This window comes from Peromyscus eremicus, chromosome 17 (assembly GCF_949786415.1).
Source record: "Peromyscus eremicus chromosome 17, PerEre_H2_v1, whole genome shotgun sequence".
Classification (NCBI taxonomy): Eukaryota; Metazoa; Chordata; class Mammalia; order Rodentia; family Cricetidae; genus Peromyscus; species Peromyscus eremicus.
Genome location: NC_081433.1, coordinates 32,578,483 through 33,155,198, shown reverse-complemented (window position 1 = coordinate 33,155,198; position 576,716 = coordinate 32,578,483). Strand labels below are relative to the sequence as shown.

Sequence of the window (576,716 nt, the reverse complement as noted above, 5' to 3'; positions counted from 1 at the left end):
GACAGAAGCAGGATGATCCGGAGTCAAAACCCTGGACCATAAAAAGCAAGCTCCAGTTCAGTAGCTTGGCTTACATAAGACCCTATTTTGAAAAATCAACAAAAAAAAAAAAAGAAAATATATATAGGCAAAAAGTTCTGCTACAAAATTGTGACACAGTGCATTTTTCTTTCACTCAGGAGTTGTATCTTGATATGCATAGAGTGATAAAACAACATGGGATTTGACTTTGTATTTGGATCTTCAAATATTTAACTTCTCACTCATAAATTGCCTATCACAGGTGTAGGAATTTAGTCCAGTGAGAAAGTATAACACGAATTGCTAAATGGTCTAATTTGTAAAAACCCAGAGCCAGATAATGGGGTGAAAGCTGAAGGGTCAGAGAAACAGAACAAGCCATAGCCAACCCCACCTTACCAACTCCTCAGCCTCCATAGCAACTTTCTGGTTACTCACACCTTATGTGTCTTTCTGTGCCCTGCCATCTTCCTTCCTTCCTAGTGCTGGGATTAAAGGCATGTGTACTTCACAAATACTTGGGGTAGCAAAAGCATGAGATCTCAAGTACTGGGATTAAAAGGGTATGCCACCATACCTGGCTCTGTTTCCAGTGTTGCTTTGAACTCACAGAGATCCAGATGGATCTCTGCCTCCCGAGTGATAGGATTAGGGGTGTGTGCCACCACTGTCTTGCCTCTATGTCTAATCTAGTGGCTGGCTCTGTGCTCTGGTCCCCAGATATGTTTATTAGGTACAAAATGTATTGGGGTATACAGTATTCCACCGCAAGAAAGTGTTTGCCTAGTACATACGGTTGGTTCAAAACCCAATAATCCAAAACAACCAACAATTTCACTAAATCAAAATCTGCCTGCGATTATTGCATTATTACAAGTATCCAAAATTATGAGTTATCCTCATTCCACACTGAAACAGTGACCAGTTTTTTACAACCACTATCTCAAGAATTTAAAATTTGACTTTTCTTCAGTGGTTATGGGTTTATCTTCTCTAATACTCAGAGAACACATGCTGTTATACTGAAGGATATATCACTCAACCAAACTTATAAGTTACTCATCAAACTCCAGAGAGAAAGACTAAACTAACTCCTCAAAATGCAGTTTTTACTAAGCAGTGGCCTAAGAGTATTCAGAAATCAATCAAGTCCACTTTTGTATGATTCTAATTATGGGATTTTTTTTCTTCATTCCTGGTGCTTTTGAACTAAAAAATTATGTTCAATTGTTTTATGTGAACTAATTACCTTTCTAAAGAAACCAAATGAAAATTCTTGGAATAGACTAAACTGTAGATTACACTATTAACACTACTAAATATGATTTTAAAACAGCATTGAGTATGGATTTCAGAAAACTGTTTCTTTTAGAGATGAACCACATACATATGCATGGTAGGAGTTATTTGAAATTCCATGAGGTGGAACAGAATGTTCTTGTGGATACTGAACGTTGTTTTGTTTGAAGCCACTCCAAATAACTATTGTGTAAAGAAGGGTATACAAATATACACTGTTCTTTGACCATCTGTCATTCACCCCCAAAAATAGAAGTTGTAAAACAAGTTCATGAATTACTGATTAATGTATACTAGTGTGTTTTAAAGTTTCCATCTATGAAAACAAAATATTTTGAGGATAAAAGAATATTTTTAAAAAAAATAATTGGTATTTGTGGCTCTACTGCAGTCAGGGTCTGTGTTGATATCCATGTTGCCTGTTACCATCAAAGGTCATGCTGGTTCCAAGGGTCTGGGCCTCCACCTGGGCCGTGTTGGTGTCCAGGGTACATACTGCCACTGGGCCGTCCCGATCTGAGTGGCCTTCACCACCACCTGGGTGACATCCAGATCCAGGCTGCTGCTGAGGACCATGTATGGGTCCATAGTCCTTCTGAAGCTGGTGTCTGTGTTGAAGTCCATGGCCTATGTTGCCACTAAAGGCCACATGGAAGCCTGGGGTCTCAGCCGCAACCTGTGGCCTTGTTGATGTCTGGGGCCATGCTGCTGCCAGAGCCATCCTGATCTGAGTGGCAGTGCTTCCACCTAGAGCCAGGATATTGACCAGACTGACCTGCTGCCTAGGGCTATGTCTGGGTCGTGGTCCAGCTGCATCTGGGGTCTCCTGAAATCTGTGGTCCAAGTGGCCAGCAGGGCCTACATGGAGGCCTGGGATCTTGGCCATAACCTGTGGCCTTGTTGGAATCTGTAGCCAAGGCCATACAGATCTGGGTGGCCTGTGCTGCCACCTGGGGGTCATGATGTTATTCAGGCCCAAGCTGCTATCAAGGGCCATGTCTGAGTCCATGGCCCTATAGTGGCCAGGGTCTGGGTGGATGTATGTGGCTACTGTTGCCACCGAGGGCCGTGTGGATGCCCAGGGTCAGGTCAGCCACCTTAGTCCAAGTTTGTTTCTGAGGGCCATGATGCAGCCAGGCCCATGAAGATCGGAGTGGCCTGTGCTTCTACCCAATGCCATGGTGACATCTTGGCCTGAGCTACAGATGAGGGCCATGTCTGGATCCATGGGCCTACTGCAGCCAGGGTCGTCTGTGTTGATGTCCGAGCGAGGCTCCTGTTACCATGGAAGACCATGCAGATACCCAAGGTCTGGGGCCATGTTGGTGTCCGAGGACACCACTGCCACTGGGGCCATGCCAATCTCAGTGGAATGCACTGCCACCTGGGGCAATGGTGACATCCAGACCCAGCTACTGCCAAGGAACATATCTGGGCCCATGGTCCTACTGTGGCTGGGGTCTGTGCCGAAGTCCAAGTGCTATATTGCCACCAAACGTCCCATAGAACCCTAGGGTTGGGGCTTTAACTTGAGACCTTGGTGGTGTCCAGGGGTCATGCTGCCTCAAGAACCATCCCAATTTGAGTGGCTAGTGCTTCCACCTGGAGCCAGGATGTCATCCAGGCCCAAGCTACTGCCCAGGGCCATGTCTGAGTCCATGGTCCAGCTGCTGCTGGGGTATGTGTTGATGTCTCTGGTCCATGTCACCTCAGGGGCCATAGGAACCATGCATGATGAAATCAAAGGTCCATCCTGAGCAGGTCTCGCCCTTTGCTGGCCCAGGGAAAGCTGGTCCTGCCTCCCCCTGGACACTGCAGCAGGAGAGCTGGCCTGGACCTTCACAAGAGAGCTGACCCCTGCTCTCAGGAGAGATGGTCCCACCCCTCACCACAGGTGAAGAGAACCAACCCTGATGGCATGGGCCTATGGGAGCTGGCTCCGCCTGAGGCAGGAGGCCCTGGTGGCCCAGAATGACCAGCTCACCTAGCACCCAGGCTCACAGCCAACCCTAACATCTACCCCATGAAGGACCTGCTAGAGAGACTGGTCCTGTGAAACAATATCAGCAGGATCTCCGTGACTCAGGCCTCGAGATATCCCAGAGGAGTTCTGGTGAGGATCCAGTGATGACAGTGTAAGAGAAAGCAGAGGCCTTGAACTAGACCAGTGACTCATTGCTATGAACCTCTGCCACTAAAGCTGATTGGACAAAGGGTATATACTGTGTGACACACCGCTCCGAACGCCACCAGGGTGAAGGAAGAGTTGTTGAAGAGGTGGGAAAGGAGAAACAAAGAGGAGTTTGGGGTTTTGTTTTTGGTTTTGTTTTTTGATTTTATTGGTTTGGTTTGTTCTTGGTTTTATGTGTTTGTTTGCTTTGTTTGTTTTAGTTTGATTTTTTTATAATTTTCTTTTGGGGGAGGCTCTGCAGGGGTGAGGGGAAGATATATGGGGGAGCAGGAGGTGAGCTGAATTATGTGATATTCCCAAAGAATCAATAAAGAAATTATTTTTAAAAAATAATTTAAAAATATTATTTTAAAAAATAAATAAAATAAAAAATAAGAAAAGAATTGATTTTAATATAATTAAACAGCTTTACATAAATGACTACATAGAAGTAAAAGCAATCACTGTGGAATTGCATGAACAGTAGAAATGAAAAAAAATCAAAATCTATTGAAGAGTAAAAAATTGTATGTATATATTACACATGTTTTTCAAATCATTCAGTTCCTGTAACTTTTTTGAATCCCAAGCTGTAAATTGGTTCTGTTGAAAATAACAAAATCATCTTTGGAAAGTTACTAAATTGCATCCTCAAATACAACAATGTTAGGCATCACTGTGTGTTATTCTTTATCATGACATTCTCTATCTTTTATGTTGATTTTTCTGCCTAAAGCAATTCTCTGTTTATATCTTCACTTATTTTTCTGGGAATGTGAAGACAGATAAAAACTTTAGATAACAAACAATGGAAACCAACACACAACAGTCTTAAGTGTTGACTCTCGTCATGTATAGCTTAACACATTCAACTCCCCCACCAGCCTTTTCCCACACATGCACTGTAAGCTTTTATCGTGCAACTCCATTCACTATCCTCTGAACCTTCTCACCCACAGTACTTGACTATAAAGATGTTGTGATCCATAATGCCCTTTGTTTTCACGATGCCATTCATTTTCTTTCATGACTTGGCCATTTTTAATTTCCATGTTCATGTGTATCTATAGTTTGTTTGTGAATTTTATCCTTTTGTCTTTCAAAGCCATGTTTTTCAAAGTCTCATCAATAATTGTGAAATTAAAAATTGTTAGATTTAAGAAACACCCCAAAACTGTATTTGAAACACATGGTAAACATGCAACCATGTAAATTTTACCGGCTAAATGTAGTCCTTTGCTATTTAGAAGGGCACCTAGGAATTTCAGAATGTGAATGCCCTGTGGACAATGTTGACGGACTCAACTGGAGCATATCTGACAAAATGCTTTCCAAACAATTAAAATAAATCAATTACATTACCTGGTCTGAGTATAGTATTTTCAGTCATGGACATAATAAAATTTCCTAGGGTGTTAAAGAAAAAGTGGGAAGAATCTGAGGCATAAATCTTTCTGTGGCCTGCCTAGTCTCTCAGAGATCACGAATTACAGCAGGATAGAGCAATCACACTGGCAAACACTGGCAACAGCTTTAATTTTCTAGTTAGAATTCTTTGTGGGTGGGCAGGTCAATCATTGCCATTTAAATCCCCACACCTGTGCATCTTCACAGTTTGGCTGGCTGACAAATTTAAAAACAAAAGAAAACACGCTTTTCCTCCAGAAAAACACAGCCCTTGAAATGATGAGTGACAAACTCAACAATGGCCAGGGCTGTTTGTAGTGTTCTCATTTTTTCTGTCTTTTGAAGAGGGATTCGTGTTTACTGTGGGCAGGTGCACCGTGCCTTCGCATACTGATGAGTTCTCAGGTGCCTTGTCATTGAACTTGAGAAAGCAAAGCTTGCAAAATGGAGGAAAGCATTTAGGGGAAACTGCTGCAGATTGCAACCACCTGCTTTCAGCCTGGTCCCATGAGTGCTGGGAGAGTGCTGCCTGGTTTCTCAGAAAGCAGACTGACAGCACTCTCCCTCACAGAATATCAATGGTTGAAAGTGTTCTTAAACCTCTCTGAATTTCACGACCAATATCTCTCAAGAGAAATGGAATAGGGTGACAGATCATTCTTAAAGACTGAGACGGGGGCACATTAGTGGGGACAGAAACAGTAATGAAAGTTTTCAATTATAGTAACGACTCAGGTTAAACAAAATGCATAGGAAAGAGCAGGATCCAGGATGGCACACACCTCTAGTTCAACCTACTGTGGAACCCCCAGAGACAACTTCAACCAACAACCTTGAGATCATCCTGGTCAGCAAGCCAAGATCCCATTTGTAAAATAATTAAAAATATTTGAAAGATTAACCAAGAATTTACAGTGACGATTTTCTCCCATGTACATTGTAGATTATTTGAGTTATTATTACTGGACTGACAGCTCCATGGAGATAGGAATATGTTCCCATTGTTCACTTGATTTACAGTATTTAAAAATGGTTCTGCCCATGGGAGATATTTTGTAGAATATATGAGGGCACATACTCTGAGCTTATGTGATTATTCAGAAATGTTTTCTTCTCTGTTCTTTTCAATGGTAACTTCCTCGCTTTTGTCCTCAGTAACCTGTGAGGATCAAAACAAGCTCTTATGGCACATGCCTGATAGTTTCCCAAACAACACATTTATTGGATGCCCAGGCACTTATAGCTTCTCATTTTTATAAATAAACGAACTGTGCCACAAGGATTTAACAAAGGTCATTTAGCTGTAAACACAGATTTAAGTTTTAAACCACTGTGGGTGCTGATATTTTTAGTTCACGTAAACCATTTTATGTGAGTCTATTGTTATTTTGTTCATCTCTTCGACCAGAGCATTATTTGGGTCTACTTTTAATTCTTGCCTGGTCTATACCAGTTATTTGTTCACTTACGTTTAATCACTTCCATAAAACAGGAGCATATGGCCTTCCCGCTAGATCAGTGATTCCCAACCTTCCTAATGCTGCGACCTTTTAATACACTTCCCCATGCCAGCAGTAGCAGAAAAGACAGAGGCTCAAAGAGGCTTATCTTCCCTGTATAGAGGAAAATAATGAAGTAAAAGGTGAAAACATCTTTCTTCAAAATTCACTATAAGCCAGGAGTAAATCAGTTTAGGAGTCACTTTTTAGTACAAATGTAATCTCTTACAGGAACCTATATGAAGTGAATGTTTTTTGTTTTTTTGTGTGTTTGCCAAGTAATATTTACTCTACTTATTTCAAGACAACTACACTAAGGGCCTGTATTATTTCATTACATAATATTTTACATGTACAAATGTTGTTTCATCAAACAGACACAGTGATTTGAATTTTTTTTAATTTATTGAAAATTTACTTTTGCTGGTTGAAAATGGTAGTTCACTATCTAGGCACCACAAAACTGAGTATGTAAGTTACAATTAGAAGAATTATTGAGTAATGTGTATCTGCTTGAGAGGGTAAGCAGGTGATTCCTCACCTTCAACGGTATGCACATTGTCTTTTTGTAGTTGATCTAAGGCATGATTCCTTGACAAGATTTTCAAGTGTGTAGTTCCCACATCATTGCTTGCACCAAAGTTATCTGGAAGCCCATTAAAATGAAGACTGTTTGGCCCTAAAACCAGAGACTGATTCAGTAGACATGACATAGAGCTCTAGAAATTCATTTCTGACAAGTTCCCAGGTGAGAATAACGCTGATATTCTGGAAATACTTTTGGGACCCATAGGTTGAGATTGCAAATGTGTGTGTGTGTGTGTGTGTGTGTGTGTGTGTGTGTGTGTGTGTTCTCACCTATTTTGTTTTATTTATCATTACTTCCCTTTTATCATTCTGATCATTATATTCAGTTTCATGGGCCAGTATCAATAACCCTTTGCATTTTCCAAATTTCAATACATTATTGGATGCAGTATAAAATCAGAGTAAATATATAATTCATTATCCAACCCAAGAAAATTTGTCTTTTAAAAAATCTACCTTAAAGCATTGCATTGAAATTTCTACGGGAATTGCTTTAAATCTGTAGATTGCTTTTAGTAGGATGGGTATTTTCACAATATTAACCTGGGAGGTCTTTTGACCTCATGTCTTCTCCAATTTCCTTTTTCAGTGACACAATGTTTTCATTGTACATGTCACTTAACTGTTAATATTTACTCCAATAATTTTTGAGGCTATTGTGAATAGAACTGTTTCCATGACTTTTTTCTCTGCATGCTTACCTTTTGTGTTTAGGATGGCTGCTAATTTTTCTGGGTTACTTTTGTATCATTCTACTTTGCTGAGTATGAGTATCAGCTTTAGAAGACTTCTAGTAGAGTCTTTAAGATGATTTATGCATATAATCATTTCAATTGCAAATAAGGATACTTTTATTCCTTTTTTTCTTGTTTAACTCCACTTGATTTCCTTCATTTGTCTTATTGCTCTAGTTAAGACCTGCAGAACTATACTGAAAAGGAGGCTGGAGAGTGGACATCCTTATCTTGTTTCTGATTTCAGTGTAAATGCTTCAAGCATTTTTTTTCCATTTAGCAAGATGTTGGTTGTGGCTTGCTGTTTGTTGCTGTTACTATGTTGATACAGCTCTCCTGTTTACATAGGTACTTCAGGACTTTTGTCATGAAGGGATGTTGGATTTTTGTTAGAGGCCTTACCTGACTCTAATAAGATAATCATATGTTTTATGCCTTTGAGATCTTAGTGGCACACATGCCATAGAGTGATCAATCACTTTGCTAATGGATTTCCTAAAGCCTATTCCAAGAGCTGAAACTCATAATTAGCATACCATCAGGTCCAAGAACCTGTGGTTCAGAGTATCTGGATTTATGTTGAGGTCTTTTGCCCACTTGGATTTAAGTTTTGTGCAGGGTGATGGATACAGATCTGTTTGCATTCTTCTACATGCTGATATCAAGTTATGCCAGCATCATTTGTTGAAGATGCTTTCTTTTTTCTTTGGCCTCTTAGTCGAAAATCAGGTGACCATAATTATACAGATTTAGGGCTAGGTTCTTATTATACAGGTCTTTCACTTGCTTGGTTATAGCTACTTGTGGGGGACCTGCTTCCACTTTACACTGAGTAGTCTTGAGGAGAGAGGGATTAGAAAATATCAGATAGAATGATAGGCCTAGTTGATGAGAGGAAAGACATAAGCACAGAATAGCTTTGGGAGGACCTGGGTCAATATCCAATGGTCCAGAACTTTATTCAAAAGGGCTTTTTATAACAATGCCAAGGGGTGAGGCAAAAGACTTCCCCCTTGCTAGATGCAGCCAAGTACAGATCCTTCCAAATACCTAGTAGCCATGCTCATGATCAAACTATCACCTTATACAACCCTGCTGGGTAAAGCAAGCTCATATTCTCTGACCTTGAATAATTTGGGCCTCCACAGTTAGCTCATGATATTTTATATTATTTGTGGTTATTGTGAAGGGTGTTATTTCCCTGATTTCTTTCTCAGCCTGTTTATCATTTGTGTATAAGAAGACTACTGTTTTTTGTTTTTGTTTTTGTTTTTTTCTTTTTACTTAATCTTGTATCCAGCCACTTTATTAAAGGTGTTTATCAGCTGTAGGAGTTCCCTGGTAGAATTTTTTGGGTTGCTTATGTATCATATTATCTGCAAGTAATGATACTTTAAACTCTTCCTTTCCAATTCATATCCCCTTGATTTCAAGTACTGTATTGAATAGATATGGAGAGAGTGGACAACCTTGTCTTGTTCCTGATTTTGGTGGAATTGCTTTGAGTTTCTCTCCATTTAATTTGATGTTGGCAATTGGCTTACTACATATTGCTTTTTATTATGTTTCAGTATGTCCCTCTTGTATCCCTGATCTCTTCAGGACTTTTATCATGAAGGGGTATTGGACTTTGTCAAAGAATTTTTCAGCATCTAATGAAATGATCATGTGGATTTTTTCTTTCAGTTTGTTGACTAATATACCCAGCAAAACTGTCAATCATCATAGATGGAGAAACGAAATATTTCATGACAAAGAATTTAAAAAATATCTATCAACAAATTCAGCTACTCAGAGGAAAATTCCAACCCAAGGAAGTTAACTACACCCATGAAAACGTAGACAATAGGTAGTATCACACCAACAAAACCCAAGAAGGGAAACACACACGCATACACACAAAACCACCACCACCACCACCACCACCACCACCACCACCACCACCACCACCACCAAACAAGAACAGCAACAACAAAATAACAGTAATTAACAATCAATGGTCATTAATATCCTTCAGTATCAATTGACTCAACTCACCACTAAAAAAATACAGGTTAATAGAATGGATATGAAAGCAGGATCCATCCTTCTGCTGCACACAAGAAACATACTTCAACATTAAAGATAAACACTACCTCAGAGTAAAGGGTTGGTAAAGATTTTCCAATCAAATGAACCTAAGAAGTAAGTTGGTGTAGCTATCCTAATAACTAACAAAATAGATTTCAAACCAAAATTAACTAAAAGAGATGAAGAAGGGCATTTCATACTCATCAAAGGAGAAATCCACCATGATGATATCTCAATTTGAACATCTATGCTCCAAATGTAAGGACACCCACATTTGTAAAATAAACATTACTAAAGCTTAAATCACAACTCGAATCCCACACAATAATGATATGTGAATGTCTTTCTGTGTGCTGTGAAAATATGTTGCTCTGATTGGTTGATAAATAAAGGCATTTGGCTTATGGCAAGGCAGCTTAGAGGCAGGTGGAAAATCAAAACAGATAGACAGGAAGAGAAAGGAGAGGAAAAAGCAGACGCCAGCCACCACCAAAGGAACAACATGCCAGCAGACCGGTAAGACACGGCCACGTGGCAACTTACAGATTAATAGAAATGGGCTAACTTAAGATATAACAACTAGCCAGGCAGTGGTGGCACATGCCTTTAATCCCAGCACTCGGGAGGCAGAGGCAGGTGGATCTTTGTGAGTTCGAGGCCAGCCTGGTCTACAGAGCGAGATCCAGGAAAAGGCGCAAAGCTACACAGAGAAACCATGTCTCAAAAAAACAAAACAAAACAAAAAAATAGATATAACAACTAGATAGCAAGAAGCCTGCCATGGCCATAGTTTAAAAATAATATTAGCCTGTATGTGTTTATTTGGGTCTGAGCGGATGCAGGACAAGTGGATGAGAGAGATTTGTCTTGACCATGGGCGAGGTGGGACACAAGAAAACTTCAGCTACACAATAATAGTGGAAGACTTTAACATCCCACTCTCACCAATGGACAGGTCATCCAGATAGAAACTAAACAAAGAAATAACAGAACTAACAGACATTATGATTCAAATGGACCTAACAGATATCTACAGACCATTTCACCAAAACAGCCAAGAATATTATCTTCTTCTCAGCACTTCATGGAATCTTCTCCAAAACTGACCATATACTCGGCCACAAAGCAGGTCACAACAGATAAAAAAAAATTAAAATAACCCCCTGTATCTTATCAGACCACCATGAATTAAATCTGAATTTCAACAACAGCAGAAGTAACAGAAAGGCTATAAACTCATGGAAACTGAATAATTCTCTACTGAGTTATGACTGGGCCAAGGAAGAAATAAAGAAATTAAATCAAAAACCAATTTTTAAGGCTTTCTCTATGAAGTACATCTATGATGAACACAATAACTATTAAGGGCATCAATTTTATGATCCTTGCTCTTATATTTATGAGATGCATATAAGACACACATATGAATTAATGAATAGAATTCTCATTCAGATATACGAATGATCCAAAATTGTAGGAGCCAGATAGATACCGAAAGCTGCATATTATTCTGACTACATTCTTATGTCATAAGTCTGTAACATGCTCCCATTCCCCAGTCAGCCAAGCTGGGAAATGATCTGATTGATAGTCACAAAGAAATCATAGCAGACTTAATTAGGAAAGATGCATAATAGGAAGAAAGTTTTGGATACTTGAAATTTATTAAAACTTACATACTCAGATATATTTGCAAGTTTTTGAATGCATGAAGTTCAGTCCTTTTCAAGCAGGATTTCAATATTTTCATTGTTTATATTTTCTTTTCATTGTTTATTTCTCTCCCTCTTATCTGTGTAGTGTTAGAAATGTGACTCCCAGGCTCTATATATCCTAGGACAGTGCTTGACCTTTGAAATACACCCTCAGTCCTTATAATTTCTATAGTTTAACCATCTACTTCATTTTTAAGGAGGGTATGGTTATTATAGCAACTAAGAATATGATTTATTTTCATAGCATGCACCATCCTTTATGGATACCAATCAAGATCATAGTAATTTGACAAGTGACTGACAAGTCTGAATTAAACAAATGTCTTTAACTTGCAACTCCCCAATTTATGTTTTGATTTTGTTTAAAATTTCCTTTTTCTATTTTTTTCTGTCTCTTGTGTATAAATGAGTGGTAATTTTTCTTTCACATTCTTGAATGTATAGTCAACAATTTCAAATTCCCATTTCTTTATTGCAAATATTAAATTAGATTGAATCTCAGCCACAGCAGCTTTTAGCCAAGAGGTCTTAGAATCATCAGGGAAGAAGATGGATGTTGTCGTCTCCTTTCTGCCAAAGTAACTTGGTAAAGCATTCATCTTGTCTGAAACTGGAGCCATACAGTGTAGTCCTTAAAGGGGCAGTTTCCCTTTCTCCCAAAGTTTTACCAAGAGGTGGCAGATTTGACATAACTCAACATCAGAGATCAGGCACAAGAAAGAAAGAAAGGGTTTTGATTGAGGAAGAAGTAAAGTCTCACTACTGCAGACACATTGGTCTACTTTCACAAAGATGACAGTCCATCAGCTGGCACACTTCAATTTGAAAACAAATGATTGTGGCCAGGGAATTTGTCTTGGCTCAAGGTAGATATATTTAACTGTACATAGGGATAGCAATAAATCATGCTAGATCAGAGGTCTACAAGATAATAGCTGAAAGGGATTGGAGTATTTTCTTTAGTTCCAGACCAAACTCTCTGGTGCATATGCAGTGTAACACAAGTAGGCAATGTTGTCCATATACAAATTGCTTTGCATTCTACACCCAGACAATGAAACCCCTGCTCAACATTTCCCTTCATGTCTAATTCATGAACTTGGCATTTACAAATTTAAGAACCAATTTGCAGATCATTTTAAGCTTATAGAAGTATGTGGAAGGCAAACTGTGAATCCCCAGGGCATGGAGCTCAGGCCGAGATCCTCACACATATTGTTTTTAATGCAGAATATAAAACTAAGTTTTAGCATTTGATCCAATAGTAAACAAAATATTTTAGATTTGATTTGTAGATGAGCATGGGTTTCAGTGAACATTCACGTTTTCTCCTGTTGATAGAAGTTTAAATTGGTTAGGAGATAATATTGACAAGATCTTTAAAATGTCTCCTTTAAAAAGTACCCACAAAGAATTTGATGCTTCAACTATTTAATAAAATTGATATTCTGGTTATGTTTCATCCACAATGAAAGAGTAAAAATCAAATCCATAATGAGTTGATTAACCTATTTAAAATTTATGCTTTCAGGTCACCATATCTCTCTAATTGTTGGATACAAACATTGTTTAAAAGCATTAAAAAAATATACTGTCATTGTTCTGAGCAAAAAGAGAAACAGGATACGCGCACACACACACGTATATACACTTGGATGGGGTAAAACTCAGGAGGTCTCAACCCTACAAAAAGAACTATATGCAAGTAAAGAATGAACAGAGTGGAAGAAACAGTCTTCTCCAGGGAAGAACCCACCAGTTCAATATCTAATAACAAATAGTCATCCCTGAAGACATATATACAAGTAACATTACACAAATTATGCAGGTTTTAAATGCATATCTCTTAAAATCAACAAACATAATTGTACATGTGACTCTAGTCCTTTATTTTTCTGAAATAGGTCATCTTAAGTTTCCCAGATGGACATTTAACTTGTGATCTATCTGTATTAGCCTCTCAAAGAGTTGGGGTTACAATCCTGTAACATTAGGTCTGGCTTTTACCTCATATTATTCCCCATATTATTAAATTCAAAATATCAACAAAAATACTCTATAATAAATGGTGGTTTTATAAATGGATAAAAGAACCATGCTTAGCAGGACCAGTGTTCTTAAAGGATATTTGCTTGTCTACAGTGTTGACACTGGATGATAAAGAATGAGTTGGAAGAGAGTTTGAATAAATTCTTATAATTAATATTGCTTGCACACTTGAAATTTAAATATAATTATTTCTTTTTTATGCATTTGTAAGCAGGAGTAGATTTAGATAATCCATAGAATGGGAGAGTCCATTCTAATGGATAGACTGGGGTAGTTCACTCAAGAAAATAATGATATGTGAAATCCAAGTCAGGAATTTTCAGGGCATATTGGGCCACGGTTAGTCTTTTTGTTGAAATTGGGGGTTGAATTGTAATAAATGTGAAAACTACATGTTAAAAGAACTATAATGCCACCTATAAGTTGTTGAACTGTTCTTTCAGAAGAAAGAACTGTTAGAGATGCTTAAGCAGAATGAGGTAGTGTGAATGGTCTTTGCAAAGGATCAGCCTGCCTGGATATGCAAAATTCATCAGAATAGAGGGAACCTGGGATTGAACTAACCTTTTTTTCCAAATTATAATGAAGGAAATACATGTCATCAGTCATAATGATAAAAAATAATTAATTGAGTAATTGTGAGAAATATAATTATGGAAAATTTGGATATATTTATTAGTGGCTGGAGTACAAATATGTAGTGGATAACTTCAAAATGTTAATTTGTTTTTAGGAAAAGCACACTGTTGAAATCAGAACTAATAAACAGTAAGAAAAAACTAATGCAACTAAGTATGTGGGCTCTGAAGGAAACATTCCTTGGGCAGGACTTTTTATTAGTATCTCAGTCCATGATTAGTAAATGTCTTTAGGGCTGTAGGATTAATTTATAGTAATAATTAAAGTGGGGCTAGAAAGAGAGGTCAGTCATTAAAGTGTCTGAGACAAAGCATGAGCATCTGAATTCAAATTTTAATATCAACCTAAAATCTGCAAGCTACGTCAAAGGTCTGTACCCCAAGAAGTCAGAATAATGTATGTATTCATGTTACAGATTTTCTTCCTTAAAGTGATAAAGATATAACTACTTTTTACATTTCTAAACAGATTTTTAAATAGCACAAGTGCTATCAGCTATTTAAATTGGAGAGTTTCCATGATGAGATCTGCTTTCAAAATATCCCGAAACTCAAAAAAGTCCTGCAGAAAGAGTCCTTCTTAGCCATGGGACCGGCTGCCTTGTCACCAACAAGAAGACCAAGTCTTCTCAGACCATGAGCCAAATTGAACTCTCCTTTCTTGACGTTGTATGTCACACACATACAAAAAAAGAAACTAAGATTTGTGGTACTTCTTAGTACCCCAGTCAGTCTTCTGTGCAGGCATAAATAATCAGCTTTTTACTCTTATTTTTTTTTGCATATTCAAAGGAAGCCAAATGTTCCAGAAATCCCATAACATCACTGAATTAAGAATCCTGCATTTCCTGCCTTTGCCACCCATCCAGAGAATCTTTACTGATCCCCTTTATTTTATAGGCACTTGTGACTATAGTTCTGTTTTGTACCATACTCACACTAAGTTGAAACTAATTTTCTTACCAAGAGTTATTTTATGAGTGTTTTAGATGTTTGACAGTATTGACTTAAGTTGCTAAGGTGTAATTACATCTATATTTCAGCAAGTTACAGTTCCGAAAGAAAGATGAAGAGTGAGACACTGTGCACCTGTTGTGTGATGTTTTGATTGTGTTCTGGCAAATAAAACTTGCTTGGAGTCAGAGGGTGGGGCCAGCCACCAGCTGCCTGATGAAATTATCCATAGAGGTTTGGAGAACTGTAGAGAGAGGAATAAGTAGTAAGGCAGAGCAGAGAGAAGATCCCGGCCCTTTTTGGACTGAGGAACTGAAGAGATAGGAAGCAGCTGGTGGCTGGTCCTGGTTCTCTGATCTTTCAAGTTCTTACCCCAATACTTGACTCCTGATTTTTTATGGATAAAGATTAATTAGATTAATGCTTCCGGCACCAACTCAACAATCTGCATGTGACTGTCCCACATAATTTGTTGTGGTACAAGAGTATGTATGCGCCAGTGACTGTCACTCTGGGAAATGGTGGAAACACCATTCTAAAAGGTTTGCCTGACAGCTTCGAGAGGTGACAGGAAGGCAGTGCCACCCAGTTTTCCTTGGTGCTACAAAAAGTGGATTTTCCTTGTATTTAGGATAAGAACAACAACGTATTGAGAACCTTTCAGGAGGAAAGCATTCTAAAACCCACTCTGCTCTAATTCAGCTGATGTAGGGAGAAAATATATATGGGATAGATTATAAAGGAAATAGAAATACAAAGACTTAATGATGTTTCCAGTAAATAACAACCTCTAAGCTTTCTAGGTTATCTACTCCACAATTATAAAAATTCTTCATCAGGCATATTGTTTCATAAAAATATAATAAAATTTTAGAGAGAACATAAAATTTTCCATTACTTTTTTCAGCAAAGCATAATCCAGTTGCCTCTCTGACAGTTTCTACAACTGCCAATGATAGTGCATAACAGTGATCAGCCAGCAAATCCAGATTCTACTTCCTTGTGAGTTATCAACTCATTGGCACATGTTATCTCAGGGGTGTTCTGGCAGGTTGGGTAAGTGATGAACAGGAATATCTATTACTACTAAATTTAAGTACCGTGTAGTCATATTAGGAGATCACTCTAAATAAGACAAGAAGATTTGCCTTCATCCAGAAACCAAATCCAATCCAATCCGTTCATTTGATTATGGGCTAGGACCAAGACAACAATTCTAATAGTCCAAAGGAACCAAAGCCATACATACTTCTATCAGAAGTTTAGTTTAATTTAAAGGAACAATGGTACTTACATGTGATAAGTTTTATAATAACTATAGGCTCTGGAATTTACCTTTTGGAAGAAAGAACAATCAGAGGTAGTTAAGGAACAGGGTGATGAAGTGAGAAAAATGTTCACACTTGATTACTCAGACATTATATACACTGTGTCTAAACAGAAAAGAATGGAATCTGGGAGATTACTGTCTACTAAAATGTAGTGAGAGAAGCATGGAGTATTAATTATGAGGATAAAAAGAACAGAATAAGAGAAATAGAATGAATGAAATTTTGACATTTAATAATTGGATAAAATTTAAATATATTGTGCAATCTTTAAATGTAAGTTATGTAGATAGGTTATGTAGCTCTTTTTCTTAATGTCATTCTATACTTTCCATATGTGGCTTTCTTGCTGTTCAGTTTGGAGGGAGAAATGGCATAATTACATTACAATCAAAGAAATAAAAAGAATAATAATAGCTAACAATATAAACCTGGCAATATGGTTAAAAACAGTTCTGTCAGATATAAAATATTGCCTGAAAATGAGAAAAATAGCTCTAATTAATTAAAATCATCAGGAGTGTATTCATGAGCAAGTGACTAGTTCCCATGTGGGGTAGCTCCTGGCATTATTAAAAAAAATACAATTCTTCACTTATTTGCAATTCTTTTGCCTCTGTGCTCTTTGTTGAGCTCATCTTCATGCTGGGAGTGGAACAACTCACACTAGGTTGGCATGCCCCTATCTCAATGAATAAATAAATAAATGAATAGATAAATAAATTAATGAATTTGAAACCTACCTTTTCAATGATCTATGTAGCTCTAAGGACTGTGGATACTCTAATCACTAAAAGTTTGAGGTGGATTCCTTTCTTAGTCAGAAATATGACCATCCCTGAAAATATTTGATCTTCTAAACTTTCAGAGACATATCTAGTATACTTGTCATGAACTTGGGGATAAAGTGGAAGCTTTAAACTTAAAAGTGATTGCTGCTCAACTTGTGAACTCATAAAGATATGAAACATTGGGACTCACTGATTGATCTATTGTGACAACAATGTTTTTTGTTCCTTTACCCAAAGGAAAAAAGAATATTAATCAAACAAAGTGTTTATTGCATATCTGAAAATTTTCTACTTTGAAGTTAGTGAAAGTTAGCTGGGAATAAAAAACAAAACAAAACAAAACTAAGATACTCTTAATGGACTAGAACCAACGGCTGCCTACAGGAAGGATGGTTTACATGTATGGTGAAGAGGAACTAGGAGGACAAACCCCCCAAAGCACATCAGTCTAAACAATTTTCAATTAGCATGAGGGATTTCAGGAAATAGGATTTGGGGGTTGTAGCTAGAGTTTTCCTGCCTGGCCCAGTCAGGACAAATCTCTGTCACCTGCCAGTCCCACAGCCGCTCAGACCCAACCAAGTAAACACAGAAACTTATATTGCTTACAAACTGTATGGCCGTGCCAGGCTTCTTGCTAACTGTTCTTATATCTTAAATTAATCCATTTCTATAAATCTATACCTTGCCATGTGGCTTGTGGCTTACCGGCATCTTCACATGCTGCTTGTCATGGAGGCGGCTGGCAGTGTCTCCCTGACTCAGCCTTCCACTTCCCAGAATTCTCCTCTCTCCTTGTCCCACCTATACTTCCTGCCTGGCCACTGGCCAATCAGTGTTTTATTTATACAGAACTATATCCACAGCAGGGGGTAAAACAATTGAAATTTATTTCCTCTTGGGAAGTAGTCATATTCTCTACCAAGAATTGGATTTTCTCAAACAGACAGTATTGCTCAGATAACCACAAAGTCCTTGTTCTCACTCTCAAGCACAAAATAAACATATGTCTGATAGAACATTTCACCTGGGTGAGGGAATCCAGCCACACTTAGCAGGTAATCCTATTTCCATACCATTTATCGTACCCAGGGCTGTTTGGAGCCCACAGTCTGTGACAGGCAGTCAGTTAAATAGAGATTAGTGTGCCGGTTGAGCAATAATTCAAATCCAAGTGAACCTGAAACCTAAAAAGCCAAAATCACTCCATCTTTCCTGTTCTGGTTCATCAGTCTATTTCAGGTAAGAGTAAGAAGGTCGAACTTCTAAAAACTCATATTGGAAAACACAGAGTAAATGCAGTTTTCAAATAGAGTGTCATAACTTCTGTGTTATTAATAACAGTCTTTTATCTTATCCTAGTATCTATCAGATTGGAAATTTTCATTTTTGCAAAAGACTTTTTATATTCACCATAACTGTATTATGATAAACTGAGAAGGCTAGATGTGTACAGGGAAACTGAGATAGTCCCCCATACAGCTGGAAAGAGACCACTCTGAGTGGACAAGAATGTATCATAGATTTAAAATATATATATATATATATATATATATATATATATATATATATATATATATATAACAGTATTTTAACGATATATAGACAAGAAGAGCACTAGAACTAAGCTGTATCCTAAGTACCATTGAAGTGGCTATCCTAAGGAAATGTAAAAATATGTATGGAACAAATCAGTGACATACATCACTCTTCTACCTGTTCAATGTGATGGAAGTACACACCATTACTGTATTTAGCATTTTGAAAACAATCTTCCTATATAAACGACCAATGCATTTCATAGAAGTCTTTTATAATATTACTTTGGATTCGTATTTGTACTTATTATTTTGTTGATGGAAGATTTGTATGTTTAATTTATCAGGTAAGACAAAAAATACCATCTTTCCTATGTATAAATCATATAACCTTATTTTTTCCCAGAAATTATTATTGTGACATGATATTTTATAAAGCAGTAGTTCAGAAAAACCATATAACAAATACTTAAAGCTAGCATGAAGATCATAACCAGAGGAACCTTGAGATAAATTCCAAGCATACTCATTTGGAAACATAAACACATGGAATTCTTTAAGTGAATTAAATGATAATTAGAATTAAAAAGAGAGATTGGGGTCAAACAATTTCAATTTCTTTTATTAGGCACATGTTTTCTGCCCAAAGTACATAAAAAACAAGACATTTGCAAATCTCACTGATTTTGAGAGAAGAACACTAAATACTAGCACTAATCCTACCTTCCACAGACATCTAGAGGGAGTATTTATTACTTAAGTATTAGAAATTAGAGGAAGAGTGTGAAGATGGATCAACATCTAGAAATCATTCCCTGAAGCAGGACAGATAAGACACAAACCAATGATGAGAACTGAGTCCAAGATTCAGGACGCCTATTCAGGAAGGCCAGGTTAATAGAAAACAATGGAGAATAAGAGGATAATACAGTCACCTCACAGTAAAACTGTGGTTTAAAACTTGTCATTCATAAACAGAAGTCTAATTATTGACAAAATAGATAAAGTTGGATGCATAATGGACAGAGAATGTCTGAACCAGAATAGTACAAAATAATTAGGAGACATGAAATAGAGACGTAAATAGATTTTTATTGGTCTAATATCAAACAAGTCTAGATGGATTCACCAGTGCAAACATCAAGTAAACACTTCATAAGTGTCCCGTAACTGTCCCTGCTAAAATGCAAGGTACATTTGAGACTAAATCATCAGATAATCCTGCTGTCTGAAGAAAGAATAATGATTATGTTCCACTTTTAACACATGCCAGCACACAGCAGTCTAGCCAGGGCACAGTCTGCTTGCTGTACTGCCAAAATTGCTTCTTTACTCTATCTTAAAAACATTTTAGAGTACTAATAGTTTCCATTTTCAGACTTTTGGAACATGGATGCTGAGACAATCAGGCCCAAGCTAGTCAGATGAGTGAAATTGGTGTGTGGGAAGATGAATCTATCTCTGGCGTAAGTAAGTCAAACCTCTGTACCTACTGAAGCATTATACTGGGGTTACGTCAGTGAGAAGCAAAGGATGTAGTTCTTATTTATTGCTACAATATTTGATGTTCACCCTAGTAACTAAGAAAAACCCAATACTGTCATATAAATATTTTTGTGGGCCTTATCAAATGTTTAGAATTAAAAAGAAAGCTAAAGTGTGATTTGGAATCAACAACTTTAATTTCTATTATTAGTAAGATTTTTTTTGCTCAAAAAATACTGAAATACTGATGTGCAATAAAGAATGTTAAAGACTAACACTAATCAAACAGCACAGAAAATTTATGGGAACAACCACAATAAATAATTACATAGCCTGCCAAAAATTAGGAAAGTTACTCATTCATGACATTAATACTTTCAGATACAGTTGGCTTTGAAAACATTGGGTTCAATGTGGAAATGTATTTATTCCTTAGTATTCATGGGAGACTAGTCCAAGTGCCCCTGTGAATCAAAGGTAGAGGAGATTTTGTGTATACGTCCCTTCTATAACATTTACATTTATATATAACCCAAGGTAGCCTCCCATTGACATTAAACAGTCTCTAGATTATATGCACTGTAGAAGACTATGCAAAGACAATGTAAATGGCTAATGCAGTGTGCTGTTTAAAAAGACAGTAGCAAGAAAAAAGTTCTGTACATGTTTATTACTGATCAAATGATTTTAATGCCTACTGAGGGCTACATAGTTTTCTACTATTTTTATCAATTGTACATCAATGTATAAATGAAACCAAAGTCTTCGCCTCCTGTAAGTTACCTTTTTACAAGTAGAAGTTTAATAAAAAGCACATATAAGTCAGTATAATGCAGGTTCTAAGGCAGTCAATGTGGTAGATAATATTGAACAGTTTCGTGGGATGTGTGAATATCCCAGATTACACAGAAGGCCTTATTCTATTGTGAGGGTGAGACTTGAGTAAAGTCTGAAAGGATGCAGGAGTTAGTAAGATAGACGGAAAGATGAAGGATAACCAAAAATGCCCTGAAATTAAAGCACAAGAAGTGAGTTCCAGGAAGGAAAGGTATCCAGAAGCATTGCTTGGAGTTCGCAAAGACAAGAAGAGGATATTTGGGGATAGTCTACAAAGTTCAAAATTTGGGGGTAAACAAAGACCCTGAAAACCCACCATGAGCGATGGCTTTCACATCCATGGAAAGAAAAAATAATACTGCAGATTACTGATATGTTTCTACACAGGGTCTCAGATAGTTCACAGTGGCCTCAAGCTTTCTGTCTCTAAACATAACTTTAAAGTCCTCATATTTAGACTCTGTCTTCCATGTACTGCATATATTGAGCATAACAATGTGATAACAGTCATATTCTAAAATGGCTTAATAATTTAAACAATGTATTCTATCACTTATGTCAAAGAAAATTATAAATTATTTATTGTAAAGATTAATTTAGTGCTAAAAACAACCATGTTTATAAGAAAGCTAACCATGATAGTTTAAAAGTGAGACAGGAAGGATTTCACATAAAGACAGAAAATAAAGGAAATAAGACTATTCATGGACGTAGCAAACAGTTATATTGGATGTCTGCCAAAATAGAATTCTAGAGCATTGTGGTAATTTAGTAGATTAAATTTAAGGATTGTGATAAATTAAATGAGACATAACACTTTGATAGTTTATTATCATCAAACCTCCTTTATAAAATAAATAAATAAACCTATGAGGCATTTAAAATACATTAACAAATTCAACCAAGTCAGAAAAATTTCGACCTTAAGTGGATAAATTTAGGTCAATTTCTTAAAATATAATTTCTCTTAAATTATTTCTGACCGTAAAATATTAATATGGGGTTAACCATGTCATGTTGGACAAGTAATCTACTTGAAGTTTTAAGAGTTAGAATAAGTATGGCATACATTTTTATATTTATTTTCCTCAGAGAATAATCAAATGGAAATGTCCTTCCAATATTCATTGTGAAGAGAAATGAACAAAACAGGAGGATGGCCTGAATATTTGGCAAGATGGGGGTTCCTTTCCATTCATGTGCATTTGTGCAGGTTAGATACACAAAATAGACCAACCACTCTCTCTCTCTCTCTCTCTCTCTCTATATATATATATATATATATATATATACACATATATATATGTATATATATATATATCTCAAAATCTCTGATTATAGTTACATAAGTATCTCATGTTCTTAAATAGCTTTTGAAGAAGCAATTCATAATAAACATGAGCAAAGCTATGGTTTCTTTCAACCTCGACTCAAAGTTCAGTTAACACTGCCAGGTACTTCTCAGGAGCCCCAATTCACGCTGTGCTGTTTTTTTTAAATGCAGCTACTCCTTTGGTGGCTTCGTCACTTACTATATTTGAAATGGTACATTCCATTATTTTAGTTGCTGGCACTTTAATTCCTTCATGATTCAAAATAACGAAAAGGATTATTTTCATGGCTTTCCAAAAGGAGGACCTTATCACCTAGAAGTGTGGAAAAGATGAATTCTAAAGTTAAAAAAAGGTTATGAATGTCGAAAGTACTGAAAATGAGATTATAAAGCTCAAATCCACATTTTTATCATGTCTACCACAATGAACACTACTTTTAGCACCTCATTTTTTATATCTTGATCATACTGTAATATGTAAGTCTACACTTTTTGAACACATATTCAGAAGCTGTTTATATATTTTCTGACAAATTTTTGGGAAAACTAAGTGAAAATGTAAATAATATATGAGAGAGTATAAGAAATATTTTTATTTAATTGACTATTCATGAAATAATTTATTCTCAATCATATATAAACATAGACTCCATAAGCAAAGTGAAAATTGCTTTAGAATGCTATTTTCATATAACTTGATACTCTTTTTGATAGGTAGTACTAACATAATAAAGATAAACTGACAAGTTTTAACTATATTATTTTTAATTAGGGATTTGTTTCCCAGCCAAACCAATCATAATGTAATAATGAGACAGATGGATCCATCCCACTGTCTCAATCTCCTTTAGGCAGATTCCACCCCTTGAACTTTTCAACATGTGATCTTATAGTACCTTACCTACAAGAGTCTGCATTATTACCATTGTGGCTTTTAGACAGTGATATTTATGTTTTGAATTTAATTTAGTGAATTTAGATTCTCTCCCTTAAATCTTCATCAATAATTTTAAATCTTCCAAAGAAGACTGATGTTATAATAGGTCCAAAGATGTATGTTCCCTTAGAGGGTTGCCTGCCAAGTTATCTTAGTTTCCTCTCTTTCCACGATGATGTAATTTCAAAGGATACTGTGTAATGAACCATGGCATAATAAAGACTAGGATGACCTTATGAACGGGCAATGGAAAGGGAACTATGTAAAGGAAGAAACAGGAACATCCTGTACTTAAATGTCACACAGTGAACTTATCGTCCAATTTGAAACATCATGTTCAATTAAGAATTCTAAAACTTCTATCACACAAGCACTTACAAAATTCACATACCTTTGAGAGAGCTCTTGATATAAATTTATCTCAAATGATTACTAAGGAGACTGGACTTCAACCAATTTACGTTTCGATAGGTTTGGGGATATCTGTGAAACGATTTTCCAGCCTCATGGAGACTACTGGAAAAACTGAAGCTGCAAAGAACTTTGTAAAAGCAAGGAAAACACCATTTGTTGAACAAAGAAAGTAAGTAAAAGAACCTTCCTTTTTTGCCATTAATAACTATTTTTTTATTTAATTTTATTTTATTTTACAATACAATTCAGTTCTACATATCAGCCACGGATTCCCTTGTTCTCCCCCCGCCCGCCCCCCTCACTTTCTTCACAGCCCAGTCCCCATTCCCAACTCCTCCAGGGCAAAGCCTCCCCCGAGGACTGAGATCAACTTGGTAGACTCAGTCCAGGTAGGTCCAGTCCCCTCCTCCCAGGCCAAGCCAAGCGACCCTGCATAAGCCCCGGGTTTCAAACAGCCAACTCATGCAATGAGCACAGGACCCGGTCCCACTGCCTGGATGCCTCCCAAACAGATCAAGCCAATCAACTGTCTCACCCATTCAGAGGGCCTGATCCAGTTGGGGGCCCCTCAGCCATTGATTCATAGTTCATGTGTTTCCATTCATTTGGCTATTTGTCCCTGTGCTTTATCCAACCTTGGTCTCAACAATTCTCGCTCATATAAACCCTCCTCTTTCTTGCCAATTGGACTCCCGGAGCTCCACCCGGGGCCTAGCCATGGATCTCTGCATCCAGATCCCTCAGTCATTGGATTGGGTTTCTAGCATGACAATTAGGTTATTTGGCCATCCTATCATCAGAGTAGGTCAGTTCGGGCTGTCTCTCGACCATTGCCAGCAGTCTGTTGTGGGGGTATCTTTGTGGATTTCTGTGGGCCTCTCTAGCACTTTGCTTCTTCCTATTCTCATGTGATATTCATTTACCATGGTCTCCTATTCCTTGTTCTCCCTCTCTGTTCTTGATCCAGCTGGGATCTCCCGCTCCCCCAAGCTCTCTTTCCCTCGACCCTTGCCCTTCATTACCCCCACTCATGTCCAGGCTGTTCATGTAGATCTCATCCATTTCTCTCATTAGGCGATCCCCGTGTCTTTCTTGGGGTCCTGTTTTCCAGGTAGCCTCCCTGGTGATGTGAGTAGCAGTCCAGTCATCCTTGTTCCACATCTAGTATCCTCCTATGAGTGAATACGTACCATGTTTGTCTTTCTGAGTCTGGGTTACCTCACTCAGGATGATTTTTTCTAGATCCATCCATTTGCCTACAAACCTCATGATGTCATTGTTTTTCTTTGCTGAGTAGTATTCCATTGTGTATATGTACCACATCTTATTTATCCATTCTTCAGTTGAAGGGCATCTAGGTTGTTTCCATGTTCTGGCTATTACAAACAAGGCTGATATGAACATAGCTGAGCAAGTGCTCTTGTGGTATGATTGAGCATTCCGTGGGTATATGCCCAAGAGTGGTATAGCTGGATCTTGGGGGAGATTGATTCCCAATTTTCTAAGAAAGCGCCATATTGATTTCCAAAGTGGTTGTACAAGCTTGCATTCCCACCAGCAGTGGAGGAGAGTTCCCCAAGCTCCACATCCTCTCCAGCATAAGGTGTCTTCAGTGTTTTTGATCTTAGCCATTCTGACAGGCATAAGGTGGTATCTCAGAGTTGTTTTGATTTGTATTTCCCTGATAATTAGGGATGTTGAGCAATTCCTTAATTGTCTTTCAGCCATTTGAGTTTCCTCTGTTGAGAATTCTCTGTTTAGTTCTATAGCCCATTTCTTAATTGGACTGTTGGGCATTTTGATGTCTAATTTCTTGAGTTCCTTATATATTCTGGATATCAGTCTTCTGTCAGATGTGGGTTGGTGAAGACCCTTTCCCATTCTGTAGGCTGTCGCTTTGCCTTGTTGACTGTATCCTTTGCTCTACAAAAGCTTCTCAGTTTCAAGAGGTCCCATTGATTGATTGTTTCTCTCAGTGCCTGTGCTACTGGTGTTATATTTAGGAAGTGATCTCCTATGCCAATGCATTCAAGACTACTTCCTACTTTCTCTTCTAGCAGGTTCAGAGTAGCTGGATTTATGTTGAGGTCTTTGATCCACTTGGACTTAAGTTTTGTGCACTTTAAGTCCCTGAAAAAAGAAATTGAAGAATAAAAGAATCTTCCTTAATGAAGGTTGAGAGCTATAACTATCTGTGGGTTTAAGGAGTAAGTGTTGAGAATGCAGTCATAAACTACCCTGGTTTAGGAAAGTGACAGTAATAGGTTCTCCTCTAAGGTCCATGTTCTCACTAGCCATGGGTAGTTTGTTAGATTTTCAATACCTGGCATGGAATTCCTCTTATTGAGTGGGTCTTAGTTACAATTAGACAATTAGACAGCTGTTGGCTATCCTTCATATGAAAACAACAGCGGTAACGATATGGGATAGTGTGTCTGGACAGTCATTTTTATGATTCATAGGCTTTATAGCTGGGTGAAGATTATGAATGTTTTTTTTTTCTCATGCAAGCTTGCATAGCTCTTTCCTACTCAGTGAGAGCTAGTTCTTGGGGAAGAATTTTCCAGGTAGTTATCAGTTTGATTCTGCTAAGTCTTGTGCCTAAAGTTTGTGGTATGTTCAGCAACTGGGTCTTACCTTAAGTTCTGGGAAGTAAACAAAAGGAAAAAAAGCTTCTTGGTACAGCAGATGGAGAATACTACAGAGATCCACTGCTGGATAAAATATAGAGAATAAGTGACAATGGGGTTGCCAAAGTGGTACATCTGCAAAGCAACCCCTACCCCTGAGACTCTGAGAATGTAACAGATGAGGGTGTGGAAAGATTGCCAGAGCGAGGGTACTAGGATTTCTGCTGAAAGATGATTTTTCTTCTCTACATTAGAGGGAAGCTACAGCAATGAAATCTCAAAAATATAGTTTCCTGAACAAATCCTGCATTCGGAAAACTCCAGTTGCCAATGTGGATAGAGGAAATTTCAAGAGGCCCCCACCTTAGATGAGGCACTATAGGCAATCAATACAATCAATCACTGCTGAGAGAGAGAATCTATTTTCTTCAGAGAGGTGCTTCCTGGAAGGCTGTTCAATCCCAAGTGATCAGCTGTGAACACATCTACATATAAGCAGCACTCAATTGAGTCAGAAAGATACAAACACACACACACACACACACATGCACACACACACACACACACACACACACACACACACACACACCAATAGCAATAACTAAAGAAGTCATGAATTTGAGACGGAGTGGGTGAACATCAGAAAAGCTGAACAGGATGAGAGAGGAGTAGAAATAGTTCAAATACAGTACACATGTGTGAAATTCAGTACAAAATCAAATTAAAGAGAAAAACAAATATGACCAAAACAAAGACAAGGACAAACTTCCTTCACTTCACTTGGGCCATTAAAGGCAAAGCCAGGCTAAAGTTAGCTCATATTTCAAGACCATTAACATGACTCTGTTCTAGGAGACAAATTATGTACTATGAAGAAAGACTTCAAATGCCATTACCTAAGCCAAAACACTGCCAAAAATTATTAATTTATTCATTTATCCATGCATTGAAATGTAAATAAGCAAGCTAAAGTTGATCTTGGGTGGAAAAACATAATAATGAACTAACTAGCCACAGCCATGTTGCTGAAGTAAATTAAACTCCAGTGGGAGAGATAAGGGAAAAAGATTAAATAAGGAATAGGAGGTGAGTGAGACAGATATAAAATGTTACCATAGTATTATGATCATGGGAAGGGAATTGTTTGACTAAGAGAATTTTTAAAAACGTCTTCATAGGCAAAAGCATATTTGTAGTGAACTATGAAAACAGACAATTTTCAGCAGATGAACCTAGGGATAGAGTGAGTGAATAAATGGTATCTAGGAGAAAGCTATTTGGACTACTATTATTGGCATGAAGTCTAATCCAGATGTAATAAACTCTCTTGTGGAAATTAAGTGGTTTTTTTTTTTTAAGCAGAAAAGAGATATACTCATTGCGTCCACAATGGGAAAAGAGATAGCTAGATTTAGCCAAGCTTCCAAGTCCATCTTCATTTTGAGCCTTATTGTTCTTATCTTCCAAGCATGAAGATGAAAAAAGATTGTTTATAACTTATTTCTACTGCTATGATGGCATAGAATCTGTGTTTGGTCTCACATTTGCTAGGGGAGAACTTGAACAATATTTACTGGCTGAATGATAACCAGAGCTACCTTACCAACAACCACATGGCCATCTCTTCTCCACATCATTGTAATGACTAGGAAATGTTCCTCATGGACCCATTTGTCAGAACAACTGTTTCTCAGTGGGTGGTGCTACGTTTGGAGGATGTGGAAAGTCCAAAGGCGGACTCGAGATGGAGGAATTTGGTCACTGCAGATGGGCCTTTGAAATACATTCCTAGTCTTTGTTATTGTCAGTCTCTTTGCTTCACGGTTAGTCATGATGTGAACAGCCTCCACTGTGTGATCCTGCCACCACGAGTCTTCTCCTATGATTGGCTAAAATCTTCTGAAATTGTGAGACACAAATCTTTTCCTCTCTTAAGTGGTTCCCGTAAGTTATTGTGTTCATGACGGTTTATTTAATTTTCAGATCCAAGGGTACCTCCACCCTATTTTCCCATCATGCTTTTACACACAGTTTTTTTTCATCATTGTTCTATCTGCTTCAGTCCTGAAGTATACCCAGTGCGTCACTGTGGACATAGAGAAGAGTTCATCAACAAGCAAAACTAGGGTATTGGTACAACTGATAACAATGGTCACTGTTCTCACACTGAGTATGCTAGAAAAAATGGCTACATTCTGTTCACAAGGACGGTGCCTTATAGCTAAAATGTCAGGAAAGATAGGCAGACAAAAAGAACTCTTAGAAGTAGACCTGGTTTTATTGTCAATTGGCCAATAATCGACCTAGTCATTGAGGTTTTGTTGCTGTTCATGAGCTGATAAGTCCTCTGATTTTTAAAACATATATGTGTTTGGTTTTCTTTGCATAGAATCTGTATCCCCAACCACTAAACTGTTTTGAGTTTCAATTACAATTTTTTTATCTTTTAAACTGAAAATGTTTATAGCTATTATTATTATTATTATTATTTATTTGGTTTTGGTGCTGTTTTGAGACAGAGTCTTTCTATGTAGCCCTGGCTGTTTTGAAACTCATGGTGTAAACCAGGCTGGCTTTGAACTCATACGTTCTCCTGCTTCAGCCTTTCAAGTGCTGCGATGGAACACATGCACCACTACCCTGGATATCTTGTATGTCTTTACTAAAGAAATTAAACACCGAAACATAAACTGAAATATTCATTCTTAATTTCAGGTTTTCATGCAAACTTGAAAACAAAATCCCAAGAAAAGAGGATGACAGCCTCTCCAGGAATAAGAAAAGGTGTTATACTGAGAACCTTAACGAAAGAAAAGGCTTTCAAAGGATAAAAAGGAAAACCTTTTTAATTTTAGTTTTCATTTTATATACCAACCAGTTCCCCTTCCCTCTCCTTCTCCCGCTCACCCTCCACATCCCCCCGGACCCCACAATCCATCCATTCCTCAGAGAGGGTAAGGCCTCCCATGGCATTTGTGACAATGAAGTCCACAAAGTCTGGCATATCAAGTTGAGGCAGCACCAAGCCACTCCCCCCGTATCAAGGCTTAGCAAGGTATCCCACCATAGGAAGGGGTACTCCAAAAAGCCAGTACATACACTAGGGATAAATCCTGGTCCCGCTGTCAGTGGCCCCACAAACTGTTCAAGGCAAACAACTGTCACCCACATTCAGAGGGCCCAGTTCGGTCCCATGCAGGTTCCCCAATGGTCAGTCCACAGTCCATAAACTCCCACCACATCTGGTCGGCTGTCTCTGTGGGTTTCTCCATCATGATCTTGACCTCTTTGCTCATTTCTTCTCACTCTTTGACTGGACTCGGGGAGCTCTGCCCAGTGCTTGGCTGTGGATCTCTGCATCAGTTACTGGATGAAGGTTCTATGATGACAATTAGGGTAGACATCAATTTGATTACAGGGTAACAAACACCAGTTCAGGCACTCTCTCTACTATTGCTTGAAGTCTTAGCTGGGGTCATCCTTGTGGATTCCTGGGAATTTCCCTAGCATTAGATTTCTCCCTAATCCCATAATGGCTCCCTCTAGCAAGAATCTCTTTCCTTGCTCTCCCTCTCTGTTTCTCCCCAGGGACCATCCCATTGTTCCCTCATGTTCTCTTCCTGGCCCCCAGGCTCCCAATTTACTCAGGATCTCTTATTTATTTCCCCTTCCTAAGGAGATCCATGCATATCTCTTTTAGGGTCCTCCTTGTTACCTAGCTTCTCTGGGGTTGTGGATTGTAGCCTAGTTATCTTTTGCTTTATGTCTAATATCCACTTATGAGTGAGTACATACCATGTTTGTCATTCTGGGTCTGGGTTATGTCACTCAGGAATTTTTTTTCTAGATCCATCTATTTCACAAGGACATTTTCTCAACTATATTCATAGCAGCATTATCCATAATAGCCAGAACTTGGAAACAACCTAAATGTCCCTCAACTGAAGAAGGGATAGAGAAAATGTCATACATTTACACAATGGAGTATTGCTCAGTGGTAAAAAACAATGACATCATGAAAACACATTTTTTTGAGACTTTCAATGATTTTTGTATAATTTTATCCCAGTGTATATTTTGCTTTCATTTTTGTTTCTATCTCTTTACAGCCTAAACTATTATTCTTCCTTCAGGGAATGAAGTGTTTTCCAGAGACAAAAAAGGAAGTGAGGAAAATAAAATTTGTAGCTGTAATTTTTTTCTATGCCATTCTCTTTTACCTGGACATGAATACCCAAGTTCAAATGGTCAGCAGTCATACAGATGTGTTATTTCTCTGATTATCTCCTGAGTGTCAAATTACTTCTCCTCATTTTACACATTAAAAAGAATCACTGAGGATCCAAGAACCAAATTACTCCACATCACTACTACTCAAATACAAGTACAACTGAAGTTGGTCTACTATGGGGAGCTAGCTTCTTTTACTGGAGCTTATCACATACTTCCTGTCACCCATCCTTACTCAACGAAGATTTGTGACAATGAAGTCTCTTCATTTTAAAATATACTTTCACTATTTGTAATGATTTGAACATTGTAGAAGAAGTACTCAGCTCTGAAGTTTTGAGAAACTATATATTTTATAGTCATCATAACTGTGGGCCCTTGCAATGGAAAGGAAAGTGCTTTCAGTTGGTTTAATACTTTTTTTCAAACTACAGTGACTAACAAAAGTTGTCAGTTATTTTGAATGTATTGACAACCTTGTTATATATAAGATAAATTTAAAACTCCTTTTGGTTATTCCAATTTACTATAAAATAAGAGGGCGGATGTTAAATGGATGTCCTCTTTCCCAGACAGACTTACTGCACAAAGAGAATTACTTTGTAGGTATAGATGTTCAGAAGGGAGAAATACTAGTCTGTCTATTGACCACGGAGTCTCAGATTGTGCAAATCTTTATCCAATTTGTTTTGTGTTTGCCTTTGTTCGAGACTTACAGAGGCTGAGCTACTTTCACAATTGCAACAGTACTCATCATTAAAATAGTCATACCTGTTTCACCTGCCCTCGTAATAGAATAGGACTAACAGTGACAGATTATTTCCTGCTGTAATATGTAAGCTCTTGTGATTTATGCAGTGTCCTCGTGAGCATGCCACAGTTACCTAAGCCAACATGGCTTTTATTTTCCCCCAGTGAAGAAACTTCCAAACATAGCCATAATTAAAAGCAAATTTCATGGCAACTAGGATGAGAACTTTTTAACATTCATTGGTGAAAATAATATTATGTCGTTAAATTACAAAGATAAGTAAATTTATAAACTGAGAGCAGTAGTGGCTTTGTGGTCCTGTATTCATTTCCATTTTAAGTATCATTTTAAAATTTTAATATCATTGTAAGTAATTACCTGTCACTTGAAGAACCACGGTGTTTCTGTTAGTATAGTGTCTGATACAGCTTTGGAGAGAAGTTTTTTTTTTGCTTCTGGAAATGTCAGAATGTGTTTCAAACCACCTGCAAGAATAGAGAGTTAATTGGTTTTAGTTTTTCCTGTGTTTTTATTCATTGTTAACCAGTTTCTTTGTGTCCTTTCTTTTGTGTCTGCTTCCAATCTTATTTTTCCATGCTGTTTAAAGATACTATCACCATTGGTTATAAAACAGAAGACACCCTGTGTTAAACAAAGTAGAATTTAGAGGTATCATGAGAAAATCTGAGTATAGAAACTGTTAGACTAAGGTTCGTCCACAATGAGACTCAAGGAAATATGTAGCAAGAAGAATCACTTAAACCAGAAATTATCATTAATAAATCAAGAGAAATCAAGTGTATATGAAAAGCTGCAGATCATATATGCTATGTTCTCAGATACGAGATTCACTACCTGTGTAATTGCTCTACCATGGAGAATATGCATTTGTGCAAATGTTATAAATTATCATAAAGCATATACTATGAATTCTCTTCATAGTTCCACCCTTAATGATTTCCTACTTGGAGAAAGAGCCCCTGACTCACACATTCTCTTATACAAAAATAGTCCTCTTAGATCAAGGGAATAAGAGATATATTAACCACCGCAATTATTCTTTACCCGTGTATTAGCATGAATGAGAGGTTCATGGGCAATAAGGATAAAAACACAAGCAAAAAACTCTCAAAGTTTTAAACTAAGTTTAAAAAAAAAGGAAGATACGCTCAGACTACTGCTGTGGCCTATAACTTCTTAATGCTTTTTCTTTTCTTTTTCCTGGTAACAGAATCTTCTCTTTAACAAAATCTAACTTAATCAATTTATGCACTAAATGTACCTTTGTTTTCCCACATAAAAACCATGGACAATGGCTATCTTATAGGAGGTCTTTGATACTATGCCTGCAATAATGGGAGAACTCAGTAAATGAGAGCTACCGGTTGATACCATGATTCACTGTCTATTTATTACTCTTATTATAATCCTCGTATTGCAGGCATCATGGCATATTGAAAATAAACTTGGCACTCAAGTAGATTCAGTAGTAGGGTCTGGAGAATATATATATATATATAGTGTTGCTAAAACATACTCATACCAAGTAACGTACATGATAATTAAAAATTAATGAGAGACAATCTATCAATCCATGCTAAATATGTGATTTTGATGCACTCATCTTCTCAAAGAATAGCCAATTATAGCTAGTACATCATTCATGTTTTATGCAACCATCAAAGAGAAAGTAAAAGTAGAAAATAAGCTCTATCCTACCTCAGCTTCTACAGTAGGCAAAGTAGGGATTACACCCATTTCTCTTAAAAGTTACGGGTTCTCTCTCTCTCTCTCTCTCTCTCTCTCTCTCTCTCTCTCTCTCTCTCTCTCTCTCTCTCTCCACACACACACACACACACACACACACACACACACATATGTATATATACTGATTGATTGTGAGAGCCCACAGTGACTCCATCTTGTGGTTTGATTTCATCTTGTTTTAGGGTCAGAGAGTTCAAGCTTGTTTTTGCTACTCAGGTCTCAATAACAGGATGTCTTCCCAAAGGTGTTGGTTACCATATGTCCTGAGAATTAAGGAGGTATTTACATTTGTCTGTTCCTTGAACCATGGTGTCTTTAAGATAAGGAGGACCATTTGCCTCCTTGCTTTCTGTATATAAGTCATGAGAAATAAATTCAGGGCTGCAGTATTCACTGACAGTCATCCATATCTATCCTGTCTTGTCTCTTCTTAATCCTCTCTCCCCTAGTCAGGTGCTGTTCGACAGGTTGGCTGATCCCAACAATAGATAGGATAGATAGATAGATAGATAGATTGATAGATAGATAGAGACATGTTTATATACACACATATACCTATATAATTTATATATAAACATACATATGCAGTACATATTTTAATTATTTCTAATTTAATTATATATAATATAAATGTGTATATATATATATATTATAAACTGTATGTCCTCTCTAAAGATGTATAGATACAAATTCAAGTTTTCAAAAGCCACAATCAACTTAAAGTTAACATTGTATCAGGGACACTTGTGTACCAAAGTAGGTGAACACAATATCAAATATTCTGTCATGCTTAAATGTATTTTATCTACAGCTTTTACCTATTTTAAAACATATAATAGACTCATTTTTCATATTTTAGTTTCTTTGGGAATTTAATTTGATGTGTTTTGATAATCTTAACCACCTCTTGAAAGTCCTTTCAAATCCGCCCATCAACATCCCTACCTACATAATTTTGTGTCCAATTTATTTTCACTTATCATGTCCAATTTATGCTGTTCTTAAAATATTTTATATGTGGCCTTCTGCTGGGGTATGGTTGACTTATCAGGGACTACACTCCTAAAGCAAACTGACTCTCCTCATCCAAATGGTCATCAGTTGTCAATAGCTCCTCGGCTCGAAGCAGGGCTTAATATCATCCTGACTTCTCTATGCCAGAATGTGGTCTGTTTTGATCTTGCACAATTCCTTGTATGTTATTACAATAGCTCTGCATTCATGTGTGCTGCTGCCCTCCTGTGTACAGAAAACACTGTTTATTTATAGTTACCTATAACCTCTAGCTCTTATGTTCTTTCTGTTCCCTGCTCCATAATAAATCCCCGAACTGTTAGAGGAGGAGGTATGGTACATACATTACAATTAGATCTGAGCAGTCTACATTCTCTTGTATTTTTCATTTTGACAAGTTGAGAGACTATTTGTTAATCATCATCAGTTGCAAATAGAAGCCTCTGATGTAGGTTGAGAGATGCATTAACCTATGCCTATAACAGTAAGTCTTTAGAAATTGGTTCCCTACTATATCCTTTTAGCAAAATAGGTAGGTCTCCCTTAAAGCATGTGACCTATCTAGCCACAGGTTCTTGGCTTGATAATGTTGTCAGATATGAGTTTTCTCTTGTAGAATGGGCCTTAAATCCAATCAGAAAATGGTTGTTTATCCCCATGATGTGTTGCCAGACCAGTTATTGCTCTTGCTCGTAGGGTTCACAGTTCTGCAAGATTGATGATTGTTTTTATCCTCGGGGAACATGCTTAACACCTTGCAGAACTATAAAAGCTAGCCAGTAGGGATGCAGCTTCCAGGTCAGTACCATCTTGTTATATTCATGTTCTATAACTCATGTATGTGGTGTCTTCATCAATAGGGTCATACATTGAAAATAGTCTATAACATTTGGTGGTCTATTGTAACTCACTGGCTTAAAACACCAAAGGAAGGAACAAATTCCTAGAACTGGGCTTTTTATTTGTTAGCTTGTGAGGTCTAGTAGAGGTATTGTCACCCCCATTGTCGGATACCTCCATTTTATATACATCTCCATATATATGGAATCTATAGTAGTAGGTTTCCATATGACTTTTCAAAGGATCTTTGGTAAAATCCAAATAGTTATTGACTTTTTTTCTGGCTGGCTGGCTGGCCTGTGTCTTTGACAACATTCATTAAAATCTATTATCATTGTAACATTTCCCCCTGACTTCATGGTAATAATAACAATGGCCACTGACACAGTCACTTCAACCAGAACTAACAGTTTCTATCCTCTGAATTCTTGATGGTTATTGATTGACTCCATTGTGTTATTTGAATTAGAGGCAATTTTAAACAGTAGCCAGGAAATGATAGGGCAAGGGAGTAGGTTGGTGGCCAAGAATGCCTTGTAGACAGGTCATAGTTGGATCTAAGATGGAAAGAATGCTTTGTTGTATTTCTGAGCTTTCTGACTAAAACAAGTACTCAGAGGAACAACTGGCGATCAGAAGGGTTGTACTTCTTATAATATGCAACAGAATCTTTTGGCTTGTAAATTCCATTCTGGTGATGCAGAGCAATAGCATCAATATTTTCAATGAATTTTTCAATAATTATTACATATATTGTATGTAGGTGGAAATTACCTGGTATGGCTAGAATACTGAAGCTTTTAATTTTTTTCTCTTCCTCGTTTCTGTAATATAATTACACATGCCTATTTAAAATTAAATCAACTATTTCTCATATTGATTATGTGAGCTGTATCTTAAGAAATCTGTCACATTGTTCAGTCCATTTACTGAAACTGTGGAATTATAAAAATGCTAAATTATCCTCCTTTCAGTTGCATTTGAACTGACTATTTTATTTTCATTTTGATAGGGAGAATAAGGGTAGATTTAGTCAAATGGTCTTATACATAATAGGAAAGGGAGACGTCCAAAACTTAAAAATATATAAAAATTATCAAAGGCCTTGATTTTAAAGAAAAATGCTTACTGTAACATCTTAATAACAATTTCCCACTTGCTTAAAGCTATTTGTTAATTGTGTGGTACACAAGAGAGCTATAGAAATCAATGGAGCTGAAACTTTCTAAGCTGTACAATTTTTGAAAATAATGTACTCTTAAGAAATGTGTGTTCCTAATATAATAAATAAGATGTTGGTTGTAAGTATTCAAAAAGAATGTAGTAATTATATGTACTTCATTGATTTGCAAAATATGTAAAAAAAAAAAAACTTGGGTTAGAAATTTCTACATAATCTACTGAGGATTAGGAAATTAAGTGATATACTACAAAAACTGCAGCTACGATTGGCAAAATCCTAATATAACTAAAATCTATGTGTGTTGGGAAGGGTGTTGGTGAGCCTTTCCTGATTTCCCCCAAAGAGTGCACAGACAGAAAGGTGAGGTCCACGTAGTAATGTCACAGCAATGTGGTACTGGTATCATGCTGAGTGCATCAGTCTTTATGGATCTTGATCCATTAGTATGTATAGGTTTTATATGTTTATGTTTCACTTAAAACTGAAATCAATGCTTCAAAAAAGAGGCAATCCTCATGAATGAAACAAAAAGTAGAGCATGCAAACTAGTATCAATTATTGGATATGTAACAATGTGTGGGTGGGAAAGTTCAAGGAACCTGGGAGAACTATTGGATTCTACTGTTTATCAATGTAAGGGCTTGGTGATAACATGGTAACTTCACAATGATCATAGACCTCTCTTATAACAGTATTTTTAAAATTTAAGGTGTACAAAAGTCAAGATCTTTTACTCAATAGAGATGAACCATCTCATCCGTAATGCAATTTGAATGTATTTTTGATAAAATAGCATTTGAGTCAATAATGGTTTTATGAGAATGATTACTGCAGTCTAGTGAGATCCACTAAGAATGTGTGCAGAGTCAAAGGTGGAGTATAAGAAGAGGGTAGAAGTTATAAAAGTCAATGTTGAGTTGTTTTGATTATTTTTCCAAAAATGGCAAGAGTGAATCTGTCTTAAACTTAAAATTCATAGATCTTTATTGAGTTCCACACGAACACAATTAGCCATATATATCAAAATCTGTGTACATAAATAAACCCTCATAATTTCTGTAAACACTGGAGAATTGGCCCTGTGAATAAGCACACTTGGGAAACAGGCCTGGGGGCCTGTTTTTGGATCTCAGCATACACATAAAAAGCCAAGTGTGGTCAGATGCCCATCTGTAACCCTGGAACTGTTGGACAGAATCAGGAAGAGTACTGGGGTTTGTTATCTGCCGACCTAGGCAGAAACGTTGAGTCCCAAGGTTGAGTTAAAGACCTTCCCTTAATAGAATAAGGTTGGGAGAAACAGATCAGGTCATCTGACACCCTTTTCTACCCTATGCATGCACAGGTACACATGTGCATATAGGACATGTATGCATACACTGTAAACATACATATTCACAAGAAACTTTCTGTAAAGTAAGGTATATTTGAAAATAAATACTTAAAGCTAAAATGATAAAATTGCAAAAAAATACACAGCATAAAAATCACATGAATCAGTGTTTTGTGGCAGTCTTAAAGGGCTGATATGTCCCCACTGACATGAAAATTCCGACTAAATTACTCTTATTTGTGTTGTTTCTGTTTTATAGCAAAACCACTACATACAATAGGAAAATCTTATTTAAGAAAAACTCAAAATAACTTTATGATATGATATGATAAGGTAAACTATCTTTCAAGTCACTTTAAATTAAGAAAAATAGGAGACACAATATTATTTTAAAATTGTGAAAAAAATAAAAAAGGAAGTAAGATTTTTAAAGGAAAAAAAAAGAAATGTTAGGTATAAGAAAACCTATTAACAGTAGCTAAAAGCAAAATTGATGACAGCTGAGGTTCCCAGGCCCCTGAACAACTTCTGCTGGGCTGTCTCGAAATTTCAAACAAAAGAGATGTTGGGCCACTGGGAAATGACGGCTAAAAAACCTTCAGTGACTTTCTTTTGGCTAATAAATCAAAATCCTCCTTGCGGAAACATACGAGTTTTTCTATGCAGTTCCCCCTGGAAATACCTTCACTGATCTGGTGGAACTTGCCAGAAGGAGTTTGCATTTCCCCTCTCCCTTCTCTGCTCTATATCCATCATTCTCATGTGCATGTCCATGCAGCCATGCTACCCTCCCTGTATCATGCTATTTCTCCTGATCTGATGATTCAGATCCTAGGCATCTTTCAAGGTCTTCGCACATCTGCCATCTGCTACCAAACCATATCCAACTATCCTAGGCAATGTTGACCTTTCCTTTCCTCAGCCTCCTGGGTAATTTTCATTTGGTCTGAAACATAACTGGTAATTATTGGAAAATCAGCAACAGCTGTTCAACTGGATGTTTTTAATGGGCCAGCACAGTGAGTGCTGTCCCATTTTGGCTTCTTTGTTCCTTTCCCCTTTCAAATGATATTGGTGGATTCCACAGAATAGTCATTTCAGCTCCATTGTGTATGGTATCTGGTTGAGGAAACTTCACAGGAAAATCATCTAGCACAGAGTCAAACATCAGTACCTTCCTTTCCATTCTAGACTCCTCAGGAAAGGTTTCTGCAAATGATGCACGAGTAATACAGAGACTTGAGTCCTTGTATTTGCATTTACCTGGATTGTATTCTTGGAATCTTTTCCAAGTTCTTTCAACTGTAAGTCTGCTCTTTTGCCCCCATCTCTGCTTCTTCTCCCTCTGGAATTTCTTGCTTCTCTCTTCTCTGTACAGCTTTCCATAAATTCCAAGTTCCTTGAAACTTTTCAATAAATTGATTTTGTTCAATTAACCTGAATTTCCTTCAGTTATTTATGGCTCAGTACTCTGGGGTGTGCAGGCACTGCACACAGTGTATAAGTAGCTGGTATTATCTCAGGTCACTGGGGGTAAACCAGAGAAAAGCCACTTTTCTGTTTCTGTATAGCTTCAGTAAATAGGTATGTTTTTACACAGTAGAAATCAATCCCAGTTAATTCAAGGCAACCTTAGTCATTTCAGTATTTCATTAATCCATTGAAAATCTCACAGGGAAGTTTCTAGTTTCTGGGACTTACAAAGCACAGGTCAATAAAGGCATCTATTATTCCAAAATCAATTGGCATGCCTGACTTCTGCCTGGATTCATGGCAGGGTTATATACGGATCATGGCCTCCCCAAATCCATATACTGAATTCCTCACCCCTAGATGCTTAGAATGTGATGGTATTTAGCAGGCAAGCCTCTAAAGATCTAAATAAGGTCCTTATTTTGGGGTCTAGGTAACTGATATCTTGTCAAGAAGATGAAACTGAGGATAAACAAAGGCACCAGAAATGGACCCACCAAAAAGTAAGAGTTCATAAAGACTTGGCAAGTAACTGCTACCTGCAAGACAAAGACAGAAACCTCAGCAGACACCAAACCAACCACCAGATTGCTCTTGGGTTTCCTGCCTCTAGAACGACAAGAAATGAATCATCTGTTATTTGTGACATGAAGTTTGCATCTGTGGGGGAAAAGAAAGCACACTGTGTTAAACATACTTTGTTAGCCAAATACTACCATAATTTCTTCCTATATAGCTTTGAATATTGTTTAGATACTTATTTGACCCTGTTGAGCAGATCTGCTTTTCTTTTGTACCCATGCTCTTAAGCACTATTTGAGGAGAGATGGCTCAGCAGTTATAAACAAGTGTTGTTCTTGCAGAGGACCCTAATTCAATCTCAGCACCCACATGATAGTTTACAACCATCCCTAACTCCAGGATCCAGGGTGCTCTAACAGCCCCTTTGACCTCCGTGGCCACCAGGCATGCATGTGGTACACATATATACATATAAGTAAAGCACTCATTTATATAAATTAAATAAACTTAATATTTCAAATTGTTTCCCAATAAATAATGATGTAATTTACTTGGTTCATGCATGGTTATAAATTATGTGTTCAATGCACAATACATAAACTAACCAGATAAATGTTTAGAACCTGTATCATATTGCCAATTGACACTTTTATTATTTTAGACTGAATTTACTATTTGCAGTGACTTTCTCTTCGGTTTCATGGTTCTACTCCTCTAGTGAAACAGCATCTTATAACTGCTAAGATAATAGCTGGATATGAGGCTTGCCATACAATGACTTTACACATAGAAACACTCAAGTCAAACCTTTCACAGCTTGATTTCTATAAAATAACTATGAACACATATCATGATTTTCATATAATATGAAATATTGGTCAGCCTCTAAGCTTTCATATTACAAAATTGAAGGCAGTAGAGGGTAGTCTCAATGGTCACATATATCTTACTAATTGGCAGAAGACCATGATTAATGTTAACATGCAACAGTGCTGAAATAAAATTGGTCAAATTCAGTTTTACCTTTTGTTGTTATTTTAGAAAGAAGTGGGAGTTTTCTGTGAAGTTAGAAAAAGAGAATGCTAGTTTTCCAACTGAGAAATGACACAAATATTACTGGACAGCCAACATCTGGTCTCATTTAAGTCCGTTCTGGACAGGAAAAAAAATTAAGATTATACCAGAGGGAGCAACCCTTATGCTTGTGGGGAAATGAAGGGGATGACATGGTAGGTCTTTCCAGTGATTAAAAAGCTTCCATTTCCACATAGCCTTCCCACAAATAGAGCATTTATCTTTGTTCAGCTTTTGCATTTGATTGTCTAGTGTACAAAATCTCAAGGAAAAAATGCTAGAATTCCATTTTCCCAGTGATCAATGCCAAGTAAAGGTATTAAAACCTTCCCAACTCTTTAGCAAGCTACCTTCAAAGGCCACCATAGAGAAAAGGACAATAATTTCACATTCAGGGATTGGGATCACCTTACTTTTAAGGAAAGTATGAAAGAACTCTGTTTTCTCAAGGTCAATATATATGATTACCAGGAAATTTGGGGAAATTAAATTCAGTGGTGTTGCAAGGGCAGATGCTGTAGGTAATAACTTCCATATAAATTAAAGGTGAACTGAAGGTTGCCTGTTTGCCTTTTTAGCATTGTAAAACACCAGGGCCAGAAGTTGGTGTCTTTGCAATGTAGCCACACAGCTGTTGTGCACTTTTGTCAATTTTACACCTGCCTGGTGAAAAAAGTCACCTCACTGAGTCATCCAAGTCTAAGGCAAGCAGTTAAAGCTGCAGAGTGTAACCGAGGGTATTCTACATGATTTCACTCCGGTCAGCCTACTTAATGTCCCCTCTGTACAATTACGATGCTGTTTCTGGTTCTATACGACTCCACTAAAAAGCTATGAGTTATAAACTTTATAACATAGTTACAATATTGTTACTAAAATTTAAATGAACGCACCGAGGCTGGAAGCCAACTGGCTGTAGGGTTTAAGTCTATTTCTTAGGGAATGCTAGACTTTGAGAATCAAAATGTCAAATATATGTGAGCAGAACTATTTGTTTTGTTTAAAATAATTATTTTCAATTATCTAGCAGCGACTGAGGATCTTTACTTCTAAATAACCTATATCATTTCAGATATGATATAGCTAGAATATAGCAGGGGATTCCAGGCAAGGAGATACACATTTTAAGATGTTAGAAGCTTTAGAAATATATTTAGAAACACAAACAAATACACACACACATATTTTTGTACAAATAAATATTTAAGGTTTACAGTTGTTAGCAAATACTAAATGCTTTGATGAATAATAATGGTCACACACTCATGAGTTCTTTTCTTCTTATTGAATAGCATAATTTTATCTAACAAATGGTGTATGTTTATATTTTAAGGGCCCTTAAGTAAAAATATCCATTTTTACTCCTATAAATTGAAAGAGACCATGTGGAAGAATAGGTTGGTGGCCTTTGGGTCAAGTTGCTTTGCTCTCACTCAATTCCAGACCTACATAGGTTGCCATAGTCCTGCTTTCCCAGTCCCATCAGGCATCTCTCTCCCCAGAAGGAAACAGACTTTTACCCTTAGCAGCAACTCACTGTCCAAAATCAAGGCTGGCAAAGTCAGACTTTGAGCAGCAATAGAGATGACTGGTAGAAAGAGCAGGACTGTCTGACTGTGAGGGGACTGTGTCTTAACTCCACGTGTATCACCATTCCAAACAGCAGTGACAGATGGTAAATACACATTGGCTCAACTAAACTGACACAAAGCATCACTTCTAAAAGTACGTTTATAATACTAGATAATGGAGTCAGTGCCTTAGATGGTAAATAAAATGCATACTAGTTATAACATTACAATGACTTGGATAAGTAACACAGGCCCACTGTTTCTTCACAAGAAATGTGTAATACTATTTATCCAGAAGGATCGTAGTAAATAACGTATCGGTTAATGGCCCAGTGGTTGGCATTAATGGGAGCTAAAGCAATTTACAAAACTATAAAATGACTTATGATGTGCAGAGACAATTAGTGGTAACTGATTTTTCCCTATAGATTTTTATCCCACAAGACACTCTGAGTAGATACACAAGTAGGAAAATAGTATCGAAAGATATCTTGATTTATATAAAGCCCCTAGCTCTAAGACACTCAGATAATCATTACTGTCTGTTGCATATACTTATCTTCAGTGTGCTTGGCTATGTGCATTCTGTTTTGCTCAATATGAACAATGCCTTTAGCCCCTCTTAGAAACTCTGACTTACTTAAATATCAAATTGAGGGGGTTTTTTGTTGTTTGTTTGTTTGTTTGTTTTAAAGCCGGAATGAATGCAAGGAAAATGGCTCAGTGGGTGAAGTACCTACTGTGAAAGCATGGAGACCTGAATTAGATTCTCAGTACTCACATGAAAGGTTGGATGTGGCTGTACATTGTTGTGATGCCGGCACTGGGAGGTCAGGGTAGACGAGGGGATCCCAGAGCTCATTGGCCAGCAAGTCTAGCCAAAACACCAAACTCTAGTTTAGTAAGAGATCATGTCTCAAACAAATAAAATGAGAAGCAATTGAGAAAGACATCCTAACATCTTCCTCTGGCCTCTATACACTCCTGCGTAGGCAACATATACACACTTTTACACATATAATATCCAAAATGGAGAACCAGGAACATGCAATGAAATATACACACAATTCATAGACTACAATATTACAATATTAAATTTTGATATCTGAACCTTTTTTTTTTTTTTTTTTGGTTTTTCGAGACAGGGTTTCTCTGTGTAGCTTTGCGCTTCTCCTGGAACTCACTTGGTAGCCCAGGCTGGCCTCGAACTCACAGAGATCCGCCTGGCTCTGCCTCCCAAGTGCTGGGATTAAAGGCGTGTGCCACCACCGCGATATCTGAACCTTTTAATTAGGAGTAAATTACTCTGTTATCCATGTGCACATGAGAAAGGAACTACTTTACACACATTCAAGTTCTAGTGATTGACATAAAGGCCACGAGAAAATATGAGTTCTAAACATAGATGAGAAGTAGGGTATGTGGGAACATTTCCACTAAATGCTGCTTACATCAGCAGCCTTAGGAAGCAATCAGTGAGCACATATTACATGAATACATAGTTCAGATTGTTTCTTCCCTATGTGTATTTACATCAAGCTCTGTGTGAGTCTCTTGGAAGTCATGTCATATTCTAGCCCAAATATTTATTTTCATCTCTCATGTTTCACAAAGACTTCTTAGTTATTCTCTACTCCATAAGAAAGTGTGATAGAGCCCCATTCCCTAAAGCACTTATTTCTTAATCACTGAACTACCCTTTTGTCTTTCCATCAACTCTGGAGTTTTCTGCTAAGTATTTATTTGAAGACTGTGGTATAAATCACATATATTCTGAAAAATTCTCTTCTTCTATTACAGTTTTCTGTCCCTACTAAATTATTGATCCTTGCTCTTCTCTATTTCATGTGACCTCTATGGTCTTTTTTTCTGTACTGCATCCTAATGTACTAAATCTTAAATTGCATCATTTCCCCAGAGGCCTGTGACCACAAAAATGGAGTACTCTCATGAGAATTTTCCAAAATTGTAATTAATATGAAAGTTTTTATATTTTTAATCTTTCCCCATCATGTGGCAGTGAGTAAAACAGTTTTAAAAGTTTATGGTCTGCTTACCTGCAAGAGATAGATTATCCTAGTTTTCCTGCATCATTTCCAGCGTGAGGAATGATCATTTGTGGGAGATTCATGCTGCCAAGACCCTTCTCATCTTTCTACAGAAAAATCCTCCACTTCCACATTTCCATTACTTTCTCATGTCAAGCAATTTGCTTGCTATTGATTATTCCAAACAGAGCTCAAGTGTATTGTTTGCATAAGAAAAAAACAGAAATACTCCATTGCATCGATATTTGCACTCATATCAGGTGCCTTTCTAGCATAATGCATTGGAGAAAAGGTTATACTTTCCAGCTAATGCTTATGATATTTTTAGTCAAGGTTCTCCGTCCCACCAGCTTCTGAATATAGAAAAACAACAGCTAACATTTATTTTTTTAGCTACTCTAAAGCAAACCCCTGCATGTATTCGTTATTTTTAAATTTTGATTTGTTCATATGAAATATCACCTGCACTAGATTATAAAATCCATGAGGTCACGACTGAAGGAGAGTTGGTTCAGCCAATGGCTCAACTATCAGCAGGATCAGACCCTGTACGCATTAGTTAATTGTTTAATTTGGATGTGTTCATATGCAATATCACCTGCAGTCGATTATAAGATCCATGAAGTCATGGCTAGTGAGATGACTCAACAGTTAAGACTGCTTGTTTCTGTTTCAGAGGACCAGAGTTCAGGTTCCAGAACCAACACCAGGTGGCTACCTGTAATTCTAGTTTCAGGGCGCCAGCTCTCTCTTCTGGCCTCCTCAGGCATCTGCATACATGTGCACATACTGATACACACACGCACACACACACACACACACACACACACACACACACACACACACACACCACATTAAAAAAAGTAAAAATAATTATTACAAATAAAAATTCATAGTCAACATTCATTTTTAAATAAGAAAGGAGTAGACCACAGTACCTAAAATTGAATCAAAGTAACAAAAATTTAATAGGATTCTATCTACACCTTTGTCCTTAAGTAAATGCACACTCACTAAACAGCAATAGAGGTTATAGAAGAATTTAAGGTAATGGAAAATTTTGAATAGAAACAAAGAGGACTACATCAGTTATTGATACAAATGTAAACTGTGTATGTATGTTCCCAAAAGCAATTAACTTGCCAAGCTTTACACTATTTTTTGCAGAGTATTCCAGGATAAATCATATAGATTTTTTTTTTTAAAAAAAAAAAAGGAAGGAAGGTGTAACATGAACCTTAAAAAGTTCTTATTAATAAAATCAAACCCGGGGCCAGTTATTGGGGTAAATGCTGGAAGGTCAGAGTACCAGAACAAGCCACAGCTATCTCACCTTGCCAATTCTTCAGCTGGTCCTGTTTCCTCAGACTGGAAGCTTCTGTGTCCTCATCCCAATGGCTCTCAGCTGAACTGTGTTGCTCCAAAGCCTGAAAGCTTAACCAGCCAAATGCTTAACCAGGCAAATGCTTCTAGTTTCTGGTCCTCAAGCCTTATAAACCTTTCTGCTTTCTACCACCACTCCCTGGGATTAAAGGCTGCTTTCTGGGATTAAAGGCGTGAGTCACCATGCCTGGCTGTTTTCAATGCAGCCTTGAACTCACAGAGATCCGGAGGGATTTCTGTCTCTGGAATGCTAGGATTAAAGGCGTGAGTGCCACAATTTTCTAGCCTCTGTATCTAGTGGCTGTCTGTTCTCTGACCCCAGATAAGTTTATTAAGATACACAATATTTTGGGGAACACAATACCACCACAGAAGGAACGTAATTACTTACCATCATGTCTGTGATATTGAGATAATATTGGAATATGTTGCAAGTGGGCTGTCTACATCAGTGCCTGATTTACATGCTCCAAATGCTGAGTAGTGTTCTCCCAATGGTTATGACTCATCACATAGCAATGGTGACACTGTAGTTAAGATTAAGATGATCCTTTTTGGCTGCATTCCTTGATATTTATCTGCTGCATCATGCTGGGAAACTACCTCACTGTCAATGGAGAGCAACACCTCTTAACTGTTCTAATTAGCTCCCTGATGCCAGCATCAAAAACACTTCTCTACTTCTTCTGAAAATAAAAACAATAAGATGGCTCACAATTTAAGTTTCCTCACATGTAACAAATTACAGTTAAATGTAGCCATGTAACTGATAATACATGATATGAAATCCAAAGTTGTCAAAAAGGTTGTAACATTGACTGAAAGTCAACTCATTTCATATACATTTGGAAAACAAAACATATAAAATAATATGAAAACTGGAAATGAAGTTCAAGTGAGAAAGCATATTCATTCTGGTTTGTTCATGTCAGAAACAGCAGGACATAAAAAAATTAAACAAATTAAATAGATAAAAAGCTTATCTTTTTAATTCTATGTTAAAAATCATATTAATTATTACATAATATTAGTATAATAAAAATTAATTCTATGTTAATAAAATTAGAAATGGGAGTGAATGAAATTCTGGGGAAATGAAGCAATATAATTATAGGCCTGAAGAAGTTACATATCATGATGAGTAAATTCCATTTTTTTGAATTAGATTCTGTTGTGTTTGAGGGAGTGAAGAAGAACAAATTTAACTTTGGGCAAATGAGGTAAGTTTTATTTTTTTATAGAGTCTTCAATGGCTCAGTGTAGCAATTTTTGATTTGGGGGTATTTGAATAAGTGAGTAGAATCGAAAATAAAATTGGCTTGATTCAAGATACACATCCAAATGTTTTCAAAGAGCTGATTAGTTGAATGCCCTGGGATGTTTATAATGCCTGCATGGGTTTGGGTTCTGATTTGCCTGATTTGCCCATGACATCATAGGTTTATTATAAATAGTTCGACTGCTCTATGTGGTAGTGTTCCTGTTCTCTATCAGAGCAACATGCTCTATAACACAATTTACATGGCTAATATAAAGAAACTAGGAACCTAAGAAAAAGTCCATATTTATAACAATACATGGAAAATACTACTGAAGGAAAGAGGGTTTGGAAATATTAATCATTTCAATTATGCATTTTATTTTTAATTAGAGATATATGTGTGTCTATGTGCTCAGGTGTTCTGGTGCCTGCAAAGGCCAGAGGCTACTAGATCCCTTGGATGAGTAGCAGGAGGATTTGTTTACCTGACACCTGTGCTGGAAACAGAACTGGGGTCCTCTGCAAAATCAGAACATGCTCTTAACCAATGAGTTATCTTCCCAGCCCTGAAAATATCAGTCTTTATGGATTTGCTTGCTAGTTATAACTTAGGCACATTATGTAATTAATACCTTTCACATTTTCACACAGTCAGCTCAGTTCTCCTTTGACTGGAAACCAACTGCCACATAACCTCTATATGAATTGCATTTTCTTCTAGGATTACCTTTTTCCTTTTAACATTGTTATGTAATTTTCTAACAGCTAAATCATATTGCAAATATATTATACCAGCACCATGTGTATATAAAAGAGACCACTCATGAGAGGAACATTAGTTGACTTGTATTTCATTTACTATTATTTTATTATTCTTACTCAACTTTTCTAACAAAATTTATCCTTCTGGAAGCCACTGACAATTCTATTACTATTTTTAGTTACATGTCTGCCTATATCACATAAAAAGCCAAGTTTGATTGATTAAGTGGTGCCCCGTTCGGAGAAGTTTCTGCCTCAGATAGTTGCTGAGTCTTGCTAGTTGTGTTCTTCAAGCATTTTAATAGCTTGTCCTCTCTATTGTCAATGCAGCACTCTGACACATCTAGTAAATTTTCATCATCAGAATGGGCACTGTTGGCTCATATGTCTCATGCTTCAGATTTTATTATATCATATTTTTTCTATAGAACACTAACCTCAGTGGAGATCACTTAGAGATAAAAGTGAATACTTTTCAGAGCTGAACTATTCTTCTTTATTAAGGCAAGTATTTAGTGAGTTTTCAGCCCTTTTAAATTGTTTTTTAGTTTTTGAGATTAATATAATTACATCCCTTCTCTGCTCTCTTTCCTACCCCCAAACCTTCCTGTAGCCCTTCCCACTCTCCTTCAAATTCAGGGCCAACAATTTTTCACTAATTGTCATTATTTGCATATAACAATCAGTAGAATGTCATTGCTTATATGCTTCCAGAGCTGATCATTTGGCACTGAATCATTAATTGGTATACTCTTCTCTAGTACAGATTTGCTTTAACCAAAACTCCCTCTAGATTGGAGATCTGTGGTAAAGATTTGTTTGACAGAGAAAAATATTAAGAAACATCAGCATGTTTTTTATCATTAGTATCACAAACTACCTAATAAATGTTACCTTTTCATATTTCTTTTTTCTTGCTGTAAAGAAGCATGTGTACTTTTGATGTATCATTATTGTTAGGAGATGTGCGTGCCTGTGTGTGTGCGCGTGCGTGCATATGTGTGATGTAAGAGTGAAGTCAGAGGTCAACTGCCATAAATGAGTCCTCTCCTACTACCATGAGTAGTGGGATCTAATTCGGATCATCATTTGTGCAGTAATTCTTTTAGGGACTGAGCTATCTCTTGGGCCAACATGATTTTTTAACAAATGAAGATCAGGAGCTTTCTCTGGTCTCAAAGAACCCGAGTGTTTGAATCCTATCACAGTCATATAAATCATTCAAAGTATTTTATCTTGCACTTGACATTGTCATTGGTATATTATTGATGCAGCTTCAGATGTGGCCTTACAGAGTGGTGTTGCCTTTAAGCCTTTAATTATGTATAAAATGAAGCAAAGTATTTTTGCATTCTCCGTTTAAACATGAAAAAGTCAAAATAATTTTAGTCTTGAAATATTTTGACTTTACAATATACCCTACATGCTATCACTGAATTCAGAAAGGGTTATAGTAAACAAGCTGTGTTGTTCCAGATTGTACTATAGTGCTTGAGTCCATAATTTATTTGGCTGTTCTCACTTGAATTCTTTCCTTTTCTACTTATTGTCTTATTCCTTACTGAATAAATATAAAATGCAATGCTAGTATTTTCTTTCTTTTCAAAGATGCACTTTTCATGCACATATGTACATATTAAGTAGACAGGTAAATGAATTTTGACAAAATATATACTACATAACCCCTTACAAAATCCTGAAATGTTTGTATATGTCCCTGGAGAACATCCATCTTCTTCCTGTCATTACCATTTTGCCTGTTTTAGAATTTCAGATATATATTTCATATTTATTATATTTTATATAATTTTTATACTTATTATTACATTATGTGTTATATTATATTATATTAAATATATATGTATACACACATCTCTATATATATAAAATGACATTCTGTATCTTACTTTCTTCATTAGAGATATATTTTCATATTTGCTGTTGTGGTTCATGCATATATCAACTGATAGTATTTTCTTCTTTGGAAATAATGTTCTATTATCTCAATGAGCAACTTTTTAAATCTGCCCCTCTATTATTAGACATTTGAGTTGTACTAAATACTGGATATTATCAGAGCTCAAGAACTCCTGACATCTTTGGTTCTCATGTCCCTTGAGTAATGTCTAGAAACATTGTGTCAAGCAGTAAGTCTCTACAGGATATTATAAGTAATTTCCTATTTTTGTGGAGCAGTTATCCACCACATATGCCTATCAGCAGGATGTGAAATCTTCCTTGATCCACACCCTTACTACCTTAGTAATTCTTTGCTATCCCCTGCTTTATCTTCAAATGAAATCATGTCAAAAAGGTCTTATGAAATCCCATGTCCATTGCATTACTGACGACAGTATATGAAAAATAGAATCAACTGTACTGATAGGTTATGACAAAAAGTTTCATATGTATGATGAAATACTATTCTGCTATCTAAAGTGTGAAATCCTACCTATTCATCACAATATGAATAGATCTGAATTTCATTATATTTTTGTTATTTGAGTCTGTTTTCTTTTTAGCAGTCTTGGGAAGTGAGCCCAGAATTTTGTACATTTAAGACAAGCACACTGCTTTCAAGCTGTATCATCAACCATACAGATCATTATGTTAAGTGAAATAAGCAAGACATAACAAGAAAAGTTGTCACATGATTTCACTAATGTATGAACTCTGAAAGATTTGTGTCACAGAAGCTAATAACAGAATGCTATCAGGGGCTGGGGAGACAGGGAGAGTAGAAGGATGGATATCAAAAGTTCATCAATGGATATGAAGTTCTAGTTAAACAGGAGCGAGAAACAGTGGCTGAGGATATAGCACAGTCAGTGACTGCCATGACAGATGAAGACCTGAGTTCAGAACCCTAATGCTCATGTAAAACATTGGTCATAATGATGCTTACCTGTAATCAAGGTGTTAGGACAGGAAGATCCCTGAAGCTTTGCTTATTGACCAGCAAGTCTTGTCAAATCCATGAAATTTAGGTTCAGTGAGAAACCACATCTAAAAAAAAAATAAAGATGGGATTGACTGATTTTTATAGTCATTGTCAACCTCTGGCCAGTGTATGTGTGACTGGTGTGAAATTTTTCACACTTCTGTAAATATCCCAAGTATTTATAACACACACACACACACACACACACACACACACACACACACACACATGTGCAGTCACACATTGGCATGCATGCAGAGAGAGATTAGATAGATAGGTAGATAGGTAGGTAGATAGATAGATAGGTAGATAGATAGATAGATAGATCAAACGGGAGGAGAAGGAGAATAAATACTTTTGATATTGACACCCAGTTCATGCTGCAGTCTCTTGAAATGGTATTGTGATGACTGAAAATGCAGGGTCACATCCATGAAAATCATACCTGGCCTCTCATTTTTAACCAAACTTAAGCATTCTTGAAGAAAAACATTTTTTTTGTTTACGGTTAGACCATTCAAAAGAATGACAAAAAAAAGTTTTAAAAATAATTTTGTCTAAATTTTGTAAGTTCCCACTAGTTTGGTTTGGTTGTCTCTGTAGGTTTCCCATCATGATCTTGATGCCCCTTGCTCACAGAATCTCTCTTCTCTCTCTTTGATTGGACTCCTGGAGCTTGGCCTGGTGTTTGGCTGTGGATCTCTGCCTCTGCTTCCATCAGTTACTGGAGAAAGTTTCTATGATGACAGGGTATTCACTGATCTCATTACTGGGGTAAACAAGTTCAGGAACTCTCTCTACTATTGCTAATAGTCTAAGCTGGGCTCATCCTTGTGGATTCCTGGGAACTTCCCTAGTAACGGGTTTCTCCCTATCCCCATGAAGTCTCTCTCTATTGGAGCCTCCACTGGACTGGACTGGACTAGGTCCTCTGCATAAGTGAGACAGTTTTGTAGCTTGATCTGCTTAAGTGCCCCCCCCCTCCACTGGCAGTAGGATCAGGATACACCCCTGGTGCATGAGCTGCCTTTTTGGAGCCCATTACTTATGGTGGGACACCTTTCTCAGCCTTGAGACATGGGGAGGGGCTTGGACCTGCCACTACTGAATGTACCAGGCTCTGCTGACTCCCATGGGAGGCCTTACCTTCTTGAAGAAGGGAATGGGGTGTGAGTTGGGGGAGGAAGGCTGGAGGGGAGGGAGGAGGGAATAGGGGGATCTTTGACTGATATGTAAAATGAATAAAAAATTCTTAATAAAAAATATTATTTGGGCACAGTTCAACAATTATAACCATTCCAAAAATATTTCTGTTCTTCTTAGATTCTGATAAGTGGTAGTTTGCGGACACATTTTGAAAATGTGTTTTAACCATCAGTAGTGTAATCAGGAGTCTGGTCTACTTCCCCAAATTATAGGAGGCGTGTGAAAAGAAAATATATTCTGCCAGCCTGTGTCATTGAGATAATTCACCATATCTCCAAACCACATGTTCTTGGACACCATAATACAAGTTACATCATTTAAACTTTGCATTCCCATGTATAACAGCACACCTCAGTTTCTCCATCCTTAAAAATTATATGAGGGAAACCTAACTAAATGGCCCAAAACAACATTATTTTGAAACCAATAAGAAAATGCACAAACACACATAGAAAACTGTACTTTACCAACATTTATGTCAAATTATCATAAACATGGCTCCTTTTAAAGATTTTTATGCCCTTTCACACTTGTGTCCTTTCAACAGGCCTGATCACATCTATGATTTTTTTTAATAAAACTTTTGTTAGTGGGAAAAAATGTTTTCACATTTCCTTCTAATTACTTTTAATTCAACTTTCCTAACAGGTAAAAATGAATCTCAAGAGTTCCTGCCCAGAGCATCTGTAGTAAAAAGTCTATTTTCAAATAGTACATTTCCTTTTCATTTTACAGAGTTTGTCCATAAAATAAACTTGGTTTAACATTAGTGTGAAATTAGTCCATTTGGGAACTTTCAATAAAAATCGAAGTAAAACAACTTCTAAACAGTGCCCCAATCTTTGAAGAGAGGTGATTTTTTTTTCTTACAAGTTTTGCATTTCAAATTGCTACAACTTCCCTTTCTACAAACCCTGCAATATTTTATGAGTGTTTGTGTCTGAGAACCATGAAATGAAGTGCTATTAATGTCTGTCCTGTATGTACTTTAGAGCATTGTAATTTTTCTAAAGAGCAGATAATTGCGTGATTGTCTGTTATTAATTCAGTAGATGCAATTGTACAGAGCAGAACTTTTGAAAATACTTTTCAGAAGTATCAAAGAACAGAACAGAGTTTTGGGACCTTTCGGTTTTATGTTCTTGTTCCATACATGCTATTTCTCATTAACTGGATTGGAGGCAAAGGAAACAATTTTCTCCCATTTACAATGAAAATTTTAGTGAATTAAAAAGGGCAGTGATCTGGAAAATATATGAAAAATCACTATGTAAGGATGTTTAACAACAAATAGAGTGTTTATAATATAAATGTGTATTTTATCTCTTGAAATATGCACATCATTTTGCCTGTGCAGTTTTCTTTCTTTTCTTTCTGTTCTTGGTGTCAGAAGAAACACGGAACAATGGAGTCGGGTGGTTAAATATAAGTTTAGGTAGGTCTAAAGGATTAGAGGGAGGAATTTCACTTCAATCCTAACAATCAAAAAAATCCCAAAGTTCAGTAAGTGAAGGATGTGTCACAGGGACCCATCAGACACATGACAAGTTACTCACAGAGCACAGACTGACATTCACCTGTATCTTATCCTGTGTTTGTGATCTTTAGCTGCCTCAAAATGGAGCAAACCTCTTGCCACATCTTTTTTCCTTGAAATACCAGCTCTTGAAACTTTTTATTATTCAACATTTCCCCCTTCAAATAAATTCTCTCTTCTTTTACAAACTTCATCATTCTTATTCAAAATATCTCATTTTTTTCTGAACATCTGCTGTCAAGAAGGCCAGATTTTGTTTTAAGAAGTTTATTATCCCATTTCATCTTTCAACTATATTTTTAAAAATACCTACTCTATCATCTCCTTACACATTTCTAATCCTTTTATTTTTCCCAAATCCCTATTATTAAAACAAGATACACAGAAACACAACAAAAATGCATTTCATTTCCTCCATTAGTATTTTTAATAAAAAACTAATCAAGAGACTGGATGATTATTACTACCTCTTGATAATCTCTCCAATTTCTTCAAAATCTAGCAATTATATGCTACAAAATTTCTCACGCAATTTTCTTTTTTATTAATTTTTGGTACAATATATATTGATCATAGTTTCACCTCCCTCAACTGCTTTTAGATCCTCCCCACTACCCAAATCACACTTTTTATTTCTCTCTCTCTTTTTGACAAACAGACAAAACAAAAAAAAACAACAAACAGGGATTAAAAAATATAGAAACACACGTACATACACACAAAACCTATAAAACCACAAAATCATAAACTACAGTAAGACAAAAACAAAATGCCAAAACACAGCAATGTAAGAAAGTCTTCAAAAATGTCTTTGAATTCATTTTGTGTTGGCCATCTACTGTTGGGCATGGGGCTACCCCTTAAGTATGGTTTATATGCTCATTGAGACTCTATTGGAGTAAACTATTTTTTTTCCATTGCAAACAGTTGTCATTTGGAGATTGCTTCTAACTTAAGGATGGGAGCTTGTGTCCACTTCATTCTCAGCACTGGGATTCCATCTGACTTGGAGTTGATAGTAACATCATAGTCTTTCAAGACTCACTTCTAACACAAGAAAAGAAAGGCTAACTCTCTTGAGTAATTATCTCAAGATCAAAACACCACTAAAGTATAGAGGAAAAATTGCTCATTTACTTCTTCTCTCCATTTGTTTCACTAAACTATAATGAATAAATTATCCTAGTTTTTCTTTGGACTATGAATAAAATTTTATATTCACACTCAGTATATGAACATATAATCAAAATTATTTTTAGGATAAATGATGAGCTTAGAGAACACATGATTGAAAATTATTTATCATAAGAAAGTATTTTTCACTTTAGAATATTTGATTAGTACATATAAATAGACAAGCATTTGGCTTATTAATAAATAAAATTTATTTTGTAGACTTTAAAACTATGCTAGGCAATAGTGGAACAAAGCTTGTGGGAGCAGCCAACAAATACCTTGACTTGATTAAAGGCCCAGTCAGTGAGATGGAACCCATACTGGACACTGCCTGGGTGACCAAGTACCTGAGATTAGATAACTCAGGGGCCTAGAGTAAAATCAAATGATACTGGTCTAAAAAAAAGAGAAAAAAAAATGAAGTGACAAAATCACTCCTAATGATATTCTTCTATACTCATAGGTTGGTGACCTGTTCAGGCATCATAAGAGAAGCTTATTCCTGTTGGAGATGGTAACAAATACAGAGATTCATAGCCAGACATTTTGCAGAGAGTGCAAGACCTTGGAACACTCAGCCCTAATTGTAATGTCTCCATCCAATCCCTCCTCTCAGATATCAGAGAACTCTGTGGAAGAGGAGGCTGGAAAGAGTTTAAAAGCCATAGGGAATTAAGGATGCCCAAAAAAAAAAGACCTCTTAATCAACATAAGCAAATGTCAAATGAACTCATAAAGACTGAAGTAGCATTCACAGGGCCTGCACCACCAGACTGCACCCGGTCCTCTGAATTTATATTATGGCTTCCACTTCAGTGTTCTTGTGGGATTCCTGAGTGTGTGAATGAGTGGGTCTCTGATTCTTTGCCTCTCTTTGGCTCTTTTCCAACTTCGACATGATCGTTGTTATTTTATTTTGATATATTTAAAACATTGAATGAATGAATGAAAATTTATCTGCTAAGGTAAAGATTAACAACTGAACTTCTATTAAAAAAAAACACATTTTATAGCTGCTGGGAGATGGAAAATCAGTTGTCTCCAATGTAATGGCAGTGGGTATACCAACCACTCCAGGGCAGGACTCATATTGAGGAATAGTTAACTAGTATATAATAGATGCCACATTTTTTTCTGTGCTTTTATTTGGTTATATTTTGGCAGAATTTTTGTTTGTTTGTTTGTTTTGTTTGCTTGTTTTTTGTTTTGGATGTTGTTTTATTTTGTTTTCTTGGTTTGGAGATTTTTGTTGTGTTGGTTTTTGCTCATTTTTGATAAAGAACTTAAAGTTGAATTGGTAGGAAGGAGGAGAAGATCTAGAACGAGTTAAGGAAGGGAAAATATGATCAAAATATATTTAAATTCGAAAATTGTTCTAAATGATAAAAATACAATAAAAAATAAAAACAGCTGTAGTGACATATTAATATTTTTTGTGAAGTCAGTGCTAGTATCTATACTTGTGGTAACATCACCTGGGTTATGATTAAGATGCTTTACATATAGATAAAATATAAATATTAGTGAATTTAGCACGAAAGGTCTTTCATCTAGAAATCAGGTGGTTTATACTCTAAAGCAGAAGCAGAGGATTCATGAATTCATTGTAAAACAAGATTGGCCATCATATCCCCACTCCTAACAGCATGTGAGTCTCATCAGCAAGATTGTTTCATGGCCTAAGATAGGCACAAGAAACTTAGCCACCATTGCATTTAGTCAACAACCAAGACAAAAATGAGAAGCATAGAGTTACTCAATTCCTGCCTGTCTGAGCACTTGAACAGCCTTCAGAGCTGTTCCACACAATACTTCTGCTTATAAATCATACGCCTGAACTTAGATACAGGCTTACAACTGATTATAAAAGAGACTGGAAATCCACATCATGATAGTAAAAACAACCTGACATCATACTTCAAATGTGTTATAATTTTAAATCTCTTTCTAAGAGAGTCAACTGCAAGTAAATTCATGAAGATGTATATGCCTTGGTTGGCTCATTTGTAAAAATAAAGAAATAAAATCTGCCTTTGACATCATGGAAGATAGTGGTAATAACAGGGATACCAGATGTTAAATGCTGTGCAGAATTGCATATTTAACTGTGCATAGAGTTTTTAAAGAAATTTCTAATGGTTACTTACTATTATTATTTTGTCAAGGATGTCTTAAAACTGAATGAACATCAACATCATTTCCCTGAGTTAATCGTATTTATGGAGAATTCGCAGATCAAAGGGCTAAGACATTCCTAAGTTGGGACTCTGACTTCCATCTTACCTTTGTAGACATGGTCTATTGTTTTGCATGTTTATAAAAACAGACTTTATCAACAAATGACCTTCTCTCAGTTAAAACCAAAACTATTCGATTAAAATCACATCCATATCAAATACACAAATCATAAGACAACCAGGTTAATCATAGACTTCTTTCACTAGTCTTATTGAGCTACAGCCAAATTAAATGTGAGCATCTGGCTCATGGAAATGAATCAAATGATTAACTGTGTTATTTAAGACAGAGTTTTCACTATAAAAACTACACTATGATATCATGGCTCTGTAAACACCAGTTCTAGACATTTGGCAGTTCTTTAAATGATTTAATCATTGGCGAATAATGTTTTTAGTTCTGATGTATAATCCTTGGCTATCCATCAATCAGAAGAATAATTTCTTTGTTCATCTTATTCCTCTCCAATATAATGTTCTGTCTTCATGCATGACCTGTCTCAAGAGCTGCAGTTTCAAAATGTAAATGAAAAGTCAAGTATCTTAATGTCTCTACTCAAATGAACAACATGCCTAATGTACTGTAAGAGTTTACATAGGCAAATTGAGTTCTAAGTAGCAAATCTAAACTGTTGCTAATAAAACCTAAAGAAACACAAATAAAAAGGAAAAGATCTTTAAAATTGAAACCACAGAGTTTCAAGAGAATGATTAATCCTGAATCTTACTGAGTGACATGAGACAGTTACTTGTGAAACCTGAAGAATGATAAATACTACAAAATTTTGTATTTTATATGTTAGTCACACATTTTTCTTCAAAATTCTTAATTATTTCTCTTTCTTCAAACATTCATAGAAGTATATTTTCAAACATTACAGTATGTATCTGCCTTTCATGGGTAAGCCTGGGTTTTCTTTCATTTCTCAAATTTCAGTTTAGGTAGATAGTATTTATTTTATATCTACTCTAAAGAGTAAACATACTCAGTACTGTGTTTACCATACTTAAATTTGGAATATGATTTGGATAGCTTATATTACCAATTAATAAAATTCCCTAGGAAACAGAAATAGTACACTTCCAAGTCCATATTTACTGACTTGTAATTGAGCATCTGTATATGAGATTAGGAGTTAATGATTGCTCCATATGTTCGGAGAGTTGCATATTATGGAAAATAATCATTTTATCACACACACTCCTGAAAATGAAGTTCAAATAAAATTTGTTCCTATTCTTAATGGCACACATCTATGCAAAATTTACCTAATTCCTGCATCTTTATTGTAGCATGAATCTTAAAAGTTCTTATTAATAAAATCAAACCTGAGGCCAGTTATTGGGGCAAATGCTGGAAGGTCAGAGAGATAGAACAAGCCACAGCTAACCTCACCTCGTCAACTTCTCAGCTGATCTTGTTTCCTCAGACTGGAAGCTTTTGTGTCCTCATATCCCAATGGCTCTCAGCTGAACTGTGCTCAAAACCTAAAAACTTAACCGGCCAAACGTTTTTAGTTTCTGGTCTCCACGCCTTATATATCTTTCTGTTTTTGCCATCACTCCCTGGGATTAAAGGCTGGCTTTCTGGGATTAAAGGTGTGAGTCACCATGCTTGGCTGTATCCTTGAACAGATGGGTTTCTGCCTCTGGAATGCTAGGATTAAAGGCGAGTGCTACCACGCCTAACTTCTATGTTTAATATTGTGGTTGTTCTGTCTCTGACCCCAGATAAGTTTATTAGCATGCACAATATTTTGGGAAATACAATACCACACTTTATAATTAACCATACATAACTGGTCCAGAGCACTCTCCTCCATAAACTTTAATTGTCACCTTTGTAAATGTGTAGCCCCAATTTTATCATTATTTTTGCTCCTAGGCCATTCCCTATTGCCCTTTTTATTGTTACTAATTTCTCACAAACACTGGCAGATTGGATATTTGTTTGTTTGTTGCCCCCTTTAATTTAAATGCAATTAAAAGCAGAATCTGTCATCTTTTTCCATTACTTTTATCATTCTCTGATTGCCTTGCCAGTTCCTTGAAAGCTGAAAGTCCATAAATGTTTGTTGAATGTATGACTCATCACATTAGCATCCTCAGCCCTGCCCTCTACCCTGGACTTGCTCCCTAGGAGGTGTCCTGTCTTTACTCTTGCCTTCACCTAGGCCATTCTCCAAACTGCTGCCTAAATGACTATTTCCCAAAGCTAAGCTAATCATGCTGCTTTTGGGCCTAACTTCCGGCTTTAAGGCATTTAGCCTTGGCTCTTCCTTCAAGGTCAAACCATCTTTCCTGGACCCCGAGCTTCAGATTACAGTGTGAGTGCCATCCTCTTGAAAACACTTTCAGAAAAATTACAGATCTCATTAGAATTACCCAATATAGACAATCTACCACTGAACATTTAAACTCTTATTTCAGGCTTTGTCACATTAGTTTATTAAAATTGGTTTTCTCCATCACTATACTATAAAGCCCAATGGAGGCACAAATAGTCTTCATATATTGATCGATCATCACTGTTGACCATAATCAAGTGAATAATTAATTACTACTGAAAATATATCGAAAAATAATTCATGACTGCTGTGCATATATACTTTTGAGGATATATATGTACGTCATAGAAAGCTTGTTGTCATGCCTGTGCATGAAAACTCTACATTTGATTAGAGAAAAGTTAAAAGATCTTAACTAGTAGAAGTTTTATTTGCCCTAGTACACTTTTAAAACATACTAAATTTATATGTGATTAATATCACAATGAAAAGGAATTTGATCAAGAATCTTTACCATATTGATAGTATTTGCCATTGCTGTGTTGGTACAAAATGACCCCGTACAAATGTAAGAAGCATGTATCAGCTGTAGTAAATGATATTTTGTTTTTAGGATCAGGTTTTTTTTTTTTTTCATTTTAAAGACAAAGCTAGTCAGATCCTATCATCAGCAATATTGTTGACCTCCCCACCTCCCCAGCAGCTACTGGCTGTGATTTATCTCCACTGCATCCTGTCACTTTGACTAGTTTTCCTCAAAGTGAATGATGCCTCTCTGTTCTACCTCGTTCCAAGTTCAATATGGAATCATCGTTTTAAACAGGATTTTTACATGGAGATCCTGCAATCTCAAATTTGATAGCTATCATATTTATTTTCAGAAATGATTTTTATCATTAGAGAAGAGATGTTGTGGTTTTAGTGATCATTTTATGACTATATATCGAAACTCAAAATACTGTCCTCTATAGTTGATGATGGTTGTGCTAAATAAAATGGGCATCAAAGAAGACAATTTTAAACCCTAAGGAAGACAGTTGGCTCTGAATTGCATCAATAGTTTTCACAAATATGAGTACGATTTTTTCTTTTTCTTTTTCTCTCTTTCTGTTTCTTTTCAATCTTTTTTTAAAAATATATTTTACTTGAAATGCTTTAATTTTCCTCTTTTATTGAAAATATACAATTTCATATACAATATATCCTGATTATAGTTTTCCTTCCCTCTACTCCTCTCAGTACCTCCCTACCTCCCCTCCCCTCCAGATCCACTCCCTTTGCATCTCTCATTAGAAAATTAGGATGGCCTTCCATGAGATAACAACCAAACATGATAAAGTAAAATAATATCAGATGAAGCAAAAACTATCACAATGATGTTGGACACAGGAACTCAACAGGAGGAAGAGTCTCAAAAGCAGTCGCTAGAGTCTGAGACCTACTCATTCTCACTCTCAGGATCCCCATAAAAATACTAAGCCCAGAGCTATAAAATGCACAGAGAAGACCTGGTACAGACCCTTGCATGCCTTGTGCTTGCTGCTTCAGTCTCTATGAGTTCATATGTACCTTACTTAGTTGATTCAGTGAGCCTCATTCTTCTGGTGTCCTCTATCCCCTCTGGCCGCCTCTTTTCACCCCTGAGCTCTGAAGTGAGGGATTGGATGGAGACATCTCATTTAGAGCTGTGTGTTCAAAGGGCTCCCTCTCTGCCTAATGACTGTCTGTGGGCCTCTGCATCTGTTCCCATCTACTGGTGAAGAAAACTTCTCTGATGATGACTGAGGAGGCATTGATCTATGAGTATCATAGAATATCATTGGAAGTCAAGTTATTGATAATTGTATTTTTAGGCAGTAGTGTTTAGTTTTATCTTAGGTCTCTGGATCATCTGGTCTTCGGTTCTTAGCTACACAGGCAGTGTCAGGTATGGGTTTCATCTTGTGGAGTGGGCCTTAAGTCAAATCAGACACTGGTTGGCTACTACAACAAGTTCTGAGTCATGACTCTAACATATCTTGCAAGCAGGACAGATCATAGGTTAAAGGTTTTATGGCTTGGTTGGTGTCCACATTTCTTTTTCAGTAGCCTGCAGAGTACCTTCCCACACAAAAGAGACTAGATGTAGGGGTGAGGGCTCCATGTTGGCACCAGCTCAAATTCTCCTTCATGTTCAATGAGTTGTGTGGGTGTTGTCCTATACAATGGGACCTCACTTTAAAAAAACAAAAACAAAAAACACAAGAGCAGGAACCAGTGGCTAGAGAGGCATGTTCCCTAGGGGTGAATCTACTACTATTAGTCTGCCAAATATACATGGGAAATAAATAGATTCCCAAATGATTTACTGTTACACCATAGATTAGTGCACCTTTAAATATTCATGAAACATGCACTAATTTTAAGGGATGGTGAGTAACACAGAGACCCACAACAGGTCAAGATACAGAGAATAAGGGACCCAGCCCTAAATGAGACTCTATAATATACTTCTTCCCAAGGCTCAGAGATATTTGCTGAAAAAGGGTTATGAAAACCAAAATAAGCAGAGACAATGGATGACTACAAAGAAACTATTTTCTGGACACAACAGGGAACGTGTGCATACAAATTCAACAGTCATGCCTGCACGAGCTTGACCTGTGCGAGCTTGTGACAGACCAAATCCAAGGATGGAGGAGGGGAGGTGGGCATGAAGTTCCAGCCCTATCTGAGGAATTATTGATAATTAATAATTTCTAGGAAAGCAAGAGTTAGATTTCTTTAAGGATGTGGCTCTTGGTAGATTTATCAGTCACCAGTGGATGGTCACACTCCTTGAGTATACAGGCAACACTAGCAGGACTTGATAGGTTAAGAAAAATGAGGGAGCAAAATTGGGTGGATAGGGAATGGGGAAGGGTTCTGGGAGGAGATGAAGGAGGGTGAATATGGCCAAAACATAAACAATGTGTAAAATTCTCAAAAAAAAAATAATAAAAAGAAAGAACATTTTAAAAGGAGACAAGAGAAAGATCTCCCCAGAGACCCACTCTTCCATTTTGGATCAAGCACTGGACTATTAGCTGCTGCTTACTGTGTGACCTCATTGCATGCTGCTGATTCTAGGCACATGTCATAAAACAGAGTTCTATGTTGATTAGCAAGTGACATTCAATTATTCTTCTAACAGAAGAAAGGAGAATCAATAGTAAATTCCATAACGTATCTAATCCTTTTTTTTTTTTTAATAAAAAGAAGCAATCCCCTGATATAGTAAATGCTAATTGAAGCTTTGCACCTATTTTCTTTAGATGGACCTTGTGCTGGTTTTTCGGCCCACAGGTCTGTGACCATTTTGCCCCCTGTAGGCACTGGGTTTATGTATTCCCCAAGATGTAATGGTACTCGATGCCCTCAAAGTCTTCCCATCTACTTGAGTACAATTGCAAGTGCCCAAAGTTCTGCCCTGCTTCCTCCTGCCAATTTCCATCCTGTTCCTTAGAGTCAAACTCCAATGTCGCCGCTGTGTTCTACAATTATAGATTCTCAGTGCAATCTTATCTCTCATTTATCTTTCTTACATGACTCAGTTTGTGTTCTGTTTCATACGCTTTGTTTTCTTATGCCACTTTAGGTTGTTGTAAGGAGATCTTAACCCTTTGCATATCGACTGATAAAAAAAATTGTCATCTGTAGAGCATAATTAAAGGCATATGTTTGAGGAAACAACTTTGCATGTTCTTCTGATGGATGTTCTCTCTATTTCTTTTAATAGTCATTTTAGTACACACAATTTCGATTTATACTATATTCATTTCATAAGGACATTGAGTGGTTAAACTTTCCAGGACCTCAGTAAGAACAGGCCCAGGAGTTTGTTTTTGTGTTTGTTTTCTCTAGACAATTTTTAGGCAGCATGCTTATCGCCTTCCATGGAATAAAAATAATAATAAGGGTTTCTTTCTCAATTACTTTGTTATCTGTTCAATAGACGATCATTCATTTTGTTCTATAAAGAATGGGAGTGACTGTGATAAACTCCCTTAGCTTGTATTTATTGTGGCAGAAAACACTATTACCAACGAAACTTGTACAAGCATGATGTCACTGAAAAGGATGAGCATTCGGAGTGCTAGAAATGTAATTTGAGATAGACCAACAATAATTCCCATTCTGTCCAGCTTCAGCTAATACAAAATGACAATTGGCAAAGAAAAGATTCATTTCCTTCCTGGAAGAATTCCAAGTTGTCTGAACAATTGAATTTTTCTATTATGTACAAATGGTCACTAATGCTTTTCATCGGACATTGATCGTGCATAATCTGGCCTTTAGGCCAGAAAAGAAAACATCTTAGAATGGTTTCCTAATAAAATGTGGCCACTGTCTCCATGAAAATGAATACAGAAAAAATGCCTGCCAAATAGTACTAGAACACATGATGTAACTATTGATCACAAAAGATCATAAAATGTTGAACAAGCCCCAATAAAATTTTTTTGGCAAATTATGTGTAATCAGTGTAAAGTTTTCTAGTATCAACTTTCCTAGTGTCAAACATCTAATGAGAAAATATGTGATGTGGTTTCTACAGATATCTATGATATCCATATTCTTTCTGTCAAAACAATGTATCTATTACTCAGAGACACTATGTACAAACTTTTATTAATATATATTGTATTAATATTAATTTTTATGAATCATCACTTTGATTTCTCAATTCACATGAAAAATATGCTTGACTGTTGTATCTTGGTACTTGTTGGGTATGCTGTATGATCATCCTGATAGTAAGACTCAGTCACTCCAGGACTTCGAAACTAGTCCTTCGACTACAACCAACCCTAGACCAGGAGACAACTTTATCAAAGTGTTTCATATGCTATGTGAATGCCTATAAATTACTTTCAGTGTGTTTATGAGACTGACCCTTCCCATCAAGCACAATAATTATCTGGTTTGTACAGTTCTGTGTAGATTGGCAGTGTTGTTTTGCTCTTCTGGATTCCACAATCTAAAGATACTTGAGCACTAGAGATTCAGACTCCAAACCAAACCACTGACTCAGGGAGCTGAAAACGCATGTTTTCACTTAGAGAACAATACAGACTTCTAGAAATATTTGCTAGTCCAAGTGGTATTTGAGCTCTATAATTTAAAACCCTACAAAGGCAGTTATTCTAGCTAGTAGGTGACCACAGTGTCTCACCAAAAATTGCTTACGTACTTTCTGTTGCCAGATAGGATTGATCTAGGATGTAGGACAAGGCAGAGCCCGTGTGTGGAGAGAGGATACATAATAACTATGCCATTATTTAATAAGTCTGAAAGTCTGATTCCTGAAGTCATCACCCTTTTCAAGATTGCCTCAGCCTCACTCCAACAACGGTGGAGCAACTAGTATATGTTGCATACTTCATTAAGCTATAGACTCTGCCTATCAGATCCCCAAGAAACAATGTGGGAAAGGTGGAAAAAGAAAACGCATGATAATATGCTCAGTTTCAACTTATCACTATGCCATTAAACCACAAGCGCTTCCACAGCCCATAAAACAAGAGCATGTCATAGCCTTTCATGCCACATAAAGAATCCTTTCATTTATTCTCAGTTGCAGACACCAACATACACATTCTTATATAAAATAGTTACAAGAAGTAATCTGAGGCCTTACATAAAATGCTCCCTTCTTTGTGTTTCTTTTCTTTTATTTACTTTTCTTTTTTTTTTTTTTTTTTTTTTTTTTTTGTAGAGACAAAGTTTCTCTGTGTAGCCTTGGTTGTCCTGAAACTCACTATGTAGACCAGACTGGCCTCATACACACCCTGGAACTCATTTTGTAGCCCCAACTGGCCTCATACATACTGAGATCTGCCTACTTCTGCCTCCCAAGAACTGGGATTAAAGGCATGCACCACCACTACCTAGCATCCTTTCTTAATTGTACAAGATTGATCACATCCAAAGATTGCAGTCACACAGATGCAACTTTGCTTTGCAGGAGTCACAACCATGACAGGATGCTACCTTAACCATGATCAAACTGGTGAAATTTAGCTAAGAGGGAGCATAGACATCCATCCAATGAATGTGTCCTCTACCCTAGGGAAACCCATTCAAGCACTCATGATTGGCAGATAAGGTTGCAGGCATAGAACAGGCAGTGCCGTTCCTTTTGTTGATTCATCAGATCATCAGAGCTCTTCATCATAGAACATGTAATGCCCTTTCTAATGTCAGCATGTTGTACCTGTTAAAATCACCCTTCTGTAATGTGTCATACTACACACACACACACACACACACACACACACACACACACACACACACACCATGGCCTCATGGTAAACAATATTTAAAAGCTTTAAATAGGAAGCTTGGAAAAGGGGTAACCAATGCTCATGGTGAAATAGCCCGAGCTGGAATAAAAGTGTTTTCCAGGTTAGGAAGTCTTCTATTGTTCTTCTAAAGTGAAATTCTAAACCAGCCTCACAGATTCTCACCATATCTCAGTCAGATCAGTAAAGTCTTCTATACAGATGAGAGTGATTGCTACATAATGTCTTTGAGGGGGGGAAATGGTAAACTTCTCATAATGTATAAACAACATGTATATAAAGGAATTGTGTACAGATTTCACTTCAACTCTTTTAAATAAAAGGAAGAGGAGTGCTAAGCTCCTGTTCTAGATGTGGAGGTTCTGATGTCAGGACCACTAATTGCCTAAGTCACTCACTTACTAAATTAAAGAAATTGACTTTGAGCCAGTAATTTTTTTTTCCTGAGATATCCTGTAGCAAAAATTGTTGTTTCAGAGAAAAGAAAGAATTTGAGTTTTCAGTAATGAAAACGTTTACACAAGGAAAACAAATAAAGTTGCCCCCAATTTTTGAAAACCTTTGTATTAGTTACTTTTTAAAGGCTGTGACATGTGGAGGGCACAGTTATCTGGAGCTTTGATGGCAATTACTATAGCTGGCGAAGGAGACATCTCTAACTCATTGACCTGCAGGCCTTCCTCCTGTCATCTACACAAGGTCCCATCGTGCAATACACAGATCCATATAGCTATTCACAAGCATACTTTATGGTTGGGGACATGGCTCAGTCGGTAAAGGTTCTTGCTTCCAAACCTGGTTTCCTGAGTTTGACTCAGGTAACCCTGGGACTCATGTGGTGAAAGAAGAAAACCAGTACAAACAAGTTATCCCCTGAATTTCACATGTGTGAAATAAATATATAAACAAATAAATGAATGAAATAAAAATGTTCAGAAACATACTGTAAATAATACCCTAACATTGCATGGCTTATCAGTCATCATACCCAACTATTCAACTTTAATCTTATTTGAACTCAAAAACAATAAAATTTCTATTTCAGGAAATTTGAAATGGTTTTTGAAAGTTTAATTAATTTGTAACCTTCAAACTGTCACCAATAAACACAGGAGATTTGAAGGCTGGATGGCAGAAAATAAAGAAAAACAATAAACTGGAGTAGACTAATGGTCTTTGTTCCACTCGTGACTTTTTGGGACAAGTCATAGATCACAGCTCACCAAGCTTCTGATTCCTTTACCATTTTGTGTATTTTCTGGCTTTAACTCTGACATCCACATAGCCTGGCTTTGAACTTCATGTTGGACCTCTATATCTTCTCTAGGATCCACTACGGTCAGGTTCACACGATATGGTCAACATGAAAACTAGACTATTTGATGGTATACCATTTTTACCTTTGTCATCTGATTTGTGAAATTAACAATTTGTTATGATTCTCACCCGTCAGGGCTAATGACTCTAGTCTTTCTTTTCCTCTCCTTAGTTTCCCACACAAGGAAGGGCTATATTACTTCTTAGCACATAAGGATGTGTCCTTAGCAAAGGATGTATTTTCTTTTTCCAAATGACTTAGATGATATAAGAGAGACATGATAAATGACCTTCCAAGAGCAGTATCAGGTGAGAAGCAGAAAACCTTGCAAGTGTAAAGTGTAAGTAAGGCAAAAAGAAAAAAAAAATGATCAGAATTGACAGGACACTCCGTGACTAGCAAGCCAAGAATGGATGAGTTTTAAAATGTTATGTATACTGTAAGTATGAGATACTATGATTAATTTAAATTCCAAATAAGATAGCATTGAACACAGTGATTAAGAATTTTATAATTTTTCTGTTAACAACAATGAAAGGAAAGATCCTCTATTAGGCACACTGAATGCAATCATTATTTTTCTGGATGCTATGACACTTGGACTCATTGAATCCTTCAAAATGCCTCTGCAATACAGACAGTTCAAAATCAGAGAACACTTTTTTAATCAATTATCTGAAAAGCAAGAAGTAAAAATAACAAACTACAAAACTATATAGAAACATGAAATACTACATACATTAAAGTAAATATGCTAACCTTGACTCAAGAAGCTAGACAGCTTATTGCATAATAAAACAAACTGGAGTAAAAGAAATATAAATTGCTAACAAGAAAATTAATAATTACAAATTTGAATAAGCCTAGAAACCAGTTTTAGTGTTTGAATATAAAACAAAAGGAGACAAATAAGCATAATTATTGACAGTAAAGAAAATGTAGCTAAAGATAAGATAAATCCAAAGTATAGCAAAGGGCCATAGATCATCAAATGCAAATAATTTGGGAAACTAAAAAATTCTAGGAAATTAATTATTCTAAAATTATTCAAAAGAGCAAACAAATACCTAAAAGAAAAAGTTAACTACTCATTACAGTAACAGGATACTGATTCACTGATGGAGATATTGAGTCATTAGTAGGATATAATTTCCAGGGTTATGCTCTTTACCGTGTCTGGCTTTTATCAGTTTTCTGTATTTTTGTTCTTCTATCACTGCAAAAATCTACACACTCATTAGTATCCCAATTACTGAAAATAACTATCTTCTCTCTTTGTGTAGAGCACACCAGAGCAATTATATAGTGAAGAACTTTGATCTCTAAACAAAAATAAACTTTCTCTAATGAATATACCAAATAATTTTTAGAGGGATAGGCAATTGCTGCAGAAAAAAATTAATTTTGAAATTTAAAGTAACTGATTTTAAGCAACAAATTACTCTACCAAAATGAAGGCACCAAGTATACAGGTAATTGTGTTAGTAGAGATTAGTGATATACAGAAAACTGAAATGAGTAGTATATGTTCATAGAGAAAATAATCTTTCTGAAACTGCAAACTACAGGCATCTATTTTTTCTTGATTGCTCAGACTCAGTCATCTTGTAACATTTTTAATTATTCTCTTAATTTTCACTTTTTCAGATAAATATATGCAAATCATTTGCTGTAGAGTATCTGTGATCATACTCAAATATATAAATCAAACTACTTATATATAGCAAATTGCCAGTTGTAAGAATTATTTATCAGTGGCTTTTGGACTGTTTTGTCATGAAATTTCACAATAAAAGTAACCAATAGTCTTCTTCTACCTGATGTAATCTGTAATTTATCTACACAGATGCAAAAGAGTATTATTATTAAAATAATAAGCAATATTAAAAGCATACACATCTTTTAATTAGAGTTGTTACATCAAAATGCTTAATAAATCAAACTATGATGGCTATAAATAACAACAAAACAATTTTCCTCACAAGTCTCCTATCTGAACAAGGCCCAATGGTACCATTCAGAACTACTTCACCTTGCAGGAGGTGATAAATCACTTCACAAAGTCTATGATATCCAGTGCTTTTAGCCTAACTCACATATCTCCCTCGGGCCTTGCTGTGCCTGAGGTTTTACCTGGTGCTGGTTGTCAAAGCATCTGCACATGACCCCTGTTATCTGGTTTTCCTTAGCTCATGGTAAGCTTAGATTTCAAAAGCAGATATCAAGACATCATGTAATAAAGGCTCATGCCATGAGAATGATTCCACCCCTGACACTGCCTGGAGTGACAGGAGCCAGAGGCTGTGTGGCGCAAAGACCTAGGATAGAACCAAACATGACCGAAGAAAAAAAAATGAGTGTAATGATGCCTAACAACAGTCTTCTCTACTCATTGCCTTAGCCCAATAATCATCAGAAAGGCTTCATCTAGTAACTGGTGGAAAGAGATGCAGAGATCCACAGTCAAACATTAGGCTGAACTCAGGGAACCCTGCTGAAGAGAGGGAGGAAGGATTGTAGGAGCCAGTGAGGTCAAGGACATCACAAGAAAACCCACAGAATCACCTAACCTGGTCTTGTAAGAGCTCAGAGACTAAACCAACAACCAGGGAGCCTACAAGGAACTGACCTAGGCTCCCTGCATATATATGACAGTTGTGTAACTTGGTCTTCTTGTGGGACTCCTAACAGTGGGGTCATGGACTATCTCTGATTGCTACTGGCTTTTGGGACCCTACTCCGCATACTGCAGGGTCACCTTGCCCTGATTAATACAAGGCAAGGTACTTAGTCTTACTGCAACTTGATATGCCATGTTTTATTGACTGCCCTTTTCTGTTTAGAAATGGAGGAGTGGACTGGGGGCAGGGGTCAGATGAGAGATGGGGGAGGGTCTGGGAGGAGAAAAGAGAGGAGAAAATGAGGTTGGGATGGAAAATAAACAAACAAAACAAACAAATAAACAAATAAGTATAGAAAGAAAGGCCCAGAAGGTTTTAGGCAGGCTGCTGGGAGAAAAAAACGGCATCAGTTGTCTTACTCAGCTCTGTACACTACGTGCTAGAAGACTGACCTACTGAAGGATATGTCCAAGGTACAAAAATGGCATGGTGGTTATGGGACAACCAAGCTCTTCCATGTGGATGTAAGGTCTGTTTCACAGAAATGATTTTATGCCTGATGCTGTAAACCTAATCAAAAACCCATGACTAGGAAGATCACGGGCGCTACGTGTGAACCACCCATTATTGCTTTGCTAAATTTCAATGCTGTCAAACAGCATTTTCAGTATTTATTTATGTTTGTAGCCATAGATTTTTTTGTTACTCTTAGTTCAGAAAAATCCTCATTTAGCCTTGGGTAGTGGTTATTTCAAAGACTCCAAACTGGTCTAAGTACCAAGTATAAATAACTGAGTACTCAGCTGTGGTGGGTTATCTGTATCAAACTCCCTCCATCCATGGTCAAGGGACTTTGAAAAAGAGAGACAGAAAGAAGGTAAGAACATGAAAATGGGAGGAGGTATAAAAATGCAGATTTCTGGACCTGACATGGATGTCACATCCATAACCTCACACCGTTGGGGTAGAATTCAAAAGACCTACACAAGATCAAGCAAGTCAAAATTCCAACATGACTGAGGAGAAACCCCCAAGGAACTACTCCTATGGGAAGACCTGGTACAAGTTGATGGCACTTAAGGAGGGAAATAGAATCACTCACTTTGGGGATGTGGCCACTTGTCAGTTACTTGAGCCCCAGCGGATGGCCACACATCCATAAACACATGGGCAGCACTAAGTGGACTCATGGGTTATTAATAATAAAAAAGACATGAAATTCAGAGGAAGATGGAGTGAGACCACTAGGGTGAGCTGGAAAGCGGTAGTGATATATATATGAAACTTTCAAAAGGTAAAACATACTATTAAGAAAAGGAAAGGTTTAGGTAAAAGCAGTTCCAATTTAATGACCTATATTCTGCAGTCATATTGCATTAAATCTGTTACACTCTCTTGTTAGGACATTTAAAGGTGGGCCATTGTCATTTATCAGAAATCCTAAAGAAACATCATATGGGTATTAAGTTTAGTCAGAGCAAGTATTTTCAGTGTTTAAGTATAATTAATTACTCTCAACTCATAGAGGAAGGACAAAATGATAAAAATGAATATGTAAATCCAAATGTTTCAATGACTAAATTAAATGCAAATGAAGTCAAGGTGATCATTCAGACCTATTTCATCTAATTATTTCAAGTGAATGAAGTGTAGTGAACAGTTATTTGAGTAGGTCTTGACATTTAGCTAGAAGTAAAGCATTCAGATCCATTATAGACTTTTCTCAGTAAAGAATCAAAAGTCAATTCTAGCAATGATGAAGACGTGGTTAATATTATCTTTCATTTTATTTACTTCCTTTAAACTTCTTCATTATTTTGTCTTTAATAATTGTTATACCTGTAACGGTCAAGTGAGAAGCTCATTAATTTATCTGTGCAAATGTGAAACAAACAAGCACAAAAACCTAGACAAAATTGTTGAACAACTGCAACCCTGCAACCACACATCCTCACCCAGCTGTTCTTAAGTGGGTAAATACTAGAAGCAAGTCATGTTTTTCTGAGGAGGGAGTTAACAAGTCATAGAAGTGCATGCAATAGAAAACTCTGTTTACTATAATTTATTGGCATAATCAAAATAAGTTTATTATTATAATATGCCACAATAAAGTTCTTATAAATTCTTTAAATAATATTAAAAAAAGTTAACTCAACTACATTTTAGTATTAAAAAAAGAAACAAATAAAAGAGCATGAAAATGTTTTATTTTCTCCATTGAGGAGACACAATAGAGATTTAAGGTAAGCATGGCATCTCTGAGAGATACCTGATTTAATTATCACCAGTATGGTAACATTTGCAACATACCTAGCAAAACTATTTGAATAATTATAGTGATGCTATTAAAGTGGTAGACCACTTTCTCTTTATTTATGAGAAGAAAATTATGTCATGATACTTTGCTTAAATAAGACATTCCAACTATTTTAGAGCTATTGCAGTTTTGACTTTACTTCCCTTGGGTCTTTAATTTATTCTGACTGTTAAATTGCTTATGCAATAATTTTAAATATAAGCTGGTGTTTTGTATAGTATGTAATTAAATTGTATGGATTGTGAACTGAATTTTATGCAGCCAGAATATCTATACTCACTACATATCCTATTTTATATTTTGCCAATATATAGCTTACAAACAATTAAAATTCCTCAATCAGATGGAATTTACCAGTTATTTGTTTTTCTCAGACAAAACTGTAATGCTTGGAAATACATAAGCAATAAAATAAACAAAACTGATGAATTCATTATGGTGTTTATATCATGAAAGGGCAGATTTGCTACAACTTCTTTTTATATAGACTCATTGGGAATCTGTTGTCTATAGGGTTGGTTGCTTAAATGATGATTATGATTGATTCTAACATATTTTCCTCAGTTTAATGTTTTGAACCCTAGGTCGTGGAAGTATTTTGAAGGCTATGGAGTCTTCGGATATTGTCAGGTTGGTGGGAATAGATTTCTAGGCACGGACCTTTGTAGGTTATAACCAGCCTATTGTTCCCGCCTCTTCTCTCTGCTTCCTGATTAGCCATGACATGAATAGTTGACACATGTTCCTGCTGCCAAATATGTGGAAGTTCTGATATGTCTTCTCCTAACTAATGGACTGAAGCTGTGATCCAATATGAATCTCTCTTTTCGTAAAAGTTCATGCATTTTGATCACACTGATGGAAAAGTACCTAAAAAAAAACCCACAAACACAAGGTTTTTGCTTATTAGTTCATTTGTTTGTTTTGCAATAAAATTTTGCTCAGAGAGCTCATTAAGCATAGTATATATATATATATATATATATATATATATATATATATATATATATATATATATAATAAGATAATTGTGTTTATGTTCAGAAGTCAACATTAATGAGTCAAACATGTTTTTTGTACATTAAGATATGATACCAGAATAGTTAAACTCATTATAGGCAAATAATTGTCTATGAATGAGAAAAATAGCAAAAAAAAATCAATATTATGAGTAGGAAAATGATGTTTTCTAGTATATTGTGTATATTTAAAATATAAAAGTAAGATAATTTCTGTGAAACTATCTCAGCATAATATTCTAAAACATTTTTATTTAAAATTGTATTTAATTAACTAATAAAAAAGCACTTTGTGATATATTTACAAAATATATTTAATGGTTACTAGATTTTAATGTTTACACATAGACATATATATATATATACACGTATATATCTGTATATATCACATGAATTTTTTTTGTCTTAATTACTTTAAGTTATAAAGTGTTCTTGAAATACTTATTGAAAATACTGATTATATTTGGACCATCTAGAGAATATTTATTGATCTTAATTGGTTCTGGTATTCTTCCAAATCTTCTGAGCATTTGAAATAACATCAATCTTAGCTAAAATAATTTGATATTTATGTTATTCATTCTGTGCTATAGATCTTAACATATTGTCTGATAAATCTTCACAGAACCCTCTGAGAAAGGTATTCTGTAACGTTTGTAATTATGATGATATAACTATAGTGATGAAAACACCAACTGAAGTTTGGAGAGATTAAGAAATGTATCCTGCTTTACATATCGAGACACTTGCACACCCGTGCTTGTTGCTGCTCTAGTCAAAATAACCAGAAATTGTGAACAGCTTAGATATCCATCAATTGATGAGTGGATAATGAAAATATGGCTCATTTTCATAAGTTAATAATATTCAGATGTTAAGAAAAATCAAATTATGAAATTAACAGATAAATGTATGGAGTGAGAAAAAAATCATCCTTGATGAAGTAACTCAGATTCAAAAAAATAAATAATGTCTCTTTTATCTTGTATGTGACATTAGCTTTTAAGATTTCAATATATGTGGTGCAACACAAAGGAAAAAAACAATTTAGGTACCTAGTTAAGGATTAGGCAAGAGTAGAGAATCTCCCAAGGAATGAGAAATAGAATATATTGTTATGGTTCAACAAAGAGTAAATGAGAATAGGATTAAATAGGGAGGTGTATGGGAGAGAAGGTTAAAAGAGGAAAGAAATATGAGAAGGAACAACAAACACAGAAGACATTTTGAAAAGATATGGGGAAACTTATTATTGTAGACACTTCCTAAAATAAATATATTTATAAAAGAAATACAAAGTAACTAAACAATAGGGGAGACAATGTCCCAACTAGACATTTTAGTGCCACCATGTAAAGCCTCCAGTGCCAGAAATGAATGAGTTCTTCTGGGGCTAAGGGGGCACACAGAAACCCTAAACATCACAAGCTATTGTCAAAACTATGGTTTGCTCTCCACAGCCTGATGGTAAGGCAGTGTTGCTGATAACAACACTTACACATACCACTGAACATGGAAACTTGAACTGGTGCCTAACTAGGAGATTCACCCCCACTGACAATCGTGCATAGTATTGTAAGTTACTCTTCATGTTACTGGAGGAGAAAAGTAATCATCAATATCACCCAGCTACAAACCCTGAGGTCCACAACAGTGACCTGCCTGCTGGATATATTGGTGCAATAGTAACACAAATATTATGGGAGTAATCAAACACTTTCTGAGTGGATTTAAGGACCACTCTATGAAATAGAACCCATAACTGGCACCACTAAAGTGGCCAAGAACATGAGATCAGATAAGTCATGAGCCTTGGGGAAAGACTATTACTATTGTTCTACTACAGGGACATAACAATAAAATTACTCCTAATGACTTAATGCTATACCAACAGATCAATTTCTTGCTCAGCCCACCTCAGAGAGGCTTCTTAGTGTAGTAGATGGAAACTAACACAAAGACCCACAACTGGATAATGTGCCCAGAGTGAGAGATTTTGGAGCACTCAGTCCTGCATGGCATGTCTTTATCAAACTAGTCTCTTCAAGGCTCAGGAATCCATGTGGAAGAGGATGCAGAAAGATTGTAAGACCTAGAGATGTCATATGACTCCAAAAAAATTGTCTTCAAGACACAAGAAGACTGGTACACATATAAATACACAGAGACTGTGGCAGCATGAATAAAGCCTGCACAGATTCTAATCAGATGAGGTTCCAGCGCAGAGTGGGAAATGGACATGGACTCTCACCTCTAAGACGTTATTTGCAATTCATACTGTTTGGCAAAGGAAAAATCAGTTTTCTCCAATGGAATTTTACTGGGTATAACTATGCCTCAGGGCAAGTGTTATAGACAATGCAAAATGAACTCAATGCTATTTTTATAGTTTTTTATTTTGCCTTTTTTTTGTCCTATTAGTCTTTTGCTTGTTTATTTTGACTTCTATTTTTAGGTTTTTGTGTATTTATTGCTTTATTTTTATTGGCATGCTTGCATTAAAGAGAGGGAAAAAGGACATGGAGTTGGGTGGGTAGGATGGTAAGGAGAATGTGGAATAAATTGGGGGAGAGGGAAACATGATCAAAATATATTTCATAAAACAATTTCAGCTAAAGATGATAATTAAAAGGATCAAAAAGAAAACATTAAATAAACAAACAAATTAATATGTCTGGCCACAAATCTAGGTAGTGTAGACTTAGACTCCAAGCCCAGAGTTCTTCATCTAGAGTCCTCTAAATGTAGCATACAACGTTTCTATTTTACTTATTATTATTTAGATTAATGAAGGGCCACATATACAGCAGTACAAGTTTAAATATTGAGAGCAGAAGCATTGTTAGTGCTACCTGGATTTTTCTCTATCATGCCAAATGGAAAACTTTATAAAGTATTTTAACATATTACTTCTACTCTGTATTCAGAACTACTTACAAATGTGCATTTCTATTGTATGGTTATACAGTGGCATGGGCACCATCACAAAGGCTTTGGTGGAAAAACCATAGTCACATACTTTATATTTTATTAAACTCTTCTCATAAAAAAGTTAATACAATACCATTATCTTGTTCCTGGTAAAGTGAGACCTCATTTTATGACAGGCACAAGCATAGTTGCTCAGCCCATGTGTGTGTAGCCAGTTCTCTTTGAATTCTAGTCTTTCCAACAGAAGACCAATTTAAGTTCTTGTGAATATGTCGGATATTACAAAAGAAAAACAAAGATAGCATTCTGAGATGAGACACAAAGTTTTTTCAAATTGGAGAATTAAGTTTTAAGGATTCCAATGATGAAAAGAAGATTATGAAAATGTGTATTCAAATGACCAAGAGAACGGGCATCAAAGGGAACATACCCAAAATTTACTAACAGAACTTTGACAACTAGCCAACTGTGGGAGAGTGATCTCAATAAAAAGCTGTTCTTTGGGCAAACAATACTGTTCTTGTATTGCAAACTTGAGGACCCCAGTTCTAGCCCCAGAACTTAGGTAAAAGTGTAGGAACAGACCAATTGCCCAAAGTTGTTCTTTGAAGTCCACTTGCACGCTATGGTATGTGATTTTCTCTGACCACACATCACACACACCCACAACATATGCCAATAATATTTTTATATTTGTCTTATTTTAATATATATGTATTATTTATAGCATTTCTATTCCAACTTTCCCCCTCTCCAACTCCTCCAACTCCTCCAGTATCCTCCTCTAACTCCCTTTGAAATTTATTAGCTTTTCTTCAAAAAAAAAGTATGACCTGCACAATTTAGCATGTCTATAATGCATACCTGTTTTTCACTGGGGGCCCTGAATATTTTTCTACTGAATTTATGAGATGCTCTGTTGGCAAAAAGGAATAAAATTTGAATGCATCTTATATGTTTTATGATAATCATTGACTTCCAAATGTATGGTATTTGATTTTTAGTTGTGTCACTTTGAAAATTATCCAATGGTCTTTATACTTGCTCAGTCTATACAGGGAGGAACAAGAATATATAGTTAAGAAAGTGAGTTAAGGCTAGAGAGATGGCTTAGTGGTTAAAAGCATTGGCTGCTCTTCCAGAGGACCTGAGTTCACTTCCCAGCAACCATAAAGCTGTACACAACTCTCTGTAACTCCAGTTCCAGGGAATCTGATCCCCTCTTCTGGTCCCCTCAGGCACTCATCTAGTGCACAGAAATACATGCAGATAAAACATAGACACATAAAATAATAAATTAATGAAAAGTGGGTTAGATCAGAACAATGAGACACGCTTAACCCAAACTTCTGTTCTTTCTAGCAGAGAGCAAAGGATGTTGGAGGTTTGAAAACATACTTTCACCATAATTTGAGATAATGGTGTCCTTTTTTCTTTCATACAGTAGAGAAGATGCATGTTTAAATATTAAAGATACGGGAAAGTTAAGTATCTTTTTTGATCAACATACATTCTACACACACATAAAATTTTCTGACTATAATCCACAAGTGTGGTAATTAAGTAAATGAAATGAAATTTTAGAAAAATGAAGAGTAACATAGAGTATTATTTCAACTCTTTCATGTATCAATCATGACTCCTCATTCCATGCTGTGGGATTTTTTTGTCCTAGAACTGGATGAAATAGAGCTGAATTACAATCAAGTCTGAAACTTGATTAGAGCACACCTATGGATGATGAGATCATTGAATTAAAGTCTTATGAAGTACAGTTGACATTTTCTATAAGAGCTCTTCTCTACTTTCTTTTTTTTCTTTTTTTTTAATTTTTTTTCACTTTTTAATTTATTTTTCTATTGTCAGCTTGATACAGTATAAATTCTTATCCTAATTGTGAAATGTTTCACTGAGGCTTGCCCAGTAATTGAGTAAAACCAAAATGTATTATAAACTACAGTCATCCTAGGGTCCCCCCTGCTATATAGCCTCCCTGGTTCTGTGGGTTGCAGTCTGATTGTTCTTTACTTTATATCTAGGATCCACTTATGAGTGAGTACATACCATGTTTGTCCTTCTGGGTTTGGGTTACCTCACTCAGGATGTTATTTTCTGGTTCCATTGAAATTTGCCTGCAAATTTCATGCTGTCATTGTTTTTCTCTGCTGAGTAGTACTCCATTGTGTACATTTTCTTAATACATTCTTCAGTTGATGGTCATCTAAGTTGTTTCCAGGTTCTGGCTATTACAAATAGTGCTGCTATGAACATAGTTGAGCATGTATCTTTATGGTATGATTGAGCATTCCTTGATGCTTGCATAACTGGATGTCAATATGTAAAAGATTACAAATAGATCCATGTCTGTCACCATGCACAAAACTCAAATCCAAGTGGATCAAAGACCTCTACATAAATCCAGTTACACTAAACTTAATAGAAGAGAAAGTAGGAAGTACTCTTGAACACATTGACACAGAAGATCCAGCAGCACAGACACTGAGCACAACAATTAATAAATGAGACTTCTTGAAACTGAGAAGCTTTTGTAGGGCAAAAGACACGGTCAATAAGACAAAAAGATAGCCTACAGAATGGGAAAAGACCTTCACCAACCCCACATCTGACAGAGGACTGATCTCCAAAGTATATAAAGAACTCAAGAAACTAGACATTGAAATACTGAACAATCAAATTAAAAAATGGGCTGAAGAGCTAAACAGAGAATTCTCAAAAGAAGAATCACAAATGGCTGAAAGACATTTAAAGAAATGCTCAACATCCTTAATCATCAGAGAAATGCAAATCAAAATGACTCTGAAATACCACCTTACACCTGTCAGAATGGTTATGAACAAAAACACTAATAACAGTTAATGTTGGAGAGGATGTGGAGCAAAGGGAACACTCCTCTACTGTTGGTGGGAATGCAAACTTGTACAACCACTGTGGAAATCAGTATGGTGGTATCTCAGAAAATTGGGAATCGATCTACCTCAAGACCTAGACATACCACTCTTGGGTATATACCCAAGGAATCTTCTCTACTTTCTTAAATCACCATTTTAAAGCTTATGTTCTGATGGTAGCTTTTCTAACACCCTTTCATAGAGACACCTCAGTTCTCCTGGGATGCACCATCTCTCTCAGTGACAAATAAAACCTACTCCAGTGCAACTTCAAATATGTTCCTAGAAATTTGGCTGGAGGAACTCTCAAAAGAAAGAAAGAGGGAGTGCCTGGTGCATAGAAGAAATTCAAGCAGAAAATAAGTTGTTCTTTTTTTTTTTAAATTCACTACAATTCAACTATTTTATCATTTAACCTCTATTTTGTTAATTCTTTTGAGGTTGAAACATTTCCATCACCTGCAAACTAAGAAAAATAACTATGCCTTTAATTTTGTTATTAGATTTCACACTTAGTTTTGAGAAGTTAGCAAAGTTTTATATATATTCGAGGCCTTTAAAATGACTGTTTTACCTGTGTGAATATGTCGATTTGCTATATGGTGCCATAGAAATGTTTCTTTGAAAACTAATTAAAAATAACAACTGATTGGGTTGATTATATTTTCACACATTTCATATTGGAATTGGCTATTTTCAGACTAGTTTTAAATAATTGCATATAGTATTTCTTTATTGGCCAACAATAAAAGAGGTGGGTGGTATTTGAAGCTTACATAATTAACGTAAAGAAAGAAAAGAAGAAAAGGAACACAAAGGAAAAAGATAATGACATTTTGGAAAGATACAAGGGCAGTTATAATTAATGGAGAATGCTGTGGTTGTGGAAGTGTGATAAATGACTTCTCTCCCAAAAGACACGAGGCTCAGTTGCAAGGAGGAGATATAAGCACTTAGTTATTTTCTGGGGTTTTAGACAACTATTATATTTCCTGACATCCAGGTTAAAATTCTTGCACTAATGTTGAATTTCATAGAATACCATGTCCCCTTCAGATGCTTATCTTTCATTATAAGAAAGTAGTAAATGACACTTCTCTCAGCTGTCCACATTTCATGTGGTCTCCCAGGTCATCCATTTCATCTCCACTCAACATTAGCACAAAAATACATATTCAACAGAAAGCTTTAAAAATTAGAAAAGCAAGGACTAGACAGGTAACTCAGAGGTTAAGAACACTTACTGCTTTTGAAGTGAATGCAGAATCAGTTTCCAGCACCTCCCTGGTGATTCGCCTCTGCCTGTAACTCCAGTTCCAGAGGATCTAATGCTCTTTTCTAACTGATCTCTGTGGGTTCCTGTACATGCACCATGTATGTACATACACTCGAGCACACATGCCCATAAACTAACTTAAAAAAAATACGTAAGTGAACACAAACCCTTTCCTATACTATTCAGACCCTTCTCAACAAAATTAAAAATAAGTAGTTCGTATCTATTATCAGATAGATAAAAAGGCCGGGCGGTGGTGGCGCACGCCTTTAATCCCAGCACTTGGGAGGCAGAGCCAGGCGGATCTCTGTGAGTTCGAGGCCAGCCTGGGCTACCAAGTGAGTTCCAGGAAAGGCGCAAAGCTACACAGAGAAACCCTGTCTCGAAAAACCAAAAAAAAAAAAAAAAAAAAAGTATCTGACAAACACCTAATATTCAATACATTTAGCATGTATTATTTTGTGAGTTCAAGTTAAAAATTAATTTTTACATTTTTAACCGTGACCTTAAAATCAGTAAAATATTTCAAACTTTTAGTAGCATTAATATCTGTTGGCTTCTGATGAATTAATTTGACTTTTTTTCCTCTGGAATATAGTTTATACATAGCATGTGTCAAGCTATGCATGGCAACATGTAAAAGAAAAAAAGGAGAACCTTGGGTTTCTTTAAAGGCCATACCAGTGCTTGCTGTTTGGTTTTGGCGTCTACTTTGTCCCTTTCTGCCATCACCTCTAATCCCTCATCCCAGGATGAATAAACTAACCAGAACTACTGCACAGGAGTTTACAGCAACAACTGTTTTTCCAGGCACTGCAGCACCTGTGAAACTTTAATTAACACATAAAACTTTTATTACTTCTCTTCTTTTTGATGTGTTCAAAAAATAACTACCACCACAAATTCTTAATTTTAATGTAAAAAAAGGCCAAAAAAATCAACATAAATGCCCACAAAAGACAAAAATATAACTAACATCATTGAAGAGTTAGTATATAACATATGACTATTTTTCATATGCCATTTAAATTAACTCATCTATAACATTTTGAGAGAAAGGCTAGGGTTACTATCTAAACTTTATAAAACAGATTTAAAAAGACAAAGTTTGTTTCTCCACGGACAAATTTCTGGTGAATGGAACACTAGAAGCAAGGTTCAAATCCAGTTTTACTCTCAATGTTACCCTTGTGGTCTCTGAGCTTAATTTCATATGAAGTATTTTGAATTCAAGTTACAGACAACTGAAAACAAGTACATGTCACTGATAGTCTAGTAGTTTGAAGACAAATCTAATGTCCGTGCTCTCTAAATTATTTTAATCAAATAGTCTTTGAGTATCCAAATGTAAAAAAAGTACAATGTAATCAAAAATGTTTCTCTCCCCCCCCATTTTTATGCAGAAGGTTTACAGGCAATGTTTTAAATGCATTGAATACATCAGGCATTCTGTGCTGGCTGTGGTACCTCCCTAGAAAGAAACCATTTTGTCAGAAGACAAATTGGGAAATTTGTTGCTTAAAAAAGAATCCAGGAAATATATTTAATAATCTACATAGTTTCTTCCTATTAGGCTTTGGCTTTGTGTACACTCTGAGTGCATTTTTTACGTTTATTTTTATTAGTTGAGAGTCTCATACAAAGTATCTTGATTATATTCACCTCTTGCCCAAATCTTCCCTGATTCACCCCCCGCACCCCTAAATAACCAATTTTATGTCCTTTTTACTTTAAATTTTTCAAGACCAAATTGTGAAGCCCAAATATCCTTGAATGTGTGGTCTTCCACTTGCTGGTAGCTATACTCTTACGATGAATAAGGCTCTCTAGAGAAGAAAAAAAGATACAGAAATATTACAATTAAGAAGAGTCATCATCATTAGAACTCATGTAAAATCAACTTAAATAGGATGAGGAGATAAATGTATAATTATTGTTTTTGGCCTTGACTCAATCTCAAAATCAAAAACCATAGACTATAAATATCAAATCAAAGTTAGGTTGTTGTCTAAGGGAAAGATGATTGCTTAGAGGGTAGAAATCAAAACAGAGGGAGAACCTTCAGATAGTACTGAGCTCCAACTTGCTGTCTTTCTGAGCATGGGATGGTGGCTTCTGATGTACTTCATGGAGAAAGTGGGAAAGCCAGCATTGGCGAGCATGTCTTTGTGTGGATGTGTAAGTATGACCATGTATGTCCATCTTCATAGGATAATTGATTGCATCGCACTCATAGGAGAAAACGTGAAGACCTAACGTGGCTAAGACCAAACATCCTCTGAAAATGCTACATTTGCTTCTTATCTACATGTCGCTTTCCCCTGAATAAAGTGACTATTTCCTTGACTCGGTAGTTTTATTTTTACAGTAAGTATAGATGATATCTTCTTACTACTAATCAATAATTCACTTATGAGTCTGTCTTTGAAAGATATACCAGACTAAATGAGCATCCAAAAGACAGCTCTGTGTAATTATTTTTGTCAGTGTAGCTATTATAAGGTACTGTAAAGAAAAAACTGATGAGAAAAGGACAATATTATTATGAAACTAAATGAAGCATTTGTGTGGCTTCACAAAATAACAATGATGTGTTCAAAGGAGTAAAAGTCTGTACAGAAAAAGCCCAGCACAATCAATTTTCTTTATGCTCATGTTCTACATGAAATATTATACCATACATGAAACTTGATATTTGGGTGCATCTAAATCATGAAGACTACCTACTACATACCACTAAGACTGTGCAAGTTAAGACAAATGTATTATATTAAATATAATAAGTTAACTACAATTTCTAATTTACATAATAATCCAAATCTAAATCATACTATTTTGTATCCACCTTTGAGGTTAGGGTTCAGATAAAAGTTGAATGAATGATATATATCTTAAGAAACAATGAACTGGGTGTTGGTGGTGCACACCTTTAATCCCAGCACTCAGGAAGCTGAGGCAGGCAAATCTCAGAGTTCAAGGCCAGCCAGCCTGGTCTACAGAGCAAGTTCCATGATAGCCAGAGCTGTTACATAGAGAAACCCCTTGAAAAAACAAAAGAAAAAGAAGAAAGAAGAAGAAGAAGAAGAAGAAGAAGAAGAAGAAGAAGAAGAAGAAGAAGAAGAAAATGAATCAATATATTTAGTGGTTCCTCCTTCAGAAATCTTGGAAAAGAAAAAGAAAAAAAAAAAAAGCCAAAATCATTTAAAGAATGTTAATTATGTAAAGCCCTAAGTTCCTATTGATCTTTGCTAATAAAGTGGCATTAGCATTTCAAAAGTATGGAAAATGACTCAAGGAAAATGTTAACACCACATCTGTACTTAGCAATATCCAGACCATGGGAAAGTCTCTGAAACTAATGGCCTAGAATTAGGACAAATGAATTAACAGGAGTACGCAGAGATTAAGAGATCTGTAAAAATTAACAGATTATAACACATAGGCCTATCAGATCTCAAACAGATATTGAAAATATAGTATTACGATTAAGAGAAAAATTGAAATGTGACCACTGATTAGATATTTTATCACAGATCATTTTATAGTTGATTTTTAAGTGAGAAAGCAGCATTGTAGTGCCACGACAAGAATCATATCGTTTCAGAGAAGTATACTGAAACATTTACTGAAACAATGATATTTCAAATATGTACATTAGTATAATAGAATAGGTGACAAAAGGGTGGAAGATGAGCATAATGTGGGCAATGTGGCACATGAAGATTCAATATATCATTTTCCTGATGCAATGCATGTTTGTTTGGAAAAAATTCCCCCATTGTATGGACTATTTATTTCATTTATTTATTCTGTCATTTTTTTTTACAAAAGCTTATTAATTTTATGAAGACCCAATTGTCAACTCTTTCTCTAATATCCTAAGTGACCAGAACCCTATTTAGAAAGTTCATTATCTATTTGAATATTTTGTAGTCTAGTCCCTATCTTTTCTTCTAGAAGTATCAGAATTATAGGTCCTATCATGGGAATTTTTATTTAGTTTGAGGATCCATTTGATTTTTGTACATGTGAGAAGGAAGCATCTCGATTCCATCCTCTACATGTGACTGCCTTAACACCATTTGTTGAAGAAGCTACTGGGTTTACTTTTTGAGTCTAGGCCTATAGGCTGAAGAAGGATGCCTCAACATTACAGAGAAACTTTGGATGATTTTCCAGGCAGCCAGCTGTCACTGTCATTCTAGATTTTTGGAAGTTGCTTACAATCCTTTTCCTGTTTACTTAGATAATATTATATCTTTCTGGAGTCTTTGATGTAGTTGAAGACTAGATAGTTATAATTATTTTCCTTGGTTATGATACAAGATAAATTAGATATGAAACATTAGACTCATAAATAAAGAATAGAATATTTTCTTTAATTTTGACAAATATGAATGGACTAGATATTGTAATTGTAATTCTTGCTTGATAATTGTTTTGTTATATGTAATTTTACTATGTTAAATCTGACAGAAAAGAGGAAGTGCTATGGGATGTTGTTCTGTATGCTGTGAATATGTGTTTCTCAGATTGGTTGATAAATAAAATGCTGATTGGCCAGTAGCTGGGCAGGAAGTATAGGTGAGGTAAACAGATGAGGAAAATTCCAGGAAGAGGAAGGACAAAGTAAGGAGTCCCCAGCCAGATACAGAGGAGACAAGATGACAAGACAGAACTGAGAAAAGGTACCAAGCCATGTGGCTAAATATAGATAAGAATTATTGGGTTAATAAGTATAAGAGCTAGTCAATGATAAGCCTGAGCTAATGGCCAAGCAGTTATAAACAAATTAAGCCTCTGTGTGATTATTTTATAAGCGGGCCACCACGGGACTAAGGGGGCCTGGTGGAAACAGAGAAACCTTCTGGCTATACTCCCTCTTCAATCACTAATTAAGAAATGCTGTATAGGTTTGTCTATAGCCTGATCTTATGGAGACATTTTCTTAATTGAGGTTCCATTCTCTCAAATGACTTTAGCTACTGTCAACTTGACATAACATCAGCAAGCACAGTGAAGGAGACAGGAAGAGAGGGGGTACTTAAAGAATTTTAAAATGTGGTGGTCTAGAAAGGAGAATAAATGTCCAAAACAAACATATTGGGAGAAACTAAGAAGGTTAGAAAAAAAGTGATGATGGGTACAACTTCCAAGTCAAGGAACAAGAAAGGTCAGCTGTAGGAAGTGGTGAAGAGAGGTAAAAGATAAGACATGAATGGATATGTAGATATGGAAGTTTTCTGGTTAATTTTGGTTGCCAGTTTGAAGGATCTGAAATCAACTAAGAGATAATCCAAAGAAAACACTTGTAAAGGATTTTTTTTTTTAATCAGGTTATTTGAAGTAGAAAGAAGCAATGTAAATGTAGGCTACATTTTCCAATAACAGCCAAATAAAAGGAGGCCTGAAGGAAAAGAGAAGTTGATCACTTTTATAGAAAAGTGTCCCTTTAGAAAATACATACCAATTAACTTTGAAGGTGAAAGTTGATAACAGAGCTCAGTATGCTCAGTGCTTTTTACAGAAACAAAACAAAGCCCATTCTTGGCCAAGGTGCATTGATTTGGGTATCACCTCAAACTTAGCTGATGACAATACCACTGAATGTTAAGAATTACACATTTTTACACAATACACTGAGTTTAGTTTTTCACATTTCTATTCTTTAGAGTAAGTTCTAGGAAGTAATTTAAAAACCAGACAGGATTTATGTTCTAAAATATTTATTTAATACATATTCAACATAGATAAAATTGCAAAAAATAAGAGACTGCAGTGGGCTCAGCCCTAAAGGGAATAAATATGCCACATTATCTTTGTCAAAGCTAAGAGATCATTGTAGAAGAGAGTGCTGAAGGAGTGTAAGAGCCAGAAGCAGTAGATAACTACAAGCAAACATTATATTGCAGACCCAGCAGGACAGTCAGACATATGAACTCACTGCAGTTGGGATAGTATTGACAAGAACTCTGCCAGCGTAGATCAGACCAAATCCCACCCAGGAGAGGAGAATTGAGGACACAATCTCAATCCATTCTGTGGAGCTTTATCTCAGCCTTTGGTTTAAATATTGGAACGATATCCTCTACACAAATCCGGTCATGGAAGCCAGGCATGATGGGACACTCCTACAATCTCAGAAATTGGGAGTCAAAGGGAAGGGACCACTGCTAGTTCACAGCCAGTCTGGTGGTTTACAAGATAAGTTCCAGATCAGTTGGAGCTACATATTAAGACCATATCTCAAGAATGGGGTGCATTCTGGGCCTTGCTGTATAAACTTTATAACCTTTGAATCTTACAAGTTTTTCCCATATATCTTTTGAAATACTTTCAGCTGAAGAAATATTGACATTTTCCACATGAATAAAATAAACTCTATAAATACCATGTACAAAAACATGGTACACATATTAAATATTCAATAAATGGTGGCTGAAACTATAAAGTATATTGATTATGCTTAGACGACTGTTGCTTTTCCATGAAAGAAAGATGATGTCAGTTTGTAAAATGAATGGGTATGCTAAATAACTACCCGTCATCTCACTTATTAGAGCTAGGTGAATGGTTTATGTTGAATATTTATTCCATAAGCACAGAACTCTGTGATTTACCCACAGTTCCTCATGGTACATGTATTTAAAAAAAAAGACCCATTTCATAGAAATTCCTAACCAAAAGAGAAGGATTTCTGTTGCATTGTGTATCCTTGTCTGTGCATATCTGGATTCAAGCTGAATGTTGCAATTACCTTCTCAGGTATTCCCTGCCTGCAGACTCTGTGCCTTCAACAGCTGTAAACATGGGCCTTGGGTTTGTTAATTGCACCATAAATTTGGCTGGATATGGAATGGAAAGAGAACAGTCATTTGGTGTTCAGCTTCAGTTCAGCTTCCGTACACCAAGACTGTCTGTCTACTCAAACTCGCACTTGGAGAGTGTTATGTGTCAGCAGAGTAAGTAAAGAAAAAGCCTAGTGGTTAAAGATCTTTACAAATAGTTCAAAAGCAAATCATCATTGTACAAGGCAGGTGGAGAGACAAAGAAAGAAGGATAGAAAACAAATATGTAATGTATAGACTGATTTCTAACTGGAAAACAGGATGCTGGAACCTTCCTCCTTAAAAGACAGACAACTAAATTTAGTGTGGTAGATGCCCATAACAGTAAGTTGTGAGAACACTAAATGTTATGGTCCTCAATTGCATGCACTTTATGAGAGAAAAAAATCAATATAAGCATTAAATTTGCAAACCAAAGCCGGGTTATTGTTTCATTTGTCAAGGATTTAGGCCACAAAGGAGAGACATTGAAATGAGCCATTTAAATCAAGCTAATCTTTTTGAGATTGTCCATTTATCCAAAGAATTAAATGTAATGGATACTTCAAGACAGGTTACTTTTTCATCTCCGTCTTGGTTGTCTCAAACTCACCATGACCTTCCTAATGATTCCCCTTGCCCCCCACTTTTTTTTCAACTCTATAAGTTGTATAATTGAAGTAAATGTGGATTACTATTACCATGGCTACCTAGGCTCTTTAATTGAGTCATCTCTCAGTCATAATCAAAATTCCAAAAAAAGGAGAAAGAGAATATTCACTAGAAATAGAATATTTATTTTTCAAAAGAAACCCCCATGTGCTTGTCGTTATCTGTTCTCCGACATCACTGTTTTGTTTTGTTTTTTTTTCTTATTTCTTATAAAATATTATTTACAATGAAAATGCAAATAAAGTGATCATTTGCAGTTAAGTTGTGTAGCTTTTCCTCTTCCAGCCACCCTGCCCCAATTTCCAAGATGTCAGGACCAAAGTGCGGAAGACTGTGCTTTTCAGCAAGTAGAAAGGAAAATAGCAACCCCGCAGCAGTTTCTTCAGCTGTCCCTGGTGACTGGAAGTTCCCTGAAGCTTCATTGTTGTCATTAATTCACTTATCTTCCCAATGCGGAACCACCTCTGCTCCACTGCTTTCTAATTAGTCCTCCCAGTGGTTTTATGCTGTTCTATTTTACAGGTGAGAACACTGACTGTGGAAGTTTGCGATGATTTTTTTTTCCTCAAGATTCACACCCACTAGGTGTCAGAAGGAGAGTTTTTATCACATGCCTACCTGTAGATTTTAACAGACACTGTCTTCCAATACATTGATGATTAAAGGGGACTTAACCTTTATAATTAACATCTCATAAGTGATGATTGTCACTCACAGGCACATCTCTAAATTGAAGGAAGAGAAATTTCTGGAATAGCCCAAACTAATGCCTCTCATTTCACTTTGATATGATTACCTACATCAGAATTATTTGTGTCCTTATTGAATGAAAAATTCCTGCACCATTTTCTAGACTTCTTAAGTAGAAATTCTAAAGCCAAAGCCTAGAGATCTCAATTTTCAATAACCAGTCTGACCAGAATTTTCAATACATCAAATTTTGAGGATCATCCTATTACCAGGACTGGTTTATTTTTCATAATTTGAATATGACTACTCAAGAAGTAAGTAATTAAAATATAACCATAGAACTGATTAAAAGGAAAATTTACAAATGTTTAGTGACCTATTATTCAGATTTATATGACACTATAAGTAAGACATTTAGAAATTGTTACATATGACCAATATATTTACTATTCATTTTATTATCCTTAATATTTTTATATCTAATATTTGTCATAATGGTCGTACATGGAAAAATATTATGATAGCCAAAATGTTGCTATGTTCACAAGTTAACCAGTATTCTCATACTCTTGCTTTTATATCTCCATATGTATTACTAGGAATGACATAAGAATGTGTCAGGGACCTCCATTTATATTGTTCTTATAGAAAATTAAAACTAATCATAAAACAGTTCTCTCAAAGAATTCACTGTAAATGCAACAGAATCCATGTAAAAACTGAAAACCTAGGTACTAGGAAAAGACCAGGATGTCAAGGAGCAGCCCGTTACAGAACATAAAATCAATGGAGGACTAGACTAGAATGGAAGGAACGTTTAAAAGCACACTCAAGGGTATCAGTTGGCAGCCATCACCGTCCTACCAAATCTTTGGTGGAAAACTGGACATGCGGTATGTCCTACACCTTTCCTCTCTTAAACACTACCTTACTCACCTTTCTTTCCCCTTCCTTTTTGTTTCCTTCACATGAATTGTTCCAAAGCACCAATTAATGAATGATAAAATCGATCATTCATAACTCAGTTTCTCTATTTAAACAAGAAACATATGCACTGGCGATTCCATTACAAAGCACTGTACAGTTTGCCTTGTTATTTTTTTTTTATGTGTCTGTAAGTCAGCCACTTTTAGCTGAGACAGTCTCCTTAATTAAATTCAAATAATCCTGAAGCATGCAGTGCTTTTGGTAAAGAATATAAGGAACATTATTCATTCTGTATTCAGGCTGATAGAGTAATTGTCACACAATTAGTTCATGCAAGAGCTTCTAAAGGTAAGAAAATTAAATCCGAATTTCTGGTGCAAATGTCAGAATGTCAATGATAGCATCAATGAAAGCATGGGTTTAAATGTGATCTTGTGCTTCATATTCTGAAATTTCTATCAGAATAATGACTTGTGCTTCATATTCATAAAGTCCATGAAAGGCAAAGCCGGATTTGATGCTTAAATTCTATCACAACAGTGCTGAAAAGATACTTAATTTTTATGAAACTCTGTTCTAAAATGTTAGAAGAATGAGTCAGAGTAGTCCATGGCTTGTCTTAGAAACTCACAGCACATGTCACCTTTCTCTCTATTCCTCAGTGCCTATCTGTGGGTTTGTCACCACACAGAAGCCACGAGCTTTTCATCTATTGGACAAGATCTCAAACTGGATGTGTTAGCACGTCACTTTGCAAATCAGTCTTAAGGAGGCTATATGTCAGTCATACCTTCAGAGAAGAACACACAAGTCCAAGTCTATAGAGATCCTGAAATGGAAAAAGAGAGATATGCCTATTACCATTTTGCACATGAGAAAACTAAGCAACTGAATACAGGAAGCTTTCTTGAGGCAGAAAGAAAAATAGTATATTCTCCAGAGCTAGCAATACAATGCTCAAACTTCAGCTTGAATGAAAAATGGTAGGTCATATATGTAGACCTTCCCAGGGTCTGGGAGTAGGAAGGGCTATAAACTTAGTTACCCATAGGAGAAAATAATTAAACTAACTTGAAAACAGGATCAGTGTCACTTCTCATTCTGATGGCTGCCCAATATTAGTTACTATTAGCAGTGGATTCCTCTGACTCAGGCTGGTGGCTCGTTCTCTCATTCAGAGGCACTTTGTCAGTGTGAGGACAGGTAATACCTGCTGGAACACCATTTATCTAGTGACCACAAGTCTGCCATCTTCCCCAGACTATGGTTCCATTAGTAGCAGGAAGGGCAGGAAGAATTAAGCAGGCAGTTGCTAATTGAATGTCCTATTACTTAAGAAAGTCTGTTAATCAAAGGAATAACCAAAATAAAAAAGTATTTTCTTATGACTTAATGTTGAAAATACAACTAAATGTTAGTCACAAAGTCTAAGTTCTCAATATCAGTATAGACTTTGTCTGGCTTTTCCTGTACTCATGCTTTCCTTAACACATAACTTGTATAGGATAAATATTTCTAGAATGCAATAAAATATGTAGGCCTGTAACAATAATAGAGACTGTGTTCTCAATAGTCTATATGAACACTCTGATTTATAAATTCTATTTATATTTAAACAGTGTAATATGGTCATATTGAATAAATTCATATTCACATTATAAAATTTGTCTATATAATTATGCTAATTCTATTAATAGACTTATGATGGGTTATTTTATTTTTATCTTCCAGCTAAGGAACTGCCCTTTCATATTCTAACATTTATTTATTTTAAATTTGTTTTCTTTTCTATCCAGGAAGAACACCCTATTCAATATACTTGCAGGGTTGGTAGTCAACTTCAAGACATGTTCACATCTAAGTGTAAACATGCTTGCTGTTAAATATTGTTGCTGTCGTCTTACATTATGTGTTTGGTCATATCATGGTTTGTTCCCTGTATTTGTAAGATACTCAAAATCATGCTCTGATAAAGGCATTCTCATAATATTCACATTTCACATCTACATACCTTACTGGGGTGTGATTTTCATAAAGTAGGGATTAATCTATACATCATTTGTTTCCAATGTCTACAAAGGCATTTTCAGTATGGTAAGTATTTAGTGCAAACTGAATGAGTTCATGGAACAGTGGAAGAATTCAGTGATACTGAGAATAGTATTAGCTCTCTGATTCCATTTCCTCATATAAAAACAGGTTGGAAAAATAATGCAGCAACACAAAATAGTCATGAAGATCAAATATAGTAAGAAATACAAAGCATACTTAGGAAACTCTAAAATGTTATATATATTTTATATAATATAAAATGTCATATATGTGTATGTGTGTATATGTATATACATATATGGATATGTTTGTATATTTGTATATCATGTTATTTCTGTTACTTGTAAAATTATTTCTTCTAATTTCTTCACTTTTATAATTTCTACATCCAAAACTGTTTACTCAGTACTGTTCCAGCCCATTCCAATTATGTCTAATCACAGCAATTCCAATGCATATTTTGGCTTTAACACAAAAATTCAAGTATTGATTCTGAATTTTTTTTCAGCAGTAGACTCAGTCATCAAGTAGATAGATGGCAAATTGATTTGCTTTATACAGTTGTTTAAACCCAAAACCAGTTTAAGGCTTCAATCAGTTAAAAATTAAACATGATTACTATCACTTTTGGTCTGTTCCAATAGCCAAGCTCACTTATAACAGTTTTTCAGCTGCAGTTATTTTGATGAATATTCAATATACATATAATTATTCATTATAGATAAAACTAGTTCTCACAATCTCAAGAGCATCAAAAGGCTCCAAAATGACCAGGGTAAGCTAAGCTATCCAAATAGATACAACCCATCTATCTATAGCAAACACTGAAGTCAGTATTGTGCTTCTCCTACATTCTACCCACCTTCGGTTTTCACAATGATTTTTCTCCTGTAGATTCTTTGTGTATCAGCAAATGCCTCTTGATTCATACAAATAACCTCCAGAAAGCCCTTTGCAGTGTTCTGCTCCCTCTGAACATTGAGATTAATTTTGATATGTGACATATGTGAACCAATTCCATTTCAGATCTGACTGTATTCTGCTCTCTGTTTGCTATTCCCGTGTCCCAGTTCACATAATTTCTATGGTTCATGTAGTTGTCTCATTGTTTTCCATCAGAAGGTTCTTCAAAGCAAAACGTTAGCAGACTTTCTTTTGGGTCTTCAACCAGCTCCCAATTCATGATGGCGGAGACTCATTGTTAGTCACGAATGCCTGGCCCTAACCTATGCTTGGCCCACTAGCTCTTACAATCTAAATCAACCTGTTTCTCTTCATCTACACTTTGCCTCAGGGCCTTTTTTTTTTAACCTTTCTTTCATTCTGTATGTCCTACTCCACGTATGTCCTACTGCCTGGCTGGCCCTGAGCAGGTCCCTCTCTTTCTCCCTCATTCTCTCCCTCCTTAAGTCTCAATTTCTCCTCCTCCTTATTCTCTTTGCCTGTCAGCCTACCTATCCTGCCTCTGCATAGCTATTGGCCATTTAGCTTTTCATTAGATCAATCAGGTGCCTTAGGCAGGAAAGGTAAAACAACTGCAACACATCTTCACATAATTAAACCAATGTGGCATAAATAATTGTAACACATTTTGCCCAGTTAAAGTAATATTCTAAAACACAGAACATGCTGATCTAGCATTTGTATACTCTGCCAGCTTTCTATAAAAGTCTATATGCTCCTCCGCTCATCCCTTGCAGTTGGGATAATGATGATGATTTTAGTTAGTTAGTTCCACAAGGAATTTTCTGAAATTAACCTCAATTGGAATGATGAATAAATCATTCATCTTTTTTTCATTCATCACTGTTTCAGCCATGAGTACTGATACATTTTTCTATGTTGCAAACACTGGAGCATGTACATCTTGAGTGGAACTTTAAATATTTAGGCATTAGAGGTCCTTGTAGAAAATTAAGATAATTTGTAAGTTAACTAATGATGGGAGATAGATGTATTCATTATACCTTTTAATTCTATCTTTTCTGGCTTCATGTTTCCTGTTTGGACTGATTATTTTCCTCCTTTCTTTTGCCTTCTTCTTCTCTTCCTTTCTCTCCATTTTCAGTGTTGAATATTGAACCCAAAACTTGTTACTTTGTAGGCAAACACTCTGCTCTGGGCTACTCTACTCTGCTCTTTCTTACTCTACTATACTGTGCTCTGGGCTACTCTACTCTGCTCTTTTCTACTCTACTATACTGTGCTCTGGGCTACTCTACTCTGCTCTTTCCTACTCTACTCTACTTTCTCCACTCTGCTTAACTCTACCCTGTTTTACTTTACTCTAGGAAAGCTACTTTATTACTGAACTAAGTTACCAGGAACTCTGGGTGTCAACTTGAAATTCTGAGATTGAAAATCTTGTCTACTTAGATTTTTTAGAGTGCACCAAGTCCATATCTTTGCACTTTAGAAAAAAAATATGCATTGAATAGAAAGTTTTGCACTAGGACTGTGGAAATATAAGCATGCTAATGCCATGCTCTTTCTTCTTATGTAATGAAAACTCATGAAAGCGTATATAGCCCACAGTGTAAAGCCTAATCTCAGAGTTACTCTGACATGTGATCTTACCCACTTGATAAGCTCTCATCCCACAGAATATCTTGAATCATATGTCACTTACTTCTCATCCTTGCTCTCTTGTCATTTTCTCAGTAGGACATTTTCCTACTGAGTCCTGGCAGCCAATGCTTGGTCCCCTACCACAATACACTCTATCATTCTCCTTTCTTGTTTTTCTTTATAGTATTGATTGCCTTACAATACACTATATACCTACATGTGTCTAATTGTTAATCTTTTGTGTGTGTGACATGTTCATCAATATATGTGTTTGTGTATGTGAGTGTGGGTTCACATGTATGATATGACATGTATAAAGATCAGCGGTCAATGTATGATGTTGTTCCTTGCCTTTCATCTTGTTTTAAGCCAGTGTCTTATTGTCTTCCCCTGTGTATGCCAGGTTAATACATTACATGTCTCTAGCTAGTTGCTCCATGAATTCCCAGGGATTCTCAAGTGTCTGCCTCCTGTATTGTTGTAGGAACACTGAGATTACAGGTGCTTATTGCTATATTTGGATTCATGTAGATCCTTAGAGTTCAAACTCAAGTTCTCACTCTTGCATGGCAAATGCTTTACCCATACATCTCTCTGTCCATCACTGTTTTCTTTGTTGTTTTTGCATGTTCCTTCTACTAGAGTGGGCATCTCCTAAAGGAATAGACCTTCTGTTATTTTTATTTCTTGCTCTTGTTTTATTCTTGCTTCTTGTTGTATTTATTTCTCTAACATAGAACTGGATGGCTCTTCAAGAGACTTGGCCAACTTTCCAAATACTGAATGAACAAAGTTCCAAAAATGAATGGACATATAAAATGATGAAAAAGACATCATTTCTATTTAAGAAGATCAATTTTTTTCAGAGGGAGTCTATTATCTTTAAACATCAAAATTATGGCCAAATAATATCCCAAGAAAGGAAGACTACATTATCAGAAGTGTGCACTCCTGTTACCATAACCAACTCCCTTGCTTTATAGGCACCAAAGATGCTGAGCAATGCCTCCAGTTGCAAACTGCATGAGAAGAAAGTCATTTTTTTAAGAAAAAGTTCTAGTGGAAGACATAACACTCCTCAGAAAAACACAAACAAAAAGCATGGTGGTGAATGCCAATAATTCAGTCACTCTGGAGGCAGAAGCAAGCGAACCTCTGGAGTTCTTGGTCTGTCTGGTTACATATTAAGTCCTGGGTCTGCAAGAGCTACGTAGTGAGATCCTCCTCACACCCCTAAACCCTAAAGAGAGATAAAGAAAGAAAGAAAAGGACAAATACTAGACCCTACAAGCCATGAGGCATCATTGATGATGCTGAGAAGAGATGTTGTATAAACTGAAATTGCTTCTAGAACTGTTTTGAGGGGAATTCTAAACTCTTTACTACCCAGGTAAAAGATTAAAGATTTCTCATATGCATTTATTAAGATCTTCTAGGGAGAAAACCTCCATCACAAGGTCTAAATCTGAATCTCCACAATGAGCATCAAAATCATGACTTTTTGAAGTTCTAGAAAATCAGTACCATTTCAACAGATCAGACAGTATTTCCACTCGATATTGACATTAGAAGAAATGAACTTTGCAGTCAACAACAAATAATACATTGAACTTCTGGCAAAAATTACAGAGTGTTTTTTTTATGTCTATTAACCTCTCTGAAGAGTAAATCATATTCCTAAAACAAATGGGAGCATGAAGGTTTAGTCATGTCAAGTAGAAAGATGCTTCTAGAGCCAATATATTTATGAGCAATTCAGGTGACCTTTTTCAGTCACTCCCCAGTAGAGTGATTCTAAATAGAATGACACCTAAAGGCAGTTCATATGAGGTCATATTGTGTGACAAGTCCAAACTGCCTTCAGAATTATCTACTTCCCTCTCCCCAATAGTGTACTTAGAATAATTAATATGATCCAAAATACATAATGTCTGTTATTAGCTATTAACAGTAGAAAGCTAGAAATTGAGATATTAATAAGGGAGCCTCACATATCCAAATGAAACCTTAATTGTTCTTCCTCTATCATAAACCATTTGTAAGCAATCCCAACTTTAACATCTGGATGAGCAATTACAAAATATTCAAAATGTCATTAAAATTGTGGATGGACACATTTGGCTCATAGTTCCCTTACTCTTACTGACTTTCAAACAGGTAACTAAAGAAATCCACTCTCCCCTTGCTCTAAGCACAGCCTCTGATGATACACTTTCCAAGATGGAATAAAACTCCTTAAAAGAATATCAAATCTTGTATGAAAACACAGGAAGGGAGATGGTGTGGTGATTCTGAGTTTCCCTTCCAGATCTTCAGAATTTGATTCCTGTTACCCACAAGGCAGCTCACTATTGTCTGTAATTCCAGTTTCACTAAATCCAATACCATCTTCTGGCCTCTGAAGGCACCAGGCATGAATGTGGTGCACAGACTTACATGCAGACAAAACACCCACACTTAGAAAACAAAAATGAATAAATCTATAAAACATTTTTTAAAGACCCACAGGAAATATAAACGCATGCCATCATTACAGTGTTAGTTATTGATATTCTGAAATGACCCTTTCTCTTCAGTTAGGCCCATTGTATCATCCTTCTCTGCTTTATTTCTGCAGTAAAAGGTACTAAAGCAAAACTTGGTCCTTGGAATTTTCTTCCCAGTCCCTGACACTTACTCTGCACATTTTCAAGTTAGTGATTTTGATGTTTTTCTCCTGGTCACGCAATAACAAATACCACCTTAGTTTTTGCAGTATAGGCAGCAATTGTGTGGACTCACAATATTGAGAATCTAATTTTACAAGTGAAATATACATCACAGACCTGACAGAACCTGGTAAAGTTGTTATTTGTAAACAAATATGTTTACCCACTTAATCTTAGAGCCTTGTGGCTCATACAGTGAAGCATGCATGAAAACAAGATGAGCTACTCATAATCGTAGCATATGTTCATGAACTCAAATTTGTTTACTACTTTTAGAAATTATATCCTACAAGCCTCTAGTAATCTTAACTCCTGAACCATGAAGACATTCCTTTGGAAAATTATGTCCTAAATTATCCTTTGTAATCAATGGCTTCTATTGAAACAATGAAATTGGTGATTCTCTGGGAATAAGTACATGAGGAGGCACTACTAGGGTTATAATAAGAAATATGAATATAGATTCATTATAGTGATAAATGTATGGATTTTATAAAAGGTAGAAATTGCCTGCTTTGTCTAATACATTATGCAGATCAACCCTACAATAAAACAAGATGGCTTTTGTCTATACTAATGCTTAGCCATGTATGATTTCCTGGGACAGGATATGGAGAACAGGATGTACAGTGAATCAATTACTTTGTTTTTAGTATACTAAGAAAATATGAATGTTTTCCATTAGAATTCTTTAATAGCCTAAAATTCATAACAAAGAACAGATAATATTAAACTTTAGACTAACGGCTAAGGGCTTTACTTTTTTCTTATTCACAACAGCTTTTAAACAACAAAAACATTTACTTTCACAAAACTGAATGACCCTCCCCATTTGACTTCACTTTATATGTTCACCTTCCATTTATAATCACTCAGCACCTTTAGTTCCATATCAGTGCAATGGTGAATAATCACTGCCACCTATAGACAGATAGTAGAGAAACAGCCAGTAACTAAGAAAAATGAGCATTTCATAATTTAAATTAGGAATATTCTATTGAACACTATCATAACAAAGAGAGATAGTATTTATAGAACATATATTTCAGTTGCATGCTTTGGGCATGTTGCTTTGCTGCCTGATCAAATCATTTATCCAAAAATTCATGTATGCTACCTGTGAGATGAAAGAGGTCTGTTTACTTATTTGTGATACACTGAAGTTGTAAAATACTAATTTTCCACACAGTTGGAAACAAGTCAAAATATTTTATATAGTTTCCCAGCTTTTTCTCTAAAAGCAGTCTCATAAACTATTAAAATAACAGACTGTAACATCAATATGAGTTCCCCCCCCCCCGCAATATAAGCAAAGAAAATGGGTAAAGTTTTCATGGTTAAAGAAAAATAGAATACACAAAGTAATAATCTAATATTAAAGCTTCATTGAAGTATTTCCTTCTTGACCAAAAAGAAATGAAACCCATCCACTTCCTACAGATGTGAATTTCCAGCAGATGAGACAGATGTTCAAACCATGAAATACCATCTTGTGCAAGAATGTCAGAAATGACTAAGACCAGCCCTAGCCAGGTTTCTCTTTCTTATATTCTATAGTCATTTCAAGATGTGAAATATTCTGTTACATATGGAAGTGAATATAAATACTTAGATTTACCCACACCAATGCACATTTTGTTAATCTCAACTTTCTCTAGTCTTAACCTGGGTATTCAAGACCACACTTTTGCCTTTGGATCCTTTTGATCTGGGAGAAGTTGGCCTTGGATTAGCAATCACATTTAGTAGGAGGGAGTGGTTATAGGATCTGAGACTTTCATTGATTCTCTGAACAACAGAAACTTCTTCAAGAGTTGTTGCTACAGCAGAGTGGTATGCCCATACCTGCACCCCCACAAAGCTGTTGATGACAGTCAGATAGGGGCTGACAGAACTACCTTTATGATACACATCCTACCCCTATTACATACTGTGTTCTTTCCTTCTCCACATAGCTCAGATAGCTACAAGACATTTAAAACTCAAACCCAGACTTTCTATGTTGTAAATTACATGACAATGCAGCAAAGAAAGACTAGGCTTGATAAAGATGAATTAAATTTGGAACAAAAGAACATTGATTTTATTATTTAGTTTATTCCATAGATAACTGAGGATTTTGTGCTATGGAGAGTCAAACACACAAGGTAAGTATTCTACCATCGAGCTACATTTCCAGCCTGCCAGTGTTTCTGAACAATAACTAAGGTTGTAATGTTAATGATGACATCTAACTCCATGTAGATCTTCAATGCAGCCCCAAGATAAGGGTAGAAATGGTTGTTGTTCACCCTCAATAAGGCCGTGTATGAAGGTATAATTGGGAAGGCCAAGCTACTATTATATGCTCTCATATCCATGGGTTATTAACTACATTCACACCATATCTTCAGTATACATTTTGCCCTGGAATCCCCAGCTTCTGAAGCAGTTGGAGACACACACACACACACACACACACACACACACACACACACACACACACAGTCTTAGTTCTCTATTCCCAGCCTAGTATAGAACAAAAGATACAAGAACTCCTTGATGAAAAGGACTGAGAATTATTCTTTACTATTTTCTTATTTCTCCTTAAGTAAAAATGTCTGAATTATTGCTCAAGAGTCTTTAGACAAAGATTGATTGATAAATTGTATCAATTTACAGGTAAGGGCATACCAGTATGACAAAAAAAAATGAACATCTCTAATTTGTGGGTGTTTTAGAAGAATTATCACTCAATGAATTTGGAGATAGATAATAATTTAGATTCAATAGATTAGTCAAAATCAGATACGGGGTACATGTAAGCCAGGATTTTGAAGGCATCTTTGGCTATACCAGTACAATTCATTTATAAATTGAAAGAACAGCTGACTTGCCTAATACAACTCTAAAATTAGAAAATTCACTGGCTTAATCAACCACAAACCTTTGTCCACCATCATCTAGAATTTCTTTAGATAATTTATAAATCAATTTGCAAGTAAATACAGAAAAATTATAAGTAGAAAGAGAACATTTTACCTATTCTTAGATGAATGATATAATTTTATTACTTAAAGTCATAGAAATAAACTTATTTTCAAGGATTTCAATAAAAAATGAATCAAAGATATTTCAGGTAAAAATTAAGCTTATTATGCTGAGAGTTCACATTGCTGTAGATTCTATACTGCACAAATTAGAAATACTGAGGCTATAGTTATATCCTGAAATATTTAAAGTCAAATTAATACATAGACTTCTTATACAAATATCATTCATGTCAAGCTGCTTCTTATTTAATCAATGAATCAAAATAATGAGAGACAACAATATGGTAGAGCTATCCTGAATTTGCTGGTAAAGGCATTTTTTCAAAAATAATGAAACATAGGAACCTTCTCATCTTGGCTAATGCACAAGAGATCAAATTTCAGTATAATCCCCAGCCTCTATTGAAATGATCTTAAACTATAATACAAGATGAGAGTTATAAAATTTGATACGTGCAAAGCGTTTCAAATGACCCCGAGTCATAAAAGGAAATCAGAACCCTCCACTTATGAGCAATTTTGGCCACAACAGTTGCTTCAACTTTCCAGGTGAGAGAAAAATCAATCAAGGAGGATATTTTTTTCTTAACCAAGAAATGTTATACATTCTAAAAGACTAGTATACCTAAGTTAATTTCAAAACATTGAAGAAAGAGAGAAAAGCCACAATTTTCAGAAAGTGCAATCCTCATACGCCTAATTTCTGTAACAACACAAATCTTATCATATTAGCGAAGTTAGTAAATATTAGCATGCAAACTAAGCTACGATGAAGAGTCCAATTTATCTGGCAATATGACCATGCAGCATATGTTAGATGATGGCACAAGAAGAAATGGTTGCCACTTTTTGAAATGAAAACATGATTTTGGTAGCCCAAATATCTGCCCTGAAAAGCAAACTCCCAGAGTATTTTCAATATGTAGCAGAGCCTCAACATAAACATATAGCTGTATCTTTAGTGAAATCAATACGTGAGTATTAAATTAATGAATTGAAAGCAGTACATAGAGAGAAGAATGTATATTGTACCAGTTAAAGGAATGGAGTATAAGTCCAAACACTGACTAGTTTTAAAATGTTATTTTTTGGTTTTTATAGAGTATCAGACTAAATCTACAAAGGAGCAATTGATGTTTAAATCATATTTTCTCATCAATTTGCTCAGCCATATTTCCAAGTAACATGCAATTCAAGTTCTGTCATGTCTCAGAATTAATAGCCCAGGTTCTTAATTCTTACCAAGGTTGACAAATTATTGTGTCTTATGGCACCAGTCACACTTGATCATATAAGTCGCGTCTCCAGACGTAACTCTCTTTCCATCAAATTCACCCTCAGTTTATTTGTCTAACACAAAATGCCAATAGGGCTATGCTGTGCAATGAATCAAACGTTCTTCATTAATGAGTAAAATGTTTCATGTGTGGGAAATGATTCTCCAGCTTCCAGCTAGCTTTATACATTCAAACAGTTGTGGTAGCTAAGTTATTAATTTGTTTCCAGACTCTTAGTGTACGTTTCTGCCAGCAATACTAGGTTGTTTCCAAGTTCAAACAGAAGATATTGCAGTGTGTGCTTGTAAACATACTTTTTTAGGAAGTCATCACAAACACATTTTTCTCGACTTTCTTAACTTGTGCATATCTGTTGAATTATGACATTGAATTCATAAACTTTCTTTAAGGGAAATTTTAAATACTCTTTAAAATCACTTTTATTTTATTATTCGTGTGTGTGTGTGTGTGTGTGTGTGTGTGTGTGTGTGTGTGTGTGTGTGTGTGCTGGTGCCAGAAAAAGGCATAAGGCCCCTTAGATTCATAGACATTTATGAGTTTCCCAATGGGGGTGCTAGTCTCTGAATCCCTGTCCTCAACATAGAGTAGCAAGTCCTCTTAAGCACAGGGCCATTTCTCCAGCCCAGCTTTTAAATTTCTATAGCTTTAGGTTCTGGCACATATTCTAAACAGTGTAAATTAAAGTCTATCTCACTATGTAAAATGGCAGAAATCGGAGTTTGAGATTACTTAAAAAAAATTGAAAGTGTTTCAACTAAGGTGCAGAGTTTGGCATTAAAGAGGTGTATCATTAAGGAGATCAAAAGACATTTCTACAAGATGTGTAACTCTGTTTACAACATTTTGCTTTTCCAAATCTATTATTATTATAAGCATATGCATTTGCATACATATTTATATAAGTTAAAGTTTAATATTACAAGGTGTTCTTTGATCTTTTAGTGCTGCCATTAAATCTAGAGCTTCACACGTGCTTGTCAAGGGCTCCACTACTGAGCCGCATCTCCAGCCCCACATCATAGGTTTCATACCCCTCAATAGTCTCAAAAGAGATACAGTATATAGTCATACCTTGAGAAAGTCTCTTTGAACAAAAGCTCAGCTCATTACAAAATGAAACATGCTTTGTTCTCCTCTGGTGCCCTCTCCCACTGTGCACTCATCTCTCCCCAAACTGTAAGGATACACATGTATGAAGATACCATGATGAAACATGATACTTTGCTAATCTAAAGAGTTAATTTAAAAGTTAGAGGCAATATCTTATGAAGCATAGACATCACTAAACATAATGGCAGCTGGTGATTGTGCTGAAGGTGTGAAAGGTGACATTATGAAAGGTGACAAAGCATGCTCACCCCCTCCAAACTACCACAACACAGTGCTGTAGACGGCTGGGGAAAACTGAGTATCTTCCCTTGCAGTTCTCAGCTCAAACAGGAATTAAGACGGGGTTATTCCTAAAACAACTGGGCAATCTCTCAACATTCGGTGAGCAGAGTCCCAAGTGTTAGGGATTTTCTTGACACAGGAATATGATGAAAACACTATTAACTTTAAAAGACAAAGTGAATTTAAAGACTATGTTAAGAATGGGAATTAGACTCCTGGTGCTGTAGCCTCCAGAGCCATAGTCTTACATCAGTGTCTCCGCTATACCTTGGAGTAAAGTGGATTCATTTAAATTGCGAGTTAGGCTCTTTCCAATAAAGTCATTGATATTAAAAATAAATTAAGTAAGAACTGCTTTAACTGAAAATAAACAGTTGGTGCAGGGAGATGCCTCATCTGGAATAGCTTGCTTCTCAATATCAGCGGGTCTGAGTTTGACTTCAAAACCCACACATAGTTGAAAGGAGGGAGCCGATTCCACAAAGCTGTGCTCCACACACATGATGTCAGTACACACACATATATAAATGCACACAATAATAATAAGCCAATAAAAGTTTTCAGACAAGAGGCAAGATTAATATCAAATAAACAGTAACTATAACTCTTTTTAAATAAGAACACCAAGGAAAAGAATATATCATTTGAAATTTTATAGACCAGAATTTCTATAATACATTTAGCAGGATTGATTTTGTTCTGCTGATGATAATGCATTGATTCGTGTTTATTTCTTTCCAAAGAGTTAACAGAGGAAATAATTGCTTTTAATTCTGTCCATTATCACACAGCTTACAGTGCAAGGTAGCTGAGATCTCAACTCCAAAAATTGAACTTGCCAGTCTATTCCAATAAAGATATGTCATTTCTTGTATCTAATTTGAAAGTTTTCTAAAGAAGAAAGTTATAAAAACATTTTACAGAACAATTGAATGCTGTTTTAAAAAAAATACTAACATTAAAAGTATGGCTTCAGTCGGTGTTTTCTTTCCTCTTTTTGATACCTATTCATCATACAGAGTAATGGGTTATATAAGGACATTTTCATACAAGTGTATAATATACTCTGGTATTCTTTGCTTTGTTCTGCTTTGCTTGGTTGCGTTATCTTTTAAATATATAAGTCAAGCTCACTCCTATAATTAATCTCAGCACCTGTAACAATGAGGCACATGATTACTAGGAATTCAAGGCCAACCTGGATTTTTTTGTGAAATACTATGTCAAATATAAATAAATGAGTAAACTTATCACTTACTTTCATTGTATAAATTTTATGACATACAATATAATTAGTCAATGTGTGTGCAATAAGTAAAGCCCAAAACAGAGGATTTAATGTTTCCCTTTCCTTTAATATTATATTATAATTTTATTAACTCAGAATAATTGTACTTTTTTATACAACATAGTATCATATTTTTGTTTGTGTGTCAATGGTATCAGGGTTATTTGTTCCTGTCTTTCTTGTTATATTGTTATTGGAGGCTATTATGTTTCTGTGATAATAAAAAATATATAGTATATTATGATCTATAGTTTCTGCTCTATGTTATAGGCCAGTAGAAGGACTATTTCTTTCTGCTTTGGTATCTATTACACAATGTTCCTCTATCCCCTCACCTCCTCTTTACCCTTTTCAGCCTTTCGTACTATCTATTATATATTCTGATCAGTTTGGAGTTGTTTATGCTTTGGATCACTGAACTCAGACAGGTACTCAGCTACTCAGTCTATAGGCCAGTGAACAGGACATAAAATGTTTTTGTATCAGCACTCAAATGCAAGAGAAATACCTGGAGCAGTGACCTATAATTAGAACTCCAGACAGTAGTCTAAAGATCTCCTCGCTCTGTACCAATGTTAGAGTGAATTTTTAATGAAAAGCTCTGCTACTGCTTCTAGCTGAATTCTAAAACATTTTTTCTTTTGTTTGTTTTTTGTTTTTTTTCCAAAACATTTTTAAAGGACCAGAGCAACCAATGTCATATATAATGAAAGTTTTAAGTGGAAAGAATTCTTCGTTTATCAGTTATCTCAATAGAACACATACACAAACATGCATATACATGTATAATAATTCTAAAGCAGAAAGAATAATCAATAATGCAACAAAATGACCAATAGTCACTGAATTGGTTCTGGAAATCCATGTGAGAGGTTTGACAGTATTCTGCCAATATCATTTTCCAAGCTTTATCACTAGCATGCTTCTCACTAGCAATAAAGCAGTAGTAATTAAATCCAAAATACAGTTGTAATCAATCATTTTCTTAGGAAAATTTGAAATTATATATCCAATACACATTGAGGACTAAGTATTAGGAAATGAAATAGTTACTTTATTTTTTATTCTATTCAATAGTAAGCTGAATAAAATCTGTAGCATTTAGTTATTAAGACGGGTAGGTATTTATTCCTTAAAAGTACATTTCTCAACACTAGAAAGTCAAAAATCTGGTTACCCCACATATGTATTATTGTGACTCTAAACCTTAACTCAGTGTAGACTAGTCCATCACAGATGGTAGGTAGTTTGCTGTTATGATGTTGTGCCCAGATCGTGACCCCCAGAGAGACCACCAAAGACGAGCATGCCGGAATGCAAAAGCAAGGTTTAATTCTGGGATATCCAAAAGCAATACAAGCCTAGGCAGGGACTTCGCCCAATACATCCAACACAGTGGAGGCTGGAGGAAGTGCCCGCCTGTCTGCAAGCTCAGTTTTTAAAGGAAATAATCACAAGGTTACATCATTTAGGGATGCTAGTACAGATACAATTCTGATTGGCTCACTTCTAGGGACTTCTAGAAATTACTTCCAAGGGAGTGGTTGCCCACCATTATTTCTCATTGGCTGCCCTCAGGTGGGGGCATTTTTATGGTCAGTTACCCTGGAAACCAGGGAGAGGACATTCCATAGTCTGGCAGGCATTACCTCGTGACTATCTTGTGACTCTGTACTTTTACACTTCCTGGTTTCTGGAATTTGAACTGACTGGTTTTAGTAACTCATGGCCTGTACCTAAAAGGAGATATCTCAGGCCTTAATTTTAGGGTGAAAGCATTTTGGTCTTATTTCTAAGATGGCTCATTTTGGTCTCACAATGAGAAGAATTGCTTGTCGTGGTTTCCATGATGTGCCCTGAACTGTGACTTGAAAATAGTGACTAGAAAATCTAGAAACAAATAATTTTTACATTTTAAGACACCTTTACTAAAGCATGCTGTTATCATTTTGTCATACCATTAGTAACTGTTGTTCACTGCTCACTGTACCCAATTTATAAGTTAAATTTTATAAGTGTATGTTAGGAATATACTACACAAAGAATTTGGTACTATCTTTGGTTCCAGTACCCACTTAGGGATCCCAAAAAATATCATGTCCTCTTTCGAACTTCCTAAAGTTTCATGACATAACTATGGATTAATACATTTATCTTAAACTGCAAATAGTTAGATTTTGAGTTTTTTCACCCTGATGTGACACCCAGGAATGTCACAGCTTTAAATTCTATCGTCTCCAGTAGAGAACTTTCTCTGCTGCAACATTCTGTATCTCACCTCAAGATACTAAGTCAACAACTTTCTGATTTTATGCATTAGAAATTTAACTGAAAACACTATAGAGAATAGATATTTGTTGGGGACCGATTCCGGACAGTGGTGTCCTTACTTTATCAAACCTTACAAAAGCAGAAAGTTCCTGGCCTAACCTCAGGCTGTACAACTTCCTGGAGTACCTGCTAATCAGCCAGCTGCAGGGGCCTGGGACCAAAGTGACCTCACCCTCCCTTAGGAATTTGCCATCCTTCTCTCCGTGCTTCCCCTGTTCCCCCTCCCTGCCTGAAGCCCTGTTTATAAGCTTCAATACCCAGTCAATAAACGGAGACCTCGACGCAACTCAGAATGTCTCTCTCTTCCTTTACGCGCCTGGTCTCCTTTCTCTCTCGCCCCCATTGATCTTTCAGGAGGTGCCTCCTCGAGTCTCATCAAATAAACTGGCCCGCGGGACCGGGCAAGTGGCGCCCGAACGTGGGGCTCGAGGAACGGTGACCTGCCGGACGACGGACAACGGAAGGGGCCCCGGAGAGGATCAGGGTAGAGACGCCCAGACCGCATCACTCGTGCAACGCGGGAGAGTCTTGAGGTAAGTATGTCGTCCCATCGATCATGGGCAAAAATTTATCTAAAGAGGCTGTTTTTCTAAAGGAGATGAAAAGGTAATCTTAGGGAGAGAGGAATAAGAGTTAAGAAAAAGGATTTGATAAAATTCTTCCAATATGCGGAGGAGAAATGTCCCTGGTTAGTGATTAATGGACCAGGAATTCACCCTCTGACTTGGAACGAGGTTGGAAAAGATATTAACAAATTAATCAGAGATGGGGAAAATGTCCCGGATGCCTTTTTTAGTTTTTAATGGTGTGATTAGAGATGTTCTAAAGAAAGCAGAGGGAGATGGGCGTGTTTCACATTTACTAGCCCTTGCAGAGGATTTTCTCTCAAACTCCCCCTGCCTGACACCCAAGGGTCCAGAGGTTTATTGACATCTACCGGTAAGAGCGCTCTCTGTCCTGTCTGTGTCTCTGTCATGTTACTTTTGTTTTGTACCGGTCGATCGATTTGTACTTTGCAGGCTCTCACTGGGGCAGACGTGTCCGGACAGTGAACCTGGCGGCGAAGGGAGACGTCCCAGAGCCCTAAGGCCACCTCAGAGGTGACGATTTGGTTTAGGAGCATCTTTGGGTATCTTCCCCCACGGTGGGAGGAAGTGCCACTTTGTATTTTGTCCCGGGAATTTGTCAGAGCCATTTTGTGGGTTTTTTTGTATGTTTTGTTGTGATCATTGTTACTTTACTGTCTCTCCTTCTCTTCCAAGAAAAAAATTTTTTAACTAAACGAAAAAAGGGGAACTGCTGCAGGCTGTAGGAATATATCATAAGAACTCAGCTGGTTATGGCAAAGTCACTACCTGGAGGAATCAGGGAATTCCTCCAGAGGAAGCCAAATCCTAAGGAGTTTTTGGTGTTACTTGGCTTGTTATATATCAGCTGTATTCTGTTATAAAAATCATGTGTGCCTTCATAGTTTTCCCAATTGATTTTTCCCTAAGAAGGGCTAACAATGTGCACTGATCACTCTCTAGACATACACATTCCAGGCATTTGGAGAACAGCCCCAGGAAAGGCTTTCTCTGGAATCAGATATCTCCCCTAGCCATTTTCAAGGACTAAAGGAGACACCACCCAGGTGGTCACCCAACTTCCGAGGACTAACAGTGATAACCACCCACAGGTGAGTCTCCTGACTTAAGGTAAATTCCACAAGGAGACACCGCCCAGGTGGTCACCCAACTTCCGAGGACTAACAGTGATAACCACCCACAGGCGAGTCTCCTGACTTAAGGTAAATTCCACAAGGAGACACCGCCTAGGAGAGGTGGATGTTAAGTAATAGCTTTACACAGTTTAGCTTGGACCCTCCCTTTTATATACCGGGACTTCCAGGGCACAGAAAGGGAAAGAAAAAAGAGAATGGAAGAACTAGATGGGTAAGAACTTGAGAGGAACAAACTAAGATGGGGAAGAACTAGATCGAAGGGCTAAAAGAGAGGACTAGAGGAACGAGATGGAAGATGAGGAAGAGCCAGATGGGGAAGAACAAGATGAGAAAGAGCCAGATGAGAGAGAAGGAGATGGGAGAGGAGCTGATAGGGGAAAGTGTCAGGGACCAAACATGGACCATGGAAAAGTACTAGCTAAGCCAGAGAACAAGCCCCTACCCTAAACCAAAGATAAGGAACAGGTCAGGCAGGTCAGGTAGCATAGCAACAGAACAATGGGCCCTGACCAGTGACCTTACCACCTAGCAGCTTCACGACTTGCACGACTTGCACGACTTGCACGTAGCCCTTCACCTGCACGTCCCTCTTCACCTGCACGTACTGCACGTCGTGCACCCCTTCCCTCCTTCCTGCCCCCTCCCATGCTATATAAGCCTTGCTGAGGAGAATAAAATTTGCAGCTTGATCAGAACACACTGTCTTGCTGTCGTTCTCTCGTGTCTCCCCCATCCCTCTCATTCTCTCCCACAGGTGGGTCGCCCCCGTTGATACCCCGCTGGCCGGGGCAGGAAAGAACTAGATAGATGAGAACCTAGAAGGGTCAGAACTATATGAAGGAATTAAGATAGAACCTAGAGGTAGATAAATATAGAGAAATCAGGCAAGAAAGGAGCTAGACCTGAGAGCAGAATAGAAGCTGTGTAGAGAGAGAACTGTCACAGAATAATAAAGTGTGCGAACAAAAAAACAAACAAACAAAACAAAACAAAAAAAAGGTGCATGTCTGACTGACAGGGATGTGGAAGCCCCTGATGTCTGTTTGATTAAGGACAGAGGTCCTCGACTCTGGATTGTTTTTGATGTGATTGAGCCTGGAGGGTTACCCACCTTCCCCCCAGAGCACATCAGGTTGTCATTGTTCTTGGAGCTTTGTTGGTTGTCTTGTTGGGGCAAAGTTTTTTCGTGTGCCCTTGGTCTTGTGTGTAATGTGTTAATTATTCTCATTGTTGACTTGACTGTGACGGACGCTATGGGACAGTTCCCTTCTTCTCTACTAGACCTTTGCCTAGCCCACTGGAAGGATGTGTGAGCCACAATAGAGGGAACTGGGTTCCCCACCCCCACTCCCCGATCGAACTGAGATAAACAGGTAGCTCCTGCCAGGTGGGGCTTGCATACTGCAGGAGGGGCTTGCTGGCTGTGAATGAGGCCGCTGTCTCAGTGCTGATGTTCCAGTTCTTGGATTGTCTGTGTAGATGTTATTTGTTTCTGTCTGCTAACCTCCCTTATTTTCCTAGAGGAAGAGGAGGAGAGAGAGGCATAGCAAAGGCCACCTCCGTCCCTCCCTAACTCTCTTGCTATCAGGACTGCAGCCAGCTGGCTGCTCTCAGGAAGGTGGGGTGCGTGCTCTCGGTACAGGCGGGCAAAGACAGGAGCTCTGGACAGGACAATGGGGAACTGCCTGCAACTGACAAAAACTGTGTGAACACTAAAGAGAGAAACTGACCCTCCCTTCCTTTACTGTGATAACTTCAAGGTCTCTTCTGCCGGCCAGCAGCTTTTCTTGTTAACCCTTCTCTGTCCTGATATTGCTTAAAAAGAAATGTTAAATTACCAGTTCAAGATACTGGGAAAATTATGCTTTTGTTTCCACAGGAAAAATAAAAATTTACATGGGTTTTGGTCATTTGAGTTCAATGGGTTACAAATACTTGCCATCATTTAAGAGACTTGGTTTCAAATTATTGTTGGTTAAGATAAAATATAATGTTTTTATAAAAAATGACTTGAGATATATATATATATATAAAAAATGAAACATGTTTCAGATTTCTTTGTCTTGCTATTCTGCTGTTACATTGAGACTCCAAAGGGTCATAGTTGTAAAATGTCTGTCTACTCTACAGGTATGAATGAAAAATGTGGCCACATGTATGTTTGGTTTTGAATGTCTGAGTTTGCATGTCCTTTGTGTTAAGAAATGCAAGTTAATACTAGTCATCTGGCTATTCAGATACTAGTTTAAAGCATAAACTGTTTTATTTTAATATAAAAAAAAACTGAGAGGTATATTTGACTAATATATCTATAGGAGAACAAATTGCCCTGGTTATTGTTACCAAACTTAGAGATATTTTCAAGATTATGCCTAGATTTGTTTGGCTCAGATACATTTAATAGATAATGGTCCTCAAACCTGTGAAAGATCTGATGAATATGGCATTTACATTATTTGATAAAAAGCTTACTATAGCAAACAGAGACTCTGAGCTCCCCAGCTCCTAGCAATGACTCCCAAGGTCTCCAAAGAAGAAATGGAACAATGACAAGAAGATGCCACCTGAATTGTGGACAATGCTGTCCTGACACCTGTCCTGCCAACACTATAAAGACTATAGGAGCCTGGGATGATGACAGTCTGGGAAATGGATAGTCTATGTTGTTTTTTTAAATAGACTTAAAAGTCTGCACTCAGGTAAAGTTTATCCTTCTCAGATCTTTGATGACATTGATGACTGGACTAGCTATAGCTTTCTCAGCTTAGTAATTGATTGATCAATGGATTAATTAATTAAAGCTAATAAGTCTCTTTAAAAAAGATAAACAGGTTCTAAATATAGACTTACAGATGCTTTTCATTGGGCCAAGGAAATTTCAGTCCAGTCTATATTTGGTTCTCTAGATAAAAAAGACACTATGGATTTCAGGGCAAATTGATAATACTACAATTACTAAGACTATGGGTCTAAAAGCTCCAAATAAGTTCATAAGTTTTAACTCCTGTTCCTAGTTTATATCTGTCTCAACAGGTTTCCACTTGGCTGACAGATAAATCCAAGCATCATTTGCTGGTGACAACCTACTGCAAATGACTATGAGTCCTGAACTTGCTGAAAGCTGATATGGACCAATTCAGCCGATATGCATACCGTCTCTTCAGCTGGTCAATAAAACGTTCCCTCTTGTCTTTGACTAACATTCTGGCTTTCCAGGGCCTTGATAACAATGTCCCAATGTCAGCAGGAAGTAATTATAGAAGAGAAAACATCGTCCCTGTTTCCCTCCCACCCTGGAATGTTAGATCAAAAGGGAATTTCTTGTCATAGGGAACCTGAGATAAAGTTCCAAGTTCCTTGAGAATAAGGAACTCTGTCAGCCATCATAAGGCTTTTGGCCCTTGTGCTTCTGCTAATTACTGTTGGCTCTTATATCACTGATGTCTTAACTAAATGATGATTCATGTCTGGGTACCACTAAACTGAGGATGCTAGAATTCCAATATCCACCTCTGAACCCATGACACAATTGCAGATGGCAAAAACTAAATAAGGGGAAGCTCGCTTTGCCATTGATAATGGGAAAACTCTTATGTTCTGGTCCAATTAGTCTCTGATATGGAATTCTTTGAGCAGAGAGGCAGATACACTCGAGAACCTGTGTCTATGACTATTGCCCTCTTGTTAGGTATTGGGGCATCACTGCAGGAATTGGTACAGGAACTACTGCTCTCGTGCAGAGCAACCACCTTATGCAGTCACAAATGGCTATGACTACTGACCTAGAGGCCATAGAAAGATCCATTTCTGCTCTGGAGAAATCTTTAACCTCGCTCATAAGAGGTCTGGATTTACTATTTTTTAAAGGAGGGGGGATTATGTGCAGCCTTGAAGGGAGAATGCTGCTTTTATACCGACCATACTGGTATTGTCAGGGAATCGATGGAAAAATTAAGGGAAAGGCTGGCTCAAAGAAAAAGGGACTTTGAAAATCAGCACGGGTGGTTTGACCTTTGGTCCCTGGGCCTTTCAGCGGTTGACTCGGTTTATCAAAAATCAGATTGATTTGGCCTTACCACAACACGTCTCGATTCATTATCACAGAGTAGATTCCGAGGAGGCCAGCCAGGAGCCCCATCAAGGACTCAGATTCAGTGTCCTAAGGCCCTAACGTCCCCACGGTCCTGCTAGAGGGTACTCAATGACGGGAATAGTACAGGGCCCACGCCGGAGACAACAGCATACAGAGGTCACCCGAGACCGGCTCAACACGGCATGCTGCCGAGCGTGGGAAGCCCCCTGTGTAGCCTAAGACAGGGACTCTCTCGGACCACCCCGGTCACATGGATTTAGTCCATTTTTGAGAAAAGAGGGGGAACTGTTGGGGACCGATTCCGGACAGTGGTGTCCTTACTTTATCAAACCTTACAAAAGCAGAAAGTTCCTGGCCTAACCTCAGGCTGTACAACTTCCTGGAGTACCTGCTAATCAGCCAGCTGCAGGGGCCTGGGACCAAAGTGACCTCACCCTCCCTTAGGAATTTGCCATCCTTCTCTCCGTGCTTCCCCTGTTCCCCCTCCCTGCCTGAAGCCCTGTTTATAAGCTTCAATACCCAGTCAATAAACGGAGACCTCGACGCAACTCAGAATGTCTCTCTCTTCCTTTACGCGCCTGGTCTCCTTTCTCTCTCGCCCCCATTGATCTTTCAGGAGGTGCCTCCTCGAGTCTCATCAAATAAACTGGCCCGCGGGACCGGGCAGATATTGATTAATTAAGTCACAAAATTGTGGAGTCCACGAGTAAATCTGTTTATTGTTATAACTGAATTCTAAGGTTCAGACAAAACCAACCAAAGTACTGTCTGCCTTTCCCCACCCTTCTTAGGGCATTACTAACATTTTTGCATTAAATTTAACTAGATCTTCCGTATTTGGTAGGCAAGTTGGCAAATAATAATTAATTCTTAGAATGACAAACAAAACACCATCCTCTGATAGTTGAAATTTAAAAGTGGCATCTTTGAACTGTCAGCTGCGTTCAGATTATTAGCTACCATCTAAACTAACCACCATGGCCAGAAATGGCTATCAAGGGAGGAGGTTGTCTAGACCAAGCCTGAGTTTTGTGTTCATTTCTCAGTGGTAAGGAGGTGATGACATGGCACCTTACCCAAATCCTATGAAGATTTTTTTCTCTCTTTTTCAATGGGTTTATTGTCCTGTTATATAAATCATTATATTCATATCAGAAATATTAACAACATTATAGAAAAATTTAGAACACTTCATAATCCATTAAATACCTTTCTTTCATATATTAAAACATATGAATTTACATGAGTTTTAAACCTTTTTACCTATGCCCCATTCTATTTGCCTCAGTTTACTACGTTTCCTCTATTTTCTGTTTACCTGATCTGGGGAGGCATACTGTCAATAGACTTATATTCAGTTGAATGAATTACTAAATTTTCCCTCAAAACTGGTAGCTTGCTCACAACCTAAGTTTGTTTTCATTATTTATCCTTTTTTTGATCTGAGCTGACAAGAACATTGTGTTAAGAACTGCCCCTAGAGATAACTGTGGACAGAGGACATCTTGTTACCAGGCTCTGATGGTCTGGCTAGCAGAGAAAACTACACTGAAATGAAGCATGAAAACAATCAGTTCATACCTTGTCGACAGGAAGGCATACCTCTCCACTGATGAAGCTAGGCATGGTGTCTTCTCAGAAATTCTTGCCTCATTTCTGAACATAAACATTGGGGTCCATCCCAGATAGTAAAATGTACCTTGCACATACCTCTTGTTCTCTGTATTTTTTTTAATAAAACTTCTTCATTCTTACCTAAGCATTTGAACAGTTTGTTTCTCATAAAAATATTCTAATAGAATGTGAACATAATCACTGATAATTATTATTTTTCCCATTTTCTTAATAGTGTTGAATTAAGAAGTAATTTCACACTTAACATAAGGAAGTAACCCATATTTAAGATACATCATATTTTTGTGTTGTTTCTATTTCAGGAAACAATAAAGCATGATTCTAAGAAAACTGGAATTGTATAAACATCTAATTTTTAATATATTTTAATTCAGAATTCAAAAAAATGCAAGATTATATCTTGTATATTATTATAGGACCAATCTTAATAATATATTTTCCAGGGGGCCCAGAAGAGAAACTACAAATGGTAAGAATTATTTTGGGGGAAAGAATCTAATTACACCAAATTCTTATGTCCTTTTACTTTATTTCTCTAAGATAAAATTCTGTCTACCCACCTTCAGTTCTATCCTGTCATTCAGATCCCCTCTGTACCGACTTTTTCTGTTCTGTGTAGTCCCAGTAATAACTAAACCCTTATGCTTTTGGCCTCATCTTCATCCTCTGTTCCTTCGTCCTCCATCTTTCCTTCCTAGTTCTTTACTCCTGGCTCTCAGAAAACTCCACAAGAGATCTGCCTTACCCTCTACATAATCTCTGTCTTCCTTTTTTCTCTCTGGCCATGTGGTTCTGTCTACCATCTACAGAGAGATGGTCTTGTTCTTTTTCTCCTGGACTCTCTGCACCAGGAATTCTGCCTCACCCTTTACTCCACCTGAATATGCAAAAACCTCCTTTGTTTTCAGTCAATTGTTCTGGAAAGCCACTAAGTCTAAAGGCAAGGGTTGGTCTGAGCTTCATCTGCACAAGAAACAAAGCTATGCATCTAGGAGCCAGGTTGCCTCTGAAAGGAGGTTTTACCTTAGTTCAGGGGTTTCAGGTGCCTAGCAGGTGGCTTGGTAGCTATTCTGTTCCTGGATTGTCCTCAATGCTTTATTTTAAGCTGGACCTATCTTTGGATGTAGCTAAAAAGGATATTTGCAAAAGGCAAATACCCAATTCAAATGCTGAAAAGGGAGCAGGGAGCTTAGAGGCAGAAGGCTCTGCCTATGAGAACTTATCCAAGTACTGGCCTGAGCAGAATGTTCACAATATACGTTCTATGGGAATTATGAACACAAGAAATTCATAATGAGGAGCAGCTGAATTTTAAAGCTGTATAACATCAAATATTCCATGATAAATGGCTCCCCATTTGACGGATCCTTGGTTGATCAAAGTATAGCTTACTATATACAGCTGGACTCCCTATATCATATTCTTGTGGCTCACCACAACTATAATTATATATATATATATATATATATATATATATGTAACAACAATTTTTAAAAAAAGGTAGCTCTTCAACCTCATCAAAGGAATGCTTATTTAACGTGCAACAAAATAATGTAATATATCTTATTTTTAATTTTTACATTATTATTTGAGAACCTCTACTTTAGATATTTCAAAACATTCTCAAGGAATATCAGGAAGGAGTTGCAGAGGTAATATCCACCTATAGCAACTGACTCTAGAACAATGAATCTCAACCTGTGGATCATGGCCCCAACAGGGTAGCATATCAGATATCCTGCATATTAGATATTTACATTATGATCCATCACAGTAGCAAAATTACAGTTATGAAGTAGCAATAAAAATAATTTTATGGTTGGAGGTCCCCACAATATGAGGAACTGTATTAAAGTGTCAGCATTAGGAACACTGAGGACCACTGCCTTGAGTCTTCACTAAAACCATGCATCAATATGGTAGCAGACCTGTGGGAAGGTCAAAATTATATCAAATGTGTGTGTGCATATACATGTGTATGTGTACATACATGTGGATATGTGCATGTGTTCCACTCACAGCAGTTAATAAGAAGGAGAAGGCCACCAGGTGTGCCTGTACAATTCCTTATCCGTTTGCCTTGAAATATGAAGGAAATAGCAAAAGGGTCAATATTTCACCGTTCTAAACCTTTCCATAAACACCTGGTATCGGTGGTGGTAGCAAAGAAATAAACTAGCAAGACTTATGAGACTTAGCTGCGTTCCAAGATAAACGTACCTTAAACTATAAAGTTTATATTGAAACAGCTTAGCCCAACGACAGTTATTTTTGATGTGTGGAATGTTTTCAGGATACATTTCTTTCAATAAAGGTCAAAACTAAATCGTCATGTAAAAATATTTCAGAAAAGAATGCAGCCAATGAAAGTCCAGAAATTTAAAAGCAGCCATCAGCATTTACATAGATGGCTGTCTGCAGGAACAATTAGACCTGATGATAGGATGGGGACTTTGACAATATATTGCCATAAAGGTTTAAGGAAGAAAACTGAATAGATATGGAATATTCCTGCTAATCTGTTACCAAATGGTTATCATTGTTTTCAACATTTCATGTTGTATTAACTTCTTTTGTCCCTGTATAAGAACTGCAGAATTTCCTGTTGTTATGTTAGTTTATAAAGATACGTTTCTGTACTCAAGTTTCCATGAAATATCTGTCAAAAAGCAGAAATGCAAATGTCTGTTAGTTGCGACAGAGAACAAATCAGTCTAGTCTCGTGTAGTAATTTGGCACCAGGCCTTGGGTTGTTATTTGGCCTGCATGCAGTTGTATGCCAAGCAGTGAACAATTTGGGGGCATCTATTATCTTGTCATTAAGAAAATTCCAATTACTACACTTGGCAATCTCTCGCTTGTCTGCTTCCAGTTCCTGGTACCAAAATAGCTTGAGTTTCTCACATGCCCTTAGGAGACTAGAAATGAGAAGCACGATTATCTTGCTTCCATGGCAGAAGCTAGATACACTTATTTCCTGAATGTACAGAATTCAGATTAATGACTTTATAATTTGATAACATTTTTTTTTCATGGCATGTATTGAAATATAGGTGCATGTAGCTTTAACTTTGGGATGAATTCCAAATTTGCTATAGCATATTCTGTAACCATTTAACTCCTTATTGCCCCAATGCTTTTTTCTTTTTCTTCTTTTATTATTTAGAACTCCCAAGGTATCCCTGCCTAATATTGATATGATCCAAGTGAACAACATCCTAAGCACCATTTCTGTTTCTAATATATATGCTGGCACATAAAACTCTTGGATCTTTGTTTTCTAACCATGTTCCTCTTGCCTCAACACCCTGGTTACCATCAAATATTTGTGGGTATATATCATGCACAAAGAACTATACAGGGTCGAGACTATTACTGACATATATTTTTCTGGGTACAAATAAGTACATTCCTCAGTTCCACACCTTCCTTCTTCCTCTACAGAGATCTGGGTTGGGTCACATCTTCTCACATAGACCATTATAACTCTACTCTCTATATTTATTTTGCTTCTTGGACATTCCATTATTATTGTGGTTATTGGACTCTCATCTGCTACCTTTAGTAGCAGTCATGATTTCTGTTGTGGTTTGGCTATATCACTCACTCAGTTACCATATATGCTGTTCCAATCCCTCAAGTTGACATGATGGCTATAGAATTATTCTATCTCCTACTCCTCTTCTTTCTCTTCCCCCTTTCCCTTTTCCTCTTCTTTTTTACACACACACACACACACACACACACACACACACACACACACACTCACACGGGAGAGGAAGAAGTCTATTTTAGTTAGAGAAGAGTCACAAAGAGACTTGCCTCAGTATTATGTCATCAAAATACCTAAAAATCTGAGCTTGGTGAGTTGTTTCCCTATCAGAGACTCTGTCCTCCCTGAAACATTCTTTGAATCTTCTTGCTTCCAGATTTGATAAAGAAATAAGTAGTATCTTCCTTTTGCAATGTATTTCATTATTAAATATCAAATGCTATTTATCAGAATAGCATGAACTAACGTTTGTAATAATTGACTCTAAATAAGAAAAAACTTAGATTTTGCTTTCTAAAACCACCAAAAACATTGCAATACTTAATAATACAGTTTTTGCCATGAAAGAGTTTTAGAATCAAGACGAAGGAATGGTATGGAGAAAGAAGAGTCAACTCCCCCCACCCCCGATGATTGGGCGTTTCTTTAATGAGTAATTCCTCTAATCTGATACCGAGTACAAAACAATTGCAGGTTCTACTAAACTATTGGTAGAGTTTAGATAATCTTTCTCATGTCTCTCAATTAATAATAAGGAAATTTGCCAATAATAAATCATCTGTCTTTTTTGAGAGTGTATATAATACAAATTTATTTCCATGGATATTGGCATGTGTGGTGATATTTTATTTGTGCTGAAGTGTGGTGATATTTTATTTGTATGTTAATAAATAAAGTTTGCCTGGAGATGAGAGGACATAAACAGCCAGCCATAAACGGAAGTCAGGCAGTGGTAACACACCCTCTTAATGTGATCACATGGCAGGCAGAGTCTCTGTTCAAGGACACAGCCACGTGTGGTGACACACACCTTTAATCCCAGTACCAATCATAGAGACCTGAAGGTCTGTACAGACAGGCAGTGACATGGAAGTGAGGTGGCTGGGCTAAGAGCCAATGAGAAGGCAGAACAGCAAGGCAATAAAGGCACAGGTTAGACAGGAAGAAGCTGGTTCTCTTGGGAAGCTATGGCAACGTGGTGAGCTAAGGTTAGTTGGTAGCTATCACTATTTCTCTGATCTCTATGGCTTTCACCCCTGTATTTGGCTCTGTGTTTCTTATTGAATAAGGCTGTTTAGAAATTCCTCTATAGGCATGTGGGTAAGTGAATGTGATATTACAATTAAGTCACTATAAAAATGATTTTATTTTGTTAATACTTTACTTCTATGATTTTTTTTATTTCATATCCATAATGTTGAGTCTATAAGGTCTAGGTTTTTATTTATACCTGACATGTCTCCAGCTTAGACATAGTGAGTATAGAGCAAACTTTCTGTCTGGCTAAGTGTTTATTGGAGTAAGATCTCAAAGTTCATGTTCAACTTATTCATATGTACCAGTAGAGTAGGAAGTTTTAACAGTTTAAGGAAGAAAGGCAGGACAAGAATGTGTTTTAAGGTGAATAATTCTACCCACTCACATGTCCTGTGAGTAATCTCTAATGCAACATGCAACATGCATTAAATTATTGTGCCTGGGACACAGAAGAATGGAATCATTTACTCAATACTTTGTTTCCACTAGAAAAGGGTTTCTACAAAGGTTATTATTTCTTTTTTTTCGAGACAGGGTTTCTCTGTGTAGCTTTGCGCCTTTCCTGGGACTCACTTGGTAGCCCAGGCTGGCCTCGAACTCACAGAGATCCACCTGGCTCTGCCTCCCAAGTGCTGGGATTAAAGGCGTGTGCCACCACCGCCCGGCAGGTTATTATTTCTTAACCTCTATGATTTGTATATGAACCAGAATGTCTTAAAGAATCCTATGATAGTCCCACATTCTGGCAATAGATAGAAAGATGTGTGGTATAGATGAGGCACTGTAACTCTGAAAGTATTTGAAGGGTTGTTAAAGCAAAGTTATGACAAAACTTCAGGGTAAGTGTAGGTAGGAAGAGGGAGTAAAATATGCCTAAACACAATTGGCCTCTTACTTCACTGTAGTACATGGGAATCCATTACAGTCTCTCAGGGAATATTCAAGAGGATAATCAGCTCCAGATTCTACAGGTCCTCCAAAATCAGGAGGCTCTAAGTACAAAAGTGTCTCTGACTCAAAGGCTCTCAGATCTTAAGTGGCTGATGTTCAGTCTCTTTTCCCCTGATACCTGTGTTCCCACTAGCAAGCTCTGCAGTGGCTCTAACCTGACCTGGTTTGATGACACCGACCTTCATCCCTAATGTCACAAAATTCTGGTTTGCTTTAGCTTTGTCACAATGGGAGTTCCCAGAAACAGCCCAGATATCGTTGTATGTCAGACCTGCTCTTCTATCAATACTTATTTGTCATGGTGTTCAGAGTTTTGTTAGTGTTTCTAAGATAGTAGTTAGTTTCTTCTTCTATTAGTTAGATCACTAGAATAAGACACAAAATGGCAAGGTGGCTTTTGAGATTCTAGAGGAACAAAATGTGAGATCTACTTCCCTAGCAATGAAAAAATTTATCCTAGAAACACCTGTTTGTTTAAAGGAATACACAAATCCTACAAGTGAGTTTTTTTGGAGTGATATCTCAGAAAAAATTAATTGCATGGATTTGTTCCCAGACCCAAAGTATTTTTTTCAATGGGGACACTATTTCAGAAAATGAATACCAACTGACCATATGCATCTAATTTTTAAGGCATCTACCCTACTCCAGAAAATATTGTCTGAGAGATGTTACCATGAATAAGTGAGAAATAGACCATGTTGCTCATGTTCTGTTAGACTGGCTATTCAGGGTGATGCATAGGATGGAAGACAAATGGATTTCATGTTCACGTCAGACATGAGCAATTATAAAATGAGGTTTTCCTCTAAGTAACACTGCAGGGTTTCATATCAAACAGTCGTAATCCCATAGAGGGTGGTGCTGGCCCAGCAGCTGGTAAGAACAAAACTTATTCAGAATGCCAACTATATGTAACTAGGTTATATCATTACTGCATGAAAGATTTAAAGTGTCCTAAGGTTATCATCTACATACATACCGGGTCTGCATTCCCTCAACAGTTTTTGTTCACATCCTTATTCACCAAACTGGATTGATTACAGACAATCTGCCTTCACTGGTTTATACAAGTCAACATTCATGATAGATAGAGATGTTATGACATCAAAAGAGTAACATGATTTCTGTGTTATCCTATAACTCCATTTACATGTCACTGCTATTGACCTCTAAACTCAATCATCTTAAACTCCCAGGCCCTTTCCAGTCTGTCTACTACTCTCCACTGATAATTTTTCTTCAGGTCATCCCTCCTTCTACACATGGTCAATAATGGAGTATTGTGCTTAAAGTTACTGAGAGGATTTCTACCCACCAATATCACCTTCAGTATTCCTTGAGGAGTTTTAGTACACAGATGTCTATTCCTGAACAACATGAATCTTTTGGATTTATGAATGAATGAAGCTCAGGTTTCTTCTCTACTAACTGAACATAAGATGCATCCTGCAATATAGATACCCCCTTAGTGAGATGGATCAGAAAAAAGTTATGTACCAGCAAATGGATATACTAAGAAAATTTGGAAACTAAGCCTTTGTTCCACTGAGAAAAATATAGCTCACCATTGAAATATTTTAACTGTAGTCTTATATCAAGCATTGTCATATGATCTAGAATGATAAACTAGCATCTGCTATGTTTTAAATAAATCTTAATTATTGAGAAAAGTAAAAAGAATAATCTGAGGCCAATTATAGTAACATGAATATGAACTGGATATTAGGTAAAAATAACAGGGTTAAATTGTAGAACATGAGAAAGATTGGTGCAGTTATGTTGTACCTGCTCTTTGGCGTTAGTTGGTAATGTGTCAGCAGGCAGCATCTCATGGTTTCTGAAAGCCTCTAAGACGGAAAAACCAAAGTTAGAATGTGGTGTGTGTGTGTGTGTGTGTGTGTGTGTGTGTGTGTGTGTGTGTGTATCAGAACAAGAGAAGACAGAGGCAGAAAGACACAGAGGCAAAAAGATACAGAGAGACAAGGATTATTTAAATGTAAAATATACTGGTAAATTTTCATGGTACTATTATTTATACTTCTCTTTTTATTTATATTTGTTATTTTTGAGATTATAATATAATTACAACATTTCTCCCTTCTTTTTCTTTCCTCAAAATCCTTCCATATAGCCTTTCCTACTCTCTCTCAAGTTTATGACCTCTTCACTCATTGTTATTACATGCATATATATGCATATGTACATGCATGCATATTTCTAAATACAACCGGATCAGTTTCTATGTTACTTGTATGTATGTTTGGCACTGGACAGCCGATTGGTTTGCTCTTCCCTGTGGAAGACCACCTCTTCTGCTCCCAACTTTCTTTAGTTGCCTATAGTTCTTTGTGTAGGGTTAAGTCCTCATAGGCTTTTCCTAGTCCAGTTTGGCATGCCCATTAGTGTTGTCCTTCTTCATCTCATGTCTGGGTAGTCATGTTGGTAAGACAATTTGTGTACCTAACATTACCATGAAACACAATCTCACAGCTAACTCCTTGATCTTCTGGCATTTACAATCTTTTTCCCCCTCTTCTTTAATCCTCCCAGAGCCTCAGGTGCACAAATTTGCATTTTTATTGATTGTGGTTTTCTGTGTTTACATATTTTTCAAAGAAACAAAACAAAATATATGGGGTAGCATAAAAGGGAAAAATGACATTTTTAATATTTTTACCACAGAAAAGATAAATTCCAGTTGAAATAAACCATATAGTTTAGTTAAATATGAGATTATATAAAATTAAAAAGACAATTAATGCACTAAGAGATACCATTGAAGAAATTATCCAAAATGTACCACAGATAAGAACTATAAACAAAAAAGATTTAGGTATATTTCTCATACTACTTACTATTAGTTTTTATCATGCTACATTTTTATTGCTAAACATGAAAAATATTAATAGATATTTGTTTTCAATATAAGAAAGGGAATACAACATCCCCAAGCATGCAAGATTTTCTTCTCTCAATTTATTATAGAATCATATTTTGTGTACAACTCTAAACTAATTATGACATAAGGAAGTATGTATGTTTTAGGGTTTCAGTTGCTGTGAAGTTAGACCATGATAACTTTTATAAAGGAAAACATTTAATTGAGGCTGGCTTACAATTTCAGAGGTTTAGTCCATTATCGCTATGGTAGGAAACATGGTGGCATGCAGGCAGACATGGTACTAGAGAAGAAGCTGAGAGTTCTACATCTTGATCCACAGACAGCAGGAAGTGAACTGTGACACTGGGTGTAGATTGAGCACAGGAGACCTCAAAGTCTACCCCAACAGTGACTTACTTCCTCCAACATGGCCAAAGCTACTCCAACAAAGATCACACCTCCTAATAGTGCCACTCCCATTGGGGGCCATTTGGTTTCAAACCACCACAATGTGTAAGAGGGTCAATGTTTCACATAATCCCTGGCAATCTGAGTCCTCCTGAGAGATTTCCAATCAGTCAATAACTCAGTTTAGAAGTAGTGTTTTATAACTACAGGTTGATACTCATCCATTTAGTAATATTGCACTGTATCTTAATTTAATGCAAAATATTTCTCACTTTCCTTGTGACATTTTTTACCTATGGGTTATGAAAAGTCATTTGTTTTATTTTCAATTTTCAAGTGTTTCCAGATACTTCATTTTGATTTTCTGTTTAACTCAATAATAACAAAATAGTATAAATTCTTTGATTTTTTTAAAGTTAAAAACACCCACTCTACCTTGGAGAAAGATGCATATGAACTTAAAAATAATACATATTCTCCTGTTATAATGAAAGTGTTATGGCAGCTTATAGCTCTTGTATACTTATAGTGTATTGAGAGTCTCATGTAACATGATTAATTTTCTTTTGTTCTAGGAAAAATCCTAAAATTCTCTGATGACAGATGCATGTTTGATTATTTTCCCTTCCATATATAACAAGTTTTTCTTTATATTTTGAAGCTCTGTTACAGGTGCATATATATTTAATATTGTAGAGTTTATTCATGACTCCAGTCTTCATAATTGTAAAATATAACTCTTAATTATTGTAGTAAAATCTTCTTCATCTAATGTTATTACAGTTTTTCTTTTTATTTCTCTGTAGATGTCCTATTATTCCTCAAACTTTTATTGTTAGTCTATATTCAAACCCATTTTATAGGTAATTTGATATGTTTGGTTTTGAACTTGTACTGCTTACCTCATAGGGCTCTGTAGATGTTTTGTGTTTACTCTCCCTATTTTTATAGTATGGCTAGTACTTGAATGAAAAAATAAACATCAATAGTTTTAAGTGCAACATGTATGAAAAGAACCATTATACGCTCCTTGAATAATTTTGAGTTGGTATAAATGTATCATCATCATACATAAAGATGATCGGATTATGAGTTTTGTTGCTCTGACAAAATATCAGAGGAAATGTCTGGGGGGAGATTGAGTTTGGATTACAGTTTCAAATTTTTCAGCCCATGGTTGATTGATTTTGTTATATCTGGACTATGACAAGACAGAATTATCTTGACAGAACTGTGTGGAAGAGCAAAATAGCTCACCACATTGCAGTCAGGAATCAAGAGAGGAAGACTGAAGCTAGAGGCAAAATAACACCCTTAAATAGCATGCCCTCTAGGACCCACATTTTTAAATGAGACTCCACCTTTTGCTGGAAGCCATGTGACTTCTTCGGGGGGACAAGGCCTAAGAATAGCACAAATAAGTTCTCCTTCTGGCAAAGCTATGGAGAATCTGGCCCATTTTTGGCAAGGCTGATGGATAGTTGGCTGCATGATTCTGAACATGACCCCAGGAACATATGTGCTACCTGCTCTCCTTGCTTTCCTTCTACAGATCATATTGCTGGCTGCCTCCAGTTTCATTTTCTTAGAGCTATGGATGAAATGGCTATTGCATTAGGAATACTTCTCCCTGATGACTCTCCTTTGGGTGAGCCAGAGAGGATTTTATTAAAAATATGCAGTGGACCTAATTTAGCTCCTAAAGCCTTTGATGTTTCAAGTGTGACTCTGAATTCAGGATTCTTAAGAACAAGATGTTGCCTTTCCAAAGTACCTGGTGACTAGTCTGAAAAGAGTCACTGTAGTTCATGACATCACAAATTTGCATAACTATTCTGGAGAATGATTTTAACCACAAAAGTCTAGGAGAAATGTAAATAAATAGATGAAATCAAGAGTTAATGGGAAGAGTCTAGGGACAGGGAATGAAGTAGAATTATGGAAATCCACAAGCCCTCCTTTCTAATAGCTTTGCCAATATTGTAGGAAGTTGAGAGGAAGAAGACTTGAGAACAAGAAATAAGCAATGTCAACTATTAATAATAAGCTTTTAAGTCATGTAGTTTACAGGATGACAGGAGAAAACCTAGTATATCCCCCATGGGAGACAGAGTAGCAAAGAATGAAGAATGAATTGATTTAGCCTTGGCTGATGAGTTAATAGTGAGAACTTAGTTTGACAAGAGGTAAACATTGATCACTAGAGGCAAAACTCTTTCACTTCTCATGATGCAGTAACTGTAAATGCTGCCAACTGGGCACACTGTTCTATCTGTAGGTGTGCCTAGTTAGAAAAACATCCTTTGTCGCTTGCAACACTGCTTACGTTCCTGATGTTGGAGCTATGAATCACGTAGGTAGTGGTTGCGGGTGGGAAAGTTGGGGGATGAAAGGGGAATGAGGTAAAGGAACAAACTGGCAATTATTGTAACCATTATTATAAACTTAAGGAAACAAATCTGATTGTAAAACTGTTCTTGCAAACTATTGATACTGTATAAATAAAAATGGCTCAGGAAATTTTTTTGTTAAACCAGAGCCACTTGTTTGAAGCTGGTGGTCAGTTTCTTCATTGTGCTGACTTCACACATCCGTCCCAGGTCATCGGACCCATTGGGAATTAAGTGTTAGTCTCCCAGAAACCTTCCTACATGTCCACCACTATGTCCTTGCAACTACAAACCCACTGAAGATAGAGAACTCATTATATAATCACTTTTCAAAGATTGGTTTTACTTGTTAAAGATCAAACATTCAATATATAAGCCTTCAGGGGACATGTCTCATTAAATATATAACAGTGAGAAAAATCTAAATACCACAATTATTAAACCATCTAACTTTTTAACAATTTCTGTTCATACATAGAATAGTTCAGCACTACAAATCATAATGCATAAGATTCATTTAACTGATTTCCATTTATCTTGCCATTTTTCATCCTTAACTTACTGTTATAGACATTAACAAGTAATAGTAATGTACATTTCCATTATACTACTAAAACCTATTCCCTGGGGGAAACCAAATCACATAATTGTATAATAAGAAATAGTCAGATTATGGATAAAAGCCTTGGGAAATGCTTATTATAAATTCATCTTTTAAAAGTGTAAAGTGTGTATCTCATTGCTTTCTTTCTTTGTACACAGGGATGTTTAAACATCATCACAGATTCTAAGATATTTACACAAACACATGATGCTGGTTAAAGCCACCTGAGAAGAGGGAACTTAGAGAGATTGCCTCTGTCAGATCTGTGGGGGAATTTTCTAAATGAATGATTGATGTGGAAGGGCCTAGCCCATTACGGCCCAGCACCATCCCTGAGAAGAAAGCAACTTGAGCAACCCATGGAGAGCAAGAAGCATTCTTCCAAGGACTACGCTTTAGTTCTTGCCTCTCCATTCCTGACTTAAACATCTGCCCTGGACTCCCGGGATGATTGCCTTTGACATGAGGTACAATCCAGATAAACCTTTTCCTACTCAAGTTGCTTTCAATCATAGTGGATTTTTTTCCTATTTTATATTTTTTTCTTTTGTATAAAATACATTTTTCATACAATATATTTGTATTGTGGCTTCCTCTCCATCTCCCCCTGTCAGTTCCTCCCCTCCCTCCTCCCACACAGATCCATTCCTTTTCTGTCTCTTGTTAGAAAACAGGCATCTAAGAGAGAATAGTAGAATAAAATATAAGATAAAACCAAAAAATCAGAATAGGACGAAACAAAACTAAAAAGAGAAGGAAGAAGACCCATGAAAAAGGTACAGGAAACAGATGTAGTCACAGGGACACACTGGATAGCACCATCAGGAACTCCATAAAAACACCAAACTGGAAGTGACAATATATACTGAAAACCAGATGGTAAATAAATAAATAGAAGTAAGAATAAAATTTAAATTTTAAATTTAAATGAAAAAAAAAAGAAAGCTTGGACATATTATGAGACAAGGAACTTCCAAAGAAGTTGGTGAGTTCATTTCCTGTTGGCCATCTACTGTGGGCGTGGGGCCTGCCATTCATCTGGTGTAGACCCATGCAGGCCCTGTGCATGTTGTCTCAGTCTCTGTGAGCTCATCTATGTTTTTGATAAAGTTGATCTCGAGGGCCTTATTTCCTTGGAGTCCTCCATTCCCTCTGGCTTTTATTCTCTGTCCTCCTACACTTCCACCAGGTTTCTTGAGCTCTGAGGGGAGGAATTTGTTGGAGACATCCCCTTTAGGGCTGAGTGTTCCAAGGTCTCTCACTTTCTGCATAAGGTCTGGCTGTGGGTCTTTGTATTGGGTCCCATCTGCTACAGGAGGAAGTTTCTCTGATGCTGGCTGAGCAAGGCACTAATATGTGAGTACAGCAGAATCTCATTAAGAGTAATTTTATTGTGACATTCCTTTTGTGGAACAGTAGTATTTGGTTTTCCCCTAGGTCCCTGGCCTATCTAGTCTCAGGTTCTTAGTCACCCAACCAATGTCAGGTATCAGTTCCTTCTCACAGAGTGGGCCTTAAATTCAATCAGATATTAGTTGGTTACTTTCAAAAGCTTTGTGCCCCCACTGCACTAACACATGTTGCAGGTAGGACACCATTGTAGATCAAAACGTTTGCAAATGGGTTGGTTTTAAAAGTACTGCTTTTTGTCTTAATGTCAGAGAGGAGATGAAACATTGTATGAGCAAAACTAAATATGTACAAATTTTGTATTTACCCATTGACTTTTACTGACACTCGGCACATATTGAGATGCTCCTTCAACACTTAGGGAGGGCATATAAAGCTCTTACTTACCTTATACTTCTTGCTTATGCAAATGAAGTTCAGCAAAGGATGAGATTGGAGCCTTCTCTAGGGTTTTGTGTGCATGTACCAAACCCTGAATATATCTAGAATCTGACACACATCTAGGTATTCCAGGAGCATTCTAAGACTTCTTAACATTCTTTACAAATGTCAATGCCCTACAAGTTTGTTTTTAATTTCCCAAACTATTTGAATCTACACATGTAACCACACACACACACACACACACACAATACACAAGCACACAACACACATGCACACACACATACCATTTATCCAATGCTATAAATAGTTCCAGTATTGAACAATTGCCATTTTACTCTTGACAAATATTCTCGACGAAGAGATTGCTTCACCCTGAGTGGTTCAAAGGCAAGTCAAGTAAAAGCAGTTCTGCCAGGGTAGTCTTCAGGGATCCAAACACACAAAATAACAGCTGCTATCTGAGACCGTGGCATTGAAGGAGCGCCAACCCTGATTTGTCCCTTTGGTGTTTGCCAGATTTCTGGTTTTCATGTGATTATGGACTTTGGGTTTATAAGCCTCCGCTGAGCTGAATCAAGCAAACAGGACGAGAGCCTGTTAAATCCACAAAGCAGTTCACTGCTCTACCTGGACAGCAGCCATTTTCTGAGTCACTAGGTTCCTCCTTTGCTGTGGTCTTTGTTCAACCTTCAGAAATGGAAAGGTTTCAACAGTTCTGCTAGTGTTCTTGTTGAATTTAGGTTTGTGGAGAATTTCGGAGAACTTGACACTGTGCTGTTCTCGCTTGTTGTTTCCACAATGAGGCTTTGTTTAAGTTCGTTCTCTGTCAGGAGAAGGAAACAAACAAACAAACAGATATTTCTGTTTTGAAAATGATCTCAGGTCTGTAGCGATAGCTCATCAGTGTAAAGTTTCCTTTGTAATCATGCCGGTCTGAGCGGGATCTCTAAATCAACATAAAACAAAAGCCTGACATGGCAGCATGTGTGACATGTGCTTGTGACCCCAGCGCAGGAAGATCCCTGGAGATTTCTGGCCAGCAAGCCTAGCCTATTTGGTAACTTCCAGGCTAGTGACAGACATTTCTCAAAACAAAACAACAACAACAAAAGGTTAGATGGCTGATTAATAATGAAACTCAAAAAATGTGCTCTAACATACGTACATGCACTTACACATGCATACATACATACACATTATATATATATATGTGCATATATATGTATTCATATAAATGTGCATACATAAACACATGTATATATGCACGTACACAGAATTTTTAATCTCCTCTTTTTTCATAATTTACATGCAGTCCTCCTGTTAATCTAAACTACTGAACAGGTAGTCATCCAATTAATGAGATCCTTTGTTGGCATAACTTTATACCCACATGACTGAAACTTACTTTAACATACAAGCTGAGAAAATTGTTCCTTCAATACCAAGATTTTTTTTTTTTTGATGAAAAACAGTTGTTTTTAAGGTTGGGAGGTGAGGGTGGAGGTGTATCTGGAAGAAGTTGGGGTGAAATGTGAAAAGAGACTATGATTAAAATATATTGTGTGCATGTCTGAAATTCTCAAAATTAATAAGATGTTTTATTTTTAGAAATATTCCAGCCTGCCTGCTTTATAAATGTTCCATTTGCCAGAGCCTCTATATTGTGTAAATCATGAATTCTGAATAGCAATATAGCAAGGAAAAAATAAGTATTTTATAATTTCTGTCATCTCTGGACTCTCATTACATGTAGAGGTTTAAAGTGCACATGAAGGTAGAGTAAACCTCATGTAACTGAAAATGTTTACTCTTAAACTTGTCTGAAGGAATAGCATTTAATAATTTAGTACACTGTTTAAAGCCCACCCAAGCAGACTTCCATTTTGAGAATCATATCATAAACTCTATCGGAAAAGGAGAATTTCCCCAAGTGAGAAATAGTATTAAAGTACAAATCTTCTCTTACTGTTTTCTAATCCAGAATAACAGGACACTAAGCATGAACTATTGTTATTATGATCTCCTGGATTACACAAGATGAAAAACTCAGTAAGAGAATCAAATTCCAATTATAGGAATTACAGAGTTTATAGTTTTATTCGTTATAAATTTTGTAGTCTGTTGAATTCTGGGATGCAAACCTAAGTAATGCACTCAGTCAAATGCCAAGAACCACACTCAGAAAGGCTGACTAGCTTCAAGGGTGAGATATTTCTTTGAGACAGAGTGGAAATTATAGCTATTTCTGAGCATGAAGATCAGTAAACATAGGAAGAAGATCTAGTAGCCTCTTTCTAATGTCTAGAAGGTTGATGTTTGGAAGAGTTTTATATAATTCAAGGTAATAATTGGACCAAAGAAAAGATGTTTCATTATTAAAGGAACTTGGTCATATAAAATAATATTAATGTAGTGAGAATTAGTCAAAAATTAAATGATTCTTCATGAGGCAGCAAATATTTAAGCCATTAAGAAAACAAAGATAAAAGTAGAAATTTTTAAAGCAGATGTGCAAACAGTCTCATCCCATTATTCTATGATTATATCTAAGTGTTTGACTTCCCATATACTCCAAACTCCTATCATAGACCACTCAGAACATAAATAATGAGTATTTCAGTTACTCCCATGTCTTTGTACCAGAAGCATCATAAGTGGGGGTGGGTATTTATCTGTATTTATCTGACTCAGGATTTCAGAAGGTTTCAGTTTATCATGGTAGGGTAGGGAAGACCTGGCAGAGAGTTCATGACATATGTGAGTGAAGCAGGAAGAAAGACCACAAATTGATTCAGTGGATGCTAGCTGTAAATGTCTAAGACCCATTTATAAAGACCTACTTCTTTCACCCAGATCATCGAGGATCCAAGACTTCCCAAGATAGTGGCATCAAACTAAAATGGGTACTGACAACATGAGACTTTGGAGGCTTTCCAGATTCAAAACATAATCATGGTCCACAATGGCTACAAATAATGATAAGAATGCAATCTAGTCCACTATAGTTATTCAAAGGTTTCCAATGAAAAGAAGATGTAACTAATCTTCATCTATGTTTCTCACAAACTCCCAAGTTTTGAAAGATGCTACCATTTAAGCATTTCTATAACCTACCAAAAAAACAAAAGACTTTCTCCTACAAATACTTTGGTTAGAAAATATGTATTTTTGTGGCTGAGTAATTAAGATGATGGATAGAAAATTTATCATTTTGCTTCTTTTTAAATTTTTGAAAATTATTTTAATGATGTAGGGCAGGCAGGTATGTGCATCTTTAAATACAGGTGCCCCAGGAGTCCATAGAAGGTGTTGAATTCCCTGGAGATTGATTTTAAGCTAGTTCTGGTAGCTGGACTAAGGGTGCTAAGAACTGAACTTGGGTCTTGTGTGAGAGCAGTGAGTTCTCTTAATCGCTGTGCTCTCTCTCTCCAGCCTTCCATTATTTTGTCCTTTATTGTAGTATATGTGTTAATAGTTATATAAGGTCTGAAAAATAATTAAGTCTAGCAGTTTTATTGTTTGGACTTGTGTAATGAAATCTTTTATTGTTTACGTTGCTTGAAAGTTTGTGTTTTTATTAGATAGGGGCAAGATGAGGCAGGACAAAGGAACACAGCATATGGTTTATGATTCTGATGCATGTTACAGACTAGACAGTCAAATCCAAGATTACATCCCAACCCCTTTCTGAGGAAATGCTTTTCACAACCACAATTTTGGCAGGACATCATTCTGTTCTGGGGATCAGGAGTAAAACAAATGTTTATTGTTAGACTCTGTCTGGCCAGGAAAATTATCATAGAGAAAAATCCTCACTTTCCGTAAACATTTTGTCCATGGATAAAATAAATAAATAAATAAATCACTTTACACTATTTCCAGAAATGATGCTATGAAAAGTAGAGCATTGACTGGGGACAATGATGTGGTCACAGATGGAAAACCATAAAGAAAACTCAAACCCAAACTGGACCCAGAATAAAGCAAGGCACTCACTAGTGTCTGAGATTCCCCAGTGCTTAGACCATGGTTCTGATTCCCTGAAGACTCTAATTTATAATGGTCTTTAAAACAGCAAAAAATTTCTAGACTAGAATTTTAGTAAATGAAAAATATGTATGAAATGATTAGTCTTCACATTGCTTTTGGACTCACAATACAATGAGGTTACTAAAATCCTAGGGAGTGCCACCTTTGTTCAATTTCTATTTTTATTTTAGAATACATTTGTTTATTCAATTATCTGTCTATATATGCAGTTAAAAAGTCTGATGAAAAATCTTTGTGGTTATTGTATAAGAGTCATGAAAAGATATTAACAGAAAAATAAAGAAAAGAAATATTGGTCATTCCAGGTAGACTTGTTTTGCTTATTTGGATTTTTTAAAAATGTAGAACTTCTCATTCATTTTCTTTTGAAACCTTTCAATTTTCTAGTGCTAGTTTTGTAAAGACTATGAATAAAAGCTGTACCCTGAACCTCATGGTCTTCTGATGCCAGGTATTTTCAGAATTTTTGTTAATTTACTAAGCTTGTGTTATAACTTGTAAACATATATTACAAAGTCATAGGTTCTGGGAGTATAAGAAAAATACATTTTAGACAACTATGTATCAAATAAACTAAAATTCTAGCAAGATTGTAAAGCTGTATATGGATTGACTCAGCCCTGAACTACCACACTGTTCTAAACATCAACAAAGTTTCTATGTAGTAAACCCCGAATGCAACTTTGGAAAATTTAAATGTAGATATGTTTTTAACTGATTGCAAACTATTCTATATGGATTACTCTTTTGTGATTAGTTTGAATTTATTCTAGATTGAAAAGAATATCACACTTGACATGAGGCATCTGCTTTAATATTAAAGATTCATCATTTGCTTATGTTCCTACAAGCTTCTTCTTTTCCCTTTGTACAGCCTTAAGGAATTTTACTTGGAAAATTGACAGAGATGACTAAATGTCTTTAGTTATCTGGCTTATCTGAAAAATAATGGAATATTTTCGGTTTTAATATAGGACAATTTTAGCTTTTTATTAGTGTTGAACTTTATAAATAGAAATTGATAGGTTCCCAGGTAGTCAGACCTAAACACATGTACATATAAACAATATTACATTGACTCAGTAGGGTGTGTGTGTGTGTGTGTGTGTGTGTGTGTGTGTGTGTGTGTGTGAAACAGGAGTTGGAGAGAGAGAGTGGGGGGATTGATTTAAACACTGCTGTGGGATGTTCTGTATGTTAAATGTGTTGCTCTGATTGGTTAATAAATAAAACACTGATTGGCCAGTAGCAAGGCAGGAAGTATAGGCAGGACAAGGAGAGAGGCGAATTCTGGGAAGTGGAAGGCTGAGTCAGAGAGAGCTGCCAGCCACCACCATGAGAAGATGTTAAGATATCGGTAAGCCACAAGCCACGTGGCAACTTATAGATTAATAGAAATGGGTTGATTTAAGAAAAAGAACAGTTAGTAAGAAGCCTGCCACAGCCATACAGTTTGTAAGCAATATAAGTCTCTGTATGTTTACTTGGTTGGGTCTGAGCAGCTGTGGGACTGGCAGGTGAGAGAGATTTGTCCTGACTGTGGGCCAGGCAGGACCAGAAAAACTCTAGCTACAAAACACAGTACACACACATGAAATTCTCAAAAAATAAAATAAAGAAGTAGACACTGACAATTATACCATTGTAGGAATTTATGTGGAGGAGTAAGAAATGTAAATATCATTTTCCTTGTACAGAAATGAAGAGTTTCTTATTTAACCAAGTTAAAGTCATCTGTGTTTGCCTTCATTTGTCTGTGCTACATTTTAATGTGGAGCATGCTGAAGTTTTATTTATTTTGGTTCTGATTTGAGAGAAAATTCTTAGTCATGTGACAAATAAAAAAGCCTGTCACATATGGATCCCAGGCAAAAATCTCCTCACCAATCTCAGGTTTGTATTATCTTATTATCGCACGTGCTCCAAACTGATTTTATTCTCCAGAATTTTAGAATTGTTTCCAATGTACTGTTCATTGTTGTTTCTATGCAGATTTGCAACATTGGAAAATGAGCTGTATGATTTACAGTTGTTCCTCTGGAATCCTTTTAAGAGAACAGCAGTGCCATGTATCTTAATAGGGACATGCTTACAGAAAATTTAGCCTGAAGTGTACAACAAAGATTCTTTAAATTGCTGCAGTCTTGAAAGAGGAAACATACAGGAATTTTCTCCTGTATCAGTGCATGTCTTTCATAATATAAAGAAAACTTTACTGCCAAAAGGCATTTTTTTACAAAGCAACTGACTTCTTTTTAAATGAAACTTCCTTTTTGCTTTAGTAAGAGAAATAGTACAATAAAAATATGAAATGTCAATTTTGTGACAAGTTAGGGGATAAAAAAGATAACTGGATTATATCAAAAGCATTGCATGTGAGTTTGTCAACCATTATATTTCTTCCAAAAATGTGTGTGAATTTATTTTCATGTGCTTTCTACTTGGATAAAGCAACACAATGCCTCAATGTAATCAAATAAGAAGTAAGTAAAATTAGATATAAAAATAATAGTAAAAAGGGAAGTAAATGTCTTCTGTTATGCTAAAGAGATTTCTAAATTAATTGATAATAATGAATGGCCTTATTTTGTCAATTATATTTGATAATATCTTGTCTTTTCCTTCTTAGATCTAAAATATACTCCTTTAAATGATTTTATTCCAGTAAGTGTGGGGCAACAGTGACTAAGTCCAGAGTCCTATACAAAGGTTATATGGAAACTGACATCAGAAGAAAGAGCCAATCATTTAATAAAATGGGAATTTGATATTTCTGACCAGTTTTGTTTGGGCATCATGCTACAATTATTGAATTTAAATAAGATTTCATGGCACTGAGACATTATTTAGGCACAGAAACCCAAGTGTGGTTGAAGCATAGATAAGTTGTAGAGTTTTTCATAAGAAAGCCCATTAAAAGTGGTTGCATTTGTGAGATGAACTAGATGAATCTGAGCATCCATATCAAATATAATGCTTCAGAGAATAACCAAAGCTAAAAATAAACTCCTCAAATACATGAGCAAAATTTAAGGTGAGAAATCATAGAGACAAACAACCATCTCTTTCTGTTCCTTGACATTTGTAATATGGTCTGGTTACTGGATATTTTTGTTGTTGTTGTTTTTTGTTTTTTGTTTGTTTGTTTGTTTTGTTTCACTGCCCAAGAGTTAGTTTTAGCCACTAACAAAATTGGAGTCAGTAAAATAGGAGATTCTTTTCTGGTCCTTAAAAATGAATTTCAGGGGCTGGGGAGAAGTTGTTTTGAGTAATAAATACTTGATGCCCAAGCAAAAATACATGAGATCAAATCCTGAGAACTCATTTAAAGATAGGTAGAGCAGTTGGCATCTATCACTCCATTGGCTCAAAGACAAGATGAAAGGCAGAGAGAGACCGAGGTAGATCGAAAATCTCACAATCCAGCTCCCCTGATGCAAGCAGCCCACAACAAAAGATCCTGTCTCCAACAAGGTAGGAGACAAGGACTAAGACTTGAGGTTATCTTTTGACTTCCACACATTTGCTGTAGTATACACACACTTGCAATCACACACAGGAACACACATTCACTAGCACAAGGATGATAATAAAAAATTATTTGCAGTAATATTGCAGAGTAAGTGTCTTTATCAAAAGGAGCCTATTTGGGGAGCTGGAGACTGGTTCTGTGGTTAAGAGCTCTGGCTGTTCTTCTAGATGACAGGATTCAATTCCCAACAGCTACAGGACAGCACCACCTTCTGTGTCATGACCCCCTGGGGACCTGATGCCCTCTAATGGCATCTGTGGATACTGGAACTACATGGTGTACAGACTTACATGCAGACAAAATAACCATGTATACAAAAATAATAAATTAATATTTTAAAAAGCTACATAATTAGATTCTACCTGGGAGGGCAGCATGAAGATAAGAACTCAGGTAATTTCAGTCTGTAGAATCTAAAAACAAACATGGGTGAAATTAATACAAAGAATGATTTTAGAAAACAGAAAATGACCAAAGGCCAATGATAATGACAAAATCATTTATTCATATGACACTACTATTGAGTGATATTAAAAGATGAGTTCTTTATTGCTTGGGGATGTTTCCATACTTTCTATCTTAAGAGTACAGATACAAGGGATTTAGTCATATAAGAAGAATTAGTGGCTAATATGAATAACTTTTAAGAAATCATAAGGGTAGTTCTTCAGCATAAAATATAAGAACTTAACTCTAAAATATCTAGGGACTATTAAAAATATTTACATATTCTTTTAACACATAGATGTATGTCCACTTATACATATTAATCCCTAAAAGATATGTGCCTTTCCATAAAACAGATGCAGATATCTTATTTCATCTCTTAATTTTTTAAAACAATTTAATTCCTCAAAGCAAAACACACAATTCCCTGCTTTTATTCTATACTCTGTGTATACATGACTATTTGAAAAGAATAGCATGAATGAGGATGGATGAAACAAATTACCAATATTTTATTAGAAATATTTGTGTCAACTAAAAGCATATTTTGGGAATTAAAACCATATTGTTACCACTCAGATTTGATATATAAACGCTAAATATATACTTGTAAAATTTAAAAGTCTATTCCAAGTATTTAAAACACAAAAAGCAGCAAGGGAGAAAAAGATAAGCAAGTTGGTATACCTGTGAAATAATTTTCTTGATTGGATTATTTTTAATAATAATTGGAAGACTTATATTAAATCCAGATCATTTGATGTCAAAAGGCACCCTCTAAATCTGGGCCACACTTTCTGCCAGCAGCCTATATAAAGGATATGGAAGAAGGAATCTTTTTCTCTGTATCTGTTTGCCCTCAGTGGCTGTCAAGTCCATTCCTTCAGTGGCATTAGAGCTTAATTCTTCAGGATTCCAGAATACATTGTAGACCAGCTGAGACATCCAGCCCTGTGGGCCAAACAACTTTTGAATTCTTGGTAGACAGTCATTGTTGAACTAGCCAAACCACAGCCCATAAACTACTCCACAGAACACTGACTAGTACAAGTATGTAAAATATTTTAACTCAATTGACATTAAAATTTCACATTAGGAAAAAAGTTCACAATCAATTAGCTAACATTCTACATGTTAATTTAAGAGGACAAGTGTGAAACACTTCAATATAATGATAGTTCAGAGCAAGAATCTAAATCATGGAAACAGATGACAGAGAAATCACTAAGGCAGAAAGCTTATTTTAAAAAATCAATAACTTAATAAGTACCAAATTGATTTATCAAGAAAAGAAAAACCTTACTGTGAATAAGATTAAACAGAAATACTCTTAGGGGTCTAACAGACATTTAAAACTTAATAAAGAAAATTGTGAAAAGCAACTTTTCCAATTTATTCTTAAGTTCAATTGATAGGAGAATTTCATATTACTGAAGACTAAATAGAAAATTTTGAACACACCTATGTGTGGGTATGAAATTGAATCTTCAAACTAATTAATATTCCAGATACAAATTTCAAGTATAGTTTGCTTCTTAGGTAATTTCCTTAACATTTATGGAAGAAATAATACCTATTAATTGTAAACTATAACAATAAATACAGAAGTGCAGATCTTTCCCCATCCAACATCAGAGACAAAAAAAAAATTTAAATGTAGGAGAAAAATTATTCACAAACAGTGGCATAAAAGATGTATAGGGATTAATATATTATGAATAAGTAAGTATTATGCTAAGAATACAAAGATATCATTAAAATTTAGGAGAATTCAATAAATTTCATGTACAAATTACCTATGGACATCATGAAATTTAATAGCTGAAGAAAGACTGCTCTGCACTTACAGAGAGAATGTGCATTCCTCCTACTCCTCAGCATTTCAGGAATGTTCTGGAATTGAAATTAGAGAAGGAATATAAATAAAAGTACATTATATGGTACCCAAAGGAGAAAGATACAAATCTTCAAACAGAGAGGGTGCCATTACATGCATCAAGCATCTTAAAGACACTAAAAATAATAAAAACTAATAAATGAAAAGAGCAAGCTTATAAAGAAATAAATAAAACATCAATATAGATATTTAACAAGATTTTTATATCCATATAGACTCGAGACAATTTGAAAATGAAATTAAAAGGCTATCCCTAATTGTACCTCATGTTCTCAGACTTGCTCCTCAAATCTGAACTTTCTTTTCTTAAATGTAAGTAGTGTTCGTTCTTTGATTTTTTTTTTTGTTCCAGTTTTGAATAAGTTATTTTGGCGGGGGGGGGGGGGTGGTGGTGGTGGTGGTTTTTTTAATGCTTATTCCTTTTTATTGTTTCTTTATGTTTTGAGATTATAATATGATTACATAATTTCCCCTTCCTTCCTTGCTCTCTTTCAAATTCATAGTTCCCTTTCCATTAATTATTGTTACAAGTATTGTATATGTACATATATATGCATATATATATATATATATATATATATTCCTAAATACAACTTGCTCAGTCTATAGAATGTTACTTGTAAATATGTTTTCAAGACTGCTGATCATTTGGTATTGAATAACCAATTGTGCTCTTCCCTGGAGAAGACTATTTCTCCCACTCTAAGTATTGCTTAGTTACCTGTGTGGCTTCGTATGGAGCTGAGGCCTATGGTCTTTCCGTGTCCACATTCGAATGTCTATTGTTATCCTTGTTTACTTCATGTCTAGGCAGTCACATTGTGAGACATTTCGGGTATAGCTTCTAGCATTCCTAGGAAACACAATCTCACAGAAAAACTCTCTGATCTTTTGTTGTATGATACTTTGTATTCTGACAAACAAAGCTTGCCTGGAGATCAGAAGGCAGAGCTAGCCCCTAGTTAACCATAGAGGCCAGGCAATAGTGGCACACATCTTTAATTCTAGCACTTGGGAGGAGGCAGCAGGAAGATCAGGAGTTCAAGGCCACCCTGGGCTACAGGAGATTGAACCAGTCTAAAGGAGAAACAGAGGCAGGTGGCAGTGGTGCAAGCCTTTAATCCCAGCACTAGTGAGATGGAGACAGGAATATAAGGTGAGTGGAGACAGGATCTCAGCCCCGCATGCAGTCTGAGGATTCATAGAGGTAAGAAGTGACTGTGGCTGCTGCTCTGCTTCTCTGATCTTCCAGTTTTTACCCTCTAAATCTGACTCTGGGTTTTTTATTGTTAAGACTAATTAGGATCAAGCTTCAATCTTTGGCTCTTAAAATCTATCTGCCCCCCTCTTCTGCAATGATACCTGAGCCTTAAGTGTGAGAGTTGCTCTGTAGATGTAACCATTGGGACTGGGCTCCATGGCTGCATTTTGATTGGTTATGGTTTTCTCTAATGATCTCTGCCTGTTTCAAAGAGAAGTTTTCTTGGTGAGGGGTGAAGCCTACCCTTACCTGTGGGTATAAGTAGAACTATTTAGAATATAATTAGGGAATTATGCTATTTATTAAAGGTGTGGCTGTATGTTAACCTCGAAGATCCATGACTTCACGCTCCCTGGGTAGTTGGCTGGGTTTACAGATTATCAGGCATGATTTCCCGATTGTTCAGCAGGTCTTAAGTTTAATTGGAGAGCTGTTAGCTAACACCACTACTGAGCCCTTGGGGTTCCTGTGCTATGTTCATCAATGCTGTGGTTAATAGGCATGTAGTTGGGTAAGACTTTCAGTTGCCTCACTCCTTGTAAGCTTGCTTACTTAGCACCTTCTTATAAAGGAGGAGGCATTCGGACCAGTTCTAGCTGAGAGGTCTCTGTCTTCACATTCCATTCTTGAGTGGGCATTCCCTACAATGTAAAAAGAATATCACACTGTCAGTGAAGAAAAGGATGATGACCGAAGAGATTCCCCACACTCCGTGAAAGTCTGGAAGAAGCAAGCAGAAACACACACAAGAAGATACGTTTAAAGTTGAATAGGAAAAGCATATCAGATGTTCACAAGCTAAAAAGGTGTAGCCCTGAACACAGAAAGAAGAGAGTAAACAAAGGCTTGCCATTAGTCTTCTAAGGGGCACTATATCAAAATACTGTGTTGGGTGACTTACAGTTCTCAAATCTAGAAATCCAAGATCAATTTACCAGCAAAGATGGTTCTTTCTGAAGCTTTTGTCCTCTGCTTTTTGAAAATTGCCTTCTTACTCCCTTCTTGTACGACACAAGCCCTGCCTACTGATTTCCCTAGTGTCTTCCACACCAGCCATATTGGACTAGGACCCCAGTCTTACGACATCAATCTTTAATGACCATTTTAGAGACTCTATATTCAAATTAAGTTAGGGCTTTGACATACAGATTTTGAGTTCATAACCTACAAAATATAAATTTGAGTATGTGTGGGGACAGCAATAAATCATATTTAGGTAGAATATCAATCATAGAGAAAACCTAAAAACTAACTTGAATGTTACATTTAGAATTTATTTGTGAGGTGCAATGAACAGAAAAGCCTTTATATTTGTATCTAGAAGGCCCTGGATAACTTTGCTAAAGCTGTTTCTTCATAAAAATAATTTCTTCATAAAAGACCACAGTCTAAGTTGTGAGTTGGAATTAAATGAGAAAGTAAGTGAATATCCTCAGGAGGGTGAAGATGAAGAGAGTGAGAGGAATACCAGCATTTACCTCAGTGTTAATTTTCTGATAGAGGAGAGAAGAGCAATATACAGATTATTTCATTTGGGTACAATAAGAAAAGAAAGTTAGAAACTACCAAAGCCCAGACAAAGAATGAAACTTCAAAGGAGGTTGTTTGGGGTAGGAAGTTTCCTTTGTAATAGAAAAAATATCATTCAATAGGGCTGATTCTCTGTAAGCTTCTCCCACCTCTCTCTCTGTTTCTCTGTCTCTCTGTATGTCTTTTTCTGTCTCTCTGTCTCTCTCTCTGTCTCTCTGTCTCTGTCTCTGTCTCTCTGTCTCTCTCTCTGTCTCTCTCTCCCTGTCTCTGTCTGTCTCTCTCTGTCTGTCTCTGTCTCTCTCTCTCACACATACACACACACACACACACACACACACACACACATTAATATTTTCGCAGCTCCCGTATGTTTGCTTTGTGTAGTTCAGGTCCCAACCATGTCCCCTCTACTACCCTTCTCTGCCATGCCTCCCCAGAAAGCTTCAAAAAATACCAGTAGCTATGATCACTTGTCCTGGGTTCCCCCAGCATGCACTCTGGATATTAAGTAGTGAGTATAAATTTTTTTTTATTTAAAAAAAGAGAAACCATTTCAAAATTTCAGTGATTTATGTGTCAAAAAAAATCATCTGCTGGAAAAGATAAAGGGAAGATGATTTGGAAGTAAGAGCAGAAATAAGTCTGAGCATTGACATTCAGGGTAACTTTGATGTCATGGGACTGTCACCGCTGCCATATAATATTGTCTAACAGGACAAAGGAATGAGGCTTCTGCTGTCAAACATGTCAAGGAATGACAGTGGAAGACAAGGACAGGGAGAGGGAGGTGGGATGGGTAGAAAGACGGGGAGGAGACTAGGAAAAGGGATGAGAAGGGGGAGAAAGAAGGAGGGAAGAGGGGAGAGAGCCAGAGACAAAGACAGAGTTGTAGAGAAATATCTAACTGACTCTGGAGTTCAGGACAAGTGGGGCAGCACTCAAGTCAAAAGAGAACATAGTGTTGTAAGACACAAGAGAATGAAGTCATAAAGGAGCCACAATGTTGTGAGAAAGTTTAACGGACGTAAATCTGAGTTAAGAAAAGTTGTGAAACAGGGTGGAGATATCAGGATTTATAGTTTCAGAAGCCAAAGAGTTTTATATGATCATGTGCAGTGGGTTGCCATTCCAGCTTTGATCTGGAAGTTCCAACCCCCCATTGAGGCTTTGGTAACTGTCACGCCTACAAGGCGGGGCCAAGAGAGGACCCTGAAGACCCGAGATCCAGATGTACCATCTCTCTTGGTTCCTGGACCCTGGACGCTGGAGGTAGACCAAGCAGAGTTCTCCACAGAACACCGCCAGACTGTGCTACATCTTTCCCAGACCCTGCAACCTACCTATCCCTTCATTTGTAAGTTACGCCACTAAATAAACCTCCCTTTTAACTACATGTAGTGGCCTTAATAATTTCACCAATAATCATGTAGTCTTGCATCAGCCACAGAAGGTTCAATGAAGTAAAATCTCCTGAGTAAGGAAGAACAAAACTACACAAGCCCAGGCTGATGGCTGGCCGCATGGTAACAAGTTAGCACGGAAGACAGAAGCTGACAGAAAGAAAGACAAGGAAACCCTGAGCCAAGAGATAGAGATATATGGCCAACTACACCATGAAGGGAATTGGTACAAAATACTGAGAAACTTAAAGACATGTAATGGAGCCAATTCATGTCTTAGCTGTTATGCTTCTGACATTAATCAAGTGGAAATAGCAAAAGGGTATAGGCTCTTAATATGAAGAGTTGCCTTTATTACAAAACCTTTATTGTAAGGGCTGGGGAGATGACTTGGGTCAAGATTCTGTGCCACCACTGCAGTAGTCAGAGTTCAGTTCCTAGGAACCATGGTACACAGCTCACAATCACCTGCAACAACAGCTCCAGGAGACTCTGATACAACTGACCTCTATGGACACCTACATTCATATGATGGGAATGTCGTTCTGTATGCTGTGAATGTGTGTTGCTCAGATTTGGTTGATAAATAAAATGCTGATTGGCCAGCAGCCAGGCAGGAAGTGTAGTATAGGCAGAATAAGCAGAGAGGAGAATTGTGGGAACAGGAAGGCTGAGTCAGGAGTTGCCAGCCAGACACAGAGGAAGCAAGATGTAAAGGCAGAACTGAGAAAAGATAGCAAGCCATGTGGCTAAACATAAACAAGAATTATGGGTTAATTTAAGTATAAAAGCTAGTCAATAGTTAGCCTGAGCTAATGGCCGAGCAGTTTTAATTAATATAAGACTCTATGTGTTTACTTGGGTCCAAGCGGCCACAGGGCCATGGGAGTCAGACAGGACCAGGAAAACTTCAGCTACACTCATGTGCACATACACTTACACACGGAACAAACAAACACCAAGAAAAAGAAACCACTTTATTCTCTAGCAATTTTGCCCACATGCATGTATTTTCTAGAGAAAAGAGTAAGTGTGCCACCTTGGACACATATCACACAAACTAAAACCTATGTTTCACTTTTTTTTTAATCAAAAAGGCTGGACTGGCAACTTCTAGGTACCTGAGAAATGAATAGCACTGCCTCCAACATATAGGTCTCCATCATAACTCTTTGCAGTCCTGTGAAATGAACAGTAGGCTGTCATCTTCAAAAGCTTTGCTCTTTGGTTGAACCTGCACTGATTTGCTTGGCCTTTTATTGCTTGAGAGAGTAAGGGGAGTGGTGCCCCTGAATTATTATAACAGGAATCTTTGCCCTGGAAATATCTGCAGCCACTGACCCGACTGAAAGGTTATAGTCTCTCATTCGGTATTTTCTTTTTATAGGGATTATCTTTTGTGCATAGCAATAATAAATAAAACATCTCAACACATCACCCGTAGCCATGGAATTGAAAAGCCCTTTAATATCAAACTCTCCCTCTGGAACTGTGAGTGCAGAGTTGTTGGTGGAGATGGCTGCATCTCTAATCTTCGGAAATAATAGAAGGAAGCTTAACACACTGGTGCACACTGGTGTTTAGCTATAAAGCAAAGGAAATATAGCAATGTACAGTCAGCACAACTCAAGGAGGTATCTCTCCCAAGCAGTAAAACTCCATCTCCAAGCCATTAAAATGACTAATAACAGTGCCTGGTATTTATATAGTGTCTTCCTACAAAGGCCTTAAAATGTTTTACTAACATTTTCTCATTAACTGTACTTTCATCTCCATGAAATACACGATGAGAATTACCATTGCCTTTCCCCCTCTTTGCTTCACCTGTGGTTATTATGATGTTGGACGTGGTGAGTCCAGAAACTCAAGGTCAATCTGAGGACTGGCGATGACAAAATTTCCTTTTATTTACTCCCCCTTTCTCCTATGATCAGGGATAACATCACATTTCAGGTTTTCAGTTCTCAGAGAGAGAGAGAGAGAGAGAGAGAGAGAGAGAGAGAGAGAGAGAGAGAGAGTACATGGTACATGGTAGGTATCTTGGGCTGGGTGCGATTATACATAAAATTAATGACAATGTTTGCAAAATTATACTTACCTAAGTTGCCTTTAATTAAGAATCTTCACAATAATTTTCTGTCATCCTTGTGACAGGCACAGAGAAAGAAAAAATTACTAATTTGTTCTATGCTTTCTTGCATTTGAAAAATAATCAGTATTCAGGAGAAAAAAATGCTTAAATGAGTCCTAATTATTTAAAAAGAAATTTTCTTATCCTGTATGGAGTTATTATTTATCCATCTCCTCTGAAGATAGCAATATTTCTAGTGAAAAAATCATCATTATATTATAGGAAGTAAAACACATAGTAAATTGGGACTTTTAATAATGACCAAAACATTTACATAATACATACTAAAATTATACAACTGCGTTGATTTGGTTATTTTGTTAAACTTATTTTTCTGTTGCCTGGATTTTATTTTTACAGGATTCCTCAACTGCAACAGGTATATTTTATATTTCTTTGCCTTCACTCTGTTGCCTTACTCTAAATGGATGACCTATCATCTTTTGGAAGCCTTTTCTTGAGTCCATAAAAATACATGTCTCTTATCCCACTAGACTTCTGCACTGTGTACGCCTGTTATCAGAGCAGGTCTCACCTCATTCCTTCAACTGTTTGTGTATTCGCCAGTCTTCGATCTGTGGGAAAGGAAGAGAACAAAGCTTATCTTTCCCGGCTCGAATGCCCAGCACATGGTGCACTCTAACTGTGAAAAATAGGTGATATAATCAATCCTTGCTGATTGCCCCTAATCTTTTCAAGCCACACCATTTATTCTCCAAAGGAGTCTATGGCTAGATAAATGAAAAATGAATGAAGTAATGGATGAAGGCATCGCATTGATCGATACATGTATTATGATAAACTTTAGTCTTTTAGGAGGAGAGTGCTGTACTTCTGTAGAAACTCAGCCTTGGCCTCTGTGAATCACAGTATCATGTGCAAATTCAGTTTCTTCTTGGTCTGCAGTTTAGTTTGCAATAAAGAAAACTGTAAGTGTAGTTGCATTTTTCTGTTCCTGGTGATCATGATGTACCTGTTCATAGTTGCTTTATTGTTCAAATATACGTTGGCTTTTGTCATGAAGATCTCTAACCTATCAAGTTACTAGAACAGGATTTTAAACTGTTTTATTTACCATGATCTTCTGTCTGCCCTAGACATTAGTAGGACTGCATCAACTCTAAGTACCTTAGCATCATTAGGCCAATTTTCCTACTGACATAGAAATTCCATTTTCTTCCAGTCATGAGCTCTTTGTATTCACAAGCTTTTCCTCTGTATCCCCACTACTTCTAACCATTATGTTGGTTTGTATTACCAGATGTGATTTTATATTACTAGATTTGTCTTTCTCTGTCTAATATGTCATGCAACGACAGATACATACATACATACATACACACACACACACACACACACACACACACATTTGTGTGTGTGTTTGCCCTTGTGGGAGTGTGTGTGCATATATATTGTAATAATTTATTCTAAGAGAGCAATGTAGACAACCAACATATTTTGAGAAACATATTTAAAACAATGTATTCAAGAGGAAAAGATAATCACCTAAATTCTCATGACTCCAAGTGAGAAGTCTTTCATAACATTTGCTTCACTTGATAGGTGGTACTGTAAAACAAAAAGCCCATGAGGCTTGACTGTACACAAAGATCTATAAGACACTAAGGAATGCTGAGAGTGGGAGAAGTAGTCTTCTTCAATGAAGAGCACACCAACTGGCTATCCTACATCAAATGGTCAGCCCTGAAATCATACATATGATTAACAATATGCATTCTGAGCAGGTTATATTTAGTAATACATGTATTTACATACACATACATTATGTAACAGTGATTAATGAAAAAAAGAGGCCATGAAGTTGAAAGTGAGCAGGAAGGGGTATATGGGAGGGTTTGAAGGGAGAAAAGGGAAGGGAGAAATATTGTAACTATATTATAATCTTCAAAATTTAAAAAAATTTAGCTAAAGAAACTATAAAATATTCTATCTCATCTCTTAAATAGACTACTAAATTTTTCAGCTCAAAATTTTAAAATATATCATAATCCTATTGAATAACATCATCATCAATGATACAACATTTGATGCTGAATAGTAATATGTAATTACTACTGCTAAAATTTGCTATGGCAAGGCACTGCATTAAGAACATTTCCTAGATTATTTATTAACTCGACCACCAGTATACATTACCAAATACATGGACCATATTCTAATATACTAAACAAACATATTTGCTGATGTTTATAGAACATCCTATAATGGAGTGTCTAACTCAGCCCAGTGGATATGAATGTGTTGTTGGAGCCTTAAAGACACCATTACCACAGTCATGTTAATTCTGAATGAGATTCACTTTCACAAGTGACTACAGAGTAAATGTTCGTTGACAGTTCTGAATACTCTGAATGAGATTTACTTTGCACAGGTGACTACAAAGTAAATTTCTTTTGACAGTTCTCAAGTAGGTGACAATAGAAGAAATAACATCAAACTATAGCAATATATATGCAACCAGACTATTAATATGCATGAACTTCCCATACTGCCTCTGTCCAGTGATGATGTTACTTCTGGATTTATTTATTTAGAATTTGGAGAATTTAAAACCTTCAATTTCTTTAAGAATAACGAAAACTGTTTCTCAGCATCCATATTGACACAGAAAGCAAATATTTCTTGACCTGTTGGATTAGGAAATATTACAGATAAAGGGGTATAGCAAGCTAGAAGAAGATATCTTAGAACATAGTGAGAACTGTTCCAAGGAGGTGATTTTTTTTATAAAGTTATGTATTTTCCTTTTTTAGATTATAATATAATTATATAATTTCTACCTTCAATTTCTTTTCTTTAAACCAGTGGTTCTCCACCTTTCCACTGCTGTGACCCTTTAATACAGTTCCTCATGTTGTGGTGATCCCCAACCATAAAATTATTTTTGTTGCAACTTCATAACTGTAATTTTGCTACTGTTATAAATTGTAATGTAAATATCTGTGTTTTCTAATGGTCTTAGAAACTGTGAAAGGATTGTTGGACCCCAAAATGGTCACAACCCACAGGTTGAAAACAACTGCTCTAAATCTTCTCATATACCCTCCTTGCTCTTTTTCAAATGTGTGACCTCTTTTTTCATTAATTGTTGTTACACACACACACACACACACACATACATATACACGTATATATATGCATATATATATATATATATATATATATATATATATATATATATATGTATTCCTGAAAAGTAATTATAACATGCTCAGTCTCTATACTATGACCTGTATGCATGTTTTCATGGCTGATCATCTGTATTGGATAATCAGTTGGTGTGCTTTCCCCTTGGGAGGCCGTTTTTCCCTCCTTCAGCATTCCTTAATTGCCTCATAGTTCTTTGTGTAGCGTTGGGGCTTCATGGTGTATCCCCTTGTGTAAGCTGGGGCATTTTTCTGTTTCATTTTCTCTTTTTTAAAACTTTTGTAAATTCTTCGATAATTGTTTTTCAATTTTAATCATATTTACTCCATCTCCCACAACTCCTCCTATGTCCAATACCCCTTAGTTATGCATCCAGCTCTGTGACCTATTCCTTATATATTTTAATAGTCAGAATCATTGTTTTATTTATTATGATTGGCATTGAGAATTTGTTTCTATAAGTTTGTTTTCTGGCTTCTACTTTGCCGTATTTCTATTTTGTTTGTACTGTCTCCCTTTATCTGCAGACAGACAAATGTGTCGCTTTCCCTCATACCCTACACTGTTTCTTTTCTGATGTGAAATTACCATGCCCCTCCCACCATTTATGCTTTGGAAATCCACCACTTAATCATCACTTCTTAAATGTTTTTATTAAAGTTGTCAATACATTTCTTTTTGACTCATTTCAGCAACTTTACAACAAAACATCATGCAGTTCCTATCAATTTCCTTTTGTACAATTATTTTTTATCTACTTCTTTACATTCTTTTCCTCTCATTTACTTTATTGCTCAAATGTCTTTTAAGGGAGTTTTCAGTCAACCTTTGTGTAAAGTAAACCCGGTCTTTTATGCCTGAATTTTTCTTTGTTTTTCCTCATAGTTTTTATAGCGTAGTCTGACATTTACCAACACTAAGAAAAACATCGCATCCTGTTTCTTTGAGAGTAATTTGCAGTTTGGTTTTACCTGTGATACTTAGCCCCTGTACTGCAGTGTGCCAGAGTGGAGATTTGCTTTTAGTGATATTGCTTTTTAGTAGAAACCTTTAGCAGAAGCACTCACCTTTTTAATTCCAGAGAATATTAAATCAATCATTTTCAACTGTTGCCTCTTCACCATTGTCGCAATTCTCTGCTTCTGCAAATTTTACTAGGACATGGAAGGGCCTTGACTTCACTCCTTCAGTTTTCACTTCTTCCTCATAGTCCCAGTATCCTTCCCTCAACAATAACAGTGTCTTCTTAATGTGCTCACATCTTCAGTCCAGTTGTTGAAGCCTACTAATATCTCATTCACATTTAAGACATTTAAGGATTGTTTTTAATCTAGAAATTCTATTTATCAAAAACTATTTTTTATCTAATTATTTATCTCCCTTCTTTGATTATTTCCAGTCACTTTGTAAGTTTGTAGTATGAATGTCCTGCTTTTGTCCATTCTTATTTGCAGTAACAATTTATTCCTTGATGATTATTTTATGGGCTCTTTATGTGTGTGGCTGGTTGTCTCTTTGAATGAGAATGTTCTAGCCTGTAGCACTTGTTTCTGCTAAAGTTAGTTTTCTGAAGAAGGATGAAAAGAAGATAGAAAGAAAGGAAAGAAGAAAGAAAGAAAGAAAGAAAGAAAGAAAGAAAGAAAGAAAGAAAGAAAGAAAGAAAGAAAGAAAGAAAGAAAGAAGGAAAGACACATTTCATCCTTCTTCAAAAAACTTTCTCTTTCTTTCTTTCTTTCTTTCCTTCCTTCCTTCCTTTCTTCCTTCCTTCCTTCCTTCCTTCCTTCCTTCCTTCCTGTTTTCTTTTTCCAGACAGGACTTCTCTGTGTATCCGTGGCTGTCCTGGACTTGCTCTGTAGACTGGGCTGGACTCAAACACACAGAGATCCACCAGCCTCTGCCTTCTGAGTGCTGGGATTAAAGACGTGCCAACACAGCCCAGTGAAATGTATGTTTCTTAATAGGAACTCCCTCTCCTTTCTATCACATGTCATCATTTCACATGTGCTCCTGTTTTGCACAGATAACATATGTCTGGGGAAGGGGCACTGTCTTAGTTAGTGTTTCTATTGCTGTGAAGAGACGCTATGATCCCAGCAGCTCCTATACAGAAAAACGCTTAATTGAGGAGGGGACTTACGGTTCAGAGGTTTAGTCCATTATCATCATGGTGAGAAGCATGGCAGTGTTCAGGCAGACATAGTGCTATATGTTGATATGTTCATATGCAGGCAACAGGAAGTAGACTGAGGTTCATACTGAGTGAAGCTTGAGCAAAAGAGACCTCCAAGCCCACCCCTACTATGAAACAATTCCTCCAATAAGGCCATGCCTACGTCAACAAAGCCACACTTCCTAATAGTGCCACTCCCTTTGGGGGCCGTTTTCTTTCAAACCACCACAGGCAGTTTCTGCAGTTCTAACTCCACCGGAAGAAGGTTGTGGCAGAATTCCTGACTTTCTGTAGTGAACTGGGTTTGCGATTTTCTTCAAAGCAGTATGAAGCCTTACATCTTTCCCTGAGGCTGATGGGTTAAAGCTATCATGCGCTGGTTCTGAGGTTCACAAGAACCACTTGGTTTTTAGATCCCTTACTGCTGTGTATATCACTCTGTATAAATAAAATGCTGATTGGCCAGTAGCCAGGCAGGAAGTATAGGCTAGACAAGCAGAGAAGAGAATTCTGGGAACAGGAAGGCTGAGTCAGGAGATGCTGCCAGCTGCCGCCATGAGTACCAAAATGTAAGATATTGGTAAGCCACAAGCCATGTGGCAAGGTATAGATTTATAGAAATGGGTTCATTTAAGATAGAAGAACTAGATAACAAGAAGCCTGACACGGCCATACAGTTTGTAGGCAATATAAGTCTCTGTGTGTTTACTTAGTTGGGTCTGAGTGGCTGTGGGACTGGTGGGTGAGAGAGATTTGTCCTGACCGTGGGCCAGGCAGGACTGGAGAAAACTCCAGCTACAGTATCCCTTACAGGTGTTTTCCTTTCTTGCTTAATTGCTTGTTTGCTTAGAGTTTGTCTTTTCTAAGTGAATCAGTGTGTTTTTATTCTGCAAAATTACAACCATTTTCTCACTGAACTGGCTTAGAGCTGAAATTCTTATTCTGAAACTGAGAATATACCACACCTTTTATATAGCTACAGGAAACAGTCGTGTTTAAACAAAACAAATAAAAAACAAATTCCACACCTCCCAGCCCCACAAAGGTAAATTTTCTCATAAAAATGATAATACATCTTGCTCATCTACCACGCTAGAGAAAAGTCTGAGCAAATTGCTAACACTGTGGGGAGCCTCCTTTCTTCACCTTTTCTTCATTGTCCTGTCTTTTATAACTTTTTCTCTTGTCTTTTTTCTACTAAGTATACATGGCCCTCACAGTAGGATTAATCTTCTTATAGACCTTTTTTCCTTTCATTATCATAAGTGAAATTATTATTTTTCATTAAAATATCATAAAACCTGGAATGACTACCCCCTACCCCGATTTGAAACACATTAATAAGGCATCGCTGGCCACTTCTGGACTTTGTGAATTGATTGAAGATTGTGCTGGAGGAAACAGTATCAGGAAAGTGTCTTACAGCCCATGACTGTCTCCAGTGAATTAACCATCAAACATCCCAAAAGTTCTGAGTCAGATGAGCACAAATCTCAATTAGTTTATCTCCACTAAGGTACTGCCCTCCTAAGACCATGCTCAAGTCCTCTGATGAAAACTAATGCCTTTGGTGTGGGAAGGTGACACTTCAGTGGAAGTGGAAATAGAATCATACATATGTCTTTCTGAATTTTTACAAGATGAAAACCAAGAAACCAGAGTAATATTACATTTAAGAAAAAGAAACTTTGCCAGTTAATTATGTGATGCTTAGCTTTAAACAAGAAGACAGCATTTGGGCATTAAATTGAAGTAGCTTCATTCTTTGTGTTTTCCAAATGATTAACTAAGATTTCTGCTGTGAAATAATCCTCTTGTACACTGTAAAGATTTGTCACTCAAGTTGGTTTAATAAAATGTTGATTGGCCAGTAGCCAGGCAAAAAGTATAGGTGGGGTGACCAAACTAAGAATGCTGGGAATAGGAAGGGTGGAGTTAGGGGTCACCAGCCAGATGCAGAGGAAGAAAGATGAGAATGCCTTACTGAGAAAAGGTATCAAGCCATGTGGCTAAACATAGATAAGAATTATGGCTTACTTTAAGTGTAAGAGCTAGTTAGTAACAAGCCTGGGCTGCCAGCCAAGCATTTATAATTAATATAAGCCTCTATGTGGTAATTTGGGAAGCAGTTGCTGGGTATTTAGGAGTTGCTTATGGAACAGAAAATTCTGCCCACATATTTCTACACCAGCTCTTATTTAGAATCCCCATGTAATGGCACTCAGTACTTTTTCCTTTGCATATTTTTCCCACAATATCACTGAGTGAGCTAAAATATATATGACTGTGAGAAGAAGAAAAACAATGCCTTACCCTGTGTATATCTATCAAAATAGACTTACATATTGTCTAAATATTGTTGACACTATAAAATGTTTTTTAGTATAAATTAAATAACTGCATACTTTCACGTAAAATATTAGTTGATTTATGACACAGTACTCCAGAGAATTGTGAGCTGCATCCACAAGCATTTGAACCTGTCTCATCCTCCCATTTTTTTCATTGTTTTGAGAGAGTGGCATGTTTCAGTCCTACTTTGAATGAAAACAAATCACAATTGTAAACTATTAGCTTCAAAAGGAAAGTGGCTTTTAAGCAGTATATTATTTTTTAAAGTTTAATGGCTACACCCAAGGCAAAACAAAGCTGGAAGAAGTTCTATGTATCTAAGAAGTTGCAGGAACACATTGCTGGCAAAAACATAATCAAGCATTGATTTTTATGTTCTACAAAACTAAAAAGGTTACTTTTAACATATTTCCCATAGCATAAAAAAAATCATTCCCCTTTTTATTCTTTATTTATAACTACACTTTGGAAACTTGAAACTAGGTTATTTGGGGTCATTCCAAAACTACAAGAATTCATGTGAATGCCTTTATGTGCTTCAAAAGAAAAAAAATTGAAAAATGTATTTTATGAGTGTCTGCAGTCATTCGAGAGATAAAACAGTCTTGGGATACAAATATAATATTGGAAGCATTTTGTAATTTAACATTTCTTTAAAACGATCAGATGAAACAGATAATCTTTGTGTTCCATCTATAAATATAGTCTCTGTTATATTATTTAATAGATGATTTACTTTCTAATGAAAGTTAAAGAAAATAAAATTTCCCAATGAAACAGATTCATAAACAACATGACTTAGGCATCTCTGTGTTGCATACAGTGTGTATGATACAGGAGAGTGGGAGAAATTTACAAATAACAGTCCTGCATCACTAGCATCTAGCCGAAGAAAAGTCTGAAAGTAGTTACATACTTTATAGAGCCTCAAGCTAATTCCATCTGATTGAGTGACCTTTATAGAAAAGGGACAGATAATAGGATGGACTGGTAGGGATTTCATATGTAGATATAACTAAAAGAGATACATTGAGCCCAGTGTATCTTAAATATATATCTAAATACATTGTGATATGCGAAGAAAATTCTGCCACATTACCAACTTTAATAACCACAAGAGAATATCATACAGCCAAAGCGAGGAAGAGCATACACATTGTGCATGTACATACAGTGTTTTTACATCCTTCTGTAACCTCACATTTGACACTGTACATACAAGACCAAGCTATTAGGAGAGAAGACTTTTTTTCTGAATCCCTTCTAGATGAACTTTACAGTTTTGAATTCCATAGTTTAGGATTTTCACTTGTCAGCAATGCACACAGCAAAATTTTGATGGATGAAAACTGCAAAATAGAAAAAGGCTGCTGAGACAATTTTGATTGCCATTAAGATATACCGTGTGTGTGTGTGTGTGTGTGTGTGTGTGTGTGTGTGTGTGAATGTGTGTGTGTGTGTGTGTTTATATCAGCTTAAGAGGTATATCAGGAAAACTATAACTCAAAAGCATCCTCACATTGCATAACCACGAACTCAGAAGCCTACCTAACAACCTAAGAACTCCCTACAGTGTAGATGTGTAAATGTCCTGTAATGATTCAGATTATATAAATGTATATCCTGTGACTAGGGAGGACTAGTTTCTACATATGGATGTGTGTGCATGTCGTGTGCCTGAATTAGTATGTACATACTGATTTATTAAAAAAAAAAAACTGTCACAAAGGATGTAGTAATCTGATTAGTCCTTGTGTCCCTGACATGCAGCTGCAAGCAATTCCCTCACTAGGAATTTGCATTAGATAAGATTTGAGAGAAATGTCTCAGTACTTAAATGAGGGAGACCACAAACACATGTGGATGTAGGGTGATTTGAAAATGTCCACACCGAGCTTTTAGACACAGGAAGAATCATGATACCTCATTAAACCCAGGATCCCAGGAAGGAATACATTGAGCTCCACCCCTTCCTTTCTTTAGTTTTATACTTGATCATCTTATTTTCTCATCTCCCATGGAATATAATGCTATAACAGCAGTGTAAAATTCAAGTGATGCTATTGTTTGAATAGTGCACTATGCTGAGCTAACAATGATTGTGGTAGCAGAAGCTTCATATCTTTATCCTTCTGGTCATGTCTCTACCACTTTGGCTCACTTGTCTAATTGTTTTTCCTATAAACAGAGTTTGAATATAGTGAGATTCAGGAGGTGGGCTGCTTAGACATTGTTTAAATTGTTGGTCCCCACATTTTTTTTTTTTTTTTTTTGGTTTTTCGAGACAAGGTTTCTCTGTGTAGCTTTGCGCCTTTCCTGGGACTCACTTGGTAGTCCAGGCTGGCCTCGAACTCACAGAGATCCGCCTGGCTCTGCCTCCCGAGTGCTGGGATTAAAGGCGTGCGCCACCACCGCCCGGTTTGGTCCCCACATTTTTTATGCGTTCACCAGAAACTAAATCTTACTAATGGGTGACTATTTGGTGCAAGTCCTTGATAGTATTTATTTTTGAAGTATTATTCTTAAACCATTAGGAAAACAACTCTAAAATGTCTCTCAAATACATGTATAAAAATATAAGCACCCCTGTAACTTCTGGAGTTCTGGTAATTATATATGCAAATATTTTGATAGTTACCTTTAATTATCAAGCTGAAACAATGTAACTCTCCTAGGACCCTTCCTCTGGCAAGGAACTTACTAGATCGTGTTATCCTTTGGACATGCCTGTGGATGACTGTGGGGGTAACCTTAATTGATGTTGGGAGACTCATGCTGAATGTGTTCATTAGTACTCTCTAGTTTGGGGCTAGGATTGTGTAAAAGCAAAGACAAGCAGCTGAGTACTAGGCATGTGTTCATTGTTTCTCTCTCTTCTCTAAGATGTGATGTGGCCTCAAGTTTGTGCCTTGATGTCGTCACAGTGATGAGCTGTAACCTGGAACTGTATGTCAAATAAACTTTTTTCCCCTAAGTTGTTTTTGTCATGGAATTTTATCACAGCCAGAGAAGTAAAACAGCCAATACCCAACTTATTTTTTCCAATGTTACAAAGTAATAGCTTGTTCATAAAAATGGTTTATGTATGAAAAGTATATTAAATAATCAGGAATATAAATTTTCGAGCTTTGGATTTTATTTTTAACCCTAGTTAATGAGTGAGTTCTGAAAGATTGAAAACCCAGAATCCCATTTTCAAAAGTAGAGTATATAAAACTATAACAAAAGAAAAAATACTCCATCTCTTATCCTAATAAATTTACTCATTACAAAATTGTGAAGGTGAAAAATCTTTTCTGAATTCTATCATCTATATTGCTTATATAGTTATTCCACTGAATTCAAAAGGAGAATACGCAAGAAAGTACACACTTAATATAAAGTCACTCCCTACCAAAGAAAGCCATAGACAAAGAATTTTCATTTTCCTTCACTAGTGAACAGATCAGACTGATTTTATATTAGGGAACCTGAATTTATCCTCTCATCAGCATACAGTAATCTGGCATCTATCCAGGTTATTGTTTGTCTCCTTTCAGCACAAGGTATATTAAACAGTACATAAATAAACATGTCAAGCAAAATCCATTTATTGTCACAAGAAAGTCATTTGGTAGACAGCCTGTCAAAGACTGGAGAATGAACATGTTTCTAAAACACATTTTGCCTCTAACAAGTTGATGTATTCAAGAAAAATGTATAGCAACATAGTGTTGCAAAAGGGATAACTGAGCCCCATACATCTGAGCTTTGATAGAAATTACTAAAGCACATCTAAGTTTCTGTTATATTTGTGACTGAAACTAATTGTCTTTTAATTGTAATTAATTCTAATAATTTCATAAAGTGTATTCTACTTGCTTATTAGTATGTAATTATGCATTATTTAACATGCCAAAAACATGGAGGGAAAACCAAATATGTTTGGAAGTACTATCTTCACCTTTACTTTATTATTTTGTTAAATGTTTTTAAGTGAAATAAAATTACATTGCTTTCCTCCCTCAAGTCCCTCCCTGTTCACCTCTCAAACCCTTCCTGTACCCCCACTCCCATTAATAACCTTTCTTTCTTTAATTATTATTATTGTTAGATATGTATATGTGCATGTGTATGTATACATACATGTGTGTATGCACAAATATATCTAAATACAACCTGTTGAGTCCCTTTTGGTTGGTGCTGTATATATTGCTTCTAGCTGACCACTATATATTGGACAATCATTAAGAGGGCTCATCCCTGGAAGAGGCATAGATAATAGACAGATTGACAGACAGACAGACAGACAGACAGATATGCATACTCATATATAACTTCATTACACACACCACACACACACATATAATATATATATATATATATTATATATATATTATATATATGTAATGAAGTTGAGCCACTATGACTGGCAATACACCCCTCAAGAACACAGCCTAACATAAACCCCCATTACGAGGCATGAGAAACCCCTTTCAAATGATTGGTCAGGGTAGTCCAAGAGACTCCTAAAACAATATAAAATATTAGTGCCGCCCTTGGTTGCCTATTAGACACTAACGTTAGGTCTTTATTGTGGATGACGTTGTACACTTAGAACACAGGACTTAGATGACTTCAGCTGGGTCTGACTTGAAATCCTCCCTTGCAGGGTCTGTCTTCCATAGTTCCAAATTCTATGAAAGCTGCCAAGGGAAAGAAGCAATCCAACAGTCCCACCCGGGTGTAACACCCATGAAACACAGCAATTGCCAATATGGCAAAATATGCATAAAAGTACAATTAGTGGTACTCACGTGTCATTGTCAACCAATAATTGCTGTCAACTAATAATTGCTGTCAACCAATCAGGTTGCTGATTTAACAGGAGGAAATCCTGCCTGATACTGAAAACCCAGCCAGCTTCCTGGAGCTAGTGATGTCATAGAACTCCTAGGAGACTCTACTATGCTTTCTTCTCTAGGCCAGCACAAGTCCTTACTACATTCTAAACCTTATCTTTATACTGACAAGAAAGTATAGGTACCATGCCTCATCAAAGGAGACTCTCGTTACAACAAATTTAGACCATCATAGAAAACCACAACTAGACACAATTTAGAGACCCACAGGTCCCGAGGAGCCCAACCCCAATGCCTACAGCTAGGGTAGAAGAAACTTTGTAAAAGAGGGACTGGGAAGAATGTCAGATCCAGAGAAGCAGGATGTTTGTGTCAAAGAGTCTCTGTTCAAACCAGATGCATAAATAAGACCAGAACAGTGACAATCTCTATGGACACATCAACGACAAAGGGGAAAATTTCACAATCCCACTGCTAGACAAAGAACTACGTTCACCTGTAGTTTTATTCCATTGGCTGCCTCCTCATCCTGTCATGTTCTAATAGAGCAGCCGAAAAAGAAGACTCAGCTCCTTAGAAAACATCAAAGGCTTTCCTGCACTAGAACCTGTGAAATTATCTCTTAAGGGTTTAGAGAAAGGAGTGGACTATTTCGCTATTGCCCTGTGTCCTCACACATGGTTAAGGATAAAAATAACAAGCAAAGATGCCAATAACAAAAAAGTAAAACCACTCAAAATGCCCATCAGTTTTACAATTGAATTATCCTAGAAAAATATAAATGTTAACATCCAAGGCTAGTGAAAAACACAGTAACCTTCTCCACCTCTGAGTTACATAATAATCATCTGTCAACAAGTGAATCAAACATGAAAACACATTGCTCAAATAATGGCTCAATATCAATTATTATTGGTAGTAGTAATAGTTGAAATAGTTATAGAATTATAGCAACCCATCAATGCCAAATTATTGAGTCCAGATTTCCATTTACATACGGAAAGGCTCACTATACCTTACAAGAATTCAAACTAGATTCTATTAAGTAAGGTAACCCTGACTCAGAAAGACAGCTGTTGCATGTTCTCTCTCCTAGCTCTAAATCTACAGATGTGAGTATACAGCCTGGAGTAACTGCAGGATCTAGAAAAGCAAATTGTTACCACTGGAGCAATAAGTGAGAAGACTAGCAGGGCACAGTGATCTGATCAGGGATCAGATAAATTCAAAAGGAGGATAAAACGACTATATGGATGTCTGGAAAGGTCATAAGGAATCATACTGCTAACTATCCACCTTAAAAAAACCCTATAATAACTGTAATTCTCTCCATAAATATACATATATAATTCAAAAACCCCAATACCGGACTTAAGAAGCCCTCTTTTGAGTTGTTGGTCAGTGTTTTATATGAGAGGCCCAAAACAAACACACAGCTTATTGCTATTGTCTTTAGTTGTTTCCTGGTATTGGAATGTAAGTCGCTATTGCTGATGATACCTTGTGCCTCAAAATTAGAGCACAAGAACCCTGAGCTGGAACTGACCTGAATGCATACTCCATAAGGACTAGCTTTCATGGTACAATAAGGTGCTATGCAAGTTTCTAAATGAGGGAGGCAATCTACCCAGTTATGACACCTCTGAACTACATCTATGACCATCATGGCAAGATAAATCTTAAGGGTTCAGTAGTGGCATCCGTAACTTGCCAGTGAACAACAGCTCTCTAATTGGACTTAAGACCTGCTCAACAAGAGGGAAGCCATGCCTGTTACTGGAAAGCTAACAACTCAAGGCAGGTGAAGTCATGGATATTAGTAGACAACTTACAACCACTGCTTTACAAACATAATCCCTAACAATAATCTATGTATTTGGAGTGAGTTTATTGAGTCCACTACCAATGATGGGACACCTCACGCAGCCTTAAGGAAGGGGGAAGAGCTTGGACTTGCCTCTACTAGATGTGCCTCCCCATGGGAGGCCTTGCCTTCCTGTGTGTGGGGGGGGTGAGGGATGGGTTGTGAGGGGGAGGCTTCAGGGGCAGGAGGAGGGAAGAGGGGGATCTTTGATTGGTGTGTAAAATGGATGAAAAAAAATTATTAATTAAAAAAGAAATAGAAAACAAAAAGGAGAAGTGATTGATAAAAGAAAAAAATCTATACATTTGTCCTTATAATCACAGATTATTACCCATCATTAAGGAAGCTTCCCTTTGCTACAGACAGAGATCACTACATAAAAGTACAGTCAAACAAAATGTAGAGTTGTGGAGTCCAGTCCCAATGGATACATCTACAAAACTTGCCTAAACCTATGCTCAGGGAATTTGTGGAAGAGAGCATGATGAGATTAAAGAGCCAGAAGATCAGAAAGTTTGCTGTGAGAATATGTTTCCTAGGAATGTCAGAAGCTACACTCATAAACCCTAATCAATATGCTTGTTGAAATATAAGCTAAACAAGGACGACACCTGTAGAAATGCCTAAATGGATGAATAAAAGCCAATGAGGCCTCAACCCTACATAAAGTACTATTAGAAACTAAGGAAAGCCAAGAGAAGGAGAAATAATCTTCCCCAGGGAACAGCACACCAGTTGGTTATCTGATACCTTATGGTCAGCCATAAAAACATACATTTAAGTAACATTATGTATACTTAGCAGGTTACATTTAGGAATATGTGTATATACTTACACATATATGCATGTAATAACAATGAAAAAAAGGACCATGAATTTGAAAGGGAATAAAGAGGGGTGTATAAAAGGGTTTGGAGAGAGAAAGGGAAGGGAGAATGATGTAATTATATTATAACCTCAGAAATAAAATAAAATAGTTATTATGTAATTAAGATATGCTAATTAAAACCTGTAAAAACAATTTAAGGAAATAGTAGTTAAAACTAACTTCTTGTGAAACAAATATTTAAATTAAAAGCATGTGATAAGCCAATAAGATAAGGAGAAACTACAACCTTCAGTGATTTCTGCTTTTCTAACAAATTCAAAGCAACATTTACTTGCTTTCTTTAGGGAAAATTTAGTCATCTAGGATTGGATGTATGGATAAAAACTAAAAGCTAAAAACTGAAGGTTTCAGAGGCAGGTGGATCTCTGTGAGTTCGAGGCCAGCCTGCTCTCCAAAGTGAGTTCCAGGAAAGGCGCAAAGCTACACAGAGAAACCCTGTTTCAAAAAAAAAAAAAAAAACTGAAGGTTTCTACTCTCTCCCTATGACATAAAATCAAGCCTTACATATAATATTGTCTACATGCACATCCATATGTTCACACATACATGTACACATGCACTTATACATATGTAAACTGTTGTGTATAATGTTATTATTAGATCAGTAATATCTCAAATCTTTCTTCTCCTTTTGCACTACAACTATAATATTACTTCGGAGTTTTACTTAAGGGAAATGGAACAGTATTGGTGAGGTAGGATTTGACTACTTTTGCACAAGAATTGGGTGGCAGGATATGCAGAATGGAATGGAATTTTAAGCAGGACCATACTCAATGGAGTATAGGCTGTCGAGGTCATTAAATTCTCATGAAGTGTTTGTGCAAAGCTGAATACATTCTGTATTTTATCATGCCAATGAAGGCTGAAATGCAAAAGCTTTCTTACCAAGAAATGCAAAGAAGAGCTGAGGAGATGGCTCAGCTAATAGAATACTTGCTGAGAAAGTATGAGGAACTCAGTCTCATTTCCAGAACACATATGAAAGGCGTGACACTACAGGCATTTAATTCCAGTCCTGGGGAAATGAAGAAAGGCTGATCACTGGCCAGACAGGCTCCACAAATTGAAAAATTCCAGGTTTGATGACAGATCCTATCTCAAAAAAAATAAGGTGGAGAATAATTGAGGAAGACACACAGACTCACACACATGCATACACACACTTGCACAAACAAACACCCAAGAAAGGAGAATGCAAATATATACATATACACATAAAAGAACACATACACACATTCACATACAAACATGAGCACACACACACACACAAGAAAGAAAATTCAAAGGCAGAGAAACCTAAGACAGAAATCTAAAGCTTACAAGGACAGATCATATGACCTTGCTTGGTGCTCTATAAGCATACCCTGGTAAGAAAGTTGGGTCATATATTGTAGAGTGTGGCAGCATTAAGATTGGAAATGGGATGCATGGTTTCAAATAACTCTCTGAGGAAGATCAGTCTCACTGGCATGTGGAAGATGGATTGAAAGACAGGCCTGAAGAGAGTGCCATAAGAATTGCTAATGGTTCAAATGAGTAATGAAGGAGGCCCACTGTGAAAACGAGGTACATAGAGAACAAAATGCAATGACCTGTGATATTTATTTAAAAAGCATAAATAGTATTATATTACTTACAGAAAAAAAAATATGAGAAAGATGAAAGAGTTGACAAGTAGGCCCTCTGTACAGGAGTCTGCCGGACAATGAGAGAAGTATGATGAGAGAATCAACTCCGTGTGGTGTTATTCTGGTTTTGTTCTTATCTTGGTGGTGTGGGAGGTTGCTGATGTTATTTTGTTTTATATTACATTGCTATAGATTAAACCCAGAGTAAATTCCGGTCAAACACTGTTACTGAGCTTCATCTCCAGCCCCTTATCCCAATTTGAAAAACATTGAGTGAAGTATTGTATATGTGATGTCTAAAACTTAGGTTCATGTCTAAATCAAGAGCCCAGGAATAAATACTAGATGAATGTGAAGCTGTCGCTATAAAGTTGTAGAGGAAATAATATATATGAACAACGGTAGTGTCTGGACAAACCAACAAAGGGTAAGAGAGAAAAGGCTCTAGCCTTTGATTTTCGGCAATAGAATCATTAAGTAGTTATGGAAACATAGAACTATACTATTAAAAGTGATGTAGACAGTGGTAACCAAGGAATAAAGGGACCAAAACAATTCAAAAAATGTGAAGAAAATGAAAAAGAATTTTAGTAATAAAGTGGCCATACTGTCAATTTTTTAAGAAAATAAAATAACAAGGCAAAAGAATAAAAGAAGAACACAGTGCATCTGTTGAAGGAATTTTGAGAAACTCAGAAGTAATCATAGTCAAAAGAGGTCGGATAAAATTGTGGGGCAGAATGTAAATGAAATACATCATTAAATGCTGCCTTTATTCTATTTTTAAGTCAAATTTTAAATAATTAATATTGACTTGGTACTGTGTGATGATTGTGGTCCCTCCTGGACTTGTGTGTTGGATCTCTCACCTCTGCTAGGGCAGTATTTACAGATAGGACCTTTATAAACAAATTAAAGTTACATGAGTTCATCAGGGCGAAGCCTGAATCTAGCAGAAGAGTGACAGAGAGTACGAAGAGGGACAGAGAGAGACACAGCAGACACAGAAGACAGATCTCTCTCAAGTAAGACAAAGAGGCAATGTGATCCCTTGGGAAGCGGTGGCCATCTACAAGCCAAGAGCAGAAAGTTCAGAATGAAATCTGTCTACCAAGCATCTTTGTTTGACGTTCAGCCTCCAGAACTGTAGGAAATGAACCATTTCAGTTGGAGTCATCTATTATGCCATGGTCCTCGGCACTAGCAGCCCTTAGGAATATACTTGGCTTCCATTAAAACCACTTGTGTTACGTGTCGCTTCAAAAATTTCTTGGCTAATTCTATGTTGTACACAACATTCAAAATAAGAAATTTGTACAAAAGCCCAAAGGGAAAATCCATCTTCAAAAAAGGATTTTCCTATCCATAAATCCTATGTATCTTCTTTCTGGTGGAAAAGTTAATAAAGGTTTCTTATATGTTACTGGACTGCTCATATATTTTGCATTTATGGGGAGAGAAAGGCCCTGATATCAAGGCCTAATATACTAGGACTGAATGTGAAACCTAAGCATTTCTAGGGGGATGAAAATGAAAACCCTAAATTCCTCTTCTGTGGGTTTCACAACCTCAGGGATACACAGGCTGAGCATGAACAGAATGAAATGGTTCCATGAGCAACGTAGACAGAGAGAAAACAACAGGAGAGCCGAGGTCATTGCCTTTGTTGTCTGTTGTAGACAGTAACTGTCTTGAGCTCACTGATGGACTCGGCCTCCAAGGAGCAAGCAAGAAATGCCTTCTCAAGACCAAATTGTGCAGCCGTAGTCTTCTGGCACCAGGCAGTTTAAAATTCAGCACCTGGCAAAAGAAACCAACTGCGCTGTGCGCAGTGATTCTCCCAAGAGCCATCTGGAGCACGTGGACCATTTTCCACATCGTGCTTGCTGCTCTTATGAGTTTATGCCCCTGGACCAGAATAAGAATATAGCAGCAGTAACTCTGGATCTAAGTTAGATAAATAATTAATTGTAAACTCAGCCAGAAGCCAGAGCTGCTGGCTTCAGTTGACGAAAAGCAACTACTTCCCTGAATCCAAAGCTGAGTGCACAGCCTGCGGAAAAGCCCCAGAGTGCAGTGATATTTGCAATATGTGTGACTGACAGTCTCCTTTTAAAAGAGTTTCAAGCTTCAATTTTCCCAAGTGATGCTGGAAGTAGCCTTTGCTTCTTCCTCACAATGGAATTCATCCTGTTCATGCTGGGTACTTAGTGTTTTGGAAGAAAAAAAAAGAGAGAGAGATTTTCTTAACATTTTAATTGTTTAGAATTGACAGAAAGTTAGACCTACCTTCCTTTAAATGGAGTTAAGATTTTACCTTTGTATTTAGCCTCAGGGGGGTCCATCACATTCATAAAACTGCTAAAACTAGACAATCATGAAAGGGTTAAGTTCAAATATAAACATCAGAATTTCCCCTTCAGAAACTCAAAGCCAAGTACACTGGCTACTCATTTACATTCATTTTTCTCAGCTCATTCTAAACATATTATAGTAATAGTCAATCATAAAAATAAACAAAAATATTCTCTTGGTTAAGAATGAACCAGACAACTACATAAGTAGAGGTTAGAATATACAGAAATACCAGGACCTGAATTTTTTTCTTTTTTCTTACCAATTTTTGTTTCAAGCAATGATTTTGGAAAGCTAATAACAAACAAACAAACAAAAACAAACCCAGGAAAAATCATTTAAATTACATATTTAATTATATATATTATCTATAAGATATAATTAGATACATATGTTTTATATATATATACATATATATGTGGTATTTGAATAGTACATAAGTATTGAATGAATGTCTTTAACATTTATCCCATTAGGGCTATTGCTGATACCCTTATTGATCAAGGTCATATGTTCACTTGAAGTCCCATGATGCTCCTTGGCATTCACTAGGAGTATGTTCTGAATAACAGAATGTCAGTCCAGCAACCCCAGTTTGTCCTGAAGTCTTACCATTACCTACACACATTCTGAGTATGGAGTAATGTTCTTTAAGAGAACACGAACTACCAGCATCTCCTCACTACTACTAACTTCATATACTTGGGGATGCTCTCTTCTCTCTCTTATCTATCCAACTAATTGTTTCCATGCCGTTACCTTTTTCAGAAAGTAATGACAAAAATCACAAGGTTTCAGGAATTTTAGCTCAGGGGTCAAGATCCCCAAGACAAAGAAACAGTAAGGTTCAGTCATGTTACATAGATAGTGAAATGGATTTAAAAAAAAAAAAAAAGACCCCAGGGAGAGAAAATTCAAATAGCAAAACAAAAAATCAGAATCAAAAAGTGTACCACTGTGGTGGTGGCTTAGAGCCTAGATATATGTATGTGGCAAGTTTGGGCCATATAGTTTTAAGTCTTTCAGTGCCAACATCTTATAAAAATATATAATACACTAATATAGTGTGTAGGCTACTATGAACAGAGAAAATATGCATATCTCAATATTTTTTTCACAAAGTGAACAAACCTACATGGCCACACTAACATGCAAGGAAAAGGGTCCCCAAAGTCCCACGAGTCTCCCTCCCTGTTCCCCTCTGTCACTGCTGCCTCCTGCCCAAGGTATCTACACTCTCCTAGCACCGAGAGTTTTTCATGGCTCCAGTGAGCACCGTTTCTTAGCCTCATTTTGATGTATTTGCAATACAGACTTTTAATCTTCATAATGCAATGTGGTGTCTTTCTACCCTCCTATCATTTTCCTGTGGTGAAAAAGTTACACATGGTACCATGTGTCACTGCAAAGAATCTCTCAATATGATTCAAACCCATTTATACTATGATTTTGAATGTTATTAAAGAAAAATTATTAAATAGAAAAAAGTGGGCTCAATACGATTGCAAACCTTTGTGTTGGATACAGATTCTTATTAAACTTGAGGCAGACCCATATTAACGAGGATGTGTGAGGAAGAGATGAGTCTGCCGCAAGATGAAGAAAGGCTCCTCTGCAACAAAGAGGGCATGAGATCAACACTTTAAATCCTGTTTCATTTATCACCATTGCATGGAATTGATTTTCTGTCCTTAGAAAACAGGATATTTTGTAACTGAGCCACCAGAAGGAAACACGGTTTTATTCCAACCTTTTTTTTTTTTTTAAAGGAAAGGGAGGTGTGGGTGGATTTGGGAGGAGTCAGTAGAGGGAGTCCAATGTGATTAAAATACATTGAGTGAAATTCTCAAATAATTGACAATATTGTTTAAATTTTAAGAAGGAAAGCAGGACATTTTTCCAACCTGAGTACAAATTAGATTCACATATAGATTAGGCCTTCATGATAGTTTTGTGATTTTCCTTACATTTTTGTGCTTAGTTATTATAACACAAATTACCATCACTCAGTGTTTGTCAATGATGTGATTGATTAAATTTTCCAAAAGTATTTACTAATCACTCATACATTGTTTATAAATAGTGTCATGACACAACCAAACATTTACATGGAAAGATAACAATATCCAATCTTATACTTAGAGACAAATGACAAAATTCCCCAAAGTACTGAATTTCAAAAGCATGAAGTTGGGGAAATCTTTAAAAAACAAACTTTAAAAGTGGTGTAGGGAGGAGGGGACTGGACCTGCCTTGACTGAGTCTGCCAGGCTGGGCTGACTCCCCAGGGGAGACCTTGCCTTGGAGGAGGTGGGAGTGGGGAGTGGATTGGGGGGGAGGGCTGAGGGGTGGGAGGAGGGAGGACGGGGGAATCCATGGCCGATATGTGAAATTAAGTTAATTATAAAATAAAAATACTATAAAAAGTCAGTGCATCAGGTTCAGAAGACTGCCTTACAGAGGATGGGTCTCTGAAGTTTGCGGAAAGAAATGAACCAGCATGTAGTTGGCAAATATCCTGTTCTTTGGAGATTTAATATAATGGTTCAGAGGGTGGTATTTGATTTTATTTCAGTGTGGGACACACTGGGACTTGGAATTTCTAATATAAAACACTCTTAGGTTATTAGAGGTAGTGCAGTATCATGACTGCACAGTGTCCAGGCAGTTGACTCTCAGAGGAGTCTCATTCGGGTGTTCTGTTATGGCTATCTTGAAATTCTTCATAGTTTAAAGATATCTTAATTGTTTTCTTTTGTATGCTACCCTGAACACTATGTCATCTGTCTTGATGAGAATACCACTCAACACTCCAGTTCAATTTTTGATATATATATACATAATAGACATTCAGCCCATTTATTTCCTCCAATATCATCTGAAAAGAATAATGTTAGTACCACTTTTCTCACCACGCTCCTGAGCTAAAGTGTCAGTGTAAATGGACTGGATGTTTTTATTCCACTTCCTTTTGCACTTGAGAGTTTATTTATTTATGTATTTATTTATTTATTTATTTTCAAAGATACCATTTCCCACATCTATAGATTCACCTGCCTTCATACTTCTGTTAAGCTAAGCTTACCCCAAGTATCTTCCATATTTAGGAAAAAAAATGAATACTTTATTAAACCATTGACCCTCGTATCAGCAGCCTTTCACTTTGTAGCCAAGAGTATGAGGTATGATGTTCTTTTGTTCTCCATGAAGAAATGAACTTATACAAGAATATTTCAGAAAATATTAAAGTACTTGAGGTACAATTTCATCTACCACTTAACAATCTCCAGAAATACTATTTTAAAATGATATGTGTGTGTGTGTTTGCCTTAAACACACTTAAAATCATTCTTTGTATCAGTTGTTCTCAAATTGTAATTCATAAGAGCTCCAAAACTTAGAGTCCATGAAACCAATTATATTTTATAATAATATTGAGGTAATATTTCATTTAAAATATATTTGCATTTACATGTATGGTTAGATAGCAAGAATAGGTAAAAAGCTTACTCTTCATGTCAAAACCTAGGAAGTACCACTAAACCATACCACCAATCACAGTAGTTTTAATAATGACCTTCTCAAAAAGAAAAAAATGCATATTTTACTAAAGAATATGCTTAGGACTGGAGAGCTTGCTCAGTGGTTATGAGCATTTCTTGGTCATGCAGACAGCCAATGCTTGATTTCAAGAACCCACATAAAACTAAACACTATGCTTGGAAAAAAACAGTATTTTTATTAATTTTTTTCAAATATCAACACTTAGGTATCTGCCATTTGATGAAATGAGAGACAGGAGGTGCATCAGCTGCATATCATAGTAAGATACTGTGAGAACCAAGACACATTGCCATGGAAGTATGGGCTGAACCAGAAATCCCTTCCTTGAAGTTCCTCAGCACACAGAAAATTCAGTACAACAGTACATTACAGAATCATGCTTTTATAAAATTTCCATTCAAAGACATAAAATTGAATTTTGTTGTGCTGTAATGAAAAAAAAAAAAAGAAATAATGTCATCTCAAATTTCACACCAGAACTAACATTTGAGAAACTACTGCTTGTCTATTTATGTTATAAGATCAGCAAAAACTAATAAAAATTATTTTCAAAGGCTATTTAATTGCCCATATCATTCCCAAATACTAATTGGGTGATGCTGGTTTTAATGTGTAGTTTTACAACAAAAGTATTTTGCAACAGACTGAATGAAGACCCAGATATGACAAATCATGTAAACAAAAGCTATTTAGTAACTTCAGTAATATTTATGTATATCAAACTTTCTTAAAATGAAAAATAATGAGAAAGTTTGAATGTTTAAAGAAACACTAATCGATTTAATTTTCTGTATCTTAAATTTTATTTTTAGAAATATCCATAACACATCTTCCGTTTTCTGCTCTTTTTAAATAAATTACTAGTTACTTAAATCTGAGTTGTAGTCATATAAATATTCTCAATTTATAACATAGTAATTGATGCTTAATACATGTTTTATAATGTCTATCAAAGTAAGAGTGAGGGAAATCAAATATTCCTGGTGTATTGAGTCCTAAATTTTCCCCCAGTTCTATGAATTAAACCTCAACACATGCTAGGCAAGAACTTTACCACTGAAATAAATCCCCAGCCCTGAGTTACATAAAGTTTCAAATCATTCATTGTTATAATTGTTTTGTTTTGATTCTAGTTTCAAGAAATGATTAGTCTATCTGTTCAATATCTATCTTATCATATTTATAAGTGGAACCCTAAGAAACATCTATACATATCATTTAACTATGATGAGGTTTTACTGAAAGGAAAAAGCTCTTACTTGAAAATCTAGATTCTAAAATTTGACATATGCTCTGAAAAAATAGATGAAAATACACTTGAATGAATGGTTTTCTTTGTACATCACATATAAATATTTGAAGTTCACAATATTTACAAGATTTTAATAAAAGGAATACTTTGCTAGAATTTTAGAAGACAAAGGGCCATATAGAAGAAAGTAGTGTACAGTTATATGCCTTTCAAATGTCAGAGGCTGTATTCTTAGTTTGGCCAAAGTGTAGAAGATGTGAGATAAGAAAGTTAAAGATGAAAACATAAATATCCATGAGAAAGTGTAAAATTTTTATGAAGACATGATAATCTGATTCTGGACATTTTATTCCAGTGATGGAACCCAGAATACCCATACTGGAAAACCACTCCACCACCCAACTCTATGCCTAGCTAAACTACATCCAATAGAGTTCGACCAACATTAACAGAGCTGAAATGTTTTCAAGTTTGCCAAATGCAATTCCAAACTTCATTTCAAAAAACAGTATAAACTTGTATTTAGCTGTTCAATGGAAAATAGATTATTATTTAAAATAGGGCTTGGATGTGTTGACACTAGCTACTCAGAAGGCTGAAGCAGGAGAATCTTAAATTTAAGCCTTGCCTGGGCTACGTAGTTAGACCCTATCTCAAAGTAAAAATTTTAAAAAGGACGGAGAATAACTTAAGAGTAGAGTACTTGCATAGTAAGCATTAAATCCTGGGGCCAATTTCTGGGACTCTCCCCCAAAGCAACAAATTTCTTGATTGAAATGAATTCAATAAAATACAAAATAATAAATTGTGGAAAATAATAAGAAAACTTAATAAACCTAAATATATATTTGAATATATATTTAATATATGTATATTAGTAACTAGAAAATTTAATTGAAGAAACAATTTAGGGGAAAATGAAATATTAGGGTTAGAGAGCTGTTTCATTGGTTCAGAGCACTTACTGCTATTGCAGAGGACTAAGATTGTATTCTGAGCATTCACATTGCTTGGCTTAAGACCACTTTAAACTCTAGCTCCAGGAGGTGTAGTGTTATGTTCTGGCCTCTGTGGCTGTATGCATGCAAGTGATGTGTGTAAATTAATGCAGGCACACACACACACATTTTAAAAAAGAAAATAGGTATTTAGTTAATAATGTGTGGAAATGATTTATATTCTTGAAAGTTCATACTTTTTTATTCTTTTGTACACTGTTAATAAAATATGTTAAGCTTATATGTTTTCTTTTGTACATTGTTAATAAAATGTAATGTTAAACTTATGTGTTTAAAGATACTAGATAGATTATAGATAGATAATGCATATTTGTATTGAAATAGAAAAGCAAAAGAGATTAAGTACTTTGTAGATAGTATTCTGTGTGTATAAGAATACAAGAGAGAAGGAATTTGTAAATAAAAAATAACAGACCAAAAATCCATTTAGGGGCAGAAAAAAAAAGTCAAAATTCATCTTAAGAAACAGAGGTAAGATGAATGTTTCAAAAAATGTGTAATTTTGAGGTAGGTTAACTGCCTCTCTTCGCCTTGCCATCTAGTGCCCTAAATTAACTCCCCCAGTCTCATCTCCTGCTCTGCAGCAGAACAGCTGCTTTATCCCCCCTTTCCTCCGTCTGCCCCCATCTCCAGTGGATCACACAGGTCTTCCCCTCCAAACTTCCTGGCCCTCACTCATTGCTTTGTCCTAGCCTCCCACTCCAGTAGACACTCCCTGGTAACCCACAGGCCACTTTGACCAGGAAGCAAGTAGGATGATTGCAGAAATTGACCTATCTCTCCATTCCTCCAAGTCCAATCACCCAGTCTTATCCCCAGCAATTGAATGTTTATGGATGATGAGGCTAGATGCTTTATTCAAGTACACTTTTAGGAAAGCAGAATATCGTGTGATAGACTGCAATGACTGTAAATAATTATATAATATAGAGCACAAAATTATACAAACATCCACCGGAATAAGAGAACAGGAGACACTTGAGTAGAGAAAAGTTCATGTAGAAAACCCATTTCTTTCTTTCTTTTTTCTTTCTTTCTTTGTTCCTTCCTTCCTTCTTTTGTTTCTCTCTCTCTCTCTCTCTCTCTCTCTCTCTCTCTCTCTCTCTCTCTCTCTCTCTCTTTTGAGACAAGATTTCTTTATATAACCATGGCTATCCTAGAAGAAACCCATTTCTAATGAAGTGAGGGGTCACTTATTTAAGCAGCAGTAGAAGGCAGAATTTATAAATGTGTGTGTGTGTGTGTGTGTGTGTGTGTGTGTGTGTGTGTTTAATTTTCTGCATAAGATTTGGAAGCAGGAAAATAAAGCATTTCCTGAAGGGACATAGAATTTGGGGAGAATGCTATATTATGCAGATTTTGTGAAAATTTTTGTGATGACAATGGGAGATAGAGAAAGGAAAGAGAGAGACATCCAGCAGGATTATGAGGAGGGAGCAGATACCAGTACTAATTATGAGGATGTAGACACCTTAAGAGTTTATACTCACCTGACTCTTTTGATTTACTAGTGTCTATCTCACTGAAACACATTGATCCTTATCCCAATTTCCTAGGTCCAGTTTTATTGCCATTTTAAATGGCCAGCAAGCTGTCCTTATGATTTTCTATGTGGGTCCCAATGCCTCTCTGCAGTTTCTACCTGGTGAAAACAAACTGTGAATGACTCTCATTATGGGCCAGCTTCAACCTCTGCCAGTTGCAGTGGGGAGCGATTTGGCTCTAAATGTAATAGATAGTGTTTTATTTATTCACATTTAAGATGTAAAATATGAGAATGGTTTAATTTAACATATGTTCTAAAATTACTGAGTGGAAAAATGGGGAAAGAAAGAAAAATCATATATGGAAATAGCTAAAGTCTTCTGGTATCTTTTTTTACTTTAACACATGGAGTCTGAGCAGATAAAAGTCACTTGAAAGCTAGTCTTCGATTATTTTTTAATCTTAACAAAGATATTGGTTTTGAGAGAGGAAAGAGAGGGAGGGGGAGAGAGAGAGAGAGAGAGAGAGAGAGAGAGAGAGAGAGAGAGAGAGAGAGAGAGAGAGAAAGAAAGAAAGAAAGAAAGAAAGAAAGAACAAATTGAGTTTCTAAGAAGGTCCCATGCCCCGGATTCACAATTGTTTTACAATTGTAAAATATTTCTCCTTTCCTTTATGATTACAGTTTGAGACAGCATTCCATAAGCGTGTTCATTGTCTGTTGATCCCTAAAGTTGGAGTTCCAAGCCAGGTTCTTGACATTGTCTATAAACACATTTTTCTATAAGCACAGTTCCCACTTCTTTGGACATTGTGACATAAACATCAGTTAGTTAAATCCAGTTGCAGCTCTTCTCTGAGAATGTCAAGTTTAAGTCACGATTATGTATGCACAGACTAACAGCACTGCCAATGGGAGTTGGGTCCCAGCACTCTGTACCTGTGCGGCTCAAGCATGCCACAAACAGTAGAGAAACAGAAAGACAAGGCAGAGAGACACTCATTCTACCTTTATATTTTGCAACAGATATACAAATAAACAGAGATATTTTCTATTATACCTGTATTCACTTATTCACTCCTGTATGTATTAGTAAGATGTTAAAAACCTATCTACTGGAGATAATCTCCCTTAATATGTAAGTAAGGTAAATAAAAAGACAAACAGAGAAAGAGGGGAAGGGGATGAAACAAAACGCAAAACCTTCCTTACTCCTATAAAAAGTCTTGTACTCAAATGCTTTGCATCATGACTCTTATTTTTCTTTAAATAACACCCTTGTGAAATGCACAACTCCCAAGCCCTAAGGTAATTTGCATTCTTGTGGTTAAACAATCCAGTGTGATCTCTTTAAATAAACCCAAAGAGCTTCATAACTGAGACTCAAATGTCAGGGTTGTGCTTGATCATTAAACACGGTTTCAGCTGTGGTTTGTGGTCTCTTGTAAACTAAGCCTGTGGAAAGAGCCCGTGTTTACAGCTCATTTGTGATGCTTAGGGAAGGAACGCCTCACACCAACTTTGTTGCTGCATGAAAACATTCTTCTAATTCTTAAACTGTCTCTTCCATACGTTTATCCCATTATGTGGACATAATGCAGCCCTGAATACGTGATTCTTTGGAAGCTGTTTCTGAGATGCAGTGACGGATGGGAGAAAAAAACCTTATGAAGACTGCCCTGTTCCCAAGGCCTCTGCTCCCTGAGCACCAGTCTTCTGCCTGCACGCAGCCTCTGCACCCTTATTCATTTGACCTTCTTTCCCTGGCCTTCTACATGGTCTTCCGTCAGTTCTCACCCATTCATTTCAACACCACTGTACCGCTACTCCTTTTGCGTGAAGGCAGAATGCCTGACCTCTTCTAGTGCAGTTGGCCCCAGTTTTCCTGACAAATGACAAAGAGTTTAACTATCCAATAGAAATTAAGCATTAATTACTTTTTTTCCATTCACAGAATTCATCACAAGTGGCAAATATTGCATCATGTTTTTCCTATGGTTTCCTTGTTTACTGAATTCCCCTCTCAGTGAAATATAAGCTTGGCCACCATAGTCATCCAAACCATCTTTATCATTTTACATTCAGCACATAGTACTATGTACTATGTTTGGGGGAGAAGTATATATTAATATATATATATATATATATATATATATATATATATATATATATATATATAATGTTCCATATATATGGAATGTTTGAATAAATGTTCCCATGTCAACCACACTGAGCACAACAACAGAGTTTCTTTGTATTGCTAAGCCTAAACAGATGTAAATAACATGAATAACTCATCCAACTACCATCTGCTCTGTGGCAACTAATGGACAATAAAGGTAGAGAAGAGGTAATTGCTGAACTTTATTAGTTTGGTGAATAATGTGCCTGGTATTCAAACTGTGCCTACATTTTCCCATCACTGAACAATAGATTCAAGAAAACAAATCTAATGTTACCCAGCATGCACTGCTCTCAGCAAAACAGAAGGAAGTTTAAAGTTACTTGATATTTAGCTAACTTGTTGTTCTTAGTCTACATATGTATTGCGAGCTGCTGGTAGCAAGAGGCCATGGGAGTATACTGTAGGTGACAACTAGCGTTCAGCAGGACAACCCACCAGATTCTCTAGATAGGAAGCCCCACCTGGCAAGACTGTGGAGTTACTGACTATTAATGACCAGTTGCTCCTGTCTGTAATTTCTCTCATGTGCCGTTTCATTTCTTCCCTAACAATAGCTAAGGGTGTTTTCCTACTGCTTGTGTGTTTATCTCATGTATATATTCCATCTATTGGGCACGCATATCCATGGATGGTCAGAAAGATGACTTCTCATTTAGCTGTTTAAAATTGATATATAGAAAATATACTAGGACATGCTTCATAACTGGATCTATTTTCCCACGAGGTCTGTAGACCCTTAAAAGCCTGTTTTATTCCTTTTGCTCAGACTAACCGCACACATTTAGCTCATTTTTGCCTCAGTTCAAACTAGAGCAAGTTCAAACTAGACTAAAGGACTTTGTATATAGATCATAAGTTTAAAACTTTACAATTATGCACCAGGTCAAAGTTGCAGGTTATCCACACAAAAGCACCCTAAGAAAAACATGCCAGTTCTTCACTTGCCAAGCTCTTTATCTGCTGATAAAGAGCTATGTCTCAGAGTTTGTTGTGCTGGGCATTGTGCCCCCTCCCTCTGGTCCCATAACCTTGGAACCTTGTGTTGCCATGGTAAATGGCTCTGCCTTTATCACTTATCCTAGGAATGTGCTTTTGACCAATGAGAGGTAACTCTTGTAATTTTTTCTATTTCTTTAAGCTTCCTGGAGAAGAATTTCTAGGCTAGGAGAGAAGAAGAAAGGATTTAGAATTAGGACAAGAAAATTAGATGAACAGGCAGAGCAATAAAAAGACATGCATAGAAGGAGAAGGCTGTGAGCTGATTCTTTCGCCCTCAGATTCCTAGGTTTCCCTCACTTGTTGTAGCGACTTTTTTGGACCCTGATGGTGTCTGAGAGAACTCCATTACATATGTAGCAACCCCACAAGGTTCTGGTACACTTGTCTCTTTAAACATGAACCAAAATATTGGAATGACTGGAAACTTCATTTTCCTTCCTTTTGATGTGTGCCCTGAGTCCATAGATAAGAACAACGTAACCCAAATAAATAGGTTTGATTATATTTATATAAATTATAATCCGTCATGCTTCCTGGTTACCTACTTTTGTCAGGTTTTACTCTTGGGTGAGTTTCATAACTACCAAGACTTTCTCACTAAAACAATCCCCAGTTAGTTCCAATTAACTTTGTTTAATCATGAAAGCTATTTAACTGCAACCATAAGAGGGAAGGTGTCTGCAAACTGGTATACAAGGATATAACTAATTTCTCCTTAGATTGAAAGAAATAATAAAAGAACAGATAAGAGACATGAAGTGAGAAGGAGTCCAAGAAATGACCAAGGGAAATGAAAGTTCATTTCTAAAAATGTCGGTGGCTGAGCCACGAGTATTGAAAGGCAGATATAGACCGTGGCATTATGTGAGAGATATTTGTTTAATGGAAAATTTAGTCTCCTAAATAAAAGTGAAAGTGAGGTGTCAATTCGTTGGCATGGGTCGTGGCTTGAATATGAAATATCCTGAGAAGCTCATGTTTTGAACTCTAGTCCAGTTTGTAGCACTGTTTTAAAAGAGGTAAGGCCTGGATGGCAGACATAGGCACCAACGTTTATCTCTCTGGAGGTTATGCACAGCTCTGATTCTAGTCTTTCCTTGCTTCTTGATCCACCAAGATGTGAGCAGTCTCCAGCCCATGCTCTCACTGCAATACACTGAGATTTTTTTTTATACCATGCCTTTCCCACAAGGATGCACTGAGGACCTCAGAACAGAAAATGCCCACTCATCTGAGTCCCCACAGTTCTGTGGCAGACCACTAACAAAGTGTCTGACATCTTGAAAACAAGAATGTAGGTCAAAGGTAGAGGGTTGGCCTAGCATGTGTAAGGAGTAAGTTAATTCCCAGCACTGCAAAATAAAATACTAAAATAAACAAAAGCAATAAAAAATGAATTTACCAAAATATGCTTACAGTTTACCTATCTGGTGTTCATAGAGCAAGGAAGAGTGTAGAAGAGTAGGTGAGTGAAGAAATTTTCTTGTCACTAAAGCTCATGTTAGTGATTTTTTAAGTATGTTTGAAATTAGAATTTTGAAGGAATAAATCTACAAAATGCCATGTAAAGATTTCTTTATGAAATTTGCCATTGGAAAAAAATCAGAGTAGATAGTCATGCAAGACTAAAACCAAATTAAGAAATTAGAAGCCAGAAATTTTCACTTATTTACAATGAGTTGAAACACAAAATAAAACAATAAATTTTGGAAGAGTGGGAAGAATGAAGAAAGTCAGTTGTTGATTACAGCTCCAAGGAGCAACAATAAACACTACAAACACACACACACACACACACACACACACACACACACACACACACACACACACATCCTGCTAACTCCATTTTTGTATTTGACATGTATCTGCTTTAAGGCTGACCACTCAGATTGGATAACCTAGAAGAAGATAGAAAAGACAGAATTTCCCTAACTAGCAACTATTAATTAGCGGTAGTTTGTTTTTGTTTATTTGTTTGCTTTTTTATCTGGGGCAGGACCCTGTGAGAGTTAGCATATCAACTGGTGTTGTCATTATGCAGGTGTTGTTTGACTATCATATTGTTGAGATTCCATGGTGTGGTTTCTCTGTCCTATATATAGTAGACACAATCATAAATCAGATGTTTTGGTCCTCTGGCTCATACACTCATTCTAGAGTCTCTTGCACTATGGTCCCCAAGTCTTTGGCACCCTATAGTCATTTGTTCATTTTGACTTGTTGTGGATTCCTGTGGTGGACTCCATCTGCTGCAAAAGGAGGTTCTTTGATGAGCCGTGAGAGCTACACTTATCTGTGGTATAAGGAAGGGCATTTACAATGTAGTTAGAAGTTATGTTGGCTCAGGGAAGCAGCAGTAGTAATTTTTCCTCTAGTGCCTATGGGTCACTAACCACAATTAATAGCCTAGGATTATAGTATTAGGCATGAATGGCCTCTTATTGCACAGACCTTGAGTCCAATTAGACATCTGTTTGTTACCCAGTTGGAAATGCCACTACTGCACCACTGGGAAAATCTTGCCAAGCTGGTCATTGTTGTGGTTCATAGGTTTTCAGTTGGTTAGGGCTACTGATTGATTTTTTTCTCACTAGGCAGCTTGCATAGCAACTTTGGATATTCTAGGAGCTAGTCCTCAGGGAGGAGCTGTCTAGGTCAGTTCCTGCTCAGTTTCTATGAGTGCTATTCCCAAGGTATCTTATATATGGTTATAGTACTTGGTATAACAACAGAAACCAGCAAATTAAAAAGAGACCACAGAGAAGGGACAAAAAAGGAGCTCTAGAGAGAAAAATAGTAGAACAGAGATATTAGCAATAGAAAATTTCCATAGCCCAGAGAATATATAATCAAGTTATGCCACTTACGTGATAATGATTCTCCCAAGAGATAAAGACTTTGTAGCGAAAACCCCAGTGCCAGGCATTGGAAATCTATTTGTGAGTTGTTGGACAGGAGATTCTAAGAGACCCCTCAAATAATACATTCTTGTTTCCCTTCATTGTTATTTTTTGAGCTGACAGTGACAAAAGAAATGTCATAAACTAGACTAGATATTTCCTGGCTTGCCTTGGTAATGGAGGTAGGAGATAAGGGATCATTAAACTAGTCTCTTTATAAAAATAAAGCCTCAAGTATAGAAAGCCAATATTATATAAAAGTGAGTGTCTTATATTTAAAGTTAAAAAATATAGTAACAAGGTTGATTTTGTGGGGGAAATAAAGATAAATTGTAAATTGCAAACAAGCATCACACAGACATATGTGATATGATGGCTGAATCTCAAAGATGTTTTATAGGCAATACCAAGATGAGAGGAAAATGAAGACTGAGATTAGAAAATTCGTAGAGTAAAGATTCACAGAGACTAAACTGTAAACACGATGAAACTGCTTTAGCCACAAGAAAGTGACAGACACCTTGGGTCTATCCTTTAGTCTTTTTTGATAGTTTAAGTTATTCTATTTAAATGGAAATTCTGATCACTTATCAGACTTTGGTGGACCATTGTTGGTTTGTTTTCTAGCTTGGTTATGAGGGTTCATATAGTAGAATAATCTTTTTGAGTCCTCCAAAGAAATATGAGTACCAATATTTTATGATGCCCTATAAAGTGATTATCATTTATTTTCCATTTTCTGTCTAACTCAAATAGATCAAGACTCCAGGAAGAAAAGAGACAGTCATCAGTGACTGCAAACCAAACACAGAATAATATTCATCAAAATCAAATATTATAACATCCCACTGGCCAACAGAATTGGGCAGGACTCTGAGCCTCTGCAAGAGTTTCCTACATCCAATGCAACATAGCCCCCATCCCTCTATAAACCATCTGTCTTGGCACAGAGAGCTGAAAATGCAGGTCCATCCAACACTTTGCTTCATGACTAGAGTCTTGAAAGTCAAAGTGACTCCTCTTACTGTCAGCTCTGCAAATGGAAGCCAAAAGAGCCATTTGCTGCAGGTGGCTGTCCCTCGCCCCTCATCACCATAATCCAGCCCAGTTTTCCAACACAAGCACATCACATTATTGCACTCAGTTCATGAAGTATTATTGCAATATTCATGGATGCCAAAAACCTTACAACTAAACGGACTCTAAAGAGGCCTCAGAAAAAAACAGATGAATTGTCATAATACAAATTTTCAGAAGTTACTTTGAAATATTTAAATGGTTTTCTTTTTCTTCATGGAGAAAACCATGTAAAAGTAATGTTCTTCTTCTCTTTTTTTGTTTTCTTTGAAATACTATTACATTCAGACCCTGTTGTAAACTCTGTAGATACAGCAGGGAATGTGAAGAACCTAATTACTACTTGTGTCGAATTTATTTTCTAAAGGAAAAAAATTAACATATAAATGTACATACATAATTGCATATAGAATTCTGTGCTATGAAGAACAAATGTAAGGAGTTAAGAAGTGAGGAACAGAAGGTCACAGGAAGAGATGCAGGAGGGCATGTCCCTGTTTCCAATCCCTGCATGTGGACTGAGTGAAAGCAACGGGAATGAACTGGCATGATAGGTACCAAGGAGGGCAATTTCAATCAAAGAAGAAGCAGAGAGATGACAAAGGGTAACAACACACCATTTAGTCTAGCTGTCTAGCTGGCATAAAATAAGCAACAGTGGGGGTGGGGACCAAGAGTGGAAGCATTGTGAGCCCTACAACCCTACAGAGAAACATATACTTCATTTGCTGGTCAGAAACTGATTGACAAGGTGATCCTACCTAGTTTCAACTGGAAGGACTCACTAGAGGAGAGCCAAAGCTCTTCTGTGCTTTTTTTGGAATAACCAAAAGGAATAATGCTACTGCTTTCTCTGATTTAAAAAAAAAAAAAAGAAATCAAGGGCTGAAAAATACTCCCATGTTCAATAGGTCAAGTTGTTCTGCCTAGAGAAGAGCTTTTTACTAAAAAGCAATCACTGGTTTCCACCAAACTCCTGATGAGGTCTTTGTTAAGTGAAACATATTTCCTCAATTCTTACACCTGAACATCTCTCTCTTTCCTATTATTTTAGCTAGAAGCAATAACAATGCCTTAAGATGGGCAGTTTTAGCAGGAGTAATAGTGTACATGTTCTCAAGTATAAGATTTTTTGGATAATTCAGAAACTACAACTACTTCTGTAACAATGAGAAATGGGTATGGCTGCCCTCTATAAACAATAATACACAGTGCAAGTAAACAATCTCACTAAGAATAGAATATCAAATATTCTCTAACTGGAAGAAGCAAGTTCCTGCTCTAAAAATATGCATTGCATTGTTTAGCCCACTGAGTCCCTACGAGAAAGTATCAGAGAAAGACATGTGCTACCGTGATGACTGATCATTGAAGCTGGCTGCTTTGAACCCCAAATTGCTTCCTAAAATATAATCCTCAAAGTAAGGAGTAATATTTACTGGGGGCATGTTTGTGAAAATAAATTAAATATCAAATAACAGAGACAATGGGTACAATCTAAACAAGGACTGATATATTCTTTCCTGGTGACTTTCAGAAGGCATTTAGGATGAAAAAAAAAAACTCACTTTCATTATGTCTTAATATTGTTACCAACCTAAATATGGAATAGATTTTTGTTCTTTGGTGCAATAGTCGGAAGAAGTCAGTTCACCAAAATGAGGAAAATTAAAACTGTGTGAGTGAATTAATTCCCATTCCCACCCTAACTTTAGGGTAAATAGTTAGATAAAAATACCAATTTCAATGACTATGAAAAGAAAATGAAAAGCATTTTTCCCACTTGAATGTGTTGGATTACATGACAGAGTAGAGCCACAATTTCCCACTCTGTTCTCTTAAGTCTGGTAAGTAGTAAACGTAAGGGTATTTATTGGTAAGGAACCAAAGACACACTGGCTGCCATGCACCACAGAGCCTGAGATGCCGAGCTTAAGATCCTGCACAGTGACATCAATTTGTGTTTGTTGGTTGAGTACACAGGTCCAAAAGGTGGCATGTCATTATGAAGCAAAATTTGAGCCTTCTCTCTTTTTGAAGGTGAATCTAGCTTAATGGCAAATATTCTACAATTTAAATGTGCCTGAGCTAAATGTATAAACCTTTGGGTATATCTTAATTGTTATTTTAAAAAAGTCATACTTTTGGAACAATATCAGATTTATTTGTTCTAGGAGCTGGAGAGATGGCTAAATGGTTAAGAGTACTTGCTTTTCTTTCAGAGGAACAGAGTCTGAATCCCAGCACTCATGTTAAGCAACTTATAACCTAAATTCTAGCTCCAAGAGATCTGATACTCTCATTTAGCCTCTATGAAAACCTACACGTAGCACGAATCTTAAAGAGTCTTAGATGTAGCATGAATCTTAAAGGGTCTTAGATATAGCACGAATCTTAAAGGGTCTTATTAATAAAAACAAATCTGAGGCCAGTTATTGGGGTGAATGCTGGAAGATCAGAGAAGCAGAACAAGCCACAGCTACCTCACCTTGCCAATTCCTCAGCTAATCCTGTTTTCTCAGACTGGAAGCCTCTGAGTCCTTATCCAAATGGATCTCAGCTGAACTGCTTCTTGAAAGCCTGAGATCTTAACCAGCTCTAGTTCCTGGTCCTCACACCTTATATACCTTTCTGCTTTCTGCCATCACTTCCTGGGATTAAAGGCTCACTTCCTGGGATTAAAGGTGTGAGTCACCATACCTGGCTGTTTCCAGTGTGGCTTTAAACTCACAGAGATCCGAATGAATCTCTGCCTCCCAAGTGATAGGATTAAAGGCGTGTGTGCTAACATTTTCTGGCCTCTATATCTAGTGGCTGTTCTGTTCTCTGACCCTAGATAAGTTTATTAGGATACACAATATTTTGGGGAACACAATATCATCACACCTACATATACACATAAACATACATGGACATAAACACAAATAATACAAATTTTAAAAATATAATTGTGGTATATAATAACTAAGTAGTAATAACTACAGTCCTCTATATGATAATATTCAAATGGGAAATGATTAGATTTTTCTAAAACTAATGAAGTAGTTTCTATGTTGGTGTATATCCAAGTTTTAACTAACTTGGAAGATAAAGTATGAAAGAGCTTGCTAAATTAATTGATTTGTTGGGGTTTTTTTTAACCTCTTAAAAATATCATCAGAAGAGAAACCTTCCTATCCTATCATAAAATACAAAATCTTGAATAGATGTTTACTTTCCCATTCATTTTTCCATCATTGCTCATCAGAAGTGTTTCTTCTATGGTGAATTTCTATGTCTTGAATCTATATTCTGTCACCTCCTGTATTTGATTACTTCTGGGTACATTCACTTATATCCTCTATTAAATTTATACACATCAATATCCTCCATCCCCAAATCATTGAAAACTTTCAAGTCCTTGCCATACCAGAACTGAGCTTTTGCTCCAATCATTCTCTGGAAGTGACCTTGCAAATGACAAGTCACATTCAACTTTCTAAAGCATTTCAGCTCATTTTAATCATACACTAATTAATTTAATAGGAATGTTCTGTGTTGTTCACAGCTAGGCATTCTGGAAAAGCTTTCCTCTCATGATATTACTTCTATAGTGTTTCCTTTACCTCTTGCCATTCAACACTCCCCTAGGATATGTTCACATTGTTTTATAATTGGTCCTTTATGTATCTTTCCTCACTATTTAATTTCTTTGTTCTTTAGACTAATAATTATATCCTTTTTTTTATATCCCAGGGAATACTTTACAAGGTAAAATAGATAATTAAACAATGAAACAGTGAATGGTTGCCCTAGAAAGAAGTCTAAGAACTTGAGATTTGGCAAAAGGAAATATCAGAACAAGTATTTTTAAAATAAGAAACCAAGTGTCTGTACAGATAGTAAGAGATTTAATTAACTAAGTTAACCTTTAATTGCATAGATTAAAATATTTTTAGATATGCTAGTTTAATAATTAAAGGATACACTACAGGGGCAAGAATGATACCTCATTGGTTAAAGGTGCTTGCTGCTCTTTCAGAGGACAGAAGTTCGAATCCTAGTACCCACATGAAGTACCTCACAATTGCCTATAATTCTAATCCCAGGGTGTTTGACAGTCTCTTTTGGCCTCTGCATTTATCTTAATTTATATGCACATACCCACACAGAGACACACACACAAATACATGTAATCAAAGATAAAATAAATCTTTAAAAACACACTACGGCATTATGGAAAAGAACAAATTTATCAAGTAATTGATTATTTTAATCCTTTTTTTTTCTATCATCTCCACATATTCTTCTACCTTCACTTTAACTAGAAGAAAATCTTTTTTTATCATGGTTTGTAAATTAAGGCTGATTCCATTAAGTCCAAAGAATAGTTTAAATTATAGAGTCCCAGAGAGATGATAAGGTTAAAAGAACACCAAGACACTGACCTTTATCTTGATCTGTGAAGCACAGCCCAGATCTGTATTCAAAAAATTACCACTCCAAGTCCAATCTGGGATCGTTCCAAGGACCTGGTCCATATGGCCTTCCATCTCCAGGTTAGTGACCTGGCCATACCCAGTACTGTAGCCCTACTCACTCCAACTGGGAACCTAGCTCAACAGAAGGTACGAGTGAAAACTGATGCAGTTATTGCAAAATCCAGTGTGGAGGTTTAAAACAAAAAACAAAAAACAAACAAACAAAAACTAAAAGGAGAACGACCATGAGACTCACCCTTTCTACTCTTGATCTTATATCCAAAGGACTATACATCTTCAGAGATACTTGCTCAATCTTGTTCATTGCTGTTCTATTGAAAATCACTAAAAATGATATCATCTAAGATGTCCACAGAGTGAGGAATGGATGGTATAAATGTGGTACAGATAGATATAAGCACAATAGAATATTCTTCTGAAGTAAAATCCAAACAAATTATGAAATTTACATATAAAGGGATGAGCTGGGCAGCGGTGGCACACGCCTTTAATCCCAGCACTCAGGAGGCAGAGCCAGGCAGATCTCTGTGAGTTCGAGGCCAGCCTGGTCTACAGAGTGAGATCCAGGAAAAGTGCAAAGCTACACAGAGAAACTCTGTCTTTAAAAAAAAAAAAAAAAAAAAAAAAAAAAATATAAAGGGATGAAACTTAAACCAGTTTTACTGAGCAAGGTAACTCAAATGCAGGAAAGCAAATGTTTCATTCTCTGCCTCATATGTGGAGACTGTCTTTGACTCTCTTAATTTTGTGTTTAATTTAGAGTTACTGTAGAGGTCAGGAATCTAGAAACAGACTATTGAGAGGAGATGCCTTTAGACAGAGAGAGGTAGTAAAACAAAGGTAATACAGAGGTATACAGTAGGAATGCTGGGTTAGAATGGTTAAATCAGAAGAGAAGAAGGGGAATATGGGGAGATGGATGTAGAGAGGAGGGTGAGCTAAAAGGAAAGGGGTATGAAAAAGTTATAGGGAAATCTACTACATGGTAACCAATGTGAGTTAAAAAAGACATAGTATTTATGGCTGAAAAAAAGCTCCTCCTAGACAATAGAGCTACTAAAAACCTGCAGCACCAGGTATATGATATCTCCTTATGAGTTATTGATCAGGGACAGTCGTACAGACCACAGAATAATACCAGTGCTTGTCATTCCTCATTATTGCATTTTTATTATAGAACCAAATGATAAAACCCCATTGCTGAAAACACCACATCAGTGTTTGCATGATATAGATCAGTAGTTCTCACCTTGTGGGTTGTGACCCCTTTGCGAGCTGAAAAATCCTCTTACAGGAGTTACATATTAGATATCCTGCATATCAGATATCAGATATGTACATTACAATTCACAAGGGTAGCAAAATTACAGTTAAGAAGTAGCAACAGAAATAATATTATGGTTGGGGTCACTAGAACATGAGGAACTGTATTAAACGGTTGTAGCATTAGAAAAGTTGAGAACCCAGATATAAATAAGTCAAGCTGAGACTGAGGTGGAAGCCTTCTCCTTGTCAGCTAGGTTTCATAGTGCTAGAATATGCTATTTGGGCAACTGGGTGGCAAGTCATCAACAACAGTCTTACTCTGCTATAAACCCTATGAACTAAGATATGAACCTACCAGGTAATAATGTAATAACAACATGAATGTTATAGGTGTAATAAAACTTCCCTGTGATTGATTTTTGGCCTATTCCATAAGATGGAATCCATATGCCATAATATAAACCCAGTCCATGGTTAGGAAGATCATAGGTCCTAGAGGGAACTTAATTCTTTTTTTTTTTTTTTTTTTTTTTTTTTTTTTTTGGTTTTTCGAGACAGGGTTTCTCTGTGTAGCTTTGTGCCTCTCCTGGAACTCACTTGGTAGCCCAGGCTGGCCTCGAACTCACAGAAATCCGCCTGGCTCTGCCTCCCGAGTGCTGGGATTAAAGGCGTGCGCCACCACCGCCCGGCGAGGGAACTTAATTCTATTGTCTGGTTAAATTGTTAGAGTGTCAAACATCTTCTAAATATTTTTAGCCTTAATTGGAGAAGTCTTTCTTTCCAGTGAACTCTCTTTCCATGAATGCAGAGATTTGTTGTTTAACAGGTCCTGGGAATAAATGTCAGTTGAATTTTCATCCCTAAACAGCACATTTATATCATCCCTTCCAAGGCTCTGGAAACACTGCAGAAAGGGGAACACAAGGAATTAAGAGTAAGAAGGGAACACTCAACAACTATGGATGTACTAGATCTGCATAAGAATGGCCCTGACAACAGCCAGATATGGGAGGAAGAGGAACCCAGGGAGCAATGCCCTCATTGTTGAAAGATCTCATTGATAGAGTTAAGGAAATGGGGGATTGTTACTTTGACATGTGCATCCTTTAGTGACTCTCCAGGATCCAATGGAAAGTCCAAATCCAATGGCTAAATAGATGACCTTGGTAATAAATGCCTCGTCCTACATTCATGGCTTTAGAGAGTGATCTGACTGAGGTGAAAAGGGAATGAGGAAAGGACAGACATAAAGATACCCATACAGAAAACCTGGAATTGGGTGTGCCATGTGCTCTGATGGAGGCATAGCATCAGCAACCTGGAAATTCAATGTGTTTATTTTACACATCTGAGTTTGAGGAAGTGATTGTTTTTGTATTGTTTGGGTTTGGCTTTTGTTTTGTTTTGTTTTCTAATACAGATGATGGTGGAGGGAAGTTTAACTAATAACAGTAGCGGTTCTCTACAGGGTAGGAATCTCAGGCTGTAAACATCCCAGAAGAGGAAGCTGTGTTGACATTTTCTGTCCACTACATCAACATTTCTGCACATGGACCTGGCAAAGGCTTAGCTTTTCTCCTGGGCCTGAAGCATTGGGGTTCTTGATAAGGCCATGCTCACTTCAAACAATACACATTTACTTGGAACTTCATCCTTAATAAAACAATATTACGAATCTTGGAAAGGAAAAGATAGGGAGCAGGGGGGTTCATAGGAATATGAAGAATATTAAGAGAAGAATGAGAAGTAAACAACACTAGTATGTTATATACATGTATGAAATTGTCAAAGAATTAACTTAATAAAAATAAAACAAGTTATTAAAGGTAGAATCTAAATGTGAAATATACAGAGTGGTGATATGAATAAAGATACACAAAATGATTATTATTTAATCATACTTTAATAATCACAAACTAAATGGTATGCAGAAAAACCTACTACGGGTGCAGCCCAAAACCAAGACAAACAAACAACAAAAAACATGAGCAAAAAATGAAAATCCAAAATGTACAGTAAAACTACATTTTAAACTTTGAATTCAATCCTGTTGAGTTAAATATCCCCCGAATACCTTTCAGAAAAGGCACAAAATAATACATTTACTTCTTTTCCCTGTTAAGTAATTCAACACTGTCTTAGTGTCAGATGCTACATTAATTTTAAAAGTGCTATAATACACACTTTAGATAAAAATCTATCACCTACAATTTTCCTACTAATAAAATTATGTTGGCAATTAGAATTAGTTACATATAATCAAATATATGCTACATATACTTTTCACTCTAGCATATTTGGCCACAATCTTTCTGCTGAAATGATTTCTCTCTCACTCTGTGTGTGTGTGTGTGTGTGTGTGTGTGTGTGTGTGTGTGTGTGTGTTAGTTCCAATAGTTGCATAGTTCTCAGGATCTGCAAACTTGTTTTTCAACTTTGCAAACCTTTTTTCCTTTTTTCTCACCGCTCCCTGCCACCTCCCTCTTCCTTCAGATCCACTCCCCTTCCACTTACCCTCAGAAAAAGATCAGGCCTCCAAGAATATGATGCAATAAGACAAAACAAAAGCCATCATATCAAGGCTGGACAAGGCAACCCAATAGGAGGAAAAGAGTTCCAAGAACAGGCAAAAGAGTCAGAAACACCGAAACACCAAGCTAACAGCCATGACATACAGGCAGAAGACCTGGTGCAGATCCATGCAGGCCCCATGCTTGCCCTACAGTGTCTCTGACCCATATGAGCTCTGTTTATTGGATTCAGGAGACTACATTCTCCTGGTGTGCTCAATCCCCTCTGACTCCTACAATCTTTCATCTCCCTTTTCTGCAAGGTTCTGCAAGCTCCAAGGGCATGGCTTCCAATACATGACTCATAGTATCACCCAGTAAGTATTTCCTGAACTGGCTGGAGCAGATGCAATGGTAAAATTCAATGGTTTGAAATGAAATGGGGAAAGGGGGATATTATCATTAAAATTCTCAAAAATTAATTCACATTTTTGTAGTAAAAAAAAAAATTATAATCTAGAGCACCCTGAATCACAGAAGTACAAACTAGAGCATTGAGTCCAAGTTGCATGTAACAGCACAAGTACAGAATTGTACTCAATGTTCACTGAAATCATTTTTTACAGAGAGAAAATAAACACTTTGTAAAAAATATCCCCTAAGTAAACATCAGAAGATATTTCTGAAATCCCCTAAGACTCAACTGTTCATACCTCTCCTATAAGAGTCTGTTTCAGATCAATAAATATTTTATTGAACACTAACTATGTGCCAGGGACTGGAGTAGACCCTGGGGAGACATCAGTGACTGATATATAGGGTCTGAAATCAAAATAAGTGGAGTTACTCTATCTGAACTACATGCAAGTGGTACATATTATTTCTATCAGGGCATTTTGCTTTGGGAACTGAAGGTCAGAAGCTGGCCTACCTTTGTGTCCTGAGTATTCAATTTGCTTTGTCATTTTACTACAATAGACTTCTTCTCTTTTCCTTGAATGTCTTTCAAAGAGTCATTTGTGTGAAGATTTGGTAAATGTCCATGCCAGTTTATTAGGAAAATGACAACCATTAGGGATTGGTATTCGAATAAATACTGCATTGCTTTTATTTGTTTCCATAGAATTTATATAATGCACTGTAAATATCTGTACATAATTTTCTCATTGTGTTTTTGTGATTATTTAACATAAAGTAGCAAATACATTTCATCTAATATTCTTTGTGTCTCTTGTTCCATCAATTAATTTTTTTTGTTTTTGCTTAACTTCATTTACCAACAGAAATATCTGATGACATCTGAATTTAGAGTATGAGAAAGTACTTAAGAAAAGAATAAGAAATCCATTTCTGTTCTTTGTGTTTTTTTTTTTTTAATTCAGGATGTGTTTGTCAAAAGAATTCTGACTGCTTTACCACAAAGTGGGTTTTAAATTCACCCACGTTCCTGATTCGGCCCACACTGACAGAAACTTAGTACATAGAACCAAGTAGTATCTCATAGTTGCTACAGACTACTACAGATCCCAGATCCATGTTCAGTGAGATAGACCCCAAATGTGTTAGCTGAACGAAGTTCACATGGTCTTTCTGTGAAGTGCATCCTAAATAGAGCAGAAACCCAGGAGCTGACCTTTCCACTGTAAAACCAAATAACACTTTACTAAGTTAATCACCTCCAAAGAGTCTTGGTTTTAAGTTTGCCATTGAAAAGTTTGTACCTTGCCACTTGCCACTTCTTTGTCGTGATTTCTTCCAGCCTTTGTGCCTGTTCTATCAGAAGCAAAACATACTCCGTTTCACAATCTTCCTTCTTTCCTTTCTCAGCAACAGTCTTAGTTACTACACGTCTCTAGTGTCCTCAATTTTGGCTCAGTCTTCATCTGATGCTTTCAGTCATTCCTGCCCCTCACAAAATGTCACCTTCTCTTTTTTTTTGAATTTAGCCAAACACAATAGGCATCCTTCCTAAGTCAAGACAATATAACAAAGTGGTGAACACGGACATAGACCTGTCCCATGATTTGAACAGGGCAATCACTGTGAAAGAGAAAAGAAAAAGATGCTACTGTAAAGTGTAAACATTTAATAAGGAGACACATGAGAGGCAATATTTGAGCACAGAGACTTCAACAGTATTCTCATATTGAGTATGCTGTCTGTAGGCTTCTAGAACTAGAGATCTCTGATCTCTGTGCTTAGATGTCCTGATGCAAAAAGCCTGAAACAAAGCTTGGGTATCTACACTGTTAATGAGCTAGTTGATTGTGTTTGGTTCTCTTTTACAATGCATGGGATCAAACCCATGACTTCATACATACTAAAAAACCATTCTACCACAAAGGTATATGTAAGCCTAAACTATACCTTGTTTTTGTTTTTACTGTTTATGTGTGTGTGTGTGTGTGTGTGTGTGTGTGTGTGTGTGAGAGAGAGAGAGAGAGAGAGAGAGAGAGAGAGAGAGAGAGAGAGAGAGAGAGAGAGAGAGAGAGATGGGGGAGATTTTAAAAGATAAAACACAGAGTTAGCTCCTCTTTTGTCCAATTGGACTTTGCTTTCTTTCACTCGGAACTCAGAAGGAAGAAATAGTTGCAATGGCAACAGTAGCTACAATTAACTCCTAGGGAATAAAATTAAAATTGAATTTTTTTCCTTGCAATACTACTTTGAAGCTATTTTGAACAAAGTCCTCTTAATTTTGTTACTGGGCTAGAGAACAAATTTTGAAGATCAGCACATCTTTTCTCTCTACAAAGACCCTATCAGACTTACTGTTCACAGGGCTGTGCTTTTAACTTATCTCTTTGTTTATCTTTGTCTAATACATTGAAATAGTGGCAGCAAAATCTTCCATGAAATGTCAAATTGTTGTTGGCACCAAGAGTTCAAGCCACAATCTGAGTTGACCACATTATGATTATATGCAACCAAGCCACATATCTGTCAGCATATTTTCAGCTGCAAATAACAGAGCTCCCAAGTCAGGTTTTAGTAAACAATAGGACAATGCATCTTCTTCCTAAAGATGAAATTGAGGAGAGGGCAAGCTGAAGGCCCCAAAGATTCATCAGCTCACAATTAGAGACCCAGACAAAAGCCTTCTGTCCTGCCATCCCCAGAGTCAGTGATCCTCTCAGCTCCACCTGTTTGCCTTGCTCTCAGTTTCGGACACTAATGGTTTGAGAACTACTGGAGAACGTCATGTCTCCTCATCCTGTCCAGAGGACGTATCTTCAATTCAAGAGGGAAATGGCCTTCTGGAAGGCCTGCAATAGCATTCTGTCACAAAGCTCTGGCCAGAATCAGGTTCAAAATATTGTCTCTGGAACAGTCATTGAAATTGGAAGATTAGATTGATTCGTATATAATGTCTGTGACTATTTACATTGGCAATTTTCATAGTGTCTCTGTGAAAAAAAATATGTTTCTATGACTTTTACAGAAAAAAATCTATTGAATAAAAACACAAGAATGGTTCACATAAAATATCTAATACACTCACATTTCCAAAGCATATATAATATTTGCATTAGGTAATAATGCATTACTGCAGTATATGACTTCCCTAACAACCAAATTTTAGAAATTATTTTTAGGTAATGCTTACATCCAAAGCCCAACATTAATTTAAATAGATTTTATTTATCAGAAACTAATCGATAATGTAAAACACACCATCACATGAAAAGGACACTCCTAATCTCAAAACATATCCACAGGGCATATCAAGAAAAGAAGCTAAACTGAATACAAAAGAATGGATGGAATTTTTAGTATGATTCTTGGGCTCAAACCCAGGTTATGGTATGATAAGCAGGTACTATCCCTGTACACTCCAGCTCCAGCCACAAAATGGGATATTTAGTATCTATAGATATCTATCTCTGTTGTTGTGGTTCACTTATGTTTGTTGTTTCACTACAAACACAAAAAAAATCATTTTAATAAGAAGAAAATGGTGAGTTGTGGGAACGGAGTCATCACCTTTAGCTGTTACATTATCCAGACTGAATTTCTTTCAAACTTTATATCCAATGCTGGCATTCTTATATGTGTGTTCTCTTGCTCTCTCTCTCTCTCTCTCTCTCTCTCTCTCTCTCTCTCTCTCTCTAATATATATGTTATACATATATATATGTTTTATATATATATGTAATTTATATGTGAGGTAGTCAATGATGGTAAAAATATGTATTATCATTAATAAACTTTATCTAAGCCAGTTTCTGGCTTTTTAAAGTAGTCTTAATACATTTAAATTTAAATTTAAGGTATTAATAATAAAAGGTTTATATGCCTTAATTATTTTTTTATTTCTTTAGGTCTCTGTTAATCTTAGTTTACTGTTCCTATAATCTGAATAGCCTGGTTTGAAACCTCAATATTAAAAGCTATTTGAAACTCAGTTAAGGTCAGCCTAAGGCATGTCCTTACCTGGAAAACACACATAGGATCTATGTGATTAAAAATAATATAGTATGTGCTTTAGTGAGCCATAGTTATGATTACTGATAATTATTGTATTTACAGAGTTTTGGAAAAAGCTCACACAGATTAAGTGTATGATGAGTATTTGTTAAATGAATCTCCTTTGTTTGACAATATTAATACAGAGTTGTGCCTATAGATATACACAAACACAGATTTCCTCAACTCATGATACGACTATAAACCCATCTTAAGTTCAGATGAACCCATGTTAAGTTAAAAATACTCTGTATTAAAAATGCATTAAGATTATCCTACTAAGCACCATAGCTTGGCCTAGCCTGCCTTTATTCAGGTTCATAACAGTTGTATTAGCCTACATTTAGGTGAAATAATCTAATACAAAGGCAATTTTATAGTATAGCAGTGAATGCCCTTTATGCACATCAAGGGGCATTGTGTAGACACAATGTGATGCAAAATACAATATCCAACATATGGTGGCCACACAGTGAATGGTAAAGTTGTAATCTTTTTTTTTTAATTTTTTGAGATTATAGTATAATTACACAATTTTTCACTTTCCTCTCATCCCCCAAATACTCCAATGAATGCTGCTTAGCTTAGAAAAAAAATGACGGCATAAGTCAAATGGAAAGTAATAACATAGAAAAATAAAGGAAGTAAAAAATAACTATTTGAACAGATCAAAAAATGCAAAAATCTCTAACTAGATAGACTGCAGTAAGAAGGATACAACATAAATTCACAGTATCACATACTTTCTCTCAAACTTTAAAACAGTGGTGTGTAAACAAAGAAAAAAACGCAACATTCAAAGGGATAATACTAACAGGACTCACCTGGTTGAATAAGAATTTAAACTCTCCTCAGCATTGTAAAGTTACTGCAATTCACCATACTGAATGACTTAAAAAGAAAAAATTAAAAACCATTAACATCCCTGGACATTTAAAATAAGTGAGTTGGAGTTCAATATTCTTGAAACAATTGAGAGAAGGCTTGATCTAACACAAAGTTGCCTTAACCTACCTAGTGCCTATTTTCAATGCCATGGTTATTGTTCAGACATTGAAAAGTCTCCTGTTAGTGTGGGGTAACCTGTGGGATGTCAGCTCTTGAAAACACTACTCAGTACTGTTCCGGAAGTCCTAGAAAGGTAATTCAATAAGCTAAAGAGAAACACACACACACACACACACACACACACACACACACACACACAGAGAGAGAGAGAGACAGACAGACAGACAGACACAACACAGAGATGGAGTGAGATGGACAGAGAGAGCACATAAACATCAGAAAAAGGTAAATATCTCTACAAATGACAAGATTCTTATACATTAAAAATCACTAAGAATCTCCCAAACAACTAGTGAAGATAATTAGTGAAGTGAGCATAGTTTCAGATAATAAATTGACTTTAAAATGTCAGTGGTGCTCCGAGAAAAAGCAGCAAACAGCCAGACATTTTTTTTCACATATAGACACTATTCACAGTAGCACCAAACACACTGAAGCATTTAGAAATAGAGGCTTGAAAAATGGCTCCGTGTTTAAAAGCACAGTTGCTCTTGCAAAAGACACGGGTTCAATTTCCAGTGTCCATATTGGCTTTTCACAACTGTTTGTTAACTCCTGTCCCCGGGGAATCCAACACCCTCTTCTGGCCTCCACAGGCACTGGAAACAAATGGTAAACAAACATATATGCAGGCAAAGCAGCCATAACACATAATAATAAAGATTTTTTTTTAACTTTTAGAAATGATTTCAAAAACATGAACAATACTTATGCAGGGAACTATACAATATTGTTAAAAGAAAGTAAAGAATGCCTTAATAAATTGAGAGATATAGGATGATTGTAGATTCTTACCAATCAATGTTATGATATTAATTACTTTCCAATTCATTATAGAGTCAATGAAATCCAAATATCATTTTAACAGATGTATTTTTCTCTTTTCTCTTCACTTTTTTTCTTCCTTATTTTTATAAGTTCTTTGAGAATTTTATGTGTGTTTTAATCATATTCAGCCCCCTTTCCCCAACTCTTCCCAGATCCAAATCCACTTCCCTATCCACCAATTTTTATGTACCTGTTTTTAAACCAATGGAAGTCTAATTTGTATTGTCCATATCTTCTTAAAAGCCAGTATTACTGTAATGCCAAAACCAAACACAGACCTCCGCCTAAAAAAATTCATAGGCCAATATCTTTGATGAATCTAGATGTAAAAATGGTCAAGAAAATAATTGAAAATTAAATTCAAGAATACATTTAAAAATTTTCTACCATGATCAAGGTGGCTTCAACCCAGAGCTGCAGGGATGATAAAGGATACATAAATAAACAAATGTATCCCACCCCTAAGTGGGTTCAAGGACAGAAACTACAGATCATACAATTTGATGCAGAATACCTTTGACAAAATCCACCATCCATTTGTGATAAAAGTCTAGTGACAAAGGGGACATATCCATACAATAGAAACAATATACAGCAAGCCAACATCATCATAACTGAATAAAAAGTGAAAGCATTCCTACCAAAATCAGAAACAAGACTAGGATGCCCACTCTCCCATCTCCTGTTCTATTGAAGTGCTTGTAGATTTATCTAGAGCAAAATTTTTGTCATGTAATTCTATAGAGAAAGACCATAAAGACTCCACCAGAAAACCCCTATAAACACATTCGGTGAAGTAGCAGGAAACAAAATTAACACACGAAAATCAATATTCATATTTTATATATATAATTAATATATAATAAATATATATTTATATATAAATAAATAACAAAGATGCTGAGAATGAAATTGGAGGAAAATATCATTCAAATTAACAATGAACAGTGAAAATTTTGAAACACCAAATAAAGGAATTGAAGATGATACTAGAAGGTGAACAGATATCCCACGGTCATGAATTGACAGAATTAACATTGTAAAGGCCTATCAAAAGAAATCTACAAATGTAATGCAATTCCCATCAAAATTCTAATGTAATTCTTCACAACAAAAGTTGAAAACAAAAACCTTAAATTTCATGTGCAAACACACCAAAAGGGGCCCAAATAACTCAAACAACCCTGAATAACAAAAAGGTGTTGATGGTAACACCATCCCAGATTTCAAGTTACACCACAGAGCCATAGTAATAAAACCAGCATGGTACAGGCATAAAAACAGACACATTGATCAATGGAACATAATTGAGGACTCATATCCATACTGTTACAGCCACCTGATTTTTAATGGAAGCCAAAAATACATATCAGAGATAAATATACGCTTCAACAAGTGGTGGTGGACAAACTGGAAACTACATGTAGAAGAACCCAACTGGAACTTTGTTTCCTCTTTGGACATAATGCCAACTGAATCAAGGACCTCAGCATAAGACCTCACACACTGAGTCTGAGAGAAGAGAAAATAGAATATATGCTTGAAATCACAGATACAGGAAAGGACTTCCTGTTCAGGATCCCAATGGTGCAGGCATGAAGACCAACAATTCATAAACGGGATGTTATGAAACAAGAGCTTCTATATAGCAAAGGATAGTATCATTGGAGTAAAGAGGCACTGTACAAAATGGGAAAATTTGTATTGACTCTATATCTGACAGAGGATTAGTATTTAAACTATATAAAGAACTAAAAAATTGAACACTAAGAAAACAAATAAGCCAATTTAAAACCCGGGGCCTGAGTATAGCGAATTTTCCAAAGATGATACGCAAATGCTGAGAAATGTTTTTTGTTTTGTTTTGTTTTCTTTTCTTTTTAATGTTCAACATCCTTAGCCCTTGCATATTTGCAAGTTTAATACTACTTTGAGATTTCTTTTTGCACCAGTAAGAAGGGATTAAAGAAAAAAAAATCTACTGGCATAGATATAGGAAAAGGAAACACGTATTCACTGATGGTGGGAGTGCAAACTGGTACAGCCACTCTGGAAATCAGTGTGAAGATTCCTCAAAAAGTAGAACTACATCTGCCACATGATCCATCTATACCATTCTTGGGCATATGCCCAAAGATTATATCCTACTATAGAAATACTTGTTTATTCAGGTTCATTGTTTCTGTTCTCACAATATCCAGAAAGTGGAAACAGCCTGGATGTCCACCAAATAATAAATGGATAATGAAATTCACTCTACTTTCACAATGGGATATTACTCAGGTATTTAACTAATTATGAAACACAACAAGTAAATGTATTGAGCTGGAAACAGTCATTCTGAGTGAGCTAACTCAGACTCAGAAAAATACACATTACATTCTCGTGTTTGTGGAGATAAACTTTGAATTGTCAGATACGTGTGTTTCATTTGGAATATACACAGAGGTTAGGAAATTAGTAAATGGCCATGGGAGGGAGGCTTCCTGTGGAAGGGTGCTATAACTCAGTGCTTATAAAGGTTAAAAGGGCATTAACAGAACAGGAAGAGTTAAATTAGGGGTGGGAGTGGAAAAACAGGTTAAAAGAGAAATAGTACTGAGAAAAAAATACTAAAGACCTTTAAATGTCATATAGAAACCTATACTCTAGAAGCTATATAAAATATACAGGTACACACATGGAACATGAAGTAAAATGGAGTTATTCTGTAACAAGGTAACAATATTCCTACTAGACAAATAGTCACCAATCTTACCAATGTGTGAACCCTGTGAGCTATAAAACTAGCTGGCCTGGCACACATGCCGATTGGTAGGACAGTGGCATGAACATTATGGGACCAACTGGACAGTTTCTGATTGGACTTAAGGCCTGTCCATCAAAATGAAATCCGTATCTTACTCTAGAGTCAGGGCCAAGAATTTGTGACTAGACAGGGCAAAGGCCTAAATCTATTACTATCATTCTGCTAACGTGATATAGTATTAAACTGACTCTTAATGACTTATTCTTATATCCCTAGATGATTGAGTCTCTGAACTCTTATCAGGAAAGCCCCTATTCCAGTATATGGCAAATAACACAAACACCCAGAGCAAGTGTGCAGAGAATAACAGACTGTAGAACACTCAGCCTCAAATGAGACATCTATATCATATGTTCTCATCCCAATGCCCAGGTATCCCTGTGGAAGAGGGGACAGCAAGAGTGTAAGAACCAGAGGTGGAGGGTGACTACAAGGAAGTCAGATTTCCCAGGCACAGCAAGGCACTTGCACACATGAACTCACAGCTGTTGTGACTGCACACACAAGACTTGTGCAAGCTCAAGCCAGATTAAATCCCAGCATGGAGATGGGAGGTTGCATGAAGTCCCAGCCCTGATGGAGGAGGAGCTGGTAGCTGCCGAGAGAGAGAGAGAGAGAGAGAGAGAGAGAGAGAGAGAGAGAGAGAGAGAGAGAGAGAGAGGTAGTTTTCTTTAAGAGTGTAACCCTGGCAGATTGACCTCAGTCTAGCAGACATATTTTAAATTTACAATCTGATTCTGAAATACATATTTAAATGCAAATTACAAAGCTAAACAAGAGAAATATAATGAGGTTATAGGCACAACTATCTCATTTTAAGAGTTAAATGTTACAATGTCTGTCACTAAGTTAATGTGGTGTTATGTAAAAATCAAGAGTATAATACAATAATGAAAAGAAAAGTAGTCCCTGGTCATGTGATTTTACACAAAAGTAAAAGAAATGGAATTTTTTCCATGAATAGTACTTGTATCAATATTGGAAAAATAAAATTAAATATTTTCAATTATAATTTAAAAAATCATTGTGCATGTTCATTGCTCACGGTACTGTCTTACAGAAGGACACTTTCATGTAAGTACGTGTGTATACTGAGCATATTCCCCCATGCTACCTTCTTTCCCCATCTCCTCCCCACCCTGTCACACCCTTTATTTCCCTAGACAGTTTCACATCTTTCATGTTATATATGCATACATGACTTTATATGTCTATAAAAAGTCTAGGACCCAAGGTGGGGAGGGGACATATGATGACTGCCTCTTTGTGACTAGCTTAATCCACTTAGTATGATTATCTCTACCCAAATCTATTTTTTCTACATATAACATAACTTTGTTCTTATAGATTGAAAAATTCCATTGTGTAAAAATTAAATCTTAACCCCTATTTCACACTATATAAAAACACCTCAAAATACCTCATTGCTGTAAGTAAATATGAAAATGAAATCCAGAAACCCCTCAGAAGAGAACATAGACATAAATCTGTGTGACTGTGGCAAACGTTTTCTCATTTCATGAAAAAGAAATAATCAGAAAAATTGCTAAATTAGACTCCATTAAAATTAACAACTACTGACTGTAAAGTACTCCATTATAGAAATAAATAGACAAGCAACAGACTGAGGGAAAATATTCATACGCTGTTTTTAATAAACAGCCAGAATATATGACTTATAAAGGACTTCTAACACTAATAATAGAGACAAACAACCCTGCAAGATCTCAGTAGTCATTTCAAAGTACGATTATAACTGACCAATATCTATATCAAAAAGAGCTTCTGCCTTGTATTAATGGGGTAAGGTAAATTAAAAACACAAAGGCTATAGAAGAAGATAAAAAGAATCAATAAGATCCACCATGGATAACCCTATAGAACAAGGAGCTCCTATGTATTGTTGGGAGGAACGGATAGTGGCACAAGCCTTTTGCAAAAATAAATTTTAGGGACGAGCAAATTGATTTGTAAAAAAAGTTGGTAAAAATGTTTGCTGCACAAACCTGAGGATCTGAGTTTGGATTGCAACGCTCATGTAAAAATCCAGGAGTGGCAGGGCAGCATGCATACAAATCCAGCGCTGGCAGACAGATAGGGCAGGCTGCCCAAGTCAATGAGCTCTGAGTTCACTGAGAAACCCTGTCTCCAAAACATAAGGCAAAGTGAAAGCACACTCTGGCTTCCACACGTACACACATACATACACACACACACACACACACACACACACACACACACACACGCACACATGTTCATATGCACACCTCTATACATATGTACACATAGACAGCTATCGGGTCTCATAGGATTTCCTTGAGCCTGAGCTACTGGAGAGAATTTTGGAACAAGAGATATATTTAGTATTATATACATATATATATATATATTAGATTGCCATCGATGACATCTCAGTTGCGTTGTGCACTGGGGGTATCTCAACCTTTGTGTCTTGGTGTCTCATGTTGCTCTGAAGGACACCGAGTCTACAATCACAGTGCCTGGTACTTATATCAATGCTTATATCACAATTGCAGTAATTGTTTGTCTTGATTGTTTTTTATTCTATTTTATTCTATTAGAGTGCATTAATTTTACAAGCCAACAGAACAGTATGAGATTTAACTACCTACACATCATGTGCTTTGATCATATTCAATAGCATTACCCCTGCATATCCCCTCATGCTCATGCAGACCCTGTCTTCTTTCCCTTTTACTTATATGTCTTTTATTTTTAGGAAATGCTTTAAAAAATCGTATTACTCCTCGAGTTGCATATTTTTAATTCATTTGTATAGAATATAAGAGGGGTATCCATACGTTATTTTATTTTTTCATTATTTATCTATTGGTCCTATGGAAGGCTAGTTGGCATTCTTCAAAACATATCAAAAAAGACATTATATAATATTGACATGACATATAATATTGACATGACATTATAGCATCAAATCACTTCTTCACTTATCCTCCATCTATTTTTTTTTTTTTTTTTTGGCTTTTCGAGACAGGGTTTCTCTGTGTAGCTTTGCGCCTTTCCTGGAACTCACTTGGTAGCCCAGGCTGGCCTCGAACTCACAGAGATCCGCCTAGCTCTGCCTCCTGAGTGCTGGGATTAAAGGCATGCGTCACCACCGCCCAGCTCCATTTATTTTAAAATCCAGTTGTTTCTTACACTTCGTATTAAAGAGGAAGTACATAACAATACTTCTTTAAGTATTTTTCCTCAGTAGAGATTACATTAGTTTCTATCTATCAATTCAAATGACTTATGTGCTGTCATAATGGAAATACATACTACTGTAAGTACAGAGCAGAGATCTAATAACAGGAGCAGCAATCTGTTGTGTCCACGTAGCTAGTATACTGATCATCCACATAGCAAGTGGTGAAGTGGCAACTAATTCCGAACTGGCATGCTAAAATGAGATTTTGATTTTATTTGCACACCTGCATTGTGCTGCAATCAGTTTCTATTTATGTTTTCCTCAATGTTCCCTTAGGCCAGTTCTATTCATAGTCAGTACAGCAATCAGAATATAAACTGTCTCCCAGTCTCTGGACCTCACGTAGAGGATGCTATGTGCCGTCTGCATAGCCATTTCACAATACGAAGTTGAAACCATTTTGTTATTGTTTGTTTGTTTTCAGGTGTATGACAAAGGCCATGTTGTAAACCAGTCAGCTCAGCTCCTGCATACAATGATGACCAAAATTTGATTTCAAGACAGATGATTTATTGAGGATCCCAATATCATATTGATGAGAAGAAGTTGCAGTTAGTAATTCCAAAGACCTTCATCCAGTTTTCAAGCTGATACCTTACTTTATATAAAGATCATATTTTATTTGTACTTATGTATGCAATATGTGTGTAGATAGGTGTACACGAGTGCAGATGCCCACAAAGGTCAGAAAAAACGGATTAAATACTTTGGAGCTGGAGTAACAGGAAGTTGTGAGATGTGGAGTGTGAGTGCTGGGAACTGAAGACAGGTCCTCCATCAGATGAGTACACACTCTTAACCACTGAGCTGTCTTTTTACTCCAGGCTTCTTACTTTTAATATTCAATATTGTCATATTAATGTAGCCACTACATTTTATTGTTTGGGTCAACAGTTCTAATTTTCCCATTGATTTTGTCATTGCCTTAAATTTAACTTATAAGTAAAACATTTGGATTATTCAAAAGTCAAAATTATTATTTAAAAGTAACCAGAGAGGCTGGAGAGCTTTGCAGAGGACGTAGGTTTGATTCTCAGCATCCACATGGTCACTAACAACTATCTATAATTGCAGTTCTAGAAGACTCAACACCCTCTGGCCTCTGTTGGCACTGCACCATGTCACTCCTGTAGTGTCCAGGCATCCATGCAGGTAAAACAATCATGCACACAAAATAAAAACAAATACATCTTTTAAAAGTTTAAATGTAGTCATAAAAATATTGCTTCTTTTCCAAAATTTCCTATCTCCAAATTCATGGTTAGATATATGTCTGGGACTTGGATGCATTGCTATTTCTCCTGCTTTAAATAAAATATATGTACTATTACTGCATCCACTGTTTTGTCCACTTACAAACATTCTGGATATCTTTCCCTCAATATACATGTATGCAAATTTGATAATATTTCACTTGCAGATATATACTAGCCTTATATATTAATTTAATTCTCATACAGAATAAATGTGAATCTTGCCCTTGTTTGTGTGTCAAATCATCCAGTAACACTTATGGAAAACGTGTGTTGAGTTGAAAAGTATATGCAGTAATAAGTTAGGGAAAATTTCCCAAATAATTCTTCCCACATAGGCCATTTGTCAATGTACAGCCCAACCAACAACGCATCAGAAGCAACTGACTCTTTGAACCCAGTCAGTAGAGTGTATTTTTAAATATTTCTATTTTTGTAAATATAATATGTAAAAAAATAATACACCATTCTAAAAGTTTTCTGCTGTAGCAAATAAGTACCATTTAGGGAAAAATAAGGTATTCTCAATTTTACAGTTTTAGAAATATTCTATTATTTAGAAATAGCTCTTATTTATCCTCAATTTGCAAAACTACTTTAAACATACGGGAAGCACACATTATAGGTTGGTTCAGATACCAAGAGTGGAAAGAGTTGAATCGTTCTTTGTATTATCTACAGGAAACAGTTACAAAGTAAACTTTAGATGGCATTTGGAACTGAAGAACATAGTCATTTCAGATCTAATATTGCTCATAATACAGTGTGCATGCTGCATAATAGCAATATTGTTTGACTTATGCTTATAAAGTCTGCTTCCTTTTTGCAAATGAAATGAATTAAATATTTTCTTCCAAATGAATTGCCAGTCTCCTAAGATTTAGCCCTGAGTTGACTATCTGTTCAATTAACCAAGCACAAAAAACACATGATTTAATTTTTTTGTCATGCAACAATGAGATTTCATCTAGAGTTTCTGATTAATTTTGTATTTTATTTTCTCATTACAATTCAATTTATGTAGCTTCTCTGTCCATTCCTTGAAGTCATTTTTATCATCCATGAAAATCTCAAACAAGAGTTAAAAATATTTCAGTCACCATTTCCCCCCTACAGGACCTTTTTGCTTCTGCACTACACACAGCTACTTAGAGGTAGTATTTTTAGTGGTAGAAAGTGCCAGAAAACAAGTTACTATTTTTTCATTTCATTATTTTTATTGCTCACAAAATAACTTAGAGTAAATCTGAATTACTTGCTAAAAATCATAATGAGTCTCCAATTACCCAACCACAAAATAGTAGTAGTTAACAATTTCTTTTTGTTATAAAATGTCATGGAGGAAAATAAATTTCTACTCCTAATATCCCTAGGAATAAGAGGTCATTACATCTAAAGAACATTTAGAGCAAAGCACTTAGGGATCAAATTATTTGATTTCACACTACAGAATTATTTTACTCTCATTATCATTTTTTTCTAAAGACAATAAGAACTCTATAAAAATGTAGCATTGCATTCATCATTAACTTTTTAATGGAGAAACAATAAGAACAACAATAAATGCTTCAAATTGAAAGTGGTAATTCCACATATTTGCCATAAATCCTTCTTACGAGTTCAGTATTTTTAAAGTTTAGTTTGGAGATAAATCTAACATAGAGCATAATACTTTACTCTAGAAATATTTTAATGGGTAAGTGATTCTTATAGACTATTTGGTAACAGATATGAGATAATATGCTTACATATATAAAATACATATGCTATATATGTATATGGCGTGTATTTCTTGAAGCAGTAGGTATAAACTAATTATCCTCATTCATAAAAATAATGATTAATAATAAAGAAAGAAAATATTGAGGCTGAAGCAGAATTGATAATTCCAAGTATCATTCATTCCTACACATAATTTAAAGATCTTAATGGGGATTCATTTTAAACTGCCCCATCAGTGTACTCTGTGTTTTTATTTCTAGGCCTCTTTTTTGTTTTGTTTTGTTTTGTTTTTGTTTTTTGTTTTGTTTTGTTTTGTTTTTTCTTTAATTTTTATTTTGCAATACAATTCAGTTCTACATATCAGCCACGGATTCCCTTGTTCTCCCCCCTCCCGCCCCCCTCACCTTCCCCCCAGTCCGCACCCCATTCCCATCTCCTCCAGGGCAAAGCCTTCCCCACAGACTGAGATCAACCTGGTAGATTCAGTCCAGGTAGGTCCAGTCCCCAACTCCCAGGCCGAGCCAAGCGACCCTGCATAGGCCCCAGGTTTCAAACAGCCAACTCATGCAATGAGCACAGGACCCGGTCCCACTGCCTGGATGCCTCCCAAACAGATCAGGCCAATCAACTGTCTCACCCACTCAGAGGGCCTGATCCAGTTAGTGACCCCTCAGCCATTGGTTCATAGTTCATGTGTTTCCGTTCGTTTGGCTATTTGTCCCTGTGCTTTATCCAACCTTGGTCTCAACAATTCTTGCTTATATAAACCCTCCTCATTCTCGCTAATTGGACTCCCAGATATCCACCCGGGGTCTAGTCATGGATCTCTGCATCCAGATCCGTCAGTAGTTGAATGAGGTTTCTAGCACGACAATTAGGGTGTTTGGCCATACCATCACCAGAGTAGGTCAGTTCGGGCTGTCTCTCGACCATTGCCAGCAGTCTGTTGTGGGGGTATCTTTGTGGATTTCTGTGGGCCTCTCTAGCACTTTGCTTCTTCCTATTCTCATGTGGTCTTCATTTACCATGGTCTCCTATTCCTTGTTCTCCCTCTCTGTTGTTGATCCAGCTGGGATCTCCCGCTCCCCCAAGCTCTCTTTCCCTCGACCCGACCCTCGCCCTTCACTACCCCCACTCATTCCATCTCCCCCAAGATCCAGCTATTTTCTTGGGCATATACCCAAGGAATGCTCAACCACACCACAAGAGCACTTGTTCAGCTATGTTCATATCAGCACTGCTTGTAATAGCCAGAACATGGAAACAACCTAGATGCCCTTCAACTGAAGAATGGATAAACAAAATGTGGTACATATACACAATGGAATACTACTCAGCAGAGAAAAACAATGACATCATGAGGTTTGCAGACAAATGGATGGATCTAGAAAAAATCATCCTGAGTGAGGTAACCCAGACTCAGAAAGACAAACATGGTATGTACTCACTCATAGCAGGATACTAGATGTGGAACAAGGATGACTAGACTGCTACTCACATCACCAGGGAGGCTACCTGGAAAACAGGACCCCAAGAAAGACACGGGGATCACCCAATGACAGAGAAATGGAATGAGATCTACATGAACAGGCTCTTTTTTGTTTTTATGGTTAAATTCTTTTGACTGTTTCTCATCTAGTTGGAGAGAATAAAAAATATATTATCGTGTTTGAAAATATCTACCCTCAAGGTAGCTCACTCTACTTGAGTGTCTTGTGCTACAGTTAGTCCAGCCATCAGATGCTAGGAGTACCTGAACTGCCTTCATTTTCATTGTACCATTTTAAAAACATGTAGAGATGCTCCTTGTTAAAGAGTACGTGCTGCTCCTACAACAAACCCTGAGTTCAGTTCCCAGTTCCCACTTGGTGGCTCATACCTGCCTGTAACTCCAAGTCCAATTCACTCTTCTGGCTTTAATGGACACCAATCATGCACACAGTGCACTTACATACAAGCAGGAACATTAAAAACAAAAATAAACACACACTTAATATATATGATAACCTACCATGTCCCACATACTAGCTCTGCTTCTGAACCTATACTTTTTTTCCTTCATACCTCACCCATGTCCCTGTGACTTCTGTTCTCCATACAGCAATAAAGGAATAAGGTATTCTAAAGTACAAATACCAAAATATCCCTCTTCGCATTTTCAAGTTCTTTCACCCTTTATATTATCTTATTTTACAGCCCAATTCCAACCATACTTTCTATCTCACACAGTCAGAGATAAAGCTACAGCTCTCAATTTTAAGAATACAATAGGTAACATTTTACCTCTTTGCTTTGCCTTGCTAGGATTTTAATATCTTGTTCACACACACAAACACACAAACACACACACACACACACACCATCATCATCCATTTCTTTGACTCCCAATTGCATCTAGGATAACCATAGGAATATGTCCCATCAATGTAATTAGTAAGCTCCATGTGTGAAGGTATACCCATACTTATTCCCTAAGAGGTGATTTTTGCCTTCCTACAAGCATTTTCATCTTGTTGAGAAGATGAGGGAGCTTCAAAGGTACTAACATATAATAAGCTACGAGAAGGAAGGAATACAAGCGCCACGATGTCTATGTAGGATTACTTACTGTTATCAGCATCCACATGCAGCACTAGTGTTGGGAGTTTGTTAAAGCAATTTAAAACCCCAAGCACTTGAGATCTTAAGAAAGGGGGCTCTGCTCCTGATCCAGCTGGTACTTCCCATTCCCCTAAGCTCTCTTTCCCCCTACCCTTGCCCTCCATTACCCCCCACCCCCAGTTTGCTCATGTAGCTCTCATCCATTTCTCTGCCATTGGGTGATCCCTGTGTCTTCCTCAGGGTCCTCTTTACTAGGTAGCCCCCTTGGAGTTGTGAGTTGCAGTCTGGTTATCCTTTTTTTTTATATCTAGTATCCACTTATGAGTGAGTACATACCATGTTTGTCTTTCTGAGTCTGGGTTACCTCACTCAGGATGATTTTTTTTCTAGTTCCATCTATTTGCCTGCAAACCTCATGATGTCATTGTTTTTCAGTACTCCATTGTATATATGTACCACATTTTATTTATCCATTCTTCAGTTAAAGGGCATCTAGGTTGTTTCCAGGTTCTGGCTATTACAAATAATGCTGCTATGAACATAGTTGAGCATTTGTTCTTGTGGTATGATTGAGCATTCCTTGGGTGTATGCCCAAGAGTGGTATAGCTGGGTCTTGAGGGAGGTTGATTCCCAATTTTCTAAGAAAACGCCATATTTATTTCCAAAGTGGCTATACAAGTTTGCATTCCCACCAAGAGTGGAGGAATGTTCCCCTTGCTCCACATCCTCTCCAACATAAGCTGTCTTCAATATTTTTGATCTTAGCCATTCTGACAGGTGTAAGATAATCTCAGAATGGTTTTGATTTGCATTTCCCTGATGATTAAGGATGTTGAGCAATTCCTTAAACGTCTGTCAGCCATTTGAGTTTCTTCTGTCGAGAATTCTCTGTTTAGCTCTATAGTTCATTTTTTAATTAGACTGTTGGGTATTTTGGAGCAGAGTGGGAGAACAGGGAGGGAGATACCATGATGAATGAAGACCCCACAGGAATAGGAAGAAGCAGAGTGCTAGAGAGGTCCCCAGAAATCCACAAAGATACCTCCACTATAGACTACTGTCAATGGTCGAGAGAATGCCTGAGCTGACCTTCTCTGGTGATCGGATGGCTGAACACCCTGGCTCTCATGATAGAACTCTCATCCAGTGACTGATGGAAGCAGATGCAGTGATCCACAGCCGAGACCCAGGTGGAGCTCCAGGAGCCCAATAGGGATTGGGGGGGGGGGTTGTATGAGTGAGAGATATTGAGACCATGATTGGAAAAAGCATAGGGACAAATAGCCAAACTAGTGGAAACTCATGAACTATGAACCAATGGCTGAGGAGCCTCCATGGAATTGAACGGGGGCCCTCTGGATAAGTGGGACAGTTGATTAGCTTGAACTGTTTGGGAGGCCCCCAGGCACTGGAACTGGGACCTGTCCTTGGTGCATGGGCTGGCTTTTGGGAGCCTGGAGTCTATACTGGGATATTTCGCTCAGCCTTGGTGTAGGGAGGAGGGGATTGGACCTGCCTCAGCTGAGTCTATCAAGCTGGGCTGACTCCCCATGGGAGACCTTGCCTTGGAGGAGGTGAGAATGGGGGGTGGATTGGGGGTGAGGGCTGGGGTGTGGGAAGAGGGAGAACGGGGGGATTCCATGGCTGATATGTGAAATTAAGTTAATTTTATACATATATACATATGAGAAAGGGGGCTCATTCCACAATTCAGTCTGTGCAGTTTGTCTTAATGATCCCTCTATGTCTGTATATTTCAAGACCAAAATATTTACTGAAAACAAATTTCATTCAGATTGTAAGCTAAATTCTCTTGAAATGTGATTCTGAAAAAAGTTGAGTCTTATTCTTAAGAACTTTAATATCCAAGCTTGGGGAGATCACTCAGTCAGCAAAGCATTGTACCAACACAAGCGCCTGAGTTCAGATCCCCAGCACCTACATATTAAAAAGTCAGTGTGGCAGCATGCTTGTATTGCTGCACTGTGAAGGCAGAGATAGATGGACTCTGGGGGCTTGCTGGCCTAGTAGTACAGCAGAACCTGTGAACTCCACGTACAGTGAAATACACTGGCACAAGCAATAAGGTAGGAAATAATTGAGAAAGATAGACAAGATTCTACAGTGGTACACACACACATGTGCTCAGTCACCCATGTACACATACAGAAACGTGTATACATACATATACCAATATACACATAAAGAAACTTAAAATTTAACATTTTTTTATGTTTAAAGTGAATTTCCTTGTGAACTGTGGTTGATACATTGTGCACTCCAATATACTTACCTGGGGGTCAGAAAACAGAACAGCCACTATATTAAACATAGAGGTTAGGCAGTGGTAGCACACACCTTTCATCCTAGCATTCCAGAGGCAGAGATCCATTTGGATCTCTTTGAGTTCAAAGCCACACTAGAAACAGCCAGGGGTGGTGACACACACCTTTAATCCCAGCACTTGAGATCTCATGTCTTGCTTGGGGAAGACACATGCCTTTAATCCCAGGAAGTGATGGCAAAGCAGAAAGGTATATAAGGCATGAGGACCAGGAACTAGAGGCTTTTAAGCTTTTAGCAGCAGTTCAACTGAGATCCATTCGGATGAGGACTCAGAGACTTCCAGTTTGAGGAATCAGGATCATTTGAGAAGTTGTCAAGGCGAGGTTAGCTGTGGCTTGTTCTGCTTCTCTCATCTTTCAGAATTCACCCCCAACCTGGCTACTGAGTTTTTATTAATAAGGCTGTCTAACGATTCATGTTACAGTGAACTTACGTAGATGAAATATCTCATGTCATTGTTTGTAGATGAAATAAAACATCCTAAATTATAACCATAAGAATGTCTATAAAATTTTCATCAAGGCCTTGCTGTATGTTGTGCACTGTATAAATAACCATAAGAACTTCAGAAAAATGCAGTCACTGCATCAAGGAGTTTAAAAATACAATGATCACTGGACCGTCAAGATGGCTTGGTGGGTAGAGGTTCTTGTCACCAAGCCTAATGACCTGAGTTCAATCCCTGCAGCACACATGATGGAAGGAGAGAACTGACTCCTGCAAGTTGTCCCCTGACCTCTGTATGTATGCCGTGGCCCATGTATGCCCATACACATGCAAAAAATAAAATACAGAAAAGTAAAAATACAATGATCAGCATAAAAGCTTAATCATTTTCTTCTCCTTTCTTAGAAAGAAACACCTCAGTTATCACAAAAAGAAATTGGTTTCTTTTTACAGGTCAAATTGTTTTAAAATAGTAAGGAAATCAATTAGATGAGAGGAAAAGGGAGGTAATTGCAAGTCTACAACAACATCTTAAATAATTTTTATGTGAAAGAAACAAAGTTCCTTCACAACTGAAATAATTCTGTTAAACAGTGAAATATCCTAAAAGAATTCATCATAAAAATTAAACATATTCTTAGAGCCAGTGTTTTTCTGTAGTAGTATGCCACCATTATAAAACTCACAAGACTTTACTTGCAACTTGAATTACATTTATTTCCCCCTGGATCAACAGATGGAGCTAGTGTTGGCTCCGTGCCATATCCTTATCTAAATATTGTATAGTCCAAGTAAAATGCCTTTAAATACTGCAGGGAGAGTCTCCTCACAGGCCCCAGACTGTCTCTGGGGAGTGCCAAGACAAGTCCAGGTAAGACATCAGATGTCTTCCTTATTGTCAAAGTAGTTCTACCAAACACATCATTTATAAGACGCTTTGCAATGGCAAGAAAGACCTGTGTTCACTGAGGAAGGCTTTATTATGTGTAGTCACCTGGTCACCATTACTTATTTGTACCTGAGAACAAGCACACCCTACATGGAATTGCGATCAGGAATCTGTGCCGGCTTATTTTATGTCAACTTAAACAAGTTAGAGTTATCAGAGAGGAGGAAGCCTCAATTGAGAAAATGGAACCACAAGTTCAGGCTGTAGGCAAGCCTGTAGAGCATTTTCTTAATCAGTGACTGATGTGGGAGAGCCCAGCCCATTGCAGGTAGGGCCATCCCTGGAAAGGTGGTCCTGGGTCCTATAAGAAAGCAGACTGAGCAAGCCATGGGAGTATGCCAATAAGCAGTGTCCCTTTATGGCCTCTGTATCAGCACCTGCCTCCTGATTCCTGCCCTGTTTGTTTGAGTTCCTGTCCTGAGTTCCTCCAATAATGAATAGTGGCACATAAGCATAAACCAAATAATCACTTTTCCCTCCAACTTGCTTTTGATCATGGTGTTTCATTGCAGCAATAGTAACCCTAAGACAGAATCATAGACTGTAATGTAGAGCAGTAACAAAAGAACTTTTACTTAAATTTTCTCAGCATTCTTTCCGCTTAAACTGCACACTGCATAGTGTAATTTGAACATTTAATGAAAACACATTGGGAGTAAGTACTTTTATGTTTCATTAAAACTGAACAGGTGTTCCAAGCAGAGTGGTATGCCTTCAGTGAATAGTCAGCATTTGTGCTGGAATTATGGTTTATTTTTTAATCTAAATTATATTGAAAATGAATTGGGTTTAATTTGGAGCTGTCAACTGAAAATCTAAAATTGTCTGAAATAGCGATATGTCCTCATGTAAGAACATACTCTCGTTTTCACTATATTGTGGAAAAGCCTTATCTCTTTCAAATCTCCCTCTTAGATTTCGAATATCCAGGCCTGTGTACCTGAAAGACTATCTGAAGTCCACCTTAAATACCCACCTCTCCATGCTGATTGGTTCATGAGAGAAGGGGATATGATCCAAATATCTGAATTACTTACTAAGAAGCATGGATACCCTTACTAACAGCTTCTCAAATTTGGGCTGCCATAACAAGAAGTTGTGGAATATTTACAACAGGAAACAGATGGGGAAACTGATAACCCCTTTTATTCCATGATAGTGCTTGGTAAGCTCTCACAGCCTATATTTGAAAGGACTCCTTTTTACCTGCAGACCAATATCACTCGAAATTACATTTAAATTTAAAATACTAGAATATTAATGTGATTTAGTTAGTATCAACAGATGTTGGCCAGGGCATAAAAGACAGGGTTTTGTAACGTGAGTTTTTGAGAAAATGGAGGTTCAGAAAGTCTCTGTCATCCAGCCTTGATATGAAGGTTTGTGACTGGCCTTATTGTAATTTGTTATGCCATGTTCGGTTGATATCCCTGGGAGGCCTTCTTTTAAAGGGAAAAAGAGAAGGACTGGACGTAGGGGAGTGAGAGAAGGGGAGTGTAGTGGGTAGCCATTCCAGCTTTGATCTGGAAGTTCCAACCCCCACTGAGACTTCGGCAACTGTCACGCCTACAAGGCGGGGCCAAGGGAGGTGCCTGGAGAGCTGAGATCTGGATGGGCGGTGCTCTCACTCGGTTCCGGGACCTGGACCTTGGAGGTGGACCAAGCAGAGCTCCAGAGAACACCGCTGGACTGCGATACACCTTCCCCAGATCCCGCGACCTACCTATCCCTTAACTTGTAAGTTACGCCATTAAATAAATCTCCTTTTAACTACGTGGAGTGGCCTTAATAATTTCACCAATAGGGGAGGACTGGGAAGAGTGGAGGGAGGAGAAACTGCGGTTGAGATGTAATGTATGAGAGAGAAGAGAGCAATTTTGTTTTTTTTGTTTGTTTGTTTTTTGTTTTGTTTTGTTTTGTTTTGTTTTGTTTTTGTTTTTTTGAGACAGGGTTTCTCTGTGTAGCTTTGCGCCTTTCCTGGAACTCGCTTTGGAGACCAGGCTGGCCTCAAACTCACAAAGATCCCCCTGCCTCTGCCTCCCGAGTGCTGGGATTAAAGGCGTGCGCCACCACCCCCCGGCGAAGAGAGCAATTTTAAGCCAGGCAGTAGTGATGCTAACCTTTAATCCCAGCACTCGGGAGGCAGAGACAGGCAGATCTCTGCAAGTTTGAGGCCAGTCTGGTCTACAGAGCAAGATCCAGGACAGGCACCAAAACTACACAGCAAAGCCCTGTCTTGAAAAGCAAAACAAACAAACAAATGAAAAAAAGCAATTAAAAAAAAAAACACGAAAGTCCCTGTGTTCGATAAACCAATTACTCCAATATCTCCAGTGATCTTGAAATAAGTGCAAAGATGAGGACTTATTAAAATTAAGTATATCAAGGGATAGAAGACATGCACAGACAACAGGCATGCAAATGGTGCACATACATACATTTAGTCAAAACAATCATACGTATAAAATCAATCAATCAAAAAAAAAAAAAAAGATTAAGTAGACCAGATGGGGTTACCATGTGCCTTCTCACCCAAGCTTCCAACTTCAGATGTCTTCGCTGCAGCTTCTGCTTAGCTCAAATGGAACTGGGATGGATCAGGACACAAAATAGTTTTTAAAATGAGAATTGTTTCTATTAGGTTAGTTTCTACGTATCACAGACTGTGTGATTTGAGAGCAGGAAGCATAAGAAGTAAGAGAAGGAGTAGACGTGAATTTAACAAAGTGGGCTCTACTTGTAGACCTTGAGGCTTGGACCTGTTCTGAAATAAAGTACAAAGCGTATCTCAGAGGTATCTCCCAGAGGGATCAGAGCTCGTTATACAACTGTCTGAGTCCATCTTGTGCTTCTGTAATAGAATCAGCACCACACACTGGGACATTTATAATGGACAGAAATGATTGGCTTGTAGTTATGTAACCTGACAGGTATAAGATTAAGGAGCTGTCATCTGCTGGGGATCTTTCTCCTGTACTGTCCCATGTGGGAAGGGAGGGTGAAAAAAAAAACAAAGACAGAGATAGAGTCAGTAAGAAGAAAAAAGAAGGATGTGGAGCAAAAGGTTGAGAAGGTGCCAAAACCTGTACTTTTATAATGACCTCACTCCAGAAATTGCATCATCAACCCTTTCACATGGCCAAATTACCTCTAAAAGCTCCCATCTCTAAAACTGCTATAAAAGCAATTCATTTTCAATACAAGTTAGGTAGAAAGCAAGCATTCCAATTAGAGCAATAATCTTACTAAGACATGGAGGGGAGAGGAACATTCACTGCCTCACACACAAACTCCCTAGGCGGTTAAATCAGGCACATAGGGCAAGCAAAGTTCTTAAGAAAAGAACCATGAAGGCTTGCAAAGTATGGGACAGAAAGGGCTCATGTTTAATAATACTGAGAAAATACTAACAGGATATTGACAGCAGCTGGTATACTATAAATAGTGATTGGCATGTGTAACAGCCTGAGAATGGATGCTTCATGAGCCTAGTAAGTTGGAGAAGAGATTAGATTGCCACAGAAGCCACATGTCTAGCTTGCAAAAGTCTATGACATAAATCATCGTGGTGAACTTTAAATCACACTCACTTTCCTCACCTGAATCAACAGAAAGAAAATCTTAGCTCTAAAAAGAGCATACCTCTCAATGTCTAATTTGTAAGTGCCAGTGAAAACCAGTGAGCAGTGATGATTTCCCAGAGCAGCAAAATTAACCATCACAAAGGCTAACACAATAATTTTCCGCTTGTGGAATAAAATCAAAGTCAAACCAATGAACTTCCCTGAAATTTTAAAATTATGTTTTAGAAAAATTAATACATGTTTGGTCTACAATTTGATATTTTGATACCCATATATACTGTGAAATTATTGCTGTGGCTGAGCTTTCTTGTCATTGGATGAAGGTATGTTCATCTCATTCAGGAAAAAAATTACATGCACAGAACAATTCTCAAGAGAAAGAAAAGTACAAGTTGTTTGTCTGTTCTTCAGAAAAGGACAGTACACTAGGAATAGAACAATTCCACCCCCTGCCTTTTTTTTTTTAACTGGGCCAAGTTTTTTTATCCAAGTGTTTTTCTGAAACATGTTAAATACTCATGTTTTGTCCTAGAAATGGAGAAGTCTTTCAGGTATGTGTGATAACCTGAAAGAAGTTTGACAAAGTTTGACAAAGACATGCATAGAGGAAGTTTTTTTCAACAAATAGAACTGGGGAAATTGGATTTTTGTTGAAAAAAAAAAAGAAATTAGATCATATCCCTCACCAGCTACATTCAAAATAGAGCAAAGCAAGACATTGAACTCAGGATTCAGTGAGAATTCCTGTCTTTAAAACTAAGGCAGAAAACAATAGATGATGATGCCCAACCTTGATCTTCCACACCCATGTAAACATACACACACACACACACACACACACACACACACACACACGTGTACCTCCAGAACAATGTTCTAGGCTATGATAGTTAGTTTTAATTATCAATTTGACACAATCTAGAATCACCTGAGAAGAGATTGTCAATGAGAGACTATCTGGATCAGGTTGGGCTAGCAGGGGTTGTCTTGATTACATTAATTCATATGAAAAGAGCCAGCCCATTGTGAGCAGCATTGTTCCTTGGATTCGGGTCCCAGACTATATAAGAATAAGAGAGACGAGCCTGATTTAGTGGGGATATGATATGATCGCTGTTTTAAATTCTTGCTGCCTTGAATTCCCTGCTATGATTGACTATAACCTTGGAACTGTAAGCTAAAGAAAATTTTGTCTCTCCTCACAAATAAAAAAAAAATAAATGGAGCAAAGACTTAGATTAATACCATTGGGGTGAATGTAGGAGGATAACTTCGGAATATTAGGATATCCCTTTTATGGCTGAGTATCCAACAGTCATTTATTTTCTGGATTTGACCTTGTGTAAATCTCTGTAGTCCCTTCTGAACACTGCAAAAAGAATTTGCTCTGTCCAAAGCTAAGAACTGTACCATTCTATAATCATAAACTTAATTATTTAGAAGAAAAATTAACAGACACATAGCACCTTTAGCAAAAAAATACCAGTACCTTACCCATTGGAGTATATGACCTCCATAGAATGGATTTTTAACCTAGTTTATGGTGCCAAAGGTGAATTCCCTCCTGTGGGGCAGGTACAAACCCTGGTTACCTGGTTATCACTCTAACGGACATGGTGACCACAAAACAGACATGCCATTAATGCATCAGAGAACTAATATTTCCTGAATTGTTTTTGTTATACATAAGGTCCAGAGCTGAGTAAGATCGTCTGTTGTCATTTCTCTCTAGGAACCTGGACAGCCCCCTCCAGCAGTGTGAGAGCTGGCTAGCAGGGCCAAAGCTCTGGCCTAGCACTAGCTTGATTTCTCTATGTTCTGCAGCCAAGGGTTATGGCAGAGTGAAAGAGCAGCCTTTTAGCCATAGAGTCTGACCACTTAGTTCTAGTGGGCAACAGTGGCCAAGCACACGTTGTTCTGAAAACCTCAGGGACCTCACTGGTCCACCCCTGCCCCTGGAATCCTCATTTAATGACTCATAGCACTGAAAAGCCTTTATATACACAGGATTCCTACATTTGAACCAATTTTTTGGTTTTAATGTTTTTCCTTAACTAGCTTATATTAAATATCTAATTTTAAATTTTTGCTTGTTTGTTTAGAAGCATTTAGATTTTAAGTGTTCAGAATTTGGTAAGGTTCACTTTCTGGCCAAGGATTCATTTATTTTTTTTAATGTATCATGTAAACATGTGAAATGAAAGGTGTTGTGTTACTGCAAGGCCAGTCATTCTAAGTATTGATTAGATTTTGTAAGTTGAAGTTCTATTTTTTACAGTCTTTTGTGTAGTTATTCTATTATTTGTTGCAAGAGGCCTGTTACCCTCTTACAAAATAATCATTTATTGAATCATGTCTTTGTCAGTCATTTCGATTCTTCAGTGAAGAAATAAATTATGGAAATACATTCTTCAATAAAAAATACAAGTAAGAAATATATCATGACTTACAGGTAATTCTGTTAGAATTTTCCTTTGTATACTAAATATAGCAACAAATTACTTAACCTGGCTACTTTTTCCTTTATAAATTCTTTTTAAAAACTCACTCACATATTTCCCCAGAGATTACAGTCATTGTTTACCTCTGAAAAGGGTTGTTACAGCAAAAACTATTCTTGGTTTCTTTTCTTTTTTTTTCTTCTAAGTGAACTTTCAAAGTTACTGTAGCAACATTGCATGGATAAAGCAATGTTTTTCGGGCCCTTTTGAGAGCCAAATACTAGACCCATAAGGGATTCTAGAAATAAAGTTCAGTTATGAATAATAAATTAGGAATAATATATGACAAAGTGAAAGTAGGTTTTCCTTCCCCTAAGGAAATACAGATGCCCGTGTGGGGGATGGAGGAAAAGTCATAAACACACAGGGTTGTAACAATGAATTCGTAGATGTTACTCAGAACCTGTTATAATATGAAAGATTGGTTATTAAAGACCAAATAAGAAAGGTGTAGACTATACTTTTCATAAATATTAGGCTTAACTTCACATTTCCAAACACTGGAAATCCTATTAAGGCTCTTAAAATTTCAATGGAATATTAAAGAATAAATATTTTTCCCAGAGAAGAGCACACACCAATTGGTTATCCAATAGCAAATAGTCCTCTCTGACAACATATACATACATACATACACACACACACACACATATATATATACACACACACATATATATATATTAAACATTATTCAGACTGAACAGGTTGTATATATATATATATATATATATATATATATATATATATATATATGTAACAATAATCCATGAAAAAAGAGCATAAATTTGAAAAAGATCAAGGACTGATGCATGGGAGGGTTTGGATAATGAAGAAGAAAATGATGTTATTATAATATATTCTCAAAAAATTTTAAAAAATTAAAAGAATAAAGGCAATTAATTACCTGTGTTCACACAAAATTTCATGAGACCAAATTTTGAATCACTAAAATGTAACCATAGGCCACAATTCAATTCAATATGGAGAAACAAGGTTGCAGTTTCCCCTATCCTTAAGTCCGGGAATTGTGAAAAACATAAAAATTCAACAATGTATGTTACATAGTCAAATTAGACTGAATCTTGCCAGAATCCAGATGTCCTTTCTATACACAACTGGAAAAGATGAGATAAAATTCATGAGCCATGAAGAGATAACTTGTGGCTGGGGGGTGGTGAGTTGGTGTAATATGAATTAGAAATGCAAGAGAGTCAGCAATTTAATAAAAATCTTTGGAAATCAAGAATGTTGACCTGGTAATGGTTTGGAACATAAACATACATAGTTAATAGGAAAACGTGAATATCCCTAATGAGCACATTTTGAGTTGTATTTTTTTGGGATATTCTGCATATAAGTTCACATGTTCTAGCACAATGTTTGGACTTAAACAACAACCCAACTACATGTTGCTCTGCAGGGCAAAAACAACAAACATAAGTTGTAGCCTATGTCTACACACAACAACTTTAACGGGAAGAGCAATAATTATTAAAGAAGGAAAATTGTGTTATAAATCAGTTTATGGCTAAAATTAGATTAAAAAGTTGTCTATATTTTAGCTTTATCTCTCCACTAGGTAAAACCCTTACTGAGAATACTTATTCTGTCATGAGAGTGACATTGTTAAAAAGATAGAGCCCAAGTTCATGTCTATTGTGTTAATTTTACCTTAATCTGATAAGCATCATTTGTAATAAAGCAATAGCAAATGAAATAATGTTTCTCAATCATTTTCTTAAAATTATGGATGCTTTTCCTTCATAAGTTGTTACTATGTTGCACTGTTGAATAAACAAATGATATGATCTGTGTGTTGGTGTTTCAATAGCGAAAACCATTGAAATGAAAAAATACAAATAAAATAATACCCTCATTCTCATTATATCATCATGGTATTATAATCTCAATAATTAGGAGCCTAGCTTTCTCATTAAATATAAAATTACAGATTAAAAGTAAACAGTATTTGATGCAAACATTGGCACAGAGATAGTATGTATTATACATCTAAATTCATATTGATGGAAGGCATGAGCACATGACAGTAGGAATTCTGACTCCAAATTTTTGAAGGTTGTGAGTCCAAAAAAAAAACATTGAAAACTATAAAATCAGACAAAACCTACATACTGCTAATTATTGTTTAGAAATGGCAACGATGAGTGCAATTTCATATTTTTAAAACCTCTTTTCACGTTTATTTCCAATTACTATGTGTTTCCATCATTAGGGTGGATGAAGTGACTGTAAATTAAACAGGCTGGATCTTCCTTCTTTTCCTCAAACTAGGATCAAGATAGGTGGGAAACCATGAACTTTCAAGATATATAAATCAAAATATTACAAACATTAAAATTAAATAGATACACTCAAAAACATCCCGAAGCACTGCTTATTTATAGTTGATATGTCTAAATTTGGCATATGTATACATATATAATGTATAAATATAAGTACACATATGAGATATAATGTCAATACTTGGTTTATAATAACACATTTCACATTTCTTTTACTTGACAATATTGTTATCTACCATCAGCTTTTCATGGGCAATAAATTGTGTGTAACTTAATACAACCCCAATGAAGTTTATTGGAGATCAGACACATAACCAGGGGCCATCCTCCTTCTGTACATACAACCCTTTGTGTCACCTGTTATGCTATGACATCTTTCTGAAGCTCTTAACCTCCTAAACACAAAACATACAATTCTTTAGCCTTAAATTAGAGCAACTAGAATGCCATTTAAACAGCAAAATGTTTCCTATGTTCTTTCCTCCCCAACATTTTTTTAAAAAAAACTTTGAAATTGTTACAGTAATGGCATCTCTTATTTCTGGATGCTTTACACAACCACAGATGAGAGTCCAAATAGTTCTGAATGGCACACTGTAGATGTAACCGACCATCTTATTAAATAAGAAACACAGAACCAATGCAAAGAAGAAAGCCAAGAGATCAGAACTAAGAGCCTTACCCACCTGCTGCAGCTATCCTCTTCAGCCAAGAGACTTCTCTGAAAGAGACCCACTTTCTGTCTGTTTGTCTTTATATAGGCTTTCTGTTCTGCCTTCTCATTGGTTGTAAACCCAACCACGTGACTGCCTCGTCACTGCCTGTCTGTACAGACCTCCAGACACACATTGGAGCGTGTGTCTCCAATGCTGGCTGTATCCTTGAACACACAGAGATCTACCTAGCTCTGCCTACCAAGTGCTGGGATTAAAGGCCTGCGCCACAAATGCCCAGCTCCGCTATGGCTTGCTATTAGCTCTGACCCTTGGGCAACTTTATTTATTAACATACAATTAAAATCACATTTCAGTACGAATAAAATACCACCATAGCACACATCATTTTTCAGGGCAGATCCAAACTGTAACCCTGGTGAGTGAGGGGTTTTAGAGGAACTATGAATTCACTCTACTAATATCCAGAGTTGTAGAGCCCAGTACCGAGTGATCCTCCTACAAAACACACCCACACCGAAGGCACTGGGAATATCATGGAACAGAAGTGGAAAGATTGTAAGGGCCAGAAGATAAGGCATTTTGATGTGAGATTGTGTCTCCTCGTAACATCAGAAGCTACACCCATGAAGTCTCACAAAAGGACTGTCCAAATTTGAGCTAAACATAGAGGACAGCAATGGATATGCCAAACTAGACAGAGGAAAGGCCATGAAGCCTCAACCACATGCTAAGAACTATTGACAGCTGAGGAAAGCTGGGAACAGGAGAGCTGGACCTCCCCAGGGAAAAGTACACCGTTGTTCACTGCTGAATGGTAAGTCCTGAAAACATATATACAAATAACGTTATATGGACTGAACAGGTTATACTTAGAAATGCAGATAAACTTCAGTTAACTGTACCACAGTAAAGGTAAACCTTGAAACCTTCAGGAGACCAGGTATGAGCTCTGAGTGCAGCAACCTCAGTAGATGACTGAGCACTGGCAGCCTTGGTTGGTACGACTCCCGATTCTTAGCCAGAGGAAGTTTGTGTTTGGTTTTATTTCTTCATTCATTCCAGAAATATGAAATTAGGTCACTACAAAATGCTGAGTCATGATCTATGAATATATAGCTTTGAGCTATAGCTACAGCATACTTTTTTAAAGGCAAAAATGACTGCTTACCATAGACCTTATATTCAATATTCCTTTAATAATGGGACAGGGTGTTTTCTGTACTCAGCACCCTCACTGTTCAGCCCATTCATTCATTCTTTGCTTTAAAAACTTTTCAGTACTAAAACATCTCATGCTTTTCTGCATAAAGTTTACAGGGAAATTAAACATAGTATTTTTATAATATTTATCTTCTTCTTGAGTTTAATGTAGATTTTTGTGTGATATGACCCATGACATTGGGTCTAATTAGATAGAGACTTGGACTAATTAAATAGAGATCTTGATATTGACATGAAATTTGTTGATAGGCATGTTTTGCATTTTATATTGCTTTAATTATTTTTTTTTTTTTACCAATTAAAAGTCTTGTATTATAAATGCTTCCATCAGGGCTCAGAGAACACCCAATCCCCCAGAAGAGGATGTAGAAAGAGTGTGAGAGCCAGAGGGTATAGAGGACACTGAGAAAACAAGACTCTTTAAATGAACAAGATCCAGTGTGCATATGAATTCACAGAGACTGAGATAAAATGTACAAGGACCTGCACCGGTCTGTACCAAATAGGGTCCTGAAAAGAGAGGACACATGCCTCCACCCCCAATCTGGAAGCTGTCTGTAATTGATAACCACTTGCAAATGAAAATTTACTTTTCTCTAAGGGAGCCTCACTGGGGAAACAAACTACTCTTAAAAGCAGGCTGCATGCCCAGCAGTAGATGGCCAAGAGAAAACGAATTCAAAGAAATCTTTGGAGGTTCCTTGTATCATATTATAGTATCAGGGCTTTTTCTTTTGATTTTTTTATACCTTTAATTTTCATTTTATTATTTATAGTTTTTCTTTTCTCTTTCAATCTACAGCTCTTCTGGATATATATTGTGGCTTCCAGATTAGTGTTTTTTATGAGATTCCTGAATGTGTGAATGACTGGCTCTCTGTTTCTTACGCCTTCTCTTAAGCTCTGTTTGTTTGGTCCTATTCCAGTGTTACTTTCTGTTTTATCTTATTACATTTTATTTTATTTTATCATTGTCCCTTAGAAGCCTGTTTATTTTCTATGAGAAACAGAAAGAGGGTGGATCCAGATGGGAGGGAATGTGGGGAGGAACTGGGAGAAGTAGAAGGATTATATCCATATCAGAATATATTATGTGAGAAAAAAATCTATTTTCAATAAAAGGAAAAAAAGCCTTGTGTTACATTGTTTAGATATTCATTAAATATGATCTATTGACAACTATAAATCTATTATCTAGATTGGTAATTATTATAGTCATTAAATTTAGAATTTCACATAGTAAAATTATTCCTTTATATTTTGATGTATCCACTTGAGACTGTCTCTACTGAGTTCTCACAATGAGGTGAGAAGTGGTATGAAACACTTGACCACCCATTCAAATTCAGCCCCTACATTGTTTCTCATTTTCCTTTCATCTTGTTTTATCTTTTCCTTTTAATATTTAACATTATGTATTCTAAGAATAAATGACTAAATTTATGAAAATATATTCTGATTCATTTAAATAACTTTTTGTATTTAATATTATGCATTTAAAGGATAAATATGATTAAATTTATGAAAATATATTCATTTCATTTTAATAAACTTTTAGATCCATTTTAACCTTGCAAAAACAATGGCACAGAAATTATAGTGTATTTTTCCTCATTAGGACTACCTGTATTAGAGCAAAAGGTTAAAGCCTATTATTGACATTAACATTTGCTGTATATTGAGAATTTTACATATATTTTAACAAATGCAGAGCCACCATTACAGTATCACAAGGATTAGGTTCACTATCCTAAAAATCCTCTGTGCCCCACATCATCTCTTCTGGGTCTCCTGGGTCTACTTTTGACTCTTCCAGAATGCCATATTAGAACCATAGAACATACAGCATTTACACACTGATTTTTTCAAATACGTAGGCAATAAACATTCCTTCATCTTCTTGTGCCTTATAAATCCTTTCTTCTCACTTTATGGACATGAGCTAAATGACTTTTCTCCACTATGTTCTTCCAATAGAATATATGACAACACTGCAGTTCAACATCGAGAGAGCCAGCCAGTCATTTACTGAAAGCTCTAAACTATGAGCAGTCAGCTGTTTTAAAAATTACATTATGAAACTTGCAGATCAATGGATGAAACTAAAAAAAATTCATCCTGAGTGAGGCAACCGAGACCCAGAAAGGCAAACATGGTATGTACTCACTTATAAGGGGATATTAGCTGTTAAGTAAATAATAATCATGCCACAATCCACAGACCCAAATATGCTAAGTAACAAGGAGGGCTCAAAGGGGGGACACATGGATCTCCCTGGGAAGGGGAAATAGAATAGATTTTGTGGGTGGACTAGGGGTAGGTGGGGATGGGAACATGAAGGATCAGATGGGGGGTGTAGCACGAATCTTAAAAGGTCTTAATAAAATCAAACCCAGGGCCAGGTATTAGGGTGAATGCTGGAAGATCAGAGAAGCAGAACAAGCCACAGCCAACCTCGCCTCACCAGTTCCTCATCTGATCCTGTTTCCTCAGACTGGAAGCCTCTGTGTCCTCATCCAAATGGATCTCAGCTGAACTGCTGCTAGAAGGCTAAAAGCTTAACCAGCTCTAGTTCCTGGTTTTCACACCTTATATACCTTTCTGCTTTCTGCCATCACTTCCTGGGATTTTAAAGGCGTGAGTCGCCATGCCTGGCTGTTTCCAGTGTGGCTTTGGAATGCTAGGATTAATGGTGTGTGTGCCACCATTTTCTGGCCTCTGTATCTAGTGGCTGTTCTGGCCTCTGATCCCAGATAAGTTTATTAAGGTGCACAATATTTTAGGGAACACAATATCACCACAGGGGAGGGAGAGACAGAGGCAGAGAGTACTAGGAGAGATGATTGGAAGTGGGGAGCATTTGGGAGGTGGTGTAGAAACCTAGTGTAATGGAAAGTTACTGGAACCTATAAGGATAATACTAACAAGGACTCCTAGTAATGAAGGATACAAACCCTGAATCATCCATCTTCTGTAACTAGGCAAGGCTTCAAGCAATGGGAATGGCCAGTCAATGACGGGTCTAACTTAAGGCCCATGTCACAAGAAGGAGCCCATGCCTGATATTGCCTTGATAACAAGGAACTGGAAGATAGATGGCCTAGAGACCTAGATTAGAACCAAACACAAATTGAAAACAAAAAGAAATCAATGAAACAAGTCCTAGTGATATTCTGCTATACTCATAGATCAATGCTTAGCCTAATCATCATCATAGAGACTTTCTCCAGGAGGTGATGGAAGCAGATGCAGAGACCCACAGCCAAACATTAGGAAGTCCTCCAGGAACCCCACAGAAGAAGGAGAGGAAGGATTGTAGTAGCCAGAGGGATAGAGAATACCAGGAGAACACAGACCACAGAATCATCTAAGCAGAGTTCATAGGGGCTCATAGAGACTGAAGCAGCAGTGAGGAAGCCTGTATGGGTCTGTGATAGGTCCTCTGCATACATGCTGTGGTTGCTTCACTTTGGATTTTGAGGGGTGCCTAACAGTGATAATGGGGGGGGGTCTCTGACTCTTTAGCCTGCTCTTGGGACCCTTTCCCTCCTCCTGAGTTGTCTTGTTCAGCCTTGATATGAGGGTTTGTGCCTGGTCTTATTGTAGCGTGCTCTGCTGTGTTGAGTTGATATCTCTGGGAGGCTTGCTCTTTTCTGAAGGGAAACGGAGGAGCAGTGGATCTAGGAGAGAGGTGTTATAGAATATTATTTTAACTCTGTAAAGATGTGTTACCTTTGTTTATGCTGCATTTAATTATGTAAAGATGTGTTGCATTTATTTCACTTTGCCCACCTAAGGTACCTGAATGGTCTAATAAAAAGCTTAATGGCCAATAGCTAGGCTGGAGAGGAATAGGCAGGGCTGGCAGGCAGAGAGTAATTAAGAGAAGAAATCTAAGCAAAAGAGAGAAGAACAAGAGAAGAGAATGAGGGATAAAAAAGGAAGATGCCAAAAGCTAGCCAACCGCCATCCAGCTAGACAGAGTAGGACATACAGAAGGAAAGAAACATAAAAAGCCCCAAGGCAAAATGTAGATGAAAAGAAATAGGTTAAGTTATAAGAGCTAGCAAGAAACGAGTATAAGATAAGGCCAAGCATTCATAACAAATAATAAATCTCTGTGTCATGATTTGAGAGCTGGTTGGTGGCCCAAAAGAAACAGCCTGCACCGTAGTGGGAAGGTAGGGGTGGAACGGAAAGAGCAAATGGAGGAGAGGCTGTGGTTGGGATGTATTGTATGAGAGAAAAATTTAAAAAAGAACTTTGAACAGTGAAAATATTTCCCTCTTTTCAATTTAGGGTGTTGGTTATATTAGCAGAAATACAATGCAAAAAAAAAATGCCACCCAGAAATGGGACAATTGTTGAGCTATCTAAGATGATATGGAGAAGTCTTTGTTGTTGGTTCATAGGAAGAATTTGGAAAGTGTGATGCCTGTGGCGGGCTCCTACCAGAATGCTGATAGGAATGAGGTTATGATGATGAGGCTTCCAATGGAAATGAAAATTCTGATGGAAATTAGACTAAAAGCAACCTTTGTTTACTCCAGCAAATATGGCAGACACATCTCATCCTAGGAGACTATGAAAGTTTGACCTTAAAAAGCTGGTTTATCTGAGAAAAGAAATTTCAAGGCAGCAAGGCCTTTGATCAATGGGGCAGATTACATTGGCTTCTTTTAGCCAGATCTACACTGAATCAGAAAAATGCAAAGAAAAAGCGAGCTAAACAGGGACATTTTGAGGACCTTGGCCAGAAAAGGAGTAGTCTAAATGTGAAGCCAACTAGGATATAGCCGCCAAAGAGATTACTGAAGTTATAAAGAAGCCAAGTTCTTTGCATTAAGACAAATGGGAACAATGACTTGAGGACATTGCCCAAATTGGCAAATCCACAGCCAACATGGATTCAGAGATGCCAAACTAACATTTTTATTTCAGAGAATTTTGAAGTCAGAATCTTTTAGAAAAGAAGGTAATGAGCGGCCCTGCTCTACAGTAGCACCCCAGGCATCTTCCAACAGGCATCTAGGAAGGCCCTTGGAGGCACTGAAACTGTGGATTAAGGAGGCAGTGATATAGGTCATGAGGGTAATGAATTTTGGCATTGTCCATGTGATATTGGTTTGGAAAGGCATAAAGAACCTAAAAATGATGGTGCCACGGAGGCTTCAAAAGTAAGTGGAGGAGGTTGTAAAGCATGTTCCAATGGGAGGGCCATCAAGCAGTCCCTGAAAGACATAGAATGAATGCTCAAAGAAGCTATAGACAGTGTGCAAAGCTAGCCTTGGAGACTGGCTATGTTAGCTGCGATCATCAAAACTATATGGGTAGGACCACTCAATTCTCTGAGATTTAATTATTTTCCCATTTGGGGTTTTAGACATCATTTGACGGTAGCCTTTCTTCCTATTTCTCTATTCTTCCCTTTTGGGATAATTATGTTTACACCATGCAATCATGCTTTACAAGTATTTGACATTTTTTTTCTTATTTTTATGGAGGCACACTGGAACTTTCCTCTACTTTCAGAGGAGGTTTCAGAAATAGGACTTTTGAGAAATATGGGAACAATCAAGAGTTTGAGAACTTTAAGATGAATTGAATCTATTTTACATCATGGAGTAAACATGAACTTTAGGGGCTAGGGTAGAACTATGTAGTTTGACTGTAAAATACGCCCTCCAGAGAAGGAAAATCTGAAGTAAACAATTCAGGTGCAAGCTTTTATCTCCTCACCCCTTTAACTTCAAAGTCTTTGTAGAGCAAAGTGACAAATGTACCAATATAAGGTTCAAAAATCCAACGAATGTGTGGCTATTTCTCCCTTTCCACTGATAAAGCCTAGGGCAACAGAAGGCCCACAAAGAGGAAATGTTCAGAAGGACTTGGTACCCAACATGCTATAAGACTCAGAAAATAAAGGATTAAGAATGTCTAGGCTCCAAACAGCCAGCTCATGAACTGAGGACAGGTCCCGGTCCCACTGCCTGGATGCCTCCCAAACAGATCAAGCTAATCAACTTATCCAGAGGGCTTAATCCAGTTGGGGGCTCCTCAGCTATTAGTTCATAGTCCATGTGTTTCCATTCATTTGGCTAATTGTCCCTGTGCTTTTTCCAATTTTGGTCTCAACAATTCTCGCTCATATAAACCCTCCTCTTTCTCACCAATTGGACTCCTGGAGCTCCACCTGGGGCCTGGCCATGGATCTCTGCATCCAGTTCCCTCAGTCATTGGATAAGGTTTCTAGCATGACAATTAGGGTGTTTGACCATCCTGTCACCAGAGTAGGTCAGTTCGGGCTTTCTCTCGACCATTGCCAGTAGTCTATTGTGGAGGTATCTTTGTGGATTTCTGTGGACCTCTCTAGCACTTTGCTTCTTCCTATTCTCATGTGGTCTTCATTTATCATGGTCTCTTATTCTGGACCTGCCTGGACTGAATCTACCGGGTTGAACTCAATCCCCAGGGGAGTCTTTGCCCTGGAGGAGATGGGAGTGGTGGGTGGGCTGGGGGGAAGGCAGGGGAGAGGAGGGTGCGGGAGGGGGGAGAACAAGGGAATCCGTGGCTGATATGTAAAATTAAATTAAATTATAAAATTAAAAAAAAATTAAAATAAAAAAAAAAGAATTTCTAGGCAAGTTGGTTTCCACACAGCCTTGCAGAAACTGATCCTGAAAGTACAGGAGTTCATACTCTTCTTCAATGGACTCAGTGTGCTGAGATGATAGATGGACATAAAGAAGCATGACATCAGCAGAGAAGGAGCACCCATATATGAATGGAGCCTGGATGACAGTCTCTTGTGGGAAAAAAAATAAAGCAGTTTTTTAAAGGTCAGAACAGGGCATTTATACCCCCAGCCAGTGCAGCAAGAACAAAGGCCAGTTCCACAAAAAGAAGCCACAAAAATGTTGAGAATGCTTCATGAGGCTTCAGGTAATTTCATCACTTCAGGGGTGAAGAATTGAAGATTTCATAAAAATAAGATTTATACAAAAAAAACTACAGTAAACTAAGGAATGCTAAGATCAGGAGAAATAGACTTCTCTAGCTAGGTAAAAGTGCACCAATTGGTTATCCAATACAAATGGTCATTGAAAATGTATACATACAACTAACTAAGGACTGAGCAGTTTTTAATTTAAGATTTAAAGAGAAAGAGGCTATGGATTTGAAAGACTGTAGGGGGGCTCACGGGGGCTTGAAGGGAGGAAAGGGAAGGAGGAATGATGTAATTATATTATAATCTCAAAAAGTAATGTGTGTGTGTGTGTGTGTGTGTGTGTGTGTGTGTGTGTGTGTGTGTGTAAAGATTTACCTAAAGCTACCGGGTTCTCTAATTCCTCCCATTAGCATGCTGTAGGATGTTATGCAGTCTTGATTGATAAGAGGGCAGCAGCTACATGCAAAGGGAAGGGAAGAGAGCTGCAGTGTTTTGTGATGCCTATTGAGTTTTTGAAAGAAACATGATAGCATATTTGGAGAAGGAAATTAAAGACATTGTCACAGTTTATAATTTTGCAGCCTTGAGTTTATAAAATGACTGACACAAACTCACAATGATAATAGGTTACAGAGCTGCACAAGAAAGATAAAATAAAAAATATAAAATTGCAAGATTAGATGGGATCTTACCACAATTATTTCACACAGCAGGAAAAGCAGCCATGATTCTAACTTGCCAAGTAACTGTAGATGTGGAGGAAGTTATATTGACATCTATGTTCAGTGTTTCTCCACCATAATGCAATTCATAAAACACAGCCTCTGAAAGGGAAGCTCGGGCCCACTCTGAGAGAAAGCCATCAATTTGCTACTAGATGTTTAAGATTTGATGTATTCATCAGATTAGTTCTACTTTCAAAATCTTTCTGTATCAAAATAATTGGAGTTTTGGACACTTACCATTTATTACCCAGGAAGATCCAAATTGACCAACTGATTTATTAAAACATACATTAGTTTATTCGCAAACCCATTTACTACATAGCTTTTACCTACCTCATGCATATGTCCATGAAATACAAAGAACTAGAAATACAGGGGAAAAAATAGAATAGTTAACATAACAGAGTTTATATCCAGTAGGAAAAAAATGAGGCAATATAAGATCAAAAATAAAATGTATAATGGGCATTATGGTGATAACTACCATGAAATGAAAGATCAAAGGAATAACAAGTACTATGTAATAGAGGCATTCAAGCAAGTTGCTTTGGTAATGTAACAATGTGAGCAAGGATATAAATTAAATGAACATCTGTGGGAAGAGTGTTCCAGGAAGATGGGACAGAAATGTGAATGCCCCAGGGACAAGAAAGCTTGATATTTTGAAAGAATAGAAAAGATGTCAGCATACAGGGATAGGGTTATAGGAAAATAAGATTGGACAGATGAAGGTGACAACTGACACATCAGAGTATAACTCTGACTTGTTTGTATGGCCAAATCTCAGCTTCATGAGAAATTCAGCTCTATGCTAAATTCTCCTTTTGAGTGTCTTCATTTTTCATAAGCTCGGGAGAACAAAGACATAAGATTGGTATTTAAATACCACTGTCCATGCTGAGAAGGGAAGGCAACTGGAGGCAAGGATATTGAGTTGGGGGAAACAAATTGAGTTGGTACAGTTCTTATAATTTGAACCAAAGTGTGGCTATTAAGTGTGTGTTAAACCCCCTGTTACATGACTTCAAAGTGTAACAAACCTAAAATAAACAATGGATTTGACTTTGAATGTATGTGTTTTCTGTCTATTCACCTTTGTTTGAAACTACACAATCCTTTAATTCTCTTATATATCCACCAAATTTCTCTTAGTGCTTAATCTTCATCAGATATTTCCTGACAAAGAGTACTTGGCTGATTTTTTTTAATTATAAATCCTTGGCCAATAGCTCAAGCTTGTTACTACCTAACTCTTACATTTAAAGTAACCCGCATTTCTTATCTATGCTTTGCCACATGGCTCATGGCTTGTTAGCTAATTTTTGACATGTCCTGCTTCCTTGGTGGCTGTCTGACATCTCTGACTCCACCCTTCTTCCCCTCAGTATTCTCAGTTTGGTTGTCCCACCTATACTTTTTCCCTGGCTACCATGTTAATCAGCATTTTATTAAACCAATTCCAGTAACAAATCTTTACAGTGTACAAAGGGAATATTCCACAGCATTTCCCCCTTTTTGCCTAATTAAAAAGGAAAGTTTTAACTTTAACACGGAGAATTATAAACAACAAAAACCGTTATTAAGTAAGAATTACAGTTACAGTATCTAGTCTATTTGTATTTTGCAAAAATAAAAAGCATGTTGTATTATCCATCTCATCTTTGTGAGTCCAACATTTTGTACCTAATTTACCTTTTATCATAACTAAGGACAACTATAACTATCTAGTCTTCAACTCCATCAAAGACTCTAGAAGGGTGAAATGTTACTTAATGATAGGAACATCAGACTGACTAGACAGTCACCCAAAGTTCCTCTGCAACATTGGGGCATCCAACTCTGGCCTACAGGCCTAGCATATCTGCCAGAGTTTCCTATGAAGTAGGGACTTTTGAAGGACTGTGTTACCTTGTCTTGGCAAAGTTTTGCAGTCACCTTTCTTGCATCCTTGTGTCCAGTTTGGAGTTTCTTCAATATCTATCATCCTCTTTAGAAGTAGATTGGTGCTACCAGGAGCAGATGTATCTCATGTCAAGAAAATTCTAAGTTATCAAAACATTTTAAGTGCTATATTCTGGGGATCTTTTAAGTGTTTGAAGATTACCTCTCTCTCTGAAATATACCTCTGTATAGTTTAAAAAAAACTAACTAACATGATTATAAGTTTATGAGTTATGGGTGACTATTAGCCAGTATTACTTTATTATCCTAAATATTTTTTTAAGGACTAAAACTTCATATTGTATAATTAAACAAGCTGTATAGGTATGAGCTGTAAAAATGACACCCACTGTGGGGTGCCAGATGTTCCTGATTTCTTTTATTTTTATTTATTATAAAGCTAAAGAAAAATATAAGATGGAAACCTGAGGTGGGTCTCAAGCTACCTTGGAAAAGCCACTGCCGCTTTCTGGCTCAAAAAGATGGTACACTCCTTTGCTCCACCTCTTCTCTTGGTCATGTCCATCCCCAACAAAAACAACACCTCTGGAACCAAAACACTCCTCTCAGTTGGCTAGCAGACCAGTGACAGAATTCCTGTAACAGAAGCCCTACACTTTCCCATTACTCAGAGACTGGCAACAAATGATACAGCTAACTCTCCCAGGACTTGACCATTGTTTGGGTTTTTTTCAGAGTCCCCTAGAAATGCCATCGCCTCCCTCTTCCCACACACACACACACAACAGGAAGTAATTTTAAGAACAGGATGCCCACATTCTCAAGAAGTGGGGTGGGTGGTTTTTGGTATTTCACTGGGCTATGGATATTTGTCATCATGTAGTGGGGGTTGGTTACAATCATTATTGGGTATGGTTAAAAAAAAAGGAGGGAGGAGAAGAGATATGATAGGGGAAAAGGTAGATTATTGAATCTATTTTCAAATTAAAAAAGCAACTATTAGTCTTAACTAATTACTGGTGCGGATTTTTGTATATTGATACAAATCTAAGATTATTTTTATAACAATGCATGTGTGTTTCTACCTATTTAAGATATTATTGTATATGATACAAATCTAAGGTTATTTTTGCAACACTGTATGTATGTTTCTACTTCTGTTTAAGAAATTTTTGTATACTGATATTTTATGATAACATATTTCTTTTTTAAATTTTTGAATCTTAGTTAAAATAGCATGTTTGACTTTAATCATTCATTTTTTTTTTCTTTCTGTGTTTTTGAGTCAGGATCTCAGGCAGTCCACACTGGTATTAAACTCAAAATGTAGCAGAAGATGACATTGAACTCCTGATCCTCATGTCTCCAGCTCTCAGAGTTGGGATTCCAGACACATGCCAGACATGCTCAGCCTCAACCTCAACTCCAAATTTGTAAAGAAAACTCCTCTTTTTATCTCTACCATAAAAATTTTAACTATTAGTCTTTATTTCTAATTTCCCTTTCAATTCTCACTTCAAATCCTATTTCCTTCAACAATTCCACAAAAATATTTTCTTTCATCATTAATATTGAGTTCTAGTGTATGAAATCTAAGTGTCAGTTCTCAGCCTTCCTCTGAGCCACTAGCAGTTCCCAGGACACAGTTGATCACTATGCCCTTCAGAGAACACTCCTAAGGCTTTTATGAAATATTGACTAGACGTAACTGGCTGCTCATTTTCAATATCATTACATGATTTGTCCACCTTTGTTCTTCATAATTTCTACCTATAGTAATTCTATGGCCTTGGCGAACTCTATCTAATGCATGACATTTAATGACAACCACATGGTAATGGCGCTAAAAAAATTTTCTACCGATGACCCAGACTATACAACTCCATTTCAGACTTGTCTGTCATCATCATGTGAAACCTAAGAGCCGATTTAAATTTTGCTCATCTAGAAACAAACTCTACTTTTATGATCTCAAACTTCCCATCCAGTGTTTCCTACATCAGTTCATAGCAACTTCATAATGATGGTTGTAAAAACAAAATGGGCTACATTTTTCCTCTTATAGCCACATATAATCCATCAGCTGATTGGATCCGTGAAATTTCAATACATCTAGAACCTGATTTTCTCAATCCTGTCCTCACTTTTCTCATCACTACCCAGGCTACCCTGACATCATTTCATCCTGGATTGATTGATTCATTCTGATCTTGCTATATTAGCTTTGCATCCTGTGTAATAATCATGATGACTACTTTAAGTGATAGAAAAGATGTATATAACCTCCATGCTCAGAATCTCACTAATGGATTCACAGAGAAAGTGCCTGTCCTCATTACAGGAGCAGGCCCTTTGTGATTGCACTATGTGCCACACTCTCAGTTTTAGTTCTATGTTCTTTCATTTTGGTCCCTCCTCTTCCTCACTCTAGCTACAATAATTTCCTTATAGGTCCTACTCCATAGGAATTTTCAGCGATGTTCTTTGACAAGATATCAACTTGATATGTCTACTTACTTGCTTCACACTCAATATTGCTTCATCAGAGACTTTTCTGACTATTTTAAAACAGGTACTGTAAACATCCAAGCCTACAGATCACTCAATAACTCTATACCTTTCCCTACCTTGGTTTCCACAACACATTTAAGATCATCTAATGCACTCTTATATTTGATTTGTGTTTATTTTCTGCCTTTCACACTGACAAATTAGTGTCATGAGGATCAATGCTACGCTTAATTTTTTTGTACTGTAAAACTTAGACCTGATACATAACGACTGCTCACTGAGCAGAAAGTCTGACTGGATGAAAAAAAAAACATTATGCCACATATTGATAGCAACAAGGAGTCAATTTAGATAAAAATCAATTTTCTTAAATGTTAGTGTCCATTTCCAGACTTGGAGGAACCAGGTAAAAAGCCACATTTGAGAGATATAAATCATCCTTCTGATTCTTTTAGGCTTTAAAATAGCCATGGTATTTTCAAAATTCTCAATTCATACTGAAAATCAATTGGGGAAAATAAGCTATTAATGTTTTCTAGGGTGTATGCTTGTACTAATATAAAGTTTAGAGTACAAGGGTAATTCCTGTCTCCTGACAACTGCCATCCCTGAAATGGGCCAGAGTATGCGTTCTAGATATAACAGCAAGATATCATTAAAGTAATTTTGCATTAAATATACTCTTAAAACACTTCATTTTGATTTTTGCAGGACATTCTAAGATCATGTTGCAGGCAAATACTTGTTAAATTAACTATTATTTCAATTGTCAATAAACAAAAGCCTGAGAGTGATAAATGAAATGAGAATTTTGAAATTGTTACAAATGAACGTTTGGTTGACTTATACAATGAGAAACACAAAAAGATGATCGTCTCTAGAATGAAAACTATTAGTTCTTCAATCTTGATTTTCAGGGCTCCAGACCATATGCCTGGTTGCTGATAATAAAACTTTTAGTGCACTTTAAAATTAGAAATGTCTCTCTAGGAGATTTTGTGACTTTGAAATGGATTTATCATGAAATATTTCCATAGTGAGAAGAACTCTTGAATTTTTTGATTGCCTTTAAATGAAATGGAAAGCATTTATACAGGAATTTATGTACTTCCTTAAAGGGCTTTGAAAAGAGTTTAACTTAATGGGGTTGCTCCCTCAGAAAAGGAGCAACTAAGTTAACCAGTAATAGCTTTCTTCTTGAACTGTGGCTGGAAGACCAGTCCCACACAAGGAGTGTGGTGTGTTAGAAAGGTCAATAAGAAGGTGAGACCAGGTTCACAGGCAGAAGTTAGAAGCAGAAGAAAATGTCTACGTTGTCATGGATACTATGTGTGTTGAACATGCTTCTTTTCCAAAGAACCCTTAAGAACTTTGAGGAAAAAGACATGATTCTTGATTGCATTTATAGACAGCACTTTAGAGAGGAGGTTTTGTACCCAGGACAGCCTTATAATACAAGCAGATCATCATTGTGGTTATAACACCAAATAGAAATTGACACAATAAAATAAGATCCAAAATTGCAGGTTCAAATTGGGAATCATGTTCTTATATTTAAATGTTTAAGAGATTCACCAAATTGAGGGTTCATTAGAGGTAGGATCTTAAATCTACACCTCCAGTAGAGCCTTGCATTGAATTCCATCTTGACATTTAGTGAAATGTGCATTTCTCCCATGCCTAAAAACATACTCAATATAGTGTAGAATGGTAATATTTTGGCATTTAAAAAATGACTCTCCTTAAAATCTTGTTATCCCAGGAATTTAGGAGGCTGAGGCAGGAGGACTAAAGTTCTTGTTCTGCCTGGGCTACCAAGTGAGCTCAAGGCCAATGTGGCAAGTTAATAAGCCTATGGCTCAGAAATAAAAAGCAAAACGTGTTGTGAACATAGCTCACTGATAGAATGCTTTCCCAGTTTGTGTGAGGCCCTATATTCAGTCTTTATCACTATTGAAGATAAACTAAATTAAACTACACACGCACATATACACACACACACATACACACACACACACACACACACACAGAGAGAGAGAGAGAGAGAGAGAGAGAGAGAGAGAGAGAGAGAGAGAGAGAGAGAAACCTAGAACAAGTATATTTTGTTAGCATCATGATTTAACCAACTAAACAAATGGGCCCATAAAACTGATGTTTTATATAAGAATACATTACCCAAATAATAGGGCTTTCTATAACAATTAAATCTTTGAAATAAATAAACAAGAGATAGTTCCAGATGTCAGTTTCTAATGTTACCTCAACTAATAAAGTCTGGCATTATGTACAGAAAGAGAAGCAAGACCTGTATGAGCTGACTGGGTTCTTGTTGGCTGATTACTGTTGAGAACAGATTCAGTTCATTTGCTATTGAGCTACTGAATCAAACACAGAGCAACTGATGAAACCAAACTATAGCTGATGCAGATGCAGCCTCTCAGAAGCCAACAGTCTCATCAACAATGACAGCTGAAGAACATTTCAAGCTTGTGAGACAAAATATAACTACAAACATTAAAAGCTACCATTTGAGTGGTATTATAAAGACCTTTTCTGTATTATGCACAAATCTTCCTGTCCTAAAAATCCTCTGGGTTCTGCCTATTCATCTTGCCCTCTACCATGATCATGGCAAACACTGATCTTTTCAGTATCTTCATAATTTTACTTTTCCCAGAATGCCATAGAGTTTATTATTAGATCACATTTCTAATATTTGCGAGCCCCTAAATTAAATCTCTGATACCATAAAAAATAAATAAATAATGTAAATTTAATTATCCGGTTAGATTAAAGGCTCACTCTCTGAGATGGAAGCCATACCAGGCACTGTTAAAAGAGCCAAGAACCTGTGGCTAGGTAATTCTTAGGCCCTAAGGGAGAACCAATACTACTATTCTACTAAAAGGACTGAAAATTAAAACAATTCCTTATGACTTATTGTTATACCCATAGATCACAGCATCTCTAAGCCCTCATGAGAGAAGCTTCTCATTCCAGTAGACGGCAATTAACATAAAGAACCCCTAACATGCAGAGAATTTAAAACTGTGTAGTGTTCATCCCTATATAGAATATTCATATCAGATACACGCACGCACGCATGCACGCACGCGCATGTGCGTGCGCGCACACACATACACACACACACACACACACACACACACACGAATACCAAGGCTTGGGGAGATCTTTGTAGAAGAGGGGAGGTGAGATTGTAAAAGCTAGGAGTGGTTAAAAAACAAACAAACCAAGTAGCATTCAAGGCACAACAGAGCAGATGAACTCATAAACTCACAGTGATTGTGACAGCATACACAAGACCAGCTCGAGCTCCATCCAGATGAAATTAAAGCACAGAAGCAGAAAAGTGGATAAAAGATCCCACTACTAGCTGAGGAACTATTGGCATGTAATCAAAGCCACCAGGATAGGGAGGGTCAGTTTTCTGCGGTGATGTGACCCTCTGGTGAGCTGACCACACATCAGTAAGACCCTACTCCCAAAAGCAGCTATACAAAGCAAACTAGACTTAATGTGGAAAGTAAAGGCTGGGGGAGAAGTAAACTTGAGGTTTGATGGAGAGAGATGGGAATGTAGAGAGGGTAGTTAGGGTAGTTAAGAGAAAGAGCTTGGGAGTGAATATATACAAAATATATTGCATGAAATTCTCAATTAATAAAACCACTGCAAAAAATAATACACTTTGAAGTAAATTAATTGTAACTTCAAGTTAAGCACCAGGAAGGAATATCACAATAATTATATTCATTATGGAGGACAAAATTCTGGAAAACAAAGTATTCTATGAATAAGCAAGGACAATGTACAATCACAAGTTTATAAATAATACATTAAAATCAAACCTCAGCTATATTAAACAAATGTGAATCATTTAAAACTTGAAAAATCTTCAGTTTTTCTCATAGTGCTAGGAAAAAAGTCAACAGAAAATTTAAATAAATTCTTTACCAGGTCACAACTTTGAGAAAAAATTTTCCCTTTCATGAAATTATGCATAAGAAAAGCTCACTTTCATTGGGGAAACATTTCTTTGAGATGTTTTTGGTGCCTTTTTCATTGTGTAAAAGAATCAACATTAGTTTAAAGACAACCTTAAATTATTTTTCTTAAAAGTTGGTTTTAATTAGTATAATTTCTAATTAGGATTAATCAAATATCTTATACTGACAAGATTTACTAAAGTACATTTACAACCATTACTGACAATATTTGAAGATTTTATGACTTTATTTTTTCCATGAAAATTAAAAGATATAGTTTATAAAGAAGAGAAGTTTAAGTCTCAGTATAAAGACTGATACCAGTAATCTTTTAGACATATAGATGTCTACATGATTTACAAAACACTGTGATTTTAAAGTACATTTATCAAATATATCTGTATTTCTACATGAATTCATGCAAAGAATATATAAATTGAATCATTGCAAACTTGTATTGCTAATGAGCTTTGATAGTCATTAATATTTTAACACATTTCCCTATCAGTAGTTTAACTACTATTACTATTTTTGTCTTGAAAGAACATATTTTTTGGTGACTTTGAAACATAACTCTTGGATATAATCTCTGTGTGAAAAGCTTGAAATGAATAGTCTGTCAAACTTTCTTCTCATAATGAAAATCTCTTCCACAATATACTATCTTCTATTACCTGATGGGTCCCGGCAAATGGGCATATAAAAAGCCAAGCTTTATAACATTGTTAGATGTTATGTATATTGAACTTGTACCAAGTTCAGGTATTACAGAAACTGGACAAGAGGCCACAGAACACACACACACACACACACACACACACACACACACACACACACACTTGTTTCATTGCACTTTTCTTTGCAAATGAATTTAATAAGGTGAATATGTCTATAGATAGATAGATAGATAGATAGATAGATAGATAGATAGATAGATAGATAATGTATAAACTGCAGTGCAGAAGGACCAGCCAATGTAAGTCCAGAACACAAATTATATGATAACATAAGAAGTTTTAAACTAACTCTTAGAGTAACTAAGCATATGAGTTTGTGATAAATATGCATAATTAAAATCATTTACAGTAACATGTTTTACATATTGGGAGAAAATTTTAAGTGTGTAAAAACAAATCAACTTTCATTCAGCACAAATATATAATTAATGTCAAGAATGTAATTTATCTGTAGATGTGAAACGAAGATGATTTATGACTATGAGCAGTGTTTATAATGAAGAGAACAATTATGAGAAGAGGACAAGGTTCTACTGTTTGGATAATCGATAGTCTTACATGAGAGTGTAATTAGGTATTGTTCGGCTCCTTGAACTCACTGGCTAACCTTCAGTGCCTGCACAATGAGACAGCATTCCTCAGTTCTTGTCAGAAGAGAGACTATAAACTTCATTCAGGGCCCATTGTGTGTGAAGTGCCATCAGGTTCCTGTCAACGAGCTACTTCATTTGTATCTTTCATATCCTATACAATGTCCAGAGTACAACTGGTATTATCCATGGGTATTCTCATCTAATATAAACATCTCAATCAGCAATGAGTGGAAGCCCTAAACTTTATTAAGATGGTGAGCGACTCAGTGTCCTAATCATCACTACAGTCTCAGCATTGTGGCCTAAAAAAGTATATCTATAACTTCAATGTTCCAACTTATCCATGCTGGCTGGCAAAAGCATGTCTATGAGTTTGTGTTTAATCAGATGCCCTTGTGATTCATGTGCACACTGAAGTTGGAGAAGCATTAACTTTTTCTGAGAGCATGGCAGGTTCACAACTAGTCAATACAACAGAAGATGGTAATGAAGGAAGGTTGTGTTTAGAGAAGTGAAACACATGGGCTCTGAAAACGGATGACTTGGGTTTGGTTTGACTTCCATTCCTTTTGTATGCATATATTTCAGGTTGTGTGTCACTCATGCACACACATGCTTATGGAGAGGCCAGAGATGTGCTTGAGTTTCTTTACCAATCATTCCCCTTTAATTTTTGAGAAAGGGTCTCTTGCATTGAACCAGAACTGAACAACATGCTAGGCTAGCAGGCCATTTAATTATAAGGATCAATCAGGCCCCACTCCCTCAGTTTCAGATGTATGCAATGCTTTTCATCTGGGTCCTGGGGTTCTGAACTCAGGGTCTCATATTTGCCTGGCAGACTCTTTCCTGACTGAATCAGCTCTCTTGTATACTTATGCTCTGTTTATAAATGAGCATTAAACTCTAGAGCAAGTTACTTAACCTTGTTAGCCTTCAGTTTATCACATCTAAACTTGAGACAAGCAGAAGTTATAGCAATCTCTATACTTCGTTAAGTATAAAGAGATAATGAGATAGCACGTGTGAAACTGGTGCCTTATATAAAGTACACACTGTTTATTAATTAGTACTAACTCAGCTAAGTTGAAAAGTTAATTACATATATATTTTCTGTGGTTACATAATATCTTAAAGTTAATGTATATTTAAAATCAAGAGACTCCCTCACCTTCAACTTTAATCAATGTAATGTGCACTGAAGACGTGTAAATATATGTCTCTTCTCTTGGAAAAGATAGGCCACTTTTGCATACCAAGAAAATTGTGCCTGAGGTAGTGATTGACAATTTATGGAGGAATAAAATAGAAAGTTGATTTTTTTTAAATAAAAATTTGGCACAATCTTTTACAGCCACCTTAAAATAAATATGATTTTCATTATTTGTACAACCTCAAAAAATCAACCACAAACAACACTGATCATGAAGTTAAGTACAAAGAGAACACTACTAGCATAGAATAAAATAATATCATCACTGTGGAAATTTAAACAATTTCCTGCCCCATTCTATTCTCTAGACAAAGGGTGTATTAAACATCTGAGCTAGCAAGGAGAATATAGTGGGCATAGGATCTAATTTTTAAAAAATTCCATTCATCACATAAGAAAGCAGGAAGGGAAAAGGAGACGTGATCCTTTGTTTTCTCAGTCTCTTCTATGCCCCACTGGGTCTTGCGAATAGTGTAACACATAACATCTGACATTGAACAGAAGAAATTGACAGTAGATTATTAGTCACACATACTCACAACCCAGGGGAGGATGACACAGAACACTACCCAGGCCAGTGAGGGAGTTTCACTTGGGAACAGAATGAACATGCAGAGGATGTGGGAGTCAGATTTTGTAGCAACCAGAAAGTACAGCAATCCCTGACTCTACTGGGAGGGTGTCCCCAAGTAATTTAAAAAAAAAAATTGCAGTCTGACATGGAGTGAAAGCTGTGGGGGATGAGACAGGTAGATGTAGCTGGTCAGATGACACTTGCAATTTCAGGACTCAGAATACAGTGAAGCTCCAACCTTACTTGCTAACTGATGTCCTAAGTGGCTCAGAAAGAAGGGGTTGGAGACTACAAAATAAGTGTTTAAAACATTAGAGAGAATCAGGAGGGCCAGAATCGAGAGAAATAAGATCTGGAAACTCATGCAAAAGGCAGCAAAGAAACATGAGGCCCCTGGAGTCATGCTCAGTTTGCCAGATCCCAAGTTATAGGGGCCGCTGGCTATGGAGAATCTTAGACTCAGAGTTTGTTAAACCCTCTACTTTTAGATCTTGTCAGCATGTAGCCAGGAATGGGCAGTCTGCTGGTATATAGCACAGGGCTAAGGAGGAGCTGTTTCTTATCAAGGAAGGCCATGGAAAACTTATTGACAAAATAGGAAGTTAAAAAATTTGTAGAGATAGAACACAAGAAAAGGAAACGCTATCTCCTTTCATTACAATTGAATTTTAAGAAAAGTCAAATTTCCTTTGATCTCCATGACTTCTATGCTTCAAAAGCAAGGGACAATACCATGTCCTTGTAGTGCCGAGTGCATTTCCTAACAGCAACGGAAGCCATAGCTTTGTAGAAGGCCAAGGTTGGCATCAACACTGGATAATTACACTTCTGCTTTGATTAATAAAAAAATGAGATAACACAGAAAATTATTCTTTTATGTAAATCACTAAACACTAGGCTCATTTTGTGGCTGATAGAAGGCAAGATGAATATGAATAAGCATGAGAAGAATAAATGGAAAACAATAGGGAAATACCTTAATATTGTCCATATGAAACACTTTCTTTCAAAATCTGTCACTTCTCTTTAATCAAAGACTATGACAAATATATTTTGTGCATAAAAATTTAAGGTTCTCATGTTGTATATACATTACATTTTTCCAAATAAAAGAAATAATGAGGTTGTTTGGGAGGAAGGCTCACATAGGAACTCCAGAGGACCATTAATGGTATTTCAGCCAAGTTTGAAGGTAGCTTGCTAGTTTTTTGTTACTGGATGAATTCCAACCCAATATTTATCCTGAAGATTCGACAGTATGTCTCAGTGAGCAGAGCATTATTCGGAATTTGCTTTCAATTATTATTCGAGACAGAGGAGTCTCTCACACACTGTATGTTGTAATAGAGGCATCAAGAATTCATTATAATTCTACCACGATTCTTCAGTGTGCTTTAAAACAAGTGGGAGAGGGATATAACTATAGTGGTTTTAAAACATTCTCCTTTAAGACTGAAGGAAAAAAACAGGAAGAACACTTGATGTCCACCATGATTTTTAAATGAGACACCAATAGCACAGGCAGCAAAAGCAGAAACTTGACAGAGACTGTAACAAAGCTACTTCTCTGTCACAAAAGAAAGCAATCAGCAAAGCAGGAGAAAAAAATAGAAAAATACCCACATGTGACTGGATTATTCATCTAGAAAGGGATTAAATAAAATACATAAGGAACTCAAAATACCCAATTGCAAAAAAAATGATTTTAAAATGAGCAAATTATGTGAACAAATTATTTCTCAAAAGGAAATGTACAAGTTTAGGATTGGTACTATACATTGTGATCCTGGTACCTGGGCAGGTGAGCCAGGAGAATTGCTGTAAGTTCTTAGCAATCCCAGGCTATGCATCAAGTACCAGAGACCATGAAACCCTGACTTTAAAAATCAGAACAAAAATATACAAATTGTCAACAAATCCAGAACAGAATGAGAGCAACTACACTAATCATTAGGGTAATGCAGATCAATGCCATAATAATCCATCATCCTCTGTCCCTTTTGGTGGAATGGCTATGATCAAGGACAAAAAAAGTCCTGGTAAGCATGTGGGAAACAGAACTCTTGGCAGGAATGTAAGTTAGTATAGATGTTATGGGAAACAGTATGGAGATTTCTCAGTAAACTAAAAATAGAACTCTATTGTATGATCTAATTATCCCACTACTAAGCATATAAACAAGGAAAACAAAATCTATATATCAAAGATATACCTACACTCCTCTGTTTACTACAGAACCTCTCACAATATCCAAGATAAGAATCAGCTGACATGCCTTCAATTGACAAAGAGATTTAACATGTGTCCTCAATGGGATGCGGTTCATCCATAAAGAAATAAATCCAGTCATAGATGTCAGTGTGGACAAAACTGGCAGACATTACATTTGTTAAAATAAACCAAGGACAGAGGAAAAAATACCACATGTTCTCACTTGTTTGAGGGAACTAAAACGGTTAATGTAGAAATAGAAAAGAGTAAACACTGGAGACTAGACAAGGTGGGAAAGAAAATAAATTGGTCGGGTAATGGGTACCAAAATAGAATTAGCTACGGGGAATGTGCTTAGTTGGTTCCACAGTGCAGTGAGCTGACTGGAATAGAAAAGTTCAAGACCACAAACACTAAGAAATGAACTATAAAGAGATGGAAACACTAATTACCCTAATCAGAATATCATGGTTACAAACACTGAGAAATGACAGCAGTAAAGATGGAAACACTAATTACCCTGATCTGAACATCAGGCTACAAACCCTAAAAAGTAGATAACTATACAGGAGGCAGAAACACTAATTAGATTGATCTGATCACCACCACTCTGCACGTGCATCAAACTCTCACCCCTCACTCCATAAACATATGCAACTTTAATTACATTTTTGTGAGAAACAAATCAAATTACCATACGACTCAGCAATCCTAGCCCTTGGTACATACTCAGACTAACTGAAAGCAGACAAATAAGTACTACACAAAATTTCATATTGTTATTACTAGCAGCAACCAAATACTGGGATTAAAGGCATGTGCCACTACTGCCCAGCTAATTAATTAATTTTTTTCATACCTTGGTCACATTCTTTTCCCTTTCCAACTCCTTCCAGGTCCTCCCCATCTTGCTACCTATGTGACTTCATGTTCTTTCTCTCTTTATCTCTCTCTCTCTCAAAATCAAACAAACCCCAAAGAACAAAAACAAAAATTCAACTATTTTTTGTTTGGTATCTTTTGTACACACTGTTTTTTTTTTTTAACTTGCTATCTCCAAACTTATAAATCTGATTTATTTTGAATTTTGTACATTAAATAGAAAGCTGGTGGTATTTTCACAAGATTCTTTGTGTATACGTGTAACACGAATCTTAAAAGGTCTTATTAATAAAAAACCCAGAGCCCGATATTGGGGTGATAGCTGAGAGATCAGAGAGACAGAACAAACCACAGCCAACCTCAACTTGCCAACTCCTCAGTCAATTCCGTTTCCACAAATCCTCAGACTGAAAGCCTCCGAGTCCTCACCTGGAAGAAGGAAAGGTCTTAGTAGAACTGCTTAAAAGCTTCTAGTTCCTGGTCCTCATGTCTTATATATCTTTCTGCTTCTGCCATCACTTCCTGGGATTAAAGGCGTACGTCCTTCCCAAGCAAAGACATGAGATCTCAAGTGCTGGGATTAAACGTGTGTGCCACCACTGCCTGGCTCTGTTGACAGTGTGGCCTTGAACTCACAGAGATACAGACAGATCTCTGCCTCCCAAGTGATAGGATTAAGGGTATGTGCCACCACTGTCTGGCCTCTATGTCTAATCTAATGGCTGGCTCTGTCCTCTGATCCCCATATAAGTTTTATTTGTTAGAGCACAAATAAAATACCACCACATTTCCCTTTTTTTCTAAAATAAAAGGTTATAACTAATATAAGAAAAACTATATACAATAAATAAAATAAGTATATACACTATATACAATCAAGAATTTCATTAACAATGTCCAGTCCACTAACATTTGATGAATTCAGAAAAAAATTCATTATTTATCCTATTTTGGTGAGTTCAATACAAAATTTGTATACAATATACAAAAATCCAATCCAATGCAAAATGTTTAAAACTAGTAGTTGCCTTTTTAAAGTAGGTTCAGTAATTTACCTTTTTTATCTCATCATATCTATAGCTTCTTTTTTTTCTTTTTAGAGTAGATTCAATAATCTACCCTTTATCCCATCATTTCTATATCCTTTTTTTTTCAGAGTAGATTCAATAATCTATCTCTTATCTAATATACAAAAATCCAATCCAATGAAAAATATTTAAAACAAGTAGTTCCTTTTTAAACGTAGATTCAATAATCTACTTTTTTATCTTAACATATCTATAATATCTATATCCTCTCTGTTTTCAGAGTAGATTCAATAATCTATCCTTTATCCATCATTTCTGTTTCTTTTTTTTCCTCAGAGTGATTCAATAATCTACCCTTTATTCATCATTTCTATGTCTTTTTTCAGAGTAGATTTAATAATCTACCTTTTATCTTATCATATCTCACATGTAGTAACATGGTAAGATCATATGTAGTAACATGGTATGATCATGCTTGGCTGAGATTCTAGATCACAAAATCTGTAACCCCTAAAGCTACACCACTTATCTTCAATATGAATGTAGAAATTCCCTAACAGGCTAATTAATGATATTTGATCTCTCATTAGCTCACCGTGAGTGAAGCTGGAAATGCTTTCTGTTACATAGGAATACAGATAGTTTTGTCTTTCCTGTTCAAATAAGCTTGGTGGGATAACATGTGAGATGAGTCTCAAGAAAGTCTAAGGTAAGATTTTCTGGTAGCTACATTTGAAAGAAAACAAGAAAGTAAATTTAGTATTGTTTTCTTCTTAAGCCAATATCAACAGAATTATCTTCTCCTATCATATCCTATATACAAAATCATTTTGAAGAACTCTGTTAATACTTTTATATGTTAATATATGTTAATTAGTTGTTTTAATATATGCTAACATACTTGTTTCCCAGTGTCTTGGAAGCACATTGTGCGTTTTGTATTGACAGAAATTTTTGTTGTTGTTGTTGTTGTTGTTTTGAAACAGGTCCTCTCTACACAGCCTTAGCTTTCTGGCAACTCATAAACCAGATTTGCCCTCAAACTCACAGGGAACTTCCTCACCTACCTCTGCCTCCTGAGTGCTAGGACTAATGCTGTCCACCACTACACAAGGGTCTGTATTTACAGAACACCTTAATTTGGAAGAATCACATCTCAATTGTTCACATGTGGGTATTATTACTACCTTATTAGACAGAGTAGCTTCAAGTCTTATAACTAAAGTGTGAATAAAAGAGAAATCAAAGGAAAAATGAAAAAGGAGGAAGCCGTTAATTTGAAATATTAACTGTGTTTCTAATGTTCATGTTCCTAAAAATATTTGAAGCATCTCCATACACTTGACCTAATATATCTTAGCATGTTTGCTTAAGAAATTTTGGAAATAGTGCTTGGAAACAAAGGCTGGAAAGAAGAGACATGAGTCACATTAAAAGATAACATATCATAGTAAATGTTTGGGGAAAAGCGTATTATCAAATTTCTTCAAAGCATCCACTATTCCCTATTTTTTAATCTTTAAATTTTACTTTATTTTTCATTTCCATTATAAAAGGAGATTTTCCTGGACTCCTTTAAGTATGCAATCCTTTTATTGATTTTATTGGAAATTTTATTTTTAATTCCCAAAATCTTTCCCTAAACATTTGTTGCATTAGCCATTAATATAGACAGACATAGAATCAAATTCAACATTTCTGAGAATACCAATTAAACTGAAAAGCTTTCTGCTTCATTGATAATAGGTTCTGTGCACATCAGAAACCTGTGAATGAACACATGTTCTTTTATTTGTGGTCTTATACATAGAAACCATGTTCTAAAACTCGTGTCTACAAAGGGTTTCAAGAGTGGCTAAATTCCCATTTCTCTATGCATGAATTATTGAGCCTCATCTTGATAGAGTTATACAAAGTAATTCGTGTTTAGTATAAAAGAACTCATTATCAAACACTGTGGTAGACTAATGAGATAATTTTTTGAAAGAATAACTCCTTGATGGTTTGTTACTGTTGACAACACTCAGAACTTAGATCAGCCTGTACTGTCACATTGGGAATGTATAAGCCAGATAAACAAGTTAGGACTTGAAACTGTTGTGTAGGTTTAAAAAAATAATAAATCATGGTTTTCTTTTCCTGAAAACCAAGAGGAAAAACTAAATTATTGAATTATTGTCCATTTTCATTATAAGTAAGCATTACAAGCAGACTTTCTATTTCATAATGGTAAATTTAGAATCAGGCAAATATATGGAACTTGACTTTGTACAGATACAGTCAGGCACATTCTCAGTTTGGGGTATTTGTCACATAAGCTCTTTCTTGATGTTCCTTTTTTAGCATTCTACTGACATCTGAACCCATCAGCTAATTCCAGAAATTTAAAACTATGTCATGTTCTGTACCTGAAATAGTTCAAGGTCATTTCTTACTCTTAGTGTTAGCAACTAAGACAGAAATTATCTGTGGGAAAAAATTAATTTGTAGCCACTGAGACTTGGACAAGTGAGGAGACAAGTTTGGATGCAGCCAGCCAAAGAGAGATTAATGAATGTTACCCAGGAAGCAGCAGCCCCAGAAGCAGCCAAATACTGGAACCAAGACATGAAAAGGATGGGTGCTAGCATTTTCTACCAAAGCCCTTCGCAGTAATGAGAGATCTTTCCATATCTCCCAATTAGAAGCTTGTCTGCTGATGTAGTGAGTTTTCCAAAGACACTGGTGGAAGAATATGATTTGTGTCTGCTTCCATCAGTTACTGGATAAAGACTCTCTGGTGGAAGTAGATGAAGAGATTCACAGTCAAGAACCGGGCCAAGCTATGGGAGTCCTCCTAAGAAAGAGTGGAAGGATGGTAGGAGCCAGATGTGTCCATAGGAGCACATGGACTCTGGACCGACAGTTAGGGAGCCTCCAAAGGACCCATCTGGACCCTCTCTGCCTGCGTGTGACAAATGTGTAGCTTGCTCTGTTTGTAAGACTCCTAGCAGACCCGTCCCTGGAGCTTAGCTGGCTTTTTGGAACCTGTTCCCCATGCTGGAAATATCTTGCCCAGCCTGGTTGCAGGCGGAGGAGCTTGGTCCTACTCAACTTGATGTGCCAGGCTTTGTTCAAGCCCACCACGGGAGGCCTGCCCATTTCTGAACAGGGATGGAGGAGGAGTGGATTGGGGGAGGGGAGAAGGGGAGAGAGGAGGGAGAAGAAACTGTGGTCAGTATGTAAAATAAATGAAAAAAAAATGTTAATTAAATAAAATAAAATTTAAAAAAAATTCACTTCGCTGCCAGGAAAAAAAGAAGAATAAGAATATGGTTTGTTTATTTGTTTCAGCTTTCTGGCTTTTTGTTTTGTTTTGTTGTTGTTTGTTTGTTTGTTTGTTTGTTTTTGTGGGGTTTTTTTTGTTTTGTTTTGTTTGTTTGTTTTTGGTAATGAATGGCCCTCCATCCAGGGAAGTAGGAAGGGTAACAGCAGATCTTCACTTTTTCCTCCTCTTCCTCCAAATCTATTCCCCTATCTCACCCCCAGCTTTGTAGCAGACAACTTGCTGAAGCTTCCCTCCATACCTCCACTGGATCACAAAGATCATCCCCTCCAAACTCCCCGCCCCCACCCATAGCACTGTCCCAACCTCCAACTCCAGCAGACATTCCCTGGGAACCCACCAGCTGAGCCTGCCACAGAAGCAAGGAGGTCAGCAAAGCAGGTAGGAAGCTTTAGGTCTTCAGTCTCCCTCCTTCTTCTCCTCCATATCCAATCCTTTCTTATCCCCATCTCTGCAGCAGACTACTTGTTGTGGCCTCTCCCCACTCTCTGCCCCATTCCCAGGGACTAAGCAGATCTTAGTGACATACTCCACTACCTACCCCCTATTGGCCCCCTCAACCCCTGCTTCCTAGCCCATCCTCATTCCTAAGTGTCAGACCCCAATACCCAGAAACACATTTACCTGGAACACCCAGTCGCCATACCTAAGCAGGATCCTAGAATTCCCTACCTGGTAACACACAGACACTACATCCTCCAATGAACCAGAGAGGGCAACAGAAACCAAGGAACAAAGCACCCATCTAACAAAGACAAGACCAGATAAGAACACCTAGAATACAATCATCCCAAACCCAGATGCCTAGACACCAGTGTAAAAACACAATCAGTTACAGCCAGGATAATATATATCCTCTAGCGCCCAGCAACCCCACCACAGTAGGCCCTGAGAATTGCAACATAGTTGCAACACAAGAAAAGGACCCTGAAATTAGCTTTTATGAACATGGTAGAGGCCCTTAAGGAGGAAATAAATAAATCCCTTAGAGAAATCTATGAAAACACAAACAGTGGAAAGAAAGGAAAAAAGCACTTCAAAATCTGAACGTGGAAAAAGAATCAATAAAAAAAAACTCAAAATTGAAGGAAATCTATAGATGAAAACTTAGGAACTCAAGCCAGGCAGTGGTAGCCTTTAATCCTAGCACTTGGGAGACAGAAGCAGGCAGAGTTCTGTGAGCTTGAGGCCAGTCTAGTCTACAGGGCAAGTTCCAAGACAGGCTCCAAAGATGGGGAAAAAAAAAAATAGGAACTTGAACAGGAAGCTCAGAAGCATGTAAACAAATGTTTCCTGTCCTGACCACCCAGTTCGAAATAATCACTCAGAAGCTTTTATTAATTATAAGTGCTCAGTCAATAGCTCAGGTTTGTTACCAGCTAACTCTTACATTTAAACTAAATCATTTCTATTAATCTATGCATTGTCACATGGCTCATGGCTTTACCTGTCCTCTAGTGTATCTTGCTTCCTGGGCAGCTTTTTATTAACCAATGAGAGTAATACATATTCATAGTGTAGAAAAGGATTGTTCTACAGAATACAAGTAAAAGAAGAGAGAGTTTCCTCCAGCACCAAACACAGGATAAAAGAAATGGATACCTCACTCAAAGAAAATGTTAAAGCTAAAATACTCCAGGCCCCAAACATGTAGGAAATCTGGGACACTATGAAAATACTAAATCTACAAATAATAGAGGAAGAAGAAGAAACCCAGGTCAAAGCCACAGAAAATACATGCAACAAAATCAGAGAGTAAAATTCCCCTTACCTAAATAAGGAGATTCCTATCAAGGTAAAAGAAGCATACAGAATGTCAAGTAGGCTGGACCAGAACAGAAAGTACTCTTGGTACATATAATCAAAACACTAAACATATAAAACAAAGAAAGCATATTAAACACTACAAAAGAGAAAATACTGAGTAACATATAAAGTTAGAACTATTACAATAATACCTGATTGCTCAATGGAGACTCTAAAAGCCAGAAAGGCCTAGACGGATGTTCTACAGACTCTAAGAGGCCACAGATGCCAGCCCAGACTACTATACCTAGCAAAACTTTCAATCACAATAGATAGAGATAACAAGACATTCCATGATGAAAGCAAATTTAAATAATATCTATTTATAAATACAGTCCTATAGAAGGTGCTAGAAGGAAAATTCTCACCTTCCAAGAAGACACAAAGAATAATTTAATTTCTGACCAGCAAATCAAAAGAGAGGAAACATACATATAACCAAACAGCAAAATAACAAGAATCACTGCCCATCGATATCTCTCAACATCAGTGGTCTCAATTCCCCAATAAAAAGACAAACTAACATCTAAAAAAAAATCAATGAAACAAACAAACAAAATCCACTCCCTTGACATCAAGAGTAGACATTATCTCAGGGTACAAGAATAGAAAAAATATTCCAAGCAAATAGACCTAAGAAACAAGCTGCTGTAGCCATTTTTATATAGGACAAAATAGACTTCAAACCAAAACTAATCAGAAGAGATAGGGAAAGACACTCATTCAAGAAAAAAAAATCCACCCAGAGGACCCTCAAACACTGATAGCAGGAGACTTCAATACTTGTCTGTCTCCAACAGACAAATAATCCAAACAAAAACTAATCAGAGAAATGCTAGAGTTATACTGAAGTTATAAACCAAGTGAATCCCATACCTAATTCCATGGCTGTGGTGGCCAGCAGGTTTTCAGAGATAGAATACCTCAGGTGATGGCAGGTTAGACAGAGGGATGTGTTGAGGAAGGAAGACTGTTGAAGATCTATTTAGCCCCTTTGGAATGGGGGCAGAGAGGATGAAGAAGTCACAGCTGGTGGTCTGCTACCAAACAAGGATATAAGCCTAGGGAATTCTGTTTGGTTGTTGTTTGTTTGTTTGTTTGTTTTGTATTTTGCCTGTTTGTTTTCTAAAGAATGAAAGAAGGTATGGAGTTGGATGGATAGGGAGGTGGGAAGGATCTGGGAGGAGATTCAGTAGCAGAAACTGGGATCACAATATGCTATATGGGAAAAATTATTTTCAATAAAAAGAGATTTAAACAGAAAAAGAATATGACTTCTAAAGCCAAGTCGCAGCCTCCATATGGAATATATATTTCTACATTCAAATTACAACGATGCTTCTAACATTTGTGATACTTCCACTCCTATCAATACCTCTTGTTCCAAATAGCCATTACCTCATTTGGCTCCTCCTAGCTCTTTTCAATTTTCCTACTTTTATTCCAACTCCCCTAGGATCTACTTTTAACACACAAACCAGAGGGACTCCTTTGAAAGCTAACGTCTATAATTTCTCCGCATTTCACAGAGCATATGGCACAATGACCTAGCCATTTCTTTTTCCTCTCAGAACCCATCCTCCTCCTATCTCACCCCCTATGCCTTGTCAAGTGTTCTCCCTATTGTTCTTCGTCTCCCAACGCAGTCTCTCATGGGCTTCTATGCCAGAGGCTTTGGGAGATCTGCTGCAGAGCATGGCATTCCCCTTATTATGTGTCTGGCTCATTTTCTCATCAACTTTAGAGCTTTCCGAACGTATTGGGACATAAGACCATCTCTGAGCACTACCAATATTGTACTTGCCCCCCCTCAACACTGCTCCTCATCTAGCTTTCCCACAGCACCCCCAAATTACTTAATAAACTCATTTTTATTTTTACATATTCTTGCTCTTCCTCCACAAACAAGAATAGAAGTTACACTAGGCGAAAGGGTTTTGTTAAAACAAATTTGAAGAAATCTTATTTTTACTTGTAATATTATAGAAACATAAATTCTTTATAGAATAACAAATCTGTTTATTCCTGAATAGCCTGGTAAATTTTAATCATGTATTATATATATATATATATATATATATATATATATATATATATATATATATATATATATATATATATATATATGTATGTATATATAAAACTTCAAGTGTTCAGTTTATATTCACTTATATGTAAAAACCAAATCAACTTTAATAGAATAATATCAATGTAGTCAGTTTTAATTTCAGTACATGCTATCATTTGGGCAAGTACCCTTAGAAGTCTATGTCTTAAAAGCTTGGACCCTGTCCAGGCACTATTAGGAGCGGATCACACCTTTCAGAGGTAGAGTATATTTGGAAGTCATCCAGGTACACGAAAAAGACCAATGAGGGGGATATTGGAACCCTGATTTTGCTTTTTCTGCTTTTTCACTTCCTACTGCCATGAGGTGATCAGCTTTTCCTTGTCCGTTGGTGCAATGCTTCGCCACAGACCAAGAGGTAATGAGATCAAGAAACCATAGCCTGAAATTTCGGAAACCATGGGCCAAAATAGCCACCCTTCCTTATAGGTCAGTCATCTCAGACAGTCTACTACCATGACGAAAAGCTAGCACATGTGCTTTTCTCTGTTCTAACTGGGTTTATCTTTGATTGTGTTATCAATATTAAATGTATTTGAATGGTTTCTGTTTTAGTGATAGGACTGTAGGACTCATCTTTGGTGTTGTAAATTTGGCACCCTGACAACTATAGGAGGCTGCAGGGACAGGAATTCGTTAGCTATCAAGCAGATTGGAAACCCACAGATGTGATTAGACTTGGTGGTCTTATGTGTTTTATCATTGACTGATTTTGAAAAGAAGTCTATGAATATGTTGAGAAGTGAAAGAAGCAAATATAATCTTTTTAGTAATTATTCAAAGATTGCTATACTATTATGAAACATAAATGTAGTTCTGTGCTAATGAGATTATTTATCTTTTTAAGACTATTTTGGAGATCTGTGTGTTACTTAAACCAACAGCCAGCTGTCAAACACAGGGAAAGCTAATTCTAGGATATGTGGCCTAATCCCAGTATTTAAAGTTTCACATCTGAGACCTTGAAGAAAAGTTTGTCACTCACAAGTATAAGAAAAATTTAAAGCCAGTTTCTTGTTAAAACTATGTGATGAAATGCCAGGTATTTTTATATCTATTTGCCTATGTTCATCTTACTTCCTATGATCGCCAAATTTTCAAATCTGTTATTTTTTGCTTATTTAATACTATAAAAAATTCAGCAAGTTATAACCGTATTAAAATATTTTGTTCTGCTTCATTGAATTGAATAGACTAGTTTAATTAGTTTGCTAACAAATTGTACAGATACACAATTCTACAAAGAATTGAAAACATGTTTCTTCTTACCAAAATACGCTTTCCTAAATACATGTTACATCTTGGCAGTTACATATGTTGGGCATAAGACTCTTGGGTGACCTTGAAGGACTACTCAAAAATAGCTTACACTAATTTCTTAGCAAGTCAGAGAGCTGTGTGTCTTGAGGGCCCCTCTTTTGTTGACAGATGGGTCTCTCTTTGCCTGCTATGTGTGGTGAGCTTGAAAGTATACAGGGACAGGAATTCGTTAGCTATCAAGCAGATTGGAAACCCACAGTTGTGATTAGACTTGGTGGTCTTATGTGTTTTATCAGCCAGTGACATCATGACAGATGAGAATGTTCTGCCAAGAAAAGTCAGAATTTCCCAACATTAATGTATCCACAGACAAGTCACATGTACTAGATGTCATTTAACCTATACAATGATGTGAACATAATCCAGACTCAAAGCAGGGAAAGCAACTTTACTACTGCCAAGCTTATTAGAATGAGACATTTGATTCAGTGCAAAACACTGTCGGGATCTACACATTCTTGTGAGTTAAATTAAATAGTTGGATATCTATCATGAGGGATCTGTTCCTTTGTTGTTTTTATTTTCACCACTATCTCATTTGATAAAGTACCAAATATCCTACTGAGAAAAACACATGGAAGCTAGCAAACAGCACCTTGCTTTTAACATCTTCTTTCATCTGTGAATCACAAAAGAAATGCATTAATAAGTAAATGAATCGAATGATGTATGCAGAGAACAGAGCATTCTACCAAGACATCTTTTAGAGATAAAATCTCTGGGATTAGTGTGTCCAAGGGGAGATTAGAGCAAATCAGCAGAGTTTCCTCTGAGACAAATAGGCATTACAATTCACTAAGAAGTGCTTTTTATCACACACAGCCCTTCAGCTAAAGTATAATTAAACAATTATAAACTATATAGACACTTCACAATTCTTCTATTAGCACTTTAAGTCTTTAAAGGGATCATATCCGGTAACAAGTTCCTTCAAAGCCATACTCTGTGGACAACTGCATAATAGAACAATGACCCAATCCTCATTAAATTGGATTTAATAAAGCGGAATGAAGCCATAATTTGCCCTTTTATTTATGAGACATGGAGAAGCAGCTGCACGGTGTGTGCCACTTACTAAATGGGTTCCGCCTCCAGCAGTTGTCTAGACCAGATGGAAAAGTGACAAGCCCCACTTAATATGTCATAGCATCAGTACGGTCATAAAAGAGTCCCCAGCAATTCTCTTTTGAACAGAAGCCACCTGTTTACTATAAACACTCTGTTTATTTCTCAAACTGAAATTTCCATTTTCAACTTGCACCTGAAAGGTAGCACACCTTTGAGTTCAAAGCTGCCAGGTTGCAATGGTGGGTGTTTGAAGATTTCAAGTCCCTGTGGTAGAATTTGGACAGTTTTTTTTCCCTTTAATGTGTCCAAAGCTAGCTTGTAAATGATCCAGTCCATCTCCCCTTAAAAGAATTTCCATCATAATTATAATTTCTGCTGGCACTGAATTTGGCTCTTGCTCTGTCCTAAAACTACATCTATTAGAAACAGACATAGCACCCTTTTGTTTATTAGAAACAAACTCATTATTGCCTTCCTTCTACTTAATCTCAGTGGCGAGATGGAGGCTGGAAAAACTAAAGATTTGGCTCTAGGCTGTAGCTGTATAATGTCTATATAGGAAGGAGTATTTCATCTGGCATCTGGAGTCCCTTGCTGTTCATTATGGGAGATCATTGCTGTCTGTAGATGTCTACAGTGGCTTAGCAATGATCATAACTCTCCTGAGGGAGGCAAAATTACTTCTAAAATTTTGGAACTAATGCATAAATCTAAAATCAAAGATAACGGACATCACTGGAACATTTATTCATTTTACTGTGCTGTAAATCTATTACAGCAGGCACAATTTCTCTCTGAACCAAGATGTTCTGCAATGGAATGAAGCAAAGTCATAAGAAAAAAACATATTTGGATGATGACCTCTATAAGAAATTTATGATTCAGCTAAGTTTTTCTGTTATAGGTTTTTTAAGGAGTCTGGGATTAAATTTGAATCCCTTCAGGGTCTAATATACAGAAATTTTTCTTATCCCTTTTCATTTTAGCCAAAAATTTATCCATGGAGATGACAATCTAAACCCAGAGCCTGTGAAGGATTCTTTAAAGTGGACAAGGATAGGGAAAGTCATCAGCAAGGTGTGAAAACAACACAGTTTAATTGGCTATTTCTCCACTTGTCTATCATTCAGGAGAAAAACATGAACTCAGAAGGCAATTGTGTTGCATCCCTGTGTGGTGTTGATCTGCCTGCCTATACTTGAGGGGCTTAATGAGTTCACTAATCACAAGTGCAAAGCTATTGTGTTTGGGCTTTATTTTAAATTTTATATCTGTATAACTTACGCCACACAGTCACACATCCCAGTCTATTCATTTACACAGTACCTCATATTGTGAAAAGCAGCTGTGAACAACGTATCTTAGGAGGTGGAAATTAATCAAGTTAATGTAAATTATTGCAATAATCAGACATATAGCACAAAAAACTGGAAACCACGCTCTTGTAGATTCCCTCCTGTGAATTTCCAGTACAAATATTCCCGAGATGCAGAAGAAAAAGGCAAATTATCAGCTGTTTTAAAGTAGGTATGTAAGTTAAGGAATTAGGCTGTAGTTTGATCTTCAGGACCCAGCAGCTTCTTGTCTGATCATATTTTCATCTTCTACTCAGAGTAACTCTGCAGGAAAAGAGCCATCATTTTGCACAAATAGGCTGATGGTAAGTCACTCGTCATCATTTCACAGCAGGCCCTGTCACACTATTTCCCAGCTTATAGGAAACAGAAGGCTCTCATCACACATACATTCAGGATAAGTGGTGAAAAATAAAATGTTTCTGACTTTATGCATGCTACCAAGTACACTAAAGTATTTCTGAATCATGCATCGCGTGGATTCAAAGAATGAAATTAAAAGAACATTTCCTTGGTAGGAAATAGGCACTCTCACACTTAAGGGAAAATAGAAGAACTACATTTCTTATGAAAATTTTCATCTTATCACTGGGTATAGTAACAGGAATGTGTTCTCTAATACATGCAGCAGGAGCTCATCCTTTGCTGAAACACATCTGAGAAATCTTCCACCAAAGGGATTTGCTCTCACAATCAAGCCAGCATTTGCTTGTTAATGCATTTATTTTCTCAGTTCCAAAGGATGGGGGTATGATAACTTGTGCTTTTTCAAATAAAAGAGGCTGAGGGTCTTGTTTTCATAATGTTTTATTGTTTGATATTAGCAAGGTGGCTTGTAAGTCATTATCACAGTCTTCTAGGATCTGTCACCGTGAATATTCCAATTTTACAGCTGAAAAAGCAGAAAACAGGAAAGAGATACAAGGCTACTGACTGACTCTGGCTCACTATAAAAGAAAGTCACAGAGTGTGCATGCATCACATAGTCTTCCCCAGGAATGAACCCCTGATTGTTTATCTAATACCAAGGGGTCAGTTCTGAAATCATATAACATAAATAACGTTTAACTGACTGGACCAGTTGTATTTCTATGTTGAGCCATGTGTCTCCGTATATAAGCATTAAAGAAAAAGAGACCATGGTTTTGAGAGGAATCAGGAATGCTGGGGACCTAAAAAAAAATTGGAGTAAGGAAAAAGGAGGGGCTGATATTTTAATATTTCTATTTTAATTTTTTTAATTTAAAATAGAAAAAAGTCACATTTCCTTCAGAAAATTATGGTTATAGAAATGGTGATTCACATCATATTTAGGCAGATATGTTTCCCCCTTCATGATGTTATTACAAATTTTGTTGGAAAAAATTTAACTTAAAAGCTTAGGAGAAAAAAAAATATTTTTAACTTTATTTTTATTTATTCTTGGTGTGTTTCACATCATGCATTTCCATCCCATTCACTTCCCCATCCCTTTGTATCTACCCTCTGCCCTTGCAAACTTCCCCCCCAAAATAAAATAAAATTTAAGAGGGAAAAAAAATAAGAAAAAAGAAAAAAGAGAGAGAGTGACAAATCAGTCTCTTCATGGAGGCTGTAGTGCGATGCAGTGGGTCACGCAGGAAACCCTTTTATCCATATATCTTTACTGCAAGTGCTCATTGCAAAGAGTCATTGGTCTGGTTCCAGGCCTCTGGTTTCTACTACACTATCAATGCTGGGCCCTTACTGGAACTCCTCTTGGTTATCCTGTGTTATGGAGATCCTGCAGCTTTAGGTCTGCAGGACTGGTCCCTTCACCTGCTCCAGCAGATGGACGTTGTGGTGGGCCAACACATAACCCTGGTTCTGGGCCTGGGTCATTGCAGGGTTGTTCATCCCGCCAGCTCTCCCTTGTCCTCACCACCAGGGTGCGCTCTCCTGCACTGTCCTGGCTAGTTCATCCCTTGCAGCTATAAGCAAGGGGCTTGGCCAGTTCTCCTGCTTCCATGTCCTTGGGGTCAGTTCTCCCACACTTACACCTTCAGAGCATGCTCTACTGTGTTGCCCAGGCATGTTGTAGGGGCAACTTTCCTGAGTGCTATAGCTGATGAGAGGCAGGGACAGCTCTCCCCCTCTTGTGGCCTAAGGGCCAGCTTTCCCACCTTCCTTAGGCATTGATGGGGAGGGACATTTCTCCCCCACCCATGCCACCACGTGACAGATGAGTAATAGACACAGCTCTCCCATGCTCACAACAACTTCAGGGCTGGCTTACCCACACCTCCACCAATGGGGTCAGCTCTATTGTGCTGCCCAATTATGGTGCAGGGCCTGCTCTTCTGAATGTTGCAACTGGTGGCAGACAGGGGCAGCTCTCTTGCTCTTATGGTCTCCCACCTGTCACAGGTGTTGTTGGGTAAGGGGATGTATCTCTCCCTCACCCATGCCACCACAGGACAGATGAGTAATGGGGACAGTTCTCCCATGCTCACAACATGGGGGCTGGATCACCTACACCTCTGCCAACAGGGTTGGCTCTGTTGTGCTGCCCAGGTAAGGTGCAGGGCCTATTCTCCCAAGTGTTGCATCTGGTGGCAGGCAGGGCCAGCTCTCCCATCTGCCTCAGGCATTGATGGGCAGGGTGGAGGGGAGGCATCTCTCGATAAAAATTATTTTTACGTCTGAGTCATTTGCAGAAAGTCATTACTATGCTACATGCCTTCACATACTTAGAAATAAATCTCATAGAGCTAGGCTTATGGCTCAGTGGCAGAGTGCTTGCCTAGCATGTATGAGGTTCTGGGTTAAATACCCAGCATTTTGAAAAAGACAAAAGGAAAGCTGAGGAGATCATTCAGTGATTAGAGCACTTGACCTACAAATGTGAGCATCAAAAATTGGATTCTGAGAGCCCAGGTAAAATGCTAGTGGCCTTGGTGGCATGTCTGTAGACAGGCACAGTAACATAGCTTCACAGAGTTAAACAAATCCAACATAAACAAAAGTAGCATACCTTAAAATAATATTCTACAACAAATATCATCATGTTTCCCATAAATATGCACCCACACTCCCATCCCCCATGCATGTCTCTCCACATTTGCAAGCGTGAATACATATATACATTCACATAATACACACACACATACACACACACATTCACAAATAGAAAAAGCAATGAAAAAATTAAGTATTGTTTATTTAGTTATTCTGATCTTTTTGGTTTTGAAGCTATTAAAGAAATTCCAAGATAGTCATTTCTATACTTTTAGTAACACCAATGTCACAGTATTCAATGAAACACAATTCTCTTTAGTCTTTTTATATTACTGTTAAGGTCAGCTAAAGCATAGAAAGACAAAAATGATTAAAATTGTTAAATATTCAGTTCCATTACTATAATCAAATAATAAATAACTAATCTTCATGCCTTATTATTTTATAGCAGCATCCTACAATCAATAAAAGTTTGTTTCTATCTTTGTATTATAGGGTGAGAGTGAGTAGGGAATGTATACTGCTGACTTCTATAATGGAACTCATGACTCACAGAAATATTGTAAACACCTTTTTTTCTACCATAAAACTACATATTAATTTGTGCTTGAATATTTTTTGTTAAGATTATAAATAGACGGGCGGTGGTGGCGCACGCCTTTAATCCCAGCACTCGGGAGGCAGAGCCAGGCGGATCTCTGTGAGTTCGAGGCCAGCCTGGGCTACCAAGTGAGTTTCAGGAAAGGCGCAAAGCTACACAGAGAAACCCTGTCTCAAAAAAAAAAAAAAAAAAAAGATTATAAATAGAAGATTAGACAAATAGCTCTGCAGTTGAGAACACTTGCTGATCTTTCAGAGGACCAGGTCAGTTCCCAGCACAAACTTGGGTGCTCACAACCATCTGTAACTCCAGTTCCATGGTCTGTTACCCTCCTTTGGTCTCTGAAGTCATCAAGCACACATTTGGTAGATGTGTATACATGTAAGCAACATGATAATAAACATAAAATAAAAATAACAAATGTTTTTCAAATAATAAAAAAAGTTTAAATTTAAAACTAGAGGCTCTTTTTCAACATACCATTTTCTTTAATTATTTTGAGATATGCTGTATATTATTATTTTTTATTTTATTTTATTTTATAATTTAATTTAATTTTACATATCAGCCACAGATTCCCCTGTACTCCTTCCTCCCATCCCCCTTCCCCCAACCCAACCCCCATTCCCATCTCCTCCAGGGCAAGGACTCCCCTGGGGATTCAGCTCAGCCTGGTAGATTCAGTCAAGGCAGGTCCAGTCCCCTCCTCCTTAGTGCATGAGCTGGCTGCTTGGAACCTGGGTCCTATGCAAAAACTAGAGGCTCTTTTAATTGGAACTTCTCCTGAAAACTCAAGAAACTTACAAGGTAGATGTTAGTCACTGTTTCACTTTATAAATGAAGAGACTAAGGCACTCATGACTATCCCTGAGTAAACAGCAAACTCAAATTCTAAACTGAAGCTAAGTGGCCTCAAAATTTATATAAGTCTGGCTCTCAAACTTTAATATACAGAAGAGGGATTTTCTTCTATCTAACATAGGTTAAAAATTCTCAATTTATCCCCCAGTCTGAAACAGTTAGACAGGAAGACAGGATATGTGAAACAACAGGCTGATAATCCCTAAAAGACGAGAAATAGATGAGATGCGCCTTGCGCTTGCCTAGCTCATGTCTGGAGAGTGCTCCTAGGGGAGATGAAAGGAAGTGGAATGTTAGCAATAATCAACCTTCCCTTGGAGCTGAGGAGACAAGAGTGGGAGTCTAGGAATGATGTGACAACCACAGTCTTGAAGACAGTAAGCTACAAAGGTAAGATGTGCCAAGACGGAACTCCAGAAAGTGCACTCAGTCCATTTAGCTATTCACAGGTTAACGCACGACATGCATGGTAAGACCACACAATGCCAGGCAAAGATGTACCGAAACCAAAACTGGAGTACAGAGATGGGACTAAAAACTACTCCTGTGCAAGCCAAATACATATGCTGGAAACTTCCACCAGGCACTGAGTAAAGTTCTCAGGAGGGCTCTCTACCTTGGCAATGGAGTGAAAATCACTGAGGCTGGATATCATTTTCATCTCTGCTAAGACAACTTACAATAAAGACCCTTATGTCAGAACAAAGCTAAGAAATAGTTTACCAAAGCATCTAGCATTTCAAAATTGTAATGACATTGACTTAATAACGTCCAAACAAATGAGACATTAAATGAAAGAAAAAATATGTCAACTATTATAATGAGAAATAAGTCATTCAATACTAACTTATAATGGATACATTCGATAGAATTGATGTTCAAACCCCAATCCACAGTTTAAACTACACTTTGTCATGCTTTCCCCTAAGACTAGAAACAAGACAAGGGTATTCATGGCTACCTCTTCTCTTCTTTACAACCTGGGAGGCTCTAGGTAGGACAATTAGGCACTAAAAATAAATAAACGTGAACCAGATAGGAAATGAAGATGTAAAACATAAATGACATGATCTCCTATAGAGAAAACCTTAGTTTACCTACTACCATATCACTAAGACATATAAATAAGTACATAAATGATATAGGATATGAGATTATGTTTCCATTCTACAGTGAGTAATCCAAAATAAAATATATAAGAAACGGTGACATTCATGGCCACAGATTGATTGTAATTTTAAAACTTGGAAATGACTTTGGCAAAGCAAATACAAATCTTCTACCCTGAAAAGTCAGAGTATTGTATAAAAGAAACAAAAGATCCAAATAAATGGAAACTAGCCAAAATTCATGTATTGAAAGATTTAATATTAAGATGAAAATGTTCACAGCAGATCTACACATCTAGTGGGCTTTGAAACAAGGTTAGATATGACTTCTTTTTAACTGACAAGCTGATTTTAAATTTCAAATAGGATTGAAAGGGACTTAAACAGCCAAAGCCATCCTAACAAAAAGGATAAATAAAGTACAAAAATAGTATTGTTGGAACACAAAAGTATATACACTGACCAATGTAATAGAAGCAGAAATTCAAGCATGTATATAACTCACTGGTTCTCAAAAGCAGTGGCCAGATCACTCAATGTAAAAGGTCTTTATTTTCTACTAATAGTGCTGAATAAACTGGATAGCCACACACCCAAAATTAATATTCAACCCTTCCTTCAAATTGCATTCAAAAATTAAACTCACAATGAATAAATAAATAAGCACACATATATGTATATATGTACAGATATATATATGGAAAAGAATTTTAGTATAAAATAATGGAATGAATCTTTATATTCTTACATTTGGCAAATACTTTTTTAATTTTATTTTTTAATAATGTACATGGAATGAGTTGGCGGTATATGCATATAAGTGCAGATGCCTTTGAGGCCAGCAGAAGGCATCAGATCCCCCGGAGCTGGAGTTACAGGCAGTATTGGGCTGCTTTCATGGGTTCTGGGAACCATCTTCATTCCTCTAAAAAGAACAAGGTACTCTGAACCATTGAACCATGTCTCTAGCCCTTGGTCAAGAATTCTTAAGTGAAGAATTTTTTTTCTTTCTTTCTTTCTTTTTTTTTTTTGTTTTCATTATTTGTTATGGGGTTTTGGATTTGGTTTTAAATTTTTTCTTTTTTCTTTTCTTTTTTTTTTGGAGAGGGGAGGTTGCAAGGGCAGAGGGCAGAAGCAAGGGGATGGGGAGATGAATGGAATCAGGATGGACAATGTGAAATCCACAAAGAATCAATCAGAAAAGTTTAAAATTTTAAAATAAAAAATAAGACAAATAAGCACACAAAACACTGTATCATCCTCACACTAGGTATATCATCTTCACACTAGGTATATTATCCTCACACTAGTATTTCATCCTTACACTAGGTATATCACCCTCACACTAGGTATATCACCCTCACACTAGGTATATCACCCTCACACTAGGCATATCATCCTCACACTAGGCATATCATCCTCACACTAGGTATATCATCCTCACACTAGGTATATCACCCTCACACTAGTTAGATCATCCTCACACTAGGTATATCATCCTCACACTAGATATATCATCCTCACACTAGGTATATCATCCTCACACTAGTTATTCCATCCTCACATTAGATATATCATCCTCACAATAGGCATATCATCCTCACACTGGATATTTCAGAAATATCTAGCTGAAAAGCAGTCATTCATCAAAACTGAAGAGCCTCTACTAACCCCCCCCCCCATACTTTTAGGATTCCTCTAGGTGTTACAGGTTAGCTGTCTTTGGACTGGACAGAGGACCAGAGTTCAGTTACCAGCATGTAGGTTCATCTTCTCACAACCACTTGCAACTCCAGCTCCAGGGGATCTAACACCTTCTTCTAGCCTCTAAAGGATCCTGTACTCATGAGTCCATGCCCCCAAACATACATAATTTAAAATAAAACACTGTTTTTAAAAAAGTCAAATCATGGAGGTGACCTCAGCATATATTGAGTCTGCCAGTTACATTTTTTTACTCTTGAAAACTAAAATCTAACTAGCAACTGTCCATAGGCAACAATCCCTTCATAAACATCCAAGAACTCAAGAAAGAGGCCGAGATACCCACTTGTATCCAAAAACAGAGAAAAGCTAAGTTCAAAATGTTCAGAGGAAAGACCCTCTTTGATGGTGAGGCCCCTGTCCCTAATCAACAGAGTGCCACACACAAAGGGTTCACCAAACCACAGTTTTTACCACAGCCAAGGTGAGCTGCAAAGGGCCAGTTTCCCCACTATTTGAGAACCTTTCTCAAGAGACTAGCTTTGGCCTCCTCCCATATGAAACTTCAGGAGTGCCTGCAGACGTTCACTACCTGGGAGCTGCTGGGAAACAAAGAACACAGAAAAACACTTGTGAGTGGATCGTTTTTCATTAGTTGGCTACAACGTTTTGTGTTTCTCCGCAGTCAAATTTCTTCCTTGTAACAAGTAAAGGAATAAATGGCATCCTAACATCATTTGATGTAAACCTCCGTTAGGTCTTGGAGGCAGCCACAAACTGAGCAAGCAAAGGTACTCTCGGCTCTCTGAACAACTAAGTAGAGTGAGTATAGAATCCCTGGTGATGACACTTGTGCTGCAGGCCGCAGGAATATATCATAAGAACTCAGCTGGTTATGGCAAAGCCACTACCTGGAGGAATCAGGGAATTCCTCCAGAGGAAGCCAAATCCCAAGGAGTTTTTGGTGTTACTTGGCTTGTTATATATCAGCTTTATTCTGTTATGAAAGTCATGTGTGCCTTCATAGTTTTCCCAATTGACTTTTCCCTAAGAAGGGCTAACAGTGTGGACTGATCACTCTCTGGACATACACATTCTAGGTATTTGGAGAACATCCTCAGGAAAGGCTTTCTCTGGAATCAGATATCTCCCTTGGCCACTTTCAAGGACTAGCAGTAATAACAGTCTATATGCAAGTCTCCTGATTTAAGGTAAATTCCACAAGGAGACACCACCTAGGTCAGGTGCAATTCAGCTCGGACCCTCCTTTCTTACAGCCTTACTAACTTTATAGATCGCTAACTCCTTACCTAACCACTTCTAGGAATATTTAGATAACCTTCTGAGCTGACAGCAACGCTCAGCCAGAACCCTAGTTCAAACCTCCCTGTAATTATCATCATTAGCAGCATCCGGCCAGGTCCATCCCCACATGGAGGAGAATACTTTATCAGAGATACCTCTGTATTCTCTAAGAACAGACTTAACCATCCAGGCTACCTGTTTGAGAAGGCCTGGCGGATGTGCCAATTAAGCTTTACTTCCTCCTTTCCCAAACCTTACCTCTGGTTCCAGATCTCCCTTTAACTATCACCAGAGGCATCTAGCTGTACACAGGTTGCCTAGCAACTGAGCACACTTTCCCCCACCCTGCAGAAAAATGGCAGATAGCTTGGACAGATAGGAGCCACAGAAAAAAAAGAAGACAGTTTTATTTTTTCCCATTGACCTGGCAACTTATAGATTCTTAACATTTTCTACTAATCACGTTTAAGACTATAGCTGAGCACATGAGATTCCCTCTTCTTAGATATTACCCGAATTTAGCCTTTGGTTAATTCATTTCCCCATTGGTCACTTCCCTTTGGGGTTGCAAATGATAATTAACGGTTATTGCCTCTCAATGTGATTCTTATCACCCCTCTGTTTGACCCTGGAAGCCTGGCTTTATAGACCAGAACTTCCAGGGCACTGGGGGATGGAGAAGAGAAAAGAGAGTGGAAGAACTAGACGGGTAAGAACTTGCAAGGAACAAACTGAGATGGGGAAGAACTAGGTTGTAGGGCTAGAAGAGAGTACCAGAGGAACGAGATGGAGGATGAGGAAGAGCCAGATGAGGAAGAACTAGATGGGGAAGAACAAGTTGAGGAAGAACGAAATGAGGAGAGAGAAGGAGATGGGAGAAAAGATGATATGGGAAGGAACAAGATGGATGAGAACCTAGAAGGGGCAGAACTAGATGAAGGAATTAAGATAGAACCTAGAGGGGACCACAGACAAGTGTAGAGAGAAATCAGGCTAGACATGAGCTAAATATGAGAGCAGAATATAAGCTTGTAACTGACTCAGAAGAATAAAGTGTATGGACTAAGGAGTTTCGTGTACATAGATTCATTTTTTCTCATCAAAGATTAATTATCAGCTGGTTGTAGATTCTTCCCGGACCCTGGGAGGGGACTATTGAGGGGCTGGCCCCCCATAGTCCCTGATACACTTGGTCTGATGAGCTCAGCCCAACTGAAGATGATGCTTCTTTTTCCTTGGTCTAGGAAGGGTAGAACAACTTTTAAAAATCTCTCTATATGTTTTCCAGATTTTTGATAATACAGACTGGTTTTAAAAAATCTTTGCAAAATCTTGTCTTTCTGCTGTCGTATCAGCCATTTCCCAGACTCTGTAATTGATTCCTCGGGGCATGCTAGAATCTGGAAGCAATGAAGTGTGGTTGTATAGCACATTAGGAGAAATTGCTTCTTCTTGCAAAGTTGCTTTCTCCTGCCAGGTTGTCACAGGATTCTTAGTGAAGTGGAGAACAGTTTCATCAGACAGGGTAGGAGAGGATCCTTCAGCTTGCAGGGGAAGTCTAACTGAGTTCAGGATGTCTGCTTATTCTTTTTCATTTGTACCCTCCCAGTGCACACTGCGATCATCAAATGGGCACTCTGATCCCAGCCAGTAATCAGCAGCTGACATACCCATCCTCCTCTGCAATAGAAAGGGCTATTATGGACGGTTACAGAAACTCCCTGTCATTATATTGTAAATAATACATTTGTATCAAGAATCTGAAGTTTAAACCTGGATTATTTATTTCTAATAGAGTAACCCATCACCTGTGCACCTTATGCCCTTCATATGAGTCCATTACTCCTATTACTGTAATTTGCCATTTTTGTTTACACGCTGCCAGGTTTTATTCAGTGAAAGTTCGTCAAGACAGGAAACCCAGTTTCTTCTAGGTCTGTTACTCTACCACATAGAGTTCACAGATAGAACAATAAAATATATGTTTGCTTTAATCAGAAGTTGAAAGTGCTTAAAAAGTATTTCAAAGTAGGGCAAACATGATTTCAAAAGTCAGGCCCGAGAATCAGCTGAGAGATGGAGGTTGGAACAATTCTCAAAATGCTGTGCAGCCTGGTTACTGGTTAACCCCTACCTGACTAATGATGAAGCATCTGTATCTGATGCTTTTAATCTATCTGATCTCTCCATTGACCTCCACTAAGCAGTATTTCCCTGCATTTCTTTCCTCTGAATCTATGTCTCATGTTATTTAGCACTTGGGAGAAATTAGGTCACATTTTAGCATCCTCATTACCAGGAAGGCCAAGAATTTAGCTCAAACACATATTGGAATAATTGTGAAGATTTTAGAAGTGAAAAAGTTATTGATTAAAGTAATTCAAAGGTACAGACTACCTTACATAGGATATCTTTCTCTGATTTATGTCCTGCTTATACTTCTATTGCTTGATATTTAGATGTCTGGATACTCTCTTAAAACATACTAATATGAGATGGTAGCAAAGGTTGATAGTAGTTTATGCTCTACTCAAACTTATTCCATATTATATTTTCACACTGTGCAATGTCCTTGTAGATTCAATTTTAAGCATCTTTTGACTCCTTTTTGAAGGAGGATGACTATGGTCACTGAGTAGACTAAAGATCATCTATCAGGCATCGGACATCCAGCAGCATGAACTGATAAATGACTTATTTCTGGGAGTATAAATTGAGTTACCCTATAAATTGGTAGTGGTAAATTTAGACTGTAGAGACACATAGGCATATTAAATCATAACAGAGAAAGAAGAAACTCATCGGAAATACCAGACCAAGAACAGGGTGAACATCCTCCCCTGTACTTCATAAATTAATGGACAACAAATATTATGATCAAGAACTAACAAGCAAAGGACTCTCAGACTGTCCCTGTAGCTTCAGCTATACTGAATCCCTTACTCTTGACTTGATCAACTCGACTGCCTGTCCATGCACTCCTTTGCCCGTCTGAGTCGAACTAACATGCTGTGTCCTGCTCCTGATCTATTTCCTGCTCTGGACATAGTTCAACTTTTCACCTGGCAGCTGAACTCTCAGTTTCACTCTCAAACCTAACTTCAGCAGTCCCAGAATCAGCTCCCTCCAGGAACTTGTTTGGTTTGTTAACTTAGCAACACCAACTCTTTCCTATGGTGATATTTTATTTGTGCTGAAATGTGATTTTATTTGTATGTTAATAAAGTTGCCTGGGGATCAGAGCTAAGAGCAAGCCATTAAGCAGAAGTCTGGTAGTGGTAGCACGCGCCCTTAATCTGATCACATGGCAGGCAGAATCTCTGTGTGTTCAAGGACACAGCCAGCATGGTCACACACGCCTTTAATCTCAGTACCAATCATAGAGACCTGGAGGTCTGTATAGACAGGCAGTGACGAGGAAGTCATGTGGTTGGGTTTACAGCCAATGAGAAGGCAGAACAGAAATGCAATTAAAAAAGACAGGACACAGGCAGAAGGTCTCTTTCTCAAGGGAAGGACAGCAGTGGCAGCGAATGGTAAGAAAGTGGTCTTAGCTCTATGCTACTTCTCTCTGATCTCTGGGCTTTTAACTTTTTATTTGGCTCTGTGTTTCTTACTTAATAAGACCGTTTAGAATATCATCTACACTTTCCAGCTTACTTCTGAAACCTTCTGAACTTTTCTGCAGCTTCTTTAACTTGCATGAATTTTGTAATCCATACACATGCAGAAACATAGATTATGATGATGTTGCTGCTGAGGATTATGAAGATGGTGAATGATTATGAATAAGATAGATAGTAGATAGACAGATAGATGATAGATAGATGGATGGATGGATGGATGGATAGATAGATAGGTTGATTGATTGATTGATTGTATCTATATTTACTGTGTACTGCATGCTGTATGGTGTGTGATAAGAGTTAATATTAGTAATTAAGATTGGAAGAAAAGAACCTGCGTTCACTCAGACCAGGCTACCATGGTAGGTGGGTTATAAGACAAATTTCTGTCATTGAAATAGCCAAATCTTGTGACAATATTGTAGGCAATAAATTCTGACATAGCCGAAAGACACAATGTGTTTGTCTGTTTCTAGCATAATGTACTAATGTAACAATGTCTGGGCAGGATTTCTATGGACCCGTCAAAGATGTGCTACTCTGTATCAGAAATACCTTTCTCTTATTGTGCTGTTCTTCCCACCTACCCCTTTTATCTTCAGTTTTACTCACTCTGCTCTGCTTTTCTCTTTATCCTTCAAACACACTTTTGAACTCTTCCTAGGCAAGCAATTCTCTTGACCAAGAATAATTTCTGAATTTTTGAAAGATCTAAATATGTCAGTCTCTGTTTCTGGCATAGATTGCTCAAGATAACATGGGTACAAAAACTAGTCTAACATTTCATGCTAAGAAGGAGATCCTTGACTGTATGTATTCTATTACTATTGGTCTAATTTTGATGTGGGTTAATGCTCTCCTGCGAAGCCCCAAACTCAGTATGCATACTTCACATAAGAAGAAAGGTTAAAACATATTTATTGTTGTTCATCTACTTTGGATTTCAGTCAGCTATGAGCTGTCTAAGCTGAATTGTGCTGGTTTAATTTTAAATACCAGTAATTACTAGTCTAAGGACTGCATGGTGGAATGCTTATATTCCAGTGTTATAGGCTGCCTCATGATACTGTCTTCTCTACCATGGAACAATGCTTCCTAAATGTCAATATTGTTCTACTTCTCAAATAACCAGACAAATTTTCAACTCCCTTCTTATTGAGGGGATCAAAATATGTCACTTTGGCTTATTGGTTATTTTGAGTCAAAGGTACTTGAAAAGCACAAATGCAAAAAGAAAGCTCTGACCTCCCTACACTTTATGGAAGAAAGAAAACTCCTATATACAAAGTGCTGCCCCTATGTCAAAAGGAGGAAAAACATTCCTAGCACCAGAAAAAGAGGAGCCAAGGTCAACAGAAATCTGTGAAGGCAAATATCAGCCATTTGACCTTTCCTTCCTCACCACATTTCCACAATTAACATCTCTAGCCCAAGCTACTTTTTCTTAACATTTTCACAATTTATTGCTCATTATCCAACCTAGTTTGACAACATTCAGTTCTAAATACTTATATATACCTTTTTTTGCATTGATGTCTCCATGTACATATTAAATTTATCAAGTGAGATTCCTTTGCTTTCTATTATGTCTTAGTAAATCTAATCTGTATATCCTGAGCATACAGGAGACAGTGTATCTGTTACAATTTTTTAGTTGACATCTGAACATGATGAATACAAAATAAAAGACTACACTAACCCCTGACTATTAGAAGAAAAATGTGACAGTCTTCCTCATGGAGGAAAGGATTCTGATAAAAATGTTCAGATTGAATACTCTCACTGGAAAGTGAAGGTGCCCTCCAATTTTCACTAGCTGGAAGCTCCACTTGCCTCTTTGAAGAGTTGCTGAATGCCAATGAAGCAAAAATAAATATAATAATTTTTTTATAAAAAGAACAAGTATGTGTTCCTAAATCCAAATAAATTAGACAAAAATTGAGTTGGCTTGGTGTGCAATGAGTTTTTGGACCTTAACATACTAATTAAAGCAGAACACCTTGTCACAGAAGGTGTCAAGTTGTGTTTTCATTATTGCATTGTACAGATGGCCCAAAACACAACAGTTTGCATATAATCTATCATAGAGTCCTAGTGATAAGAAAGGACTTCAACATTGCCCTTCTGAAGGAGGTCTTGAAAGTCAACTGAACTGAAAAAACAAACTCTCTATCCAGCCATATTTAATATGAAAATAAATACATCACTTAAAATTGCTTGCAGTACATATTTCTAATAAACCAGCTATCCAGCTTATTTGCATAAAAGTCAAAGAAGCATACCTCCCTATGACAGAGAGAGAGAGAGAGAGAGAGAGAGAGAGAGAGAGAGAGAGAGAGAGAGAATGAATATGTCCCTGGTACAGAATCAACAAACTATAATAATCTTGAAAACATGGTTTATTATACAAGAGCAGTTTTTTGCAAATGATTCTTAATAATCAAGTAAATTCACTAAGAGGATTTCAACCTTTAAAATTTTCAGTAAACATCATTATAGTTTTGCAGAAACTGAAATAATCAAAGGATTACAACATCCTAGTTAACAAACCAATGCATTTTAATTTAGAAAGGCAATAGTAAGCTCTGGTGATATTGTGTACCCTAATAAAATTTGCCTGAGGATCAGAGGACAAAACGAGCCACTAGATTAAACATAGAAGCCAGGCAGTTGGTGGCAAACACCTTTAATCCTAGCACTTGGGAGGCAGAGATCTGTCTGGATCTCCGTGAGTTCACAGCCACCCTGGACTAAATGAGGTTGACTCAGTCTAGGAGATGAACCGAGCGAGGCAGTGGTGGCACACACCTTTAATTCTAGTACTTGGGAGTCACATACCTTTAATCCCAGCAGTAGAGAGGTTGAGACAGGAAGTAATATGGCTGGGTGGAGAAAGGTACATAAGGTGTGAGGGGACAAGAACTAGAGGTCTTTTCAGGAGAAAAGTCCTAGAGGTAAGATGTGGCAGTGGCTTGTTCCTTTGTCTTTCTGATCTTATAGCATTTACCCCAATATTAGGCTCTAGGTTTTTTTTATTAAAAGGCCATTTTAAAATTCGTGTTACAGTAAGCAAAACTTAAAAATCACAAAAGTGAAAACTCAAAAGTAAATAATGTAATGTAAGATACAGTCAAAAGAAAAATACTGATTTGGAAACTGTGTTGTTAGCTCCCTTTTATCTCTTAAAATGTCTGAAATAGGGAACTTACAGGAAGATTTCAAACTATGTTTGGCTGGATCAATACTTTGGGGCCTTCGGCCGCTCAGCACAGTGGGACAAATCACAAGTGAAGTGGTTCAATTCATGCAATGCAAAAAGCAAAAAGAGACAGGAAGATGGGGTCTGGATATCTCCCTCAAGGGCACAACACAATGACCTCAATTCCTTACAATATGCCTCATCTCAGAAATGTTCACCTCCCACCAGTTCCATAGGCTATTGATCCCCATAGGGAATCAAGAATTTAACAGATGTGCCTTCGGGGACATTCAAGACCCAAACTGTAGCAGATGCAGAGATAAAGACACACTTATCATTTAATACATCCTAAATCTTATCCACCACAGGGACTTTTAAAGTTAAGATTTATAGACTTAGTAAAGCAAAAAAGGTAGGAATCACTATAAAAGCACATATCAGAAATGGCACACTAGAATTTAAATGCACACAGCACAGTCAGAAATACTCTCCAGAAGTAGCTTAGGCATAATATAAAGAAACATATTCCTTTACGCCAAAGACAAGTAGATTACAGGCCAGTGAGATTGCTCAGTAGGTAATGGTATTGGTTACCAAACCTGACTGTCAAAGTTTGATCCCTGCAAACTTCATGGTAGAAGACAGACTCTCACATCATGTCCAGCTGGTCTCAAATCCACCATTCTTCTGCCTCTGCCTCCTGGTGTGAGTCACCACACTAGATTTAAAAAAAATATGGATGTTTATATTTAAGGTATATATGCTATTATGGAATAAATGTAGATAGTAACAGGGTTACTATAGTAAAGCAAAATTAATATATCTGTAATCTTACATAGTTAATCTTGTATGTGCCTGTATGTGTATATATGTGATTGCCTGTGGGTATGTGTGGGTGTGCCTGCGTGCGTGTGTGTGTGTGTGTGTGTGTGTGTGTGTGTGTGTGTGTGTGTGGTAGTTATGGTCCTCACATAGAACATTAAATATCTAAATTTTTGTATCTTACATATCTGATGATTTATAGCCTCTAAACATTTTTATACTCCACCAATGCCACCTTTAAATCCAGTAATTTCTACTTTGTTCTTTATCTCTGTACATTTGAAAGCAACTCATAAACTCTGAAAATAAGAGATCATGTAATATTTTACTTCCTGAATCTGATTTGTGGTTTTTTTTTTTAGTTTGATGCTCAGCATTTTGGAGGCTCTTCTATGTGGCAAATGGACCTCAGTCACCTTAGAACTATGTAACAACCCACTGTAAACATAAACACCAGTATCTTTATCTGTTTGCCCTTTGGTGGACACTGGTTGTTCTCTGTTGACTTCTGTGACTAATGCTGCAATGAATATGGAAGTTGAGAGATCTTTACAAACTGAAGACTTCATTTCCTTTGAGCACATGGCAAAAAAGGAGTTGTTGGATTGTACAGTAATTCATACTTATATTCTTCAAAACATTTCCATAACATTTTCTGCAAAAACTCTACCAATCTCCATTGCTACAACAGTGTAGATAACAGTATATGAAGAATGATCCCTTTTCTTCAGTCTTCACCAAGATGTTACACATTTTGATAACAGACAACCTAAGAGGTATGGAGTTTTGAATCCTATAGCGGTTTTTGTTTATATTTCTCCAGTGAGTAATGATGCAGGAGAACATTTCATATACATGAATAAATATCTATTCTGGTTCTTCGTTTAAGAATTAGGTTTTTTTCACTGCTTTGTTGTATACAGTCTTTATAAATTTGGATATTAATTCTTATAAGTTGTCTTGTCATTCTGTTGACTACTTTTATTGTGGAATTCTTTTTTTTTTTTAGTTACATGAATCATTTTTAAATTTTTGCTTTAGTAGCTTGGGTCGTGGCTATGATCTCTTACATAATCTTTAAGAACAATGTTAGGGGATTGTTTTTCCAGTGTTTCTTGTGAAATATATAATTTCAGGTTTTTCACTTTAAGTCTTTTATTCATTTTGAGTTTTTTTTGTATATGGTATTAAAGTGTTTAATATCATTCTTTTACATGAAGGTGTCCAGTTTTCCAATCATCACTTATTAAACAGCCCATACTTTCTCCATGTATCCTCTCAGTGTCTTGGTTAAAAATTAGTTAAGTATATGTACCTGGGTTGACTTGTGCACGTTTTTTCTGTTTGTCTTTGTTTCTGTTTTATGCCAGTAGCATATTGTTTAATTATAATAGCTTAGTAATATAAGTTTAACTCAGGAAAAATGATACCTTAAATTTTATTTTTTCCTCAGAATTTGTTTGGCTATTCAGGATCATTTATGGTTTCATGTAAGTTTTAGAACTGCTTTTCTATCAGAAAATAAAGGTATGATTTGGAGTTTTGACAATGATTACATTGATTTGTATATTTCTTTGAGTAGTTTGACAATAGCAATTTATTCACTCACAATGAATATAGGTTACATTTTTCTATTAATTTGCTTCTATTTCTTTTATAAATATGTTTTGTATATAAATCATTTACTACCTTGGCTAAATTTATTCCTAAGGCTTTTTTGTTTGTTTGTTTGTTTGTTTGCTATCACAAATGACAGTTTTCCTTACATTGTTTCTAGGTTGATTCTTTGTGTTTAAAAGACATCATTATTATTTCATGCTGGTTTTATATTCTAGAACTTTATTAAGTTAACATTGTTACTTGTACTCCTTCTTTGAGGAAACTGAGAATTTTTATAAGCAAAATCAAATCCTCTGCTTAAATAAAATGTAAAGTTAATATGGATCTTATACTATATCCAGCAATTCAATTATAACACAAATCCTTTTCAAAAAGAATTACAGTTTTTGTTTGAAAATAGATATAGGAAATTATTACTTTAAAACATATCATTGAACAAAATTATATTATCACATAATCAATACTGAATGCTTAGAATCTTGCTGTCTAATTTGTGTAGTGTGTATTGTACATATGGTACCTGAATGTATCACTTAGAAGCTTTGTGACACCTCTGACTTAAATAATTTATATAAGCAAATATGTATTCATATTTAAGGTACATCTGAGTAAAATCTACAATTAAATTGTTAAAAGGTGGTCAGTGTATAAAATACTTAGTGTAATGACTGTCCTGGGACAAAATTACATTGGTCCTTATTTTGTCTTTCTTTGTCAAATACGGACAATCTCTAACAACAGCACCTGTATTACCTTTCAGTTTTCAGTAGGGATTTACAAATGTGAGTTTGCAGAGTTGAAACTAATAGCCTGATTAAATGAATTAGAAAGTAAAAGAGAGCAATGGGGAGAGACCGAAAGCGACTCCAAGTTACAGATAATGGAAAGGGAAGAGAATAATGTCACTACAGAAACAGACTGAAAAGTAGACATGTTCAAGACAGAAGATTGGTAGTTTTAGACAAAATGAGTTTGAGATAATGGTGACTTTTTTTTTAAAAGCCTCCACGCCAGTATCTGAAAATATTGTCCTTCTCTTAATTCTATTATTCCATGGTCAACATTCTTTCATAAATGAACAAACCAATGTAAAGAACTGAAACTTTTACTTGGAATTTTCTAACTCAATTAATGTTAACTATTACTCAGTTTCTGTTACTTATTTTTTTTACTTTCTTTTCCACTGACTAGTTTAAAACTGTAAAATCATTTCTCTCTCCTTTTCTATTTCCTAAGGTTATGTACATATCTACTATTTCCTATTCAAAATTTATAATCACAAAGAAGAAAAGCAAGTCATTTTCTCAAAGTTATTCCAATTAAATTAGAAAATACAAAACTGCCTTCTGTTCTCCCATTCCTATCAAAATCTTTCCATTTTCTAAATTTCTTAGGGCGGAATCACAATGTGTGTGACTTTAAAGAAAGACAAGCTTACTATTCAAATATGATACATAAATATGCATGAGAACTATTCATATTTTAAGAAATTTACACTTACCATTAAATATCAAACATAGAACAGTAGGAAGAAACTGAAAATTACATTACTAAACTACAGTATTATCAATAGATGTTTTTGGTATTTTTGACATAAATTTTCAGAAGACATCTATGATTTTATAACTGCATTATACATCCTAGATTTTAAATTACCTCCCCTCGATATTCATGAGTAAAAAAAATACATCATTAATCCCCCCAATTTCAGTGACCTTAAGGCATATCTATTGAACCCCAGGAAGAGCCATGATAATCTCATATTTATGAAATTACAAATCTATGCAGCCATCTTCTCACAAGTACATCTCACTTCCCAAACCCTCCCAGTTATTCTCTATAGACCTGTTCTTCATCACATCACAATTACGAACCAGTCACTGACCCTCCCATGTTCTCCCAGTCTGCATCTTCCAACATTACCTCTGCCACATCTGGATTAGATTTCAATGGGCAGAACTCCCTCTAGACTCTTGACAGCATCTTTATGTGTCTTCCTATATTTTCATTTCATTGAGTACACATGGCAAAATCAAAGTCTTAATGAGTCCAACTGTTAGCTTCTCTAAATCAAGATCAAGGATAATGTTACTATAAAATGTAGCCCATATGCACAGACAGTTCCTAACATAAATCAGTGGTCGCTAGCCTCATCTGCACTTTTAATGTGTCTCACAATTATTATAATGATTTCAAGCCAAGCTCTCTTACATTTTCTGCCGCAAGTACAATGAGTCTCTGTTCTCCTTACTGATTGCTCGATGCCTCCTCCTTCTTCACTCTGTTATTTGTTCTCTACCCACCACACAGAGAAAACACAAGACATTAGCGCCAAAACATGTAAAAAAAATCCCTAAATTCATCCCTTTATTTCTCCATCAAAGTTACTATTTTTCCAAAGATTTCTCTCTACTCACAGCAGAAAGCAACCATTTCATCTTCTCTGAAAACTATTGTAAATTTTCAATCCCTCTTTTTAAACCTATACCTTGGTATCTGATTAAAATTTAAAAAAGCTCTCTTATTTTTTCAAAAGAACTCTGTCTCCTCTAACCAATAACATAGTTTTGTATGCAAACCTATTTCTACCCCATTAGTGACTAACATCATTATTGGTTGTCCTTGGCTTTCAGGAGATAGGTGAATCTTTCAGCTGAAGTGCAAAGTCATTCATGACTTGGACTCTCATTAGTAATTAGTTTTTTAATCTACCTATTAGCATACCTTTTTATATGCACTTCAGTCCAAATAATTCAATTTAATTATTTACTTAACATGCTTACATCTGAATGTTTACATAAATACTCTATCTTCCATAAGAACTTATATGTACTACTCAACAAAGGATATCTGTGTTTACTTCCTTCACTGATAAATAACACTTATTAACATTTAAGTCCTTTTTCAAACCTCTACTTATTTGCTGATGTTTATATAATCACTGAGATTTTATCTGGTATTCCATTTGAACTTGCCTTTTTTACCCTACGGTGTGTAATAGGTATTTATTTCTCGGGCCAACTCACATAGTATATTCAGAGTTCACTGAGCATAAAAAAAATGTATACAGAAGGAAAGAGGAGAGTAAAGTAACAGTAAGAATGTCTGATAAGTCATCTACCTACCTAAAAATATCTATAATATAATTAAGTCTGGATAAAATATAAATATATAGTTCAAGTGAAAATTTCCATCTGTGCTAACAATGCTCCCCTAAGAGCCATAAAACATCTAACAAAAACCACAACAGCCATGAGAAACCTTCTTTTCAGTTGTTTGTCAGAGCTGTCCAAGAGTCTCTCAGAAGATTCTAGGCTATTGCTGTCATACTCTTGCTTGCCTCCCAGAGGTAGAAGGTAATTGCCTATTGCTGAAAAATTGCATTGCACATCAAACAAAGGACCAAGAAACCCCAAGCTGGATCTGACATGAAAGTCTCCTCCCTGAAAACTAGCCTTCATGGTACTGGAGGTACCATACAAGCTTTCAAAGGAGGGAAGCAACCAGTAGTCTCACCCACCTATGACTCCTACCAACTACAAGAGCAATCAGCATGGCATAATAACTCCTAGGGTACAATAGTGGGACTCGTAACCTGGAGGTAAATAACAGCTCCATAATTGGACTTAGGGCCTACTCAATAGGAAGGAAATCATGCCTGGTACTGGAAACCTAGCCAACTACCCAAAGTTAGTAAAGTCATAGATCTTGAGGAAGAACCTATAAAAGCTACCTTACTAAGTTAGCATAATCTATAGCTATGTTCTGAGTATTCATCCTTATAGCTAGGGATAAGTGTAGTACTCATCCCTCATCAAGGAAATTTCCTTTTGTCACAGACATAGACCATTAAAGAAAACTACAACCAATCAAAACACAGCATTTCAAAGACCAGTCCAGAAGGATACATCTACAATATGATGCCTACACCTAAGGCTCAGAGATCATTGTTATATAGGAGTCAGAAAGATTGTAGGAGACAGAGGAAGAGGAGCTTTGCTGTAAGATTGTGTCTCCTAGAAACTTCAAAGAAACTACACCAGGAAGTCTCAGCAGTATGGCTGACAAAAACATGACCTACACAAGAAGGCACCAATGGACATTATAATGCAGAAGGGGAAAGTTTGAGAGTCCTCAACCCTAGACAAAGAACTGCAGGGAACGAAATGATAAGAATAGGAGAAATAGTCTTCCCCAAAGAAAAGCACACCAGTTGGTTATCCAATATTAAAAGGTTCAGCCACCACTAACAAAAAAAATCCATATAAGTAACACTATACAAACTGAGCGGGTTGTACTTGTGTATTTAAAAATACACACTCACTTATGCACATGTGTATACATACATAATACAGCAACAATCAAAGAAAAAGAGGCCATGAATTTGAGAGAGCACAAGGGGAGTGTATGAGGAAGGGCTTGGGGGAGGGAAAGGCGGGGATGAGGTAATTGTATTATAATCTCAAAAAAATTATTTTAAAATGTATATTATTCATCTTTGTGTTTTCAGTATTGATGTAGCACCTTTGTTACAAAGAACCTGCCTAGTAAATGGATATGTGCATAATCAATGAGCAACTCTTCCACTGAAGGTGAGACAGTTACTACACATCATAGATTACTTATTGATCCTATTCCCATTAGCTGTCCTTTCAAGTTCAGAGATGATGCCAAGAGATGAGGTAGGCAATATTATTTACAGATGGGAAAACATGCAAAGAATAAAAAGAAGAAGATAGAGAAATGGAAGAGTTTTCTGACCTGTGCAGGTCTCCAACCTGTGGAGAGAGAGAGAGAGAATAGAGTGAAGAGAAGATCTCTGACATCAGTGTCCTTCTTAAAGAGGTTGGGCCAGGGAAACAGAAAGTTCTAAAGTGGCAATCACCCTTTGGGAATATTTCCTAATCTGGCAGGAATATCCTCCATGTCCCTGCATAATTATTAGCTGCCATCAGCTCAAAGAAAATGTGGACTCATCTTTACTAGGCTCATGGACACAAAGAGGCAGTGGCTAACATGGTTATTCAGTTGTTCTCAGTGTATATTTATGACACCAAAGAAATTTTCTTCAAAAATCTTGTTACCAATTTTAAAGGTGCCCTGGTTAGTTTTTATTGTCAATTTGAGTAACCTGGAAAGAAAGACTGTCAACTAAAGAATCACTTCAATTAGACTGGCCTGTGGCCAAGTTCTTGTGAGAGACTGTCTTGATCGCTGATTGATGTTGAAGGACCCAATCCACTGTTGTAGTGGGAGCCATTCCAGCTTTGATCTGGAAGTTCCAACCCCCATTGAGGCTTCGGTAACTGTCATGCCTACAAGGCAGGGCCAAGAGAGGACTCCTGAAGACCCGAGATCCACATGGGCTGGCTCTCTTGGTTCCTGGACCCTGGAGGTAGACCGAGCAGCGTTCTCCAGAAAACACTGCCAGACTGCACCACCCCTTTCCCAGATCCTGTAAACTATCCCTTCATTTGTAAGTTACCCCACAAAATAAACCTCCACTTTTACGTGGAGTGGCCTTAATAATTTCACCAATACACTGTGGATGTCACCATCCCTAGGCAGTTAGGCCTGAACTACATAAGATATACAAGCTTGCTGACCACTTTACAGTCAGGGAGCAGTAAGAAGAATTCTTCCATGGTCCTGTCCTTCCTAAGTAATAGATTGTGATCTGGAAGTAGAAGCCTCCCCCACCACCAACAACAACAACTTGTTGTGGTCTAAATGTTTTATAAAAGCAACAAAAAAAAAAAAACTAAGACAACCTTGTGCAAAAATGAAATGAATGTTGTTTACAAATGTAGTCAAATACGATGTACTCTTTTTCACATTCATAGAGTACTTCTGAAAATACTAAAAAGAACCAATTTTATCTGTAAGCCCATTGCAGGCTTCACATGTTCCAAAACATTAGCAAGATAATGAAGATATGTATCTTGTTATCAAGTGTTATACAAGCTACAGTAGCCACTAAAATGAACTATGTAACACTTATGTCAAGTAGATGATGAGTGACAAGTCTGTGATTTGTACTATCAGGTACACTGAAGATTGTTCTTGGTGCATGATTCAAAAGTGCAGTATAGTCCTGTAACACCAAAGTATGAGGTGATAGAGTTAACTGTAGGATGACATTGAGCTAAACATGGTAAAGATATTTGGATGTTACCTCCTTAAAACTATTTTACTAGTTGTTATAAACTGTGTTTGCTACAACAAAACAAAGATGCTCTCTAGCAACTAAATCTAACCTGAAAACGAGAAGAGATGAAAGAGCAGGAATCATGGATGCTCCAAGTATCTGAAAACAGAGAAAGAACAAGAAAAATGTTTAAAAGACAAGTGAAGATATACTTCTAATAGAATAAAATGAAACTCTGGCCAAATATGTCTAAAGTATGAAAAATTAAGGCATTGATTTAGGAACATAGAAACAATATGTACTCTTCAAAGACAACATTTGTTGACTCAGATGGGGCTTGTACTACAGAAGAACTTAAAATACTGTGTAAACTCAGCCTTTCCAAAGAGGTTTCTGTCAACTTGACTCAAACTTTAGAGAACCAAATGAAGTGTTTAGTTTACTTACTTGTGAGTTTTAGTTGGTACAATTTAAAATGCATTTATACTGAAAGTGTGGTAGCATTAAAAGATAATTTCTGAGTGATTTATTATTCATCAATAATTTCCCGTTAAAAATGGCGTGAAGTGCCATTTCACACCAATCAAACCGGCAAGATGAAAACACTCTGGTAGCACGGCATGTTTTCTAGACTATAGGAAGCCACAGACTCAGAGACAACCCTATAAGCATTATATATGGTAACAGCCACTTAGGGGGAAAAAACGCTTATCAATTTTTAGCTTATTTTTAATGACACCTAACATATGTTGTTCTCTCTGAAACTTTCTAAACACAAAAATACATAAAATATAGTAGAGGATTATAGGTGAAGATGCATGTAAATAGTCCTCTTATGAGAAAGAAAAAGGAGAAGGATGAACTTGATGCTTATAACAAAGCACACAAGTAAAATACAACATGCATGGGTACACTACACTGGATATTCACTACTATATGAAGAAGGTCTAAAGTAGAAGGGTATATACCAAGCTCAGAGTTTCACCACTGGCGGAGGAGTGCCAGAAATCCCTTGACATTAGGTATTTTTCTGGTCTCATTTTTATTTTAAATAATAATCATGCATCTTTTAATTTTAAATAGATATTAAAAATACTTAACAACTAATTTTAAAATATAAAAAATTATCATATAAATTAAAATGTGACAGCCCAAGAAATGGAGTTATTTTAAAAAAAAAAAATTTATCACTAGAAAGATTGCTTCTCAGTTAAAAGTATATACAGATCTTGTGGAGAACCTGAGTTCAAGTCCAAGAGCCCACATCAGGTGGCTCTACCTCTACATCGAGAGGATAGAGTACTGCACTTACCGGAACCTACATATGCATATATTTACAGACTAGTACATGCATACACACGTAAATTTTTCCTAATTTCCAAAACACAACCGGGAAACTGTTTTCAACTATTGAGTACAACTTAGATGGAATCCTATATTCTCTAATCTCTATTCACAATTATATAAGAGATTTCATTTTCACTTAAAAACATATTAATACTCCTGCCACTGATATTTCAGCTCCTCCACTTTTGTGACCTCTTCACCTTTAATCTTTACTTGAGGGACTGCTGTGTCTCTATCTGCACCTCTTGCTGCCACACAGCTCTGCACCTTTTGCCCTGATTAAGTCACGAAAGGCGAGGGTTTTGCCATAATTCATTGAACTCAAATCAACATAGTATCTCATTGAAATTATCTTGCAAAATATCCGCCTTCAAAAGGAATAGTGAATATAAAGTACAGAAATCAATCTTGCTCTCAGAATACCACCTAATTTGCAGTTGAAACTGAACGTAATAAAGCCAGCAAGGAACAACTATCTGGGCTGCAAATGAAATGATGCAGATCACAAGCAGAATAATATGATGAAAAGACACAAATGTAAAACAGATTTGTTCCCTTAGAATCCTGTTCCTCTCCTGCAGTTTCCCAGGCACTGCGCTAAACTTAGAAAAACAAATGCATCACGAAGTGGTCAGTTACATGGTCAGCGGCATGGTTTAGCTCTCCATAAGGAGCCGGCCCTTTTCCAGTGTATGCCTACATTAGACAAGCTCCTCAGAAACACTGTCTGTGTTAGGAAGTTTAAGGGAGAGATCAATTTTGTCTACAGACCCTGATTAAACAGAATGTGGTGCTAAAGGAATTGATGGTCCTATTTAACGTGTTCTACCATTTCTTCAGTTCTTCCTTTTACAGTGTCTTCCACTCAAGTATCTATTTCACAAACTTTGGCATTGTTCAATTTAGAAGTTCCAAATGGAGTTAAGCACTGGTAGAGATTGAAAGTGGTTACATGGGTTGTTAAAGCGGGCTTTTGTTTTGCGATTCCGCCTTTATGATGGCCATATCACCAGGGTCCCTTGAAGCTGATGTTATCTAAAAGTGGATAATAGCACAGAAAACTTGAGGGAGGGGAAATGAAAGAGCACTACAGTCAGCAAGTGCATAAAAAATGAAAGCTGTATTGGATGAGTACACGTTTTCACAGCGATGTGTGTTCATCTTTCCTCAGTCATAAATAGAATTGTTTTCTATATGCAGTGCTGACCTTTGACCTTACGTGATAGGATCTGCAGACATTCTCTTATTTTCCTTAATTTTAAGACATTGGAAACACTGTGATGTCAATTGGATGTAAGCTTTGTCAAAAATAATAGTTGGCAGGGCTCTGTACTGACATTCAGCCTCACTAACTCTGAACAAGGACTCTTTATTCTTTAAAAAAAAATTATTTTATGCATATGAGTGTTTTATTCCTACTGGTATGTATTGCAGCACATACATGCCTGGTGCCTTCAGGGGCCAGAAGAGAATACCAAATGCCCAGGAATTTGAGTTATGAACTGTAGCTGCCATAATGTGGGTACGGAAAACTGAACTTGGATTCTGTGCCACAGTAGCAAGTATTCATGTTGCTGAGCCGTCTCTCCAGCCCAGACTCTTGTTTTATTAACCTATGAGCAAAGGGGCTCAAATACACTACATCATAATTATGAATTATAAGTTATCAATTAAAATAAATTTTTAAATGAAAAGCCTGTTCTTTATAGTACTAACTTCTCCACGTTCTCCTCCCTAACGAAATCCAAATTTACAATAAAAGAACTTCAATATACAAGCACACCAACTTTTTAAGTCCTTAAATGGACAAAAACTATAGTGGCTGAAAAGTTGAGGACCCTTCATCTATGACCATCCGTGTAGAATATCAATGTACCTGTTGGTTCCGAGAGACTTTGGCTGACAGTCCTCACCAGTTAGGCCCTCATGAAAGGCTAGTTTGGTAATAAGCCTCCTGCCTCTACTACAGCTTTCAGTCTACACCACTCAGGCCCTCCAAGCCTATAGCTAGGACAGATATCCAAAGGTCTCTCCATCATCATTTTATATTAAACTCTCCAAAGACTTGAGATTTTTTTTTTTAAACAAGACTGGATGTTGAAGGAGCTAAATGTAAAGAGAGAGACAGACATAGAAGGAAGTGGCTGCCCTGCACAAGAACATTTATCACCAGAAGCCAACACAGGGTCAAAAATGATCAAGGACGGTGTAGGGGTCCAGACAAGTTCTTCTTAAAGAACTTATCTCTGAACCTTAGTTTTGAAGGATGAAGAAACTTTCATTAGGTCAGGAAGTGAATAATCTTTTAAAACGTAATACATTACAGATGCCCCTGGACATACAGCATGGTTAAATTCCAACAAAAACATCATCACACATAGAACATGGGTTTAGGATGACTGACCTACCACAAACATCATGTCTCATCTGAGTCATCCTTAAATTTGCCCACAACACATTCACTAGTACATGTTAGTGACAAAATAGGACAAATCCTATCTTAAGATTTAACTAAGCAGGTATATGACTGACCGGGAGCTAGGACTCATAGCCATTGCCTACTATTACAAATAATACAGCCTCACAGCACCAGGCTGGGAAGAGAACAACCCACAAAATTCCAAGTGCAGTTTCTATTGGATTCCTGTCACTTTTGTACCTTCATAAAGTTGAAAAACAAAGCCGGAATAAATGGTCAGTCGAAGCATCCTAAGCTGAGGACCACTTATCCCTGGAGAAAATGCTAGTCCTTCAATGAAGACTGAGCCAAATTCAAGATTTTAAGTTTTCATTCTATGCTAAGGAAAAAATAACAAAAGTTTTAAAAATAAGTGCAAGACATATTCTGATCTCAGAAACATAATGCATTTGGCTAGTAAGATGACTCAGAAGATAAAGGAATTTCCTGCCAAGACTCACAACCTAAGTTCTATCCCCTGGACTAACATGGTAGAAGAAGTAAATCTACTTCTGCAAGTTGTCCTCTGAACATGACCAAATGGCACATTAACACACACACACACACATACACACACACACACACACACACACACACACACACACACACACAACTAGGTTTATAGAAATAATACTGTCCGTATAAAACATGAGACCTCTAAATGGAAACTCAAAAGGTCAGAGTCCTAACCATAGCATTTAGAGGGGTACAAGTTTAAGAAGTCAGGAGAATCATCTTATTTTGAGGCATTAATTAAATTTGAGAACCACCCCCAAAATAGTAAATTATACATAAATGAATTAGTTCTGAAACTTGAGATCTCCATCCTCTAGGATGTAAAAAGCCATGGCAGGACACTGGGAAGACTTAATCAATGATCTCAATGGACAAAAACAGTAGTCTTGAAAAAAAATCAGAATTAGAAAGTGATTTATTAAAAAAAAATTAAACATCATCCAATTACAGAGATTTTGAGTATAGAAGTGGGGAGATAGCTATAAATGTGCTTTATCATAACATCCTTAGGTCAAACATAAAAGAGACAAAGTTAAGTTTAACTAAGATGGAGGATATGTCCAGAAAGGAAGTCAAAAGGATTTGTATGAGTCTGGTCTTTATCATGTAACAATATACCTTTATTCTTAGTAACCATGATACTTCTTAAAACAATGTTAGGAAATTTGAAATTTCATATATTTAGTTCCAAAATGATCATATTGAATTTCTTTTTTAATTATACACTTCACAGGTTTTTTTCCACTATCTTAAAATTTAAGGGACTAATTTAAAGACACGTTGGTTTGTGCAAGCCAAGTTTTAACTAAATTAATCAACTTAATGTTGTAACTTAAAATAAAATATATACTGAATTCTTTAAAGAATGTTTAGGTTGCATTATTAAATTAAAAACCTAGTGCCACATCTCTATGATAATAATAAAAATGTTTAGTATAAGTTTAGTCAAGGAAACTCTAACCACGAAAAAATGGACATCGTGGTAAACTGCTACCTGAAGCTCACATCCCAGTGGCTTAGCTATCCACACAGCAGAACCAACTTTCACGTGAAGAAACCTTTCTGGGAATTTACATTTTGGTATGGTCTGGAAAGCTCAACTAACTACATTTTATTACTATAATATAGTTAATTTAAGACATAGCTGGATGCTTCCTGTTATATCAAATTAACATCCAGAATGTGAGATAATATATATCATTAATTTGTAATAGTACCCAGTATATAGTAAATGACCAATAAATGTTAATTATAATTTTTACAGCCTCAGGAATGCTAGTTAAATAGAAAAAGGTTGAAAATAATGTTATACAAAGCCTATTCATCATCTTGAAATTATTTTTATTCCTATTGGCTTCTGAGCCTGTGATTAGAACATTACTATAAACCATGAAGACAAACCTGGTCACCACTGCATAACAACTCTTAGAAAAGCTGGTGTGCCTCCAATTCCTCTCAGGCTTGGGATGTCTAATATGTCTAAATACATATTTATCTTTACAGTGAATGCTAGAAATTATAAATATCTATCCACCACTACTCATGCACTGTACACTGTGGTCTAAAATGAATAACTCACCTTCTTTTCTCTTCCATCAATGCTGCCGAGTTAACCCAAGACCTCTCCATCCAGGGCAAGCACACTTCTGCTACGCTCTACTTACAGACTTGAATAACTTCCACTAGTTAACATGGAAAAAATTAAAACTTCAGTATCTTTTATTTTTGAGGAATTTATATGTGAGTACTGCATTGTGTCATTTTCAACCTTCCCTCACTACACTCCAGCTCTTCCCATAAGCCCTCACTCTCTCTCAAATTCATAATTTCTTCTTTAATTAGTATTGCTACATAAGCACATACATGTGGCAACTTAAAAAGTGAAAGAATTTAAATGTCCACTGATAAATCAGTCATTAAATAAATCTTATCAATAATATTAGTGTATAAGGTAAGTATAGTATTAGTTGGGACTGGAGAGATCACTCAACAGATAAAGTACTTGTCCCACAAACATTAGGAGCAGACTTCAATCCCCAGAACACATGTAAAAGCAAGACAGTTGTCATAACTACCTGTAATCTGAGCAGTTGGGAATCAGAAACTGGATCCCCGGGACAAGACTAGCTTGATTAGCCAGAACTGTCTGGGTCCATGTTCAGTAACGGATACTGTATCAATAAATAAAAAGTCAAGAGTGATAATGTAAGACACTAAATGTCAACTTCAGTTCTCCACATGCACATACATATCCCTAAACATGCTTGAACACAAACCGCACATGCAAACATAAATGACATAATAATAATAATAATAATAATAATCATCATCATCATCATCATCATAGCTAGTGAAGCCCAAAGAGATTATTAATCCTCTAAGAAATGAAAGAGCTACAGGTTGAACATCTCTAATTTCAAAGTCCAAAATCTAAAGTGTTGCAAAACCTGACCCTTTCGAAAACCAAGGAGACACCACAGTTGACGGTCTGTGGCCAGTCTTAGATAAATATATATAATATATATAATTAACCTTGGGCTGCATGTATATGTGAGACATAAATGCATTTGTGCTCAGACCTTGATATTATCCCAAAGATATCTAACTATGCAAATCTTCAAAAATCTAAAAATTCAGAATCCAGAATGCTCCTGTTTCCAAGCATTTAAGATAAAGGATACTCATCCTGTACTATCAAAATTCAAAGAATCACATTTATTGTAAGATATAAAAATAGTTAAAGTGAAACATAAACAGCATAAAAATACTAATATTAAAATATGGGTTACATATGTCATGTTGAACACAAGAGAAGCAAAAGTTAAACATTAAAATTAATTAAAAAATTTTTAAGATATATTTGTTCAGATTCAATGAGATAGTTAAGAAAAATGTCAGGCAGGGAATGAAAATAGCATTTATATTAGCTATAAACACATTAGATTGGTTTATATCTCTGGTATCATTATCATTATCATCATCATCATCATCAACATTCACTGAATCACTTCTCATGAGACTTGTGATCTAAACTCATTTCTCCAAAACTGGGCACATCTGGAAGTAAAATTTATTATTTTAGGGTTCAAGAGGATGACATAGGAAATTCCAGCTTCAGAATATTACATACTATCTAGTCTCCTGAAAGAGTTAATGTAGTTTCCAGAAAGCCAGCATATTAAGTGTGTCAAACCAAAGCGGCTAGATTATAAAACATAATCCCAGAACAACTGCATGGGGAATAGCATGCCCCCAATGATCCATCACCATTAGAGAAAGCCACAGGCAAAAGCTGTAGCAGAAGATTCTTTGTCCCCAGTTACCACTGCTCCAAAGCAGAGCACCTGGCCAGGGGCAGAGCAAAATTTAAGGCATGCCAGTTGAGGTCCAAAGTAAATAAGGGGCCAACATTTTAAAAAGAAAGATAAATTAAACCAAATGTAAGACAAGATTTCAACTTAAGAAAAGCTTCAGATTTTTAAAATATAGTTTCCCTCTGAAAATATACATTGGCATGTAAATTGACTTTGTGGCCTTTGAAAGCATGTCTTCTTTCAAAGTCATTTTTTTTAACAGTAATAAGTTCTAAGTTTAAATTACCTGGAATGTAAAGTCCCGCAATCAAATGAATAACATAGTTCATTCTCAAAGAATAGTTGCTAGACTTTATTTTCTATTGAAAATACAGTTTCTAGAATTTCTAACATAAGTATGCCACCAGACATATTTGTTAAGGACCAGATCTAAAGCTAAATTGTTTGGACTCAAATCTCAACTAATAAATTATTAGGGTTGTAACCCTTGTTAAATTGCTTAACATCTCCATATTTTACCTGCTTTATCTATAAAATTGGGTAAAATTACCAACTGCACTAACTACTTACCAGGGTATTTTGAAGAGTAAACAGCTTCTTGCTAAAAAGCAAAATAGAAAAGTGTCCAGTGAATTATAGATGCCATATAAATGTGTTATTTGTGCTCTACAGCATTAGTCATAGCAACGTAACACATTCAGTTTTAGTTACCATTCCGGACAGTGTTCTTTATTGAGAAATGGTTTAGCCTCAAGTACGCTCTCTCCTATGTTCCTCTGCACTTTGGTGGTTTTTGTTGTTGTTGTTTTGTTTTGTCAAGGGTTTTGTTCTTGTTTTTGTGTTTTGTTTAGTTTTTATTTTATTTTTGTTTTGTTTTGCTTTATTCCAGCAAAATCAAAACCTGTCAGAAAATTCATTTAAGAAACCTGGGCATGAGAAAAGAAAATTATGCAGAGAACTTTCCAAGCTACAGAGACATTATCTACACAGAGACCTATCTATACTTTAAAGCTACATTTGAATGAATAATTTTAAAGTTGTTTTGACATTAAAACCCCTTGTTCCTTTGATTAATTAATTTTTGTTTGTTTCACTCAGTAACAAAAGGAAGAATAGGAATGGGAGAAGAGAATCTAGAATGTGTTTTAATCATTTTTTTTTAAAAAAAAAAATCTGTTAGAGAAGAAAAGAAAAAACATTATCCCCAGTTATCCCAAATAGAAAGACAATATAGAAAATGGAATAAAGAATATGGAATATAAAATAGATAATACATATCATAAAATATGGATACTGAAGGAAGGTAGCTTTGTAATCCTGGTCTTACAACTTCTCTAATTGCCTTCAACAAGTTCCCACACCTCCTTGAAATATGAGTCATGGCAATACTTGTCCCATAGTGTAGCTGTAAAGATTAAGTGTGTTAATCCTAAAAAGAAAGATCTGAAAAAAATAGTATATCACAAGCAGTCAACTGAGTTACCATTATTATTACCCCTGTTTTAATTACTTAGATCTATGTCAAATTATTGAGCTTTTTAAATATAAGTTCAAAGATTTTTGTTATCTTGAATGACACATGTTTTTCATGTTGTATAAATTGTACATTCACACATGTTGGGTTATTGCATTAATTCCATATGATATGTCAGGAATATTTGAACTGCTGGGAGTCACCATAACTTATATTGTGTGAGCAATTTACTATGAGATTTACTTCCATTTGTGACTTGAGTCCCCAGATGATATAATACTCTAGCTTCTTATTGAAAAACATAGTTATTTTAAATATATATATGTAACTTACATTCATAGTGATTATGAATGGAGATGAGCCCCCTGCCTTGATAAAAAAATCACTCTAGTATTTTGTTTCCATTTATAAAAAAATACTTGAAAAGTCAAGATCCTTCAAGTAAAATATATATAACATAAACTTCACCTTTTAAAAAGTAATATATTATTCATGGCATAAAGTTTATCAAAATTATTATAACAGACTATTAACATCTGTTACTTTACCTATATAGACATAGAGATATTCAATGCTGTTCCATGAATGAAGAAATTAGTGAATGCAAGAATAAATGAACGGGGATAGACTAGATTATTGTACATATGCTCCTTGGCTTGGCAGGTTTCCTAAAAGTATACAGTTTTGCTTACAAAACTCAATCCAATATTCATCAACTATGAAACACTGAGCAAATAATTAAATTTCCGATGTCATGGCAATAATTGTCTTGCTTCCTTTTCATTTTACAATAGATATTCAGATGCCCGCAACTCGAGTAAAGAGGATGCTCCATGAATGATGTCATTCTGGATTATATGAGGATCTCCCTGTCAGTACTTCAAAAGTAAATGGAAAGTTTAAGATGAGATTGGTCCACCAACAGTCAGTGCTCAAGGCAACAAAAGTGGAAGTCCTCCAGACATTTCATCTGTGAGATGTACGTAGCTACCCCTGTTCTTCCTGTGGACTTGAGTTCAGTTCTTAGCATCCATGCCAGGAGGCTAAGAGATGCCAATAACTTCCGTAGGATCTCACTTCCAGGGGATCCTGCGCTTCCTCTGGATTCCACAGGCACCTACACACACACACACACACACACACACACACACACACACACACACACACACTAAATCTTTAAAAGTAAATAGAGAGGGAAGGCTAACCAAGAGCAATGGGCATGATACGAATGGTGATGGAGAAAATGAAAAAACCCTTACAAAGTGATAAGAGGCTTCAGAAGGTTTAAGTCCAAACTTCTGACCACTACTTCCTCTCTTTCCTGTTTAAATACCCTGAGCAAGTAATTTATCAAAAAAAAAAAAAAAATCCAAAGGCTATTCATGAGAAAAGAGAAGGGCATTTGGTTGCTAGGTAGCTAGACCCCTGATGTAATTCTTTAATTCCAACATAAACAAATAGTCCCCAGTTCATTAAGAATTCATAATCTCCACATTTTTATGGATATTCCTCTAGTTATACATAAAATTAAATCTGAAAAGTAAAGTGGAAATCTTGGTATTCAAGTGGAATTGAAAGAGTACAAAAAGGGCTTATGTGGTTTGTAATTATATATGGAAATACAATAAAAGCCAAATGAATTGATGGATGTGATAACATGTACTCAAATTTTTAAAGAGTTTTCTAGAATACATATAAGTTACTAAAAGCAAAAATCATGGATAAAGTTATGAAAAACTCAGAAAACTATGTGCAAAATTGATTTAAAAATAGCATATCAGGTATTAATCACTCTTGTTAAATTAACAGTATAGCAGTACTGCAGTATTAATATATCTCACTGTAGTAATAGTTTATGGGTATTTGTCACTTCTGTAAACAACAGCATAGCAGCATTAATCCCTCTTGTTATAACAACAGTATAGTTATAATATTAATCCCTCCTGCTATAATAACAGCACAGCAGTATTAATCCCTCCTGCTATAATAACAGTATAGCTATGTTATTAATCCCTCCTGCTATAATAACAGCACAACAGTATTAATCCCTCCTGCTATAATAACAGTATAGCTATAATATTAATCCCTCCCTCCTGCTATAACAGTATAGCTATATTATTAATCCCTCCTGCTATAATAATAGCACAGTAACATTAATCCCTCTTGTTATTATAACAGCATAGCAGTATTAGTTACTCATATTATAATAACAGTACACCGGTATTAACCCTGTACTGCTATAGTTTCCATGTGTTGACTAATTTATTTCTTACAATATTCATGGCCATAAGCACCCACATTTCAAACCTGACAAAACTGAACTGCACAGGAATTAAGTTTTTAATGTAAAAAAAAAATAGAGAGATAAACTTGGATTTTAACTATAATTTTAACTATAAATTAAGCAGTAGACAGTCTGCAAATTATAAGAACATGCAGGCCATTTCTTTGTACACTTTATGCTAAATGCAAGTTAGATGAGTGTTGTGAGCGGTGAGACGAGCAGAGACACAGTCACAGATGACGGGAGTGACTCTGTACTCTAAGCAGATCTAGGAAGCCACGTCTCCTATAAACAAAACTGGCAGGAAGATTCACACACAAGGCAATGAGAACATGTTGCGTAGAGCCAACGCGTTTTCATGGTGGCACTAAAGATGGGGCCATGTTTAATTTCTCTCTTATATTCAAACAGCTGTAAAAGACTTAATTCCCAGCATGTGCTAGCAGTGAAACTCTTAAGTAATTTGATAAATTACTCAATTAAACATTCAGTGAAATTTAAGCACCATACACATCTGCTTAACATTCAGCCATTTTATGTTGCTTTTTGTTCACCCTCTTTCCACCCATTTTTTTATTTTTGCTAGGCATAGTAGTAGATGGTTACAGTCCCTGAATTCAGCAGGCTAAGATGGGAAGACCATGAGTGGGAGGCCAGCCTGGTTTACATATTGAATTTCAGGACAGCCTGGGCTAAATAGGGAGATCCTGTCTCAAGGAAGAGAACAAAAATGTAAAATTTAAAAAAAGTATATAAGTAAAAATTTAATTTTAATTCTCAATACTATTCTCACAGAATATTTTTATATATAAAATGCTTTTGATTAAAAAGTCTATTTATTGATTTATGACCCAATCATATATCCAAATAACATTCTAACAATAAATTGGTATTTTCTATTTTATGTGAGCATAAACGTATAAATATAGAAAACTTTTGGGTTTGAGTTATCACTGCAACTATTATTTTAACCAGATTTTTAAAAAAACAACATAAACTTGAAATCAGCTTTCATTGGAGCTGTATCTCAAGATAGGAGGAATTTTGTTTGTTTGTTTTCAGTTATACCACATATGAGTTGTATACATGACAAGGCCAATGGTATTTTCACCATTTACTGTTCATTTGTATAAAGTAATCACTGAAAACCTATTCTCATAAATAAGTAAACGTAATGGAAGGAATTTGGTTATGCCAATATCATCCAATCATTTGAAGATTTTTTTTTTGGAATTTTTTTTTAAATCCAATACTAATTTGCCATTGAAAACAGTCGCTGTCAGACTAGAGAGATGGCTCAGTGGTTAAGAGCATTTGCTGCTCTTACGCAGGATCTAGAGGGTTCAATTCCCAGCACTATCTTGGCTGTTCATAACAGTCTGCAACTCCAGTTCCAAGGGATACAACACCCTTTTCTGGCCTTCCCAGGCACCAGGCATACATACAGTATATATATATATGCCAAACACTCACACACAAAATTCTACATTTTCTTTTAAGAAAGCATTCTAGCTGCAAGCAGATTCACCTTTCAGAGCAATCTAGTTTGCAAATACCTCTTACCTAGCCAACTAAATCATGAGGTCCTACAAATTTCCCTCTATGTCAATCAAGTTTTTATATCCTTGTGTGGAGTGAAGTATGCTTTATTACAAGGGTGAAAGGGGGTGAGACCAAAAGACTGGCTCTCATCTCCAGCATGTTGTCAGGAAGATCAACTTTCAGAAAAACTAAAAACAAAGAAAAAAAATTTAGAATCTGAAACTTTTTTATACAACAACCTACACCAGGTTTGTTTTTTTGTTGGGGGTGGTTTTATTTGTGGGAGATTTTGTTTGTACGTGTGTGTTGATATTTGTCACACTCAGAAATGGCATTCTCCAAGATAGAGACCAACAGCGGTACAAAACGCAAAGGAAATATGGTGGTTTGAATGAGAACGAGCCCCCATAAGTGTGTATGTTTGAATACTAGTGGGAAGGGTTATGGGGCGTGGCCTTGATGGAGGAAGTGTGTCCCTACGGGGCAGAAGTTGAGGTTTTGGAAAACTGTGAGTCCCAGTGTCTCTATATGTACTTCATGGTTGCAGATCAAGATGGGAGATCTCATTTGTTCCTTTGCTCTGCCCTCATGGACGCTAAGCCTCTGAAACTGTAAGATGAATTGAACACTTTCTTTCATAAGTTGCCTTGGTCATAGTGTTTTATTACACGGCAATAGAAAAGTAACTAAGAGAACATTAGGGCAGAAACACATTGCTGTATGTTCTTTTGTGAGTGTGTATGTATCTGAGAGGATATGGGAAACAGTACTTCACCAGTTGGCCTGTTCCCTCATTTGAAAAAAAAAAAAAAAACCACATAACTGGAATTAGTTATCTCTCCTAGTTCCAGAGAGACTATATAACAAGAGCTTGACACACAGACAAAATATAAGTTTTTCTGGTACTTGACACTTGTGAGTATGGCTGCCTGAAGTCCATCTTCTTCCCTTGGGGATTGCCCACTCCTTGCTATCACGAAGGGTTAAGCTCTTTAATGAGGCTTTTCCAATGCCAAAGCTAAAATAGTCCAGTGACATCTGTTATATTAGCTGGTCTTTGTCCCACGATATTTTTCAAGGTCTCCTGCTACTGTTTTGGTTTGTTTTTGTCCTGTTTTGGTTTCTTCTGATCATTTCTTTCACCTGTCCCACTGAAACCTCTGTGAAGAGAGGGCTATTATCTCTCTTGGTGTCTTAAACAATCTCTAACACAGGTTAGGGTTGCTGTCAAGGGTGTTTTAGTAAATAAGTCACTGAATTTTCCTGCTAGGACTTCTGTAACAAAGAACCAAAGAGTTGTGGTTCATAAACAAAGGGCCTTTATTTTCTCACAGTCTTGGATGCTAGTGGTCCAAGGTCATGGTTTCAGTAGGTTTGTCCTTGACCTAAATCTAGCTGCCTCCTGTCCATGTTTTTAGATGTTCATCCATTTGCCTACTTTGTGTCATAATTTCCTGTTTATCTAGGGGTACAAGTCATATCAAATTAAAATCTACTTGTAAGACCTTTATGTCACTTTTCTACAATCTCTTTCCCCAAATACAGCCACATTCTAACATATTATCATATATGAATTTGGGCAGGACATGATTGAACCCATAACAGTGAGAGATCCCTCTAGTTACAGATTCTGCTGTAGGGTAACCCAAACTTCAGTCCTTACACCCAATAAGAACAAAGCGCCTTCTTCACCAGATGAAAGCAAGGTAATGTCTCATGAAAGCCTAATAGGCAACATCCAGGTTATAGGCAAAATATATTCTATTCATAGAAATAGAAATTCTTATAAACAAATGTTAGCAACAGCTTTATTTTTAATGGCTGGAAACTGGACACAGTCCAATGTCTATCTCCTGGTGATGGGATTGCTATATTGTGATACATCTCCACAATGAGTATCACTCATCAATATACAGGAACTACTGATACATGAAACAATGTGGGTAAGCCTGGAAGGCAAAAACGTTAAGTGATGGAAGCCAGAAACCAAAGTGCCTACACCATCTGGATTCATATATATGACATTCTACAAAAGGGAGAAGTTTGGGACAGAATGCAGATCAATGATTGCCAAGGGCTGGAAATGGGGAAGGAGATTGACTTCAAAGGATCCCGGAGAACATGATGAGGTGACAGAAATGTTCAATCACTTAACTGTACTTATGGTTACTCGACCATATACATTTGTCAAAATCCATCAATTGGACAACTTAAATATGTGGATTTTGTTATAGGTAAACTGTACCTCAAAGTTGATTTCTCAAAAACAGAACATGCCTAAAGTTATTTAAGATCTATTCCCATAACAGCCTGTCATAAGAGTTTTGCAAATGTTATTCACATTTATTTAAACACCATAAGTGCCCACAAGAACACAAATATGTATGAGGGTAAAACTAGAAGAATAGTAATGTCGATTGTTTTATTTTTTTAATTTTCATGCAATATATTTTGATTGTATACTGTCCCCCCATGCCTCCTGTGCTAAAGAAGGAGAGATCTGTCAGTTTGAACCTATAATTGATCTGGAAAGCCACTGAGAAAATGCCTCCTGCATTTCTTCTTGTTTGGTTTCCCCAAGCCCCAAAGCCTTCCTGAGCAGTCAGTAAGGACGTGAGTGAAGGATCCCCCTGAACCCTCATTACTCATCTCCGTGGCCTGGAGCACACTGAAAGAGTTTCACACACTTTCCCACTCGATCATTTAATAATTCTATACTGAAGTTTTTCCTCAAACAATAAAACATGCTAATTCTCTAGATAAAGTAGCACTCAGGAGAAAGCTAAGCAATTTGAAGTGCTTAGAGAATCAAAGAGCTAAAGAGGAAAAAAGTAAAGATGGAGTGAATTTCATCCGGAAGAGCTTTTTCCACAGAGGACAGATGGGGAGGATATTTGTGCTTAATTTCAATGTTCTGCAAAAGTTAACATGTCCAGCAGCACAGCAACACCCCCAGGTTTCTGGCAACTGACAGGAATACTTTATCCTGAATCCTCAGCAGGATGAGAGACTGGGAATTTGGAACCCATCTGGAGGGATGCTAATCTCTTTGCAATGAAGCAAACCAGGAACAGGCTCAGAGGAGACGTCCTCACACCCACCCAAAACACTCTCGAGGTCCTAATCCCCAGAAGTTTCACATTCTGATTAATTACAGGTACCAGGTTCCCATCGTCACCGGCTACTCTTCCCGTTGGGTGCTGATTTGCTTTAACGATTCCTGATGTTTCATCACGAGCTTTCTCACAGCTATTAAAAATAACAGCCTCTCTCCCTGACAGCAAAGGTTTGCTCAGTGCTGTCAAACAGATGCACAGTTACGGCTGTCCTCGGTGCTAACTCACAGCCCAATTGGTGGAGCATCAAGAATAATTGTATCAAATGACCACGGATACAGACTCAGGATGTGCAAATGAATGCCTCCCTTCAAACTTGCTCTCGGTTGTACTGGGCTGTTTCTAGTAACCAGGGTTTCTGGAAACTTCCTTCTGCTCCTCATTTCAGTGTGACAACCTGACCAGAAGGCTCCTTTTGTCTTCCATGAGACCAGCCTAACCCTGGAGATTTTTCCTAGGAAGTGGTTCCTTCCATGCCTGTAGAGAGAGAGGAGAAGCTATCAGGATAAGAATGTTAGAGTGAGTGGAAGGGACACCTGATGGCAATCCCACGTTTGAGGCCAGCATGAAGTTGTTGAGATCAGCAGTTAGAAATGTGGGTGATGGTATGGTGTGCTACTCAGGGGAGTCTGAGGGAGAAAAAGGATTAATGACCTCTGAGCCTTATTCTCTTCCCACTTTTCCTGAAATGCCAAAGCAGGGAGCTAGTTATCAATCAAGAGAGTGAAATATATCAGTGGATGGATTCGCTTTGCCACGGTGACAGCCAGCTCCACTTTTGAATACTCTTTGAAAACAATTTTTACTGTGCAATGCTGGAGAAAGCCAACAAATAATAAACCTGTCACAGTACTCACCGAGTGCTCGTAAATGCAAGAGTCGGCTTCGCAGCTGCAAGGGGATACCACTCCTCAGCTTGAAAGATTGCCAATGCTTAATCATTGCGTCTGATACCAATTCTCACTGTGGGCAGTGATTGGGGCAAATGCTTATCTTCAACACTCTAAAAGGGGGTGAGGCAGGGTGCTCCTGTCCCCCAACTGCTACTTGGTTAGCAGTTCAGAATGGAGAAACAGATATCAGAAGGAGACCCACCCATCCTTTGAGTGCTGTTTGTTTTATTCCAACTGCCAAGAGTCTCTCACACACAACAATAAATTCATGTGTTTGTCTAATTCAAAATATCTACTCTGAATTGTGCTTATCGTGGATTTTTGTTGATAATGGAAACAGAAAGCAATATAATGAAGACTCTAGACCTCTGGGGCCTGTCTAGGACTCTGGGACAGCACAGAAAGCCTGCCTGTACTTCCTCCTTTATCCTTCCCAAATGGTCCTCATTATATCACGTCCCCAGAAGACTTTGCCCCAATCTATCTCCCTTCTCTGTGTCTGTGTAATGGGATGCGACAAGCCTTTGGGAGCAAGGGAAGGGTTACCCTCTAACACACCCTCCCTTGACAGAAGCAAGAGTTACACCAGGGAGTGGTGTGCTGAGATGGTTTTCAACAGTATCCAGCAGCTTCCGTGAGAGACAGAGGAGTGAACTCGGTGGCTAGACTCTTCTATAGTTTGGGAAGAAAACCGCCTGCTGGGAACTTTGGAAGGTTTACCATGAACAGGAACAAGTGGCTTCAACTAAGGGAAAAAAAAATGCTGTTTCTAATTAAAGCGAAGTTTCTCGATTTTCAGAAGGTTCCCATTTCCTGAGAGGAGGCAGGTCACACATTTTAGTGTTGAAACTAGCAAATTACTTGGTTTGAGGGTAACAGCTGCAAGACGCATTTTTTAAACTGTCTTTTTCTACATTAAGCATCCCCATACCTACGATGTATGGGTGATACAGAGGTTCATGTACTCCCTGCTGGACTTATTCTTCTATAACATCTAGACAGATCATCTCACCCCCTCCCCAGAAGTATCTCTCTTTATTGAGGTGAGGTTTGCAATTGTCACGCAAAGAACTCTGTCCCCAGACTGTTGAAGGGGATTTGTGATGACTTGTTTGTGTGTGGAAACATACATGTCCGAAATGACAACCCAGGGCTAAGAATAAGCAGGCGCCTCTCAAGAAAGACAAGGCATTTGTTCCCTGCCTCCTACCTGACCCCCATTAGAGAAGTGCTTCCTGCAGAAACTGACTGTTGACAGAACCACAAGCCCTAATGGTGGCTCATCCTAAGGCAACGTTGATCTGTTTTTACAAATGAATACTCAGCTCTGACGCATGGATGACAGTATGTTTCTCTAATAAGAAAAAGTCATGATTATCTTTAGAAATACGTTTCTATACTAATTGATATCTATATCATGTCATCTCATCAGAAGAAAAATAAAACATATTTTGCAAATTATAGCAAATAATGAAAGCTTATTGACAATCCCTTCATTAAAAAAATGATTCGTTGAGCATGTGTTTATCAGGTGATTTTTCAGCTGAAAAAAAAAAAAACTTAGATTCATCCTTGAACTTGCTTACAAGTAATCAATCTAAAACCCAGTTAACAATACCTTCAAAAATGTATCCATCATTTTAGTAGTTTGCACACTCTCAGCTGATGCTACATTGACTACCTCAATTTCAGTAGACCTGTGTTGTCTCCTGACTCGCCTCACCCTTCTTCCAGTTCAGTCTGAACACAGCAGCCAGAGAGTTCATCAAAATGGGCCCTGCAGCTGTCCTCTGTTCACACACAACAACAGGTCACCATAGTTTGTACAGGGGTCAATAGTTCGAAAGGGGCTGAGTAGTACATACTTTGGGGATTGTGAGCCGTATGTTTGTTGCAAGCACAAGATTTCCATTGTAGCATAAAAGCAGTTATGGATGGTTTGTAATAGTACGGGGATGGCCGTCTGCTAATTAAATTTTTTTTCTTTACAGGACCAGCATAAACTGCCTGTGGGCCAAATTGTTTTCCAACCCATAATATATAAGATGCCAGACGATCTGTCTTCTGGCTCCCTTTGCTAATTTTCCCCCACTTAATAACTCCACCTTTACAACAATGATCATCTTATAAACAAAGCAATAGCTTAAGTAACAAAGATATTTGCCATATTTCGTGACTCCGAGTAGAATCAGCTGGCTGAGCAGTTATTCTTTAACATGTGGTGCCACTCATGCATGCAGGCACTTGGATGCTCAACTAAGAAGAAAAACATAAGATGCCTTGGGCATTTCATGGTAGCTGGGACTGGCTAAGAGCTGGACCTCAGCTGGTGCCAGGTTCTCCTCTACATGGTATATCACTTGACTTTCTTAAGACGCAACAGCTGGGTTGTATAAGAAAGGGTTCCAGGAACACAAAAGTAGGAGTTTAAGAAACCTTGCAAGTTGCAGAGCATCACATCTGTAGACAAGTAATCAAAGCAACCCCACATAGCTGGAGGAGAAGCAGACTCCATCTTCAGTGAGCATATCAGTCTCTTTCCATTGCTGTGAAAAACACCTGAAGGAAACAATTTAGAAGAGAATGTGTTTATTTTGGCTCATGATTTTGGAATTTTCAGTCCAGTGGTCAGGGGCTCCATTGTTTGGGCCTAAGGACAGGCCACACATCCTGGCTTGAAAGGTATAGTGGAGAAGAGTTGCTCAATGGATAGCAGCCACAAAGCAGAGAGGAAGGAAGTAGGACCAGGACACGCTTCTCAAAGGCATGTCTCCAGTGTCCTACTGCCTACAAGTAGGCCCTGCCTTCCACAGTTCCACTGTTTCTGAATGCTCTATTCAAATTATAAATCCACCAATGGATCAAGGTGGTTCGAATAAGAATGGCCCCATAGGCTTATGTATTTGGATGCTTTGTCATTAGGAAGCAGTGCTACTTGAGAGGGAGTAGAAGATGAGGCCTTGTTGGGATAGGTGTGGCCTTGTTGGAGAAAGCCTGTCACTGGGAGTGGGCTTTAAGGTTTCAGAAGCTCAAGCCAAGTCCAGTGGCTCTCTCTCCCTCCTGCTGCCTGTGGATCCAGATGTGGAACTCTCAGCTTCTACAGCACCATATGGGCCTGTGTGCCATCATGCTTTCCTGCCATGCTGATAATGGATTAAACCTCTGAAACTGTAAACCAACCCCAACTAAATGTTTTCCTTTGTAAGAGTTGCCATATGCTTTATATGATGTCTCTTCACACCAATAAAACATTGACTAAGACACTGACTAAAACAAAACCTTCAATATCTAATCATCTGGGATATCCTTTAATAATATCTTAGGCACCCCTCAGCCCGGTTCTGATGGTTTGAATGAGACATGACTCCTTAGCTCAGGTATTTAAACACTTGGTCCCCAATTAGTGGCTGTTGGCCATAGGAGTTGTCAGCTTGCTAGAGGAAATATGTTACTGAGAGTAGGCTTTGAGGTTTAAAAAGACTTATGTTTATTTAAAGTTGGCTCTGTTTCCCATTTGTGGCTCAAAATGTGAGTTCTCAGCTGTTTCTGCTGCTATGCTTTGCTGCCTGCTCTTATTCCTCCGTAACTGAGAGCCACCCCCAAAAACCCCTCTTTATGTAAGTCACAGTGTTTATCATAGCAATAGAAAAGTAGTAACCAACCAAGTTAATAATCCAGACTAGCTATTACCTAGCAGTTTAGGTATTTCAGCTTTCACAGTGAGGTCTTTGATCCATTTGGAGCTGACTTTTGTGCAAAGTGGGAGATATGGTCTGATTTCATTCTACGTGTAGACGTCCAGTTTCCCAGAACAATTTGTTGAAGATGCTGTATTTTCTTCAGTGTATGTTTTTCTACATCTCTGTCAAATATCTCACATGGCTGTAATTACATACAACTGTATTTGGATCTTCTGTTTTCCCCTGCTGATCCTCGTGTTCATTTTTGTGCCAATACCATGCTGTTTTAATTACCACAGCTCAGTAACATACTTTGAAATATGATTTGGTCATCCCTCCAGCACTGTTTTCTTTTTAAATCAGGATTGTTTTGACTATTTGAAGTCTTTTTTACCTCATATAAATTTCATATAAATTTAAATTTTTTTATTTATTGTGCATACTTTCATTGGAATTACATTGATCTTTGCATTACATTGGGTAGGATGGTTAACGGTACTATTAATTCCACCATTCAGTCTATGAGCATGGTGTTTCTTTCTATCTTCTAGTGTCTTCCTCAATCTCTTTCTTCAGAGATTTAAAGTTTTCACTGTAGAGTACTTCCACCTCCTTTGTTAGTGTTGTTTCTAGATAACATTTTTTTTTTTTTTTTTTTGGTTTTTCGAGACAGGGTTTCTCTGCGTAGCTTTGCGCCTTTTCCTGGAACTCACTTGGTAGCCCAGGCTGGCCTCGAACTCACAGAGATCCACCTGACTCTGCCTCCCGAGTGCTGGGATTAAAGGCGTGCGCCACCACCGCCCGGCTAGATAACATTTTTGTTTGCTTGCTATTTTCTTTTATTTTTAGGATATTAGAAGCATTTTGATGATATCTTTTCTCAGACTGCTCCTTCCTGGGTTTTGTAAGTCGATCATGTATCCTGCCACTTTGTTGAAGCTATTGCTCATATCCAGAAGTTTTCTGGTGGAATTTTTGGGATCTCTTATGTATAATGTATCATCTGCAAATATAGATAATTTGACTTTTTCTTTTCCTATTTGTGTCCCTTTGATTTCCTTCTCTTGCTTCAGTGTTCTTGCTAGGGCTTCATGTATTATTGAAGAAGCATGAGTATAGTGTATAGCCCCATCTCATTCTTTGTTTTAATGGGACTGCTTAGGGTGATAATGCTTCCTGCAAGAACTATAGGTAACAGAAACCTCAGAACCAAGCATGGGAAACCTCATTCCAAATTGTTGGTCAAGGGAGTTCAAGGGACTCCCAAAACAACATAAAGTATTGTCATTGCCCTTATTGCTGAAGATAGCACATACCTCAGACACAGAACTTGGACAAACTGAGCTCCAAATAACCTGAAAGCATTTTCCAAGGATTATTGTGTTCTCATGTTATCAGAAGTTGGTTCAAACTTCCAATAAAGAAAAGCAATCAATAGCTCTACCTGGCTATAAAGCATTCAAAACAAAATGATTAAACCAGCAAAATATCTACAATGATTCAGCAGTGGCACTTTTATCTTATAAATAAACAACTACTAACTAATTGGACTTAAGTGCGTAATAGGAGGGAGTTCATGCTTGGAACTTTAAACCTAGTCAACTACCCATGGATGGAAAGGTCATAGTTCCTACAGAACTCTAAACAATATCCTTTCTAACTGTATTCTCAATACTTAATCATATCAATACATAAGTGTAACTTCCATCTCTCATCAAGAAAGCTCCATTTTTACAACAGATGAAAACTATTACAGAGATATACAACCAGTCAGACTGTAGAGAGTAAACAACCACAGTGTGTCTAACCCCAATTGATACATCTACAATGCAGATTCTACACCCAATGTTCAGGGAAATTTACACAATGGGTGATGAAATTTTCAGAGACAGAGGTGTCTTCGAAACATGACAGAGAAATTCCATCCATGAACTCTCAACCATATGGTTGCCAAAACAAGAGCATATGTACCATGCCAATGTGAATGAGGGATGTTTCACGAGGTCCCACCTCTAAATGAAGAACACAGGTAATCAATGGCTAGTAAGAGAGGGAGAATCATTTTCTCCATGGACAAACCATAGATTGGCTATCCAATTCTCTAAACGTGTACGTACCAACAGCAATAATGTGAATGTCTGTTTGTGTATGTGCGCATAGGGGGAGAGGTCATGATTTGGGAGGAAGTAGAAGAGGGTATTAGAGGAGTTGGAGGGGCAAAGGGGTTATGGAAATTATTAAATATAGCATTGCTGTACAAAATACTAAAAATACTATTAAAAAGATGAGCTATCACGATGAGAATGTGGAAAATTTTAGCCATCTTTACTGAATTTACTACAGTTTCTTTCCAGGAGCATCCCTGTTTTATTTGTTCATTCTCTTTTTGGACTTTTGTTCTGATGTTATCCCTTTTATTCTGGTCTTAAGTGGGCTATACACAAAATGATTTCTAACTGATTAATTCTAATTTTCTTTTCTTATTTCAGTTTCACATTTTATATATTTGTTTGTTCCCATGATTGCCTTCTCATTCCCCATCACTAGAATTCAGCTGATTCATACTATCTATTTGTTCACTATTTTCTCACCAATCTCTAGGGTAAGCCTTGACCCTAAAAAGGCATGCATCAATTCTTTTCCCAAATGAATGAATGATGGCTATATAAAGGGCAGTATGCCAGCTATTTAAAATAAATGTGCTCATCATATACTATTCTGCCTTCCACTCAGTTTGAAATTAAAAGTCTGTTAATCTGGAATTAGTGATATTGATCCCAACTACAATAATATGAAGGAGAATTTTTTAAGTTGTATAATTTATAAGCAAGGTTTATAGTTCTCGAAGTAAATCTTAAAAACTCAACATTTAAATGAATGAGAACACATGGTGCTCCCTTCTCTGCAATGGTAGTAGCTTCCAGGAACCCATGCTGGGAAAATTTCTTAAGCTGTTTCCAAGATCAACAGTAAAGAATGCCAACTGATTATCTTTTTCTTCCATGAGTGTTAAGTAGACATCTACCAGGCACTTTTCATTTATGTTGGAATTCTTGGATTGAAGAACAAGAAGCAGAGTCAGGTGATGATGGCTCATGCCTTTAATTCCAGCACTCTGGAAGCAGAGGCAGGTGAATCTCTGAGTTCAAGGCCAGCCTGGTCTACAGAGCAAGTTCCAGGACACCCATGGCTACACAGAGAACCCTGTCTCAAAACTCCCCCTCAAAAAAAGAGCATGAAGAATATTGATGAAAATGTCTTATCTATGTGAAGCTACACTCATCAAGTTTCCCCAGTGTTACTGCCTAAACATGAGCTGAACAAGGACTACAACAATAGACATGCTAAAATGGACAAACATGAGTCCTGAGCCCTATGCAAAGAACCACAGGCCACTAAGGAATGCTGAGAGTGGAAGAAATAGGCTTCCTTAGAGAAGAGCACACCAAATGGTTATCCAATCCCAAATGAAGCCCTGAAAACATACATAACGAGTTACATTATATGGACTGAGTAGGCTGTATTTAGTAATATATGCATATACATGTACATATATGCATATAAAAACATTTAATGAGCCGGGCAGTGGTGGCACATGCCTTTAATACCAGCACTTGGGAGACAGAGCCAGGAGGATCTTTGTGAGTTCGAGGCCAGCCAGGTCTACAGAGCAAAATCCAGGACAGGCACCAAAACCACATGGAGAAAACCTGTCTCGAAAAAAAGAAATGAACAAAAAAACAAACAAACAACAAAAAACATTTAATGAAATGGAACCATGAATTTGAAGGAGAGTGAGAAGGGGTATATAGAAGAGTTTGGTGAAGGGAAATGATGTAATTATATTGTAATATCAAAAGAATAAAAATGATAAATTTTAAATTTGGCTTAAAATACCTTTTCAAACTACCAAGTATAATCTACCTGTTCATCTATTTTTTTAACATCTACTCTAATGGTTATGCCCAGAAATATGTCAGAGAGAGACTAAAAGAATAACTAAAAATATAACTGGTCATGCTTGATATTTTTACTAATAATTGCAAAATTACATTTATTAAATAGTGAAGCTTTCACAAAATATGAAATAACAGCAATGTGTAGTGGAATTTACTGAAACCAAGATATCCTTTCATCTAGAATTTCACTAACTCCCAGGCATTCAAGAGTAAGAGAAACTCTTTTTGTGTGTGTGCAATGTTAAAATATAATAAAGAAATGTAAATTTTTAAATTATGTTCATATTCAAAATTCAGTGTTTTGAGCCACTTTTAGTTAGAGAGAAATTATACAAATAATGGTATCCCTTACAACGCTGCTAATACCTCTTAAATAAATCAAGTTATCTTCCTAAGCCTAATCTATATCATTCAAGAAAAGAAAAAGCTTGTGGGAAAGCAGGTGTGGCTATAAGAATAGGGGCAAGAGAAAAGCTAAAAAAACTAAAAATCCAAACAAGATGAAGATTTACTTCTTCCTGACATAACTGTCCAAAAGTTGGCAGGCAGTCCAAGACATCTGGGTGGACCTTCTCTATTGAGTTACTTGAGAACTAAGGTCCTTTGGTGTGTTGCTTTGCACACTGTGCTTGTACACATTGCCCTCATGTGCACACTTGAATATCCACCACAGCTCCACATTCTCATTCTCCCTGGGAGAGCAGCGAGGAATTGTAGATGAGAAGAGCTTGCTGTCCATGTGCTTGATCTAGAATTTGCACAGAGCGCTTCCACCAGCACGTCTACCACACAGATCAAAATGTAATCTTTAATTGAGTGGTCCTGAAGCATATTACTGCTCAGAGTAGCAGATGGATAGATGGTTCCGCAGGTAAGAATGTTCACTGCTCTTCCAAAGGACCCATGCTTGGTTGCCAGCGCTCAAATTGGGCAGATTATAATCACCTGTAACTCCAGCTCCAGGGCATCTCATACCCTCTTCTGGCCTCGCCTGGCACCACACTCATATGCACAAACCCACACACAGATATACACATATATGCTTAATTGAAACTTTTATGAAAAAAAAAACTTAAATGAAGATGGTCATAATGGAATATACCTGTAATCATGAATCTTGGAAAGATAAGGCAGGAAGTTCAAGGCCAGCCTTAGCCACATAATAGATTCATGGGACCCTGACTCAAAGAGCAAAACAAAATGAAAAATTCTCTCAGTAGATTATGGTATTAAAAGGAAAAGAAAAGATAAGATAGGAAAATGGGGCTGGCAAAATGATTCAGCAGATAAAAGCACTTGCCACCCAAGGCTGACTTCATACATGGAAACCATGGTGGAGAGAGTCAGCTTCCTAAAGTTGTCTTCTTACTTCCACATGCCTGATATGGCACATATATACCATGACAGGCACATGTGTGCATGTCCCATATGAATATAAATTTAAAAATAGAAGCTATAGATAAATGAGCAGACTTTGGATTAGTTAACTAGTTTCTGCAACCCTGAAAATAATAAATTTGTTTATGTAGATAAAAATAGGCATTAGCACTTGAAAATATTAATAGTAGTTCAACTTGACTTCCTGTAAGAAAAAAAATCGGAAGAAAATTACATTGGAAAACTGCCTTCTTTTTCCCTTGTCAATATGTGGAAGGCAAAACATTAGTCATATGTGTGTGTGTGTGTGTGTGTGTGTGTGTGTGTGTGAATGTGCGTGTGTATACATATATATACATATATATGTATATATATGTGTGTGGGTATATATATACACACACACACTCACACACATACATATGTGTGTGTACACATATACATGTATATATGTATGTGTGGTGTATATATACACACACACATACACATATACATGTATATATGTATGTGTGGTGTATACACACACACACACACACACACACACACACACACACACTGAATACCAGAGGACATGCCATCAATGCTTGCTCTGATGCCCTATGGTAACCAAAACAGATCCCAAAGAAAACAATGAAGCACTTTTGGATATGCATTGTGGACAGGGAAAAACAAACTAAGCTGAGACGATAATGCAGATGCCCAAACACTTTAGCTGAAGAATGATCTTACCCTGAACGACAGAGTCCATGCACAGTGTCAGTAAATTGAGCAAGTAGATGATATGATGGCCACTTTCTAAGGTCCTTGAATTAAACACAAAAATGACAACTAAAACATGTTCCCTTTAGGGAGAGAATCACAAATGATTCTGGAATAACAAGGCTAATACTGCATCTTTATGAAAGAATCCATTACACGTACCCAGCATAGCTTTTGCAGGAAAAATGAAAATGAAGGTACCCAAGGGTTTGAAAAATATAGTATTAGCCAAATATAAAACAAAGTAGGGGACTCGCCTCACAGATAAATCTCTGTGATTTTACCAGCTTTTCAGTTTTCCCCGGTGTTACGTAATTCCACACTTGAGAATGTGCACGCAGCCTCCCAAATGCTATTTAATAAATAGTATTTATTAAGTCTTATTGGATTTGTTCTAGAAAAAAAATCATCTCTTAAAAAGAAAATAAGGCATCAAGTAATATTCTATTCCTATGGCCTCTGAAATTGTTGAAAACAAGAAAAAAAAGGAAAAGTTCAAAAAATAAAAACCAGTAATCGAATGAATTATATAATTTGTGAGATTAAATGTAGATCATCGTGAGTCATTGAGCAATTAGAATTCAGACCTAGAGATGTACTTTTTCTGCAATTTTATAATTATAGTGTACGTAAAATGGAATTAGCTAAGAAAAGTTAACCATTCCTTGAAAATTAACTAGAAAAGATGTTTAAAATACAGCAGGATTCCTTAAGATTTCCCATTTCTGTTACAGTTTTATTCAGGAATATTGTGAACTGGCTTCTCTTATAATAAACTGCCCATAACTACTGAGAACACATGGGAGTCAGCTTGACGTGGAATTATGAGAGAAAGGGCAAAATTAACTATTTGAACACAGAACAGGAAGGTGTGCAATTTTCCTTGATAATATTCTACGTTTCTGGATCACATATACTTCTTCCTTTTGTTTCTCTATTTTTATTAAAATGGTTTTTTTTCATAGTAGATTGGCACATGAATAAGCCAAAGGATTATTGGCATTTGCCTGCTCAAAAAACTCACACCATGCCTCCAGGATAACTCTGCATTTTCCTGTTATCTAAGAATATATAATTACCCATATTCAGAGTTATATACACAGTTTTTCTTAAAATTTCATGTGCATTGATTAGTGTTCTTGTATTATACTTCTCATGGAGGCCCCTCTTTGCATCTTTAGTTTAGATATTAATAATTAATTAGAAGTAGCCTTTGGTTTTATAATAAAATATCAGTAATTTAGAAAAGACAGCCGGGCGTTGGTGGCGCACCCCTTTAATCCCAGCACTCAGGAGGCAGAGCCAGGCGGATCTCTGTGAGTTGGAGGCCAGCCTGGGCTACCAAGTGAGTTCCAGGAAAAGGCGCAAAGCTACAAAGAGAAACCCTGTCTCAAAAAACCAAAAAAAAAAAAAAAAGAAAAGAAAAGAAAAGACAGCAGTGTTTATATATATTTGTAATTCTGTGTGTACTCAAAGAATAATCAACCTACTGTGTAATACTGACCCAAATACCAATTATTCTATATTGCCTACCTGGTGGAAGGAAGGTTATTATTGTCCACATCAATGTGAACTCAAAATTACTACCATGAGACAGTATGACTTTAGCAACTCCTTTTAAAAAGAGCCAGATAGTAGTAAATATCCATAAAAAGCAAGATAGTGGAGCCCTGAAAGCCTTATGTTCTCTGCCAAAACTAATCAGTTCTTTCTTCTACTGTAGACCTAAAACATCTATAGGAACACATGAATGATTAAATCTTGCTACTGCACTTTGCCAATGAAATTTTAATTATAGACATTAAAATTTGAATTTTATATAGTCTTTTCACACTATAGGATACTATTTCACTTTTTAAAATATCTTTTCTAGTCATTATAAAAATGTAAAAGTAATTCTTAACTCTACATCACAAAAGAATGTGAGAACCAGATGTGGTCTTTCTCTCAGGTTATAAATAGTAAAGTCAAGGAGCTGGCTGGAATAGGGATTTTCGAAGAAGGAATGAAGGAGAATAGTTTTTAATTTAGGCATAGTATTCAAACTCTCATGTTGTCACTTAGTAGCCCTATGACTTTGGAAAAGTCAGAGTTATAATGAATAAAGGCTTGTGAACCACGAAATTGATCAGCATGTCAAAATATTCCCAGAAGTACAATAGAGGCACTTGTATCTTGAATGTAACCAGTCGCCATCTACTTGAACTTAAGTGCTGATCAATAGGAGGAAATCAATTCCTGGTAACCTAGACAATTGTCTATGGATGGTGAGATCATGAACCCACTTTCCTAAACCAGTATAACATCTAAGGGCATTCTAAACACACATTCTCTTCTTTATACTGACCGAGCTTTTTTATTATTATTAAAAATAGGTTTTTCCATAAAATATATTTGGAGTATAGTTGGGGTGGTTGGGAAGATGGGGAGGATCTGTGAGGAGACGGGGAGATGAAACTATTAATTTTTATTACTCATATACAAGTTGTTCCCATTAAAATACAAACAAGAGAAAAAAGGAACCTCACTCTGTTCTTTCTTCCCTTCCATCTTCTTCTACACAAACTCTACTCTCTTCACAGCCAAATTTTGAATATTTGTTTCTATTCTTTTGTTCACCACTCATGTGTTTGACCACACTCTATAGCATCTGACAGTATGACTTTAACAAGCCTTCCTTGTCACAAGTGAATTTCAGTGACCATTGAGTCCTCGTTGCCTTGTTTTCCCAAAAAGAACCTATACTATTGGCCATGTTTTCCTTTCTGAGAAAAAGTTCTTGCCTTTGCTTTTGTGTGCAAAAAAGCATGCCTGCTGTTTCTTTAAATTATACTGTTATATTTCATCTGCTCCTTGTCAGACTCATCTTTCTCTTCTCAGAATTTGGATAGTGAGCATTCCTCAGGTCATCCTGCTCCTCTTCTCCAACCTCTGAACTGCCCAGCGATCTCCCAGGTATTCACAGTTTCTATTCCTATCCAACATCAAATGGTACCCAAATCTGTATCTCCAGATCAGACATCACTTTTTCTTCCAGCTCTGTAAATCCAACTTTACAGACATTTATGTATCTTGGGTCAACTCTGACATCCACTGCCAAAGTATATCATCTAAAATCATCCAGTCATTGCTCTACCATTTCTCCCTTCTGTTTCAAAAGCTCACGTTACCATCTGTCAAGGGTCCACAGACCTTAGTGCTTCGTATTATCAGAAATCACCTCTTAGTAGTGTCCCACACCCTGTCAACACACAGTTTCTCAATCATTCTTGAGTCTATCATCTCTCTATTTTCAGTAGTGTGTAAATCCAAATCAACATAACCATTCACCTAACTAGTTTCAGTACAAAACACAAACTACCAAAGGCAGAAAGTGCTGCAAAACTAAAGAGATGGACAAACCCCAGGACAGAACCAAGTGCAATTTTCTAAGGACTTAGGAACAGAAGCACTTCTTGTGTGGTAGCGGTACAAGAGGATCCAAGAACCCAAGACAAAAAAAGAAGAAATCAATTGCTAAATTGGACAAAAGCAGCCCACAGCTCAGCTTCATGAACCAGGGACTTCACCAAACGTAACTCAGAAATGTTCCAGGTCACAGCTAACTATCTTAATGACTTAATTTATCCTACAGGGCTCGGATGTGTACCAGGATCAAATAGCAAACTAAACAGGTTTATAACCAATATGTCTGCCATCATGTTAAGCTGGATCCCCACACTTAACCTCCTGACAGTTCCATCAGTCCCTGCTCTTCTTTCCTCCAGACCATTTTCTGTTTTCAAAGCAGTTTTTTATTTGGTGCCAGAATGAGTTTCTATAAAGGCAAGAAATCAAAACAAAACAAAAAGGATATTAACAAATTTTTTTAACTTGATCAATAAGAAAAATAAAATTATAATTCAACAAATTAAATCTTGCTGAATATTATTAAAGTTCCACGAAAAAAGAGTATTTAAAATATCCAAAACTCATAGTGCTTGCTTTCCAAATATGCTTAGCAATAAAAATTTCACTTAATAATTTATTTAAAGAACATAGAAAAATATCCAAAAGAGAAGGGTATGTGGATACTGCCTCATACGCATGTGGATTTGAGCATAGTGCCATCTAAGATGTCTAGATAAGACTAGCAGGTAGGACACTTTTAAGAGACCACAGGTTTGCTTAAGTTGATGGCATGGAAATAAATGAGATGATGTTAGTATGATGGGATAAAAATGCATAAAAATGGAAGAAATCATATGATTAAAACTTCAGGGAAAGCAAGAATAAAACAGTACCAGAAGAAAATAAACTGCGGTGTGACTCTTAGAAGTTATTTGAGTATTAAAGAGTGAAAGTAAGCAGGAGAGAGAGATAGAGAAAGGAAGAGCGATTTAATATATTCAGAATATTTGCCTTTGAGAGGCTCAATTTTCGGTTCCCTATAGTTTCTGTGTAGTAACCATATATGTAAATTAATTCTGTAGATGAGTATTGTCTTTATACTTGTTTAGAGTATCAATCTACACACAAGGATAGGCAATACAATGTTGTTTCTAATGAAACAACAATTTGAAGTTAATGGGTGACAAAGGGCAAAATTTCAGCAACAGAGAGTTAGAGAAGTAGGATACTAGAGGACACAGAACCCTGAATTTCCATGGAGTGTATTAAATATATATTTTAAAGCTACTGGACAAATCAATTCAAGTATCAATGTTTCAGCAATGCCAAGGCATCGTATGGAAGGAATTAAGTTCATGTCTTCACAGACACCATGAGCTTTGAATATCCAAGACACTCCTTCATTGTTGAACTATAATAGATGCCACAAATTTTACTTTGTTGAATTTAAAATTAGTTTTTCTTAATTGCTCAAGTTAAATTTTTTTTGCCAGTGTCTGTTTGGTTTGGTTTTGATTCTTGCCTTTTTAGACATTCATCTTGGGACTAAATAACAAACTGTTTTGATGTGAGAAAATGGGGCAGAGGAAATGAGAGTGAGGAAGAGGAAGCTTCGGGGGAGAGAAGAAAGCATCGAGGAAGTGAAGTGGGAAAAGAGCAAGAGAGTTATACTTTCCACCATTACAACAGGGAATTATTAATATACTATTTCTAATTGACATAACAATGAGTTAGTGTAAAATGTGCCATTTAGGATATAAATGTAATCACCAGGAGAAAATAAAGCAGGTGAATTCAGTAGAGAGAGTAAAGTCACAGAAGAATGAGAGAAGTGAACTTTATCCTGTAGTTTTTTTTATTTTTCTTTTTACATACAACATATTCTGATCACAGTTTCTCCTCATTCATCTACTACAAGTTTCTCCCCATATCTCTATCTCCACCCTTCCAACTCCACTTTCTTTCTCTCTATCTTTAGAAAACAAATAGGCAACAAAAAAGAGAGAATAAAACAAAACAAAGAAAAAGCACTAGAAATACCACACACACACACACACACACACACACACACACACACACACACAAAGCTCATAAATTAGAAACCATAATGTACAAGCACAAGCCCATTAAGGTTAAAAAAAAAGCCCAAACAATACAATATGAGACAAAAAAAAATCTCCAAAATGCTGGGCATGGAATTTGTGCATAAGTGTGATGTATATACCCAGTGAGACTCCCCTGGAAAAAAACTGATTTTTCCTTTGTGAGTGGTTATCAATTGGAGATAGCTTCTTAGTTATGAATAGGCGTTCACTAGGACCCCATCTGACCTGGACCTGTTCAGACCCTATGCATGCTGCCACCATGTCTGTGAATTCATATGTACACTAGTCCTGAGTATCTGGAAGAAGGTTTCCTTGACGTCATATATCCCTGCTGGCTCTTCCAACATGTCTAGCTCCTCTTCTCCATAGTTCCCTGAGAGGTTTAGTGAATTTTTAATGTTTACATATGGAGATCATTAATGAATACATCTCATTTAGGACTGATAAGTATTCCAAGGTCTGTCACTCTTGGCATGTGCTGGAGAGCTTTATGTCAATTTGACATAAGCTAAGGTCATCTGAGAGGAGGAAATCTCAATTAAGAAAATGTCTCCATAAGGTCAGGTTGTAGGCAGGCCAGTTAGTCATTTTCTTACTTAGTGATCAGTGTGGGAGGGCCCAGCCCATGATGGGTGGTGCCATCCCTAGGCTTGTGGTCCTGGGTTCTATAGAAAGCAGGCTGAGCAAGCCATGAAGAGCAAGCCAGTAAGCAGCACCCGTTCACAGCCTCTGAATCAGTTACTACTTCCAGGTCCCTCTCCTGTTCAAGTTCCTGCTCTGATTTCCCTCACTGATGGACTGTTACCTGGAAGTGTAAGCTAAATAAATCCTTTCCTTCCCAACTTGATTTTTTGGTGATGGTGTTTCATTGCAGGCATCGAAACCCTGACTAAGACACAGCATATACATCATCCAGATGTGGGTCTCTGTGTCAGTTCCCATCTACTGCAAGAGGAAGCTCCCCTGATGATGGCTAAGTGAGACATTGGTCACGTTATATGCGATTCCTAGAATTACTTACTGTGAGATAAAAGAAAGACAAAAACTTAAAAGGCTATATTAGAGTTTAATGCCATTTAAATATTAAAATTTAGAAGGAGGAAAACCAAATATCCTGAGAAATAAGCGTAAGAGCCACAAGAAAATAGAGAAACTGAAAGTGCTTTGAGAGATATTTCTTTTTCTGGGAATAAAACATCTTGGTCTGCAAAAAGAATGTGATTCTGAATATATCTCTCACAAGAAAAATAATAAGAAAGGCCTATCAAACTCAAAACTTTCTTACATATCAGAATCTGAAATACAGACTCACAAAGAAAGTTGTCATCCACATCCAACAACAACAAAAACAATGAACAGTAAAACTGTCATTTGTTATAGACTGTTCTCAAATGAAATAAGGGGAGATGAGAACCCTTGGGTATTATGCACTTGTGTGACCTCTCCGTATGCCACAGAGTTCAATGTGAAATTCCTCCCTCAGCTGTAAACCTGGCATTTGGCAAAATTTCACATATGTCTGTTATATTTAGCAATGATGAGGCATTCAGCATAATACAGCAAGTTCTTTCCTCCCACAAGTGTTCAGCCTTCCCTCTTGTGTTCCTCTTGGTCTTCTGTTCTCAAGAATGTCTTACGCATTTTACAGCTGAAATAAAGTGAAAGCATACTAATTATCCTTAATTATTTAAATATCTTTGTTATTTCAAGTATCTACTATGCAAGAGTTATTTAATCAAAGCCACAGATGTACTACTTTTGTCAATTTCTTTGTGAGGTTAGCAAAGAACGACAGTTTATACACAAGCCTGGAATCTTCTATCACAAAAGCCACCCACATAACACTTTAAGTCACACTTGATAGACAAATTGTTTTTCTCCCATTCTTAAAAGATGTTGGTCAATCAGTTGCACATCTGAGGTAGTGAGTGGACCCCTTTAAATATGAAACAGTCTGATTTGTTGCTGCGAAACTCTGGTTCATAGAAGAATCTACCTTGTTCGGAGTTGAAATTTCCTTCCTTTATCCTCTGCTGGTCTCAGTTGAAGTTATTCTTATCAGTAAATGCTGGCCCAGTGTTCCAGTCATTCCACTCAGAGAAAATGTGAAAGTTGCCTTGCTTAAAGGTCTTCCAGTGTTGTCTAATGAAGTTCCAGATATTTAAATCCACAGGTCTGGTGGGTCACCTTGCCTTCCATGATCATTCACATTCAGCCTAAGCTTCGTTTAGTGATTTTGGATATCTCCCTGTCCCTTCCTGTCCTTCCCTCCTTTCCTCCTTCCCTCTCCTTCTCCCTTCCTCCCTCTCTCCCCCATCTCTCTCTCCCCCTTCCCTCTCTCCCCCATCCCTCTCTCCCCCCCCTCTCTCTCTCTCTCTCTCTCCCTCTCTCCCTCTGTTCCTCTTCCTCTCCCTCCCTCCCTCCCTCTCTCCCTCTGTTCCTCTCCCTCTCTCTCTCTCCCTCCCTCCCTCTCCTCTCTCTCTTCCCTCTTTCCTTGACATCATCAAGAAAAATTATTAGGTCTGTTTTCACAGAGCTCAATTGTCCTTGCTCTCTATCTAGAACTATGCCTGAAACAGAGTAAGCAAATGATGGAAGTTTATCCATAATGTATCTTTTGCAAAAACCCAGAAGTCAATCAAAGTTATTTTGGTTTTATCAGTTTTTAGAATCTTTAGTCCTTGCATTGGACCACCAGAATCCTCACTGCCAGATAACCAATGTTATTTAGTGTGGTCTTGTGTATAATAGAATCTTCTGAGGAGTTTTCTCTGATGGTTCCTGAGGCTCAGTTCTCTGGAAGAAGGATTGACAAGGAAGAACCAAGCACTGTCTGCTGTGGGATGTTGTTCTGTATCCTGTGAATATGTGTTGCTCTGATTGGTTGATAAATAAAATGCTGATTGGCCAGTAGCCAGGCAGGAATTATAGGCAGGCAAGCAGACAAGGAGAATTCTGGGAAGAGGAAGGACAGAGTCAGGAGTTGCCAGCCAGACACGGAAGAAGCAAGATGACAAGGCAGAACTGAGAAAAGGTACCAAGCCATGTGGCTAAACATTAATAAGAATTATGGGTTAATTTAAATGTAAGAGCCAGTCAGTAATAAGCCTGAGCTAATGGCCGAGCAGTTATAATTAATATAACCTTCTGAGTGATTATTTTATAAGTGGGTCTCAGGACTGAGGGGGCCTGGTGGGATCAGAGAAACTTCTGACTACAACTGTCACTGTTCCCAACAAAATATTCTGAAGTAAAAGTTACCAAGGCTGTCATTGTCCATCTCTTTTCCCAGCAGTGTGAGTGGAGCTGGGTTTTCTGCCCAATTCAAAATAAATGGAACCAAAGGAAAAACAAGATGAAAATGGAATTTTTAGTACTAGATGATGACAAACACATAAAAGCTAATCTTTTTGAGCAGTAGATCACTTACACTTACATGTGCTGTTTTCTGTTTTTAACTAGGAGGGTAAAAGCTATCATTGCAGGCTATGAAATTTGTTGAGCAGCTCCCTAAATTCTCTAATAAGAGTAGCATCAAGCTGTGCCATCTTATCATTTTTCTTAAGAAATTTCAGAAGAATAATTTAAATCTTTATCCCAGAAACTGTATCTGAGAAAGGAATATTTGTTTCCTGAACTTAAAGCTGCTTTCCCCTCCTGAACCTTGTAATCTAGTTTGTAACAGACATGCTTCTTCAATGGAATATACATATGGATTGACATAGGCAAAGGGGCAGGCTCAGGAAAAAAAATAATCCTTCAGAAAAATCTCCTTAGTCCCTAGAAATCTGTCCTCAGGTGACACCAACAGCAAAACAGGTCCTTCTCCTTGGCTTGGAGCAATAAAATCCTGTCTGCTATAAATGTCACAAGCATTTTATTCAGACAAGCAGGATCTAATTTTTTGGTTCCTTTCTCTTTTTAAAAATTCATTTCCTGTTCTCTTTCTCCTTCTTTCTAAACTCTCTCATTTTAGTAATAGACCCATCTCTTCCCCAATTGCCTTTCAAATTGAAATAGTCATTGAAAAATCTACATTGAAGTGCTCTCCATTCCTGGGGCCAGGTGCCGTTTGATTCTCCAGCTAAATTAGGTCTGTTGTTTAGGCGTGATCCTACCACGCAAGCTCTGGTTTGCTCTAACATCATCATTATAATCAGGGCTATGATCCTGGGATAAGCAACAATTTTTCAAAGAGCGTATATACTTCATCCCTCCAAGGAGCATAAACTTATCCAGGCAAAGAGAATCTCATTAACCAACTTAAGCAAGTACACATGCATAATGGCATTAACCGATTTAGATGGCCAACTGCCAGCTCAGTATTTCAGAAGAATCTAAGAAAGAGCAAATCAGCCTTCCTGCCAAATGTAAGGCTTATTCAACAACAATAAAATAATCTAAGGCATAGTAAGTAGAGCTCTTTAGATAGCATAAGATACATTATTAAACCCAATTCTTCAAGTTCTGTCTAAATTTTCAAAAGCTGGAGTAAATTTCACAGTGATGTGGAAAGTTTCAGAATACTTCTCCTTATTTAATTTCCCCTCTAATTTATATCAGACAAGTCTAAAATTTAGGTATTACATTTTAAACAAAGAGTAATGCATTCATAGAATAAAAGGAAGTAAAAACATCATTTCCTGCTTGTAGAACGTGATGCAGAAAGGACTTGAAGAAAACCTAGTGTACAGCATCAGTGTTTAGAAGAGGAAAAGGACATGGGTATTTCATCACGTTGGCCATGCCAGTCAAGCTGGTTAGAGGCCATGTTCAGACTCAGCACTCTTAATGCAAATCAGACTCATGCTACTACTCTGTACAACTGGATAACTGATGCAAACAAATAAGATATACAAAGCCATCTGAACACTACCTCATCTCAGAGTCATGCAAACTTAAACAAAAAAGAAAAGAAATCTGTGAAGAGTCATTTTCGTTTGAAATTTCTCAGATTTACTCTCCTAGCCACAGAAAATGTATAGTCTGAAAAGTAGTGGGCTCGAGTCTCTGAAGTTGCTCAGAAATCTATTGATAATATTTCATTAGCAGCAGAGCACTAAGTCCCTTTTCAGACACTAGCTCACAAATGTAGAGAAATTGGATTCCTGGGGGTAATGATTCATTTACTTCAGCTCCTCCTTTGCCCTGTTCCATTTGGTGGGATTGATTTCCTTTCTCCATATAATTTCACTTGTCACTATTCATGACTTGAAAATTGACCCTCTCTTCTCTTTGTACTTTCACCCATGAGCCAAGTTCTATTCTTAAAAACAATTGGAATTGCACATTAATGAAAAATTATTGAAGATGGCATTTGCAATAACGCTTGCTTTGAATTACTAATGCAAAATGCTGTTCTTCAGATATACCTATAAAGAAATACCAAATTGCCACTAGCAGTTAAACAACGGAACAAAAATATGAGTGTCCAATCCTTACCTCATCTAATTCCAAACACACTCCAGCAGTGAGTTTAGTTTTCAGCTTCCTTTTCTTCTCCAGAAAGATGAAATGGACAATGATGAGCTCTGCCTCTCCTTTATAAAGTGATACTCAAGTTTAAAGGCAAAAGAAAAGGTAGAAAGGAAGCTAAGTCCAACTTTTCACAGAAGTTGAAGAAGGAGAGAGCCCTTCTGGATGCTGGCAGTGTGAAAGGACTCTACTTCCTCTCCCAAGGAAGAAGGTGCCTTCTGGAGTTGAACTTGATCAATAAGCGGTAGAGATCAGCATTCGTAAAAATATTATTGTAGTACTGGTGATTATCGTCAAATGGATGTATAAGATGAGAATATAAGGGCAGAAGCACAGCAAGAGCAGAGTTTTCTGGATCTGGAAAGCCCTTGTGATATGCAACTGGTGAGGCTGGCCATGTGCTCCTACCACAGTCCTTGGGGACAAAGATAGTTAACATAAGAATCTGGCAGCTTACTTTCTCTGCTGCGTGAGTTCTGATACTATTCTGATGTACAGCTTTTTGTGACGTGCATCACTTTCGTGTATGAAAATGGTTAAACAAATCCAGTGCTCTCTCTCTCTCTCTTTTTTTTTTTTTTTTTTTTTGCATTAAGTTGCAGTTCATACAGCAGTAGCTACTAGGAAAATGCTACAGGAATCTGGATTTTTCCACATTGATTATTATACAAAGTGTGACCAAGTAAAAAGTTTGTCTTCATAGGATAGTAAAATATTAAGAAGGGGGCCCTAATGTTGAAATATTTTTGTGTATTTTAATGTATTTTCCAAACCTGAAATGATGTGAAAATAACTTATCTTAAGGAGATTTAACCAACTACTGGTTGTCAGACCTAAAAATCAGACTGAACAAATATTTGCTGTCATTTAGCTTTATGATTTCAGCATCACATGCCTTAGATTTTTGTTCACAAAAGATGACAATCATACCTATTTTAAAGTTCCTGTGAGAATTAGAGAAAATGAATGTGGCATCCTGGAACGACATGAGCCACTAAAAGAAAAATTAATGGGTTTTCTTTCTTCTTTTTTATAATCATTTTTATTTTTCATTTGTTTTTTATTTTTGATATTATAATATAATTATAAGATTTCTATCTTCCCTTTCCTCCCTCCAAACTCTTCCATTCACCCCTGTCTGCTATCCTTCAAATTCAGGGCCACTTTTGTCACTAATTCTTATTATATGCGCATATTTATATAATATGCATTACTAAATATAACCTGATCAATCCATATAATGTTACTTGTATATGAGTGAAAATGAGAACATGACCACTTCAAGGTATGGTTGAGGAGAAGGTTTTGCTTTATATCAGGGAAAGTACTACCAGCAGCATCCGGAAGGGTCCAGACTAAACCAGGCTATGAGAAGAGAGATGGGGCAGAATGATAGAGGAAGAGAAGGGAGAGAAGAGAACTAAGAGGGCAAAGAGGCCCAGAGTGAGTCAAGAGTGGAGCCAAGAGAACCAAGAGCACCAAGGAAGCGTATGGCTGAAATGACAGGGTTATATAGGAAAGAGGCTAGAGGAAGGGAAGGGAAGCCCCTGGACCTGAGATGTTTAGGGTAGGGAAACTGGCAGTGTGAAGAGCAGAGAGGAGCCCTTGGTACTGAGTGAGCCTGGTAGCCAGTGGGTGGGACTTAGTGTGGTTTCTTTGGGACCTGAGAGTATGTACAGAGCTGACCCGTTGGCACTGGACAACCAGTTGTGTCCTCTTCCACGAGGAGGACCTCCTCTCCCAGTTTGCTCAGTTGCCTGTAGTTCTTTGTGAGGGGTTGAGGGCTCGAGGGTAACAGGGTAACGTTTTTTCTGTACCGCTGTTCCTCAGCTATCCCAGTGGGAGACTAATGACAGGCACAGGGTCCCTTTCTCTTTGTACTCTCCTTTCTGCTTGGTGTCTTGATATTGATTCATGTGATTCTTCTCTTGCACTCCATCAGCTCTGCTCTAAAGGGAAGTAGGCAGAATAGACAAGTACCACCAGAAAAATTTTCATATATATTCTGAATTACAAATGCAGATGTCCATCAATGGATGAATGGATAAAGAAAATGTGCTACATTTACACAATGGAATATTACTCGGTCATTTAAAAACTTAAAAAAAAATAAAAACATGAAATTTGCAGGCAAATGGATGAAGATAGAGGGAAAAAGCATCCTGAGTGATATAACCCAGATCCAGAAAGACAAATATGGTATTTATTTTCTTATATGTGAACGTTAGCTCCCAAGTCGTCAATAAGCAAGCTGTAGTTCATATCACTGCAGAGTTTAGGTATAGAGTGAGGAAATAGGAGGGAGGGTGGGATCTCCCAAGGGACGGGAAATCAACTAGTTAGTTATGGATGGATGAAGTAGGAGCTGACAGAAATGGGAGAATGAAGTGAGGAGGGGGAGGGAAGAAGGGGTGAGAGAGGAAATATGGGAAGGCGCAGCTAAAACTGAGGCCATTGGAGGGGTCATATGAAAATATGTCCTATTTGAAAACATATAGAGAGAAGAGAAAAGGTCGTGGTTTCAACTGAAAATGTGGAAGTGAATAATCACATCCTTTTGGAACCTTAGAAAATAACAGCAGAAAAAAAGTTTAAAGGCAGAGTGGCAGGTTTGGGTATTTAAACACTAACAAGCATCAGAATTTAAAAGTTCATCGCACTTTCTTAGTTAAATGGTGTCACAAAGAAAAAACAAAAAACAAACAAACAAACAAACAAACAAAAAAACAGCCCTCACTTCTACCCCTAGATTTCCAGTGAAATATCCAAGCAGATATACAAGTAGGGTAAAATTTTCAGTGTATCCAGAAAATAACAACAACAAAAATGTGAAGCATGTATGACATGTTTTTTTTAAATCTGCTGGATGTTATGCAAACATGAGAAACAAAACTGGTGTGAAGACCTTCCCTCTGCTCTCCTGAACATGCCTGCTGACTCAGAAAGGCATGAAGTACCTATAGAAAACGGGGAGAGTTGAGAGACTTTTGCCCTGGTACAGACAGGCAGCATGCTGGTCTGGTCCACATCCTTAGCCATTCTGAAGACAGTGCAGAGTTTGGTGGGGTCTCCTCACAGCAGTACCATCAGCAGGAACTTCAGTGACCTTCAGAACCTCTCCTGCCCTAGGCAACAAGCAACTGCCCCCAGCCAAAGCTTTTTCCCAGTTTAGATATCTGATCTTTGGACTTTGATGCTTTTGGAGAATTTTTATAAGGACAATTCCATTTAAAATAACAAAAATGATCTTTTAATGATTAGCCAAATAATTTTGAGAGCACCTAGAAGAATCTGTAAAATCAAACAAAAAAAATGGCATTTCTGCTTTGTAAAACCTAAAGTCCATTGTTTTTAAATAAATAACTTGAAATTTGGAAATTTTTCAAATTATGGCTCAGTGGATAAGAGTGTTTGTAATGCCAGCATAAGGATTGGAGTACAATCCCCAGAACCTACTTAAGAAGCTCAATATGACCACATACTTGCCTGTAACCTTAAACTGTGGGATCAGAGACAGGGATTCACTGGTATTGAGGATACCAGGCTAGCTCCAGTTTCAGCAAAAGATACTGTCTTAAGTAGATAAGTCAAAGAGTAATAAAGCAGGGCACTTGAAACTCATCTGTGACCTCAACATGTGTGCACAGTTGTGACTAAACACACACTTGCGAAGACAACACATACACATACAACATACACAGATTCATACATATACGATACTCTTTTACACACATGCATATACACACAAAGAACACTTTCAAAAGTTCAATAAATGCACATAAATAATGGGCATAAATCATGTGTTTACCTTATTCTGGTTTATATTGGGAAAATATTAGTTGAGTGTATTTTCTTCTTTTTTTCCTACTATATGTACTGTTTAATGCTCCTGAAATCTCATTCTATATTCTCTTCAATATCTTCCTTGGGCTTCTTTGCCCATGATTAGTTCATGCCTCCTACAGGAAGTGGTTTCAACTATCCTCACCTAGATAAAATGTTCCACATGTGAATATAGACATCTCTACATATTTTTATCATTGTACTTACTACATCATATTAAATCTGTTTGAATGACTTTCTCTTATACCAAACCACAAAATCATAAGGCATTCAAAAATGCATTTTGAAGGAAACTGAAAAGAACCGCTTAACTGACAGGAATTATAGAAAGATCAACTTAGAGGAAGCCGTATATTTGGTTTTGAATGTAGTGAGTTTGTAGGAATAATGGAATAGAAGTTTCTGGAAAACTATTTAGAAAATTGACACATGGGAATTCACACTTCAAGAGCAGGAGGAAAGTCAGGAAATGAGAGATTGTATGTCAATTTCAACTGTTTATTTGCGGGGGGGGTGACACTTTAAAATACGAAGGAGTACATTAAAAAAAAAAAAACATGGAAAAAGGAACAAAAGAAAGAGACCATGTAAATTCTTACATTTAAGCAGGACTGTAACACCAAATCTGAATCTCAATCCATGCTACCTTGTTGTGATGAGAGCAACAGGTTTTGAGTATTTAGAGCAGTGGTTCTCAAGCTGGGACAACTGATAGTCAAAAAAAAAAAAAAAAACCAAAAAAAAAACCATTCGACACCGTCTGGAGGCATCTCTGTCGTGACTGAGGATTTCAGGATGAAGAGGGGATGCTGCAGGGGTCTAGTGTTTCTGAGGTTGCTGCCTGTATTGATTTTAAAGATACACAATAAAATTCCGCAGATTGATGGGCTAAAAGAAGGGCGTGTTCCCATACAGTTTCTAAAGGTTGAAGCCTAAGAAAATAACAAAATAATTTGATTTCTTAGGAGGTCTTTCCCCATTTTACAGAGAGCACCTGTGGTGGTCTGAATAGGAATGGTCCTCCTGGCCTCATTTGAATGCTTAGTCTGAGGGAGTAGGACTGTTTAAGAGAGATTAGAAGGGATTAGGAGGTGTAGCATTGTTGGAGAAGGTATGCCACTGGGGGTGGGCTTTGGGCTTGAGGTTTCAAAAGTCCTTGTTAGGCCCAGTCTCTCTCTGTCTCTCTCTCTGTCTCTCTCTCTCTGTCTCTCTCTGTCTCTCTCTCTCCTTCTCTCTCTCCCTCTTTCTCCTCCTCTGTGTCTCTGTCTCTCTTTCCTTCTCCTTCTCCCCCTCTCTCTGTGTCTCTCCCCCTCTCTTGCTGCTCCCTCTCTGTTTCCCTCTGTCTTTCTCTCCCTCCTCCCTTTCTCTCTCTCTCTCTCTCTCTCTCTCTCTCTCTCTCTCTCTCTCTCTCTCTCTCTCTCTCTCTCTCGTGCGCGCGCGCGCGCGCGCGTCACTCTGCCTGCTGCCTGTCTGTCCATCAGGATGTAAAGTTCTCAGCTACTGCTCCAATGCCATGCCTGTCTGCTTCCTGCCATGATGATCATGGACTAACCCTCCAACTAGAAGCAAGCACCTAATTAAATGCATTCTTTTTAAAGAATTGCCTTGGTCGTGGTGTCTCTTCCCAGCAACAGAAAGTAGCTAAGACAATACTTTTTATGTCTATCTTCCATGGCTTTTTCTTTGTACATATGCACCCTAGTGTTGCTATGTGTCTTGTTCTCATTTTATATGAGCATCAGTCAGATCATACTAGGGTCCACGCTAATGTCTCCAGTACTTTATATAGAACCTTTAGAAACAGCCTTGAAAGACTATTTCTCACAGTTCTATATAAAGTACTGGAGTGGGAGAGTGCTTTAACATATGAATTGGGAGTGAACCAATTCAGTCCTTAACATTATACCCTCTAGACCTCCCAAATCCATCAATGTCCATCCATCTCACCAGCAAAATATATCCATTACCATCCCAATAGCCTAAAAGCCTTAGTCCATTTACAGCATCAAGTCTATGTTTGAATTGTGTAGTCATTTCCTCCAAACTGAAGCATTCTGTGTTTGAGAGAGAACAGGTGTTCGTGTCACTTACAAAGTTGAAGAAGCTTATGACATGTGAGAGACTCAGAAAAGTCATGCAACTTACACAGCTCGGAAGCTCAGAAGTTACTGGATTAATAAGGTATGCCACCAAGATTATATAAACAGGAAAAGATACCCTGGAGGGAGGAGATTATACACCTGGCTGAGCTGGCTGCATGTTATACAGGAAGCTCCAGAATGCAATAGTTGTGAGTCAGCACCCATACTGAGGTGAGCTTTCTGATGATATAGTGGTCACAGAGTAACTCCTCACCCATGCAATTATAAGTAACCCCAAAATAACACTTTGGTTCCAAATGACAGACTTGAGTGAGAATGTTTCGTTGGTGTGCTGTCAGTATTCTATTTGAGCTAATTGAATGTTTGTTCACATCTCCCCACAAAACAACAACCACAACAACAACAACAAAAAACCCACAGCAGTCTAGAATCAGTCTTAAATATTGTCTAAATCAAATGTGTGAGAGACTTATGATATGACTCATCCTGGGTAGAAGAGCCTTGTCTGGCGTGAATCAGTGAGACCAGACATATCTTATGATTCTAAAATATAATAGCGAATAAGATATAGGACAGCCATTTCTACCACGAAAAGAAATGAAAGGAAGAAAGAGATTGGCGACACTGGTCAAGTTCATAAATTGAGACACTCAAGAGGCATCATCACTGTCTTGAACTGAGATCAGCAGTCCTTTCCCCCAAGGTCCTAGGTGGTGGTATCGCCTTCTTAGCGTTGGGCATCAAGCCTACACCTGAGGTTGTGATGCTGATGTTGCCTAGACATTCATCTTTGGTATCCTCCCCAAAATATACTTGCTTAATTTTTGCAGTATTGGTGGGCTGGGAATTTTCCAGATTTCCACATTTTGGTTCTTTTGGTCTGTTATCTCATATTCCACTATATACTTTAAGGAGAAGTCAGGCCACATGTTTGACACTTTACTTAAAAATATTCTCAGGTAAATATTCAAGTTTTTCATTTAACAAACTTAACCTTCCACCAAATGTTAGAACACACCAGATCCAAGATTTCCTAGGTCCTAACAAGAACTGTGTGATCTCTGCTGCTTAAGACTATCCCATTTTCAGCTGAGAGCTCACCAGAAGCACCTTCAATGTTCATGTTTTGACCAACAACACTTAAAAGTGATCCAGACTTTCTCAACTCTTCCAACCCCTATATCAAACTCTATATCTTCTAGAGCAGTGGTTATCAAAGTTTCTAATGCTGCAGCTTTTAATACAGTTCGTCATGTTGTGGTGACCCCGAACCATAAAATTATTTTTGTTGCTACTTCTTTTGTTTGTTTGTTTGTTCTTATTGTGTTTTGTTTTTCGAGACAGGGTTTCTCTGTGTAGCTTTGGCTGTCCTGGAACTCACTCTGTAGACCAGGCTGACCTGGAATTCAAAAAGGTCTGCCTGCCTCTGCCTCCCATGAGTGCTGGGATTAAAGGTGTCCACCACCACTGCCAGGCTGTTGCTACTTCTTAACTGTAATTTTGTTACTGTTATGAATCTTAATGCAAATATCTAATATTCAGATGGTCTTAAGAGAACCCTGTGAAAAGATCTTTTGAACTGCCCCCATGAGGTCATGACCCACAAGTTGAGAACCACTGCTCTAGAATTTTCTAAAGAAAGGGAACCAACAAAATAAAAACACAGAGGAGAAATTTGTTTTAAGCTACTAGCTCATGTAATTATTGAGGCTGGCAAGTTCAAAATCTGGTCAGTTAGGTGAGAAGAGGGGAAAACTCAAGGAAGTGTTCTAGTTCAAATCTAAATACTGTCTTCTCAGAAGAGTTCCTTGATAGGAGATTTGAACTAATTAGATGATGTCCACCCATGTAATTAAGGACCACTGTGTTTCTCAAAGCCAATATAATTATTAACCTCATTTTTAATAATTTTTTAGGACTTCCAGGACCTTGCAAAAGAATGTATTTGACCAAATAGTGTTGAAATTACCTATTAACATTGTGATCGAAAATACCGGCCATTAAGAGACATAACTTGCTTATTTTCCATTACCAATGTAAGTGACATTATCATTGACTTTTTGAGGGTGTTGATCTCTGAGAGTCAATGGTTTGTGGCCTTAAAATCAAATTTGGTTTGTGTATTTGGAAATAAGAATACTTTGCGCTGACTTCTGCCATAGAGTCACTCAAGAAGACCCATCCAAAAAACAAACCAACAAAAACGTTTGATTTTATGTTTTTAAACTAAAAACTACTCTTAAAAAAACTGGAATAAGCTTACCTTTTAGCGTTACCTATTTTATGCCCAAATATATTGCTGTATACTTGCTTCTATTGAAAATACATCAATTAATTATTCTGAAATTTTATAGTCCTGAATTTTTAATTGTTCCTATAAATGTTGTAAGTTCTTTTCTGGCCACCTGTCATAGCCACATATTGATTGTATGGGAGTCCTTCTACAATGAAAAAAAACATATATATATATATATATATATATATATATATATATATATATCACCTTCTCTATGCAGCAAGTCATGGCTCATCCTAACCAAAGCAAAGAACAGAATAGAAGGGAGGGAGGGAAGGAAGGAGGGAGGAAGGGAGGAAGGCTGCTAAGGTTTCACATGGTAAGTGATCATCCATCTGGTACCACTGGTATCTCAGAGGCTCCTGCAAGGCAGGCTGTGATGCTTCATAGCTACAAATACGTTGTCAAATATATTTCAGTTTTTATCCTGAGTAATAAGTACCTATTTGTAGGTGTTTAATGGACTCTTGTTAGTTCTGGAATTCTATAAAAGTCACTTTTAGTGAAAAATGGTTGGGCTTTGTTTCAACACTGCCTGCTGCCCATACCTGACTTAACACCACCTCCCAACCCATCACTACTTTCTTAGTAAACACTGCAAAGATCCTCAAATTTATCTCATTTCCACAGGACATCTTTCAGGCTGATTGGAATGTCTGTGCTATTCAGCTATTTGGGCTGACCAGTGTCAAATAACTGTTTCTATTAATTTTTTTTAAAATAGAGAAATTGTACGGGGTGTGTTGCTTTGCTGGTAAACCTCAAGTCAAATACTTTTAGTCAAAATTAAACAGATGATTGTATCTGTTGTCAAACCCTGACCATCATGGGGCTAAATTTTAGAATTATGTAAACAGGATGGTGTGACTTACATTGACCAGGACAAGGAGAGGCTTTTTGTGTCACTAGAATGCTGGCTGAGATCATTCATTTTAATCACAAACCAAAAGACATGTGCCCAATGTCTCTGAAACTCAATCCTATGAATTTATCGTATCAAACATGGTATTTGACATGCTATTTCCCTTGAGAAAAATGTCTTTTCTTAGAAAACTTCATTCTCATTTTTAAAATATTTGAGTGGCAAATTAGTTACATTGTCCAAATAAATATTTTCTGACCCATATTAACATCGAAGTAAAATCTATATTTCCCTTTCAGTTGTTTCTACAATAAGCCTCTTATTTTGGAATAAGTTTCGATTTGAAGAAAAACTGCAAAGATATTACCAAATAATTTCTGATCTCAATACCCCTGTAAACACAATTATAGGGGAAGCCATTTGATCAGGCTGTTTTAATGCCATGGGTTCCTGCATAAACAAAGCAAATTTCAAATCTAAACCAATCAAATCAATTCGGTCTTTCTATATTTATCTTATTAAGTTTACTCTCCTGCCCCTTTGGTTGAGCCCTGAACCATCCAGGGTTTGTTATTTGCTGCAATAAATTCTTTTAAAATGTAATATGGTTCCATTTATCTTTTCATGTTTTTAACCTACTTTTCCCTATTATCAACATTATACAGACTTCAGCAAACACACTTATCAAAATAGGAAATGCACCATTGCAAATGACCATTGTACTATTACAATGTAAACTGGGCTGTTAGAAGAGATCACCTCAACTTTAGACCATCAGCAAATACAGTGATTTTAGTCACCTGGTGAAGGGAGTTTTTGTCAAGATTTTTCTCCCTAACTTACTTTTTTAAGCTCTTCTATATTCCCCCATTATGTGAAATTAAGATGTAGGACTAAGGTTAAAAGCCATGTTTTGTGAGAAAATTCTGAACATGTATCTTGGAATCCATCTGTGAGGAAAAAAACAAAAAACAAACAAACAAAAAAAAAACACTTCCCCGCATTTATTTATATTTAGTTAGATTTTGAGTACTTATTTATATCATCACGAAGTTGTTTATACGTCTCTTGTACTCTGGGTTATAATGATGTACCATGGTTTTTGTTTCTTTGTTTGTTTTGTTTTATTGCTTCAATTGCTCCCACATTGGCCACTGAGCTCCTTCCGGCAGGGCTCTTAAGACCTTTGACATGCTTTTATTCTTTGGGTGCTCTGAGCACATTTTTACTTTCCACTACTTCCCTGGCCTTATTTTGTATGTGTACTTCATTTTTAAAGCCAAATAAAATATTAAAAGCTCAAGACACTGGTTCTGTTTGTCTGGAATGAAAAACAGTACTTCCTAATAACTTTTGTGATCTTTGTAAGTAGAACAGCAGGACCGTTTCATGAAGTGTTGATTAAACAAACAGCTAGGTTAAAGAGTTATGTGAGAAGGTTTCTCACAACTGAAACTTTCATGCCTCAGGCGGGAGAGACCCAGCAGTAACACTGAATTCTAATAACAGCCTTTAAAACCTTTCACTCCAACACAACGCCAGCAGAGATGATGAACTCCCTGTTGGCACAGAGCTCTATTGGCTCTGGTCTCAGAAGCACCCTCCTCACTTTCTTTTAACCTTTGTCAAGGTTTGTAAACGTACAGTTGGTGCTGTCTTGTGAAATCACCCACTGAATAATACATTCTCTCTATATAATGACTTGGGCCCTGGAGACCCTAGAAAAGTCTACCGTGTAGATCCAGGTCACTTATTGAAAGAATGAACTAAAACACAGCTGCCCTTGGAATCAACAGGACTACTGAGGATTCTAACATACCATACGCCTGTGTTTATATGTTCTTTAAAAGAAGGAAGTTAACAAACATTTTTATCTTATTATTGGGCTTCCTAGGAGGCAGACTACAGTTGCCTAAAGGCTCTATCAACATCATAAAAAAAAAAACCAGGTTTGAACTAAAATGATCCAGTGAAAAGGTACAACTAACATTTGATATATCATGGTTTTCAAAATGCAAACCCAGGTAGTTAGGTGAGAAAACCAATCGTGCCAGGAAAGTGTTCTCAGCACATTATGCCCATCTTTAGGAACAAAATAATATTCTTCTAGATAAACTGGAGAGAAATAGATGAATCTTTTTGTGCAATCACAGTTATTTACAGAAAGAGCACAAGAATTTAGAGAGATTCGGGAATGCATCCCTGATTTTTTTTTACTTCTGACTGCTTTTTAGTAACTGTTTCCAGCATCTAAAACCACATAAAGAATGATGTGACAACTTGCTGATCCAGTTGCCCTCAGCTTCATCAGAATGTCAGAATACCACTTAACATTCATTATGCTTTAAAAATTAAGCAGAATAGAGTGACACATACCTACAATCCCAGAACCTGAGCATCTGGGGTTAGAGGCCAGAATTGGAATTCCTTTATGTTAATACAAATGCAAAGAAAGTCATAAAATATGTAGTATATCTAAACTATACTTTGATGTTAACAATGACAATACAAAAAAAAAAAAAGTTACAGAGCAGTCAACCTGCTTCAAAACTCTAGCTGCATTAAATGACCCAATGTGTTTACAGCCTGGTTAACTAGGCTGTTTAGTAAATCTTAGGCAAAAACATTCTAAATCCTTTAAATGTAATTTCAAGAAAACTAGGTATATACTAAAGCCAAGGTGGGAAAAATGTGTGCATTACTTCCTCTGAAATAAGAGTCATTTCCATAAAACATAGTTTAGCAAGCTATGCATTATGAATGTATAAATTAAGAGATATGACAGGATGCACTCCTTTGGTTTTTGATGTGGGAGACTTTAAAAACACTGTATTTTATCTTGTTATTTCCACAAAGGCACTTAGCAACCTTTCATATTTTCAACATCACTTTTTGACAAGACAAAGAGAAGAGGTAATCTGTGGGTGGCACACTGAAATAATAACCAGGGGAGTGTCATAAGAAAGAACATGTCAGCCGCTGGAACACTCGCTGACTCTAACTCCCTGAATCAGGATGAATGCGAGCATGATTACTTATGATACACAGTGGTTTGACTTTTGAAATCCAAATGAAGTCATTAATTCCAAAGGGTACATCTCACAAATACTGAAGTCACCTTTTTCAAGAATAGAGGAAGGAGAAGAGTGAGCAGCCAACTTACTTAGACCTTTTCTTTCTGCTTGTTACATTCATTTTTTTACTCTCCCTGTTTGAAGCAGTTGCAGTATAAGCTATCACTGACTGTGACGGCTGCTCAGGTGGCTGAGCCATGTTTGTTCAGCCTCCCACTTCACTCTAGCTAAGGACCCTGAGGCCAGCCAATCCACCCCAGGTTTTATATCCCAGGAGTCACAAGGCACCTTGGACTTAAGCACTGAAGGATCTTTCTGGGGTGGAAGGAGGGGACAAGGGACAGTTGAACAGAGTCTGTCATGTCCTTTTGTTCTATCTGAATATTACATTCCAGAATGTTCTCCAACTGTTCTTGAAAGCTCCATGCAAGAAGTTTGGCAGAAATGGTCTAGTTCAAGGTCCCTTGGAGAACTCTCCTATGCATGTAGCAGAGCGTTTCCAGATACCTGTTCAAACCCATAGGACACGACATTGTTCTCACTGCCTATTTGCTATAGTCACTCCAGCCAGTATTACTGTTTACTTAGGTACATGCATCTTTAAAAGACTTAAAAATAAGGAGTTTTAAATTTAAAAAATAGCTTTTTTTTAAGTTTTACCTTCATTTACTTTCTCCTTATGTCCACTTTTTTAAACGCAGATTTATGATTTTCCTTCCTTCTGATGCATGCCTTTTCATTTCAGAGTGTGTCTTCTAGTTTTGCCTGTCTGAGAATGTCTTGATTTCTCCTTCATTTCTGAAAGATATTTGCCCCTTACATAGAATTTGGAGTTAGTGCTCCTGTCCTTTCATGGCTGTCTTCACAGAACCCTCTCCTTGCCCCATGTTTTCTGGTGAGTCTTACCCTTGCTCCTACAAAGATAAAGATCACCTTTGCCCCCTGGGTCTTCCTGGATTTCTTTTTCCAATTTTGCAGTGTAAAAAGGCTAAACCAAGCTTTTTTTTTATTTTTTTCTTCATTGGTTTGCTTCAGGTTCTTAGAACTAACTGGAAGTAACTTTGGAAAGTTCTTGGCCACCATCATTTCAAATATTCAGTCTGAAATATTCTCTCATGTTTTCCTTTTACTAATGGAACTAGATGTATATTTTAAGCAGTTGTTTCATAGTTGTTAATATTCTGATATTTTTCTTCTCTTGTTTTATGTCTATTTCAGTCAGGAATATTTCTACTCACATGTACTCCAGCTCACAAATTACATCCAGTCAGTCAATGAAGATATCCAAGGCATTCTTCATTTATGTTACTTTCTTTTTTTTAGAGTTTCCTTTGATTACTTTCTTAGAATTTCCATCTTTCAGCTACCATTACTTTGCTTTTTCTACATGTTTTCCATTTTTGGTGGATGTTTAAGGTATTGATATTAATATGATTTATATTCCTCATCTTTTAAACATAAAATCTGTCATTCTGGTGTTAATCTAACACATGTACAAATGTGAACTGAGGAAAATTAGCCATTAGTATGAGGGTTTATATTAATTTAGTTGGATATATGGCTTTTGATGTGTGACCATGTCCTCTGTACTAAAACATTCTCTCATAAACAAAAGACAAATGGTGTAGCTGGAGAATTTTTCTCCAGCTCCTTCCGCCAAGTCCCGCCAGTCCAGAGCCCACTTATAAAATAAACACACAGACTCTTACATTATTTAAACTGCTTGGCCATTAGCTCAGGCCTATCATTGTCTAGCTCTCATTCTTATATTTAGCCCATTTCTATTAATCTTTACTTTGCCACATGGCTCGTGGCTTACCGGTACTTTACAACTTCCTTGTCTTGGCTGTGGCTCCAGCCGGTCTCTCCTCCCTTCCTCCTTCCTCAATTCTCCTCTCTCCTTGTCCTGCCTATACTTCCTGCCTGGTCACTGGCCAATCAGTGCTTTATTTATATAGAGCGATATCCACAGCACTTCCCCTTCTCAGGTCTTTGATGGGATTGAAGACTAGCAGTTATAGTTACAACTTAGTAGATAGAACATATTAAGTATTAGATTCAGGTTCTTTAGGATAGGACACCTTTTGGAATGATCTTTGTAACATGCCATTTACCTATGCTCTATACTTCTCTGGATTTTAGTATGTGTTTCTTGCTTGATATTGTTTGCATTGGTTGTAGTTCCATCTTATCTAGGTCATTATCCCTCATTATTCCTGGACAATATTTGATAACCATTCCTTTGTATATAGTCTTGTATTAGGTTAGAACTTTCTTATTTAGACAAAAAGGGGGAGATGTTGTGGGTAGCCATTCCAACTTTGATCTGGAAGTTCCAACCCCCATTGAGACTTTGGCAACTGTCATGCCTACAAGGTGGGGCCAAGCAAGGTGCCTGGGGACCTGAGATCTGGATCGGCAAGCGCTCACTCTGTTCCGGGACCCTGGATGGTGGAGGTGGACCAAGCAGAGCTCCAGAGAACACCGCTGGACTGTGATACACCTTCCCCAGACCCCGCGACCTACCTATCCCTTAATTTGTAAGTTATGCCATTAAATAAATCTCCTTTTAACTACGTGGAGTGGCCTTAATAATTACACCAATAAAATGGCTCATGAAAAATTATGAAAACATTACAAGAGCTCACAAAATGTTGTAAGACTCACAGGCACATCCCTGAGGAAAACAAGAGGCAAACAAGTGGGTGGAAGATTCTTGAATGGAACGACCTACATATTGGTCCATGCAACCAACATGTGTGCATCTCCAAAAAGTGTCCTTTGCATGCCATCACCCATGCCTGCTGGGGGTAGGCTTATCCACAATGCAGCTGCCTTTGAATCATGCATGCCTCTGCAGCAACCACAATCAATATATTGGTTCACCAAACAGATGTGGCTAGATTATTTTTGATGTGTTGGCATTGCCCTATCCAAAGGGTTCATATCTCCTAAAGACAAGCTAAGGCAATAGCTTTGTTTCATGGCAACTGTAGCCACAGAGGCAGGGGTGACAATAAGAGCTTCATGGTTCTTATTTTCTTTGTGGTCTTCTAGCAATCTTTCAGACAGAGTATGGGTCTAGCTCTTTCTGTTGTTTTCTGTGGCTACTACACGGCAACCTTGCAACATGGTAGCAAAATATGGGAAGGGCAATGCTTTCAGTGGTCTCAAAATTAAGTGAGCTTCACCATCTCAGTGGCTCTGTGTCCCTAGACTGTGATGTCATCGAGTATTCCACATCTTTCTTTCTCTCCCTTAGAAGGCTAGTGGGGAAGGTAGAGTCATGAATTTCATTGTCCGCTGCAGTCTTTGCCCCTGTATAGTGTGTTTAGCTATAAAGGAGACTCTGGGGTACTTTATAAGGATGACTCCCATTGTCATAGTCATGCAGCACACTCTTGGTTCTACCCAATGGATCCTGGTGGCATCCCAGCCTACCCCAGCATGGGTGATGACATACAAAGGCCGCATCTCTGGAGATACCTGCATGTTGCCTGCTAGGAGAGAAGAACCCTACATAAGTACCTGAGCAGTTATCACTCTGAAATTAGCCCACATTCTGTATCTAAATCACATCAAGCCATCCAACAGTCTGGTAAGCACATGTCTCCAGGTTCTTGAGGCCTAGAACTCACTTGGACTAGACTCTTTGAATTCACTTGTCTCTCCAGATCTCAGCATAATATTTTCCTTATGATCTCAATTATGTAATGAGTTTAAGAAAAATAATTTATTTTTGTTTTTCAAAACGGTATTTTTTTTCTGATTGTACAATGCAATGACTTTCTAGCTCTTGTAGCAGAAAGAAATTGTAAAAGGAATTTAGCATAGAGCACTTTTATTTGGGCATTTTCTCATTCTAGACAGTTCCTGGCTCTTTTTCAGGGCCCAAAGCATACAGAGTTAGTAATATATCCAAAGAACCAAGCATTTTACCTTTAGGCATCCCTAGCCTTAAATTATTAAGGCAGGATATTTAACCATTCTCTTAAATCTAAAGGGAATTAGACAATTAATCAGTCTTAATAACCAACTCCAGCTATTAGTAACAGCGATTAGTAGATGTCTAGGCTACTGACATACTACATTTTAACCTGAGTTTTACAGCACATTATAAAACATTATAAATTTTAAGAAGTGTGACAGCATAGATATTATGTATACTATGTATGTGTTGGATGAATATGTGTTATATATATTATACAAATGTATTTTCCCATGTTGCAGTTTCGGATCTATTCCCCAACCTTGTCTATTCTCCTCTCTGCCCTGGGAAACTGATCGATAAAAAGTAAATTAAAATTCTCCCTTAGTTTCTGGCTTCTGTTTGGATTGAAAAAGAACAGAAATGCAAATAGAAGACAAAGAATAAAGCAGAGACTTTAAATCCCTCAGTTCTTCCCCTGCGTGCTCATTTTAGATTGTGTTCATCCTTTCAACAAACTCTACCGTTGTCCTTTCGACATGAATCTCCCAGTAAGAGATTTTGAATGTCTTTGTCTGCTGCCCATTCATGTCTAGATCATAAAATCCCAACTGTTTATCTACTTAGCCTGTAAATCACTCTACAGTACCTCAGACAGAAAGGCAAACAACTCTGCATGTACTGAGATCATGCCAACTCCAAAGTCCCTCTATTTTTCCTAGCAGTTTACTGAGACCTTGTATACGTGTCCAAGGAAGAAGGCAGAAAGCAGAAGGCCATATTCTGACTCCCCTCCAACCCCCCCACCCCCACCCCACCCCCATCCCCACCCCCACCCCCCGCCAAGTATCTTCTACATGAAGAGTTTGTTGCCATGTGTACTCAGCCCAGATCAGAACCTCTTGTTTTCAGGAAAGAATCTGTTCCATTGGCTTTGTACTTATTGGGGATCTCTTTCAAATTCTGAAGGTTGTTTACCAAACATAATATGGGGTTTTATTTTAACATTTAGTGTCTTATTTGAAGCTATTTGAGAAGTCAGGAAGGGTACAAGGTACTGTTTTGAACCCCACACTGACTATTGAGTTGCCCTTAGTTATTATACAAACCACAACTATTTCTCTCCCAAGTCAGGCTACACTTAGTATATAATGGATTCTTTCTTTTTATGCATGAGTTTGATCAACTACGTAGTATGCTTAACTTTTCCACAAACATGACTATGTTATCTTACCTTCTGAGTGACAGAATCCCTCTACGCGCGAAATTCAACCCCTATTTAAGGATTTTCATGGACAGAAATTTCTTTATGAAATACATCATTGTCTTTAATCTGATATTGTCTCTGTCTTTTGAAAAATTATTTTGTATCATTTATATTCCCCTGTTGTCTTTTATAGCACAGGGAGAAAAAAAAGAAACACATACACACACACACACACACACACACACACACACGAGAGAGAGAGAGAGAGAGAGAGAGAGAGAGAGAGAGAGAGATCTCGCTATTTGATGGAGTTTGTTCTTTATAAACCTGATGATAACATTGATTCCGCTGAAAGTGGAACTGAACTGTTCTCTGAATTCTTTCCCAGTTAACTCCTTATATTTAACTGGTTCAGATGTTACACCTTCTATAAAAGCTTTCCAAAACATCGAAGAGCATGTCAGGTCTTACTATTACATATTCTGTATCTCCTTTACACAATCTGGTAGCACCTTAGCATAAATTCTATTTCATGACCATCTACCTTCTCTACAGTGAAAGGAAGAAGATTTCCTGTCCGTGGTAACACTATCTGCTGGAGTTACTACTAGTAGATGGTTCTTACACAGTGATAACTATTCCCCCATGAAAGACATAGTACACCTTAAATTCCTTTGCTCATTTTGTTTCCCTGTGGTGATTTGCATATGTAAAGTGCTCAACGAATATGGTCAAACAACTAATGCAATAAATAATAGAAAATAAATAGATGTTCACAGAATATCTAGATCTTCCTCTGACACCCTAGGGCTTGTTATTTGCTCACCATTGTATAAGCTTTACCTAGAATAATGGTTGACACAGAGATAGTACATCATAATTTTGTTGAATTAATAGACAAATAATTAAAAGGATATAAAATTGCATTGAGTTATAGTCTAATCTATACCTAATGCATACATACTTATAAATAATTTTAACTAGGAAAAAATGAAAATATCACTTTCTATGACAATTCTCCCAAACAGGGAGAGCCTATTAGAAGAAACACTAGGTATTTTGGAAACCTTTACTGTGAGGAAGACAATGAGCAGAAGCTTTTAGAAGTGAAGGGAACCTAAAACAAATCTTTCTAAATGAGTTCAAATTTGTAAAGTTATGAATAAGAAATGACAAGTTTGTGTGTAATAAGAATCCAGAGAAAGAAAACTGAGTGTCCTCTGAAGTGTGCTGAAGCTAGAGGAAAGGCAGAAAACAGAGAGAGGAAATAAGAAGAGTTTGGGGTTCTATGTGCTGGTGTAGGGAAAAATGAGGAAACGGGAGTTAAAATTAGCAGAATCACTAGCCAGTAGGGGCGAAGGCTCTAGGCAGGCACCAGCTCGACTTCTCCGTGTTCAATGAGTCATGGAGGTGTTGTCTTCAGCAATGGGGCTTTGCCATCAGTTTGTGGAGAGCAACCTCTAGTCTTGGCAACAGTATGGGTTGCTTGGGGGTTCCCCTGGGACCATTTTAGCCAACAACTCAATTGAAAATAACTGTAAATGCTCTGAACTTTTGAGCCTTCTTCAATTTTATCAATATTTTTATTATGTCATCTTATGGTTTTCAGAAAGATTAACTCACCTGTGAAATGTGTAATTTTGAAAGGGTCAAAACAGTATTACCATGTGAAATGGGGAACACAAAATAACTGGAAATGTTATTATGGTAGTAGCTAGTGAGTATACTTTTACTTCCACCATGCTGGCTTGGAGATAATCAGCATCTATGGTCTTCCCCACTTGTTCAAGTTATAGTCATACTGAAATTTCAAACAAGTTTCATACCATAATCCTAGAGTCTAGACACTTCGAGAAAACAAACCAGAACAAACAGAAATGATCAACCCTCCAATTTATCTTCACACTTAAAAACCCACATTATATTTTATACATCTGTGTGCTTTCTGTTAAAGCACTTCATAAAGTGAGTCTGTTGGCAATGATCCCTTCAAAGAACAGCAATGCACATATCAGATTTGCAGAGGGAAGTAATAATGGGAATTAATAGAGATGTTCTGTATGCTTGAGCATGTTTGTGAAGAATCCAGATTCCTTTTCCCCCTACTCTTCCAAGAAGTTTCTTTTCCTCAAACACATGAAGCCAACAGAGAGCTGATAATTCAACCTGAACACCAAGTTCTCTGATAGGGAATAAAAATTCAATCCTTTCCCCCGGAATGCTGCACAGGTTCATGTACAATCTCCTCATACTGAACCATGCTCAACCTGTCAATTCCCTTGCCGCATTATTGTTCTTCATATACTGCTGAGGCCAAAATATGTCAAATGGACAGATTGCTCTGCCAGAGACAGTCAGATTTTGTCAAACTAAGAAAATTAAAGCCAGGCACTGTTATAATCACACAGCCTGCGAGTCTGCTGGATGCACTGACAAGTCTGGTCCTGCTCGCAGCTGCACTCCCCCTTGGCATTTCAACATTGGCCAAATGTTGACTCAAAGTATAGCAGACCAGAAATCTCTCCAGCAACTTCTTCATCTGACACAGCCAAGTGGTTTGGGGTAAGTGGTGTTTGTCAGCCTCCAGTCTGAAGTGCTGACCATAAAACATGAGATAATGAATAAAAATTAGCTCCAGTTGTCTGAACTTGTCTTTTCTAGATTTTCTTCTTCTTGGTTTTCTTTACTTTTTTCCCCTTTTATCTTTTTTTGGGGGGTGGAGGGGCTTGTGAGAAAGTCAGGGTCTTCTCCCCCTCCCGCATCCTTAATTTATTCATTATGCTTCAACATTTCAAAAGCTTGTAATATTATGTATGGTGGCTTGGTTTTAACTTAGGATGCGAATAGTTATATTATCACTAACAATGTGGTTCTGCCAGTTAATTTATGATGTTTAAGAGTTACCTGTAGACAAAGAAAGTATAGGCTTTGACACTTAGGAACAGAGCCAATGATTCAGGAGCTAGGTACCTAACTAAACAATGGAGGGCTTCCCTCTTGACCATCTGTCCCCTGTCCTTGTCCATAAGAGTCTGATGTCTATTTGATGTACTTTCAGGAACTTTGGCTGAGCTCTGAGTTTTCTGCAAAAAAAAACTTAGGAGTTCTTCATCACCGCCACGTAAATATTCCAAAGAACAGATGGCTGGGAAATTATCACACCACAAAGAAAGGTGGAAATGGGGATGACCTTTTTTTGCTCAATTATCAATGATTACTTAATGATGGCTAATTTGAAACTAGCAGAATTCAATTTCCAGGAAAAGTATACAATGTCTTAAAGGTAAAATGTAGAGTGATGGTCTTGGATAAGAGACAAGGACTTTTAAAATGACTTATTTTATAAAGAAACATTTTAGCCAATGCTATTTATTTACATTTTGCCTCAACCAAAATGACAGAGCATTTAAAAATTGTCTTTATAATTATTCTTTTGTTCTTTCCACTTTCATTGTTTGTTTATTTAGCAACCAATACCAAGAATTGAAAAGTATATTGTCCTTATGGCCTACCTAAAGCAATAAATACCTTGTTTATTATAATTCCCTATAAACATATGTATGTGTGTGTCACATATTAAACAACAATAAAATTATTGAACAATTTGTGTATGAAGGTAAGAAATATACTTCTTCTATGTGTGTGTCACATATTAAATAGCAATAAAATTATTAAACAATTGGTGTATGAAGGTAAGAAATATACTTCTTCAAGTATCTCTCGGAATTCATTCTTCCAAAAATAATTCTGACTAATTAATTGACTTGGTGAATCTCTAAGCCAAGGTACAGGCAATAATATACTCAACTTGTTGTCTCAATCACAAATAGATCAACTGGAAATTACAGGACATTGGACATGCCAAATTTATTTTGTAATGGTTTTTCACTAATATAAATTAACCAAACACCCCAGAACTATTTGGCTCAGTTATTACTGAAAAAGTATATGTATTTTAGGCATTACAACTATTCAACTTATTTCTAATCTTTAAATATATTTATTCTCTGGTCTTTAAGTCTTTCTTGTTCTGTTGTAATAGCACACACACACACACACACACACACACACACACACACACACACAAATAACCTCTCTGAAATCCTTTCCATTCTAAAACTTAATCTGTCTAACTATTAAATGTTATCACTTTGTCTTATGTGTCTCTAGAGGTATCTAAGCAACTATTCATTTGTCCTCAAAGTTTTGACAACTTGTATAGGTTATGGACCTATGAATCCACTATCTAAAGAGTTGGTCATTATCCCCACATTACTCTCCACTACATTACAGAAACAGAGTGTTATATAATACGTACAAAGTACAGCAAGGAAGAAGAACCTTGAGGTGGTCATGGGTGTAAAGAAAATATGTGAATATGAGTCTTGATCTATAGAGGCTAGAGGAAGTTGCAAGGACATATCCTGATTTTATAGCCTGAGCATTTCAGGTGCAGGAGATAAAGCAGAAGTGTGATTTGTAGACACCACAAAACACACCTTCCTTGCTAACACCTGGCACTTTAACTGCCTTCATTTGAAAATACGTTTTGCACCTTGGATTGTAATTTCTGAGCTGTTGACAATTGTGTGGATTGTTTATGAAGCTCTTTAAAAAAAATCCATTTTTATTTTAATTTATTTTTACTTTGTTGCTAAAGCAGTAAGATTGCACTGTTAGCTCTAAGGTTCACTTAAAGTGGTGAATGACTAAATCATCCACCTCAAGAAGTCTGAAAGCTATTGAAATTTCAGTTACTCTTGGTACTCTGCATGGTGTTCTGCCTAGGCTTTGAATGATCCTCTAAGCAATAGAGCCTTTTCTTCAATGTTACGCACAAGGTTAGTGTGAAGAACGATTCAAAATGAGGACAATCCTTGAAGGATCACATTCTCCTTCTAGGGCTCACAATAGCTTCCCTACACACACACACACACACACGCACGCACGCACGCACGCACGCACACACACACTCTGAACCCTGAGAAGATGAGACTATCCACTATACATATTTTTAAAATAACTCTACTGACTGGTTTCTCAAAGCCACTTCCAGACAGACACTTGCTGTTTTATTTTGTTTCCCATTGTGCTACTGGAGCAATAATCAAGGCAAACTCAAGCAAACAGAAAAAGAATCACAACAAAGACTGAATGAAGATTGCTTTTCAAGTATCATTTTGTTATCAGTAATTTCATTGTGACTTTTCTGGAGATAATACCCACATGGTCTACATGCTGAAACCAGACTACCTGAGTTCTAAGCTCTATTGTGACACTTGCTAAGAGGGTGACTTTGAGAAAGCTATGTCACCTCTCTGATCCCATGGCCTGGTTTCTGAAGTGATGTAATAACTGTAACTACCTTATGGGATTATCACGTGAATTACATGATTTATTCCACATGGAGCCTTTACAACATTGCCAGGCACATGTAAGTACTTAAGAAGTTTAAAGCCCTATTACTCAGTTCAACAAATCAAGAATCTCTAATGAATAAGGCCTCAAAAGTTTTAGGGGATAAAGAGAGTAATATACAATCTTAGCCCACAAGAAATTTACAACAGCCTTAGATAAGGATCTACATAAGTGCTTAAGAAGCTTTTAAGTTTTATAGAGATCCAGATAACTCAAACTTCCTCTAATCTACTTGGACCTAACCAAGGGAGAACGTGTGCCAACTGCTAAATGTGGTTCCAAGTACCCATCCCATTAATAATGGGAAGTCAATGTCCTATTGCTCCAGGAAGTAGGTTCTGATTCAGTAGAATATGGAATGGAGACCGCCCATGCGCTCTATAAATCCAGCAAGAAGATCTGCATGGATGCAGGTACATGAGCTTCCTAGCCATTTGTCTGAACTTGACCCTGCTTAATATTTCTAGTTCCTGGAGAGGTTTCTACTTAACCACTGTAACAGTTCAAGAGGAAGGAAAACATGGGTAAGTCCTGCCTGTTTGGGTCTTCATCATAGCCTTCTAGAAACTCATGGTCAGAGTACAGCAAGTTTCTAATAAGCTCCCAGCTCACTAGTCCTTCTACCAAGAATAAGAGTAAGTCATGGATGTCAATGACTATCAGAGAAGGCAGATAACGTGATTGTGTGTGAAGAGACAGGAAATGAGGAAGTATTTTGAGTTTATACAACGAGAGCCTACCTGAAATGCACAGTCATGTATAATGAAGAATTGCTATACTCAATGTACAGTGGATGCCACCAACAAGAAATGGTAGAAATAACAAGTTTACCCTCTCAACATTCTACTGTACATTAAAGGTAATAGCAGAAAATCCTTTCTGTATGGCTTTAGGTGAAAAAGTGTGGAGAAGAGATTTAAAAAAATTATCTACCGAACATGAATGATCACCCAAAATATAGCTTATAACTCAAACCACAAAACCTTCCAAAAGAAAGTCAAGATCCTAGAAGTATAAATTGTTTTATAGACGCAACAAACAGAAAGGAGAGTATGAGGCAGGAGGGGTGGGGGCAGAAAAAGAGAAGATTACGTTGAAAAGGTTAGGTGAAGAATAAAGTGTGTGTTGGTGAGGTGTTTTTTTTTTTTATCACTGTGACAAGATAACTAAGAAAAGAAATTTAAGAGAGAGAAGATTTGGGGCCATAGTTTCAGAGATTTCAATTCAAAGTCTGTTGGCTCCACTGATGTGGGACTGAGGCAAGGTAGAGCATCACGGTTGAGTTCAAGGTAAAACACACTACAGATATAACAGCTACAGAGAGGGGTGGGTACAAAGCATTCTCTTCCAAGGTATGTGCCCGTGGCAAGGCCTTCAACTAAGCCCCGCCTCTCACTAGTCCAAAGACGGAGCCGGCCTGATCTAATAATCTAATAGCACTGTTGCAGGACCAGGCCTTCAAACAATTAGCCTTCTTGGGACATACTTTATATCCAAACCACAATATTAAAGTAGGTGCTGAAAGTAAAGAGGGAACCTGCCTCAGTCCTTGAGGTGCTGAAGCCATGTACATATATGTGTAGTAAGCATTCTGTGAATGATGAACTCAGTCTGTGGACAAGGGAAAGGCACTGACCTCCCTACATTGGAGAAATTATGAAGCAGCAAGTAAATTCAACACATCACAAAAATAAGTTGGAGAGCTATACTTGGCTGTTCCCCGCAGAGGTGCCCCAGCCTGATTCTTTGTCTGCAAGCTCACGTCCATCAGTCCAATTCTTTAAAGTAGATCAGCATATGAATAATCTTCCATATAATTAGTCTCTCCTTATTGCTGGGAAATCCTTCTCTTCCAAGTTATAAAGGTAAGCAAGTTTGGTACATTTCTCTAAAGAGGAATATGAAAACAAGAGAGATTTAAGGTGTTTGTATCAAGATCACATACTACTCATGACTTCATGATTGTAAATTACTTTCTTAGCTAAATCTCTAAAGTCAAGTACTATGCCTTGGCATTCTAGTTCAGTTTATGTAATTTCTAAAATGTCCTATAACAAGATTTTGAAAGTCATCAGCTCATTTTTTTTAGTTTTGTTTCTTAATTAATCTATTTATTTAGGGACAGTGTGTCATTTACTTAGCCCAGGATGTCCTTCAGCACATCATCATTCTGCCACAATCTCCTGAGTGCTGGAATCACAAACATACACCACCATACTGGGCAGTTGTCCAAAATAAACATTAAATTCAGTAAATATTCTCAATTATCAAAGCCATCTTCTTAAAAACAAATAAAAAGTCCCCTGCAACATATAAAATTTTGTTAACAAGATTCCAGCTGAAACACAAGATCAATCTCGAAAGAAAACTCAGCTGTTTTCTTCATTTTGTTATTGAGTGGAAGTTTAGTTCTGCTTTTGCTGTTGCCCAAGCTTGGTTGACTTCAGATCTGGTATTAAAAATAAGTAGGTGAGTTCTTCAGATACTTGGTGTTAATTTTTGATGGAGAGGTGGGATGGAGTGAATGCAATTCAGTTGTAGCCAACAGAGCATGAAAATGAGATTTCCAGCTGAGTCTGGCTGTGCTAATACTCAAGATACACAACTCAAGTTAAGTCTAGGAGTGTAAGGAGAACCTGGGTGGGCTAGGATCTAGAGCATTCATCAATCTGGGTGGGTGTGCCAGGTGCATGAACTAAACTGGGCTTGAGAATATTAGAACAATACGTGTATGTCCTGAATGGGCAAAATAATTGTCATTTTCAAACATGATGGTTATATAATAAGTAAAAAAATCAACCTGACTTCTAACTACAAAGAGTTGTGACACCAAAATACTTTTCATAAATATAAAAATTCTTGAATAAGAAATGTAGCCAACATTAACAGTCATGATTAACAGAACTAGGATGTTAAGTCTTTATAATTTTTTTATTCATGTGTGTGTGTGTGTGTGTGTGTGTGTGTGTGTGTGTGTGTGTGTGTATGGCCACATGCATGAAGGATCATATCTCATGGAGCTGGAGTGACAGGTAGTTGTAAGCATCTTAACATGGATGCTTACAAATTCTGTCCTCTGTGAGAAAAGCCAGTGCTCTTAAAGCCGGGCCATGTCTTCAGCTCCTAGGATATTAAAGCTTGGGATTATTAGTTCTATTTTAGCACCTGCATTGGTTGGAACTGCTTTTTCTGTGTTTGGCATGAGAGCTCAGCTTCCATTGTGGGAATTCCGTCTCAGTGGTACTTGACTCCAAGAGGTTAATACTTTCAATAAAAGCCAAGAAATAATCTCTAGCTGACTCTTCAGAGCCTTGGAGAACCTCACATATCCAAGACTCCAGTCTCCTTTAATGTCCGCACTGTACCTCTGCTGACTGGTCATACTGCCTCAACAATAATCCCCAGGAATTGTGCCTCACACCCTAGAGGTTGACTTCCTATCAAGCTTATATACAAAAGTTCATTAATTGGGTTACAAGAAGTCTAAATATCTGCCCCAGTTTTACTCTAGCTCAAAATTGACTTCTCAGCAGCTTTAAATAAACACTTTTAAAAATCTTAATTATTTAAGATTTGAATGCCTTCACCTCTCTGCCAACACAGCTTGGCAGAGAACACAGCATAGAACACATCTTCTATTGCTTTAGGACAAAGGGTCCCTTTTCTCCAACTACAGAGTGAAAGCCCTCTGATTCCTCAATGCTTACAGTTAAACATTTAGGTCTGAAGACATTTTAAAATACCTGTATTGTTATTTTTCTTTGTGTTGATACTGACCTAGCTAATTCATGCTTGGTATATTCCACCACTTTCCTCAATCCAAGTGCAGGAAGGTGCTGATGTCTAACCTTCAGAGTTTCCAAGGTAAGGAGTTCCGTCTACTTTGGGTGGGGAAAACAGTGCAGCTTGCTGCTCTCCAGAGCCTCATTTTCCTCCAAGGAAGAAGAAATGACTACAGAGGCTGTAGGGATACATCCTCTGAAGATTCATTTGTGTTTTAAAGAACACATGTTAGTTACTTTTCGTGTTATTATGACCTCACAAAAAGCGATTTAAAGGAAGAAGTGTTTAATGCCAGTTTACGGTTCCAGAGAGTCATTTCACCATGGCAGGGAAGACATGGGAACACGGAAGGAAAGCATATAGGTGGAGGTAAGCCTGTTTGTCATGTTCGTTTATACTCAGGAAGCAGAGAAAGAACAGGAAGTGGGACCAGCCTCAAGGCCCACCCTCAGGGGCCCACTTCTGTTAGCCATGATTCACCTCCTATCATTTCCGTAGCCTTCCCAAACAGTGCCACCCTCTGAAGACCAAGTGTTCACATACACAAGTTTATCAAGGAAATTTCAAATTCAAATGGTAGATGTTATTCTGTATGTACCCATTGTGAAATTAGTCTGTGTGATTATAAGCACACACACATACACACACACACACACACACACACACACACACGTTTTTTCTTTCTCTCAAATTTCATATTGTTTAGAATTTTGTGTCATGAGGATTAGAAAACTTCAAATTTGATCACAGCTTTACAATAAGAAAAAAATGAATGGACTGCCATGCAGATCCATGTTAGAGATATAAAAGAAAAAGGGCAGGAGGAAACTAGGTATGGTGGCACACAACTTCACACCTTCAATCCATCACTTGGGAAGCAGAGGCAGGTAGATCTTTGTGAGTTTGAGAACAGTCTGCTCTAAAATAGCAAGTTCCAAGCCAAGCAGGGCTATTAGTGAGAGTCTGTCTCAAAAACAAAGCAATCAAACCAACAAATACAGTCCAATCTAAAAATATACAGTGTGGAAGAAAAGTGGGTATACAAAATACAGTAGTTTGTGAAATATTTATTACCCTTATTTTGTTGGTTTTGTCATAATAAATAGTCTAATTGGCAATGAAAATTTATGTAATGGAAGATAATAGTTGTATTTTAGTTCAGTGGATCACTGTATAGATCCAGCATTAGGAAGGTTTCTGAATTCCCAGGATTATGCTTCCCCAAGTGCCAGCATCCATGACTACAAATTTGAACCATCCTGTTGACTATCAACTTATTCCTATCCCAGTTATGATGGTGCTTTGGTGCTTCAGATATGGCAACACAAGTTTACATAAAGATTTCTCATCCTCACCATGGCCTTCGTTGATGTCACCTGAGGTTATTAGTCCAATCATGGTTACCTACTTACAGTCAACTGATGCAATCACTCATGGCAGAAATGGAATTCCCATGAATGGTCTCAGGCACCAGTTCTCAATCTGTGGGTCACAACCCTTCTGTGGTCCCACATCAAATATCTTGAATATAAGATGTTTACATTATGATTCATAACAGTAACAAAATTACAGTCACAAAGTAGCAATGAAATAATTTTATGGTTGGGGGCAGGGTCACCACAACATGAGAAAGTGTATTAAAGGGTTGACTCATGAGGAAGGTTGAGAACCACTGGGCTAAGGGATGGAACACAAACATACTCATGGGCCTTGTAAATATCAAAAGGTAGAATCAAGACAGCACAAAATTTAATAATCTCCAAGAGATACAATCATGAAAATTAAAAGCATTCTTAGAGCAGGAATTTCCAATATTGAGCTGCACATAAAGGAACTGCAAAGCCTTCAAGTGATTGCCAGATGCGCAGGAGAAGCTCCTCTGGAGGTAAGCCTACAAATTTATCTTGTAAGACTTGTAACCACCTAGAACAAACGTTCAAGCTTAAACAGAAGAATATATATGTATAAAGACACTTATTTTAAACCTCGAATGGACCCTTCAGAAAAGGAGTTAAGATAGCTCATGATCATAACTCATTTCTGAGAAACAAAACCAAGTAAACAGAATAATATATGAATGTTGCCAATTAATGACTCACAATAAATAATCTTTGGTTGAATAAATAATCCTTTCGGCTGAGCCCTGAAGTGTCAACACCGGCAAACTTTATGAATCTTTTATAGACCCTTGTTAATAATAGACTTTAAGTCTGACAGGTTCGTGTTGTGGAAACAAACAGAAACCCAAGTAGTATAAGGCTCTCCACCCTCACTCACTCCTGTCAACTGTGGAGCCATTTCTTCAACAAATTTAACAGCATTTTTTTTATTAATTATGTGAAGTCTTCCAAATATATTTGTATTTATGGGTGCTTCACAACAGGTGTATTAGGTCAGGAAATAAAATCCCAAAAAGATAACGTGGAGTCCACAACTATTTACTTAAGACAAGTAATATGAAAGAGGAAATTGTAAAAACATGGAGGGGAGCATTAATTGGGGAAAGGGAAGGTCAATATAGAAGAGGCAGAATGTAGGGGAAAAACTATCATTAAGGATGTTCTAAAAAGCCATAAGAAATCATATTGTTTTTTATTTACCCCAAATTGTAGATGATACATTTAAATGTATACATTTACATAATCATATATACTTTAAATGAAGTTAAGCTACTTGTACTGGCAATGTTCCCCCACGTCTAATAAAAATCCTAGTACCGGGTGCTAGAAACTTTCAAGTTGATAGTCAGGGGATTCCAAGGGACTCATCAAACAATTCAGCCTATTGATACTGCCCTTGGTTGCCTCTCAGAGGTTGAAAGTCCTCTCTGAGGACTAACTTTCATAGTCCCAAAAGGTACTTTTCAATAGTCCTACCCCGCTATGAAGCCTATGAACCACAATGACCAGCTTGACAACATGTCCTTACAGGTGCAATAGTGGCGCCCATATCTTGGCAATAACTAGCAGCTGTCTTATTGGATGTAAGGCCTGCTCAACACAGGGGATATCATAACTGGTACTGGAAAGATAGCCAACTACCCAAGCCCAGTGAGGTCATTTATCCTAGAGGAGGAGTCATTACCACACTTAACCAAACCAGAGTAATTCCTAACTTCATTCTAAATATTTATCTTTATACACCTAAATACGTGTAGCTCTCAACCCTTACCAAAGAAACTCATTTTGCAGCAGACATGGACCGTTACAGCAAACCACAACTGGTCAAAATCCAGAAAACAATTGATCACGGGCATCTGGTCCCAATGGATACATCCACAACACAACTCCTGCACTGAAGGCTCAAGAAACATGGCCGAAGAGGCAGTGGAAAGATTGTAAGAGTTAAAGGATCAAGAAGTCTGCCGTGAGGCTGTTTCATAGAAACAACAGGAAGACATTCCCGTGATACTTCAACATAGCTCCCTAAACAAGACCTGAACAAGGAAAATAGTAGTAGGCATGCTAACCCAGCAGGGGAATCTCACAGGCTCTACCCCTAGACAAGGAACTGCAGACAGCTAAAGTATGTTGAGAGTAGGTGAAGTAGTCTTTATCCAAGGAGCAATGCCCTAATTAATTATCCAATAACAGTAAGCTCCGAAATCCTGTTCCTTCAATACTGAACAGACTCAGCAGGATGTATTTATATATGTATGTGTGTATATAAATATATGTATATACTACATGTATGTATATGAGATAGATAGATAGATAGATAGATAGATAGATAGATAGATAGATAGATAGATAGATAGATACATGCAACAATAACAAAGAAGAGAGAGCAATGAAATTGGCAGAGTAGAGTTCAAGGTATGAGAGGAGTTGTGGGAAGGACAGGGAATGGAGGGAAATGTAATTATATTTTAAATACAAAAAAATTGGGCTGCAAAATTTATTATATTATAAACTTTATTCTAAAAGACACAGCTCTGGGTCTTTGAGCAGGCTGAACTCTCTGTCTCAGTTTTCTCATCTTTAAAGTGGTAAAAAAAAACCTCTGAAGATGAGTTTATGCAATGACCCGAGAATAGTGTCTGGCACATATTAAGGATTATTGTCAGTATTGCGGGTAGACTTACTAGAACTCTTACTTAGCTAGAGATGCAACTAAGAAGATTATAGTTTTGTCTGTAGTCAACTCTAATCGGAAAGAGGGCTCTTCATTTAAAGCTACAGGTAGCAGAGAATATTACACACAGTAACTTATTCTTACCTGTGTAAGCCCTTTCAGTCAAACATATCAAACAAAATCCTGACAGTATTTTAAACAACCAGTATACAACCATTATATCCTTCAATAATACAATCAAAGTGTCTTCATGTGAAACTACCAAGAACTTAAATTAAATTACCAGGTTTTTCCCAAGGTACATCTGTTCTGGCCTTCACAGAGATATACATTCCTCTACTTAGCAGTCACATAATTTCTCTTTGGAGCCTTGCCATGCACTCTTTGGATGTGGCCTTCGTTCACTGTCAGGATTTCTACTGTAATTTTCACTCATCCCTGGGAGCATGTTCTCTGACAAGGACTAAAGGAGAGGATCCAGGCCATTAACCTAGTCAAGGGCACTGGGCCACGTTTAAAAGAAAAAAAAATTATCAACCACCTTTGATCCAAGCAATACTTCTCAGCTGACAGTTCACTGAGAATTTAATACATACTAAATAGATGAGAAATGTTCACCTTACTTGTCCAAAAAGATTCCTTACACTGGAGTTTCTGGTTGACTTTAGTAAAGCCTGCATACGCTACAATAAAATACAAAAACATATGGCTGCTGGAAGGGTTCTTTGTGGAGAGGGTTTGTTGTACAAGTCTTAGGACCTGAGCTCCAATCCCCCGCACACACATGGAAGCTGGGCACTGTCGCATGTCTCTGTAGGCACAACATGAAGTAGAGGCTCGAAGCAGAGACCAATAAATCCCAGGAGCTTGCTAGACAGCCAAAATAGCCAAAAGAATGGACTGCGGGTTGACTGAGAGACTTTCTCTCAAAAAAAAAAAAATATGTAAGTAGACAAAAACAGAATACACTCAAAGCCAGCCTCTGGTCTCTATAGGTACATGCTCAAGTGTACACACACGGCATGCACATGGATACACCACACACACACACACACACACACACACACACACAGAGAGAGAGAGAGAGAGAGAGAGAGAGAGAGAGAGAGAGAGAGAGAGAGAGAGAGAAAGAGAGAGAGAGAGAGTAGAAAAAAGCATATTTTTCACATCAGTGTAGCTCAACTATATTTCCTTTGAGACGGTGACATATATAATAAAAATTAAACAAAAGTCACTTTCCTGCTTCACTTACCTGTTATGTTGTTTGTAATCTTTATATTATCCCGTTAAGCTTGAAAAGAAATCACTTTACCATCTTTCACAAAAAGAAGGAAAGAAAATATAGTATGAGATCAATTCAGACCTGGCCCAAGTGCTTGGAAGTGTACCCAGTACTCAGTTTCCCTGTATTGATAAACAATCAGAGGTCATCATATCTGTCCATCCATTTACACCTTCATTTAAAACAGTGGATGCCAACCAACTATGTGGTAAATGCTATTGTAGAGGCTAAGGGACACATGGGTAAATAAGAAGATGCATTCTGATGCATCTTGCTTTTAAGAATTGAATTTCATGGTTCTTTGTTTTAATCTTATAATTTTAAAAAGATATCAATCTAAAAATAAGTAGGTTTTGTTGTTGTTGTTGTTCCTGAAACATTTTCCTCAGTAGAGAGAAGAAGAGATAGAGAGACAGATAATGAAAAAAAAGGATGAGAGTTTTTAAAAGAAAGTAGGAACAGTCGGAGAGTAAACTAGAGATCGTTGCTTTATCATAACAAAATCACACTGGACATTTTATAAAGAAGAATACACAGTTTCAGTTCAAATTCTTCTTATAAAGAAAATAAGTTTCAAGGTTAGGAAATTCAGAATTTGCCAAAAGTTCAGCATTCAAAATAGTGATTTTAATGAGTTGAGAGCTATTTTCTGAAAAGTTTTTGAAACAATAAGCAATAATGTGTCAATTCAGATAGCATGGAGTGGATGTTATTTACATATGAAATGTGGTAAGATTGTAAAAATCTACAGAGTGTTTTAATTGTTACTCCTGCAGAGAAAAATGTCAAGGAGGAAACCCTGTAGTACTATATGATCAAAACAGGAGCTTGTCCCCAAGCAGGTATGGAGGATGTGGACAGCCTTACCCAGCTTCCTGCTCCAAGGTACTGCTTTCAACCTCAGGCAAGGCAAATTTAAGAACTGTAAACTAAGAAAACAGATGTGGACAATGAGTCCCCATTTTAAATCAAACCACAGTTATCATGCCCTCCTGTGCAGGAACAGATGGCAGTCGGGAACGGATTTCCCCATAATCATTAAAATGAAGGCATGAAGCCAGACCGCACTAATTGAAGAAAAACACACTTACTGCAAGACAGTAACTTTTAATTGTTACACTATCTACCCTTTCTCAGAAGTCGGTTTCAAAGGGCTGAGAGACTGGAGAGTCAAACCGACCCTACCTGATACACCACACACACACACACACACACACACACACACACACACACACACACACACAGGAAAAAAAGTCTACATTGCTCTGCCTAGCATAGAGATGCTTTAAATCCACAGGTGTAAAGGAGAACTCTGGTTTGTACCACACCCCAAACAAAATCATGCCTTAAACGGCTGAGCTGTCTGAGCCAGAATGCTGAGGACCTGCTTTAATCTCTTCTGGTCTTTTGCTGGATTCCCAGCTTACACCATCAGATCCTGTTTATTCTGTGTCCTAAAAGCATCTTGAGCCAATGTATTTTGTTCTCACCTCTGTTGTTAGGACTTAGCCAGTTTCACCTTTTCGAGGTGATATCCTCCCCTGGAGCAAAGCAGGGTTGGACAGGGCCATTACACTCGCTCTGCATCTTATGAACGGTGTTCAGTTGGAAAAAGACTAAGAAACAGGATTTTGTAGCAGTGTTCAGCAAAAGACAAATGGGCAAATGCAGCTGATCACCAGATAAATACAATTTTAGAGGAAAACTGAAGCAACTGTGATTAATAAATGTAAGAAAACAAAGGAAACAATAGAGAAACCTATTACAGCTATTGGCATTGCTAGTTAAGGATCCAATATGGAGTCTGGGCAGACAACACAGTCGGTAAAATGCCTGCAATGCAAACATGAGTATCCGAATTCAACTCCCAGCACCCAAAGAAAAAGCCAGCCACAAGGAAGTGCAAGTCTATAATCTCAACACTAAGGTCATGGTGGAGACAGGCAAATCCTAGAATTTTTTGACCAGACAGTCTAGCCCGTGGATGGGGTCTAGGTTCAGTAAGAGACCCTGTCTCAAAAGTTATAGTACAGAATGATAGGGGAGGATACTTGATGCCAATCTTTGGCCTACACACATATATACTACACACACACACACACACACACACACACACACACACACACACACACTGCCTAAAGGACATACAGTACTCTAAACACATCCTTCATAAATTGTGAGGGTGCAAGAATAAAGATGGTTATAGCCAAGTATCTATAAGGCATTATTTGTGTTTGCTTATTCTAAAAACTTATGACAAAATAAGAAAAGATTAGTGAACTTTTGGGGATAAACAAAAAATAAGTCCAAAGAAACATGAAAATTCAGTTTAAAAGGGAGAAGGGTGGGGAGTATAAATATACAGATGTATAAAAATAGATATTGGCTGCATAAAACTGTCCTAACATTGGTTTGTGGAATTTACAACATAAAGAAGATGAAAAATCAAAAGTTTGGGAATATATGAAAACAAAATAATTTAAATTTCTATTCTTACCAAGGAAACAGTAAGAGCCACACAGGAAAGGCACCAATGAAGCTGCATACAGACCTAGGTAGTGCCATCTGGATGCATCCACACAGTTTTTTATTATTATTTCTTGAGATTCTTATATAACTGCATATTTTTTCAAAACAAAATGCTGTTTTAGAGCCATGGTAGTGGTTTTCTGTATAGAGAAGGCTCATTCTGTGGAACTTACTGAATGACTTCAAGCAAATTCTGGGTGACCTTGAATAGCAGCGTTTTTTTCCCCTTGGCTTGGAGGCATCGATTTCCATTTGTTTGTTTACTCAATTATAGCTCCTAAATTGCGACTATGTGGGGTTTCCTTGGTCAGTGCTGTACTCTGTGTTTTAATTAAAATATAATTAAATCACTTTCCCCATTCCCTTGCCTCCAACTAAGCCCTTCTAAGTCCAACCACTTCCATGTCTTCCTTTCTACTCTCAAGTTGACAGCCTCTTCTTTCCCAGTTATTTTTGCAGTGTGTGTATGTGTGTGTGTGTGTGTGTGTGTGTGTGTGTGTGTGAAGTACACATATATGACTCCAAATTTTGAATCCACTTTGTGTGTGTGTGTGTGTGTGTGTGTGTGTGTGTGTGTATTGTCTCGGGCTGGCAATTTCATATTGCAGAGTGTGTTTTTTAAAAGCCTTCGAATGCAGAGGACTCTTTCCCAAATGCTTCGCCATTTGCTTTGTGGTCTCCGTGACTAGCCAGACATCTATACCATATCCTAAGATCCCTGATAAACTAACTTTCAGGCCTCTATGGACATCACAGAATGAGGTTCAAAAAGAGGCAGATGATTTATTCATCCAGTTCACTATCCTATCCACGACAGACAAAAAGAGTGTGCATCTGTTGTAGCGATGCTATGCATGTATGCTCAGCTCAACCAAGCCCTGCAGGTGCAGGAGAATGGCTGATAGTCAGTGCTCAGCACCTGCTGAGGAATCAAGGCGGGAAGCATAACTGACAATACAGGGAGGCCAAGGCAGCTCCTTAAAGAGAAAAACACGGAGAAAAAGCTAGAGTACACAAGATCGAGGAGACAAGGAAACACGGGTATTGACAGAGAAAGATGGCTACTCCTTTGACACATCCTAGTAGATCATTTGAGTCCTACTCTGATAAATAGAAGTTTTGTTATTCTCAAAATCCTAACATGGATAACAGTATCAAACATGACTAACATTAGGCATGAGCGAGAGCATTTTTTCTTTTCTATTTTTTTTAATTTAAACAAAACTTTATTGCAGAAAGTTTATCACATAATTGGATACTTTTCTATTCTTACACAATTATTCTTGATCTCCACAGAAAGATTGCTCAGGAAGTCATCTGTGATGGCAAGCACTACAATTCCGACTAAGAGAATAGCAGTAGAAATGCCTAACTGGGGCCAGCAAGATGGCTCAGTGGTAAAGGCACTGGCCAAGGAGACTCTGGACCTGAGTTCAATCCCTGAGGCCCACACAGAAGAAGGAAGGAACTGACCTGAAAACTTAGCTCCAGTCCCTGCACTCTGGTATGCATGCATATACATACAAAAGAAATAAAGTGTTTAGAAAGAAGCAATGCCTCAGTGATTTAAATTAAAAGCATGACATTGGTACATGCTTCTTGTACTCAGTATCAAGAACATACAAATGTCTTTATTCACAAATACAAAGTAAATTATGAAAAAATTTCTGTCACTACAGTTTTTCCTGTCATCAACAGAAAGGCCACCCTCAGCAGCTTCCAGAAAAGAAATTTTACAGCTTTTCTTGGATCAGTAAGTCCTTTTTCTACCATATTCATAAAATCTCCAAACATAACATCATAACCAAATTGTAAAAAATCTTGCACAATTTTTTCAACTATGAAAGATCATTCAATACCATAATTTTTGGAAATAGGCATTGCATGCATTTCTGAGTGTTCTTATAATACTTTTTTGGCAATTTTCTGATCTTCATTAGCAGGTTTTAATGTGGCCATGATGGGGTACACCAAAGTAGAATGCAGTGCCCTGTTTTTAAAATAATGGCTCCATCAACAGCTGCTCTTGTAACATTGAGGGCATCCATAACTCTGTCTTCCTTCTCATTCACACAGACACTCATCCCTCTCGCTTTCAGCACAGCTCTTCCATCTGAAGGTGTAGCCTGTCGCCCACTGAGCTTTACCTTTCCAGAGTCACTAGTTGTGATATCTAAATGCTCAGTGGTTTCTTGAATATGTTTTTAAAATTGAACATTGACACCTTTGGGTTTCAAAAGCAGAATGTCATTATTGCTACAGTGACCTCTCCAACGTTTTCTTAGTCAAGTTTGAGTGTCTTCAGGATTTAGATTCAACTCTGCCTTTTCCAAACACTGCACCACCCAGTGTAGCAGTAGCTACATCTTTAAGATGGTCCTTTCTATGGTTCCTAAACATCAGAGTTTTGACTGCCACAACTTGTAGACCAACTGTTACTCTACTCAAAACTAGTATACTTAGAGCTTCACCAGCAACATCTTCAGCAATTACAACTGAGTGTTTCTGCTAAGCATTAACAGTTTTCAAGAGCAGGTACTCTGGACCCCAGAAATTCTCTTTTTACTCAATTATTTTGACTTCACATTTCTGATCTTTTGATGCATTGGTAAAATATGAAGAAATATATGCTCTACGAAACTTCATTAGTGATTTCTAATTCATCCTTCATGGTGATGGCATTCTTTCTTCCAACCTTTTGTTGTTGCATCAGAAATGTTTGCAATTTCTTTGTCTTCATATATAGAAATTGCAACATCCAGAGCAATTTCTTTAGGGGTAATTGCAGGTTTAGACTGTTTTTGTTAAGTTCATCAATTACAGCATCAACAACCAGCATGGCATATTTCTACTGGGTTAGCATTTTTGTGGCTCTTCCCTCAAGGCCCTCCTTAACAACAGAGCATACCAGGTATACCAGAACAGTAGCAGTGATGGTGCCATCTTCAGCCTCTTCGCTTGTGTTATGGGAACCATCTTGAACAACGTTAGCTCCGGTGTTTTGGTGTTTTTTATTTATCCTTTAAATCAATTGGATTTGTAATAATCACACCACCTTTTTTTTTTTTTTTTTTTTTTTTTTTTTTACTTTCAGACTCCCCTAGCTCCACTTAATAATCACCTTCTTCCCTTTGGCTTCACTGTAATTTCTATAGCATGGGCTAAAAGTTACGCACCTTGAAGCATTGAGGGTTGAGCAGCTACATGAAACTTTTACACCTTTGACATGAGCCCAAATGAGATGCAGAAACAGTGCCTGGGACACTGTTCACGCGTCTAGTGAAGGATTGTGTGTGGGTGGTCTAAGCATTTATGCCCAGCATCAGTAGTAGCTCATTTTTTGAGACAGGTCATTGATAGGGAGTGATGAAGGGCACACTTTTATTTTCTTTTGATGTTTGCCCTATCACAACTTTTCCTAACCTATCTCATTACCGCATCCTGCTACTGGAGTCTTAAACCTTGGTCAACTCTTTAAACTTATATTAGCTTTCATACACATATCATTTCACATTTTGAGTCCAACAATTTTTGTTTCATATGTGACTAAAGAGAAAAACAGTATTTTTTTAAGGAACACACATTCAGATTTGTCTTAAACAGTGTGGGATACAATAACAAATTACCAGAGACAGTGTAGATTAAATAATCACATTATTTCTCACCACTTTAAAGGTAGAGAATTTCATATCAAGAAGCTTCAAGATTTGGCTTGTGGTAAAGACTGCTCACTACCTGGCAGTTACCTGTCTTCTCACTCTGTTGGTATATGATAGAGCAGAGAAGGAAAAGGTAAATACTCTATAATTTTTTCTGAAGTTATGAATCCTACTCATGAGTATTCCACCATCATGACTTCCCTACTCCTGATGCCACTATACCAAGGCCTGGGATTTCATAATATGAGTTTACTGGGGTAAGATACAAACTTGTCATCCAGGACCAGTCTTCTTCCAGTTGCCCCTCCTCCATCTTGGCTTCTCTATTTTTATCAGCTCTCAACCCCTTCTGTCATTGTTCATATTTTCTATTGGAGAAAATTTTTCTCTGTCTAGAAATTGCCTTTGGTATCTACTTTAATGAAGAGCTATTGGTGACCAATTCTCTTTTATTGCCTGGGGGGTAGGGGTTGTCTTGCCCTCACGTCTGAAGTTACCCAAGTATGGAATTATAGGTGGTCAGCTGTTCTGATGATAACAATTCCTTTATTATCTGGCTGTTTGTTAAAAATTGTCTTTTCTGTGCCTTGTATAGTTCATCAATAGGCTAATGGTTGTTTCTTTAGTATTATTGTTTAGATGTTTTATGATGACGATGATGATTATAGTATTCTTGTTTTCAGTATCTGTGACCAATTTTTCTTTTCACCAATTCTTACATTTCACAGGTATTATCTCTTAAAGCTTTGCTTCTGCAATATTCTCTTATCTTTTGGGATCTATATTATCCATAGATAAATTTTTTCAGTAGGGAATGGAACCTAGAACCCTGTATATGTTAGCTAAGTGCTCTACCACTGAGTTACATCACCAACCCTATTTTACTTTCTATTTTTGAGACAGGGGCTCACTGATTTTTGTAATATGTCTTTTAATTCACTCTGTATCCCAGGCAGGCCTTAAACATGAAATCCTCTTGCCTCAATATCCTGAGTACAGCAGCTCAGTACCAGCAGCCTCTGCTCAGTCATGTATGTTTAAACTTTCTCTCTACTTATATGTACCTCTGTATTGCTTCCTTCTTGAACTCTCTATGTTTCCACTAAGAATTTTTGTAGCAAGGCATGCTGAGTATATATCTATGCACCATTTGCATGCAGATGTTTTCAGAGGCCAGAAGGCAATGGATCCCCTGAAACTGGAGTTGCAGACATTTGTGAGCCACCTGATGTGTATGGTGAAAACAGAACACAGGTCTTTTGTAAGAGAAACATGTGCTTTTAACTGTTCTGTCATCTCCAACTTCCATTGGGAAGGTTTTAAATGGCCCACCTTCCAGTTCACAATTTCTTCTTTAGTTAGGTCCAATCTAATGCTAAGAACATTTCCTATGTTCTTAATTTCACTACTATATATTTGAGTTACAGAATTTCTATTCTGTCTTTTGTATATTAAAGTTTTGGTGTAAAAATCTATACTTTATTCTCCATTTTCTTGAACATATGAATCAGAATTATTTTTAAATGTGTTCAATTATGTCAAAATCTATATTCCCATCTTCTTTTTATCTATTCCTGTCCCCTAATGTATGATAGTTTTTATGTAATGTAGGCATTTTACATGAGAAAATTTGAAGGGCTTTGGGTATTTTTATTTTTTTCACAGAGAGGACTTACCCTATGCTTTGGCAAAGAGATGTCAGAATGCAAAACATATCCCTTCCATCTCACAGACAGACCATGCTATTTTAATGTGAAGTCAGTCTCTTTAAGAGGAGCCATTCCAATTTCAAACAAAGAATCTTGTCATTTCCTTAACAATTCCTAAATTCCAAGTTTAATTCTTTCAGTATTTCAGGATTACAAAAATACAATCCTATTTTTAGCTTCTTTGTCATTGGCTTTTTCACTTGCTAGACAATACGTGAAGAATTCAGCAAATGACTCAATGGAAAACACACGTGTGTCAGATTTACTTCGCTCTGCTCTCTTCTCTTCAGGTTTTTGGCATCTCTGATTCCTATTGCCTTGGCAGCCTCAAACTTTATTTTTCATTTCCTCATTTCAATTCCCAGCCATGAGATCACCCAAATCTTTTCTGGTGTTTTCCATCTCTCACAAGTATTGCTTTGCAAGATGCCTCAGTTCCACCCAGTGCTCCACATGCCCTCAACCCCGGCAACTCTATCAGCAAAGGACCTAAGTGAGAAAACATGAACAATGCAGCATTCTTGTTCAGCATCTCTCCTCTCTCTAGATCCTTGTCTCTCAAAGTCTGGCAGCCTCACTGGTACTCCGTAACCTTCAAGGAGATGGAATTCAGGAATTTGTTCAGCTTCTCCAGGTGTTTCAAGTAGGGTCATTGCTGCACTGGATGCTTCTCCATCATGACTAGTAGACAAAAGTCTGCCAGATCCAGGTTTTTGCCTAACTCATGACAACAGCCTTCCCTTAGTAGGTGGCACAAGAAAACATACACCTTTTTACAAAGCACTTAATTCAAAAAGAAAAGTATTAAAGATACTATATTGTCCCCACAGAAGTGACAATTTCTTATGCACTGTCTTGTTTAATAAGTTGTCCATATGTTGTTGCTCCTTGGAACAGAATCACAGTGACAGCAGACAAAGCCATGCTTCTGCACACCCTCCACCCCAGGAAAGGTCTCACTAATTGTGAATCAGTTCCCTGTTGTTATCTATTACATACCAAATTTCATTAAATCAAATTACAATCCACTTTTTATCCCTTTTTTTGGGTTTAGATCTCTTTGATTAGAATCACATGTTGGGATGCAGGACGGACGTCAAGAGCCTCTTTCGCTTTCTCCTTGTTAGCAGCCACGTCAATGTACTTGATAGTAAATGATCTTCCTGCCAGGAAAAATGATCTAGATTCACCCATGATTCCTTTAGGGGGGAAAAAAACCACCTTTGAAGTTTATTTTCCAGCCAGAGTCTTGGAGTAGAAATCAACTTCTTCCATGATATAGTGAAATAAGATCTGAATATAAAAACTTCTGATCTTGAATACAGACATTTCAAAGCACATTTGCAATTATTTTATTGTCCCTTGAGAGTTTTGGATTATGTTTCTATGCAATTAACCTTTTCATACCTGTGTTTACATATTTATATTGTTTTCCCCAATAGATCCATTACTTAGTAGTCTTGTAAAAATCAAAACATGTTCAAGCTCTCTAAATGAGTGTTCTACTCAAATTAATCATATGTTAAATCATTTTCTAAATGGAAGTAGCTCTCAAATTACTTTTTGGACATGTAAATGGCAAGCAATATATCAGATATTAGTTATATTAATTAGTTCTAATTTCCTTTAACTGTTCCTTTCTCCATCTATTAGGAATTAATCAAGTGCTTATACAGATTAATTTCTTATTAATATGTTAAAGTGACTCAGATTGATAAACCTCCATGGGAATTTTTTGACAGGTCTTTCTCACTATATTACATCCTTTCTAGAAAATTCTGGTAGATAAATTCTAACTGAAGCCTACAAAATGAATACATGACCTCCATATATACATGCTAACTAATCTGCCAGGAATACACAGAGTACCAAGTAAGAGACTTGCCAGACTTCTCTGATGGTCCAGCAAGGTGAGGCATAACTACCCACCAGTGAATTCATTAGGCTTCCTTTTCATACCCAACTCTTCCTCGAAGGTCAGTGTTAATTCCAGGACATGGAAAACAATCAGATCAGCACAGGCTGTGAAGACTGGTCAGCCAGCTCCACACCTTGTCTTTGCCACTCACAACTTGAGTGGTGTGAGAATGTTAACCAATCTCCTAGGTATCCTCTCCTCAGGACTGAAATAAGGACATCCACATATGTTTTAATTATTTACATAGAAAATTAATCATTCAACAATTTTAATACACATCCATTCATAAGTTCTAAACTAATACAAAAAGTTTAAGATACACAACTATCTCATATTATGCATAACTTGATCTGCTTAAGGGATCCCCTGACAGTAGGATCAGGATCCGTCGCTGGTGCATGAGCAGACACTTTGGAGTCCACTGCTTATGGTGGGACACCTCACACAGCCTTGGGGCAAGGGGAGGGGCTTAGTCCTGCCTCTACTGAATGTACCAGGCTTTGCTAACTCCCAATGGGAGGCCTTACCTCCTTGTAGGAGGGAATGGGGTTTGGGTTGAGGGAGGGGAGGCTGGAGGGTCAGGAGGAGAGAAGAGGGGGATCTGCGATTGGTATGTAAAATGAAGTAAAAAAAATTCTTAATAAAAAAGTTTAAGAATGTTATATTATTAAAATAGTACTGCTGTCTAAAAGTACTATGCAGTGTACAAAAGCAGTTTGCTTATTTCGTTGAAGAAATATATGTGATATACATCACATTGCAAGCAATAATTTGAATCCTGATAAGCCTTACTTTCTTTTCATTTCTTTGCATGAGTTTAATTTAACTCTTGATGTATTTAAATTGTGGTTAACTGCATTCTAGAAAACAACCATTTTGAAAAGAAGTTAAGTGTTCATTAAGGAGACAAAATTGCATTGACTTCATTATTACTTTTATACTGATTTCTTGTCAGTGTTCAAAGCCGTGTTCAAATCAAAAAGGGTATTAACAAAGAAAACAGGTGAGATAACCAAAATTGAATAAATTGGCTTCCATGACTCAATCTGAGTGTATAAATGCAGTGTGGGATGGCCTATGCTGACAAAGTTTAGGATCAAAAGCTCACATTGAATTGCTTGCATTATTAAAAACCAGTCCTTTAAGACTGACTGCTTCTTTGCCCAAACTTCCTTCCTTCATCCCTGTCTTTCTTTTTCATTTTCTAACAATTCTACTTCCTGAAGCACTCAGTTATTCATTACTTATTACCTATGAAACCATGCTTGAACCCCAAGTCCAAGGGCCAGCCATTACAGGAATCTGTTTGCAGGATGTATTACTTCTGGGACAGAAACAGATGACAGGTTCCAAAAAAATTTAACATTAGAAAAAAAAGAAAGAAAAGGAATTGAATTGAAACTTGGTCTGCATGTTTTTGTCATGGATTGCTGGTCATTAACATCTGAACATAGACTAATAAAAGTTAGGCAATGTACGGTGTATAAGAGTTGTTTAGTGTCTTTGATACTTGGTTGACCTTTCAAAAGAGATTCTCAAATGTGTTCTGTGTGTCTAGCCTAGCCTTCCATGTATTTTATCATATATATTATATATGTATATATAAATATCTCTCTATATATATTCTATATATGTTTATATCTATATCAATTTTCTTTCTATATATAATATATTGATATAGATATAGAAACATACAGAAAATAGGTATAGATATAAACATAGACATAGATAGAGATATAGACATAGATAGATGATAAATTATATAAATATACAATATGACATATTATATATTTAATATGATATATATTAAACTAATTACCACAGAATGTAGGGGCTAAGTACTAATCAGATATGAAGCATGGTTACTATTAAAATACCAATGAAATGACCACTTTTATTTTATTTCCATGTAACCATGATATAAAGATCACTATAGTATTTACCAGAGCTTAAATCTGGGTAAATATATAGGGAACCACTTAATGTATTGCTTAGTGAGAATATGATAACAGGTCAAAAATTGTCAACAGTAGCTAAAAAGGGAACCCACTAAATTTTGTCCACAATGTTTAAATGATGTGTTTTACAGTAAGGAGTACACCAAAACTACTAACCTGATTTACAGTCAAGGGAAAACAAATTCTGACATCTATAAAATATTGCCTGTAGTCAATGGTAGAAATATGTACATGCTTACTTCACATAAAATTCCATATACAGCCACCATGACGGTATATCAGGGACTGGATAACCCTGAGCACTCTCTTGCCACATCCCTGTGCTTTCCTTACCTGTGTTTACTTGGGTCTGAGTGGCTGAGGACCGGCATGACACAGAAAAACTTTCAGCTACATGCAGTCAACAAAGTTGAAAGAATTTGGAGATCTGAAGAGCACTTTCACATCAGACATAGAGATGCAGAATTTGGAGTTTGCCCAGCTGATTTTTGGTCTTGCTTTGGTCCAGTATTTCCTTATTATGCTCCCTTTTGGAATGTAATGTATATCCTGTGCCATTATATGTTAGCAGTATCAACCTGCTTTTTTTTAATTTTTTATTTTATAGGGGATTACAGTTAAGAGATTGCACAAATTTCAGAAGAAATTTTGAACTCTGGACTTTAAAACATTTCTGAGACTGTGATAGGATATGGGAATTTTTGAAGTTGAACTAAATGAATCTTTCATTACAATATTTTAACAAGCTTATGGAGGTCAGAGAGTAGAATTGTGGGGGGCCCAAAACAGCTTGATCACACAGCTGCCATGACAGGCTTAAAGGACAAGATACAGCTTCTGTGACAGGCATACTGGCAGGCAACACCCAGACCCAAGAAAAGCCATAAGCTGACTCCATACAAGGAGGGCCTCCATCTAGGAGGAAGTACCTGACATCCCAAACATTCCAACCATTGGATAAGTTTAGACAAGATGGCCAGATTTCCCTGAGTCTAGCACATACCTATTTTCTGTTTTAGAGATACCCCTAGGCAAATGTCAACTAATCAGGGTCCTGAAACCTGGAAATCCCCTCACCTCAACCTCTGCTATGACAAAAACTCTACCCTGCCTAGACTCAGGGCTCTCTGCTCTCACTGCTGCATCAGACAGACAGAGACCAAGCTCAGAGCTTGAAAACAAAGGCTCTTGGCTTTTGCATATGTGATTCAGTCTCTATGGTGGTTTTTTGGGGGTCCCTGTGATCCGGGCATAACATTTGGGGCTAATCCGGGATCCCCCAAGCCCACAAGGACCACCACCCATAGAACCTAAAGCTGGCCAGTATGTTTTCTGTGTGTCTGTGTCTACTTTTGTATTTTCTGTGTTTACTTTTGTTTAGATACCCTTTTGTAAATGGGCTTTTGGAATGTCCTTTTGTAAGTGGGCCTTTTGGCCATTTGAATATCCATTTGTAAGTGAGCCCAAAATTTGTAAGTATCTGCAGAAGGTCCTTTGGATGGATTTGGGTCCCTTTGGTTGATTTGGATTTGGATTTAATCTGCATAGATGACATGGATCACTCCCATCTTCCTTTTTGGTTTCGTCTCCAGGTACCAGGAGAGCTGTTTTGCTGTCTTATGTGTCGTAATTGTGTTCTTTTCCTCTTGAAAAGTTTTGTTTGCCTTTCTGTTGGAATGTCCTGCCTATATGAATGTATGAATGTGTGAGAAGTATGGCCACAGTATGTGTGTTTTATGCCTGGGCTTATGTATGTGTTATGACTCCAGATAGAAACTGTACATGGACAGCCTTTGGACCAGATGGCCAGCAGAAGGGACAGAGGGTCCCTTTGGTTGAACTGGGTCAGGCTAAGAGTACTTCCCCCATCACTTCCTTGCTCTCTGACTAAGAGCACAGGCAGTGGCAGGCAGGAAAGTGGGACTCGGGGGCTGATGCAGAACTGCCCCTCTGGGGTCACAGCTCTGGAGGGGCCCGGCCAAGGCATGGAGTCCCTTCCAGTCTGCCTTTCTTGTACACTTGAGAATCTGGGGTTAACAACAATCTTTTGTTCCCATGCTGCATGCCTTTCTTGACCATGCTAATGAGTGGGGTTCCCACAACCTGCCTTGGGGGATGCCCACCAAACCCGAAGGAGGATTGGCTCTTAGGGCAAAGTGAAGCATCACTGCCTATGGTTGCTAAGCTATGGCAGCTGTGCTATAATGCTATAGCCAGTCCTGTCTTGATCATTCAGATCCAATAGATTCCAACACTGGCTTTCCTCCATCTTAGTTGATGACCTCATCATGATGTAGGTGGCCATGTGGCTGGCAATCATCTTTTACTATCTATTGAGATTAACAAAAGCCAACTGAGAGATTAACACCTAAGTACTTATGTCTTTGCTAAGTGTTCAACAGTAAACTTTTAGAGAATTTAAATAGATGACAACATATGTTTGATAAATAAGGTATTCAATAAATATATTGAAGTTATACCCCAATGCTTTTATACACAAGAATGTACCTTGCTCTGGCAGCTAAACTTTGTAATTTAAGAGTCACCCAGGTGATGATCACCAGAAGCACTAGTTACAATGAAGTGGAGCAGGCTGAGATCTAGAAAGCAGGCTATGTATGTGCTGCCAAGGGTAGGGCCAAAGAAATGATCCAAGCCTCTAAGTAAAAGAACCAAAATGATTGTGAATGAATCCCAGATATTGAACTTTGGGATTGTTTGCACTCTGGAGCTTGGTTTTGCTTTATACAGATTGTGATGCCATGCTTTCTCCCTCTTAAAGTAAAAGAAGGTACTTTATTGTTGATACTGCACAATGACATTTGAGAGATCTTAGATTTTTAAGAACAGCTTTTAAAATATTTAGATTTTTAAGGCTATGGGACATTTTAAGTTTATAAAATGTTCTATATTGTTAATATTTGGACTTAAAATAAAAGACTAAAAATTAGGGTCACAGCCATAAGCACCAAACACTAACCAGAAACTCAGATGTTCATTTCTTGTGATGTAGCAAGACAATGACCTAAGCAGTCTGGCAAAGGGCTTGGAATAGCTTCTGACTTCATGAGTCTCAAGCCTTTGGGGGTTGAGAAACCTTTTTACAGGGGTAGCCTAGGGCCACCTGTATGTCAGATGTTTGCAATTAAGATTCATAACAATGGCAAAACTACAGCTATGAATTGCAATGAGAAAAATCTTGTAATGGGGGGGTCACTACAAAATGGGGAACTATATTGGAAGGTCAAAGCATTGGAAAGTTGAGAACCAGTGGCTTGGAGAACATTTCTCCTTATTCAAGGTATTTTCAGGCTTAAGAACATATGTCTAGCCCCGTTGTCTTTGCTAAATTTATTAAGCTTAAGCTATTTGGATAAACTTGAGTCATATAAATGTTTTATATTGATACTAAAAGGAGCTTCAATTGAAAGATTTTTTTAAGGCTCATACTTAACAGAGATAAAACTACAAAGTCGTTTTCCCATAAAGCTCCCATTCCCTCAGGGGCTTGGAGAAAGTTCTTGCTTGCTAAAACAGAAGTCACCATCCCTATCTCTGGTAAAAGAAACTTATGGCCCTTTCATTAACATATAGCTATTTTGTTTTGGTTTCTTTACTGAACCCATGTTTGATACTAGAAGAGCAAATCTGATACTTAAAAATCATTGTTTTTAAGACTACTTAATTTTTTTAAAGTTTTTTGAGATAGGGTTTCTCTGTGTAGTTTTGGTGCCTTTCCTGGATCTCACTCTGTAGACCAGGCTAGCCTCAAACTCACAGAGATCTGCCTGCCTTATTGTAAATGGTTAGAGAACATAAGTAAATAGTCATCTTATAAATAATCAAGTTCTTTAATTATAGTCAGGCTAAGTACTGATGTAATTAATTACAGGGATAAGCTTTACTCAGTCCCTTGTATATGTTTTCAGGGTTGAGCTTAAAACAAGTAACTAGAAACAAAGTTTGTCTATTCAGATATACCTAGACAGCCCTCATACATCAGAGATCTGCAGAATATGGCATTTAAAAATGTTTATCTAAAAGCTTATTATATCAGACAGTCTCCCAGATTCTAGCAATGACCGAAAGTCTCCAAAGAAGATTATGTATGGGGCACCACATTGTCTCTGCCTGGATTATGGCAATGCTGACTACAGGAAAAGATGCCACCAATGCAATGCCTGCCACCAGGACCCAGCCCAGACTGTGGACAAGCAGCAGAACATTAGGGAATTGATTGAGCCCCTTTTGTCTAGACAAAGTTAGATCAGTCTTTCCCGTGTGCCTCTTCTACAGGAAAAATTCTGCCTTATGGGCCTGATGGACAAAGAAGATTGATGCTGTTCTGATACTTGTGCCTCCAACACTATGGAGACCTGTGTATGGGCTGGTCCCTGTCATTTATAGAATTGGAAGCTACTTGGTCTGCACTCAGATATAATTTATTCTTCTCAGATCTCTGATAGTATTGATGGTTAGGCTAGCTATAAATAGGTCAGCTTGGCAGCATCAGACAACCAGATCCTTCCTCAAGGCTATAACCAGCTTGTTAGCTCATTTTTAAGAGAAAGTTCTAAGATATAAAAGTTTAAATAAGTCATAAAGGTTTAAATATGGGTCTAAAAATGGTCTGAGGATATGAAAGTTTATAAGCTTTGAGGATCTCAGAAAATTATTTATATAAATACAAGTTATAATGACAAATGTTTCAGATTGCTCTCCCCTTCTATGATATAACAGTTCAGAGCTTAACATTTAACAGAGTCCTGATAAGCTGGTAGAGCAATGACCATTTACTGTTCAGTCACAAGCTCAACATTTTAGATTTATTTTAGTTGTCATCTAAGTATATCTAAATATAAACTTAAAAATGCTTCTCATCAGGCCAAAAATTTCTGCCTAATTTATACCTGGCTCTCTGGACAGAAGGAAAATGCACAAGCTTTTAACCCAAATCTGTAGTTCTTGTTGGGGCTCGAAGACATGGGTCCACTTCTGTGTTTTACAGATACCCAGCACCTGCTTTTGTCTATGATATGGATTTCAATATAGATGGGTAATACTAATGTATCTAAAACTTTTATGTCATTGTGTAAGATAATTCATATAGGCCTCAGAGAGTTAAAAAAGTCACAAAACCTGGATTTATTTCACAGAGGTTGGAAGGACTCTAGATAGGTATAGCTTAAATTTTCCTCACTTGTCTATTCCTAAGGTTGGTATTTTTTCTCTCTCCTGGTCTTGGGACTCCTGCTCTTCCCAGTTACTAAGAATGTGGGGCCATGGGATCCAAATAAGTTTATAAATTTTAACTTTTGTTCCTAGTTTAAATTTATATCAGCAGATTTCCACTTAAGCTTCAGTTGCTGACTACACTGCTCTGGACAACTATGAGCTCCGAATTTGCTAAAAGCTGACACGGACCAGCCCAGCCAATGTGATTATTCCCTGTCTCTACAGCTGGGTCAGATGGCTACCTGCTCCTGACAAATGCCCCATTGCCCAGGCTTTGCCCAGCATTTCAGCCTTTTTGTGGTGGCCCTGAAGACAATGCCCCAATACCAGCTCAAAGCAGTTTCAGAAGAGAATACATTGTCCCATGTTCCCTGTCCAGAATAAGGCTGAAATGCTGGGTCAAAAGGAAACTCTCTGGCATAGGGGCAAGATGACATACCAGGAAAATAGGTTCAGAATTGCCAATTGATAAACTTATTAACTGAAATGGTTCTGCAATAAAGATAAAACATTTGACCTTTATGTAGAACCAAAGAGGTATTATTATACTCTGGTTATACTCAAAGATCAGAGCTACAGGGCCTTAAGAATGATAACAGATATAGATGTTACTGCCTTAGAAAAATATGTTAGCTAATGGTTCTTAGGTCCTAATACCCTTGAACCCCTGGACAAATATGACTCATGATTGAGTCCTATAATTGATATTTGTGAAGGGGAGAATGTGGGTGACCCAAAACAGCTTGACCACCAGCTGCCATGACAGGCTTAGTGAACAAGACACAGCTTTTGTGACAGGCTTACTGGCAGCCAACACTCAGATCCAGGAAAAGCCATAAGCTGACTCCACACAGGGAGGGCCTCCATCTAAGGGGAAGTACCTGACATCCCAAACATTCCAACCATTAGATAAGGTTAGATAAAATTGACAGATTTCCCTGAGTCTAACATACACCTATTTTCTGTTTTAAAGATACCCGTAGACAAATGTCAACCAATCAGGGTCCTGAAACCCAAAATCCCTTCACCTCAACCTCTGCTATGACAAAAACTCTACCCTTCCTAGGCTCAGGGCCCTCTGCTCTCACCACTACATCAGACAGACAGACAGAGAGACCAAGCTCAGAGGTTCCTTGCTTTTACATATGGGATTCTGACTCTGTGGTGATCTTTTGGGGGTCCCCGCAATCTGGGCATAACAGAATGTGGTAGTTTGAATGAAATTAGTCCCCATAAGCTCATAGGGGTGGCACTATTAGAAGGTGTGGCTTTATTGGAGTAGGTATGGCCTTGTTGGCAGAAATGTGTCACTGTGGGGATGGGCTTTCAGGTCTCAAATGTGCTTAAGCCATACCCAGTGTTTTGCCTGTAAAAGATACAGAACTCTCAGCTAACTCTCCACTACCATATCTGCTGGCACACTGATATGTCCCACCACAATAATGGACTAAACCTCTGAACTCTAAGCCACTCAATTAAATGTTTTCCTTTATAAGAGTTGCTGTACCCAGGCGATGGTGGCGCAAGCCTTTAATCCCAGCACTCAGGAGACAGAGCCAGGCAGAACTCTGTGAGTTCAAGGCCAGCCTGGTCTACAGAGTGAGATCCAGTATAGGCATCAAAACTACACAGAGAAACCTTGTCTCAAAAAGAAAAAAAAAAAAAAAAAGAGTTACTGTGGTCATGGTGTCTCTTCACAGCAATAGAAACCCTAACTAAGGCAATATTTCAGTATATGTACTCTTTTAATGCATGTGTGTATGTTGATCTTTAAAATATGACTTTTTCCTTTGTACTTTCTACTGTCATTACATATATTTTGAAACAGAATTTGTAATTGCTACCACAATTTCTTTAGTCATTTTCTTTTCTTTCTAATTTTTATTAAATTTATTTATTTTGCATGTCGAGGGGTGTCACACATGGGACACATTGCGCATAAGGAGGCCAAGGACAATTTGGGAGAGTGGTTCTCTCCTTCTACAATATGGCTCCTGGAGAAATCATTATGTTTTGGTCACAAGTGCTTTAACCCACTAAACCACCATCCCCCATCTCATTCACTCTCTTATTATCAGAATGTTACATTACTTACAGCTATCTACTTCACTTGCAACTTTTTTGATTATTTACTTGCAACTTTTTTGATTATACTGGAAAAACAGAAATTATACTAGAAAAATCTACTGGATTTCTTTTATTTTGATTGAAGTCATTTGTAACTACTATATAAAAGCACTGTTATATATCTTAATGTGCAGCATGACCTTCCAACATGTGTATACATTGTTCAGTATTTAAATCATGTTGAATTAAATCTGGGTGTCCAACATCTATCAATTCTTGATGAAGACTTTTGAAATCCTTTCTTCTAGCTTTCTGAAATGTGTAGTCCCTTAGTGTTTCCTGTAGTCACCCTACCAAACACTACCGGAACTTCTTTCTCCATCTTATTTTCTTATCTGAAAGCCAACAAGGAAGCTATTTAACTTGTGGAATACATTGGAAATGAATTATTTTCCAAAAACAACTATGAGAAAGATTGTCCTTTGTGAAAATTGGCTGTCACCTTCCACAATTCATCAGTTGGTGAAAAGATACTTCTACACTTTAAGCCCAGATAAAATCCACAAATACACCTTCTCAAAGTATGTCTACATCATTTCTTCTTTTACGTCCCTGTTGACTTCTCTCTGATTGGTGCTCATTTCCTTCTGCATGCTTTCAAGTTGGGGCAAGTAACCAAAATAATCACACACTGAGATCTTAGACACAAACAGGCCCTCTCAAAAGGTGCTTGCAAACCCCACCACATGCTTGGTGTAGCTGAGACAAAAATTAACAGGCTGAACATGGGGACCTTAAAGGGTATATGGTGGTGTTGTATCTTAACATGTGGGATTGTATGTATATGTAGCTCTTCATTTGAATGTAAAGCAAAGAGGAATGGTGAGTGCAAGCAGTTTCACCAGCCTTCAGTAGCACAGAACTGGTGTAAGTGGCCAACCAATGACAGGTCCAGCTTAAGACCCATACCATGAGACGAGCCCACCCCTAACACTGCCTGGAGAGCTGGAACCAGAGACTGGACAGCCCAGAGTCCTAGGATAGAACCAAACATGACTGGCAAAGAAAAAATTAATAGTCCAATGATACTCTGTTATACTCAGAGGTTGTAGCCTAGTCTAATTGTCATCAAAGGGGCTTCACCCAGCAATTGATGGGAACAGATGCAAAGACCCACAGCCAAACCATAGTCAGGCCTTGGGGAATCCTGTGGAAGAGAGGAAAGAAGGATTGTGAGAGTCATAGAAGACAAGATCACCACAGAAAACCACAGAATCAACCAACCTGGGCTCACAGGGACTCACAGAGACTGAACTGCCAACAAGAGAGCTTGAATTGGACTGAAGAAGTAATATATGTAATATATGTTACACTTGTGAAGCTTGATCTTCTTGTGGGTCTCTTAACAGTGGGAGCAGAAGCTGTCTCTGACTCTGTTACCTGCTTTGGGGACCCTTTCTTCCTACTGAAATGCCTCTTCCAGCCTCAGTAGGAGGTTTATAATTTTTTCCAGTTCAAAGATACTATTTTCTTATGCTTCTCTTCTCTTCTGTGTACTCCCTTCTTCTCTACTCTTTTGTCTTCTTTCTTCTTACTTCTACTTCCTGTCTTGATTTTTCTCCTCCTGCTGCTCCTTTTTCTTTCATCTTTGTCTACATGCCCTCCTGTCCCACTTCTCTTCCTCCTCTCACCCACTCTCTTCTCTTCTCCCTCTCTTGCCTGCTTCATCAAAATTATACTAGACGTGTCCACCGAGGTCATGTTCGTGATTTGATTTTGCACAACAGGTGACAATTCTGTCAAGGTTGTTGAGCTCAGACTAGAAATTTGTGTTATCATTACTCCAACCTAACAACAAAACAAAAGAGTTTTTTCATCTGGGCCACCCTGCATCCGAGAGCAATGAATCATAACGACAGGTGACACTCCCAGGATTCTTCTGAAAAAGAACACAAGAAATGAACAGAACTCACAAAAACCAGGCCTAGAACTTTGCCTATTTCTTCTTTGCTGATGACATTTTTCAACAGAAAGAAAATCACCATAATGATTAGACAATATTAGATGCAAATAGCATTCAAGAAAAAACACTTACCATTCAAGATTTGAATTTACTATTCAGAGGGGAAAAATGTAAATAGTTTGCAAATAGGGGTGCCAATTAAACTTTAAAAATGTTTTTAAATACTCCTGGAGTGGCAGAAGTATGGGATATTTTTCTATTTAATTTATTCAAAATAAACACAATAGAAGTCATTTTAGAAAGACACATCAGGCAATACTCCATTGGGGATAAATGAAAAGGAAGTTATGAATCTAGAAGTGAACCTATTTCTGTCAGAGAGTACTGCTTTCCTCAGTGTTTACTGCATAGAAAAGTACATTCGTCCTGGACTACCCATGCTCCAGAATTTTGTGTACAATGGCAAAATCACATGTTTCAGTCTCAGAAAGCTACAACACTCATGATGAAAATCAAATCCTGGAGTCAAAGTGTTTTAGGATTTTCACTCTAGCATTTTCTCACTAAGTTCTTCCCCTTGAAACAGGTACCATTCCTTCTTAAGTATGTTTCCAACATTGGAACCCCTTGGATTTTAACACTAGGTCAATAGTGGGAATGTCAGCACGAAGAAAGTTAATATTGATTTTCTCTCTTTAGACTAACAAGATTCCTGCATTGCATTAACAATGAAATCAATAGAAAGCCAGAGAAGATCCTTAAAGAGCAGGAAACTCCCTCGTCAGAAAGGAAGAAATCTCTCTGCGGACATATGCCTTCCACATTAGAAACAAATGTTTCTTGCTATTGAAACCATCTCATGACCCAGCCATTCATCTTATCTGGAAGTAATGCTTAACAGATTCCAGCCTACTTCCCAGACTCACGGTTCCAGCCACACTCCTTCTTGCCCCCAGAGGCCATTTCATAAGTAACCTAACATCAGTTCAAACAGGATTCATTTTCCCCATCACTTTACACCTTAGAAAACTGATACAGACTTCCCCAGATGAAATTTAACACAGAACATAGGTTTATGAAGTGTGGAACCGCATTTCAAATGTACACATAATATATTGATATAGGCTTTGGGAACATTTTTAGAGAATACAAATGTTCAGTATTCAAGGCTTAAATGGCCCTTTTCACAGATACAGTTCATAAAAGATTTCAGAAGGCTAAGAAACTCTAAAATATAGTTCCCTGTTTCCTTTCTTAAAATTTCATAGAATATTCAAATTTAGAATCAAATGAGACATCTAGCATCCAAGTGTACAGTGTAAGCAATTCATTAGATAAAATCAATTTGATTTATTTGATTTATAAAATAAATAACCTGTTTTAGGTTACTTCTCTGCTGCTGTGATAAAATTCCGACCAAACACGACTCGAGAATGAAGTGGTTCATTTTGGGAAGCTGGGGGAAGAACTCAAGCAGGAACCTGGAGGCAAGAGTGAAACAAAGACCATGGAGGATTGGAGGAGCGCTGTTTACTGGTTCACTCTCCATAGCTTGTTCAACTTGCTTCTTTATATAACTCTGCACCACCTGCCCAGGATGCACCACCTGAGGAGGGGCTGGTCCCTACAACATCAATCATTAATCAAGAAAATGCACCAATGGACATGCCCACAGGAAAGTCTGATAGAGGCATTTCCTCAACTGAAATTCCTTCCCAGATACATTTAAGTTTATGTCAAGTCAACAAAACCTAACCAATAAAGTACCTAATTATGAACTTCAAAGCCCAATTATTTTTTGAAAATGGTACAGAAATAAAAACAATGATACAACTGATGATATAATAATATGTGAACTATCAATTATTCTGCAAACAAAGGTTCTGATACTCTTAGTAATGATACATAGTAATAGAAAAGTCTCCAGAATAATATTTATATTTTAATTCTGTATCTTCTCTAAGAAATGTCAATAGGGATTTAACTTCATACACAGACTTTCTTTTTTATATCATTCTTAAAAGCTTGGGCACATGCCCTCTATCACAGTCAACCTTCTTTGTGGATGTCAATCTGCTATCACACTTTTCCAAAAGAAATATGTATGTTTATCCTGAGGAATGAGCTCCATAATTAAAAGGACAATGAAAAAAAGGCCCAAATTTTAATTATCTCAAATTGCCATTTTCATTTGACGATTTTCCAACTTCTTGGAATCAATTTTCCATTTGCTCTGTGTATTCAGCCATATTGGCATCTAGACACACCCACCTCAGACAACCTGCACTTCCTGTTTCCTCAGCCAGGACAACCTACACTTCCTGTTTCCTCAGCTAGGACAACCTGCACTTCCTGTTTCCTCAGCTAGGACAACCTGCACTTCCTGTTTCCTCAGCTAGTAGTTTTCCCCTCCCTCATTTCCCCTGGGCCTTTTCACAAACATCACTTTGTCAGCACAAGTGGTCCCTGCCACCACACTTAAATGACAGCTCAGATCCCTCCAAACTCTCTGCTGCTCATCCTTGTGATATTCTGCAACATAGCACTGTAGTTAGGTGTCATTTAATTGTATTTCTGTTTCCTTTTGTATAGTGCCACAATACGTGAAGCTTTCTTTTATAGTTTCAGTGACTTTTGAGTCTTTAACTCCTCTACCCTTTGTGTTAGAAATGGATCAGTCTCAAAATTGGTGTTCAGACACGAATTATTGAATGGGTGGATACATAACATAGGTGTAGTTTCTCATTCATAAAAGTTGCACCAAGTAGAACATATTCTGTTCTTTCAACAATCTGAACACCCAACAATCTGGAAAGTATTTTTGATTTATCTTATATAAATGAAATTTAAACATATTAAATGAAACTCAATATAAAAACATAATTATATAACAAATAATTATAGTTATATACAATATTTTAATAGTTACAAATGACATCTGTTTACACCTATGTTTCTTACATACTAGTTATGCTCAATGTTGTCATGTCTAATGTGATTTCATTTTTATCACAAGCATATAAAGCAAATAATATAATTTTATTCATTTGTTTTTACTTTATGTGTATGGGTCTTTTACCTGGATGGATGGATATACACCATATGTGTATTTGGTGCCTGTGGAGACCAGAGGAGGATGCCAGATTCCCTATGACTGGCATTTCAGAAAGCTATGAGCTGCATTGTTGGTGATTGTAATCAAATCCAGGTTCTTCAGAAAAGCAGTCGGTGCTCTAAATTCTGAGCCATCTCTCCACTTTTAAAATTCTGTTTTTAAAAATTTGTTTTTATTTCTGTGTGTGTGAGGGTGTGGGTGGGTATGTGGGGGGTGGGAAAACTCATGAAGGTGCCCACAGTGGCAAGGAAAAGGGTTTTAGATTCCCTGGGCTTGGAGTTATAGGCCATTGAAAGCCACTCGGTATGTGTGTGTGCTAGGAACACAACTCAGGTTCCCTACAAAAATATCATGCATTCTTAACTGCTGGGGCATCTCTCTACACCTTAGAACTATTATTTTGGTAGTTGCATGACTATAACCAGCTTATGACATTTTAAGTACATTTGAACATCATATGCCAAAACTAAGTACAATAAATGATTAAATAATGTTTACAGAGACATTATTTTTTTTTTGGAAAGTATCATTCTAAGAAATTTTCTAACTGCAAAGTAAGATGCTTAAGATAGTCTACCAGCAGACCCATTCCCTCAGGCTCTTCCTTAGCACTGCAACAGAATACCAGGTACAGCCTCCCTTCCCCCTCTCCATGCCTCCTGTGGATTCTACAAACCATCCCTTCCTGGTATTCCTTGCCCTACTCGTCACTGCATCCCAGCCTCTAATACTGGCAGTCATTCCCTGTGAAGACACCAGCTAAGCAGGACAGTAAAACAGGCAACACACTATCTAAAAATCCAGAGAGGTGATAGAAACCAAGGAACAATACACCCACCCAACAAAGGCAAACCCAGAAATCAGCACCTAGACCTATAATTGCTCCAAACCCAGATGCCTAGATGCCAGCATAAGAACACAATCAATAACAGCCAGGGCAATATGTCTCCACCAAAGCCCAGCTATCCTACTACAGCAGACCCTGAATATTCTAAAATAGATGAAGCACAAGAAAAAGACCGTAAAAGCAATTATATGAATATAACAGAGGTTATTAAATAGAAAATGAATAAATATCTTAAAGAAAGCCAAGAAAAAACAAGCAGTTGAAGGAAATGAATAAAACTGTTCAAGACAAGAAAATGGAAATAAAAGCAATAATGAAAACACAAATCAATGAAATTCTGGAAATGAAAAATTTATGAATTCAAACAGGAACTACAGAAGAAAGCTTCACCAACAGAATACAAGAGATGGAAGCAAGAATCTCAAGCATTGAAGATATGATTGAAGAAATGTATATATTGGTAGAAGAAAACATTAAATTAAAAAATATATACTGACACAAAACATTCAGGAAATATGGGACACTATGAAAAGACCAAATCTAAGAATAATAGGGATAGAATAAGGAGAAGAATCCCAGCTCAAAGGCCCAGAACATATTTTCAACAAAATCAGAGAAGAAAATTTGGCTAACCTACAGGATAGCCTATTAAAGTACAAGAAGTTTACAGAATACTAAATAAATTGGATCTAAAAAGAAACTCCCCTCACTACATAATAATCAAAACACTAAGCATACAGAACAAAGAGAGAATATTAAAAGCTGAAAGGGGAAAAGTTCAAGTAATATATAAAGGCGGACATATTCGAATTACACCAGACTTCTCAATGGAAATTCTAAAAGACAGAAGGTCCTGGACAGATGTGCTGTAGACTCTAAGAGACCACACATGTCAATCCAGACTACTATATCCATGAAAAGTTTTAATTACCATAGATGGAGGAAAATAAGTTATTCTATGATAAAGTCAAATTTAAATAATATCTGTCTAGAATTCCAGCCCCACAGAAGGTGCTAGAAGGAAAACTCCAATCCAAGGAGGTAGCTACACCCATGAATACACAGGAAATAAATTATCTCACATCAGCAAAACTAAAAAAAGGAAGGATAAGCACACACACAGCACCACCACCACCACCACCACTGACAACAAAATAAAAGGAATTAACAATCATCAGTCATTGATATTTCTCAATATCAATGGTCTCAATTCCCCAATAAAAAGGCACAGACAAACTGAATGGATGAATAAACAGGATCCATCCTTCTGCTGCATCCAAGAAACATACCTCAACATCAAGGATAGATATCACCTCAGGGTAAAAGCTTAGAAAAAGTTATTCCAAGCAAATGGACCTAAAAAGCAAGCTGGTGTAGCCATTTTAATATCCAACAAATTAGACTTTAAAACAAAACTAATCAAAAGAGATAGGGAAGGACTCTCCATACTCATCAAAAGAAAAATCCACTAAGATGATATGTCAATTCTTAGCATCTGTGCCCCAAACACAAGGGCACCCACTTTTGTAAAAGAAAAACTACAGCTTAAATCACATATTGACCCTCATGCACTGATACTTGGAGGCTTCAATACCCCACTCTCACCAATGAACTAGTCATGCAGACAAAAACTGAACAAAGAAATACCAGAACTAACAGTCATTGTAAACCAAATGGACCTGACCAAACTTTATAGAACATTTAACCCAAACTCAAAGACCACACCTTCTCCTCAGTACCCCATGGAACTTTCTCCTAAATTAAGCACACACTTGAACAGAAACAGCAGAAAGCTGACATACTCCTCGAATGTGGAGAGGTCAAGCTGTGCCTGCATAGGGCCTTCACTCCTATGTTCTAGTCTCTTTTGTGTGGGAGGGTACTCTGCAGGCTATGGAAAGAGAAATGTGGGCACCAACCCAGCCACAAAACCTCCAACCTACAATCTGTCCTGTTAGTTTGCCTTGTCCAACTTCAATGTGATTGTTGGAAGATGTGATAAGGCACAGAACTTGTGGGAGTGACCAATCAATATCTGATTTAACTTGAGGCCTACTACAAGAGAGGGAGCCCAGGCCCTATACAGCTTGGATGGCCAGGATCCAGAGACTAGGTAGCCCAGAGATAGAACCTAGATAGAACCAAAGAGGACTGATCAGAAAGAAAAAAGAGAGAGAGGGAGAGAGACAGACAGATAGACAGAGGAGGAGGAAGGAAGGAAGGAAGGAAGGAAGGAAGGAAGGAAGGAAGGGAGGGAGGGATGGAGGGAGGTGGAGAAGGGGGAGGAGGAGGAGGAGGAGAAATAATTCCTCATGATGTTCTGCAGTACTTGTAGATCAGTGCTTTGTCCAGTCATCATCAGAGAGGCTTCCTCTCACAGCAGATAGGAACAGAATGCAGAGATGCACAACCAGACATTACGCAGAGAGAATCTAATTTAGAGGTCTCTTCTGGTTGCTCCCCTTAGATCTTGAGGAATCCCATAGAAGATAGGGGCAGAGGGAGATTTTAGGACTCAGAGGGGATAGAGGAAACCAGGAGAACATGGCCCACTTAATCAACTAAGCAGGGTACATATGGGCTCATAGAGACTGAAGCAGCAAGCATGGGACCTGCAGGGGTCTGTCCCAGTTCCTCTGAGTATGTTGCGGCTATTAGCTTGGTGTTTTTGTGGGACTCCTAACTGCGGGAGCAGATGTGCCTTTGACTCTTTTGCCTGCTCTTGGGACTCTTTTCCTCCTGTTGGGTTGCTGTGTCCAGCCTTGGTGGGATGGATTTTGTCTTGTCTTACTCAGTTTTGTTTTGTCATATTTGGTTGTTGTCTCTAGGATGCCTGCTGTTCCCTGAAGTGAGACAGAGGAGGAGTGGATCCAGGAGAGAGAAGAGGTGGGGAGTGGAGCCGGGAGAATTGGAGGAAGGGAAAACTGTGGTCAGGATGTATGGTATGGGAGAAAAAACTATTTTCAATTAAAAAAAGATAGTCCATGCTGGTCTCCAGATATTAGGCTTTATTTACAGTGGGGAAAGGGATAAAAAAAACAATAACCACAAAGCATAGTAATAATAAAAGTGAAATTTTGTTGTTCAGTAAACACTCAACATAATACTTATATTTAAAGTAACTCATCTACTAACTTGAGGAGTGTTCTCAAATAAAACCAACTGAAATAATACAAGGCCATTTATATCAAGTGACTGAATTTAATTTTTTCAAAGTTTGGAGGTTTACCTTCTGTTGACCCCACAATAAGAGTGAACAACAAGATGGAAGATACCAGGAGAACAGGCCCTCTAAATCAACTGATCAAAGCTCATATGAACTCACAGAGACTGAAGCCACAAGCACAGGGCCTGCATAGGTCTGTACCAGGTCCTCTGTGTATATATTATAGCTTTCAGTTAGAATTTTTATGCGACTCCTGAGTATGTGAGTAAGTGTGTCTCTGATTCTTGTGCCTGCTCTTGGAACTTTTTTCCTTCTATTGGTTTGCCTTGTTCCACTTCAAGGTGATGGTCTTTATTTTCTCTTATATTTTAATTTGTCATGTTTGGGTGTTAATCTCTTAGAAGCCCGTTCTTAAAAAGGAGTGGATCTGGATGGGAGAGGAGGTGGGGAGGAACTGGGTGGAGCCGAGGAAGGGGAAACTGTAATCAGGATATACTGTATGAGAAAAGAATCTACTTTTAATAAAGGGCAGGGGGAAAATTACCAGCAAATGCTGATGAGAAAACATAATTTTAGTTAATAAATAACATACTGAAAATTATTATTTCTACCCAATTAATCTACACAATGCTTTGAAGCCTTTCCAGAGTTTCCGAAGATTTTCCTTGAAAACTATCAAATACCTCACATATCTTAAGTACTCATGAGTTTTCCAATAATTAATACTGCACAACCTGCCTTAGCTGTTTTGTTGTTATTATTGTTGCTGTTTTTAAATTATATGTTTATAGGTGTTTTGTCTGCATTAATGTCTGTCCACTACATGTTTGGTTGGTGCCCATGGAGTTCAGGAAAAGTATCGGATCCCCTAATCTCCTAGAACTGGAGTTAGAGACAGCTGTGTGAAGCCATGTGTGTACTGGGACTCAAACCAAGGTCCTCTGGAAGGGCAGTCAATGCTCTTAATTGCTGAGCCATCTCTCTAGCTCCTCTCCAGCTGTTTTTAAAAGACCTTTAAGTTCAAATTAAAAGCACTGGAGAATATTTGCATGAGCATCTTTCTTGATGGGCCAGACAGGAAAACAAAAGATGAATGATGAAGCATTGGTACCCATTTAAGCTACTGGTAAGAAGTATGTGCCTGAGCTTAAGTAGCCTTACTGTCTCCTCAATACGCACAGTTGCACATGCTGATGTAAAGAGTGAAGAACGCATGCAAAAACACTGATGTTTTAGTGAGTGTTAAAAAAGAGTCCATTGTACCACAAGTCAGAAAGTTATTCTGTTTTCATAAATAAGTTTTCAAACCAGAAGTATACGATGCTTCTTAAATCATTTAGAATAAAAATTAATAAGAAAGTCATTTATCAAAGACAAGTTTTAAATGAATAATGATATTGTATGCATTTATATATTCATGAAATGTAAATGTATATATGTGTTCATCTTGAAGATAGCTTAATAAAAAAACCTATTTGTAGTGTCAACTATAATTTTCAATTATTTCATTTACTGTTTGTTCTATTTTATATGTGGTACTGGGAATTAAACCCCAGGCTCTGCACGTGCTAAGTTTAGATAATGTTCTACCACTGAGTTGCACGTCCATCCCTTTTTGTTGGTGGAGGTTTCCACTCTTTTATTTCTAGACATGGTCTCACTACACAGCCCATGGTGGCCTTGAATGTTTTTAGCCTTAGCAGGCTTTTAGCCTGTGATCCTCCTGCCTCAGTATCCTGAGAATCTGATATTGCAAGACTGTACCAACACCTTGACTTGTTTGTTCTTTAATTATTTCCCACTTAGGTTTTACTGTTATGGTACCATTTGTAGATTGAATGATTCCAACTGCCCTCACCAAAGGGAACTCTAGTTCAATTTTGCTGCCAACCATGGTATCATGTGAATTTAATATCTCAAATACATTATGCTTAGTATAGAACCTATGGCAGCTGGAACAATATTATCTATGAAAAGAAATTCAAAGACATTCAAACATGAAGCTGAATGTAGCAGCACCCACCTGTCATTCCAGTCTCAGGAGGGTGAGGCAGAAGTATGATGAATTTGAGGCCAACTCATATATAGCAAGACCCCATCTCAAAATAGTGACCAAAACAAACAAGGGGAAATTGTGTGAGTTTTTGAATACAATGGATCAGACTGAATTTTTCATTTGGGGAATTCATGGCCTTACGTTAGGAACAGGACTTCAAATGACTAACATCTAAACCTTTAATCTTTTCCATTAAGTGAGTGTTTTTATTATAATTGGGGAAAATGAGATTTTCTGAAATTATAACTCAGAGCCAGACCCACAGTAGTTGATCTACATGTGTATTATGGTATTGTTGCCATTCATAAGATATCTCATTCTACCTTGTTTTTAGTATTAAATAAGGTAGTAGATAATAAGAAGTTAGATCACCTGCATTCAAACGCTGGATCCACTCCTTACTGTGGAGAGGGGAAACTGTTTGTCCTGCCCATGCCTCAAGCCCTAACCTTCTAGAGCTGCCTTGAGGACAGGTTGACTGCTACGAGAAAAGTGCTTTGGAAGGTTCCAAATGTCAGGGTCTTCAGCTGGGGACTGACTCCAAAAGGGTGTAAGGAGAAAAGTTTAGAGAGATGGAACTGTCATATCTCCATTGTGGTTATATAATGGTGGCCAACAATTTTCAAAATTCACATACAAGATGAATTTCATTTCATGTAAAGTATCCCTTAAAAATAAGAAAAGACAAGCTAATAAACAAGAAAAATGCAAAAATGCGGTGCATTGAGGGCCGAGGAGATGGCCCAACATTAACAGCACTGGCTGTGCAAGCAAGAGGACTAAAGTGGATCCCTGAACCCACATGAATGCTGGGTGGGCATTGCAGCTCATCTGTAATGCTAGCCTAGCCTGCGAAGGCTGAGGCAAAGAATTCCAGGTGCCAGCTGGCTAGTGAGAATAGCCATTTTGGTGAGATGCCTCAAAAAAGAAGATGAAGAGAAATTAAAGATTCCTGACATCAACTTTGGGCCTCCATGTACATGCATACCCTTGGATACCTGCACACATGCAAGCATACACACAATGCATACATGTATACCACATACACATACATATGAAAAAAGAAAATAATAAAAATGATTTGTAGTGTCAATTACATGGTACCCCTATAAAATTGCCTTCTGTTACTACTAAGTAATAAGGCTATATTAATTATAATCTTGTAGCATGTCAATTGAATGACTAGGTTCACTTCTGATTCTTCACTTATTAAGTACATAAACCTTAGGATTTATTTAATCATCCCAGTGATTGAAATATCTTACGTATAAAAGGAAATATAATAACATAATCCAGAAGGATTGAGGATATATTAATATATTATATATAGTCATTTAATATAAACATAATATATTGGTCTATATAATTTTTAAGATATATATGATATATATGAGTAAATGGATAGATACAAATATATAATAAATTCTTAGAAATAGAAACTATTAAATAAATATTAGTGATTAATATTATTTCAAAATAATAAAAGCATGATTTTATAGATATAGTATTAATAAAATTGTAGTATGAAAAAGTAAAGCTTCTCCCACAAAGAAAATCAATTACTTTGTTAATAATAATTACAATAATAATGTAGAAAATTTGGCATATCATTTGTTTGGGGTAGAACTTAGTTTCCATATTGTCTTCCATACAAAACTGTGTTAAAAATTAAAATACAGATTTACATCTGAACAATTCCTTATGTTTTGGAGCAAATCTTCCCCACTCTTTGGACAGGTATAAGGACAGAAGACAAGAAATGATTTCTGTGTCTTTGGCCCAAATTTAAGTACTAAGGTGATTAAATTACTGACAACTTAACCTCTCTCTAAACATCATGTAGCAATCCACTGCAAGTGCTGGGATTAGAAAGCCAGATTAACTGACTGATCAAGAGAAACATGAACCCTTTCCCTCTAAATAAAATGTACCATTATGTGTGTACCCCTTAGCATAATGAACTTGGAATCAAAGTTCATGAATCCTGTATGACTCTGCAGGGCCTATCTTAACATTAAGGGAAACGGTGTCTCCAGGGCTTAGGATACAGCTCTGAACTAGAGCAAAGAAAAAGTGAAAAACAAAGAACAAAACAGATTCCATGCACAAAAGGAATCTTCTTCCAGACTGGATGTGGGAAAGCAGCCATCATGTTTTCAGAGCAAGAGGACAAGCAACAGGAAAAGCCTCCAGCAGCTCTGGTATTGAGCATCAGCTGCAGAATGAATCTTTCTGGGCATACCAAAACTTCTTGTTCAACCATACCAGTAAAGGGTGAACATTTGAAGGCTTGCTCCATGGGAATCTGGACTCTAATAGGATAATGAACTTCAACATGACACAAAGTGCCTCCTGATTCTTTTATTCACATTGGTGGATATTTCCATAATTATAGAGAACACTGAGTGATGGAGGGAAAAAATAGTCCTCTTATCCCATTTCCCTCATGTGCAGGTGTTTAAATGCAGGTCAAGAACTAGCTAGTATTTAGCATCTGAGATCAAATTAGTCGGGGAAGCAAAAGGGTGGGTTTGAGTATGCTAACCCATATACATGCCACAGATGGTACATCAAAGGCAAGCAAGTGGCTTAAGTGGAGATCTCGCCATGAGAAAGCAGATAGGTAAGAGACTGAAAATATGAGATCTGCTGTGCCTAGTCCAGTCATCATCAGAGCATCTGCCTCCAGCATCTAATTCGAGAGGATGCAGAGACCCAAAGCCAAACATTATGTGGGAAGAGAGAGAGAGCCCAGGTTGGAGGTCTACATCGGCTCCTCCCTAGGAGCTCAGAGAACCCCAAAGAAGCAAAGCAGGCATGGGGGAGTAGGGGGTCAGGGGGAGGAATTGTGGGAGACAGACGTGTGGAAGACTCTGGGAAAGCACAGCCCATGGAATCAACTGAGCTGGGCTCATGGAGGCTCACAGAAACAGAAGCGGAAATCTCTGAACAGAGCCTGCATGTATCTGTGCTAGGTCCTCTGCTTATATGTTATGGTTGCTGGCTTGGTGTTTTGGGGAGACTCCTAAGAGTGGGGTTGTAGATGTCTCTGACTCTTTTGCCTAATCTTGGGGCCCTTTTTCTCCTACTTGGTTGCCTCCCCAGCCTTGATGTAAGGATTTGTGCCTGGTCTTATTGCATCTTATTGTGCTGTGTTCTGTTGATGTCCCTGTGAAGCCTGCTCTTTTTTTTTGGGGGGGGGTAGGGGGTGTCTAGGATTGAGGGGAGGCAGCATAGGGAACTGGAAGGAGTTCAGGAAGTGGAAGCTGCACTCAGGATATATTGTATGAGAGAAGAATAAATAAATTTTTTTTAAAAAAGAAAAAAATATGAGATCTGAGCATTTCTGTCACTTACAGTGGAGAGACTATTATTAGTGGTCCCATAAAACCAGGAACAACGCGTGGCCCTTAATGTGAGCCATAATTCTCCTAGGGCTACAGGGCTAAGAAATCATGGGACTGGGTCTTCTGAGACTTTGAACATGTATCCTTATTTGTCTGAAAATCAGCAGATGTGGACAAGAAGCATAAGCCACAGAATTTTGGAACTGGAAGAAAGGAGTGATTTATTTTAAATTAGATATACACATTAGCAAAATATTTTTCAGATCCAGAATAATTTTTAGGTAGCGCACCATATTTCTTGCAAACCTAAATGTGTTGTTCATTTTGTTTCCTGGAGAAATAAGTTGTTTCCATCTCCATTGATCAGAACTAATCAATTTCTTCTATCAATGCACCTGTTTGTAGCAGAGGTACACTTGGATCTATGAAATTCTTAATCCTGAGTGAGAGCCTTCATGAGGATTAATAAAGTAAGTCATCTACCTCACAAGTTGTGACAGATCCATCAGGCTATCTGTACCCTGTTTACATTTGTCAATGCTTCCTGGGGGAAAGGCGTAGAACTTCAGAGTTCACCGAAGCAAACCTTTCCAACACTAGGTCAACACACTTACAAAAGAAGAAAGCTAAAACATGCTCTAATCTATCAACAGTGGGAGCAAAGAAGCTATTCTACTGTTTTAGGTTTTCTAACTATCTTTAAAATAGAACATATTCTAGAAAAAAGTCATTAAAATTATAGGGCCAGAATACATACCTGCTCATTTCACCTGTGTGTTCTCACCATGGTATTTAGACACATCTCTGCCTAAGAGGACTACTTGTCTTAAGATCTAGAGATGACTATATCTATTCTATGAGGAATCATCACTGTATGGAGATAATATATATATTTATTTAACATTCCACAAAATATTTAGTTCTGTTTATTCTTGCTCATAATCCTGAAGTTACCTGTAGACTTTTCTCTGTTGTTGTGTGAACTATTCATCTTCTAGAAGTAAATAAATCTAAAGACAGCTGAAGAAACAAAAGCATTCAGTTCTTCTCACCCTTGGCCATTAAAGCCCCCCACTTGGCATGTGAACATTATGAGCTGAAACCTGTTCAGTTGACACAACCCATGTAATGATTATTCCCAATGCTTGTCACTCTATCTATAGCAGGGTAATCTGCACCCAAGCTCACAAGGAAGAAAACTTTAAAACCATGTGCCAACAAAAGCTGACAGCCTTTGCTAAGCTTAGCAAAAAGATGGAGCTGCTGTCTGATATGGCCAAAGTGGTACAGCAGATGCTCACGTAAAAGATAGTTCATCACACACATTTGCTGGTGTCTTGAAGTAAGCAGGTTCTCTCAGAAATCTTTTTCATTTAAAAAAAAAAAATAGGATGTAAGAGCTGGACAGAACTGATTTCATGGAGTCTGAAAGCTACATTTATTTATAGTGTAACAATGAGCAGGCCTTTCATCTCAGAGATGGAAACAGCAGCTATAGTTTACAGGCAGGACTAATCCAGGCCACTGTCTCCCCAACTGATTCTTACACTTTGTTTTAAGGAATCAAGCCTCTCCCACTTTTAATAACCATGGCACTGATCGCCGCGGCTGGGCAACAGTTCTTGTATTCCAGCCACAGAGCAAACGGGGATGGACACATGACATAGACCTGGCCAGTGAGAACATGCTTTGGATATGTGCAGAAGCTCTCAGGAAAGAGGTACTTCTCTCCCACACCTATGCTAGGTATACACAGAGGATAGATGCCCCAGCTTGCTGCTGCATGGTGGAAGCAACACTGAAAATGAGAGCAGTGGAGAGAGGGGACAGGAAAAGGCACGTAGTGATAAAACAAGTGTTTTATTTAGTGTTTATTCAGCTTCTAAATCTATATATACATGAAATTAAGGATCACAAATATTTGTGTAATGTCAGAAATTTCTATTTATTTTATGTAGGTTTCCTTGCATTTTTAATTCAATCATCTCAGGGCTGATATATGTGTGTGTGTGTGTGTGTGTGTGTGTGTGTGTGTGTGTGTAGTGTATAAGTATATAAAACACACATATATATCACATATATAATGCAGATATTAAAATATGTAACCATGAATGTAAAAGGCTTTTATGAATTGAATAGTACTGTACAAAGTGAGGGGTCCCTTCACTGAGACAGAGCACTCACCTGACATAAAACTGTCAAGACTTGAGTCATAGTAAAGTCACAGTGGATCACATTCTGGCCCAGCATACACATAAGCAATTTATTTTCTCAGATAATTTGGGATGACTGCATAAGACAAATTCCTGTTACAACTGGTACCTAATGCCATAGTCCTGAAATTGCAATTACTGTTTCCTGTATTGCATAAATGTTCGTGTGGTTGATTCATGTCAGTCTCAACTCTAATCTGTGCTTCACAGAAACCACAGAGATCTTGTGTATCCAGTTCAAATGAGCAAGGTTCGTTCAAATGGATATTTGAGTCTTAATATTAAAGATTGCATTGATGGGGCTGGAGAGGTGGTTCAGTCAGTGACGTGCTTGCTGTGTGAGTATGAGGCCCTGAGTGGAATTCCCAGAATCCATACTAAAAAAAATAGCTGGATATGGCAGTGTACACTTGTAATCCCAGCACCAAAGTGATAGGGACAGGTGTTGTCCCGAGACTCACAGGCCAACCAGCATAGCCCACTGGGGGAGCTCCAGAGACTATGTCTCTAGAAACGTCATGGACTGCTCCTGAGAACTGATACTCAAGGTTGTCCTCTAATCTCTGCATGCATCTGCACACACATGTGTCCGTGCATCTGCACACACACATGTGATCATATACACAGACACACATGCATACATAATAAACAATAATTGCATTCATATTGCCAGGGCAAATATTCAGAAGTTTTATCTTAAGGATCTTCCTCACTCATGAAAACACTGATCTGCTCAAGGAGTGTTATCTATCTTGGACACTCATGACGAACTGAGTAGGCTAAATCATAATGCATCACAAAGTAAACTGGAACGATAAAATTTTAACATTACGGCAAAATATAGGGTCATAAAACACAACTATATGCTTATACGTATAACTCGGAATTTCTGAATATTCTATTATTTTAATATTCTCCATTCAAAATCCAAGTAACCAACACTCAGCATACTGGAGGCTCAGTCCTTTATTCAGATATGATTGCAAAGACTCATTAGTCCATTATTTACTTACAAATTGCAGTATCCTCAAAGGGAGTATAACAAATTCTTTGTGAAAGAAAGCCAGTCATTATTTGTACCATCTGTAAAATCTTCTAATTAAAGATGAAGAGAAAGGGTGAAGTGATTTGTCTTCCTAAATAAAAGCAATGTTATATTTCATTGCTTTTAAACCTCTTCAGTTTGGGCATAACATTTGTATATATTGGAGTCCCTAGTCATTTTAATGTTACCTTTATACATTACTTGTTTTGCTGGACAAATGTTGTGAACATTTGAGGCTTAGAATATGATGTTACAGGATTCACACATATAATAAAGTAGCAGCTGCAGTACCCTAACATATCTAGTGTTTTACATAATTACTTTTTACAAGTGACAAGATCAGCTAAAATCTCTGTATCAAACATGTCCAAAGCCATACGATTTTATTAACCATAAATCAGTGACTTGGACCTTACATATAGATTGTCTTTTTCTTGTGAAGGCAAATAGAACTATAACTCAGAAGCTTCTCATATTATATTTTGATTCTCTAGACTGGTTCACCCTACATATCTGCTGTTGTTATATCCTTGAACATATGTCCTACACTCTCCGCCCCTCCTTCCAACTGCCCCTGACAGTTATGATTTTATCCTCTGTCTGTGTTCTTTGCTTGTGTCCATATGTGAGTGAGATCATGTGATATTTTGTTTCTGTGCGTGGCTTCTTTCATTCATGTTGGGGAAATAGAAGAATTTCCATTTGAAGCTGAAAATATCCCACTCTCCTTTGGTACTACGTTTTCTTTATTTGCCCATCAACAGGGACCTAAGCTGTTTTTATCCCTTGTCTACTGTGGATGACACTACTATAAACATAGAACTCAGGTATCCCTGAGGGCTGTGTTTTCACCTCAATGAGCCATATTCTATTTTAATTTCAATTTCCTTGAGAGTACTTATTTACACTACTTTTCATTATGGATTCAGGAGTGTTCATCCTACCAACACTATAGCAATTTGCCCTTTCCTCTATATGTTCGGCCACATTACTTTTTATCTGTTTATAGTAGCTATCATTACTGGAGTGAGCTAGTGTATTGCACATGAGTTTTAAGTTTTCCTGGCAATTAACACTGAGCAAATACTATACAAATACTGGAAACATTTTTATCTTCTTTGGAGAATCCCTGTTCGGGTAGTGTACCTATTTTTTAACTGGATTGTTTGGTATTCTGCTATTCAGTTGTAAGAATTCCTTATAAATTTTTGCTATTAGCCCATTGCTAGATGTGTGGTTTGTAAATATTTTTCAAATCTTTATGTTGCATTTTTAATTTCATGCTTTATTTTCCTTGCCTTGAAGAAGATACTTAGTTTAATGTGGCCCTGTTAATTTAATTTTACTTTTGGAAGCATGTGTATCTTGTATAATTCCAAGATCCTTACCAAAATTAAGCAAAGTCCAGAAGACTTTCCTTGTGTTCCATCCGTGTAGCTTTATGATTTCTTTTCTCACTTATCTCAATGTTCTTACCCACTTTTTGGTAGATCCACATCTGTTGTGAGATGAAATTCAACTTCATCCTTTCATATGCACGATGCATTGAAGACTCCAGCCTTTCCCGATTGTATCTGCAGCTGGAGGGTGTGCTTGGGGTATAGATTGACTCTTCTGTTTTAAGGATCAACCTGTGTGGTGGATGTTTGCCATCGAAAGATTTTTAATATAATTTCCATCCATAAATTCCGATGTCTCCAACTTTTTCTTTCTCAATATTGCTCTGGCTACTTTGAACTTTTGTGCCATTTAATACAAATTTTGTGTTTCTCTTTTTCTGTGAAGAATGTTATTAGGATTTTTAAGGGATCATGTGAAACCCATAATCTCCCCAGGCAGTGTAAAATTTTAACTACATGGTCTTCCAATCAAAGAGTATGAGATGACTTTCCATACAGATGACTGTACCTCCTTTAATTTCTTTCAGTATTATTTTCTAATTTTAAATGTATAAAAATCTTTACTTACCCAACTGGTTAAATTTATTCCTAGTTTATAGAGTTCTTCTATGTCATACACAAATAGAGACATTTTAACTTCTTATTCTCTGATTCTAATGCCTTTTGTTTCTATTTTCTTATTTTATGGCTTGTATGACAACTTCTAGCCGTGTGCAAGAGAAGCAGTGAGAGTGGACTTGGATCTCAGTGGAAAAGCTTGATCCTTCTACACTCGTTATAATGTTAAGCCTGCGTTTTTCATACACATCTTTTATGTTGAGGAACTTTCTTTTTAATGTATAAACTTTAATAGTTTTTTATCAATAGAGGATGCTAAATTATTTTGAACTTATTTATACTTTTTAATGGTTTAGTATTGATATTTATCTAATGGAAAAAGATACATCAGAGTGGAAAAAAAACATATTTGTTCAGCACTGTGTGATTTTAACATTGAATCCTTGTATTCTATGTAAATCTTTCCATTATAAATAACTCTGGCAGTTACTCTGATACAATTTTGGTATCTTTGAGTTTTCTAAGTGCTTTGATCCTGGCTATTACCAATGGAATTTTAAGCATATAGTTTACCCATTAATTCCAGAAACATTTGATGAAACAGTCCACCAATGTGCAAATACCAAGGGTAGAACAAAGGTTTATTCAAAGACTTAAGGAACCTAGTAGGAAGATCAGACCTGGATACATGATTGGCTGCTTATAATGATACTACAGGTTAGCCCTAGAAAGCCTGAATGTTAGCATGATGGTATATTATAAAACTCTGCTTTCATCATCAATGAGACACAAGAAGGAATACTTTTCAGTCCTGTATAAATTATGGTGAAGGCAAGTTGCAGACCACTTCTATTACAAATTCAAACTTACCAAAGCAAAAAATGTCTCAAAATAGTCTTGCAACCTGTTTTTTTAAAACTCAACAACATCCCTGTGTTCTGTTCTAACCACTCTGAAAAGTATTTCACATGAGAGCTATACTGAAAGGAAACAGAATTACATTCTAATGATGGGTCTAATGAACCCTTAAGTGAAATTATAAAGACTGAGATTGGAGCAAAGGGACCCAATGGACTTCAAGAACATGACTCAATACTGATGCTGTAGCCCAAGTGGATTGGCTGGATTCCACTGCTTGATTCTCACAGTGGTGCTCAGTCCACACAATTTTTACAGGATATTTGTTATTTCAAGCACTGTGTGTTTCATCAAGAAATAAAGGAAAGGATTTCTAACATTACTTACACTTATTAACAAAGAATCTTCCATGTATTTAGCTGGTACTTGAAGTGCTTGCACAGAGTATCTAGAGTGTGAAATCCTCATTAAAGCCTTTCAAGTGCCAACTAACGGCCCCAGGATTACAGGATTAATTTAATGTATTCATGCACACACAGAGATATATAACACTGAAGTTTTTAAATTATCCTGCAACCAATAATAATCATTTTGATAATAATAAAATAATAATCTAAGTATTATAATAATAAGCATGCATGAAGAATTCTAAGATATAATCATAGTAATTTGTCTTCTCCTTAATTAGGGCAATTTCATCTTACAAAGACGAACAACGACTATGGCACTTTCTCATTCCTAACAGAAAAAATAGGGTTCAAGTACAAATATTCCCAAATAGTACAGAACATGTTCATATGGACATCAACAAGCCCTGGTGGTACAAAATTATTAGTAACATGGAGAAAGTGTGCTGGGTGCCTCAGAGGAGGTGCTTTTTATAAAAGTGGCATTATCCTGGGAGAAGAAAGTGAGAATAATTTTACAAAGAAACATCTATGAGGAAGAGATCTACACTGTCAAACCCAAAAGAGCATCTGGGATTAGTCACTTCTAACTATGTCTTAGGAACAAAACCTGTCACCAAAAGAGTTTAATTTTTTTTTCTGCAAAACCGAATTAATCCCCATGACTCATCTTCTTAACACCAGCCGAGATTATTTCATCTCCACTAGTTTATTATATTAAAGAGAAACTCTCTGCTCCTTTTGAGATTCCACAGCCACTTGTAAGGTGTCCTCCTGCCTCAGTGGCAGGAGATGGCTTTGGAGTCGTTTACCCAGTTTGGGTTTGCCAAATTGCTGATGACAAAAATAAATCCCTCAAGAAGAAATGGGGGCTTCTTGGAATTTTTTTTTTGCAGGGGAACAGAGGAGATAAAATTATGACCCCTCCCAACAAAAAATAGTTTTATAACTCCCACACAGGACTGGGACTGCAGGTGTACTTCAGAAATAGGGTACAAAGCCCAAAATTGCTGGCATGGAACTACCAAATGCTCATTATGGAGTTTCATTTAGTTTAAACTGCCAATCAACTCACATTCCTTTTTCACATGATGACAAGCAGAAACCCCAGAGCTTGAAAGGTAAAGTAACTAAATATTAAGTAATTTGAGACAAGAAAGACCCATGTAGCTTTAGAACTCAGAAGAACATCGGAAGCTCTTGATAGCACAGTGCTAGTGGGAATTCTGGGAATACTTAGTGTAGGTTGTTTATGCTTAAAGGAGTCTCACTTTAGTTATATGTTTAAAAATCCTTATTTACTCATCAAGTATATGCCTTTTCTTTCCCATGATCTTGGACATGGAAAATGTTAATTATAATTTCTTTAAATTAGCTACTATAATTTTCCTGAAATTTTGTGCTCATGAAATAGTGTTGACCGTATCAGCTATAGAATAGCAAGCCAATTTTGGCTCTTCTATAATAAAGCACTTGTGTGTGCTGTCTATAAGCTACGAGGAGGGTGAAAGACTGTATCAAAAACAATGAGGAAATGGACCAGCCAGTAGAGCTCCCTGGCCATAGCAGTGGTAGAACACAAGCAGTCACTGGGCCCAACATGTTTTGAGAACCACATTGGGAAAAAAAAATGTGAGAACCTCAAGTTCAATATCACTAAAAACTCTCCTCACAATTATGATTAATGTTTTGTGTCTCAAAAGACAATTATCTTCTAACTTGTGTTCATTTCATTTTTCACATGGGTCACACTTTATTTCAAGAACTCTACCTTGTAAGTATGTTCTTATTAACCTGTGTCTTTTCCAGGAATTCCCCACCTCTTCCCTGGGCCCTGAATTTTGAATAGCTGATAAAACTTGAAATCCTTTGCTCTGCATTTGCAATGATTTTTTTTCATTCTTTTCTTCTGTGGTTCTTGTCTATGCAAGAATTAATCCCATTCAATTTGAAGTTTCACTGGTGCTCATGACAGGTTGTGGGAAACTAAAAGTCACCTGCAACTATAATGGGAGATTGAAACCATATGCAAGCATTCTATAATACTACCCCTACACACTAGGTCCAGAGAACATCATAGATGTGGTGGAAAGACTGTAAGAGCCAGAGGACAAAGAAGTGTGCTGAGAAGTAGTGTCTTCTGAACATGACAGGGATGTTTTAGCCATGAAATCTCAGTATAGCTTCATACACAAGACATACTCATGGTCATACCAGCCAACTTGGATGGGAGAAAAACTTACAAGGTACTACCCATAAATGAATAGTTCCAGGAATTGATTTGTTGCTGAGGGAAGGATAGTCAGTTTTCTTTTGGGTGGAGCACCCTGATAGGTTGCCCATGCTCAAGCAGTCAACCCTAAACCCATATATATGTGGACAACACTAATTAGATTCAATAGATTACACACACACACACACACACACACACACACACACACACACACACACACACAGCAGGCAGGATATGCTCATGATCTTTTAGGGGAAAAATATAAGGAGGGGGACAAAATCAGGGAGGTGGTCAAAGACTGAATTGTAGCCCTGAGAGTTTTTAATTAGAGGGAAATACTGACTGCCATAACTCTGAGGACCTAATTTTCAAGAGTCTCCAATTTCAGTCACCTGGTAAATTTTGGAATCCCCCAGTCTAGCCATGGACACATTTGATATGTAGATAAGAGAAGCTTCTGCATTCCTGGCACCCAGGTCAGAATACAGCCAAAGAAACTAAGCAATTCTCTTTGCAAATGTGCTTTTGTGATCTAAACAATCTTGGACCATAGCCCAAAAGAAAACTGGAGAATGCTGAAGTCATTACCTCAGTTTAATTTATGACAAAACCAAGATGCATAAAGAACAAAAACAATGGCACAGGATCAGAGATTCTCTCCCCAAGGTCCTGATTTCTGCTCTATGATGTAGCTTGGCCTCATGAACTCTATCAGTAACTCAAGGATGCATTTGCATATTTCATTGTCAAGCTGTTAATATATTCATCTTCTGGAGCTCAGCTTTTCTAAGGGAGCCTAATTCCTTCTTTTGAATTCTTTCTCATTACCACAGGCTCAGCAGGTCCAGAGCTCCCTATTGCTCAGTGCACTACACTTTCAGAGCACAAGTCTTCCTATTCAGTAAATTCTTTAAATAATTGCAGGTCTCTTTTATAATAAACTCTTCCCAGCATATTACCAACCGACATTTTTATCTTCTTTCGGTTCTGCCTTTAAAGTTGTTTCACCAATGCTAATTATAAAGAAAATGATAAGGTCAGATTGCTTTTCTTTCCCAACCTCAGCAGCTCAGAGAATGAATTGTAGCTTTCTGCTTTCTTATTGTGCAGGTAATGATGTAGTCATAGTGGCAAAGCCTTTACAGAGAGCAAAAATTATATGCTTTTGGCAGAAGTACTAATTATCTCTTCTTGATCAAGAAAAAGAATACTAAACTGGCTTCTAACTATGCAGTTTAATTTATACCCACATTTTGGTGCTGGCAAGAAGCCAGAGCTATTTTATGTTACCTCTGGGGGGGCTAGGAAATAAAAATAATATAAAAATTATTATTAAAAAATGCTTAAGACAGCTAATACATACGATTGATTGTAGAAGGTCATTACTAGTTAAGCTATAATGCAGATGTAATTGCAGAGGTGGCAAGGAAAACAGAAGGCAAGAGGATGGATGTTTCACAGCATCCAACTTGAGTAATGTGAGTTAATTCAGTCTATTTTGGACATGCCGAGTTAACTCTCTTATTAAATGACTATTTGCACTATCAGGAAAGGAACAAACTATATATATATTTTTAAGGCATTTAAAACTACATCATTCCCTAGCAACTCCAAAAAGGACAATGTTTTCATCATATTCCCTTCATTTGCTGATTTATACTCACACAGTGTTGTGGCCAGAACTGTCCTCAATTTGCAAACTGCTTGCACTAAACTTTGTTGCTTTAATAATTCTTTATAAGTTTTTGAAAACAGTTAGCTGTGAAACAGTTTTTAACTATATTCTTACAGGAAAAAAAACTCTGATATTTAGCCTTAACTTATACATTTTACTTGAAAGCAGTGATTTTATGGGATCTATGTTCATAAACTAATAATACCAATAGGAACTTAAAAACAAAGTGGAATTCTGTCAACAGAGATAAAATGAATAGGGAAACAAGCCTCTCTATCTGTTGTTGATGTTGTTGTTGTTGTTGTTGTTGTTGTTGTTATTTTTTGGTTTTTGTTGTTGTTAATTACAATCTTATTTCTCTTTGATTTCAACCTATGGATATTTTCAAAATGCACAGGAAAGGAGGTCTAGCCTTTATTTTGGTCACAAAAACTCCAGAAGGTAACCATCCCACACTTGTCTTCCTCCTGTTCTCCCCTGATTTTATTTATGCAGACGTACAAGCATCCATAAAATGTTGGTGAGGTGTTTAATGAACCCATGGCAAGATCAAAGGATTACTGAGGCATTCACTGGAGAATGGTCTGCATATTAGCGCTTCTGAGCTTAGAAATAATGACAATATAAAAGTAAGCTATGGTGCTAGAACTAAAGTCCAAATCTTCTGGTTCTCAAGTGCAAGCTCAATTTTCACTCAAACACTCTCTCCTGTGACCTTGGCCAAGATGTTCTACTTTTCTGAATCTGTTTCCTTTGCAAAATTAGTTTAATAGTATAACCCAAACTTGCTCACTTGAACAGTTTTGACACACAATTCACATTCATACAAAAGTATAATGTTAATATAAATATGCTATGATTTCGAAAATAATAAATACATCAACATAAAATATTATAAAAATGATATTTGTACTAGTTTAGGGATTATACCGTCCTCTTATCTAATAGTAATCATATAGTAACTGTTGAAAAATCTCCATGGTGGTGTGACACTTGTCTTATATTCTAACTTGAGAGATCTCTTAGTAAGAACTTGTGTTCTTCCCTTGGTCCTGGGCTGGGTGCCGCTACTGCAGTCAGAGGGTGCCACATCCAATGGCTGCACCAGATCCCTCATATCGCAGATGAGCAGCACATGACAGCACCTACATGTAGATGGAATAGTCAGTTTTCCTCTCCCCTGGGATTTTTGTTAATGCTAAAGGACAAGATGCCATAGAACATCCGAACATGTGAACCTCAGAAGAGAAAGAAAGATGGCATCTTGTGGGGTGAAGCTTGGCAAATGGAAGACAATTAATACTCGAGTAATTCTGGTGCCTCCCACTCCCAGGATGAGCTGTTTGTTTGGGCACAAACATCTAATGTTCTTTGGATGCTGTTTGTGAGACTGGGTTAATGCCAGGTCAGCTGGGATTTGTTTCCATATGCAGCTCCTGCCTGCACACTCCACTCTCCCCTCAGCTTGAGCTGCACTCACACTAAAATACAGCATCTATCTGGTTCCAGGGAGTTTCTTTAGGGAATCTAGGAGGAGACAACATCCAACAAAAGATAAGCATAAAAGCATCGACTGACTAATGGCTCAGATGAAGATATAAATCATAAATTCACATTTGGAATTATACATATTTTTAGTATGCCAAAGACAGAAGTATAGAAAACAGTAAGTCAAGTTAATTTACCAACTAAACAGCTTGAATTTTATAGACAAACTCATCATGAAATGAGACATTACAGATTCTAAGACATAAAACTAATAGTCCACAGGACTCTAGCTGGCCCTTCCTAAGGAATTTCAAATTAAGGTAATACAAAGCACAGATGAAATAGTATTTGCAAAGAGTGGGGAGAAAAGTAAATAATACATTAGAAGTTAAGTTAGGCTAAAGGAACAGAAGATCTCAATATAATCAAAGTACAAGTTATAAAGTAGGGGGAATATACGTATTCAATGGAGCAAATGTGAGAATACAATTCTGACATCAAGCTATTGTTATGACCACCAAGTTCAAAGTAATACCACGGAGTGGGTGGTTCCATATGACAGCCATGAGAGGAGGAATTCAAAGAGCATTGACATAAATATGCTGGATAAACAGTCAGTGTGAAAGGAAAGTTTACAGCATAAGAATGGGAAGTGTTACTTACTTCATCTCTGCTGTCCTTCAACGAGGCTGAGCTAAAATAACCTGCATGAGAAGAAAAGAGCATAACTTACCAATGGCCCAAAATGGTATCTGTGCATCTGTGTACCAATGGGCAAGACAACATTTCCCAGACATCAACAGATAGAAATCCCTTAACCATGACCCTGCTGTAAGCTAATTCCCAAAAGTGAAAAATGAGACAAGTAGAAGAAATACCATGCAGAAATTAGAGCAAAACAGGGATAAATTATAACAAAACAAAGCATAAGACTTGGCCTTTTAGAGTAACGGGATAAACACAGTGAGTGTTTAGAATGGGAAAGTACTGACAGAGCAATGTGCTCTACAAGTGATGAGAGACGCAAGCAGTGATGTCTACCATTGTGAAAATGGGGGTGGGCTTTCCTAGTCACGACTAACACAATACCATGTCTAATTACATCCTTTCCTATTAGAAAGGCTAACCCCCTCAAAAAGAGATGTATCTTTTTATTATACAGATTTATACAAGATGTGCCAGGATGATGCACCTGAAATTTGCTATATAGCCACTCATGACCCTCCGGATAGAAGCTGCATAGTCCTGGGATTACAGATGTGTACCTTCATGTGCAGCATGGTACACTGCATCTTAATTAGAGACCAGAAACACTCGAAGTAAGTCTGACATACTTCCATGTCTTTTAGCTCCACACAGCCATGCCTCTTTGTATCATCCCGTCAGCCCAGCAAGGAAGCATTACTAAAGGAATGGAAGGAAGCTACAGTTACAGATCTCTTGGAGTGGCATAGAAACACTCAGGCATGTAACAGAACTGGAAAATTTGTGGTGATTTCTCAGTGGCCTCTTGACCATACTCTTAAGTAATGAAGAAAACCCTGATCACTGGTGTTTGGGTCCTGCATCTGGGACCCTTTGGATATCACAAAGCTTATAGTGCATGTGAACATTCTCACAGCCTGCCCTGCCTTCACTTTACCAACATTTGAAAGTGTTTGAAAGCATTTCATTCTCTGCACTAAACACCATCATGCTTTGAAACCTCGTGTGGGTGCTGCTTTTAGGTCAAAATTCTTATTGATACACATGTTTCTTCTTTCTACAACCCAGCTTATCCCAGAAACTGGGTATCGTTAGTGCAATAGTTAAGTTTTAAAATTTTTGTTTTCCATTAACTACAGGTTACTTTTATGTCTTCAAATTAAAATGACAGAGATTGGACATAAAAATAAGGTACCTCAGAAACATGAAAATTGTATTATTAGAACATGGTGATACTCTGTTTTCACTATTATCAAACCCAATGAATTAGTCATATCCTTAGTTCCTTGGGGAAAGTCCAACTTTATACTTTGCACATGATTGCTTTAACTGTATAACTTAATAGAAACCATAAAATTCAGGAACGGGTGCTCTTGCAATAGGTGAGAGGGAAGAAGTTAATGGCTACTCTGGCATAAAGGGAGCTCTCTCTGCCTCTTCCTAGGGAACACTGCTGAGTTCGGGATGGAACTGCGCAGCCAGCTGGTTATTAGCACTACAGTGGAAACTATTACTTCCTCCTATAATCATCCCGGCAAGCTGGGGCATAATTGTAATTCATTTCTATTACTTAAACTGAAAATTACCAAGTTATCCTGTAAGCATCTAATTTCTCTCATCTTCCTATTAGCAAAAAGATAATATTTTTTATTGCTGTTTCTGATATTTAAGAGGAAAGAAGAGAGACAAATTTAAAAGCATTTCTTATATTTCTATCTCTTAATTGGTAGAACATTTATTTTTATGTACTAAAACAAAACATGTGATTTTCACAGATTTTTAGTCTTTTTAAATTTTTTTTTATTTTTATACATTTCAATCACATTCTTTCCCAACTTCTTCCTCCTAGATCCTCCTACCTCCCTATCCATCCAACTTTATGTTCTCTCTCAACAAGTAAAATAAATAAAACAAAAATCAAAACAAACAAAAACCCAATATGACCAAAAAAAAAATACCAAAACACAACAAAAAGAACAAAAACAATATGGAGTCTGATTTGTGTTGACCAAGTTCTACTGAGCACGAGGCCTGCCCTGGCTATGGTTGATAAACCTAGTGTCACTCCAGTAGAAAAGCTGATTTTATCCTTTCCAGCAGGTTATCAATTGCAAATACCTTCTTAGTTAGGAGTAGGACTTTGTGTCCACTTCCCCACTGCTGTGCTGAGATTTTGCCTGGTTTGAACTTCTGCAAATCTTGTACATAATGTCACAGTCTCTATGAGTTCACATGCCTATCAACCCTGTAGAATCTAGAAGATACTGTGTTCTTGAAGTTATCCACCACCTCTGGCTCTTACAAAAGCACTTTTAAAGCTAAAGAAAAGAGAAGATTTTCCCTATTTCAAAGAAGCTCATCCCATCCAACACAGAGAGGACTGTAAAAATATGCATGTAATAGCCATATGACATGTTCCTGGCCTCTGGCCTAGTTGTTGTCAAGGTAGACACTAGGGATCTGGCTTAAAAAGACTCTAAGTTACTTCCTTGGTTCATCCTTACTGAATCAATATCAGATCTAGCTATAGCTTTCATTCAGCTCTCCCAAGTACATATAAAAAAATATTTATAGGGTATAGTTGTCACATTGGGTTTTGGGTCAGAATTTGCATAAATCTTTTATTTCTGAAGACGAATCCAAAGGTATTTAAAGAGACTGAAAATGTATGTTAATCTTTGAAATATGTAAAAAGTTGGAAGCCATCATAGCTCATTATATGGATAATGCCAAAGTTCAGCACAGAAAATGAGTGACTGTGGTTATTTTTGGTGCTTAGTGTTATGACATTTGCATAATTCTAAAGTTCACCCTGAAGTATAAATAGAAGGGAAAAGAACAACTCAAATAAGTGTTGCAGTTATGCATGGCCATCTTGTCTTGCTGTGGGATATCTTTCTGTATGCTGTGAATATGTGTTCCTCTGATTGGTTGATAAATAAAGCTGTTTGGCAAATGGTGAGGCAAAATAAGGTTAGGTGGGGCATTCAAACTAAAGAGATAGAAGAAGAAAGGAGAGTGAGGAGAGACACCACCCCACCGCCCAAGGAGCAACAAGATGCCAGCAGACCGGTAACGCCACAGCCTCAGGGCAACATATAGATTAATAGAAGTGGGTTGAGTTAAGTTATAAGAGCTAACTAGCAAGAAGCCTGACCCATAGGCCATACAGTTTGTAAATAATATAAGCCTGTATGTGTTTACTTGGGACCAAGTGACTGCGGGACAAGGAGAGAGAGATTCTTCCTAACAGAAGGGCCAGGCAGGACCACAGAAACTTCGGGCTACATTGTCTACTTCGACAGTGTCACTGTGAGAGTGGTGTCATAGTAATATCAGGAGGACCAACAACCCAGTGAGCAGGGCATATGCTCTTTTACCAGCTCAAGTGGCCAAAGTGAAATCCTTTATTCTGATAAACAACTGAGTTTGGGAGTCATTAATAAATCGAACATTCAAAAGCTCCAGGCAGACTCCTTGTATTTTATATACTCCATTTTTTCAATCAAATCATATACTCTTAACAAAAGAGATTTTAAAATAATGCCAACAAACAGGTGCTTGCTGTAATGGCCAAATAGTCTCTGACAGAATTTAAAGAGCACCAAAGAACAAATTTTTCATTTATTGGATCATTTTTATGTAAGTTCATAGGTAAATAATATTTCAGCTTCTCATATTATTGCACTCCACAGTTAACAAGGCCAAGGTATAGTGCTGGCAGTCTCCATCCTTTAGGGAGATGTGAGTGGGAATCTGGTTTGACTAATACCATTTGTGAGGCTCCCTCTGGAACACAGGGTGTTTTAGGGATTTACCATACTATTACCTTTTCTAGAAATTTGTGTAGGCAACTGTAAAGACAAGGTAGAACTATACAGATTCTTTGTCCAACTCCAAGTGACATGTCTGATATCCTAGTTGATCAAAGGCTTTAACAATGGCTGATATCATAAAAACGAGAGAAATTTTGAAGGACCAGATCTTAAGAGAATGAGGATTTTGTTGTTTGGACTATAGTTAAATGTGACCTGTCCCTCCAATATACTAGGAACAGGTAACTAATTCCAGTTTTACATATGTACATTCATCAAACTTTTATGCATAGATTATTTTACTTCTAAGTAGACGTCCTATAAAATTAGGACAAAATTTGTATTATTAAGATTGAATAATAGTCATTTGAATCATCTAGTTCATCAGGATGAACGTTCAGGTGGAACATTTGACAATGACTAAAATATGAAACTGGGATTTTGATGGCCTGAGTCTTCCTTGTCTTCAGCCTCCAGCCCGAAAACCTTACTCAAGCCATTTTATTCTCAAGCTCCTATGTCAACAAATATGTTGAATAAATACACAGGAATTGGTAAATGAACAATGGAGTCCGTATTATTATATCATATCTTCTCCAGTTTTCCCTCAGAGACGCTGATATTTATTTATTTGACTAATGGGATATCCTAAAATGAGCTTCGTTCTCTATCAAGAGTTGCCATTGACATCTTTGACATGTCTTATATGTGCCGTGCCTACATTCAGACCATCTAAAGCCCTCATAGCATACTTAATTGCACATTTTAATTTGATTATATGAAAATAAATCACAGACACATGATAAATTTTTCAACCATTTCCAATCTAAAATATAAAAATCCCACATCCTACTACATAAAACTGTACTGATAACACTTATTAAATTAGTTTAACTGGCATTTCCTTCAAAAAGACTCACAACAAATTCAGTCATGTATAGGTATTTTCTATTCTTTATTTAGCTGCCCAGATCCGTGTTTAAACTTTTACTAGCTAGTCCTCCATTTTAATTAAGTTCTTCCATGCCAGTGGACTGTATTAATTTAAAATATAAGGTAGCTACAACTATGTGAAGGAGACAAACAAGAGTCAATATATAATTAGTCTCTTTAATCCAGCAAGACATAAATAGGTCCTATTTCTGGAATACCACAACAAGTTGAGGGTTTCAGTGATGAATAGTGATAGCCCAAGGTTTTAAATAAATTATTTTCATTCATTAACAGACAGTATTTACAAATTATCTATTGTTAAGTAAGTCAAAGGTTATCTTGCCTCCTCCCACCTCCCTATACCCCAACCCCGCCCCTTTGGACTAAAGTCAGTCTAAGACAAGGTAATGAAGATCAAATTAAAAAAAAAAAAAACAGCTACATCAAATCATCATGGTTCACCACTCATCTTTGAAAGACCGAGAATGAGAAAGATAAAGAAAATTAATTCCTGATTTACATATCCTGCTAATAAAGTGGCAAGGTCTTATGGAACAAACACAACAGCTGCAAATTATGTAATTATGTATCTGTATGCAAATTTGCAGACATCTCATAAATGCTGGAACACTATTTGCAATGCTAATTAAGTGGCTTTTACTTCGGCTGCATAATTCCGACATGTGATTTGGTTCCAGATGTCTCTGTAGCTCGAGAAACCTTCATTGTCAGGTTAGCTGAGGTAGCACGCATTAACACTGCTCATAAAACCTCTATTTATAATTAAATTACTCGCAGTGACTCAGTTATTTTTCATCCTCCTCCTTTCCTACTCTGTTACTCAGATTACATGTAGCAACCCCCAAGCTTGGAATGAAGGAAATTTCTATTTCTATATCCCCCTACACATGGCTAATCTGTTTAACCTCATCCACATAAACCAAGTTCAAGTGCATAATGAGCATGGGAAAGTTCAGCTACCAGACTAACCCCATACGCAATTGTTGACAGAAGCTGTGAAGTTTTACTTAAGCTATAAAAGAATAATTCCATTTTCTATCATCTAATATCAGCCTTTTGATAGCCTGAAGACTTCCTCTTTATTTTTCACAAGAAAGTAAGATGCTTTCAGAGACAGTAGGGAATTGGTAACATCCTTTTAACTCACAGATAAGAAAAAAAAGATGAAGGCATATATTTCTTGAGCACCTATTATGTGCTCAGAATTAGAGGAGTTACAAAGATCTATAATTAGTTTGGAAGAAAAGATATAAGGAAAGAGCACCAGTGTAGCACAAGAATATGAGGCTCAAATGCTCAGTTGGGACAAGAACAGATAAATGAAATCAAAGATACGTCCTCAGGATCATTTATTCTAAAAATTTATTTGTCTTTTATACTGCCAAACTTTCACCAAAACCACTAATACTATTAAAAGTATGAGCCGTTATATGAATTGCTTCTTTTAAGAAGAATTAGAGAAACTGCCCAGCAGTGCCTGATGTTTGAAGACATGGGTTCCTATAGAATCTACAGTATAGATCATGGTATAGTGGACAGACACCATAAACTGCCATAAGCAGAAAAATCTACCATAGGTACAAGCTTCTGGGTGGGAAGTTTTCTGGTGGTTGTGTCCTAAATAAAAAAGAGCGCTTAATGAAATACTTAAGATGCATGCTCATTACCCTGGTATCTTAACAGAACATGCTTACTGTTTGGCAGCAGGATGGAACTTCGACCACTAACTACTACCTCTGAGAAGCTGCCCAAGTCTACAGAAAGTTGAGGTACGTGTGTTTTACATGGACCACTGTGGTTTGATTTTAAAATATCCCCAATAGGCCCTAGGATTTGTGCAACTGGTGCCAAGATGGGGGCACTGTTTGGGAGGGTTGTGAAACCTTGGAAGGTGAGACCTGCAGGGCGTTTATCCACCAACCCCACAGTTCCCCAGAGTTTTCTTGAGTGCGAGCAGCAAGAAATATTAGATAGAAGGATTTAGATTGTGGAGATAAACAGATAGAAAATAAAGGATAGCCTCGAGAGGGCCTGGAACCTATTCCAACAGGCCCTGACTGTCTCTGCCCCAGGGTATTTATAGAGATCCCAAGGGGTGGAGCAAAAGACCTCCTCCCTAGCAAAGCCAAGTGCAGACCATCTCAGACACCTGCCCTCAGGCCCGTGGTCCTAATCATCCTCTATGCGGACCTGCTGGGTAAAGCCATGAGGAACCTGAAAACAGGCTCCCACAGAGGTCCAGCTGGCAGATGCAGGAGGTATCTGCTTCCTATTCCATCCTGCTTCCTCATCTGTGAGTTGAGCAAGCCCCTGTAGTGCCCGCACACTGCCACAGGGTCCCTTGTCATGCCTCCCCCACCACGACAGAGTTCATGCTCTGAAGCTATGAGACAAAACAAATCTTTCATCTCCAATGGGGCTTCTGCCAGACATTATAGTCACAGAAAGGAGGGGGAAATAACTAATTTGGAAAAAATAGTATTCTAAACCTCAGGAAGGGAGTGAGGGCTTGACATGGAGGGAATGAAGGAACAGGAGCTACAATGTCAGCCCTTGGCTACAAACTGGCAGATAAAAGGCTGTCATTGACACTCCTCCCCAGGCAAAGTTGGGTGGGAAGAGTCCTTGTAAGAACTTGATGTTGGCATACTGAGTTGGGAACTCATATAAATTTAAAGATGACTAGTGATTTCCCAGCTAGAAAGCAAGTAAACAGGATTTGAAAAAGACATGTCATAAGGTACAGAAAGAAAAGGAGTGAGTCATTCTGTACTTCGGACCTCTTGGTGCTCGAGGGTCTAGAAGAGATCATTAGCAGTTCCCACAGCTCCCTAAGCAAGCTCAGTAAAATGTAAGGAAAAATTTCCCCTAGTGCTGCCAAGCAGAGAGGCTCCAAAGCCATGGACAGAGGACCAGGAAAAAGGTAGAGCTCGTGGCGACAAAGAACGAGGACGCTAGCCTCAATTCCTTGAGAAACCAAATCAGGATGACAGTCATCCTTGTCCTGAGAAAAATGGGAGTATCAGAAATATGAGGCAAGGCCACCACCTTTAGAGAGAGCCAAATGGATCCAGGCTAGCCTGGTGCTAAAATAAGATTAGCTTCTGTGCATTAATATGTACAACAGTGTCTTTCAGTTTCATTGCTGTTTTGTTACTTTTCTATTGCTGTGATCAAACGCCATGGCCGGCCAAGGCAACTTACAGAAGAGAGGCTTTATTTGGGCTTATGTTTCAGAGGATGAGAGTTCCTCGTGGCAGGAAGTAGAAGGACAGCAGCAGGCAGGGTGGCAGAAATGGTGGCTGGAGCCGTAAGCTTAGAGTTCAGGTCTTGAACCCCAATTACAAAGCAGAGAGAGCAAACTGAAAATGCTGTCTGTCTCCAAACTCTCAAAGCCTACCCCCAGTGCCATACTTCCTCCAACCAGGCCAAACCTCCTAAACCTCCCCAAACAGTACCACCCACCAGAGACCATGTATTCAAATGCCTGAGACTCTGGGGACATCCCAATGAAAGCACCCCCATTATCTCTCTAGTTTGCTACCCCAGCACTAAAATCAAACTGATAGTCCTTAAAAGAAAGGAGTCAGATTAGAAGTATCTTGAAGCCAGATTGTATCAAATGTTTCACTCCATCTGTACAAAGTGCAACATATAGAGAAAGATGGCTATATGGAGAGACAGATCTACAGATACAGAGATAAACAAAGAGACAGATCTACAAAGACAAATGACAGCTGTGCGTATATAGAGAGAACCATACAGAGAGACGTAAAGAAACAGAGAGAAATACAGGGAAGGAGAGACAGAGATATCCCACCACTTCGGTTGCAAGGATATAATGTTGACTTGTATGTATGAGATTCCTGTTCTAAATGTGACTGGTTTACATTTAAACATGTAAACATGAGAAAAGATAAAGCACAAGACACTGGAAAAATGATCATTGAAGGAACATGGCTATGTTTTATAGAGCTGTGATATGAGAATCCAGAATTCTGGCTCTCCTTTCTGCATCTTCTTCATTGCTCCCAAAACTGAAAGTCAAACATTTTTTAAAAAGTCATCACAGCATAAGTCATATACCATGAAATTTGCCGTCTGAAGCACTGGCTGAACCTGTACTTTGACCTGGCCAGCCTTTGCTCCTGTGGAGGGATCGGCACAGACCGTGTTCATGTTTTCTACACTCAGTGCTCGGCTTCCAATTGTGCCCCTCTCTCACTCACAACAGAAGGGCTGGTTTTCCTTTGGGGCCATCAATTTTTCCTGAGCCCTCATCCTGTCCTTAAGGTTGAAGCTTCATTATCTGAGAATACTAGAGACAACCTAATGATATTTTTTTAACATTGTTACAATTATACAGCCATGCAATGACATTTTAGAGTATTACTTTCATCATCCCAAAAGATGTTCCATACACGTGAGTATCCATCTCCATTTCTCCCTTATCTCAGCTTCTACCCATCTTTACAACCTACTTCATCTCTATCATCTGCTCCTTCTGCCTCTTTAATAAAATGAAATCATACAACATATGATTTGTGCCTGGTTTCTCAGTACATTTTCAAGTTTCATGTGTGTTGTAAAATAAAAATTTTATTACATTTTTATCTACCAATAGTATTCTACTGCAAGTCCATTTAAACCACTTTACTTTAATCAGCTAGTGATAGATGTGTTGTTTCTGCTTTTTGATCACTATAGTTACGAGCCTATAAATATCAATGTGCAAGTGTCTGTACTTGTTTCCCGTAGGTATGGGCCTAGAATCACTGGGTCACATGGCCATGATGTTACTTAACTTCGTGGAGAATTGCCAAATTGTATTTCAAAGTGGCAGCCCCAACTGGCACTCTCCAGCTGTAGATGAAATCTCCGCTTTCTTGTCTTCTCATACACAGTTCCCCGTAGGGATTTCTTGGCTATAACCATTCTCTTACATCAAATTCCCTGAAGATGAATGTTGGCTATTTTTATGGACTTATAATTTCTCTTTGTTGTTGGGAAAATATCCGTTAATTATTTTATCTTCAATTGGATTAATTGTTCACTTTGTCTAATTACCAAGTCACTAGTTCCCAAATTAAAGAGTTGGATTTGCTTCAGCTTTCTTTTCCCACGTGTCCTTCTATTGTCATATCTAAAATATGACTGCCTTGATGAGTTAAAAATAAACTGCCCCCATGTTGTCTCCTAATATTTGTATAAATGGTATTTTTAAGACACTGACACATCTTAGGGTTTGCTTTTATCCATTTTGTAAGGTGAACGAAATAAATCCAAATTTATTCTTCAGCAAGTAGGTAGCCCACTGTGACAGCATTATTTGCAAATATTACAGGCAGATAAGTATAATTGCATCACATCTATAGATCAATTTGTAAAACATGCCCATAAAAATAATATTAAGCACTTTAACTCATTAACATGAAATAAACTACTGGTTCTTCATTCTTCTTCAACAAGGTTTTGTGATATTTGGTGTAAAATGTTTGCACTGCTGTTTTTAAACATTTATTCCTAAAAAAAATTTGTCCTTTCTGATGCTGTCTGGGGAACTGTTCTCATCAGTACATTCTCAGCACACTGTTCAGTGCTAGCGTGAGGAAATGGGCATCATTTATGGTACTTACTGATTTATCTATGTGTGTATTAGGTGTGTGAGATCTTATGATCTTTTCGTGGAATCTCTCTGGTTCCTCTTGCAGCTGATGCAAGGCTGTGGATTTCTCCAGCCTTGGCTTCAAGGTTTCAAGCTTTCGGGTCTTCCACAGGGATGAGAGGAGGAGAAAACAATGAGTTACCACGCTACAGCCTGCCGTTCCCACTAGGCTTCCACAGTTTCCCTGAGCACATAGCCCTCAGATGGCTACAAGCTTTTAGCTAGTCTCCAGATCTCTGAAAACAAGTTTGTTTTGCCAGATTTTTTTTTAATGTTGGAGCAGAGTGAGGGAGATTCTCAATCCAGGGTTTAGCAAGCCTGCCTCAGTTAATATACTTCAGTTTCTTTAATTTTGATTGAAAGCTTTTTAGTTATCATTATTTAGGTTTAAACCTGTTTCTTAAAATCATTAGTTGTTTCTATAATTTTTCTAATTAGTACCACAATAATTTTACAGGTTGAATATTTGAACATCCAAGAGAAGAAAAGTAAAGTTTGTAAGTTAAGAAGCTACTAGAATTTTTGTGATGTTTCCATAAACCACATGGAAGTGCCCTCTGCTTCATGTCTCTTCAGTTTCCATATCCAGAGGACTTTTCTACTGTCCAGCTCTAAATTGCTGAAGGTAAAAGAGCTCATGAAGAAGACTGAAAAAATGCATATTGGTGAATTATGGAGATTGAATTTTTGGCCATGCCAAAGTGAAGAAGTACCGAGAAGCTTCCTATATGGAGTCCATCGTTATATAAGCTTTATCTTCCTGGCTTTTCCCATTTTACAGCAGTAGCTACAATTCCGTAACATGAAGATGTGAGAAAGAAGTTCTGGGTAGTGACAAAGTCTTATTGATCTGTGTGTCTCTGTGAAGGGTGTAGTATGATTTGTGGGAGCATATCACTGTGGTTTTTCCATGATCTTGAACTCAAGCATCAAGTTGTCTCTGGGTGTATTAAATGAGTCTTTTTATTGCTCCATAAGGATTAACAAACTTACTCACTACTTTATTTGAAATTTTCCTGAAATATATTTACGTGTATATCTTTATGAGGTAAAGCCCAGCTTGATTTCAGCTTAAGCATGTCTATTGCTTTTAACCATTAAATGCCAGTATGTCTCAAATATGTCCATGTGTGTAACTGAATATCCTTGTTGTCCACTAGAAGCAAATGCATAGTTAAACCCTGAGCTAAATCTCCAAGGATTATCTTAAGAGTAAAACCATTCTTAAAGCCACTGGAGTTACCTAACAGAGAATTACCAAATCATTCCACCTCACATTCCAAACTTGTTCCTGCCCATTTTTGTAACCATTATCTTTCTCTTCAGGTCCCTTCATAAGGATAAATTCATTGGACAGCATATCATCTTACTCACTATCTCACTGCTCCAAGAAACCTTAGTTACTGAGCAGTTCCTCTGTCAATGCTCTTGTCTGGGAGATTATTGCTTACAACCTCAGCATTCTCCTTATACTGTTGCCATGATAACTTTCTTATATCAGTTTCCATCTCTTACATATCTGCTCAGAAAACTCCAATGACTTTCTCTCCTTCTATACAAAGCCCAATTCTGCAAAGCTTCTGAAGGTTCCAACCATATTATTCAATATTTCTATAGCAATCTAATCAAACTGCATAGACTTATGCTTTCCTACCAACATCAATACTGTTCTTTGTTGATGTCCCAAGTTCAACTACTATTCTCTTGTGACTTTATAAATACTGTCTTAGGTGCTGGTTCTCTCCTTCCCCATCGGGTTCTGGGGACTGACCTCAGATCCTCAGACTTTCATGGCAAGTGCTTTTAACAGCTGAGCCATATAGACTAGAAAACTAGACAGGAGACCATAAGAATAGAATAAAAGGTGCTGAGAAAGCAGAGCATACAAGTCAGCAGGTCACAGGAGACATGAATGTAGAAAAGAGTCTACCAGGCAGTCAAGGGCACAGGAGAAAGAGATGGGGAATAGGGACAAAGAAGGATAAATACAACAAAATAATTTTGTTTGAAAAATCCCATAATGAAATCTAACTCTTTGCAAGCTAATTAAAAACATAAGTGTTGTCTTGATGTTGATGGTAATGGTGTTGAAACTGGCCTAGAGTTTGACCTACCAATGGCAGGTTCCTATAGAAGCCATATAATTTGGTTCATGAGGCAGAATACTTTTGGAAGTGAAAGGAATGTCATTGGTTATATACCTGGACAAGAAGCATAAATCAAAAGGTTTCAGTCTGCCTGAGACTTTCCCAAGCAAACTATGTCTCAGGGTTACCTTAAAAGACAATTTTTGCAAAATTTTAAGAAATAGCATTGAACTTCTACAAACTGGAAACTATTGACCAAGTTATAATTCCAATTTGTACTCACACATAGTTACCAAGGGAAGGAAAGGGTGAATGGAATCATAAAGAGATGCAAACTCGCTTTTAAAATCATTGCATCTTTACCATATACATTTGTCTCATCACAGTCAACCAATGTCCTTTAAGGAAATAAAATATATCAGCAAGTTCTCTGTGAATATGTGTCTGACTAGTTGTTTGTTATTACTAATAAACTGTAGAACCGGTGTACTGATTTTACTCTCATTTCCTAAGATCTAGCTTACTGTAATATACCCGTAATATCCAATCAAAACATGAATTAACCAATATATCCATATCAATTTAAAGAGTACTACAGACTATGTCAATCTCTATGGTCTGCCTGAGTTTGTAAAATTCTCTATAATTAATCTTGAGATGAGTAGACATCCTGGATCAAGGATATAAAAGATAAATTGTCAAAAAAAAATTACACACTATATCTCTGTCCTTTCAAGTCACACACAGAGGATGCAGGAAGGAAAAAGATTGCTTCCCAGCCTGACAGCCCAAGAATTTTTCCTCTTTCTATGAGACACCCATGCTGAGATGGAAGAGACCCTGTCAGCTATGAAGCAGTAATCCTGCTAATGCTATCAGCTATCAGCAACAATACAAAATATTACACTGTTTAACATGCATTCAGCATTGTATACTTGTGTATGTATGTTTCAGGCAGTATAAACTGCAATTTCTTTTCACCATCCCTAATTAACATCTGAAATTTTGACATATACCCAGAGACTACCTTGATCACGAACTGTGCTAATAAGCTGGTAGAAATTGAGAACTCATGGAACACAGTTATTTAAACAGCGTATGTGATCGCATGTCCTCAGGCTTATTAGTAGGGGTGCATTTTATCAAAATTATGACTCTGATATAAAACTAATTTGAGGGTTTTATTTTTAATATAAATAGCCTGAGAGTTGCTTTCACTGTTTCTGAGAGCCCATATAGTGTCTTCATTTCTATGACATGTACAGCTCTCACTAGCTTTCCTGTATCAACAGAAAACAAGTTTTCCCTGGTGTGGGAGAAATGACCAAACGTGAAACACTATTAATTCCGCATGAAAAAAAAAAGAAACTTTTAAAAAACATTCAGCTTTTAAAACTCAGCATTCTCTATTCCTCTGGCACACTGCACACATTTTCAGGCATCCCTGGAGAAGAGGCATTTACTTGGCATCTCCTCATGCAGACTTATTTTCACTGGATGCAGCAGAGCGGAGACACCATTCTTTGTGCCAATACAGGCTGGCTTCTTTACAAAGGAACAAGTCACAAGCCCAGAGGACATAGCTCCGAGAGTCCATGCCCCTCTCATCTCACGCTGCAGCCACTCTCTGTTTGTTCCAAAGTAGGTGCACTGCGATGACACTATGGTCTATTAAATTCACCTTGCACCGTCAGAACTCCATGCATTGCCTTCAAGTTCACAAACCTCAAGTCCAGCACTTTCTCTGTGTTAGGTTTGAAAGAAATTAGAAGACAGAAATTAGAAGTGAAATAGCCCATCTTTTTTTGAATTCACAGGAATATACAAACAAGCCAAGGACAAAGCAATCACTATTAGAATTTATTTTTCATAATTACCTCAGGAACTTTGAGATTCCCCAGACTGGTCTTAGAAACTAATACACATATCTGTTGTTGGGCTTGATAGGGGTGTGGGTAAGGAAGAAAGAATACTGTTGCACTCCTCAGATCCCTAAGTGTATAAACTGTTCCCACGAGTCACAAGTTACACTGTGTAGAAATTGAACAGTGCCACAGCCTGAGGGTGAGAGATGGGCCAGGGTGAAGCGGTAAAGTCCACCCTGCAGCTGAAGGGGGCCAAGCAGGAAGGATAGTGAAAAGGCAGCCTGGTAATCTTCACTTTTTCTTCCTCCTCAAACCCAGGAGCTACAAGTAGAGTTCCCTACAGATACTGTTCAGGAAGGCAGGTCATTCTAACCCTGCTGGAGCATTGCAGTGATACCCTTCTGAAGGAGTGTTGATAGAAACCCAAGCGCTAGCCGAGCCTAAGACCAGAAAATTCATCCTTCAACAGTACCAGCTTTGATCCTCACGGTTAACTTGACTGGACTTAGAATCACCTGGGAGACATATCTCTCTGGTGAGATGGTGGGGGTAGTATTTTGAAAGCGGCTTAACTCAAAAGAGAGGACAAGTCCTCAGTGTGAGTAAGCACTACACCATGGCTGGGGTCCTGGGCTGAATAAAAAGGGGGACCATTAGGGTAAAGGGAGCTGAGCACTGTCATTCATCTCTCTCTGCTTCTTCGCTGAAGATGCAAGGTGACCAGCCACCTCATACCCCTGATCCCTTTCCACCCTGAGCCTAATCAAACCCTGCCTCCCTTCAGTTGATTCTGTCCAGCGCTTTGGTCACAGCAACCAGGAAAGTGGCTAATAGGAGAAACGACAGGAGGTGGGTGGCATGCATGTGTGATGTGGATAAAGATATGGGTATCGCAGGTGTGAAGGGATACAGCATTTCTGATAGGGGAGAATGCTAGGTTTAGAGAAACATACACTTGATGGAAGGAGGCAGAAAGCATGCCATTCTGTGAAGGAACGAAGCAAGAGTGAGTGAATGGATCCATTTTTCTCTCCTAAATCCCATCTCTCTTCTGCTTCCTCTGCCTGTGTATTTCATCTCTTTCGTCACCACCCCAGCCTGACTTTAAGTCGGACCTTCTCTCTTTACAACTGCTCCTTTCTCCATCGAGCAGATGAGAATCCCAGACCAGCGGGAAAACACATAGAATTTCTGGCTGGCTTTTGCATTTGTTAGGAAAGCTACTTTGCCATTTGCTCATTCACAGCTGTTGCTCTCCTCTCTCACCGTAGCGATACTTATCCTTTGGAATAAAACATCATGGAAGCAAGATGTGTATTTTTCTGCACTTCAGTTCTGTGAGCCACTGCTTTCAGTAGCTCTGGTATCAGAAAGATGCCAAGTTGGCCCTTCTGTGGCTGCTGACAGGAGTCCTGTCACCTCTGGCAATTTCCAAACACCTCTCCAAGGGAAATCACAACACACTGTATACTAATTACTGTTTTTATTGATAAATCCACTTTAAAGCTGCTGGTGGATTTTAGGAATACCTAAATTACCTTAGAAAAGTATCAGAGAAGACCTAAGTTAAGAAACCTTGACCTATATATTTTGAGACAAATGCTTTCTTTCCCCCACAGGGGAACTGTTTTGTTATCTACAGAAAGTACGGTTTCCAGAGGACTTTATTAGCTCACGTTTCTTCCACAGAATTGGAATAGAAATCTCATCTGATATGAGCCGTTCAGCATTTCGAAAGCATCAAAACTCTGACCATGTCTTTCCATAACCCAAGAGAAAGCCTGGTGGCTTCTTCCTGAAGCAATCCTTCACAAGCTGCATATTTTGCATAAGTTAAGTCTTTAATGGGCAATTCAAGGATTGTATAACCTTCTGCATTTGTTTTTCTTCTCTTTATCCCTTTTTTTTTTCTAAATCTCCTCTAGGTGATTCATCAAGCATACTTCTTGAACCAGCTGTGAGAGATTAAGAAATGTTATTTGCATTCATGAGAAGAATTTTCAGGCAAGGCACAATCTGCCTGTTGAATACATTCATGTAAATAGAACAAATGGTTTAAAGCCGAGCAAAATGCAGGCAAGGGCCACATGGGAGATTTAAAGAAGAAATCTCTGCATGAACCATGCAGAACTTTGATCAGATCTTCAGATGAGATCAGATCTCACCATGTGTGACAAGGTGCTTAGACCAAAATGTCTACAGCTCTGATTAGAATTGGGGCTCACAAGGTGGTTTTTTCTCTTTGAACCCCACTATCCTAGCTTCAGAAACCCTACTTTCAGATATTCTTCTTATGCAGTAGGACAGCAAAGTATCAGGGAAGTGAACACGAGCCAAAGAAGCAACCAACATTGAAGGCAACCTAGGACTCCTTTCAACTGGGCCACCAACAAATTTTCAACTACCATCAGTAATTAATTACACTAAGCAAGATGAAAACTCAAGACATGGGTCCAAGATACAACTCAACGGTAGAGCGACTTTACTAAGATATTTTGACCAATTAACTGACCTTCCCAAGTTCCCCTTGCTGCAGGTTGTTTTTAGCCTGAAATATTGAAACAGCAGAACACCCAGCTCTTTCTAACAGAGCCAGTGATTTGACAGGTCCTGCCACTCCGCAGGACTGTTATCTCACTTCAGTTTGAGTCCCAGCAAACCTTCCCCTTGAGTCCCTTTGATTTGGACAAGAAAAAAAGAAAAAGAGAACAGCACAGTCCTGGAGTAGTAAAGGGAACAGTTTCAAGCCACAGCTTTCCTCTTGTGACAGGAAGAAGGCTTCGACTCCCAGCTCTTCTTACCAGCTCACTGCAACTCCAGTGAATTCGTTCCTTCTTCGTTTTTAACTTAGCTGCTAATCTTTTAAATAAAATAATTCTGAAGGTAAACAATTAAGTAATTTTTAAGGTGTTTTAAATCTAAGATAATAAAATTCCAGCTCATAAAGTATGAAACTAGTGGAAATCAGACTCAAGTCACATGAAAAATTTAGTCGATCTGTTCTTTCTAATGTCTCACTTTATATTTATATCCATTATTTTATGTTTTGAAAGGAATCGATAAACCTATAAACCACATGTTGTCATTTTTGTTCTCAAAGCCTAATATTAAGGAAAATTCGGTTTTTAATGTTTTCCTTATGAGGTAGAATTTTAGAATGACCTTCGACATCTACCTACAAGCTGTAATTTATGGGAGATTATGAACACTGTGGCAGAGTAGGGTCCAGTTCAACCCGAGCATTTAGAGGCCATATATCATCTTAATCCATTTTCTATTTGTAAGCAGCTGAGGAGAAAATTGCAAAAGAAGCAAAACTATAAACAATAATTTATATTTTGATAATACTTTATATATTAATGATATATGAAGATATGAGTAGAATATTTAAAATATCACCAGGAGAAAATGTAAGTGGAGATCTGTCTTTGCTGTTTGTTTATAGAAGTCCTTGTGCTGGAGAGATGGCTCACCAGTTAAGACTAGGGGCTGCCCTGCTTGCTCTTCTAGAGGCCCTGAGTTTGATTCCTAACTACCACATAGTGGCTTACAACCATCTGCAATGGGATCCAATGTTCTTTTATGGTATTTAGGCATTCATGCAGATAAAAACACCCATATATGTAAAATACATAAACAAACCTCAAAAATAATCTTCTTTTAAAAAATAAATATTTCTATCAAACTCAAGGTGTAATACAAATGCTACAAAACTCTCGGACTCTTTTATTTAAAAGCCTCATTTTCTTGGTATAGAGAGTAATCTGCTCTCAGAGATTGAAGGTTAATGTTGCTGGAAGTTTACCTAACAATTAAAGAAAATTATGTTTTGCAGCTTTGAACTCAGATGACTAAAGATTTCTTGCCAGTATCTGGAGTCAAGCTGGCATACCATTAAAGCCCAATTCAAGTTCAGTTAATCTGGATTTTCTTATTTTACTCCATGACCTTCGTCTGTCCCTCCTACAACCAGATCTCTATCCTGATGAAAGGAACTGGTCTAAATATTTAGAAATGGTTTATGCCATAAAAATAGACTATAAAGATACAAGTAATACAAGACTCATAAATATGTTTTAGGTATTGGAGGTTTCAAATTTGTTCCAAGGTATTTTCATAAACTCTTAAAACCCCTGTTCTAAGACTTAGTATTTTTAATTGGAAATATCTTTCAACTTAAAGAAATATAGTAAGAATTCTCCCACTATTCACACCCTTGGTTTCCCTGGTTCCTGTTACCTCAGGTTAATTGTGAAATATTAATTGTCTGGAGCTGTGTGGTTTTAATTCCATATATTTGTGAATTTCCTTGTTTTTCTTCTGCTCTTCATTTCTAGTTTCTGTGGTGATCAAATGCTCTGTGGCCTAAAGTAAATCTTCTTAAATTTATTGACTTGGCCCTTTCCATATTATCTATCCTGGAAGATAGTTTATGCATTTGAAAGTAAAGCAAATTCTGCAGCTATTGAGTAGGTAATCTGCTTGAGTCTGTAAGATACATTTAGTCTAGTGTTTTGCAATGCCACTGTTTCCTTGTGGATCTTCTGTCTGGCTAGTCTATCTTCTTTGAGAGAAGGATATTGATATCTCTTGCTCTTTTTATGTTGTTGTTGCTTTGATTTTTATTATTTATTTATTTTTGAAATCACGTTTTCATGTAACCCAGGTGGGCCTCAAACTATGTAGCCAAGACTGATCTTGAATTTATGATACTCCTCCCTCTATTTCTCAAGTGCTGAGATTAGAATTGTGTTCAACCTGCTGCTACTCTTCTGGAAATGTTGTATATGCCTCCTTTCTATTCTGTCAATGCTTATATATGTTGACACTGCATTATGAATACATATATATTTATAATTGTATGCCCTCATGATGGACTGGCCTTTTTATTATTAACAATGTCCTACTTTGTCTCTAGTGGTAGTTTCTGAATTAAGGACTGTCTTATCTAATTATATCCAAGCCTGTTCACTTCTGCTTACCATTTAGACACAATATATTTTCCTAATCTTTCAGTTGTAGTTTGTGTTTATCCTTAAACTTATGATATTGGTTGAAATATTGTGGCAACTCCACGTAGTTAAAAGGGAGGTTTATTTTGTGGGGTAACTTACAAGTAAAGGGATAGGTTACAGGGTCTGGGAAAGGTGAAGCACAGTCCAACAGTGTTCTCTGGAGAACTCTACTCAGTTTACCTCCAGCGTCCAGAATCCAGGAACCAGGAGAGTCCACACATCCAGATCTTGGATCTTCAGGGCTCCTCTCTCGGCTCCACCTTCTAGGCGTGACAATTACCAAAGCCTCAGTGGGGGTAGTACTTCCAGGTCAAAGCTGGAATAGCTAACCACTACATTACTATGAATCTTTCTGGTACCCAACACATCATTAGAGCTTGCTTTCTTGTGCATTGAGGTACTGTGTATTTTTGCTGGAGAAGTTTAATCCATTTAGAGTTTAAAAACTTAATAACAGAGAAGAACTTAATTGGCTTGTTTCCATTGCTGTGTGTCATCTTGTGGTTCTTTTTCCTCTTGCTGTGTTCTTTCATGTCTCACTGGTTGTTTGCATTAACGCACTTCAGTTCCTTTCTCTTTGTGTAACTACTAGATGTGTTGTCTTTGTGGTTACCAAGAGACTCACTTCAGTCATTAAATTCCTCATCATCAGTATTTATGTTTGGTTCTTTTGTAATTTTACAACTCGTCCTTGAAATTACCACTCTGTGCATAGTTCTGAGTTCACTGAGCAGTGTTATGATCACTGTTTTCAATTCTCTTTCAGGTAATTCATATATCTCCAATTCATTAGTGACAGCTTCTGGAGCTTTTCCTGTTCTTTTCTTTAGATCATGTTTCCTTTTTCATTTTCATTGATTCGGTATTGATATTTATATGCTAGGAAAAAAATCACTACCTTTACTTACCCTCAGTGTTGACACAGTGGAGAAAAACCTTCGAAGAATAGCCCACTGAGAACTTTAGGGGTCCTCTCTATACATTCCTACTGGTCCAAGCCATCCTCTTGGTTCTTAGCGGTGTCCAGGATCTATCAGACTTGATCTTGTCAGCATTCCACAACAGATGAGAGAAAAATCAGTTACTCGGTGAGTTTCAGAGCAGTTAAAATATTGTAAACAGTCAAACTTCTTCCCTCCCTGTGTCTGGGGCTTTTGTGTTCACTGGGAACAGAGTGGCTATGGCAAGAGCTCATAGGCTGGTTCAACTCTTCATTTTATAGTAGCCTCCAGGAATGAGCCAGGTCCACTGATGCTCTGACATAGGGAAAACAGAAGGAGTAAGAGGCATGTCTATGAGTATCCATGTGTCTACTCAAATGTTTGTGCTCTATAACCACTCTAGTGTCTAGCACATTTAAAGTTTCATCAGCACTATGAGACAAACAAGACAACAGTTCATTGGTAACCCATGTTTTCTTCCCAATCGCATTGTGCCCTGGGTCAAGGAAGGAACTCCTGTGCTGAGAGATTGTCTCTACTTTCCCAGCTCTTTCTTGTACCTGGTTCCGTACCCCTTGGGAAGCAGCTGCCTTTCAACTAATTTCTGGGCTTCTTGTGAATGACCCATGCCCTTACTGCTAGTTCAGTGCACCTGTGGGAAACACAGTCCAAGCCTTAGCCTCAACGGCTTCTGTCCCCCTATTTTATACAGACCCTGGTGACTGTGTGTTTTGTGAATGTCATGTTAGGATATGTGGTACTATATTTTCAAAATTACATCATCACAAGAATATGTTTGCTAAGTAGTTTAAATGCTTGCATTAATACTCATAACATATTGACCTATCACATTTTAATTTTCACATATATTTGCAAAGATGCAAAGTACATGATTTTTAAAACTTTCTTCCTAATATTTACATGTCACTTTACCTTTTCTTCTTGAAAATTTTCTTCACATAATATATTTTGATCTTATTTCCTCTCAAATCCTCTCAGATCCTTTCTACCTCCCAACCAGCTAACTTCATGTTCTCTCTCTCTATCTCTCTCTGTGTATCTTTCTCTCTTAAAAATAATCCAATACAAATTTCTTAGCAAATGATTTGCTTATCTTATCATGTTTAAAGAATCAGATTTTTGCTGTAATGATTTAATACAGTTTTTCTGCTCTTCTCTTCTTAGTTTCTGTTTTTATTCATATAACTTTGGGTTTTTAAAAATTATTTTCTGTTGATTTTGTTGTTGTTATTTGTTCTTTTGTTTCTGATTTGTGAGCTGAGAACTCAAATTTTAATTATTTTTATTAATGGCGGTTTAGAGTGATGATGTTGCTCTGGTGACTGTCTTGAATGGACCATGTAGACTGTGACATGATTTATGATTGTTTTTACAGAAGTTCTTTATGTATGAGTGCACTTTTCATGTGGCAGCCCATTCAATTACCAGATTAACAGACCTTTAAAAAAAAAACCTTTATTTTTTAATTTCTAGGCATATATCTTTATAATCATAAAAGCTTATTTGAAATATTTATTCTACTTTATGGAAGTCATTGATTATCTGGCTTTAGTATATGATCAAGGTTTTGTGAACAATCCACATGTGTTCTTTTCTCATTGTCAGGGTGTATTTTGAGTATATATTATCATTGTCTTTTTACTTACATTTTGTCTATATATCTGTCTTTTACTGAGAGTGTGATGTTTTTAAGAATTATATGAATATTCTTTTATCTGATTCTTTTTGCAGCTTTTACAGTCTATTTTTTCCTGTATTTGTTATGCTATTTGACAATTATATGTTCACTGAAGACTGTGACAATTAACAGCTCTGAGTGTTCATTATCTTATAAAAAGTCACTTGAATCCTACTGTGTGGCGTATCAAGATTAAAACCCTGGCTCTTCTATTGTTCCATTTTAAGTGACAGAACTCTAACCCATCCCTTTTGGTTGATTTAAATCACTGGGTGGCATTTGATTTTGTGTAAGAGTATTTTTCATTTATAAGCATAGGTAGGTTCGTTAACACCTATTAATAGATTGCTATTCTCATTCTCAATTCCTACATGGTTTTCTTTCTTCTTCTTTGTCAGTATACATACAACATAACATATAATATAATTCTTCTGCCTGTGTCCCTGTCCTGTTAACTGTTCGATCTTCAACTACATATATGAACTACTCAGTCATTTTCCGATGGTTTCTGTGGGATTGTTCTGTTAGGTGAAGTGGATCATCCAGTAAGCAGCTCTGGAAGGGCAGGAAGGGCACTTGTGTGTAATAACCCTTAAGTATGGCATATTCAGAAGTGGGCCCTGACATCCGAGGAACAGTGACACAAGATACATTATCTTGATTCCCACTTTGCTGAAACTTGTGCTGTTCTTTTGATTGTGTCCTTTCCATATTGTTTTAAATATATGTTTATATATGGATGAGCTAAAGAGATGGATAAGCAGTTAAAGTGTTTGACATACAAGTAAAAAAAAAAACAGACTTCAATTGACAGGACCCAATAAGTGCTGGGTGAACAACGGTAGCTCACCTGTAATTCCTGCCTTGAAATATGAAGACAGGATCTCCAGAGGAATATGGCCAGGGAAACTATCCAGGTTAGTTGTTACGGGATATTTGTATACTGTGTGAAGATGTGTCATTGTGATTGGTTTAATAAAAAGATGAACAACACCAGCTAGGCAGGAGAGGTTAGGTGGGACTTCCAGGCAGAGAGAGGAACTCAGGATGAATGTAGGCACGCAGCACTAGGCAGTGAGACACAGAGGCAGACAGACATACATTGTGGAGAAAAGGTAACCAGCCATGGGACAGAACACAGATTAATATAAATGGGTTAATATAAGTTTTAGGAACAAGCCTAAGTGAAGGCCAAGCTTCCATAATTAATAAGAAGTCTCTGTGTCATTATTGGGGAGTTGGCAGTACCCAAAGAAAGTCCAACAAGAAAGACATACTGCAGTTAGTAAATTCAGGGTTTGACTAAAAGACTCTGCCTCACAAAGGTAGAGAAGAGAATAATCAAGGAAGAGTTCCTACCTCAACTTCAGTCCCCAAGCACAAGCACACTACTTGCATAAGTACTGCCTAACTCAGGTACACCCACACACATCTGAAAACACATATACATTTTCATGCACACTACACACAAATATGCATAGGAAAAGGGGAAAATCAAATTTCTGCCTATATTTTTAATTTGCATGTAATTTCATTTTTCTTCTTGGAAATTCTGAAAACTTTGGTTTTATTATTAATGTCTAATTATTGAAAATATGAGCCTTCTTGGTCATTTTTTTTTCCTAGAACTTAAAATTTTTCAGTGTATGGAATCAGCTTTTCTTTTATTTCTGGAAACGGTTTTGGAAATGAGTTAAGTACTGTCTCTGTCTCATGGTTTTGATTTTCTTCTTCAGAGCATCTGTTTCATGCATGGTGGAGCTTCTTTTACCCACCATTCACCTTTTCTCTTTGTTTGCTTTTTTTTTAAACTTACTGTTTTTCTCTTTTTCTTCAATGCTTTTTAAGGTTTTTGGTTTTTTTTTTTTTGAATTCACAGCTGTGGCCCCTTTTCCATTTAGTCTTCATTTATAATGTAATCTTACATTCTACTTCCTTTGTGAATGTAATTGGTATATTTTATCTTTCCTATCTTTTCTTCATTTGTGACCCATTTTTAATTTATTTTCCTGGTTCACACTGCTCTGTCTATTGTCTTTCATGTCCCCAAGTGGATTTTCGACAGTATGTAATTCAACTTAGAATGTTGCATTACAGTTTTATGAGTGACTTTTAACCAATACAAAAGCTTTTACTGGCACTTCCTGATTTTCACACCATCTTTACAATCTGATTGTTCTCGTACCTATTTACCTCACAGGTAGAGGCCCCAGTTCGGGAGAACCTTCGTATAGTAGTTTTTTCTATGGATGAATAGTGGCAGGAGTTATATATATATATATATATATATATATATATATATATATATATATATATATATATATTTCAACTTTCATTCCTTATTCCCATCACTTTCTTGTGACCAGTGGGTCTCATTGGCATGTATCTGAAACCTTCTTTGAGGTTTCAATTCAGTTACTGTCAAGCCCCTTTACCCACAATGCTTCTCTGAATTGTCACGCTCTGTGGTTTGTAGTTGGCATTTGATGCTAATTTTATTCTTGAGAATTTTTCACAGTATCATTCATAGATACTGTTCATGTCTATCCACTCGTGGATTATGAGGGATTATGACTGTTTATGAGACAGAGTTTCACGTAGCCATGCCTGGCCTTGAACTCCTGATTCATCTGCCTCTATCTACCAAGTGCAGTTCTTAACACACAAGTGCCACCATGCCAGGCTGTTTTCTTAAGCCCCATCATTCTGAGTCTTCAAATGTGTTATGGGGGTTCTCTGAGAGTTCTCTGGGCACTTGTTTAATTACTTTTCTTTTATAAGTTGAAAGTTTTCTTTTCTATTTATTAATTAATTTTTAGGTTAGTATATAAAGTGAATAGATTCATTATGGTATTTTTGGTTTGTTTGTTTGTCTTTTTATTTTTTAAGTCAGTATCAAAAATTAAAGTTCAAAGTCCTGATTCATCTACTCAAACTAAGTGGTTAAAGTTAGGATCAGTGAGTAGTCTTGAATTATTTTGACTGTATCTAGCCTTGGTATCACACGATGAAAGTGCTGCTGTATTGTGTGAGCATTCCTTCAAAACACATCAGCCCAGTTTCCTGATGAGAATAACATCAGACAGATGCCAATAGAAGACCGTACTATAATATCCCTTGGCAGTGCCCTCAAACTGCCAGGGTCGTAAAAACAAGGAAAGTATGAGAAACTGTCATAGCCCTGAAGAGTTCAAGAGAAGAAAACTAAATTGAATGTGACTTCCTGAATGGAATCTGGAACAGAATAAAGGAAGTCAGTTTTGAGGGTTTTCTTCCTATTTTTTTTTTTTGGACTGGAGAAAGTAATAGACTTCAGTTAATAATAAAGTATCAAATTTTAGTTCATCAATTATTAACAGAAAATAATTGTAATAATGCCAGATGTTAACAGTAGAAATTGAGGACATCAGATTGTTGTCATTATAATTGCCTCAATTTTACTTTACTAAATCTGAAACTTTTCTTTTAAAAGCCTGATTGAGAATAACAATGACACAAAAATGTAATCAGAAAAACAATCTTTAGTGATTAAAGAAAATATTTATATTTCAAAAGTTGCACATGTTATTTTTAAATTACCAAGGTTTACTGACTAGAAAATCAATTGTTGATTCATGAGTAAATTAATTACAATGTTTTTTTAATTTTTCTAGAAAAATAAATTCAAAGGTCCAGACTTCAGTAGACATTTATTTTTAGAACTTTTAATTGAGTTTATAAATAAAAGAATATTTAGCATATATGTGACCTCAGAAGTTACTCTGATGCAACAGTAACTTAAAAGTTCTAAGTTCTACAGTATTATAATATCAGTGGTAAATAATATTAACATAAATGTCTAACTTAAAAATTATAATTCTGAATTGTTACTAATTTTGTGACATACAAAATGTAAACAACAATGATGTGGGTTTTCTTCTTGAAGAAGACCAGTTGTTCTGTGTGTGGTATAACTCTGGTAGCTGATGGTAGGAACACACCAAGCACAGTTGTATAGAAACACACAGTCTTTGTGACTGTCAGTTACTCCCATTCACTTTACATTTGTAGAGTGGTGTAGATTTTTTAAATAGACAACTTAACATGGTATGAGAGATAACCACAACCTCTTACATAAGACCTTCGACTCACATTGCTCACTTCACAGTGTCCATAAATCAGAAGGCTAGAGGAGAAATTTACACAGTTGTCTTTAAATCTGAACTCTTCATTTAGTCTACATAAATAGTAATTTTTACATGTATAAATAAATAAGACAGAGTTTCTCTCTCATTCTTTCTGTGTCTCTCATTCTCTCTGTCTCTCTGTCTGTCTTTCCGTCTGTTTGTTTGTCTGTCTTTATTTATTTTGCATCCTAACCATAGTTTCTCCTCTCAGTTCCTCCTCCCATGCCCCTTCTGTTCCCACCTCCCAATCTACTCCTCCATCTCTGTTTAGGAAAAGGCAAGTCTCCCATGAGTATCAACAAAACAGGGCATATCAAGTTGCAATAAGAATAAGCACCTTCCCATGTATTAAGTCTGGGCAAGGTGACCCAGTATAAGGAGAAGAGTTACGAAATCCAGTAAAAGAGTCACAGACAGCCCCTATTCCCACTGTTAGGAGTCCCACAAGAGGACCAAGCTACACAACTGTAACATATATGCAAAGTGCCTAGATCAGTCCCACGCAGGCTCCTTGGTTGTCAGTTCAGTCTCTGTGAGCCCCTAGGTTGTTTAATTCTGTGAATTTTCTTGTGATATCCTTGACCCTTCTGGCTCCTACAATCCTTTCTCTCCCTCTTCTGCAGTATTCCCCAAACCCTGAATGATGTTAAGCTGGATGAAGACTCTCTGATGACAATTGGACCAGGCACAATCTGATCACAGGAGATGGCCAGTTCAGGCTTCTTATCCACTATTGCTAGGAGTCTTAGCAAGAGTCATCCTTGTAGAGTCCTGGGATATTCCTTTGCACCAGGCTTTTACCTGACACCAAAATGCACCCCCTTTCCAGTAGTATCTTTCAGTATTCCTCCTCCATATGCCCCCCGACCTGATCACTCACGTTCCCATCCCCACCTGCCTTTGGTCTACTCACGAAATCTCTTCTATTTCCCCTTCCTGGGGAGATCCAAGCATCCTCCCATGAACACTTCTTGTTACCTAGTCTCTCGAGGTCTGTGGATTGTGGCATGGTTATCCTTTACTTTACATCTAATATCCACTTATGAGTGAATACACACCATATTTATCTTTCTGGGTCTGGGTTACCTCGCTCAGGATGATTTTTTTTCTAATTCTATTCATTTGCCTTCAAATTTTCTGCTATCCTTGTTTTTAACAGCTGAGTAGTACCCCATTATATAAATGTACCACATTTATCCATTCTTTGGTTGAGGGACATCTAGGTTTTTTTCCAGGTTCTGACTGTTACAAATAAATCTGCAATGAACATATTTGAGCAGGTGTCCTTGTGGCATAATTGAGTTTTCTTTGGGTATATGCCCAAAAGTAATCAATTCCAAATTTTCTGAGAGACTACCATATTAATTTCCAAAGTGGCTGTATACATTTACACTCCCACCAACAATGGAGGTGTGTTCCCCTTGTTCCATATCCTTACCAGCATGAGCTGTCACTTGTGTTTTAATCTTGGTCATTCTGATAGGTTTAAGATGGTATCTCAGAGTCATTTTAACTTTCATTTCCCTGATGGCTAAGGGTGTTGAACATCTCCTTAAGTGTTTCTCTGCAATTTGAGATTCTTCTGTTGAGAATTATCTGTTTAGATCTTTATCCCACTTTTTAATTGGATTATTTGGTTTGTTGATACCTAGTTTCTTGAGTTCTTTATATGTTTTAGAAGTCAGCCTTCTGTCAGATAAGCGGTTGCTGAAGATCTTTTCCTATTCTGTAGGCTTCCACTATGCCCTGTTGACGGTGTCCTTTGCCTTAGCAACCCACATCTATTATACCTCTGGTTTGCATTTCTACTTTTGGCATCTGAGTGAAGGTAAACCTGTAGGGTTAAAAATCTCCATTAAATATGAAAACAAGTATATCATATTGAAAAGCATTTGTATAATTATTTGTGGAAATAAGATTAAGTATAATGAAGAAACAATTCCATGTAAAACATATCTGGATGCATAAATCTTTGCTGTTTCATGGAATGGATAATTTTGTTTCCATTGGACAATAAAATTATAATTCTATAAAATGGTTTTGAATCTGGGCTTTTGACTAGTGTTAATTAGTTATTGAGTTAAATTCTTTCTGTCCAGTCATTTTAAAAGCTGTGATTCCTTTTCCCATAGAAGGTAAAAACCACTTCAATTATCATTTTGTAGAAAATTCTTTCATAAAATTGGGTAGGGGTGGGTGAAATGATACAGGAGGTGACGTGCTTGCCTCTAAGCCTGAAGAGCTGAGCTCAATCAGAAAACCCCCACAGTGCAAACATACTTGCTGGACGTCGTTCTGTATGTTGTAAATGTGTGTTGCTCTGATTGGTTGATAAATAAAACACTGATTGGCCAGTAGCTAGGCAGGAAGTATAGGTGGAGCAAGCAGATAGAAGAATTCTGGGAAGAGAAGGGCTGAGTCAGGAGTCACCAGCCAGACACAGAGGAAGCAAGATGACAAGACAGAATTGAGAAAAGGTAACAAGCCATGTGGCTAAACATAAATAAGAATTATGGGTTAATTTAAGTGTAAGAGCTAGTCAGTAATAAGCCTAAGCTAATGGCCAAGCAGTTATAATTAATATAAGCTTCTGTGTGCTTACTTGGGAGATGTGAGTGGGAGAGATTTGTCCTAACCACCAGCCGCCCAGGACACAGGAAATCTTCTGACTACACATACTAAGTCCCCAAGCTGTCCTCAGCATCCACCTTGATGCCATAGCACACACCCCTATGTACCTAAATTTTAACTTGGCATTATGCAGTAATACACAACATTCTTTAAAAGGTTAAATTATAAGGAAATAGGGTGCCCATTTGAGAGTGCTCTTCAGTGCTCTAATATCCACAGCTGCTAACCACCTTGAGTGAAATAATCTTCAGTGTGGACACATAACATTATAACTAAGTGCAATTTAAGAGTCCACTTAGAAAATAAAAGAATCTATACAAAGAAGTCTAAAGCAGGTAGAGGTTTACATTCTCTTCAAGTCATCAAACTAAGAACCAGCAAAAGTTAAAGGAAATGTCATTAATGGTCATTTGCACTTTTCAATTCTACAAGAAAGCCCCTTCATCTTTTCTGGCTTTGTATCCAAATATGGCCTTGACGTTGCTTATAAATTTCAATGATACGGACCATCTGCTCCACATGATAAAATAGAAGTGATGATTTACTACTGTGTCTTTTACATATGAATAAAACACAACTCAGATATGCATCAGAGAGCAAAACAAATTAATTATACACAGAAACAAAAGAAAAAGAAAAAAGCCACAATCTTTTCTACAACCTTATGAAGAAAAGGTGCGTCGTAACTGAGAGTAATTCAAATCAAATTCAAGTCAAAATGATGGGGGAAGTATAATAGTAAAATTAATTTTTAAAGTAAAAGTTCAAGTGAGATTCCTTAAAAAATAATGTATTTTTCCATCTGTGTCAAAATCATCATTTCGTGTGAATAATCAAATAAAAATTTTATTTAGAGCTAGCTTGTAGCTCATGCCAGTAACTGCAGCACTTGTACAAAACTAAAAGCAGTCTGAACTACAAAATGAAATCCTTTTCTGAAACATTTTTTTAAAAGTACTACTTCGAAAGTGCCCAATAATCTGGAAATATAGGGTACTGTTAAGATTCTCACAGTAATCATCCTTTCAAAGGTCATGTGATGAATATCAGCTCCCTAGCTGTTGGCACTAATTAAAGAGGTTCTGGAAAATTTCCAGAAGTGAGACTTATCTGAATGACATAGGTCACTTAGAATGTGTCTTTGACAGGTAGATCTTCTCCTGTCCCTGTTCTTTTTCTCTTTTTTCTATTCAATATTGAGTTAGTAGCCTCTATCACATACCCCTGACAACATGGTGTTCAGCCTTCCGCATGCCCAGAATCAATACTCCATGCACTGAAACATCTGAGACTGTGAGATAAATCCCATCCTTCCTCCCTCCGGTTATTTATCTCAGAGTTTCGTCACAACAATAAGGACAACAAGATGGGCATATTTTATATTAAATTGGAGAAAAAGGAGAGAGGAGATGAGGAGAAACGAAAAGAGAGGAGGTGAGAAGGAAAAACAAAGGGAAGGGTGAAGAGGGAGAGAGGGAGGGAGGGGGAGAGAGAGAGAGAGAGAGAGAGAGAGAGAGAGAGAGAGAGGACACTTAATTCATTTAAAGACAGAAATAGCTTTATCTGGACAGCTAATAAACTGTGACTTCAATTGCTTTAACTTAGACTGTTTTTCTTTTGTTCAGAATTCCCCACACACCTGCAAAGTTTCAATAAAATCAAATCATGAGAAATTATAAACAGTTGGAAGCTCATAGCTTTTGGATGCCAATGAGCTAGATGAAATAAACTCAATGTTTTTGTTCTGCTCTGTGCACATTTACCTTGAACATAAAGGTGAATTTTTGGTCCAGTGCTGACATCATATCTGTGGCCTCTCTATGAACAATCACTTGTGACGAAGACTAATCGTGGCAGACTTTCAGGGTATTTGGTGCTTTCTTCTGAATAAGGAGATGAAAATGGAAATGTTAGCAGGTTGTCTGTTTCGGGTTGCTTTACCAGATGGGCGCAAACCTCAAGTCTTGGTAATTCCTATGGAAAGGGGGACTGTTTCAGCTAAAGGGTTCAACCCACAGCAGTGACTCAGGGTCAGTATTCTCAGGGTTTTGGATTGCTTGTCTATTTTCGGCTAAAACTCAAACACAATGTTTTGGGTCTGGGTTAAATCAATAGGCTAATATACAGATCTAAAGTCTCAGAGGGGTGTGGAACATATAGTAAATGTTTGTAAATACTTGTTGAATATGAATGTTTGGGCTCCATGGCAACTATACTCACTATAAACCAAAGCTGGTGTGGAGGGGTTTGTTTCTTATTCATGTAGATTAACAGTTTTTAAAGGGTCTTTAGTTCTTTTTAAATGTTAAAGCAAAGAAAGGTGGCTTTCAGGGGACTATCAACTTAATTGTTGTCCTTGTTACTGTTGCTATTATTATTTAGAACAGCGTAATTAGAGCTGCAACTCCAACCTGATAACTTAAGTCACCATATTGTTGGTAGTCAGAATCAGTATCATCTATCTTTCCAATAAGTACCAGTTGAGCTTGATGCCACGATATACCTATTAAGATATATACTGGGGCTGGGTAAAATTATAAATGCTCTTCACTCTCCTCCATTCCAAGGAAGGAGGTGGCAAAAGAATCATCTGGAAAGATGGAGAGATCAGACAGAGACAAGAAGAGAGGAGATCTGTTGGGGATGCTGTGAATGTGTTGCTCTGATTGATTGGTAAATAAAACACTGATTGGCCAGTAGCCAGGCAAGAAGTATAATGTACGAGGGATAAGGAGAGAGGAGAATTCTGGGACAGAGAAGGCTGAATCAGGAGAGGATGCCAGCTGCCATGATGAGAAGCAAGATGTAAGTTACCGGTAAGCCACGAGCCATGTGGCAAGGTATAGAATTATAGAAATGGATTAATTTAAGATATAAGAACTAGATAGCAAGAAGCCTGCCATGGTCATACAGTTTATAAGTAATATAAGTCTCTGTGTTTGCTTGGGTCTGACCTGCTGCAGGATTGGCGGGTGAGAGAGATTTGTTCTGACCATGGGCCCTGCAAGACCAGGGAAACTTCAGCTACAGAGATCTGACTATGTGTTGGCTTAAATGTGTCCCAGTTATCTCTTGAGCCACCAAACCCTGCAAAGATGCTCTTAAGGAGTGGAGAAATGAATGGGATGAGTAGAAAGTATGAACTCTGTGTGTGCAAAGAAGAACCCTAGAGATCAGGTGAGTCTGAGGTTTCTTGTGTATCATTCAGGATGAAGATCTCTGCAGTATAAAAGGATGCAGGAAGATAAAGGGTACAAAGGAGCAGGAAGCAGGCTCTGTAGGGTTGAAGGAGCGTGTAGAAAAGACTCATCCTGAGCAATGCAGTTAGCAGGTCCTGCTTCCCTATGAAAAGGCCACACACCTGCCCTGGGATGGAGGGTAAGCATCTAGATTCCTTGTATTTAAAATCCTCAAAGGTCAAGTGATATTCACTGAGCTGAGAAACACCAGCAATCAGCCAAGGAGAAGACTGCCCCCTTCCTTATTAAAGAGAGCTCTTGTTTTTCTTTTTTGGTTTTTCTTGTTTTTTATTTTTTGTTGTCTTCTGTCTTGTTGTGTTTAACATTCTCTTCAAGTATGAGTTATTGACTAGAAAAACAAGAAGATTGAGGCTATCGAAAAAGTAGATAAATTTCCTTTCCTTCCCACAGACACACTTTAAGCCACAACATTATTAGACTATTTTAACGATCTATTGGGGCCGGGGATTTCTGTGATGGAACATTTTCAAATTAATTCTAAAATTTATCACCCTCCCCCCACAAAAAAAGTGTGTAAAAGATAAAAATAACCAACACAATCGTAAATAAGAAAAGGATGGGAAATTTATACTATCAGACCTCAAGACTTACTACACAGTGTGTTAGTGGCATAAACATTGGAAAACAGACCAGTGAAAAGAACCTCTAAAGAGACCCACAAATATGATATCATTTGATTTAAAAAAATTAATGGCACTGAGGTAATTAGATATCCAATTAACTTTGATAATCATCTATCATTATGCATAAAAAATTAATTTGAGACTGATTATAACATAAACATGCAATGTTAAACACTATAGAAATAAACTACCATATCAAGGTGTTTTGGAATGCTCCAGAAAATTAAGGTGGGGTGTTTTACCTTTGTACGGGGAAACAATACAAGCTACTGTCGGAACCACCATAAACCATTAGCTACAAGATGTTTTCACTTTCAACAATGGAACACTCTACATTGCATTCTGTGTATATCTTTGCAAAATTAAGTGTTTAATGGTGTCTATAATAAAAAGCAAGTAGTGTGCAAAAAATTAACATAGGAAAGGGTATAGAAATGTTGGTATGGTATAGAAGTGGTTCAGTTCTAAGACTTTGAGAAGTTATGCAATGCAGAAACATAAATCCTATTATTAAGTAACCATGCTTACTTAAGTTTGAAATGAAATATTTTTGCTGAATTTTCATTATTTTTCAAAACACCTCATGCTTTAAGAACATAAATCCTTATTACATTGTTTAAACCTAAATACTTAAGGAAAATGGTTATGCATTTCTTTTAACTTATCAGGTCTATTAAAAATTGGGGAATATTAAAGTTTTAATAGACCAAGAAATTATGGAAAGTTTTAGAAAAAAAAACATGGAAATAAAATATTCATGGCATTCAAGTGAGCAAAATTCCTTATACAAGAATAAAATGCACTAAACATAAAACACATTTGACAAAATTTACTGTATTAAGATTAAGAAGATATATTTATACAAGGCATTAAATAACTGAAAAGGCTAGCAGAATACTTAGAAATAATATCACTACACACACACCTAAAAGGGAATTCGTGTCTGGAAAACATAAAAGAAACTCTACAAATCCTTTTCAATAAACAAAGAACCTCAGACACTTGAGTTCAACAATTTCCAAAAGGGTCAATTAGCTTGGTTAAAGGGTCAAATTCACTTTTTTTCTTAGTCTCAATATTAATTTTATTAATTGTAACGGCGCTTCTGAAATTGCTTAATGAATCTCACTCTTTCTATTTTATTACTAAGTTTTCAGAGGAATGATCACACGTGTCAGAATACAATTGCGTTTATGTTTGTTTCATAATTAAAATCAGTTGAGATTAGGTTGAAATTCATAACAATTATTCGCTAGCCCGAATTACTGGAATATATTAACTTTACAGAAATTGTATATTTTCTCTTTCAGAGGCTAACATCTTTTTAACTTTATTCCCTTCCTTTTATGTATTATTATGTGTGTACTATGTATATTTGTGGTCTTTCGTGTGCCACAGGTGCATATGTGAAGGTTAAAGAATAGCTCTGTGGGTCAGTTCTCTCCTTCCACCTGTACTATAGCTCCAGGGTTTGGCCTTAGTTCATCAAGCTGTATGGCATGAGTTGTTACCTGTTGAGCCGTCTCACCAGCCCCTGAACTTCATTGACTTTGTAAAATTATTTCTTTTATTTTTGAAATTATAACTACATCATTATCACCTTCCCTTTCTTCCCTCCAAACTCTATCTATATTAGATATTCAATTAACTTTGATAATCATCTCTCATTATGCATAAAAAATTAATTTGAGACTGACTGTAAACATAAACATGCAATGTTAAACAATATAGAATTAAACTACCATATCAAGGTGCTTTGAATGCTCCAGAAAATTAGGGTGGAGTGTTTTACCTTTGTATGGGAAACAATACAAGCTACAAATATATATATATATATATATATATACACATACATATGTATATGTGTGTGTGTGTGTGTGTGTGTGTGTGTGTTTCTAAATATATAAATATAATCTACTCGGTCTGTATAACGTTACTTATGTTTCTCAGGACTGAGCTTTTTGGTGTTGGAAAAACAATTGGTGTGCTCTTTCTTGGGGAAGACTATTTCTCCTGTTTTCAACACTCCTTAGTTCTTTCTGTGGGGTTGAGGCTTCTTGGGCTTTCCCCTGAATATGGTAGCATGTCTATTGCTGTTGTCTTTGTTCAACTCACATTGAAGCAGTCACGTTGGTGAGACTTTATGGGTATAACTTTTGGCATTCCTCGGAGACACAGTCTTAACAAATTCCTATTCTTTTGTCTCTTACCAATATATCCATACCCATTTCCACAATGATCCCTGAGCCTCAGGTACAGGAGTTGTTTTGTAGATGTATCTCTTGGAGCATGGATCCACACTCTATGTTTTGATTGGTTTAGTGTTCTGTAATGTAGTTTCCTTGATGAAGGATAAGGACTACCCTTTTAAGAACAATAATTTGGAATATCATTATGGATTATGCTGGTTTAATAAATTGGTGGTTATAGGATCCATGACTTCACTAAGTTTCACTCTGAGTAGTTTCACCCAGAGACTTTCACCCTGAGTAGTTGGCTAGATGCCTAGTACCAGATATGATTTCTCTCTTGCTGAACAGCTCTTAAGTCAAAATAGAAAGCTGTTGGTTGATTCCCGATTTTCTAAGAAAGCGCCATATTCATTTCCAAAGTGGCTGTATAAGCTTGCATTCCCACCAACAGTGGAGGAGAGTTCCCCTTGCTCTACATCCTCTCCAGCATAAGCTGTCTTCGGTGTTTTTGATATTAGCCATTCTGACGGGTATAAAGTGGTTTCTCAGAGTCGTTTTGATTTGCATTTCCCTGATGATTAGGGATGTTGAGCAATTCCTTAAATGTCTTTCAGCCATTTGAACTTCCTCTGTTGAGAATTCTCTCTTTAGTTCTATAGCCCATTTCTTAATTGGACTGTTGGGCATTTTGATGTCTAATTTCTTGAGTTCTTTATATATTCTGGATATCAGCCCTCTTTCAGATATGGGGTTGTTGAAGATCTTTTCCCATTCTGTAGGCTGTTGCTTTGTCTTGTTGACCATGTCCTTTGCTCTACAAAAGCTACCCAGCTATACCACTCTTGGGCATATTCCCAAGGAATGCTCAATTATACCACAAGGACACATGCTCAACTATGTTCATCTCAGCATTATTTGTAATAGCCAGAACCTGGAAACAACCTAGATGCCCTTCAACTGAAGAATGGATAAATAAAATGTGGTACATATACACAATGGAGTACTACTACTCAGCAGAGAAAAACAATGACATCATGAGGTTTGCAGGTGAATGGATGGATGTAGAAAAAAATCATCCTGAATGAGGTAACCCAGACTCAGAAAGACAAACATGGTATGTACTCACTCATAGGTGGATACTAGATGTAAAACAAAGGATGACTAGACTGCTACTCACAAATCCAGGGAGGCTACCTAGAAAAGAGGACCCTAAGAAAGACACAAGGATCACCCAATGACAGAGAAATAGATGAGATCTACATGAGCAAACTGGACATGGGGCAGGGGGAGGGGGTAATGAAGGGCAAATGTCAAGGGAAAGAGAGCTTAAGGGAGCAGGAGATCCCAGCTGGATCAAGAACAGAGAGGGAGAACAAGGAAAAAGAGACCATGATAAATGAATACCCCATGGGAATAGGAAGAAGCAAGGTGCTAGAGAGGTCCCCAGAAATCCACAAAGATACCTCCACAATAGACTACTGGCAATGGTGGAGAGAAAGCCTGAGCTGACCTACTCTGGTGATCCGATGGCCAAATACCCTAACTGTCATGGTAGAACTCTCATCCAATGACTGATGGAAGCAGATGCAGAGATCCACGGCCAGGCCCCAGGTGGAGCTCTGGGAGTCCAATCGGTGAGAAAGAAGAGGGTTTGTATGAATGAGAATTGTTGAGACCATGATTGGAAAAAGCACAGGGACAAAGAGCCAAACTTGTGGAAACACATGAACTATGAACCAATAGCTGAGGAGCCCCCATGGAACTAGATCAGGCCCTCTGGATAAGTGAGACAGTTGATTAGCTTGATCTGTTTGGGAGGCCCCCAGGCAGTGGGACCAGGACCTGTCCTTAGTGCATGAGGTGGCTGTTTGGAACCTGGGGCCTATGCAGGGACACTTTGCTCAGCCTGGGAGGAGGGGACTGGACCTGCCTTAACCAAATCTACCAGGTTGAGCTGAATCCCCAGGGGAGTCCTTGCCCTGAAGGAGATGGGAATGGCTGGGGGGGGGGGGGGAGGCGGGGGAAGGGTGGTGCAGGAGGAAGGAGGACAGGGGAATCCGTGGCTGATATGTAAAATTAAATTAAATTATAAAATTAAAAAAAAGAAAGCTGTTGGTTAACCCCAAGTTAAATGTGCTATGATTGCAGCCTTAGGGTAATTATGCCATGCCGATCATGTTCGTGGTGAATGAACATCGTAGCTGAGGAAGACTGCTGGTTGATTTCCTCCTTTGGAAGCATGCATAGCTTCCAAAGTGAAAGCTGGTCCTCAGGGAGGAGGCTTTCAGGTCAGGGCTTCGGGTGCCTCTGGCCCTGTGTTGGAAGTGCATAACGTCTTCAGCAATAGGGACATATCTTCCCTGGGGAGTAACTAAGGACAATAACAATAGCCTGCAATGTTTTGGGGGAGTCTCTTGGGCAACTCCAACAAATCAAAAGAGGGCTTTTCATTGCTGGTGTTGGTGTTTTGTTAGCTTATCTTTGGCTCTTGGAGGAAGAATTATGAGCCCAGATGAGTGAACTCAGTTTGTATGTTTATGCACATAATTATGTGGATTTCGGGGTTTTCTTTAATGTAGATAGTGTATGATTCCTTACGACTTTTTCAGACATCTTTACTGTTATTTTACCCCCCTCTCCTTCTTCCATATTTATTTGTCCTCTCCCTAATGAGAGCACCCATTTTTCCCCTTTCACTTCCCTGATCAAATCATTTATATGTAACTATTATTCCTTCTATTACTCCCCAAACCTCTTACCCCATACATTATCATTTTTACTCTCCTGGTTTTTTCAGTCACTTGATAATATGTACTTATACCTGAAGGTTTGAATCTATGAGCCTCAGATGAAAAAGAACATGTGACATTTGTCTTTCCAGGTCTAAGTTACCTCACTTAGTATGACCATTTCTAATTCCTTCCACTTGCCTACATAGTTCATGATTCCATTTTCTCTTTACAAATAAAAAGTATTCCATGGTGTATGTATGTGTACCAAATTTCTGTTATTCATTTGTCAGTTGTAGGCATTTAGGCATTTCCCAGCTATTGTGGAGTAGGATGTTGAGTTCTTAGGCATATGCCAAGGAATGATACAGCTGTGACATTTGGGAGATTTATTTTAAGCTTTTTGAGAATTCTCCATACTGATTTCCATAGTGGCCGCACCAGTTGACAATTCCACCAATAGTGGATGATGGTTCCCTTTCCCCACAACATTGCCTGCATTTGTTTTCAGTTGTTTTATTGGTCTTTACTGTTCTGACATAGGTAAGATGAAATCTCAAAGTTGTTTTGATTGGTATGTCCATAATTGCTAGGGACAATGAACTTTTTTTTTGAGATATTCATGAGACATTTTTTTCTTATGTTGAGACTCTTTGTTCAAATCCTGGGTCCAGTTATAGAATGAGTCATTTATTTTTTGACTCTTTGATTTTTGAATCCTTTATATATTCTAGAAATTAATCATCTGTCAGGTGTATTCTGTTTCATTATTTATATGTGAAATGCAATTTAAAAACTCAGTTAGTTCCCATTCTTCAATCACCAGAATGCCTAAAATGAAAAGGATTGTTAATGCAAAGCCTAATTGAGAATTAACAATGTAACTTCTAAAATATGCCTAGCAGGGACAAACTTAGTTTGAACATCTTGAAAAACTGTAGACAACACATGAAGAAAGCTAATATATACTACATACATTATAGTTTGCCAGTTCAACTCCTTGATACATACACAAAAAGTCAGCATTTTGAATCCAGTAGAAAACATCTTCAAAAATATTAATAGCATCCTTATTCATAATAGCCAAATTTAGTGTGTGTTGTGTAATGGTTTGTTTTTAATTTGGTTGAAGCCTTTCTAGAACTAGGGCCATAAGCCACGATAGCCACACTGTAGAAAAGGTTGAGGATGTTAAAGGTGTTGGAGGGGTTGGGACTTAAGGGGTGTGTGTGTGTGTGTGTGTGTGTGTGTGTGTGTGTGTGTGTGTGTTGTATGTGCTATGTGTGTGTATGGTGTGTGTTTATACGTTGTGTGTATATGGTATGGTGTGTTATAAGGTTGTGGGAAGGTGTCACAATGAGAAAGTGAAACCAAAGGTATAACACAGAAGTGTATGGATTACAGGTCCCAAGGAGATAAATGTGCTGATGGCAGGACATCAAAGAAGTTCAGAGGCAGCAGGGAGCTCAACAAGCATGTGACGGGAGATAATGGAGCTGTGGGGTTATGTTTAGAATGCCCATAGACATTATTCCTTAGGTTTTCCTGTGGGGGTTGTGGATTGACTAGTTTTTTAAAAAACACTTTTGAAAGGGAAACTTACATATTTCTCATGTCAACCATTAGGTTTCAACATGGTAGACAATGGTGGATTTGCTGATGCTTGGGTCAGTCAGATGTGAAGCAAGTGAGGTATGTCTCAAACCACCACATGGGTGTGTTTTATGTAAGCTAAAAAAAAGGCAGGTTCTGATGTGACTGTGTTTCCAAAATGTATCTAAAGCCAGACAATGTGGTCAGTAACCAACTATAGTCAACACATTCATGACATAGATTAAAACCTTAACATATCAACATGGGATTGCTAATAAGGGTAGAGTCCTCAGAGAACAGAACAGAAAAATACTATCTACAGTTTCACACCAAATGGTTCACATAGTACACACTCTAGTTCCACTAGCATGGTGTTCAGATCTTGAAAAACTAATTGAAGACTGTCAAGTGCAGAATAGCAACAATCTTGCAAGAGGCGCTAGAGACTCTGAAGGAGCCTATTAGTGCTACAAACATTTTGTCTCTCTTCATCTAGGAGGTGGTTAGTTATTCCACACATAGGTAAATTCCATTGAGTTGCTATTTTATGCTAGTTTGTTTGTACACATTATATTTCACTGAGAAAATAAGCAGAACTGAATTTTTATTGACAAAATGAAGCAATTATTAAATGGTCAAACTATTACACAATCTGACCACAATATCTCTTAGGACACATATACTCAGCCTAACATACTTTTTGGTAGTTACTTACAGATTTCTTTAAAATCCTACATTTATTTCTCCTGTGATACGATTTTCTCCATGTATAGGTTAGTCAGTACAATACAGAGTGGTAACCAAAGTATGAGTTCAGGTTCTAGTTGAACCCCTAGTCTCTGTGTGGTCCTGTTAAGTTATCTAGTCTCCCTAGAAATTGAAATGGAAGTGTTACCTATATGATTGGACCACTGAAAGATGTGTATTTGGCAGGGCAAAAGAATGAAATAAATTCTATATTCTGTTCTCACCACCACCACCACCCTGTGTGCACACATTATGGATTTAACTTAGGGCCTTAACATGCTAGGCAGGGACTCTACCCCTGAGCTATGTCCCCACAACTTATGTGGCCATGCAATATTATGTTGAGTACATAAATTGTATGAGTCATTCCTATTAAACTAACTTTAGAAACCAGACAGAAAGGGGTAGGAAATGTGAGGTAACACAGAATGAAAGAGACAAGTAAGGTTAAATATATTTGTGATGTAGCCAATGAAAAGTAATCTCATGCTGTAAAGCAAAGCAGCACTCCAATGTCTGTGGGAAAGATGGTCCAAATCATCTTGAAGAACCTAAAACAGTACAACCGATCTACTAGAAACAAAGGTTGGGAAATAGCTACTCAGGTGCACCAATGTTATTCATGCCAAAAATCCAAATCATTCTATCTCTGGAGCCACTACAACACCAAATCATTAAGAGGAGCTACCATTCAGAGCTATGAACTCACTATGGCAATGAAAATTTGAATATCTAAGGACAAAAACTTTGCTCTCTTCTATAAAGCTGCATCAAAGTAAAATCAATTCTCAAACCATAGAGGAGCCGGAAACTTTGCTAGTGAATGTTGAATAATAAATGGAAATCAGCCGTATTGTACTCACTCATTTAAGATGTATAAAGTGATAAGCTACCATCACTGTTGTTGCCTGCACAAAATCAAACCAAACAACATTCCAACAAAGTGGGGAGGGAGGCTCCTGAGTCCCGACCCCTAACTAAGGAGCTATTGACAGTTAGAGGCTTCTGGGGGAGAGTCAGTTTTCTTTAAGGGTATGGCCTTCCATGCTCCAATGGATGGCCTCATATCCATGAGAGTATAGGTAACACAATTAGACTGGGTGGGATACAAGCAAATAGAAACACAAATTTGGAAGGGGTAAGGAATAGGAAATGGATCTGGGATGAGTACAGGGGTAGGGAGTAGAGGCCTAATATGATCAAAATACAGTGTATAAAGGTCTCAAAGACATTAAAATAGTATATTAAAGAGATATATAAAGTGTTTTGTTATAGTAATTGTGTAATTATTCAAAGTTTTACTAAACACCTTAGGATTTGAACCCCATTTAGTGCTCATACTGTCTCAAATTCCTCTACTGAAAGTTTTCCTACCACTATGATTATTTTAGCACAGGTGTTTCTCAAAGGGGGAACCAAATGCACATAAAGCATCATCTTGATTTCATGGCTACACCCCTAAGATTTCCAAGCCCATGTGGAGGTCACAGAGTGTTTTTACAGAGTATTTTCATTTCCTTCTTAAAATTTTATTTATTTTGTTTTTATTTGTTTGAGACAGGCTTCCATGTAACTCAGTCTGGCCTTGAATTTTCTGTGTATCTAAAGATGGCCCTGAGTCCCTGATGTCTCTGCCTCCATGTCATGTCCCAAGATCTGGAATTACATGAATGTGCCACCATACTCGGCACTTCTCCAGTGTCCATGTTGAAACACTGAACCCATTTCTCTTCTCTTTGCCTATTAATCAATAAGGCATATCTTTCCAAAAGCTGGCCTAGTTTATGGTGCCGAAAATTTCCAACAACCATAATTATCAGTCTTAAGAGACATTCACACCATAAAGAGAGTCTTTCTCCGTTATTTAAGGCAGAGCTGTGTGAGGAATATTATCTGCTTTTGCCTGTAGACAGGTGAAAACTGGACAGTTATGTTGCCCTTCAAATTTCCATTCTCTGTGCCCATGGTTCTGGAACCTGCAGATTCCATGTTCAGCTGTTGGGATCATATCCAGTTGGAACCGACCTCCAAGGCAAACATAGACAAATTAAAAGGAGACATTTGACACATGCCTCATGGACCCTGAAATAATAAAAAACAAAGAAGCCTAACAGAGCAGCTTCTTGAGAAAGAATGTGAGGAGTGTTTGACATTGCCCAGGATGGCCCGGCTGAGATGAATACACTCGCTGTTCTTGAAGAGGCAGACTAGGAATGCAGCCCCAGCTGTGATAATAGGAGTACAGTGACCCGTGACTGCATCTTGACTGAATTGCAGGTCTTGAATCTAACCATTATGTTAAAAAGAGGTGTTGAGCCTAAAAAGGAAGGCAAGTCTGGAAAAAGAGACATGGCAATATGTTAAAGCCAACCTATCACCTCGGGTCCACAAATACATGTCATCCCACCTGCTATTTGTTTCTGCCAGAGCTGTCATCCGATGATCTAGAGATGAGAAAGGGGGATGGCAGCTTTTACAAGAAGTAATAACGTGTGGTGTGAAGCTGTGTCTGCTTCTGAAAGGCCATGTTTCTGTGTCGAGTTATTTCCATCCTTTTAGGAGGTACTCCGTGAACTCCACCACACCACCAGGAAACTCACAGGTTTGTCAAGCTGATGGCATACACATTTCTACCTTAATTCTATTCCAAACACAGACAAGGGAATGTATTCGCTAGTGTTTCTTAAATCTTGAACGGCATCACATATTGAAAACTAAAAGTGAAAATGTAACTTTGTTTGTAATGCGTGCTTATTACTCCACTTATAAGCATTAGCTCATATAAGATAAGAGCTGAGTAACTAGTAAATATTAACACCACACATTTATATAATATTTTCTCTTTTTAAATTTTGTTTACTCTGTGTGTGTGTGTGTGTGTGTGTGTGTGTGTGTGTGTGTGTATGTGTGTGTGTGTGTGTGTGTGTGTGTGTGTGTGTGATGGGAGGGAGGGAGGGGAAACATGCATACCATGTCCTACCGGTGGAGGTCGCAACTCCATGGAATTAAGACAGTTTGACAGAGGCATCGAGAAGGCAGTTACGTTAAAGCTAGGAGATCTCTGCTTGGGCCTCAGACGCTATCTGACAAGGTTCTCAGCCTTTGGATTGATGGAGGTTGGTGACCTGCTAAGTTAATAATTTCCCAAAGGTTTCACTTGACAAGCACAGAGGACACAGCCACATAGGTAGGCAAGGTAATGGCTACTGAGGGGACTAAAGCTAGTCCAAGATAAACTGTAATTAGGCTGCAGACCTGCAACATTCTAAGCTCTCCATGATCACTGCAGCACTAACCAGCCTTAGATAGGGTTCAGTGTAGATGGTTTATTTCAGAGAATTTTCCAAGGTTTGATGTAAGCTATGGTTTCTTCTTTGGAATTTTGGTTCATATACATCCCCTTTCATTTAACTAAACATTCCTATCCAACTAGTATTGCTTAATGCCAGGAGGCTCACAATACCTGAAAACTATGTGCTATGTGCTGCGAAACATGTTGTCTTGTTCAATGCTTCCTTCTCAGCCATCAACATAAGGGCATGTACACATGAAAGCAGAGCAAGTGGGTCTAATAAGTGCTTGAGGTAAGGAGATGTCCAGAGAACTCAAACAATAGACAACTGATATGTTTTAACTGGTTGATACTATGTACTGAGAAAATAATGATATTTTACAAATTGGATGGCCATAAAAAATGTTTCTGATCTTAAATCTGACTTTTGCCCTCATCATTCAAATACAAAACAATGAAAAGTTGTCCCCCTTAAAAATATCTTCTCAGTTACAAAAATTAATTTATTGACTTTGTAGCTGTGTTTCCTCCGAAAGTGCCTCTCTTTCAACTAAATATTATCTAGCACTAACTAGTATAGATATGATTGCTCTGACATGTAATGATTATTTTGAATCTATAATTGTGAATGTGAAAATGAGTGGGTGTGAGAGAGACACAGAGACACACCCAGAGAGTGAATATGTCTCTGTCTCTCTGTGCGTGCACTTGCTCAGTTCCTTGTATCAGAATTGATTAATGTCTCTAAGAACCTTAGGGAAGAAATAAAAAAATATACATGTAACATATCCAAGCATTTTTTAAAGCACCACAGAATGTGAATATAAGATAATAAATGCTAAGTATTTTAGGGAATGTTTATCTTTATGAACTAAGTATTAAAAGAGATTTGTATGTAAAGGCTGCTATAGACTTTCTAACACCCTGTAGATTACCTGTCCAGGGCCTCTGAGCCACTCCCCATATGCCAATCATGCCTTCTATCTCCTTTAAATCATTCAAAAGAATGCTTCAACCTGGAGCATGCACAATTGGCACTCATTTTGTAAAGGACGGTGGAGGAATGACCTTACAAGAAACTAATGGGCCTTGCTTCCTAAGAATGTCTATCTGGGCATGTAACATATGATAAATCATAGCCAAGGGCTTCTCAAGAGTTTCCTGATGAGAGAACCATGACCTTTTCAAGTGCAAAGTGATGGATTGGATGGGGCAAGCAACATGTAGATTTATTTTTTAAATAAAAGGCTGGTAAACAATGACAACAAAAACCGAAAACAACAACGACAACACACACACACACACACACACACACACACACACACACACACACACACCCCACAGGATGGACTCACTGTCGTCCGCTCAAATATCTTGCTAATATCTTCAATCGGGAAACAAAATCAAAATATAGTATCTGTCTGAAACACAAGACCTTAAGTAAAAATGTAGCATTAACACTCGCTCACGCCAGAAATGTTTTGTGGACCTGTGTGAATTGCCACAACAAAAGTTCTGGGTGTTTCTGGGAAGGTGGGTGGCCAGGGTCTGCAGCATGCAGCCTGTCTTCTCTAGCAGGGCATCTGGAGGAACTGCTGAGTGGAGCCTTTGAAGTCCGCTCTGCAGGGGTGGCCTGATCCCTTTGGAGAACTCGCCATGGTATGAATTTATGGAGCCTCATGCAGACTGTGGTTCTCATAATCCTCACTTAGTTGGTTTTAGGCAAACATCACAGATTTTCTTACACACTGGCCCTAAAAGAGCTTCATAAATTGAAAGGAAGAATTCAAAATCTTTAGTCAGCACCTGACTCCAAATTCACTACCTTATGGTCCAGAAGGGAGCCCAAAAGCATGAGCTGAATTTATTTTTCCATAGAAAATAAACATTCACCAAGGCACATCTGCTCTGGTTTTTCATTCCTAACTAGACAGCTGATATAATGCTTTGTTTTTTTAACTTCCCCACAGGATCCAATCACAGCTTTCTGTAGCATTTTAATCACACTGACACACAGAGAGAGACGAGACATCCCAAATAGACTTTAGACAAAAACTGAGGGCAGGAGAGAGAGAGCAGTGTGTGCCAGGCTCAGACCTGCTGAGATATCGGTGTGGGTCTGACATGTGACTTGAGGTATTTTCTCTCATACAGGTCAATCTTAGCACTGAAGTGAGGTGAGGGCAGCCCTGTGGATGAGTCCACTTTCTCTAATACACCAAAACTCCCTCTGTAGAAAACATCCTGGTGGCCCCTTTCCTTCATCCTTAGAACAGTGTGGAACCCCTCTGGTTTGAGAAGGGCCATCTTTCCCATGTCTCAAGTCTTGTTTTACCTGCCCACGCCATCATCTTGGACTGTGTACTAGCCCTGGTCCTCCACTAGGCCAAAATGATTTTATCCTTGAGTTGATGGTCTTCAGATTCAATCCCTACTTCCTCCTCCTCCCCCTTGCTCTGCTCCTGGTCCCTGGAAATGACCCCCACCAAGCATATGTGCCAGGCTTAGGTGGCTTTGAGCTGTATCCAGCCTACAGGAAGCCCAAGAAGGACATGGGTGGGTGGAAAAATGATAGGAAAAGAGCATTTGTTTTCCTGTCCACCTTGGGCAGTGTTGCCACCAGCAAATCTATATTCTCCTGTTCAACGGGAGAGGAAAACTTGACATCTGACCCCTTCCAGAGTTGTCAAGAAATCTTCTTCTCTGACATCTAAGTATTCAGGGAATCAGCTTTTATAGTCTTCAGCCTGCCTTTAAGAATTCAACAGCAGAAGGATTTAACATCAGAAGAAAGAAACCTAGAAACAAGAAATTCCAAGGCACCGACCAGGGCTGCCATCAGGAGAATGAAATCTGTTCTAGCAACAGCCCACCTTTCTAAACGCACCCAGACTAGCAGACAGTGTTCCTCAAATTTTCAGGAGCCACAGCATCTTCATCCTGGGCATTACCAGAAGGAACCCGTCTCTGGGAGCCAGGTCTAGGAATATGCTTGTTAATACATCCCAGATGGTCCTTCTGCACACAAAAAATCTGACAAAAACTTCACATCTTACTGAAGCCAAAATCAATAGACAAAATAAATAAAAATGTTCTTCCCACGTTCTTCACACTCCCTCCTCCATAACAACATACTGTCTCAGAAATCGGGAGCAGAGACATACATGCATCTTAAGAGAAAAGTGAAATACTTCCAGGTCCTCTTTGTACCCAGAAAGAAAGGGATAAAAGCAAAAGAAATAAGACATGCTACTCTTTCCTCTTATAAAAAGGGAGATACTACATGTGCAATACTCATAAAAGCACCAAAATTGTGTCTATTTCTGGTCATCCCTTAGAAACCATTGTTATTTTATAATAACTCTTCTCTAAGGACTTCTTATAGGAAAGGTTAAAGAAACCAGCCAGTTATTTTCTACGTCACCGTCCGCAGTTCTGAAGCCGATGAAAAAGCAACCGCCCGGTGAAAGACCATATTTTTAGTATTCTCTCCTTTCAACTGTTATAATAAATGTAGCTATCTACAATCAACGTGTTTGGAAACTGGATGCATCTGCGGCCTACATTATGGGCAAAACTGGCCCCTGGAGGAGACTCGACCATTCTGAGCACTGTCCACTTGAGGCAAAGGTAACTTGACAAAGGGTTGCATGCAAGCCCTGAAGTGTTTACTGCTTTGAAAGTGCCTGGCTTCTCAGAAAGGAAATTGAATCTTCACGGCAAGTAGAATGCTGATATTTCTTAGGTTGAATGCTAATTCTGCCACGAAGCATCTGTGTTAACTCTTACTAATTGTAGGCCTCAATTTCTCCTTAAGATGAAATCTTGAAATATAAGGACATTTCCAATATCAGAATATGTCAGGCCATGCAGCAGAGGGGCACCACCCTGAGCAGACTCCTGCACCAAATCAGATCCATCTTATACTTTATCAGCCCATAAATCTGTAAATACAATAGCCTGTATTACACACTATAATACAGCGCAGGCTATTTCTCATAGTAAATGGCAAGCTAAAGACTACCTGGCTTAGTACCATGAGGCTTGATTGGTATTAGAGGAAAGAGAATGACGACATTAACATTAGAGGGCCACTGCTCTGAACCAGATAAGCTTCGATATTCAGCCACCCCAGATCTGAATGCTATTGTCAGCCCCCAGGGAGCCAAGGGGCCGGGAAGCTTTGAGATCTTAGTGATGATCTCCCACTTAATACACCTACATCCAAACACTTCAACTAGAATGACCCCAAATAGAGAAACTTAAGTTTATGGACCAGGGCTTCCCATCTTCTCTGGGAATGCCTTGAGGAACCTTAACCTACAGCTAACAGACTCTGAGACCAGCTTCCAAAAACCAAACTGTGGCCTAGAGCGGCCCCTAGGGGTTAACTTAGTAATCACTTTACCAACCTGCACCCCATCTATCCACCAATTTTCACATCAATGAAGTAGCAGGATTTTCATGTAAATCCACTAGCGTCAGTTCATGGAAATTCAGAAGTACTGACTTAGTAATATATGCTTAATAAAATTAGCAACATTCAAACTATGTTCTCCTTTCTTGGGCTTCTTTTCCAGAAGGTGTATTCAGTGAAGGAGGCAGAGGGATAGAAGATGGCTGGGGGAAGACTGACTTGAAATGCTAAATGACATTAATGTTCAGCTGTTGGAAACTCTCTTCTCTAAATGACCATTTTCATTTGTACTAAGGGTTAGTCCCTTTAAAAAAATATTGTACAATCTACAGCAGCATATAAGGCCCAGTGCGAACTCTAGGTGCAAGCCTTGTTTTCAGAGGGTTGGCTTGAGGGATTAAATGGCAAAGGGAAAGTGCTTTAGGGTTATTAAAAGTCACTAGCTAGAAAGCTCCAAACTGGATTTCGCCTACCTACAATCGTGACGGAAGAAAATGCTTGAGCACATGACATTCATTTTTTTAATAAAGACACCTTTTTTTAAGGTTGGTATTTTGATTTTACTCTTTTCAATAAAGGGTCTGTAACATTGTATGTGTCAACAGAATGACAGAAGCCACCTCTGAGTTTTCAGTGCAATGTTTAAAGCTTGAGCATGCGCACATGTGCTTCATGGAAGTGCCTGGGGGGAGGGGAGGCCTGGCCATTTGTCAGACTGACTTCAGCCTTCCTTCACTCTCTTGAGCACCAAGATAACTTTGGTCAGCCTATTGAAAAAGTAGATTTTGGCTCTTCCTGCTTTTTGCCTATTTCAAATTCTGTCTACTTAAGTTTGGGTCAGTCAGAAGTAAATGTCAAAAGGAACTGGAATCAGACACACAGAAAATGACAAAAGCCACACCTGGTGGCACTGACCTGTAATAACTACTCCGGAGGCTGAGGAAAGAAGCTAAGGAGCTAAGGGGCTAACTGAGTTCCCAAGCAAGGCCATGGCAAGCCTAGACAAGTTGCTGAGACCCTACCTCAAAATAAAAAGTAAAACCAAAGTCTGAGACTATGGCTCAGTGATAGGATGCTCCCGGGCATGTGTGAGGCCCTAGGTTCCAGCTCCTGTACGGCAAGGAAAAACAAAACAAAATCGGCAGGGAATTGCTAAGAGAGAAGACTGCAAGTGTTTCCAACTGAAATGGAAGCCTGCCACCTGAGAAGGAAATTGAAGGAGGAGGAAGATGGATGAGGAGGAGTCTCCGATTGCACTGTGGACTTAATCACCTTTTAAACCAATGACTCCAAAAGAGACAACTGGTACTCAAGCTTATTGCTTGAAAATAAATGTAAGAGTCACCACATTTCAACACCCTCAAGGACACGAACACGGATGAGATCATATCCTGGGTTTATGCTCACTTTGGCACCCATTTCTACCCACTATTTTAGTAAGGGAATCAAAAAGTTGTGGAGATTAGTTTTTCCCATGTAAACTAAACACTATCCAGTAGTTGAGAAATTGGAAACCACAAAGCTTGGGAAGAAAAATGAATGCTTTGGAGCATAAATTTTTCCATTAAATTATGCCAATAAACTTGGAACCTTGAGAGTTACTCTACAGACACTATTTTAGAGGAAGGAAATGCTCTGTGTGCCCTCAAACCAGGGCTAGGAATCAAAGGATGGGAGTCAAAAACTGTTTTATTCCCACTAGGATGAATGGATCACATAATCATTTTCATGCCAACTGAAGAACAGTGAGGTCAAACTGAATATAAATTTATTGATGTAAGATAACACTTTCCTAATGTTTCATTTTTTTAAAAAAAATCAAACCGAAGTTATAGATCTAATTGTATTTTTCTTAAGCAGGCCAGATAAACACTCACTGACTGATAACACTAAAGATAAATTAAAAGATGCTGTTAAATCAGAACAAAACTTTTCACTGTGTATGTGTGTGTGTGCATTTGTATGTGTTTATGTGTGTGGATGTGTGCATTGTGTGTGTTTATGTATGTGTATGCGTGCATGTGTGTGTATTTGTGTGTGTGTGTGTGTGTGTGTGTGTGTGTGTGTGTGTGTGTGTGATTACCTAAGCTTGCATGTAGAGGCCAGAGGTTGATACTGGGGTGTCTTCCTCTCCTGAAAGTAGAAGCCAAGGAAAAATAGCTGAGCTCTAGCATCTTTATATTAGCCTAGTTAAGGTCAGTGATGGTAGCGTGTGTCAAGTTCAGAGCTGGAAAAAAAAATGCACAATGTCATGTGACTACAGCCAAGCCAAAGCTTCTGATTCAGAGGAAGTATGAAGAGACACTAACAGAACTGACATCAGTGACTCCCTTCTTCCCTTCACTTCTTCTTTCTTTGCCTGACGTTCTTCCCCATTCCTGTTGAACAAAAACAAGCTATGTATAACAGTGAATCCTCCAAGTATGAATTGATAATCACCAGGACTTGTGGGCAATAGTTTTTGGTAATCATTAGCAAAGTAATCATACAGTCATTTAATTTCAATGGCAATGACAGCAGTTGTCATAATAATGTAATAGGCATTGTATCTAAATTTGAGATACACTGCTGTCCAATTTAATTTAAAGGAGGGATAAGATAGAGGAGAGCATACGCAAAATAAAAGAAAATACATAAAGGAGCTTAAAATTAAATTTGAGAGGTAATCCCCATATTACCATCAAAGGTATTACAGTCAGTGCTATCATCTACTTTGGGTTGTATATGAATTAATCCATGTAGACCTTCTGGGATTTTCAAATCTATAATAGAAATATTGATTCTACTGTGACCTCTATCTTGGCTTTTGGAGCTCAAGATGCCAACAATGCAGAAGTCACAAAATCCCATGATGTAGCACACTTGCGCAAAAACTAAAGTATAGCGATTTTTCTCTGAGATGGCAAAGTACTTTCCTCTGCAGTTAAGAGATGACTCATTTTCCAAGTTGGTTAATTTCCACCCGATAACACATCCTTTCCACCTTTCATCACCACCCACTCCCACTTCTGTGCACTTTATGCAAATTGCGCCACAAACTACCCCTCTCTTCCCACTCTACTATCACTTTTCTTAAGCAAGCATGTGTTACCTTAGTCATGATGTGCCAGTGCTCTGTAACTCTCCCCCGGCAATCTAACACGACAAGCTACACCCATGATCTTTCATGATCCAAGCCCCTATCGGATGCAAGTGTGTATCGCCGTCAATCAATATTTACACAGAAGCTATCCACAAAGGAGAATCCACATGAACAAACACCTAGCTAACATGTTAGTGGGGATATACCAATGACTACTCATTGGAGAAGTGTTCAAGAAGCAGCAGCCATGGAACTTGACCAATAACAAGTCCTATTTTTAAATATGGCAGAAATGCTATCATACCTGAGATGGATTTGCAAAACAGAGATTAAGACTCAATGTTCTTACCCATGCTGGGACTGAATATCAGCATCTATAAGACTGAAAGTATTAATGATCTCAAGTTGTTATTCTTTAGTATCATTACATCCAAAGCAACTTCAAAGAAGGAGCTACTCTGAATTGAGTTAGTGCTGACAAAAGTATGCCATAGAGCCAGCGTTGTAGGACAGACAAAATTTAGCCCGACATTTCCTGTTGTGTTCTATTTGTTGCTTTATCACAAAACTGCAAAACCAATCATGCTGGGAGCTTCCAAAGAATGCCAACTAATCTATAGGAATACTGGGCCAGTCCACTTTCTCAAATAATATCAAAAATAAAATAACTGTTGTGTGGAGAGTAGCAGGAGGCAATAACAACTCCTTTCCAAAAAATATGAAATATCTAAAACAATGACCAACACCATCTACAAAATTTGGCTTCAGTGTTTACTAGACTTCCCCAGTAATGAACTTGGAAGCATCATATCAAACACAACAACGTAACTGCGGAAGAGAGCATAAGGTCATACCCATGTGAATCCTGTGATAGCAGAAGGTAATATGGGTGCTTCTTTGCAATATTCAATGAAATATATTGTCTCTACTTATCAGCAATGGCCACACACATACATTTATTGTCTACATTTAGACCTCTGTAACAGCATTATTTCAGTTTAGTTAACTGAATGAGGAAAGAGATCCTCCTACAAAAAGGACTCAGAAGTAGAATTATGTCTTCTTCTATAAAAAAAAAAAATCCTTCAAATGGATTTTTTCTGGATTAAAGAGCCCAGACAGTACAATTCATATTAAGGACAGAAAATTGAGCTTCAGAGCACGGGTTCGGTTTGCATCATCTCATATTCTCACCAAATTCTTAGCTGTGAGAATAGATGCATGCTGTGACTTTACCAACTCTAATTACCATCTTTTGTAATAAGCATGAAGTAGTAGAATTTTAGTGATTAGTAAGTCCTCACTGAGGAATGCCACTGATGTCAGTTTCCGTGTGTACACAGATACGGTCCTAGGATCTATTGGCAAGTTTCATTGGTCAGAGCTGTAGCAGAGGAAAATCAGCCAATCAGAATGGCAGACAGGATTTTAAAAACTCTATGAACCAATCATTATGCATCTAGAAATATAATTGGCTATTAAAATGCTAAATCACACATTCTACAGCAAATAGTAACATGAGCTCAGAATCTCCTATACTACAACACATTTAAATTCTTGAAGAACGTTACCACATGGTCCCTAGAATGGGAAAGAGTGATGCCTTCCTCCTGTGAGCTAGATGTAACTAACAACTGACACAAGCCAACAAAATAAATGCCAAATGATCACATTTTTTCCCCAAAAGGTAGATGATCTGTTTATAGCACTTTTCTTTCCAAAGAGATGGTTTCGTTTCTATCTTATACTTCAGAAATTTGTGGTCCAATGATAACTCCACTAATTATTTCCTTCTAAGTCTTTTGGTTGTTGTTGTTGTTCATAATTTAACAATGACTGTACCTGCCTTGCACAGCAAATTAAATTCGAGGAAGAATTAAATGAGGTGATGTGAATACAAGTGTTTTGATTAACCCAAAGTGCTTTCACAAGCAAGATGTAATCATTACTAAACCCTTCTGAACACAGTCCCTATGCTAGGCAAGACCTCTGGTTAAAATACTGTGAAATTCCTAAGATTTCCATTTGGGAAACCAAGGAGTGGCATCAGTATGTAACATAGGAAATCATACTCGGGCAAGGGTAGAAAGCTTTGTGCATGACCACGGGCATTTTTTAACCTCTATCTGCAATCTGTTAGAGTTTGGATCAGGAGCTCTACTTATATTCTCTGTAAGGTTGTTGGTTTTGTCTTTTCATTTTGTTTTTCTGAATGACTTCTTCTCTGACATGGTTGAAAAATGTGCAAGCTAAGGAAGAGGATGCAAATACTGCAAGGCTGTCACTTACCATCTGAGCCAGCATTGGCACTGAGAAAATGAAAAAAAGCCTCTGACATATCGAAATTTAGCAGCAACATTCTAACTGGGGCGAGCACAATATTTTTAATCCTCCCTGCAAAGATCAAATTAAATCAATGGCAGGCTCTGCCTGACACAGCTCTGTGTCACTGGTTGCTCAGATGAGAAAGCCAGGAAAGGCTGCAGCTCTTGACTTTGTAGCCGACGGGTTTTGTAGAAATCCAGGGAGCAGAGATAAACCCTTCCTGCATAAAGATTAGCTTCTAGACAGTGAAATGGTGTCAGAGAGAAGTGGAGAACATAGACAACCCGGTTTTCCCTGGCATTTAAATTCAGCTAAAAGTCATCAAATCTCACAGCTGAGCTTCAAACATGACTCAGTCAGAGGTTCAAATTTCCCCTTTCTGCAAGGCAAGACATCTGTATATTTCAGCTCATGCAGCCATGTATTTTAGCAATTGTATATTAAAAGCAGATTCCCTTAATCAATAGTAATTCAGAAATTATAGCTATGTCCATTAAAAGTTTCATTTGATAGCAGCTAAAATTTGAGGGCAGTGTTTTGTTTTGTTTTGTTTTTTTAAGTTCAGTATTTGTAAGACACATCTGGAAAGCATTAAAAAAAATGCAGATTCTGAGAGCCTGTCTGCAGTCTCATTGAGAGGGTCTGGAATGAAACACCAGAAATTGCATTTTTTAACAAGCACCCCAGGTGAAACTTAGCCTACAGCCTTTCAATCTTAATGTGATTTTTATAATCCTGATGATGTTTAAATCCTTAAAAGAAATGAAAAAAAAAAAGGAAGGAGATGGAAAGCCTAAAAAGGTATCTTGACAGTTTCGTAGAGTTGTATTCTGGCTTTTAGAGATTTTCAAATCAAAATTTTGTGGTATATTAGTCCAGAATATGAATATTTTCTGTATAAGCAAGTCAAACAAAGAAAAATAATGTGTCCTGAGAAAATTATTCAACTCCTCAAGGCAAAGATCTTTCATGTGGGATATTTCAAGGAGCCTAATTTCTTATGACCAAGTTAATACTCTCAGTTACAGTATCTTTAAGTTTAAGGCTTTATGTTTTTGTGTTTGAGTTGATAGTATATAAAATGCCAATATGAAAGGGATGTGACTGATTCAAGATGCTCAGCTGTCCATGGCACTATTCAATCTGCAGTGAAATAGAATTCTTCTCCACGTGAAGCACACTGTCTGCCATCCCAATTCCCACAGTTATGCTTTTGCACTCAAAAGTCTAAGACCTCAACATACTTTGCATAATTATGGTATTAAGGATAGCACATCTAATTAGAGCAATAGAGCAAAACACAAGAATTACGTTTATGTGAGTCAACCTACTGTTTGGAAGAAATATTAGGTTGTCCAATAGTGGGAAGTTTCAAAATCTATGTAGTACTATACGATTTAGAGTTTATATTGTTCTTTGCACTTAAAATTGAATTCTCATAGCTTCTTAACGGGGATGACTTGACAGGTGTAAGATCTCTGCGGTGACATAGAGCAAGGGACTTGGCGAATATTCCAATGTCATCACCTTAAAAAAGGTATTAGTTTGTAAGAAGGTACCTCATGTTCCCATTTCTCACTGGACCCTCAAAATTATGTCATGAGTCTTTCTCCTTAGTAGTATTTAGAAATGATAATAACTGTTTCTTTCCACAAATAATACCAGTGTTAACATGATGCTTTGATGTATCTATAAACCGTAAATGTGTTTGTTTATTCTACATGTGTTTACTGACAGCTTCTGACTCAAATAAAGAGTAAATGTGCATTCTCTCTACTCCCAGAATTTCACAGAACACTTCTTGGTCTTCGCGCGAGTAGATTGGGGCCATGTCCAAATACAAAGTTGTATCATGTATTTTGTAACGTGATAAGTAATAGAATCATCACTATTTGGTTGATTTTGCTAGAATCAGGTAAGCCTAGCTACGTGTAGAGAAAAATAAATAGGTCTATGAAAATATGTCTCAATAGCACCTAATGACGACCCCAAAGTACACAGTTGTCTTCTCTTCTTCCATCTGAATTCAAATACTAGCATCTCCACTGATGAATTCAAGAAACCACCATACCTTAGTGTCTGGCTTTTGCTTTACATATACACTCACTACTAATCCAGGCTAAACCCTGAGAGAAAGGGCACAGATGAATCCAGCCTGAAATCTGTAGAGGCCACTTGGTGCAAGTCAACAATAGAGACTAATAAAGCCTTGACTTGTTTTAAGTGACTTATTTTTATTTTATGCATAGGTATTTTTTTGCCTGCATGTTTTGCATGCATATGTGCATCACATGCAGTGCCAAAAGGAGGGCATAAGATGCTCTGGAACTGGAGTTCCAGTTGTGAGCCACACTGTACGTGCTGGAAACCAAGCCCAAGTCCTCTATAAAAGCAACATGCGCTCTTAACTGTTAAACCATCCCTCTGTCTGCAAGGCTTCAATTTTATGGTAAGAAATAACAAATACTCAATACACAGTGTTCATGTACATACCTCAAAGAGAAAATGCACATGAATTGATCCTAAGAGCGTTCTACCTAGAAGAATGCTGCACACATCCCTACAGAAGCTCGGCCACCCAGGTGATGTATTTTCTAGCCATGTATTCTTGCTCTCAATAGCCACCCCGCTAAGTTCTGTTTGTTAACCAGAAGGCATCCTATATGAATTTCCTAAACACTACAACTGTGTTGTTGCCAGTGTCAATTTCCTCCCCTAATTCCACTCAGAAAATTTTTTTCTGCATAGACCAAACCTTCCCAGATAGTCAAGATTTTACCGTTCTGTATACTTATTTTTTTTCCTTTTGACTAGAGTGGAGATATTTTTATAAACTATATTAAATGGTCTAGTCTTTCTAAGTTCTGCATTTTGATGAAATATTTTTGTTCTTATCAGATCATTAATTATAGGTCAGGAAAGTAATGTAAGTTTTCCAATTCTTGCCAAGATGAAAAGGATCTACTCTCCTACCTAAAGCAGCCAAAATCTCAGAAAAAAAGAATTACATGAAACAAGTTTTGGATCATGGAGAAAATCAAGAAACAATAATAATCTCTAATAGATAATAAACAGATGAAGTGAGACTTACAAGTTTTGGACCATGGAGAAAATCAAGAAATAATAATAATCTCTAAGAGATAATAAACAGATAAAGTGAGGCTTACAATTGCCCACCTCATAGCTATAAAGAAGGTTTTTAGTGTGATGAATTAAGGTAGAATCCAAGTAGCTTTTAACAGACTCCATGAGTTGCAGACACAGAACCAAGAGTGGGGAAACCAGGGTATCTAAAGACCTAGGAGGTACAATCCAAAAGTAACTTCTGTCATAATATGCCAGAAAGGGGGAGACAGAGAGACAGAGACTGGGGGGAGAGAGATAGAGAAAGAGCGACTAATAAGGAATTAATTCATGTAACTATGTGGTATGAGAAGTTTCAAGATCTGCAATCTAGAGACCCATAGAACCTAATAGGTCATCTGAAGGTCAAAATACTAAATGTACCAGAAGAGCTGTTCAAGTCTGAAGGCAGAGAACATCTAGCTTTAACCCTCGCAGTCAAGTGGGAAGAGTTCCCTGTTAGTATGTCTCTGTGTTGTATTCAGTCCTTCAGTTGGTTAGGACTCACGTGAGAGGACAATCTGCTTTACTCAGTCCACCAGCTCAACTGCTGATTTCACCTAGAAACACTCCAGCAGGCATTCCCAAGAGACTGTTTAGTCAAATATCTCGGCATCCTGTGGCCTGAGTAAGCATTGTATTTTTCTAGTTTTCAGGGAAATATTGATCTGTGTAATCATGTAACAAAATAGCCTGAGATAAGAGCAAGTAATCACCCGAACAAATTAGAGGGGCTAATACCATCCACTCACACAGGGATAAGACTAATCTCTTTTTCTACCAAAAAAAAAAAAAATTAAAACATCCTTCACAGAATACTATATAAAGAACTCGTGAGGGTCTTATCTCTGCATTAATGAGTAATTAAATCCAGACTAATGCAGCTCTGCGCCCATTTAACATATCTTTAAAGGAAGGTGTGTGGTGTGTGTGTGTGTGTGTGTGTGTGTGTGTGTGTGTGTACAAATACAGATAAATACAAAAATATAATTATCTAAAATATAAAACTTAACAATGGCAAAGAACTAAATATACTTTAAAAGTTAAGTAGAGGGAATATTATCAAAAAGAAAAGCTCAAAGTAAAACTTTAAAATTAGTATTAAAATTTTCTTGGTGTTAGGAAATATACAACGGGTTGAGTTATAGCTTAGTAGCAAATCACTTGCTGAGCATGTATCAGGCTCTTGATTCAATATGAAGCACCAAAAAATATACAAGATAGAAATAACAGCAATTAAGACACTACAGCAGAAAATACTGCTAAACTGGAATGAGGACAATAGAAACTATACACAATTTAACACAGAGATAACTTTGGGTAATCTAACATGCATGTAATCGAGATCTGAACAGAAAAAGATCACACTGATAGTTCACAAAAGTTCAACAAACCCAAAGCAAAAAAAACTCATCATGAAAATTTATAACAAGAGACTAACTGGTATAACTAAATTGCATACAAACAAATGATAAAATGGAAAAACAAAAGAGGAGCCAGTGAATATGGAAATAATATTATCCACAGAAGAACCAAGATAAGGAGGACAGCATATCTCTCATTGGAAATGAAGTCAGTGAAAGATATGTTTTAAATGTGGGGAAAGAATTAAAGCTGAACTTTTTGCCAGGTATGGTGACACACATCTATAAGCTCAGCAGTCTAGGGGCTAAGACAAGATCCTATCTCAAAAACAAAACAAAAGGACAAATACCAACCTCAATTCATATTTGTGTAAATGTCTTCCTAAAATTGCAGGTGAAAAGCATTCCAAGCAGAGTTCAAGATTCTGCAAACCACACTACAACAAAATGTCAGATTATTGATCAATGGCTATTGTGACAATACATCCTTAAGGCCTGTTGAATTAATAACCTTATTTCACTCCTAAACTAGATGGTGCCTGGAGGCTGTTTTGGCTCCTGCTTCAATCCACACACATCATTTTATAATTTTGTCATTTTAGGCTTTTATCTCTAAAGTCTCATAATTATCACTATCCTTCTCTGTAACAGACCTCTTTATACCATAACTTCCCACTTATAATCAGTGGGCTCAGAAACCAGACAAAAAAAACTAGAATTTCAACCAAATGGAGTTAAAGTAGCCTCATAAGATGTAAGTCATATCCCAGAGGGTGAAAAATAATTATTAAATTATATATTGAATGCCCACCATGTGTGTGTACTAGTCATTATTTTAAAATTATCTAATCTTTTCCATAGCCTCCAGAATCTGCTTGAAAAACACATAAGTTAATGGATTAAAAGACAGATGGTAACATGCTTTAAAAAACCAAAATGGAGTCACAAATTCCATACTAAACCACAGTTCTATTGCTTTGCAATAGTCTACCAATGAACAACTTGCTTAGCCTCACATTCTTCATGGAGTCAACCCCAAAATCCTTTTGTCTAACTCTGCAATGAATACAGGCAGAGTTTATTAAAAGACATTCAATCAAGACAGGAACTACATGTGATTAGAATCTATCTGATGCTCATACAATAAACATATGAGCACTAAAATTATCACTGTATATATCCCCCAAATTTGATCACCTTGATCTTATTCAACCAAAGCAGCAGGGCCAGGAAATTAAAATTTTCAGACATATAAGTCAGTTATCTCAGAGATACCAACCTCTAATAATGTCCTGAAGATAGCAAGTGTCAGAGTTTCCTTAAGGGATTCCAAAGTCTGCCAAGGAAATCAGAAAGGAAAAATTGGACCCAGCAGCATGATAGATGGGTAAGAGTCAGCCTGCCACTCCAAAGTCTGTTGCCAGAATAATTTGCAGGAACAGTGACTTTGCAATGAACCGTAACACAAATGTCACCACAGCACTCACACCAGAAAAACAACCCTTTTTAGGTCTGATTCTAAGGACAGTTAAAGGTGACCTCTCACCTTTCAAAGTAGGCTACAACTATAAATATTCATTTAGTATTGTATTGCCATCAGTTGTTTGCTTGTTTGTTTTTATCAGACTAAGAAACCATTAAAATATAGGTAGGCATAACTTTTGGGTTCCTTTGGTTCAGACCTCCAATTAGTGTTGCTCATCATAGAGATTGCTGCTTGTGGAGTAATTCGTGCTGAAGAGATTATCTTGACACCTCATTTATTGAAGCATCTCGAAGAGCTAAACAATGATCAGCCAAGAAACAGCTCTGGATACAGGCTGAATAACTCACCCTTTCAAAGTGTATTGAGAGATAGTTGATTGACTAAAGGTCAAGGGCCAACTCAACAGGAGGCTGTTTCCTGGCACTTTATTCTGATTGCTGAGGCCTTTTCCTCCCCTAACATGATCTCTCCTCCACATTTCCATTTCTATTCCTCTGTCCTTGAGCACATCTCTATGTATCTGTCCTCATTTCTTTTTCTTCTTTCCTATTGTCTTTCCTTCTATTTATTTTGTTCTTTCCTCTTTTCTTTCCTTCATTCTTTCCACTAATCTTTGCCACTACAGAACTTGTGTAGCTGTTGTATCAGCTGAATTATCCATTAGTGGCCTACTCTTTTAAATATTAGAAACAATAAAAACTTCTCCATTTCTCAAGAATTAAGTCATTTTCCATGTGGCCCTTGATAACATTTCCCTGGAGTAGTAGGAACCACAAATCTGAAGCTACTTTTTCCTCGAGGTTGTCCAGAAGATTAAATCTTGGCTTAGTCTTAATTGCTATCAATATGCTTTCAGCACTTACTCTACCATCACATTCTCTCATACCCTTTTATAATCCAATATTTCTAAAGAACTCAGTGTTATGTTTGGCTAAAAATCCCATCCACTCATATTTTTTATTAAGAGCTTATTTTTAAAAACATTTCTTTCTAAAATGTAAGCTTATTTTAGCATTAACTATGTTTTGATAGTGTCAAAGAATGAATTTCTTTACTTTTGAGATGTTGATAATGAATCTGAAAGAAAACTGAATATAAGGTCAAGCAGTTAAACAAGGTTTTGACTGTATCAAAAATCTAATATGGTCTTTGAACAAATGGAATTGTGTATTATGCAGCCCTAAGGAGATGTTTTATGGAAGTGTGGAAACATCAAAAGTCTACATAAATATGGCCAGAAGTCAGAAACTCAAAATATAAAATAGTGTGTGCAAATTCTTTATTGTGAAGTTTTAATAAATTATTTAAAAAACAAAAGATTGATATCAACATTCAAAGGTATATGAAGATTTAAAGAAAGCATTCTATCCCTTTGCTCCTGGCTATGCATCTCATTCCTTATGAAGCCGGTATATTTGCTTATTTCTTCTCAAAGGTCAATATTATATTAGTCAATCAAAAAAGAAATTATTGAAATACTATTGCTATAATATATCAAATGACACATTAATATCTGTATCCCTTCCTGAGGCAATCTATCTTCCCAAATGGAATGTAGCAAAGAGACGGGAACAGGTTACCATGCAAACATTTACAGTGTGCTCTTATTGGCATGTAGCCAACATATAGGTAGTGAAGTTAGAGACTTGAGGGAGTAAGAAAGTGTTTGGGACATAGAAAATACAGTTCAGATGTGATGAAGTAAGAAAGCACAAAGAACTATACATTCGGCATAAGGATTATGCCACTAGCAATTTGGATTCTAGACTTTCTAAACATGGTTAATTGCTTAGTATTTCAAGTTCCATGGGCAGAAAGGAAATTATGTTAGGTTAAGGTCAAAACATGTCTACTCATGACGTGTCTTATATGTACAATTGGTTGCCATTCCAGACCCTGTTTCTAGAACTTCTTGGCTGTTGCCAGCAAATTACACTCATATATCAGCCCAAATGTCTTTTATGTTAGCGTTTCTAAGCAATCTCCGTCTTGTCTAGTTGGCTGGTGCAAGGATTTGTTTGTTTGTTTGTTGTTTGTTGGTTTGTTTTTACAAAAAGACTTGCAAGTGTTATAGATACTGTTATTCATTCAAAACAAAAATGAGCAAACAAAAGTCACAGAGGAGAGAAATATGAGGTAAGAGGTAAGAGATAAAAAAAAATAAGAAGATGTAAGCATAGCACCTGAACTAGGTTCTAGAACTCTCCACCCAGGGCTAGAAGAATTACTCCACAATAGGGAGCTTGCCCACCATGTGCTCCCTGGATTGGAGCACCAATGGTGAAAAAAGAGGGGGAAAAAAGCTACAATAGGCATCACATGCTTAAAATGTGACCAGTCTGAATTAGTATGTGCTGTAAGGTAAAAAACAAGCACCATCTTTTGAGAATTTGATAGAGATTTTTAAAAAATTATTCTCATTTCAACATAAATGTTTATAATATTACACATTGAAGCAAAAATGTCTTCAATGCATTGGTAAAATAAAATATATTATTGAAATTAATTGCACATGTGCTTTTTTTTTACTTTTTTGACATGGTGAATGGAAAATTCTGAATTACATAAAGGCTCATATTTGTAACTTACTTATTTCTATTAGACCATGCTTTTCTAGAAGTGGCTCATGCATAAGGACACAGGCATATTTCCTGGTGGGTGCCTAGAAGAATGTTGGGAAGTATAGGCTCACATGATCTCACTTTCTAATCATTCTGTATGGAGCAATGAATGGATTCACATGTTTTTGTGGGGCAGAAACTGCCCATGAATTTAACAAGTATATAACAATGTGAAAGAAATCCCACCATAAAGTCTTCAGTGTTACTCCAGAGAATTCTTGATGTGCTTCCAAGAGAAACCATTTCCAAGGAAAACTCCTGTTCTTTCACATCTATGGCCACCCTACAAAGTTAGAAGAGTCTGTTTCTCATCTGTATTTGTTACTGGCCCTCTGAAGCAGAATTGCAAGAGCCAACACAGTCTAAATCTGGGTTATTTTCAAAGATGTGAGAATGATTCACTTTAAAATATGTTAGTTTGTCTCTACTACTTTGAGTTTTCAGTCTTAAAGCCATGTTGTCTACATTGGAAGTAACAGATTTAGAGATGCCAAGAATGGCATTGGAGCTTCCTATGCCTAAGGAACTCACTATCCCATAAGACTCCCAGTTACCAGATCCCATTAGGGGGTTAGGATGACATCTCTGGCTACTTCACATGATGCCAGTTGCTGAGGTAGAAGAAGAAAAGAAACAAGGAACAGAAAGAGAGCTTTAAGTTAAAAACCAGCTTTATGTTCTTTATGCTGTTTTATACAGATTCCTGTTTCCATAGTATGTCAGTCGACTTTCCATTGTTGTGATAAAAGATCCAGAAAATAAACGTAAAAGAGGAAAAGTTTATGGTGGCTTACTTCTCTTCTTCAGAAATTCCATTCCGTGGTCAGTTGGTTCCATTGCCTTTGGTCATGTGACAAGGCAGAACATCATGACATGATGCACATAGTGGAGGACCTGCTCGCTTCACTGTGGCCAAGAAGCAGGAAGAAAGAGAGAGACAATGAAGAAGGAGGAGGAGCAAGAGGGTAAAATCCTCAATACCCCTCTCAAGGGTACACCCCCAACAGCTTACATCCCTTCCTTTATGTCACATTTAGAAAAGGTTCCACTACCTCTTGGTAACTATACCATTATCCATGGGCCAAGCCTTTAACACAGAAGCTTTGAGGAAGCAAGAACATTTCAAAGCTTACCATATTGGCTAAGCCAAGAAGTATAGTATACCTGGGCCATGCCTGGACATTCACATCACCTGCCGAGCCATCAAGACTTATGCGTCCCTGATGGATTCTGACTCACAAAGCTGGTCTGCCTATGGCACTATATGTGTCATTTTTAAAGCTTCCTCAAGAGATGCTAATGTGCAGCCAGTGTAAAAGACCTCAGGATCAAAACATTGCTCTCCAAAATTAAGCTTGTGTCACAATAGACCAGAAGCCTGCTAAACCCAATTGCTGGTCCACTGCTGCAAACAGAAGGCTTTAGACAACTCCCCAGCTAAAAGTGACATACTTACTGCTTATCTAGGGACTATGCTTCAAGGACCACTCAACTAGAGGAGTTCACATCCCTTTTCTGCCTCTTTTATTTAGTCTTTACTCTAAGAAGGAGAGATGGAGCTGAGGAGAAGAAATATCAGTTAAGACAGCAACTTCCCACTCCTTTTTAAGATCAGTGAGCAAGAGAAAGGATGTCTTTTTAATCCATTGTGAGCATCGCTTCTCTGGACAGGCATGTCTGCAGATATAAGGACATTGCCTCCAATGTCACGTTTTGTTTTGTTTTGGTAGCCATCAGCATAATTTTGCAGAATGCTTTGGATCACAAAGCTAAAGTCAACTTCTCCCACCTGATTAGTCCTTTTAAAATGTGAGTTACATTTTAAAATTTGGTCTGTGTTCATTAAGACCCCTGTGTCCTCTCTCAATATACTCTGAACTCCAGATAGTGAGGGGAAATGAGTTTATGTATTCGTTTTCTAAAATCCTAGCGCAATTTTTCTTATTTTCAAATGGTTTCTCTTCTTAGCCCTTTGAAAGTGGTATAAACAATTTCACTGGCTTAGTAAACAGGGCTGTAAAAATACCGAAGTGAAAACATAGTCTGTGCTGGATGGGATCAATTCTCTGCAAAGGGAAGAGGACAAATAGATGTGGTACCTCCACAATAAACAGTCACTAAAATGTATGGAGGAGCTCAATGCTGTTCTACTCCACAAGCTTTCACCTTATTTACCTCCAATTTTCTAAAACTGCTCTAATAAAACACAAGAGAAGCATCCTGGATACCAGCTGTAAAAGCACCAAATAAAACAAATGCTTATTGAGTCATAACAATAGTAATAGTTGTCTTTCTAAACCCCTTCTGGGGGCCAGATACTGTGTGAGTGCCTTCTGCACAGTGTCACTTCACTAAAATTTGCTACAAGAGTCAGTAATATGTAGCAATGAAACTAAGGTGTAGCTGGTTAGGCTAGTGCTGGTGACCACCAGATGTGAAGGTGGAATTCACACTCTGGTCTGAATCGAAAGTTAAGGATATCTCCTCTAAACTGTCTACACACACTTGTAGAAAGATGCCATTCTAAAAGCTATTAAAGATGGTAAAGAAATAAAATATTTTATGGCAGTGACCTAACCCTAAAAGCATACAATCTAGCTAATATGATAAAAATTATATGCAGGAAAAACTAAAAAAAACAAGATTTAATATCAAAAATATTACCTTGACTCCACTCTGAAAGCATTAATAAAGTGGCAAGGATAAATCCAAATGAATAAATCCCCAGTGTTACAGGATATGGTTACAGTCTCCATAATCTCTTCTACTTCCAATGAAAAAAACGAACAAGCAAACAAACAACTAGGGATCTAAGTAGAACCACCAACCAAACAATGAAAACAACCAAAACCCATTATAAAAAGCCTTTTCTCTTCTCCCAAAGACTCATTCAGAGAAGACAATGTGGTTCTTTCAAATATTTGCTAATGTAGTTAATCTGGCCTTGTGGGTTTCATATTATTATCGAATTTAAGGTTCAATACAGTAAACCCAGACTTACATTGTCTGAAAAAGTCTTTTATTTTCTCCTTCCTTCTTTTTTTATGCCAGAATTATTTGCTGTGAATGTATTTGCTTCTCTCTAAATAAGTAAGAGCATGTTATCTTGATTGATAACAGTGAAAAGAAAATAATAAGAAAGTGGTATTGTACCTACACAACACTAACATTTAAGCAAAATTTAAATACTCAAGAGAAAGTGAATTGCACAGAATTGATATACTCAAATGCAAGACAGAGCAGGCTAAATGTGGGAGAACCATAAAACAGAATCATTGATAAAGTCTATCTCATCTTATAAATCAGTAAACAGAACAAGAAGGGAAATGAAGTCACAGGAACCAAAAGAGACTCCTACTTGGCTGAAAAGTGTGATTTTGGCAATTTATTTTATGTCTTGGGGCCTTTGCTCCCTAGTAAGTAAAACTCATGGAGTGACCATGAACTTATATAGAAAAATGCATCTCTATTTTCTATAATCTCCAACTAAAATACATAATCCTATTCTGATGTAATAAAATATGTGCTAAACCACAAAATCTTTAGCGGAGATTAGGATTTTGCTCCAGTATAAGTTACTGATATTTTCACATTGCAGTGAAGCTCTTATAGTTACCTCAATATATTATTTATTATCATCAACTCTTCAATGCCATAATAATCCTCAAACTCAAAGCTGTTAAACTTGTTACTTAACGTACTAGCAAAGAAATATGTTCCTGCATCATAACATTCTCTAAAATGTTTTGATTTTAATGAGTGAACATAACTGGCTTCTGTTCCAACCATGTGTCCAGTAGCTTATTTTTAAATATTATTCTAATATGAGACTTTATCAGATTGCTAACAGGTTCCCTTGAATGATAGACACTGTGTAAGGGCCATTCCTTTGACATTGTAGCATTCTAACTCTTCTGTGTCAAAATCAGAGATGCTTCATTGACTTGGACACAGATCAAGGGTGAATAATAGCAGGAGATTTCCATAAGGTAAATTCCATATGGGAAGTGAGATGGACAATACAAACAACAGCAAAGCTGGAATTCACAGGATGCAAATTCAAGTCAATGGGCTCATGAGAAAATGCCAAGAGAAAGCAGGGTAACTTAGACCATCAGTAGGAAACAATTAGCCAGGAAAGTTAACAGGAGGCCAGAATGATGGGACTATTGAGCAGCCCATACCCTTAAAAAAGGGGCAAAGTATAATCTTCCCAACACTCATTATTAATCACTCCCTCATCTGAACAATAAGTAGTCCAAGTTAGTAACAAGTACTATCACAAAAGATGCTATGATAAAAGTGCATACACCTGTGATGGAAGCATATATATGTGCTCTGATGAGAATAGGAAATCTGAACTGCATGCTCTGATATGCAGAATGCATGCTCATTGATTGAATATATAAGATAAAACTGTTAATACAATACTGTGTTTAATTCTATGGGCCTACTGGATTGAGCAGTGCAAACTTGTCTGTGAATACACCCTAGCTTCCTCTGATATCTCTAAAGAAATACATGAGAGCACTGGGTTGGCTCATAGCATTATATTTAGGAGTGGAAAGGTTTAAAGAGGTAGTATCTCTTAATTGGCAATGTGAAAGTTTAGGAAACTTAAGTGCCACTTTGAGTCTACTACTAACTTCTCTTCACGTTACCACAAAGGAAAAAGGACTTTCCCACTACCCAAATCCTTTAACTACCACTTCTGTTCACATTACAGGTAGAAGGGCTTTTTTTAAAATCTGAGCTAAAACAATACAGAAGAGAAATCTTTAGAAACAAACCAACACACAGACCTGCTATAGAGTTTATGAAGAATAAGACTTGCACTTGGAAACTTAGAGAAACAAGAAAAATAATGGGCTAAGAGCTAATGAATATTAGATCCTATGAATTTAAAAGGTTGTTTACTAGATAATGCTATTGCCTGGGGAATGTGAGACAAGATAATATTTGCTGACCACCTAATCATCAAGCTTCTTGATGTTTTTTTGTGTAACGAAAACACAAGTGCTTTTCATGTAATGTCTAATCTGGAATCACTAACTATTAATTTGGAAATAGGACAGTAAATACTAACAGAATCACATTATCAGAGCTACATCCTTGAAGATCATGTGGTCCAAATCCCTCATTTCACCCATAAAGAAACTAATGCTAAGAAAAAGCAAGTTAGCAAAACAAGCATTAAACATTATTTGGGAGCTGGAGAGATGGCTCAGTAGTTAAGAGCACTAGCTGCTCTTCCAGAAGACCTTGGTTTGATTCCTAGCCCTTACAGGGCAGCTCAAAGGCATCTGTAACTACAGTTCCATGGGATCCCCTGCCCTCTTCTGGCTGCACAGAGGTGGTTTGCAGAGGTACACACAGATCAAAACACCCATACAGATTTTTTAAAAATTTATTCTTACCAAGTTCCAATGTACCATGTAGCTTCCCCACTGATCTATCAGATCTGTGTCTTGATAAACGCCAAGGAACTGAGCTCTTCATGTAAAGTCAAAACACACAGTATATGAAGTCTGTAAGCTAATGTGGAGAAGATTTGTTTCTCATTTCAAAGTTCTTTGAACTTCTGATTCTATTGAAAAAATGAGGGAAAAAATGTAATCAAACAATTGTTTCCTATTCCCCTCCTCTAGACATTGTCTCTAAGTTCCAGGAAACCATAGCATTAGAGAAAACCTAGATGCCCTCTGTCCATTCCATTATATGATGATGTACTTGCCACCCTGTTAGGATACTGCATGCCTTGTCCAAATGTGCATGTCACCTCTGCAAGTATTTCTGTCCACAAATCCACTTCCTGGTTAGTGAATCTCTTGCATACTGATATGGACTCGGGATCTGATCCTGCCTTTCTCTGTCACCACATAACGTGAGAAACATAAGCTTTGTGACACTCCATATCTGTATGCTCAGACTCTGTAGCTGTCTTCTCTCTACATCACCTCATAACACTCTCCAGATCAGAGATTGGAGTAGACCGGACATACCTGGCAAGCAGAGAGCAGGCCTTTTCTTTCTGGAAGGCACCATTTTAACACTAGCCCACTCTACCCCCTGATGTAGTTCCTCTCATCATGGAGGTTTTATATTCCCTTGCTTTCTGGAGCCTTCCATTGTTTCCCAACAGCACTGATATTTAAAAATCAAATGAAAGAAAACCAACTTCTTGAATTTTTACTCTGTCACATCTTACAGCAGAGGCAAGGAGCTCGGAATGGACTGCAGTCTTGGAGTCGACAGAAGTGGGGAAATAGCACAGGATGAAATGACTGCATGTGTTCATCTTTGCTGCGGTTTATCGCCAAAAAGCGAAGTCATTAGAAAATGAGGATTATGTGAGCTTCTAAGAGGAGGGCATGTGGAATGTATCAAGCTATGGAAAACAATCCTTCTATATTTTCTTCTCTTTCACTTTCTTTTGTCATGTGTGGTGCTTAGCAGAAGATTGAGCCCAGGGTCTCCTGTGTGTTAGGCAAGCATTAAACCCCCAAACCATATCCCCCAGCCCTTATTTTTGGTTTTATTTTTATTCTGAGGCAGAATCTCACTAAATTACTTAGGTTGACCTTTAACTCACTTGAACCTGGGATTCACAATCCTTCTGCCTCAGTTCCAAGAAGTGCTAAGATTATAGGAGTGCTCCACCAAATCAGCTTAGCCTGTTCTCTTATGAGATGTGGCTTAGCAGCGAGGCTGGCCAGCCTCGCTGACCTCACATCTGGGAAGCCAGAGGCAAGCACAGAGAGCAACTTGGTATTGATCTACGGGTTCAACAACCTGCCGGGGCGTTAGAAACAAGAGGAACTATCCACTGATTTAATTCTTCCTTAATCCAATCTACAAGAGAGTTCTGTTATCCACAACTAGTAGATATTATGAAAATGAACAAATTTCTAAATCCTAAAGTTTGTTCAAGAAGTATTAGACTTAATCAAAACGAATTTAAATTCCACACTTGTAATTATAAATATATAAGTACTTGCTACACTTGGTGTTTAATATCTCTTTGTTGACAAGCTTAATCAAGAGGGAGCAGATTTGGTTCTTCTGATGATGCCTTGTAGGATTTTGAAAAGCACTTTAAAACATGACATTTATTTTGACCAAGGACAAAGGAGGTTTTGCAGAAACAAAGGGAATGCTTGTTTAAAAGACTTACCTTGTACTAACTTCTCAGAAGATCAGTCAGTAGGCCGTGCCACTCTTGCTAATTTGAAAGTCACAGAATTTTCAACTAACTCAGCGCTCCTCCTGACAAATCCTTTGGGATGTTTTTAAAAGGTGAACCTTACATTCTCTGACTTTTCCTTTCCAGACAAAGATTTCAGTGGTGCTATTTGCAACCTCAAGAGCCTAACTACACCAAACCCAAAACCCGAGACCAGGAACCCAGTCCAAAGTTAGAGTCAGAGTTTGAGACAAAGTTTACTTCACACAGTCCCCGCTTCCCCTGACTATTGGATTTTTATTTATTACAGCAGATTTATCATGTGCTAGATAATTTCACATTCATGGCTTTTCTAGTGCTCATTCATCAAGGAGAGTGGTGCCACATCCTCCCGTGTTTTATCACAAGGTACCATCAGGCTAAGAGAGGCAGCTTCTCTTTCTCTGGTAGTGACTTTGCTGCTAAATCATAATTCATAATGATATGTCTTTCCTAGGTTCAATTTTTAATGCTGTTTCCCTTTTTGGAATGTTTACATAACAGGGAAAAAAAGAGGCCATTATATCTGAGTCACATCCACATCACTCATGCGTGCCCCACTGAGCGGATGAAATCAGATAGCTGGAATGATTCAATGATTTCAGCTCCTCACTTTAGACAGTTTTGAGGAAGTTGCATACTTTTTCATTATCAAAGACAAGAAAAATGAGGAGAAACGTGAGGTGGGCTAAAACCATGACTTTCGCTCTCCTTCTAAGTTGAAAAAGTGAGGTGTTTAGTGATATTGCACATTGATTATATGATACAGAATAGCTTAGAATCAAAACCATACAGATTAGTGAAGGGCCATTGTCCACCAGCAACTAAAGCTATATTCTTTTAGGCTATTCCTGAGGTGTGAATATAATTACTAATAACATTCATTTTGCTTTAGAGAAAAATCAACAGCTATACTCACTGTTCCTTGAAAGTGATGGTCACAATTTCTTAATTCTTTTCTTCCCCTCTCCCATGTACTTACTGAGGGTTCACCTGTGCGAGACTAGCACATGGTACTCTTAACTCCACATGGATCATTAACTCTGAAGATGCCCACTTTCATTTTCCAAGAGAGTTAATGGAGGTTCTCAAAATAAAGGCATGTTCAATAAGAGTGAATATTGGAGAGCAGCGATCCTTCCAAAAAAGTTCAAAGTTTCTCCTTCAAATGACTCCCTAATGAATATCAGAAGGCACTAAGAGTCAAAAGTCATTGAATGAACAACTCTGTATGGCTTTCAACAAAATATTTCATGTCTCATAACCTCCGGTACCTTGACTGTAATTAAGGACAATTCCCATTCTCAAATTTTATAATTTCTTGACTAACAACTTTTATCCAACTTTATTGAAAAGAACAAGAAAATTACATTACCTGTTCAGATTTGATAGCTGTTTTTTTCTGACGACTATAAACTATGACTATCCAAGCTCCATTCAAAAACCCTTTCTCAAATTCAGTTAGTATCCCTTTGTCTGTAGAGATCTATGATACTGAGAGAACATTTTTCCCAATTGCTCCAAGCCTTAGTAAGATGGTGGTTGTATATATGCTCAAGAGCTCCTCACAAGCCAACATCTCTCTGTAGTTACACATCATCAGTGCTTTGCTTCTTAATATTACAGTTTGGTAAAGGTTTTATTGTTGTACTAAAAACAATGATGCTCAGAGCATCTGATAGGTCAGATATCACTCCACTCTCTTTCTTAAATTTGTTTCTTACTCTAATGATGCCTTACATTGTTCACTGAAAGTAATTGGAGTCCTGAGGCAAAAATGTACTCAAACTGTTATTATATATAAGAAATTATAATGATTAAAATTGATTGACTAAGACATCCAATAGGTCACAGATTTAGTGGGGGGAAACCTAATGAATAAAAGTTATAAAACACTCTTTCAAAGTACAAGAAAAACTGGATGGAGAACAATCCAATGATTCCTGGCATCATATTGTACAAATTCTTTCAACTAAATGTAGAAATTAGTTGTTGAAAAATAACATCAAAATACATTTTGGGGATGCAAAATAATTGCTATATATAGCATATCCCTAGTAAAGGCTAGCTCACATGTGTAGGTATTATTACAGAACCTGGGGCTTTTATTCCAACTGGAGAAATATAACCACTGACGGATTTAAAAACTAAACATAGATTTGGGGATATCTTTAGTCTTTGTTTCTTCTCTGTTCTACTTGGAACAGAAAGCACTTGTGAGAACGGTATTCCCACTCCTCACAAACACTTTAAATGAGGCAAGTGTTTAGGATTTTATGGTGGCCCTGGTTGCTTGGTTTGTATTTTTATTAGAACACTAGTCATGTAATCTTCAAACCAGCGTTTGTCTTAAATCCACTGGCATCTCTCCTCAGAAGGCCCTTTCCATTTAAAACCAAAAATTAAAGTTCTATGCCAAGTAGCACAATGTCCTAACGTTGTAATTATAGTCCTGCTGACTTACATACATTTAATCTGAGTTTGTATCAGCCTTGGTAAAATTACACAGTCACTGTAACTCACCGTGTAAAATGTACATATTCATGTTGTGATGGTTAATCTTTTGGACCTCAAATCAACTGAGAGGCACATCTCTGAATTGCCTCAGTGAGTCAGAGCCTTGCTCATAAGGATTAACTGAGAAGAATTTTCCCTACAGAGCAACACAGTCCGTCAACTGCAGCCCAGATATACAGAGGTTCTAAGTAAAGGCCGTTTTGCTTGCCTGTCCCCTTCTTTCTTGCTGATGAGTGAATCTTTCTTGTGGTTGGTGCTGCTGCCATCCCCACTGCCACAAGATCACTGTTTCCTTGCCGTTATGGTGTCAACTGAAGACCAAAGGCTTCACAGGAATCCTTCACGCTCTGAGCACTGCACTGGGACTAATGAGTCTATCCAGCCTCATGGATGGAGCAGTCCCCAGGTTCTCTTCCTCTGCACAGGAGATAGATGTTGCTGGGTTACCCAGTTGCTACCATGTAAGCCACTCTAATAAATCCTCTTTTGCAAAACATTTTCATTCCCTCAATTTTGTTTCTTTAGAGAACCCTAACTGATACATGTATATAAATGTGTGTGTATGTATGTATAGAGACATGGATATTGGAGGGGTGTATGTGTGTGTGTGCATCTCTATTTTGGTAGGCTGTGAATACAAATTTTAAAGAGTATTATTCCTAGATGAGATTATAGAGATCACTAAAAATTTCTATTTCCAAAATTTTCCATGATTAACTTGTATTTTCTTGAAAGGTAGTAAAAATAATAAGTTTTAAAATACGATATTTTGAGTCTATGAAGAAGAAATGCTTAGGAGTCAGTTTTCTCCATCTACTGTGTTCCTTCTGGGAATCCACCTCAGACCATCAGGCTTGGGATCAAGAGCCCTTACCCACTGAGTCATCTTACTATCCCTTTTTATTTTTTTTTAAATAAATTGAAGTAGTATACTTTAAAGTAATGATTTCAGACACAGTATAGCCAGTATATGAACCACTAATATATTCAGTTTTTATCATTAACAAGTATTATGAGCTCTACATAATTGACTACATTGGACTACAATTTACACGCCTGGCACGTGTTTACACCAGTTTCACCACAAGTATATGAGGAATGGGTTGTGATGTTTCAACTACTATAGAGTTGATAAGATGCAGGGATTTTTCAATTCCATTACTATCTCCTGGGACTACTCTCCATCATATCCATAGTTCATCACTGAGAAAGTTGTCATTGTGACATTTGTAATTACGTCATACATAGACACTGAATGCATATGTGAATTCATTAGACGAATCCAGTGTTTTGCTTAGGGGTAGGTCATTTAAAATACATCACCTAACTTTACATTATTCTGTAATACTATTTAAGTGTTCTTTCTTGAGTTCTGCTGTCATACTATGAATACTGTTTCATCATCTTTACTTTTCCCTGTGCATACTTTCAATGTCACAAAGCATTTGTCCAAATAATAATTTTGTGGTTACCTACAGATAGATTAAATTATTTTCAGTATTTTGCAATTGCAAACAGTATGTCCATGAACATCTTATAAGACACTGTTTATACATCAAAGACATTTTCCCTATGGTAAATCTCCAGAAATAGAATTGCTGGTGTAAAAGATATGAACCTAGAACCAAATTTTGCCGATATATTTTTGTTATCAGTTCCAAAAAGTGTTTAACCCCTAAGACATTCCTCCAATAGGCAAAGGTAATTTGGACTCAGATAGTTGTTGGCTCAAATCCCAGCACTAGACTTCCAAGCCTGCTGATATATATATATATATATATATATATATATATATATATATATATATCATGTCAGCTCCTTCATTTGAAAAACAAAATGAGTTTAATGGGTACCTTACATGCTGTTCCAAGAACAAAATAGGGTCATGTGTATAATCCTAGCAGAGTGTCTCATATATGCCTCAAGAGTTAATAACTATTTCAAAAAAAAATTTAGCTGTGGATCAGACTATAATTCTGAGTTAAAATCCTGAAAATTAGAGTTCTTTTCTGACACTCAAATAAAATGCATCAAGTGTGGGCATGTCTTCTGAAAGCAGAACATCCCACTCTGACCTCAGAAATTTTCAATAGGTATCCAGGCTCTCTAATGAGAGTCAGTCTACCTATGAAATCCATGACTGATCAATGGAATCATTTTAATCGAGTTCAACTTTCCTCTGAATTATCTGTGGATAAATGCACTCCTCCTCCAACACCACTGATTTCAAGCTTATCCTTGTAACTTCTTTTGGCCAATGACAAACAAGTATACTTGAAAAATATCACATCCAACTGAGATTTCCAAATGAGTTCATGTGCTCTGGCCTAACTTCCTCATGTCCCTCTCTAGATGCTCTTATACCTGGCTCTGGAAACAAAAATCATGTGCACTTGACCTCTACTGCACCAATCTGGACGTAGCTAGAGTTTCATCTAAACCTCCGTATTTGGAACTCTGGTTGGTTAATGCAGGGGTTGACAGCCTTTCCTAACCCACTAACAAAGGCATGTTTGACTGCAGAATAGAGATAGAAGAGGAGGAAGTGCCTTTGGAGGAGGCATATTCATCCTGAGACCTTTACCAACAGCAGGACAGCACATTGCTCCTGCCTTACTTTCCGCAGGAGAGTATTAGCAAAGACAGTATTTGAAGAAACATGAGTCCAGGTCCAAGGTGAGCAAGCCGGTACTCAGTGCTGCCTTGTCTTACTTATTTCTCTCTCGGGGTGATTTACAAGGTGATAAAATACTTCAAGCTGCAAAAGGTACTTAGGCTGTTAAAAACCAGCATTTTATGATCCCTTCTTCTTTATAGTACATGTTGTTTCATTAATCAAATGCTTACTCTATTAGAAGTCTCAGCCCTTTAAGATAGTGGGACATTTCATTTTTTATTGCCCTGAAGTGGCTTTAAAATCTACACGTTCTCCTACAAGCCACCAATGAGTTCTTGGGTTGAGATTCTCTGTCCTCTTTGATCCGTCTATTCTGTATTAATATTTTAGACTTCAACTTTTTTCACTTTTTCTTTTGTGTTGATCCTGAAGTAGATGCCTCACTCTTAGCCATGGCCTTTTTGTGTTCTTCCTCTTCCACAGCCATGCATGTGAATGGAGCCAGAGGCTAATGCAGTAGTGAGTTCTGAGGATAATACTTCTTACCTCATCTCTTCTGGCCTCAGCTCTCCACTGTTTTCTGTTTGTTTGGTTTTTTTGTCTTATCTTAGTGTGTAAACAAAGATGTTCCCAGATAATCAGCATGAGAAGACTCTAGCTTTGTCCTTCTCTCTGATGTCAATTTTGGCTTATATATTGGTATCTCAGTCTTCACACATTTTCATCACCAAAGGGATTCATTTTTTTTTTCATTTTATAGCTTTCATGTTTACATCACTCTGAGTAAACTATGTAATTCTCTGTGCCTATTAACCTAAACTTGTAATCATTACATAGCAGTACGTTAGATCAATTTTTAAATATCCAATATATGCTAGATAGGTAGATGGAGAAAATTATACAGACTAATATAGATGACACAGTCACTAAATTATTACTCATGAATAACATCAGTCTTTAGAAGTTTCCAGACAATGTAATCCATATCATATTAGTACCTAAACTGTGAAAGAAGAGACCAGAAGAATTTCTGGAAAAAAAAAATGGTAGAGTCCAATTTTTCAAACTGCCAGAACTGTTTTTTTTTAATTTTTATGTACTTATTTATTAGTTTTATTTATATACTTATTTATTTATGAGTGTTTTGTCTGCATGTATGTATGTGTACCACATGCATGCATGGTGCTTTTACAGGATAGAAGAAAGAGTCAGATTCCCTGGAACTACAGACAGTTGCAAGATACCATGTGAGTGCTAGGAATCAAACGCAGATCGTCATATCAATTCTGTTGCTTTAGAGAACCCTGACAAATACAGCTATGGGTCAGTGAACAACATTCCACAGACAGAATTTCCTGCCAGGTTTCAGTAATAAACTTGCATTGGAACACAGACATGCCTGTTTGATTAGCCATTGTCTCCATCCCTTCTCATGCGTTAGGACAAATAAGAAGTTGCAACACAAATGGTATGAGCTGCAAAGCTAAAGCTCTTAACAGAATACACAGGGCTTTCATTGTAGTTCATTGTCTACCAAAGTGAGGACCAGTGACACTGCTGGAAGTGAAGGAAGATTTACACAGCCTCTAGACGTGGGATCAAATAATACCTAATCACAACATAACAAACATATTCCCTTTCGACTATGTTTCTATTGTTATTTTTACACATAAGAAGTGATCTTTTTGCTGATATTTATTTCCTTTTAAAGGTTTGTTAGACTGCATAATATCTACCTCTTATTAAAAGCTTGTTCAGCCGGGCGTTGGTGGCGCATGCCTTTAATCCCAGCACTCAGGAGGCAGAGCCAGGCAGATCTCTGAGTTCGAGGCCAGCCTGGGCTACCAAGTGAGTTCCAGGAAAAGGCGCAAAGCTACACAGAGAAACCCTGTCTCGAAAAACCAAAAAAAAAAAAAAAAAAAAAAAAAAACCAAAAGCTTGAAAGCTTGTTCAACTGTATTCATACCAAAGAGAACTTAGCTCAGACCTCGAAATTTGGGCAGAAACCCATTTTAAAGGTTGATTACACCCCACAATTCTTTTTCTTTCATTTTTCTTTATTAAGAAATTTTTTGCTCACTCTACATACCACTCACAGATTCCCCCCTCATCCCTCTCCCCACCCTCCAACCCTCCCTCCCAAGCCACCCCACATCCCCACATCCCCCAAATCAAGGTCTCCCACAGGGAGTCAGCAGAGCCCAGCAGACTGAGCCTAGGCAGGTCCAAGACCCTCCCCACTACACCAAGGCTGGGCAAGGCATCACACCACAGTCACCGGGCTCCCAAAAGCCTGCCCATGTACCAGGGATGGATCATGGAAGACGGTTGTTTGGCACCACACAATTCTTACTTCATCATGGCATTGGGAAGGGCTGAGAGGCTGTGATAAGTATTGCACTAGAGGAATTCCAAACAAGCACGCTCTGGAGGCAGACAGATTTGACCTCCAGGGCTAAAAATATAGCTCAATGGCAGCATGCCGTGGGCCCTGATTTTGATTCTCAACAATTCCTAAAAATAATAGCTTCGATGATTAGAAAAGATATTAGAAAAGATGATTAGAAAAGGGCCTAGGAATTATCAACATCAGGAGCGCTTTGAAGTCTACGTGACTAGTACAATTTCAGAAAGTCTCAGACCAGCCCCACCCTGAAGCTTGTCCGTTGGCTCTGGACAGTAATATCCACTGTTATGGATGATGGGATAAGCTGCATTAGCTGACAAAGCAATCCTGGGAAAGATCAGAGCAGTGCAGTTAGGACAAACTTTAAAGAGCCTCAATATTTAAGAAGCAAGCAGAGGAAAGAGAGTTCCAAGCAAAATTGAAAAAAATTAAAAAATGGCCAAAACAGTAGAAGCAAACTGAACAAGCAAACAGATGCAAAAGCAGTGCGAAGTCTCGTCATCAGTACCAGCCTGCCAATCTCTGTGTAACAAGTTGATAAATGCAACTTCTTTTATATCCCCGGTATCTAATATAATAATGGATTGACAAATAGTGAATACTCCATTGACACAAAGTGTCTCTACAACCTTATAGGTAATGAGAAATTAGTAGCTTAATGCCTGACATCACTTCAAAACAGAAAAAAAAGAAAATGTATTTTTCACTGGTAAAGTGATAGGCTAACCACTGTGGGTCCTCAAGCAGTGATTAGGCCCTGAGAACTAGCAATGTGGCTCAATGGTGGAATACTTGTCTCCCTACCTGGGGTGTGATCAGTTTAATGACAAAGGCCATGCATTGTGATAGATACCAAATGGGAGAAATCAACCAGTTAACAGCTACTTGCAAAACAAATGAAAATGTTGTCTATAGAGAAATCTAGATTTCAACCCCATCACAGGAAACCACAAGGACCACTGTTCTCTGTTACATATGATGATCCTGGAAATTTGACTCCAACCAATGCAGAATCAGCAATTATTTCACCCTATGGGCTCCCTTCCCACACCAAAGCTCCTCTGCCATTTTCATCCTGCACCTTTTTTTCCTATGGACAACATAAGTGTTGTCCACCTCGAAAGTTATGAAATGTGTCCTTAGTTATCGCTGATCTAGAAAACATTTTCTAAATGCTACCCTGCTCTGCTGCTGACCACTATGGAGATTTGTTCTAGGACCTGGCCTTTTCTTTTTCTGGATAGTATCTGTAATGGCTCAATAAACCTTTTTATTCCAGAGATATTTTAGACTCTAGAGCTGTGTTCTCAACCTTCCTAATGCCGTGACCCTTTAATACCGTTCCTCGTGCTATTGTGACCGCAACCATAAAATTATTTTCATTGCTACTTCATAACTGTAATTTTGCTACTGTTATGAATCATAACGTAAATATCTGTGTTTTCCAACGGTCTTAGGCAATTCCTATGAAAGGGTTGTCCTACCCCCAAGGGGGGTCACAACCCACAGTTTGAGAACCATTGCTCTAGAGTATTTGTATAATTAAAATTATGTTTCTGGTTGCCTAACACAGCCTAGAACATAATCTCCCCTAGTCATTTGTTGGATCTGCTCCTCTTGAGACCATACAAGTTGTATCAGTTTCTAGCAGAAAAAGATGTCGACCTGGCAGAAGCCTCAGAGTACAGACAAACAGTCACTATACTGAGAGATGGAAAACCTGGGTTAAAAACCCAATTCTGTTACACTGATAGCATCACTTTGGGCACATCTCCACATATGCCTGTGTCTGAGGTTTGAATTTTAGAGTCCCAGATTATCTGCTCTATGTCTGGACTGGTAGACATTAAGGATTCTCAGGATTCTTTTTTTTTTTTTTTTTTTTTTTTTTTTGGTTTTTTCGAGACAGGGTTTCTCTGTGTAGCTTTGTGCCTTTCCTGGAACTCACTTGGTAGCCCAGGCTGGCCTCGAACTCACGGAGATCCGCCTGGCTCTGCCTCCCGAGTGCTGGGATTAAAGGCGTGCGCCACCAACGCCCGGCTGATTCTCAGGATTCTAAGGGAGATGGATACCACTTGCACGTGTTCTGTGGCCTCGGAATTTCATTTGACAGTGTGCCCCTTTTGTGGTGCAGAACAAAAGCTATTGTTCCCAAACGTGGCAACTCTGCCAACAGACTGTTAGATTTACAAAAGATGGATTCTTTCTTTTCTGAGTACTGTTTTACTGATTATTTTGGCCAATGAGCAATGTCTCAGGGTGGGTGACTGTGATTAATTGCCAAATGGCTGTAATCTATTATCTAACACCATTCTACTGCTAATGGTATGGGGGAAATGAGCACATTTATCATGGATGTAAACCTAGCATAAATAATAATTAATTTTCTTTATAAAAATCTAAGTTTATTGGATGCACTGGAAGTATAAGCAAGAAAATAAAATGAGAAAACGAGAACCTAACAGCAAGCAGATGGCATCCCCCTTTCTGTGATTATGTGCACTTTTGATGTTTCAAAGAAACCACACAACACTCATGCTTTCAATTATTTTTCCAGGACAGACACCAAATGTACTTTTTCTCTTTGTAACTGATTACTCTTCTATTCCAATCCATGAGCCTGAGCTCAAAATTCACCTCAGTGAAAGAGAAGGAAACCATCACGGCTTCTTAACTTGGCACCCAAAGAAATACTTGACTGGACTTAAATCATTGTTTGGCTAAGTCTCTTTCTTTCTCTCTCTCTTTAGGGGAAAATAAGGAAAGGCACTAAAAAGAGACTGGATCCAATTAAACTAACTTTGTCTGTTCTTTTTCGATTAAAGAAATTTACCACACTGATAACTAGTAAGTACACATGGAGTTTTCTTTTGTTCCTCCTCCGTATCATCCTGAGTGTATCAGCTGCGTTCAGACTTGGGGGCCATCTCACAGACTCAGATGAGACATATTTAGAATCCTTGCCTAAAGCATTCTAAATTGTGTGCGTTGTCTGCTGAGGTTTTTTCAGTATATGGAGAAAAATAAATGAATAATCATAGTAAAATAGAAATAGGGACCTTCATGAGGAGCAGATATGACAGGGTTTCACACCATCTGTCCATAATCTGTTACCCATCAAGAGTACCCCCCCTTCCTTTTCAACAGTGGACAGGATATGCCTGTATCTTATCTGCTCATAATGTCCCCATAGACAAACTGCCCACTGATCTCACTGGGGAAATATCTAAACCATCAGGAAAATATTCCTTTAAACAGAGCCTTGTAACCACAAAAATGGCCAGATCTTGGGCCACTCTAACACAGTGATAAAGGGTTATTCTTTTGTTTTCAACAGGCAGTTTGAATCTCCCATTATCAGTGCTATTTCCTATTTTTAAACCCCCTTTCCTTCGAGTTCAAACATTTGCCTGAAAGATAGGCATGGTGGCACATGTGTAATCTGCAATTAGAAGGCTGAATAGTAAGGTGGAGGGCAGCCTAGGCTACATAGCAAGTTTCTATCTGAAGAAAAGTTAGTAACTTTGTGGGGTTTTGTCTTGGCTTTTATTTCTATAATAACAAAGACAAAAGTTCATTGACATATTACATAAATACTACTGTTTGAAAGGCACGAAAATTCAAAGCATTCTTAAGGAAAATGTCAGTTGGGCTCATTTATCCATTCAAAGGGCACTTGTGGACTTGCAGAATATTTCCTGTGCCCTTGTGTGTGTTTAGGACTTGGGGATATTGTAGTGAGGCTGACAGATAAGAAATAAGATGCTTCTCTTCAAGCATCTAATATTTCTACCAGGAGTGGAGTGATGATAGATACACAAACAAATACACATCAAGACGATTTGGATGGTGAGAAAATGGATGAGCAAGTGCATGCAGATTTTGTTATGTGACTTGGAAGCATTTTTCTAAGAGGGCATACTTAAGGTGAAAACTGATTAGAAGAGTTGGTTGTGCAAAGACCAAGGTAGACTAGATGGGCAGAGAGAATGTTCTAGGCTAGGTGGAGCAGATATAAAGAGCATATCGTGGGGAATGCATTGAGATTTCCCATAAGAACATTCAAAGATGATTCTGTCTCTGTTTCTAGACATCAATTGTTTAAGCTACTTCACATATCTGAATCCTATTTAAAAAAACCTCCTAATATCTCTATTTTACAGTAGAGGAAATTGTTGGCCAGAGAGATATGTCTTTACCAGATCACTCAAAAAAAATTGAGAAGCCTAAGGCTGATATACATTTTTTTTTGTAGTTGTTTGTAAGCTATGTGAGGCAAGTGTTCTATGTCCTCAGCCTATAAGTTATACATGTTCTGACTCCAAACTTACATGCTACCTTATCTCTTGGGGCAATGCAGGACTAAGGGAGCATTTGAATGTCCTTTATACAACTAATATTGTCTTAATTCATCTGAGCTTTTATAGCACAATGTTATAAAGTGGACGACTTATAAACAATGGAAATTTATTTCTCACACTTGATGTGGTGGATAATTTGAATGGGAATGTTCCCCAGAGGCTTGGGTATTTGGACACTTGATATCCACTTGGCAGTATTGTTTTAGGGTGGCCCAGTCTTGACTGGGGGAAGTACATCACTAGCAAATAGGCTTTGAGATTGTATAGCCTTGTCCTATTTCCAATTCACTCTTTGCTTTCAATAGAACATTGAGGATATGGTCTCTAAGCTTCCTGCTCTGGCCTACCCTGCTAGTATGGACATTGCCTGTAAGCTTTAATCCCAAATAAATTATTTCTTTCTTAAGTTGCCTTTGGTCACAGTGTTTTATCACAGCAACAGAAAAGTAACTAATATGTTTGGGAAGGCTGGGAAGTCCAAAACCAATGTGCTAAGGTGACTCCTTGTTGGTTTATAGGAGGTGCTTTTTCATACTGTGCCCCCATATCTGGCATGGTGAAGGAGCTTACAGGGGTCTCTTTTGGAAGGATACTGCTTCCACTCATGAGGACTCTGCCTCCCGATTCCATTATCTTGAGATTAGGATTTAAGCATGTGAATTCGAGGGATGCCTCCATTCAGTCAATAGTGGATACTTTCCCAGAGTTGTAAATGTGTTAGTGAGTATTGCGACTTGTCTGGCCCCGACTCTTTCCACAGAGCAGGTGTGGGTCACCCCCTGACTAGCTCTGGTCAGAGACTCTGGGGTGTCAGCCGCTCTGTACACACCAGCCTCACCATATGTGAGGGTAAAAAGCAGACACTGACTAGGGAAGGGCAAAGTACAAAGGCCTTTCCCACAGCACACTCTCCCAGTCCTAATTTATTGCATGTTTGATTATTAAGAAGTTCAAAATTACTTAAACCATTAAGTAATGTAAAAAAAAAAAATTCCACTTGACATTATATGCTGAAAGCCTTCAAATGACTCAGAAAAAAAGACTTCAAAGAAAAGCCCATCCTAAGAAGAGGTGGTTTTGCTGTCTGTGTCGGGCTCCAGCTCCTCTGGCCTCTGCAGGCTTGGCAGCACTGACCTCCAGCAGCTGCCTCATATGGGCTACTGACTACCTCAGCCTCTGATTGTTCTCTTAATTAACCATCCTCCTGGTTTACTGATAATTCAAGCATTAAAATATGCTACTTTGTGTGCCTCAAAATTGCAAGGTACCATCATAGCAACTGTAGATACCAAGTCAGATAAAACATAGCCCCGGCTCTTGGGAAGTAGTAGAGGAAAATGGGGTCCACTGAGATGAACTACAGTAAATGCTTCATTGCAGGAACCTTGAACACATAGACAATGCTGGTACTAGAGGGATGGGAAGCCTGTTGCTCCCCATCACTCCCCTTTTGTATCATATCCTGCAGCCATTTCACACCTGGCCTTGGGCTATCTATCCTAACAATCCAGTCTTGGTGAGCTAAACTGCCCAAATGAATGATCAATGCCAAGAACTCTGAGGTTGTTACTAATAACCAGTATTTCATGGGCTCATCTTTAAATTCTTCTCCTGCATTTCCCATCCACACCATTTGTGTTTCTAATGAACCAAATAATTAAGAATCATGGATTTCCCCTTCTCACTAAGATGCTTTCTCTCTCTCTCTCTCTCTCTCTCTCTCTCTCTCTCTCTCTCTCTCTCTCTCTCTCTCTCTCAATGTCTAAATAATCTCTGTAGACACTTGCTCTTAGGAGCTCTTCCACATCTTCACCTGTCTTTATGATTCATCATGCCCCTCCTGCCTTGGACCCTGTCATTCTTCATGGTGATCTGCCACATTGCACATCATTGTTCATAAAATCTTACCTTCCACCAGACTTCAATTTCTTTGAAGACAAAATTGATATTGTTTCCATTTCAGGAACCAACAATACAACTAGTTAAGAGTAAGCATTTCAAAATTGTTTAGAAAGTGAAAAAATTGTGTATCAACAATACTTATGACCCAAATATGTGGCTACTTCCTTCAGGATGTATTTTCTCAAAACGTGTTGCCTTTATATATTTTAACTCTGTTCTTAGGCTCAGGGAAATATTTGAGACAACTTCTTCCACTTTCAGTCCAGCAGTAGTTACCACTTTCCAGAAGAGTCCCTTTACCCTTAGGATTAGTAGTGTGTACTCACACCCAGAGTGAAGGTTGGGACAGGCTTCACTAATGCCCTAATTGCTTCCTGGAACATGTCAGTGTGTTCCTTTCTGAATGGATGCCATCTAACTTGACCACAGTTCTGCAGATGTCTGAAAAATAACATTTGGAGATCTCAATTAAGTATCACGGGTCACATTCTGTTTAATTCAACTTTCAGCTGCTGAAGTTTGCAAACTTCAGGGGTCTCTGAATACCTGGCCTGAGAGTTCCCCCCAAAGCAGAATCCTTTTCTCTGACCTCTGCTTATCCCAGTACCCTGTACAATTCCTGGCACATTGCAACCTTTCAATAAATGAAACAGTTGTACTTGATATTTTGCATAATTATTCTAAAGGCCTTGATTTATTTAATGAGATTTTAAAGAGAGAGAGAAATAGTTTGAAAAGTATAAAAAGCTGCCTGTTTTTCACAGCAATATCTTATCAAGTAAGTCCTATTGTATTGCAGAGCTTCTCTTGTCCTGTATATATAGGAGTGTGGGTCACTTGTCAAGGACAAATCAAACTGCTCATGCTCAGAGCCAGCCTGGGCTTTATGTAATCTGAGCGAGGTAGGGTGTGAGAAGGAGGACTGGGATATAGTTTTTAAACATTCTTTGTAACTTTGCTCTCTCCTCCCAATTCTTTATTAGGACTTCAGCACTGTCATATCTCAATGCAGTCCATTGTCTGTTCCAAAGTACACAGCCCTCACAAATGCATGTTATGTAAAACACGTAGACAAAGCCTGGATGCAACCCAGAATTAAGAGCTGTGTACGACAGGAGAGGGTCCATTCCCTTTTTTGTATTTCAGACACCCTTTCCCTTTTCATTAGTCAAAAGGTCACCAAGGGAACAATGGAGAGTTGGACGGACCCCTTTGAATTTGAATTAACAATTTAACAGAGAGCTTCCTGCACAGATGTAGAGGTCTCCTGATTCATTAGCAATAATGGTATGAGTAGTCATTAATTAGAGAGAGATTAGTTTAAACAAAAAGGGATTAAATTTAGATTCACTTATTATCCTTTCCATTGTTAGTACTATTGAACCCTGATGTGGGTGGGATAAGGGCAAGCGAATTAGTTCTTGTACAGAATATGAATCAATTAACAATGTATTATATGCCTGCTATGCGCCAGTATTGCTCTATTAAGATATGAAGAAAGACAAGATAGAACAGAATAGAACATTTACACATGGAAATAAAGGGAGAAAGGAGGAAGGGTGGGAGGGAGAGGAGAGGGAGAGAAAGAGAAATATTATCTAATTTTCACCTTCTTAATTATAGAAGTTTGTTTTTCTCTACAGATACCCCCAGTCCCTCTCCCTGCCCCCACCCCAAGTCATCTACATAGAGGTCTTTCTCTTTACTTTCCTAAAATCAGTAGAGTTTGCAGCCAATATGGAACTTCTAGATTTTATTCGAGCCTATTAGGCGAAAGTTTTCTCTTTAAGAAGTAACTATGTTTATATCCTAATTACTATCTTGAAATGAAATCTTTATATCAGATAATATACCTAGACACCAGTTTACTAACAATAAACAAAAGTCAAGCTGGGAGTTCATAGGCCCCAGGAGAGAACGTACTAAATGGACATGCGAAGCTGTTCTAATCTTTACCTCATAAACTAGTGTTACCCTCTGCCTTCATCCAAGAAGCTTCTTGTCGCATTGAGCAGTAGTTAATGCAGACTAACAAGGAATTAAGTATGGAGAATAGGTGACTACTTGTACTCTACCCTAACTGAGACATCTGTATCACACCCTCCAAGGCTCAGGGAACACCGTGGCTAGGGAGCAGAATGAATGCAAGAGCCAAAGTTTGAAGAAAAATGGTGCTAAGCGGTGTCTCCAGGGCAGGACATGGCTATACCACCCATTGTAAGAAGCAAAGAAAGAGGAAGGCTGCACAGGGTGTGGTGCAGGTGGGGGGTGGGGGCGCAGTCTGTTTTCTAAATAAACCAGAGAAAGGCTCTCAGTAGAGGTGAGAGACTGAGCTTCTTTAACAATCCAGGGCAGTTATCAGAGCCGGGGCACTGGGTCGGTCAAGAGACAGATCCAGTTTGGCCAGGTGTGATGAACCATGAAACCAGCAGAGGCAGGAGTAGTGGTTGTGGGGATGATTTCGGGAAACTGGCCTTAGGAGAGTTGGGGGACGTGTGCAGGCTGAGATGTAATCCCAGGAGGGGAGCATTCAGGTTAGAATGCTGTTGCCTCTGAGATAAGATGACCTCCAGCTGTAGTCTTCTTCTGTGGCTTTATAAATTCACTGCAGTTGGACAAGACCTGCACAAGATTGGCCCCACCACCATTTCATCACAGCATGAGGGAGCAGCTCCTGAGGCCTCACCCTCTACTGATGGACTATGAGTAGCTAAGGGATGCTGGGGGAGAGGAAGTACCATTTTCCTCAGTGGTGTAGTCACTGGTAAGTTGTTTTGTTCCAGTAAATAACCCTTCACTCATGTTCATGCCAGTAACCGTAATTAAACTCAGCGGTTCAGAACCAGATGCTGGTGGGGGGGGGGGGTTGTTGAGAAGTGTGCCAGTGAGAGGGAAGCAAACTGATTTTGGAGGATATAAACGTGCAAAGTTCAATATATACTTATATGCAAATGTCAATTAATAATAACAATAACCTTAGGCACTGAGTATATAAACATAAATATAGCTACTTCCCAAACTACCAAAACTCACACTAGTATGATGTCATACAAGTAATGTACAACAGAAATTAAAATAAAAAGGGGAAGAATCCTTAAGAGACTTTAAGGGCTACTCAGCTTATATCATTTTCATTTTTATATAAAACTGGTAACTTTTAAGTAATATCCTCTTAAAATAGTGAATAGATTACCTCTTTTCAAAAAGTACATTACATATTGCCTTTCTTATGTTTAGGTATGTTCCTTGTATTCCTGATCCCTCCAACACCTTTATCATGAAGGGGTGTTGGATTTTGTCAAAGACTTTTTCGGCATCTAATGAGATGATCATGTGTTGTTTTTTTTTCTTTCAGTTTATTTATATGGTGTATTTCATTGACAGATTTAGGTGTGGTGAACCATCCATGCATTTCTGGGATGAAGCCAACTTGATCATGGTGGATTTTTTTTTATATGTTCTTGGATTTGGTTTGCTAGTATTTTATTGAGTATTTTTGCCTCAGTGTTCATGAGGGAGATTGGTGTGTAATTCTCTTTCTTTGTTGCATCTTTGTATGGTTTGGGTATCAGGGTAACTGTAGCCTCAGAAAGAGTTTGGTAACGTTCCTTCTGTTTCAATTGTGCAGAACAGTTTGAAGAGTATTGGTATTAGCTCTTCTTTGAAATTCTGGCAAAATTCTGAGCTGAAACCATCCAGTCCTGGGCTTTTTTTGGTTGGGAGATTTTTAATGACAGTTTTTATTTCTTTAGATGTTATAGATCTATTTAAATTGTTTATCTCGTCTTGATTTAATTTTGGTATATGATACCTATCCAGGAAATTCAACCAAAGAATGGGTAAAGAAAATGTGGTGCATATACACAGTAAAGTATTACTCAGCAGTTAAAAAAAAAAAAATAACATCATGAAATTTGCAGGCAAATGGATAGCACTAGAAAATATCATCCCAAGTGAAGTAACCCAGACTCAGAAAGACAAACATGGTATGTACTCACTCGTAAGTGGATACTAGAAGTAAAGCAAATGATAACCAGACTACAACCCACAACTCCAGAGAAGCTAGGTAACAAGGAGAACCCTAAAAGAGACACATGGAATCCTGAGAAGGGGAAACAGATGAGATCTCTTGAGTAACCTGGGAGCGGAGGGGGGGGGGGGGGAGATGGGGGATGGGAGCTTGAGGAATGGGATGGTTGAACTAGAACAGGGGTGGAGTGGGAGAGCAATGAGGGAGATATCTTGATAGAGGGAGACATCATGGGGATAGGGAGAAACCTGGTGTGAGGAAAGTTACCAGGAATCCACAGGGATGACCCCAACTTAGACTTCTAGCAGTGGAAGGGGATTCCTGAGGTTGCCTGCCCCAGTGATCAGAATGTTAAATGCCCTAACTATCATCATAGAGCCTTTATCCAGTAACTGATGGAAACAGATACAGAGAGCCACAGCCAAGCACCAGGCCGAGCTCTGGAAGTCCAGCCGTAGAGAGGGAAGAGAGATTCTATGAGCAAGGGGCAAGACCATGATGGGGGAACTTACAGATACAACTGAACCAAGCTAATGGGAACTCATGAACTTTGGTCCGACAGCTGTGTGGGACTGGACTGGGCCCTCTGCATGGGTGAGACAGTTGTGTAGCCTGGTCTGTTTGAGGGGCCCCTGACAGTGGGAATAAAATCTATCACTGGTGCATGAACTGGCTTTTTGGAGTCCATTGCCTATGATGGGACACTTTGCACAGCCTTGATGCAGGGTAAGGGGCTTGGACCTGCCTCAGCTGAATGTGCTGGGCTTTGCTGACTCCCCATGGGAGGCCACACCTTTTTGGAAGAAGGCATGGGGCTGGGCTGGGGGGAAGGCTGGAGGGGGAGCGGGAGGGGGGATGAGGGAGGATCTGTGGTTGGTATGTGGAATGAATAAAAAATTCTTAATAAAAAAATAAAATAAAAGTACATTACATAACTGCAATATCTATAGTACTCATTCTAAAATGCTTTAGATTAGGGTTAGTATTGCTGTGATGAAACACCATCACCAAACAACTTGGGGAGGAAAGGATTTGTTTTACTCACAGTTCCATACAACAGTTCATGATGAAAAGCAGTGAGGGCAGGAATTCAAACAGGGCAGGAACTTGGAGGCAGGAGCTGATACAGAAGACATGGAGGGGTGCTACTTACTGTCTTGCTCCTCATGACTTGCTCAGCTTGCCTTTTTATAGAACTCAAGACCACCTGCCCAGGAGTGGCCCCACCCACAATAGACTGGACCCTCCCACATCAATCATTAATTAAGAAAATGTCATACAAGCTCGCCTAGGGCTGGATCTTATGGAAGCATTTTCTCAATTGAGGCTCCCTCCTCTCTGATGACTTTAGCCTGTGTCAAGTTGACATAAAACTAGCCAGTCCATAAATCTCTTCTGGAACCAAGCTCCTTTGATACCCGATGGGCTTTTTCCCAAGGGAAAAAAATGTACAACTGTGCACAAGCAGTGGTATACAGACCCCGAGATCACCTGTGAACCAAATTCCCACATGCTGGTGTCTCCATGACAGACTTCAGCATGCCACTCAAATGTAAATTCTCTAGACTCGCTGCACACCCTTCAAGTCCACACTAACTCTGGTGTTTTTGGTCATCTCTAAAAGCTTAATCTACTTTACCAATAACTCCCCTCCACAGGTAGAATATTTATAATGTAGTCATTAAAAGACTGTATCTTTAAAACTATTATAAAAGTGTACTGAAATACAGAAATTCCTTTGCACCATGGCTGTCTGTATAAACTCTGAATGAAAGCAGGTTTCTCTCTCCTTAACCTTTCCCAAAAGCATGAGAATCTTCAGCAAGTATATATTACCTAATCCAAACTGCCACCCTGCCTTGTCACTGAGTAGGTCTCCAGAGTACAGAGAGTTCTGGTGATTCATTCTTGTCAACTTTGAACAGTGCCCTTGGCAACAACAGCCTCAGAGGTCATTCAGCAAGCCATACCCAAGGTGCTCCATGCAAAACTTCACAGCTTGCTTGCCCACTAGAGTTATGAGCCTCCACAATTTCCAACTGGCTGGTTGGATCTTAGGAACAGAAAACTTACTGGAGCAGAGTAGACTCTCCAATTCAGGACTTTAGTTGTCTTGGGCAACCAGAAGATACATCCTCCTCTTGAATGACTGTTCCCTGCTTAGCATTGTGAAACCCAAGCAGCTTAAGGCCAGAAAGCCACATGTGACTCTGCAGCATGGACTGACTGTTCCCATCTGGGCTTCTACAAACCCCATCAACAAAACTGGCAAGTTCAGCAGAGCTTAGTTATCAAACAGAAACAGTACAATCAATATAAGCTTAGCTGGGACCCCCAAGGGACCAATAAGCCCATGAATGAAGGGGTGGAGTACCAGAAGGACCAAGTAAACCATACAGAAGAAATGCTTTGGCTTCTTCCATGGTTACCTAGGGAGGGCCCAAGAGTCAAGAATAATGCACCCTGACTGACAGTACAGTATAGGTTTAATGATAGTTTTGTCAATTAGTGGGCATACATAATTGATAGGGATGTAGCCACCACCCAGCTAGTGAATGAGCATCTTCTGACAGATACAGATTGAGGATGGTCCATCCAATGGACCAAACCACCTTCAATATTTCACTACATTTTCACAAATTCTGTTTGTTCCTAACAACTCATCCATCTGGTCAAGAGAATGAAAACTAAGTTCCTGGATGTATATAGCCTTGACTATGTACCCTGAAGTTATTTGAAAGCCATGGGAGACTGGCACACAATGAGTCCCAGGCTTTTGTTATTCCTAGCTACATATTTATAAGTAAAGAAAAAATTATGAAATTTGTTTCATATGAAGACAGTCTGTGTTACTGGTCTCAGACAAGTTGGTCAGTAACAGATGCACAGTGAACCCCTTCACTGTTCCTTTTTTCGTATGAAAAATGAGAACACTCACATCTTGCTTGTAGGATATTGTGCATATGGCATAAGCACTTCACATAAAGCATATAAAAATCAACATGTTGGTTTCTTTCACCACTATTCACGCTAGCAATGCAAATTCCTCTGGTTTTATTAGTTAATACACATTACAAACTGGTGGGATAATGGTGGCTAGTGCCTAAAAGGCCACTAAGTCAACTCTTCGACTATTTAAAGCTCATTTTTCAAATTACTCTAAATAAACAGATGAGAAACTCATTGAGTTGAAGGAACACACAACAAATGCAACATTTGAACATGGTTCATTATTTCCACCCACTACAAGCCATAAATGAGTGCATTCAAAGAGAAGAGAAGCATGGATAAGTGGTCTGCAAAGATACAGAATGTGATTGGCATAATCACATCACATCAAGAAGTGTAATTACCTCAGAAAGACCTTCCCAGTGGCCACAAAAGAAAGCCCTTGAAAAAATAAAAACTGTCTCAGAATAGAACTGATGAGAAAAAGGCAGGCCAACTGGCAGTGTGATTTATCCAGGGCTGGTGGATGGAGAGGCTGACTTAAGTCTGCCAGCAGTAGGGAGAAAGACTCAACGCAAAGCCAACCAATGCATCAGTGTGCTTTTCACAAATTGTGCACCCAGGAGTATTTTGACTTCATACTGTTCTCCTCTTGCTTACAGTGTTAACTGTGGACTGCTTTATAGATGGAGAAAGCAAGAAAAGAAACACGTAAATCCATTTGCATATGTATTTTTAGCTAAAGTGTTTGTTTCTCTTGTTTTTCCAGTGTTCATCTGGAAGGACACAGAGAGATTATAGAGAAACATTAAGGTAGTTTGCAGAAACATATCATTTTGTGAACCAGGCATGATGGTGTGGACCTGTAATCTAAGCACTTAAGAAACTCAAGCAAGAAGATCTTAAGTGCGAGGCCATCCTGGCTACAGGATGAGGCTATCTTAAGAATAAATTTTGAAAGCAGAAACTTAAAACTTATCTTCTATGTTTGAAGATTTTTTTAAATAAATTAGACTTCTGTAGAGTATACGTATCTCCAGGTACATACTCAACAGATGTCCACATAATGAACACTCTACCAACCAGCACCTAGATCAAGAACCAGGACAGTGTCAGAACTCCAGAGGTTTTCTTGGAAAACTTCCAGCTGCTACCATTGTTGATGAGCTACTTCCTCCAAACTGAAACTTTCCCTCCTGGAGGGAGTAAGGCAGCTCATAAGACTCAAAAGGCTAAGGAAACTGATAAGATCCATGATGCTCAGAAAGGGACAAGAGTCACCGGCTCCTCCTGAAATTATAAAATCAGTAAACATTTGCTGCAGAGGGGAGACTCTTGAGTGGAGCTGACTGCTAACTGCTCAAGGATGTCTAAAGATGCAGCTGTCATGACTGCACACTCATGCAGTGATGGGCCTTTTGAACAATGCCCTGAGTCATGCATGTTCCCATGAGCAACCCCTCATTAATACCCTGTTAGTGACCTCAGTAAACTCATTGGTCCTGGAAGACAGACTCAAGGGGGATTGTTTTTTTGGTCTGCCATCAGTGCCCCATCTGAGGTGAATAGTTCCCATTTACCATGAAAAAAAATCACGTAATAAACCCCATTGGGTATAACAATTACCCCAACTCTCTACTATGGTTTAGATGTTGAATGTCCCTCAAAAGCCAAGGATTGGTCTGTGTATTGTTGCCGCAGGATATTGGTGAAACCTTTGAAAGGCTTGTGTCATTGGAAATGTGCCATGGAAGAAGACTGTGGAACTCCACTCACTTCCTCATTTTTGACGTCCTGTCTGTGGAGTGATCAATCCCATTGGCCCAAGCAACAGGACCAACAGATCACAGACTGAATTCCTCAAAATTGTTAGCCAAAATAAATCTTTTCTAAAGATATTATCTCTGGCATTTTGTTATATTAACAGAGAGTTAATTAACACAAACTAACATTATAGATTATTTTTGTCTGCTTTTTAAATGTAAATAAATGCAATTGAGATGTATCAGCAAGACCTGCCTCTCCCTGTTGCACTGAGGAAGGAGTTAACATTTTTAGAATACTGCTAAGTATTCTGAAATCTGTTAATAGTCAGTACTTATTTTAAGCACCCCACTCCTTTTCATTTTGGTTAGTATATATTCATTTACATAGTGATGTATAGCCTACTATATACAAATGACAAAGGGACTGAGTAAGAAATATGGAAAACAACACCTTTCACAATAGCCTCAAAGGAATACAAAATATCTTGGGGTAACTATAACCAAGCAAGTGAAAGACTTATATGATAAAAACTTTAGGACATTGAAGAAAGAAAGTGAAGAAGATATCAGAATATGGAAAGACCTCTTGTGTTCATGGATTGACTAGTCAGATTAATATACTAAAAATAGCCATCCTACCAAAAGCACCTTCAGATTCAATGCAATCCTCATCAAAATTTCAACACAATTCTTCACAGAATTTGAAAGGACAATTTTCAGCTTCATATATAAACAAAAAAAAAAGATAACTAAAATGATCCTGAATAATAAAAGAACTGCTGCAGGTATCACCATCCCTGATCTCAAGTTGTACTACATAGCCACAGTTTAAAACAAAACAAAACAAAACAAAACAAAAACAAACCATGAAGCTAGAACAAAAACAGTCATGTTGACCAAGGGAATAGAATTGAATACCCCAACATAAATCCACACTCATACAGAAACCTGATTTTTTTTTAATAAAAAGTCTGAAATACACATTGTAAAAGAAGAAAGCATCTTCAATAAATGGTGCTGGTCAAATTGAATGGCTTCGGGTAAAAGAATGCAAATGGAGCCATACTTATCATCCTGCACAAAACTTGTATTCAAATGGATCAAAGACCTCAACATAAGGCCAGACACACTGGACCTGACAGAAAAGAGAGTGAAGAATAGTCTTGAGCTCACTGGCACAGGAAAAGATTTTCTAGACAGACCACTGATAGTATGGGCAGTAAGAACAGTAACTAATAAGTGGGACTTTGTGAAACTGAAAAACTTCTGAACAGCAAAGGACACCATCATTCAGACAAATCAAACTACAGAATGGGAAAAGATTAAAGTTTTTTTTGTTGTTGTTTTTTGTTTTTTTTACCAACTACATATCCAATAGAGGGCTAATATCCAAAATATATAAAGAACTCAAAAAACTGGACATCAAGAAAACAAAAAATTACTTAAAAATAGAGTAGAGATATAAACATAAAATTTCCAATAGAGGAAACTCAAATGCCTTGGAAACCCTTGCAGAAATGTTCAACACCCTTAGTTATTAGGCAAATTCAAATCAAAACTACTTTGAAATTTAATCTTATACTAATCAGAATGGCTAAGATCAGCAAAACAACAGTTCATTTCATCCTGGTGAGGATATAGAGTAAGGAGATATTCTTTCATTGATGGTGGGAGTGCAAACTTGTGGAACCATTATGGAAATCAGTATGGCAGTTCCTCAGGAAGCTAGGAACCGATCTACCTCAAGACCTACCTATACCACTTTTGGGCATATACCCAAAGGACACTCCATCCTACCACAAGAACACTTACTCAACCATGTTCATTGCTACTCCATTTATAATAGCCAGAAATTGGAAATAATCTAAATGTCTACCAATGGATGAATGAGTGAAGAAAATGTGGTACATTTATACAATAGAAACTCTGGCCACTGGTCATTGGAAGAGTTCCCAGAATCTGGTAGGGTCAAGAGCTGAAACACTACCCTAGCAAGGACTAGATATCTTGACAGTATAAGCCTCAAATTTGTAATTTTTGTTTTTGTAGGGATGAACACCCTAGCACCTGAGACTTTTGATACTAGAAGGCAATATTTGCTGTATACACACACACACACACACACACACACACACACACACACACACACATATTTGTTGTTTATGCTACTATACCTACTACACGTGACTCTATCTACTTGTTTAAGCTAAAATAAAGGAGATAAACAAATGCCGATACTTTCATTAATAGAATAGTTGTAATTAAAACATGAAATTTGCATTAAATAAATTATGGTTTATTGATTATCTTTTCTAATATTAATAAGGCTAAAGTATTCTCTGTCTACTCTCTAGCATAGACACACTCATTTTAGCTACTAATAACATCACAGAATCCTAACTAAAGATTCCCAGGACTCAGTTATCTAAACTGCTTGAGTTTCTTTTCTCTCCTTGACAATTACCCCAGCCTCAGTCATCATACAAAAACACCGCTGTCATCTGCCCCATAATCTCCAGGTTTAATTCAATTAATAATTTAATCTTTAAGTTCCCTTCAAACCCTGCCCCTCTTCTCAGACAACTGCCCGTTGTTGCTTCTTTCAAATTGGATTTTCTCCAGCATCCAGCCTCCCTTGAGAGATGATCTTTTATTTCATCTTCTTCTAGATCACTGACATCCTGCTTTACTTTAACCCACCTGTTGGCTATTCCCAGGCTTCCCCTCTAGAGGTGGGCTACCCACATCATTCCTAGACTTCATCCCCATCACCAGATTCTCAGCCTGGCTCAGAGCTAGGATCAGCTGTTTGATGGGATGGATGGTAGAGACTGCACTGCTCGGTAAGGTCAAGTTATCAACATACTTTTCCGGGACCACTTCACAACTGTGTAGAGAAACAGCAACAACAATGAAACATATCCTTGTAGTTCCAAAAGAGAGAAAGCAGTGACTATCCCTAGAAAACCAACCAGATTCACATAAATACAATGGAATCTAAGTCAAGATAGTAATTGTAGGAAAAAGTACTTTGAGTTGGTGCTTTTTTGTTGTTACTGTTTATTCCTCCAGACACACTTGATTGATGTCTAATGGAACAAGAGGATGCAGAGATAGTGGCCCCTGAGTCATAAGTTGAGGCTAATTTAATCCTAATGGGAAGTAATGTGCTGTGATGGAAAATAGCACAGAGGAGGAATTTACCACAAACTCCCTCACAATGCATAAAAAGAGGTTAAAGGAAGGCAAGGAGACAGAAATCCATGTATTGCCCCATTTCCAGCACACTCGGTTGAGGGAATAAGTCAGTGGAAATACTCCTGAGCATTGGAAAGAAGCAACAGGACTTGACGGACGTGACACAGATGTGGCAAAGTGAGGAAACAAGGTAAAAATGGCCTCCGTGTGTGCTCTATTCACTACTGCTAACCACAAAAATGTTGGTAAAAATGATAGAAGGGAGCAAAGTTCTATTTTCAGTAATAGTTAAATGATGATATCCTTCAGAGAGGAAAATTCTGGTCTGAAGATAAAATAAAAAGCTTTCTTTAACAAAATTAAATCTGGAAGTCTGTACTATAGGAGGCATGACTGTTCAAGTGTATTTCGTCATTTATTTTTTATTAATTTTATAAACTTTCTCATGAAATGTTCACATAAATAAAAACACCAAACATAGTTTAAATGAGTATCTAGAATAATACCCTTCCATGGGGCCCAAACTTCAGGGTATGTTGATAATCCTCTTTTTAATTCCATAACTAGCTTCTGAAATATTCCCATAAGGTGTTTTTGTAAACAAATAACAAAAAGGAGCCATTAGTATTTATGCTTAATCAACAGAAAGGGAAATCACTTAAATAGAATGGATAAAAAATAGGATCGTTTCTTCTAATATATATTCTAAATGTTTTAAATGATGTTAAGGGATTGTTAAGCATGGCAATTGGCCAGTAAGTAGCCTAATTCACTGTGGCTTCTTTATGTATGGTTATCCTAACTTGCCAGGAAAAGGCAAACATTTTACATTTACCCAGGTTGTGAAGCCTCTGTACACTGACCCTCATCTGTGTATTGTCCAGCTTTTATGTATGGAACTGTTCTGTAGAAGCTAAGCATATAACGAACTTTGCTTCATCTAACAAAAGAAATGACATAATTAATAATTTTATCTTTGCAGATAACATGGGCTTTTATTTTTTTATTTCAACAGGACAGATGCCCTATTGTTTTCATTGCCTTCTCTGCCATCATGAACTCATCAAGTCTCAGACTCATCAAGTCTCAGACCCTTGCACAGAGATCAAAGAACCAAAATTCTCTTTTGTATGCCTATTGGCACTTACGTTCGTGGTTGCTTTAGGATGAGTATCAATGTCTGGTAGATTTAATATCCATAATGGGAAACTGAATATCCAGTATTCTCTGTCGTACACAGGTATGCTATGGTCTAGTCTTGATTTCAATGTCCCCAGATGTCCATGAAAATAATAAAGTCAACAAGATGTTCGCCTTATGTTTGTTCAACCAAGATCTATAAAATTCATTTTTTGCTAACTTTTCTCAGATTTTTAAGATTTAGTCCTCTTCCCAAACATGGCATTTTCTACTGCATTTGTACCTCAAATCAGCCATTGCTTTATTCACCTGGAGATGAATCCAGGTGAATCATTGTTCCTAGTGAAGCAAAACCAGTTCAGAAAATCAACAGTTCAAAATGCTTCAACCACTGTTTAAAGATTGCCTGGTATAGTAAATAGAGTGTAGGGACCCTGCAGCTGTCCCACATCAACTACAAAAGAGAAAACCCACACTTAGACATATGTGAAAATATTCACTTTGTATAGCCCATCAATGACAAGCGTTTATCAAGTCTATGTAAACATCTGTCATTTTCTTTGGCTTCAACACTATGAAGACTTTCAAAACAGCTACATAGTTTTCATCCAGAGTCAACTCTCCCTTCCTCTAAGCCAGATCAAAAGAAGAAACAATGCTAGATGCTTCCGTTTCTCCCCTCCCCTCCTCTCACTTCCCCCAGCTATTTACACTGTTCCTTGAAGGTAGGTACCTGAAGAGGAGCTGAATCACTGGGCATATTGACAGGTCCAGGAGAAGCACTTCAGCTCTGGCCAGTGGGCTAAGACCACCTGCAAGCTTGAGTACAGGAAAGCACCATCAAATGAGAGCTGGAGAGCAGGCTTGTCCATATCCCACTGACCCCCTGAGCTGTGTAAGACTCAACGGAGCAGCAATGCAGAGTCATACTGAGCTCAACCAACATGACCCAGCAACACACGAGACGTGCCCTGTCCTTCTGAAAACTGTGAGTAGCCAACTGAATTTCAACTTGCAATCATCCTGAAAGCTTTTTGCCTAACCTAACTCATAGTAAAACTTATACTTTTTGCTACATGATATTCAAAACGCCCATGATAAAAAGGCCATGCTATGATTCAATCAAGTAAAAATATTTAAAACAAAATAAGGAACATAGAAGATTGGTTAAATATATTTTTGTAGAATCATAATAATAGATACATACACTTGTTTCTTAAAAGAATGTTTCTAGTGATCTATCTGCTAGTAAGTTTTCTATTGCCAAGTAAAAAAATTCATCACAAAATCTTACAAATAGATTTTCTCCTATGTTATATGAAACACATAGCAAAAATGTCTACATGAATACAGTCATTTCTCAATATACGGAGGAGAAATGATTCAAGATACCCGTGAGTATCAAAGTCTATGGATGCTCAAGCCTTTTCTATAAAATGATGAAGCCCCTAAGCTAAGCACATCCTGCTCATATACTTCAAATCAAACCCATATTACTCAGCACCTAATACATTTCAAGTGCTCTGTCCATTGTCATGACACTGTGCAGTTTAGAAATAATGATAGTAAAAACTGTACATGTTCAGTACACATATAGTTTAAAAAATATTCTTGCTCATAATTCCTTGAATTAAAGGCAAAGAATCTGAATACAGAGGCCCATGTGTGTATAACCAAATATCACCAGTAATTTTCTCTGTAAATAAAACTATAAGTTACTTTTACTTATTTCTCCATGCTGTTCATACAGAAGTCCAAAAATGAGCATATATGGGTTACGAGCATGAATTAGTTATAAGAAGTGTTGTAAGTTATAGACACAAAAACTACTATGCAAACTATTAAAATATGTTTTATCAGCAGACTCTTCCTAAATCTCATTATATGCATTTCCTATGTTCTTCCTCTGAGAAACTCAAGATGTCTTCCTGGTTTTCCATTTAACAGTACAAATGTACTTATTTCGTTGTCATAAAATGCAACAGCGCACATTTGCCATTATCTGAGAAGTCTGATACTAATTATATATCTTACAATAAAATAGTCAGGCTACAGTAAAGAGACAAACATCTTTTCAGCATTTTTTTTTCAGAAAAAAAATCATATTCCTTTAAAAGCTACAGTATACAGGGCAAGTGAAGCGCGGGACTTGCAGGGAGACCCATTTCAGATGGTGTTGTTAGATGACACTAGCCATTCACTTATTTCAGTTGTCAGGAACATCACAGCATCTGAGAGCTGTGGATACTGCTTATTCCAAAGGGCTAAAATAATTGGGACTTAATCTCCAAGCTCATGAAATTTGAAGAAACACAAGCTCATGTCATCCCAGAAACACATATACTTGTGCGGCTGCCCTTTGCTTTTCCCATTACAAGCAACGAAGCTCTCCAGGAAAATTTTAAAAGTTTACAAATAACTGGCAATTGGGGAAACTTTTCATTGCATAACTTCATACAAAACAAATTAATGAGGAAAGATTCATAATAAATTACTATATTGAGTTAGGTATAAACTGGAGGAGATTACATTAAAATCTCATTTCATTCTATTAAAAATTCAATAAAACAGTGCCAATTAAATGAGGCAATTGGTAAGAACAAAGAGAGTTCCTTGATGTTCCATGTCTTCTCCCTCATTATGAAGTTTCATTTTTAACAGCTGGTTGACGGAGAGTCTCACCCGCCGCCGCCCCCCCCCACACACACACACACAGCAGTGCTAGAATCATGAGTCAGCTTTGCAATCAACTTGAGAAAAAAATAATAACCCTCAAATTGCCATTTAGCACATCTGTCTGTCCAGGTAATTGAATTCCTTCTTGAAAATACATCACTGGAGACATATTAGAAGTAACAGGAGAGAGAATGTCATTAGTAGATAGAAACACTAAAAATATAGACTAAGGAACCACATAAAAGAAAACAAGGTAGAGAGCTGCTACTAGCTGAAATTCCGTCTGCATCTCACCTTGGTAATTAGTCCCCAAAGACGATTTCATTCTCATATTTTATTTTTCCACCATAGGCTACAGTTTAAAGAGATGTAGGGCTCTTCCTGGGCCTGCTGACTTTAAGTGTCATAGCCCAGGGCTTAGTCTATTGAAAACAGCCTGGTCATGAATCTACACACATTTTCAAAGAGTCCACCCACCTAGTCTCAGCTGGCTTTAGCTCATTACCAAAGTTCATAATCATTCTGCTTATGGACACGGAGCCTACCAGCACTCAGTGTGCCAGGAGAAGCAGTATCTTGTTCCTAACATCTAAGCAGCCCAGGAGCAGGGGCCAGGCAAGCTACCTCCTGTTTGCACCCCCACTGACACATTGGGCTTAGGGATCTGAGCAGCCTTGATCAGGCACTGGACTTAGAGTATGTTTTCCCCAACCCTTCATAACTCCAGGACCTTTGAGATTCCATTTCTAATCCTAAATGTGTGTTTATTTTAATGGCTGTTTTAATTAGCCAAGTTTCTGAAATTCAGCCAGTAAAATTGTAAACAGATCCTGGAATATTTTGTAATATAGCTGTACTTGCTGATGTGCATATATAGAGTAGCTATGGAACAAATACCTGTTATACCAATAAATGGCTAAATAAATACCTTTTGACCTCACTTCAGGCTCACACTTGAAGATGGTTCTGTCCTCTTCCCATGCAGAAGCTGTTTAGAAAAGTCTGGACATATTTTGGGTCACCACTGATTCCCTGTGGGTAGAAGCCAGAAATGTGGTTAAAAGGTCCTTTAATAAAAACCCCCTAATGATCAAAGGTTATCCAACTAAAAATGTCAGTGATGTCATGTGGAGTGAGCAGGCCTGTCACAGCAACAGAAGGAAGACACTAACCCCTGACAGAGGACACAGGCACATTGATGACCTGGAATAGTCTTCAAGGAATTCATCATCCTATCTCAACATCTGTGGAGCAGGAAGGCGTGAACACAAGGAGGAAATACAGGCTATTCTAGGACTTCTGCAGATCACAGAGATGAGAGCACATTTGTGAAAACATCACTTCCTACTCTGATCTCAACACTCACACCCCTGCTGTTTGCAGCCATGACATGGAAACACTGGGCTGAAGCGGAAACTCAAACTCCAGCTGTTTCACAAGTCCAGTGATTATAGAAATACCTAGCTCACATTAACAGCTACAACGGTTTCCTCCTAAGCATCAGAAGACCATGCTCTCTCATCCTTTCTTTGCTCCTTGCTCTCACATTCTATGAGATCAAATAAAGTACAGTTAGAAGAAATGTCTCTGTGGCAAGGGGAAAGGAGTAGCCTCTAGTGTCTAGAGGCACTTGCTACCAAGCCCAGTAATCTGAGTTCAATCCCCTGGGTCCATGCCATACAAGGAGAGACCACCTCCTGTAGTTTGCCCTCTGCTCTTCACACATGAGCCACAAGTCATGCAACATACACACACACACACACACACACACACACACACACACACACACACACACTAATTGTAAATTTTAAAATGGTATAAAAAGAAATAAGTCCTGATATAATAGAAAAGTAAAGTGAATTATAAGGTGGTGATAGTTGGTGGCAACATACTGTATATACCAAAAGACAATTCCAAATGAAAGATGTTTTTTAATGTTTTCACAATAAGAAAATAATAAATGTTTGAGGAGGTAAATTTGTTTATCCAGAATTAAATATTATATGATATATATATATATATGTATTATGTATTGAAATACCACAAAGAACCCTGTAAATATAGACCATTGGCAGATATCAACTAGCAATAAATAAAAATAAATACATAATAATATGAAGAGCTTTTGAATTATACAAGTACCACTCTACCACCTCTGCCTGCTACATAAAACAAACAAAAACGTCTTCTTTTAATCTCCAAATTCACCAACCTATTCTTATTTATTAACTTAAAAAAACATATACATGCTTTCCAAGAACTTGAGTCTCAGCGTTGGTAAATATTCTGTACAGGAAATTGGCAGGGGATGGGGGAATTAAAGATGATTCAGTGCTTTCCCATCATTCCCAATGTCATGCACTCCATCAGGCCAAATGACAAATGGTAGGTATCACTTGGCTCTATAGAATTCTGTACCATAGAGTACTGAGTGGTTCTCACCAGCATCCCTCCTAGGTTCTGACCCTTCTAACACTATCCCTCCCATCCGACTTCAGCCTCCTGTGAACTCTCAGGTACCTGGAATGGCAGTTTGACTCAAGGTAGAGCTTGTTGAAACAGGGCTGCAAGTCTTCTGATGGGAAGAAAGAAAAGTGGAGTTATTGGAGTTATTGTATAACCACAAAATAATTCATCATTCAAATATCCACACATTTTGACTGTGTCTTTAGTATCCACCAAATAATGGTGAGGAGACAAAGATAAATTATGTATGACCCAGAATGAAGTGATTCTGTCCTGTTGCTGAAAAGCATGGAAAGGACTGGGTTAATATGAAATAGAGTTAGCCAAGCATGGTGACACACCAACAATCCAGCACTTGGGAGGCTGAGCAAGGATGATTGCCCTAGATTCAAGGCCAGTGGGCTACACAGTAAGAACCTGTTTTGTTTTGTATTTTAAAATAAGTGCAGACAAAACAGAAGAGTATCTCAGTTAGGGTTCCTATTGCTGTGATCAAATGCAACTTGGGGAGGAAAGGGTTTCTTTGGCTTAGACTTCTACATCACTGTTCATCACCAGTGGCAGTCAGGGCAGGATCCTGGAAGCAGGAGCTGATGCAGGGGTCATGAAGGGGTGCTGCTTACTGTCTTGCTCCTCATGGCTTGCTCAGCCTGCTTTCTTATAGCACCAAGGATCTCTAGCCCAAGAGTGTGGCACTGCCCTCAATGGGCTGGGCTCTCCAACATCAATCACTAAGAAAATACCCTGCAGATGTGCCTACAAACTGATCTTATGGAAGTAATTTCTCAGTTGGAGTTCCTTCCTCTTGGGTAACTCTAGCTTCTGTCACGTTGACATAAAAGTAGCGAGCACATGAAGTATTTTATGACTTTTCAGAATGTCATAGAGAAGGAAGAATGTCATTTATGCTACAAGCCAGCATTAAATAAACTAAGGGATGAGATCATTACCAGTTAAGAAATTAAAGGACTCCAGAGTTACTGAAGCATAAGGCTGCAGACTCAATGCGTAGAAGAAGAAAGGCAACCTCTTTGGGTCAAGAAACAATCCTGATAGAACGATGGAGTCAATGGTATGTTAAAACCACCATTTTCAGAACAATATTTGCAAATATAAAAAATAGAGTATATAGGATTAAAATAAAAATCAATTCTCTGAAAGCATAGCTCCATCCATGGGCCCATCAGCAGTCTGTGAATCCTAGGTAAACTACCCTTGCCTGAAGTGTAAGGCTGAATCATGAGAGTAAACTTCTAGGCCAAAGAGTAAAATGGTGGGCCAACAGTTCAGAAGTCACTACTGTTACCACCCGATTCATACAACAGGGAGATAGCCCAATGACAAGATAGTAGATGGTCTCTTGGACTATAATGGAACTAAGCAAAATAAAGGTTAAAAAAAAAAACCTGAAAAGACCTAAGACACAGACATGAGAAGTGGTATTTGCTAGACCAGGTCATTCTGATATCCTGAATATGAAATCAGCATGAGCCATGTGCCTATTTGGTTCAGTCATCCATCTTCCTCCTTTACTTCTTTGCCTCCTTCAGTCTTCCTGAAGTAAAACTTAACTGTCTGTTGGTCAGACTTCTGTCACTATGACAAAACACCAGATAGAAGCAACTTAGGGAGAGAAGATGTATTTCCTTAGGTTCATGATTTTGGTGACTTTAATCCTAGTCCCCAGCCACTGACCCTGCTGATCCTGAGTCCACAGAGAAGAAAAACACCATGGGGCAGAGGCTGAACCTCACAATAGACAAGAAGCAGAAAAAGAGAAGGGTACCAGGGCTGGGATAGAAACTTGAAAGTGTGGGATGACCCACCTCCTCTAGCTAGTAGGTTCCACCTCCCAGAGTTTCTAAGGCATCCCAAAGAGAGTACCGATCCATCACATGAGCCTAGGGACATTTCCTATTCAAATCTTAGCAAATGACTAGCTCACACATCAGTTTTTGCTGCTCGTTACCTACTTCTTAGTAGTCTAGACTCTATTAGGTATTAGATTGGAAGAAGTTCAAATGTCCCAGGTCCCTCCACATGTGACAATGAAAGCTGGCTATCTCATTAGCTGGGTCTGAAAGTAAGGGGGGGATCATAATTATCTTTGGAGTGGCTAATTCTCCACCTCATGTGCACAGATTCCAGACCCAGAGATCATTTCTGTTGATGTCTCAGGGGAAGGTTTGATGGCTCTGGGAAGCTAAAACGGTGTCTGTCTTATAAGAAGTTGAGTTTCTAGGAGAGGAAAAAAGAAAAGAACCCTCAGAATTCTGAAAAAGTTCAACAGGGACTGTATTGCTAATGGACAGCAAACATCAACAGGGACTAACAAAGGGTGAGAATATGGCCTTTTCCCAGATGCTCCACTTGGAATAAACTACATGTGGCCCAATGTTTCCCACAGTCACTTAAAATTAACTGCAATCAAGAAAGCCATGTTGCTCTAAGCGATGGAGTAAGATCACTCATAAGCACTACCTTGCCTAAAGGACCTTCCACCTTGGTTTTTGGCTCGCAGCAATATGGGAACCTTGATCACCACAATTTTTCTTTTTAACCTATAGTAACACTGTATTAATTGTAAATGGTATTTTCTTGATAGAGACCACACAGATCTCACATGATGTTTCTTCACAACAAAAGAAATCCTAAGGACTGGAGAGATGGCTCAATGGTTAAGAGCACTAGCTACTCTTCCAGAGGACCCAGGTTCAATTCCCAGCACCCACATGGTAGCTCACAACTGTTTGTAACTCCTGTTCCAGGGGATCTGATGCCCTCATACAGACATACTTGCAGGCAAAAACACCAATGCACATAAAATATAAATAAATAAATAAATAAATAAATAAATAAATAAATAAATAAATAAGCAAATAAATAAATGGTTTTTTTTTTAAAGGAAAACAAAAGAAACTCTAAGACGACCATGTACTGCTCTTGCAGAGGACCAAACTTTGGTTCCCAACACCATGTTAGATTATTCACAGCCAACAGTAACTCTATCTCTAGGTCATCTGATACCGTCTTCTGGCCACTGTGGGCCTGGCACACTTGTGTGCAAATGCACATATAGACATACATTTAAAATAAAAATAAATCAAAAACAGAAAGGAAGGAAAAAACACATTCATGAAGAAGAGCTTCACTGTGAAAGGTTAACAAAAGCATGTTTTGGTAGACGTTGTGAGTCATCCATCAGCTTCCATCCACTATGTTGAAGTTCATTGCTACTCAGATACTTCTAACTTGCCAAACAGAAGGGGGTGCTAAAAAGATAACTCAACAATTAATAATGCATATTGCTCTTGCAGAGGACTCAAGTTTGGTACCCAGTCAGGAGGCTCACAACTACCCAATATTCCAGCTTCAGGGGACCCAGCACTTTCTTCTGGTCTCTAAAGGTACCTGCAGTCTCATACACACGACCTACACACACACACACACACACACACACACACACACACACACACGCATGCACATGCACTTAATTTAAATAATAAATAAATATAAATACAGCATCATTTTTAAAAGATGAAAGAAAATAAAACAAACTAAGCAATGATTCAGCCTGTGATTTAACATTCAAGAATCAGAACTGAACAGATACAGTTGATATGCAGCTTTGCCATACACTCAACTTTGGTAAAATATTTCTGTTCAGACAGGTGCTTCTTGCTTTGACTTGAGGCACTCTTCTCTTTGACAGTGAAGGAAGAGAAACACCATGATGTACATACACCAGGAACTTGTAAGACAAAACATTGAAACTTTCTATTTTAAAGAAAATCTTCATCCTCTGCAAATCTGGCCAATACACCAGGCTTGTTAAAATTTTCTTCCTGAACAGAATTCAAAATGAATAAAAGCAGCATTTGATTTATACAATACTTTATTGAACAGTTAAATTGAAATTGTTACAATGGTCATGAAGTACATTTACACATTCCGAATATAAACATATACTAAATAAGATGAATCTCCAGTAGAGATAAATGAGACACTATGGAAGAAAATGTATATGACTTTTAAAAACTCATAGTCCCTAAACTATAAGAACATTTAAATCTGATGCTGTGTAATATATACAAGCATATATATATATATATATATATATATATATATATATATATATATATATATATATATAATTGAAAAATAGGTTTAATACCAATCACACAAATACATGCTTAAGGTTGTACATATTTTCCTTTTTTCTCATTTTTGTTTCCTTCATTTGTCTTTGAGTAAATTTTTTTCTGCATTTCTGAAACATCTTTTATTCTGTAATACTTGCATCAGCTTTTACTATTTATAAAAGTAACTGTATCTTTTTAATATTAAACATCCTCTTAATAATCTAATTTGATCATTCATCTTTTTCTTTCCATAAGCCACTCAAGCAAAATTGGCCAATAAAATGTATAGACAAAAATAATACTTTTCTTCAGTCACCCATGCTGGATCCAACAGTGCATGAATAAATGCACGGTGGCCAGGAATGTCCAAATACTGCCTATTATAACCATTCTTAGTTACTGCCTTAATGAGGGTGTTTGGCAGTATTTGCAATAAATGTTAAGGTTATTTACTCTGTCACTTTGCAAATCAAAAAGAATGAATGCATTAGGCATGATTTTGAAGGTCGAGAAATTTTTAAAATGATACTTGGAATTATTAAGGAATTTCAAGGGCATTAATCATGAAAATAAAACCATTAGAGCTTCTAAACAAATTGAGCCAATACTGGGAGATTGTGTGTGTGTGTAAGCACAGTTTCTCCCTCTCTCACAGACACTAAAATTGGAAACATACCACCGGCAGAATGTAACACTGCAGTCAGATATTCAAAGTCCAAATCTTGCTTGCCTTGCTAATTTGTGACATTTTAAAATATCATTTTATGCCTTCGTGTAAAAGTAGTCACATTAATAGAATTGCAGAATTGTTTGTTACAGTATTTTATGAAAGTTGGTTTTTTGTTTTTTTTGTTTTTTTTTTTTAGTTATCAGGAAGAGCTATAAAATGGGAAAGATAATTACAGGGATGATTTTCTAGTCGCCTACATCATTAACAATTCATTTTCTTGTCCTGACTCTCTATCAGGAAAACATGGACTGTCACTGTAGTATTTTCGACTAGTAAACAATATTGAAGGGAAAAATTCTCCTTCAGACTTAATCCAAACTATGAGTTTTTACCTTGGTTTTCTCCATTTTTAGTTTTCTTTTTTTTTCTTTTTTTTTTAACCCATCCCTGAACTCAGGAAATGAGATATCATCTCTTTTAAAAAGATTGAAGTCATTTCTCAGTCCTTGAAAGTCTGAGCTAATTCCTTTCTGAAACAGATCAATGCCCATCAACATTGCTGGTCCATCATCCCCAGTCAGTCTAGATGACATAAAGAAGAAGAGAAGACACAGCTGGTCAGCTACCTTGAGAGAGAGAGAGAGAGGTGTTATCTTACTAAAATTCGTTCCAAATCTACAGTGTGTGTCATGGTTGTTTGACCAAAAACGCTCTCTATCTTTGCTTCCAATACCACTCAAGAAATAGTCGGCAAAATGCTGCGCAAACAATATCACAAGATTACAAAAAGAGGTTTTCAGTGCTCCCAGAAATTGATGTCCCATTTTCTTATTATTGTTTATTTTCACATGTGTGATACATACACTGGTATCTAGGGGTTTATTTAAAATAATTTTTTTAATTTAAAATAAAGAATCCCACCCAGAAGTGTTTGTCATTACCAAATTTTGACTCCATAATTTCTTTCAAGTCTCTGGCTTCAATTCACATCTGGTGTTAATATTTTAATAGGCTTATATAAGAAGGAAATAAGTTTTCTCACTCACTGAAACACTGAAACATCATCCATTCCCATGGTATACATATAGGCACTTCAACAGGAGCTAGGACACAGAAAAGTTAGTAGTTAAATACATTGAACTTCTTTTTTAAATCAAAGTATAGAAGTATATCTAATATTTTGCAGTTAGCATAAAGCGCTAAACTGCAGTCCATTCAAAAACTTTTTTTTTTTTTTGGTTTTTTGAGACAGAGTTTCTCTGTGTAGCTTTGCGCCTTTTCCTGGATCTTGCTCTGTAGACCAGGCTGGCCTCGAACTCACAAAGATCCACCTGCCTCTGCCTCCCGAGTGCTGGGATTAAAGGCGTGCGCCACCACCGCCCGGCTCCATTCAAAAACTTTTTAAACTTACAAATTATTGCCCATTTGATCTTTTTAATACTTTTAGCAGCATGTTCAATATAAGCTATAAATTTATTTGAAATACCAGAAAATAATGAATCATGTTATTCCATCATTATTATATTATTATGTTAATACTCAATGACAATTATAGATGCTAATATAAAGGTATTCTTGGTGTAGTAACATAGTAACCAACTTAAAAATCTATGGCATTCAAGGAAAACATTAGTGGTATAGCCAGCCCAGTCAAGATGCAACTATTTGGCTAACATGTATTCTTCTGCAACTATTTGGCTAACATGTATTCTTCTGCAACTATTTGGCTAACATGTATTATTATTTTTATATCCTATTGATAATATATTTATTTTAATTTAGCCAAGCCTTTTATAAATGCGTTAAACTAACAACAGCATTCAATAGAATCAAGGAAATTTTGATATCAAAGTCAAAAGCAAACCTTGGGATAGTTCCTCCTCTCATAGAGAAACCTATTACTGGCAGTGAAAGTCTGCTGTAATTTTTGGGAAAGAATGCAAACTGACTGTAGACATAAATTCATAAACATTGGTGGATTTCAAAAGAATGTCTCTGTTGTTTCATCGGTGCCATAAAAGAAAAGATGAATTTTTAGATAAGACTCCATTATAAAAAGAGAGTCTAAATTAAGCATTCTTTATTGCTGAAATAAGTCATTTCAAATTACCTTGTCTTTTAAATTAGGTTTAGTTTGTCTTAATTTACAGCATGAATGATCATATTTTAATCTCCAAAATACTCAACAGAGAATCTATGCCAAAGCAAAATTACACTAAACTCCTACCACTTCCTCTATTTTTGGCAATTCTGCCTGCCTTTGAGTAACTCTTCCAACACATTTCTGTGTAACTGAGACAGTGGGAATCCTTCAAGTAACCCACAGGTTATAGAATTGCTATCAGCTAATGAAACCACCATTCGTGCATATGTGGGAAAGATTATCTCAACAGAAAAAAAAAGCAACAAGCTTGCAGAAATACTTGGTTAACCATCAAGACAAAGAGAAGTTTCACATGTGAAAGAAAGTGATCATTGAAAGACCTTTAGTGTTCGGGAGAAAAGAAAAAAAAAACACTCGGTGGTATAGCTAATATTAAAATTTTCATTTGCAGTGATTGTATTTTAAATGCTTAAAGAGATTATACAATATAAGATATTATAAAGCAAATATATGTGCATTGCTCAGTCCCCTTCCCCAGTAAGTGAAGTCTCTCCTAGTATGCTGACTGACTCCTTCCTCGGGAGCTGCGTCTCTTCTTCCTTAATTGATCATAGGTTCCTATCTGTCCCATAAAGGCAGCAACGCCTTTACTCACTAGTTTGGAGGATCTCTAAAGTATTAAAACACTAACCCAGTTAGCATACCACATGATAACACCAATAATTTCATTTGTGGATATAGAAAATATGGCACAGAGGTAATATGAATTAAGAACCCAGGCAGTGGTAGTGCATGTCTTAATCCCAGCACTCATCGAGAAATCCTGTCAGGGCAGGCGGGGGGGGGGGTGGGGGGGGAGAGAAAGAAGAAGAAGAAGAAGAAGAAGAAGAAGAAGAAGAAGAAGAAGAAGAAGAAGAAGAAGAGAGAAGAGAAGAGAAGAGAAGAGAAGAGAAGAGAAGAGAAGAGAAGAGAAGAGAAGAGAAGAGAAGAGAAGAGAAGAGGAAGAGAAGAGAAAAGGAAAAAACAGGCATTTAGTCCAGCACTTTCCATCATAATTGTGGCCTCCACTTGTTTCTTTGTACAAAAGAACCTAGATTCTGTGCATCCCATAGTCTCTTAAGAACAGAGAACTGCTGAAAAGCTGTGTGGGAGTCTTTGTTTTCATGACTGTGTTTCTCTAATGAGGCCATAATTTTCTTCTTCAAAGCCCACTTTACTAGCTTTGTGGATTATTTTTAACACTACTCTTCCCTGACCTTTACTTCTTTGCTGTATATTTTAAGAGGTCCTAAATTGATTATTATGGGAACAAGCCAGGCACTGGAAATGTTTAAAGGCTCCCTGGGTGACTGGTTCGATGTGCAACCGAGTTGGAAACAACTTTTCTGAACTACATGTTCTGTAGAAAAATAAAATACATATGTTTTGATTCTTCCCAACCATTGGCTTAATTTTTTACTTCACAAAGTAATATAAATTTGGAGCCTCACATAAAATATGACAGTAAATATGGTTTCCATAAACTATCCATATTTTGAGGCAGGGGAAATGGCTTAATTGGTAAAGGGCTTTCTACACAAGCATGGGGATGTGAATGTGGATCTCTACCACCCATGTAAAAAGCTCCATGCACACCTGTACTCATAACACAGGGGAAGTCAAGACAAGTAGATACTTGGAACTTGTGGGTCAGCTATTCTAGTTGAAATCAATGAGTTCCAGGTTCAGAGAGAGATTCTATCTCAGAGGTAAGGTAGAGAGTGACTAGAGAAGATGCCTGATGCTGAGTTCTGACCTGCACACTCATGCACTCACACACAAGCATAAATATCTGTATATCTATATCATTTCCTTATAGTAAAACTATGTATCTAATAGATCATGTTCAAATGACAAACTCAAACACTGCAGAGTGAATTTATCACTGTAATTCATGCTACTTATCTGTCCTTCACTGTGACATAATACATGAGAAAGTCAACTTAAAAGGAAGGAAGCGTCATATTAATAATTTACTTTTTATTTTTGGTGCCATGAATTGATTCAAGCTGTCACACAGGCTCAATATTCACTCCACCACTCAGTTAAGCTCCAGCCCCAGCCACCAAATGACCAAATGAGTGTGTGTGTGTGTGTGTGTGTGTGTGTGTGTGTGTCTGAGAGAGAGAGAGACAGAGACAGAGAGAGAGAGAGAGGTTGGAAGTCATACCCAGGACCCTCAGCATGCTAACCAAGTGTTCTAACACTAAACTACATCCTTCACTTTCTTTTCTGATAATGTTATTTATTCCTTGAAGTTTTCATAAGTTCACACCCTCCCTAATGTCCCCAGCTCCATCTCCCTCCCAACTTGTCCTCTTTTGTCCAGGTTTAAAGTACTGAGTATAAAAATGTCTCCTGTGGAGTAGACCTCAGACCCAAGCAGAAAGTGATTGATTTCCCCCCTAACAATTATGCCACTATTTCACCAAGGACACTTCTTTCCAAGCAAGTCAGTACTGTAGCATGCAGGGTCCAGCACTGGATGAGACCAATAATAGTTGTGCCCCCCCCCCGAAGCTTGCATAGCATCCACACTGGCTGACATGGAAGGGCCTAGACCACAGTGGGTAGTACTATCCCTGTGCAGGTGGTCCTGTGGTATATGAGAAAGCAAACTGAGCAAGCCAAGAGGAGCAAGATGTTAAGCCAGTAAGCAGCACTCCTTCATGCTCTCCACTTCAGTTCCTGCTGCCAGGTTCTTGCCTTGCTGGGGTTCCTTCATTGCCTACCCCTGATGCCTCACTGGAACCTTCAAGCCAAATAAGCACTTTCTTCTTAATGGCAGAACCATTGCATGGGCTGGAATCCCAGACTGAATAGAAAGAAGAAAGAAAGCTGAGAACCAGTAATTCATTCATTCCCCTCTGTTCTCTGCCTGTGCACACAATGTACAAGCTGCCTCATGCTCCAGCTACCCGGCTTTCCCACTCCAAGAGACTGCATCTTCAAACTGCAAGCCGAAATGAACCCTTCTGTCCTTGAACTGCTATTCTTCGGTGTTTTGTTACAACGAGAAGAAAAGTAAATAATACAGCAGCTAGCGTCACTGCCCATGTTTCAGAGAACGGGGAGACAGGCTCCATTTTTTGAGAGTATTCTAGGGTGCAAAACAAAAGTCTGCCATGCTCAGTTAGCTTCTGATGAATGCCCTTCATGTTCAGATGCCAAGCTAGGTCCAGATGATTAAAATTCAAGTGAGTGAGTGTCCCTGCATGCAGGTAGCTTTAGCAGCTCAGTCCCATGCTGCTTCCTTCTCCAGGCCTCAGCCAGGACTGCGGTTATGCTGAGAGTCACATTCATATATATCAGCTGGGTCACAACTTTGCTTTGCTTGTAAAGTTTTAGTTTATTGGTCTCACATTCTAGTCTAACTTAAAAATTACATCTTGAACTTCTACACTGTTAACTTTCAATATTTAATATGCATACCTTCTCACCTTTTACATATCATTCATTTATTCATCACATTATAATAGTACTTTCAATAGCCAAAGCACTAAAGATATGTATACACACACACACACACACACACACACACACACACACACAAATACATACAGGCCGGGAAGTGGTGGCGTACGCCTTTAATCCCAGCACTCAGGAGGCAGAGCCAGGTGGATCTCTGTGAGTTCGAGGCCAGCCTGGGCTACCAAGTGAGTTCCAGGAAAGGCGCAAAGCTACACAGAGAAAACCTGTCTCGAAAAACCAAAACAAAAAACAAATACACACAGACTAATCACCCCATCTTTTGTCATGCTTCCAAATAGTTCTATGTAACTAGAATTGTTTCAGCAACACATTCCCAACACAGATTATCAGGCCACACATTCTTCAAATGTATAACCTCTAGTCCTTATTTCTATGGCTGGTCCTCAGCGAAGGCATAGGCAACTTCTCAGGAGCCATATTTTATATATATTATGTATAGCAAATACAGCATCAAAATGTGAATTTACTTTAATGACTTAATACAAATACATGTATATTCCATAAAACATTACTTTCTATTTTACAACTTTACAAAAGTACTTGTTTCACACTATATCATATTATAAAATCTTTTCAACGATTTACAATTTATGTTAGAGGATCTTAAGAAGTAACAAAATCCATGCAGCAGAAACTCAGGATTGATATTGTTTTCAATAACAGAAAATTCTTAATTAATAAAGATTTATCAGAGATGGATGGCTGATTTTATGAAAGTTAAAATTTAATTAACAAAACCAATTAAGGATACATCATGGGCCTTGATGACCTAAAACTGCATCACAAGGGTTTTGTGTTGTTTTTTTTTTAATTTTGGGTTTTTTTTAATTATCATTAATAGCAACGTTGATTACTATGCAGAAAATATGCTGTTTGCAAAAGTTTCTGATGGACACAAATTAATAGATAAGTGGGGGGATCTATAAGACAATTTCTCCTACATCAGTATCCAACATAAGGGTTTAAAGGCAATCCTTGCACGTGAATACTTTTCAGGTCAGAATAAGTTAGCTTTGAAAGCATATAATTTCCTGAGATTCAAACAGAGATTTGGTTTGTGGCTTTCAACTTTTGTGATGTTCCAGCTCTACTGTACAACCGATATCAGTAAAGAGAATAAACGATAAAGTGTTTCCAAGTTTATAATCAACCAAAGCAGTTTACTTTCCGTTCCGTGCCTAGTCGGCTCATTTTGTGGTAGAGGTAGGTTATTTGAGATTCCACGCTTTACCGGCGCTGCCTAAGATGAACATTCTTGAAGGTTCCTGCTGTGGGAACTTTTATTGTTTTTTTTTTCCTGTGTAATATACTATCAACTTGAAAAGACAGAACACAACTGAAAGCTATTTTGATATGTGCCTTGGATACAGTTACAGCCCATATTCTACTCTAAAATATTTCTCAGACATTAATTAATTAAACTGTCAATTACATTAAATAGATTACTTGAAGGGACTAACTTTTTTTCAGAATTATATGATTCCAAAACTGAATTTTGAAGGCATCCAATAAATATTAGCAATGTACAATTTATAGAAGTAACCTATGAAGGTATTCATATTATCCTACTATATTCTAATATATAGGGAAACTAAGTCATTCAGCTTCATAACCTATAAAAGATCAGAAATCACTTCAGGCCCAGCAGTAAAATTAAAAGCTTTCCATATTCCACTTATAACCATACGCACCATACTATAAATCCTCTGTTTAGGTATCATTCAATTCTCCTTTAGCTCAAGTAGAAGAAGAGTTCCTTTTAGACCTAGAGGTCTTCGGTTCAAGTGCCCAAATGGAAGGATTTGTCATAAAACTACAAAAAGAACTTTGATTAAAGAACTCCTAATGAAGATCTGACATTTAATCTGCTCTTTTATTGGATACAATCTTTAAATATTCTCTCCTTATGAATTCACTTCATATTCATTTGAAATAGTACTTGATCATAGGAACGTGACTGTGTGCTGCCACTAAAAGAAGATAATTAAGCAGTATGTTCTGCCAAGGACATTGCCACCCTACCACATTCATCATCCCACTTGGATAGTTAATAATTTCAGTAATGTTGCCATGACATTATAATGAGAACGTTCCATATCCTGCAGCTCCTTTGTCAATTGGACCTGCTCTAAGGTCAAATGCTGGAAGCTTTGTAATAAAGCTCTCATATGTTTGCTGTGCCCCATCTGAGGGGCTTTCCCCCAACATTAGTAAAGAAAAATGCCAGTAGAGCTTAGATGGTTCCTGAGGGAAATCTCCTCATAGCCCAGTTACCCTGGTGAACATTCCACTTGTATGCAGTAGAAAAAAAAAATAATGTGTGAACTTGCACAAAATATCACAAAGCACATGCATTAGTGCAGGTATAGACGTGCCAAGATAAAATGCTAAGAAATAGAGTTATAACTAAGGAATAATTTTAAAATAAAAGGTTGCATGAAACTAGCTTAAACCTGAATGAGTAATAACTATTTGGGGGTTATTGTTTCCAGAGATTTGCAAATATAAAATTTCTCTCTCATTCTAAAAGAATTGCCATGAGGATTTGGTCTTCAGAGTTCCAGACATGTGTGTGTGTGTGTGTGTGTGTGTGTGTGTGTGTGTGTGTGTGTGTACCCAGAAAGACAACATGAAGAACACACCAGAAAAGACACTCTTATAGTAAAAAAGAAAATTATTTCACATTTTATCATTTTTATTTGTTGAAGAAAACAACATTAATAGATGCTAATCTGCATTTGTGAATTTAAATTAGTTTATCCTTGGAATAATGTAAAATCATATAATCCTGTATGATGGTAGAAAAGACTCTGAGTTGCACCGTGAACATCCTTAGACTACACAGGATACAGACATTGGTCCTCAAAAAAGACCTTGGGCAAGTCTTCCTGTGGACTCCTTGAGAATGTAGATCACTGTCCCAAGATTTTCAAATTTTCTTAGTGCTTAAAGTCTGAGGAAAATTAAATTAAAATACTAGATTAGAGAAAGATGATGTAGGGGGAAAGAGCTTATTGTTTTATAGTTTTCATTGAGAAAAATAAAACAAACAGAAAGACATTGGCAGCATTTTCTTATTAAGATTAGTATTGTTCATATTATAAATAACATCTATCTTCCCAGGTTCAGCTAGAGTCTTTTTCCCTCAATAAAAATTTTTGTATCTCTGTAAAGAAATAAGGTTGAATTGGGCCTCTACTTAGATACAACACTGTGTCTACCACAAAGGATTGTGTAGGAAAACAAAGAATTGTTTTTCCTCCTCATGAGTTTTCCTACTCAAAGCTAAGTTCCTGGCTAAAGCCACTGTATTTGCCCATCCCCCCTGAAAGAATGCATGTAAATTCACCTCATATGAGTTTAATAAAGTACAGGAAATTCTGGAAATTAAGACTCACAGAAACAGGACAACCTGTACATTCTATGCTAAGTTTCATAAGGAGAGCAGCTAGTTATGATGAAGTGGGATAGGGCATACAGAAGATGATCTCTTGGAAATAAACTGGAGGGGAACCACCTACTAATTCAACCTCCATGCCTGCATTTGCGTCTGAGTTGTCCTGTCTCTAGGTCTATGGCATTCCTTTCTTCTAACTGCAAGGTTAAGGTCTCTCACTTAAGATCTTATGATGAAAACAAGGAAAGGTCAGAAAAGTCTTCCAAGATTGTAGCCCATGATTCAAGAGAGAAAGACAAGACAAAGTGGAGTCAGATAGACCTGCTGTTTTTCCAAAGGCCATGATACTATATTAAGGGATGGCATGGGCCTGATGCTCATTCATTGCCACTGCTTTAACCTCTCCTTCCATTAGATTTTATTCTCTAAGAAAGTTATTTCTGTTCTTCTTTTAATCACCACTTCCAAGGACAGTGTTTGACACAAAAAATCAGTCATCTCTATTGGAGACCAAAGGTAGAAGTTTTTCAAGACCAAACTGGAAAGAAATCATAAATACGTAGAAACCAATGGAGTTAGATGGACCAAAACTAGGAAAAGAAACTGCAGGGGCTGGAGAGATGGCTCATTGGTAAAGAACACGTGCTGCTCTTCTAGAGGACCCAAGTTCAGTTCTCAGCGTGCACATCAGGTAGATCACAAACCACCTGTCACTCCAGCTCCAATGTCCTCTCCTGGCTTCCAAGGGTACACTCACAAGCATGTGTGCCTACCCACACACACATGCACTCATACCTATGAATAAAAAACAAAATAATTCCTTTCAAATAGAAGAAATAAGTCCTTGTGAATAGAAAATAATTGAGGTTCATTCTTCTCAGTGCTAGGTAGAATTTCTCACTTAACTTCAATAATCATCAGAAATAATCACCAGAAATTTTGAGATCTCTCCTCTCTCAAAACAGGAAAGTATTTTCTCATGAAGCACACTAGCTTGTATAAAAGTCATATCTTCTTTTTACGAAAGATATATTAGTGCCGCTGGCTATTAATGTGCTCTCATCTGCTCAAAATATAAATGAAATCTTTTTTTCTATATTTAAGCTGATGATTCGGTCCTTTAAGGAAGAAAATATTAATTTAGATAGCATTTTCTTAATTTTTATAAAAATCTCTTATTTTGTGTTCCAGAAATGTAGTCCCATGCTCAGTTTCTTTTACTTAAAAGCTTATAAGCTTAAAGTTAATAACTTTATTGCACAGAGGGTTTTTGTGAATATGAGTGCCAAAATTGTTTTTGGATACCTGAGTTTATTCATTTTTAGTTTAGAAGTAAGCAAAACTCTTCCACTTCAGTACTTTGACATGATTGGTTATTGTAAAGTCACTCTTAATCATGGAATAAGTTACTTTTGGAAAGTGACAAGGAAAAAATGGAGTCCAGGTTCACCAATACTTTTACAACAATCCAAAAAGCAAGGAAGAAAATCATTTCTGCCTATTTTCTCCTAAAGAAACCACTGTTTCTTCCAGGAGCAACCTGAAAATACTCCTGGTCTTTAATTCCTAAACTGCCCTAAAATTCCTTCATTCTTACATTTTTCTCTTGATATTTACTCTAACATTTATAAACTTTCCATGTGGCAAAGTAACTAAGAATCCCATTGGGTGTATCAGGTAAACAGTAAATAAAATATTATATGTGATAAAAATGTGACAGTTGTCTAGTTCTTGTATTTCAAGAGCTTCCCATGATTTGTTTGTTGGTGGGTTGGATTTTTTTTTGTAGGGCAGGGGATTCAAGATAGGGTTTCTATGTGTAGCCCTGGATGTCCTGGAACTTGCTTTGTAGACCACGCTGGCCTCGAACTCACAGAGATCCACCTGCCTCTGCCTCCTGAGTGCTGGGATTAAAAGCGTGTGCCGCCACCCTCTGGGTTTCCCATGTTTTTGTTTTTTTAACTGTGACTTCATACATGTAGCAGCAAAGTCATCCTTCTTCCTGTTTCTCTGGAATAATTCAGATTCTTTCCTGAACTTAAACCCACAATTTAAGGGACCATGAGCAAAGCTCAGTTTAATGAGACAAAAAAATAAGGGAGGGAGGAAGGAGAGTGTGAGGGGAAAAGAAATAAGAGAAAGAAAGAGACAAAGGGAAGAAGGGAAGGGAAGAAAGAAGAGGGAGAAGGAAGGAAAAATGAGGAAAAAGAAATTCAACATTCTGTAGCCCAAGTAAATAAAGATAAGCCATCAAATGCCAATGGCACATTTCATCTGAATTTAAGAAAGGGTGGACACTAAAGACAATTGCTAGTAGCCTTAAGATATTGATCTTAAAATCAACCCCTAGCACCAATCTCATTGTTTATTATATTTAAGGCTTACTCAATGAGAAAGAACCCATACATGACACCGCTAAAGTGACCTGAGAATGGACAGGTCGTGAGCCTGTGGGAACACTTACTACTAAGTGTAGAGGATAAACTGACCTATCTGATTCAGGATCAGTCTCAGAGAAATTCACAAAGATAAATATATATTTTACTATAAATCTTACAACAGTGGAATATTTCATAGCAAAACTATAACAATAAACACAGAATAACAACAAGGCACACAGAAACCTGTAGAGACTAATTTATATCATATCAGTTGAAAGGATATATGTGAAAGTCTTCATAAATGTTACTAAGGGCTATGCTTGAGGTTAGATAATTTATGGTCAAACCAGAAGCCCATTTGTTTACCATAGACACAACCCATCCTGTAGAAAATTGAGCTAAGCTCAAAACTCTATAAACATGAAGTCAAGTAATAGTTAAGCTCTTTACCAAACACTATTTCGGTTCTTCTAAATCACTTTTTCAATTAAGCCACATACTTGGGCCTTTTCCAGAATCCTGATCAAACATTTAGCTAGACTCTCCCATTCTTAGTATCATAACTGATCTGTTTCCTCACTCCTCATTATGCCTAGATGCTGTCTTGATCTGTCTTCAGCAAGAATCATGATAAACAGGTTTAGCCAAGAATAACCTGTCATGAGCAAGAAGATAGATACACATAGTATTTTTTAATTATATTTTATTATGCTGAGAGTCATACACTAGGTTTACACTCTAAAATCCTAACTATGGTTCTAAATCTATCTCCCTAAGCCGGTTCACCTGTGAAGGTCAGGTCCAGTCTCTAACAGAAGTCTCTGGTTCAAGGGTCGGGATCCTGAGGAAGACTCTCGAGCCTCAGGGCAGATCAAAGGGGCATCTCTCTAGATGTGCAGAGCAGAGCACTGCTCTTGGTCTCCGCTTATGTACTGTCCATTTGGGCATCATGGGGTTCTAGGACTCTGTCTGGTGATCTTGAGTGAGTGACATCACTGGGTCCTGGTTATCAGGTGCAGCCTGAGTAGAGTGGGGTTCCTGACTAAGCTATTTTTACATGTCTAAAAGGCATTTTTTTACAATGCTCATTATAATGCCCTTTGCCTCTGACAGTTCATCTAGGTAGTTTTCAATTGACTATTGACCCCACTCTTGTTTGTAAATTCCCACCTACCTATGCTACCTTCAGCTACATTTGTAGCTGGACTCAGTCTCTCCTCTATCAAGAACCCCATTGATATAGTTCCTACCTGTTAAGATTGTCTGAGTAAAGGCTGACTTCCATTTTGGCATGATATTTCTGTTTGTTTGTTTGTTGTTGTTGTTTTGAGGTATTGATGTTTATTTTTGAAGGTATTACATATTTAACCTAATGTCTTGTACATAGTAGGCAAATACTCTATCACTGACATATATCCCTACCCCTCTTTTTTTTTTTTTCATTCTAAGACCAATTCTACTTGCTCCAGCTGGCTTCGAACTCATTCTAGAGCCCAAGTCGACCTTGAACTTGTACTTCTGTCTTAGCCTTACAAGCAGCTAGAATTATTAGCAGTATATATATTGGCCTGGCCACATTATTTTTTTCAAATAAACTAACTCTGAAGGGATGTGTGTGTGTGTGTGTGTGTGTTCAGTCTCTGATTTTGATTGCTTACACAGAGACACCCTTTGATTTTGCTGTGTGATATCTTTTGTTCATGTTGAGCCCTTTCATTCATGCATGAGCTTAAGGAGATGAGCATTAATGGGCTCATAGATAACTTCAGGATGGGAGCTGATTGCCATATGAAATATCATGAAAGTATAAGAACCTTCAGCCCCACACTAGGGAGGAAGAAAAGGCCGCTACTTATTATATCCTTTATAATAAAATGATACAGTAAGTAAAGTATTTTTCTGAGCTCTGTAAGTCATTACAGTTAATTTTTGAACCTGAATATGGGGGTGCACATCATTGGTACCTCTTAAAATTTATTCATCCAGTCAGAAATGTAAATAGACTATGTGTCCTGTTTGTGAAGGCAGTTTTGTGGGACCAAACTAGCCCACTGCACCAGCAGTGACTCCAGGAGTAAGTGTCAGAATTGAACTGTTGAATGCACAGCTGATGATGGAGAATTCAACAATTCATATTTGGTGTCAAGAGAAAACACTCTCACCTGCATGCATGAACTTTAATAATCCTCTGACATTCCAGAGTCAGTTCTGCTTTCAGATTTTAGAAATGTCGTCAACAGCAAAAGGTTCCCAGGCTGAATTTATTAGCATCCTTTAGCTGAGAGTTAGCACTTATCGTAGTACATTGCAAGTTGGTCCACCCCATCCACAAAACACAAATTTATGAGTGGCAAGAATTGCAGGTAATGGATAAATATTAGTTTAATAAAAAAATCCAATAGGAATGGCAATGTCTTAGTTCTAAGCTGAAATAATGACTTGCATAGTCCTAACCTGTCCTAACCCTAACGAAAATTGAGCTGCAGAAAACTTAGGGTGGTCACAAAACTCTGTAGCCAGATAGGCCCCATATACTGTTTATAAAATTTAAGAAAGTTGTATAATGAATTAAGATTAAAATATACTAAAAAAATGATAATGATTATAAGGAGTAACTGCCACTCTCAAAAACAACTATTGTGAGTACAATATGATCTGATCATTTGTTTTCTTTTGAGAAAGGGTGTTGCTATATAGCTCTCAAATTCACTGTGTAGCCCAAGATGGCCCCAAATGTACAGTACTTTCACCCCAGCCTCCTGAGTGCTGGAATTAGAAACATGAGTCACTGTATTCAGTTTGGTGTGCATGAATTCTTTTGAACAGCAATTATTAGTTTCTTACAAAAACTTAATATGTAACTACCATAAGATGTAACAATCATACGTTTGGTTATTTACCCAAGGAAAATGAAATCATGTAACTTCTTTTTTTTGAGCAGAAAAAGATTTGTGTATGTGTATGTTTACATGATATTTTTATTGATTTTTTTTTGGGAATTTCACATCATGCATGCTAATAAAACTCACTTCCCAGTCCTTCCATGTCTGCCCGCACCCCCTTGTGGCCTCCCACCACCACCACCAAAAACAAAGAAAAAATAAAAATAAGAATAAAAAAGAAAGACAAAGTCCAATTTGTGTTATCCATATACTCACTGGAGCACAGCCAAACTCTCAGTGGCCTGCCCCTTAAACAGAGCTGAGTACTTCCCCTCCTGCACTCCCACCAGAGGCCATCATTTGTGGAGCACCACACTTCAGCATCCCTATAACACTTCTTAAGAGTTCTCTTAGGTGGCTTCCTGTCTAGGCTGTTATTCCACTTTTGGTGAGGGGACTTGTCACAGAAGCTTTCTATGCCCCCCCCCACACACACACACACACACAACTGTGTGCCTGCAGTCATCGATACCCTGCAAAAGTAGCTTCCTTGCTCTTCACAGTCAGCAGCAGCACAGACTACCAGCCTCCAGATGGTTTCTAGCGACAGCGCAGACCATGAATATGGCTTCTGGCTGTAGTGAGACCACGGACCCAGACAAGGCCCTAGGAGGCAGCCTGGACCATGGATATCACCATGGCCTTAAGTGGCAGTACAGGCCACTCAGATCAATATGGGCCCAAGCAGCAGCATGGCCCATGGATAGCAATGTGGCTTCAGGCTGCAGCACAGACCACTGGCATCTGTGTGGCCACAAACATCAATACAGCCCCCAGCGAGGGACAGGCACAGCCCAGTCACATGTAACTACTTATAAGCAAATATTATAGTGGCTTTATTCATAATAACTAAAACTGAGAAAGGAAAAGCAAAATCAACTTGCAAGTAAACTGTGCTGCATTCATGTAACTCAGTTCAACCCTGAGCAGTAAAAAGGAACAATGTGCCAATATTGTCATGAACATGGATGAATGTTCAAAACATGAGGCCAAGTGAAAGGAAGAAGCAAAGCACAGAAACCTACATGCTAGATGATTTTATTTATACACCATTCTAGAAAGAAAGGACCAGAAACAGAGCTTTGGTTGTTAAGGACTGGGCATCTAGGAAGAGAGACCTTGGGAAGGTAAAAGGTAATGAAAACGATCCACTTCTCAGTTATGGTAGTATTGCAGCACTCTGTTTATCCAAACTCACCAACTTAATCACTGGTGAAGGATGACTTTCGCCGTCACAAAGGGGAGCTTTCTTCCTCACCCAATGATGGGTTCATGACTGAGAGTTCTACAACTAAAGGAGAGACAAACAAGAAAGAAGTGCACATATTTGTTTACTGTTAGTGTGAGTTTTACATGACAGTGGCCTATAGAAGTTAGGTTCCAAAGAAATATGGGAATCCTTCATACTCTGTGTTTCATTTGATGAGGAAGAGAAGACTTACAGGAAGATATAGTTGGAAGTCAGCTCAATAGGTCTACTTATCATAAGCCAAGAGAGCTTGGGGGCTAGTTGTTCAGATTTTTCTTGGCATTCTCACGTCTTCAAGGACAAGGATGTTTCTTTCCTTCAGTGATAAGAAGGGCAGTTTCAAAGAGAAGGTTTCACTTTGAATGACGGTCAGAAAATCCTTTTATTGATGGTTTCCAGGGAAATCAGGGGAAGGTAAGGGTTCCTTTCCTATTCTATTGTTTCCTCAAATACTAAGGTGTCATATTTAGGGACAAGTGCCAAAACCTATTCCATACGCTAATTAGACCTTAATAATTTCTGACTTTAATAAGTCATAATACAGTATTTAATCCTGCTACTGTTAGAAAACATTAAACATAAACATTGCCAATACCATGTCTTTTTCCCTTTGGTACGTGTATCCATGACATGAATTAGGAATCCCAGATAGTAGGGATCTCCAACTTTTTAATGTTGATCTGAAATTTGCAGTTAAATTGTTTTCTGTTTTGTTTTAGTTTTGAGTGGGCTGTTGTTCTTGTTGCCTTTGCTGCTTTTGCGTGTACTTATTGGTTGAAGATGTCTGCAGTAGAAAGTTGAAGCAATCGAAGTTAACCCTCTTTATGTTTGTGTCACTTGAAACTTGAATAAAGGAAAGCGAAATATTGTCTTTAAAGATGACGCCATCATCAGCCATAAGCCTTGGTGCATGAGCCTTAGTATCCATATTCACACCAGCTTCATCAGTCCGCAAGCAGACAGAGCTGATGGAACTGCAATACACGGTAAATGTGAAGTGATCCTGGACGGAGTCTGTAACATGATGCAGCACCTTCAGAAAGCCTCCATCCTTGTCCTGTAGAACGTTCTTCCTAGAACATTTACTTGGATGTAAATTCTGTAGCATATTTCTACTAAAATTACAGACAGATATCTCACTAATTTAGGAACTGCCAAAATTTCTCATACCACATAGACAAAAAGAAAATCTGCATTAAAATTGAATACTCCTACTACTGTTTTGAGTCAGAAAGGGTATCAATTGTTAAACATCATTAAAATATTTAGGGTGAGGGAGCACAGTAAGAAGGAAATAGTTTGTTCCGCATGGAATAATAGTGCTACAAACTCTAAACAGTACCCGAGAGAATCTACGCTGCCCTGAAAATCTGAACAGACCCATGATGTTTCAGAATTAACAAGGGAAGGGCAGGGACACCTGAAATTCAGTCATGATGGTGTGTCACCATCCCTCAGGTCCCTGTCCCTGACACATTGTATAAAAGAGTTATTAGCAAGTTAAAGTAACATGATACGCTTTTCACTTGGTTGAAAGATCATTTCTTTTCCTCAATATCAACTTTCTTTTTTGACTGTAGTATTTCTCCCAATTATGATTATTTAGGCTGTGGTGACCCCTCTCTTCCCATTTCTAATTCCAATATAAAATCATTCACTAGATCCCAATAACAGTACCTCACCATTGTAAACTCACGACTTCCCCAAGCTGATACTACCCAATCCCATTTGCCTTCTTTCTGTACCTCAAGTTTTTATAACCTCATTCATTCCAACTGTGGCTGCCTCTAATGTAATCTTCTTTCACAAAACACAATTTGCATATGTCAATCTACAGAAAAAAAAAACCTCCAGTGGCTCCTTACTGCCAAAGGTCAAAACATATTTGACAGGTTAACGCCTGCAATGTTAAAATGCAACTCACTATCTCTAAAGTTTTGCCACTATTGACCTAAATTAGCCCCCTCTGCAAAGTAGCTAATTCTTTTCTTGAGAATATAGTGTGTTCATTATTTCACATGCTTATTTGGGAAGGGGAACAGAATGCTCAGAAACCAGTTGGTTGAACTTTTTATCCTGTAGAAACTTCATTCCTCCATGCTGAGCTGAAATCCCATGAAATTGGGAAGGGTTATCTTTAGCTTCCACAATCCTCATAGGATGGTCTAAACAACTACACAACTTATTTGCATCATTTTCTTGGAACTTAACACATGTTATGGCCTATCATTTGTGAGTGTTGTTGTCTGTATATATACAGTGTATGTTGGCAAATGCAGATTATTAAATACACATTTACTTTATATATATATACTGGGTGTTTATTATATAAATGTGTTGTCTAGCAATTCCTTCCAAGTTGATATATTCCATCTTGAAGAGAAGCTGATTAAGACTCAGGATGTTCTAACAAGAGGTGAAGCCTTCTTTCCTGCAGAGAAGTGCCTTAAGACATAGGGTGTTCTAAAGAGATTCAGGAAGTAAACAAATCAGAAGCCTTAGGAAGTCCCTGAAACTGACTAGATGCACTAGGCTCTTTTCTCACCAAGCTTATATCAGCAATAAGGAGTCCTCAGAGATATTCCCAGATCAACCAAACTGCCTAGAAGAGGCTCAGGCCAACTGAGATGACTTGAAGGAGCACTTTCGAACCTGTGGAGCTGCCTCCAAGTTATTCAGCAAGCTCCGGGGTTCCAGCTCTTGTAAGCCATCACCACCCATGCTGCAGCAGGCTTTTGGTGACACAGGCATTTTGTAGGTATTTCTGCTCCTGTAAGTAACATGTTCACCTACACTCCTCTAAGTAACAATAATAAAACTCATCAGTTCGCCAGCTTGGACTTTAGTAATAACCTTATTTTGGTGTGTCATTTGTTCCCTGTCTTAGACATTTGTTCATGTCACTCCAGAAATAGTGTTGCACAACCCTCTGTACATAATTGATTTATATACTAGTAGTTATGAAATATATTCATATTTAGTACTCTGTAATTACTAGTAACACCTATAATTTATAAATCTAACATTTATTACATGATTTTCCACTACCTATGGTACATGATAATTTACATATATTTATACATATATATTTATATATTTATACATATACATGATAATTTACATATATTTGTACATATATATATATATATACACATTATAAAAATATGCATATGTTCACATATGGAAGATAATCTTTTCTTCATAATACCAGACAACAAGCTTTAGATCCTAACACTTTCTCATATACCCGCTACATGCTTAGTGAGAGGGCCAGAGAGCAAGACCAGGGCCATGACAGGTTTCTAATAGCCCTGCCAGAGACCAGGCCTTAGTTTCGGTTTACTAGAACTGGCTGGAGCTGAGCAAGCAGTTCTCCGGAAGACCACAGCTCAGGGGCAACTAATCAGCAGGCACCCTGAAGCCCCTTCTGCTGGCTCAGCAGATGCCCTCCAGCCTTTTGCTAGCTAAGGATAGCTTTTCCTATCCTCCTGTCAACAAGCCCTTAACCACTACAACCTCCAACCAATCAGCTCCCAGACTAATCTTTCCACCACCAATCAGCACCAGATTAAACCTTCCTCCCTGGAATTCCCCTAACTCTGCTTAAAAAAAGCTTGCGACCTCCCTCCGGGGTAGCTATTTGCCACCCCAAACTGTTGGAAATAAACGCTCTTGCTAAATTGCAAGCTCTTGCTAAATTGCAAACGCTCTTGCTAAATTGCTTCTCTTGGACCCTAACACTTAGAAGAAGGTAATACTGTAGCAGAAGCATAGGAGCAAAGGGGAGAGTGAATGGGGAATACAGACTGCAAACCAGTGGCATCTGTGAGCGTTGAATACCAGCTCACCTCCCACTTGCTCACTAACAAATGGTCCAGGATCCCCATCACTCCTCAGAACCTGTGACAAAATGCTAAGAAAGAGCAGAACCCCTGAGGGAATGTGTCACAGCCTTCGCCATCACAAGCCAAGGAGTAGAGAAATAGAAGAGGGTTTTGAAAGCATGAAATTTAATATCTAATGAGGTTGTCACTGGAGTTGATTAATGGATAAGATTTCATTTAAAAAGAACTCTTGTAATAAAATGAAAGAAAGATTGAACCAAACATTCATTAAAAAACTGGGGGGTGAGGGGTGCTGAGAAATGGCTCAGCATTTAAGAAAGCTTACCACTCTTGAAGAGGACCCAATCTGGATCCCAGAAGCCATATCAGGTGGCTCACAAGCTCCTGCAACTCCAGCCTTTGGGGATCCAATATCCCCTCTGGCCTCTGAGGACACTTGCACTCATATACTCCACATTCCCATGGACAGACACACTTAAATAAACATAATGTTAAAAATAAAGTGAAATAGTCTTTTTCTAAGAAGTCAGCCATACAAGCTTCCAAAGGAGGGAAGCAGCCAATAGTCCTACTCAGCTCTGACTCTTATGACCCCAACAATGGCCAGCCTGGCACATCATCTGTAAGAGCACAGTGGTGGCATGAACACCTTGGTGGTGACCCATGTCTCTCTTATTGGATTTGAGAGCTTCTTAATAAGAGGGAAATCATTCCTGGTTCTGGAAACCTAGCCTATACTGAGGGCTAATAAAGCCATGGATCTTGGAGGGAAGCTTAGAACCAAAATAATCCCTAACTATGCTCTAAATATTTATCTTTATACCCACAGATAAGTGTGGTCCTTACCTACCATCAAGGAAACTTCTCTTCACAACAGAAGAAGACCATTAAAAAAAAATCACAACCCATGAAAATGCAGAGTTGTGAAGCCCAGCCCCAACAGACATATCTAGTTTAAGCTTTAACACTAGAAACAAGATCTATAAGTTCCATTTTAGTTCTAAAACCTTTTAAGCTCGAAGGCTCTTAATTGTTGATTGGGGCTGTCCTGTTACATGATTTCATAAAGAATTACATTTGGGGTCTGAGGAGACAGCTTAGTGGGTAAAGAATGCTTACTGTGAAAACAAGAAGACCTGAGTTCAAATCTTCAGGGGCCATGTAAAAGCAGAACATGACCACCAGTACATGTGGCCCTGGCATTCAGCAGCAGAGACAAACAGACCCCAAGAGCTGGCTGCTCAGCCTAGACAAAACAGTGAGCTTTAGGTTTGGTGACAGACCACATCTCAACACATAAGGTGGAAAACAGTACAGGGAGATACCTGACATTGACCTCTGTCTTCCACACAGGCACTACAATGTACACCCACACAGAAACTTGGACACACACATACACACACACACACACACACACACACACACACACACACACACACACCTCTCCATGAGAGAAGAGGGGTTTCATTTTCTACCTTAACTTAAAAAATCGAGGAATTGAGGGTAATATCTATACTTCTGTTGGCAAAGATAAACATTAGACTTTCAGGATATACCTTAATATGTGAGTCAAAGGGAGTTGAGCTCCCACCATTCACCTTAGCACCACTTACCCAAACTAAGGACAAAGTATTAAAGAAAAAGATCAGCCTCACAGACCCCACAAACCTCATGTTGAAATGTCATCACACTAAAAATAGCCTGTAGGGAAGACCAGAAGATTTGGTTTAACTGTGAATCAGAATATTTTCTTTGTGACTACACACACACACACACACACACACACACACACACACACACACACAAATAGTTTCAGTTTCATAAACCTGTATAAAAAATCAATTCTCTGTCTGGCCAATAAGATAAAGAGTTGACTACACACACACACACACACACACACACACACACACACACACACACACGTTTCAGTTCTCTATCTGACTAGAGGATAGAAGGAACACCTGTACCTCTGGCAAGCTTCACTCTTCTGACATTAAAATATCCTGCAAATGGTTAATTTGCTAATCAGATGCTCTTCTTTGGTTCAGTCTTATCGGTGAATTTAAATCAAATTCCAGTTAACGTCCCTCTTGTATTATATTTCCTTCCTGTAGGCTATAGCTAGAGCTCTGAGACATTCTGACTGCGTTCATTTTCTTTCACTGATTGGGACTTTCGAAGATGCTTAAACAAGAAGGAAACGGGGCCTTTTAGAAGAACTAAAGTGGTCAAATATTTGCTATGGCAAAGAACTTTTTACCCACAACATTCTTCTAGTCTTCAATGCAAAGCCAACTTTCTATCTTCAGTGTTTTGACTCCTTTGTCCTCCCAGCCTCACTCCCAGCCCTCCCCATCCCAGGCACAGACACACACTCATGCAAGCGCATGTGAATGCACACTTCAATAGACTGCCAGTAGAAAGAAGGCTGGAAACAAACAAAGATTTGAAGCATGTGACCCCAACACAATAATAGGTGTTGCTCCCGAAAAAGTCTGGTGGTGGAGATACCTGAGTCTCAGGGTTGAAACTCATCACCACAAATGAAACACTTCAGCCAAAGAACATCGGGATGCAAAGAGACTCTCGGGAGCACATGGAACTTCTTGCTACAGTGATCTGTCCCAGTACCCTTTTGCTCTTTGCACAGAAACCTTCAGTAAAGAACAAAAAAATGGAAAGAGACAGTTCAGGGGTTTGAAGATGCATTCTGTTATTTGGCTCTTCGTTTGCAGTAAGTTCAAAACCAATATGGAATTTTTTTACTTTCTTTTGTATCAAAATATCAGTATAAAAGAAAGAAAAGAAAAAGATAGACTTCTCCCTGGGCTCTCAGAAGGGCCCACAATGACTGTTATGGTAAATTGCTCTAAAGAAAAGGTATGTATGTGGTTCAGCATCACAAGAACAAAGCCATAGCAACTTGTCCTCCAGGGAAATCATAGGGGTGATATGAGTAGATTATAGAGCACAAATAATATCACAGCCTCAGAAAGGTTTTTGAGCATCAAAACAAGTGACATGACAGTACAATTGTTGAAAGCTTTGGGGTCTGGTCTGGAATACCTGAAAAAGAAGAAGAAGAAGAAAAAATGTAAGCTGTAGTGTGAGACGGCTGCGTTTCCATCTATCTGTGGTTATCTCCTCTCCATTTCAGCCCAAAGATTGCCAAGAATCCCATTGAGAAAGCTCCCTGACATAGCGACTGTTCTCTGTTTCCAATATGGCACGATCTTTGCCTCTCCGAAATGGCCATTTTACAAATTTCCATAAGAGATGCTTCTGACACTACACATTCAGACAGCTGTGAGCATGGCTTATGTCAATGTACACTAATTGGAACAGGGGATTTCTTGCCTGACTGAAGCTGGGTGACAAACAGAGAGATCAGACGTAATAGATATTACAATTGTTTTTTCCTGGACCCAGAAGAAGCTCTGCCTTTTGTAAGGATATTGAAATAGGGAGACTATCCAAAAGTCCCCCTGACTCTCTTGCACTCCCAGTGACTGCACATGAAATTGCAGTCAACTTGCGTTTCATCCATCCATGAAGAAAACGCACTATCCTACCCAGAACAATACTGCTGGTTAGAATCACAGAGGAAATTCCTGATCGGTGCTGTACGAAATAAAAGAGGCTGTCTGGCTCACCAGACAGATCCTGAGGACCAATTAGAGGAAGAGTTTCCTATCAAATAGGCCAGTGACTATAAATGCAAAATAAGGAAGGGCAGAATAAAACAGAACAAACACATGCTTAAATCATATGGAGAGGGGGAAAGCTAGGCAAAGAAGCAGTAAAAGGAGACAGGCAAGCAACATAGTACTGTGCTGGTGGTGATGCTGAACAGAGAGGGGCTTGGAAACACTGCCAAACACAATGGATACCAGTACAGTTCATAGATAGAAGCATGGGGAGATGTTTTCAAAGGAGACTATTTTTAACCTTTCAGTCTATAGCAATTTTCCTACCTTAAAAGTCTGACCACAGTGTCCAGCAATCCCTTCCAGCTGCCTATTTAGAATTCTACTTTTATGAGGAAGAGGCAAATGGAAAAACAATTTCATGTGGAAGTTGTTTAAGGGATGCAGGGCTGGGGAGATAGTTCAGGGAGTAAAAGTAGCTGAAGAATGGTAAGAAATGGAGTTTGAATGCCCAGCATCCATGTACATGCTAGCTGGGCATTGGCAGCCCCCTGTGGTGATATATTGTGTACCCTAATAAACTTATCTGGGCATCAGAGGACAGAGCCAGCCACTAGATTAGACAGAGAGGCCAGACAGTGGTGGCACATACCCTTAATCCTACCACTTAGGAGGCAGAGATCTGTCTGGATCTCTGTGAGTTCAAGGCCACACTAGGGACAGAGTCAAGCTCTGGTAGCACTTATCTTTAATCCCAGTACTGGAAAGCACACACGCCTTTAATCCCAGCACTTGAGATCTCATGCCTTTGCTTGGAAAGCACACAAGCCTTTAATCCCAGGAAGTGACATGGCTGAGTGGAGAACGGTATATAAGACATGAGGAGACAGGAACTAAGCAGCAGTTCAACTAAGACCCTCAGGTGAGGACTCAGAGGCTTTCAGTCTGAGGATTCACGGAAACAGGATCAGCTGAGGAGTTGGTGAGGTGAGGTTGGCTGTGGCTTGTTCTGTTTCTCTGATCTTTCAGCTTTCACCCCAATATCTGGCTCTGGGTTTTTTATTATAAGACTTTAGCAATTTGTGTTATGTCCCCTTCCCCCCAGAAATCCCAGTGCAAAAAAGAATGGAGACAAAGGATCCCCAAAACATACTGGCTGGCTAGACTATCTGAGTCAGTGAGCTCTAGGATCAAGTGAGATACGCCTCAACACAGAAGGTAAAGAGCAATCAAGAAGAGGCTGAATGCCAACCTGTAGTCTATTCTCTCTCTCTCTCTCTCTCTCTCTCTCTCTCTCTCTCTCTCTCTCTCACACACACACACACACACACACACACACACACACACACACTTGTACACACACTACAAACACACATGCAAACTCCAACATGTACATACTACTAATAATAACTTTTTTAAATGACTTTTTAGGGAACACATTATAGCAGACTCAGCAAAAAACTACATCTAAGGCAAATAAATAAACATGGCCAACCAGAAACATCAAGAACAACTTAGATTATCCTGTTACTAAAGTCGGCATGGTGTACAATAGCGGCTTTGGAATGTCAATTCAAAAGAGTTGGAAAAAAGCGAGAGAGGATTGACAGTCGTGTTAATATGCAATCAGAAAAACAGGCCAAACCATCTGGGTCCTTCATAGGCTCATGGAGCTACAAGTGGGTGCCTTTCAGGTACAAAGGACAAGACACTCTCTGGATTTGCGTGTAGCACAGTGTGGAGGGGTTCAATTAAAGTATATCCTTTATGTACCTTATGTTAAATGCATTGTAATCTTTATATTCTTTTCCTATAAAATAAACAAAAGGCACTAGCTGCTAGACTCTAGAAGATGTAGCCCATGTCTCACAAATGGCTATTAGGAAGGGGCAGGGAAGGACAGAGATAAGGAAAACAACATATTATCTGACAAACAGGATTAAAGAGGACAGGTAACACCAAGGCCAGGTCATTAATAAGGCATGCTCATTGAGGCAGACTAGAAGAGGAGAAAAATACCATGGCGATTCCCATCATGAGGGCCTTTTTCTGCTTTCCATTCTTTACCTGGTGGTCTCCTGAAATCCTTCCTATTCTGCCCACCCTCAAAGATACATCCAGGTCAGCAGGGCTAAGGCTGTGCCCTCCTTGTCCATTTCTAAAATAGATAGGAATCTCTGAACCTCTGCTTTCTCCCTGGCTCCTTCCCTTTTAAAAAAAAAAATTGTGTGTTTGTTTATGGTGTATGTGTATAATGTATGTTAGTGCGTGTGTGTGTGTGTGTGTGTGTGTGTGTGTGTGTGTGTAGCCATGTATATGCCACAGCGCACATATGGAGATAAGAGAACATTCTTGGATGTTGCTTCTCACTGCCCAACTATTTAAGGCAAGGTCTCTTTGTTATTTGTTGTGCTATATATACCAGCTGGCTCAAGGTTCTCACAGACTCTCCTTTCCCCAAGTCCCATCCTACCACAGAAATGCCAAAATTCCAGGTGTATACAGCTGCACTCAGCTTTACATGAAGACTCAAACTCAGGCCTTTATACCTGTGCAGTAAGTTCTTCATAGCCACTCCTCTCCTTCTTATTTGAAAAGTAATATTCAGACTCCTGACTCCAATCACCAATTAAAAGCATGGCATAGCCTCTCAGGTTAGTAGATCCTGCATTCAACGTACATAAGTTATTCAAAGAAAGTTTCTCAAACCTATGATATCACATCTTAAGTTACCTTAGTGTTTTTACCTTATTAGTTCTGATGTTCTTTTCATCATTTCTAGGAGTCTTTGCGTCAGCACAAGCATTGATACGCATTGGTATCAATGTGTATATTGATATCCGTATTCTTTTATAGTAACCAAAGCCAGTATGTCAGCCAAACATCTCCATGATTGGATCCAACTCTGCTAATTTTAACGAAATGTCCTAGAGCAAGTCGTTGAATCTCTTAATTCTTAATCTATTTTCACGTTTGATTTCAGCTCACACTGCTATAATAAGAATTAAATGAGCTAATCAAAGGACCACAGTTTGCCTGTCGCCTAACGTGTATGAGAAGCATAACAGTTCCTCATTTCCCTTCCCAGGTTACATGGACTTTCCTAAACCATGCGACTGCAGCCATGCTGCTGATTTTGTGGGTGTTTTAGCAGCACTTCTGCAGTGAAAGGTAAACTCCAGCAGCTAAGGATGCTTGGTATGGTACAATGGGAGCTTGAATGTTGCACAAAAACATCCCCATAGTGGGGAAAAAAAAAAAAAAAACAGGGCCACGGGAGAAGCCGTTAATTAGCAAGGGATGCAGTGATGTATTGTGAGTGTCAAAAACGAAGGGGAGAGGTCTGCTGTTTGGCTGTTGAAATAGCCAGCCTTCAGGAAGGGCCGCGCTTCCTGGTAATTTAATCTGAAAGATATAAATCATGACTGAAAACTTTCCTGCATCCGTAATGAAGAAAAATTTCTATACTCCAACAAGGTTTCCGTGATAAAAGGCAGCTTTTCATAAATATGAGATCAGGAAAAACAATTATCAATCAAAGATAACCCCCTTGATACCTGTTTGAAGTGAAATGAGAGGTCAGCAGAGGCCTGGAACAAAGGGAAGCCTGCACCATCCCTGCAATCTGAAGGAACTCAACACCAGAAATCCTGCTTCACAGAGCTGCAGCTGTGTGTGATTCTGAAACATTAATGATTTAATGTCTGCCAGACAAAGAAAGAACAGGGTTGTCAAAAATCAAAGACAGATATAACAATCATCAGCATAAAAATGGAGGCTGACATCATAATGATAAAAATAAAAATCAGTCCAGAGCAAAAGTATGCAAACTAAAATCATGACCCAAAGGATAATCTCACGGTGTGTTGGAAGACACAACTGGCAGCTGGTGAAAACAGGGTGATCTGTAACATCTGATTGCCAGAGAACTGGGGGTTCATGGAGCATTTTTCAGAAGCCTCCCCCTCCCCCCATGGTCATTTACTATGCAAATAATATGCAATATTCACCTAAACTCATTCTCTACATCAGAACTATATATAATTCCTGTGATGCAGCCTGTAGGAGTGTGAAAGCTTAACCATATTACCAAACCAGAACCATCTGGGCTGTTTGAAGGTAAAACAAATTCTGGCCCTGACTCATCATTGCTCTATTGTCATTTAAGACAAGTGCCCAGGATGTCCCAACATGCATGCAGTGTGACAAGTCACTGAGCATCTGTTGTACAGAAGGTTGATTAAGTTTTAGTGAGGAACAAATGCTTAAATTATTAGCCACTAGAAAACTCTAAAATTCTTAGTAAATAATGAACTTTTTTAGAGCTGATATTGAGTGAGTCTCTGCAATCATCAGGATGCATCCTCTAATGTTTTTGTCAACTAAAATTAAATAGAAAGCTCAATAAAATTTGGAAAAGGGTAATCTAAAAAAAAAAATCTGGAACTAAAAGAAAATAAAAACATAATACAACAAAACCTCTGGAATACATTAAATAAGCCCTACAAGAAAATATTTAAGGTTCTAAGCTTCAACATTAAAAAAATCAGGAGTAGCTCAAATAAATGACTTGAAAATGTAACTCAAGAATTTGGAAACACAAGAACAAACCAAACTCAAATCCAGTAGACAGGAAGAAATAATAAAATTCAAAGAATAAATTAGTGAAATAGAAACAAAATAATACAGAGAAAATTAATGAGTCTAAGAGCTGGTTCTTTGAACAGATAAAGAAGCCTGGTGGCGGTGGTGGTACCCACCTTTAATCCCAGCACTCGGGAGGCAGAGGCAGAGCCAGGCAGATCTCTGTGAGTTCGAGGCCAGCCTGGTCTACAGAGTGAGATCCAGGACAGGTTCCAAAGCTACACAGAGAAACCCTGTCAAAATAAATAAATAAATAAATAAATAAATAAATAAATAAATAAATAAGATCAACAGATCCTTGGACCAATTTTCTAAAAGGAAGAAAGAGATGACCTAAATTAACAAAATTAGAAAGGAATAAGAAAATATTACAATAGATATCAAAGAAATTCAGGCATAATAAGGGAATAGTTTAGAAATCTGTACTCCATTCAGTTGGAAAATCTAAAAAAAAAAAGTCAAACCATTAAAATTAAACTAAGACAAGATCAACAACTTTAACCAACCTATAACAAACAAGGAGACTGAAACAGTAAACAAAACTTCTGGCTAAAAACAGCACAGAATGAATTCACAGAAGATTCTACCAGACTTTCAAAGATCTATGACAAAGACGTCTTAAATTAGTCAAAAAGAAAAAAATAGAATCTTTAGAACACTTCCAAATTTCTTCTATGAAGTCAGCATTACTCTAGTACCAAGACCAAGTAAAGATAAAACAACAATAACAAAACTAAAATAAAATAACCAATAACAACAACAAAAAAACCTACAGTTCAAGTTCTCTGATGAACACATATACAAAAATCTTCAATTTAGTACTTACAGACCGTACATAGGCATATATAAAAAAGATTATCTGCTACAGTCCAGTCAGCTTTATACCAACTGGTAAAAAGAGATGTTTTAGCACTCACAAGCCAATAAATGTAACATCTTAGTTAAGGTCTATTACTGTGATGAAACACCATGACCAAAAGCGACTTGAGGAGGAAAGGTTTTATTTGGCTTGTACTTCTAGGTAACAGTCTCTCACTAAGGAAATTCAGGGCAGGAACTCAAGCAGGACAGGAACCTGAAGGCAGGAATCAATACAGAGGTCATGGAGGGGTGCTGCTTACTGGCTTGCTCACTATGGCTTACTCAGCCTGCTTCCTCATAAAACTCAGGACTACCTACCCAGGAGTGGCACCTCTCATCATAGTCTGAGCTCTCCTCAATCAATAACTAATTAAGAAAAAGCTCTATAGACTTATCTATAATCCAGTCTTAGGGAGGTATTTTCTCAATTGGGGATCCCTCCTCTCTGATAATTCTAGCTTGTGTCAGGTTAACATAAAACTAGCCAGCACACATAATAAATCACATAAATGGACTTAAAGACAAAATCCACACAACCATCTCAACAAACACAGAAAAGATGTCTGGAAAAATTCAATATACATTTAGCATAAAACTCATAGAGAGAATAGGACTGGAGGTAACATATCATAACAGAACACAACATAACAAAAGCTATATATAACAAACTCATAGCCAAAATTATCCTAAATATAGGAGAAATCCAACTGAAGTAAGGAAAAATACAGAGATGTTCACTATCCCCTCTCATTTTCAATATAGTGTTTGAAGCTTTAGCTTGAGCAACAAGATGAGAAAAGGTACTAGAGGGGGTACAAATAAGAAAAGAGGAAGTCATTTTATCCCAATTTGCAGATAACATAGCATGACACATAAGAGATCCCAAAATCTCCACCAGAAATGATGAACATTTCAGCAAAGTAGCAGGATGCTTACAAAATTAACTTACCAAAATTAGTAGCCTGCGTATTCTCCAACAACAAACACATGGAGAAAGGGCCCATGCACATCCTCTTCATTCACAATGGTCTCAAAAAGAAATGTAAAATATCTAGGAATAAATCTAACCAAGGAAGTGAACGACCTCTACAACAAAAACTTTCAATCTCTGAAGAAAGAGTTTGAGGAAGACACTAGAAAGTAGAAAAAAAACCCCACATCTTCATGCATTGGTAGAAATAACACTGTGAAAATGACCATTCTATCAGCTTACAAGATTCAATTTTACAGATTCAATGCGCTTTCAATCAGAATCCCCAAAACATTCTTCACGGAAATATAAAAACAATCCTAAAATTCATGTGAAATTCAAACACACACACACACACACACACACACACACACACACAAAAAAAAAAAAAAAAAAAAAAAAAAAAAAAAAAAAAAAAAAAAAACAAGGGTAGCCAAAGCAATCCTGAGCAGAAAGAACAATATATGGAAGTTGTGCCACTAAGGTTGATAATACCCCTCACAAGAATCATAGACTAACAAAAACCCTGTACCAGGCATGATAAATCTTTAGAATGTTTGGCCAGGGTAGTCCAAGTGATTTCTAAAACAATATAGACTGTGGATGCTGTCTTTGGTTGCCTCTTGGAGGGTGAAGGTAAGCCCCTTTTACTGAAGACCCCGCACCCTTAGGACACAGTACTCAAATTGTTCAAGCTGTATCTAACCTGAAAGCATCCTTCCTGTGGTCTAACTCTCACGTTACCAGAAAATACTATGCAAGCTGCCAACAGAGAAAAGCAATTAAGATTCCTACCCAGCTGTGACACCTATGAAGCACAACAAGGACCAGCAGGACAAGATATCTATGAAGGTGGAAGAATAGCACTCACATGTTGCTAGTAACCAAAAGCTGTCTAATTAGACTTTAGGCCCTCTCAACAGGAGGAAAACCATACCTGGTACTAGAAACCCAGCCAGCTACCTGGGGCTAGTGAGTTCATGTATCTTAGAAAACAATATACTGCCACCAATTTGCTAGACCAGCATAATTCCTTAACTACATTCCAAATTTATCTTTATACCCACAGATAAGTGTAGCTACCACCCCTCACCGAAGATGCTTCTCTTTACAACAGGGACCATCACAGAAAATCACAATTGGACACAATGCAGAAATAAATGAATCACCAGGAGCCCAGCCCCAATGTATACACTTACATCACAGCTCCTGTATCAATGGCTCAGTGAACATCACAGACGAGATGCCTTAGACCCCAGAGGTCAACCTTCATTTTTCACCTTCCTAAACCAATACTATTTCTTAATCTCGCTCTAATAGTTATTCTTATGCTCAAATATAATGTAGATCTCACCCCTCATCAAAGAAGCTACTTTCCAAAGCAGCAGGAGATCATTGCAGAAAGAAACAACTAATCACAATACAGAGAACAACTGACTTTGGGTGCCTATCTACAGCATAACCTTTGTGCCTAAGGGGATGTTATAGAAGATGGGGCAGGGAGATTGTAAGAGCCAGAGCATCAAAAAAATCTGCTGTGAGATTGCGACTTTTAGCTATGACAAGAAAGCTATACCCATGGAATCTCAACATAGCTGCCTAAACAAGACCTGAAAATTTTTTCAACAATAGTTGACACCCAGTGTGGTTGGGGGAAATCTCACAGGCCCTTCTCTAGATGAAGAGCTACCAGCAATTAACAACTGTTGACAGAGGGAGAATTAGTCTTCACCAGGGATGAGCTCCCTGGATTTGTTATCCAATTCTTAGTGGTCAGAAACATATAGAGGCTGGCAACACTAAATGTACTCAGCAGATTGTATTTATGTATTTATTCGAATATATATATATATATATTCACAGAGTCCCTGTGAATTTGGGAGAAAGCAGATGGGAGTTTAGGAAGAATAAGAGGGAGAAGAGAAATGATATAATTACATATTTTAATTTCAAAAAACTGTAATAAAATATTTTTATAAAGCTTGAAAGGGAATGAAAGAAACGAATGGGGGAGGAAAAGAAGGAAGGAGGGAAGAAAAACAGTAAAAGAATAAACAGCATGCCAACCCTCAACTCTAAAGCCTAAAATATTAAGAGATGTGTGTGTGTGTGTGTGTGTGTGTGTGTGTGTGTGTGTGTGTCAGAAAAATCACACCAGGCATTGGTCCAGGCAATATCACTAGTTACTGTAACAAACACCCCCCCCCCAATAGTGACTTAACACAATAAAAGCTCATGCAAAGTTGTTTTCTGCTCAGTTACCTACCTTGATTGGTCTCCTTTAAGTAGTAACTCAAAAAATCTGTGCTGGTTCTATATTATGACTATGCCATCTGAAACACTGAGATATCTAGTTCCCCCAACCTAAAGAGAGCACAGCATTTTATGTCAACACTGGAAGTGACATACATCAATTCCACTTCTATACCTTCAGCCAGAGTGGTGAGAACCTCTCAACCTAACTACAAGTCTATCCAGAAAAATGTTAATTTGCACACATCTACATACAAACAAGTTAACAAGCCAGACTTGGAGCAAAACAGTATATAATCTACATGAGTAGACAAAGAAAATGGTCAACACCTGTCTTTTCAGTAGTGGTGAGGATTAAAGCAGGGATTTGGGAATTCTAGGCAAGCACCTTACCACTTGGCTCTATCCTCAACCCTTGAAAGCTGCATCAGAATCACAGGACTTCAGCAAAAAGAAAAAGCACTTGTAGGAATAGAGAAACACATGATCGGCTTCATGATGTGTCTAGTTTCTACTTAGCACAAAGGGTTAGACTGATATGGCTGAGTCAGTTTTCCAGTAACCAAAAAGGGTAAGAGATAACCAGATTAAACAGATTTTTAACGTATTTCTTTATTGGCTATTTGATGTCAGTAAAGAACTTTGACTTTTCTCTGTAGATAATAAAATAGGTTTTTTTTCCCTATCTCCTGGCTAAAAAGAGTGAAGTGTGCAAAGAGCACACATTACCCTCTGAAGAGCAGAAAATGCTGGCAGCAGGAAACTAAGCAAGCTACTTCTGCCAGAACTGGATGCTGGGCATGGGTCTGTGCTTAGCCATGTGTATGAAGTTAGAAGTCCATCAAGCTCTGAGGTCTCAGATGATTCACCTAAAGTAGGAAAGCAAAATGTACTGCATAAGAAAACTGTGTGGATTTATTTCCAAAGCATGTGATGGGATTGAAAAACAACACCAAAACATGCAATTGGGAAAGGGCAGCCACAGTCCAAACACAAGGTATCAAGCTTGGCACTACAGAAGTGAAACAGTAGTTATGGCGCAAAGCATAAGTTGACAAGATTTGGAGACAAAAAGGCATGACAGATTTTGTTTTGTTTTGAGACATAGTCTCAACTATGTACCTCAAGCTGAATTCACGAGCATCCAGCCTCTGCTTTCCCAGTGCTGGAACTACAGGAATGTGCCACCATGTCCAAGTGGGAGGACAAACAAAGAGTAGAAAGGAATCAAGATACCTGGAAGTTTCTTAATCAAGAGAACGATGTTGTTACTGAAGGAAGAAAAGTGAGCTTTGGGAACCCATTTAGTGGGGATGTTTTATTTATTTATTTAGATAAATCTATTTAAATTGAAACTAAGAAGTCAGTCACCTTTTCAGAATCAGAAAGGGGCCAGCTAAACAAGATTCAGAATGTAGCTTTATCACTTCAGGCCAGTGTGGAACCAGTTCTCCTGGAAAGACTTAAAACTGTAGACTTGACTTTCTAGTAACTGGATTTTATTTATTTCCTTCTTTCCTGAATGAACATAAAAATTTAAATATCAACATTTGAAGAAGAAAAAACCTTTATATTTGAGAGGAAAAGAAATGATGCAGAATTATTTAAGAAGCGGAAGACTCAAGTAGCACCCAGGCCTTACCTGAAGCAACAGACTTGTTCTCCCATGTCCAGATGGAACACACAGGGCTTAGATCAATGCTTGGAACTTTCTAGAACCACAAGAGGTTCAAATTCCTTTTTTCTGACAACCTCCCAATACCACCCACTTGCCCGGGTAGTTTCCAGTTTGGGTGGGTCCAGGCCTGCTGTTTCTCAACTTTCTCTGGCAGTCAGCTTTCTTCCTTATTTGTTCCAGGGCTGACTGGAGGATGATAAAGGGGAGTTTCATCACCCATGGGACAGTCACCAGGACATAGCAGCACTGCCTGAGCTGGGCAAAAGTCCTCAAATGTATAGACATTGGTTCCTGGAAATTGCAGGTTCTCATAGAGCCTGGACTCAACATCAGAAGCACAGGTTTGCAAGTAAAACAATGTAAATTAAATGTAACAAAGAAAAAAATAGCCTGGAAAGGTTTTTGCAAACTCTGGTTTAGTATCCAAATTCCAGGGCACTCAACAAAATAACACTTTCACAGCTATTTGTGCCTCGGGCTTATTTCCTTATTCAACATGGTAACGGGATCAAGTTAGTGAAAGTCTACAATGGAAACATAAAGCACAATGCAAATTGATCTTTCACATGGTAGCTAATCCATCTCCTAAGACATTTGCAAAAACTCTCTTTCCACTGACTCTTAAGTATTGTTTAGAAGGATGCTTTGCATCAACCTGTGAAAGGACTTTGTGAGTACAAAAGGAAATTGACCATCTTAAAAAAAAAAAAAAACAAGCCACTGAGCCAAGCTGAATGGAGGGTTTCTCACAGGGGCTGCTACAATATAGGCAGTTCCCCTCTTCTCTACCTTAGAAACAAGATGTAGAGAAGAGCAGCTTGCGAGAGCAGTATATGTATTCCAATGAGAGGTTCACTCAACCTTTCTTTCAGCATCCTCTGTGAGAGGCATTTGTGAGATGCATATGTCCTGGCATATGCCCAAGGAGAGGTCTGTGCAGAAGCATGATTTAGTGGAGTTGAATCATACTACACTCTGAACAGGCCCAGCCAGGAGCTATAAGGCAGGTAAGGAGCACTATTCATGGTGGTCTAGAGCAGACCAGAATGGTTGAGTCCAAGTCACGCCAGATTAGGAAAGCCAGAGCTTCAGCCAAGGAAATAAATCATAGACCATCACCACGGCCTAAGACAGGGATGCTTACAGCAGGTGTCAGGAGAATCAAAGACTAAGCAGCAGATGGAAAATGGCACACAACCAAGCAGCTTGCAAACCAAGTAATGAGTATCCTGAGCATCAGTTGAGGACACTGGGAGGATTTTCTTGCTTGTCTTCATTTTCAGTGGGCACAACGGGATAGGTAGCATTCACTTTCACATCACTGTGACAAAATGCCTAAGGGAGCATTTTGCTCACCATTTCAGAGAGCTGTGGTCCATCTTAGTGGCAGAGCAACTCAGTCTGTGGCAGTGAGAGCATGCAACAGAGGCTTTCCGTGTTATGAGACACCAAGATGGAGAAAGAACAGCAGGGACCAGAAGCCAGGCTGCTACCATCGGAGGTCTGCCCCTCATAACCTACTTCCACCTCAACTAGGCAACACCACCTAAGGGTCCCAAAGCCTCCCCAATAGCACCACCAACCAGGAAATAAAGCATCCAAACCTGGGCATGTAGGAACATTTCAGAGTCAAGTAATAATGGCGACGGACCAGACCAACCTAATATCTGTCTGCACCCCCACAGTCAAGACCTTCCCACTCCACTATGACTTGGCTCAACCTTACTAAAATGCCTCAAAACTCATTGAATCAGAGACACTGCTCTGTTGATAAAAGTATTCCAAGGCAACAATTAGATGAGGGTTCCCTGCAACATGTTGTATTTGCAAGAGAACCAAGGCACACAGAAATGTGCCAACATAAGAACGCTTTCTACATTTGGATCAAGTGCTTTCTATAAAGGTCAAGATAAATATTTTAGGCTTCAGGGGTTAAGAGGAAGTGCTTATGGAAGAGAAAGGGAAAAGTATCCACAGTTCTCTTCCTCCTCCTCTTCAATTTTATAACATGGTCTATGTAACCTAGGCTGGCCTTGAAGTACATCTATGTAGCCAAAGATGACCTTGAACTTCTAATTTTCTTTCTCTACCTCCCAAATGCCCAGATAATAGTATACCACTTCACCCGGTGCGATGGGGTACTGGGAACTGAACCTAGTACCTCATATATTCTAGGCAAACATTTTGCCAACTGAGCACTCCCCAACTGTCACTGTTTTTCTTGATAGAGTTGAAAATATAACACAGTTGTTTGGCATACTTTTCTATAATATAGGCTTTAAAATGAGGCAATTCATAGCCTTTAAGAAGAAAATGACATGTCAATTATTTGTGGTTCAAAGTTAGCTCTCAGACTCAGGAAAAAAAATGTTTATCTGTGAGAACTGTCCTTAGCTCTGCTACCACACCTAAACAGACAGAAGCTGCAGTCTCATGGACTGCAGCCTGCCAGCTCCTGGTGGACCCTAACCTGCCCAATTTGTGTCTAAGGAACTAAAATCACAGAAATTGGAGGATTATTCAAAGCCATAGAACTTTCAAAATGGTACAAACATCTGAGCAATTGTGTGTCAGGGTGCTAGAGAAATTCTGTCATCATTAAAGTTTGAGATTGATAGTTCTTCTTCATTTTCTGTGATAACAACAAAATGCCAGTTCCGATGTGCTTGTTTATGTGACAAATATTAGTGGCCTGTGTTCTCTGAAGAGTACGAGTGCACCTCATGCAGTCAGTGGAAGGTTTGACTAGACAAAGACTGACCTCCCCCAACCAAGATGAAAATTCTACCAGTAGAGACAGTGTCTGGATTTGAGGATTTTAGTGGCAGTGTGGGGTCATTGCTAGTCCTTGCCTGGTGCACCCCGCTCCAGGACTTTGAACTTGTAGCCTTCAAAAGGATATGAGCTAATTCTTAAAAGAAATTCCCATATTCATTTTCTCTCTCTTTCTCTCTCTCTTCTCTCTCTCTCTCTCTCTCTCTCTCTCTCTCTCTCTCTCTCTCTCTCACACACACACACACACACACACACATCACATCACATCACACTACTACATTGATTATTTGGTGAAGCATGAAAAATACACTAACAAAAATAATCATTTCATGGACAATGCTGTGAAGAAGATCCTAAAGCTTTATATATGCATACAAGTTCTGTGGGTCTTAAATGTCCTCTAAAGCCCACATTTTAAAGCCTTGGCCTCAGCCCATGGAGCTATTGGGAAATAGTGTAGCTTTTAGCAAAATGGCCTGTCTTAATCACTGTTCTGTTGCTGAAGAGACACCATGACCAAGGCATCTATTATAAAAGAGAGCAGCTAATTGAGGGATTTGGGAGTGAGTCCATTATCATCATGGTGGGGAGCATGGCAGCAGGCAGGCAGACATTGTGCTGAAGAAGTAGCTGAGAGCTATATCCACAGGCAGCTAGCAGAGAAAGACACTGGGCCTGGCACAGGCTTTGGGAACCTCAAAGCCCACCCCCAGTGACACACTTCCTCCAATAAAGCCACTTGTACTCCAATAAGGGCACACCTCTTCTTCCTTTGTCTAATCCTCAAACAGTTCTACCCCTGGTGACTAAGCATTTAAATATATGAGTTTTCATTTTCATTTTCATTCAAACCACCACATTCAACTTCTGAGCCACTACAGGCTTGTAGCCATTTCATAATGAAAAATGCATTTAGTCCAACTTTCCAAGTTCCTGCAGTCTTTCAGGCTTAAGACTGCTTCAAAGTCTAAAATTTCTTCTGAGAAGCATGGCCAGCTCTTATCTAGAGCCCCAGGTAAAATCAAAAGCAAAAAGCAGATCACATATTTCCAACATACAATGTCACAGAATATACATTACCATTTCAAGAGGGAGGAAAGGGGGAATGGTGAGAAAATATTGTACCAAAGCAAGCCTGAGACCCAGCAGGGCAAACTCCAAATTCTGTATCTCCATATTGATACCAAACAGATCTTCAGATATCCAACTACTTTCAGCTTTGTTGACTGCATCATACGTCTCTTCCTTGGACTGGTTCCACACCTGGTCTATAGTTCTCCTTGGCAGGTATCCCACAGCTCTGGCATCTCTAACAACTTGAGGTCTCTGAAGCAAACCAGGCTTTACCTTCACAGCTTCATGCAATGGCCTCTCCAGGCCTCCATGTAGGAATTCCCCTGCCACACGCCTGACCTCAGCAGCCTTCCTTAACCATGAAGGAAGATTGCCAAAATATAAGAATGATCTCGAGGCCAGCTGCTAACTTCTCCTCTGAAACTTCTTGAGCTGGACCCCACAGTTCCCATCACCCTCAGTATCATTGTCTTCTATGTGCCTACTAGTATGACCTGTAGTTGAAGTTTTCTCCAGTCCTGTCCGGCCCCATGGTCAGGAAAAATCTCTCTCACCCGCTAGTCTTATAGCTGCTTAGACCCAAGTAAACACACAGAAACATATTATTTATAAACTTTATGGCCATGGCAGTCTTCTTGCTATCTAGTTCTTTTATCTTAAATTAACCCATTTTTATTAATCTGTAAGTTGCCACGTGGCTTGTGGCTTACCAGTACTTTATATCTAACTTCTCAAGACTGCAGCAGCTGACAGCATCTCCTGACTCAACCCTCCTGTTCCCAGAATTCTCCTCTCTCTTTGTCCCACCTATACTTCCTGCCTGGCTACTAGCCAATCAGCACTTTATTTATTAACCAATCAGAGCAACACATTCACAACATACATATATCCACAGCAATGACCCATTAAACCCTACTTAAAGCATTCAACTGTTTTTCTAGTTAAAGTATGAAAGACTTCCATGTTCCTCCAACAAACAGCATGTTTAGGTCTATCACAACAAAACACAACTCCCCGGTACCAACTTCTGTCTTAGTCACTGTCCTATTGCAATAAAGAGATACCATGACCAAGGCAACGTTTATAAAAGAAATCTCCTCCAGGGCAAAGACTCCCCTGGGGATTGAGTTCAACCTGGTAGATTCAGTCCAGGCAGGTCCAGTCCCCTCCTCCCAGGCTGAGCTAAGTGTCCCTATATAAGCCCCAGGTTCCAAACAGCCAGCTCATGTGCTGAGGACAGGTCCTGGTTCCACTGCCTGGATGCCTCCCAAACAGTCAAGCCAATCAACTGTCTCACTTATCCAGAGGGCCTGATCCAGTTGGGGGCTCCTCAGGTATTGGTTCATAGTTCATGTGTTTCCATTCGTTTGGCTATTTGTCCCTGTGCTTTATCCAACCTTGGTCTCAACAATTCTCGCTCATATAAACCCTCCTCTTTCTCACCAGTTTGGACTCCCGGAGCTCCACCAATCCCCAGGGGAGTCTTTGCCCTGGAGGAGATAGGAATGGGGGTGGGCTGGGGGGAAGGGGAGAGGCGAGAGGGGGGAGGACAAGGGAATCCGTGGCTGATATGTAAAATTAAATTAAATTATAAAATAAAATTAAAAAATAAATAAATAAAGTGCTGAGAATAAGACACTGGTGTATCCTCAGCCCTAAACAGGACATTTCTATTACCCCATGCCACCTGGAAGGCTCAGGGATCATCAAAGAAGAGAGGGTGGAAGGAATGTAAGAGCTGGAGGATGGAAGGACTACCGTGAAATGGTGCCTTCTGAAAACAATGTGGCCATTGCACTCGTGTACCCGGAGTAGCCGTAGGGAACCGCGGAAGGCCTGCATGGACAAGCCAGTCAAAAGGGAGAAAGGCTCATGAGATAAGGAGCTATTAGCAATTGATGCCTGCTGGGGGAAAGGGAATTATTTTTCTTCTTGGGTGTGGCTGTTGGTGGGCTGTCCATATTCAGGTGGATGGCTGTCCATGCTCAGGTGGATGGCCCCACAACCCTGCAGTACTGTACTTAGTGGGTTATGGAGCGTGATGAGGAGGAAGAGGAGAAGGAAACATGGAGGCTGGAGGGGGAAATACTTGGAGTATGGCTAAGGGGAGTGAGAGAGGGAAGTTTGACTTGGATATGATGAAGAGATACTCTATATGTGTACAAACTTGTCGAGGAATAAATAAAAGTATAAAATAAAAAAATAAATAAATAAAAGAAATCATTTTACTGGGGACTTGCTTACAGTTTCAAAGGTGAGTCCATTATCATTATGGCACAGAGAATGGTGGCAGACAAGGAGCTAGAGAAGTAGCTGAGAGCTTCATCCTGATCCACAGGCAGGAAAAGAGACACTACACCTGCCTTGGACTTTTGAAACCTCAAAGCCTGCCCCCAGGGACACATTTTCTCCAACAAGGCCATCCCTACTTCAATAAGGCCACACCTCTTAATCCTTCTAATCCTCACACAGTACCACTCCCTGGTGAGGAAGCATTCAAATACACAAGTCTACAGGAGCCATTTTCATTCAAAACACAAGGTGTCATGAAACAAAGTTACATTGTCCCTTCCTCTCTGCTCCTCAGCCACCACAGGTAAGAATTTGTCCCACCATGCTCTCCCATTCATGACGCCATTCATGACCACAGACAATAAACAATAGAACCGAATGACTCTGAACTGAAGACTGAGCAAAAGCAAACTCCTCCTTAGCGTTGATTGTCTTGGGTATTCTGTCCCAGCAACAAAAGTTATGTGATAAGTCAGGTGCTATCTGAGGACTTTGAGGGTAGAGGCAAGAGGATCAGTAATTTACAGGTTATTCTTGGCTACAGAATAAGCTTGGTGCTATAAGAACCTATCGCCAACAGAAAATAACTAAACCTATTCTAAGTTCCTAATGCTGGATGTATTTCATTAACATTTACTAATCACACACAAGACAGTCATTTAAAATATAATATTGAGTAAGCCAGACACTACCTTGTCAGTACCTAAATTCTAAAGGGAGGAGAAAAAAAGGAAGCATTAAGTAGAGTACAGATGAATGAAAATTCAGAAATGTTCTCTGTTTAAAATGATTTTAAAAGGTGGGAGTGGGGTGAAGAACTGATAGAGACAATAGAAGAGGCTTGTAAGAGAGAGACCTCTCTGCAGCTCAGATCTAAGGAGTAAGGAGTTCTTGATTGAAATTTCAAAAGAGGGACAAGGTAAAAGTTGGAGAGAAAGCAGGAAAGAGCATCCTAGAAGTGGAGTTATGTCTCTTCACAGACCCTGATGACCAGCCAATGGTAGAAAGACCACACGAGATAAAGACAGGAACTTAGCTCTAACAATAGTGCTGTGACCACCAACACCAGTGTCTGCCCCACTTAACCAAAATCAGACTTCCCTAAAAGTGCAGTAGAAGAGAAATATTCCATTTTAATTGTCCTTAATAGGCCAATTCATGAAGAAATATTTTCCTCACATCCCACATCAAGTGCAAACAGGGCCTTCATCATCCCCAGGTTCAAGCCTCCCTGCAGAGTCTACATGAAGAATCAACACAGAGAATTTGCCCAAATATCAGCTACATTTCAATGGGAGAGATCAAGCTCAGTGCAAACCTTCCTAGATTTTTAAGGAATTGTGACGATTAACACTGATTTGCCATGAACAGCTAATTAACTCAGTGTCTGGTGTATAGTAAATACCTGATACATTTTACAGGATATTAATAAGGATCTTTATACAACTTTGTGTCATTAAGGTTTGAAAAATAACAGTCAAATAAATGGACACAAGGAGTCAGGATTTTATGCTCCTTGGTGGTATCAATCCTGGAATTTATACTGTAATAAATTTGCTTAGCCCATACTTTTCCAGGCCAGTCATTCTGCAGTGTAATTGCTACTTATATCTCTTTCAATTCCCATGTACCTTTGTTTTGATAAGTGAAATTTCATATGGAAATGAAGAAGAAATAAGATCCTATATCTGGGAAAATGCCATGTGGAATGGGCTGAGCACATACAAAATGACACGCACTATAAACTAAATATGTACAGGAAGTATCATTAGATATCTCTTATATAGACTATAGGAAATAGGGAAATCCCCGATGATATCTGGATTTCATATAAAGGATTCATTTGGCATCTACCACCTCAACCACCACTTCCAGCAGCCAGAACAGAGAACATACTGCTACAGAACATCCTTCCTAAGAGACCATAAAACTTCCCTGGAGGAGATAACCTTTGGGCCCCTGTGATTCCAATTCTAACTTAGTGATCATGTCCAGAAAGAAGAGCTTTGTGGATGGGACTGAAATAATTACAAGAAATATCCCATATACCAAAAAGGTTGAGTCATTTTCCCAAAGCCACAAAGTCTAGTATTTTATAAATTAAGACTTTTTTTTCTGTCTCCAATAGTAATGTTCATTCCATTGCCACAAATTGTCTAGCTTCGAACAAGTCATGATTTGAAGAGTAGAACAAAGAGAAACTTCTGGCAAGGGGAGGTGTGGAGTTTTACAGCAAACCAGATCTTGCTGCAGGAGACTCAAGAGGCCCTGACAGTGCTCAGATGAAACAAGAAAGATTTGGAGCAATGACTTCTGAAGAAGAAGGTGGAAAGAAGCCATCCCCTAGGTAAGCAATGAGGAAGAACCTCATGCAAGAAGAGTGATAGAAACCAAGTGAAAGAGGAACCTAGCTCATCAGTGAGAGAAACTGGGGCTAGTGTCTGCCTGGTTGAACCTAATCCATGAAACTTACCATCACTTGGGAAAGACTCAGATAAATGCAGAAGAAAATGTGGCTAATCGCATAAATGAGTACCGAGTCTTTGTTCCTATGCTATTTTTATGTGATCGCTACATTTGGGGGCTCCCTCAGTTCTTGCTGATACCAGGTACTCCCAAGAGTTCTCATTCTTAAAGCCAAATTGGGCCTTTCTGGAAACCAAGTTCCTTTAAACCTGAGAATGTTTGTGACAAGGAATACCAAGAAATATTCTAACTAGTCCTCTTGACATTTCAGTTATCTTGAAATTCTGAATCATCTGCCAGATAAATATCTACTTCAAAATTTTCCTTGGTCCTTATTTCTTTAACTGTCACTCTTAACAATCAAGAACTCAAAAGCAATTTTAAGAAATCATATTAAAATCTGTGTAGAAAAAGAACCTATATCCTTTCTAATCTATATTAGAAATAAGATCTAGTGAATGACTTCCTTTGGAATCTCTAGCTCTGAGAGATATCACAGGTTTTCAGGCCCCAGAATATCTTCACAGTAAAGAAGAAACTAAAGACATTCACCATTTGCTGAAGTACCATGCAATGATGTCAGTGAAGCTATTCCCAGGTCAGGACCCAATTGAAAGGCATCCATTAAATGATGAATATTCTCATATATCCCCCATCAGTCATTCTCTGTCCTTTCAGTAAATATTGTGAATTTATCAAACTGTTGTGTCCTATTCTTTTAGTTTCTCAGCCAATTTGGATTCTCAGCTTTATAGGAGATCAGAAATTCATTTCAAATACTTCTGAAAACATCAATAAGGAAAGCAAACACAAAAACAAAACGCTTTTGATTTGCTGCCAAGTTTTATAGGACAGCATGCTCTGGATGCTACATAAACATTAACATTTGTAAACTAAGAAAAGCCAGTGTTGACTTGGGGTGTTGTAAACTTTTTTTCTTGGTCTTTTTAAAGATCAAATCATTGCATTTTATATTCTTCTATTCCCTCTAGGTAAAGCTATCTGGCAGTGCTTTTCTGAAAGATGCTAAAAATATGAAGAAATATTGAAAACGATTAGAGGACAGCAGTGCTCTGAACTTACCAGAAGGTATACATCAACCCTCCCAGGAAATCTCTGAAACGGTATTAAGAATTCCAGTCATTTCATTTTTCGGAGAGCAAAACAGCATGCAGGTTTTTTTTTTTAATCGAGCACACTTTGTGGGGGGCATACAAAGCATACAAAAGACTTCTTTTGTTCATAATATGGATTCGCACTGTGTTCAGAAGGTTTCCTTCCAACTGAATCATCACAGTTTGTCCAAACTTCTTGTAAGAAACAACGGGGTCTCTGCTTAAGCCTCTTGTGAACAGATCTACCGAGCCAAGGTCATGTTGGTTTTCCCCCCAAGAATTAGAGTCCTGTGGATACTATTCTTTTCCCCAGCCTCTTGTTCTTTCAGCAGGGCAGATGCCTCCCAGAAGGAAACCAGATGCCAAGACTGTGGGAGACTCTTGAACAGTGTAAGCCAAGCTGCAGGAGTTGGGAAGAGAATGCTTCGTGCAGTCCAACCCACACCTAGTGATATCTTTAATGTCAAGAAGGATAGATGTACATTGTGAATGCGGAAAACCATCCAGGCTGAAAGAGGGGGCTACAGACAGGGCGCTCTGCCAGGCATCTGAGAACACTCTTTTCTGTGGACAGACCATAGCCTTGCTCATTGTTCTGCCGTTTCTATTATTGGCAACATGCCTCCAGTGGAATGCTGTGTCCTGAAGGCTTCTGAAGGCTCTGTTGAGGTGGGAGCTTCGAAACAGCCTATGAGGTTATAATCCTAGTCCACCCCAGATTCAAACTCAGAGGTGCAGATTTCTCAGTCTTAATTAAAGTATAGGGTTATGTCATATGGTTACAGCATTAATTTTAAAATATATTTCTCCAAGAGCCACCTCAATCTTGAGGATAAATGTCCGGGTTCAGAAATTAGGTTCTAGGAGTCTGAATACATCTGCATTCTCATATGATGTTAACTCCTGGCATACTTGTCTACAGAGATACAAATTTGAGTCCTAAGTTTTCAAGCTGACCTGAGCCTGGCTTGCTAGGACATTAGAACAAACTCTCTGTATCTCAGTTACCATCTTTTCATAGGACAGGAAATAATATCATGTCTCTTTCCCACTTCACAGAATAATAGCAGTTTGCATACACCACAATGTTTCTATTTGTATCAAAAAGAAAGGATAGCAATGTATTAAAGAAGTCGTTGCTCTCAAACTTCTACCACACCAGGCTTGAAGTCAGAAGTAATACATTGAGAAGAGCGCCAATCAAGATCATACACTAATAATCAGCTGTTAAGCAGTAAGGCAATCCATACAATCCATATCTCCCTCTAACCCTATTCTCTGCATCTGCATTCTTTGTGTTTCAAGGCCTATACCTGGATTTCACTTCATTGATGGAAAACTGATAGGCAGAGATACACATTTGAAACAAGTGTTGATTACAAGTCCTGAGAAATGGGAGCATGGCATGCCATGTAGGGATATGTGGGGAAAGTTACATTGTAGGGGTGGAAGGAGGAAGGACAAAACACAGGCAAGACCTTTATTACTACAGTGGAACATTCTTAGGAACAAAACACAAACACTGGATTTGTGGTTGGGGAGTTGGCAATATAACGTTGGACTACCTCAAACCCCAGGCAGAGATGGCATAAACAGCTTCACTTGTTACTGTGGCCCCATGATTAATAGACGCTGAATCATCAAGAGCAAAATCTGTAACAGAGGTCAGAACACCGCACGTTGCGAAGTCCCTCTATTCAGGTAACACGTGAGGAAGGAGTCAGAGAGGAAAGGATCTGTTTTCCCTTCTAGTAAAATAAAAATAATGCAAGAATGAATCGCTGCTCCATTACTCTTCCACAGAGGCCACAAAGGCATGCTTTGAGATGGTGTCCTCATAAACCTGCATTCATGAGTGAGCACATGATCAGAGTCTCTGCGTACCAATGCTGGATGTACAGCATGAGGAAGAACTAAGCTTTGGAATCAGGTTCCAAAATACTGAGTTACTGTCCCAGAGCAAAATCCAGCCCTCTCCCCTAACCAATGCAGGATGTACAGCATGAGGAAGAACTAAGCTGTTGTATGATATTTTGTTTGTTTTCTGACAAATAAAGCTTGCCTGGAGATCAGAGGGTGAAGCTAGCCACCAGTTAGTTAACCGTAGAGGCCAAGGAGTGGTGGCACACACCTTTAACCCAGCACTTGGGAAGAGGAAGCAGGAAAATCAGGAGTTCAAGGCCCCCCTGGGCTACATGAGATTGAACCAGTCTAAAAGAAAAACAGAGCCTGGCGGTGGTAGTACACACCTTTAATCTGAGCACTAGGGAGGTGGAGACAGATATATAAGGTGGGTGGAGACAGGATCTCGGCCCCCCATTCAGTCTGAGGATTTGTAGAGGCAAGAAATCTAGTGGCTGCTGCTCTGCCCTCTGATCTCCAGGCAAGTTTTATTTGTCAGAACACAAACAAAACATCACCCAACACTAAGCTTCGGAATAGGGCTCCAAAATACTGAGTTGATCATCCTAGACAGTGCCTCCCCTGACTAGAATGACTGTAGACAGGAATAGAAGATTCAGTCTCTCTAAAAGGAAGACTCTGGGCCTCTCCTCACTTCACACTCTCTGGCCTTCAGTGAGCCACGTCTCATTTTTCAATGGAATACGGCTGAAACAGCTTAAAATGCCCTCTTCTACATAAACAGAAAAATGGAAATGTGTTTTTTCTTCCTTCCTTTTAAGGTCCTTACTGGTGGTAACAGGAGACAATACTGGTAACTTAATGTGTTTAGAGATACTGAGAGTGTGAGATAAAGCTTCTCGAACTGCGCTAACAGCGAGGATGCGCCTGAGTCCGTGGGACAACATTCCTACTTTGTTCCCTTGTTTTTGTACCCCCTACTCTTTTCAGGCTATCCAGGAAAGGCATGGAGCCTGCGAGCCAGGGCCCGAATCTATATCAATCATATGCCAACCTTCTTGTATCCCCCCTACTTGATAGAGAGTAAGTGACTATGCATATCCTTAAGAAAAAAAAATCATTTCACACACACACACACACACACACACACATACACACACACACACACACACACACACACACACACACACACACAAACATGCACCATTCTAAGAAACCGTACATCTATAAAGACAAAGAAAATATTTCCATCGCTTGATTTTCAAAGCAGCCTACCTTCTCCACAGACTCAGTAAGACATGCAGAATAGAATTTACCTTCCTCCTAGCTCCAGGACATGAGAGGAGAATCTGACAACTACATCCTCACCCAGAGAACTAAAACGTCTCTCTCATCCATTCATCCCCTGAGTAAAGCCTTAGTTTACCCATTGTTGAGAACTGCTGTTCCTTCCTCTGTGTCTGGGGAAGGAGACATGGTAACCTGTCACTCTGGTTACACATGAGCTGTTTTCCTGCCATTATCACTTTTGTACTTACTGTATTTTGATACCAATAAGCCACCCTTCAAATATATGCTTCAATATCTTAAGCATTATTGGTACCACTGTAAACCCACCATTCCAAGCCAACAAGATAAAAAATTTGGCGAGATGGTTCGGTGGGTAAGAGCCTTTGTCCTGATTTAATCCCTGGGATCCATGCAAATGTTAGAGAGAACTGACTACATGAAGATCTCCTCTGACGTCCACACACAAGCTGTAGCGTGTGCAACACACACACACACACACACACACACACACACACACACACATCATGAACACATAAATTAATAACAATAATAGAAAATAATAATAATAAAAGTTACATACAAAGGATAAAAAGTCTGGCCTGAGCTAAGCTGCCAAAATACTCTATTTACTAAGAAAGTCTGTTTATACCATCTTACATTTTCAATCACGAGTGTGTTATACTTCAGCTTTCTCCCTCCAAATAGCACTAACCTTTCAACACTTCCTGTTGCTGTAGGGTACTCCAATGTTTTGGTTTTTTATTTTTTTTTGTCTTCAAGTTGTGGTACTTGGTGTCAGGGTGACTAGACAATAGAGAAGTCTCAAACAGACCACGTATGGGTGCAACATGGATGTGTCTGGTGGACTGATCACTGACACTGGAGTTATCACAAGCCCTCTCTGCCATATAACACTGACCTTTCATTGCTGGTGGGCCTGGGTACTCAGCTAAGAGGTTCAGCTTATCTTGACTGGCCTGGGCCCTGGCTGGCTGCCAAATTATTTGGGATGGCTCCCACTGAGACAACTGGAGCAAGTTTGCTCTGTTCCAGCTCATTAGCCAGTAGCTAGCTTAGAGGCATTCTCACAGTCAGCAGAGACCCTAAAGACAAAGGAATCCAATGAGCCAAGCAAGAGCCTCATCTTGGATCATAGTTACTAACATCCCATTGGTCAAAGTAAATCACATGGTATGATGATTAATTTTATGTGGCAATATGACTGGGCCACTGGGAGCCCAGATATTTGGTCAAACGTTATTCTGTTGTGTCTATCAAGATGTTTCTGTATGAAACTCACATTTAAAGTGTAGGGCTACATAGATCAGCTCACCCCTCCTGATGTGAGTGAAATTCATCCAGTTGGTTTAAGTCCTGAATAGAATATAGATGCTATCTTTCAAACAAGAGGGAGCAACTCCAGTCTAAGAGCTGGGATAATGGTTTTCCTTTGTCTTGCCTCTGGATTTAAGCTGAAGTATCACATTTTCCTAGAAGCTTGCTGTCATTTGGACTAGAATTACAACACCAGATTTCCTGTGTCTCCAGTGTGTTGACTGCAAATATTAGAATTCCTTGTGTTCCATAATCACAGGAGCCAAGTCTTTACAATGTATGTTCACAATCTAATATCATATATGTTTTCTTTAGAGAATTTTTACCACTTCACAGGGCAAATCCCAAAGTCAAATGTGGAGGGGCCCATGAAATTACATTGCACAGGCTGTAGATTCAGGAAAAATTAAAGAACTGGGTTCATATTTGCAATCCACTATAGATGAAAAAAAACATAACAACACTTTTTTTCCTACATCTGCTGACAGCTACTCAACATTTCCTAAGGATTAGTAAGAGCCTAAGACACTGTGACAGAGAACAGTCATAATAGGTTGATGGGAGTCTTGGGTCATCACACCCATCCCCAGAGATAGTGGTAGCCTTTTGTGCATGATACATGTGAAGCTCCTATATACCTCATGGGATTTCTATGCTTGAGACACAGCTCATAACAATCCATTGTTAAGAATTTTCTGAAATATGACATTAATTACTATCTCTTATTCAGCATTGAAAGGAACACTATATATTTCAAAACAGGGACCTGCTTATAGCCAACTCCATTTCACCTAATAATGTCTGTATGACACTATCACAAAGCTGGACCTTCAATTTTCTTGGCATAGAAGAAAAATTAAGTAAATAAAGCAACTCTTAATAATACTACTTTATATATGCAAGGCCTGAAAGTTCATTTATAGCCAAACTAAGAAAAGATTTTAGGATACCTGATTCTTCAGTCAGGATGCATTCTGCTCAGTTCAGGTCCTTTAGGTAGCCAGAGTTTGGAGAAATAGAGTAATCCTGAAGCTACTATATGTAGGGAGAAGCAGATCAACCATTCTAAGCATTTGTTTAGGTATTACATCAGTGAATATTCATTGAACACTTTCTCCTTCCTTGGTGGTCATGTTCTGGACACATGTGAGCAACACCAGTCTCAACACCTGGCTCTAAATACACTGTGGAGAAGAAAACAAGGAGTGAACTTGAACCAAATATTCACATCTACAAACACGTGTAGGTGGAAGTTTTCCTGTGTCCCGCCCAATCACTCAGCAACCCGGTCCCAAGTAAACACACAGAGGCTTATTAAATTACAAACCGTATGGCCTATGGCTCCGGCTTCTTGCTAGCTAGCTCTCATAACTTAGCTCAACCCATTCCTAATAATCTATGTTTTGCCATGTGGCTGAGTGGCATTACCTGTTCTCTCACATCTTGCTTCTCCTGGTGGCGGCTCACAGCGTCTGCCGTGACTTTACCCTTCATCACTGTCTTCAGTTTGAATGTACCATCTAACTTTATTCTGCCTCTCCATTGGCCAAACAGCTTTATTCATCAACCAATGAGAGCAACACATGTTCAGAGCATACAGAAAGGCATCCCATAACAAATACAAACATGCAAGCCATGCAGGGAAGGAGAGGTCTCAAGAGAGGCTATCAACACCCATAACCAAAGCCCTAGGAAGGTTGACAGAAGGAAGGAAGTTACTGGGAATCAGTTTTTGAAATAGGATATAGAATGGAGTTAGAGTTATTTAGGAAAAGAGAAGAGCCTATACCAGGCAGAGAATCAGTAAGAGTCCAGCATGATTGCCATCAAACCAGATAAACTGAGCTCAATCTTCCAAATGAACCCACGCAGGGGAAAGAACCACACAGGTTGTCCTCTGACCTCCACCCACACTCCATGATGCTCAAATATGCAACACACACACACACACACACACACACACACACACACACACACAGAGAGAGAGAGAGAGAGAGAGAGAGAGAGAGAGAGAGAGAGAGAGAGAGAGAGAGAGAGAGAGACAGTCATACACACACAAACACAAAGAGACACACACACTAAGTAAATATAAAAAAATATTTAAACAATATGCGAAGTTCTCATGTCTGGGGAAAGAAAGAGAATATAAGGTATGGAAGGAAAACCAGTATGATACAAGAGTATCCCATAAAATATGATGCTGAAGAAAACAGAAAAGATCAGACCACATAGACCTGAAGCTATTTTAATGAACCCCTATTTGATCCAAAGAGAAGTGGCATAACATCAAAGATCTGTAATCCAGAGGTTTCTTTGACACCATGATACCTGAGCCAAGCCCTACTCTGAAAAAGAAAAGGCTCTGCTTTCTGGACCAGCTCATTCCAGCCACAGAACAAGCAGTCTTTCCTACATTAGCCACATTAGCCATATCACTAAGATAGCCACACCCCATGCATATCAACTTCAAAACTCCTTTATGTCATTCTTATCTTTCTGAAATAATACAAGATGTCAAGAAACACTGTTTATGTGATAAAATATCTGGAATAATCAATATAAAAAGAAGGAAGGCTTATGTTTTAGCTAGTGGTTTTAGAGGTTTGGGTCCATGGTTGCTTGGCCCTGTTGCTTTGGCAGCAAAATACATCATGATGGGAGCATGAAGCAATGGATACCCGTTCACCTCATGGTACCTCATGGTACCCAGGAAACAAAAGGAGAAAGAAGAAATGAGCTAATGTCCTGATCTCCAATTCAAGAGACTGCCCCTCCCAACTGAGATCTAACTTCCATCTGCTGAGTTCTGCCCACTAAATGTTCACCCACCTCCCAGTGGAACCACAGATGAAACTTTTAATGGGTGGACTTTGTGGAGGGAGGTCACTCAAGATCCAAATTATATCCCACCAGAGGAGCAGAACAAAAAGGCTGGGTTTGGCCAATATGTATAATCAGAGTATGAACTGTGCTACAAATTGTGACAATAGACACATAATCAAACTTCTTATTTTACCCGACACTCGTAAACAAGGCAGCTTACTTCTGGGACTGGAAATTGTTCTCTGCTCAAGGTGGTAGCAGGAATTTCAAGCAACTTGATAATCAGTGCAATCAAAATTTTAATTATTATGGTCTTTCTCCGGTAATTGAATCAAGTTTTCCATGTGAGAAGAATTTCTGTTTAGAATTTTAACTTGTGAGAGAGGAAAGTCCTTGAAGGTCCTGTGATTCATCTGCAAAATAAGAAAGTGCCGGAGAAATATGAGAGACACAGAAAGAAATTACAAGACATTAAAAATCTATTGTCTATCCTGCACTCCAAAGTAATTTTTAAATGGTAATTACACCTTTGAAGAGTATCTAATTAGTATGGGAAAGAACTTGGATGAATGTAGAGCTCTTCATCCAACTTCAATTGATACACAGTGATAATATTCAAGACTAATTTCTGAAGCATTTATCGCTTGACTGAGCATCATTCTGTAAGAGGTTTTCCAATCTTCTGATTATCAGTGTAGTAAAGACCTGTCATACATAGTTCAAGGAGGTAGAAGAGAGCAATAGAAGTATTTTAAGTGCCCTTTAGAAAGTACAGTCAAGTCTGGGTGACCACAGGCCTATGGCCTTTCGTAAAATGAGGGTCCTAAGCTATGCACCTCCGAAGATGAAACATCTTTTTAATCTATACCTTTCAGTAGCATCTGGTGATTTCCTTTGGGTCTGATGGAAAGCTCTTCGGAATTATCATCTCCCAGGAAAGACCACATGAAATAGTCATCCAAGACCACATGGTCAACCCTGAAAATACACACACAAGTAACATTATACAGACCCAGCAGGCTATATTAAAAATATATTTGTATGTGTGTGCCTGGTGTGTGTGTTTGTGTGTGTGTGTGCGTGCGCGTGTGCGTGTGCATGTGTGTGTGTGCACGCGCACACATGTAACAACAATTATTGAAAAAGAGTCCATGAATTTGAAAGAGAGCAAGGAATGGTATATGGGAGGCTCTGAAAGGAAAGCAAGGGAAGGGAGAAATGGTAAAATTGTATTATAATCTCAAAAATAAAAGAAATAACTAAAAACAACTACAAAAGAATCATTCTCATTGTCAGCAGCAACCCATCCTTCATGCTCACTTGTTGGCATTGTGTGAAGTTCTATTTGAATGATCAGTGCTGCCAAAGAGTCTTAGAAAATGACATTGGTGGGCACTCTCAAGTGAATGCCCAAATGTTCTAACCAGCTTATTGGACAGGATCATTCATTACAAATCTATTAAATTTGCATAAAATACACTCTGCACCCTTCACTCAGACACAATGGCAACAGCCCTTTGAACTAAGGCTCGTAAGTTTCTTTAATGAGTAACATCAAAAACTTAATGGCCCAGAACTGGACCACTTACATTTACTACCTGGACAGATGTTGAATGCTGCTAATGAGATCCGCAGGTACCAGCTTTCTAATCCCCTTCCTTTAAATTCTATAACTGATACACATGTCATTGTTTAACAATTTTTATCCTTTTTTCTTTGAAAGGGTGGCTTTTGTAAGGTTTTATAATGCAACTATTTTTCTCCTGCAATACTTTGTATTCATTTCTGATATTATACCTCATTACTCTTACCCCTGCTCAATCCATTAAAGCCATACTGGCCTCCTTAAAATATTCCAACTCCAACCAACCCCTCTTCTCTCTCTTTTTTTTTTATCAAATGTAGGATTTCAGGTGAAGCAAGCACTTTACCACTGAGCCACATCTCTCAACCACTCCTAGTTTATACACTTATATGTACCTAGCACGTTGTGGAGGTTGAGTCAGCAGAGTAGTAAATACAAAAATGGCATTTGACATGCAAACAATATACTGGTAGAATCTCTACAAAAGGCTGAATGGGGCTTAAAATGTAAGAGGAATTTTTACAGAAAACATCTTAAAATAATCTGCAATTTTGAGGAATTTGGGGAAGGCTAGTAATGGAATCCTCCAAGCCAGGCTACTTAACAGTGGGGTCCTTTATTTTTCTTGCAGTGTATCTGCCTCTATATCCTGCCATGCTTAGTCACTAGCAATAAGTGATGGTCTTTGGAGTAGCAACAGGATATTGGCCAATTGATAACAATTGTCAACTCCAAGCAGTGTGATGATATTTTATTTGTGCTAAAATGTGGTGATATTTTATTTGTATGTTAATAAATAAAGTTTGCCTGGAGATCAAAGGGAATAGCAAGCCATTTTAAGGTAAACACAAAAGTCAGGCAGTGGTGGCACACACCCTTAATCTGATTACATGGCAGGCAGAGTCTCTGTGTGTTCAAGAACACACTAGGGAATAGCCAAGCGTGGTGACACACCCCTTTAATCCTAGTACCAACCATAGAGACCTGGAGGTCTGTACAGACAGGCAGTGACAAGGAAGTGAGGTAGCTGGGCTAAGAGCCAATGAGAGGGCAGAACAGCAAGGCAATAAAAACCTGGGTAGACAGAAAGTAGCTCTCTTGGGAAGCTACAGTGGCATGGTGAGTTAAGGCTAGCTGGTGGCTCTCACTATTTCCCTGATATCTAAGGCTTTCACCCCTATATTTGGCTCTGTGTTTCTTATTTAATAAGACCATTTAGAAATTCGTCTATAAAGCAGACCACCAGGGACCTGAGCACCATCTTCTCAGTTCCATGATAGGTTCTTTCTTTAGAAATTCTCATAATGTGTTCTAGTATCCTTACATGTATGCCTGCACACACACTCAGGAGGATCTACCACATCCATCTGTACTAGTTAACTTTCATTACTGTGATTTAAATAACTGACATAACCAACTTGAGGGAGCAAAGCTTTATTTTGGCTCATACTTTTAGGAGACTTCAGGCCACAATTGCATGGCCCCTTCAGTTAAACAGAGCATCATGGTGAGGAGAGTATAAGGTAGAGAAGAACTCCTTACCTCCTAGCCAATGAGGAAGTAGAGGGGTCAGAGATAATAAACTCCCAAGGGCTTACCTCAAGGAATCTACTTTCCCCAATCAGGTCCCACCTCACAAAAATTCTACAACTTCTCAAGTTAAGAATATCAGCTGAGAATCAAACACACAAAACTCAATCCTATGGAAAGCATTTGAAAGTCAAACCATAACACCATCTCTCACACTTGTTCTCCTCTCCCGGTTTCTTATTCACTTTGTACAAGTTTATTTACTATCCACATGAAGATATAGTGTGTATTTGCATGTTGCTATAGTCCAGCAACACTCTTGAATACATTGAAAGTTCCGTGAAGGGAAAGGACCTGCTTTTACTAGCTGATATGTCTGTGACACTTAAAAAGTCACTCGGCATCCAGTTAGCATAAATTGTATTTGTTAAATGAGTACATGGAGAAAAAATTGAGCAATCAGCCATGAATGAAGCATCCACTATGTACTAATACCCATTATATAGCGATACAAGGACAAGATTTTGTTCCAATCTTCCACTTCATCAACAGCTTTGTTACATAAAAAGCAAGGAATCTAAAGCACAATTTTGAAACACTGTTGGAAGGCCAATATAGTAAAGACTCTAAGGTGCCCTCTAATTGTCTCCATAGCCTGGCATTTATGACACTGTTTGGTCCTCACTCCTTGACTGTAGAGTGGCAAAGTGATTTGTCTTCTAATATAAGTCAACTCTGGTGAAAGGGATTAGGCCATACAAGATTAAAGTTTCCATCTTAGGCTTTCATTTTCCATTAGACTTCCCCTCCTGCTGGCATTGATGAAGCTAGATGGTAAGCTTCATGGCAAGGAACTGAGACAAGAAGATAGCCCCAAAGGCAGCTACGAATGATTTTCCCTACCCAGTTACCCAAAAGTAATTGAACCCTGACAGCAACTATGGGAAACTGGAAAACAGATCTCCCCACAGTCAAGATTTCAGATGAGACCCTGGCCTGGTGATAGACTATGGCACAAGATTCGGGAACTATACTCAAACTCTCAACCACAGAACCTGAGATAAGAAGTGTGAATTATCTTAAGCAATTGTGTTGTGGTAAGTTATTGTACATAACAATAAACTGCTAATCCAGTCAGATTCCATGAACTCCAGCAAAGATGCCTCTAATGACCTCTGTTTTTTAGGTCAATAAATGTAGTTCCTTGTAGACAATTTTCTACATCTACAAATAAAAGACATAGAACAGGAATATTATAGTGTTGTCATTCAGCTGCAGAATTCTGTGATTCTATTACATATAATCCTCTGACTCAAGGGAGCTCTCACCCATAATTGTAACAAAGACAGACCAGTCCTAGAAAAGATAAATTACATAGAGCTGTGAAATAGTTTTCTAGTTGTTCTTATATAATATCGTGTGGAAAAACCAAACACTTTAGAATATCATTTTATTATAAAAAAAAACCTTAAAATTTCAGTAAATAAGAAATACTTAAATAAGAAATATTAAAATCAATTTGAACTACTTCTACCACTGAGATTATTGGTGGTCATAATTTGATGACTTGTTTCTTAACTTTATAAGTGCATGTTAATTTATTTTATAACTTGCAATTATACTGTACATTCAACTTTGTATTTTTATTTCAATTAAGAGTGTCCCAAAAATTCTAGATTAAAGCCAGATGTATGAGTAACAAAGTGGACACCAGTGTTTCTCCAAATTTTAGGTATTAAAATGAACGTTTTTAATCTTCTTACAAAACATGATTTTAATGACAATAGTATTTAGTTGTCTTAACTGGTCCTCTTATTGACTATTAGAAATCATAGTTTAATGATCACATTAACATATTTTTATTTCATTTACATTGTGAATTAGCATATCCGCATTATATTAAAATGTATTCATTTCCGTGTATTCTGCTACCCTCCTTCCTGAGAGGCTGTCAGTAACCATCTTTTCAGTGCTGTTTGAAAATGCCGATCTCAATACAACCTCAACAAAGACCGTTTCTTTAATTACTACAAAATTTTGATATGTAGTGATAGTTGTATTTCATGGTTTCATCTGCATTTCCTTCATTATTTGTGTGTTTTAATGTTATTCAAGTATAAGTAGCACAAAAAGCACATATTTAATGTGTTTCTGATGAGGACACACACATACGCATACCTGTAAAACCATGACTGCAATCAAAGTTCCTTATGGATGCTTTTATTTCAGAGGCAGGGTCTCAAACCAGTGCCATTCCTCCTGTCTCAGCCTTCTAAATAACAAGATCCTATGGTCGCTCACTGGCCCTTGTGAATATTTGGGGGCCTAGTTTTTGTTAACTATTTAGCATTTCTTTTCTAGTCAACTGACTTGTTTTTATAATAATTGATTATTTTTATAGTAATGTCAGTGCTGTTGTTAGTGATTTGACAATGATCAAGAATGTAGATTTAAAAAATACACAGAGGTTTGTATCTAGAAAGTTAAATTACTCCCACAAATGATATGCCCACACAAAATTATAATATTATTTGTGTAAAACAGTTCTGCCAATGTGATTCATGAACTTGAGATGAAATTCTTATGAATTATCTAGGTGATGAGTTTCCTTCTAAAGAAAGGCAAGGGATGATGTACTGAGCACAGACACCGAGTCAGCCATGTAAAGATGGAGTCAGAGACTGGAACACTGCTCCCACAATCCAAGGTCACCTATAGTTACCAGAGGCTGAAGAGACAAGGCAAGATTGTCTCCAGAGTTCTCAGACAGATCAGGCTCCAATAACACCTTGATTTCAAACTTAAGGCTTCCAGAACTGTGAGAGACTGTTTTTATGGTTTTATTAATACTAACATTAGGAGTTTGTAAACTGTTGACAATTTCATACTTGTAAACAATGTATTAAGATCATATTCACCCTCCATTATTTTTTATATCCCCCTTGCACTCCTCATGACCACCTCCTCCACAATAGTCCCCCTTCTGCTTTCATGAGTGTGTATGTGTGTCTGTGTGTATATGAATGTGGGGTTATGAGTATTTGTATTTGTATGTGTGAGTGTGTATGAGTGTGTGTGAGAGGGGTTGGGGGGTGCCGGGGGTGTGTGCAGGTCCTATACAGGAAGTCACAGGATTCCTCTAACTCCTCTTTCTTTTCTTTTTTTTTTTTTTGTTTTGTTTTGTTTTGTTTGTTTTTTTCGAGACAGGGTTTCTCTGTGTAGTTTTGATGTCTGTCCTGGATCTCGTTCTGTAGACCAGGCTGGCCTTGAACTCACACAGACCCTCCTGGCTCTGCCTCCCAAGTGCTGGGATCAAAGTCATGTGCCACCACTGCCCGGCTGTTCTAACTCCTCTTTCTATCCAATAACTTTCTTCATTTAATTTTTTTGTTTGTTTGTTTTTCGAGACAGGGTTTCTCTGTGTAGTTTTGGTGCCTGTCCTGGATCTCACTCTGCAGTCTTCATTTAATTTTTTAATACAGCCTAAAAAATTAAGCTGTATCTTTCTTATTTGATCATTTTTGACACAATGATAAAGGAAGCTTTTGTCTGTGATATTTTTTTTCTTGTCCCACTCTATTCCACATTTATGAACACAAACAAAATCAATGACCAACTTACTAAGGCAAAAACATCCTGGAAGCTATTACTCCTGAATATAAAATTTTGATATGCAGGGACATGTAAATGTGCTCTCAGATATCAATCTTACAGTTGAGTTTGTCACCTGATACCTATGTGGTGTTAGCTCCCACCTGTCTCTGGTCCCTATTTAATATAGCTCCATAGCACCCTATGATGAGATCACTGGACTTCAGTCTTATGCTTCTTTGGGTCTCAGGTAAGTGACGTCAGCCATGAAACATAACTGATCATCAATACTTCCTTTCTGAATAAATCCTAAAATCTCTAAAATAAACTAAGTGCTTCTCCATTGAAACATTACCTGAGGACTTAATTCAAACTGTGCCGTATAGTTGGAGAGAGAGAGAGATTCAAATACATAGGATTGTGGATTCTTTTAATGAGATTTGCAGGTGAATTCAAAGGCCATGCAGACTTCTCTTTAGCAGTTGCAAGTGAAACTTTATTAATCATAGTCCACAACTTGAGCATTATCCTTGTGTAGCTCTCTTTTCCATCCTGCCTGGCACAAAGCCTTATCTACTTTGTGCCTTGGTTCACATTTCTGACAGTAAAAATCTATAGTAACATCAAAGAATGGAACCCCTGCCTCATGCAATTTAAATCGCCCAAACAGCTATGTCGATAGTGTGACAGCTATTTTATTATGAGTTGAGAAGCGAAGAAAAGATATAGAAATAAACCACGCAGCTGAGCTGTATGCAGGAACCTAGAATTATACAAAAAAAAAGAAAGAAAAAGAAAAAAAGGATAAGAAAGAAAAAGAACAGGTCCAGCACATCCCATCTTCCCAGCACGGCTTTCGTCCACTAATCTTCGAGAGGGGTTACTTTGGGAGGATATGTTCAAAGCACTTTAGAGCAATTCAGCTCAAAGAAATTGTGACAGTTACTCTGCTGTTTTCTTCCCTCTTCTCAAAGGGAAATTTAATCAAGATTGTCAGTGCTTAAAAGAAAACGGGTGGAACACACAATCAAGCCACACTTCAATAACCAAATAAAACCACGAAAAATTAATCAAAGCTTGAAACACTTCCAGCATGATAAAGCTCACACAATATCCCAGAGATAGATGAGGCCGAGAATTCTGATGTACACAGCACAGCATTTGATAAGATAGCAATGCTTTCCTGCTGTCAGAGGGACAATCACACCACGTATCTCAGTATTCATCTCACAGCACTCTTGCTCCACGGTCAGCCAAACACCTCAAACACACCGGCATCTTCACAGGTTGTGAGTTCTGCTGATTCTGCATCTCCTGTAGGAGCTGGTCTGGCTGCAGCTGCTGCATTCCTCGAGATGAGCTAATGATGTAGTGCTTTCTTGCCTGTTGAGGTTAATAGATAACTAATATATTTGAGCACATTTGTTATAGCCAGTTTTGCGCCATGTTAAAAAAAACTGTACATTTGGGTCTTCTGCCTTGACAAATGTGGTGTTCCATCTTGAAAGCTGATTAAAATCAATACTGCTGTAGAAAATTACATACAAAATGTATTAGTAGCCAGGATATTCTGATAACAGTGCTTCCCGTTTTCAATTTCCATTATCACAGTATCCCCCACAGAAAACCACGCAGACACTAAATATGAATAGTCAGGAAGAATTAGAGAGGTTGTTTTAAACTAATAAAGTAAGATGACTTATCAGTTAAGGCATAGTTCATAACTTAATAGAAGTTGAATTTTAGTTGTGCTTGGAGAGTGGAGCTAACTAATGAAGGGGAACAGAAGCTGTCCACCAGGCTGTAGTTGTGTTGTGTCCAATCACACCTTCAGAAAGCCTCCCCAAATGACATCACATAAACCTGCTCACCTCCAAATACGATGTCTTTTGAAACTCTTCTTCCAGATTACTATACCCAAGTTTGGGAAGAAACCACTTACATTTCATTAACAAGTCCAGAGCGGTTTTCACTCAGTTATACAGAACACCAGCTCCCTAACCATTTCTCATCTCATCTCATCTGTTTGCCACATTGCAATTCTCACTTTCTCAAAAAAAAAAAAAAAAAAAAAAAGCCGAAACTTTTTCAAACAGTTTGCCTTGAAAAATCCCAATTACCTGTTCATGTCTGGCTCAGACCTGTGAACACTGCGTAACCACACCAGCAGGATAACCACCCTTAACTCAGAAGCCTAAAATTAGCACAGATGACTAGATGGGACTCAGGAGCCTTTACTGTCTGTCCTGTCACATCTGGCTTCGCAGACACTGTGGTAGTTCCAATGTAATTGTCCCCCTTAAGCTCATGGGGAGTGGCACTATTAGGAGGTGTGGCCTTGTTGGAGGAAGTGTGTCACTGTGGGGACAAGCTTTGAGGTCTCCTATGCTCAAGCTATGCCCAGTGACATAGTTCGATTCCTGTTGCCTATGGAGCAAGATGTAGAATTCTCAGCTCCTTCTCCAGCACTGTGTCTGCCTGCATGCCACCACATTCTGCCATGATGATAATGGACCAAATCTCTGAACTGTAAGCCACCCCATTTAGATATTTCCTTTGTAAGAGTGGCCATGGTCATGGTGTCTCTTCACAGCAATGGAAACCCTAACTCAGACAGACACAAGGACTCAAACACCAGGACAATTAAGTGACCAACAATCAAGACAAACCAGAAACAGCATTGCTCAATGCCTGCTGGTGTCATAATGCTGGTTGTTGGGTGATATTTCCTTAGAAATATTTGATTTGAAAATCTTCATGCTCCTCCATATGTGCTGTTATTCCTTGGCGCATGAGGATTTGAATAGCTCAGAGCTCTAAATATGAAAGTTTTAGTAAGTGAAGCGGAAGAATTTTCCCTCCACTCTTTACATTCTATGGCGGGAAACTGACAAGAAAACAAATGAGCAGAAGAAAACTAGAAATGTTCTTCCATTTGAACCTGAGTTCCAGTTCTGGCTGTCATGAGCCCCTCTGATTGTTCCTCTTCTGTAAAACAAATGTGATGATATTTACCCCTAGCATCCCAAAGTCACCGAGGAGAAGGGACATATGTAAATACTGCTATGGACTTGTTCATTGCTTGTGTGTGGCTCCTGAAAAAAAAAAAAGAGAGAGAACAGAGAGAAGCTGTATTCAGTATCACGGCCACTCTATGAGTTAAGATTGGATCTCTAATAAGCCATCCTAATTTAACTGAATTGTGGCAGTATCTTAACTTCTCTCTGCTTAATATTCTGAGAAAGCCTCTTACCCACCTGAAGTCCTGGCTACGTGCTCTCAGTGGATTCCAAAGCAAGGATCAAGCTCAAAAGATGAAACAGAAGGCAAGAATTCATTGAAGGAAGGAACCAGATTTGGAAGTGACTGTGCAAACATGGCTCTCTGAAAAACTGAAGACATTTTAGGAAGGACTGTTGAGTGCCCACCCGCAGAGGATGGAAACATTCACAAATCTTGACCAGAGATTAAGAGACAGTGGCCCCACCTGACAACATAACACGTGTGCTTTAGGTGGGGCTCACAATTTCCTGTGGCACCAGTAAATATTATATTACAGAAGAGGAATGGAATCGGAGAAGCTCTGCAAGTATGAGAACCAGAATTTAAATCCTTCCCCTTGCCTGCCCTGGCATCCACCGAGAGCCTTCTCTTTCCAAATTCTGTGTCCCATCATGCTTTTTCTTGTTTTATTTTTTGGTTTCTCATTTTCTTTGTTTTGATTTTTATCTCTCTGATGGTTAATCTCATCAACTTGGTTGGTTGGGAAGTGACTGGGGAGATCAATAAAACATACTTCTGGGTGTGTCTGTGTGGGCATCTTCACATATTAACTGAGATAAGAAGACCTGTCTTGAATACGAATGACGCCGTCAATAAGCAGGAGGGAATGAAAAGGGAAAAGGAGAAAGCCCTTGAGTACAGGTGCTGTCATTCACTATGCTTCCTGGCGACAATAATGTAAGGTCTTCCACAATGCCCTACCCATGATGATGGTCTCAACTATCTGGAAACATAAAGCGAGATATATCTTTCCTTCCTTGACTTGATTGGGTAGGGGGCTTTTCTCACAATGACAAAACGTCTGAGTAACCTAACTTCTCTGTATTTGGTCTTCCCATGTTGCATATCATTATCTCCTTATACGACTATCTCTGCAATATTGAGCCCCTTGACAGAAGGCTACATCGCATTGGTTTATCTCATCACTTAGTGAGGTCTGGAACACAATAGGTCTTCAGTAGATTTTTGTTTGTTGGCTTGTTGATTCAATCCTTGATGCACCAGCATTCTAGAACACTCAATATGCCTCAGCCTCTGTGGCAGATTCTACTGAGGAAGCAGCAAACCAAAGCACATGGAGGTGTATGTTGTATAAAAGGAAGACAGGACACCATGACAGTTTGTAGAGTTGGGAAAGGATTATGGAGAAAGAGGTTTGGGAGTGAGGAGTTGGAAATGCGTAGAAAGTCAGGACAGGCAGAAATCTCCAGCGGAGCCATCACAAGCATCTCCTCGGTCAGAATCAGATATGGCAAGATTATAAGGCAGGCTAGCATAGCTGGAGAACAAAGTCAGACAGGAAATCACAGAAAGTGAGCAAAAAAAAAAAAATTGCAGCACTGTGTTGGATAAAAAGACTCTATGCTTCAACTGAAGTCATCTACACAGCTGTGGCAGTTTGAATGAGATACTTCCCGTAGTTCCAGCCATTTGGATACTTAGCAGTGAGTTGGTGGTGCTGCTTTTGGAAGTTTAGGAGGTGTGCTCTTATGGGAAGGAGTTTGGTATTCTTAGAGTTTAAGGATTCCCACCATTTCTGGTTCACTATCTCTGCTTCATGCTTCTTGTTGAAGATATGAGCCCTCAGCTTGCTGTGCACCCACCATCCTGGACTCTAAAATTCTAGAACCAAAACTCACAAACTCTTCTCTAAGTTGCCTTGGTCATGGTGTTTCATCACAGTACTAGAAAGGTAACTAATACAATAGTCTCTGCAAAGACAGAACACAGCAGTGCTTGTCCATTCCCAAAGTGTTTACCCTTTTTCTTCACAAACAAGTTTTTAATGTTATGTGTACTATATAAAAAGGAAGGAACAAATTATTATTAACATGCCCTTACCTCTGGCTTGCTCAAATGACGGAAACTGTAGCAGCTCTTTGATAACCAGAATTACAGAACCCAAAAGGAGGAGGATCAAAAAACAAAGTAGGGTTTGCTAGAAGGAATGCTGTGAAGATATGCTTTGCCTGTAATGTGGAAATGAAACTATATACACAAGTGATAAGCCAATAAATTAACACTGTGGGTCACTGATGCAGATAGATTCTTCTTGAAGCTTAAAGCCCTAGGTAAGTGATTTAATGAGTATATACTATATATCTTTGAGGGGCTACTACTTTTTCCAAAATTATAACAGGAAACTTTATGAGTATTCTGGAGGTATTATTATAGTAAGAGTCATCAGGAAATAAATATGTTTGAAGATGGGAATAAATAGCTAAATCCCACATATGATTCAGCCCAAAATTTACTGTTCACAGCTGTTGGTTCTACCACAGCACTGGAAATTGCTCTGTTAATTCATAAAACAACTGTCTTCACTGTTGGTCATGATCTTTAGGAGGTCACTGCAGCCTGAACCTAATCATCACCCTTCACTTCTATATTCACATCCTGAGGCTGAAGTAATTCTGCCTCCAAGTTCCCTGTACCCACTGGACTCTTGACTACATTCACTTCCTCTTTCTGAGTTTGAATTACTTCAAACTCAGGCATCCCACCAAAACTATAAATCGAGCTTCCCCTGGAGTGACCCAGTGTCAGCCTGATGGCATGAACTAGTTTCGGCAGATTATACAAGTTCAGGGACTCATTCTTTGGTGGCTGGTTTTAAGATCTCATCAGATTCATCTCACATATGAATCAGAGCTTGGAAAGAAATCAACACTTATAATGCAGAGACACGATATTCATTGGCTGAGGTGTATTAGGTTTTCCCACAATTAAATATGTTTGTAAATCCATCTGAAGAAACTAACGGCAATATATGTATTACCTGACACCGTCTTACCATTTGGCCCTATTAACAAAGACTAGAATTCATTATCCAAGGTTTTCTCAGCACAGATGCTCAAACAGAATATGTACCTTCTTAGGAATGAATAATAGCTGTGCACATCCCTGAAGATCAGTCTTAATAGGGGGAAAATGACTTATGAAAAAGTACTGGTCACTAAGGCAACATAGAACATTTTTACCCTTAAAGGGAGTTGAAAAACAAAATAGGATGAAAAGAGATAAAAAGGTTTCAGAGCAGCTATGAATAAAAACACTGTTTTCGCAGAAATGGGTGATGCTCGTTTTGATTCCACACATCAGGGAATGCTCATTGGAAGTTAATGGCTACAGGTCCAGGGAGCTTCAGATGATGAGTGATTGACACAGATTAGGGAATAGCTTCCTTCTGTAGCTGTGAGCTAAGTACCCACCAAGCATGTGGTTTTTCCAGGTCATATGGAATAGAGAAAGTGGGCATCAGCTGAAGATTCTATTTCTGGTTCTCCTTCCTGATATAATAAAAATATTTGTTCACACTATGGTATTAAGCTGTTACTCTCTGGCTATGTTACCTCTCTGACTGACATCTGAACTCTGATAATAATAACTTAAAAAATGGACGGATCTACTAGAAAAGAAGAGAGGGACGGGAAGGGAGGTCCTCGTCGCATGCTACTTAAGCTGCTCCTGCATGGCTATCTCAGGAAGAAATTCATTATCTGCCCCTCACTGTGATTAAACATCTGAGATGATCAACTTGAAAAGAGAAAATTCTTATCTGGCTCATTGATTCAGGGCTTTCAGTCCATGGTGGTTGGGCCCCATTATTCTTGAGCCTGTAGTGGGGGATTGTATTAGAGATCCTGTGGTAAGTAAAGCTGCTTTGCAGCAGCTGAAGATGAAAGGCAGCACAGATGGAATAAAGTCTCAATATCCCCTACAAAATCACCCTCAAATGACCTAACTTCACACAACTACACCCCACTATAAAAGTTTTTCCACCCCCCACTATCACCACATATTGTTGACCAAGCCTTTAGCATATTGGGTAACATTTGAGGTCGAAACCATAATAATCAGTAGTATTCACAGAACAGGTCAAGAACCCCTCTGAAACAGACTCTTTCAGTGGTTACAAGAGACCAACCCACTTTCACAATAACCATAAGATGTCACTGTGTCATCTCCCCCAACACACACACTACCCACCCGCTCTCCTCCTACTAACAACTTTGTGGCTGAGTATCCCAGATGATTCGTCATAGATTTTGTCACAAAAGAGCTCAGAAACAGTCTTCTGTTAATCTACATGTGAAGAAGAATCGAGAATGGGGGTCTAGTTGAAAACGTGAAATACTTCCCTTTCTCAGTTTTCTTTTGGTTTTAGTACTCCAGATTTTTATGAAAAGTTTAATTTAAATTTTTACAAAATGGAATCTTACTCAGCTGTTAAGAAAAAAATAAAATTATGAAATTTTTAGGTAAATGGATGGAGCTAGAAACGATCATATTGAGTGAGGTAACCCAGGTCCAGAAAGACAAACATTGCAAGTTTTCCTTTTTGTGTAGGTTAAATTTAAGCTTCAGATATATGTATTTCATTCAGAATAGCTACATATCTATAGATATTAGATAGCTAGTAAGGGACCAAAGATGAGAAGGGGATCGTTCAAGAAATAACATAGTATTTATTATAAAGGGATAAGAAGGAAGTCAGAGTAGGAAGATTAAATGGGACTATGAAGGTAGAGTAGAGGAGGGAATAAGTGAAGGAAAAATTAACATTAAAGCCATTTTGAAAAACCATGTGGAAGCTTACTATTGTAGAAGCTTCCCAAAATCTATACACGTATAAATGAATTTAAATGGAGATGTCATATAATAGGGAAAACAATGCCTCAATTAAACAGCAAATAAAACTTCCAGTACCTACCAAGAATGGGTTACATTTTGTTCAGTCATTTGCCAAAGAGGTCCCAATAGACTTCATCCCCAAACACTGTAGGCCATTGACAATGCCATTAGAGGCTATTGATAACTTCTACAACCTGATGGTAAGACCCTGTGGCTAAATGTTAATTATGACATCAAACAGGGAGAAATGGATCTGGTACTCAACTAGAAGCTCTACCCCTATTGATGAGCAACCTTAGTGATGGAAGGTACTGTATACATGCCACTGCTACCAGAAAAGTAATCATTAATCTCACCCTGCTATAAATCCTGTGACCTACGAAGGTGATCTGCCTACAGGACAAACCCACTGGTATAATAGTGTCACAAATGTTACAGGATAACCAACTTTTCTTTTTAATTGGGTTTAAGGTCTACTCCATGAGATGGAACCTTATACTTGACACTATTAGTCAGGTCAAGAACCTGAGACTAGATAGGTCATGGACTGTAGAACATCACCATAAAATGACTCCTAATGGACTATTGCTATATCCATAGATCAGTGCATCACTCAGTCCTCATTACAGATGCTTCTCCTCACAGTAGATAAGAATTAACACAGGGACTCACAATCGGACAATGTGCAGAGAGTGAGGGGCTTTGCAGCGCTCATCTTCATAACTCGCCTCCCATCAAGGCTCAGGGTTCTTAGCGGAGGAGGAGGAGGAGGAGGAGGAGGAGGAGGAGGAGGAGGAGGAGGAGGAGGAGGAAAGATTGTAAGAGTCAGCGATTGCTGACAGCTCCAAGAAAACAGCATTTTCCAGGCACAGAGAGCTGATGCACTCACAGAGACTGTGACAGCATCTTCTAGACCTGCACACGCTCAAGCCAGACAACATCCCAGCATGGAGGAAGAGAAGTGGGCACAAAGTCCCACTACTAATGAAGAAGCTTTTTGCAACTGTTAGGAGAGGAAAAATCAATCTTCTTTAGAGTAACTCAACACTCAGGAGTAGTTAGACAACACCAAATAGACTCACTCCATGTTTTCTGTGGAGTGTGTGTGTGTGTGTGTGTGTGTGTGTGTGTGTGTGCTGTTGTTGTTATTTTGGTTGGGATATTTTTCTTTTGGTCTTTTGATTTTTTTAAGAGAGAGAAAGAACATAAAGTTGGTGAGGCGTCATCTGGGAGGAGTTGAGGAAGGGTAAAAAATATGATCAAAATATATTGTATGAAACATTTAAAAATTAAAACGAATCATGACATAAATTAATTCCTCATAAATAAATTGACAAAAGGATAAGAATATTCTCTAATGTAATAAAGCATATTGCTATGTGGCACCCAAAAGAATAAGTAAATATGTAAAAATTAACTTACCTAAAACTAAAACGTTAAAAATTGGAAAAATTGTCAGGAAAGTATGCTAGTTTACAAATGTTGCTGATTATTTTCTTAATAAGATTAAAATGATTTTTAAGTTTCAGTTTCAAATCTTTATAATATTAATATATACTGAATATTTACTTACATACTTTTTATTATTTCTTTATACTCCAATAAAAATAAAAGTGCTTTAGTCATCTCAAAAATTTTCATAGTGTATCAAGAAGTTTTGACACCAAAAATTTTGAGAACCACCACACAATACCTTCCCTCTGACCCTGACAGCCTTCTGTGGCTTATTTGCTTAATGCTTCTTGGTGATCTTTAATTCACATAAGCCAGAAAAACTCCATCCATATTTAAGGCCAGGAAGGAAGAAAAGAAGGGAAAGAAATAGAGGGGAAGAAGAGGGAAGGAAGACAATTTAAAAGGAAATCTAATGAAATGTCCATAGGCAGTGCACTATGTTCATGGTTCCCAGTGAGTTATACTTATTATTGGAAGGTTTCAACTGGATGTTGGCTAATCACCGACATTGTTCTTTCTGCTTCCTTGTTCTTCCTCCTCACCCCGGCTTGGAACTTTTTTGGTGGGCTTGAGCCTGAGCATTTTAACCTGGTTCACAGACCAATCAATATTCCTTACATCCATTAAAATGAATCAATGAGGTTTATTCCAAAATCATTGCCTACTTTATGTATGGCCTGAGTCAGTCAGTCTCACTCCAAACACTAGAAAGAGCCTCTGACCCAGTATACTATTTGACAACTCCCTTTCATGTCCCTCCCTATTCATATGGATCTGTTTCTTTCTCAGTAGACTTCCCTTGGTTGTTCTTCTTTTACTGCCCCATTTGTCATTCTTCACAGTCACAAAAATAGCACACTCTGAAGTGTTGGGGTGAGTTTGGTAACTTTGAGTTTCCAGACTCCATTTACCTGACCTAATCATACTAAGAGTTGACAAGGTCTCTATTGGTCTCATGGAACCAAAAATAGGGTGAGACATGGTGGTGGGTGTTGTAGAACATCATTTTAAAATATGTTACATTTGTTCATGCTGTGGAACATTTGTTTAATGATGCAAAGATATGTTGCACTCTTTTATGTTGCGTTTGTTTAACTCTGTGAATCTGTATTACTGTGCCTGTCTAAAACACCTGATGGTCTAATAAAGAACTGAAAGGCCAATAGCAAGGAAGGAGAAAGGATAGGTGGGGCTGGCAGGCAGAGAAAATAAATAAAAGGAGAAATCTAGAAGAAAGTAAAAGGAGCAAGAGAACAAGGAGAGAAGGATATTAGGGGTCAGTCACCCAGCCACACAGCCAGGCATGGAGTAAGAGTGAAAGTAAGATATACAGAAGAAAAGAAAAAAGCCCAGAGGCAAAAGGTAAATGGATTAATTTAAGGTAAGAAAAGCTGGCAAGAAACAAGCCAAGGTAAGGCCAGGCATTTATAACTAATAATAAGCCTTCATATGATTTATTTGGGAGCCAGGTGGTGGTCCCCCCAAAAGAGTAAAGAGCCCAGAGATCAAAGAGTAAAATCAACCAACTACAGGTGGGCATGTGAACACACAATTTCATGTGTTCATGCAATGGCTGCTTAGGATATGTAGTGTTGTTTCTAATTCATAGATGACAGATTTCAATCTTGTAGAGTTTAGGTAATTTACAAAACCTGAAAAGCAAGAAAATAACAAGGCTCACATTCTTTGATTTATACTAACTGTATTACCTCTCCATGTCTCATACTGAACAAGATCATAGTAGTGCTTTCTTCAAAGGAATTTATAAGACAAGAAAACTAATGATTCTAAGAAGGCTTTGCAAAGTCATAATTTTTTCTTACATATTTGTTGATTAGGAAACTGTGTTGAAGACTCTACTATGTAGGCATTGAAATAAATGACTGGATTGTTTTTGCAATGGGGATTCATAGAGACAAATTAGTATGAAGAATTGGTCACATCACCACAGGGGTTTAGTCCCAGAATCTGCAGTTGACACATGAGAGGAGAGACTGAAGAAAGCAGATGATACGGAGAAAACTTTCAACATTTTCATGCTAGCAATTATTTGTTCTGGTTTTAAACAAAGGGTAGGTCAAATAGAATATGCCCTAAGTACAAGTCTATTAATCCTTTCAGTGAGCAGAGATCAGGTTCATTTGGAATAAACCTCATCGATTCATTTGAATGGAAGTAAGAAACATTGATTGGTTGGTGTACCAGGTTAAACTGCTCAGGCTCAAGCCCACCAAAAAGTTCAAGGTGGGGGGTCAGGGGAAGAACAAGGAAGCAGAAAGAATAAAGGCTGATGATTAGCCAACATCTTGTTAGGTCGGGGCTTTAGGGATTTTACTTTCTGGGCTTACCAATTAGGCAGTTTACTGTAAAATTTGGGTACCCGTGGAACTGATTGCCAGTTCTACGAGGACATACAGACATTTTGTTTTCCTTGGGCCTGTACTGCTACAAAAGGGGCTGCCTTTCTAATTCCTATCAACACAATGAGCTACTCAAACTGACTTATTACTCTTGCCTTTTTCTCTTTGCCTTAAGCTCCTGCTACCTACCTTCTGAAGGACAGCAGATCTTACTGACATTCCTGAAATATAAGTTCAGAGTCCTTCAACCTCTAGTTTTTGTCAAAGCTGATAATGCACACTGTGGTGTTTTGAAGGAGATCCCAACCCCCACCCTGTCTCCCGAGTGCTGGGATTAAAGGCGTGCGCCACCACCGCCCGGCTAAATTCTATCTTCTATAAGTTGCTTTGGCCATGGTATTTTATCACAATAGAAAAGCAACTAATACATATTCCCTGACTCTTGTCTTGTGAGCACAGTATTTGCTTTATCAACTAAATTTGGGAAATCTTCAAAAGCATATCCTTCCTAGGTTTTCTATAGACCCCACTCTTCCCCATTGTCCTACATCTAGTGTGATTGACACCATTATTTTTCCATGACTATTCCCCATAGGGTTTGAAATTTGGGACTTTTCAGTCTATCTTGTGGTTATGATACACTAGTGGCTTCATTACATCTTTGTTTTTAAACTTTGAAGAACGACACCAAAAAAAGCATTATCATGGACCAAGAGAGAATTGGTAAGTTTTGATGGTTAAATCAAAGTTGTTTTTCCTGTTTTCATCAGCAATGTCTCATTAGCTACATCTAAAAGGTAGAGTCAGAAATAACTGATAACTGACAATATACTCACTGACTTTTTTAAAAGTGGGAAGGGAAACCAAAGTTTACAGCAAGGTAACCTAATTATCAAGTACTGCTAACTCTGTCTCCATGTTGTGTGTGGAATCTTTATTTATTTTCACCTTGTCTCTTGAGTGTCTTCAAAACAATTGTAATTTGAGATTTGGGCCATATAAAATGAAGCAAATGATAAGATAATGGGCAAAACCATTACCAAAATGAGACCAGCTGTCGACCTTGTCTTTGGAAAGGAAGTTCTGGCAGACTTCGGTTGGACCCCAGCCTAGTCTTATTTCAGACTGATTAGCAAACATTCTAGTTAATCAATCCCACCCCAAATTAAGTTGTTGGTAACAAGAAAGGAGCAGTACAATTTGCATTACAAAGTTCTCCAACATCTGAGAGATATGGTTTCCCCATGATTCTTTCATATTGGCTTTGTAGCCAATTGGCTTGTTTTTTATAAGGTCTCTCATTTCCAAATTAAGAAGCAGGCTCAGTGTGTTGACATACTAAAGGATGAAATAAAACTGCACCCTCAGATGTTTCTATATTTTCAGACAGATGTGGGTGAATCTTTTTCTACAATAATGTATTTCTGTCTTCAAGTATATTGACCTATATGCAGAAATGCTAGCATGCCTTCACTTGGTTCGAGACATATATTTCTGAATTCTGAGACAGGCCTATGTCTTTGTTATTGGCTAACCATATTTCTTTCAATTATTTTATTTTATGATGCTTTAGGAATTATGGTATAACCTAAGATATATTCCAATCTGCAGGACAATAATGCTAAAATAAAATTCTCTCCTTTTATAGTTATATGAGATTTTTCTAAAAATTGCCTTCTACTCCAAGTTCCTACCTGAAAATATGCTATTCCCAGAGTAATAAACTAAATCACAGCTTTAGAGAATATAGCAAAATTTGTATTCAGTTGGAACCTAAGAAAACATCCAGTCTGATAACGTTGTTTGGAGCTCAGGACTCTGTGGCTCGGAAACATTGCTTAGAACTCCCTAGGGTTACAACATGACTTGGTAGCAAAACTTCAATGGAAATATACATTTTCTGATTATAGCCAAATGTTTTTTGACTGGAGTTGTGATCATTCTACAACCTCAAGACTAAGACATTGTCCCAAAGAATCTCAGAACTTGGCTCCTATGACTCATTTAGTAATAACAGTGAACTGGCTTTTAACATAGTTGGAATTGACTTTGTGGTCCTGAGTATAAAAACTTAAATGGGGAATAAAGTTGTTAACATGAACCTATTAGTAAACCATGCTACACTACATACACCCATGCAAGTGTTAGATAGCCCATTAGCTAGGGTCAAAGAAACCAGACCAACGACCATGAGCTGAAACCTCCAAAGCTATGAGCCAAAGTCAGTCTTCTCAGGAGTCAGTTTCTTGGGTGTTCTGTCACAGAGATGGAAAGCCGACTAGCAGAACTCATTTTTTATTCTTCAATAAGAGAAGCCATGGGAAGACTTTTTCTTACTGTGTCTCTGTGTCTCCTGATTCTCAACTCAAAAAAAGCAGCATATTTTAAGTGACATATTCAGAGATCTGTGCATTCCATTCAATAGCAAATGTGATCTGTCATTTAGAACCACTAACACAGAGAATGAATAATTCCAGAGTTCAGTTGCTATAAAAAGACTTAAAGGTGGTCATTGCAGCTCACTGTTTTGATCAATAAGGAGAGTGAGACTATTTGGTTTCCTCCAAGACCATGAGTTCACATCTTTACCTAATAGAGAGAATTTATACTAGTTTTCTAGCCTGCTAATTTGACTCAACACTTTCATGATGTTGATTAACCAATCAGAGATTTACTAACCCTCCAACATCATGTAAGTGGTCTCCATTTTTAAGACAGTCTACATCAACACAAACAAATAGAAGAGCTGCAATACTTTCTCAGAAGCACCCGGACCTCTGATGCTCAATGTATACAAAGTATTTTTCATAGGATATGATTTATATAAGCAGTCTGTAAATTTTAGTCAAAAAAATGTCTAGATTAAATACAGGAATGCATTTCAATATTTCTTTTATATTAAACTGTAACTGAAAATTTGTGCAACATAGGAAAAATAGTTCCCATTTCCTCATCTATTTCTATAGGCTGTTTTCAATAGTCACTTGAATTTACAGACTCCAATCCTTTCATTTTAGGATACCCAAATTGCTGTATGGATAAAATTAAGCTCATAAAATAGAAGAGAAGCAGCATTTGTGAGCTAAAAGTTTGCATCTAGCTGAATTCAAATGGTAAGGCCTGCTTTACAGACTCTTTAAAAATATAATCCCAAAATACTTTATCTTTTGGTGTAAATGTTTAAATTTTAAGGCTATATGAACCACTACAACAGAGAGAACTAGCCAAACTAGTGGAGACACATGAACTGTGGACCAATAGCTGAGGAGCCCCCATGGTACTAGACTAGGCCCTCTGGGTAAGTGAGACAGTTGATTAGCTTGAACTGTTTAGGGGGCCCCCAGGCAGTGGAATTGGACCTGTCCCTAGTGCATGAGCTGGCTTTTTGGAGCCTAGTGCCTATGGTGGGACATTTTGTGCAGCCTTGGTGCAGGGAGGAGAGGCTTGGACCTGCCTCAACTGAGTGTACCAGGCTCTGCTGACTCCACATGGAAGACTTTGCCTTGGAGGAGGTGGTAATGAGGTGTGGGTTAGGGGGGTTGACTGGGGGATGGGAGGAGGGAAGACAGGGGACTCTGTGGTTGGTATGTAAAATGAATAGAAAAATCTCTTAATAAAAAAAATGAACCACTACAAAAATAAGACTAGAGTTTGACATTTATTGATACTTCATAGCACAGTTTCACTTTTGAAATTATGGGATATTCTAAAGTAGGATAGTTGTATTATTCAGTAAATAGGAAGTAAAATAGTAAATGTATAGAAATAGAAAATTACTATCTATGGAATGGACATACATATCATATGTATGTAAGTTACAGCCTTCCACCAGAGAATTAACTCACACACTCTGCATTCCCCCAGCCCCTGTGTGTGTGTGTGTGTGTGTGTGTGTGTGTGTGTGTGCCTAAACTACTGTTTTGTCAAATATGAATACAAACAAAAATTTTTGCAGCAAAGATGAAATGATATAAATGAACATAAAATCTTTAGCATGGTGCCTGTCAAACAGATCAACACATGTTAACAATCACAATAATAATCAGTAGTACTAGCTCTATCAGTGAGTTTATACAGTAAAAGGAAGAATTTAGGCTAGTAAGTGGTCAGGTCCAGCTGTGGACCTAGCCATTATAACGTATGGTACCGGAGTGCCTGTTCTCACAGGAGATGGGAAAAGGCACAGCATTTGAAACGTGGCAGACAACATGAATCAGCAACAAACTATCAATACCATGGGGGAGCTCTGGATCTCGCAAGGCTTAGCCTGGATGAGCGAATGTATGTGAAGGTGAAAAACAACTGGGAGCTTCAAGGCAGATCACATACGAAGAGAAATATAAATTACCGGAATGTACATCCCCAAGCCCTGCATCCGGAGAAATGGTGTTGTTCAGGTCACCCCACTGTGGAGAGTTGGTTGAGACAGAAGATAGATCCTGTGTAGGGGAACAGAGATGGCTAACCTCTTGAGATCTAAAGGACACTCTCAGAGAGAAGTCCATAGGCAATCTGATAGTCAGGAATGACCCAAGGATCCTGTGGTGGTTTGATAGAAAATGCCCCCCTTAGGTTCACAGGGAAAGGCACTACTAGGTGCTATGACCTTGTTGGAGGAAATATGTCACTGGGGATGGGATTTGAGGTCTCAGAAGCTTAAGCCAGGCCTGGTGTGGCACACAGTTCTCTTCCTGCTGCCTGCAGATCCAGATGTAGAACTCTTAGCTACCTCTCCAACACAATGTCTGCCTGTGTGGTGTCATGTTTCCTGCTATGATGATAATGGACTGAACCTCTGAACTGTAAGCCAGCCCCAATTAAATGTTATGGTGATATTTTATTTGTGTGCCCCAATAAAGCTTATCTGAACATCAGAGGAAAAAGCCAGTCACTTTATTAAACATAGAAATAGCACATGCTTTTAATCCTAGCATTCAGGAGGCAGAGATCCATCTGGATCTATGTGAGTTCAAGGCCACACTGGAAACAGAGCCAGGTACGGTGGTACACACCTTTATTCCCAACACTAGTTAACCATAGAGGTCTGGAGGTCTGTACAGACAGACAGGAAGTGACAGAGCTGGGCAGAAAGAGGAAGTGATGTAGCTGGGCAGAGAGAGAAAGTGAGATGGCAGGGACAGAAAAGATATAGGCGTGGGTATATAGGAAGTATCTCTCTCTCTGGCTGAGGATTTCCAAGTGGTAAGAACATGGCTGGCTTCTTTCTACTTTTCTGATCTCTCAGTTTTTACTTCAATATCTGGCTCTGGGTTTTTTATTAATAAGACCGTTTAGCAATTTGTCTTACAAAATGTTTTCCTTTATACGAGTTGCTGTGGTCATGACATCTCTTCACAGCAACAGAACCCTAAGACAGAACCCTTCACCCTCAAAGAAACTGATTTGCAAGCAACTTACAATTTCTCCAGCTACATGTCATATCTCCAACCCGTAGTCAGTGTAACCACCATGTTCTGTTCAGGAGTTCGCTTGCTGGTTGTTCTTGGTGTTAGTTCCAAGCTGATTTCTTGAACTTAAATTAGATGTTACTAAATAATATATAGGGGCTAGAGAGATGGCTCATTGGTTAAGAGTACTGGCTGCTCTTTCAGAGGACCTGGATTCAATTCCCAGCACCCACATGTCTGCTCACAACTGTCTATTACTCCAGGTCCAGTGGATCCAATACCCTCACTCAGACATACAAACAGATAAAACACCAATGCATGTCAAATAAAAACAAATAAATTTAAAAATAACAACAATAATAAATAGTAAGTAGAGTAGACTGTCAAATCTACTGAAATCTTGTGTTTGAATAGGAATCAGAAGTTGTTCAGGGAAAATCGGTAACACCCATAGTTCTTCATCACAGACCCAAAAATTCTCTCCATTAGAAGATAGAAATAACTGTGGCAAAAGGAGTAAGAGAGACCCACAGGCTTTTTCTTTAATCGCATCCCACCTTGCTGCTATAGATAATTACTCGTAATTCTTGACAAATGTGTTTACACTGCACACATTCAATATTACAACTTGATATGAATATTGTGTGTGTTCTATATTCGATCCCGTACTATCTCCTGATGGGGCCACACCACTCCCCCTGTGTTGCTTTACATGCTAAAGTAGCCATAGTGGACATCAACACACGTTCAACGACTACCAGTGGCTAAATGGCACTTTCATCCAAAAGAGTCGAACACCCTTCCTACCCACAATACCACCTCTACAGGGTATGTTACACAGAGACTGTCCAATAATGAGCAACATTAGCTAAGAGACCTTGGAGCACCAAACACATCAAAATTACCTCTAGTGCCTCGAGTCACACTAAGTCCATAAAACAAGAGAGTTCTTCTCCTGTGTAGAATTTGCACTTGGTTTTTCTCAAAACCCTCAAATTCCCCAATATTCCATGAATGTTATATAACAGATACTGTGTTTTAATGATTTTCGCCGGCTTGTTTTACTCACTTTTGAAAGGTTGTTTAATTTTTTTTTTTAAGTAAGCTAATTAGTGAGCGAAGTAGCCTTGAATGATTGCAGGTGGCAATCCCATCCTATTACCCTACTAAAAGCTAAGGTGACACCAATTAAATTAAGGGTGACTGATAATTCTTCCTTATTACTTCACCTGCATCCCTAGGTCTATGTTTTTTGCTAATGCTCTTGGGGTCAGTTAAAAGATAAAGGGGAACTAAATTCAGCTCATTAATAAAATTGGAAAGTTGAGTTTCCAGGCTCTATATGCTAATTATTCTCGGCTGCCACTAAGGCAATTTAAATTAGCACAGGTAAGCACATAAACAATGAAAGGAGACTGTTGAGAAATGAACCTGAAAGAGAAAGGAGAAAAAAGAGGAAAAAAAAAAAAAAACAGACAAGATAAACAAGATTAGCAGCCCACCAGCCAGGCAGTTCCGCCAATTCCTCCCCATCCCAGCGGTACTTTTAACTTATTAGTGTTGGCTGGTGCAGTTCCCAGGTGACCTGCTGCTCTAAGTGCCTCATTGTTTGGTAACCAAAGGGAACAGTGCTCTTATTGCCAGTAACCTGATTAAGAATATTCAAAACAAGGGACATAGCAAGTAATGATCTTTCTGCAGAGGGCCTCTGCACTTAGGACGCACTCAAGCTTTCAGAAAATAAAGACATGACCTTTTCAGCCCTGTGCTTCCTGGGCTGTGCCTTGCTGTGGGTACAACGAACATGCCAATAGAATCCTCCTAAGTGGCTCCCAGCAGAAATGAAGCAATTCCCACAGAGGTCATGCAACACACTCATTCTGTTTACTCTAAGTAAAGGTGCACTAACAAGTCATTTTTCCAGGTATGGGGGGGGGGGGGTAGAGGGAGGGAGGGAGGAGAGGGAGGGGGGACCAGGTGCTACCCTACAGCATTTCCCCAGTAATAGAAACTCATGTTCATTTTCAGCTTATCCCCTGACATCAACACTGCAGTTGAATGGTACTCACAAATTTGATTATGATAAAATTTTAAATAATTATACTATGCTGGTTGTTAAGAAGGTATGATACATATGAATGTTTACCTTTAGATGCAGATAACGAGTGAAAATATTATTCAAGGTCGATCTCCAACTAAAGGAAAGGAGGAAGGGGGGAAAAAAGGAGGGAGGGAAGGATGGAGGCAGGCCAGGAGGGGAGGAGAGAGGGACTAATAATTCCTTTAGAGCAAAACTTAAAATGTTATTAATGCTTAATAATGTTGTACAGTTGATTTTTCATGGGGAAATTGACCAGATTTTTTCTAGTTCACATATTGTGAAAGAATCTTGTTTTCTCTTTCAAAGCAACCTTTCTTTAAAAGGGAAAACTCACCTATTATTCCCTTGATATCAATACACATTCCATAAGACCTCTAAATAATGCCTCCTCTGGAGGAATCATTCTTACTATCTTCAAACAAAATAAACCTTTCCTCAAATGTATGGTTCTCTTTGTATATGTGTATCAACTTATTATGGTTGTGGTACATGATGCTAAAATATTTATAAATTACTGTCAAGTAAAAACAAATGGTCTATACCATTTTTTCCTCAAAATTTCATTCACCTTCGATTCGAGTATCACTTAATACCCTTCATGCTTTTCTTATAATGAAGAACAGGGAAACTGCAGGTCATCCATGAAGCCTGTGGTTCTTGTGTTTTTACCTTCATATTTTTTTCAAGCTGTAATTCAAAAATGGATATACTGTTTATCACCAGTTCAACTCCTTCCCATCTAAGAGCTCATTCTATTCCACTGCTACCTAGGAATTAGCCCTCATTACAGGGTTCTAAATAAAATTAATTACCATAAGTCGGTGCAACTACCTCAGATGAAACAGGGGAAAGAAATGCTAGGCATATGGAGCTTGTCTCCTCCTTCATCAAACACTGTAGTCTCCTCATGAAACATCATACATATAACAGATGTAAATGTAGGCAATTTAGTGCATTCATTAAATATAGAATAGAGGTGTGTGACTATGTACTGTTAAGTTCTATAGCAATACTGTGATGTTACCACAGATGCATAAATATTATCCTTTAGTACTCCTTCTAAAAAGAATTCAAAAAAAAAAAAAAAAGGTCTTGGGAGTTTGGTTTAGTTTTTGGTTTTTCAAGACAGGGTTTCTCTGAGTATCCCTAGCCATCCTGAAACTCACTTTGTAGAACAGGCTGGCCTCAAACTCCAAGACCCACCTGTCTCTGCCTCCCAACTGCTGGGATTAAAGGCATGGGCCACCACCACCCAGCTCAAAAAGATTTTTTTAATACAAATTTTATTTTCTACAAAACTAAAAGAAAATACATATATAAACAAGAGACTCCAAGATACATGCAGAGACCCTGAACAGTAGAAATCAGTAAGTCTTGTGAGAAAAAGGGATAAAAGGAAATGTCAAAGGTTAAAGAGCACCATATTGTTGATTTCAGCAACACTGGCAAAGCTATGCTTCTCTGAGAGAGTTAGACAGGCAAACCTCAAGTTATTTTCTTGCACTTGTGGCTTCATGACAGACATGTCATCAGAAGCCCTCTTCAGCTCAGTTTGATTCAGAGATGGAGCTGCTGTACAAAGAATCCCAACAAGTAGCCCTACTTGTCAGAGTAATCTGTTTCTTTGTTTTGAAAAGAGAATCTGGGGTTGTTCAGCCTGTATCTCTCCTCCCCTAGTCCCCATTGAAAATTCCCACAAATTTCTGATTAAAAATAATTCTTACTTTGGTAATAAAGATTGACTATGTAAAGATGCCATGAAAAAGAAAACCTATGGAAAATAAAAGCAAAGCCCAAAATTCAACAGATAAAGAGTATGTAACAAAAATCACTGGTAAGGAAAAGATGAAGTGTTCATTCAAATGTTGAGCTAAGGAAAAAAAAAAAAACCTAATGAACCACTTACATCAAAAGTAGAAAACCATGTAACCTAAATATAACATGGAAAAAAAGTAGTGAAACAGTATGTTAGCCTTCAATTAACAAAACATCTGAAATATTGAAATTAAAATGAGGTAAGGTCTACTGTGGCAAACAGTTTCGAGTTTTCAGTCTGGTTTATAAACTCATTGTTTTTTTGCCTACAGTGCAGAGGACGACCTCATGGCAGAAGCAAGTGGTGAAGTTGCCCAACCAGGAAGCAAAGAGAGAAGAGAGGACTAGGGTCCCAACATCCCCCTAAAGACCTTCTCCAAGACGCAGATCCACTATACCCTGACAATCAAGTCCTTATCGTTTGCACTTTGAGGAACACCTGTCTAAATCACAGTAAGCAGCGAGAAATAAGATGTGTACCAACCCCAAAAAGTATTTTTTAAAGATAAAGAAAAACTAAAATAATCATGGAAACAAAAACAAACATGGAAGAAGAGTTAGAGGTGAAAGAAGACTGTAGGAAACATGGTGAGGAGCAGAGACAGTAGAAATGAAGGAAAGAGTAAATTGAGTGAAACTGAAAACAAGTTCAGAATTACATGATGTTAGAATTAAAATGATGGCGATGGATGGTAGGAAAGGCAAATACAGCAATATACCCACCCACAAGAGGGGATTGGGAGAATCCTGGAAGAATAAAATGAAAGTCCTGGAGCCACATGATCACCTGAAGCATGCACCAAGAGACATTTGCCAACACAAAATTAGATTACTATTAAGAGAAACACAAAGAACTTCCCTGAAAATTTCACAGAAACATTAAGAAAAAAAATCTTATAGAAACATGAAAAGAAAAACTGCTTTATACTGCCCTGATAAAGAGTCAAATTGAGGAGGCAGAGGACCAACATTAATGTAACTGGCTGAGCCAATAGTTTTGTTGGCAACAGTCACATCAATGGTAGCCTATGCGCTCGCCATACATGAGACCCTAAGTTCAGATCTTGGCACCCCAAGAAACAAATAATTAAATAAAAAATTTAAATAAGCCTTGCTATCATGAAAACTAGCAACAAAGAAATAAAACACATGTTGACAACTCATAAATACATGAAATCTAACATGAGAACAATGAGAGGCATATTATATCAACATAACAATTACTTTATCAATAAATACATAGGTGGAGAGAGAATATTTTAAAATACTACTGAAGGACACAGAAAGGAATTTGATCATGTTGTCCTCCATCCCCTTCGCCCAGCATCCCTGTGATTACTCTCCCCCATGGTGTGCCCGTGAAATAACTGCTTACTTGGTGTGAATTGGAAAATATAAACATTTAAAGTCTCTGGAAGTTTGACCTAGAAGCAGACAGCAAATCAATAAGTGTTTGTTCAAGAAAATCTTTTAAATGTCAATAAAAACAGCAGGAGTCTGTGATAGGTGGACTAAAACCAGATTCTAATCCATCACTCCACAACGTGTTACAGGACACTTACTGCATCAGG

General features: G+C 37.6%; 1 long non-coding RNA gene across 1 annotated transcript; it reads right to left on the bottom strand.

Annotated features, from left to right (window-relative positions):
- Window positions 1–137,437: 137,437 nt before the first annotated feature.
- LOC131894381 (uncharacterized) lies at window positions 137,438–148,495 on the bottom strand. Its single transcript, XR_009374904.1, has 4 exons — window positions 148,379–148,495; window positions 143,609–143,648; window positions 143,041–143,086; window positions 137,438–138,653 (listed from the first exon to the last, which is right to left on the bottom strand). It is a non-coding gene; the product is annotated as an uncharacterized LOC131894381 (long non-coding RNA).
- Window positions 148,496–576,716: the final 428,221 nt, after the last annotated feature.